Source organism: Rhynchophorus ferrugineus, unplaced genomic scaffold (assembly GCF_030347505.1).
Source record: "Rhynchophorus ferrugineus isolate W39M unplaced genomic scaffold, kcgeb_rfMv2 rfM4, whole genome shotgun sequence".
In the NCBI taxonomy this organism is placed as follows: Eukaryota; Metazoa; Arthropoda; class Insecta; order Coleoptera; family Curculionidae; genus Rhynchophorus; species Rhynchophorus ferrugineus.
This window is the reverse complement of record NW_027472583.1, coordinates 32,189,484-32,688,423: the sequence shown is the minus strand read 5'-3', so window position 1 is coordinate 32,688,423 and position 498,940 is coordinate 32,189,484. Positions and strand designations below refer to the sequence as shown.

The 498,940-nt window shown below is 31.7% G+C and overlaps 6 protein-coding genes and 3 long non-coding RNA genes across 16 annotated transcripts; 6 read left to right on the top strand and 3 right to left on the bottom strand.

Moving 5' to 3' along the window:
* The first annotated feature begins 64,881 nt into the window (after positions 1 to 64,881).
* On the top strand, positions 64,882 to 70,287 carry LOC143196343 (uncharacterized). The gene is made up of 7 exons (XM_076404008.1): positions 64,882 to 65,273; positions 65,334 to 65,452; positions 65,737 to 66,007; positions 66,065 to 66,232; positions 66,335 to 66,734; positions 70,047 to 70,057; positions 70,115 to 70,287. Exons 1-7 carry the CDS (start codon positions 64,952 to 64,954, stop codon positions 70,285 to 70,287), a joined length of 1,464 nt encoding a protein of 487 aa, XP_076260123.1. The 5' UTR covers positions 64,882 to 64,951.
* A 22,312-nt stretch (positions 70,288 to 92,599) lies between these two features.
* On the top strand, positions 92,600 to 153,852 carry Drip (aquaporin homolog protein drip). Of its 2 annotated transcripts, none has more exons than XM_076402321.1 (6): positions 92,600 to 92,642; positions 114,865 to 115,067; positions 141,483 to 141,626; positions 149,552 to 149,761; positions 149,844 to 149,924; positions 153,390 to 153,852. In XM_076402321.1, exons 1-6 carry the CDS (start codon positions 92,639 to 92,641, stop codon positions 153,489 to 153,491), a joined length of 744 nt encoding a protein of 247 aa, XP_076258436.1. In that variant the 5' UTR covers positions 92,600 to 92,638; the 3' UTR covers positions 153,492 to 153,852. The 2 variants fall into 2 exon arrangements, with proteins under 2 accessions (XP_076258436.1, XP_076258435.1); XM_076402320.1 differs by lacking the exon at positions 92,600 to 92,642 and adding an exon at positions 101,818 to 102,108.
* Positions 153,853 to 158,132: 4,280 nt separating this feature from the next.
* Positions 158,133 to 158,530, top strand: LOC143195287 (uncharacterized). The gene is made up of 2 exons (XR_013005511.1): positions 158,133 to 158,271; positions 158,331 to 158,530. It is a non-coding gene; the product is annotated as an uncharacterized LOC143195287 (long non-coding RNA).
* A 2,422-nt stretch (positions 158,531 to 160,952) lies between these two features.
* Positions 160,953 to 343,736, bottom strand: LOC143195284 (voltage-dependent calcium channel type A subunit alpha-1). Of its 7 annotated transcripts, XM_076402295.1 has the most exons (38): positions 343,558 to 343,736; positions 252,228 to 252,452; positions 246,083 to 246,188; positions 245,884 to 246,023; positions 240,474 to 240,574; positions 238,861 to 239,016; positions 238,560 to 238,783; positions 233,935 to 234,038; positions 230,358 to 230,473; positions 228,647 to 228,808; positions 219,092 to 219,307; positions 218,822 to 219,036; positions 218,558 to 218,770; positions 218,282 to 218,500; positions 218,004 to 218,209; positions 216,989 to 217,291; positions 216,669 to 216,935; positions 216,466 to 216,609; positions 216,202 to 216,403; positions 212,044 to 212,208; positions 209,124 to 209,234; positions 205,291 to 205,374; positions 201,416 to 201,445; positions 200,878 to 200,922; positions 199,471 to 199,653; positions 196,752 to 196,840; positions 196,542 to 196,692; positions 196,357 to 196,484; positions 196,099 to 196,301; positions 195,814 to 196,025; positions 185,004 to 185,194; positions 179,550 to 179,559; positions 175,234 to 175,355; positions 175,016 to 175,173; positions 171,148 to 171,345; positions 169,651 to 169,841; positions 169,327 to 169,592; positions 160,953 to 164,167 (listed from the first exon to the last, which is right to left on the bottom strand). In XM_076402295.1, the coding sequence occupies exons 1-38, from the start codon at positions 343,734 to 343,736 to the stop codon at positions 164,128 to 164,130; spliced, it is 6,075 nt and encodes a 2,024-aa protein (XP_076258410.1). In that variant the 3' UTR covers positions 160,953 to 164,127. The 7 variants fall into 7 exon arrangements, with proteins under 7 accessions (XP_076258410.1, XP_076258405.1, XP_076258403.1 ...); XM_076402290.1 differs by lacking the exons at positions 179,550 to 179,559; positions 185,004 to 185,194; positions 200,878 to 200,922; ... (2 more) ...; positions 252,228 to 252,452; positions 343,558 to 343,736 and adding exons at positions 190,574 to 190,606; positions 205,133 to 205,156; positions 207,544 to 207,654 and having other exon boundaries at positions 171,148 to 171,360; positions 246,083 to 246,183; XM_076402288.1 differs by lacking the exons at positions 179,550 to 179,559; positions 185,004 to 185,194; positions 209,124 to 209,234; positions 252,228 to 252,452; positions 343,558 to 343,736 and adding an exon at positions 207,544 to 207,654 and having other exon boundaries at positions 171,148 to 171,360; positions 246,083 to 246,183.
* Positions 165,467 to 167,154, top strand: LOC143195286 (uncharacterized). The gene is made up of 3 exons (XR_013005510.1): positions 165,467 to 166,552; positions 166,608 to 166,733; positions 166,786 to 167,154. It is a non-coding gene; the product is annotated as an uncharacterized LOC143195286 (long non-coding RNA).
* On the top strand, positions 251,023 to 252,008 carry LOC143196698 (uncharacterized). Its single transcript, XM_076404585.1, has 3 exons — positions 251,023 to 251,372; positions 251,427 to 251,619; positions 251,679 to 252,008. Exons 1-3 carry the CDS (start codon positions 251,196 to 251,198, stop codon positions 251,933 to 251,935), a joined length of 627 nt encoding a protein of 208 aa, XP_076260700.1. The 5' UTR covers positions 251,023 to 251,195; the 3' UTR covers positions 251,936 to 252,008.
* Positions 321,805 to 324,815, bottom strand: LOC143195285 (uncharacterized). The gene is made up of 4 exons (XM_076402296.1): positions 324,688 to 324,815; positions 324,424 to 324,582; positions 322,941 to 323,114; positions 321,805 to 322,046 (listed from the first exon to the last, which is right to left on the bottom strand). The coding sequence occupies exons 1-4, from the start codon at positions 324,775 to 324,777 to the stop codon at positions 321,882 to 321,884; spliced, it is 588 nt and encodes a 195-aa protein (XP_076258411.1). The 5' UTR covers positions 324,778 to 324,815; the 3' UTR covers positions 321,805 to 321,881.
* Positions 343,737 to 452,531: 108,795 nt separating the features above from the next.
* Positions 452,532 to 454,442, top strand: LOC143195425 (uncharacterized). The gene is made up of 4 exons (XR_013005533.1): positions 452,532 to 453,205; positions 453,259 to 453,928; positions 454,075 to 454,230; positions 454,290 to 454,442. It is a non-coding gene; the product is annotated as an uncharacterized LOC143195425 (long non-coding RNA).
* A 19,000-nt stretch (positions 454,443 to 473,442) lies between these two features.
* On the bottom strand, positions 473,443 to 475,016 carry LOC143195355 (uncharacterized). Its single transcript, XM_076402413.1, has 2 exons — positions 474,517 to 475,016; positions 473,443 to 474,414 (listed from the first exon to the last, which is right to left on the bottom strand). Exons 1-2 carry the CDS (start codon positions 474,929 to 474,931, stop codon positions 473,549 to 473,551), a joined length of 1,281 nt encoding a protein of 426 aa, XP_076258528.1. The 5' UTR covers positions 474,932 to 475,016; the 3' UTR covers positions 473,443 to 473,548.
* Positions 475,017 to 498,940: the final 23,924 nt, after the last annotated feature.

Genomic DNA, 498,940 nt, shown 5'->3' with positions numbered 1-498,940 from the left:
ACAATAACAAAAAAGAATCGTTTAGATTAAATCATATGGCCACCAATTCAGATGTTCGAGAGTAACGATATAATAACAGTCACGTTATCCTTTTATTCAAATGATATGCCAACATGATCTGTTATGTGCAAAGTAGGTGGATAATTTTCTAATATTTTAATTCAGCTGTTTCTTGAATGACTGTAGCAACGCCTCGTATAAACAATCTTCTAAATATAAACATTGGATCATTGCGTTTTTATATTGAACAGTGACAGTGCATGCGACACTAGGGCGTGAAAAATGGTAATACATAAATTTAAGGATGATCTTCTTTGGCTATATTTTCTGATGATTTGTATCCAGTTTAATTGTTAATAATTAACAATAATTACTTCCAAAGTCCATTGTTTTTTATAACAATACATTATGTAATACTATAGTGTTAGAATTAAGATAAATTTATTTGGTTTTATCGAGAAAACCAACTGTTCGGTATAAATCTTAAAAGGTATGTTCTTTCGAGAACACATTTTATTCGTTCTTGTTAAATTCAGAACGAATTATGTAATTAATGGAAATAGAAACAATGTGCTCGAGGCCATAGTTAAAAAAATTGAAATGTCTCTTTAAGGAAAACATTTTTGTCATCTACCTACAGAGAAAGAAGAATAAGTATGTTATGTTATATATAGGAGTGAGTCAAAAGTGTTGTTTGGTTTTAGAGGATGTTAAATACAATTTTTTTTATAAATGAGTAATATGTAAATGGTTTAAGATTAAACTGTTATTTTTACAGATGATGCCGTCATCTCATATCACATCTATATAAAATTGGATTGAAAAATTATGAAATGTTTTCGAAAATTCTAGCATCTGGATTAAAAGTCACGTCATTCCAGCGATACTCTGCTGAAAGAGATACTTTAACAATATTAGATTAAATATTGATTCAATATTCAAATAAATGTACTAATTTTCTAGTTGTAGAAACTCTATGAATATATAGGGTTTGTCAATTGGGACTGGTCGAGGTTGACAGCCTAATATTGTTTTAGTGACGTCTGTTTTGACGGACTGTCGATAATAACTCGTTCTGTTTAGTATTGAGAATAATTCATATTATTCTAAAAACTCCAAATTAAATTATTTTAGGTGTATCTATTATTATAGAACAAGCCTACGAAGAGAAAAACGATTTCTTGAACGTAGCAGGGACGTAGGAGTTACTGAGAGGGCAATACTCTACGCTCTCAACTCTTTCACAAAGGAAACCAACATCATTCCTGACGAACAATTCGGTTTTCGCGCTCACCATTTATCACCAACGTAAAAAGCTTGGAGCAGTCCTCTTGGACCTAACCAAAGCCTTCGACAAGGTCTGGCACTACGGTCTGATCGCAAAATGCTCGCGATTAAGCCCTACAGAAGACCTAACCGCTCTCATTAAGTCGAAAACAAATCCACGCTGGTGTACCTCAAGGTTCCCCGCTGGCCCCAGCCTTATTAAACCTCTTTATTTCAGATCTGCCGAGAAAAGAGCACACTGACATCGCGTTTTACGCTGACGACACTGCTTTTTTCACGGCCGCCAGGTTCGAAGTTACAATTCAAGAACGTCTATAGAAGAGGCTCGATCATCCTCGGCCCAGCGGTTCAAATTCTGGAGATTAATTCTGTCCGTACTCCTCTACGGATCTAATAACTCCTTCAAGTTTGTTATACCCAATCAGATAAAATGGCTTCAAGTTTTCCAAAATAAACTATTCAGGAGAATCTTAAACGCTCCATGGTTTGTCAGAAATAATCATATTCATAGGTTTACAGGGAAACTGACACTCCAGAAAATATGCTGCCCGATTAGCAGGTGCCATATCCTTAAATTTAATGCAGTAGCAATAGCGATCCACAGGAGTCAACTATGAGGCAGGGCAAGTTTCCGCGACCAGGTATGCGTCATGCATTCCACCGCCTGGTTTTAGGCCAGAATAAAAAGAAATGTTCAGGGTTTTGCTCTTTACCTACTCTATACATATAAACATCCTAAATAGAAAATGTAACTATGGTTACATTTGACTGCGTGAGATTTGCTAGTGGGTACAACACGGAATAAGTAACCAGAAAACTGTAACACGCAAGTAATATTATAAATAAGTGGACCCAGACATGGAGAATAAAAGTCAACGATAGTAAATATATTCGATTCACCTACACCCAAATTGTTCATATATCAAAAATTTTTAATAACACTATTATCATATACTGTAACAATGCTTAACATATTGGGATGAATCTTGATCAAAAAACTGCGTTGGAAGGAGCATATAAAAATAATTCGTATTAAGATACAAAAAGGTGTATTGATTATTTGGAAGAAAATCTAAATTATCTGTACATAATCAGTTGCTGCTGTACAAGACAATACTAAAACAAAATGTTCGAGCGAGAAGCAATATGAACATAATAAAATATACTGCAGATATATACCCAGATATATTGGAACAAATATTTACAGTGAGAACTTCGAATCCCAATTTCCAACAACATAGAAGGAATCAAGGTTTTTGGCAACAAGACAATATGTAGGTACAACTGCTTTAGCTCTTGGATAACTGAACTGGGACGTAAACTCAAGAGAAACAAACTGTGTGTAACTAATTGGTACAAACTCTGAAAAGTGCTACTATCTTCTATTTTATTAGGGACTAAACAAAGACCAATGGGTCTTCCTAGTTAAGTACTTATGTTTATTAAATTTTTTTTAGACCAAAGAGTATTGCAGTAGATTTGATGAAAATTGTATAATATGCATCAACAAATATTGTCGTAGTATAGTAATAGCTTTTATTGTAGGTGGAAAAGTCATTGAATCGTTGTTTCCCTTGTTAAGATATTCCGACAATTCATCAGTATAACTAGAATGTTTAGATTTTCGTATATATAATATCAGCTTTTGCAGTCCTTTGTTCAAATTTAATTTAAAAAGTTTCCAACTTCATATGAACGAAAAATGACGATTATTATTATTAATTAAACTTTGCCTAATAACTTAGAAAATGTTTTAAATGCAGCTGAACAGGAAATGTATAACCTTGCACAGGAGTTTTTTTCCGAAATGATCTGCCTAAATTTACGAAAAAGAAAGAACTCAATATAGCTACTTAATAGTAAAAAATATATAGTGTATGTTACATCTTGTACCCATGTTTATATATGTGAGCGAACGAGATAGAGAGAGAGATTCTCATCTGTCAATTAATTTTTAGATCTTTACATGACCGTGATGCCATATGTAAGTTTTTAATGCAATTATATTCGCCGCAAATGTCATCTAAAAGAATACATGCAGTATTTTATATTCTATTTTAAATTATTTTCTATTAATAACGTAACTCCTGATATGATAATTATCATTGTCAACCGGTGGTTCCAGCAGGACGGCATTACGTGCTACTCAGCGGACATTGCGATGAATATTCTGTATGAATAATTTAAGAGTGTGGTTATCTATCGCAGATGTTATATGTATTGCTAACTAAGATCGTGACATTGTATCCAGTTGAAGTTTTTTTTGTAGAATTTTGAAGTCACTCGTGTTTGTTAATTAACTACACCTATGCTATATAATATATTTGAAAGGCATTGGGATATACCTTTGCCATGTGTCCTGTGATTTATTTAGAGACTATGATATTCAGATTTATCAAGTGATATTCATATAATCGAAGCATCATTTAAGTTATCATTATAATACAGACATAAAAAATATACATCCGTTCACCAAAAAAGAAGAAATCCATAATTTGTATTTAAAGTGATGTTGGCATTGGGGGAATGAAGGAGAATGAATGTAATTTATTTCATTTCCTATAAGATTTTAGTTTTAAATATTGAGCAAGTTAAGTAAGTGGCTTGATCCATCTCATCTGGATGGAATTAAATAATTGTCTTAACATAGGGGATGGACAAAATAACATGAACATCTAACATATACGCAATATTTATTTATTAATAAGGAGCCACGGTTTATTTTTAAAACAGCTACAATTGTTTGTAGCATAAATTCGTAAAATGGGTGCATAATTTCTAACAAAATTTTAGAAACCAAACATTCGCAAATTGTTTCAGTGATGTAGGAGATGGAAATCTAAAACTCATCATAACGGCCCAATTATGTTGAGGTTTGGCGATTATGCTCACCAGGGAGAATGTCTAATGATATTCTGATGCTGTTCAAATCAAGAATGAACATTTTTGGCTGTGTGTGGTTAGTTTCTTAGACTTATCTTAGAATATGGCAGTGTCTGACAGCATTAAACTAGTCATATAGCCCGCTCAATCATACAATTGATATCGCTCGCTCAATCATACAATAATATTGACACGTAATCAAAATGTATTGCACGGTTTACAAGGTCCAATTATTATTACCAATTTTTAGCAGATTTTTGCAAGCCTTTGGCAATATGATCAACAGTACCAACCCAAATTGAATTTAATAGGTTGATTCGGTTATGAGAAAATGAGAAGGAAAAACCCTCTTCGAAATTTATATTCTTACAAATTGAAATTGGCAGCATATCCGACGTTTTTATGATGTTACAATTATTGGAGGCTCTTAGAACCTCATATTTCCGAAATATAGACTTGCCTGTAGTTTGGCTGTTTTATTGGACGGATAGTAAGAACTTCATTATTGAGAATGTCGAAATATTCATTCGTATTAATTGGACCGGTAATATGAATGAGAGGACCAACTGAATACTACGATATTGCCAATCAAATCATCACGGATATCCTCCATGTATGATTGTAGGTAACAGGCAGTTCGGATTGTAGACTTTTTTTGGGGTTCTCCATACATAAGCTCGGACCGTTTGTTGGAAACAATGTCAATGATAATTCTTCCTATTATACTACATTATTCCGAGCATCCATGTCCAAATTTTATGATCGTTGTCTGTTGTTGTTGTTGATTTTATGATATGTTTTACCTTTACCTGTTATACCTTTGCATAAATATTACTTGTTAGTTTTTTCAGTTACTAGATCGTCGTAGAAACGTCGTCTTAGTCGTTGTAAACGTTGTAGAACAAAGCGTATAATACACTGATATATAGCCACAAGGCTGAGCATGTAAACTGAGTAATAGATACGTGTCGCATTATGGATACGGAAGCAGTGTTGGTAACATACAACAGGATATTTCCTAGTTTTGTGCATTTATTTATTTGTTTATTAGACATCCTATAGCTGATTAGGCATAACAACATGGCAAAAATTGTCAGTTTATTCACTTTTATCACGCAATCCTATTTGACGCTCCTCAGTTTAAACAATTGTTGGGCGCTTTTAGAACTTAATATCTCCACAGTATATCTCCATCATGGGGTGTACACATTGCTTTAAATTGATACATTTCAGGTAAATATTCAAATAAAAAGGAATAATCTCTAGCATTTTTCACGATATAGTTCGCATTAAAGAGACATATAGCTTGAGAATTAATTAAGAGAAAACCAAAGCATTGACAACTGATGGATCGCCTACTATTACAAATCTGCACAAGGTGCACTTAGAGCAGGTGCAGTAGTTCAAGTACTTGGAATTAGTAATAATAAAGGAAAAGAAAGCGGCATTTACCGCTAAATTAGTCGGCCAAAATGCAGGAACTTTTGCTAGAAGAATTAATTAAGAGAAAACTAAAGTATTGACAACTGATGGATCCCCTACTATTACAAATCTCCACAAGGTGCACTTAGAGTAGGTGCAGCGGTTTAAGTACTTGGAATTAGTAGTAATAAAGGAAACGAAAGCGGCCTTTACCGCAAAAGTAGTCTGCCAAGATGCAGGAACTTTTGCTTTTCTAAGATGGTGCGTTTTGAAGAGATGAAAGTGGTGGAGGCGAGGCCAGAAAACACTGGCAGCAGTAGTGAGTAGCACTTTCTGCACGTTCTTAGCTATGGCTTATAATGTGTTTCTATATTTCTCTCGCACTGTATTGAAATGTTCCCCAAAATTTAGGAAATAATAGCTGATGATTGACAATATTAAATATTTTGCCAATTAAGTCATATATTCCTTCAAAACGAATTCACATTCACAGTTTTTATTATGCCATACACCCAGTCAAATGATCTGTCAAACCTAGTACTATGGATTTTTAAACAGAGCTTTAGATGCAGAAGTGAGTGATGAAGTTTGAATCAAATAAAATAATTTTACATTGATACATAATGCTACTTTTTATATAAAATTAATTAAATGATATACAATCACCGTATATAGATCATAAATATTTCACACATACCTGTTTATCTGATTAAACAACAATTCATAAATAATAATAATGAAAATGCAAAGAACCAATAAGATAAGGAACGATCTCTCGTTCTTAATAAATCCACAAATATTTACATACTATTTTAGGCAACTAAAAATACACATAAGGCGAACCATTATATCTTTTCTACGTAAGTTGAGTTACGCATTTCTTCGATAAGACGACGTACAAGCGAAAAAACTTAAATAAAACAATAATGAGCTCAATTAAAGCCGGTAATTAAGATAGCATACTGAAAAAACTGATGCTTAACGATTGTTTAGCGCCAGAGAGTTATTTGCAAGGTGTACGGATTTTATTTGTTTAGTTTATTAGCACAATTATGACGGTATATACCAGTCGTCGTAAAACGTTATACTGTTCTTGTTGAGGCGAGATCAAACAATCGTGCTGGAATATCGTAAAATGTTGTAAAGTCGTAATTATATAATGGCTGATTAGGTGGCATGTTGAGTTATTTTTGTCAAGATTTGTTTAGATTGATATGAAACCTGTTTAACACATAATGCGAATTTTATACAAGTTTTATTAGTTACCACCACCTAAAAAGGTTGTGTTGCTGTTAATTCTGGTTGGTTATCTGAAACTGAATCAGAGTAAAAACGGTCGTACAGCTAGTAAAAATGTTTCGGCTATAGTCAAAATTGATTTTGTAACTGCAAAATAATAAAAATTGCCGTTTAAAATTGAAATTTAATGTTCCTGGATGCTATTAATTACACAAATATGATTCCATCATCCTAAAATTGGCACTGCACACTTGATTGTTCTTCGGTGGATTAAAAAGTAGTGTTGCTGATTTTTTATTCTCGATTGTAAGAGGAATATTGGCAAAGTTAAAGCGACTTTATTTACAATAAAACTTATTAATTGCAAATATTAGACAGGCATTAATGGTTAATAACGACAACCTTCACACTGTCAAAGTGGCACCAACTCTGCGCCCTCTTGGCCATATGTTCTTGAAGGCGCTTGAAGACGTGTGTAAAGACATCTGATTTCTATGTTGCCTGAAACTGTAATTGTGTGTGAAGTATCATATGAATTGTTTGAAGACTGTATGTTAACTGTCTTGAAGGCTATTTGGTGACTCGTGATTTGAGGATTGTGTGGAGACTCGTGCGATTTGTTTGAATGCTCTATGAGAGTGGTGACGACTGCATGGAGGGTGTGTGTAATTAGACATACGCATGGCATTTTATCCCCTGTTGCTTCTCTCTTGGGTACCTTGTACTGAGAAAGTAGGCTGGCTTAACTTTTCCTCTCGCAATTTCTATCTAACAGTGATTTTCTTATCTCGATGAAAATATATGCTCAAAAAATCACTAAGATTCCAAAGTCAATACGCTTTTGGCTATATATAGGGTTACTTACACCATCAGAGGTCTCTCAAGGGGTTGAAATGTTCTTGGCCTTTGCATTCTCCTTGTTTTAAGCGTCTTGTTCGGTTCCAGATACGCCTGGTTTTACACTTGCTAACTTATCTAAATCTTTCGAACTAATTCCAGTATTTTTGTTGCCATAAATAAATCTCACTTAAATAAACTTGGCACAAATCAGGGACAAATACATTAGTCGCCTAAATTAATTTCTACAGGCAGAACAAAATTATGATGTTGACTTAGAAGTATTATTTAATGAAGATATGCAGATAACAACAGTTCTAGGTTAAACTCGTAACAAGCGCCATAGAGCCGGAGATATTATAGAAGCAAAAAAAAAGACAGATTTATTGCCTTTGGTTTGAAAATTCATAGGATATTCTTGTTCAAATATAGTTTATTTTCTATTTTTATGTATTACTTTAATATATTTTTAAGGTAAAAATGATTTATTAAATAAAATGAAAAAGTAAAAACGAGAAAAAAAATCCGGGATATGAAGGTTAAAATGACGTGAATTCTTTTCCGCATGCTCTTGCTCTATCTCAGAAATCTTTAACAGTAAACAATGATAAATTTAATGTAATCACTTATGATGTAATTATATCAAGGTTTGTTCTTTGCACCATTTCAGACCAGATTATTATAGATCCAAACGTCAATAGTCAGTCAATATAGATTCAAATGTGAAGTTGCTCTATTTCCTAATAGGAATTTAAATAGTATTTTAATATACTTGATTGTGCATAATTGAATTAAAATATATAAAATGTGTTTATTCACAAATCAAGTGCCTTCAACTTCAGGCACATACGAACTCGCACTACAACACCAAAAAACTAGTGTATATATGGTAATAATATAGTATAATATATAGGTTAATAATTATGTCTTGTTTGTTTTCGTCACTAGCTGAAAAAGTCACTAGAATTTCAAAGGGGCAATTTTATATGCCTGTTAAATGTTGGAGAAATGGAAATCTTTTCATTAGTGTTGATGGAAGGGGATATGATTACATATTATATATTTAATGTCTTATAGAACAAAAATTTCTGTATATTATCATATAAAACTATATTATTGAGCTAATGAAACATTTTTAATATTTGTTTAAACATCCCAACTCTTAGATTATGTACGATTTTTATTTTTATTTTTAAATAAATTTAGTATTTAAATGTTAAACAATATTTATATTGTCATTATTATGTATATATTTTAATAAGCAAGTAAATAAGTAAAATAGAAGTATTAAAACATCAGAAAGTAGTATTAAAAGTATCAAATCATAATATTTATTTGATGGTTATTGAAGTATAGAAAATAGCTGGCTTCACAAATATATTATTAGTAATTATTCTTATTTAATTATTACATTGTTACTAGTCGTTTCCGTCTAATCTACAATTTGTCTTTATGATAACTTATATCTAGGTATATAACTAGGAGGACCCATCGGCCCTGTCTCAGTCTCTGGTGAAATAATGTTTATACATGTCACTGCTGTATTTTTTTATATGCACCTCATTACACAACACTACACAAGATCAGATGGTTTGATTCTTTTGAGTCTGTGTCCTGTTCTGGTGGTATGGTATCCAAAAACTGTAATATTTCAATATTCTCATGAGAATGAAGTCTTTCCTCATGCCCCCTTGAAATTCTCTTGGTTTCTTGACTGACTGTGGATATCTGAAGGTCTCGATGTAGGTAATCAGTCCTATAGTATTTGGGTTCACCCACAATACCTCTCAGGACTTTATACTGAAAAATTTGTATTTTGTTTATGTTACTCTTTGTAGAACATCCCCATAATTGAACTCCATATGTCCATATAGGTTTCAGTATTTGCTTATATAATAGCAATTTATTATGTACTGATAATTGTGATTTTCATCCAATTAGCCAGTACATTTTCCTATTTTCAATTCCAGTTCTTTTCTTTTCTTCTTTATATGTTCCTTCCACCGAAGTTTTGCATCGAGATTCATTCCGAGATATTTAGCGTTGTTGCTATATATAATGATAGTATTATTTAATGTTGTTGGCGCTCGTAGGGTCTGTTTATAGGTGAACTGCACATGTACATATTTACTTTCATTAATTCTTATTGTCCAAGCTTGTATCCAATTATTTATATTGTCACTTGCCTGTTGTAATTTTCATGAGGCTTCTTCACTATTGTATCCGACAGCCATCGTAATATTTTCCATTTGTGGTATATCACAAGTGTAGAGTAGGTAAAGCATTGGTCCCATTACATTTCTTATATCATCAGTAATGAAGCGAAATATTTAAACATTTATTTACAATTGATCCTATTATCATTCTATCTGATTTATTAATATTAAAAATTCGATCAGTTCTTAATTAAGTTTTAAGCTTACAAAAAACATATCTCAAAACATTTGACTAGTCATTGAGAAACATTTCAAAGAGAATATCGATTGTTTTTATAAGATCTCCGTAAATTTGATGACCAATTAAAGTGGACAACCAGTAATACTATAGAGTATATGGCGGATGCGCTTTATATTATTAAAACAAACAATTCCTCGACTTTTAAAATATTTAATGCGTATTTAATAAATACCAACAATATTGTCATAGCACTCCCTGTCAAATTATGTTTAATGCTAAAATTTTAGTAAATGTTTGCTAATTGTCTCGAAAAACATCCGATATCGATATCTTCAGACTTCCATCTTGGAGTTTGCCTAGTTCGTTATCAACTCAATGGTAAACAGAAGCATGGCGAATAAATTCTATATAGATTATAACATTGATAAAATGATAATAGTCAGATTTTTACATGTTAACATTAATTACTACATATTATAGTTGTAAATTAGATTTGAAAAATCCGGGAATATTTATTTGTTTACGATGTTGTGGTAGAAGATGGTGTGATATATGAGAAACATACGAAATATTAAGTAAAATGTATCAGCTTTGTATATAAAACTGAAGTGAAGTATTAAGGTGTATAGATTCTAAGCAACTTAAATACAGATATATGTATTGATAGTTGAAAAGAAATTCCTAGAAGGAAAACTGTCTTTAATAGAAAATACAAACGAAAATACGAAATAATGTTGTTTTGAGTTTCGAGTTGGCGTTCACCAAGAAGATGTGGTCTCTTCACGGTTTTTCAATATAGTGGTTGATGTAATTATGTAAAATTTTAAAATTCAAAAAAAATTTTCAATCTGACCTGATGTTTGCTGATAATAACGCTATATTCGCTGATACAGATGCTGAGATTTCTAGCATTCCTTTCTTGATATAGCTTCCACTAGAGCCAGACGACATGAGAATTAATGAAGAAAAGATCAAAATATTGACAACTGACAGGTCGCCATTATAAATTCCAACGGGATTCAGTTAGAGCAGGTAGAGGAGTTCAAATACAAAAGTTTAATTTTGGAGAATTCCTGTATAAGCACATGTAGAAATTAACCTAATATTTCTATTGACTGAGTTTCAATTAAATTTTTTGGTACATTTTTCATTTTAGAATAATTTTAAAAAGAAACGAGAAAATAAAACAATATGTAATTATATATTTATCAATATATAAATATTACAATAACAAACCATATTACAATAAATATAACAAAGTTATAGTTCTTGTAACATATTCTTAAAGATTATAACATATATTAACGAGTTCACAAATTAACCTAATATCTCACTTCAATACTCAAGCTCAAATTTAAATAAGTTTATTGCCTAGTATTTTAAGTTTATATATTATGTCTGAGTTATTTAACCTTTTATAAACATATTTAATTTTGAAAATAAAAGGAGAAAATAAAACAACATGCAAGGTAACGAACATTATTTATTTATCAATATACAAAAACACAAGCATCCATTTATCTATAAAATTACTCAATAATATATCTTGCACAGCAATAAAAATACCTTTATTGTTTCCTCAACGAATATGTTCGATATGAAAAGTAGCATGGAAACTACTGTCTTAATTCACATAATTATAGCAAGAAATTACTCACATTGATATGTGTTAAGCTTGTGTACAATATAGACATATACATTCATGGCTATATTTAAAATAATAATTTTATACTGTCCTTCCTTTGTTATAACATAAAATCTTCTTCTTTTAAATATATCCAGAAACCAAGATTGTGACTTATACAACACATAGCCTGTGTTTTTGACCTCCTTTACCCATGCTTCAACATTTCTAATTTTGGTTTTCAATTGGTTTGTTGCTGAATATTATATAAACATTTTCGAGTTAATAAATTTAGTCTTATTTTAAATTAGATTTATCTATAAATTAGCCCGGGTTTCATCTAATATAGTATATATTGGAATTTTAGCAGATAGTTTGGCTGCAATTATATTTTTATTTGATTTTAACAACTTTCACTTGTCACCCTTTGATACATTGTTGTGCATTCCTGATCGATCACACTCTAATTTAGAAGTGGTAATATTTTCACTAAAATAGGTACCTCCAACTTTAAAAATCTTCAAGCAAGTCAAACTTCAATGTTTCTTGTTCAATTTTAATGCTGTAGAATGACTATATGATCAACGAGCTGTGATTTTGATGAGATATACTGACATAAATAACATCGAGTCATATTTATCTCTAGTTTCACTTTTACAGCATCAAGTACGTCTGAAATATAATGAGTTAAATGCAATTTACGCAGCTGGATACACACCTGGATGGAATATCCTCATATGTCAGTTCAGATTAAAATTATTATAATAGCTTTTTTGACAATATTCACCAATCGATTCTCAAAAGAGTTCTCGTTAACTATAATTATTTAATCAGTCAACCAGCATTAGCATTTACAAACCAAGTTAAATCAATCACTACCAACAATTTTGCTACAGTGGTACTAAAATGTTGATGCTATTTTCATAATGCATTTACACATTTCACTTTTTAACAGCATAGCCAAATTTGCAGTTCAATCTGTTAATGCACTCTATTTATCGTATAGAGGATCTGGTTATTTGCAGGTCTAGTCAGACTTATTGAATGACATTTAGATGCTTTCCAAATAATAATAATAATAATAATAAACTTAAGGCATCCAAATAATCATAAGGTTCAGCAAGATGGATCCGCAGTTATGTGGATATCAATAAGAACGATGAGTTAAATCTAATGGTTAGAGAGAAATTCTTGTCTACCTACCAAATATTAAAAACCTATTTACTATTGCAAAATTTGAAATAAATAATCTGTGGAGGAAATGGATAGAAGATATTTTAAAAAATACAAGTATATTTCTCTCTTCTTTCGGCAATTTAATCCACAAAGACGTATTAAGTTTTAAACATATTTTAGACAATAATTAAAATGTATAACATTAAATAACTTAAATTAATTATTTTAAAATGATAGTGTTAAATAAAGATTGAGAATGGTATGAAAAATGGTCAAAACTAGGGTTGTGTTGTCAAATACGCATCAGCTTGATACTGTTTTCTAACTGGCGATAATCTAGCATTACGATTAGATTTAGCATTGTTCGAGATATGGTATACTGAGGCTTCTTCGCGGTGCAGACTGAAAGCTTGTAAAGCCTTGTAAGTGCTGATGAGAGTAATCTTCTAACACGATTATTTCAAGTATGTTCTCTACCTTTCTTTTTCCATGTTCGTGCTTTGATTCGACTGTTTTGTTTTATAGTAAGAAAACTCTATGCTCATGACCTTGCTTGTACACTCAATGTTAGAATCGGGACTAGTAAATTTTCCCTATTGCTCGTCTCTTGGATTCCTGATGGTGGCATAGAAGACTGAATATTTTCTGCTATGTGCTTTTTTAACAGTCCTAGAAAGGGGAACACCTGGAGCCCGTCACTTCCTTGTCTGTTTAAAGAAAGTAAATGAAGTAAGTAAGCCTCTGAGTTCCCAGAGATTCAGGATTTCATTCTTTACAAGGCAAACGCATTTCTCAATATTTGTCTGTTTATTTTTACAACCGAGTTAAATATTAATGCATCTGTTTGATAAAAGCGGAAGTCTGCATGATTTATTCGCCTTATATGCGTCTCAAACCTAAGGGTCGTTTTGAATATTATGGAAACGGGCTAATACAAATATACCTATTTAGAAAAAATAAGCACTGCAAAAATATATTGGCAATTGTTGCAACACAAGTAATTTTGAACAGACTTTGGTCATTGTCGTTTTGCAATCATTGTACATTCACAATCATAATCCGATATTTATGCTCATTTTTGGGCTCATTTTCAGATCAGAGACCCTTTAGTCAACTATAATACAGTAATTAGAGGAAATATGCACACTTAATAATAACGATAATTTATTTAGTTACCTAGGGGAAATAAACCTACAACTTATCTATACACCCTTCTTGTTCGTCTCTGTTACTATTTTATTTATAATTCTACATTATTTTTTCTTGAATTGTTTCAGTATTTGCTCTGTTTTACCTATACATTTACGAATATCTACAGAAGCATTGTGTATATTAAGAGTTAAAAAGTGTTTGAGATAAAAAAATTCAATATAAAATAATTTGGGAGAATATTTGTTAGTATATGTATATATTTTCATGTTTTTTTTAAAGAAGAAAACATTAAAAGACGTCTTCTTGTGTCGTCCTATATGCCTGCTACCTATGATCTCTAAGCTTTTTCAAAAACTGTACATTAACAGACTCGAAATAATCACAGAAAAGAGAAATATCATTCCATCATATCATCAATTTGGTTTCCGTAATTAACCCGGAACAACAGAACAAATATGTAAAAAATATTACTCCGCTGCATTTCTCGATATATCTCAAGCTTTTGACAAGGTTTGGCATACTTGACTACAGGTTAAATTGAAAAACTTTTGCCCCACACGCACTTTCAACTACTGAAATCATACCTCACAGACAGCAGGGCAGTGTCCTTGCTCCATTGTTATATCTGTTGTATACAGCTGACTTCAAGAAAAATTACTGTTACAACATATGGTCACGATACAGCGGTTTGATCATTACACACCAATATCAGTCATACGAAACTTCCTAGTTCATCTAAACAAAGTCGAAATGTGGTTGAAAATATGGCGTATTAAGGCAAATGAGACAAAATCTACTCATGTGTGTCTACCCTATAATTCAACCTTTATAGAAGGACTATTCCCCAAGTAAAAATGAATAATTAAGAACTCCCGCAAGCAGACAGTGTTAAATATATGGGAATGCATTTTGATAGACGCTTTATATGGAATAAACATCAAGGATTGGTATGCTAAGTTTAGACGTTGTAAAATAAGCACCGAAGACGGTGAAAAAGAGGTTGTTACCGACGAAAACATAAAAAAAATCCACAAAATGATTTCGAATAGCTGTAAATTGAAATTGAATGAAATAGCAGGCACTCTAGAGATATCAACTGAACGTGTACATCATATCATCCACGAATATTTGGGTATGAGAAAGCTCTGTGCAAAGTGAGTGCCGCGTGAGCTCACTTTTGACCAAAAACTACGACGAGTTGATGATTTGGAGCAGTGTTTGAAGATAATTAAGCGTAATAAACCCGAGTTTTTGCGTTGATATGTGACAATGGATGAAACATGGTTCCATCATTTCACTCCGAAGTCCAATCGACAGTCATCCGAGTGGACTGCACACAATGAATCCGCTCCAAAGCGTCGGAAAACGCAACACTCGGTTGGTAAGATTATGGCGTCTGTATTTTGGGGTGCGCATGGAATAATTTTCATTGACTGCCTTGAAAAAGGAAGGACCATCAACAGCGGCTATTCCATAGTGTTATTGGACTGTTTGAAGACACTGACAACGCACCGTGACACAAATCAGTAAAAACGATGGCAAAAATCCATGAATTGGGCTTCGAATTGCTTCCTCATCCACCGTATTCTCCAGAATTAGCTCCCGCAGACGATTTCCTGTCCTCAGACCTCAAAAGGGTGCTCCTTGGGAAGAAATTTTCGTCGAATGAAGGGGTGATCGTCGAAACTGAGGCTTATTTTGAAGCAAAAGGCAAATCGTACTACAAAAATGGTATCGAAAAGATGGAGGGTCGCTATAATATGCAATTTTAAGCAACCTATTTACTAAAAATTTTTTTAAAAAGCTTTTCATCTGAATTAGAATGTATGCATCTAATCATATAAATCTGCGAAAAAAAGAAACAACTAATAAGTATTGGGTTTAGTGTATAATTAGCGGAAGCACCTAATCTTTTGATTTAAAAAAACAAATAACTATCGGCGATATTACGGTGCATATGTATCTTAATTTAATGGCCAGGTTCTTCTTAAGGAAAACCCACCTTAATGACCTTGAACTTTAATGATTGTAAACGAAAAAAACTTTCAAATATACTAGGACGATGAGAAAGTATCTTTTGATTGACGACTGTTGCGAAAGACCATCTCTTATCTTTTTTAATATTTATATTAATACTATTTAAAGGGTGATACAATCCGGGAAAATTTGGTCAATGATTACTATGATATCGTTTTAACTTTGCTTTTAACCCAGAAATTGTTATTTAGTAATATGACTATACCTCTGAGGAGTTTTAATTGTCCGGCATTTCTCGTGGAGCTGTACTACATCAACGTTTAAGTGCTGGTAAAGCTGTTCGTGGGTCCTTGCAAATATAGTGACGATTAGTATATTCGTATAGTATATAAGTAGTTTGAGTTAAGCGTAAGTTATTGCTGAATTTTATGCCTAACGTATTGTTTCATTGTTTATTTTTTTTTATTTAAACGTATATGGCATATACATATTCAAGTAGTTTCCGCTGTCTAGTTATTTTGTGTTAATATTGTCATTCGAGTCCAAATCCAAGATCTTAAATTCAAACTTAAACTATATTAAATAGATATACCACACATATGTTTGATTTGGAGTTGAGTGACGTACATGAAAACAGAAGAATTATATATACAGCAATCCCTCGTTACACGCGGTCTCATCTACCGCGGTTTCGCTTTTCAGGTTTAAGCTAGCTAATGACAATGGACTCATGGAAGAGGAATTCGTTGAAATGGAAAACGTACATGATGAATGATATTTCTCATGAATTAGTTGGAAAATCGACTACGTATTTAACTTCAGACAAAATAAATAAGGTTTTGTTTCATGAACTGCAGGGTTTCAGTTGAAGCTGGATACTTCGCTGGAACGAAGTTTGAAGTTTAATAATGGTCTGGAGGATTTACTGCAACTGTATAAAGAACCACAGATTGACATTTACAAAATAATGAAATAGCCAACAATCCTTTGATTTTTATAAAATATTTACAAAATAAACCTTGTTTTGTTACATTTGTTTACATTCTAAGTACATATAAGTTTGTGATTAGCATACCATAGGTGTTTTATGTTATTTTATGTTTTTATCAGCAACTAAAATATAAATACAAATAAATTTTATATTTACGTACATATATACATAGATTTTTCTATTAATTACATGTTTTTTTTCTCTAAATCCGTATATGTTTGGATCCTTCGTCTACCGCGGTTTCACCAACTGCTGCCACCTTATCGGAACATAACCCCCGCGAATAACGAGGGATAAGCATGACGAATATTTTACTTAAACGCGCAGTAGCTTAGTGAACTTAGCGAATGCACAGTAGTTTGTGTTCCTTTGGAATAAAGCAGGTTCATAATGTTCAAAACGAAAAACGACGGGAGTCTTACTATGTTAAATCATAAATACGCGCTCTTTTCGACTGACCAAATACGACTGATTGCACGGTTACCAAACATATTGAGTAAGCAGTCAATTGAATTCTGGCTGATGATTTAAATTGCTTCCTCTTATTGGAGTCAGTTAATCTAGGTCAAAATCTTCTCTAAAAGTACATAATTAATAACGCCTCTATTCTAAGATCCACAAGACTTTCTTCAGAATTTTCATACCACTACATGTTTGTTTTTGGAAGCCTAAATCCGGCAGTTCTATTTATTTATGCAACCTTCTAAGCTCCCTTCGAAACTTACAAATTTTCTTCCATTAACGGCTTGACATTAAAATATGTGTCAATGTCAAGTGCGATGGTATTACCGATGTCGAAGTAAACAAATTCAAAAAATAATTGTTTGGCCATTCTGTTGATGTATTAACATGTTCGTATTATCGAAATATTCAGTATATTAATTATATGGGTTGGTCTTTTTACTACCTAATTATTCTACAGGTAATGTTCCCATTCGCAATTTCAAACGTTATTATTTCTAAATTCTGCCTTTATTATTTAAATAAAAAGTAATAAGGAATAAGCAACAAAAATATGTGTTGGCTTCTTCAAGGTCCACGCTTACAGCCTTACAGCCATAATGGTCAAGAACCTAGGTCATTTAGGATATGAGAATGTATGGATTGAGGATTTTAGAATATGCCATAAATTGTTTAAGTAAACACATTAGGAGGTTCGACAAAGGACATTCGGAGGAATTCGGACAAAAATTCGGTTCAGAGTAGAAGAAGAAAGAAATATAATATATAAAAATAAATTAGAGATCGTGTAACAATAAGCAAAACACCAGTAGCTAAATTAATTGTGCTAAATAAACTAAATCGATAATTGAAACAGACAATTCGTATTGCCCAGAGACTGACTGTAAAAAATTAAATCTACTAAAAGAATTATAACTCGTCGATTTAAAATGATGGATGGACAAAAAAGATAATGAGAAGGCGGAGCTATTTGTTGAGAACTTTCCGAATTTTAAAAGCAAAATTCCCTTTTTAAGAAAAAAGAATTATTAATGTATTATTAGTCTAATATTAATAGTCGTTGCCGACTAAACTAACTTACAATTTGTCCCTATGGTGACTTTAATCTAGGTAACAAGCCCCTCTACCATTTTGAGTGAGTGTCATCTTGGTTGTGCAACATTTAGCTCGGTTTCGTTTTAACCATTGCGCTGTGTAGAGACCCAAATTTTATAACGAATAAATATACCACACAAGAACGAGCAGAAGTAGTGACAATATTTATTGAAAGTAATCATTCCATTATTATGATGAGCGGAAATTGCGTCAAAAATATGCTAATCATCCAGTGCCTCACAAAACCACAATTTATCGTTTATATGTGAATTTTCAACAGTACGGTACGATAGCAGACAGGCCTCGTTCTGGAAGACAACGGACGTCTCGTAGAGCTGAAAATGTGGCTCTGGTGTGCGATAATGTTGCAGAATCTCCAGAAACATCAATTCGGAGACATAGTTCCCAGTTACATATTTCTGCACGCAGTTTAAGGCGAATTTTGAAAACTGATTTGATGTTCCCGTACAAAATTCAATTAGTTCAAAAATTGCTACCGAAAGATCTCGATCAACGAGTTGAGTACAGTAATGCAATCCTAAGGCTGTCTCGTGAAGTTGAAGATTTTTCGTCTAAATTGATAATGAGCATTGATTGATATCTGCAATTAGACATCATCACGAAAAGATAATCCATATTTTTAGGTTCACGTTTTAAAAAGCAATATTTGGTATTATAAATAATACCGAGGTGATACAGGAAATTATTACAAAAGAGTTATCTTTCATTTTAATTTCAAAAAATACAAATAAAATTCTGCAACTCCAAATTCAGGGCACAAATAAATACTGACGAAGAATATATTACATCTGAAGATATTTTGATAAAAAACTAGAATGAAATAAATAATTACACCAGGTACTACAATAACTTAACAAATTAAGCAATATTTGGAAATACCACTTATTGGGCGTTTAGAAAATCCATTAGATTTTTGGAAAACTCATAAAATGATATTACTTGAATTATATCAGTTACATTTGAAATATTCTGCTGCAACATCCATTCCCTCGGAACGAATTTTTGTCAAAATCTGGTCATTATGTCTCATTATTAATGATCCAAGAAATCGCATCACCGGAGAAAGGCTGAACATGTTTTTATTTTAGAATAGGGATTAAAAATATTTCCGTTCCAAAAGTTAGTTAGTTAGTTTTAGTTATTGTGCGATCATTTTTAGTTATGCAATGGATTAGTTTTTTATATGATTAGGTATATGTTTAATTTTTATTTAGTATTTATGGTTATTGTACATCTTTAGGTTTTAGGTTTTTTTTAAGTTCTATTGTATTGTATTTATTATAGTATGTTATATAAAAACAGAAATTACATATTATTAAAGTACCATAAAATATTTGGGGTGTCATTATTCCATTACTTTTTACAAATCCACAGAATGTTTAAATTTACAAAAGTAATTCTACTTCCTTTAAAATGAAATTATTCATAGAATGGTAATATTATTCAGCAAATATTTCCTTCCTTTTCTTTTTAAAAATTAGTATGAGAAGGAATATGTACATCTCCGTGTCGTTTATAATACAATTGGTAAAAATAATCACATTTAAAATAAACTGTTCCAAGCAATTATCTCCGTCCTTTCTTCTTTCACAACTTTAACAGGAAGGAATTCGTAAATCTTCGTCACATATCACGAATAAAAAAAACAAAAACATTTTTATTTTTAAATATTTCGACTATTTTCAGTTGATAGTTCCCAACGCTAGATTTAACATTTTGAAAAGGAACTTTTCAGTTACTTTGGATATTACCTGTAGCCGCGAAACTGATCAATAAGAATTTACTTCACTTGCTGGTTTTCAAGGTTTTTAAGCATCTGGGATATGTTTTAATCGTAATTATGCATTAATTAATTTGGTGAGTTTTATAATTGTCTAGTAGCACTGGTCCTATTGTTAAATCATAACCCGATGCTTTTTTTGGATTGATGTCACTTTTTATGATTTTGGAGTCTTTTGATGATATACCAAATTTAGTCAGAAAATGTTCGCACTCGCTGAGCAGATTATTTTCAAACTCAGTTTCATTTTTATGAAGGTTTGATGTAAATGATCGACGAATGCTTCAGTTTTTTGTAGATTGTTTAACCCCTTAATGATCACCTCCCTAGAAATAATTACTAATCAGGTTGTGAGAAGAGGAATTAAGCCAGCCTACATTCTCAGTACAAGGTACTCAAGGGACACACATTCTTCTTACAAATTAATACACGAATCTTCAAATAGTCTTCATTAAACAGAACATTAACACAGAATATTTAAAAGGGTGTGAAGGTTATCACCACTAACCATATATACTAGTCTAGTCTTTGTAATTAATAAGCTTATATGGTAAATGAAGTCGTTTTAACTTTTCCAGTTTTAAAAATCTTAAGAATGGAGTAAAAAGATGCGCAACATAAAATATAATAAAAAACTTAACATGCTAACCATTTTATAACTTAATAAATTTATAATTATAATTTCAGTAACATTGCAAAAAACTAACATAGAAACATTTCTCCTTTTTAATTTTATTTGTTTGGCCATCAATAATCGCACCATTTTAAGCACGTACTGTCGATACATCCATAATAAGGTTCTGTTTATATTATTTATGGTTATCGATGTTACATAAAAGTCGCGGTCTCTCAATATTAAGTCAACAATTATAAACTAAGGAAGCGTCAAGTTCATTGATAATTAGGCGATACCTCTACCGGAAGTTCTTAATGTTATAATTATTTTAGACATGCGGGGCAGAGGGGGAACAGTGAATAAACAGCCAATTATCGATGGTATTGCGATGCACGTTTATAATTGTTGTTTTTGCCGTTTTTGGGGAAAAAAACCTACTCGGAAACCTTGAACTTGAATACCACATCCTTGTTAGCGAACGTTTATAAAACTATTCGGTGGTGAAAATAATATGGATCTCATCAATCAAGAAGAATGTTTTTATTACTACGAAAAACCGCAAATAAAAGGAGGATCTTTAGTTTAGAATATGGACGAAGATAAATAAACTGTGTTTTTTACCAATTTATTAAAAAAATAATTGTTATTTGTTAGATAATTAATTTTAATCAAAGGTTTGAAACAAATCATAATAATGGAAAATTTAGAAAAGAAATATAGATTTAATTTATACTTTGAATATATATAAAATTTCTTTTATGAATTTTCAGGATACATATGTTATAAGATGTTGTTGAGGTTTTACGGTTATTAATTGATAGATTAATTTTAACAACTTGCTTTATGCCTATCTAAATAGTTGAATATTTTATATAAACGAACTAATGAATTAAACTATGTACAATTACAAACAACAACAACGTACAATGTGGTTACTCTTTTGAGTGACACTTGTATATGTCTGACAACTACATCACTATAAAGTCCTTAGAAACTAGTAACATTTCATTAGTGTACTTAACAAAGATTCCTGCATTTAACTAAGGAAGAAATATTTTCCTTGTTAAGTACAATAATCAAATAGAGAAAAATAATTCAATCTTATAGCCACCCTAAACTACATGTCTGCCATCTGCTGCTCCGTCGGGACATCTTGAATTCCGTTGTTAGTTATCCTTGACTGTAGGCCAGATCTGGTCTGGTCCCAAACATTAGATACATTAATGCTCCAACTTCTTCTCTGTTTGGAAACTTCTGCTTTGAATTATCCTTTTCCCTGATTGTAAAGAATATAATCGTTCAAAGACTGAGGCATTTTTAAAGTTGACCGAGCTCTTAGCCTAGCTCTAGTCTTTCTTCTTGAAGCTCTGAAACAACTTCATTAAAGTTTTCCTTTGAACTGTTTCTCTCACAATCTTGTGACTCATCATTAACAGTTTCCTCTTCTGGTTTTACATCTTGAAATGGTAGTTTAATATGCTCATTACAACATCCAGGTTTCTCTTCAAATTGTACATCTCTAGACAAAATAACGCTTTGATCCTTTTCAATCCAAATTCTAAACCGTTCATCACCATCAGATCCTATGAGGCGCCCTTTTATGGCTTTTCTATCAATTTTTCTTCTTTTCTACTAGGGATATGGGCATAACATATTGAACCAATTATCCTTAAATGTTTGGTTCTCGGCTTCTTTCTCTTCCATAATTCTTAAGGACTAACACCATCTACAAATGCTTTCTCGTTCTATTCAGAATATATACTGCAGCGTTAACTAACTCAGCCCATAATCCTGCTGGATAGGTCACTTCTGGATTTGAATATTTCAAGGTCATAGCCTCACAAACTCCATTCTGCTCAGGAGTGTAGGGTGCCGTCAACCTATGTGTAATTCCGTTTTTGCCTAAGATAGATCTAATCTCTCCATTGTCAAACTCCTTGCCATTATCACACAGCATCTCTTTTACTGAATATCCCAATGTCTTGGTGTGCCTTAGAAAGTCCTTCAGTGCTTCAATTACCTCTGACATTTGTGTTATAAAATAACAATACCTAAATTTTGTATAATTATCCTTAAACAAAATAAAGTAACGCTTCTTTCCGAATGATTCATCAAAAGGTCCACACATATCTGTTGGTATTAGTTCACTTGGAGTTTTTAACATCTCTCTTGTACCAAATGATAAACGATGTACTTTTCCATACGTACATGGTTCACAGATTTCTGCTTTATCTATCTTGACATCAATACAACAATCCTTCTTGAGCTTCGCTATTACATGACGTTTATCTTGGTGACCCCATCTCTCATGATATAACTGTATCAGACTAGATTTACCGTCGACAACAGAACATACATCAACTCGATGTTCAGGTACTAATGGTTTAATGGCTGTTTTGTACAGAGTACCATTTACTGCACGAAAACCATATAACTTCAAATGACCACGATTCTTTATAGAACAGGACATAGGCATTGATTCAAACTTACTATTCTTATTTCGGTCATGGGTAGCTAGAACAGAAAACACATTTTTGGAAATATTAGGTACATACCAGACATCCTTCAATGTTATTTCCTCACATTTGTCTTTAACTATTGATGAGAACTGAATTGTTCCTTTTCCATAAACATTTAAAAATAATTTTCCAGCATTTTTAATGCATTGTGGTTGACTGAATAGCTGACAAAATAATCTGGCCTATTTGTCACATGCTTCATAGCCCCATTGTCAATCCACCATTTGTTTTCGTCTACTTCTGTAGAAGAAATATCACCGCATGACGTTAATAGTACTGTGTTTGTCTCTACTGTCTTGTCCTTTTCCTTCTTCAGTGTTGCATTCTTAGATGGTTGTCCATCAGCAATCCACTTTTGATATTTTCTAATCCAATGGCCTGGTTTTTTGCAATAGTTACATGTATTTTTTTCCTTAAACTTATTTCTAATTCTGCTACGTTGATTTACTTTGCATCATTTTACCACTAAAACTTCCTGTTCAATTTTTACATCATTGCCTTTTGTAAAATTCCTTTCAAACATGTAAAGTTGTTATTTAGCTCTTCGAATGTCCTCATGTCATTCTTAGTTAATAACATCCAACTTGATTTGAATGTTTCAATGTTTGCTTGTAAACTATGCAGAACTTTGTCTACTAACATTAAATCAGGTAATTAATTTTCATTTTTAGCCTAAGTCCATTATTTAATTCGTTCCATAAATCCGTCAATTTTACAATGTGTGTTGCAACATCTCCTTGAATCCAACCAAATGCAAAACAGTCGGTACAAATCTTAAATAACTGATCTTTGGACGAATGCTTCGAAATTTTGCTTCAACGCATCTCCAACTTCATAGGCCATGTCTTTATCCATAAGCTTTTGATATACAGCATCTGTTACTGCACTTGCAATCATAGAAATGGTATAACTTTTAGCTTTTCTATGCAAATTCGATACTACATAGCACTAAAGTCCCTAGAAACTAGTAACATTTCATTATTGTACTTAACACGGATTCCATCTTTTAATTAAAGAAGAAATATTTACTTTAACAGATATACGTCGGATTTAGGGCAGCCCAAAATCCGTATATTTTTATTGTTTTGGCCAATTCATAGTTTATTTTTAAACTTTAAGGCTCCGCAATGCAAACTACATCTTAAACAATATTCAATAATCGAATAGTACACAAAACACATAAAAATAGACTAAAAATAGAAAATAAATGTGCTCCTAAAATTTGGGCTGATTGAACTTCATAACTGGATAAGTTTTTTGATTCAGATTAAGTTAGGTATAGAAGACCTTGAAGAAACCAACACGTATTTTTATTGCTTAATGCATGCTACTTTTTATTTAAATAATAAATGCGATAAATGATTTTAGAAAGAAATAATGATATAATTGCCAAATGAGAGAAAATTTATAATTTGAATTTTCTTTCTATAAGGATCTGTAAAGCAAATTATATCTTAAACATTAGTTCATAATCTAAGCCACAACGTTTATATCAGCGAACAGTAGATTGGTTAAGAATTGTGTATCATCATGTTGGAGGTCAATCAACAGGTCATTCAACATTGAGGGTCAAAATCGGAACCGTTCTGCAAGGCTCCTTGGTCGACATCTTATTCCCAACCCAGGCTATTCATGGTTGATTGCTAGTAGCGTAGCAACTTCTAATTCATAACACAGAAGAGACACTTGCATAGATTTTTATACTAGTGGCACGGACTTTTAAAGGTCCAAAAAAAAAGCGTCGGAGCCAGATATAAGGACTTACCGACGATATAGTCATTATGGCAAAAGGTATATCTCTGTTCGGGGTGGTAGAAAATGTATGTGGCAGTCAAAAAATTCCATAAGTGGACTAGAGATTTGAGAATACAGAAGCAATAATCATATATGTCGAAATATGTATGTTTGTGTTACGTCGAAAAACCTAGTTAAATCACTTGAAGCATACCCGATACCTCAAGCAAAATCATTATCGATACAGATGAAGATCGAGATTCATATTATGAATGAATGATGGAAGGTTTAATAGGAAAAGTACGTTAGACAAAAGCCTATCAGATTCAAAATCAAAGAACTGTACTAGTCAAGTCGGAAGTTGACCTAAGATCAAACAGATTTGTTTATCAGTCTTATCAGTATTTTCAGTATCAATATTGGTAATATCAGTATCATCATTGATATCAGTTCCACTAAAACATCAAACCGACTACTAACACTGCCAAAACAAAGTTCTTCGTTTAATTACCAATACTTATGGCTACGTAACTAACAATGACTTCGAAATTAAATGGATTAAATGAAATTGAAGTTGTTAAGTTGAATATTCGGCTTCTAGTTGCAGGTTATTCTTCTCTTGTATTGCTACTTCCAAATACTTAAACTCCTGCACTGCTATATCTAGATGCATTTTAGATTTATAATAGCTTTTAGTTGTCAATACTTTGGCCTTTTCTTAATTAATTTTGAAGTCAAACCGCTCTGCAACGCGATGGAATGCTAGAAGACTAAATATCTGTATTAACGAAGATCCGATCAATCAATTGCAGTATTGTTCATGTTGCAGAACATTATGGTCTTAAAATAAGTGAAGAAAAAATATATCTCTTTATAGACAATATATCTTAGTTTATAGATTTGTGTAATTATGAATTCTAAGATTATATAATAGTTATCCTACCTATTTAACCTCCAAGTTTTCCAAATGATATGTTTAGTGCAAATTTTGTTTGTTATTTTCCGAGATAGTATTAAACATGAAGTTTTATAAATATTAATTACATTTGCGCTTATTTTTGGATATAGTGATTAAGTGAAATATTTATTGGATAAATTATTTAAATGCTTATTAAAGAAATGATTAGATTTTTTAATGTTTATAACATACTCTAATGTAACAACATGTTACAAAATCATCATTAAAATAAGTAAAAAAGCTAATTAGCGATTGCAGATGCCTGACAACAAGATAATAATATCAATTAATTTACAACGTGTACAATATTTATTGTTTGAAATAAGCATTATATTTATTACAAACGTCTTCATTTCTGTTAATTAGTAGTGAATAGAATTATGAATGAAATTCTCCTCTTAGGAATGTATCAAGGATTCTTTGATTAAATTTAATTTTAATATTATATTTTATCGTCTTCACAATAAGTTCATTTGAAGCAACAAACGCATGTATGATTTTACTATGGTTTTTCAGCGGGATTTTTCAGTTTAAGAAAATCTTTCTCTTCTCAGGGTCAACTCTTCAGTAAATTTATTAAGTATATTAAATAGAATACATATTATATGAATATTATAATATATTAGTTTATATTATATGAATTAAGTATATTATGTAACGTGATGTATCGAGTGGCGTGTTTACATTATAACAGGATCGAACTAGCGGTATTTTCTGAGTTGTCGGTTCAATAGGTTCAACTAATTGAAAACAGCCTACTTATAAAAAATAGATTATCAAGAAAAGACGACACGGAGGATTGAAAATGCACAAAGTAGCCATAAACTATTAGGATCAATTCTTTGAAAAACACCTCTAGTTTGTGATTTCTGGCAAAATGAAAAGAGTTAAGAGTGTAAGACGGATAATTACATAAATATTGATTGAAAGTTCCGCGACGTTGAGTCTTCTTCTTTAATACTCGGGTGGTTTCGGGCTTATTGATATAAACCTTTGACTTTAAATATCCACAGAAAATAAATCAAGGGATGTTAGATCACATGACCTAAGGAACAAAGTTTCTTCTTTTAGGATGGTTTTGGTGGAAAAATTTTAATTTCTTTTGAAATATAATGTAATAATGTAAACGCTAAACGTTAGTGTTTCATTGTTACTAATTCTAGACTGTCGTGTGATGATTTATTTTTGGTTACCAACACTTCAAATTTTTGTATGAAGTAATGTTTATTAAGTACAATTAATTTAAATCAAGAGTATTATTTCTATTCTATAATACTTATTGCTGAAGCTTTGAATACGACATTCAAATATTTAAGACTTCTTATCTAATTTAATTCCAACAAATATTCAAGCTATCTCATTTTGTGTGATGAGTTTTGCCACACTACTATTTGATCAGATTGAGCTAATAAGTTATATCCCCGAAATTGGCTTGGTAGCGACAACGCTCAAGGTAATGTTCCTATTGCTATAGTCAATCTCAAAACCCTTCAGGTTTTGGATATATTTACATTTGTGATTCATTGGAATAGTGATTGTCCGTAGGCAAGTAAAATGGGACCAGAAAGCACTATTAATTATTTGAAAAACCATTAATTATTGATTACTAGCGTTATTACTAATGCTAATAGTCAGGATTGGTTAAAGTTAAAGTTTTTTGTAATGATTTCTACGTTGATCGCTAAACAGAGATATAGACAGAGAAAAGTGATCTAGAAACATGAATCTGATATTTGGTACTAACGGCTTAAAAAGGTCCAAGGATGTTGTCTTAGATGTTACATAAAAGCGGGGTACTAACAGCCGCTACAAAATCAATATGAACGAACGTAGGGATAAATTTATAATATCCGGGTGTAAGATAAAAATTATATTTCAGTAAAATATTATTAAACAATTTAACACTTTAAATAAATAAAAAATAGAGATCAAAATAAATGGTATAACAGCTTCTTACACAATAAATGACACAACGAATATATAACAGTAATTCTAAATGTGAGAGATTTTGATATTGAGGTGGTCGGGTGACAGTTTCGAAAACACAATGGCAATGTTCCTGAGAAGCGAATTTTGACATCAAAATACTTATAAAATATAACAAAACCTGGTAATTATCACGACATTTACTTCTAATGTCAGGCTATAATGAATTATAATGTTACCGACAGTTAATATTACTGGCAGCCAATAGTATGGCTAATTAATTGTGCTGACTGAAAAATAATAGTACCGATAAGTAATGGTACTGATAATATTAATATCAGACAATTACAATGATAGTCAATACCAAAGGTAGTCACGAATTACCATGATGGTTAACAACAACCTTAACCAAAATCAATAATGGATAATTATAATAGACAATTGTGATAACGATAATAATAAAAATGTTGGGGTGACGTTTTACATGTGCATACGGTACGAAGGGAAGGTAACACTAGTTTATATCCTAAATCTCAGACGGAAACTGAGAGGGACTACTTTCGGTAGCGTGTATGTATACTTACAATAAACAATAACCTATAAGTATACATCAGTTACTGAACTTTGGCATCAGTTCCTGGGTTATAAATTGGTTATAATCTCTACTTTATAGTTGCACCATAAGGCACTATTATCATTAATTTAAATAAATTTATGAATTATGGGAAAGATAAGAAAAAAATAATAAAATAGAATATAACAAAATGAATCAAGATAAAATAGAATAAAAGGGAATAAAGAGAATTGAGTGAAACGAAATGGAGGTAACTGAAATACTCTGTGAACAAGTTTACTATTTGGTGAAACTCAGGTTGGACAACACAAAACACAATAAAATCAACAGAATAGAAAGCGGTAGTGACTCTGAGCGTCGCATCTTAACAAATGAATTCTTATGAGGCTCCAAAATCTCTTGGACATGTTTGGATATATCAAAAATGTTGCCATTGTCTGTCATGTCATTGTCTCTGTTGCTGGGTACAAAGGTGGCGGATCCCATAGATTGAAAGCAGCGGTAATCCGGCCTAACTTATTGATATCAACTTTGGTATGAGTTTTTGGCCTATCATATACAGTTTGTCAAATGCTTATCAAATATCTCTACTTTATAGCTGCACCATAATGCGCTATTATCTTTAATTTCAAATAATTTAAGAATTATGGGAAAAATAAAAAATAAATAATAAAATATATCAAGATAAAATAGAATATAAGGGAATAAAAAGAATTGAATGAAATGAAATGGAGATAACTGAAATACTCATTGAAATACTGAAAGTTCATAAATATTTGATATTACTTATGATTTCGTTGAGTGTTATATGCTTTCTTCTGCGTTTTAATAAAAAGTATCAAGAAAATATAAATGAGTGAAAAACTCACCTATATGAAGTAACATCAGTATTTTATCTCAATCTAATTACATTCATCGAGCTATTATCTAAAAGAGTGTATTTTATTATTTACCGTACCCAATGTACTATTAGATTTTGAATTCAATCATTGCCGTTGATTAGATGCTGTTTATTATATGTATTGAATGTTGGTATGAAATTTATCACAGTAAACAATTGATTATATTTTGAGGAAGTAATAAGTATTGACTTTTGGTCAGCGGAGACTTATTCAAGACCTCAATAGATTCTTTCATATATCGTTATAATGACATTACCTAATTGAAAATTATCAGGTGTTAGTTATTATGATGCGATTAGTGGTTTACTCGTTATGAATAAGAATATTTTTAGTTCAATGACATCGTGGATTAATAATTAATAAATTAATTGTGAAATTTCAAATTACAACGTCGACGTCGAACTGATGACACAACTTTTGATATTAACATTTTAATGGTAACACCGTGAGAACAGTGACAGACCTCGTCATATATTTTCAGAAACGTTTTTATTAGCTTATCTGAACTCCAGATAAACCAGTTAATCAATTCCACGAACAGATGAATATTATCTATCATCTTTTTTACGATTGCTTGTATGTATCATGCAAAATTGGAGATCATTATCAAAATAGATTTTGGTCTTAAAGTTTTTTAAAAGTTTCTCTTAAAGGTTCTACCTCTTTTGTTTCGTCCCCCAAGTCAATACCCCTTAAAATCGAAGGTCTTCAATTAACCCCGTACATTCATAAGTTTAATCATTCATTAAGTTTTTGTTATGAATTACGTTTCAGGAGTTTATTAGTGTAAAAGCGAGTTTTATTTGTTTATATTTTCTCGACATTTTTTTTCGAAAACACAGACAAAGGCATGTACCATTCCAGGAAATCATAAATCGTTCCAAATATCTATGGAATTCCATCTTGTAGTTCGATATTTTAGACCTCTTTATTTTGGGACGTTTATAAGTGTTAAAAAAAGGTTTGAACGATAATGTGAATGAACTAGGTCGGATTGCTGCTTCTATTTAATTCTATGATTTGTCGCTGTTACAAATACCTATTAATAGAAATAATTATCATTACTGGCAAAATTGTAGATCTTTCTTCGGGGGTTGTATTTGCCAGATGAGATTACTTCCTAAGGACGATAGAATTTCACAAGACGTGATGGTCAGAGTCGTTTTTCTTAGTCAGTTTATTCTACTTATTGTTTATTTATAATTGTTTAAAAAAAGAAGGTTTGAACAATAATGTGAAGGAACTAGGCAGGGATTGCCGCTTCTTTTTAATTGTATGATTTGTCGCTATTACGAATACTTATTAATAGAAATAATTACCATTAATGACAAAACGGTTGATCCTTCTTCGGTGGTTGTATTTGCCACATGTGATCACGTCCTAACGACGATAGAATTTCATAAGACGGGACGGTCAGAGTCGTTTTTCTTAGTCAGTTTATTTTACTGTGTTTTGTGCCGCCTAAGCCGAGTTTCGTCAAATGGTTAGTTTGTTCACAGTGTATTCCAGTTCTCTGTGTTCTTATGTTCAAATTATTTATTGATTTGGCAGAGTTACATATTTACTTATATATATATATATATATATATATATTGAACAATTTAATTTTACCCTTACTACTAACCCTAATGCCAGGATCTCGTGCGTCTGCTTCGAATGATCTTATTCCACGTGAATTATTGTTGGTGTAGGGTATAAGCTGGTACGTCATACGTTACTTTTCCTACGCACCGTATGAACATGCCATACTTCATCCAAGCACAGTTTTTCATTGTCATCAATTATCGCTATTATCCTTTAAATGTTATTTGTTAAACTATCTGAAGCATATATAAAGGCCACCAAATATGGTTCCAGCCGGCTCTTGGTGACAGCAGATCTAGAGTATTTCCTTCTGGCTTTTTCCCTTGTACGCATTGTACGTTTATTATAGTCGAAGTTAGAAGTGAGTGCACAATAATTATGTATTGATTTACTATTTACATATTTAGTTATTTATATATTGAAAATTTAGCTTTACCCTAGCGAGTACCACCAACCTAAATGGCAGGATCTCGTGCGTCTCGTTCCCTTGATCTCATTGCATGTCCATTATTGTACTTGTGTATTATTGTTGGTGTTAGGGTATGAGTTGGTATGTTGTGTATTACTTTACCTTCGTATCGTGCGCAAATGTCATACTTCATCCTAACATAGTTTATCATTGCTATCAGTTACCGTTATTGTCTGTTTTTATAATGATTGTCAGTCAATTATTGACTACTATGGACTAAGATTATTGCTAACCATCGTAGTTACTCTACCATTTTATTGCCTACTATTATCATCATCTTTTATTGAGATTATCAATACCATATATTACCAGTATTTGTCGTTATGTTTATTTATCGAAGCTTTTATTATCGATATAATTATACCTGTCAGCATTTTAACTTTTAATTTTAACTGTCATTATCATTATATTTCAAAATTACCTGATAACAGAAGTATCTATCTAAGTAGTGTTTCAATTATACATTTATTTCACACACACACTTTTCATTGAAAATTGGTTGCTTAGGTACGTCTTTATTATGTTTGACGAATTATTACACGACCACCTCGACATCAAGATGTCGCACGTTTATTTGCATTATTTATTTTGCCATTTATAGAGTAACTAGCTTTTTTATTATTTATATTGATTTCTGTTTTGAATTATTTAATATGTTAAATGGTTTATTACTGTTTCATTAAATATAATCTTTATTTTAAGCCTTGGTTTTAAAAACAGCCTTACGCTGGTTTCGTTAGTTTTCCAATCTATATTTTTTAAATTAATTTCTTTATATCTGATATACGTTTTGACGTATCTTTTGTATTATAGAGTTGTCTGTCCTAATATAATCGCCAAAATAAATTTGTGTTATTTAACGATTTGGAACATCACAGATGTATAAGTAGAATAAAGTGAAATAACGTAGATACAAGTATATATAAAATGATACAAAGTGGTATAAGCATAGATAAAATGGTTATGGAGTCAAATAAGAAGGTATATAGAAAAAGTTATATATTAATACAGAATAGTAAAAAAATGAAGATACAGAAGATTCACAAAGAAAAGATTGAATATAAAATAATCTGGTAAAATAAGGAACTAAATGGAATACTGTAGATTTATTTATAAAGAATATTTTTTCTAATGAGTCGGGTATATTATAATATAGTTAGTAGCAAAAGACGTTGTATAGAGTTTGTAAGTCCACAGAGGTTGCAAACCAGTAGACTTTCTCTTGTTACGAGATGCTAATATATGAGCGACAATGACCAATCATGAGAATGTTGAGAGTTACTCACTTAGACCTACTGGGAGATTATATTATGGAGTTACAGAAGAAAGTCCACAGGTTTACTGTAGTTCACGATCAAACTCAATTTCAATTGGATCTGGTTTAGATTTTAGATTTTATAATAGGGAAGAGATCTTTAAGATAGTCAAGAATATTGTTATTTTATTTAATCTCTTTAGTTGTTTCGTCAACTTTTTCGTTCCTAATGAATACACATATGACTGGGAATGCTCAACGATTGATCCTTCTATTGGCGCTTATAGGATATTACTCCGATTACCTGAATGGTGTTTATTGAGTTTGTTGCAGACCAGATAGTTTTATATTTTCTAGCTTGTATGAAGTGTGTTATGTAGCTTGTATGTTTTACTAATTGAGGATTCAAAGACTGAGGCCTACTCTACGTTCATTTGTAACTTCGCTACCTTTACTACAACCACAGAAGATTTCTAGAAAAGAGTCAGAAAGCTGATTCCAAATTTGCGAAATTATATTACCTATCAATGGTAAACTATAACGATCTTAATAACCCACCTCTACGCATTCGCTACGCACCTCAACAACACCTACAATGTCCTCTATATTTCAGACTCATTCCCTTCTGTATAGAGGAAATGTATAGTAATTTCAATCCACAAACCTTCTAAACACTGCAGTCCAACATCTAACAACAGCCCAATATATGTAACAAACTGTCTCTCTAGAACCCTTAGCAGAACATATGATTATTCGTAACCTCAATTGGAAGTTCTAATATCTATAAGTCTAATAGCCCAACATCAATAAGGTTTATTCCTTGAAAGATCCACTGCATAAGCCTTGCTGGGTCACATTTTTAGTATTCATGCGTATAAGCGTGGTCTTGGACATGGTCTTTGAAAAAATATAGTGAATACCTTACATTTCATAAACAACTTTCTAAAAGATAGAACTTTTAGAGTTACACAAAACCCACAAAACAAAAACTGTTGTCCCCTTAAAACTAGTAGCTTCGACTACAAGATCACCTTAAAAATCTACAAATCCATGCTTAGAACCCAATTTGACTACGACTTCTGCTTGAAAGGCGTTACCATCTCTTCTTAACAAGGGTCACTGGAAACAATTCGAAATAGTGCTCTTAGGCTCAACCCAATCTCACTATTAGTCTGTAATATCTCGCTTCCATTGAGTCTCTAGGCTACAAACGACCCTATTGCTGAAAACTTACCAAATAATGAGATTTAATTAATATACCTATCATTATAACATCAACCTTTCTTGCACCTCCTCAGCATCTCCCAACAAAATGAAATAAACTGTCCAGTGCATTTAGCGAATTTCTGTTGTTTTACATTTTCCATTTTGACAATCTTCGCCCTCTCCCAAAGATAAATAATCCTCTCAAAATGACCTTTGCTAATATTTCTGAAAAATCCATTACAGCCGTTCTCGTCCCACCTCATATAATTACATACACTGATAGTTCTAGGACTTTGGAGGGAGTTGACATGGTAGTCTTTGAACCCTCAATTAGTAAAACATACAAGCTACATACTTGAAATTTAAACTATTTGTTTCCGAATTTGCAACTGTGTTTAAGTATAAAACTGTCTGGTCTGCACAAATTCAATAAATATCATTCAGGTAATAGGGGCAATACCTTAATCGCTAATAGAAGGATCAATCGTCGGCCATTCCCAGTCATATGTGTAATCATTGAGAACGAAAAAGTTGACGAAACCACTAAAGAGATCAGATCCTTGACTATCTTAAAGATCTGTTTCCCATTATAAAGTCTAAATCTAAATCTAAAATCATTCGTCTGCTTCAAAAACAATATTAATTATTTGCACTTTATAACATTTGCGGCATTACTTTTTTAGTTTAGCCTTTGTATTTTTTCGAAATATTTTTTGAAATAAAAATATTTCGAGCTAATATCAACCTTTAATATAAATTCTGAATTCTGAAATAATACAAAACCAATTATTGACACCAATAAAAATATAACTAGCGAAGCATTACATTTAATATATCATTTATATGTTAATCACGTGGAATGTGTGAAAAAAGTGCTGATGGAATTACTTATCTGTTGTAGTTTATGGACAGTTGAAGAGCATTTGTGAGTAGTTTATTGCATAAGATACAGGAAAAAATTGTAACAACATTAAATGTCACCATCGTGAATATTAATAATCGATAATTGAATGAATAAAATAGTCTCGCCTTTGGTGAGTCGCAATATATTATATTGTACCAATAATAGACAGGAAGCTATTAATTAATACTTGGACAACGTGGCGCAAATGTTCCGCTACCACTTTGATTGCCTATAACTCTGCTCAAAGAAAAGATAAGTAAGTTTGGTTTTCATAAAATTTTTACTTGGAATTTTTTTTCGTTATAATTAAAAATAATGTCAGTTATATGGTGACCGCGATAGCGATCATCGATTGATAGCGATCATAGCGATTCGCTATGGAACTTTTGGGTTTTTTTAAGAAATTTTTCATGACATCCTGCAACATCTGAGGCTGAACTTCGTCAATTTCGTGACGAATATTGTCTTTAAGATGGTGAATCGCTTGGGGCTTTCTCGCATAAACAGTTGATTTTAAAAAATAAGAAAAAGTCTGGTACTGTTAAATCCGGAGATCTGACTGACCATGTTAAATCGCCACTTCGCAAAATTAGCCTTCGTGGAGAAACATCATTCGATAATAGAATTGTTGAACGAGCTGTGCGTGCTGTGGTCCCATCTGCCTGAAACCACATGGCCTTTAGTCCTTGCTTTTCCATTTCAGGCATAACATCATTTTAATCATGACTTGGTACCGTTCAACAGTAATAGTAACTGCAACGCCTTGGTCCTTTTCAAAAAAAAAACTCTACATATAAAAAGTCAATTTAGATGGATAAGCATTTTTATAAAATAAAGGCTGCATTAGTTAAGTACGAAAGAACATTTTGAATTCTAAGAGATAAAATTAAAATAAATAATAATGAACCTGTAAGGTTAAAACATCGATAACTTTCCGTTTCAGTTGTCTAGCGTCATTCATAAAGTGTTTTAAGCCACATTACCAAGTTTTTTAATAAACTAATTATCCCTATTATCTTATAATATTTATTGGTGAAATCATCGGGCTGCTTCAAGAACAATAGAATATTATTTTTAGCGAATTCCTATCATGATTGCGTACAGTCGCGATTGTTAACAGGATTTTTTATATGTCATTCCGTCCAATCAATCGTTCTTTTGTTGTTTCGTATTTTTTCTTCGGCTTGTTAAGTAATGAATCGACTTTTTTGCTTTTGGCATTACCTAAGAGTTGTGCTGCACGTCTCGCATTGAGGCGCTGGTCCTTTTAGTTTTTTCTCTGTCATGAGATCAGGGCCGTTTGGGATATTTTAATGCAGTTCAATTGTTTAGCCACCTGTTTTGTTGCCATTGATGTTAGCAACTATTATTAGTTTCGGTATTTGCCCTTAGTTAAAATATTTACCAGAAAAATAATAAAAAATTTACCAGATAATTCATTTAAAATTTGAGGTAGGTAGGTTTGATATTATAAAAAGAGTTATATAAAATGGTTTTCCACTTTATATGTATTATGTGTGGTCCCAATAATTAACTATTGTAAAGAATCTGACTTTCTTAACATATTAACTAGTGTATATATTTTGGTCAGCGATATTTATTGGAAGATAATAGTATCAATATAAGCACATATTGCTTATATTGCACCTATGTGTTATAGATGACTGTAATAAATAATCTATAGAGGGATTAAATATATTTTTTTTGAAAATTAAAAGAGGGATTACTAAGATTTTACCAGAAATAACCAACAACATTTAGAAATTCACCATGTTAAGTCAAACACTTATCAGAAGCGCTACAAAACATTGACGTCACTTTTCGTTTCCTAACCATTATTTCCTCTTTTCAACATTTGAACTTTTAACGCGTTTTGATTTTAATTGGGTCATTTAGCTTATATTTCATAGTTAAAAAAATTGGTTTTGTGCAAAGGAAGGAAAGAAAATAGAAGTAAAAAAATTGCGCTGGGTTTTATCGAGGCAAATAACCTAAATTTACAGACAATCGATTCGTCGATAATTACTGTACGGTGTGAATATAACCAAAAACAATTTTAAAAATAATACTAGAACTTTAGTAACACAAAAAATATTGAATTATATACATTTGATGATGGATGTTTTATTTTCTTACACTTCTAGTAGTTCTGTGAAAGAAAAACTGTATCCAAACTATATTTTAGCAGCTCTGTATTGTATCAAATTACTTTATGATATTTTGGTAAACAAAGTGTACAAATTATTAGGTATTCTCTGAAATGTTTCAAATTTCTGTTTGGTATAACACACATAGCTGCTAGTAAAAACTGGATAAAATCACATTGTTCAATCAAATACGTGCCAGTTACCCTTAACTTGGGGAAGTAAAGTCGATACAATTATTTGATATACAAAAAGTCAAATATTTGATATTCGCAATCTAACCATGATGGTATTTGATATTGACACTTGTTGATGGCTTGACTTTAATTAATATTTTTCTTTGTATTTTGAGAATATATGGTCAGTGGTGAACAGTAGTGAATCTTTAGTGACTTCAGTTAGAAGTCCATTTCCTTCTGTCTAGTTGGCATTAGAAACATTTACTGGCTACAGCGATACTTATTTACCTCGATATTACGTTAATTACACTTTAAATATAATTAAGGGCAGTTAAAGTAGTAAATACTTATATTAGAATGATTTTATTACTGTGAATAAACTAATATTAACTACACTGGCTGGTTCCCGCCTTGCAAGATTTTTCTGGCTCGGAACGGATATACATAACGTGTTTGGGGTCTTTAGCGATGTATAATTACAATATGGACCTTGATACCTTCGATTAACGATATAATATCTAATTATAACATAAAATTATTAATATAATTTATAAAAAAGATCTGTATTCATACAAATCGTTCCGTGCGACCAAAACAACTACATTATGCACAGATTTAGAGTGTTTTAGAGTGTATTAAATATTTTCCATTTAGCATCCTTGAAATTTGCTGCCAAATCTCACCAAAGACTTCTAGAACTATTATAACACGAATTGACTGAATATGTCTTTTCGAACAACATCACAGCTGTATTTCATGCCATGTAAAATTTTTAAAAAATTCTGTGGCGTATAGTGACTAGAGATTAAAAGTCCATCTAGTATATAATGCGAAGCCCAAAAAGTCGTAAGTAGTCTAGAGAAGCCGTTCACATCTACACTGAAGCAGAATATTCATAGCCATAAAGTCTTGCTTTGCATATAGTGGGATCAGCATGGTGTAGCATATATGTAGTATGTCTAGTAGTAGATGTAGTATTACGAGTTTCTGAAACTAAATAGAAGTGTTAACTGCAGATGTTTACTGGCGTCAATTGAACAAAATTTACAATGTGTTGTTGCAATAAAGGCCACTAATAGCGATTGACAGGGAGAAAATCTTTTTTCACGACAAAGCTCGGGCAAATCTTACACGTTACAGTTACATTTCAAATGGGGAGTTGGGGACCGCACCCAGCGTACTCAATGCAGGCATAGCGTCTTCTGACTACCATTTATTCAGATCGATGAGGCATGGCTTTGCTGTCACATGGTCTCTAAATGTTGAAGAGCTGTTATTGAGTGTCAAGGAGAGAAATCTTTGACTAAATTTATGCGCAAAGACAAGTTTTGATTCGTTTACAGTTTCGGGGAGGAAGGACTCCTCCAGCAAGGAACTTCTTACGTGAATAGGACACATGCGTTATGATTTCTTAAAAATGCTTGAATATTCCACGATATCGTGCTTTCTTGAAGTTTATGGTTATAGCCACCATAAGGGGTCTTCTGCCAGGTCTAACTTCTTACACGCTTCGTGTAGCCCCGGTACCTGCACTCCCATTATCCGGAACATTATATAACGACTCGATGAGACATCCAGCTTTGCTAGGCATGTGTTTTCTGTTTGCTCGATGCCTTTCTAACTTGGCCTGGCTTCAACAGATATTCGTTACAATACGATATTTTACATTGTTTCAAGTCATAATTCTTTTCCCATGTCACAAATATTACAAATAACAGTTAAATGGTCTAATAAATTAGATGAGTAAACTATATAAAAATAAATTTTTTCTTAATGTAAGTCTCTTAATGTATTTTTTGTGATTGTTCTTCCGTGAATAGTCCCATTTTGTTAGAGCATGCCATCCTTTTTGTTTCCATTGTGTCAGATCGTACTTCAGATGTTTATATAATAACTACCCTTACATAGGCCTTATATATTCTTATTTTGGTTGCCGTTCACATGTATTTATATGTCCAAATGGTTGTTTGTACTTCCGGTTTTTATCTGCCTGATTCTCTGGAAATTACCATACGGTCGATATTTCTATGTTGACATTTTTAGCCTCTTTTTTAAGAACCTTTTACAGTAATCACTGTAATCCGTCTTCTGTGTCTGCGATAATGCTGTATTATCAGAATAACATATGATTTGGAGGTGGTGCCTCCCATCCTATATCCGTTGTGTTTTGTACACACTTGCTCTATTATCCTGTCCATTGTGTTGTTAAAACTTAATGGCCTGAAACTATTGACCTGCCGTACGCCACTTTTTTACCTCTATTTTGTATATTATCACTGTTCATGCTTTGATTGTGCCATTGTTTAATTGGTGGCCTCTATTATATATTATATATTTATAAGTAAGCCCAAATGTCTTCTCCATAACTTGACTAACCACAAACACTGCGTCGACCGTTGGCCGTTTTTTTCGATATCTCTGTTGTTTCTCACTTATTGTAATGTTGTTGAGTATTCGTTGTTTTAATAGGTGAGTAAATAGTTTCAAGGAGGTATCCAACAAGGATATTCGTCGGTAGTTGGTTGGTTCTGAGATTTTTTCCATTTTTTAAGCAACGCAATGGTGATGCAGATTTTCCATCTCTTAGGTATTATTGTTTTCTTAACTATTATTGTTGCAATTCGTTGGTGATGTTGTCCAGTCTAGGAGATTTTTAATTTGTTTCATTTGAGACATTACCTCCTCCACCATGATTTTTTCTATATCCGCAATTTCGATGTTTACATTTCTGCTCAAATTCGGTTTCGGTTGCTCTGTTAGCATTTTTAAAGTATTCTTTTGCAGTATACACTCCGACAATTATCTATCCACTCGTTTCCTGATATGTTGTTTATTTGTATAGTCTCATTTGCTTCTCGTTTTGCAGCTCTGGGCGTTTATCAAAACTTTCAAAATGTTTTCTTTTTATTTCTCTTATTCTGTTATTTACTCTATTTATTGTTTATATGTAGTTAATGTACATTTTTGAGGTTTTAGAGGCTTTAAACATTATGTAAGCTTTCTTCTTTTCCTAGACTAAAAAAATTACCTCTGGTTTAAATCAAGTACTTTTGTTTCAATAACGATTGATTGTTCTTTTTCCCTGTGCCTCCTCATCTGATTGCTTTATGTCTACAGGGATTGAAGTGTTTCCTAGTTTTATGACGAGTCTTCGCCTATATAGCCCGAGTGTGTTTTTTGTTATTAATGTTTCTATATTGAACCTTGTTGCTGACTTACTTTTAGCTAATAATCTTGTTATTGTTATTCTTCCCAAAATCAGATTATGGTTTATGGAACCTATTCATTGTTTGTTGATTTCAGGGATCTGGCGTCTTCTATTTGTTCTGGTTGGATATCTTTATTCGTTGTCATGTAATCTATTGTGGATGCTACCCCTGTGCTCCCTTGAAAGCTGATTTTGTGTTGGTGCTTGCGTTTAAAGTAGATGTTATTAATATTTAGTTCATTGGGAGCACAGAATTCGTTGAGCAGTTCTCTTCGCACAATGATAGATTGTTCAATGCAAGTATTTTTGATCATTGGCAAAACATCCTTTCAAATTCGCGCGTTAAGGCCTCCCATTTGTGGTATTTTCCATTGGGTAGGTATGATTTTTATTAGCGCTTGCAGTCTCTCGTAGAATTATTCTGCCTTCCATACTGGCTTTCCTGCATCAGTTGCGTACATTGCCTTTTTCTAAAGTTAGAGTGACATTTAGTATTCGATCGTTTACATAATTGAAGTTGTTTATGCTGTTTTTTATTGTTTGTTTTGTTTATCATGTTTATCTATGGTTGATCAGGATTCTGTCACTCTTGTTTCTTTGGGCCGTTCTGAATAAATCAGGATGTAGTTCCTATATTGCATTGTGTCTTTTCCTGTCTTTCTTGTCTCCGATACCGTACAGATGTCTATTTTGTTATGTTGTAATTCGAGTATAATATTTTCATTTTTGCAGTTGAATGATCTTACGTTCTAAAATTCTAGTTATATTCAATCGATTCGAATGATACATAAATTTTATAGAAAATTGTATTTTTATTAATATATATTATATTAGTTTTTCTCAATCACAATTCACAATCACTGAAACTTGGTTGAACTGCTGATTTTTTTAATTTAAGTCCACATATTTAAACTTTATAATGTTTTTTATATAAAAATACTTCTAATTAATACTAACATTTAACATACATTCTGAAAGGAAACAAAACGAATTATTTACAACGTTAAAATATGACTAGCAAAGCAACATTTAATGTTTCATTTATAACTTAATCACGCGGAAAGGTGTGAAAAAAGTGCTGATGGAATTACTTATCTGTTGTAGTTTATAGACAGGTGAAGAGCGTCTGTGACTAAGTTATTGCATAATACACAAATTAAACACAAGAAAAAATTGTAACAACATTAAATCTCACCATCGTGAATATTAATAATCGACAATCGAGTTAATAAAATATTCCTTTGGTGAATCCTGTTTAAAAATAATTGTTGCTAGCATAAGAATAACAATTGAGCATAATTATTCATTAGTTGTGTATAAAGTAAAAATTCAGTATAGTCCATTTACTGCTATTTATTGCATTAGATAACTGGTGTTGCAAATGCACGCCTCATTGGTTGAAATTTGTTTTTGTTAGAGAAGAAGGAAAGTGAGTTAGAGAAAAGAGAATGGAGCTAGAAAACTAGCGATTAAGATACTCTCTCTATTTTATTACATGTATCATCCAATTGCATTGGTGATTCGTCTACAGTCAAGGAAGAACCTTGGGTTACATTGGGTAGGGAAATTACAGAATAGCGAAATACACTAATTGCTCAGCATAAATAAAAGCTGAGATTATTAGTTTGTATTGTCGAGAAAAACTAGTAATATATTTTTCGTAGTTAGTTGAAGTGGCTACATTCCAACTATGCGTTATATCACTATTATCGAGGTTTAAGTAAGCTAACTTTCCATTTTACCCTGCACTGCGGACTTTAGATTCATTTTATTAATTGGAATTAGTACCTATTATCTTATTAGGATGTCCTCTTTTTATACTTATAACAGGTCAATTGAAAAGTCCCTGGCCTGACATATAGATGGCGCTACTAGAATTAAATCCATATATTTTTTAGTTAGCCCTAACCCTCAAAATATGCATGTATAAATTTGGCAGCTGTCTGATCATTAGTTTGTGAATTATAGCATTTTGAGTGAAGCAACTTTTGTTATTGTGAAAAAAATGTATAAAAAGGAATTTCGCGTGTTGATGAACGTAGTAAACCCGAGTTTTTGCATCGATATTTGATAATGGATGAAAGATGGCTCCATCGTTTCACTCCGAAGTCCAATCGACAGTCATTCGTGTGGACTGCACATGGTGAACCCACTCCAAAATGTGGGAGAACGCAACAGTCGGCTGGCAAGGTTATGGCGTCTGTATTTTGGGATGCGCATGGAACAATTTTTATTAACTACCTTGAAAAAGGAAGGATCATCAACAGCGACTATTAGATAGCATTATTGGATTGTTTGAATGGCGAAATTGCTAGAAAACAGCCGCACAAGTCAGTGGAAACGATGGCAAAAATCCATGAATTGGGCTTCGAATTTCTTCCTCATCTATCGTATTCTCCAGATCTGGTCCCCAGCGACTATTTCCTGTTCTCAGATCTCAAAAGAATGCTCGGTGGGAAGAAATTTTCATCGAGTGAAGAGGTGATCGGCGAAACTGAGGCCTATTTTGAAGCAAAGGACAAATCGTACTACAAAAATGGTATCTAAAAGTTGGAGGGACGCTATAATCATATAATCGGATGATAGAATCAGTGTATCATCCTTGAAGGAAATTATGTTGAATAAAAAAAACTAATTTTGCCAGAAAAAATAGTGTTTTACTTTTTTAGGCCGGGGACTTTTCAATTGACCTGTTATAATAGTTTCTGAGAAATAATAGTTTATACCCTTTCGTTTTATTATCAATTCTTTTTATTGTTCTTTATATAGATACCAATGTTTTGCCACTGGTACTAGAACATTATGAACCATTAAATATTAGTACCTAAAAATGTTGTACAACGAAATATAACTATAAAACAAAATATAAAAAATGTATTAAATGTTTCTTATTGCCATTGATTGATGAATTATTAAAATAAATTAATTTTTTCAAATTACCATTTTCTTAGAAAATAATATATAACATTACCGATATTTCTATTAAAATATTTTACAGTTTACACGAAAATAGTCTACAACATTTTATAAAAAGGATAATTAGGATGAATTAAGGTTGTACGTCAGCCTGGAACGAAATGAGCGTATGACGCTTATGAAGAAGTCATTCTACTGATGTAAATCTATATAAGATGTTTATCTAAAGACTACCAAGTAGCCCAAGGCTACCAAATGCAAAATAGTGGCGGAAATTGCAAAAGAAGATACTTATCTTTAAAGTTTGTAATTAACTGGTTTGTGGTACTGCATTCACAGCCTTCACCAAACATGGCACCTTCTATATATAACTGATTTAAGTTAGCTATAATAACTGATCCACCCCCTCTTGGCTTCATCATCAGCACACATGAAGGAAATATAAGCTTTAAAACATTTAAACATACAGAGAGATTTAAAAAATCAGTTTTTTACCATTTTGTCAGAGAGATGGCATATATGAGTGACTTATTATGAACTACGATTAATATTTTAAAAGAAAACCAATGTCTTGTTAAAACTGTTTTGAAATTAAACACCATACGTAGTATAAGATTAAAGCTTAATACAATTGTAATCCAATATATCATGTTTTTATGATTATCGTCAATATTACCCATGGTCTATACTACGCAAATTAGATAAAGTACGCGCGAATATGATGTAAATATTGGCTTGCGACTAATAAACAGTGAGATAAATAAAACCAAGAAATTCAAGAAATTAGATAAGCTCTTGTAAAAGAATCACATACTAGGAGATCTAGGTCATCAGATCATATGACTTCATCGGATGTTATCGAATATGTTAAGAGGACGAGTAATATATATAAAAATGGAATAATATTATTTGTCAAGGACACAAACAATATATATCTTCATTTATATAATTCATCTGTGCGTGTGTATGTAAATGAACACTTCTTAAACTGTTGGATCGATTAGGACGATATTTTTTACGTGTCTTTTGATTTCAATTGGCATTTAAAAAAATATTTGTGTTTTTAATTTCAACTGGCGTATATCTATCAGAGTAACATTTTCCTAGTAAACACGCAATAGTGCAACAAAATAAATGTTATATTCGACAAATCAATTTAAACTGAACTTAATTCACATGATACTGATGTATTCATCCGGCTTCACAGATATTTGCTGACTTTTAGCCATTTTATAGGATATACTGCGTGTCACATTATTGAATAATAAAAAAAGCCAATCGAAATTGTTTTTTCGCAAAATTTGTAAATTCAATTCTTGTTCAAAATGATGATGGTCATAATTTTGAGTCAAGATCAAGATTCAGGGTCAACTGTACTATCAAATTTGTTCTTCAATGTGGTTCTTTATTATTAGACTATATTTAGAAAATATGAACTCATGCTGTCTATAGAACTATATTTAGCACATTGAGGAAGGAGCACTTGTGGCAACTTTGGGGACGTTTTTCCAAAATTCTAACCAATTAGTCCAGTTGTTCAACACCGTTTCCAATATATTACAAAACCGATAACTACATTCTTATTAATGATGGGAACTATTGACTGAAATCGACTATCGACTACTTTTTACTATCGACTGTTTCAGTCGCTATTTTTGGTTCGACTAATTTTACTGCTTTTTACCAGTGACTGTTTCCAGTCGTGTACACTTAGTTACTATTTTTGCTTCTTCTAGTTTCATTCGACTGATTTTTAACGTTCTGGTTCTGTCGTCCTAGCCGCGACCTTGACAAAAATGTATCCGTTTATGCTTACATAAATTTATATGTAATATATATTGTTTAATGATTTTTTTTGGCAGTTTGCTTGTAAACAACAATATATTGTATATTAATATAGCAGCATTTTGGAAAGATATTTGGAACAAGATTGTTAATGTAATAGGGTAAAAATATTAAAATTGTGAATGATAAAAAGTAAAATACTTTCTACTGTTTTTATGACAATATTAGGTAATATTTTGATTACTCTCTCGATTTTTGTTAAAAAATATTTCCGTTCAATAATGAATAAAGCACTTAATTTGTTTAAAAAAGCTCTAGTATCTATTGTGCGATCAATTTTTAATTATGTCATGAATTCGTTTTTTTCCCTATAATTAGGTTTGTGATTAATTTTTATTTAGTATTTATGGTTATTGTACATCTTTAATTTTTAGATTTTGTTTAAGTTTTATTGTATTGTCTATTTTTATTTTTTATTTTTTTTATTTATTTCCGTCTCGCTTATACTACCGTTGGAAAATATAAGCACATATAAAATTAACTGCTCCAAGCAATTATCTCCGTTCTTTACTCCCTCACAATTTATAAAGGAAAGGGTTCGGACATCTTTGTCTGACATCATGAATTGAACAAAACAGTTAAGCGGTGCATTTGACTGAAATTAGTAAATACTATTTTCAGTCGCTATTTTTTTTTACTATCGACTGTTTCGACTATTTTCAGTCGATAGTTTCCAACGCTAATTATTATCATTAAACTACACAAATATGGAGAGGTTGTAGTTGCTATTGTTATGTATGGAAACCCATTTAAATATATATGTATAAAAGGCAGAAATAACAAGATACAGATGATCTAGGACAGTTATCGTTCTTACTATTATTTGCAATATCCACTGATATTTTGGAAAGGAAAATTGAATATGAAAAACTGGTATGAAGTAAGGATTTTGTTGTTGCCAGATCAAACATCACTTGATTTCACGTTACTCGGTATGAAAAATGACGTTGAAACAGGACGTCTGTCGGGTCCGCTAGTTGATTTATATATTTACGGAGATTGATTTTGAATGCAGGTGTATGAGTCTTCAGACAAAATCTTTTTTTAGAATCGATAGTAAGTTGAATAATAAATAAAAATAATTGTGTAAAATTATATTTTGCAGACGACCTTAGCGCCGAATCCTAAATCAAGACACGTACGTAGATGTTTCTGTTATTCATATCAGTTTGACCTTTTCCAAATTTCGTCGTTGAATTTTACATTTAAAATGTGTCGACTATCGAAGAAGTCCTTTAAAGTACAAGACGGGATATCAATGTAAATTATAACGTCAGTTGTGAATAGGATTAAGAATATCTGCGAGAATCGTTTGATGAAAAATAATCAACATGCGTACGCGGTTAGGCCCAGCGGTTTTTTCCTGTCTATTATCTTGCATCTTAAATAGAAATTATTACGAAATCTTATTTATATTTGCAAATCTACTGAGAACGCGATATATTAGGTGCTTGCATGTATTTTGTTCAGCGATATTTGTTGGTTAAAATGCAAAGTATTAATGTAAACAATTGTTGAACAATCTGACTAAATTGTTAAATCCGACATTGTAATTTAATTTTTTAAACATTTTTCTGCATAAAATAACATTAAAAGAACAGTTTTTTTTTGGTATTTGGTATCATTGAGTTATTTAGTGTATGCATATATGGAACGCGCAAAATTGAAATTTAGATATTACTTTTGTTGTTTGATTTGAAGATGCTGCAGCCGAAACCACTAAAATACTTTTAGAATCCTATGATGATGCTGCTTTATTATATTACAATTTTCTGTTTTATTTTCAACGTTTTGGAAGTGATAATTTTTAAGTTACTGATAAGAAATGTCCTAGAGGCCCACTTAACAGGTTTCAATTCAATGAATTACAAAACTTGTTGGACGAAAATCCAAATCGAACTCTCAAAGAACTTTAATGAACTATTTTCAGACCGTTATATGAAATGGGAAAGATTCATATGGAGGGAAAACCTAACATCGAATGAAACTATTATTGCAGATGTCAATTTAATAAAAATTAGTGACGTATTGTTCATAACTACTAGTTCTTTCATAAATAATAGTTGTCGATAAATCGTTTTTTTAATGAATTTGGTGTAGATAGATTTTTGTTCAGCTTCATATCTTATTTACAGTCCAGGTGGCGATGCATATTTTTTATTGTTGAATATTTTGTATGGAACACGGTTTCGAAATTCTGAAGAAGCGCGAACTAAACCGACGTTGTTCTTTCGATGCGGTATCGCCATGTGGCCACATAAATTGGACAAAGTTGTAGAAAATGATGGAAATCATTATATACAATATTTATTGCGCCGTTTTTTTGCAATAAGTATCTTTTTAATGTAAAAAAATATTATATAAGACATACATGCTTCTAATTTAGTGTTTTAAGTACTTCCCACTCTATTCTTAAATCATTTGAAATAATTGAATGAATTGGTCATACTCATTAGAAAATCTCTTTTTTTGTTTTGATCAGATTCATTTTTTGATGTACATGGATTTCGTTTCACATATTATTACCAGTGAAGGTGGCTTCTTTTGTGCTGTCGAATATATTGTTTGTACGTGAAAAACCTTGTCACTGTGACACGGATCTGGGTGATCCAATTTTCAATTGATATTCCTCAAATATCTCTCAGAATATGACCGATAGCTTTTAATATGTTGTCTATAAGGGCATCGTTCGATTGTCGCTAATTGGCGCAGGCTATTGGTGACTATTTCATACCGCCTCCGGAAGGGATAATCGTACTCTCATATTAATACTCTAGTTAATGTACAATGTCCATAGTAGAATTTGATTTATAGCATGAAGTACCGTCTTTTTGGGACCATTTGACATTCACATTCATATCAATAAAATATATAGATTATCATATCATGTGATTTGTTATTTGTGATTGAATAATATACAAGGTTCGCAACAGACGGTATTGCTGGAAATTATTCTTGTCACCTTTTGGTATACGAATATCTCATTAAACATTCCCATTTTCTGAAGTAATCCGCACCTGGGAAAATTTTTTCTTTTCATAATTAATTGAAACTACTATTACTTGAAAGAAATAAGTCATTATACAGACTGTAATTCCACCGTCAGAGGGATTACAGTCTGTATAATAAAATTTTCTACTTAACCGTTTTTATGGAGGTTGTTACATCATACGAGGCGGAATCAAATATAAAGAGTAATTTTGCAAAATAAATGCATTGATCGATGGTATCTACGTGCTCTACACACTGTTGCCACTGATTTGTTAGCTTGAATAATATTTCTTCTTCATAAAAAGTTTGGGGGCGAGTTGTCAGCCAATTGCGCACATACGCCTGTAATTCTCCATTGCTTTCAAATATTTTGTCTCCAAGTGATTCTTTAAAGGGTACAAACAAAACTAATCACGAGGTGACAAGTCAGGGCTATAAGGAGGGTGCTTGAGGGGTTTCCAGCGCATTTATTCCAATTTATTCCTTCTCAAACCTGTGGTGTGTGATCTGGCGTTGTCACGAAAGATGGTGACGTCTCGAATGTGCATACTCCATCGTTTGCTTCGCTACGCGAGTTTTGTCAATCTTTAACTGGCGGGCATCTTCAATAAGCTCTCGAATAACACGGATGTTATCATTTGTGTGACTTGTTCATGTGCGTCGATCACGAATTTCATTTCCGACACGTTCTCGCCCATCCCTGAATTACCCACGTACACACTTGATTCTGAGACAGTGTTACATCCCTAAAATGTGCCCGCAAACGAGTGAAAATTTCCGATGGGTTAATACCTTCTTTGTTTAAAAACTATATAATGATGCGGTGTATGAAGGCACTTCGGGCTCAGTCATGGCTTTACTGCGGATAGACTCGAGCAAGGATACATTACATAACCAAGATCACCGGATTTGGCGCATACGCACTATCCTGCATAGAATAAACCATAGAAAAGAACAAAATATGTTGCCTTGCTTTCCTAAAGACGGTACATTATTTTCGAGTCGATCCACATAGTCGATCAAGTGAAAACAACAAATAAATCTAGAATGTTTAGATCTTGTGTCACATTAATAATTCTGTAGGAATAATTATTAAATTGTTATGTTATTGTTTATGTTATGTTAATTGTTAGTGGTGATTTAAAATACATTGGTTTTAATATATGGAAGAACAAAGGTAACTGTAAACTGTAAGGATAAATTTTTAAAAGTAATAAAATCCTAACGGCATCAATTTTGTTCGTGGTGGGAATTTTATCTGTCAAATTTATAACATATCATTTTCAACGATACCGAATATGTATCAACATATGTCAAAATTTAATGATAATAAGAACAGAGAATAAAATGATTCTCGTTGTATTGGAAGTAGTCAAATGATTAATGATAATAGTTTGTCCATTAAGAATAGTAGCAAAAATTTTAGTAACTGGTAATAATTAGACATTTATTTTAAACATGATATATTTTAGCAATGATTTAATTTATATTTAATAGGTGAGATGGAGTTAGAATTTGTTAAGAGTGATAGTCAAAGAATGTGAAATTCAGAGAATCCGAGAAGAAGAAATTAAACTAAAAAAGTAACCTGTATAAAATAAACAAAATATAAAACTGTCAACGACACACTAATGATCTAATGACAAACAAAGAAAAGAGAAGGCATTTTACATAAGAGTATAGGTACGATCATCCATTCTTTTTAGATTAGTAAATGTACAATATGTTAACTGAAAGCTCAACGTAGTCAATTCATTAATGGGGTTTGTGGATCAAGAATAGTATCAAAAATTATAGATTGATTAAAGTTGTCATACTGAAGAATAATTTTGTTGTGTCTTTGCTCGTATTCCGGTTGCTTTTCGTGCAGTGCTCGACTCATTTGCATTAATTTTTGTCGATAGCGATTTTAACCAATAATTATAATTGTCCTTCAGTTATTCTACATATTCCTCTTACATTTTATATGTTTAAACCTTTGTCTTTTTTTATCTATTTGTTTTAATATGTTCTGAATGTTCTTTGTATTTGATGCCAAAATAAAGACTTTTAAAATGTCGAAAGCGTCTTCAGATATTAAAATCGATTGAGTATATTTGCTATAGGCTTCCCACAGCATTCGATGCCCTTCAGCTACCTTCTTCTTCAAATTGAAGAAAAAAAACTTCCCGCAAAAGCGATTTACTCGGTACAAATTCAGACATTTGCACTGAAAACGGAAACTTATGGTTTCGCACAGGAAACATTTTTTATCACACGTCGACAAAATGACATATATTTTAAAGTGAATGCTGTTCGTGATGCTTCAAAATGAAGTTGGTTAGAAATATACTCGATACGGTTTAACACACAATAACATTATTTGTTGTAAACATTTTAAATTTAATTTACAGATCTGATATTTTTTAAAAAATTCATCGACTTCATCACTTCATTCATTCATCGAAAATCATTCGCTCGGCCTGGGCAACACTGATGTTTTTTTTGGAGGTTGCAAATCAACCCTCTGAAAACCCAGGCCATCATTTTCCACAAGAAGCGTTACGCACTGCGCGTCTCGCAACTTAAGATCGACACCGCAATAATTCCATGGCTGGATAACGTCACGTATCTAGGTCTTCACTTCGACCGGCGGTTCGGTTGGCATTCCCAAATCCAGAAAGCAATCCAAAAAGGTTCGAGGATAGCAAACCTGCTATATTCTCTGATCTGCCCTTCTAGCAGACTTCCCATCTCCATCAAATGCTTATTTTACAAGATGTTAATTCGGTCCGTACTCCTCTACGGATCTAATGTCTACTTCAAGTTTGTTACACCCAACCAGGTCAAACGGCTTTAAGTTTTCCAAAATAAGCTCCTCAGGAGAATATTAAACGCTCCATGGTTTGTCAGAAATAATCAAATTCATAGGGAAACTGACACTCCAGAAATCAAGCACTTCATATCTCAATCATTCCACAAACATCAACTCAGCTCAAGTTCTTCTGAAAACGCGCTTGTTCGCGAGCTGGTCGACATGCTGGGAGCTTAGCACCGCGTCACCGCTAAGCTCTCCCCCTTTTCCAGGCTGAATCGACCTTATTCGTCGCTACAGTCATAACTTTTGCCCCCATACAACAGTACCCAGTTGTGTGTTAACTCAGGTTCGCGAATCGATAGAATCGCCGGGCCCTCGTGCCCAATAACGGCTGCCCGATCAGCGGGTACCATATCCCCAAATTTAATGCAGTAGCAGTAGTGATCCACAGGGGTCAACTGTGAGGCGGTTTCGGTTTAGTGTATTGGTAAGCCCAGAGGCAGTCCCACATAACCCGGTCCAACTCCGCGACCAGGTATGCGTCATGCATTCCACCGCCTGGTTTTTAGGCCAGAACAAAAAAAAAACTGATGTTTTTAACAGGTTTTATCATGGAAATTTCAGGTATGAAAACGAACAATTAAATCCTGACTCTTGTTTTTGCTTAAGTACTTATACATACAATACAATTTTGGACGAAGCAGCACTACGCCGTTTTCGTTTTAGATATAAAAAGACAAAACGTGACGCAAGTTACCTTCTCGCCCTCCATTTTCAATGTGCAATAAGTTTTGAGTAAGTGAACGAATGACCGTCATCATCTTTATATCTCGCATATTAACAGGTCAATTGAAAAGTACCCGGCCTGACACATAGATGGCGCTACTAGAATTAAATCCATATGATTTTTAGTTAGCCCTAACCCTCAGAAGATGCGTGTATAAATTTGACAGCTGTCGGATCATTATTTTGTGAATTATAGCATTTTCAGTGAAGCAACTTTTGTTATTGTGAAAAAATGGATAAAAAGGGATTTCGCGTGTTGATAAAATATTGATTTTTGAAGGGAAAAAATATAGTTGAAGTAAAGACGGTGAAATCAGTGGACACCCAAAAGATGTTGTTACCGACGAAAACACTTAAAAAATCCACTAAATGATTTTGAACAACCGTAAATTGAAATTGAATGAAATAGCATACACTCTAAAGATATCAACTGAACGTGTCCATCACATCATTCACGAATATTTGAGTATGAGAAAGCTCTGTGCAAAGTCGGTGCCGCGCGAGCTCCCTTTTGACTAAAAGCAACGACGAGTTGATGATTCGGGGCAGGGTTTGAAGATGATCAAGCAATGGATGAAACATGGCTCCATTATTTGACTCTGAAGTCGAATCGACAGTCATTCGAGTGGACTGCACACGATGAACCCGCTCCAAAGCGTGGGAAAACGCATCAGTCGGCTGGCAAGGTTATGACGTCTGTATTTTGGGATGCGTATTCAATAATTTTCATTCACTACCTTGAAAAAGGAAGGACCATCAACAGCGACTATTACCTAGCGTTATTGGACCGTTTGAAGGACGAAATTGGCGAAAACGGCCGCATTTTAAGAAAAAGAAAGCTGCTTCACCAAGACAACGCACCGTGTCAAAAATCCATGAATTGGGCTTCGAATTACTTTCTCATCCATCGTATTCTCCAGATATGGCCCTCAGCTACTATTTCTTGTTCTCAGATCTCAAAAGAATTCTCGCTGGTAAGAAATTTTCGTCGAGTAAAGAGATAATCGTGGAAACTGAGGCCTGTTTTGAAGCAAAGAACAAATCTTACTATAGAAATGGTATCGAAAAGTTGGAGGGTCGCTATAATCAGTATATCACTCTTGAAGGGAATTATGTTGAATAAAATAAACTAATTTTTCCAAAAAGATATGTTTTACTATGGTAGCCCGGGGAGTTTTCAATTGAACTGTTGTATGAACTGCGACCTGCTTCATTGAACAAGTATTACTGAATATATTCGAATTTTAAGCTATTTTTAGGAAAAAAATGCTTTTTTTCTTGTAGTACTAAACTTAGATAAGTCGTTTTTATTATACTTTTCATTTTGTAACAAAGATAAATAAGATTTTTTGTTATTATTGTTGATTTGCGAGTGAAAGTGTAAAAAAAATTAAAGCGCCACATTTTTATTTTGTAAAGCGTAGTCCTTAACAATAGTGATAAAACCATCATTTATCTATTAACTATTCAATTAGCGTTCCTGTTTTGTTGTTTTCTAAAGGTGTGAAATCAATTATTCCGTTTTCCATATCGTAGCCAACGAGCCTTTGTCTTGAATCACTCCAATCGTTTCAGCGGAATGATACGGAAAATCTGTTTTTATTTTGCATATTGTTGTTTGTCGGAAATAGCTCCTAAATTGTTTTTTAATTTAGATTAGACTTGGCTACTTATTACGGTTGCATAACTCGTACTGTTATTAACGCTTTCGCGTTATAATACTGACATTATTACGATTCGGTTCTAGGAAAATCTGGAGTGAATAATTGACATAGGCCAGTAAAATTTTATAATTATGCTGAGAAAAAATACACAGTAGAAATCGGTTCGAAATTATAGCAATTTGCGTTTAATGGCGATTTTAATTTCGCTTAAAATAATTGTTATATATTATAAAATGCAGTTGGAAGCATAAACAAATCATTGAATATTAATTGCCTTAAAAAGTCCGTACATTTCTTGGAATCACGTATTAACAACCGAATACCCAGAATTAAACAATAGAGAAAATAAATTCCCTAAACTGCCAATAATGAAGCTGATAAATACATAAAATGTAAAATGACTGGCAGTATTAGTAAGTGTCTTAATTAATTTGTTGTGGTTTATAATAGATCACATAGATAAAACAATACCATGTTTTTCTTTCAGCAATAGGCTAGATGACTAATAAAGAATCACATAAATATTGATTAATAATTATAATAATATTGCTATAGGGAAATTATTAAAAATACATTTATTTTAAAATTAAAAGTGGGATAGCTAAGATTTCATCAGAAGTAAAACGCGAAATTTCAACTTTCACCATGGTAAGTCAAACCCCAGGCACTACAAAACACTGACGTCACTTTACGTTTCCTGTCCATCATTTCCGCATTCCAACATTTGAAGTTCTTAGCGCGTTCGATTTTATTTGGATTCTATTCCATTTTTTTGGATCTTATATTTCAGCGTTAAAAAATTGGTTTTGTGCAACCAATGGAAAGAAAAGATAAATGAAAAAATTGAACTGGGATTTATCAAGGCAAATTGCCCGAAATTGATTCATCGATAATGACTGTACTGTAACTGAAATAATAATTTTAAAAGGAATACTAGTACTGTTACAGAATTGAGGTGAATGAGTATTCTAGACACACCATGAAATATATTAGAGTATTGAAGAATATTAATAATAATACTATTAGTATAGCACTTGACAAGAAAATTAATAAAAACAGGTAATAGCTCTTAAAGAGTACCTAATAATAGCATGATCACCGATAAGGGAATATGGAAATAGTATTATTGAAATCTAGTGCTTTATATATGCTAAGACAAATCAAAAGTGTATCGATGGCACACCTACTGAAAATTTTGATGATATTAATTTGAAGATACAAATACAAATGTATTTGACAGGGCTACCAAAATATTTGTTTTATATAGTTGATTGTAACTACAATACAGAAGTTCTAAATCATATGTATTCTATGATGGATGTTTGATTTTCTTAAATTCTTAGCTGCTGCATTGTATCAAATTACCTTGTAACATTTGTGTAAATAAAATGAAATGACTTTTTTAGTTACTTCTACAATATTTCATCAAGTATTTTACTAAATCTCTATTTAGACGTGTTTTGAGATATTAACTTCTCCTATGATTTCTTAAATTAGATATCTGCTTAGTTTCTTTTGCTTTACTTAATTTCGATGACAACATTTGATTGATACGTTATCTGTATATACATATTAATGATGTTTGAAACTTTTTTTTGCTATAACACAAATATCAGGCTATTAAAACTTGATAAAATATCATTGTTTAATCAAACATCAGTCACCTTAACTTGGTGAAGTATAGACCATAGAACTATTTAATGTACAAGAAACCATATATTTGATACTTTTCGTAATCTAACTATAATGAGATATGATTGACAATTGATGTTTCTGAAGGCTTTAATAAAACAAAATATTTCTTTGTATTTTGAGAATATATGATTATTCAGTAGTTAGAAGAGTTCAGTTAGAAAAATTTTCTTCTTTCTAGTTGGCATTGGAATCTTTGGCAGAAACGACTAAACTCATTACATTATATTAAACATATTTCTCCATATTATTTGATAACTAAATAGAACCAAATAATTCGGGGTTCATATACACAATAAACCAAACAAACGAGGCCTAACCTCAAATGTTATCAACTGTTTTATTTACCTCAATATTATATTAATTATACTATAGTCATAATTAAAGCTGCCTAAAATAGTAAACACTTACGTTAGAATAATCTTGTTGCTGTGAATACATTACCTATATTCAAACTATACTGGCTGGTTCCTGTCTTGCAAGATCTAATCATATTTTTCTACCTTGGAATCAAAATACGCAACTATCAATAAATGATAAAGTGTTTAATTATAACACAAAATTATTAAAATAATGTATAAATAAGGCCTGTACCCTGTGTATACAAGTCGTCCAGTACGACCAAAACATCTACGTCACTGCAGATTTGCAGCATTTTAGTGCGCACTTAAAATTTCACTATTTTAAATGTCAATGTTTCTTTTAAATCTGGTTCTTTGGCGAATACAGAAATAGTTTTTATTCCAGGTAAAGTAAATACGTAGAATTATTATAAAGTAGTTTTCAAAATTAGTCATCTAGCCTATTTGTACTTACTTGTCATTAAGGCGATATTATATTCTAATGGCGTAAATTTTGTTTTTTTTTGTAAGTGAAATAAAAGCTAACAATATTTTTTGCATCCAGTTTTTACTCTACGTTTATTGATATTTAATGAATATTTGAGAGAAAAATCCCTATGATGAAGTTGGGTATCTGGAGAATGGCGCACCCTTGTGGACAGGATTGCAACCCAAAATAAATAAAAGGAATATCTTAATATACACATTATAGAAAAGTCACTCATTCGTTTTCCGATTTTTTTCAGAGATTGATAAGGGCTTGCTTTGCATATGGTGACATCAGCAAGGTCACGAGCTCCTAAAACTGTTATTGCGGATGTTGACAGACGTCAATTTAATATATTGCAAGACGTATTTTTGTAAAAACGCCAGCAATTATAAGTAACAGACACAAAGTCATTATCTTGCATGACAACGCTGTCACATGCTGAAAATATTTTGAACGACCCACTTTAGGAGCTCGAACGAAAGATTCTACCGTTCCCAGCATAGTTGAAGATACAGCGCCTTCTGAGAACTACTTTTTCTTGATAGATCATTGGATATCGCCATTGTATATATATATATATATATTATTTATCTTAATAAATGGCTTTTAAAGTAAATAAACGATGAAATTACATGAAGATATCTAATAAAAATTGACAAGAATGTTAATTCACTTCTTGTGTGGGGCAGGATAAATATATACTAACGGTACACCTAATAGTTAGCAACAGGACTAAGTAAGTCTTTTTTCACTTGTTGTTGGGATTGGTCGATTCAAAGAACACATATGCATAGGTCTTATATAGGAAATAAGAATATAATTAATAGCCGCATAAACAAGAGTCAAGAACCATTCCACTCAAAGCAATTTTCAATAAAATCTTTTTAAAATGTAACCTATAATTTTCCGTTTATACACGATGACGAAGCCTCGTACCAAAGACCATCAATCTAATAATAACATCAATAATAACGACCACACTCTTTACAATTCGAATTCTTTTGTCTTCTCTGATGGTCGAGCTCGGTGCTCATGACGAAACCTTCTCGTTTTCTGATGACTTCATATAATGGGCGTGGATAAAAATTACTCTTGGCCCAGTGCATCTAAATCTAGGTCTCCATCACAAGAAAAATCACACCGAGTGTTGTAATATTGAACGGGCTGTGAGTTTTTTATGGTTTGTTTCGCGTATGAATAAAAATGAATTATCTCGGACGGTGATGCAATAACAGCACTTTGTCGTCTTGCTTTTTTCTGGTGAAAGATATAGGTATGGACAGTATGAAAAGTAGGGTGTGTTAGAAATAAAATTTTAAATTCAAATGAAAGATTGTTTTTTTGATATTCTACGTAGAAGAGATAGAATGCTGTTTGACAAGTACGAACATATAACCGAATGAGCCTTCAAAAGTTTTCCGTTTGTCAAAGGTCTGCAAAATTCTTTAAAATATTATAATTACGGGTTATAAACTGGCAAACGTTGTTTTAACGTTTTGTTTTACTAAATTTCAAATCACCGCGGTCTTTTTGAAAATATTTTTATGCGTGTTGAAGCTCCACTGAATATTAGTGCCGGAACGGTCACTAAATATCTCAAAAAGTCAAAAAAACTGTATAACCTTCAATTTACCAAAAAGAAACCGTCTTTATGCGAAACACATGACAAATCAAGATCAGCTTAATGTTAGCTGTATCAGAAATCAAATGTACGAAATTATAAAAACAGTAAGTAATTTTTTCAATTGAAACATTATTTAGTACAATTATTTCAGAGAAAATTGTTAGTCTGAAAAGTATCAATAAAAAGCCAAAAGATATGCAGTTATTTGAGTTATGCAGAACATCATCATAAACTTCATACACTGTTGGGTAATATATAATTTAAGTGTGTGAAGGGTTTAATGTAACTTCTAGACATTGCTTTTAAAAGAATACAGTTTTTAAAAACATACAACAAAATCAAGGAAGAATTATTATATCAATTTTTATATTTAGATGAGCCATGGATATTTTATGGTACATTGGATCACTCATGGCCAGATGATAATAAATATAGTGTAAAAACAACAAAAGTTGATGGAAGAAGGTAAACATTGGAATAACTATCGATTAGGTTTTGTTAGACATAACATTTATTAATAATTCATTGTAGACATATAGTTATTCATGCTAGATACAGGAATGGTTTAATTCCTAGTGCAGAATTAGTGTTTTCCTCTAAGTCCAAGGATGATTAACATGGAGAAATTAATCATAACTTGCTTTTGCAGTGGTTTGAAAATCAGATTTTAAATAATTCGGAGGCAACATCTTTTCCATTAATGTACACTGGTGGAGAAGATGCCAAAAAACAAAGGCTGAAATTAAGGAATGGCTTAAAGTATATAAAATAGGTTTTGAAGAAACCATCTTAAAGAATAAACTATTTTAAATTGTTACTCGGTAATTATAAATGAAATATTTAATTGTAATTACTCGAGTCAATGATCTTCTAAGTTATGGATACTAGTAGTGTAGTTATTTAAATTATAAACCTGCAGAAGAGTTCTCCTAGGAAGAGTCTAATATTACCTCTGTACTCTAAAATTGTTTTCCATACAATAATGTTTGAGGTCCTAATGAGCCCGAAATCATAATTTGCGAATAAGGTAAATATTGAAATAAGTCGTACTTTAATTAGCCGATTTTAATTTTGGTGTTTGAGCTATGTTAGCACAATCTTTATTTTAACAGAAAGTAATCGTTTTCCCGTAAATTAAGTATTTTTCACGAATGTTTACAAATACATGTTGCAAGAAGGTTCGAACAATAATCTGAGTTTATTATCTTACCATTTTGGGGATAATCTATGTGCAGAATTATTTTTCAGTCATCATATAATGAACTTTAGTGGGGACGATTTTTATTCAACTGTATAATCATGACTTTTTTTCATATTTTCAAACTTTAGGCCTTTCGACCTATTTGTACTACTGTGGAAATTAGTTTAGGCATCTAATGTATTTGAGTGTGGCGTCTGTTTGTGTGAAGTTTATTTATACCGGAATTACTTTAAGATAACAAAAAATACTCAAAACACATATACATTAGTTCGGAACATTCGGTTCAGATAAGCTAGCTTCTAAGATTTCGATTCTTAAATATGTGAAAAATTGGGTGGGTGTCAAGGCATAACATTTAAGTTGAGGATAGTGCAGATGCCAAGAGCTAGACGGAATACGTTAACATTTCCTCCCCTTGAAAGACATCCGATAGTGTTAATAAACAAATATATTTCGAGAAGTGTATTGACCTTGTAGACGCGTGGTAAAGGTGCATTTCAGGGAATATTTTGGGTGTATATTTTTCACCAAAACGAGAGAATCATTATTGGATAGATCTAATAACTCTTAGTTAGATAGCGAGAAGAACCGTTAAGCGAGCCTAATTTGTCGGTACGAGGTACCCAAGGAAGAACCAATAGTGTATAAAATTCGATGTATCCATTTAATTAAATAATATCTTTATCTTCATACATAGTCTGTACATACGGTCTTCACACAATCAACAAGAAAAATTTACGCAACAACTATGTTTATATTTCTGTATATTCTTTCTTTTTGCTAATCTGTTTTTCACATTTTAAGGGATAAAAACATATAAAAAATGACGGCCATTTTTTACTTCCCTTTTCATTAGCCTGTCGAGGCATTAGTCAAAAATCAAAGCCAGATGATAGAATGGAGTGGCCGCCCGAAGTTGCTCTATCGAAAGGTGAATGGACCTTGTACCAAGCACTTTGGAGCGTAGAAGTAAATTTATGATAACATTCGCGATTCGGGTGGACCCCTCATAAAGCCACAAGATGAAGGGAGTTCTTCATGGAGATCTAAAGTCATGACATGAGCGTGTTTCATTCAACACGCTACGAGTAGGTATTTCAAAAACTTAATTTCCTGGTGACGATCAAACAATAGACAAATCTCGGGCAGCGATAAATTTATTAAAAGCCAGTGGGGAAACATTGTTTCAATGGCTTCACGTTTTGCTTACGCATATTTGACGAACGGAGAGAATACCGTTGACATGGAGGACAGTAAGAATTGTTCTTATATATAAAAAAAAAAACAGATAGTAGACATTCTAAAAATTATCTTGGAAAATGTGGAATAAATTATTGGAAAAGTACACATAGAAATCAACATATGTGGCTTTAAAGAGTTCGTTGTGAAATATACTAAAAAGGTTAGGCAATTTTGTAAATAAAATTTTCGCACTCCATCAGTTTAAGAACGTATTAGATGCAGAAAAAATGCGATAACTGATTACAATAAATTTTCGTTCTGTTTTCAACAGTATAAATTATTATTCAATTTGGGCAGCTTTGGAAGCTGAACATACTCTCCTAACATACTCTCCTAAAAATTATTAAACTTCTTCAGGCATCTTACGATGATTGCATTGGTTGTGTGCAATTGCGAAATGATTTGTCAGATTTGATATCCGAGCCGGTGTTTGCCACGAGCATGTCGTCTCCCTACTGCCTTTCAACAAAATAGCGGACACATCATTTATTCCATATACAAATAAATAACAAAATCGGTCTTAAACATTTTGTTATGACCTAAAACATGTGATCTCTGAATAGTCTAGCGAAGAAACCTGCATCCCAAGTTAAAGAGAATCTGCTTTTCTCATTTAGTGATGGATCCTTTCACTTATTTTGTGGTATCATTCTGGTATGACATCATGATAGTATTTCATAATCATTTCGACGCTGTTCTGAATTATTACAATTGTAGGGCTAATTTTAAGTCCAAAGCGTAATATACATTCAAATGAAACAATACGAAATAACTTAACATCTTAAATAAATACACCAGAGATTAAAAAATAATATAACAGTTACTTCAATAAACAATCCATTTTCCAGTCAATTTTTCAACCAATGAATGGAAAAATAAATAAAGTAAATTCTAAGCGTGCAAAATCTTGATGTCGAAGTGGTTTTAAAAACTAAATATAAACGTACCTGAGGATCCAACTTTCAATGACAAGGGTGAAATAAAAATACACATGAAATATAACAAGTATCCTTGACTATTGCATCAGATAATTCCAATGTCAGGTTATAATGAAATATAATGATACTGACGGTTAATATTACTGGAAATTAATATTGCGTGTAATTAATTATGCTGGTGGATCATAGTAAATGTGGAGACAAGTAATGGGTCTCTATTGGATGATATTAATAATATAATAATAGACCATGGCAATACTACCCAATATTAATGACGAAATAAGCAGGAGGAACGTATTACGACATTCACCATGAGGGACGTATAGACAACAATAACGTAAAAGGGGTAATAGCGATAATTGATTGCAATGATAATGATAATAAAGGGAAAGTAACACGCGACGTGCCATCTTTTACCCAAACACTAACAATAATGGGCGTGCAATGAACAACAAGAGAAGCATATGCACTAGATCTTACCACAAATATTAGTAGGCGGTGTAAAGTCAATGGCAGATAAATGAATAAACTCTTGCAGTTGTGTACTCACTTCTCTTAACTCCGGTTATGATGAAGGTGCTATGCCCACAAGGGAAAAGACAAAGTAGCATCTGGGATTATATTTCTGGTTATTTTGTAGACCGTTATTCCATTCTATGTAAAATTCGACATGCCTCAAGGTCGCCACAACACCTCTTCCCAGAATTTTACATACAATTATTTTAAGCAAATAAAAGCACAAAATTTATGAAAAAAAGTCAAATACAAAATACTGATATACCAAACAAAATGTGCTGCATGAAAAGGGCTTTGAAACATATGATTAATCGAAACGGTTGTGGTCGGTACGGTTGCGATCTGGTATGGCTGTTGATATCTTCCGGTCCTACAGATACCGTTGCTTCATCGTCGCACTTGAATGTGGTCCATCGACGACGTTGAAAACAAGCTATTTTTCGGACAGGGCTCCCGTAATCGACGCTGTGGGAGGATTGATTGTTCGACGACGTGGTAGCTTATTTTCTTCGACGACGAGACGTTGGCAATTCTGGTACCTCGGCGAAGACATGACGAGTCTACGGTGACTGCAATCGGTACCTAGCTTCTGGAACTGCTCTGTGACTAAGCCGTAGTCACATACGTTACGGTCATTCAGAGAAAACAAATAACGACGAAACGAGCGAAGGAAGACATTTTGAAAGAAATAAAATTCTCTAAAGGTTCAAAAGATTGTGAAAGAAATAAAATTTGGACAAAAAAAATGAATTGGAAATAATGAAATGAAATTTAAGGTTCATTATTCCAGCATTAAAATAAAATTTAATGAGCAACAAATGTTTGAATGAATGTAATGTTGAGGGAATAATGGTAAAATCGAAAACGAATCGAATTAAAAATATTGAAACAAAAATATAACGGCCACGTAAAATATACCATGTGGCACGTACCCTCCATTCACGAGTCCAAACCCAATTTAGCGAAAGATCACGTCGGGGTCACCACTTTAGGGTAAATTAGATGGCTCGGTGAATGGAGGTAAAACGAAATGAAACGGTGGTTTTTACATTATGTGACCGTTATTTATTGAAGTTATATAAACATGTGGAAAATACAAAATAGATAAAACGGATGGCAGCGGTGTTACCCGGAGACGAGGCTTGGGCAGTCAATGGTGGCACGTCTAAACCAAACCATGGTCGAGTACTGAATGAATGGAAATGCCCGTCAATGATATCCTAGATAAACGTCTCAGGGTTGCCAGCTATTCGTTATCGGGTTCTAGTTGGCGCTGCTGGCACCCCGCCCGTGTCCAACATCTAGTATTATATTTCTAGGTATTTTGTAGACCGTTATTCCACTATGTAAAATTCGACATGCCTCAAGGTCGCTAAAATACTACGTTTCAAATTATCAATACTTCATAATTATAACAGTTACTTTGCCCACTTTGGCATTAGTTTCTGGCTTATAAAATAGTTATAATTTATAATTTGTAGTTCCAACCATAAAATTATAATTCACAACGATTTATGAATTTTACGATAGATACGATATTTAATAAAATAAAGAAAAATAAAATGGATACATATAATTGTATAAATAGATAAATAAAGACATAGAAAATAATAAATGGAATAAAAAAGAATGGAATGAAAAAGCTGCAAAACGTAGTAAAATCAGCAGAATAAAAAAGGTACTATCTATGGGCGTCACATTTTCATAAATGAGACTTTTATGAAGTTCTAACATCCCTTGGATATATTGAGGTATTACATATCGCAAATACAGCCCGAGGAAAAAGAAGCAAACATCTCAATTCATGGAATGTAAGTGCTTCTGTTGCTGGATATCCACCAAGGCGCCAAATCCCACAGTTAAAAAGACACGACAATCTCGCCTATTTCACTTATCACACATTTTCATTCAAACTATTTTAAATGACCCAGAACTTAAAAAACGAAAAATCGCAACGATTTATGATTTCCTCGAATGGTATATGTCTTTGTCTGTGTTGCAAGAAAAAAATATCGAGAAAATATATGTAGGGCTAATTTTAAACCCAGGGCGTGAAATAAATATTATATTTAACAATATATTAAAAAACATTGTAACATCTTAAATAAATAAAGACAGAGATGGAAATAAGTGATGTAACTACTTGCATAATAAATGGCAAAATAAATAAAGAAAAAAAGCGTGCGAGATTTTGATGTCGAGGTGGTTGGGTGACCGTTTTGAAAACGTAAAGAAAACGTACCTGAACAACAAATATTCAATAACAAGGGTGAAATTAAAAATATACATGAAACAACACAGGGATCAGTGATTATTGCTATGATGGAATAACCAGGATGATTAAAAACAGTCTAATCGATAATAGTCAATAATATTGACGAAAAATTATAATGCAACAGACAATAACGGTAACTGATGGAAATTATAAACTATACTAGAATGAAGTATGATATCTCCACACGATAGGAAGGGAATGAACGCACGACATACCAGCTTATGTTCTAACATTAACAATAATGAACGTACAATGATATCCAGGGAATCAAATGATTGAGATCCTGCCACTAAGGTTAGTAGGCCTCGCTAGGATTAAACAAAGAACCCAAATAAATAAATAAGTAATATTCTTGCTATTGTACACTCACTTTCCCAGCTCCAGCTATGATGAAGAAAACTTGCTTTTGTATAAGGTACCAATTTGCCATCTCATACGCTACTTTTCTAAAATATTTTCTAAGAGATCAATGAAAGACACAAAATATAGCGCGAAGAAAACATTTGCGACAATTAAGTCATTTAGTTATTACAAAACTTATTCAATCTTATATATAAAAATGAATCGCAAAATATGTTCCTAAGCGCATAACTCAACAACGCCTGGACCAATTTGGCCAAATCCTTTTTTAAAATGTTCGTTGAAGTTCAGGGATGGTTTTTACGGCGAGAAAAATTAGAATTATTGCTGGAAAAACCCTAAAAATAGCCCTTTTTGTTTGAATTTGTTTCGTGTATCAGTTGACAATTCATCTGTCATCTGTCAAAAGTCATCTGTAACAGACAACTTTTTTTTTTTAAATTTGATATGACTTGAACTCAAATCCTTTTAATCCGTACGAATTGTTTTATTTATTTAAAATTTTTTATTTGTTTAAAATTTAATTCAAATTTTAAATAAATAAAACAATTCGTACGGCTTAAAAGGATTTGAGTTCAAGTCATATCAAATTTAAAAAAAAAAGTTGTCTGTTACAGATGACTTTTGACAGATGACAGATGAATTGTCAACTGATACACGAAACAAATTCGTATATCGTGTTTTGTGCAGAGTGTTTAGTTAGTTAGTGTTTGTTTAGTTCGTGATTAGTGAAAAAATAATTTATATTTGATATGCCTCCTATAAGACGAAGCAATTTAGGTAGAAGAACCAGAAATGCTATAAACCAAGCTAATTACCGATCTAATCGTACTGCACAAGAACGTGACGACGGAAATGAACGTGAAAGAATTCGGATATCACAAACGCGTGAAGCGCGAGCGCGACATTCAACTAATAATCGCGCAAGTTTGAATCCAGCTGCTTTCAGTTACGATGTGTCAATTGACTACAGTAACTACCAATGTGTTGTTATTGGTTCTATGAACTTGGTTTGCTCACACTGTAAGGCATTAAAATACAAAAACGATGCCAATGGATTGTGTTGCGCAAATGGTAAAGTGAAATTGATACAATTGGATCCACCACCAGAACCATTGTACTCATTGGTTTCAGGAATAGGAACAGATTCTATACACTTTTTGACACATATTCAACAATATAACAATTGCTTTCAAATGACTTCATTTGGGGCAACAAATGCAGTTCGGGAAAATTTTATGCCAACTTTCAAGGTATGTATTATAGCAGTTACTCATAATTATTTTAGCGAACAAAATTTTCTGTCACCAAAGTTAAGATGTGTTACTAATCTTCAATTTCTTAATCATTACGAAATATATCACTTAGTCATCATATTATATGGTGATTCAGTTTCAGTGACACTTTTATTATATTTTATATTTGATAGATATTAGTTAAAACTAAATATATACTTTTTAAGATCAAATATTATTTAAGTTTGATCATTGACAATCCATTAATTTATACCACACCATAATATTTTTTTTATTTACAGATACAAGGGCAAATATATCACAGAGCAGGTTCACTGTTACCAGTGTCAGATAGCGACAACAAATTCCTGCAAATTTATTTTATGGGCAATTCACCACAAGAAATTGATCTGCGTTGTGCACATAACAATTTAGTAAAAAGGTCTATTGTAGAACAATTACAAACTTTATTTCATCAACACAATCAATTGATTATATTGTTTAAAACTGCCCTGGATCTGATGCCATCCGATAATCACAAAATTGTAATCAGAGCTGATAAAACACCTGCAGGTCAACATACAAGACGTTTTAATGCACCAACTATTGATGAAGTTGCTATCGTTGTAGTTGGAGAAAACTTGGAATCCCGTGATATTGTTTTACATCGTCGGAATTTTCAATTACAACCTATAAAGGAAACACACCGCTCATATGATGCACTGCAATATCCCATTATATTTTGGCAAGGTGAAGATGGCTACGATTTATCAATAAAAATGATAAATCCCATTACAGGTAACTAAAATATTAGTTTAGCTATGGCGATAATATCTCAGTCACTATATTATGTATTTTAATTTTATATTTGAATGTTATTAAAACAAAATCTGTTTACAGGTTCTGAAACCAACAAAAAAGTCAGTTCAATGAACTATTATTCATACCGCCTAATGATTCGGGAAAATGCAGATAATCACATATTGAAATGTCGGCGATTATATTACAAATATGTTGATGACATGTATGTTAAAATTGAAACGGAGAGATTAACATTCATCAGGTTGAATCAAACCAAACTCCGATCTGAAGAGTATATTCACCTTCGAGATGCGATTAATACTGATGGAAATGCACAGAATGTCGGTCGGATGACTATTCTTCCAGCAACATACATCGGAAGCCCTCGGCATATGCACGAATATGCTCAAGATGCCATGTCGTATGTTCGTCATTATGGTACAGCAGATTTGTTCATCACATTTACATTCAATTCGCAATGGATAGAAATTAAGCAGGAGTTATTACCTGGGAAATCATCCATTGATCGTCATGATATTACAGCCAGAGTCTTTAGACAAAAGTTGAAATCTTTAATGAATTTCATCGTAAAACATAATGTGTTTGGTGAGACACGCTGCTGGATGTATTCTGTGGAGTGGCAGAAACGAGGATTGCCACATGCACACATTTTGATTTGGTTGGTTGAAAAGATAAGGCCAAATGAAGTTGATGCAGTGATATCAGCTGAAATCCCTAATGTACAAGTAGATCCTGGATTGCATGAGGTAGTTATCAAAAACATGATACATGGTCCCTGTGGAACTCTTAATCAAAATTCACCGTGTATGATGGATGGTAAATGTTCAAAACGATATCCACGGACATTAATATCGGAAACAATTACTGGTAATGACGGTTATCCATTGTATCGTCGCAGATCGACAGCAGACAATGGAAAATCAACAATTGTCAAATTAAATTAACAAGATATTGAAATAGATAATCGTTGGATTGTTCCATATTCACCCATTTTATCAAAGACATTCAAAGCACACATCAACGTTGAATCTTGCCATTCAGTGAAATCGATTAAATACATTTGCAAATATGTAACCAAAGGGAGTGATATGGCTGTGATTGGAATTGGTGCAGAGAATTCTAATGATGAAGTTACCCAATACCAAATGGGCCGCTATGTCAGTAGTAATGAAGCAGTTTGGCGAATATTTTCTTTTCCTATTCATGAGAGACACCCTTCTGTTGTTCACTTAGCTGTGCATTTAGAAAATGGACAAAGAGTGTATTTTACAGCACAGAACGCAGTACAAAGAGCTGCTCAGCCACCATCTACTACATTAACCAGTTTTTTTGAGACATGCCAAAACGATGATTTCGCACAAACATTGCTATATTCTGAAATGCCAAAATATTATACCTGGAATCAATCCTCAAGGAGATTTATACGACGGAAACAAGGAAAACCAGTTCCAGGATATACAGATGTATATTCCACCGATGCGATTGGCCGGATTTATTCAGTACATCCAAGCAATGATGAATGTTTTTATTTACGACTGCTATTAGTCAATGTACGTGGCCCAACATCATTCCAACAGTTACGAACTGTTGATGGTGAATTGTGTGGATCCTACAGAGAAGCCTGTCAACGTTTGCAATTGCTTGAAAATGACGCTCATTGGGATCAAACTCTCAATGATGCTGTAATATCATCACACACTCATCAAATACGAACATTGTTTTCTATAATCATATCTACATGCTTCCCATCAAACCCAATTGATTTGTGGATGAAGTACAAAGATTATATGTGTGATGATATTTTGTATCAAATACGGAATAGAATGGGAAATCCAAATATACAAATCAGTGAAGAAATTTACAATGAAGCATTGATTTCAATTGAGGACATGTGCTTGATAATGTCAAACAAACTATTAATTCAATTAGGCCTGACCGCGCCCAATCGTCCAATGCATGACGCTTTTAACCAAGAGTTGCATCGAGAAAGACTGTATGATCTCAACGCTTTGAAAGAATAAATTCAAACAAATCTTCCACTGTTAAATGAACAACAGAAGTATGTATTTGAAACTCTTATGAAAGTAACAAATGATGAAACTGGAGGGATTTATTTCTTAGATGCACCTGGTGGTACAGGAAAAACTTTTTTTAATTCATTAATATTAGCAACAATTCGCTCACAAAATAAAATTGCACTTGCACTCGCTTCGTCGGGAATCGCAGCAACTTTGCTTGAAGGTGGTCGAACAGCCCATTCAGCACTAAAATTGCCATTAAATATGCAAAGCAATGAAACTCCAACCTGCAACGTTTCGAAGAACTCTGCAATGGCAAAGGTTTTGCAGCAATGTAAATTGATTGTTTGGGATGAATGCACGATGGCACATAAAAAATCTTTGGAGGCTTTAGACAGAACCTTAAAAGATCTACGTAGCAATAATAACCGATTTGGTGGTGCAATGATTTTATTAGCAGGAGATTTTCGTCAAACATTGCCAGTGATTCCACGATCAACGCCAGCTGATGAACTCAATGCATGTCTAAAGTCCTCCAATTTGTGGAAACATGTTAAAGTACTTCATTTAAGCAAGAATATGCGTGTCGAGTTGCAAAATGACCAATCTGGAAACATATTCTCTAAACAACTCATTGACATTGGTAATGGCAAATTTCCTATAGACATGTTGACGGCTTGCTTTTGCTATGACTATAAACAAGTCCCAGGGGCAATCATTAAGTGTTTGTGGTATTAATCTAGAAAACCCATGTTTCTCACATGGTCAATTGTATGTTGCCTGTTCCCGTGTTGGAAAACCATCAGATTTGTTTATCTATGCGCCAGGTAATCAAACAAAAAACATCGTATACCACAAAGCAATATAATGATAATAATAATAATAATTATGATTCACATGATTAACAATAAAGCGATTACTTACTTTTCAATCCTTATATATGTTTTATTTAATTATTTTTTATTCACAACGCCCTATCACCAGGGTGATGGTTCTGTTCAGGAGAATTTTTTAAAATACGTAGGCACAAAAACTGCCACATTACAAATCTTTTTGACAGGACGAAGTCTGTCGGGTCAGCTAGTCTGTATATAAAATTGACCCTTAACAAGGTTTTGCAATAAACATTGCAAAAAAATACACCTTTTATCCAATAAACGATGATTGGGCAAAAACTAATCACGATCGTGCGACTGGCGAAAAAATTAATTCGAAACAAAATAGCGAAAATTTTTCTCAACATTTAAGGTACGATGCTCTCGCATCGTATGACCCACATATCGACCGAATACATTTTAAAGTATCTAGTAATTGCAGTAATTATTCAATTGATTAGATACATGTGTAACTAGCGATGTATAGAAAAATGATCGTTCTGGTTTTTTTTTCGACATTTTATTCTAGTCCTAATTGACTCCTTTTAATGCCAGAACTGCTAATCGACAATTCTGCGAAGGTTCTTATTTGTTTTAGATATTTTGCAACGAAATGCTTTTTACTGATTATGACAGATTATTGTATTTATATATTGAGTGTATAAAAAGCATCCGGTCTTCTTTTTGATAAAAAAAAACATGATTGTTATACAGTGAAATAAAAATATGTTCAAAGTGGGCTCCATATGCCGTTACAAATTTTGTCGATACCCCACAAATTGTCTCTATGTAAAAATTTCCGCCTATGATTTAGATTTCCTATAGATTTGGCTACTTTCTCAACTTAACCTCTTTCCAAATAGTATCTGAATAAAATACGTGTAATGAACACCGCAGGCATAACTTCCGTAAGTTTTTTGGAGGAGATACATGTTCTAAGTATTTTTTCACGAATTGCACTGCAGGCAGTACGAACTATACCATGAAGAATGCTAGAAGGCTCAACATTTGTATCAACATATCGGTCATGTATTTTGTAGCATCATTGTGTCCATTAAAATCTTGGAGAGACAACTTCTTGGCAAATACTAGTTCACACTTACCAGTATCTAATCATATCATTGTCAAAGATGCTTAAAGAAGTGGATAATTCTTAAGGGATCATGATCAGCTTCCTAAACTGCTCAAAATGAGAATCAGTATATACAGTCCAAAGCAGAGACAAAATACCTGCTTGGCTTTATCGGTTTTTCTCCTTGCGAGCTTCCCAAATTTCCTTTATATGACCCCACGATAGTTTTTACAGTATTTACTATAATTTTTTTTCAGTGTAAAAATAATTATCTATCAACTTGGTTGAGTCCAGCAGTCTTACCACATTTTAGTGCTTTTAGTGCCATTCACATTAAACAATTGTTGGCTTATTATCAAGATATAAAAGTTCTGGAATGTCAGTTATTGGAGGAGTTGATAAACGCTGTGGTGGGCAATGATTGTAGAGTTGCATGGAGAACTTCGTTCGACACACTTATCCTGAGACCTTATGCACGGTTTAACCTGCTTTTTGAACGTTATCGTTGGAATATTTATTATCATCGTTCAAACGAAACGATTACCACTAACTGTGCTCATCGGCTCGATTATAAATAAAATCCAGTCTGAATATCTGACGAAAAACTGAGGAAAGTAACAGAAGCAAACCATAGCACCAACACGAAAACAAGAAAATCTAATCGATTTTGAGAAATAGCAAAAACTAATTCGACATGTTAATGGAATAATGTGGCTGCAGATTCAAGCCTTCTGTAAGTTCTTCTATCATATCAAAGTAAAACTATGACAATATTCGGGATTTTTTTTTCTAAATATTTTTTTTCTTTTGAATATTTCCTATTTCATGTGTATGTATAGAAACAATTTATTTATCAACTGTTAAGCTGTTGAACATTTTTTGAGAATTTGAGCTGCAATTAAGGAAAGGCTTAAACTATATAAAATAAGTTTTGTTGTTAAACAATGAACTGCTTCAAATTCTTACTCGGTAAATATAAATCAGATATATAATTGAATTTTATGTATTATACATTATATTTATTTCATTATTTGATTTGGATTAGAATTTTGTTATATTTTGAAGCCAAAATGAACTAAAATTCAAAGTTGATGGGGCAACATTTGTTGTTTTAACATCATACATTTATATGATGTGAGTTCGCTGTTTAATTGAATGGATTATATATTTTAATTCAACGTGTGTCTTCCTCTACATTATAACACATGTTTTCCTGGATCTTGCTATATATACCCTTCGCTATATATACTGTTCGTTTGAGAAAAATATATGTTGTTTGCACTTAATTTTGATGGATCTGTAGCGACCTTGAGCATGTCGAATTTTACATCGTGGAATAACGGTCTACAAAATACCCAGAAATATAATCCCAGATGTTGAACACGGGCGGGGTGCCAACTGGAACCCGACAACGAATAGCTGGCGGCAACCCCGAGACGTTTATCTGGGATATTATTGAAGGGTATTTCGGTTATTCAGTGCTCAACCCCCGTTCGGTTAAGACGTGCCACCATCGACTGCCCAAGCCTCGTCTTCAGGTAACTCCGCTGCCATCCGTTTCATTATTTGTATTTTTTATATTGCTTCTATATTGTCAATAAATAACGGTCACATCATGTAAACACCACTGTTTCATTTCGTTTTACCTCCATTCACCGAGCCACATCATTTTACCCTAAAGTGGTGACCCCGACGTGATCTTTCGCAAAATTGGGTTTGGACTCGTGAATGGAGGGTACGTAGAAAATGGTGTATTTTACGTGACCGTTATATTTTTTTTGTTTCAAAATTTTAAATATTTTTAATTCGATTCCTTTTCAATTTTACCTTCAAGATTCATTTTCATTTTATTCCGATTAATTTCATTATTTCCAATTAATTTTTTTAATTTTTTTTTTGTCAAAATTTTTATTTCACAATCTTTTGGAATATTTTTGCATCACTGCTTAATCATCAGCGTCTCGGCTAAACATTTCTTTCGGCGCTATGTTTAAATCATAATGTCTTCCTTCGCTCGCCGTCTCCGTCATAATGGCAGATATTTTGATTTAAAAGGCTTTGGGCAGCTTCGGTCGGATACCGTCGTTATTTGTTTTTTCTGAATTAACCTAACGTATGTGACTACGGATTAGTCACAGAGCAGCTCCAGAAGCTAGGTACCGATTGCAGTCACCGTAGACTCGTTATGTCTTCGCCGAAGTACCAGAATTGCTAACGTCTCGTCATCGAAGAAAATAAGCTACCACGTCGTCGAACAGTCGATCCTCCCACAGCGTCGATTACGGGAGCCCTGTCTGAAAAATAGCTTGTTTTCAACGTCGTCGATGGACCACATTCAAGTGCCAAAGCGACGATGATGCAACGGTATCTGTAGGACCGGAAGATATCAACAGCCGTACCAGATCGCAACCGTACCAACAACAACCGTTTCAAACTATCATATTCTTCAAAGCCCATTTTACACAGCACATTTTGTTTGGTATATATATTTTTGTATTGAATTTTTTTTTTTAACGTTTTTGTATTTTTGTTACTTGAAATAATTTTATGTAAAATTCTGGCAGGGGAGTATTGTAGCGACCTTGAGCATGTCGAATTTTACATCGTGGAATAATGGTCTACAAAATACCCAGAAATATAATCCCAGATGTTGAACACGGGCGGGGTGCCAACTGGAACCCGACAACGAATAGCTGGCGGCAACCCCGAGACGTTTATCTGGGATATTATTGAGGGGTATTTCGGTCATTCAGTGCTCAACCCTCGTTCGGTTAAGACGTGCCACCATCGACTGCCCAAGCCTCGTCTTCAGGTAACTCCGCTGCCATCCGTTTCATTATTTGTATTTTTTATATTGCTTCTATATTGTCAATAAATAACGGTCACATCATGTAAACACCACTGTTTCATTTCGATTTACCTCCATTCACCGAGCCACATCATTTTTACCCTAAAGATCTATAATTGTATTAAATATACGACGTCAAAACATAGCAAAAACAACACATTAAATAACAATCATGAGAAATTCGATACCAGATCCCACAACCGCAAATAATTTTTCCCAGTATCGAATACTAATACGAAAAAATAGACCATAATTATAAACACATTTTTATATAATGACTAACACGCGTTGAATCAAGTAATATTAAAAATGCGTTTTATATCAGTATAATTCAACCGTAAGAGGTAGAATTTGTCTGTAGATGTGCTTAGATTGTTTGGAGAAAAATTGCGTCGGTGTTAGCGATTTACGATAAAACATAAGATTAAATACAAAACGGAAATTTTCAGAATTGATAAATAAATTTGATTTAATATAGAATCAGTAAATAAAGCGGCATAATTCCTGGAACAGATACTATAAAACTGTAATTTAATTAAACTTTTATCGTTGGTATTAAATATTACAAACCTGATTGTTACAAAGCTGCTGTACTATAAAACGCGTGGTATATTTATGTAATCTAAACCCTGAATTTTACACCAGTTTTGGTATAAATTAAATCATCAAATCTTTGAAATGTCTATTTAAAGAACGATGTTAACTTTGACACAATTTAACGAGGACACGCGTGTTATAGTTTAAAAAAAATATACCAAAAAGATGATATTTTATTTAATCTTAATTTACATAACTGTTAGATGTATTTTAAATTTACTAGCATTATTTAGGAGTGCACACATAAGTGATTTTTTATATGTTACTGATAACGATTTTCCTCCACTTTCCACATTGATTTTTTTTTGGTTTGTATTATTTTAGTTTGCATTATGTGCTTCTATTTTGTTTAGTATTCTGGGTGGCCAGCATATACGAAAATTCAATACACGTATCTGTCACTTATTCCTTATGCATGCTCTAATCTCAAGCCTTAAGCCTTTCCAATCAGAAGCGTACCATATAATAGCCATATATATTTTATTCAATGTAATTCCCTTCAAGGGTGATACCCTGATTACAGCGACCCCTCAACTTTTCGATACCATTTTTATAGTACTATTTGTCTTTTGCTTCAAAATAGGCCTCAGTTTCCTCGATCACCTCTTCATTCGACGAAAGTTTCTTCCCTGCGAGCATTCTTTTGAAATCTGAGAACAGGAAATAGTCGCTGTGAGCAGATCTGGAGAATGAGGAATGTGAATGAGGAAGCTAATCGAAGCCCAATTCATGGATTTTTGCAATCGTTTTCACTGACTTGTCATACGGTCCATTTTCTTAGTGAACGGCACTTTATTTTTCTTCAAATGCGGCCGTTTTCAAGCCACTTCGTCCTTTAAACGGTCCAATGTAATAGTAACTGTTAATGGTTCTTCCTTTTTCAAGGTAGTGAATGAAAAGTATTCCATGAGCATTCCAAAATACAGACGTCATAACCTTAAGACTGTTGCGTTTTCCAACGCTTTGGAGCGGGTTCATCGTGTGCAGTCCATTCGGGATGATTGTTGATTGAACTTCAGAGTGAAATGATGGAGCCATGTTTCGTTCATTGTCACATATCGACACGAAAAACTCAGGTCTATTAAGCTTGATCATCTTCAAACACTGCTCCGAATCATCAACTCGTCGTTGTTTTTCATCAAAAATGAGCTCGCGTGGCACCCACTTTACACAGAGTTTTCTCATACCCAAATATTCGTGAATGATATGAAGTAGGCGTTCAGTTGATATCTTTAGAATATCTGCTATTTCATTCAATTTCAATTTACGGTCACTCAAAATCATTTTGTGGATTTTTTTAATGTTTTCGTCGGTAACAACCTCTTTTTGGTGACCACTGCATTCACCGTCTTCGGTGCTCATTTCACCACGTCTAAACTTAGCATATCAATCCTTGATGGTTAATTTTCCTGGGGAAGTTTCCGGAAACTCGGCATCAAGCCAAGTTTTTGCTTCAACTGTTTTTTTCCTTCAAAAAATCCATATTTTAACAACACGCGAAATTCCTTTTTATCAATTTTTTTCACAACAAAAGTTGCTTCACTCAAATTGCTATAATTCACAAATTAATGATTCGACAGCTGTCAAATTTATACCCGCATCTTTTGAGGGTTAGGGCTAACTAAAAAAACATATGGTAGCGCCATCAATGTGTTAGGAAGAGGACTTTTCAATTGCCCTGATAAGTATGGTATTAGTAAATGTTATAATTTTACAACACCAATTAGTAGATTTCCATCAAGTTAAAGTTATATTTATTTTAATTAGTATAAAATTAAAACTTGATTGAAGATGGTGATAATAGAATGTAATCATAATGGAAAGATTAACAAATTGGGGAAGATTTCCGAATGAAAGGTCATACATATTTAAAATAGTATGAATAATAAGATAATGATAAAGGTGACTATAAATATTTTATCAAATTAGTGATGACACAAGATTTGAAACGTATTTTAAATTTATTATTTCTTTGAGTTTATATGGCTCTCTCAAGCAAATATATAATGAGAAAATATTAAAATAATATATCATATATCAAATCTCATTACAATAAGTGGTATATATAAATATGGAAAAAATAATCTATTATAAGTACGAAACAATTGAATTATTACTAAGATATTTAAGATATCTTTATATCTTATATATTAATTTTGAATATTTTTGACAAATACCCCCAATACAAGGTATTTACAAGTCGACTGACAACATAATAAGCTAAAAGTAATTTAGAAATCTTAATGGAAAAAGCTTTAATAGACGAAAGGTTGGTCTCTTCTGCCGGGGCCTATATAATGTGGTTTTCTATCCGCTTATTTATACGTTAATAATGCTTTCAATCTTCCTTTTTTATATTTCTGTTTTTTTATTACTCAATTATTAATAATTAATTGTAGATATTATTAATTATTATTAATTGTAGATATATTATTAATAATTAATTGTAGATATATTGTTATTCATGCAGGTAGTAAAAATGGTTTTACCGTGCAGAAATGAACGATAACATATTTTTGTTATGGTTTGAGAACCAATTGTTACAAATCTGGAGGAACCATCAGTTATTATTATGGACAATGCACCACATCATAGCACAGTAGTGGAAAAAATCCCTACAATAGCAATAACAAAGGCTGTAATGAAGGAATTTCTTTCAAAATATGAATTGAGTTAGAAGAGACTATGCAAAAACTGAACTATTTGAAATTGTTATTAGGCAAATATAAATGAAATGTTTCACTGTAATTAACTTTTTTCAAAAATAAGCCCTAAAAAGATATACAGTACATCAGATAGCTTATCAATATGGTCATATAGCTAATCAATATGGCCACATAGTATTACGACTTCGTCCCTATCACTGCATATTCAATCCAATCGAGTTGATATGGGGAGTAGCAAAGACTTATCAAAATAGACATGCTGGTCGAGAAGAATATTCCTTCAAGAATTGTTTGGATATGTGGAAGGAAGCATTGTCAATCATAATAACTTTGGTATGAATTAACTCGATAAGACAGATACACAGACATACAGACAGACATACAGAGGAAGTAATTGATAAATGGTGGAATTATGAACATGTTTTAGACAGCTTAGAATTTGACAGTTTAGTGATTGAATTAGGCAGTGAGTCGGATGGTGAAAGTGACTAAAGGAAACTTTCAGTATATGTGACAATGCTGTGCAATGCTGGAAATTCCTGAGACAGACTAATGAGAGTGGAAACAACTAAAGTTATGCACATAATTAATAGAATATAACTATAGAAAATGATAATGTAGGGCGTGAAAAAGTTATGTGCACAGATGTGATTGTAATTGTTCAGAATTAAAAAAGAGCAATAGATTAGAATGTATGAGGAGGGAATGAATACTAACTGTTTTGTAGATATGGTAAATGCATTAGACATAAATCAGTGATTAATTTTATGAAGAACAGTATGCACAGATAGTAGCAGAAGAAATAAAATATACAGTTATGCCAAGATTACTTGATAAGTAAACACACCATCAAAGGAAACAAGAACTAAACGTAAAAAGGCAAATATGCCCTCGAATGAAAGTAAAATACATTACTTTGATATACAATTTAAATTTATATTTATATTAAATTTATTAAATTTTATTAAATTTATATAATTATTTTACTTAAATTAGAATTTTCTTGTATTGTCAAAGTCAAAGCCAAGTTGAACTAAACTCAGAGTTGATGCAGTAACATTGCAATGTGTTGACGTCACAAATTTCCATGACGCATATATAAAAAAACTTTAAATAGACTATAGTCATATTATGTACAATATATGCGAAGGTTGCTTTTTATACCTTTATACCCTATAAAATGTGATTAAGCATTCCGGACAAAAAGAAAATCAACAAGTTGTGCGTTTAGGGTCTTCCAATAAAACAATTATTATCATTGTATGTAAAATGTATTAAATACGGGTGTGGATTGAATAGTAATGCATACATGATTGTAAAATGCTAACAAAATGTCCTCTAGAAATTCATAGATTGCCAACGTTTGGTCTATATGGTTGCATAGTTTGAATTCGTTGCTTTTATCCGTTTGAACTACGTGTGCACGAAGATAAATAAAAGTTAGTCACCACCGGTGAACAAACTCATATATGTTTAAACAATTAAATAGCAATTGCGAAGTTACTGGTACACACTGGAAGATAAAGAGTGTTTGTTAATTGTTTACTGAATCAATACTTCACATGTAACTCAGCGAGAGATGACGCTGTAGATAACAGCCAATAGTATGCGTTAAGATTTATATGATTCAGATCATGCTGCACTGATCTAAATAAGTGATTATTAAAAGCACAGTGTTTACAAGTTCCTATTAAAATTGAGAAGAGTCTAATTTTGCACACTTTCACACCTTTCCCTACGTTTGGAAGAATGTTGTCGTACACAGAACGACTTTACGTATATTGGGGACCTTTCCCGTAACAGTTTTTGATTAAATGTTTTAGAGAATATTGCTAGACTTCAGTACTGATGGTTTCACTTTGTTTTAGCTGCAATAGTTTAGTGGTTTTGCGCAGTGTTGGTTTCGTCGATGATTTTCCGGGACTAAATCATTACATTTTTCAATTTATATTATAGATTCACGTTCAACCTATACATCTGAGCTTAAATTTAAGGAGTAGCTTAAAGTAATTTAAAGATTCAAAAATAACGAACATTTATATAAAATCTCTAGCATATTCTCAAGACCATAGAGCATATTCCCAATATCGCAAATATTGTAAAATTGCAAGAAAAAGTAAACATTATTTTTAACGTCTTCTTGAAAATAACAGGATGTATACACTTCTTTGCCAGTAGCGTGAAAAAGAATATTTTATTAGATTTATGTAATAAATACTAAACCCAATTCTGTATAGGGATATAGAATCTAACAGTGGAGGTGTATCAAATATAGTAATGTGCAAATAATTTAATAATTTTAACGTAAAATAATACTCTGGAGTGTTACCTAGGCTCACTCATATTTCATAATTAATAATTACCTCATTATAACGTCATAAGTCCAAATTTTTGTCTAGTCAAGATATGTTAACAGTCTCATGTGCTGTCAACCAACAAATTTACATATTAGGATTTAGAAGTTCAAAGCAAATTTAACCATCATAGGGTTTAATCATATCAAAACCTATATATGTTTTGTAAAGTAGTCGGACTCTCAGGCCATTTGTTTTTTTGACTACCCAAATGGTCAACGAGTGAAACGGGTTGGTTTATTTTTACCTTTTGGTGTCGCTTTGTATCGCCACTTAATCTGTCGCCTTTTCTTTCCGTTAAATAAAATATTTTCAAGCAAGTTAATAGTGTTTTTTTTTCTAAAGCCTTTCACATATTATATGTACCGCAGTTCAGCGCATATATCATAACTGGCGAAGTGTTAGATATCCGGGGATATTATAAGGGTGTTCTCTCTTGAATTCACTCCATTAACCAAAATAAAATCAATTATCAAGAAAAGAAGACAGATTGTTGGATTGGCAATCATTCTACAGTTAAGCGTTGGTATAGTTAAGTAGAGTTCTGGCAAAAGAATCGCAGCTGTTGCTTTTTGAGTAAATTTATAGTTTCTGTTTCCTAATCCTTTCACATATTATACCTTATGTTCTTCAGCACATAAGTTAACCGATAATTGGAATATGACGGAGCAGCATTACCATAAAGATCTGAAAGGGATTGATGGACTTCAGTAGCAGATTAGTTCAAATTAAACAACAATATCCACCGGATTCCTTATCCCTCTTTCAATTTTTTTTGTAATGCACTTCTGTCGGAGGCATAACTGCAGCGTCCATTCCTTCTGTCTTAATAATACTCTAGTCCTGACTGTGTATCTTGGAAGCATCACATCAGCGATCTTAAATATCGCTGCTCATATACACCGATAGCTGCCGATTTTCCTGCGGGGTTTTGGTGGACAACCGAGCATTCTATTTCAAGCTCCTTGAACATATTTCAATATTAACCGCTGAACTCTTTGCAGTATTCAAATATTTTTCCTAGGTTACAACAGAATACTTCAAATAATGGCTAATTCTTAGGGATTTCCGAAATACCCTGGAATGTTTCCTGAAACAGATTCAACCATCCTCTGGTCACCGACTCACTGTCAATCACCCGTACCCTCTATCTGAATGACTATAGGCAAGTTTACTGTAGATCCCTTCACACACAGGCATATCGAGAAAAGAGCGCGTGGGTAGGCGGCTAAATCGGTAACCTCTTCTCCCCTCCCCATCATAAATATTTATATCCATACTGACCTTATCCCATTCGTGTTTCACCAAGAACGAGATACAACGTCGTTGGGTCAAAGAAGCCAACCACAATAAGCTCTGAGGTTAAAGCTGATTTTTTCTCCTCTGTTCACTTTTCTTCCCTTCGTCAAAATGCTTTAGCTGTGAATCGACTGAAATTGGGTCAGTGTCATTTCTGGCAAGGTCACTTGATGATTTCGAGCCCGCCTGCTAACTTATTTCAGTTTACCACACATTGAACGACTGTCCACGACTTACCCATAGAGCTATGAATGTGCTGCAAATCTTTAAAAATTACTTAACAAGAGAAAATAGAGACATCTATTTCTACGAGGTATCATATTCTTCATAGAGACTAGCCCGTGTTAAGATAAGTGCTGCTGACCAAATAACCATTACAACTTCGATATTGGTGCTAGTATGTGCTGTCTGGACAGAGTCTCTACTTCATTATGGTTGTATTTGTAGTCTTGTATATGTGTACATTTTTAAATTGTATATATATTATTTACACTTTTAACCCCCTTTTTGTGTTATTAATTTTGTTTTATTATTAATTTTTTTAAAAGTCTCCTTTTACCAACTAGGGTTTTATCTGGACTGGACCTACCGTTTACTGTGGGCTCCGAACCACGGTCCTCGGATTTAAGTTTACCGACTGGCGAATGACCAACTTAGAAATCATCCCAGAAGACACCCGGTTTTACACATCCTGGTTACTAACGTGACTAGGATCATTTTCTTTGTCGGGTTCACGACCATGCCTTAACAGGATTCGAGCCCGCGACTATCGCAATAGTTGGTAGAGCATCCTGTCGCCTTTACCACTGTGCCTATCAAGTCGACAATTTATTATTTCATATATGCACTTTATATCTGTCCCTTTTATTTCTACTATTTCTGTAGTATTGTAGATTCGCGAAATTACGATATACGTCAAAGAGTAAAAAAACAGAATAGTGAACGTAGAATATACAATTCTGAACGTTCTATTATTAATATTGAATAACTCATTAATATTAGAGATAAAATTTATGTTTATGGAAAAATTATCGAACTTAACAGCTAGGTTATGTTGATTTGACTAGTTTGTTGTATCTTTATATTAACGCATGAATTTTAAAGTAAAATATAGTGTAACATGTCAATATAATCACAGTTAAGTTAAAATTTGATTTACTGAGATATTTGCGAATACCCATGTCCATGTATGACCTTTGATATCGTTATTTCGCATATCTAAATCAATTATGGTGGGATAAAATGAGCTCATGTTGGAAAATTTCACCCGTCTCATTATCTGGTTAACACTTGTACGCGAATCGGATAAAATGTTTGTGTTTCAAATTCTTCCTTCCACATGGCGACATAATATGTGATACGTTCATCCTAATTTAATTAGAGCTCTTTACATATTTTATGTGCTACCGATCTAGTTGTTTGATTTTGGTTTTATATTAGTTGACGGAATGGGGATTATGTAGAAGGTCAGCAAATACACAAGGTTCTTTCGTTTCGGGTAATATGATTTCGTTTAAATCTTGATATTATCTCTAACCATCTTCGCTAAATTTATAGTATAATATATTTTAGAAATATATTGCACGGGGCTACGAAAAAATTTTGGTTCTTTGTCCTAAAGTTTATCTTATGATTTTCCGGTTGGTTAGGAACAAAAACGAAAAGAGAATACCTTCTTTGGTATAAAGTTTGCTTTTGTAATAGTTATAACAATAATACTCATATTTGAATTTTTTATAAATTTTAATTATTTCTAATACACTTAAAAATACCGCGCGACCATAGCGGGGTTTAAACGTTCACACAGCGCTGCTAGATGGCACTAGGGTGATAAACAACAATCAGGTGTTTTGTACAAATCTAGAATACCTTAAAATGTCGCCGCGAAACTGTAAATATAATACTGATGCATTTTGTAATATATGTCGGCAATTTATTAAAGTTCGAGATGTAAAATACGAATTAAATACACTTCAAGTTCTCTGTGAAGCCTACGAATCATATTTTAGCTGTCCTGTTCGGAATCAAGACAAGACATGGGCTCCACATGTTCCTTGTAATAATTGTAAAAGATGTTTGGAAGGTTTTCGGCAAATTTTAATTAAATATAATAGACATGTTAAATTCTATTTATATATTTTAAGTTGGTATCGAGGTGAGAAAAGCTCAATGAAATTTGCAACACTAAGAATATGGCAAGAACCAAAAGACATCGTTAACTACTACTACTTTTGCATTGTGAATCCGAGTAAAAGACGTAGAGGTAAAAATGCAAAATCTACCGGATATCCTGATCTGGAATCCTCTTCTGCTCCAGTCGTATATGATATGACACGACCAGTACCTGAGCTACTGAAAAAATGGATTAGCTTACTAGTCATGAAACATTCATAACATTTTTTACAAAAGAAGATGGATTTTGTTTTTCCAAAAAAAGGTGTTCGAAAAAATTGGCATATCTTGCGTTCCTAGTGAATAGCGTTTATTCATTGACAGCTCCACAAAAAGCTTAAAAGCTGTTTTATTACACACCGAAATGAATTCCCATCTTTTCCAATCGGTTACTCAGTACGTCTTAAAGAAAATTATGATAGTGTTAAAATTTTGCTTGAATTTGTAAAGTATCGCGAGTATAACTGGCAGCTGATTGAAGATTTTAAAATGGTGGAATTTTTTATGGAATTTTATGTGGATATACAAACTGTCCGTGTTACTTGTGTTTATAAGAAGTGTGCTGGGACCAATTCTTTATCTACTCTACACTTGTGATACAAACGGAAAATATTACGATGGCTACATTTGCTGATGATACTGCGATTATAGCTGTCGGAGACAATAGTGAAGAAGCCTCACAAAAATTACAACAGGCAAGTGACAATATAAATAATTGGACACAAGCTTGGAAAATAAGAATTAATGAAAGTAAATCTGTATATGTGCAGTTCACCCACAAACAGACCGTACAAGCACCCATAACATGAAATAATACCATCATTCCATATAGCAACAACGCTAAATATCTCGGAATTAATCTCGATGCAAAACTTCGCTGGAAGGAACATATAAAGAAGAAAAGAAAAGAACTGGAATTGAAGTATAGGAAAATGTACTGGCTAATTGGAAGAAAATCACAATTATCAGTATATAATAAATGGTTATTATATAAGCAAATATTGAAACCAATATGGACATACGGAGTTCAATTATGGGGATGTTCTGCAAAGAGTATCATAAATAAAATACACATTTTTCAGAACATAGTCCTGAGAGGTATTGTGGGTGCACCCAAATACTATAGGACTGATTATCTACATCGATACCTTCAGATACCCACACTCAGTCAAGAAATCAAGAGAATTGCAAGGGGGCATGAGGAAAGACTCCATTCTCACACGAATATTGAAAAATTACAACTATTGGATACCACCATAACAAACATAGAAAGAATCAAACCATCTGATCTTGTGTAGTGAGGTATGTGAGGTGTATTAAAAAATTCAGCAGTGACATGTGTAAACATTATTTCACCAGAGACTGAGATAGGGGCGATGGGTCCTCAGAGTTATATACCTAGATTTAAGTTATCATAAAGACAAATTGTAGGTTAGACGGAAACGACTAGTAACAATATATTAATTAAATAATATTATTATACTCAGAGGTCATGGTCTGTAAAAACAGATCTCTGTGTCGGAAAAGAAAACGTAAAATTAGAGCCAATTGTGAAAGTAGAGAACGTGTTAATGCCGCCTTTGCATATTAAGTTAGGGTTGATGAAACAATTTGTTAAAAAACTGGATCATACCTCAGAAGCGTTTGAATAGTTAAGGAAATTTTTTCCGAAATAATCAGAAGCAAAGGTTAAGGCTCTGGTTTTTGTTGGTCCGCAAATCAGAGAGATTTTCGTCGATGAAAAATTTCCAACGCTGCTGAATCGTACTCAAAAAGCGAGTTGGAACAGTTTCAAACTAGTCGTTTCTTGACTTTTAGAACTACAAAAAGCTACTTGAAAATATGCTTAAAAAATGTAATGTCATGGGCTGCAAGATGTCATTAAAAGTCCATATGTTGCATGTTCATTTAGATAAATTTAAAAACAACTTGTTAACGAATTCAGAAGAGTAAGAAGAACGTTTTCACCAGGACATTATGAGCTTTGAACAACGTTTTCAAGGCCAATACAATGAAAACATGATGGGAGACTATATTTGGGGTTTATTAAGAGATAGTACCTATGAACATATAAGAAAAACTAAACGCGTGCACTTTAAATTATTTTCTACTTTTTTGTAAGTTATTTTGATAGTAAAACTTAATAAAAATAATTAAAATGTTTATTTAAATGGTTTCATTTTCAATTAAAAATTAACATCATATATTTTGAAAAATATCGTTTAAGCGGTTTCCTAAATAAAAAAAGCAAACTTTTCGATGCCATATTTTTTTTTTCAGTGTTAATATGATATTTCAACATTTTTAGTTTAGATAAAATAATAATTTCTACGAGTAGAATGAATCAATCTTGGATTCTGCATTTTTTTGTAAAATGAAAGTTTTATATAAATGACTACAAATTGAAACTGACCGCTTAACGTTAGGTGGAGCCAGTGAAAAACGGGGGTTATAAATGGCGAAAGGTAATTTAAAATACCGAGACATAACATTTGCCCATAATTTATCATCATTATATTTGTGGATTAAATAAAGCGTGATCTATATCTAAGTGAGTAAACATGACTTAATATTTTCTTATTGAAATCGTTGATTTAGGAGCGTTATTATAAAAATATATCAAAATTTGAATTGATTCTTATATTGCCTTCAAAGATGACAAGTTTTATAGGCCTATAATTCGCATGTTACCCGAAATATGGGCTAAGATTATGAATAATCTTAATAAATATGCAATGGTTTTTGTTCAATAAAACTGTAAAAATTGGAAATAGCGGCAGTTTAAAAGTGGATTTACACTATACGTTTGAGAACAGTCAGTCTTCTTTTGATAATTTTGCTTGGTTTTTTCCACTTATTGTGATGTGAGTAACACAATTCTAATATTAATAAGATAATAAATCAAAAATGTTATAAAATATATGTTATTTTGATATTATGAAGCATCTAATCCGTATATTATCGAATGACTTAAACGACAATTAATTTTACATCCACAATAATTTGTAGGTTAGAGTTATTTTATTAGATTTATTTTGAACTCTTTTCTAAACCACCTAAATCCCCTGCAGGCATATCACCTATTTATGTCCAAGTATTTTTTTTAGTACTTGTTTCCTTCGTTGCTATTCCCTTGTCAAATCTTATTACTTTATATCTCCCTAATTTCTTCTATTAATACTCGTGCACATTTAACATGATAAAATTAGTTTTAATCACTGTATTCTTCCTAGTGTATTTTCCATATCTGCAAATGAGTGAGTGTTCAGTCACTTCGTATATTTTAACCAAATGCCCATATAATATTATTATTCTTATTATATTATTATTATATTATATTCAAATCACATGTCATAATCACATTACATAAATCTTTCACCCTCTATAGTATGATTTCCTGCAGTTATCCTATGTTAATTATGTACTTATCTTTAGTTGTTCCAGTTTCATTATCTCGTCTTAGAAATTGTCAGCATAGCCTTATAATGTCACATTAAAAATGCCTTATTCAGTCGCTGCTACTTTCTGAGCTACTATTCAAGTCAGCAACTAAGCTGTTAATTTCAAATTTAACACTAGTTCACAATTCCACCATTTGTTAATTTCTTTTTCTGACTTCCTGAGTGAGTTCGACACATCCAAACACTTCTTGTTTCTACATTTTTCCTGTCCTGCATATTTATTGTAGTAATTATTTTTCAGACCCTATAACAATTCGATTTAATTAAATATGCAGTTGAAGGAAGACATAGTTACGTCTATCTGATCTACTACGTATCATTTTTAGGTCTATTTCTAAAAAGTAAATTAAATCAATGACAATTAAACATTTCATTTATATTTGTTTATATTATAATTCGAAATACTTTAGTTTTTAAAATATTTAAAACATAATTCATATTAGGCAAACTTTTCTTTAATTACAGCATTATGGTGCACTGTCCGTAGCAGTAACTAATCTTCTTCCTAATCTTTTAATAGCTTCTTTTCAAACCAGAACAGAAAGTTAAAGTTCTCCATGTCTTTACATTCTTTTTATTAACATATTGCCAAGGGTGGCCTAATGTTTGTGTTTGGAATATTTATAGGTGTACACAAATTGAAATAGAAAATGTTCCTTAATTTTAATATATGCTTTTTAAAATTGTATACTTTTAAAAGCAACGTCTTGAGGTTCCATTAGACCCCTTCGTGGGCTGTTTGTACACTATTGAGATCCTATGTTTCCTAGCATGTTCTGAAGGGATAGCTTATGTCCCTAAAAGAGTTGCAAGACCAATAATTATCTTTGAAATAATTGTTTTAAATTATGTTTATATTGAAGAAACAATTCACCATATTTTGATACATTTCATAAATTCGATCTTGAATAGAACTAACATCAAGGTCTAACATCATCCTAGTTATATACCTAGATTTAAGTTATTACAAATTGTAGGATAGTCGAAAACGACTCGTAACAATGTAATAATTAAATAATAAAAAATATATATACACGCGATTTAAACGAAGCTATATTGTGAAACTAACTAAATTGTTGTAGATAAATCCTCGACCGAGTACTGAAAAATATGATATATACCTCGTATATTCGACATAGTTTTCTTTAACTAGTGTCGGTCATCTAGCGCAGATAAATCAAGCGCGTTTCAAAAGATGCCGCATCCTGTGTAAACAAATTGTGACCGCCAAGAACACGACTAGGAACGTTTTCATTACAAAAGAACCATTGAGCAAGACCGCGTCTCCTCTGCGCCACAACTCGAACCGTGTTACCCAATTTGCATGTCCTCGCCCTTATTGAGTGAATTTGATCGATCTATATCCGATTACTACGTTTCTTGAAACTACGAGGGCGGTGTGATATCCGTTTAGTCATTATAAATATGTTAACGTTTCCTTTCTATGATAATCCATGACGTTATATTCGGATTATTCGCATTGCTCTACATATATTATTATTTGTGTATAATTCCCGAGTATGTACGTATGTACGATGTATGTACTTTATGTTAATCATAATAAAGCGATTGCAGACACTCGACAATGTAAACACTATAGTAACAAGGATCAAATAGAGCGCTCGGTAATTTAAACAAATCGGAAAGAAAATTTTTTTGGCAACGCGTCGACCGAGAGTTACTTTTCGATTTAATAGGGGAATCCCGGATATATTTTGGGAATTCTGCAAACTGTTATAAAATTGAGATCCACTAGTTCAGTTTTTTCATATTTTAAGTTCATATTTTTGAATTTAAGCTAGTACATTGCATAGATTCGGCATTTTTAAGACTCTTTATGTCATTCACATCCTATGAAAGAAAGAGTTGAAAATTAAGTGCCATAGCGAAAATTAGGCGAATTTGCACTAGGTGCGGGAATGATACAGTTGGCAAAAATATGGAGTATAGTAGTATATAATTAAGCATTAGAAAACAACAAAGAAAACAAAAAAACTGTAAAAAATTGGGGAACTGGGAACAGAAAAACTTAACGCCTAAAATAGAATTATAAGTGTTTTTTAAAACAACAGGAATATCATGTCTCAATTAATGGAGAAATACTGAAAGAAAAGGCTAAACTGCGTAAACTTGTAACGTTAATGATTGTTTTATTACTTTTTGTATTCACTTTTATTCATAATTTTATTTTAGTAAATAAAAACGTTTTAGTAAAAAAGTAAAAGAAATATCTCTTAAAAACTATTTTTTTATATTTTTAAAGTCTTTCTTATTCCAGCTAAGGGTGCGTTGGATACGCTGCTTAATGCGGAATCCGAATTACGGTCCTCGAGGTTTTAAGTCGTATCTAGTGGCGGGTGACTAACTTAAAGTCCATTCCTGAACACATCGGGTCTTACCCAGCCTGGTCACTGGCGTGACTAAGATGGCTTATTTACAGATTATTCACTCTTGTCTAAATTTACCATCATTTTCTGGGGGCATTTAAACCCGCGACTATTACAGCAGTGGAGGTATCGTCCTGTCACCTTACCTAGTGCGACCACCAAGACGCCAATTAAAAATATTTTTTTTAATTAGAGTTATATTAATAATGTTGATTTAATAGTTTTTTCATAGTATTATTATAAATAAAAAGCCATTTAAAAAACACATTTTAGAATGTTCTTTTTACCAATTAGGCTTTATCTGGAATGGACCTACTGTCTAAATTAGTTGTAGGAGTATGAATTGACGAGTGATCAACTACTTAGACCACTTAGGGTATAGAACTTGGTTTTACTTAACCTTATTTGTATCAGTGTGCTGTTTGTTCCTTGTTAAATATTGCACTTTTACATACAAAATACATCACATAAAAATACTTACATATTTGATGGTATTTGAATTCGTATCTCTCGCAGTAATAAAGGATTTGTTCCACCTTCTTGACTATGACTAACCAGTCGGCAATTTCTGGATTTCTACACTCTCAGTTTAATTAAAGTATTAAAGTATAATAAAAAGAGAGTTGCAGTAATAATAGAGTTCTTAATTATATTTTCAAAATATTTTACATAAATTGTACTAGTTTCGGATATATAAAATGTAATTTGTAACGGTTAACCAATAAGATACATAGTTACATATAATTATAAGAATGAAAAAGCTACAAAATGAACTCAATAGTAAAAAAAAAAATTAAAAATCTTAACCCAGAAATTCGACAAAATACAAAATTCAAGCAGCGGAAATGAAATATCTTAGAAGAGTAACAATGATAGGCAAGATGAGAACTGGCGCAGCCGTTAGAATTCTAGGGAGTGATAAGTCCCTTTTGAATTAATTCATTTAAATGGAATCAACTTACTTATCGAAAATAGAAATAATTTATTCATATAGGAAGACAGGTTGATATTGGGTTGTTAATAGTTCTGCAGTTTTTCCAAGGATTTTTGACCTAATACGATAATGATACGGTAACGATGGTTGAAATTTCTTACGCTGAAAATTACTTTTGTAATGTATTATGAGAGGTTTCGATAATTGTGTTTGGTAGTGATTCCCACATATGCATATAGATAATTTTTTAACACTTTCTAGCTTTGACGTTGAAAATTTACCAGGCTTAGTCGATGGTTTGCTCGGTTTGGCATTGTTGTAATAGATTTTTTTTACAATCTATCTAGATCAGAACCTAGTTTTGTCGTTGCAGCAGGAAGCTTTAAATTCTTTATTATACCCACTCCATATTTTATATAAGGCTATGAATTAATTCCACCACCTAAAAATTAGGTTCATTTGATTAGCACGCAGCTGCGGCTTGTCATAGTAGCACTAGCGTTTAGGGACTGATCATAAATACAGAAAATAATTACATTAAATTAGCAGATTTGACCCAACAAAAAACAGAGAAACATATTAAGAAATTTAGCCACCATACGCAGTTAATTAGTATTATTAATAACTCAACATTTGCATGTGTAGCTTCAAGAGTATTACCAACAATAAACCAACGGTTTTTTTGTTAAATGCCAAAGTGTAACTGAGGCACATAATCAAGTAACATCTTTTATCTTATGTTATTAAATTATTCATATCTTTAGTGTTATCACGTAGTGTAAAAGCAAAGTCTTTAAATTACTGAAGTTTATTATAGATTAATAAAGTCCATTATTGTAGACTTTCTAGAATAATTAACAGAATTAAAAATATATAAGATAATTTATGGGAGCTTATCAACAGCTGTTTTTACATAATTTGAATCTGTGTTTGTTTGAAACAAAATACCTTATTACTAAAGTAAGACTCTTACTTTAATTCTCTATATATCAAATAAAATGCTACATAATCCTCTTTAACTTTTACTGTTATAAAACAATAACGAGATACAATGACATCTTACGTAGTAATAAATATGTACAAGTAGTCAACTATTTTTTTTAAATATAAATTAACAATATCCTATTTGCTAGATTTATGACACAGGATTATACTAGCTTATATAGATACGATTTATGTATTTATATACTTGTTGGTATTACGGTTGATAAAAATATAGTAATAGAGTTATAAGTACTATTTATCATAAATCATGTTGAGCATCGATTAAGGCCATTAGCAATTTTACATATATAATTAATATATGAGGGAGTAGCATTATCATATGTTCCATGATTAGAGTTTATATACAGTATATTACTCGACGAAACTAAATGGAAAACTGTTATTTTTTTAATTAGGTTAGGTTAGTTGCATTAATAGCCAATACTAAATGTACAGTACGATATTTGCAATACATTTGTAGTAATCTAGTAGCCCCTTTTATGTTTCATATAGTAGTTTAAACTTTGAAGAAATAGGTTAAAATAATGTTTAGAATAAAAATGTATTGTTAAGATAATATGAACCAACTTTCTTGGCTCATTTATCTTCATCGATCTCTTCCAGCTGCTAGTGCGTTAGCCATTTGATGGAAGCTTTTTTTATATATATTTTAAAGTCTCCTTTTTACCAACGAGGGTTTATCTGGTCTGAACCTACTTTTAACGTGGGCTCCGAACCACGGTCCTCGTCATTAAGCCTACCAACTGGCGAGTGACTGTGACCTGGTTACTGGTGTGACTGGGATTATTTTCCTTGTAGGATTTTGCACTCTTGCCTAAGACAATCATAAATATTAAACAATCGCAAACATAAATTTACGACCATGCTCCAGCACGATTCGGACCCGCGATTATCACAACAGTAGGGGGACCGTCCTGTCGCCTTTACGACTGCGCCAACCAAGCCGGCTTGATGGTAGCTATTAGTAATTAAAAATTGTAACATACTGGGTATAATAAACGCATATATGGTACATATCCATGGTTAGTTATAAAATTTGACGTTTTTAAAGTTCGAAGAAATGCCTGATGCCTAAATTACAAATTCATTTAAATAAAACGATAATGGAACTGTTGTCCGGTAGTAGAGGTGATCGCCATGAAGACCACACAATTTTCGATGAGACTGCTCTGAATTTTTCACTTTTCGGATGTAAAAGAGGAAGAAATGACGAAAAATGAGACAAATTTAGTTTATAACTTGGCTTATATATACATAATCATATATAAATGTGTACCTAAATTTGTGAACATCTATAATTAAGTGTTTAAATAGGACTAAAGGGGGGGATTTAGCTTCCTTAGCTGGAATATAGCTCAGATATTTCTTCTCTTGATTATTAGTTGATTGGGGCTACATGGTCTGACTGAGCACGATTTCAGTTGGTCAGGTGGGATTCATATATTGCAGATATAGAAAAATAGTGGTTAGTGAGGAATAAATATTTTTAGTATTAGGTGCTTGTGTGTAATATGATGATTTTTTATTTTAAAAACGCATTTATTGTATGATAATTCATAAAATATATATTAATCGAAATATATTCCGTTTTTTCACAATTTTCCCCCTTTTTTATGGCAATACCTTATGTCTAAACCATATGCACAGCACTATTTTAAGTTCATTGATATGGTTCGGCGTTGATGCTGTCTTCTGCGTTGATGTGTAAAAAGATGCATAATAATTGTAGATTACCTTTTCATTACCAGTCAATACAGCAAAGAAAACACTTTTTTCTTTGCTTGGTAAACAATAAAGCCTCGACCTTGAAATGGTTCTAAAGGGCGTTTTTAGTCAATTTTGGATGCTCACTAACTGCTAAGCTATCCAACAATTCTTTGAGAGTTTGTGCTGCATTTTTGTCATGTCATAACATGTCATATAATTCATTACCTTCGATGATCTCAAACTCACCAGTTTTAAAACAACGAAGCCAAAATCCACTATTGATATATGAAGGAGTAGCATTATTATACGTTTTTATTGGTTTTGGCAACAGATTTCTGCGAATCAAAAATCAATATGGTAGTAATGAATGTTAAAATGCAGTATTGAACATTTCATGACTAGCATTTATATACAGCGTATTACTCGACAATACTAAATGGAAAACTGTTATTTTTTTAATTAAGTTAGGTTAGTTGCATTAATAGCCAATACTAAATGTACAGTACGATATTTTCAATACATTTTTAGTAATCTAGTAACCCATTTTATGTTTCATATAGTAGTTTAAACTTTAAAGAAATAGGTTAAAATAATGTTTAGAATAAAAGTGTATTGTAAACATATCGAAAGCGTTTACTCCAATCGCCAAGTGTATCAAAATAAAATGTGTAACCTTAAAATAATTAATTAATAAAACAATAAATTTTCCTTGTATTTGTACTACTGTTATTTACCGCTATCTCAAGTGATTTGGGGAATGATTTTAGTACTTGAGTGGTGTTCATATTTGAACACAATTGTGCAATGTCTTATCGTATTGGCTACCGCAATGAAATAATAGATTTTTAAATGTCTTATCTGTGAGTCTGTTGGAGATAAAACTTGAACATGTAATAAGCAAATAAGCAAATAGTAGCGATTAAATTAAAAAACACTTAGGCGCCAGAATACTTTTATCAGAGTTTCGTGCTTGTGTATTTTATTAAAATGGGTATGTTAGATACATTACATATTTTATATATTTTTTACATATGTAAGAATCAACATATTATATTATTTAAATTCAGTAGTAATAAGGTAATCATTAAAGAATCGTCTTTTATAAAAACTATGAATAAATTATGAGCATTATTTTGCAAATTATGCTACAAAAAGTTGTTATTTTTTCGTATTATTTATTATATCTGTTTTTTCATTTTGTCTAATTTTTACCATCTTTATAAAAATATATGTTCAGCAATTCAAAACTCATGCCATTGACCAGAACGAGTAATAAAGAAAGGAGGCAATAATTTATAATATTAAAGAGTAATGATACAAAATCGAAGCTATATTCCTAAAGAACTTAGGTAAAGATGAAGACCAATGCTTTTGAGTGAAAATCTGGGTTTCTGATAACGTATTATTGAAATTGTAATAACAGCTGTAAGTCAGAGAGACCTAAATCTAACGGGTAGAATAGATATTACTACAGTTTTTATTTTAATATTTCGACGCATTTAGATATCTCCAAACATCTCTTTCAGATTCATAATATGAATAGAAGGAAGCCTAAGCAGTAATAACAAACTAAATTATTCTAGAGACACTGTCATTGTATAGAAGTAATTGCAAAATGGTACTGTATAACCAATTGTAATAGGTTTTTTTGTGTAAATTTTGTTGGGGTTGATTTGAACTAGATTTTAGATTTTCTAAGCAAACCAAACATCAATCAAATGTTGTAGGTAATAACCAGATTTATATAGTTTTGTACGCCTGAAGTAAAGGAGAATTTTGTTGAGATTAATTGTAAATTTGTCTTAGATTTCCTAGATATAATATAAAAAGCACCAATTAAATTCTAGAATAACTGTTATATTCTTAGGGATTCATATCGCAGGATTAATAACACGTTATAAATAATAAAGTATATACTTGGAGTGAGTTGAATATTGGAGTATAGTCCTATTGTTGATAAGTGAAAAGATTTTTGACAAGCAGTTCCCAAGATTTAGTCGTCTTCTTGAGTTGTATTCTACGAGAATATGCTTAGCAGTTGGCCCTTCTAGGCATTCTTTGCAAACAGGTGGTAGTTCACTAGTAGAAGATAGTCATGTGTAAACTTTCAGTTTCCCAATCTGAGGCGGCTAATGAAGGCTTTTTTTGAGGATATCTGGTTTATAGTTATTTTTAATATCCTACAACATGTTTCAATCTAGCTGACCCGGTTCAGTTGGTCTATTTTTTTAAAGAGTGTGGTTAGATGGGTGTCTAGATATTAACTCCACATGAAAAGGAAGGAGGAGTCAGTCCAAAGGCGATCAAGACTCTACTGGTTAACAAATGTCTTTAGATTTTCTATGATGGATAAGCCTAAAGGATAATTGGGGTATATGGACTAAATGGTCTGTGGTGACGTCATTGGGTTTGTTGAGATTACAAAAGGGTTCAAAGAATAAAATTAATCGCTCAGTTTATATCGAAAAACTTTGTCGTTAGGGCTTTTGTTGTTATTGGTAAAGAGGTGAATGTTGCAAATAATATTATATTAATGACAAACATGTATATATCATGGCAATACGGCAGCTAGTTTACCTAAATATCATACTTCACCAAACATAGAAAAGTGAAGCAAATAAAAAAAATAATTTAAGAATATATGCACATAAGCTATTTCTTTGTCAAATTATTGTTTCTAATGAATATTTGAAATATAATACAGTAATATAATAAAAATATAAAATAAAGTAATATAATAAAAATATAAAATAAAGTAAAATAATAAAATAATATTTAAAGAATAATAAAAAATTGAGAAAATGGCGAATATTTTAGGTCAAAGCTCGTAAAAATAAATGAAACCACCTACTAAATCTGAACGCTTTTTTTAGCAGAAAAAGTCAACTTAATCTAAAAGTTTTTAGTTATTTAGAAAGATTAGTTAAACAGTTTTTGATTTAGTAATTGATTCTTCATTCGATAAATATCTTCAAATTGTTTTAAATTTTGCCCTAAATATGTTCAACTTCGCTTTGAATATCTTAAAGATGATAATATTTTTTCCTTACTTTAACAGCCGACCATATATTCTTTTATTTAGAGTTTTAGGTAAATTAATTTAGATTAATTCAGTTGAAAATTTAAATTATTTGGCATAATTTTATCATAATTGCAATTAAGTTACTTTATCTAAATTAAACGTGTTATATTATAGTTACTGATTGTATTTTTATAACTATTTTTTAATTTTATAAACAAACACTACAAGTCAATTTTATTTGATTATACTTTTTGTCGAAATATTAAAATACTTAAATCTTCCACTTTTAAGTTAAATAAAGTTAAATAAAGTTAAATAAAGTTAAATAAAGGTAAATAAAGTTAAATAAAGTTAAATAAAGTTAAATAAAGTTAAATAAAGTTAAATAAAGTTAAATAAAGTTAAATAAAGTTAAATAAAGTTAAATAGAGTTAAATACAGTTAAATAAAGTTAAAAAAAAGTTAAATAAAGTTAAATAAAGTTAAATAAAGTTAAATAAAGCTAAGTAAAGTTAAATAAAGTTAAATAAAGTTAAACAAAGTTAAATATAGTTAACTACAATTAAATAAATCTAAATAAAGTTCAAGTTTTGTTAAGTACTTAACTGCTCTTTTAAGTAATATTCTACTACGAGTATATTGTGTTTATCGTATATCGTTCAACATTTCACATATAGTTTTTTTGTAAGTTATGGTCAATTCAGTCAGCTCTAATTGAAGAACCTTTGAAAAACTTGGATAAATAATCGAATTTCATCTAATGAGATAAATTTCTACTGAGCTTTTTTAAAATTTATTTCAAGGTTGAACAAAGGTGCTGGTTTTAGGAAAAAAATATCTCCGCATGCTGATAAAATGTAACAGAAGCGTTGTTACAATTGAAAACGTACATTCCACTGAGATAAAAGCGTATTGGATGGAAAGAAGTCGGGGATATAATCAAGGGATTAATTCATGGCCTTGTAAAACAAAATATTCTTCTTTATGCCTAAACTTCTGGTAATATAATTGATGGTCCTGATAGTCTTTGCTTCGAAGACGTTTTACATTTGTAGTTTAATATTCAAAACCTTTAATATACTCTATATTTTATTTTAATGGCTACTTTTTGGAACGATTGTATAGATAAACAATATCAAAAATTAAATAAATAATAAATATAATAATTCAAAAATTAAATAAAAATTAAATATTAATATAAATGAAACTCACACTGCCTTTCCAATTATATATCAATGTAAACGAAACTCTTAATTCTAAACGTTTCACTTATTATATTTCAGACAGATGTAAACACAATGTTTTTTTCCGAAGAATTGTTTTAGTTGCGCTATATAACATATAAAATAATAAGAATATAAAGAAAGGAATATAAAATCTTATTTAGGCTGATAACAACCAAAGTTGGGCTTGGGATGGTATTTGCAGTTGCTGGAGACATCAACTCAAATTATATAGCGATGTCCAAAAATTCAATTAGTATATCTATCAATTAGTAATATATCTTATCTATATTTTGCCGAGTTATTTTCAGATTCACCCTTAGAGAAAAAGTAAGTAATTGAATAGTAATAATAAGTAAATGATACAATCAAGACATTCCTTTTTATTCACTGTTTTGTCTTACTTAGTCTTCTAGCACACTAAGCAGTTTTCACAGCGTCCGCACTTTCCGAATTTAAAAGACAGAATAAAAGAAAGAATTTTTTAAGACATTAAATTAAAATTTAAATAACAGCTATCTTGGAAATCTGTGTTAAAGTTCATTGAATTAGAACTAGATATCCAGTGTTGGTTATAATCGACAATTACTGACAGTAATTGTTAGCACTTTACTTGGGAAGTAAATGTATATTTATTAGCTTACTATTAACTCACCGCTAACCTTATTTGCTATCAGAACCAAACTCACCTTGACACCCAAAACCGATCCATTTAAAATATTAAAATAGTAGACCAATTAGTCTCAAGAATATATAAATGAATGAAAAACAAGAACATCCCATTTTGATTCGACTCGATTCACTTTTTTCGACATTTAAAACGTCAATTTTTCGCCTTATAACTGAAATATTGTGACTTCCAAAATTCTCTCAGATATCATCAAAGAGTGACTCGAACTTCTTATATATTGTAGTAAGGATAATTGACCTACAGTAAGATTCAGGAATTAAGTATCAACGTGCAGAAGGGATGCCTACAGACGAGATTAAAGGGAAAACCGATTACAAATGTTGATGAATGGTTGTTTTTCTTGTAGGATTCGAAAGGAATATTGGACGCATATTCCAATATTCCGCATATTGGACTCAGTACATTATTATATTTTTAGATTTAAGTCATTCCAAAACGTTTTAGTTAAATAACCTGGTCATTAATAGATACATTTATTAGATTTAATTTAAAAAATTCTACACTTTTTAATACGATAATGATGCTGTTAAATTAATTCATCTTAAAAACAATTATTAGATAAACTAATGATGGTAATATATTAATTTATTACTTTTTATTTTTTTATTCTTTATCTTTATTCTTTATTTTATTTTATTTCTTTATTCTTTATTTTATTTCTTTATTTTATTTATTATTTATATATTATTTCTATTTTTAGTTATTTCCTTTTATCTTATAGTACAGATTGTATAACTTTTAAATTGTACCAGTTCAATGCATCAAGTGAGAATTTCAACAAAAATAAACAGATTTATTTATATATTATTTTTGTCCAAAAAATTATTCTTTTAATGGTAAAGATATGCATTGAGCAACTTAAGATATTCATACTGTATAAACAATTATGGTTTATGTATTTACTGTTTAGTTAACTAATAGATAATATATTACTTTACAATTGTTATTAACCTAAAAAGGTTTTGAAGTAACGTACTGCCTGCTATTAGTTGGTAGTAATATATTTTCTAACAGAATAATATTTTCTCATCGACACGTTACACACATTTTAACATTAAGTTTCAGTTGGTATTCTGAGTGACCTCCAACACTTAATTAATATGGCATTTTTAATTATAATTAAACATTAAGAATGAAAAATTTTTGTCTCACTGTAAATATTGAATTGCAGAAGTATAAATTAAAATACAATGTATTAGGTTTGGCATTTAGTATTAAAGCATCTGGATGGATCGTTTGCTCTTGAACTTTATTCTTGTGTTAGGCATAAGTTAGGCTCGTTAAACAATAGATGGCTCTACAGAAAATGAGCTAAAGAGAAGTAAATCATCGTACTCTTGAGAAATATTAAGGGGAACACGATCTATTTCAAATTAGCTGGCTGGATTGGTTTCAACAATTGAAAAATGGAAATGGAGCAAATATGTTTCATCGTATTTTAATTTTTGGAAAGTAATAATGACATAATATAATAAAAGTAATTGTTTTTCCTTATTTTATTCCAACGTTTGATAATGAATATTTTTTCAACCGTGCCGTACGTGCCGGTAAGTATTCCTTCTCAGACTTTCTTTGGAGAGATAATTATTGGGTTCTATTCTGTTTAAAGGGACAGTTCAATTTTGAATGGTATAAGATTATTTTTAATAGTTGACTGAAACAGTAAATATTAAAAATTAGTTAATCGGAGTCGATAGTTGTTTTCAGTTGATAACTTTCAGCGCTAAAAATAAAGGAACTCGCTTGAATCTGTTGACAAAGAAGAACCTTGTGAACTAAAAACTAAACGAAACTTTTATTAGCAATAGAAATAGAAGGGTTTGAAGAGAGTCAGTGCTAAGCAATAATTACCTTTACATTGTTTCTCAACATGCGGTTGTATATACTGTCTCAACATTATGAGAAAGAAGATGAAGAGAATATTGAGAATATTTGAATTTGAGTAATAATTTAGCTTCAATTCACGAGGTTTGCTTGCAGAAAAAGTTGTTTTACGCTGTATTGTTTGAAGTGTTACAACAATTCATAAAAAATAGCTGTATATCTAGCCTGGCATACCACCCAATAGTAATATTGACAGTCTGTATTTGGTTGAAATGAAATTATAATGTGTTAGGTTCTTCTTGTATTCTAATTATTTTTTCACCTTTAAACGGCACTTATTGAGAATTATTTGTACAATGTATATCAACTAAAATATGCTCCATCATTTTCTATAATTTTTCCCGTCTACCTGATAACATTTGTACCTTAGGTTGACAGTAATCCAATTATAGATCTCTTTTCGAACTTGTTCAGTATTTCAAAATCTTGTGCCAATGATTCCATGCTGCTTTGCCTCCTTGCATGTAAATACCTGGAAAGAGTTAATTCATAAATTGTTAAATAGTCTGAAAGTTTTTTCAAAGTTTATGCTGAGATTTCATCTAATCAGTCTTTCACTCTCCTCCAGGCTGAAAAGGTGTTTTGTCACTAACATGAAAGGCACCACTTTGAAACTGTTTAAATCAAAACTGACAAATAAGATATGACAGAGCAGCATTAGCATAATGCTTTCTGGGTTTTAACGGAGGATTTATTCAACTGAATAATATAATAATACTTACTGGAAAACTGTTATTTTATATAGAGAAATGTCAAAAGCATCGAATTTAACAGTTATTTTAGGTTGTTTAATTGGTGTATATTTCCCATTTTCACTAATAGACATCGCGGATTAAAGTATATGCGAGCATTTACTACTATTTAATGTTCATTAATTTAAAACAAGCATTACTCGGCCATTTGAATTACTTGAAAGGAATTGGTTCTCAGTTTAATTTTTCTTTCTATTGATTGATAAAAAAGGCTTTTCTCCAATATTGCATGGTTGAAACGTAAGATGAATTTAACGCAATTTAATTTAAAGTTTAAATATTGTAAAAAAAATATACAATTTGACGCTCTATGTTTTGTGTGCTTAAGATATATCAGTAAAAAGCACAGTCGAGATAGAGTAATGGAAATACTTGGGTTTAACATTATGACCCACACGAAGACAAGAGGATAAAAAGAGGTGTGAATTAGTGTACAAAATATCGACCAAAAAAGTATGAGGGAGATTTAATAAGCCCGGGACTTTTCGAATGAAAAATCAACGTCATCTTCTTTTAACCCAAGTGAGCGCTATTCCGTTTCTCTTTTATTTCTTTGACATAATAGGATTTTTAAAAGCCGTCATCTCTTACCGCCCAGCGATTTCTTCAGGTGTTGAAATCATAATGGTCGCTGGATGGGTAATAGTGCGTAGCCCAATTTATCAGTTGAGGGCAACTCTGATTTAAAGTGATTGCGCGAAAAATTCGAAAAGACACTAATTTATCAAACTGTTGACGCACTAGCTTTAGCTTATAGAAATCAATATGCAACAAATAATTTTGCATCTGCATTAACTCAGCAGCTTTTCTTTAAGAACACTCATTTTTAGTCCAATTAAATGTATTGAAGTTGAAGAATGTTGTGATAAAAACAGTAAATTTTACAATTAGAAATTTTTATTTAATTTTTATTTCTGAAAATTGAAAGTATTTCATCACAACTGAGAGTGAGTTGAGTTTGGAAAATTGGACTTGACGAAAAGTATGATTAAAGTTTTAAGCATCACGTTTATGGTTGGAGTTGAAAGTTGAAACTAAGAGACGCCGAATGAAATTATTTTATTAGTTTGAGATATCTTGTTTCTTCAGACTAAGGGAGAGTGAACAGAATATGTGATTGGTGGGCTCTGCGCATGCGTAACACGATAATCTACATCTGGTTATTTTTACTATTTGCCAATTATTAAAAATTTGATGGATTTCAGAAAAAAATAACAAAATGTACAAAGAAATGGTTATTTTACTAATGGGATATATGAACAAATTACAGCGAAGCATGAATACATATTAATCCCAGTATGTATCGGTTTTATTTATTATTGCTATAAAATCCATTCGAAAAAGTAACTAAAATTATAAAATTATAAAATATTTTTTTTATATATATTCTAGATGTTACAATCTTAAGTTGGTATATCAAATAGTTATCCAGGATTGTTTGGTACGGTATGTATCATGATTCCAGATGAAAAAGAATTTTACAAGAGAATCCCTAATATTTAAAGAACATTAAGGCCGTGAAAAAGCCAAATGCAAAGGAAATACATCAATACTATACGAATATACATAATTGAATATACCAATTGGGTTTTGTTTCTTCAAAACTTATTTATATTACTTTAAGGTACTTAGTGAAGAATAGAGGTATATTAGTAACTTTGAGCTGATCTTATTGTCGGATTTTATTTATTTTATTTAAGTGCCTATGTGCTCAACTAGCTGCTCATATATTACATCTTATTCACTTTCCTGTAGTATTGCTTCTTCATGTTGATAATTATAGAGTATTTAACTGAATAATTTTACTTATATACTTTTATTTAAAAAATATTTAAGTAAAATGTTTGCCTGTATTTAATGAGTACTGTAGTTTATTATGAGATTAACAGATCGAACGAAATTATGAAATTTGATTGATTGAAATATTTGAGAACATTATTAACAGTTCCTATTAATGCAAATTAAGCTTTACAACAGATTTTATAATACGAGAACGTTTTTATTTATTATAAAATTAAGTTTATTTCAATTAGTATTTTATTTTCACTTCATTCATTAATGTCATGACGTGAATAACTGATGTTTAGTTAACTTTGTAGGATGTGTAAATCTAATGAGTATTGTAAATTATATTGTAGTAGATAAGATAAACATTACTTTAAATTGTCATTAATCTGCTTAATTTCACCTAAGCTTATTTTAATCATGTAAAGAATCAACCGAATTAAGCCAAATTAAGTGCTTAGAATTTTTATCGTTCTTTAATTGCTTAAACAGTTTAAAAATTGCATTTGTTTATATTGGTGCTCGCGTTAGTAGATTAGCCAACCTGTATTTACGTTATCTCTGTTCAAATAAACCTGTAATATATAGTAAACTCGTGATTTTTACAACGCTTTTCGGTTTTGAGTAAAACATTTGAAATTTTATCGTTAAGAATTCACACTCATCATCGATCGCATATCACCTTTGCCTCGTTGATTTGGAAAACTGGAAAAAAAAAACAAACGTACGAAACAATTGCACCTCGATATTCCTCGCGACCGATAGTCAAGTCGGCCGTGCACGGGTAATCTGGGGCCGCCTATAATAACTGTTTTTCGCCATTCGCGATTCATTCATTCACTTGTTTTCTTCTGCACCTCAACGATCGCCGAAAAATCCGGTCGCCCGTGGCTCGAGACAATTTATTTGACAAATTGCCATCAAACGATTCGCCTCCAGAGCACACTCTGTTTTTTGCTAGTTTGCCTTTTTTTGGAACTGCGTTCCATTTCTCGGCGGTTTCAACTGTTAATTTTTTTGTTGTTGTTATTTTCGGCTACGGTCACTCGATTCGCTTGTTGTTGGAACGCGCTTCTATATGAAAATGGTTGAATTGAAGGGTGAGTAAATTCTCATAAAAATTAATTTCCATTTAAAATGTTTTCATATATTTTTTGAGCCTTAATTTTAAAAATATTTGTTAATATTATATGTATGTTTTCCTCTTAAGCTGGCATTTTAAATAAATAATCATAATTTAAATTAATACAATATAATAATACTATGAATCCCGTGTATCAAATATTCTGACGTTTGAAATTTTTAAAATTTTAGATAAGATAATATTTTATTTATCTTGGATAATTTGCTACTATGCCTGTTAATATTATTTAAAAAATATATGTTTCAAAGACGTTCATTGCACTGGACCAACTGGCAATACTGCATTCTAAAAGAAGAAATACTTATTATACTCTTATTATATTCTTCGTTCTGTAATCAGTTACTGATGGCAGTGGAGTGACCTTTAGTCCTTGGAAGGACTGGATTTTCAACTTCTTGATTTGATAGTACAATGGCCTCATTACTAAATTCTTTTACACACACACATATATATGTATATATTAAATATAAAATTACCAAAAAAATTATAAACAAAATAAAATATTCCCTTAAACATACATTTGTTCCAAAATTATTTATAAAATAAGTTATATAATTTTTATGTGAATACTTAGAATAGAATATAGGAAAATAGAGATCTAAACCTTAATGAGGCATTATTTACTAATAATAATTATTGCACCACAAATTATTATTAACTGTGATTTTTCAACGTCATTAAAGTGGTCTTATTATTATTTTAACACTCTTCATGAATATTCATATTTACGTTATTATTTTATTCATATTTACGTTATTAAGTTTGATCTAGCTTTTAAAAGGTTGATTTTATTCTCCATCTATATGTCTATTTCTCTATTTCTATTTTAAGTCGCATATAAAACATTAATTTTGGTTGTTTCTTTGAATAGAATAACGTAGCCCTTCCAACAAAATGTTACCATATTTATTAATACGAAACTTTGGGGTTTCTGTTAAGTAATATATTACAAACTATTATGTTATATAATTTTTGATAATAATGAGGAACAGTTCAATCTAAGAATTAGTTACTTTGTAACATTTGAGCAATATTTAAGCACTCTACCAATATTTACCAGAACAACCGACTTTAAGTGGTTTTTCTTAACTTTTGCTTTAAACGCGCTTCAATTACAACTATTGTTGGTCCATCCAGTAAATTAATGCTGAAATCGATGTAATTTTATATATATATTACTGTTGTTTTATATGCTACTCGAAGCAAGGCACATTGTTATGATTGTTTTGATTTATAATGCTAGGAGGGTAAAACTAGTTTAGCATAATCCCGAAATATAAATGGTAATCTGCTGGGGCATTCCTTTGCTATTTATAACTGAATTATTATACAAAACATTATATTTAACAATTTAAATGGTATTTCGATTGTTTAAATATAAAAGCAGTGAAACATATACGTTATTAAGATAAACATTATGCATACATTGTTTCTATGCAATAATTTTAATTAATCTATTCAATAATTAAGCTTAATTATTTTGTGTGAATAGAAACATCAAAAAATTGTAATCAAACAATGTGCTATTGAATTTGGTTGTTGAATTAATTATTATTTATTGTGTGAATTTATAATATATATACATTATACTAAATTATATAAGTTAAACGTTCTGCTTTGCTGCAGCATAACTTGATCGATAAAAATCAGGAAATAAACATGATATTGTATGCATATTAAGTTTTTTGTCGGTGATAATCGTCTCCATAAGTACTAAATCGTCTGAATTTATCTGTTTGCCTTTTGAATTGTATTTTTGTTTGCACTTGGACTGGAGGACTCGCTGGGTGTTCGTCGTTGTTATATAAACGTTTCAATATAAAATTCAACAATGAAAATCAGGAAAAGGTCACGCTGGTTTAAACAACAGAAATATACGTGTTATGATTCGGTATTCGCGAATAAAGGTCGCACTTCGGTCATGATTGAGATGTTCACGTTTTTTGGTTGGAAAATTTGATTTTTTAATGCTGTTTTTTTAAATGCTGTAAACAGTATTTTAAATATCTATTGTGTTTGAGGATCCTGATGATGTTTTAAATTATTTTTTTGGTGTTGGGTTGGTAGAGAAGGAATTTCGGTTTTATGTAAACTCCTTTTCGATTCGTGTCTAGATTTTTTTCCTGATATTCATTATTTTGATCGTTAAATACTAGCAGGATTTGTTTCTAAAATGTCAATGATATGTGGGTCTTATTTATTTTCTTTATCCATCTTGGGGATTAATAATGCTTGTTTAAATGTGTGAATCGTACGTGTATTGCTTTTTATATTTTTAGCTTTAAAATGAAAACGAATATTAATGAACATCCCAATTAAAGTAATTCAAAAACATGTATTTTCAACGCATCAACTGTTTCTGTGAGAGTGGAAAATTGTTGACTACGTAATTTGGTTTTAATTGGCATTAGCATCGAAACACTCGATAGTTACAAAATAGTCGAACTAGTCGATATTAAAAAAAAATTGCGACTGAAAATAATAATTACTATTTCAGTAATACGCAGGGTTCATCTGTTTTTCTATTTGTGGTAGTTTTGAGAGAGTAAAGGACGGAGATCATTGTTTCATTCTCTGTATCGTACAGATCAGTTCATTTTAAAAAATTTTAAATTGGCAAGTTGGCGGTATGAAAAAATGAATGGTATGATCATCCTAAATATATTTAATGGTATTTTAAAATTCTGAAAGTAACATTGACATAATATATTTAAAGTAATCCAACATCGTCTTACTACTGTATGTGCTTACCTTGGGAAAGACAAAGAAAGAGATATCAACTATTTATCCATCGCATTTTTTTTAAATACAATAATAATTTCATTTATTGTTAACAAGGAATATTTTGAGATTAAAATCAATACAAATAGACCCAGTAGGGACCAAGATAACATAAATGCATGCAAAGTAATTTTTTAAAATCAAAATGTTGTTCTCTTTACCTCAATAAATAATTCTGAAAAATAAAGTTCCAAAATGCTGCAATATTAATGTACAATATTAATGTGTGAATAAGCATTGTTATTTACAATCATACTAGAAACAGAACATAAAACCAAATATATTACATATAAATCTAGGTAAGCATAAACTTAGCAGATTATTTTCAAGGTCGCGGTTGGGATGGTAAAGCCAGAACTTTAAAAATCATTCGAATGGTACTAGTAGGTCTGAAAATAGTAACTGAATGTAGTTGACTGAAATAGTCGATATAATAAAGTAATAAAGTCAGTCGGATCGAAAATAGCGACGGAAACAGTCGATTGTAAAAATCGTCAATTATTAAACAGTCGATAGTTCCCAACGCTAGTTTTAATGAACGGGTATAAAAAGGTCATTGGATGCCTAATCAGAACAGGATGAGGGATAAGTCATTAATTCGCTATTTTTACCGATCAAAATGACATTACTTCGATGCCATTCAGCTAAATTCCTGCATTGTCGTGAAGGAGAATGATTCGGCTTTTCTTTAACTTTTTACGATACGAACAATGTTGAAAATTTGATATGATATTTCTACTTCTCAACCAGTACGCAGTTGTTGATGTTGCAGGACTTTGAATATTTTTCGCAACGTCTGACTATATTTTTGGTGATATACTACTAATCCATGTCTTGTTTGAACCGAATGGCGTTGATATTTGCAGCATCAGGTTACCGTAACGTCATTTGTCAACAATTTGATCTTATTTTTATATATTGATTTATTTAAGCCGTATAATTTTTTAATGTGGTTGTTTGAAGACATATGTATTCAAATATAGTAAGCCCCTTATGTAAAAAAGGTTTTCAATTCGGGAATTGATTAATTTCTTAAGATAATATGGTCCAAATGTAATCTTGTTTCATAAACGCCTTCGTCAATAAAGCAATGGCTTTTATGGTCATTTTGGTGAGTTTGTGATATTTGATTATGATTGAAATCAGCTTTATTCGAAAACAAGATTGATAAACATTGAAAAAGCACTGAAACGCTTGGTTTACGAAATCAAGTATCTATTAATTGGGTGTAGCAACTGGCTACCAACTGTAGATACTTATATAATTGATGATGATCTATACACATTTGAACGGGCGTGTTTCATAACATAAGAAATTCTGCCCTTTCTAATATTTGGATTTGTTTCTCCAAACTTTTTAACACTTTTTAGAATGAGATTTTGGCTATTCATTTCATTGACAAAACACTGGAATATTAAATGTGAAATTGCTGTTATTATAAAACTGTTGTTGCTTTCGAGAAATGCTACATATCCATTGGTTCATTAGAGCAAGGCTACTGGTTGATATCCACCCCTTCTTTGGATTCGTTCACCCGGGAAGGCAAAGAAATATAAATTTTATTTTGAGATACTTCGTTTATCATAAAAAACTATTGAAGCCTGCACTGACAATTCATATAGTAGCTTTTCAATGTTAACGTTGGTCTTTAATTTGGGACATTATTCGCCGATAATTAGGATATTTATTCTGTACCATCAATCATCAACATTCGTCTATACAATGTTTCTTGAACTTCACCTTATGCTTGACCTCTTAAATTATTTATTGCTTTGGCCAATACACCCATAACCTCCACAATTATCATATTTTCTCATTACCAAACTAAAACAGTATACTTTTTTTGAATTTTGATATCACCTGAAAGATAGCTGAGATAAGAGAAATTAAATTAAAATAATTGAGTTATTTTTATATGAAGAGAGGATAAACAAAAGATTTTAATAAACACGATTTTTGCCGTCGAATATTTCTGTTCTGATGGGAAAATATACTATGATAAAGAATTTTCAATTTCATGAATATGTTGAAGATTGGGCTGGAAGAAACAGGGTAGAATATTTTAAGAATTTTATGCTGTCAATATTGCTCGTTAATGTTCGGCATTTGGATTAGAAAAAGCTTTAATCGGGAGTTGTCAGATGAATTTTATGATTATTGTTGCATTTTATTATTCTATAACAATATTGTAACTAATGTTACTAGTGTTACTGTGTAAAAATTATGTATTAGTCCATATGTGTCCAAAGATAATATAACATATTGAACTAGTACTTATATTTATACAATATTGTTTATATGTTTGTTAATTGATCCAGACAATTAAAATTTCCAAATATTCCCAGTAAATTCTTTTTTCTTTGCACTCAAGGTCATGTGGAACCATTAAAGTAGTTGATGCATGTGCACACTTTTCATTCGCCTTTATTATCATATTAAACTTATTCTTTACTAAACAAGACCTCTCCAATTTTGAAGTTTAAAATGAATATGAAGTATATCAGATAATAGAACAATTTCTGGATTGAATTTGCTAATTAGCAGATGACAATAACAAGGAAAATGATATGTATACAAGATTGATCGAAAGTTCACGGAGTACCAACTAAAACTTCAAAGCCATTTTAAAATTCTTCTTCATATAAAACCAATCACACATTTTATTATGTGTGTTTTGTGTCAACAAAACATATTCAAGTACTTTTTCAAAGGATTCAAATGATTTTGTGCATCATTTTGTCAGTATCTATATCTGATATAGACCCATGACCCATATCTCTGTTTGGTGTTCATTAGTTTCCTAAGACGCATAGGAAATTTTGTACTTAAATTACTTTCAGTTGGTAAAACAATAAACTTCGATTATTATTCCGGTAAATTTCAGAAGTGGATGTAAAAATGTTTCATTTAGATATCGCACTCGATCACAGAGTTCAAAAAACCACCATTGAGATCATTGAATTTAACTATACATTTTTTCATCATCCTCGTATTTGTGACTCTATTTACACCTCAATAATATATAGTGGAACATAATCTTCATGCAAAGAAGATGTAATAGTTGGATAAATTGGATCCTTTGAATAACTCCTTCGAAATTGGTTGAGATTACATTGAAAAATAAATTCATTAATTCTACGAACTTATTAATAAAACCTGGTACATTGACGATTGTTGATAAATATTTCTTGCTGTTCATTTTTCTTTTTCTGCAGCCGCCTTTAATGTAACACTATTCTCGTTTGCACATACTATTACTTAATTAGCTATGAGATAATTGATAATATATTTATTATTATTCTTTTTTGTTTTATTTATTTTTATTTAATAGATAAAGGTACTAGGATGTCATTTATTAGCATATTGCTAATTTATTGTCGATCTCTTTGATGGATTTCCCACAGATAATATCTTAAACTAATATACCAATATACTCTAGAGCATATTATTGTTTTATTTTTAATTGGAGAGAATGTAAGCACGCAATGAATTAACAATTCTCTAGAAAACGATTGTTTTCGTTGTAAATTTATTGACGTTAACATGTCGTAAATCGTTTTCACTGCAATCGGCTCAAGTCCAGATGTAGATATCACCATTATTACTGTACCACGGGCCGTGACAATGAAATTGTATGTTATTATGAGGAAATACGTTTAGAAAAAAACCACACGATTTCGAATAATTTTCCATTTTTAAAAGCGCATCGAGGCAAAGGTCAGAGCTGTTTCGCATTCATCTTGTGGTGAATGTTGATATTGGAAAGAAGACGTATTTGTTATTTGACATGGATAGCGAATAGAGAAAAAAAAGCGCTTAAAATTATTATAGTAGTATTTTTTATTTTGCCATTGAAGCTGACATTACATGCAACATATCAATATGTATTGGAAACAATAATTAGAGCCTAGTAATATTTCTCATCATAATGTTACATCATACAAATCGTCTATGAATTTGGAATAGAGGTTATTTCCAACAAGTGCGGATCGACGTTCAATCATAATATTCTTAAAATATTCTCCGCGGTTTCTTACAGTGACATGAAATATCTGTCTGGTTTAAGCTATGTAATGGTTTTCATAAGATTAAGAGTAACAATAACAAGATGTTTAAGTCTTCAGCAAAAATAGTGAATTTGTCATTAATGTCTTTAAATGTTTTGTTATTAAATATATCATACATTATATGGTCTAAGAGGTCTTATTATGACAGAGATATAATCGTTCCAATAAAACGGATAATGCGCGTCTTCAATTTTCATGACGCAAAGGTCAGAGTTGTTTCGCTTTCATTTGGGTGAATGTTTTCTACACCACTACAAGTGTGGGGCAGAGTTGCTAGTTTTTTTATAGTGGCATTCCCTGGACGCCTAATCTACATAATTAATAATTATATATCCAAGAAATGTATTTTTCTTCATTACAGAGCGTTCCTGTGTTTTTATTCACATTTTACAACGAATAAGTAATAACATGTGAAGTCTACGCACGCAAATCCGCTACACTTTACAATACGATTTCCTATACTTACCCTATATTAATATATACGCATCTTTACTTGTATCCGCAATCATCAGAATCACTGTTTAAGTTAATTACCAAATTGTTAATTTATAATATATCGAACATTTGTTTCTTGCTCTTCTGTCCATCTGGCGGAATTTCTCTACCCCGAGGGTTTTATTGTAGACATTTCTTTCTACAGAGTATGTTTTTTAAATTTTTTTTGAAGAAAGAAAATTACATAAAGCATACATGTTTAAATGTTTTTTGCCGAATAACAAAACATTAACTCAGATTCAGGAATAAAGCCATATCTGTTTACATCATGAACAAAAATAACAAGCCAATTGAAAAGTCCCCGACCTACTATAGTAAAACACATTTTTTTGGCAATTTTTTTTATTCAATATAATTTCCTTCAAGGGTGATATAGTGACCCTCCAACTTTTCGATAGCATTCTTGTAATGTGATTTGTCATTTGCTTCAAAATAGGCCTCAGTTTTGGCGATCACCTCTTCATTCGACGAAAATTTCCTCCCAGCGAGCATTCTTTTGAAAGCTGAGAACAGGAAATTGTCGCTGGGGCCAGATCTAGAGATTACGGTGGATGACGAAGTAATTCGAAGCCCATTTCATGGATTTTTGTCATCGTTTTCAGTGACTTGTGACATGGTGCATTGTCTTGGTGAAGCATTTTCCTTTTCTTCAAATGTGGCCGTCTTTCGGCGATTTCGTCCTTCAAATGGACCAATAACGCTATGTAATAGTCGCTGTTGACGGTCGTTCCTTTTTCAAGGTAGTAAATGAAAATTATTCCATGCGCATCCCAAAATACAGACGCCATAACCTTGCCAGTCGACTGTTTCGTTTTCCCACGCTATGGAGCGGATTCATTGTGTGCAGTCCACTCGGATGACTGTCGATTGGACTTCGGAGTGAAATGATGGAGTCATGTCACATATCGACGCAAAAAGTCGGGTTTATTACGCTTGATCATCTTCAAACATTGCTCCGAATCTCGTCGTTGTTTTTGGTCAAAAGTGAGCTCGCGCGGCACCCACTTTGCACAGAGCTTTCTCCTAACCAAATATTTGTGAATGATATGACGTACACGTTCAGTTGATATCTTTAGAGTGTCTGCTATTTCATTCAATTTTAATTTACGGCCAATTAAAATCATTCTGAGAATTATTTTAATGTTTTCGTCGGTAACAACCTATTTTGGGCGTCCACTGCGTTCACCCTCTTAGGTGCTCATTTCATCACATCTAAACCTAGCATACTAATCCTTGATGGTTGATTTTTCTGGGGCAATGTCCAAAAGCTCTGCATCAAGCCAAGTTTTTGCTTCAACTATATTTTTTCCCATCGAAAAGTAATATTTTATCAACACGCGAAATCCGACAGCTGTCAAATTTATATACGTATCTTTTGATGGTTAGGGCTAACTAAAAAACATGTGGGTTTAATTCTAGTAGCGCCATTTATGTGTCAGACAGGGGACTTTTCAATTGACCTGTTATATTGTAGCAATGTTTCCTTACGTATGATTGTAGTTTGATTATGCACTGAATGACGAACGGTTAACTCAACAATATAATTTTGTCAAGTAGTTTGTACTTTGTTGTAACATTTTATAGTAACATACTAAATGATAATTGTTATAAGCTCTAGTAAATTAATAACTCATAGATTTTACATTTCTCCTACACTTTGTTGAAATATAAGCAATTTTATTTAAGTGAATTTGTCAATTAACTTTTAAAATCATTATTAGATATTCTATTGTATAAAAAGTATTATGAAACCTAAGTAAATAATTATTTAAAATTTAAGTTTCTTCACATATCCAGTATAACAAATCTCGCAGCCTAAATCGCGAATAGATACAATAATATACATTCTTTCAACACCATATTAGAAAATCTAATCCTTAGGACGACCCTATCAATAAAAATTCTTTCGGTTCGATAACATTATCTTTCACCACATCAAAAATGACTTGGCACATTATTCGATTGTTGCAAAATTCAATACCTAAGAGATTAAAAGGCCGAGATAAACGGTATATCTCCAAAAATACAGCGCATTACGAACGCGTTTAATTGCCATTAGATCACCCGAATATGTGTCAGATTAGTGACGGGTTAATCGATAGAAGAGAAAAAGTCTATTGATCTGCCTGATTAATTCGCCGGTTGATATCGTAATAGTTACAAATTACCATACAATCGAGGTAATGTTATGTGATTAATGTCATTTGAACGTCTCGATAAGATAAAGCTTTTAAAGTAACAGGACTACTGTGTGGAGATATTTCGTGAAGTCGAGTTGACATACATTTTGTTAAAAAAAAGTACCGGTAATATTAATGTATTGAAGCAAAATATGATCACCACCATTATAACACATCGATTAGTCAATTGCATTAATGTTTTACGATTTTTACAATGGATTACATTACGTAATATGTATTATATCTTGTACTGCAAATAGAATTTTGGATGCCTAAATACAAACATTTTTTTTCTTTAAATATATATTTCTTGGTTCTTCAGGTTGTTCTATTTCATTAAAGTAACCATCAATTCGGATATTTTTTTTATTATTTAATTAATACATTGTTACTAGTCGTTTCTGTCTAACCTACAATTTATCTTTATGATAACTTAAATCTAGATATATAACTAGGAGGACCCATCGGCCCTATCTCAGTCTGGTGAAATAATGTTTACACATGTCACTGCTGTATTTTTTGATATATGAACCTCACTACACAACACAACGCAATATCAGATGTCTTGATTCTTTTTAGTCTGTGTCCTGTTCTGATGGTATCCAAAAGCTGCAATATTTATGCAATAATTTATTTTATGAGAATGGAGTCTTTCTTCATGCCCCCTTGCAATTCTCGTGTTTTCTTGACTGACTGTAATTCGGATCTGATGGAGTAGCATCATCATAAGTTTCGTATTTGATATGCTTTCTCAGCAGATTTCTAAAAATTAAACAAACTGGCAGCTGTTTGTACTAAATAGTTTAAAGATATTGTAAACTTAATATTAATTTAAAAAAAGTTTAATAATATTGACACTAATACGAAAAACTGTTATGTTTATGTGGAGAAGTATCAAAACCATCGATTTTTGTGTTGAGGATAGGTAGTCGAACAATTATTTACATCAATACTTTGCATTTTCACCAATAGATATCTCTGATCCAAATACATGCAACACCTGATAATTTTACTGATAACATGTTTTCATGAGTGACAAAAACGTTCCTAATTTCCTCTCTTTAATCAACAAAATATTTAAAACAATTAAATTGTAAATTATGTAAATGTGGCTTGCCCCCTAATAAAAACAATACATTATTTTCAATAATAGTATTCCATAGTATGACTAACTACTAATGTAGATTTCATTCTTATTCATTTACATTTATATAATGCGTTATAGAAATCTTGAGTTGAATAAAAAAAAAATGTTGAAGCTGTTCTAGCGTTATATATTCTTGCATTTTGGTTCTCCCATTTGGTTTAGATATACATAATTATGAACTAATTTTGAAGGGTGATATGGTCGTGATTTCTCATTTTCACCAATATATATCACTGATCCAAATACATGCAACACCTGATAATTTTACTGATAACATGATTTCATGAGTGAGTGAATGCAACACATGAAATGTTGAGTTGAATGAAAACAAATATGTTGAAGCTTTTCAAAAGTTATTTCTTCTTTCCCATTTGTTTTTAGATTGTTAGCGTCAAGCCGCTTATACTGTAACAAATCATATTGATTACGTCATCTCAGATGACAATATTTAATATATCAGTGACAGCATTTTTATATTAATCCAAAGCCCCATTAGTGCTGAATTAGTGTTTATATTATTGGAGATTTACGATAAGTCCAGGGAACCCAATGTATCCCTTTGATCTAAGGATACGGAATCAATATCGTTCCGTGTCTTGTCGAGAACACTTCTCCAGTTTGTGACGAGGAATCTAACATAGATATACATAATTATTAACTAATTTCGAAGGGACATGATATCTGAGCAAATAATTAGTCTAATTAAATACAATTTAATTAATTGTTATTGAATTGGTAAGATCAGGGGAAACGAAAAAACAACCTTGAATTAGGAATGTCGAGGTGCGGAGAGAAATATCGATACCAAACCACGCAACTCTCAAAAAGAAAACTCTCAAACAAAAGTTCAATTCCATTCAACTGTTTTCGCTGCAGTCCTAGTTTTCTACGAATTCCACGTTCATTACTATCTCCTAAATCCCAAAATAAAAGCTCAATACCCTGCTTCGATAAATCTAGATTTTTAATTTCGATATTTTACTTCACAACTAAAAATTCCAGTATCTCATTCACAACTATCGAAACTTCTTGCAAACAAAATTACCGAAAAATATTGGCTCAAAAAATACCGATATTTTTCGATACCCTTAGCCTAAATTCCTTTTTTTCTTTTGTTTGACATTTTGTTCTAATATTGTACGCCTTTTATTTCTACGGACATGCTAGTCTATCGATAAGTTGATTATTGTAGAAAATGCCACCTTAACTCTCAACGTCTGATTAGGTGATTGACTTTTGTTTGATATGGAGTATTCATTTGTCTCCTATATTTAGTTTTTTCGTCGTGTTACTTTCTTCTGTCATTTACTTTACTGCTTTAAGTCTGAATCCTGTTGCGGTTTTTAAACCATGGGGTAGTTGCGAAACCTTCCTTTTTTATGGTATTTAAAAATGTCTTTCTTCATTTTTAAATCTGATGATGTTATGTAAGTGCAGAATTAAAAGAATCATTAGATTTGTGATTCTTTATACCCAGATGTAGTGGTAGAGAAACTGTTGCATACTAAAAGAGTAACCGCTTGGTGTAGGTGTTATTATTTAAACTGAAAATGGTAATAGCGTCATTGTAGAATGCGTACGCTACAGAGACCAGCAATTGTTTTTTTTTTGGCTGGTTGGTATTAGATAATTTAAACTTTGGTTTTAACTTGATGGCGCAACTTGTCACACAAGTCGCGAAACAATTAATCTTTTACGCATTAAGTTCGGTAACCGCGTTATTAATCGTTTTTGGCGACGTTCACTTGGCGATTTCTTATGCGGATGTGTCAAGGATCTATGTTATTCTAATGATCTATAAAAAATTGATGCATATAAGGGAAAATATGTAGGAGCTATTTGCGAACTAGTACCAGAAACAAACAATATTATTCTGCATAATAGGATTAAAACTAATGGTTATTTAGTAGAAATTATTTTCAATATTAATAAAATTTACAAATGTACAGTTTAGAATTAATAACATTACCAAAACGAAATCAACATATTAACTAGAAACTCCACTTTAATAGATGGAAATTAATATTTAACATTGGTTTCAGGTTCTGGAGCTGAGAGTATCATCGGTGTCTCGGATATAACCGAGAATCGAAGCATCTGGACAGCTTTGATAGCTGAGTTTGTGGGTACCTTCCTGTTGGTTGCTATAGGATGTGGTTCTTGTATAGCTATCAGCGCATCCAGAGTCTCCAGTGAGGTTCAAATCGCTCTTACCTTTGGTTTAATTGTGGCTGCTATGGCTCAGGTAGGTTGATATTGTAATAATTATCGAACTGTTGTGTATTTAGTAAAACTAAAATTATATATTCTCCATTTTCATCGATGATAATTTGCTGTTTCTCTGACAACTTCGTAGAACATGAATATATTTACGTAATATCTTTCGAAAATTGAATTTGCATTCGATTATAGTAAAGAGTGTGAGTTATTTTTGACGAATTTGTATATTGTTGTTTGTAAAAACTTTGTAATTACAGGGTTTTTCCCGCGGAAATAATGAAATTATTGGACCACTGTGGCCATTATATAGTAATTTTATATATTATTATGATTAATAATCAAATAGGCAATAGGAATATTAATGAAACTGGTCATAATAAAACATATCATAACATATATATATATATATATATATATATATATATATATATATATATATATATATATGTATATATTGTATATATATATAATAACAATATTACATACAATATTATTACATATAAAAATATTTATAGCATTTTATTATAAATGATAATAATAATTTGTTATTTCTTTGAGAACCTTAAGGATCATGATTGTCTATACATCTACGTATCTTCATATTTCGACAATTGAATTTGTTATTCGATTATACTAATGAGTATGAGTTATTTTTGACAGATTTGTATTATATCTGTAAAAGCTTTGTAAATATAGGATTTTGCTGTAAAATATGATGAAATTATTGGAGCGTTAAAGGCATTTTTTAATAATTTGATATAATATTATAAATAATCAAATATGGAATGGAAATTTAAAAAATTTTGGTCTACTATAAATGCCTAAAAAGTTCCAAATTATGCACTGTTTAAGACATTTACTATACCCACTAAATCCTAATATTTGTATATATGTATATATATATATATATATATATATATATATATATATATATATATATATATATATATATATATATATATATCGCATTTTTGCAATAACAATATTACATACAATATTATTACATATAAAAATATTTATAGCATTTTATTATAAATGATAATAATAATTTGTTATTTCTTTGAGAACCTTAAGGATCATGATTGTCTATACATCTACGTATCTTCATATTTCGACAATTGAATTTGTTATTCGATTATACTAATGAATATGAGTTATTTTTGACAGATTTGTATTATGTCTGTAAAAGCTTTGTAAATATAGGATTTTGCTGTAAAATATGATGAAATTATTGGAGCGTTAAAGGCATTTTTTAATAATTTGATATAATATTATAAATAATCAAATATGGAATGGAAATTTAAAAAATGTTGTTCTATTGCTATTTTGTTGTTCAATTTATTGTCTGCTAAATGTTAAGGGTTGTAGTAATGGTGATAATTTAGGCTCCAAAGATTTCTTTAATTCCTAGACCCCTTACCTATATAACTTCTAATTTTTTATTTTTAATAATTATGAAAAATTAGAATTTTGCCAATATAATCCGTAAAAAATCGTCGAGTAACAGTCAACGCATTTGGCAAAGCCGAATGTAGGAGGATGAAACCTTCTGATTTTAGCTTAGATTAGATTAGGATTACATGGGTCCAACTCACTTGAGATTGCTATCGATTGCCTTTATTAAACAGATAGTATCAGATTTAAATGACGCCAGTGATTTTGCAATAGGACATTGCTCGGTCATTTATTGTAAAATTTATAACTTAAAAATAAAAATCAAATTCCTCTCAACTGTATGTTCACATGGTTCGTTATATAAAATTACTTGAACTAACTAGATATGGTGATCTGTCTAATAGGACCTGTCTGCCTTTTTAACTATATCGTTATATCAAAGTCTTAAAAAATATCATATATTTGAAGAATATACTTACATAAGCTGATTACTGCAGACTGCCCAAGCCTCGTATCCAGGAACATCGCTGCCATCCGTTGTGATAATGAGATGATGCGATCGATACCTTTTAGTTTCCCCACGCAGAAGATCAGATCTTCGCCATGGAATTAAAATACTACAGAAAGATAAAATTAAAATAAAATTTAACTAAAATAATCATTGTCACTGATTAATTTAACACTGAACTGTCAGATTAAATCTGGTACGGTTTAATCAAGAATAAATCACGAAAAGATATATGCTTGATATGTTAGTTATTGATACCATTAATATGATAGTATTGGTAATATGGATGATATATTCAGTGATAACATTTACATAATTAAAATCCTAATTCAAAACCGTGAGAAAGTGCAGAAGGCCACTGTTGGTGGCATCAATGGTTTTAAATAAACATAATTATTAAATTGCAAAGTTTTCTTTTAATTTTGTCCTGCAATATACCATTTCTTGTTATTTTAATTAATGAAATATGTTTAAATTAGTAATGCTAATTATGTTATTGCTTTAGAATACTTGTTTACACTAATTTTATTTGTTTCTTAATGGTATGAAATGTTAGCTATTTATAATTAAAATTAGTTTAGATCGAGGTTACAAATTATTTTAAAATGGTCAGAAATGTTGAAGAATGAAGGTCGTCGTCTACTTTTGACCAAATGTGATCATTGGATGTTATATGTAAAAATAAAAGGTTTTTGTTTATATTTCTTGAATGCATCTGTTTTTTTTTTCATTTTTTGAGTTAAATTATAAACCATTGGCTGTAATTTATAACATTATAGGTTTAATATCTGTTTTGTTCTTCTGTGTTGGAAGACATTGAACAGATTGATATCCTCCAAACATTAATAGCTACACGAAATCTCAAGATTCATTCATAATTGTTTGAATACAAAATATGATAAAAAATACAGAATGTTGTAGGTCCGGGTTATTTGGCACAGTTGTCAAGGCGACAGGTTCTCCTAGTGTTGCTGTAGTCGCGGGTTCAAATTCTGTTGGGGCACGGATGTACTTTATGTTTGTGATTGTAGTTGTAAATGTCTTTATAGGCAATACTTGAAAATCCAACAAGGAATAATCATCCCAGTCACGCCAGTAACCAGGCTGGGTTCTGGGATGGCCTCTAAGTTGATCAATGGCCAGTCAGTAGGCTTAATGCTGAGGGCCGTAGTTTGGAGCCGACGTTAAACCGTAGGTACAGTCCAAAGAAACCCTCATTGGTAAAAAGGAGACTTTAAAATATATAAAAAAGAATGTTGCAAGAAGGTGGTTTAAAATAAAAAAAATATACTATTTTTCGTTTTATTTTGTTGCAATAAACATTTCTGGTGAATACGATTGTTAGTTTAAGCCCAGTAATGTTTTAAAATTTAATATATAATTAACAATAGCCTCAGTATTTAATAATTAAAAAAGGATATTGTCTACTTTTATATAAAACTAAAATAGAATAACAAGAAAAAGAAAGAACAAAATTTATTTATCTTTAGAAAATCGCCAGAAATAAAAAACAAAAATCACCATTAGCTATCTTTTAGCTAATAACATTATATTAAAATTTGTCACATGTATAAAAAATAGATACACAGTTTAACTTGTTAATACTAGCTTTGTTTGTATTGGCTATTAACTTCTAACTTGTTTAATATTGCCCAAAATTATTGAAATTTTGTAATTAAAAAAGATATATTCATTTAAAACTCCTGTCGTGTCTTCCATTATTATTTTGTTCCTTTTGAAATACTCATGTTAATTAAATGTACAGTAGAAGCTTTCAATTATGACTTTGATAGCACTATTAATATATGGTTTTCACAAGATTCATCATCGTAAGTCATGATGTGTTGGTAAGAAATTTTTAGTTTTCTATCGTTGAAACAATTGACAACCTCAACTATGGTTTAATATGAGTTTGCAACTCCAACATTAACATTTCTAAGTCGCCTTAAGTTTGGTAAATAACAATTATTTGTGCATTTGCTGTAGATTTCTTTGAATAGAAAGTAGTATAATACCAGAAAATCTTATCATGGTAGTAAACTTGATTTGTGTAACTTCAGATACCACATTAGAAAAAATATTAAATTAAACAACGAAAAATTATATCCTTATTATTATTAATTATATAGACCCTTGTCTATAGTGTTAATAATAAATTATTTAATAAGTGCTATTTTGCAGTTTAATGTAATTATATGAATAATATTCTAATTTATGAAATCATTTCCTAATTTATTCTTTGTTGTTATTTTGAGATATAAGTGAGATATGATCAATGATTTTAAGTATAATATTATTAATGTACATATAATTATGTTGATACAAAATCATTTAAATTATTAAAGCTTCTGTGAGTATAAGAAAGATGATCTTTTTACATTCTACATTCTATTTTTGCCTTTCTCAAAGTCAACCAACTACGCAAAAACAAAATGTCTAACAATAAAAAAAATTAACGAGTTAATAAACCCCTATTGAAGCATATAAAAACTTTTTAATACTTAATTTACTAGATAATTGGAATCACAGTTATCTTGCAGGCACAAAAACGATTTAATTTTCTTATAATGCACCTCATTATTCAGGCCATTGCTTGTAGAGTTAATACCGGCTCACCTGAATGGCGATAGCGAAATAATCTGAATCATATTTTCAACCATCAAGTGTCTGAATTCACTTCTAATTATGTTGTCGTTCGCTGATGTCGAAAACAAGACCTCTTGTTCCACTTTAACCGACCCTTGGGCGAATTTAGCCGGTACCAAACTCGTTTTATATTTTAGTTCAGTGTATGAACTTTTTCATTGGGTTTATTCGAGTCCTTCATAGGCACAGCACAATATATAACAATAAGTTCATTTCTATGTAATTGTGTTGGATCGTGTATGGCCAGTTTCGATTTCTCGCATTAGTCGCCATCATTAAAATATACAAAAGTTGTGTGACATCCATTTTTATGTTTAAAATATGTTTTATGCCGATTGGTTTAATCTTCCCGACGATAGTACAAACTTTATTACGAAAAACTGTTTCATAATGAAATAAATACATGCAACATTTTGATATATTGAATTGTTATCATGAACTAAGCAACGTTACAAAACTTAAAATCTGAGAAATCTGAGAAAGAAACTTTACACCATGCAGACTTTATAAAATTCAGTATACAGCATTAGAGTTCAGTTCTCGACATTTTTCATTGTCAACGAAGGATCACATAAATATAAATGGTATAGTCAATTCAAAACGGTAGTGAACCCACGTGATCTGTCAAAACGTCGCAATGTTGCCGCACCAACTCTGAGTTTTATTATATTAGGACTTTGAAATTTAACAAAATTCTAATGTAAATAAAATAATGAAACAAAAATATTATGTATTATAATTTACTTTAACATCTAATGCATATATTATCGAAGATCTTAAAACTACGATTAATTATACAGACACAATAATTTGTAGGTTAGAGTTGTTTCATTACATTTACACTGAGCTTTTTTTTACACTACTATAGGTAGAGTTCTACGCGCGTTTTTTTATGTAGTGGTATCCCCCGAAGGCCTAATCCACCTAATTAACAATTGTATATCTGAGTAATGTATTTTACTTTCATTAGAGAGCATATTTAACTTTTACGCTTAGTTCCTGTTCCTAATAATTTTCTCTGAAATAATTGTATTAAAATATGTTTCGATTGAAAAAACTACTTACTGTTTTTATAAATTTAGTATATTTGATCTCTGATACAGTTAACATCAAGCTAATCTCGATTCGTCATCTGTTTCGCATAAAGATGGTTTATTTTTGGTGAATTTATGGTTATATTGTTTTTTATTTTTTGATATATTTTAGTGACCGTGTCCGTACTAATATTCAGTGCAGCAGCAACGCACAAAACAATATTTTCAATAAAAATGCGGCGATTTTGAAGTTTATTAACGCAAAGCGTTAAAACAACGTTTTCCGGTTTATAACCCGTAATTATAATATTTTGAAGAATTTTGCAGACGTTTAACAAACGGATAACTTTTGACAATCTCATTCGGTTACATATTCAAACTTTTCAGCATTTCAGCTCTTTTTAAATGGAATAAAATGAGAAGGAAAATATTGTCTGACTGTAAAACGAATTTAAAACTTTCGACAGGCACATAGTGATGACGTGCGTCACTATTATTTTGAATAGAGCTACTTTCAATTGCATTCTTCTAATTTGTTTTCATTTTAAACAAGCAGTGTATCATTATTCAATATTCTATTTTTTCTAATTTTGTAATCTGAAAAATTGTTATTTTTAAATTGATTTTGAATGATGAAATTTGATGATTGAATTGATTATGTTTGATGTCAGTAATCCATTAAGTGATCTTGCAGTTTATACAGATTGACTAATAACAGTTTGTAAATTCTATCATTTAATTGAACATTCGCTCTATTTCTAGATTTAAGTGGCGCCATCCATCAAAAACCCTTTATAATTAAGTATCACACCTATAATTTGAATAAATTAACACTGTAATAACTTGATTCACACGACCGGTGATTGTACACGATACAAATACGCATACATAAACCTATTTCATTCATAATCAATTCATGTATACATTCAGGTAACGGTCGGCTTCGATCTAATTTATATTATCGATCTAGCACGATAAATTATGTAAATTTCCAAAAGTGTTACACAACATTCGGACCGGCTGTACCATTTCTTGATTAACCTTGACCCGATTGCGGCCGAGACGCGCAGCACACTGCTCGCGATCAAACTTGATCTAACATTAACGCCTCGGGACATTCCAGAACTTGTTCGCTTGACGGTACGTCGCCCGGTCCGCGAAAAGAAAAACCCGCAACGGCGACGTTCGAATCTCTTCTCGCGTGACCTTTAGAGGCAGCCTTAGAGAGAAAAGTCGCTTTAAATCCATCGCCGCCGTTACCGGCAATTATATAATAATTAAATAAAAGGTGAACAAATAGGATCGCTAACGTGTGACGTGAGGGGGAGGGGGCGGTAGAGGGGAGGTTCGGTGCGGTGTGTGGCATATGTTTGTGGGTAGGGCGACCTCTGGTGAGGTAATAGAATCGGAATTGGGCGAAATGTAATTGCGATTTTTTCGTCGAGTCGATTTATAAGCGAACGGACGATAAAAATGTTTTGTCTCCATATATAGACTGGTTAAAATGGTTTTATTATTTCTGGTCTGTTTCATTATGTCTAGTGTTGAATAAATTAAATGTTTTCTTTTCTGTAATCATTTATCGTTTCTTTTCCAATTATTGGGCGTCAGATAGTTAGTCTATATTACTCGGGTTAGCGAAAATTTTGGCGCACTTTTGAAGGAAAACCTAGAGGCATGAAATGGGACGGTTAAAGCTTATACGGAGCGAGAAATTTTATTCCTAAAATTTTTGGGTAATACGCTCTGAAAATAAGTAAATTCAGATAAAATTAAATACGCCTAAATCAAGCAAATTTATAACAGCCGTCAGATTGGTGACACAAAATATATAAACAAATATTTCAGGCTAGTGTTTTTAATAATGCGTCATGGATATTTGTGACGTCGAAACATTTTAATGTTGCCGCATGAACTCTGAGTTCTAGTTCAGTTTGGCTTTGACATACAAAAAAGTTTTAATATAAATAACATAATTGAACAAAAATGTTATCAAACATAATTTATTTTAACATTATAGTACTTCTAATACATGTATTATCGAAGGACTTAAAACTACAATTAAGAACACAGGTATAGTAGTTTGTAGGTTGGATTTGTTTTGTTCACATTGAACTCTTTTCCACATCATCCATGAGGTAGAGTTTCTATGCGCGTTTTTTTTTATAGTGGTATCCCCTGGAGGCCTGATCCAGCTAATTAACAATTGTATATCGTAGAAAAATATTTTACTTTCATTCGAGAGCATATTTACCTTTTTACTTTTAGTTCTTATTTTCTTCGATGGTGTAACTACTTGTCAAGTCATCTTGGTATCCTAATACTAATCTATAATTTGAACAATTACAATCATATCTGTGCACAGAAATCTTTCACGCCCTACAACACCATTTTCTATAGTCATATTCAATTAATTATGTGCATAACTTTATGTGTTTCCACTCTCATCACTCTGTTTCAGTAATTTCCAGCATTGCACAGCATTATCACATATCCTGAAAATTCCTTCAGTCACTTTCACTTTTCCGACTCACTGTCTAATTCAACCACTAAACTGTTAATTTCTAATCTAAAGCATGTTCAAGGTTCCACCATTTATTAATTACCTCCTCTGTATGCCTTATCTAGTTCATCCAAACCGAAGGTGTTTTGGTTGATAATGCTTCCTTCCACATATCCAAACAGTTTTTGATGGAATATCTTTCTCGACCAGCAATATATATGCAATTAATTATTAATAAATATAATGACCAACAATACTTAGTTGAATGCTATTGTAACTTTTACCTTTTTCCATCAATTTTTATTGCCTTTACACTTTTCTTGTTTCTGTCTTGCCAAGAGTGCCACAATGTACCATCTTTAAATATTCAAGTTTCATCAACATACACTAATTCAAATAGTTTATCTTCCTTAGTCTTATTTTATGCCTTTAAAAATTGAATTATTTGTAAGGTAATGCCTGGAAGTTCCATTAAAACTCTCCGAGGGTTATCTTTACACCATTTAAAACCTCTGCCCTGTAAGAGTGTACGAAAGGATGTCCTACATCGCTCAAAAAGCTGCATGTCCCTAATTGTTTTATGTATACAGATAATTTTCTCTAAAACAATTTTATTAAATTTTGTTTATAATAGATAACATACTTTGTGTGCTTACTGTTCTTATACATTTCGTATATTTGGTCTCGAAGAGAGCCAATATCAAGATGGTCAAGAATCGTCACCCACTTTGTATGTATACGGGTTTTCTTAGGTGAATCTAAGGTATTATTCTTCATTTTGTAAGCGATATAATTCACAGTACCCACACTAATATTTAGCGCGGCAGCAAAGATTAACGTAAGCTCGATGTAAATACATCTACCTGCGGGAAATAGTATAATGTTAATGCTACCGTTAAATAAAAAATAAATAAAATAAATTAAAAATAAAATATCGAAGAATGGAATAAATAAGCAAAGAACGATTCAATTTAATTTAAATATTTAGATAAAAAAAATGCTCTTAATTAGCCTGGTGTATTTATTGTTTTTCAATTTATATATTTGCGGTCAGTGAATATGGAAAAAGATAAAGATTATGTGAATACATGAATAAATTTTCATTATTGGAATCATAGGGTTATTAAAAGTAATTATGAATTATTAACACTCATTTTTTAAATATTCTAAAGCATTGATATATATTAAGATATTTAACGATGAATGCAATAAGATATATAACTCTATGACATTTTATTCTTTGGACTAATTATTAACTTTTAATAATCTGTTAACTAATTTAATGATTGTAAAAATATTCCTTCAATATGCATTTCTAAATTTTAAAGAATTAGTTACCTAATTATGCTCGTTATTGTTTTAATATATATAATAAAATCAAATATTAATTTAATAATTGTTTTAATCAAAACACTTTTAGTACCATAACTTATCATTTTAAAATTATCCTATTTACTCTATTATGTGAGAAATATGTTTAACATAAGAAGTTGTGGCCATATTTCAACCAAAGGGCGATCACTAGTACTAATTAATATCGAATATTATAGTATTATATTTAAAAATGATCGATGAATCAGTATACATACTTTAATATCTGACGATTTATTATCATAAAGGTTAAACCTTTATATGATACAATTAATCCTTCTAAATGTGTATCCCAATCTATTGGAAAATCAATATACTGGCCATTAGGTGTGAACAAAACACAAGATCTAATTAAGATTTTCACATTTAAAACTATATCGTTACAAAAATTACATCAATATCGAGGACAATTACGATCTATCATCATATTATTCCATTATTTTGACGATAGAGTCACGTGGGACTAGTCTACCTAATAAATAGTTGTATGCAGTCATAAATTTCACTTTCATTGGAGACCATACTTGGCTTTTACGTTTAACATAGTTGTTGTATCCTTCGTTGCAGTGCTTTCTTGTCAAGTCATTTTGATATCACTTTAATTCTCCTTGGTTTCTTCTGTTACTACCGGTGTATATATTTCTTGATAAAACTAGATTTAACCACTGCATTCTTCCTAATACATTTGCCATATTTGAAAAACAGTTGTCAATTTTTTCTGCAGTATATCTGAAGGTGTTAATCCAAATCAAAGGTCTTATGTATACAGACAGTTCAGGCGTGTATATCATTCTCAACTTGCGTGTTTATAGTAATAAATCTTTGCAACACCTCATACCAATTCAATTGGATTGATTTTAATAAATATTATGACTAGCAAAACCTAATAAAATGTTATTCAACTTTTTCCACCAACTTTTGTTGTGTTTATATTACTTTTATTATCACCTTGTCTCGAATGACTTGAATATTTCATTTTGAAATATTTTATATCTATACATAAATAGAAACAAAAAATCTTCCTTAATTTTGTTAGATGCTTTTAAAAATTGTGTTCTTATAAAATCAATGTTTTAAATTTATATTAGACCTCTTCATGGGTTACCTTTACACTATTTAAATCCTAGTTCCCTAACAGAGAAAATTACTCACTGTTTTTATATATTTCATAAATTCTAATTCACATTATGATTCATAATCTCTAATAGTACTAACATCAAGTTTTATAGACACTTATTTTTTAAATCCAACATTATATTGATTTCCTTTTTTTGTGATTTTTGATGATTTTTTCGTATCCATACCAATATTCAGTGCAGTTGCAACACAATACAAATATTTCGAATAAAAACTACAGCAGCTTATTATTTAATAGTATTAATACTATACCTCTCTAACACATTTTACTGTTAATAACGAGCCCCGTTACCTCGTTCCTGTTCAAAGTCATTGACAGAGACGTAATCTGATTCTGACTGACTAGTTATTGGCTTCGGCATTTTCAACCAGAGTAATTACAAATGTTAGGCAGCGATTTAAAATTTCTCAAAACAAGCAAAGCGCCAAGACAACATTCACCGGTTTATAACCTCTTATTATCACTGATATTTTAAAGAATTTTGAAACATCTGACAAGTGGACGGTTACATGTTCGAACGTATCGGCCAGCATTGTATCTCTTTTTAATTAGTGTTAGAATCGATTTGGTGAAGGTGTTTGGGCAATTAAAACACTGGATTCAACTGAGTCACTCTCTATTTATTTCGACAAACATATCGGTCAAAGCCCCAACACAGAATGAATCAAGATGGCGGGATCTTCATCCTGTCCGGATGGCATTAGTACGAGCATGCGCCGTAGCGTTTATTATAATTTACAGGAAATCTTTAATATCGACTATGCAATCAGATATACATCGTCAGAGGACGTCAGATGTAGGCGCATCCACCCAATTATTTATATATCCAACACTAGATTGAAATGAGAAGTAAAGTATGACTGGTATTAAAACGAATTTACAATAGGCAATACATTATACATCTTGATAACGTAAGTTTATTTATATATAAGTTATTTTGGATAGACTGTATGCCACATTTGTTGAAGACATTTTACTACTTGCTACAAATAACAATATTGATAAAACTGTAAATTGAATATAAACACCTGTCAATAATATTATTGATCGAACTAAGAAATGGCGAATAAAATTGAATGCCCGGAAGTCTACACGTGTAGATTTCACATACTACCTATCAGTGATAATATAATTTATTCTAAAATAATTCCGTTTACGAGCACCGTATGAAACTACTGAGGCCTAACATTTGATGCCAAGCTCGAAAGGAAGGAGTATATGGAAAACACAGAACTTTATGAAACGACCAGAACTTTATATGAGGCTGAAAGAAATGTAGTGATTGCTTTAACGACAATCCGAGTTAGAATTCCACAATAAATTGTTAATATATGAACGAATTTTGAATGTGAATGTACACTGCTTGTTGGTGTAGTTAAGTTATGTGTGATAACTCTATCGTGCTTTATACTTATGTGTAGTATATCAGTGGGAGTACATCTCTCAATCGCTAATTAAGTTCTAGTTTTAAGTTATAATTTGATATCTCGAAAACAATAATTGGCATACACTATATTTTGCAATTTTCATTTTTATATCACAAAATGTGATTGTGAATTTCACCTATATCCAATTAACCAAAACCAATATCATTATTATTTCTTTTTCTGTATCGTATAAGTGTTGTGTGCTAATATGATTTTTCTTTTGTATTAACGATAAAGCTTAATTAATAACAACCGTATATAGAATTCCGATAAAAAAAGAACTGAAGCCTCAGGGCACCGAATTTTGTATTCTCACTCGCGCTACTGTTTGACGCAATCCGGCCGTCGCTGTGGCCCACATTTCGACCGTCGCCGTGTCGCTGATTCCAATCGAACGACCATAGATCCGGTCGATTCGATGGCTTCGCCAGACAATCGGGCACCACCTAGCCGCGTAAGGTGAACAAAACTGGTTAGGCGCGAGGGGCTCGATGTTGTTTTCTTGTATTGGTTCGTTTACTTCTTGAGCGTGTATTATCATTTATTTATGTTAGAGAATCGCGAGTATTATATAGCGAAGAAAAATCGGAATATTTCAAAGGAGTATAGAGGATATTTTAATGGATTAAGGATTGTTGTTTGTTGACCGTTTTCAATGACTCCTACTATAGCCTGCTTTGAACAATGAATATGTAGCAGCCTTAATATCTGGCTTCAAGTATTCTTTACCGTTATAGAAGATATAAAGTATCATCAACAGAAATGTCAACATTACAGGACTGGCTAGAATAATGACCGAGTTGGCTGACCTGTAGCTTGGCTGCCAGTACTTTAAGAAGGCGTATATTAAAGAAGGTGAATATCATAACAAAAACTAAACTCAGGTTCTTGGTTTATTATGACAATTCGTCTGTATGGTTCCGAGACTTGAAGTAGGTGAATAAACTATTCCAAATGCGATATTTAAAACAAATTCTGCCTACTTTTCCCCAAGAAATTGTGAAGGTTAACAATATTGTCGGTGTTAAGTCGCGCCAAAATTTTATTGCTTCTTTAACTCTAAAGTATCATAAACAAGTTCCTTCAATATGTGCTGGATACAACTGATATTATCTGCTTTAATAAAAACAAATATGTTTCGTACCATTTCTTGATTTATTTAAAATGATATTAAAAACCCCTCGTATGAATGCATAATTAATATGTTTCAGACTATTATGTTAAATACAAAATAATTTAATATTAGTTTAATTAAGTTTTATAGAAAATATTCAGAGACCGGAATTGTGCTTCCAAAAAAATCTCTTAAATATAAAAGAAACATATGTTAAGAATCAACAAGTGTTTCTTTCGTTGGAACAAAGCGATGGCCTCAGGTTATAGGTGAACACCAGTTATGTAATTCTTCAAAAGTAAACTAGAACAAAGGTTTTTTGGCGTTGATTAATTAATTTGTTATACTTGAGATTTATTGATGACTTTTGTAGTAGGTCCTTGAATATATATCATATATTTATATTATCTAATCTTTCATGATATAGCAAACAATTAATTATTATTGTAAATTATTTAGAAGCTATATTTTAGGTCTTAATAATTAAAAGTTAACTATAATTAACTATAATTAAAATAACAAGGAAATTATGAGATATTAGCGAGCAGATGTAAGAAAGAGATTCAAAAATAAGCATATTTATGTGTAGGGGTATATAAATTCATAGGATACGTAAAAAGGTGAAGAAACAGAAATTGGGAGGTAAATATAAATGGAAAATTCATGATACGATTTGGAGTGATAACTCTGTAGGTATCTAAGCACATGATTAACATTTTAATGCAGTTGAACGCTACTAGTTATCAATAACTCTTACTAAAAATTCTAAACATAGAAGTTTTAAGTTAAGAAAATTATTTAATTAATGATATTCTTCAGCCAAAAAAGGTAGTTGTTTCTGTTTGTCATGTCATGATAAATTGACTATTGGGATAACTTCTTGGTTAAGTAGCGATAGAAATTTATAATCAATCGAAGAAGTTTATTTTGACATAGCTTTGATGGAACAGTTAACATGTTATAACAGGTCAATTGAAAAGTCTCCGACCTGACACATAGATGGTGCTACTAGAATGAAATCAATATGTTTTTTAGTTATCCCTAACCCTCAAAAGATGCGTCTATAAATTTGACAGCTGTCGGATCATTAGTTTGTGAATTATAGCATTTTGAGTTATTGTAAAAACTTTTATTGTAAAAATATGCATAAAAAGGTATTTCGAGTGTTGATAAAATATTGCTTTTTGGATGGAAAAAATACAGTTGAAGCAAAAACATGGCTTGATGTCGAGTATCCGGACACTGCCATAGGAAAATCAACCATCAAGGATTGGTAATGAGCACCGAAGACGGTGAAAGCAGTGGGCGCCCCAAAGAGCTTGTTATCGACGAAAACATTAAAAAAATCCATCAAATGATTTTGAATAACCGTAAATTGAAATTGAATGAAATAGCAGACACTCTAAAGATATCAACTACATCATATCATTCACGAATATTTGGGTATAAGAAAGCTCTGTGACGAGTTGATGATTCGGAGCAGTAATTGAATATGATCAATCGTAATAAACCCGAGTTTTTGCATCTATATGTGACAATAGATGAAACATGGCTCCCTCATTTCACTCCCAAATCCAATCGAGAGTCATCCGAGTGGACTGCACACGATGAACACACTCCAAAGCGTGGGAAAACGCAACAGTCGGCTAGTAAGGTTATGGCGTCTGTATTTTGGGATGCGCATGGAATAATTTCCAGTGACTATCTTGAAAAAGGAAGGACCATAAAAAGGACTATCGTTTGAAGGACAAAATCGCCGAAAATGTCTCGTTTTCTTAAACAACTGTAATGTAGCTATAAAAACATTAGGCGGGATTTTTTATTTCACTTAAAACAATTCCTAAAATTTATGCCCCTAACTCCCCTAAGATCGGTTGTCCTATTTAAATGTGGGCTAAAGTTTTGAATAATAGAAACTAACTAATAATTTGAAGTTTGGAAATTTTTGGGGTAGTTATTAGACTTAAGCAATTAAGAAATTCTGAATAACTTGAAATCTGCCAAATCAGTTTCAGGTTTTTGACAGATAATATTAATTTGGTTCGTAGAATTTATTCAAAGTAGTAAAACAATTTCTAACATAGATCATAGCTGTTGAACCAGCTAGATGTACAAACATGAAAAAAATTTCAGTATAGACAAAAAAATCATTATTAAAAATTATTTAACTTGTACTGAATTTGATTTAAAATTTATTAAATAATCTGCTTATTATTACATATAACTCATCCTTTAAATCCTATAAAGGATTGCTTGGATATAAATATTTTTCTAAATAACCAACATTTAACCTTTCTAATTCCTACAAACCTTATATCGTCAGATTATATCGCAGGAATGCATTGCATTAGCGGGCATTGTTATGCGGCTTGCATATTTTTTAGATCCATCTACGCGTGGAGAACAATACAAATTGGAATTACGATGCAGATCAAATAATAAATAATGCTTAAACTTAAAAATAGTGAAATGGTGACGGAGCAGACGACGATGTAGTATCGTGGGCGGTTTTATAATGGCAAGTTGGAGATATTTTATCTAGAAAATAAAAGAAATTCACATAATTAAATGTTTAATGGGTATTTCCTGAGTAGTGAAAATGGTTTCTTTATTTTCTCTTTTGGCTTATATTTTCCCTCTCAAATAATAACTCGTTAGATAAGACGAACGGAATTATATAAATGAATAAGAAATCGGAACTGATCATTAATTAGTAATAACGGTAACAAGAGAAGGCACAAACAACCAACCAAAAAGGGACATTGCTGATATAGTCTTAAATAAATAATATTTCGAAAGATAAACCCAGCTCTATAAAAGGTGGAAAGAGAGAGTGACAATTCTGAAGATCTAGGAATTATAGAAAATTGTCAGTCAGGCAGAGAACAGAGAAGTCAGAATTTGACAAGTTGCTAATATAATAACAGAGTGGATTCCGAAAGTGTTCCACATATATAATATGTGGAGTTTAACACACATAGTATAATTCATAGATCTGGAAAAGACATATAACAGACTAAAAAAATAAATATTTTGGATTATATTTAAAAAAATGGTAATAAATGACAAAAAGTGTTTTTCAGGGTTTAAATTTCAAAAGAAAGCTTTATACTATTCAAATTATGGAACATATGGGAAGTGTTTATCCAATCCTGTAATTACAGACAATAAAAACTCAAACATCTTCAGAATTTAAGCAGAATTAAAAAAGGTGAAAGACTAAGACCAACTTTCTTTGTAACATTTATGGAAGAAATAATAAAGATATGTCACACCGACAAAATAGGACTACATATAGCATATATTTTAAAAATATAAATGTCGGAAGATTTTTCGATGATGTATAGATACTGACTTATGACCACTTCTAGAAAATCCCAAATAGATATAACAGGATACTAACGCATAGATAAACATGAACTTATATTGGACAGAAACAAAAGGAAAGTTATTATGACAGGCAGCTACAAAATGTGAAATGAAATGTGAATGAAAATCAAACTATGAAAGTAACGATGGAAAATGACAAGTAAATAAATATTGGAATATAGCGGTAGACCGAATTGGAAAAATTGCAACGAATTTATAATTTTATACTAGGTATATACTAAATGACAATTAAGGTATATAAGACGTTGTAATAGATATGGAGCAGTCTAAAGTTCGGTTACGACGCTTCGGTATTATTAAAAAAACCAAATCCAAGAACTCAAGTGAGAGGAATGTCAAATATCACCAGGCTGAATAAAAGGTAGCACAGAAATAATAAAAGACCTCAATATTGAACCATTAGAAGAGTATATAGAAATGAGATAATTTAGTTGGTGGGCTCACTTACTGATGACTAAAAAGGTTCAGAGAAAAGAATTGAATAATTTAGAGAGAACCTGTTGAATGAAAATCCATCTCAAACTTTCAAATAATGTTTATAAAGCTTAACAGTTGACGAAATAATGAGTCACAGTGCATGATGGGAAAGATTCAAAAAGAGGAAATCTATCACTATCACATGAAATAGTTGAAAAAGCAATTTGTTAAGTAAACAGAATGTCAATAAAGTCTTGTTATGCGTATGATGAGTTTACCAAGGTGTAATGTGACTACCGACGTTGATTAAATAAACTGAACGACGTATTGTTGCAAAAATAACCGGTAATAACGATTCAAAGAACAGACGCGAAGCCATCCTCTTGCTGGACAATGTTCGGTTATACGTTGTAAGAGTTTTGAAGGATACTGTCGTAGCTCGAATGGGCAGTTCTGCATACCTGTTCGTTGTTATTTTCGGACCTAGCGCCTTCTGTTTCGAAATGCTGGAGAATTGCGAAAATGGATCTTAAAAGAACTGATGTACTGAAAAATAATTTAAAAGATATATATGTGCATGACAATGAGCGATCAAATATCTTCCCAAAATCTCCTCAAAATCTGGTGGCTCTATGGCATAAGCTCTTTGTGGGGTTAATGAATGAAATAAATATTTCAGATACTTCCCTCTATATAACAAGTCAATTGAAAAGTCCAACACATTTTTTGGGAATCGACGAAAATTTCTTCTCAGCGAGCATTCTTTTGATATCTGAGAACAGGAAATAGTCGCTGGGGACCAGATATGGGGAATACGGTGGATGAGGAAGCAATTGGAAACTCAACTCATGGATTTTTGCCATCGTTTTCACTGACTTGTAACACGGTGCATTTTCTTGGTGAAGCAGCACTTTCTTTTTCTTCAAATGCGGATAAATGTGAAATAATGGAGCCATGTTTTATCCATTGTCACATATCGACTCAAAAACTTGAGTTTATTACGTTTGATCATCTTCAAACACTGTTCCGAATCATCAACTCGTCATTGTTTTTGATCAAAAGTGAGCTCGCGCGGCATCAACTTTATACAGAGCTTTCTCATACACAAATGTTCATGAATGATATGATGTACACGTTCAGTTGATATCTTCAAAGTGTCTGCTTTTCATTCAATTTCAATTTACGACCATTCAAAATAATTTTGTAAATTTTTTTTATTGTTTTCGTCGGTAACAACTTCAAAAAGCAATATTTTATCAACACGCGAAATTCCTTTTTATCCATTTTTTTACAATATCAAAAGTTACTTCACTCAAAATGCTATAAATTACAAACTAATAATCCGACAGCTGTCAAATGTATAGACGCATCTTCTGAGGGGTTAGGGCTAACTAAAAATCATATGAATTTAATTTTAGTAGCGCCATCTATGTGTCAGGCCGAAGACTTTTCAATTGACCTGTTATTATACACACACACGCACACACACACACACGCACACACATACACACACATACACACACACACACACACACATAATATATATATATATATATTACAACACACCGTATAATGTTAAAAATCATTGACCGAACTGAAATCTCGTCTATAACCGAGCGCTGAACTCGCACCAGCGTCGGCCATGACACAGAAATTGCGGCGCTTTTGATTTTTTTACTTCTTTCGTTTCTCTATATCGGCGTGTAAAAGTGCATTGGTTGCCTCTCATTGTGTGTGCGTTGGTAATGGTGAACGTACATCGACAGATCATGACTAATCACCGATAATGTTCAGTTTTCCTTTACGCCAAGCTGTATTTACGTTGGCGCCATCTATTTTTAAACACCTCTAATCAATCTTTTTAATTATAATGTACAACGTTCGAATTAAATTAGTTTTTTATATTAGATGTGCTACTATCATGAATATTTTTGAATTCATCCTATTTTATAATTTTGCTAGTTACGATATATATTTTGTGATTACTTATTTTAAATATAAACAGTCACAAATATTTGAAAAATAATAAATAAAATATATTTGGGTCTTAGAAATACCTCGTATTTTAGAGAATCATTTCTTAAAAACTTATCCTCTTTATGTTCAAACTTATGGTCGATAAATTCTAACAATTTCAGCAGCTTAAGAGTAATATAACTAGTAATAGTTCATAGAAGAGAAAAATTATTAGGTTCTTAAACACTTACGTTACTTATTAATCAAATATAATTTAACAATTTTATATCCAAGTAATATATTTTACTTTCATTAGAGAGCATATTTACGTTTTACGCTTAGTTATTGTGTCCGTTATGCTCTTGTTGCCTTAGAAAGACATTTTGATATCACTGTATTTCTAATTCGTTTGTTCTCTTAATACCTGTAAACATTTCTCTTGATAGAACTAGATTTTATCACTGCATTCCCCTTAATGCATTTGCCATATCTGTTACAGTAACGTTACTAAAACAGTTACTATTTTTTCTCTCCTGACACATTTTAACCAAATGCTCATCTATATTCTGAACAATTACACACATATCTATGCACATAAATCTTTTACACTCTACAATAATATTTTCTACTTCATCGCCCTGTTTTAGAAATTGGCAGCATTGAATCATATCATATTCAGAAAGTTTCTTTCAAGTGAATAAGTAAGCGGTTAATTTCCAATTTGTCAAATATTTGTTCATAATTCCATTATTTATGAATTTCTTCTATGTCTTATCGAGTTCAACCATTCCTGTTTCTGCGCCAAGTACAATATATCTGCAATGAATTATTAATAAATGTTATGACTAATAAAATTAAAATATGTAGTATTTACATTTTTCCTCCTCGAATTTGGAAAAACTATAAACTATTTGCTATATTATGGTTATGTTATTTATATGTTATGTTAAATATGGGAGAAATACAGAAAAGCATATTGTTTCATGTACTGTTAAAGTCTGAATAAATTATTCGAGCTTAATATTTTAAATAATAATTCTTCGCATTCTATATTTGCTGGCATGTTTTCCCGCAGTATTGTTCACGAATATGTTTCATTTTAAATGCTACCTATTTCCGCCTATAGTGCATAATTTATTTACATATAGATATATTATAATCATATAGGCGAAAGCTTTTAGTCTAGAGACATCTAGGATTTTATAAAATAAAGAAAAATATAATCGAAAAGAATTCAACAAACACATGTACACATATAACAGTTTATAATACACCTAACATTTTTTGCATAAACATATTTATTTGATTTTTTAAAAAATATTATATAAATCGGGTAAATTGGTAAAATCCATAGGTCCTAATTCGCTACAGTTTTAAAATTATAAAGTACTCTTTTTAGTGTGCACAGAGAACAAAATCAAATGGTTTTATTTTCTTTAATCTTCTGACTAAGCCTTCATTATCTTGGAGCTGGAGAACCTAAAACATTGATGTGCTGATGTAGCTCCTGTTAATGTTGAACATAGCCTTTGATAACTTTATCGACAGTTTCTACCTTCAGCTCCTTATGCAGATTGTCATTAGGAATGTACCATGGAGCATTATCAATGCCTCGCAGTTCCTTGTCTTGGAATCTTTGTATGATATTTCTATTGCTTTGGTTGGTACAGCCCTAAAGAGTGGAACACCATAAGCCCACACTGGCTTCAGTACTTATTGGTAAAGCAACAGTTTATTATTTGATAACCAGAATATTTTTTTGCACTTCAGCTGGAGTTATTCACTCTTTTATTGGTGAAATTATACTTTACGTTCTTTTAAATTTTACGTGCATTGATATTTTTATTTTACGTGTTTTACGTGCTTTGAAATTATACTCTTATACGGTAAAAAAATATAAATTTATTTAACTTTATCTGAAAATGAAATATAAAATATATTATAATAACATAGATATGTTTATAAGTTTTTCTAATCAGGACGCATCAATGTTAAAACGAAGTGACTCAAGTTGTGTGTGAAATATTAACAAAATTGTTTATTTGAATGGAGAATCTACATATTAATAGAATATAATATCTCTCATCATATACACCACTGTCTCTAATGGTAGCACAGTAGTCTAAATATCAATGTTTATGCATCATAGATTGCTGACGGCTGATTTGAGCCATAGCTGGAGATACATAAACTTTAAAGGCATCAGTGGATTGCGATTTCAGAACCTCTAACAAGAAAATGGACTCAAAATCCGCGTTAAAAAGTAAATTTGTGGGAAAGTATTCACACTGACTCAAACTCGTGTGGGATGACATCATTCTATAAAAGGCTATTATATTTATTTACATAGTATTTGCTCTAAAAATAGGCATCATTCCTGGAGATGATTTATTGACTAAAACTGCAACTTAGTCGTGTAACTTCATGGTCATTTTGTCGTTTTCAAATAAACACTCTTTATTTCTACTGTTATGTAATAAGTGGTGCTCTACAAACTTATTGAACAAACTAATATATATCCTACTATTAGTCATTCGTCTAATGTGGTAATAAATCCAATGAGTAATAGGTGGTCTTACATTATCTAGCATCTACATTTCAATAGGCCTTGTTGATTTATAAATAACTAATTCTCCAATATCTTTTACATGTACGCATTTATTTTTTACCATTTGATTCAAACGGAAAAAGAACTGGTCCATTCATAGACTATTACTATTGGCTCGCGTGTTGTTCGGTGTTTAAACAGGTCTAGTTAAGTTCATTGGCTTCGATTAACTTTTTACATGTTTTTTATGTATTCGTAGAATGTGTCTTGTACTCGTATCAGATAAATAAAAACTAATGCTCTGAAATGCTTTAGATTGTTTTGTAACTGAAAGCAAATATTGGGTTGATGTGGGTTAATATATGTTTTTTTTGTTAATTAAAAATATTTGTTCTTGATATGTAAACACGCTATTTAATTACCGTGTAACTTATCTCTTTCTTTATGGTCGGTGTTTCATAAGTTACAAGCAGATTATCTGTAAATTTATTAATTTGAGGTCAATATTGACATGTAACATAAATATATACATATTTGTTATGTTTTTTTTTAACCGAAAAGTGTTCTTCTAAAGAAATATAACCTAATGTTCCATTAGAATTTTCAGAATGAAAACTGAAACGCGCAAAAAAAAAAAAATTAAGAAATTCTCCTCCACTAGAATCAGGTACATCGGACTATATATAAGCTGCTTTTTCTACTAAGAATTTATGCTAAATTCGTGATGGCAAATAAAATAAGGTAGAAAATATAGATAGAAAAGTTCTACAAAAATTAGTTTGGGGGAAGCTTTATCACCAAAGATCGGTAGATTCGCCAAAGATCGATGAAGTTAGCAAGCTCAGTGCAAGCTGTTGAATTAAAGATACATTTTTTAACAAAACTTAATCCTAATATCATATCTATATCCAGCTTATAAAAAATTTGCGTAATATATTTAGAGAATCCCAATAAAGTACCTATAGTAATACATGAAGCACGTGAAGGTAAAAATGAAAAATGATAAAATACAGTACTAGACAGAAAAATTGCACATTAAAATGAATCGAAATATATCAAGTTAAATAAAGAAGTATAAGACCACCTATTACTCATTGGATTTACTACCACATTAGACGAATGACTAATAGTAGGATATATATTGGTTTATTCAATAAGTTTGTAGAGCACCACTTATTACATAACAGTAGAAATAAAGAGTGTTTATTTGAAAACGACAAAATGACCATGAAGTTACACGATTAGGTTGCAATTTTACTCAATAAATTATCTTCAAGAATGATGCCTATTTTTAGAGCAGTGTGCATACTTTCCCACAAAGTTACTTTTTAACGCGGGTTTTGAGTCCATTTTCTTTTTAGAGGTTCTGAAATCGCAATCCACTGATGCCTTTAAAGTTTATGTTTCTCCAGCTATGGCTCAAATCAGTTGTCAGCAATCTATGATGCATAAACAATGATATTTAGACTACTGTGCTACCATTAGAGACAGTGGTGTTTATGATGAGTGATATTATATTCTATTACTACGTAGATTGTCCATTCAAATAAACAATTTTGTTAATACTTCACACACAACTTGATGCACTTCGGTTCAACATTGATGCGTCCTGACTAGAATAACTTATGAACATATCTATGTTATTATAATATATTTTATATCTCATTTTCTTAGATAAAGTTAAATAAAGTTATAATTTTTTAAGTTGGGTATTTTAACGACAGCGGGTTTTTTATACTATGGATAAGTGTTGGATCTACTACAATGATCAAAACAAAAGTGGAACCTAAGGAATGTTGTCAGCTCTATTCAGAAATCGACTAAGAACTAATTAACACCAATTGTTTATAATACAACATCCAGCCTTTTCATGAAATTTAGCTCCATTTAACTATCAGATCTTGTCGAATCCCAAAACATCCATATATATTCAGTAAATAAGCTTTAATTTGCAGTGAAAATGTCTTCCTTATTCTTATATAAACAAATCCTTCTTTTGTTACAAAGCCTGCACTATAGACGTTTCTATTGTGAAATATATCGATATGAATAAGTATTGGACAGAATCGAGCTTTGAACAGTTTTCTGATCATTTACTAATAATAATAAGAGTCTTTTCAAAAACTATCACTAAAGATGAACCATTTTCTGCCTCCTATCTAACAATAAGTTTAACTTACCACTATTTTGCGAACAGTTAGAGCAATCAAGAGAAAACCACATATCAGTCACAATTCAGCAGGAAAATTAAAGAAAAAGGAAGCTATGAACGAATTGACAAGTGAGAAAGGAAGAAAACAAGAGTGCCTTTAATAAAATTTTAATCCACCCATTAAAAATAATGACTAAAATTGGATTAGGAATATTAAAGAAAAGGGTGCAATTTTCTCTAATTATTTAAAACATGTATTTATTTAATCCTTCTCGTCCTGATGTATATAGATGAAGAAAAAAAGTTACTGGCTCATATCAAATGGACCAATAGCTTGAAAAAATTACTGTGAAGGAAGTTAAACAAGTTACTTATTGCATATTCAGCAGATAATCATTAAGGATAGTAAACATATTTAAAAAAAATATCAATAACATGATTATGAAAAAATAGTTTCAACAAATATTGATTTGTCGATATATTTCCATTTATCTCTCTAAAGTAGATCGTGATTTTTACTGTTGTCCACTTTCAACATATAACTTATGAAAAAAAAAATCAACACAAATCGATCATTTGTATGTCAAAACTTTAAATAGATTATACATCGGCTTTATGAGTAGAATACATTCACTGAATTAACTCGTCTAGAAGGAGGCCTCTCACTTTGCAAGACGTTAATCCTTTTACAGATCAGATACTAGATCTATTTGTCTGTTAAATTGGTCCAATGATTGTTATCGGACTAATTGGTCAATTTTCACGTCCATTCAATTGCAGAAAATTAGTTTAGACTTGGAGTACGACTGACTTGTCAGCCTAAGAAATATTTCAACATAATGATTATGCCGTAATTATATTGGATCTTCATAGTTATAAGAACTTTTTCAAATATTTTTATAATCCTATTTATACGGTGAATCCTTAATTTGGACATGGAATGTAGATAAAAGTATTACTTTACACTTCCGAAAAGTTTATGTTTTAATAAATTCTTTTTAACTCACATATAAACTAAACCTATTGCTGATAATATTTTAATTCCACATAACTAATTTGTCCAAATAGTCCCAAAATGAGACAAAATATCGTCCTTCTACTGGCACTGTTACACTTAGTTTAGATGCTTTAATATTTAAAATGTACATGCTTCGTGTCTTCTTTGTAGTTTTAAGTTTTTATGATGGTCTGGTTTACAATGTCTTCTATATTGTACCTATGGGGATTATGAAAAGTATAAACTAGGTAATTCGTGAAAACAACTAAGCAAGATTAACAATAATGCTAAATAAATAAATATACAAATATTAAAACTTTTTAAGCTTTATATGGAGTTTTTCTTTATTTAAACTTTAATCTAACCAGTAAATCGTAGATATGTGAACCGTTGGCTAGTGCGCATTAGAGCTGTGTTTATTGGCTAAAACTAGCCAACGTTTCACAATCGTTACAGATTGTATTTTCTCAGATTTTCTCTCCTAATTACGATATCTTATTTAAGCCAGAGCCTGCTATGACTGCGTGATCAACTTATGATCCTCTCAACTCATGCCTCTTTGAGTAATTAAAAAACTCAGGAGGGTGGTATAGATGATAAAGCTCTCTCGACCAAAAGTTAGACTTTATTGAATTGAATGTTGTAACCGGTCACTCACAGCATTGTTGGTTCTTTATCTCTAAACGGATCACCCTAAAGTCCTCACAGAAGAACTCGTATTGACCTGTCTTTTAGTTATGGGATTAGGAACATCTGCGTCAGCTTCATTTGTGGTTTGAATATAATTTGGATGTTGTGTTCCTTTACTATTCTTCCAACGGGGTCTGTTGATTTTTAAAGAATGGTTAGCTTGAAGCTAGGATAACATTGTTGGTCTTCTTATTCTCATGAGCACTGGGATTATTTTATTTATATTTTCCAAGTTTTTCCATTTTGAGGTTAGACCTTGGATGTGATTAAATTGATAAGGAATGTATTCACTTTCTAACACATTCACATTTTTCACATTCTGAAGAATCACAGTAATCTAGATGAGAGGCCCTATGCTCTATGCCCTATACCCGAGGAAATTTGTCTCTATGTGAGAGTTTCCTGTAAATCTCGGAATAATTTTTGGTTTTATTCTTTTGGTTGGTTATTGAAAATATGGATGATTCAAAAACTGATTGAGACTACCCTCTTCATGATTCCAACAACTTCATGTTGTGAAACAGGAGCTAGAACAGTGGTGTGCTAATTTCCTTTTCCTGATTTTCTTCAATGGGTTCTTGTCGGTAATGTTCTTTCATAACGTGTAACGACTCTGATACATATCGAATTTTACCTCTTACAATAGCGTCCTACAAAATACTTTGAAAATATTATAGCAGATGTTGGACACATGAGGATTGTCAGCAGCAACGGCAAACAAACCATGATAAAGATCTTGAAAACCTTATATATATATATATATATATATATATATATATATATATATATATATATATATATATATATATATATATATATATATATATATATATATATATATATATATATATATATATATATATATATACCACCATCGACTGCCCAAGTTCCTTTCATCAATATATTTCTTCACGTTTGTGTGAAGTCAACAAATAATGGTTACATCATAGAGTCATCACTGTTTTATTTCGTTCTAACTTTATTCAGTGAGTCACGACCCCCAAAAATGGTTTCTTTGGATTATATTCTTTTAATCAATTATTTTTTTTACATATAATACAACATATTCTTTTAATCCCATGAGGTACAATGCTTTAATTAGTTTAATTATTTACCATTGTAATTTAATAATAATTAAATCAATTAATTTTCAGTCTATTGGTCACGTCAGCGGATGCCACATAAATCCTGCCGTAACAGCGAGCCTCTTCGTAACAGGAGACATTAAACTACTGAAATCATTGCTGTACATTCTTGTTCAATGTATTGGAGCCGCAGCTGGGGCGGCATTCTTGAAAGTAAGTAAACATGATCGGAAACAAAACTCGAGAATGCATCATAATTCTATCGATCGTATCGCACGTATCGAAAAGTTATTAAATTACTAAACCGATGTCCGATGACAAACAGGTGGCAATGTCAGGGCGATATCTGATGTGATCCTGACCTCCTGGGTCAGTCGAGTATGACCACTGCCGGCATCGTCGTTCGCGGTCTATCGCCCACCGACTTAAAAGTTACGAAACAGATTTGTTTATATTCGTTTTGTGGGTGATTTAGTTGCTGTGTAATGAATCCGTTTTGATATTTTCTAAAGATTAAGACAAATTTGAATTTACTTCTATTAAATTGGGTCAACAATAAAATTTAGGGTACAGGTGCGGTTAGATAAAGACAATATATTCGGCGATTTATTTCGGTACAAATTGAATCTAATTATATGCAGAAGAAATATTTATTTTTAGACGAACAGATATTAAACAATAAACAAGATATTAAACACTAAACACGATCACACTATAAGAATATAAAAAGAAAGAAATGCACGTGGCAGGGTTACCTTCAGGTGTTACGAACAGTGGACACGTTTATCTAATTATATGCAGAAGAAATATTTATTTTTAGACGAACAGATATTAAACAATAAACAAGATATTAAACACTAAACACGATCACACTATAAGAATATAAAAAGAAAGAAATGCACGTGGCAGGGTTACCTTCAGGTGTTACGAACAGTGGACACGTTTATCTAATTATATGCAGAGGAAATATTTATTTTTAGACGAACAGATATTAAACAATAAACAAAATATTAAACACTAAACACGATCACACTATAAGAATATAAAAAGAAAGAAATGCACGTGGCAGGGTTACCTTCAGGTGTTACGAACAGTGGACACGTCTGATCACTCTCAGAGTCAGGAACGGAAAGAACCTCGAGGCGTCGCGTCATCCCCTAGCTTCATCACCCGATGTTGCCACGTTGTACCCTCTGTCGGTACCACTTGTTGCCACCTCACCATGGTTGCTAACTTTAGGTATGTGCAACGCCTCGAGTAGATCTGTGGGCTGCTGAGAATTGCGGGAAAATTCGAAACATCTGAAGGTCGCTACAAAAGTAATTTGGTTTTTACATTATTTTATATTATAAAATTATAACTATTATTATAACTATTATAACATTATGATATTAATGATTCTACATCCATGAAACTTCTGAATCTCCTAAAGAGAAATTTGTATAATATGCTTAGCTTTAAAACAATATAAAATAATTGATAATATCTCTTTTGTACCTTTTTAACTTTCTTGAAACTAGTACTGCCATTGATTTTACAAGCTATTTTATTCTCAAAACAGATCTCATTACCACTAAAGACATTTCAATGACACTGTCTAATCAAGTCTCAATAAACTTCAAATCAAATCTACATTCCTACCTAATTACTTATGGAGTTAAAACATTTAGTGTTGATGCGTTCATAGTATAGCTTTGAAGAAAATATAAGTCAAATAAGGCACGGAAGATATGAATCAACGTATTAACCTTACTGAGGACAAATCTATGATTATTTGTTGCAGCTATTGTTACGTACCAAGCTTATAACCTTATGAAACTTAGAAAACTTTGGTTTCACCAAAAACTGTCAATGATGATTCTGTTTAGAAAGTTTATGTTTATTACGTTTGATCCATATCTCAACGGGAGCAAGTTAATGCAATTACAGGTATACTTGGGATCAAAAATATAAGAGAAAACTATGGCATCTACACCTGAAATAATAAGCCTAATGGGCCAAGCTGTAGGAGCTTTTGCTTCTCTAGCATATCGGATACATATATTAGGTGCTAACAAAACTATTGTGCAGCTATATCTGTTGGTGAAAATGCGAAGTAACCAAAAAATTTGAAGACAATAGATTTTTTTATTAAGATGTACTGGACCACCATATTGGCGATGAGAACTAGATTTATCACGGAAATTTCAAGTCCAAAAAGTCATGGGTTAGACTAGGAGAGACTTTTCTATGGATCTATCACTATGAATGTCTAACGTTGTCAGTCGACAAAATTTGTCAAACAACTTATTGTTGCAAAAAATACCAGCATTAGTGAGTAACGAACGCGAAGTCGTCCTCTTGCATGACGTTTTACTACACGTTGCAGCATTGCTAAAGGGTAAACTGTTCCAGCTTATATACCAGACATAGCATCTTCTCATTACCACTTGCTTGGACTGCGCAGTATGGCTTTAGAGAGGCGCAGTTAGGCACAGACTTTAGAAATACTCAGAAAGTGTGAAAATGTCGACCTAATAGAAATTGGATCGCTACCAAGCTAACATCGTTCTGTTGCCGTGGCATCAACTTCATGTCAGAACCTCTCCTAAAGAGTCTAATATCTCCGAGAGACCTGCAGCTCTCTATCAAACGTCTTCCTTCACAAAAAAAATCCCAGGCCCATATGGTATTTATCTTGTTTAAATTTCTGATTCAGCCAGTCTGCCTCTATCGAGCACAGCTATGGTACAAGTATGTCGAGACAACTTGCACTACTCCAAGTGTTCTAGTCTAAAGAAAAACTACGCCTTACTCAATGTCTCATGATTTATAAGGAACGAGAACACCCGAATGTGAGGATCTCCCTTGTTTTTTTACAATACATCAATCTTCTAATTGAAGCCTTACCATCTCACCATTCGTGGTAGACAAATAAAATACAGCAATCCCAGTGGAAATTCCTCTTCAATAGAGTCAATATTTACAGTTTGCTTACTCACGCTAGAGCCATCCAATATTGTGTCTGCTGCTGGATAAATGTCAACTAAAATAAAGTACCGTTAGTCAAGTAACACCTTTCTTACTAATTATTTAGATATCTAATTTTCGGTAATTTCGAAACAATATAGAAATTATAGTTATTATAGTTTTTTAAACTAAAATTTGCGCCTTATTCAATTTTTAATTTTCCAAATTAAACCATTTTTAAGTTTTAATATAAATAAACTTGAGTTCTCTAAAAATACCGAGGTTCTTTGTGGCCTCGGGGATGATTATGACTTTTTATCAGTTCAGAGAACGTCATGTTTGGATGTGTGATAATATAATCCTTTTGGAGTTCGTCCAATTCTTCCTCATAGGACTTTATGAACAGATCAGATTGTTCCTTATCATGACATTCAAAATCACTGTCAACACATTTGTTGACCTAGGGCACGACTTTCAGTAAAATACGAATAATTTTTTCAAATATTAACATTACGAAGCGAAACTCTTCTAAATGACCAACAATGTCATATACAATTAGACCCATTTAATAAAGTATACATCAAGTTGTGTTGTCTGCGCAATATTATGGAAAGAGCCATTAAATTCAACACCTAATAGTTTACATATAATATAAAAACAAACTTTTGTTTTTATTTAATGCGTTATCTTAAATGTCGTCTAGTGTAAAATATACTAGTTATATAATAACTGGTGTAATATAATTAAACACGGATAAAAACCATGTATAATATATACAACGAATCACTTTTCGTTTGAGGTCATGTATATATTGAGTATTGTGTCATATAATTAGCAGTTAAAATGGTTTTTCCATCATAACGGCATAAAACACAAAAGGTTACATATTTTATACCTTCAATTATTGATGATTACTTGACGCATTGTGATTTATTTCCCCATATAAAGGTTAAGAATGCCGGTTCTGAACAAAATCCTGCCTACACCTAGGGACACGGAGGTCAGAGTTATAGAGAATAACCTTTATTATATTCAATAATTATTGATATTCGTTCATATGTACGTATTAGTTGGAAAATTGCGATGCAATAACATATTTAGAACAGTGCATTAGCATAATATGTTTGGAAATTGTTCAACATTAAATACAAGTGTAAAAATAGTTTGAGAGGTAAGTGATAAACTTAATCTAACTTAGTGCATTTCTATTATAATAATGAAAATTTATGTAAATCGATTGTAAATTGATGTAAACAACTATTAAGAAAGTTTTATGTCGGAGACAAAGAACGGTCCAGACCACCAAAAAAGTTAGAAGAATCGAAAAACTTCTTAAACGAAAATCCAGTTGCAGCAAACTCTTAGTGGGTTTTCGGGCAGCCTAGAAATTGACGAATGAACTGTTCGCAGGATTTAACATGTATTAAGAAAGATTCAAAATGACAGAAAATGGCTATTACACAAATTGATGAAAATGCCATTTCGAAATATCGTGGTTTCATTGCTTGCGAAGCAAAAAAAGATTTTTCTGTAATATATTGTGACTGGCGATGTAAAATAAATTTACTACGAGAATCCTAAAAGCAAACATACGCGCAAAGTCATCCTCTTAAATGACAACGCTAAAGTTGGCAACAGTTCCGTTTTCAATGATGCTGGAAGCATAAAGAGGTGCATCTCGAGTGGGAAGTTCTGCCAGGCATAGAGCCTTCTTTTGACCGCTTATTTAGATTGATACAGCATGGCTGGTTGGCACGCAGTTTTGAAATACTGGAACGCTAAAATAAATCAACGTATCAAAATAGCTCTATCGACACAGTATTACTATTGTAGCGACCTTGAGGTATGTCGAATTTTACATCGTGGAATAACTGTCTACAAAATACCCAGAAATATAATCCCAGATGTTGAACACGGGCGGGATGTCAGCAGCGCCAACTCGAACCCGATAACGAATAACTGGCGGCAACCCCGAGACTTTTATCTGGGATTTTATTGAAGGGTATTTCGAGTCATTTCAGTGCTCAACCCTCGTTTGGTTTAGACGTGCCACCATCGACTGCCCAAGCCTCGTCACCAGGTAACACCGCTGCCATCTGTTTTATTATTTGTATTTTTCACATTTTTTTATATTGCTAATAAATAACGGTCAGATAATGTAAACACCACTGTTTCATTTAGTTTTACCTCCATTCACCGAGCCACATCATTTATCCTATAGTGGTGACTCCGACATGATCTTTCGCAAAATCGTGTTTGGACTCGTGAATGGAGGGTACGTGCAACATGGTGTTTTTTTGTGGCCGTTATATTTTTTGTTTCAAAATTTTCAATATTTTTAATTCGATTCGTTTTCAATTTTACCTTCAATATTCCTTTTCATTTTATTCCTATTCATTTCATTATTTCCAATTCATTCTTTTAAATTTTCTGTCAAAATTTTCTTTCACAATCTTTTGAACTCATAGATGTTTTTACATCACTGCTTAATCATCAGCGTCTCGGCTAAACATATCTTTCGGCGCTATGTTAAATCATAATATCTTCCTTCGCTCGCCGTCTCCGTTATAATGGCAGACATTTTGATTTGAAAAGCTTTGGGCAGCTTCGGTCGGATACCGTCGTTATTTGTTTTTTCTGAATTACACTAACTTATGTGACTAAGGATTAGTCACAGAGCAGCTCCAGAAGCTAGGTACCGATTGCAGTCACCGTAGACTCGTCATGTCTTCGCCGAAGTACCAGAAATGCCAACGTCTCGTCTTCAGGAAAATAAGCTACTACGTCGTCGAAAAATCGATTCTCCCTCAGCGTCGATTACGGGAGCCCTGTCCGATAAATAGCTTGTTTTCAACGTCGTCGATGGACCACATTCAAGTGCCAAAGCGACGATGAAGCAACGGTATCTATAGGACCGGAAAATATCAACAGCTGTACCAGATCGCAACCGTACCAACCACAACCGTTTCGAATTATCATATTTTTCAAAGCCCTTTTCATGTAACACATTTTGTTGGGTATATATTTTTTTTTGTATTTGATATTTTTTCATACATTTTTGTATTTTTGTTGCTTGGAATAATCTTATGTAGAATTCTGGCAGGGGGGTACTGTAGCGACCTTGAGGCATATCGAATTTTACATCGTGGAATAACGGTTTACAAAATACCCAGAAATATAATCCCAGATGTTGCACACGGGAGGGGTGCCAGCAGCGCCAACTAGAACTCAACAACAAATAGCTGGCGGCAACCCCGAGACGTTTATCTGGGATGTTATTGGAGGGTATTTCGAGTCATTTCAGTGCTCAACCCTCGTTTGGTTTAGACGTGCCACCATCGACTGCCCAAGCCTCGTCACCAGGTAACACCGCTGCCATCCGTTTTATTATTTGTATTTTTCATATTTTTTTATATTGCCAATAAATAACGGTCACATAATGTAAACACCCCTGTTTCGTTCCATTTTACCTCCATTCACCGAGCCACATCATCTACCCTAAACTATATTACTGGAAAGATGGGAACAAGGTTTAGGAAATGATGAACATATTTTCATTTATTTTGATCAAATCGTATCAATACAAGTACGAAAAACATAAATTAAATAAAAGAAGGCCTTCTTAGAAGGTTTACAAAGAGGTGGAAATTAAAATTCAAATAATAAAAATAAAAATAAGACGCTGTAAAAATAAAAATAACAAGATGGGAAAGATGATGTACAAACTAAAATTAAATAATATAAAGGTTGATTTTTTTGAACAATCAAATTTGGAGGTAAAGGCACTTTTTAGGGACTCAGGTATGTCATATCTTCTGATAAAGAATAATAATCATTTCGTTCCTCAGTTCAATTTGTAACGAATTATTTATCAGGTAGGTTAGAATTTTTGGGATAGTTTGGGGGATAATTCAAAATGTTTATATTTATTGGAAAACCGAAGAAAAATGGCCGATAATCCCTCGAGCGAATATTACATCCCTTACCTTAGCTTCATTCAATTGACACGATTTCTTTTGGATTTATCACTAATGGGATAATGTATTAAACATTCTAAGTATATAATTGGATCTTATAAATTTATTGGTTACACTGAGATATTTTATGAAAATATATAGAATGATTGTTAATAAATCAACACTTCGCCTGCTAAGTAAAAGAAAACCGAGAAGAACTAGCAATTTCTCTTGCAATTCAAGTGAAAGCCTAGTATTTCTATTATTTTTTGTTACTATTTATCTAGATAAACGATGTGTTTCGAATGATAGAAAGTTAAAGTAAAGGTTCTTCGTTTTTTAATCGATATATTTGTAATAATAATGTATAATGACATACATTTGTAAAAAAATGTTCATATATTAGGTCTGTGGAACCATTCGTTATAATTGTTGATTTCTTATTTGATATTTTATTGAAATGTAAACTAATTTTCATTGGCAATTATGCTTATAATCAGAAAATATATAATTATAATTTCGAAACATCGTTGTTTATATGAATATCTTTCGAAGATTGCTATTCATTCTAAACTTTTTATTATAACAAAAATAATATATACAACAGTATTATATATCAAAAGAAGTGCTAGTTAGAAAGATATGTGTTTGGTAAATACGACGGGTGAGATAGGATGTTTTAATAAAATCCTTCTAATTCAAACTTCAAACTTCATTTCTTAATGTTTCTTACTTGTTCGCTCCCTCAACTGTGCTGTATTTGAATATAATAATTTTATCGAGGTTTAATAAAATATCAAACACTTTCGTCTATCAAAACTAACACAAAAACTAACGAAAACTTTTTTTCAAATTTAATATAATATAATGAAATGCACTGTTAACGTAATAATGCTCTTTCTCAATATATCACAATTGGTTTGTGATTTATTATTATCTTGATTGATCTAGTTGATTATCTTTAAAATATTGGACTAATAGTATGGAAAACTTTTAAAAAAGCAATAGGCAAGCAATACCAAAAAATTAACTAATCAAATATATAATGGCTCCTTCACCAAATTATAATAAAAAATTAAATATATTTTGGTTTGAATCTTATATATTGATTATATAGATAAATTATATATTTATGTATTATTGAATGAATGTTATGTATTGATATATTGATTATAAAACAAATAAATAAAACTAATATAAAAAATAATATAATACCTTTAATTTGTATTCTAGTTCATGTTGCCTGAAAGTGCTGTAGGGAATTTGGGAATGACCAGTGTTAATGCTGCGCTGACTCCAGCTCAAGGATTTTTATTCGAACTCACACTGACGTTCGTTCTTTTGTTCGTTGTGCAAGCGGTTTGCGATGGAAGGAGGAAGGATATTAAGGGATCTGTGCCTCTGGCCATTGGTCTGGCTGTTGCTGTAGTCCATTTATGTGGCGTGAGTAAACATTTACTTGTTTTAATCAATGATAAGTCAAGGTCACAAGGAATAAATTATTTTGATTTCCATTGTATTACAGATTCAGTTTACTGGTTCCAGCGTAAATCCAGCCAGGACTCTTGGACCTGCGATTGTGATGAACCTTTGGGAAAACCACTGGGTAAGTAATTTTTTAAAAACTTTCTAGGTATTTTCCGTTAGTGTTATAAACAAATTTATTTGTTATCTGATTATCTTGATGAGGAAGTAATTTTGCTCTTAAAAAAATATATTAATGTTGTTGAAATATTAAAATTATTAGAAAGGATGCTTTTCCATCATAAGCCTGCCAAATATTAAATTTATACTGGGAATGGCTGTCACACAAATCTTATCACATCATATTTGGTGCACATTTAACAGGCCAATTGAAAAGTCCCCGGCCTGATACATAGGTGGCGCTACTAGAAATAAATCCATATATTTTTAGCTAACCCCTAAAAAGATGCGTGTATAAATTTGACAGCTGTCGGAACATTAGTTTGTGAATTATAGCATTTTGAGTGACGCAACTTTTGTTATTGTGAAAAAGATTTATAAAAAGGAATTTCGCGAGTTGATAAAATATTGTTTTTGAAGGGCAAAAATACAGCTGAACTAAAAACCTGGCTTGATGCCGAGTTTCCGGACACTGCCCCAGGCAAATCAACCATCAAGGATTGGTATGCTAAGATTAGACGTGGTGAAATGAGCATCGAAGACGGTGAACGCAGTGGACGCCGAAAAGAGGTTGTTACAGACGAAAACATTAAAAAAATCTACAAAATGATTTTGAATGACCGTAAATTGAAATTGAATGAAATTGCAGACACTCGGGAGATGTCAACTGAACGTGTAAATCATATCATTCACGAATATTTGGGCATGAGAAAGCTCTGTGCAAAGTGGGTGCCGCGCGAGCTCATTTTGACCAAGAATAACGACGAGTTGATGATTCGTAGCAGTGTTTGAAGATGATCAAGCGTAATAAACCGAGTATTTTATTTTTCATCATGTCACTCGGAAGATAATTTTTTTAAGAAGACAGTTTTTGCGAATGTGCAGTACACGATGTACCCGCTCCAAATCGTGGGAAAACGCAACAAAACGGCCGCATTTGAACAAAAAACTGATGCTTCACCAAGACAATGCACCGTGTCACAAGTCAGTGAAAACGATGACAAACAGCCAGGCGAATTGCTTCCTCATCCTCCGTATTCTTCAGATCTGGCCCCCAGCAACTATTTCCTGTTCTCAGATCTCAAAAAAAATGCTCGCTGGGAAGACATCTTCGTCGTATGAAGACTTGATCGCCGAAACTGAAGCCTATTTTGAAGCAAAGGACAAATCGTGCCACAAAAATTGTATCGAAAATTTGGGGGGCCGCTATAATAATCACCCGTGAAGGGAACCATGTTGAACAAAAAAAAATAATTTTGCCAAAAAAATGTGTTTTACTATGGTAGGCCAGGGAATTTTCAATTGACCTTTTATGTTTGAACAAGGGGTCAAGATTCTGAAAACTTTTAAATCGCTGAAAGGAAATTATATGTGACAGAAGTAAGGAATAACACAACATTTTATTTTATATCAAAACAATTTATTTTACTGAAATATGTGATAATCTAATGGATGTTTCTTAAGAGAATCTCATGTTAAGATACCGCACTCATCGTGTCTCTCAGTGTGATATATCAATATATAACGCATATATAACACTTCCTTCTTAAAGAGCCAATCAAATGGTTTTGTCGTTCCCCTAGTACTCCCTAAAACTACAAGCATATGTTAAAATTCCAATTGGCTATTTAAGATCACAGCAACCTCAGTTCATCTATGGAGGCCTTACACCCTCAAACTCTATGGTCTCTAATTGTAATAGTTGGTGACTTGGAACATTTTCAATGCACTTTTTGTTGTTTTGCAACTTCTACTGTAATATTTTTGCACGAACTTCACTTACTTATGATTCCAGTAAATAGAAATCGAATAGAATCGTATCAACATGTGTTTCTTCTTGTTAAGTAAGTTCTTTGCAATTAATTTAATGAATTCAAAAGAGTTTATAGACATAATCTTTTATTTTATATTAAAGTTATTCGAAATTTCTAATACTTTTGGAGTTTTTCTTAAGATGCATTCATAAATACATCTTGTAGATGTTCTTACTTTTTCTGGTGTGGCCACTACAGATCTTAATTTGCTAATTGTTGTAATGTTTATTTTGGCAGTTATGATTCCGTTTGAAGTATTGTAATGCATTATTTCTCGGTCTAAATAAGGTAGGGGAAAAGGGTAAAATTTTGTTATAAATAGGAGTCTTTATTCTATTTTGAAACAAAGTTGTTATATCTCATAGTCATTCGAATATTGTAACAATGAAAATTCAGAAAAATATTCAAAAAATTAATAAATAAATAAACAGATTGATAGTGTTAATATTTTCGATCATTGTATATTTTCCATTAAGTTATACAACAATACATTTTCCATCCATTTCTTTTTTCATAGATTTTAATTGGATAATATAAATTCAAGTTAGTTTAAATCAAAATATTTACATCTTTTACAACATTTCTCTATCTTTATGGTGACTATCGTCAGAATAATGCTGGTTATGGCTATTTCCTGCCAATCATTTGATAGGCCTATTTCCAACCAATCGTCAGTCTGAATTGCATCATTTTCATTGCCATCAAAATAACTACTTTTAGCCATCCCAATTAAACTTGAGATCTGGGATATAATTCAGCAACATCACCACAAATATCTACAAATGTTTAATAAGCAGATTTTTCTAAACAAAAAACAGTTAAGTGAATGAGGCTTCCATTTGAGGCTATACAAGTTGTGACTTGTATAGAAATGAAAACATATTTTTATTTTGCTTCAGTAAACAATTTTATTTTAATAATAAAAAGTGGTGAGATGTTGGATCCACCGAGACATATTAACATTTTTTATTATTATTTTAATTATTACATTGTTATTAGTCATTTCCGACAAACCTACAATTTGTATTTATGATAACTTAAATCTAGGTATATAACTGGGAGGACGCATCGGCCCTATCTCAGTCTCTGGTGAAATAATGTTTATATATTTTTATACGTACATGCTCTATTTTTATTATATGCACCTCACTACACAACACTATATAATATCAGATGGTTTGATTCTTTTGATTCTGCGTCGTCCTGTTCTGGTGATATCGAAAAGCTGCAATACTTCAATATTCTCATGAGAATGGAGTCCTCATGCTCCCTTGCAATTCTCTTGATTTCTTCGCTCACTGTGGGTATCTGAAGGACTCGATGTAGGTAATCAGTTCTATAGTATTTGGGTGTGCCCACAATACCTCTCATATTAACACAACGTAACATAACAACACAAATGTTAATATCGGTGAATTTAAAATAGTAGGTTGTTGTTAAGCCTTAGAGCACCAAAATTAAAGTAAAATAATACATGAGTTTAATCTATTGTAATTATATTGGAATTTTAAAGATAATATTAATGGTGCTCCAATAGTGCTTCAAAATTATTTTTAATCATCCAAGAACCATTCATAAAATATATCATTTTAACTTGTTTTTATATGTTTTAGGTATATTGGGCGGGTCCCATTTCTGGTGGAGTTTTAGCTGGACTTCTCTACAAACTCGCCTTCAAAGTACAGAAGGGAGACAACGATTCTTACGACTTTTAATCGAAGTATAACCTCATTCCACTCACCAGTTCTTTTATCACTCACCTTTTGCTGTTTTTATCTTGTTAAGCCCTCAAATAACCCATCCATATTAAGATAAAAATCTCACACGATTTGTTGCTAGTACTTAAGTAGACGAAGTAGAATTATTAATGATGAATGATGCAATTGTTATATTACTTCTTCTATATCAAACGCGTTTTCGTGCTTCATTTTTCTTGAAGTATCATAATATATTATGTAAGAGTTCTTCTCCTGATAGATTTACTTAATCTTATCGAATTGAAGAAATTATTACGTATGTTTGTATAAAATACTTGTAAATATTATCAGTATTAAATTAAACATAGTAAAAATGTTAGTGCGTTTTTCTTTTGTACATTATTACTTTGAAAACATTTACATTCCAATTTTAAAACAATATTTTAAATACTATTTTTGAATTGTAATCACTGGCAGTGAGTCAAAATCATGAGAAAATTTATGCTACTACATCTTTTAGAATGTTCATTCAGATCGCTCTTATTTTAGTATTCGGTCTAATATGAGTTATTTTTGTCTACATTGATTAATTTCTGTACAAATTTTGGCTTTTGGATTTTTAAAAAGTTTTGGCGGTAATTTAGGTAGTGACATCAGTAGTGCAACATATAGATTATGTTGTTACTGTCACTGTCACACTATTACTATTTAGCTAATCATATTAAAAAGTATTTAATAACATATATGACATCCAGTATACAAGCTACTTCTGTACGCCGATAAATATTTCTGATATGATTTAAGAATAAACTAAGAAATATCGAAAATATCGAGAGCAAAAGAGTTAAATGCAATTTACAATTCGACCGTATTCGCTTTAAAAAAATTTCAACCAGTACGCTATACTATTATAATCTATTCAAAATAACAGTGAATTCGTGTCATCAAGATATTTAATGTATTGCCTATCGTAACTTGTAAATTCGTTTTAAAATTAGACAATATTTTCCTTTCGTCATTGTGTATTTTTTCCGTCATTTTATTCTAATTAAAAGAGATAGAATGTTGCCTGATACGTTCGAAAATGAAATCGAAATAGCCTGCAAATGTTGTCCGGTTGTAAAATGTTTGCAAAATTTTTCGTAACATTAATGATTATGATAACAGATTATAATTGATAAACGTTATTTTCGTATTTTGTTTGTTTGGATTAATTTGAAATCGCTGGTTATGGTTTCTCTGATCGGAAATGCCAAAGCCATTATTTCTTAGATGACAGAGTAAGAAGCAGATTGTGTCTCTAATCAGTTACTTCGAACAGGGTCGAGATAATGGAGGTCCCCCTCTTGTCTGTAAAATGCATTAGAGAGTATCGATTCTGTTAATTTCTAAATTGCCGCTGATTTATTGGAAATGTTGCTAGTGTATTACAGTTGCATTGAATATTAGTATGAACACTGTTCATTCACCGAAATGAAACTTCATTGAGTAACGAGAACATCCCTTCAGACATTGGAATTTAAATCTTCCTTTCAGACTCATAGCAGTTTCCTGACATTGCTTTTAAATAATTACAAATTTTTAAAACATTTCATAAAGTTAAAGACTATCTCAGATATTAAGTTCAATTTGTGTACTTAGATAACATGAAAATAGCATAAAGACAACAAAAGTTGTACATGTAACAAGATGCAACATATTTAGTAATAATTCATTGTCACTATTCAATTCAATATCTACTATTCTTCATGCTGCAAATAGGAATAGCTTTATTTTTTCCACAGAGTTAGTGTTTTCCTGAAATTTTAAGGGCGTCTACTACGGAGAAATGAACTTATATATAATATGTTTCAATGACCGATAATATGTTTTTCTGTGGTTTAAAAACTGTTAAAGGACTAGGTGTAACTATCAGTTTTTGTTATGGACATTGCACAATACTGTAGTACGTCGGGGAAAAGGTCCCAATAAGGTGATCTATCAAAATTGTACTGACAATAAACATGTAGGTCAAGAATGATATACACGCAAGAATTGTCTGGGTATGTGGAAAGAAGCATTGTATTCAATAACACTTTTGGTTTGGATGAACTCCATCAGACATACTTAAGAAGAAATGGACAAATGGTGGATTCGAGTTACGTAGATTGGACAACAAGTGTTGGATGTAGTGGATATTAACTTCTTAGTTATTGACCTGAATAGCGATTAAAAAAGTGAGAGTGATTACATGAATCTTTCCGATGTGAGATTATGATCTAATGCTGATATTTACCGAGACAGGATGATGATAATGGATGATAATTAGAGAACAACTAAAGGTGTACATATATGCAATTGTTTAGAAAACACATGAACATTTGTTTAAAATATATGACGAGGGACGCAATACTGTAACATAGTAATAAGCAACTGTTTTGTAGATACGGCAAACGTATTAAGAAGGAAGGTATGGTTAAACCTAGTTTTATCAAGAACTATGTACACAGGTAGTAAGTAAGTTTATAAAAGAAGCTAAAGAGAAATACAGTGTTATCAGAATGACTTGGCAAGGAAACAAGAACTAATAAAGGTAAATATGCTTTCTAAAGAAAGTATAATAAATTACTTCAATTATTAGGATTAGGCCTCCAGAGGATACCACTAAATTTAAAAACGCTCCTCCTACCTCATAACTGGGGCCGAAAACAGTTCAATATAAAAATAATAAAAAACAACCCTTACCTACAAATTATTGTGACTGTACAATTAACTCTAGTTTCAGTCCTTCGATAATATATGCATTAGATATAGTTGTTAAAATAAATTATATTTGATAACATTATTTTTGTTTTATAATTTTATTTTGTTGTTTGTTTAATTTTGTTATATATCAAAGTTAAAATGAACTGGAACTCAAAGTTGATCACTGTTATATTGAACGGGCTATATATGCGTATTGATAGTCTACTCACCGAATTTTACTACAAAATTCAACTATTGGGCATATAAAATTCCACTTGCAATTTCAGAAAATTTCTTTATTATATGTTTTTATTTATTGTTTTGTTTTAATACACTTGAGATGAATTAACATACTCAAACAGTGCAAACATTGCAATGTTGCCGCATCAACTCTGAGTTTTAGTTTAGTTTGGATTTGACATTTCATCAAAATAAATTAATTGAATAAAAATGTTATCAAATATAATTTATTTTAACATTATAGTATATCTAGAAACTACAGTTAATTATACAGCCACAATAATTTATAGGTAAGAGTTAAAACCTCTTATCACTATTGCTTTCAAGAATTTTGCATACGTCTGACATTGTTGGTCGTTGTCCGGTTGTCAGATGTACGCTAAATTATTCAAAATATTAGTTATAATTACTACAGGTTATAAACCGGCAAACATTATTTTAGCTCTTCGATTATTTTAATAAATTTTAAGTCGCTCCGATATTCAGGGTCACAAATTGATTGCGGCTTTAATAAGTTATTTGGAAAAGGAACGAGATAATGGACTCCCCCTTTTGCCGGTAAATTCCTTTAGAAAGGCAAATATTGATGATATTAAATATTATAAGTCCCTAGAATTTTATTGAAAATGTTTTTAGCGGGTTACTGCCGCGCTAAATATGTTATTAGTGTTGCTACTGTGAATAACATCGCTTACAAAATGAAGAATAATACGTCAGGTTCACCCAAGGAAACCCGTCTATATACAAAGTGGGTGACGAATATTGACCAAGTGATGCTCAAGATAAGATGATATCCAGATGATATTAGCTCTATTCAAAACCAAATATACGAAATATACAAGAACAGTAAGTACACAAACTATTTTATTTATATAAACATAATTTAATACAATTATTTCAGAGAAAATTGTCTGTCTAGAAAATATACATAAAACAATTAAGGACTTTTTAAGGGACGTAAGATATCCTTTCATACACTAATACATGACATAAGGTTTAAATGGTGTAAAGATAACCCTCAGAAAGATTTAAAAGGCACAAAATATGACCTAGGAAGATAAACTATTGGAATTTGTGTACCTTGATCAAACTTGGATATTTCAAAATTGTTCATTGTGGCACTCTTGGCAAGACAGTAACAAAAACTATAAAGACAACAAAAATTGATGGAAAAAGGTAAATGTTACAATAGCATTCGATTAGGTTTTGTTGGCCATTATATTTATTAATAATTAATTGCAGATATATTGCTGGTCGAGAAGGATATTCCTTCAAGAACTGTTTGGATATGTGGAAGGAAGCAACACCTTCGGTTTGGATGAACTCGATAAGACATACAGATAAACTAATTGATAAATGGTGGAATTGTGAACATGTTTTAGACAGATTAGAAATTAATAGTTTAGTGATTCAATTGGGCAGTGAGTCGGAAGGTGATAGCGATTGAAGGAAACTTTCAGAATATGTGATAATGCCCTGCAATGCTGTAAATTTCTGAGACAGAGCGATGAGAGTAGAAACAGCTAAATGTATGCACATAATTAATTCAATATAACTGTAGAAAATGGTATTGTAGGGCGTGAAAAATTTGTGTGTACAGATATGACTGTAACTATTCAAAATTAAACATGAGCATTAGGTTAGAATGTATGAGGAGAGAATGAATACTAACTGTTTTGTAAATATGGTAAGTGTATTAGACAGAATTCAGTGATTAATTTTATGAAGAATAATGTATACAGATAGTAGCAGAAGAAATAAAATATATACTGATACCAAGATGACTTGACAAGTAAAAACACCATCGAAGGAAACAAGAACTAAACGTAAAAAGGTAAATATGCTCTCGAATGAAAGTAAAATACGTTTCTCAGATATACAATTGTTAATTAGGTGGATTAGGCCTCCAAGGGAATAGCACTACATAAAAAATGTAGTGGTGTGGAAAAGAGTTCAATGTAAACAAAACAAATCTAATCTACAAACTATTATACCTGTGTTTTTAATTTTAGTGTTCCAAGTTCTTTCTAAGTTCTTCAATAATATATGTATTAGATGTAGTATAATGTTAAAATATATTATATTTGATAACATCTTTGTTCAATTATTTTATTTAGATTAGAATTTTCTTGTATGTCAAAGCAATTTTGCTTTGAACTAAAGAACCAAAACTCGGAGTTGAAGAGGCAACGTTGCAATGTTTCGATGTCACAAATATCCAAGACGCATCACTAAAAAAACTTTGAATAGACTATATGTGTGAGTTACAAGTACATTTTTGATAGAACGTATAGTTACTCATTAAGGGAAATAAATTAACTGAAATTTAATATATATAAACAAAATATTATTTAGGAAACGTAGACTAGTTTTTCATATACTTAACCTTTTTGGCAAACTCCTACTCAGAAGGTGCGTATATCCTATAAGTAGTGTCCGACCTGAAATAGGTAATATCTCCATTTTTCTCCTGATTCAGAGAATGAAAAATAAAGTTAACAATTTTGGAATTATAATTTTATTATTTATTCACAATTTCTTTAAAAAATTGCTTTAAAAGCGATATCATTATCATTAATGCTAATGCAAAAATTTCTAAATAAGTAAATACAATAAATATTAAATAACTTAACTGTTGTTGGTTTCAAATCACTTCGGGTTGGATCTAGGGATGGCGGGGAGTAGGGTCGGATTTTTTTATATAAAAAATTTTCTGGCCTCGAAACTTTGAGGATCCTCCGGCCGAGACTGAGCAATAATTCCGTCCAAGAAAACAAGGGCTGGATAAAAGTGGGGTTTTAGCTACCTTTAGATAAAGGTCCTGTTATCTAGCTAACGTTTCGGTCGGTTGGGGATTTTCCTGTGGAAATATCGCTCAGATTCTTACCGACAAATATTACCTAAGTTTAAAGAAATAACTTCAACTGTCTTATATTATTTAATAATACTCCAATTAGTTTCTTCAATAAGAGAGAGGGTGAAGAGATACGGTAACAAGGCGGACGGCCCTCAAAATCCCACCGGACACAATGTATCATTATTGGACAATATCGTACAATATATATATGTAACTTTTAGTTATAAAAAGTTGGACAAATTTAGAAGAATTCATATTAATTCTGACAATGAAAACAGCTTTCTTCTCCTATTGGCGAAGTGATTATCGAATTTTGGAGACGGGAAAAGGGGGGGGGGTAGTTACAGAGGAGCAGAAAACTGATTTTATCGCTCTGTTTCTGGTTTTCGGTGTATTTTTTAACATAAAAATTGTTTTTAAAATGATAAATACTTCCATGCTTAACATTCATACAATTTTAGCGTACATAAATTTTTACATCTTAAACTAATGGCTTTATTTGTTCTTCGAAAAAAATAGGTAATCGAATTCAATACAGTAAGAACGAAAACGGTTGAAATTATCCCTCAAAATTTTGGTGGTTAATTGTTAGTTGATTTCTGAGAATTACAATAGAAAGAATTTTGAAAAAAAATTTACTCTTTATGTTATATGTAATCATTTTATAAGAAATAATGACTTTAAATTATATTAGTATATATTAACTAAAGCTAATTAATTCAATAAAGTAGAACAATTAACAACCATGAGCAATGGAGATAATTACAAGTTTACTTGCATAACAAAGTTTTATTTGACATGAATAACTTGTAATTCCCTTTAAATAAATAGCAATATAGATGTTTAAGAATAAACTTAAAAATAAATTTATAAAGTGAATTAAAATGTATTGTTTTAAATATTAAAATTAATTGAAACTAAAAAAATCGATAGTTAAACAACATAAATACATAATAAATGTAGAATAAAAATTAACTACTATAAACAATGGACATAATTACAAGTTTATTTGCAGAAAGAAGTTTGATTTGATATAAATAAGTTGTAATTACTTTCAAATAAATGATAATATAGATATTTAAAAATAAACTTAAAAAATAACAAAGTAATAAATGTGTGTGAATTAAAGTGTACTGTTTTAAATATTGAAATTAAAAATAAACAAATCGACAGTTAAACATGAATACATATTAAATATATAAATTGAATTATTATAATAAATTAATTAAATTATTGAACCAAATTAATGAAACAACACATTTATATTTAATGGTTTGTTCTAATATATTTGCTTATATTTTCTACAAATTCTTTCTATTGAATATTCTTTCATAATTATTAAATGACATAAATGTTAATCAAGTTGTAATTAATATATATAATTTTAAAAAAATGCAGGTAATTTTAGGTGTGATTTGGTTGATAGATTAATTTTTTCATTATATCTTGGTAGAGTATGACGAGATTTACATTGTTGTTAATTAAATAAATTATAATCGTTTATATTAAACCAAGAAAGTTATTATTCGAACCCTGTTTAGTTGGGAACCAAAAAATCGTTGGGATCGTTACGTCTAATTATTAATATAGAAGAGAAATATACATTTAGAATATTTAGAAAAAACGTGAATTTGTTTAACAGACACAACTCCTAAATACGGCACCGCTAGAACGTTATTAAGTTTAATTTGTTTTTTTTCTCTATTTCGTCTCGAACGTAGGTCACACGAATGGTGTACGTACTCACATCCATACCTATTATATATAATATATTCTTCAAATATATATAATATTAAGTGTTAAGGCATCGTTTTTAAATAACAAAATAATCTTGTTTTGGTACAGAAACAAAAACCAACTGCAAAAATCAACGATGAACAGAGCAGTAACAACCCATGATATGCCTGTAACATTTTTTTAGAAACAATCCAGCTGGTTGGTTTTTATTCCACGATTTACGAGTGTGACTATCTAGGAAGGGGGTCGGGGGGTATTTGTCGGTAGTCGAACAGAAAAAAAAACGACGTGTACACAATATGGGGGGCAAAAAAACAATGACATTTTTTTACTTCTTTTTACACCTTATCTTCATATCACAGAACAAATTTATGTAGGTAACATTAACAGGTGGATTCGAAGGAGGTTCGAGAAAAATCACGTAGGCTTCGGTGGGTTGACCATTGGCGGGAAACAAAATCGTTGAAGGCCGGTCCAGGGGAGGGGAAAAGGGGAGGTTGTTGATGGTGGGATGATTTTTCTCGAACTGGTTCTTTGTAATTTTTTGCTCTTACTCATTCTTAGATAAAACTTACTTTTTTTCAGTTAACGAGAAAATAACAATTAAATATTACGGTTACAACATTTTTTCATCATTTTTTTTTAATAGTATCATATAAAGCACTTAGGGAAGAATTATATAAGTTTTATGTTCAGAATTATAACGTTTCTTGTTACCGATCGATTACGTGCAGCTCAAGCACCGTTGAGCCGTACGGTCGGTCGGGCCGCTCATTTTATTCACTTAACAATTACTAGAATTCAAAATGTACTACTTAATAAAGGCTATTTACAGTGTTGCCGCTTATCCCGCTTTTTCGGAATACGTCGGGCTGGGATTTTTCACAACTACCTAAGTTAAAGTACTTGGCCCCAAAAATTATTCTCACTTATCCGGCAAATCATTTAACACGTATCGACCACGCCTGTTTGAATCTTATATGAAAGAAAAATCTGCTTGAATATCGTTGGAAAACGATACGAATTGACACGAAAGAAACGAGAGTTGTCAGCTCGAAAATCAACATGACAGAAACAAAATGACAACTTCTATGCAACATAACAATGACTAGATTATTGAAAATATAATTATATTTATATAATAATAAAAATATCGAATTTAAACATTTGATTGAAATGAAAATTTGATCTACAGTTAAAATTTTTATTGATATTTTTCGTACCAAAATTTTAAGAACATCCACTATTATTTACTTCTTTAGATTATTATTGAAAATTTGTAACAAAAGGTGTATTAAGAATTACAATTAACTTTTTTCATAAATTTGAGTTTAAAATGGACAAAAATAGTTAGATTATATATGATATTGAGTATAAAACAAAATTAAGTTAAATTTAATACTTAATATATCTCAAATTATGGTTATGCTTTGTACGAAAACAAAACTAATCAGTGAACAACAAAAAAAACATACAGGTGCTTTACAATTAACATTATTATTTTCATAAAATATTTATATTCACTAATAATTATTAAATATTATTTATCGTATTATTAAAAACACAACTAAATTTATTTTAGTATGCTTAATCGAAAAAAATGTAATATTTTAAAATTGAAAATTAAAATGGATAAAAATATGTAGGATATAACTATGAGTACTGGATTAAATAACAAATTTAATAGTTAATGTATATCAAATTTTGGTTAATATTTGTTAATATAGAAAATTTGTAATATTGAAATTTTGTAAATATTATCCGATAAATGATTATAAGTTAACAGATAATATTGATAATATGGCAAGTAAGACTTACGGATAATGTTATGACATTTGACAGTTATTCATTGTAGTTCCTGTCATTTAGTTTTAAAATAAAGACGAAAATAAACTATTAAATCATCTTTAATGGGTTCAAAATCATATAAGGTATCATACGGTGTTTTGTGAAACATAATAAAGAACGAAACTTGGACGCTTACATCTACCTCTGACTTCGTTCATCGCTGAAACTAATTTATAAATTATTTACCTTTAAGAAAAATATTGGCACTATTGAGAAAAATCCCAACCGTCTCACAATGTTCAGTGGTTGTTCTGATGGAGTTCAGTTAAATCAAGCTGCAAAACGGAGAGGGAGAGAGAGAGAGAGATAGAGAGTCGTATCACGTGACGTCCACCAGAACGAGCACTGTCAATTTACAATTTATTTTATTATGCATTAATTATGATAAAAATAATATTTGTTAACTATCAGATTTAGTTTAAATACAGATTGGCAGTAGTTAAAAAACTTTTAATAATTTTAAACTGTCTTTTTATATATATATTTATATGTATATTATAAAGAACTTCATATTCACAAGTCTTTGGTAGCCGAACATCATTAACACTATTATATTTATAAGGAGTTCGTTTGTGTTAGTTTCATTCTTACTGGTGCACCAAAACTATATCGTAAACGAAAATATAGCGGGGGAATGTTGTTTTTGGATTACTTCGACTAAAAAAACGATTATCCGAAGCTATTATTAGCGTGGATATAGAACGAACCTTGGTATTAAAGTTGGTAAACACTGACAGTGTAAACAAACTTATGGGGGAGTAGAATGCGTCAATCAAAAAAATCGAGATGAATGCCGGTTTTATATTTCGCTTGAGCATCGTTAAGCACTTGTTTCCATATGAACCAGCAGCTGCCACTGGCATCTGTTAACGCTTTAAGGCGTAAATAATCAATTCCTTATTGGCCGAAAAGAAAAATCGATTCGCTATACGTACGAACTTCAATAGATTATCGCGACTTTCTCGAATGTTCCCATTGATTTTCGACAACGCTCGCGTGGAACCGGATAGAGTTCGAGAGCGCCACCTAAACTAAACCGATTTATGCTGAAGTGTTTGAAGAGTTTATCGGGTTGATTACTTCTTTCGGTAGACAGGTAAGTCCCTTATCACGCACGTAAACAGTAAGGAGTGAGGAGGGCGGGGAGGTTTTGCGGTAGAGCGAACGGGTGGACTAAAACGAAAGTGGAATACGAATCGCGCACAATTTTTCCCGGGTTTTACTCTTTTATAGAGTGTTCAGTTTCTGCTAGCACCAATCGTCGTCATCTGAGTCGGAATGGCGAGATCTGTAAACGATTTTTAACTTTTTAGCTTTTCTGTTGAACTCGATATCAAATTGACGTGAAAGTAATTTCGGCTGTATATGAGCTTTTAAGGTTCTAATTAATTTTCATCGCTTATTATAATTTCCGTTTATAACAGGTCGATTGAAAAGTCCCCGGCCTACCATAGTAAAACACTTTTTTTTTGCCAAAATTATTTTTGTTTTATTCAACATAATCCCCTTCAAGGGCGATACACTCATTATAGCGACTCTCCAACTTTTCGATACCATTTTTGTAGTAAGATTTGTCCTTTGCTTAAAAATAGGCCTCAGTTTCTTCGATCACCTCTTCATTCGACGAAAATGTCTTCCCAGCGAGCATTTTTTTCAAATATGAGAACAGGAAATAGTCGCTGGAGGCCAGATCTGGAGAATACGGTAGATGAGGAAGCAATTCGAATACCAATTCATGGATTTTTGATACAGTGCATTGTCTTGGTGAGACAGCAATTTCTTTTTCTTCAAATGCAGCGGTTTTTCGACGATTTCGTCCTTCAAAAGGTCGAATAACACTATGTAATAGTCGCTGTTGATAGTCCTTCCTTTTTAAAGGTAGTCAATGAAAAATATTCCATGCGCATCTTAAAATGCAGACGCCATAAGCTTGCCTGCCGACTGTTGCGTTTTCCCATGCTATGGAGCGGATTCATCGTGTGTCCTCCACTCGGATGACTTTCGATTGGACTTCGAAGTGAAATGATGGAACCATGTTTCATCCATTCTCACATATCCACGCAAAAACTCGGGTTTATTACGCTTGATCATCTTTAAACACTGCTCCGAATCATCAACTCGTCGTTGTTTTTAGTTAAAAGTGAGCTCGCCCAGCACCTACTTTGCACAGAGCTTTCTTATACCCAAATATTCGTGAATGATATGATGTACACGTTCAGTTGGTATCTTTAGAGTATCGGCTAGTTGCTTTAGTTGCTTCACTCAAAATGTTATAATTCACAAACTAATGATTCGACAGCTGTTAAATTTATACACGCATCTTTAGTCGCCTTTAGGCGCCTTGAGATGACTAAAATGATTGAGGCAACTAAAAACATATGGATTTAAATCTAGTAGCGCCATCTATGTGTCAGGCCGGGGACTTTTCAATTGACCTGTTCGCCTACCCATAATAAAAGATCTAATAAATAGCTGGTTGGTGTTGATTGGTGTTAGGTGGAGCTGGTATGATTAATGAGAAAAAATTCAATACATAAAAAATTATTATATAATATGAATTATGAAAATGATAATGAACATCAGGTTTCTGTAATTTTTGAACTAAAATACCCGATGTCGAAAATATTGACTAATTAATTCAGTAGCATCAGGTTAAGACTACTGGGTGGTTTAAGCAATCCACACCTATGCCCATTTCCTATTCCAAATAAACTGTAGTCTCTCCCAAATACCAGCAAACTCATGTTATCAAGATGTATGATATATTTCCTATTGCAGTTTGTAAGTTCGTTTTAGTAAGTATACGGTAAAATTCATGGTGGTCCAGAGATTCGGCTACTTTCGGCACTATTCGCATATCGGTCGGCGCAATATACTCCCAGGAAGCCAAAATGCAAAAAGTTCATGTTGCCAAATTTAGTATTAGGTTATTTGAATTATGCATGTAATTAATTTTAGAAAATTCATTTATTTAACAAGACTCTCTGAAAATAACTTTTATATTTTGTTGTATAATAGAGTAGATACGATTTGTACTATTTAGTACAATATATAGTTATTACTTCTAGATTTGGCAACACTGCATTTCTCAAATGGCGATAAACCGTATTGCTCGGTTTGTTGCTCTGTTTGTTCATGTTTAATATTGGCCACTTATTTGTTTATATATTAAAGCAAGCAATATGGCTAAAGAACGTATTTTAATTTAATATTTTAGCATTTTAACAGGATTTATATATAGGGAGAGCAGGGTAAGTTTAGTTGCAGTTGTTACAAATAGGATAAATCAAATGACATAAATTTTGCACTGATGTAAATTAATTTGTCAATTTTGTAATAAAACACGCTTAGCAGCAAGAAAAAGAAATTGGCATATGCAAAAATATCACTAACAGCTTGCTGCATAACTAAAGCCGATGACAGAAAGGATCATCTGCCCTCTCTGTGTCTTCAACTTGATGATTTCAGTGAATTTCGGCAGTATTTTTGTCGGATCCATAATTCAGATGTTAAACAATCTAATATATATTTTAAGAATTTGTAAGGCTTTGAAATTTGGAAACCACAGTACGATAAAGAAAAAATATTATTGCTTAAAGAATTTTTCAGAGAGCAAAAAGTTTCAAGAAGTCAAGAAGCCTAATATACAACTCTATAAGGAGTAATTCTCAAGGTAGTAATTTCCATAAATGTATCGATGTGATTATTGTCTTAGGAATAAATTCTAGGCAGACCACGATAAGGCAAGAAAAGTGAAGGGCAAAAAAGTCCGTCTATATAAGTATATTTTTGTGTATTAAGAATGCTAATCGACTCAATTCTAAAGCAAGTACAAGTAGCCAATATGTGACAAGGTAATAGAGAATTATATGTTTAAGTAATTTCAAGTAATCGTTCAGTTTATAGGCATTGGAGAAGTGCAGGAAAAGATTGCATACCATTAATTCTAAAAAGGTAGTTATTTGGGAAAGTATTGTACTTGCTATTGTATGATAGGCTGATAACGAAGAGTAATCTACCAAAATACCAAACAAGAGAAAAGCAGACAAAATATTAACACTATTGGGTTTTTAGGTACTTGAGTGTTAATTTCATTATATATGGTGGTGTTTTTTTAGTGATAAACCTTTTTACCATGAAATGCTTTTCTTTATTTGGGAAAAAGTTCTATTGCAACTTTTATTGTATTGTAACTAATTAATTAACGGTTATTATTAATTAAGGAGGTTATTGTAAAATTTTATTTATACATTTGTATTGTCCAGATATGTGATAGTTTAGTAAATGGTATATGACATAGTTAAGGTTCATTATTTTATATCCTTTAAATTTTATGATGTATTTTTCTTTTTTACGTCCTTTAAAATGTTTCGATAAATTAATGCCATCTTCTTATTGTTTTTAAAGGTCAATCTTTACTATATATATATATATATATATATATATATATATATATATATATATATATATATATATACATATATATATATATATATATATATATATATATATTTACCTGTATTGTATATATAGGTTAATATAAAACTTTTACATTATCACTTGATTTTAAAGACTAATTCTATGCCGGTTTCAGAATCTTGGTTATAATTAAAACACAGAGTCACCCACAGCGTCCCAATTTGTTCCCATGTGCGTATATTCAATCTACCGGACCACGATGATTTTTAATGTATCCTGTTTTAGTATCAGACGATATATTCATTGATATTTTACTCTAGTTAAAAAGAGCTTTTTACTATTAGTATGGCTGAAAATGTCGAAGCCAATAAATAGTTTGTCAGAAACAGATAACGCTCTAGTTAATTAATAAATGAAATTACTGGAGCTTTGAGTGGAAATGTTTTTATTGTGTTGCATCTGCTCTGAATAACACTTTAACTGAAAAGTCCCAATGCCTATGCCTAACACATAGATGGCGCTAGTATTTTGCACTCAGCGCTTTTTAAATTAATACTAACCTTCAAAAGAAAGTTGTTAACATTTCAAGATATTTTTCGCATAAGGTCATGAGTTATTGTGATAAGAGTGACACTACTTTTGTCAATTTCAAAGCAATGGACCAAAAATATTCTCGTGATTTAATTGTACATTGTTTCTTGATGAAAAAATGCCGTTTAAGCGAAGCAATGGCTTGAGGAGTGTTACAAGGATTCCGCTCCATCAGAAGCAACAATAAAACGTTGATTTGCTGACTTCAAATGGGGTCGTAGAGAAACCGATGATGTAGAATACATAGGACGTCCAAATGAGGTGGTAACACCCCCAAAACATAAAAAAAATTCCACAAAATCGTTTTGAATGATCTAAAAGTCAAGATGCGTAAGTTAGCGATCATCGCAAATATGTCAAAAGAACGTGTTGGTTGAGCATTTGACTATGAGGAAGCTCTGCTTAAAGTGGGGCCGCGTTTGCTCACTATTGCTCATCAAAAACAAAAACGAAGATGATTCTGGCCATGTTTAAAAGTAATAGGCCTGGATTTTTTGCATCGATATGTGAGAATGGATGAAACATGGATCAACACAAGTGGATAACAACTGGCGAACCTCGCCCAAAGCGCCCAAAAGCACAACAACACACTCGTTATTTTGGGATGTGCGTGGTGTAATATCCATCGATTATCTTGAGAAGGGAAAAACCATTAACAGTGAATATTATATAGTGTTATTGCAGCGTTTGAAGGCCGAAGTTGCAAAGAAACGACCGCATATGGCAAGAATGTGTTTCAACAAGACAATACACCACAAGTCAATCAAAACAATCGCTAAACTACTTGAATTATACTTCAAATTGCTCCCACATCCACTATATTCACCAGATTAGGTTCCCAGCAACTACTGGCTGTACGCAGACCTCAATGCTCACCGGTAAGAATGTTCGCTCTAATGAAGAGGTTATCGCTAAAACTACACAACAACTCAAACTTTTGAAAAGAATATCATGAAATTTTAACAGCTTTCTTTTGAAAGTTATCTGAATAATGTTGAACTAAGTGAATAAATTGAAATATAGTTACGTTAAAATATATAACAACGGGCCGGTGAAATAGCATTTTCATTTTGAGGCTATACTGAGGATAAAAAATTTACGACAACAAAATTATGGCACTTATGGTTGGTTTAGCGTTGTTTTCTTTTGACCAATTTTTTAACCATCTTTAACTGTTTTTTAATCGTCTCCCTGGATATAACTATTTGGTGATACTAGGCAGTTGAATTCTGTGATAATCCTACCAAACACTTTGCCTTTCTTGGCAATGATTCGATATTTGCAATATGCTAGGGAAGCTTCTTCGGATTCCGAACACAATATTTTTCGCATTATTTATGTATAAAACTTACATATCACAGCATCGAAATTACTTTCTTGTGCTTAATCGATTTTTTAAATATTATTATTACAATGGAGAACAATGGAGGCATGTACCTGGATGGTTTGGGTTTATACCCATTAGGCACCGGACTGGGCAACATTCTGCCCCCTCTACCCAACTGCACTGCCTGCTCGAAGCTAAGTGGCGCTTGCGGGTTGTCCCCCGTCGACGCCCGGTTTTGCCCCGCAATCGGATTTGCTGGACCCGTGAGGGGCGTGGTGACTGGAGGCGGGACTGCAAACTCCCTCAGAGGCTCCCTGTCCCTGGGGAAGCTGTGCGGATAGGAATGGGGCGTGGCGTGAGCTGAATGCGTTTGTATCTAAAGAGAGTCGTAATGTTTTAGTTACAGTCTCTGAGTTCAGATCGTAAATACGTACGTGAGTCGGGCTAGCGTTTAGCTTCGGGAAATTGATGGTTCCCGGCTTCAGCTGCAATGTGGACGGCTTGCAGGGCGTGGGTGGTAGTCTCCGCCCTTGGCCCCGCCTACCGCCCAATAGCGGGTGGCTATGCTGCATGGAACCTTTGTGGGCGGCACTTTGCTGCATCGGGATACCTACCACAGCACCAGCTGTAATACAAGGCGGTCTTGTGCCGTTAATAATTTGGTTGGTGCACATTTAGAGGTTTGGAAGGGTGCCAAATAAGGTACGTATCAAACTCTACTGATACAGGGGTCATTGTGCAGACCAAAGAGTATATATCAACACCGAGCTTTTCTACTTTTTGATCTACAATATTGCAAGGTTTTAAGCTTCACTGTTGTAAATTAAAAAAAAACTCATATATACTCTATCCAAAGTAGCCGTGAACTATTGCAGTTTGTAAATTAGTTTTAATATCAGACAGTGTTTGTCTTCTCATTTTATTTTAGTTAAAAAAAGATACAACGCTATTTGATACGTTCGAACATGTAACCAAATTTTTGCAGGCTGGCAAAAGTCGTTCGGTTGTCAAATGCTCGTTAATTTTTCCAAAACATTAGTGATGATACTCGTAAGATGTTATAAATTGGTAAATGTTGTTTTGTCGCTTTGTTTGTTTTGGTAAATTTCTAATCGCTGCATAATATTTTTAATAACCCTGGTTGAAAATACCGATGGCAAATAAATGTTCAGTCAGGAACAGATTATGTCTCTATCAATAACTTCCACCAGGAACTAGGTGATGAGGTTCGTTACTACCAGTAAAGTACTTACTATTATATGTTAAGCTGCTGATGTTTTTATGAGTGAATGAATCTTTCTGGACGTGAGATAAATGGTGACAATACCCAAACAGGATTATGAGAGTGAAAACAGCTGAAGGTGAGTCTTTAACTAATATAGCATAACTGCAGAAGATATTATTATAGAGTGTGAAATATTTATGTGCAGATAGACGTATATATATATATATAACATTAGGCTAAAATTTACGAGGAGAGAATGAATGCTAGCAATTTTGCAGATATCATAAATTAAGAAAAAGAATATAAATATAAAGAAAAAAGATAAATAAGAAAATGAAGTGATTAAATCTAATTTAGGTGCTTTACAAAATAATTCAATGTAGATATAATAAAATATCCTACAAACTAGGTGGCTGCTTAATTAACTGTAGTATAAGTCCTTCGATAATATATGGATTAGGTATACTATAATGTTAAAACACATTATATTCTGTAACATTTTTGTTTAATTATTTTACTTGCTGTTGTTGAATGTCAATACCAAAACAAACTAAAAGTCAAAACATAAATGCGGTAACATTGCATCGCTTTGACGTAATAAATTGAGATGTCGTAAGTTCACTGCACCTTTGGATATACTGTAGTTAAGATTATCACCTTGTAATACATTTATGAAAGCAGTTCTTACCGACATCGAACGACATACCTATGAAAGGAGGCCCCTGATGATGAGACACCGGATGTGTCGGACTGGGACTCCTCGATCTTTGACACAGACTGGTGGTGCCGTAGGCTGCACCTCTTCTAGACGATCTGAGCGGACCGTATCTGGAATTGTAGCGGTTGAAACCACTATTGGTGGGCGACGGTGACCTCGCCGGACTGGTGGACGCAGACCACGAACCTAAGGCAGAAAATTCTTAAGGACACCTTTAAGAAAGTCTTGTGCCCAATTGTTTTGTGTAGTTGTATATAATATAGTGATTGTGATTATATTATTATGTGCATTGTCAGTTGTGAATCTAAGGTTACGTTCATGATGGGGTAACATTTTGTATGATATAATTAAATGTTTACATAATGTAATTTATGAGCCTTTTTGAAGACTTATAATAACATTTTGAACTTTTTTGTGAACTCAATATTTTTTGTTCCACAATTGCTCTCAACATTTTTATTGATTCTAATCTTATTATTTTTATATAAGCTATTTAATGGGATGGACAAAATAATATGAAAACCTTACGCACATAAGAGTAAATCATTTTGACTGTAGCGTAGCTTAGAATATGGTAGTATTTGGCAGCAAAATACCAATGCGCATTCTTCCATGAATGTTAACTATTGCTGGGGTAGTTTAATGTAATTTAGCCATAATCTATATATTAATCGGCTTAGCGAAAAATTTGCCTCCATTTTTGAGGAAATCGGGATGTGAAATTTGGCATGGTTAAAGCATATAACAGGTCAATTAAAAAGTCCCTCGGCCTACCATAATGTAAAACATATTTTTTTGGCAAAATTAGTTTTTTTAATTCAACATAATTCCCTTCAAGGGGTATACACTGATTATAGCGATCCTCCAACTTTTTGATACTATTTTTATAGTACGATTTGTCTTTTGCTTAAAAATAGGTCTCAGTTTCGGTGATCACCTCTTCATTCGACGTACATTTCTTCCCAGCATTCTTTTGAGATCTGAGAACAGGAAATAGGCACTGGGGCCAGATCTGGAGAATACGGTGGCTGAGGAACGGTCCAGTAACGCTATGTCATAGTCGTTGTTGATGGTCCTTTCTTTTTCAAGGTAGTCAATAAAAATTATTCCATGCGCATCCCAAAATATAGGCGCCATAACCTTGCCAGACTACTGTTGCGTTTTCCCATGCTTTGGAGCGGGTTTATCGTGTGCAGTCCACTGGAATGACTGTCGATTGGACTTGGAGTGAAATGATGGAGCCCTGTTTCATCCACTGTCACATATCGAGGTAAAAACTCGGGTATATTACGATTGATCATTTTCAAACACTGCTTCGAATCATCAACTCGTCGTTGTTTTCGGTCAAAAGTGAGCTCGCGTGGCAACTACTATGGACAGAGCTTTCTCATACCCAAATATTCGTGAATGATATGATGTACACGTTCAGTTGATATATTTAGAGGGTCTGCTATTTCCTTCAATTTACGGTTATTCAAAATCATTTTGTGGATTTTTTAAATGTTTTCGTCGGAAACAACCTCTTTTGGGGGTCCACTGCGTTCACCGTCTTCAGTGCTCATTTTATCACGTTTAAGCTTGATGAGCATAGCAATCCCTGATGGTTGATTTTCCTGGGGCAGTGTCCGGAAACTCGGCATCAAGCCAGGTTCTTGCTTCAACTGTATGCTTTTTTCCATTTTTTTTACAATAACAAACGTTGCTTCACTCAAATTGCTATAATTCACAAACTAATGATCTGACAGCTGTCAAATTTATACACGCATCTTTTGGGGGTTAGGGCTCACTAAAAAACATATAGATTTAATTCTAGTAGCGCCATCTATGTATCTGGCCGGGGATTTTCAATTAACCTATTATTCTTGAGCAATTGCAACACTCCTTGATACGCAGATTAAAGTATTTATTACTTGCAATATTCCATTAGTGCTTTATTAGGAATTGCATTTACTACAAAACCTGAGCCAAAATTAAAACAAATGCAAATTTACAGGAAAATTTTAACAACCTATAAAATTACCTGTATTACGATGATACACTATGTCTCCAAAACCATATCAATCAATCCTCAGTTCTTAAGCAACAATGTTTCTTAACTGTTCTGTGTTCACGAAACATCAAATGAAATCAAAAGCTATTTGCCAAAATCTAAATACCTTGTAAACAAAGGGGACAGACGATTCTTATTGTTCTCGAACTTTTTTAGTTATTTTATGTTTGGATGAAATTCTAGCATATGTTGGGTTTTTATTTCACATGTACATTCTGATAAAACAGACACATTAATATGTTCCCTCTAAAAATATATATAAAATAGAACTTTACTTTACGAGTTCGACGCGCTGCCAACTCCAACACTTATACGGCAGATTATTCGACGTTTCTGCTGTACGTAAACTACGGACGCGTAATTTTTAAAACGAAAATTTGGCAACGGTTTGCCGGAAATGCAATTTTGAACGGAAGATAAATCCATATATTTTACATGTGAAACGATATGAAAACGGAAAGTAAGTGTGTTAAATGATTGTTAAATGAAATGATTTAATTTTAAGCAGTGTTATGGAAGATTTTATGTTACTTTTGATTATTCCCGTATTATTGGAACTATTTAAGAGTTAAAGCAAATTTATATAAGAAAGACGACTAAGAATAGTATGATAATTATATTTTATTTTACTCAATTAGAACATTATTTCTACAAATTAAAATGTTCAATACTTTGTTCCTTATTGGCAGTTAATGGATTAGTTAGTTAGATTTAATTAAAGAAGCCATTCAAAGAAGGTTAGTTAGTGTCAGTTCTTGAGGTAGTTATTTTAATATGTTTTAATATACAGATCTTAATTATTTTAATTAATGTTATAACACGTATTAGTAACATATGGTTTTTAAATTATTCCCTTTAAACTTTTATCAAGGAAACATGATTAACTTAAAAAATTGTGATCATGGCAAATTAAATGAGCTTCGCAAACTTCCGAAAAATATATTCATAAGACAATCATATCTACCTTCCTAACTTTCGGAATTGTTGAAAATCCACGAGTCCTATTCAAGGCTTACGACGATTATATTTCATTGAAAAACAATGTATTGGTTAACAATAAATTTGGTCAACTAAATATTTTTATTTGCCTTCTGTATTAACCCGATATAGTATGAGTTAGCTTTGGAATAGTTTCAAAGAACACGTTTATTTAACATACTTGGAGTTGAAATGTCATCAGACAGACGGGAAAAGCAGTAAATATCAAAATTATAAGGTTTAAAAACTAATAACGCATATGTTGTAATGAAATTCTTAAATGTATAATACTGGATGATCAGGTGAATCTTGTATCACCTACATCTATCTCTTTAATTTCTTGGAGATAGGTTTGCTTCACTGTTGGATTATGAGCACAATGCCTATCAATTTCCGTATTTAGATTTCCCATAAAATAAATTTAATTATCTGCATCTGGCATATTTCAACTCTTCTTGTTAAATGTTTACAGGAACACAATTAGAATACGACTCAAAATTACTGTTTGCATATAGTTATTTTATATTTGACATACATGACATTTTCTCTTTTGATTGTCCCGTTGTTGGTTTGATGTAATTATTACAAAAAAAACCTGGACGTTTCCTAAACCATAAATATTTCCAATATAAATCAAATTAGTTTAACCTTTCTCAAGTTTTCGCTTTCAAAATAATAGATAATTCACGGTTCTTATAATAAAATAATCTTATAGAAAATTATTTATTGTCAAGTTATGGTGATTGATATTAAATAGTGAGTGTACTGGTGAAAATGATAAACTTATGAGAATTCGATGAAAAGCAAAAATTAAATTATTCAACTTACCCCTGGGCAGCCTTTTGGTGGACGATCTTTGATGTTCGTGCTTGACGATACCAACAATATCACACACCGTGTCAGAGAAGCCGATATCGTGATGAAGGTGGCCCGGATGCTTCTTTCTTGGAGATGGGCTTCTCTGGAGTGACGGTGAGTTTCCTCTCCTGCGAGAAACGTAACCATTGTACTCTCCAACATCATTAGGTACTTAGCTCATTACTTACCTAATACTAGGGCTTCTTCTATGGGTATTCGATCCGTATCCGGAGGGATGAAGATGCTGCTGGTCTCCTGTGCTTTCACAGGAAGGTCTCCTGGAACCTAGTACCTCCTGCAGTTCCGTCATCTACAGAAACACCAAAATCTAAGCGCGTGCACTCGTCTACGACTCATTTTATCAACACTGTTTATTTTCGAGCATTTGAACTGATTCGGTTAAGAGTAAACGATACCTCCCTCCTCATCTCCCGCATTGACTGGACAGAAACAGTTCAAATACCACAAAAAACAACCAAACCAAAAAGAACGACAAAAAACGAAAACTCGAAAATTAGATTGTTATAAGTAGTAAACTAAGTAAATTCTAAGAACATGTACCTCATTCATAAGACAGATCATCTATGCAACGTTTTTAAATAGATAGTAAAAAATGTAAACATGCAATAAAAACCTTAAGAAATAGACGACATGCAGAATAAACAATGTGCCAAGATATTGTTAAAGGAGTAACAGTACTGGTTAGATTACAGGGAGCAAACGAAAACTAGTCACCAACTGAACTTGTTCAGTGTTTTAAATATGTTTAGGATGCCCCCCGTATTTACAGGGTGTTTCTTAGTTCCGTTCATAATTTTTTAAATTTGTATACATTAATACATTTTAATTTTTAGAACTTTTAGATACATTTGGTTCTAAATATTTTGTAATAATTTGGTTGTAATATTTAAAAAGTAGTATATGTATACTAGATGTGTATTAGTGATTTTATTTGATTGATTTTTGCTATTATCTCGTAAAAATTCTTATATGTTATTAAATACATTCCTATAGGTGGTAAATTTGCCGAATTCTAGATTCCAAACTAGAAGAAATATATTGTCCATAAAAATACAGATACGTCGATTGATATCAAGTAAGAATTAATAAATTTTTATAACTTTAAAGGTGTCCATTAATATTTTAATTGGTTAACTTTCACAGGAAATGTGGTAATCAATACATTTTGATTATTTCAATATCTATTGGTTCAAGTTATTTAGATATAGAGATTTAGAGGCTAGGACTACCTGTGAAGATGTTATTGGATAAGATATAAATAAAATACAAGAGCAGCAATTTTAAATATTAATTGAAATTCATGGGAGTGATTCAAAAATATGTAAATTGGACATAACATGATCTGGAAATATTGTATGGAAATATATTGTTAATTTTATTTTAAGGCAAAAAATAGGTAATTTTTACAATTCGGAATTTCTTACATGTGATTCGCGTGAATTATATGAAGAAAATCACAAACAAATCCAAATAATAATTTGACAAAACATATATTTTAATGAATATGCCAACTATTTTAACTGATCCTTAATATATATATATATATATATATATATATATATATATATATATATATATATATATAAATGGATATATGGAACTATATAAACGAATTTTATAATTTAAGTAAAATATGTGACTAATATGAGCTTTGTATAGATAAAAAGAGTATAAATAGTTAAAGGAGAAGTGGAATCATTTAGTTTATTTGATATTCTATATGTATGATGATGTATAGTATATTCATGTATGCATCTATATGCATTGAGAGAGATATACCTCGGAAACTCTACGAGATAAATTGAAGTGTTGTCAGATTCCTAATGAGCGGTATTATATGCTCTAGACCAAGTACAACCTATCACTTAGTGAGGCAGCTTTGGTAATTGAGATGGGATTGAATAGTCAGGATACAACGACAAAAATATTATTCAGGAATAAGCTAAGATAATAAATTCACATTAAGCTAAATTTCAGCACTACTATCATTAAGCTAAATTCTGTAGTAATAGTTAATCTCTCTAAGAAATCCCATTAATTTGTCACTATTGTCGCATACTATTTTGGTATTTTGAAGTTATTCAGCCCAAATCTTGTTCTCATGGGAAAGAGGTTAGGTTCGTCGTTCTGGAGACGGATGATTGGTTGCTGGTCTGAGGAGGTCAAAGGACTGAAGAAGCCGTTTTTAACTCAATTGAGATCAAAGTTATTGTGGATGTATAAATGAACGATGAGTATTCCAATACCCAGAGGGGTATCCACCTAGCGTCAGTGAAGTATCAGTGCTCCTCTCTTAGGTTTAGTTTTATCTCATGGATATGGATTGAGAAACTAGGAAGAGGGCTGAAGAAGCCGTTTTTAACTCTAATGGGATAAAAGTTATTGTGGATGCATAAATGAACGATGAGTATTCCAATATCCAGAGGGGTATCCACCTAGCGTCAGTAGATAACTATCCAACAGAAAGGAACCTAAGATCAATAGGGATGAACCATTTCATCATCTTCAACGGTTCTACTGTAGGTATAGATTCCTTTTTGGTATTTTAAGTTCGCTTATACCAGATAACGGCATATCCAGGTTCTATAATGGATTTAGAATTGTCCATATATATGTTTTTGTATTTTAGGTAGTAGGAGAGCAGTTCAAATAACTTATTTTTTGTGTAGGAAGGAGATTGTTGAATACAGAACTACGGATAATAGTGGCAGTGATAAATTTCAGCGTGAAAATTTGGGAATAAAATGGAAATGGAGGAAACGAAGTTCTGCTTCTGAAAACAGGTCTGAACTTTTGATGCCCCTGATCTTACAGAAAATCTCAGAGGGAAAAGTTTTTTGTGATAAGTAAAAGAAATGGTAGATGTGAGGATACACAAAGTTATTGCTAGTAACTACAGGAAATCCCACAGTAATAATCTGAACGCCGATGTTAGCAGATATTATTTTCACAACATCATGGAAAACTCGAGGAGGACATCAAAGACATCATGGAAAACGTAATTGAATAATAAAAAGTTGAAATTGAAATGGCTCTTAAATAATTCTTAAAATCTAGGCTTACTTAGACATGGACATATTACTTATTTTACCAAAAAATGCTTAGAAATATATAAGAAGTCATTATCCACACAGATGGAAGCGACTTCAGATTGGGTTCTTTACGATTCCTGCTTGTTATCTTAACTAAAAAGGATCTTTCCACAAAAAGAAAATTTATAAACTGGATAAAAGATGCCCGGATTTTGTAGGTTTAAAGGGAGCATAATTAAAAATATACATAGTCTATGGTATACGCAAATAAACAATTTTTTATATATTCAAAAAAAACGGGAACATATTTGTACACCTAGAATAACAGTTATATATGGCATTTAGTATTAAAAACAAAAAAAAATGTATTTGAATTACTATTACAAGTATTTTTATAGAGCTGAGTTAAATAATATACATCATTTATTATTTTTAATAGATAGTGAAGTTTAACACATTTAACCATCTTGTGTTAAAACTAATTATCTTCATCATGAGAACATAAATGAATTGAAACATCTAATATTTAATTGAAATTATGAATGGAATCTAAATGAGAAACACCCTGTCTTCCATGTAGCGTATGAATCAAAAAATCTTCACATGTGTCGATAGTGAGGCAATGAAGTTGTACGTCATTGTACATAACAAGTAAACCAACGTGGAAAATTCGGTGAGATTAATTGTGTTTGGAAAGAATTGAAACGAATTAAAGACAAATTTCAATGATTAGAAATAAATATCAAAGATAAGCATGCGCAGCCGTAATATAAGTCAAATATGCTACCAAACTCTTCTAGAGGTTACGTCTGACACAATTCATATCCGTTAGCAATCGACTGGCGATTGTTGGCAGACATGAAAAGTGCTTTCGGGCAATGCAACAAGTCTAAATATTGCAGAATCAAATTCGAACAGTGTGTGTTATTTACACAAATCTATATTGTTTCAGTTACTAGAAGGGCCTTCTTAGATATCCCCACACAAAGATCTCTCGTCAGGAAGAAAAGCATCGATAGTAAGTCCATAGCGAGTGAGATATTTGTGTGGGAATCTAGAAACATCTAGTTCATCAGCATCTCATATATAGATTTGCTACTCAAAATATTTTTAAACATACGGCATAGGCTATGCTTTTTGTTATCTAAAATACCTTCTATGACTTGTTCTAACACTATAACATCAGTTTTTTGATGAATCTGTGAACAATAATGATTTGCTAACAATGATTCGTCAAATGGAAGGTCTAATTAATATTTGTTCCGCCTAGGGCTGGACCTACTCTAAAATTTTCTCGCTAATTTTTCGCTTTTAACATATGTTCCTATTTTTTTTTTGGAGTAATGTTTCTAGTTACGACTGAATTCGATGTAAACATAGCTAATATTGATTTATTTATTTATCTATTCTAATCACAAATAGTTTACCATGTAGGGGGTGTGTTTGTTCACCTTTTTCTGTCTGTAACAAAGAAAAAAAAATTAATATGCGAGAATATTAATGATAGTTTTAGATTATTAGTGGTATTTCAACAAGGACGTTTAAATTTTAATATAATTCCATGTAAATTTACAATAATGTTGAACAATGCGGGCATACAGCTAAACTATATTATTATAAGGTATTTGAATGTATTTTGATCAGCGATAACTTTTGGAGAAAATATTATATATCGGTATTGATATCAGCGTGTTAAATTTTATGCTTTTGGCAATTCTCCATATAAAATATCAGTGATTTCTTTAGCATTACTGAGTTATCCAGTATATGCAGACGCTAATCATGGAACGCTCAAAATTGTATTATCGACATTATCAATATTTTTCTGCCGAAGTCCATCCGACCTTTTTAGGAACTTGTAATATTGCTGCTCCATCAAATCTCAATTGTCCGATTCGGCTTCAGTGATTGAAAGGTGGTGATATTGATATCAATGTAAAAATCGGCCAGTAAGACTAAAACTGTACGACAACAATAAAGAGCAAGATCTAATGGAGGAAAACCTATCTTAAAATTTCAAGGAACTTGCAGCATTTGATGAATCAACTGTTTACAAACATTTATATGCGACAGTAAGGACCTAAAATTTTCCAAAAAAAAAAAACATTTCGAACCGTTTCAGCAGTTTGGCTTCATTGCAAGAAAACAAGTTTTATGAGAATTTCAAATGGATTAATCACATTGATACAGAAATAACATATTTATAGATATAATATTTTGTTATGCATTTGGTGAGATTAGTAAGGAGTAATGTATTACGGAGTTGTTACAGCCAAACGAATTTGGTTTTGCATATAATTAAGGATGTCATTTTAATAAATTGAACGCTCATTGTTGTAAAAAAGACGAACAACAACGAGTAATAGATATCAAAAAAGTCATCTAAAGCATGACAACACGTCGTAAAAGTAGTTAAGGATACCCTCCTCTAGTTGTAATGGAATATTTTGTTGCACCTAATACCCTAGCCAGGCAGCACTTTCTGATTATTACTTGTTCAGATCGGCACGAGCGGTAAACCAACAACGTTCTTTCAACGTGAATTGCTGTTGACAAAGGTATAGGAAAAAATTGTAGAAGGTGGTTCCAAATATTTTGATCAACGAATATTGCACCAATATTTCTCAATAAATGAATTTTTGAAGTAAAAACGTTATTAGAATACATGCAGCGCTGCTCCGATAAAATTATTACATATGGGAATGTACAAGTTGCTGATATTCAGTTTTTTAAAACCTTATTTGTTAAAAATGATAACGTTGACAATGATGGTTGCATCGCGAATATTTATTCCTTTAAGCGTCCTTAATGAAAAGCTTTTAAGATTATTAAGAATTGTTAAAAAAATATGATAAATATTAACTTTGATTCAATTTACACTTATATTTCATGCTTTGATTGTTGTAAATTGTATCAAAAAGAAAGTGTAATAATTTTAAAAAATTCAGACATTACATATAAAACATGAACGAATTACATTTTTATATGAAAAGAGTCACCACACTCGGCAACTGAACCATTGTAGTTATTTAGAATGTATGTATGTGCTATTTTACCAGTACTTTCGGGTATACGTGTTATATACCATTATAGATCTGACTATCGCAGCCATGTGCAGAGGCCATCGGTTTAAGACCACCTGTATGATGAGAAGGATTTGGATAATTTTGGAAGAGATAAACATCATCAGTCTTTTTGTATCGTCGTTCAACAAGTCACCTATTCTTTCCTCGAATCAAACAGTTTTTTATAGGAAACAATAGCTTTCTTGTTCTAAAACAATTCATATTTTATAACCGATTTAATTGGTAGGATTCCGGGGGATTATAATTCTGTCCTCCTTTGAATTCCTTCAATTAACCGCAATCAAATTAATTATCAAGAAACGAAGACTGATTGACTTTGAATTTTCAATCTTTCCGCAGTTATTCCAAGCATTTCTTACTGTAGTTAAATGGAGTTCGGGCAAAAGTATCGCAGCTAGGCCACCAAAGGTGCATTGAGGGTACTCAGCCACCCCTAGCGATAAAATATTCCAAGCAAGAAACGTACCCGCATCATATTTCAAGCTCTAAGGCCACCAAAGGCGGACTCTAGTTACTATGAATTAACATAGTATACAGTTCAGGATGCAAACAGCCAGAACAGATGACAAAGCCAGATTGTAGTAGCTCATTTTCTTAGCCGTAGACTATCGGATTTGGAGTCACCAAAACTCGGGAAATCATTCTATAGAGGAGTACCATTGAAATGTGGATAGAAACAAATGCCATGTTGAAGGTCTTCAGAGGCAAACTGGCAGACTCAAAAATAATTCTACAACTACTATGCGCTGTTTAGACAACTATATGCTGTTAATAACGACGTACACCCTTGTGCTCTTTCTTTAAGAGGGAGCTGTTATATACCATTATGGACGTGACTATCGCTATGCAAGGGCCATCTGTTTTAAGACTAAATGAATGGTGAGAAAGTGAGATGGATTTAGTTTGTTTTCGAATAGATAACAATCAATTCTTGAATCCATATCTTTTAAATGCAGTTTATTTTGGGAACTTTTTATGACTTTCTTAATAAGGTTTTCTTAATATTCTAATATCTTCAGTAAAATAAATATAGCGAGAGCTTCTCAAGCTCCTAATAATCAGAGGTTGCGTTGAAAAAGGATAAGACCGCTAGAGTCGACTAAGTCACACATGAAACGATCCTAATTAAAAGGTCAAGGGGAAACATTATTTCAATGGTTTCGGGTTTTATTTACGTAACTATATCGATCGAAGAGAATTATATATAAAGATTATAATTGTTTTAATATTGTAAAAAGGATATATTAAATATTGGAAAAACTATCAAAGTATAAGCTTCATAGTGACAAAATATATAGTCTATCGGATATAACAGTGAACTCACGTCAATAATATGTATAATGTATAGCCTATTGCAGTTTGTAAATTCGTTTTAATACCAGTGTTAGTGTATTCCTCCAAACCCAATAGAGTCTATCATGGAGAAATGAACGATACGTTTTTATACTGGTTTGAAAATGAGTTATTAAAGAACTAACAGAAACCATTGAAGATATTGTTATGGACAATGCACCATATCATAGTACACTGGTGGAAAAGACCCCAACAAGTATATTGTCAAAGGCTGTAATGAAGGAACGATTTCCAAAATATAAATTAAGGCTTGAAGAGACTATGTTAAACTGTGAAATATTTCAAATAGTCGTTAAATATAAATTAAATGTTTAATTGTAGAACTGAACAGCTTCCTCCCTATGCTGAACAGTATGGTCACCAATTATTACATCTTCCTCCCTCTAACTGCATATTTAATCCAATCTATTTGATATGGGAAGCGGAAAATAATTACTATAATGGAGATGCAGGTCGAGAAGGATATACAAGCAAGAACTGTTTGTCTTGTCTAAAATAACATCTTCGATTTGGATGAACTCCGTCATACATACAGAGGAGAAAATTGACAAATGGTGAAATCGTTAATAAGTTTTGGATATATTGGACATGAACAGCTTAGTGACTGGCTTGAACAGTAACTCAGAAAGTGACAGTGACTAAATGAAACTTTCGGGATAGGTGATTATGATGTATTTGGTGATGAGAGTGGAAACAGTTAAAGGTGTGTATATAATGAATTGAGAATAAATGTAGAAAATTGTATTGTAGGGCGTGATTTGTGGGCATAAAAGAACGTAAACGAATAGAAGATAAACGTAAAAAGGTAGTTGTATCCTCTAAAGAAAGTAAAATGCATTACTTGGATATGCAATTGTTAATTAGATGCATTAGGCCTGCAGGTTATACCACTACATAAAAAAACGCGACTAGAATTCCACCTTCTGTGTGGTGTGAATAAGGGTTCGATGTAACAAACTATACAACTATTGTGGCTGTATAATTAACTGTTATTTAAGTACTTTGTTGAAATATACATTAAATGTTAAAATAAAGTATATTTGATAACATTATTTCGGTTTCATTATTTTTTACATCAGAATTTTATTATACGTTATACGCCAAAATAAACTAAAACTCATAATTTATTGAGCATTGCGACGTTATGACGTTAGAAATTTAAATGACTTAAGTTCACTGATATTTTATATAGACATTTGTATATAATAAAGATACCAAGGTCTTATGAAAAAAAAATAACTTGAGAGAAGCAGGCACGGTTTAGATTTTTGTATCCCGAGAAACCTATTGGACATGGAAAGCATGAGATTGTCGTTTTTATTAATTTCCGTCCTATTTTTGACTATCTATATCTGATTAGAACTTTTACATTAAATGTGTGCGAGTGCGAAACAATATCACAATTTTATTTGAGATCGTAGGCGGTGCTCGCAAGATGGAATTATGCGAAAGGTAGTTAAAAGAAGACATGCCATTCAATTTAATGCTGATGTAATGTTCGCTGGCAATAGCGCTATATTTTCTTACGCATATATTGATACTTCAACCCTTCAACGATATAATTCAAATTAAGGAAACGGAATCCCATTAGAGCAAATGCAGAAGTTCATATTAGAATCAGTAATGCAGGAAAAGAAACTCGCGTATACAATTCAAGTAATGAGCTTCAGCTTTAATCGATCATGCACCTCTTCATGATTGGTTTTACCATAATCTTTATGCTTCACTTCTTTAAGATGGTGAGTGTAGAAAAGGCAATTCAATCAAGACTAAAATGTGGCTTGTTTGAATTATTATTTTGCCAGTCGTTCAATGTTGCTCTGATATTTATACATTTTTACATTCTGGCATCTAATTCAGTCTTGAAATACAGTGCAAGCATTAGAAATTAAGTAATTAGATTAAGTAGGGACAATCAATGCAAATTTTATGAACAAATAAACAGGTGACAATTGAAATGGTGTAGATATACCTGTCGAAAAAAATCCGCACATGTTCCTATAGCGACCTTTTGGAAGGATCGGTCTGAAAAATAAGAGGCTAACGTTGTCCAAAGTCAAAATATTTGGACGATATTTTAGTCAATTAATGATTAGACCATATTCATATGCACCAAAAATCAGTCCATATTGGTTCATGGATACTTGAATATGTATAAACTAATATTTTTTCGCAATTTTAATAAACATTTAGTTTTCCGTATCATCTTTTATATCGTACAAATTCACTGGTGACCAAAAAATGCATAAAATTAACGTAGTTAAGCTAATGAAAGAGAATTGTTCTGCAGACGAAATAATTTTTACGAATGAACAAATAAATTATCACGCTCAGTAAATTAGTGAGTCTATTTTAATTAACAATCCAATTTAGTTTGAAATGTATCTTGTATATCAAACAATTCTTAATAATCTAATAAACAGTTTTTCATCAAAACGGATAATACACAAAATGAAAAATACTAACCGTATCGATCGATTCCTCTTCGTGCTTCTCCTAGCTAACGATATCAAGGAGCTCTCCTCGTGGTGATGATGTTGGTCGGTGTTTTCGTGACCCCCCATTAGGGGAGCCCCCTCCAAACTAATAGAACCCGTTCTGGAGCCCCCCAAATGTCCCGCCATGGTGTCCATAAGGCAATCGAAAAACGAAGCCTTCTGTTTTTGAATACATTGTCGTATAGTTTTCTGTGACTGGTAGGTTATTTGGATTTTGTTTAGCTTTAATTTCTATTTTAGTTTAATGTACAGATACGGCATATGGTTAATCGATAATCTAGTGATTTTTTCATGAATCTATTGAACTGTGCCAAGGAAATGTTTTCGATCAATTTTTAAAGACGATACAGACATACTCTAATTATACTTTTTGTGTACATTATATTTTTATATTATGTCTTCAAACGGACTAATAAATTTATGTAACCTGTATAGTGATGTTTAATTGGTTATTTTAATTCATTGATTTATTAGTTCGTTTGTTAATATTTAACACATTATGATACTATATATTCTACTTTTTATCTAATGTTTTACTTTTTATAATTATAAATTGATATTTTCCTTAATTTATAGTAAAACTTTGCTTAATATGTCTTAACTACTGTCTTTATGATTATTTGTAATAATAAATATACTTTAGTTTGTAATTTTATGATTCATACATGTTTGATTCAACATGTTTTATTCGGTATAATTTATGGCAAATTAAGGTTTCATTTAAAATAAAGTTAATTATTTTTACATTACTATTATCTAGTTATGTTTCAATGATTTTCTCTATAAAGAAAATAAAATTTCGCTTTTGTATAACTGTAAAAATCTATTATGAATTGCTAAGTGTGGTCGTACAAATACCGCGGCTGCTTACATCGGCTCAAAACAATACAAATTATGTGGAAATAGATCAATCGCTACACACCTGAATTCGTTGAAAGCTGTCTTTAGCTGACAGTGCTTTGAATTAATTATTGAAACTATATTCTGGACTGAGAGTGATGAAAAATAGACACGAGATATATTAAAATGATCCGTGAATTAATGGTTTAGGAAATTTCCATGGGGGCATTTTGATTATTTAAATTTCCGAAAGTTTTAGAGTTAATGTGGTTCGACAAATGTATCCAGAACTAGTCATTTGAAATGTCTCCGGCCTAACATAGTAAAACACATTTTTTTGGCAATGTTTTTTTATTCAACATAATTCGCTTCAAGGGTGATATACTGATTATAGCGACCCTCCAACTTTTCGATGCCATTTCTATAGTACGATTTGTGCTTTGCTACAAAATAGGCCTCAGTTTCGGCAATCACCTCTTCATTCGACGAACATTTCTTCCCAGCGAGCACTATTTTTATATCTGAAAACGGGAAAAGAGTCGCTGCGGGCCAGATTTGGAGAATACGGAGGATGAGGAAACAATTTGAAGTCCTATTCATGGATTTTTGCCATCATTTTCACTGATTTGTGACACGGTGCATTGTCTTGATGAAGCAGCACTTTTTTTTTCTTCAAATGCGGCCGTTTTTCGGCCATTTTGCCCTTCAAACGGTTCAATAACACTACGTAATAATCGCTGTTGATGGTCCTTCCTTTTCAAGGTAGTCAATGAAAATTATTGCATGCGCATCCCAAAATACAGACGCCATAACCTTGACAGCTGACTGTTGCGTTTTCCCATGCTTTGGGGCGGGTTTATCATATGCAGTCCCACTCGGATGACTGTCCATTGTCACATATTGACGCAAAAACTCGGGTTTATTACACTTAATCGTCTTCAAACACTGCTCTGAATCATCAACTCGTCGTTGTTTTTGGTCAAAAGTGAGCGTGGCAACCACTTTGCACAGAGCTTTCTCATATTAAGATATTCGTGGATGATATGATGTGTCATTCAAAATCATTTTGTGGATTTTTTAATGTTTTCGTCGGTAACAACCTCTTGTAGATGTTCACTGCGTTCACCGTCTTCAGTGCTCATTTCACCATGTCTAAACTTAGCATACCAATCCTTGATGGTTGATTTTCCTGGGTCAATGTCCGGAAATTCGACATCAAGCCAAGTTTTTGCTTCAACTGCATTTATTCCCTTCAAAAAGCAATATTTTATCAACACGCGAAATTCCTTTTTATCCGTGTTTTCACAATAACAAAAGTTGCTTCACTCAAAATGCTATTATTCACAAACTAATGATCCGACTGCTGTCAAATTTATACACGCATCCTTTAAGGGTTAGACCTAACTAAAAAAAGTCTTTAATTTTAGTAGTGCCATCTATGTGTCAGACCAGGGACTTTTCAATTGACCTGATATTTTGTGAAATTTGGCTTTTAAATTATATCTTATTAACTATGAAAACAGCAATGCTATTATAGCTTACTGCTATTAACTATATGTACTTGGATTAATATTCGAACTAAAGCAAAATATCTTCTAATATCTCATAATATGTAAGATAATGTTGTTCAATGTTCCAACACATATTACAAAATAAGTTAAAGATTACATACACAACATCGACTATAATCATCACAGACATTTTTTTTTTCGGCCAATAGAATATTACATCGAAAAGATAGATAGATTAAAGGTCAAAAATTATTTTTGAATATATACACATATATTTTATTGCAGAATCTATTCATTTCTCAGAAGATGGCAGAAGGGAAAACATAGATACATAGTTGTCTATGTATTGACCGTTTAATAGAAACACATTTTTGATTACCATCATAGTCTTTAATAATATTATTTTAAATTAAATAATGTATTTTTACAAATTTGTTCTATAATAACACTCTTGCAGCGTATATATTATCTCAATAAATGTTAACGGTTTATGATTGTATTTCAAACACGTAAATCATTCGAAATTATTGGGATATTTAAAATGATCGAAAACATTTTCTTCTTTATCAGCGTTTGTGGAATTCGTTTTGGTTAAAATCAGTCATAAAGATCAGCAACATCCAAAGTAACTTTTAATTTTTTTCGATTAAATTAATACGACTAGAATATGTCGAAAATATATATATATATATATATATAATTGGGTTAAATAATAAATATATCAGTTATATATGAAGCTAATCCTTTATACTTCGGTATTGAGATGTTTTTCTTCCAATTTTTTAAAAATTTTTGATGCAAATTCTGAGAAAATCTGGACATAGGATAATTTGTGTTATTTACAGTGACTTAAATATAGGGGTTAAATGTAAAATTTGGAACAACTGCGTAAACATATTCAGGCATAAGGAATACTGTTAATGGCTATTTCTTATCGACGGCTTAAGAATGTATTTTGTAAAGGTTACATAAAATCAATTGTTGGAAGCATTTATATTATATGCGAACATATAGTGAAAAAGCGTCATGTGATTTATCGTGGGATTGATTACTTAAACAATACATTTTTTCACATATAAGGTATCTAAAGCTGAAAAAGAAAAACTGATTTCAAAAGAATGCGAAAAAGTACTGATCTTTATAGAAAATATAGTTGTTCGAAAAATAATGAAGGCATTTTGGTAAATAATTTATGTTAAAAAGTAATTGTTTTTGATCTCAAATTTCGAAATATAAAGGACAATGCTGGTATTGTTTTAAATTATTTAATGTTATTTTAATTTTATTCATGTTAACTTTTGGATGTTGTTTTATCGAATATATTGAATTAAACATTTTTAATAATTTTAGCTCATATGAATCCATTTGTAAATAGTGCTGCTGAAACTAAAAATGACTGACAACGAAAAAGATTGTTATCATAAGATTTATGTGAATCTTGTTCATATAGCAATCTTCTTCATTTTTGGAAAGTGAATTAATTGATAATACAAGGATATATACAAAAGTATAGCTGTGGCCGTATATACAGTTTTTGTTTGTTCATCAATTGCAATAATCAAAGGGAAATATAAGATCATGCAAGTAACAATACTAAAAATGCCAAAAGGTCTCTTGAAACGATTCCTTTTGGCACTTAAAAATACTTCAAAAATTACTGATGCTGTTAAAATCCAAAATCTACTTAAATACGCATGCTAAAAGAGAAATACCTAAAATAGTTTAATAAATAGTTCAGACAAATACCAATATCAAATATACATGCACCAAATATTACTGTATTCTATAAGAGGGGACAAATATACGAATAACAGGGGTTATACTCCAACCTCTACTCGCATATGAGAGTAGATTATATTGAATTATTTTTAATAAGATAGAGTATCACCCTTGATTTTAAGTAAAACTTGCACATAACAGAGAGATGCATATAAAACGATGATAGCAAAATCGAAGTTAATTAAAATGAAAGTCTAGCATTTTAGAAGATTGTGTAATAAGAAACGTTCGTCAATATTTCAAAAATGTTTCAAAACATTATCTAAAATTACACTATCTAAGGCTTTAATAGTGTTAATTTTTTTGGATCTATTGTATTACTAATATCCTTAATTAATTTTGAGCAATTACATAAATCCTCAAATATTTTTCCCAATTGTAAGGAGTCAGCAGCAAATTTACTTTCCAATTTAATTTAAAAGTAGTTTTAGACAGTGCTGGTGAATATTTACAGTGTGATTGTTGATTTTAGTACTGTTTTGCAAGCCACGTTCAAATTTATTCAAAATCCTATTGATTACGCCATTAAGTTGTATATTATTATCAGTTTGAAGTTGCCTGACAACGATAAGATTGAATTAAAGCATGCTTGAAGCCTTGAATACTCGAAAAACCTACTAAAAATCGTTAATATTAATTTATTGTCCTATATCGATATGTATTATCTTCAAACTTAATCGACAATAACTTCAGCATATTTCTCGTTAAATTGAGCGGGCTATATCTTGTTAAATTATATCAAAATGTTTATAATTTCTTTTATAGCCCTTGAATCAATCTATAATCCCATATGTAGTATACCTCGTCATCAATATCGTCATACAATAATTAATAAATGATACACGTATAGAAAACATTAATTAATTATTTATTCTTGCAATAATTATGAATTTAACAAATTAAACTTATTTACTGAAATATAATGCACGTTTTATATTACACAATCTAAAAGAGGATATGGAATACGAAACGAAATATAAAAAAATCAGTATTTAAAACAGAAAAGGAACTGCAATATATTAACTTGTGTTTCTCAAATTGTATTGATAATAAAACAAAATGAAACAAATCTTGCTCTGGCTAACGATTACGAGAAACTAGACTGACTACAAACTGGATACTGTACTATGAATGAGAAAAGTCGAACGTAAGTCTAGAATTGAAACATCACAAAAAAAAACTTAAAAATATAAACGAAAAGGACACGAAATTAAAAAAATAAACAATATTTCTGATTTTCAGTAACGAGAAACCAGACATATTCGAATATTTTTTCCGTATGTTCTGGATCTGGGTAGTAAAATGAACGAAAGGTTTTCGTTGTTATAGAGAGAGAAATACAATATATAATAAATGTGGATATAAAGTGAGTAAAAAGTGTTAAATAAAAGAAACAATTGTATACTACCGCTATATTTGTAGATGGGCTATTTCCAAATCCCTGAAATGAAATAGAAATGACATTGTTTGATAGGAAACAAGTTGACGTTTTCATCTGTCTGTATTTGTGCGTAGTTTTTTGAACATTTTTATTTGTTTTGTTAGTTTTTTAGGAAATATTGACATAAAGTTACCAGCATTAGAAGAAGCATTATAATTATGGTATAAAGTTAAATAATTTATCAGAATATATAACTGGGGTAAAACATTAAAAATATTCAAATATAAATCAGAATATTGTCATATAGTAAATTGGTTTATGTATTTTAAATACTGATATACTCTTTTTTATTTGCTTTTTATTGTAATTATGATTGTCTATAGAAAAGAGTATAAAATTCCGCAAGGAACCCCATGTCAGCCACGTTAGTAATTAGGCTGAGTAGCGCTGGATATTTTATGAGATAGTCTCCAAGTTCACTAGTCAGTCAGTAAGCATTTGCTGAGGACCGTAGTTTGGAGGCCACTTTAAATTGTAGGTCCATTTACTAAAAATCCAATGACTAAAATTTATATATCAATGAAGCAATATTAAGCAAACAATATTATCTGTTCTACGTAAATAGTGGTTTTTATCGACATTTTATTTGAAGATGCATCCAGTTAGAAATTAAACTTGGCTAGAGCTCTGCTTCTGTCTATGCACCATTTTAATTAAAGTTAAGTTCTGGCTGTTGCGGATGAATTCGAGTAATACTTTTTTTGATGGTATTGCGTGCATAACGCTTTTAAATTGGAAAAGATCGAAATGGTATCAGGAGTCCGTCCAAATTTAATATGCCAGATATAAAGGTAGTAGCTACCATCAATTGTTTCTCTGCTCTATAGAAATAGTGAACAACTCACCCAAGGAAGTCAACTTGGTACAAAACACCTGTTAAAGCAGTATGTATGTTTGTTGATAATCAGGTTAATCAATATTAGATGTTTCTATCTAAATAAGTTCATGAGCAAACTTTATAAATGTGGCAGAGTGAAGTTATTGCCTTATGATAATCAAATCCACTCATAAAATTGTTTCGCATTTAGATATATATCTATACATAAATTACAAACTGTCTTTCAGTGTAAAATATTCCTAAAACTGAAGCCACGTCAACGAAATATTAACTACTTATTCGCTTAATTTAATAATTAGCATTTAATCAGTATTACAGACGGTAAATTTGTTAAGTTTTAACTGGAGAGTTAAAACTCCTTTATCTGACAACAGTTCTATATTTACTAAGCGTATATACTATAATATATATATATATATATATATATATATATATATATATATATATATATATATATATATATATATATATATATATATATATATATATATATATATATATATATATATATATATATATATGCTGGCCGTTGATTACGCCACTACAACCCATTGATTATAGCCAAAATTCGTAGAGATATAATGCGTGTATTTCTTAGCAATAGCCATTCTTTGAAACCTTGAAACTTTGAGTTAAATTGAATGCTTCGATTTTATTCAGATTATAATTAGTGAACCGTGTTTCTAGACTTTTCAAAGTTTTGTTTTACATCATATTTTGTGAAAATAAGTTGTATAACTGGCCCGTTTTTTAACTTTGTTCACTCATGGCTATCTTCTCTTTATCTTCAGAGCGCTAAGCCTCGCTAAGATCATTATTTGATATGTTAAAGTTCCGATTTATATTTGAACAATCTCATATATGATATAAAATATAAATAAAATGAATATAAATAGAGTATCATTAAAGATATCGGGCTTTTTCTAATGCCAGAACTGTCATCAAGAAAAGATCCCCGTGTTTCTAGTAATGCAACCACAATATCATCTACAATATCAAAAATGCTTGTGATTGACTTTTATGTTTGGCCATGTAGATGATATAGCGTATCCTTCAGTCCCATCACTGCTTGTTAGGTCTCGAAGTCATCTAACACCCCGTACCTTATACTAAACAGAGTATCTATTTATCCTGTTCGAAAAAAATGAAAAAATAAATCTGATAAATCATTAAACAAATGATCTAGGTAATGAAGAACGAAAAAAGAAATAAACAGTCATACAACATATCCTGGGGGAAACACAACTAAAAACATTTATATTATAACAGGGTCGACATAGAGATAGAAGGGATGCTTAAAGACCACATAGAATATGGTTTCAAAGAAACGGAGAGACGACAGTAATTAATCGAACAATCTGTATTATGAGTTTTATGATATGTTTTGATAGATGAATCCACATACGTAGTAGTAAACTTTTTACTGAATATTATAAATATAATAAAAGTAAGTTAATACCATTATAAAAATAATCACTATTTCATAATTTAATTAATTCTTTACAAATATATTACTTTTCATATAATTTATTCTATTTTGTGAGGGTATTGCCATCACTTCATTGGTATTGATTTACGTAATGTAGATAGCACATGTATAGCACAAGATAAGGTTAGTATAAATGATCAGGCACCATCAACTTTATTTAAATATTATCTTGTTGAATCATTCAAAAGCTTACCATTTCTGACTTTATAAAATTAGTTTTTCTATATTTTTAGCTTCAAAATAATATAAATTTCTGAATAGTTTTAAAAAATATAATATCTTATTTCAAAGCTTCCACGCTATAAAGTGGTTTAAAAATTTTAAATGTATACCACAGTAATTAATTAAAGCAGTCAATTATGTTACCAGTAATTTGGATTTATGACAATTGATTGGATTGGTTAATGCGATGAAAAACGGATTGGTAAGATAAGGTTTGCATATTACCGGATATAGGAAAACCTTATTTATATGCTCCAAAGAAATCTGATCACCATGACCGTCATCAAAAGAAAAGTAAGTCTTTTGAATTAAAATCTGCCGGGAATTTCCTAGTCGGTATTTTTGTTAGTTTACTAAATTTCTAAACTAAATTTTATTGCATTCGTTAAACAACAAAAGTGAATTTTTCGATTCTTGTCATGAGACGAAAAAAAAATTATCTTATTTTACTTTTTTGTATTCCAAATTATTCGTAATAATAATTGTTGTTTTATCGATTTTTGCCTTGCTTGCGACTGTAAATACTGACCCATTAGTGTGCGAAATGTTTTATCAAATTCTTTTGATATATGAGCAGGTATTCACCAAGGAGATGCCATCTCTGCAATGATTTTCAACATGGTAGCGAATGTAATTATGTGAATTGTTTTAATAACGACATGGCGTTTAATATGCTACAAACTTCTTAACAAATTTGATGTTCGTTGATGATGCGCTATTTTCGCTAATACAGATGAGGCTTCCAGCTTTCATCACGATATAGTTTGCAATATGAAGAGCTATATGAATTTAGAATGTATGGAGAAAATATTAAATTATTGGCAGGTATTTCAATGGGGCAGTGCAGCAAGTGTAAAAATTCAAGTACATGGTATCAGTAATGCAGGATAAGAAAATGGCATCTACTGCTGAAGTAATAAATCGAATTAGATAAAATACATTATTTTTGTTTCTCTAAGACAGTGTAACAGGTTTATTACAATCAAGACTACAATCAGTTTATTTAGAAAGGCTATACTGGCAATTATTCTGGATGGCACTAAGACTTCAACACTCTTACAGTTTATCATCTGTAAGTTTAACATCTTTCAGTTGCGATGCTTAACACAAACTCTACATGTTTATTTCCGAGATCAGGTTAGAAATGAGGGCATTCGTTTAATATATCACAATCAAGGCACAATTGAGGAATTCATTCAGAAAGACAAACAGGATGCTTTGAACATTCTTCATGATAGATCATAGTTTTTATTTTAGACCAATATTGCATGAGAATCAGTGAAGAGAATGTCAAGGTCTAATCGTAAAACAGCGGCACCCAATTAGAGCAAGTAAATAGTTCAAGTACTTGGAATCAATAATTAAAGCAGAAGAATCAATAAGTCGAATTGGTTAATTTACTGGATGTTGCTCTTATTTAATTTATCAAGACTAAAGTCATATGCACATTTCATCAAGCATAAGCGGCACTACGTTCCAAGTGCGGTTGTTAAGGCAATTTTTTTCTTTTTTTTTAAGTTTATTAGTATTAGTATTAGATTAGATTGATAGTATTAGATAAAATGATTCACAGTGGAAGAACAAATCCAAAATAACCGAATCAAAGCAAAAAACAAGCTACGTTACCGTTGCAATTGGCTTGAACATATTTACCGAAAGGAGAACGAATTCCTTAAATATTTGGGTCGCTAAATCTGTCTTATGAATGCAACGAGCAGTTCCAAACACCATATTCCTCGTCAACTGATAGAAAATCTCCCTTAAAAAGTTACCTCCATAGATGATAACCGATCAAGTGATGTCAAGAAAATCAAGAATTTAGAAGTCAAATCGTGAATGTTATGGTAAAGATGAATTCAGATCTAATAAACTATGCCGAAATAAGTTAAAACTCGGACGTCCTATTTTTCTTCAGAGCTATTTTGTAAACTGATTTGTTCTAAGAAGCTTAAACAAATAAAGGAGAATCCAAGAATGCCTTAAACCTGCTCCAAAAATCTCATTCAAGGGCCATTTCAAAAAGTAAAATAAATAATATTTTTAAAAAACTAAAACCAAATCAATGCATGATATTTTCTTTATCTAAATTTTTAACAGTAAATTATATGAGGTAAGTTTTTAATGGCCAATATTTTTGTAGATTGTCATTATCTTTAGGACGAAAAAAAGTTAATTTTTAAAATTATAATTATTTTCTAGAAAGTTATTAACGTGGAATAGTAGTAAGGTTTTGATGTCTAAAATATTGGGTCATATAAATATTGATTTGAGCTATTTCATTATGAAAATTAAAGAACTTCTCTGAGCTGTAAGTAATTTAAGGAAAAATAATAATTAAAATGGGTTTTAATGATAAATTTCAATAATTGACATTTCGAACATTCATTCTGAATATACTTTGCAATATATAAATGTTATGCTATATAGTTATTGTATTTAATTGGGTACAAATAATAAATAGTATGAATAAAAACCTAAACATTTTGCACTCGCTTAACTCAACTAACGAATTTAAGCGCTATATTTAAATAGATTTAACTTGAAATGTGGATTCATCCATCTTAGGAATGTAGGGGAATATCTCTCGCAGATGTATTGTGTTCGGATTAAAACAGAATATACATCGACATGAATCTTGCTGAGTCCGTGAAATCTTACCGGTATGCCGCTGGGCTCGATCTGGCCGAACTTGGTGCTTCTCCAGCTCTCCAGTATCAACAAGCCGCCGTATATTTTACCAACGGTCATTTTTCCTTCGTTTAGATCGTTATTTGGCGGCACCAAGACGTGCACCATGCTCTTCGCCTGCAATGGCCAGATGTTCTTGATGGTTTCTCTCAACTCTTCATCGGCTTGGTCCATCTCGTCAGCTTGAAATGATAATATGATACATTTTGTTTTACATAGAATATAAGTTAATATTAGGATGTATGTATGTTTTACCAGCTCTCATTTTTATTGCCAGATTTTCACGAATCAAAGCGAATAATGTAGTGGTAAAGTACACTTTTCCTTCATCGTCCACAGGCATGTTCATCCTTATTAGTTTCTTGTAAGCGAGCCGGTTTGGACACTTGTTACCAAAACCGAGGGGAGGGTCCATGTTTTTCAGCATATCGTACATTTCAGTAAAGTGAATCTTTCCTCTATAAAACCAAAAAATATTAATAGATGTTTTATATCATCTATAATTATACTTACGTAGCATTAGGGTCATATTCAGCCCATATTCGTACAAATTCATCTAAATGATGAGCGCCCAATATAGAAGAATCCCTGGTGAGATAATCGAAGTTGTCCATAATAACAGCAACGAACAAGTTCAACATCTACAATCAGCCGATGGTAAAATTATATTTCCATTAAACTCGCCAGCTCATACTCACCAAAAACGAACAAAAGAAAATAAACGAGACGAAATACATATACGCCAAGTTGGAACCACATTCTTTACCCGTTTTACCGGTATTGGGATCGCACTCTTGACCTTTGACACAAGACAGCATAATGCTTGGCCAATTTTCACCAGTGGCACACCTGGTTAAAGAGAGATAATAATCAGCGTAAAATAGTCTCGTGATATTATCGGCACTCACCTGAATAATAACATTAAACCCTGTATAAAGTTTTGAAAATTGTTGTGTCTGTTTATTGAGTCGCTGGGTAAGTTTATATTGCCAAACACCTAAAAAAAGAAAACAGAATTATTAAAAGTTACATATTAATAGAAATATCATATTGAGTATCATATGATTTTTATAATTTTCATATCATTAATTATGACCAGAGTTCATTCAATAGTATTATGATTAATAGACAAAATATTATTATTAAGGATTTTGTTATATAACTTTTTTGTTTTGAATTGTTAGTTATAGTCATTGGTTGCATTGGTTTAATACTCTAACATTTTCACTATTATTTTTTTGCCATGAGATCGTTATAACTTCAATACAAAACGGCTTATTTTTAATTTATATATTAGATGTTAAATATTAGATTTATATATTAGATAAAAAAATGCTCGGTATGAATGAATTTTTATTATTATTTTCGATTAATTACACATGATATTTAATACTTAAAAAACAGAGTTTTCCTGAAATACTGGCTAATTATAAGGTTTCAATTAGATATTTACAGATACACACAGTTATGATACAGTGTGTTAATTAATTTAAATCTTTCTGATAAACTATATTTTTTGTTTTGTTTTGTGGTGTGTAAATAAACAAAGATGACGGTTTTCCGATGCACGAACAAGCGACATTTAATTGTCCATGCTCGAAACAGGGAAACTCCAAGTTAATTCCGCAAACTTCCAACAACTGGCCTTGAGATTTATTTATGATCATCGCAAAGGCCAGAACTACTGGAAATTGTAAACGTTTAAAATAAATCGAATGGTAGATCCGTTGGAATCATCGGTATAGGCGGGATCAAGACATCCTCTCCTTTGTATTTTCTCTCTATGATTGTTGCTTCAATGACGTTATTCATCATCTTTTTCACAGCCAGTCTTGTTCCATTGCACAGTCGAGGTTGATTAATGTTACGCAGCATGATGACAACTGATCCTACCTTTAACTTCAATTTGTGAGGTTGTAATCCAGGCAATTCCAGTGAATTTATAAACTTCGTGGGATAGTTGACTACATCGTCCTGGTTCATAAAGGTATCGACTGATTTGAAGGAAACTAACTGACCCGGAAGAAAATTCTGAATGGTCCCTTTGAGATCTTCGACAATCTCGAATCCTCGACTTTTTTCCTCCTGACTATTTTCTAAATGGACTACTTTAGGGTGTCTTTCATGGATCGCAAATGAAAAGATACGCCAAATTGCCTCGTTGCTACTTACATAGCGACCCATCTGATACTATGGTATTTCGTTATTTGCATTGGTTACAGCGAAGACGGCCATATCGCTACCTTTGTTAACATATTTACATATGTACTTAATCGACTTCACAGAGTTACAATATTCCACATTGATGTTTTGGATAATATTGGCGAATATGGCGCGATCCAACGATTGTCTACATCAACATTTTGTCTTCATACCTTCACAACTACCGATCGCCCATTATCCGCAACTGATCGCCGACGCTACAATGGGTATCCATCATTTCCCGTTACGCTTTCAGCAATCAGGTCTCTTGGGTATCGCTTGGAAAACTTGCCGTCAACCAGATAGGGTGAATTATAGTTGGAAACTCCGTAAGGTCCATGTATCATGTATTTGGTAACTACTGCATACAATTTTGGGCCAACTGTGGGAAAGTGAGCATGAAATTGTTCTGTATAATGCAGCTCGTTCCAGGATCACAGCAGCTCTGTGTCTGCGGAATCGCCCAATTTCATTACGTCGTGGTCGCTGTTGTTGTGTTTCATGTGCAAGAACTCGTTATATTCTAAGCCTATCTACTTCATTGTCACATTTTAAAGAACGTGATTCTGATATAGCAATACGATTTTCTTGATCTGTCTCTCTCTGGTCATCAGTGCCGTTAGCACGTGAGGTAGCTCTTCACACATTTGATTGACTGCGACGACCTAAGTCAGGTCGTCTTCTCCTCGGCATCGTAAATTGTAATTAATCAAAGTGAGAAAAGTTCTCGCGCACTTAGTAGTAAAGTGTCACTATCGCATAAAATGAACAAAAAAAGAGCACATTATTTGAAATGTCACAAAATCACAAAAGATCACCGAAGTTAAGAAAGTTCTCGCGCACGTAGATCGTCGGATTCGATCCTCGACTTCAAAGAAAAAACAAAATTGTTGTTTTTATATAATTTCAACAATTTTTATAATTTTCATATAATTAATTATGACTAGTGTTCATCCAATAGTATTATGATTAAAAAACAAAGCATTATTATTATGGATTTTGTTATATTCAGAACTTTTTTATTTATTATGAGATGAGATCGTTATAAATTCAATACAAAACCGGTTTATTTGTAAGTTATATATTAGATGTTATTAAATTTTTCTCAAGTTCAGTATATTCTTTCTAAACAATTTTTATAATTTTCATATCACCTAAAGACTCCAAGTGACACTTAATGCTGCAATTATTCAATAAATTGTTAGTTTAAGGATCTCTTTATATCTGGCTTATAGAGTTTGTCTGTCTTAAGAAAACTTATAGAAAAATTTATATATTTTTAAAATCTAGCTGCAAATTTTTGTTCTTTTCTAAGGATCCATTACACAATTTTCAAGCTTGCATATCTCTCATGATATAATATAATGTGGTGTAATTTAAGCGTAAAATACAAAAACGAATGATAAGTAGTTCTAGTATTCTTACCTGCATGCCAATGATAGCATATATAAAAAATAACATAGCTATAAGAAGACAAACGTATGGAAGAGCTTTGAAACTTTGAACAAACGTCCACAGCAGGATCCGTATGGTGTAGCCCTGGCGCAGCAGTTTGATTAACCGTGCTGCTCGAAACAAGCGCAGGAACCCGACGTTGATGAAGTTGTCCTAAAAAAATTCGTTAAATATCATTAGGACGACCATTAGACCAATACCTCGATTGATATAAAATTTCCAGAGTCATTAGATAGTATATAATGATAAAAAAATGATGAATTCCTTTAAGTAGGAGTTATACGTTTCGAAACGTTTAAGCTCTAAGGTTCATAAGGATCTTCATGAGAATTATTCGCTACTCTATATGCCTAAGTATCTAAACTCTAATCTACCTAAAGAGAAAACTAAAAACCTAAAAAATCCAACTAAAAATTGATCTCAAATTTGTATTTACAATATTTATTCGTGTACTGAGTGTTTTGGTGTAAGATTGGTGTTATTTTTTCAGTGAGTTTAATCGTACTTACCAAAACACTTGCCAATATTAACTCCAAACTTTAACTACTGTTTTATATTAACGGGGGGGTAGGGCGAGGGGAGATATAGTTACTGTTTTAAGACATGCTACATGCTTCCGTTAGTCATTTACTCTTTAGTTTTGGTTCTGAGATTTTATACAAGCTCAAGCAGCGCATGATTATAGATACTATGTGAAAAATAATAGCAAATTATTATATTAATTGAATTCACTACCTTTCTGAAGATAATAAGGTAACTAGCATTTTTGTTTAATTCTCGTTTAATGCTACTTGATCTTTAAAGTACTGTTATTTATATAATTCAAATCTACATCTAGTCTAACTTGGTATTGGTTTGTAAGGGGATAGGTGGCTAAAACATTGTTTTCTATTTAGTAATGGTATTATATACGTGATTTAAGCTTCAGCTAGTTTTCTCTGAAAGTTCAGCAGTATTGTAAATATCATGAAGATGAAAAAAAAATAATTGAAAAATGTTTAACTTTACAAGATGGTAATGTAAGTTAATTTAAGGAATTATATTTTTAAAATAAATAAAATATTATGCAAAACTTTATACTATTTCATAATTTATTATATTATGAATAGCACTTTATTATTAACATATTAAAACGTTTCATTCTGATAATCTAGTGGATTCAATTTTTATAAATTGACAATTAATCATGAAATATATAAATAAACTATATCAACAATTTTATTAGGTTATATTACTAATAATTGTAAGTTTTAATAATTTTTTTGGAATTTGTTGAATTTGCTACTATTTTTCATTTTTGCGAGTATTGTTTCGAACTATACATTATATATCTGGAGAAATTTTACACAAAGCTTGTTAAAATCAGAGAAAACAAACCTTTAACCATTTTCCTATAAGGGCTGGAACATCTAGTTCTTTAGTCTAAAAATATAGAAAAAAAAACTTTAAATACTAAGGTGTTTTACTAAGGTGTATCTACTAGATCTCTATCATTTCCATATCGAGTGCAATAAGGTGCTCTAAAGACATGCTAACTCGACTAACCTTGTTGCAGAGGACTAACAATATTTATTATTCTAGTTTTGGGCCCAAAATTAGTTTTATAGTAAGAGATGGATAATTTATTATCTCAAAAAACCTAATTTCTAGAAGGAAAATCAAAATATATAGAGAGAGGAAATAGACAACTAACGCTTCTAGTCAATAATAGGTCATCTAAATTAAGCTGTTTTCTTCCGGTTTGTTTATTCAACAAGTTTTATGACTGATTTGGTTCTCGATGAGAAACTGTCGAAGAAAACAGCTTAAAGGAAAAGAAACAAGATATCGATAGACTGTTAAGGAGAGTTAAACGTATCTTAAGAATTTAAGTAATCGATAATAAAAAAATATATATGTCATAATATTCACGTACCCTGTCTTTGCTCATTGTCTCTGCCCGTTCCTTGAAGTAAAAGAAAAATTTAGTAACAGATACACAAAAAAAACAAATAAATATTTTTAACACATATAATAATTGTAATATTGTTAGATATCTGTCGTAAAAACTTGCTTTATTTAACATATATTTTGTACATTTATATACACCGAAATAGTTTTATGTGTTTTTAACTGCCATTTTTTAAAAATATATCCTAGAGCCTCCTTCTAACTCCACTTACTGCTGAACCAGGGTCCTCAGCTTTAACAAATGAGGATCCAATTTGTCCAGAGGAAAACCAAGACTGGTTTTCAATCCCGCTTCGTTGCAGGCACGAATGGAATAATTTTTCTTCTTTGGTTTTACAATCTTGCCTTATGAACAACCACAATCATAAATTTACAACCATGTCCCAGCAAGATTGGAACCCGCCTCTATAACCTTAATGTATAATACTACTTTCTGTTATTTTCAGTATTACTAAGGTATTTATGATAATTTAATTATGTTAAACAAATATTTAAATAGAAGCTTGAACTAACTTTCATTAATTTAACATGGGGTAACTTACATAATACCCTATCAAATATTTTTATAAACATAAAGAATAATGTTATGAAGTTCAAATAAGACATTTTCCACTTACAGGAATACAAGAATACTACAAGAATTTTGTAAAATATTAATTAACCTTTTCATTGTGAGGATTTAGCTTTTAATTACAATATATTATCTTAGTAATTATTTATTTTTAATTTGGTATATTAATTTGGGTACCATATTTGTAAAAATATATTAAGAAGTGTTAATTAGGTAATAACTAGTGTTTATAGAAGGTGAGAAACCACTGTTTTAATTCATTATAATTAATATTAAAAATTAATTAATATTAAATTTGCAAAAGAAATTCCAGTTCCAATATTGTAAAAACACAAATAATGAAAAATACCTTTATTCACTAAAGTAGCTAATGTGTAACTGATATGTTTTTTGCGGCGTTTGTCAAAATATTCACAAACATCAAATTTTCCCTCCCGATTCTCTTGATTGCGTTCACATCATGTTAATGACCACAGATTGAAATTTATTTTTTAGAAAACTCGCGTAGTCAGTTGGTTATACAATTTGTTATACAATTGTTGGTATATAAGTTTGGTTATACCTATTAGGTCTACAATATTGTACAGAGATTTATCTTGGTGTTATACAATTGTTGGTATATAAATTTGGTTATACCTATTAGCTCTACAATATTGTACCGAGAATCATCTTGGTGGCTAGCATAGATTTATTGGAGGCAGGTCAGCCAATAGTTATATTGTTATATGATTCTTATTTGAAACCTGGCTTAGATTCTATTAAATTTTTAGATTTATTTTAAAGTATCCTTTATACCATTGACATTTTTTTAAATAATAATATAATATAATTTCAGTTCAGATTTAGCCAATTACCATCCCAGATGACATTCAGTTTTACTTAGCCCAGTTACCGGCGTGACTGGGATGGTTATTCCTTGTCGTGTTTGGCATTGTTGACTACATTTAGATTTCAAAGTGCTTTCCAGGTCTGCTATAATATTTCTACCACTTTTAATGATTTCAATTGATTTCACTCACCCTTAAAACTCAATTTAACCAATGTACTGTATTTACTATTACAAATACAGTTTTGATCCAAATTGGGAGTAGCAGTATTGAAAATATTAGTGCAAAATACATTCATTGTTGGTGACTGTTGAGTAGATATTAAGTTTATCACCTTCTCTTTATTTTAATAATATTCAATCAATTATATTATTATGACAGCAGTTAAGCACCAATATCTATAGCGAATTAGAATATTTCAATTTAAACTACCCTCCTACAAAAGCTTTTATTTCATTTTCTTTTAAATTATTTATTATTTATTATGACTTATTTTCTTGTTATTATAAATATATATTGCCAACCAGTTATAATACAAATCAAATATGACGTTTTGAATACTATGTTTGTGATTATTTAAAATTTGTGATTGTCCTAGGCAAGAGTATAAAATCCGACAAGGAAAATGATGCCAGTCACGCCAGTAACCAGGCTGGGTAAGATTGGATGTGTGTGTGATTTCTAAAGTTGGTCACTCGCCAGTTGGTAGGCTTAATGCTGAGGACCGTGGTTCGGAGCCCACGCTAAATTGTAGGTCCACTCCACATAATCCCATAGTTGGTATAAGGATACTTTAAAATATATTTAAAAAAAAATGTACAATCGAACATAGAACCTCCACCTTTTTTATCAAGACTAATAATTAAATTTATTTTGTTCGTCATTTAATTTTGTGTATATGACAGAAAGTTATATTATTATTTTTGTTTTGTTTGCGCTCGGCACCGACTTCAAACTGATTAGTAAGCTAAATTGTGTGCATATAGTAGAATATAAAATAGTAGATAGGTTAAATAAGTTCCTTATTTATTTTTGAAGTCGGTTAATTTTTTTTGTTAAAATTATTCTTTTTTAGTGTGAGATATTTATTCAATAAATTACGCAGTTATTTTATTAAGTATTACAATGGGTCGGCCAAGTAAAGGTAATAAAGAAACAATTATATAAAATAAAGAACGCTTCAGGCCCCGGTGTCTCCGCTACCTAGATTAGTTGATTTGACAAATGTTTTAACCAAACTAGAACAACAAAAAGTCGTTGCCCCCACCGGAAATCGAACCCGCGAGCTCCGCGTGTTAGCTGAACGCTCTAACCACTACACCATAGAGGCTGTTGCTTGCAATATGTCTACGGCTTCCCATATGATATGATTAGTGGTTAAAAGTCAAACTGAACGGCTTTTGTACTGAACGACTTTGGTGAGCAAAATCTTACTAACAACTCCTTAAAAACCACTGAAGGACATAGTGGTTCGGTCACAGCTTTCATCATCAGTATACTTAAATAACTTTAAAGTTTACAATTAGTTGGATGTACATCCCCATAATATTTAAAAAATATCCTCTAACGCCTAACCGATGTTCCGTTACATCAGGATTACATACAATTATCTAATTATTTTAGATAAAAAAATATGTGAAAACATTGGAGGTGCCTTTGAAATTTGAAGTTTTCCTTCGATATCCACGGATTCCACCATTAGATCCTGACTTGGTGCCAATTGGACCACCTCGGGAGTGTACTCTTTCGAATGAAAAAATAATTTTAAAAATATGTCCACGATTGACGGAGAAATCGGTGAACCTACATACAAAAATATATGAACATAGAACTTCCTGCTTTTTTGAAGTCAGTTAAAAATAGTGTAGTTCTTAAGTTTTGCTTTTAATTGGCAATTAAAAATTTTAAAATTAAAATTATTTCGGCATATGTTTCTAAACAGAAAAGCGGCATTACGACAAATAACTATTTTAAACATATATATAAAATAAAAATCATGTGCAATAATCATTCCAAGACAATGCATCCGTCACATATTTTATAACGACCAACGCCTCCCGAGCCGGGTGATATGTCATTGTGTAAATACGTCAAAATTACCCAGAAATCACTTGGCTTTTATACGGATGGCGTTGACCGAAACCCTAAATGAAACAAAAACAAAACGAAATAGAATAACGAGTATTGCACTGTTGCCAGATGTTGCAAGGTGGGTGCACGACGCCGTGGGTGCATCAGCGGTAGCGCTGTTGCCAAATACTATTCAGAAAAATCACATTTGTACCTTCCAGATCAGTCGCCCGTAAATCTGTCGTGTGTCAAAAGGGGGTGTCAATTTGTGGCGTTTGTTTAGGATAAATAAAAAAGAGAAAAACAAAGTTGAATTATATACAGTTATCTTTCGGGATGGTTTCTCAGACTTATAGACAGGTGTATACTTACTCCGAATTCGACCACCATGGCGTCCACGATGCTGCCGATAACGGTGACGAAATCAAACGTGTTCCATGGGTCCTTGAAGAAGTTCTACGAAAGACAAAGTGGATTAGTTGTTAGTTCGATAAATGGGGAGTCGATTTTAAGCCTTGCCTGTACCAAAACTGTTTTTATATCTAAAATAATCAACATTAGTGGACATTTTAGTATAGATATTGTTAACACTGGTTTAAAATTAAATTTACTTTATGTTTTAATAATATCAGTGCTACCAACGTCTACCCTACCATTTCATTAATTCAATAAAATAAATGTTTAACCTTAGCCCCTTAAAATAAATCATTTAATTTTTATCAATTCCTTCCATATACCTATGTAATTTTTATTTGTTTTATCTATATATTTTTTTGTTTCATCTATAATATATCTATAATTTTTTATTATGCTTTTCATATAAATCAAATTCAAAGGAACCAGTTCCAATCTATATACTTCTAAAAAGATATTATTGAATATTAAACACAAGTAATTTTTAAACAATTGCCATTAATAGAAGTTCGATGCTTAAGAATATCCAATATGGTATCGTCCTCTGATATATGATGACGAATGACATATATCTCACATGATACGTATAATAGTGTTATTTTATATTTTACACTACTCACACTTTTTACCAGTGTTTATCTAGGCTGGACTTACAGTTTAACGAGGACTACGAACCGTGGTCTTCGGCATTAAGCCTACCGACTAGCATGTGACTAACTTGGAAGACATCCAGTCTTATCCAGCCTGGTTACTGGCGTGATTGGGATCGTTTCCCTTGTCAGATTTTGCACTTTTTTCTAAGGACAAACATAAATTCACGACTATTCCGCAGCAGTAGGGGGACTATGATGTCGCCTTTGCCACTGCGCCCTCCAAGCCGGCGGGTTTAAAAGTAATTAACCTCGACGCAAAGAACATCTAGTTGTATCAATACCAGAAATCGTTGCAAATGTACTGGATATGATTTTGGAAAATCGTCGATTCACACTGAGCAATATTCAAGTGAAATTTTGAAATGTATATTCGGATGTGACTATATCAGCAATATTAGGAGCGTTTTAAGGAAGGATATGTATGATGTTGTTTTCTTACTCTGAATAAAATTTGGATATATTATTACTGTCTTGATTTGAAAACATGAGGTTAATGTGTAATGCGTACCTGCGTCGGTGTCGTTAAGCATCCACAGAAGAAAGTGATTATTTAAATACAATAGAACCATTTTTCCTGAGTTATCTTCAAATGGATAAAACAATTAGCTCCGATTATTGAAGTAACATTAATAACAAGCTTTAAATCAATGGGATGTAAAATTTCGCAAAAATAATCGGTATGGGTAAAAGAAAAAATAATTTAAATCGTTTGTGGTACCTGCTCATACGACTTAAAAGAATATCCCTGTAGCAGAAAGTGAAAGTACGAATTTTTTTAACATCCAACTTATTCGCCAGATTTGGCTTCCTTTAAATTTGGATTTTCTTACTCCTCAAGTTATTCTTTTGTGGAAAAAGATTTTCATCAATCAATCAATCAATCAATATGGGGCCCATTTCATCTTCATTTTGCAGCAATGTCAGCTCATAATTGTCCTTTACCTGTGTAATGTATGTAAAATTTTTAACGCTAAATTTCTCTAATATATTTTGACATTTTGCTAATGCACTATAGTTTATTTTAAGTTTAGATTTAAGCATTCGTTTAAACTCTAATATCGGCTATGAACTTCGATTATCGACTTAAACAGTAACATATATTGTATATATTGATGTAGATTTTAAGGAAAATAGTATATGGAATATAATGCTTTTCTATATAGATTGTAAGGTTGAACATTTATTCTGCGTTATGTTGCAGCAGTTACGCTCTTTCGAAAACAAAAATTTCTTATGCACTAATATTATATCTACGTTGCATGTAAAAACAGTCCAACCATATTTGGAATGCTTTTCCACAGTCGAAACAGCTACTAAGGAAAAGGAACGTAACATTCTAATTCTAGGGATACGAAAATAACAAAAAATATAAAATCTATCGAGATAAACGAAATTATTTGTCATACCTTACCTAGTAACTAAAAAAAGTACAGCGTCGGAAACAAATACTAATACCGAATAACGAAAAAAAAAACGTTTCAAACGTCAAAATAGTCTTAACCGGTTTGAACGTGTCCCACATATGAAAAAAAAAAATCAAAAACAAAAACATATTTACCTTGAATCCGAACGCTATCAACTTCAAGATGGTTTCGCAGAGAAAAAAGAAGGTAAAAAGTATGTTCATAACAGCCAATATGTCGGAGAGCAGTGGCGGGGACTGATGGTACTACAATAGAAAAACTTGAAAATGTAGCCCTAGTACTACTGACGAAGCTGACGCTTTTCCTACCTTATACGATCATGGTTCGTACTCAAGTAAAAGTCGGCAACTCTTTTAACTATGATTTCTATTTTTAAGTTATTGTTTTTTTCGATATTTACTTATTTAGAAAATCGGTTAATAACAAACTAAATGGAAGGAATTTTTTTTTATAGTTTTTAATTAATTATTAGTTATTAAGTACTAGGATATGACAGATCATATATGATAAACAACGTATAAAACCTTGAAGTGTGACATACGACTTGTATGATATTCGGTATACGATATATGATATATGATATATGACATAACCACCATACTTGAAATATGAAATACAATTTTTGATATGAGATATAATACATGTCATATATGATAAGAAACATGAAAGATGATATTTGGTATATGTCAAATCTATGATATATATGATATTATAATTTACTAACGCATGACAATGGACGTATGACATATGATATGAAACATTTTAAATATCACACTTCATATGAAATGAAATGATATATATTACTATATAACTTTCTATACTGTATATTTTAAAAACTATGTTCCTTGTTTTATATTTAAACTTCATATTGTTTAACATAAAAATGTTACTTTTACAATACTTTAATTTTATTATTAAAATACTTCATTATATTAGGTTATATTATTTAAATAAATTATATTGCTATAAATTGTGTAATAAGTGTAACAAAACATATTAATAAAAGTATAATTTAAGTAATACAATATAAAATTTGAGCATAAATGGCATCAAAGACAAAACAATCACCGGGTTAATTCTGGTTTTTCCTTAAGTGTTATATTTTATATTTTTAAATTGTTATGAATAAAACTTAAATCTTAAATTTATTTAAATAATTAAAATTGATGCAATATTGTAAATATTAATAATAAACATAAAATATAGATTTTGTTATTTAAGATTGAAGTATTTATAACTGTAATATTAAATATTTGTTAATTATTTTCCTTCCAATTTTGTTTGTGCTAAATGAACGTTATCTTTTTTTACCAATACCTAGACTGTCTGCTCTTGGTGTGCGTGTAAAAGTGTACCAGAAATTGCTGCATGCACTTAGTTCACTACAAAGCACTAATAGAAAACGTTCTAATCTACATTTACCAGAGCCTACTCGACTAGAAATGCGATGAAAATGCTTGCCCAGTGCATGCTATAAGTTCATACAGATAAAGAAAATAAATAGGGCATTAAGTTTCGATCTTATTGGAAAATCCTTTTTGCGTACAGGTTAGGCTTGGGAAAATTAGCTGCCTGAGCGATGTCGAGGTAGTGACGTTGTTCTTGTTGCCATCAGTCATCATTGGCAGCAGAACAACCGGCAACCTCGCATCGTCAGCATTAAAAACGCCAATAGACAACACTACATGTCGGGCCTGTTTCCTCTAACTCTTACCCTCACTCCGAACGCGAGTATCTTCAAAAAACATTCAATTGTGAACATTCCAGTGAAGCCCCAGTTCAAATATCTGAGGGTATAGGTGTAAGTGTCATCTTGATTGTTAAACTGTTAACATACAATAAATGCAACACGTGTTTCGTCATTAACTAGGATCATTGCTAGTTTCTAAATTACATTACTACTCTATAACAGACAGCTTTCGTAAAATGTGTCCCTAAGTCATTACGACTTCAATGGTTTTCATAGGCTTTTCGTTCAACTTCGTTCGGCTTCATATCTGGTGTTACATATACATGCAATGTGTTTAGTTTTATTTGAGTACTGTTGGTATTTCAGTGTCATTTATGTATTGTTTTATGTTTTTTGCTTATTTTATGCGTTTAGTATTATTATTATATACGTAAGTTTTGAGAGTAAAGGTAGGTTGACAAAGTAGATATGTAAATATTATAATAGTAGTAGTTATAAGTTCAGCTATCAAGCAATGACTAAAAGACATGATAGAAATGTTGCATTTGTACATAGAATTATGATTTTGAGAATCATTAAACCTTGAATGAGAGTAGTTCAGGAAGTATTTAATTTTAACTTAGAAAATACTTGATAGAAATTTCTAGCCATTCTCAGTAGCATCAGCATTTTGTTTCTCATGAAAATTATCGAGTTCCTCAACATAAACCTACGCCTATTAATGATTCTTTTCAGGCGTATTCCAAAGTATCTTACTGACAACCTAGTCAGCACATGGAACTAAATTGTGCTTCTGCTCTTTTCCTATAATAGAATGAATAATCCTTTTGTCTATCATGTCTGATACCTGGCGGGCTTTCAGTTGATACATTGTAATCCTTAATCCTATGATTTAATTAACTATTGAAACCATATTTATATCGTAAATGGCATTTTATTATTGCAGATATGTTTAGAATATAAACTAGCAATGTGAATTTCAGATACTTCTGGAATTATTCTCGTTGGACAACATCACTTAACTTAGCGGGTAAGTTGATTCAAATCCACCACCGTCAAATTACAGCCACTAAACACAATTGGAGAAATATGTTCAACAAGTTAATAATGGAATCAAAATAGAGAATGGATACTTAAATAGGAGTGGGTATATATAAACATATATTTGATGACTTGAAGGTTAATTACCTATAAATGTATAGTTTATTTTAATTAAAGTTTGGTTAATTTGAGTTATGCATCGTTATCTATATGGGTTCCACTTCATGACAGTGTGAGTTTGAAGATGCTCCTCTCTGGTGGGAACTTGGAGGTGTTGATGATTTAAATGTGATGGACACAGAAAAATTGTGAATAATTATTTACATAGCAAACGATTTTAGTCGAGATGATTCATATGATATGATAACATATAATAAATGTTCGATCATTTCCCGAAGCCACACAATATAGGCGTACTTAAGAGTTAAATCTTAAAGATTGATAATAGATAACGATCTGAACAGATTCTATGAAAAATTATGATCTAGAATAGAACAGGAAAGTTATAATCGCTATTAAAATGTCTTTTTAGTCTGATAGATAAACACAAAGAAGGTTCGTTCTTTTGAAAACACATATAATAACTTTTTGATTCATAGTTATGAGATATCTCTACTATGAATTACATGAAATATAACAAGCAAAAAACATAGTTGACCATATAAATTTTGTTTTGTTAATTATATGTCTGATCTACACTTAAGTAATTAACCGAAAGAAATATAATAATATGAGAATAAACAAAAGTATGGAACGTTAGATCATGCGACAAAGTGTGCCTCTAGTCTAAAACCCTTAACAAGTCCGTAATTTAACGAATTTCCTAATAAAGTCCTCGTACTATTGTCTATTCTAAAAGGCGGTGTGTTGATTTGAGTTTTGTTAGTAGTTGTGGATTGTGTTACGTGCCATTCTGATACATTTCGGTGACAAGAAGAAGTTAAGTTCTAACTAATACTTTCGCTTTCTCAAAAAAGAATATATCTAGAAAGTTTCAAATAGCTAAAGGAAAGGTTAACATAATAGATTAATTCTGTAGTTTTGTATTAATTATTATTATCTAACACGTTATATGATCATGGATATTTTTTCATTTTATACAGTAAATCAACGAAGAATATTGAGTTCATCTTTCTTTTATAAACTTTTGTCAAAATAATTATTCATTAGTAAAATTGCTTTAAATGTTTGAAAACTAGTTTGAGCCTAAATAGACTAAGTAAACTTTACATTTATAGTTTTCTTCATCTACATACTGGAAAAATATTACGAATAATATAAGAATAATATTACATCTCATAAGAACTGAGAAAATGATTATTTTATATGGACATATAGTTAGTTTAAACTTTATTTTCTGTTATATTATAAATAATACAATTATTATATTAATACTATTTAAATTTGGTAATATGTAAATAACAGGATTTATTCGCAGATAACACTTTTATTTAATTGTAATTAATTTTAAATGGAATTTCTATTATATCTAAAACAATTTATTATATATATTGTTAAATATAAATCTAAAATAAATATTAAATATATCCATGTTCATATATAGTTGCTCTAAAATTTCCAATTATATTTCTTATAGAAGAAAGGTTAATTAATTGCCTTGAAAGAATATCGTTCAGTTTGAAGCATAACATTTTTAGGAACAGACATATTGGAGACAAGCAAATTATATTCGTTACTTGTCAAAATAAGTGCACAAATGCTAGATACAGATGCAGTGTTTCAGTGTCCTAAATCGAGTCGTTTCATCATCTTCGCAATATCATGTAATGCTGTAAAATTTCGTACAGCTGCCGACTTTTTCGTTTTATTACTTTTTTAGTTTTTCTTAAATCTACGTACAGTTTCTCTGACTAGAAACGTTAGAATATGATTTACAGCTTACCTTCATCATTAAAAGTAAAGTATTAAAAACGATTAACATCATTATGAAGTACTCGAAAGGTGTCGATACGACTATACGCCATATCTTGTATTTCAGGCTGCTGCGCTTGCTGGGCATGTATCGTTCCAATGGCCTGGCTTGTATACAAAAATCTATACAAGATTTCTGAAACAAGAAAATATTGATTATTTTCTCACCATTATTTTATTATAAAAGTGTTTATATATTACATACTCTGCTACAAACAAGACAATATAATAAAACATATGAGAAGGCACAATATTGGACCTGTCAAGTGAATTATTATATTTAGTGCAAAAACTGGTTAAAAAAGAAAAAAACTCGGTTGATTATTAAAATAAACAATTTGGGATTTTTTTCTTAAAACTAATTTCGCTTATATTTTTTTGATATATGAATGATGATATGATGAAAGATGATAACATCTTTATTATGATTAGATATGCTTACTACAATCTTAATTATAAATTAATTTTTACTGCATTTCATTTGTACTTGGATTAATTTACAAGCAAGACGAGTGCGCGATAAAAACATCAATATGTATTTCTCAATTATAAAATTATAATAACTTAAGCTATAGTTTACACTTTATATAAGTTCGCATGGTTTGGTTTGCTTCAATCTTCTGATGTCCTGCGCGTTGTCCAGTAGTTGTATTGCGGCCACGTTCGATCTTCTTTCGTGTTTTAAGGCGAAATCTTGGATAACTTCGCAAATTCATTTGATTTCCAGATCATCGTGCAGTTCTACGTTGATTAGGTAACGATAGGCATTGGCAGCGGTAGGTTGGATGACTAATTGATTTGAATTTTTAGTGCAAATCCATATTTTCAGCCCATAGGTCCAAATTGGCTTTATGATTGACTTATAAATGAATCTCTTTGATTTTAGATCAAGTTGAGAGTATCTTCCGACTAACCAGTATAGTTGTTTTATTTTGGTTCTAATGTGTTGTGCTTTTCTTCTAACATGATGATGATTTCGCATATATGCAAATTTTATTTATAAGACTTCAAGAAGCAAGATTTCGATAATTCTTGATAACCCATAATAACTCTAGATCAACGGATTTCTTATACTTGCATCTAGGATTTTTTGCACTCCAACAGTAGCACTACTGTTTATTTATATGTTCTTTAAAATGAAAACGAGCTCTCCACGTTCTCTACCGTTTTTGATTTGTTTAGTAGCCTGAATTGCAGTGAATCTTTTAAATAACGTAAACTTCGAAACTGGGGGATATTATTGGCTCGCGCCATTGAGATTCGTTATAAAAACAACAAGTTAAACAAATATAAACTGTCTTTTGAGACAATTTGCATTATAATAAGGGTGTTCTAAGTTTCATCAATGATCATAACTACACAAGAGAATAAGTAGATTATTCATTAAGTAAAAATAAAACAAATAGAGCTTGCAGCATCGAAAATAGCTTGTCTTTTGTAAGCTTCATAACATTTAGAATTAAAATGCGTTATATAGAAAACCATCAAGATGGAGCTGTGTGAAGTTTATGGCCTATGTTTCTGTGTTTTCTCTGTTAACTGTTTTAATTTGAGTAAATGAGTCATAGAAACACCGTTCTGGACATTTAGTGAAAGTAAGTGTCTAGAAGTAATAATTTTGGGACTATATTTTGACAACATTTAATTCGAATGGACTATTCTGGCACTGTTTGGCGCGATCTTTTTGAATGTCTATTCAGACATATTCAACGAGGTAAGGACCACAATTTTTGTTCAATTACTATAATTTCAATTACCAACTTGAACATAGAACTTACCGATTGAGCATAGAAATGCGAAACAATCCTTATTTGAAAAAGAAATATATATTCCTTGTTCAAAAAAAAAACGTAGAAATACCATTTGCAGTTTCTTTATAGAAATAATGATACAAAATTCTAATTATTATATCATCAATGATGTTTACCGAAGTTTGTATTTATTATTTGACGAGCTCGTTATATCTCGAACAAGTCCATTTTAGAATATTGAAAAAGTCAACGAAACAAAACTAGTTGTTACTAAAACGTACATTGAACAAAACGAATCTAAAATACTTTGTTTTTCATGACTGTACATTAATTTTGAACAGTTTGTTGTGATTAAAGGTGGTTCGTGATACTGCTAAAGCTTTGTTATTTTGTTGAAATATATGTGACATATATTTTCTGAGAAAAAGTGTTGTGTGTGACATATATTTTCTGTCATTAATATATACTGATGCTGGTTTACATTGTTGTACATAGTTGTAATAAGTATTTATTCAATAAATATGTTAAAGATAGTGAATGCTTTCAGTGAAAAGTATTAAGGAAAATACAATCACAAATTCGATAAAGCAATATAAAACCATGAAGGAATAACTCTATCATATATTGCATAATTATTAAAAATCTAGATATATTTTCTAAATTATCTACATATATATTTACCACCTATCATATTTATTCTTCAAGTTTTCTTAATAATATGTATTTTTCTTATATTCAATTTAAAAAATGATAGAATGGTATAAAATATAGTAGTTATCACGGAAATATCTTGAAATACATATTTTTTCACAATAAATTTAGAATTTACCAGCAACAATGTATATAATATAACAACAAGATGCAACAAAAGTTGCATCTTGATAAGAAATGCGATGCAATATTTTTGTTTAAAAGATACAAGTCTCAGAAATATATGTGTGAATAATGGTTTCAAAAATACTATTATTCGTCGTGAAGTTCAGAAATTCATGCCCCTGCTTCAAAGTGAAATACCAGTTTTTGGAATAAAAAAGGAATATTCACTGTACGTACATGTGTATTTCAAGTACCTACGATTTAATTAATATTTTTACAATTTTAACCTTTTGGGGAAAACTAATCAACAGAGTGTCCTCTTAAACAGCTCAAAAATATTGCAGAAACTAGTAAAATATAAATTATTGTAAAATTCATTCAATATATTAGAATTACCTCTGGCTATTATTGGCCAACACCAACTTCATCAAATCAAAGCCACCGTTCAGGAAAAATTTCTACTTCTCAACAAACAGGCTGCTATTAGCAACACATATTACTTACCAAGTCTTCACACCGTTAACCTGGCTACTCGTTGTACCTGCTAATCAATGTATATTTCGCCGCAGAAGACTGTGGGCATTTCGTTTACTCTTCATTCTACAGATATGTCCAAACCATTGTAATCTGCGTCTCTTAACTTGTTCCTTAACTGTGGCTGATTCTCGCATATTAAAAAATCGCTTATACATATATAATACGATCTCGGACATATTCCTGTAAAATTCTCCTTAAGCATTACATTTGAATTACTTCAAGCTTACAGATGCCAGACTGTAACAGTGTCCAAGTCTTGGAATCATTTAGAAGATAAGCGCTTGAAAGGGATGGATGTTAGTATTGATTCTAATATTTCCTCTTCTTTTCACGCATCATACTAGAGACGCAGAAGCTCCTACAGCTTGTGTAACTGGGATTATTTCTTCATTAGTAAATGCCACTTTCTTCTCCTGTATAACTGATCCTAATCGATTTATCCTGAAGTATACATCAGCAAATTTATCATCAGTTATCAATACTTTAAACATTTATTCATTTATTCTTAACCCATGTGCCTTTGCAGTGCTAGCAAAAGCGTGAATAATGCTTGCAATCGCAGCTGGCATGGTGAATCAGTGAACATCAGATTCGTCAAGAATTTTGTAACATCATATTAAATACCATGTCACTAGACAATAATCGCATTGTTGCATCGACAATTATTTTAAAACACAGCGCAGAGACACTATTTTCTTTTCAAACAAAGAATAAGGTTGTAAATGAATTCAACAAATCATTTCGCATTCGTTCACTACTAATGAAACTATCTTGTTATATGTTTGAGGAGTATTACTAATTTTTAAGGGAATGCGTTCAAATGTTATATTAAATAGATCCAAAGATGATTTTAAAAATTTTTGTTATAAAATATCAACCGTGAAAAAGGTAATTTAACACTCTTCCATAATCATTGATGCAATGCTTGGTGAGACAAGTGTATTAACGTTCAGAAAGTTTTTGTTTGATAATAAAATGTAGTTTTAATCTATATCAAAATAAATTTAAGGCTATTTGAGTTTTACCTGATTTTTATCAATTTCTCCACTTTGCAACTCAGCTTCTCCTTGCTCCTGGAATGTAATAATAATCAAGGCAACGAATATGTTGACGAAGAAGAACGGAAACACGACGAAATACACGATGTAGAAGATGGACATTTCTATTCTAAAGTTTTGGATGGGTCCTTGATCGCTGTATGTTGCAGCCATGGAGTTTTGCAACACCCTGTGAACAGATATTTTTTATTACTTATAGGAAAATCGATTATTTTTGGTTGAGGGATTTACGTGGGCCATCCTTCACCCGTTTGAACAGCGAACAGTGTTAGCATAGCCATAGCGACGTCATCATAATGAAACCTCTGCCTTTGCCATATCCTGTATTCTACTCTAGGTACATCACTATCATCGTCGTAGACGAAATACTGACCCCTATAAATTTATGTTAAAGCAGAAAGGGTGAAGAGTTAAATAGTATAAATTATACTTACTGACACGTGGCTTCAGTGATTTTACTGCCATCGGTACAATGAAAAAATTTCCCGTTGAACAGCTGTACCGCAATGACGGCGAAAATAAATTGAAATAAGATATACACTATGAGAATATTAATCACATTTTTTAAAGAGTTCACTAAACAATCAAAGACGGCTTTCAGTTTAGGCACGCGTTTGATGGTTTTCAGCGGTCGCAGGACTCGCAGGACTCGTAAAGACTTGATGGTCGACAGATTGGCACCAGCTGCTCCGCCACCACCCCTAAAACATTTAAATTTACTAATAATTTCTTGATTTGGCAGCATTACTCGTACATGAAGTCGAATCCCATGGAGACCAGAGCACACACGACGACTACGGCGTCCATGATGTTCCAGAATTCTCGAAGGTAGGAACCTGGATGGAGGATCACTCCTAGATCGATTACTTTGAGGAACATCTCGACTGCGAATACACCGGTGAAGGCGTAATCGAATTTGTCTAATATGTTGTTTCGGAACGATTGTTCATTGACGGGGTCTTCAGCGGCTAATGCTGCGGAGCTCATACAGATCACGACCATGATAAAGAAATCGAAGTATCGTAGATTCACTACCCAGTGAGCACCTCGACGTATACTAAAACAAGGAAATGAATATTTGCATGAGATATATTTTAATATTGCTGTAATTTTTGGCTATTAATTCCTAATGTTTTTCAAAAGTGTACTATTGTTCTCTTGAAAAATATATTTCTCATAAAACAGCTATTTTTAAGTGCCTGTTTTGCTTTATTTGTTTAAATGGTAAAAATGTAAAATATATAATATCGCTTTCTGAAGTTTGTTGAGTTTTTGTTATTTTAATGGTAAACTAACTGTCCTGAGATGCTTTTTCCAAAAGAAATCAGTACATTCTAGAGTTTCATGTACAGGAAAAATCTTCTCTTGACCCAGTATCCGCCTTTTGTCCAAAAATGTATATCTGGTAGAGATGCGAGTACTAGTTAGAGAGAACAGAAAAACAAGAAAAAAGAGGCAAGAAACTGATGATCTTATAGGCAAAAACATAGTTAATAAGAAAATTAAAAGCCTTGGGCGAGAAATACAAAAGTCTATGAACTACTATCTGCAAGATCTATGAGATTTCTTACCCTGGAGAACAACGGATAATAGATAAAAGACAGGGGGAGAAGGAGATATTAAATAAAAATTAAGAGAGATAATAATAAATAGGCTGCTAAAATATACAAAAAAAGAGATTACTCAGTAAATATCTGAATCAAGCTAATTTCAGTTCCCTGATTCTCATAAAATTGATAAAACATTATGAAACGTAGTGTTATACGTACGGATTTGTTGATGATAGTATAAACATGCTAGAGTATGGCAGCATAGGTTTAGGTCCCACTATTTCCTCCTCCTCCTCTGGCGGTTTCTCTTCTTTCTTCTTCCTTCTGCTACTGGGAGGACTCGGTGAACTCACTTCAACCCTAGGGTTGCTTCCTTCCATCTGTAGTGCTTCCATTTCTTTCTCCAATTCTAACGCTTGTTTTTCCTGAAGAAAAGCTCGGTTAATTAGTGAGCGATGATGGCTTATATTCATATTTCTAGACTGGTGAAATTTTACCTTGTTTTCTTCGGCTTGTTCTTCCTCGGCCGCAGTAAGTTCTTGTGCGTTGGCCAAATTGTCAACGGCGATAGCCAAGAACACGTTCAAGAGGGTATAGTTACCGAACAACATGAGTATGATGAAGTAAAGCGAATATACCATGCCTCCACTGTTCGGACCACCCAATGCGTTGATACCGTTATACATAACTTCGTTCCAGTCTTCACCGGTTAGTATCTGAAACAGGTTGTTAGTAACTATGTATTTATATTGATATTTAATATTAACCCTTACTTGAAACACAGTAAGGAGAGCAATGGGAAACGTGTTGAAGTTAGCTGGAGGCGTGCCCCCATCAAAATTGAACTGGCCACCAAACAACTGCATACCAAGTAGCGCAAATATAAGAATAAACAAGAATAGAAGGAACAGCAGAGATATAATGGACCTCATTGAGTTGAGTAACGATATCACCAGATTTCTCAAGGAGGACCAATATTTGGTAACCTATAAATGAGCCATTATATTTTAAGCATTTTTTAAAATTGCTTATAATACCTTAAAAATTCGAAGGAGCCTTAAGGCTCTTAAGACTGATAATCCGAACGATCCTCCTTTCACCGCACTCCATATAACCTCGAATATAGAGCCAGAGATGACCACGCAATCGAATCGATTGAAGGCTGACTCAAAATAAATCCTCGGTCCCAGAGCGTACATTTTTATAAACATCTCAGACATAAAGAGCCCCAAGAATACGTATTCGGCATAATCTGAAACCCAATAATGAATTAGAACGTCTGTTGTCCATATAGGAAGCATACTTACATAAGAAATCATCAAGCCACTGGGGTTGTCCGTGATATTCGACGGCTACGCAGAAGGTGTTGAAGAAAACCAGCATAATAACAGTCCAATAGAACCACTGACTCTTCACTATGTGTCGGATGGTGAAGCGAAACCGTTTCTCCGCCCTCCAGAACCTAGCGCAGCCACCTTGACCTTTCGTTCTGGATTTCATGTATCCGGATCGGCCAAAGCCTGCTAATAAAACTTGGATTTCAACATTACGTGATATTCTATTGTGACGATTGATCGGTACGTTTTTAGTGTTTGGTAAAATTTTGAAAAATAAACCGATAGTGGTTAGATAATGATTTCTCATCAAAAAATTATTGAAAAATATCTACCTACCATTCTAAGAGAAAATAATGGTCAGGAAAAATTCAAGTTGAAAACGTTTAACGATCTTTCTAAACTAGAACTAAACGAAAGTTTTACTGGTCTATTGAAAATTGTTATATAACTAGTTTATTGTAAAATATATTCATCCTTGTAAATTTCAGAGAGCGTAGTTCTTAAATATGAGGTCTGGTATTTAGTCTGAAGTCTTTTTTAATAGATAATATATTGATGATTATTCTAACACCTGCATTTGTACCTGGGATTTAACAACTATGTTTAAATTTTTTTAAAATAACCCAAGATTTAGATGAATATACATAAAATACAAATAACAAACAAATTATGTTAAAGGCATGAAAATAACTTTGAATTGTATTATGTGTCAACCAAGTGACATGACTTGGAAGTATAATAAGTATAAAGTTGCTATTTAATATTGAAGAAAATGTTTAGTGATTTCTCTTGACTTTAATTACAGTTTTTCCCTTAAATACTTTCTTCTAAATATTAAAATTATTTTAAGTAAGAAAATAATTTTTATATAGACTTGTGATTAATAGTTAAAAAACCGGTTTCAATAACCGTGTAGAAACAAAAATACACACTATCATTACGACACTGATGTCAATATAAATCAGAATTAAGCTGACAGCAGTTTTTTGTTCACTTGTGTCAACAGTCACTGATTCTATTCACTATAATCATTAATTTATAGCAGATGTCGGGGAGATGGTTTAATTCTCAACCTATATACTGTTGTTGGTACTGTAAGACTTTGAATAGCATTTATCAGAACGATTGAGAAGTGTAACCGTATTGGCCTCAAAAAATCTCCCGTCTTTCAGATTACTTTCTATGATTTTGATCTATGACTTTTTCGAGTAGCTGACTGTATCTTTCCTAACAGAAGCCTGGAAGGAATACGTTGTTCAACTATGCATTAATTTCCGCATCTTAATTGATCTTAACATCTTGATTTCTAATACGATCTTGGGGGGATATACTTAGATTCCATGACCATTTTCGTTAAACATCGCATTTGAAGACCTCAAGTTTCCATATATCACACTACAACAGTGTTCAACATTCAGCTTATTACTTCAGCCATAGAAGCCCCTTTTTTCCCCTGTATTACTTATATCAAGCACTTAAACCACTGCATTTACTCTAACTGAATACCGTTAAGATATTTAATAGCAGACGATCTGTCAGTAGCCATTATTTTGACCTTTTTTACATATGGCACTGAAGTGAGAGCCAATTGGTGAATGCTTAAAGCCTCAATATCACTATAGTCTCTATAATATTATTATCAGTAAGAGCATAAGATAGGCTAAGAAGATAGTTGCATATTATTGAAAGCCATGTCTCTTTTTAAATACTCATCATACAATTGCATCTACTAACATGTTAACGACATCGACAATGATGTCAAATCCAGACTATGACCCAAATTTCAAATGAATTTGATAAATTTCGCAGTCATTTAAGCGTTTAATAACTAAGAGAACCTGCCCTTCACGATACACTCTCATTCTTCGATAATTTTAACAATTTTTACTATCTCCTACTTTCAATATTGGAACAATTCTGTTGCCTTTTTCCATTCCGATGATACTATCTCTGACAACCAAATTTGCATAAGGAGAATCTGAAGGCCTTGATATAATGTTTATGAAGCGCTCTTGATCATTTTTGCTGTAAGTAGGCCAACAGTTATTTTTTAACAGCCACTGCTTTTCTTTTTGGTACGGCTTCTAGCTTTAATAAAGTTCTCGTTGATAGATAAATAATATAGAACACATATTTATGGAATATTTTTTTGTTATTGGTATATTGGGTCATAGAAAATAGTAGATAATTAATAAATAAAGAGTAACTAAAGTAACTAAATTGTAAGCATATAAACATATTTACATACAAATTTGTTAGCTTTGTTCATTGAGACGATATATCCTGAAATAATATTTCATTTGTGCACTGCTCAGCTATTACAGCTTTAAGATTATTTAGAACAAATGTTAAAGTTTAAGTAGAATTGGTTGGTTTTCTCATAAGTTTGGTATTTTTTGTATTTTCTACACATATTACATATAAATACACTTCGCGTAAAAAATAAAAACATTTAAAAATTAATCTAATTATCACCAGTTTGTTGTCGTTTCAAGGGCATGTATTAAATTTACTTACTAACATAAATAATCTGAGTGACTGTGTTATTGAATATTGTGTTATTGGTAGTAATAGAGACTAATTCAGAGACTCGTACTTCTGAAATATCTACATTTAAAGCAAAGGTTCTTTTAATAATAGTTATACTATCTAGTGTTATTATTAACCAGATCGTCAAATACAACAGTTGATCAGCTCACTACTAAAAAATATGTGGCAATTGTTTTATTAAATCAGCAAAATATTTACTAGAAACACTTACTTTCAATCTTATTGAAATATATAGACTATTTCATATAACGAAGTTATACGTACATTATATCAAGGGCTTCAGATTCTCCTTATGCAAATTTGGTTGTCAGAGAGAGTATCATCGGAATAGAAAAAGGCGACAGAATTGCTCCAATATTGAAAATAGGAGATAGTAAAAATTGTTAAACGAAGTTAGAATTTTAACAAAAATTAGAATTTAATAAAAGGAGCTACACAATAATTAGTTCCATTTCAGAAAATGTTCGAAAATATTTTCTATAAATGTCTTGTTTATAAATGTAATCAAAAAACTTTGGGACTTAAATACCATACCTAATACAGCATTTTCCTAATACAGTATTGATAGAGAATATGAGATTATGATAAAATATGTGATAATGATGAGTGAATGAGAGGTAATCAAATGGAAGCAAGCTCCTTAACTGTTTTAAACTCATCAACAAGGAATACTGAATAAAATATAGACTCGAAGATATTTAATAAGTGATTTTGCTTTTTGCCACAAGGATGTGTATAGTTTACAATCTATTCTATGCTAGAATCGTCTAAGAAATCTATGGAGAGTTCGAATAGCGTCTACATTAAAGAAAGACACTCTATTACTAATATGTTTTTCAAGTATAGAGAGTAAATAAATGAGAACCAAACTATAACTTAAAAAGAGTTAATCAAAAATGAAACAGAATAAGACATTTCACTGAAAATACATTGAAAATTTCTTCGTCCTATGAGTTTTTGTATTTGTATTTAAATTTCCACAAACACTGTTTTTTATTTGTGTTGGTTATAATGCAATCATTTCTAATAAGATAATTACTTCTATTTCCTTCAAGGATGCCAAGTGTACTGATTTTAAAGGATAAATATATGTTATATTAAAATAATTTACGTTTGATTGAAATGTAATGCTTAAGGTCCCATATCGTTATATTAAACGATGAATTAACAAAAATGGGCGCCATTGTAGCTGTTAAAGTCGTTCACCTTGAATATTCTAAGAGTGATATTGACGAATGTGTATAACAATGAAATAAAAAACAAACATGTTGAAATAAATTATAATTGAAATATTTCTGTTTAATGCAAGAATATCTATAAAACATTATTAAATAGTTGAAAGCCCTAGTCTTTCAATTACCCCATGTATTAACAGTATATAATTGTATTAACAGTAAACATAGTGCTAGACAATTGTAGACTCTAGAATATCCAAAGTATGTATGTGTATTAGTATATGTAAATGTATATATATTTAAAAGTAAACTGACTATATTCTGAATATATATTCAAGCAAAATTATCCACCATTACTATTAATTTTTTATTATTATTTAATTAATATATTGTTACTAGTCGTTTCCGTCTAACCCACAATTTGTCTTTATACTAACTTAAATCTAGGTATATAACTAGGAGAACCCATCGGCCCTATCTCAGTCTTTGTTGAAATAATGTTTATACATGTCACTGCTGAATTTTTTAATATATGCACCTCACTACACAACACTACACAAGATCAGATGATTTGATTCTTTTGAGTCTGTGTCCTGATCTGGTGGTATCCAATAGTACTATTTCAGTATTCCATGCCCCCTTGCAATTCTCTTAATTTCTTGACTGACTGTGGATATCTGAAGGTCTCGATGTAGATAATCAGTCCTATATTATTTGAGTGCAACCACAATACCTCTCAGGACTTTGTTCTGAAAAATTTGTATTTTATTTATGTTACTCTTTGCAGAACATCCCCATAATTGAAATCCGTATGTCCATATATGTTTCAATATTTGCTTATATAATAGCAATTTATTATGTACTGATAATTGCGATTTTCTTCCAATTAGCCAGTACATTTTCCTATATTTAAATTCCAGTTCTTTTCTTTTCTTCTTTATATGTTCCTTCCAGCAAAGTTTTGCATCGAGATTCATTCCGAGATATTTAGCGTTGTTGCTATATGGAATGATAGTATTATTTAATGTTATGGGTACTTGTACGGTCTGTTTATAGGTGAACTGCACATGTACAGATTTACTTTCATTAATTCTTATTTTCTAAGCTTGTGTCCAATTATTTGTATTGTCATTTGCCTGTTGTAATTTTCGTGAGGCTTCTTCACTATTGTCTCCGACAGATATAATAGCAGTATAATCAGCAAATGTAGCCATCGTAATATTTTCAGTTTGTGGTATATCACAAGTGTAGAGTAGATAAAGCATTGGTCCCAGTACACTTCCTTGTAGTTCCTTCCTTCCTGCTTTAGATTCTTTTATTGTAGAGTAAGCTTCTTTTTCACTCTAAACATTCTGGTTGTAATGTATAATTTTAATAGTTCTGTGTGTTGTTTTGGTTGCATTTTCTGTAGTTTATGAATAAGGCCTTCATGCCAACCTTATCGAAAGCTTGTGCTACATCTAAAAATATATCGGAGCATACTTTTTACTTTCGTAGGCTTTTTCAATAACATCTGTTATTTTGTGGACCTGGTCAATTGTTAAGTGCTTGTTAATAAACGCAAACTGGTGTGTTGGTGTTAGGTTTTTTCTCTCTACGATCGGTTTTATTCTTTTCAACAGAAGTTTTTCAAAAACCTTAAATATTATTGGTAGCAGCGATATAGGTCTATAGGCTTTTACTTCATTTGCTGACTTCCCAGGTTTTGGGATCATTATAATTTCCGCCATCTTCCAAATATCTGGGACATGTTTTAATGTATATACTGTATTGATCAAATTTGTGAGTTTTATAATTCCCTTTTTTGGTAGTTTTTGTAGTAATTCTCCTGTTATTAAATCGTAACCTGGTGATTTCCTGGGGTTAATGTCAATTTTAATAACTTTGGTTAACAATTAGTGACAGGCAATTGATTGATTGATACAGCAATCGTCGTTATTGTAAAACGTAAGCAAATATCAAGCATAGTCAAAACGTTTCTGCAATAATTTATTGATTAATAAAACAAATGTTCATTTCAATAGAAAAAATCTCCAAAGTTTACCAAATTGTATTCAATAATGCCAATTCGAGCTTAAGAGATACGGCATGGTAGTTAAAAAAATCATCTAATTTTATTTTAGAGGGTATTTTTAGAGATCAGTCGCCAATTTCTGGGCGGACTTAAGATTTAAGATAGAGCCTTAAATAACCCCTTTTTTAATTACCCTTGGCATTTTTTAACATATCGTATTATAACATTATTATTATATAGTAGACTATTATCTATTAAAAATAACTGCATTTGATCCAATACGTTCCTCAATCTTTTTCTGATCAGAAAATAAATGTATAAACCCAAAAAGCAATCTACTAACTCACGAATGCAAACCAAAAGAAAAACAATAGAAAGCACTCAGTTCGATAAAAAAAGAAACATATCATGGATACAATTTCTTCTTTATTCATCATCGTGCGGCAAAACAAATGATAACAACAAATAGTCGAAGAACGTAGAAGAAAATAATAAACGAACCCAAAATATAATGTCAAGAAAAAACTAATTCAATATAATTTTACATATTCTTTTCCAATCGGCTGCGTACCTTTAAGCTTTTTGTTAGATTCTGTAAGAAACACTGGGAATTAAAAATCAATGTCAGTAAATGAGATAAAAGGGGTTGATGTAGAAGGATCATGAGGGAGTTCTATTAGTGTGTTTGAGCTATATGAACTGTAACTAAATTATAAGGTTTTTAACAATAGCTGGTCGATGTTGAAATGAATTGAATTAGTTTTGTGTGAAGTATGTATGGAATATTCGACTGGTACAATTTTCAAAAACCCAAGCTGAATTTGAATAACTGCTTGTTCTTGGCTGATATGCCTTTTCGAATTTCGAGACCAGTCATTTAAAAGTCCCCATATAAAGGGCTTGCCATAAAATAGAAATAATTCGTGCAACTCTTGCATTGATCAAGAGTTATTTTATTATTAAAAAATGCTATTAGGGTGTGTTGATTCATCGCGTAACTTGCCATGACGATTTGGAATATGTGACAGAATAATAACCCACAAATTCCTGCAACCTCGACCTGCTCTGGTTAAAAAACCTTGTATGTTTAAAGAGATATCGCACAATCCTCGTATAAAACAATTAAAAAGTATCAGCACATTCTGATAATATTTAGTAAAATATTGAACACTATGTCATATAGTCAAATACAAAACACTAGTTTGTTAAGTCATGTATAAATATGCGTACTTCTTACAGATCCTTCTACATTATTTTATTCATATGATAAAAACATATAACATTATTAAAATATTCATGCAATACGAACTAATTCGATATATATAATATATATGACAAATCCGTTAAAAATCCCAGTTAAATCAATAGTTATATATGTATATATATAACATAAATTGTTTAATATAAATATCAATTTATTTGTTGAAACAGTTCAATTTTAAACAAAATAACAGGTATTTGTACCTTTACTTGAGACTTAAAAAAAATTAAATATAGACGTACATTTATAATCCTTTTTTTGATAATTACAATGTGTCTATATAAATGCATACCTCTAATTCGGCGCCATTTCTTGGATTCGGATTAATCTACAAAATGAGCAAATTATTCAGCGAAATTACTGTCGACTGCTGAAACCATATCTTTTCGAAAGAAAATTTAGAGTCTCACATGAAGGGGCATTCTCAACACTTAAACCTATTTCGGCTGGAATTCCGCAAGGTAGTGTCTTGGAACCATTTCTGTAACAGCTCTAAACTACTGATATCCCAACAACAAAAGAAACATTACAGTACTTGGGACATTTGCTAAAAAAAATTTCTTCGATGATGTTTTGTTTGAAGTTTTTCAATTATTTCTGATATATCCTCATAAAAATAGACCCAGAGATGAAATTATCTAGGAAATATTTGCCGCCAGAAACCCATGATACCATTAAATGTGTGACAATTATTCCTATGTTGTTAAAACCATGTTAATAAATCATCATATTTGTGGCTTTGGACCTAAGAACTCTTTTAGAATTCGAACAAATTTTTAAAAAATTAAAACTAAAATTAAATAGGTATAAATATTGCTTTTGGAAGAAAATGAGATGGATTTTACGAGAAGTAAAAATATTATTAAACATGCCAAATAAATTATATTTTATTGAATACTTTATTAAATTAATTTTTATTTGCCTATACAGTGGGTGAGAAATAAACTCCTAGTAAAATATTGGAATTGTTACAAGAAATATTTTGAGGAAAAAACTACTAGAATCGTTATTTCAAGGAAATAATGACAATGCTTAACTGTTGTTAATATCGAAAATATAATTGCTGTGGAGAAAATTGAAGAAGAAAACTCATGACAAAGTTGAAACTGAAGATTGCACGTTGATATAATCTGTGTCATCTAACTCAGGCTACCACATGTACATCCACATAGAAATCTACTGTTGATATTGTGCGAGGAATGGTAACATGCGATCTAGGATACAAAAAGCTAGTGTGGCTATGTCTCTCCCTTATTGTCTATTTCTCATCACTTCAACATATTCGAAACAAGCAAGATTGTGGCTCTTAATCTAATTATCCTGCCTATATTGTGATCTAACAAACGTACAATTAGTATCACAAATAAACAATGGAGTTTTGATTGAGCATTTGAGAAACAATTTGAATGAAACAATAAATAGAAATGTAAGAAAGTACATTCCTTCAAATATTATTGTTTCTTGCCTGTGTCCATATGTTATTAGTTCCTATTTCAAGTTTAAACTTGCTTTTTCAAGGGCGAATTCAAACATTGAAAATAAAAAATCCTTTACTAGGATAACATCCTTGTATACAAGGGTGCATTGGTAATGGGAATACTGAAGGATTTGGATTACAATTTGTACAGCTCGGCCTTCTATTGTCCCAATTTTGAAAAATTGATGAGATTTGGTTACCATATCGAAGATCGTAGTTTATTATTTTCGTCTTCCAGACTTTAATTCCCAGAAAGGAATTTTGATGTTGGAGAAACGATAGTCCCAGTATTGAAGTCAAGAAAAATAAAGTTTTACTTAAAAATCTCAGTTTTTCAAAATCACTGTTAGAGTGAGATATTCACCTTGCCCTACTACAACTAATATATAACTTATAAGCTTGTAATATAATTTGTCTTCCCTGGCTTGAACATCCCCTGGATTTAAAATCGAAGAACATATTTAATTCGAATATTTTTTACAGTATTTTGAACATATTTATCTAACGAATGGATTGGTTATTCACTAAAATCCTATATCGTCTTTAAGTATAATCATCTGAAAATTTGTCAAATTGGCGAACTTTCCGAAGCGGTAGCTACTCCAAAATATTGCATTTGGAAGAAAAATGCGAAGGTTAATACGAAAAATATTAAGCTTTACTAACTTTACTGTCTTCTTTAATCCTATTATTATTTTTTAATAATTTAATAATGTTTTCTAAGGGAACCATTTTTTGTCAGTGAAACTGTGATTGAAAAGTTTTAGTAATGGAAATATATAATTTATATCATAGACAGGATTATTTTAAGTCGATGTGTCATATATTTATATAATATGTTTAAAAATATAATATGGTAAAAGAAGGAATGAAAGATACTATGTTAGATCCTAACCTAAAACAGTATTAAAAGATTCTGTATCTATCTATAGATAATTATATCTGATAACTAGATAAAGAAGATAATGAACATCGTTATTTGCTACGTTATTTAGTTTATCTGGAATTTCGAACAAGAAAACAATAAAATGTATCTTTTTCTTCTTACCATCATCAGCAACGTCCTCCTCTTCCTGCTCCTCTTCCGTATCTGTGCTTTTACTCTTTCCTATTTTCTTTAGTTTTTTCTTTTTAGCGGCACGTCTTCTGGCCTCCATTATGTGCATTTTTTCTTCTTCTGTTGTCCGCTCTTCAGCCAATATAACTTCCTCTGCAAATATAAGTTTTAATAAATGATAGTGTAACATAATAGCTAATCTATTATTTTTATATCTATTGTATTTAATAAAATAAAATTAGCCAAAGCTAAATTAGCTACAGAGATTTTTAACTGATTTTCTGTAGATTGCAGACGATTGAAACGAACTTATATTTATGTAAGAATACCCAACATGCCACGAAGGCTCTAATATATGTTAACCGACCTTTCTCAATATAACAGGCCAATAGAAAAGTTCTCGGACTACCATAATAAAACGCATATTTTTGGCAAAATTAGTTTTTTTCATTCAACATAATTCCCTTCAAGGGTGATAAACTGATTATAGAAATCCTCCAAATTTTCGATAGAATTTTTGTAGTACGATTTGTTCTTTGCTTCAGAATAGGCTTCAGTTTCGGCGATTACCTCTTCATTCGACGAACATTTTTTCCCAGCCAGCATTCTTATGAGATCTGAGAACAGCAAATAGTCGCTGGGAGCCAGATCTGAAGAGTACTGCGTATGAGGAAGGAATTCGAAGCCCAATTCATGGATTTTTTCCATCGTTTTTACTGACTTGTGGCACGGTGTCATTGTCTTGGTGAAGCAGCACTTTCTTTTTCTTCAAATGCGGCCGTTTTCGGCGGTTTCGTCCATCAAATGGTCCAATAACGCTATGTAATAATAGCTGTTAATGGTCCTTCCTCTTTCAAGGTAGTCAATGAACATTATTCCATGCGCATTCCACAATACAGACGCCATAACCCTACTAACCGAATGTTGTGTTTCCCAAGATTTGGAGCGGGTTCATCGTGTGCATCCACTCGGATGACTCTCGATTGGAAATCGGAGTGAAATGATGGAGCCATGTTTCATCCATTATCACATATCGACGCGACAACTCGGGTTTATCTTCAAACTCGTCGTTGTTTTTGGTCAAAAGTGAGCTCGCGCGGCTCCTACTTTGCACAAAGCTTTCTCATACCCAAATATTCGTTAATGATATGATGTACATCTTCAGTTGATATCTTTAGAGTGTCTTCTATTTCATTCAATTTCAATTTACGGTCATTCAAATTCATTTTGCGGATTTTTTAAAATGTTTTCGTCGGTAACAACCTCTTTTGGGTGTTCACTGCGTTCACCGGCTGCGGTGCTCATTTCACCACGTCTAAACTTAGCATACCAATCCTTGATGGTTGATTTTCCTAGGGTGGTGTCCCTTCAAAAAGCTATATTTTATCAACACGCGGAATTCCTTTTTATACATTTTTTTCACAATAACAAAAGTTGCTTCACTCAAAATCTAATAGTTCACAAACTAATAATCCGACAGCTGTCAAATTTATACACGCATCCTTTGGCTAGCTAAAAAACATATGGATTTAATTCTAGTAGCGCCATCTATGTGTCAGACCGGGAACTTTTCAATTGACCTGTTAATTAATAAAAATAATTATTGTAGACAATACATATTGTCCTCTCTATAATATGGTCTTTGTTTAAAATCAGGCCCAATTAATTTCTAACTAAAGGTATATAAATTACCAGCACTTACCAGCTTTACAGATCCATTGTACGTAGCCGTTTAACTCGCGCTCTAGCTGAGCTGCTCTTCTTAGCTTTAAAAATTCTTGTCTGTTCTCTACTTTTTCTCTTTCTTTAGCGAACTCTCTAGGGGAAGCAGGAAAGCAATAATGAGCACTAAATTTTGAACATACTGCATCTATTTTACTTATGTAACTAATTCTAAAAGTAACGGCAATTTTACTATTTAGCTTAGTACGTAATTTCGATCTAGAGGTTTTGATACTCGAGTATTCCTTGATTCCTTGATTTATGAGGAGGGGCGAAACAGGTATGGGTAGCATTGTGCAGGATACAGTAAAACTCATAGAGGTCCAAGGATTCGGCTATTTTCGTCACTATTCGTATATTGGTCGACGCAATATACTCGCGGAAAGTCGAAATGCTAAAAGTTGATGTTGTTAAAGTTACGAAAGATTACTTGCTTTATAGATGTATTTTATTTTAGAAAATTTATTTATTTAAAAAGACTTTCTGTAATGAACTATTTTAAATTTTATATAATTAACTATTTTTATATTTTGTTTTGGAAAAAGTAATAATAGAATAGATACGTTTTTTGCTATTTATTACAATAAACAGTTCTTGCCTTTAGATGTGGCAACACTACAGAGTCTTGCAAGCTAAGCATTCCTCCAAAGAAATAGCGATAAACAGTATTGCTCCAATTTAATGTTGGCCATTTATTTGTTACGCTTTAATAGTTAAGCGTTTGATATGCCTCTTTTAAAATTATTTTTTGACGTTCCTTTTTTACTTAAAAGGCCTTCCACCTTTTAATTTAACACTTTTAACACACAAACTAACACAGCGTTTTAACAGGGTTACAAATATGGAGAGTCAAAGGTAAGTTTGATTTCAGTGGTTACAAATAGGATAAATTAATTAAATGATTTAAATTTTGCAGTGAAAGTAAGTTAATATGTCAAGTTTGATATAATACATACTTAGCAGCAAGCGAAAGAAACAGAAATATGCGAAAATTTCACCATGAGCTTGCTGCACAACTAAAGTCGATGACAAAAAGGATCATCTGCCCTTTCTGTGTCCTCAGCTTAATGATTTTAGTATACATACATACTGAATTTCGGCAGCATCATTGTCGGGTCTATAATATAGTCTTTGAAAATTGGAAGTCACATGACGATAAAGAAAAAAAATTATTGCTTAAAGACTTCTTCAGAGGACAAGAAGTTTCAAGAAGTCAAGAAGCTTAGTATACAACTGTATAAGGAGTAACTGTTAAGGTAGTAATTTCCATAAAAGTATCGCTGTGCTTATTACCTTACGAATGAATTTTAGGTAGGGTACGATAAGGCAAAAAGGTAGATATGGGCAAAAATATAATTTGAGTCTGTCTCTATAAGTATATATGTTTTTTTGTTAAGCATGCTATAAGACTCAATATTGAAGCAAGTACAAGTAGCCAATATGAATTCCAGAATAATAAACTACAATTGAATTTTGACAAGGTAATAGGGAATTATATATTTACTATATATTTTTTACTATATATTTATGTATGTATGGTATATATAGGTTGATATAAAACTTATGAACATAAACTTTTATTTTAAAAAATTATATATAGTATATTTTACGCCTTGAACACTAATACTATGCCGATATTACAGTTTTTTTATAAATAAGACACATCGTCCCAAGCAATACTGCACATTTCTATTTCTTCTAACAGTCGGAATGAGCGCGCCGGCGCAGTATAAACAATCTACTGGACCACGATGATTTTTAATATAACCTCAGCTGTGCTTGATTATATTCGCAGTGCAGTCATGAATGAGCACAACGCATAATTATAAAGTTAACCATTGAAGGCGTTCAGACATTTTCACTCATGTGAAAGCACAGTTTGGGAATGCTACACTGTCTCAGAATCGAGTGTATACGTGGGCCAGAGAACTAAGGGATGGAAAATAAAAAATAAAAATAAAAAATATATAAGCTTCCAAATCCGTAAAAAAAGTATGTAGAGCACGAAAGTGAGTATATTAAAACATATTAAATTTTTAGTTTGTGCATAAAAGTAATCAATAAATTTATTCTACAAAATTACTGTTTATATTTCATTCCTCCTCGTATAATGGTGATTTTACAGTGTCATTTTAGTCATATTGGGATATTTTCTTATTATTTGTTAAAATAATTTCAGCGATATCTATTGGTGAAAAAAGTATCAATGTCAACAGTTATTAAACAATCTAACCTTAATGTTCAATTAGATTGTTTCGACATATCGACTATAAAATAACAATTTTTTGAGTTATTCAGCATATATAAACTTTTGATGATACTGCTTCGTTATATCTCATTGGCGGTTTGTGTATCAATGATTTAAAATTGGCAATTTTTTATGTTATTGAGTGATATGACAGGCGATAGAAAATATTCAAAAGGATCAAATATTGTTAGCACACGAATAACAGATGAGAAATGAAAGTTTTTTATGGCTTATTGTGACTAGAAGTGAAAAGGGTATCTGCTATGTCAAAGGTTAATCCAGAAGAATCATCTATATCAACACCGAAGTGGAATATTCATGATGATAAAGTATTGTTGTGTATATGATGAGATCAACAAGGTGTAGTATAAACTCTTAAAATCGAATGAAACTATTACTGCGGATGTCTAGCCATGTTGATGCAAAAATATATTGCAAAAAGGACCAGGAATAGGAAGCAAATGGCGAATTCATTCTCTTGATTCTCTCGACCACACTTTACCAAAGTTGTAAATATGCACCCAGCGTATGCACCAGATATAGCGCCTTCTGATTACGCGTTCTTATAGACGCAGCATTATTTGTCAATTGAATAAATTGAACGACATATTGTAACGTATATATTGCATACACTTCTCTCAATAAATACCTTTTTAAAGTGAAAAAATGACTAGGTATTATTATATGTCAAAATCATCGTTTTATCGTTTTTTGATTCTCTTTGTAGTTTTCGATCATTCATACTTTGCAGTCATACTTTTACTTTACATTATATCTTATTATATCATTCATTGTTATATATTTTACAATATCTCGAAAAAATTAAACAAAAAATCAGAATCAGAATGACAAATGCAGAAATTGTTCTGTAAATCTAATTACGAATTTTTACTTTTATACAGGAGTAACCTTTTCAATGTCATAGATAAAAATACAGAATAAGCCAATATAAAACAATATTATATTCTATACGTTGCTAGCAGATAATTCTCACAAATTGATTGGATACTAAATCTCCTAGCTAATACTATATAACGAACAGCTTGAACCTGCATCAGTAATCCACTTTAGATAGTTCCCAAAGCTTTCAGTAAACTGTTTCTTTGAGCGGGTCTTATAAAATTTGGCCCGTCTCTCAACTCTTAATCGCTCGTTCGAAAACTCACTAAATATCAAAATAAAAATAAAAAATAAACCAAACATAATTCCTAAAAACAAATAATTATATAAAAAATATGTATGTCATGTGTGGCTTGTTTTGAGTGTAGTGGAACATATGACACAAAGTGCGAAAGCTTGATATACTTACCCACTAAGGACACCAAGAACTAAATTTAGCATAAAAAATGAACCAAGAACTATTAGAGGCACGAAGTACATCCAGTTGTAGTAACTTCCAACAGCGTCATTCATCTACAATTTAAAAAAAAATGTTTAGTATTTCTGTATTCAATGGTCTTTGATTTTTTTCATTTTTATATTTAATTATTACATTCGTGATATACGGGGTGAGGTATAACTATTTAGCATTAGTAACCAAAATTATAGTTTATCAGCTCTATCAACTATTAACTCTATCAACATCTTCTAAATCATTAAAGCGCGGTAACATTAAAATATATTATTGACGATCAGTGAGAATACATTCAGCATGGTAGCAGAAGCAGAATATGTCAGCAGAAGCTGAATATGTTCCTCTAATATTTGTTATACTTATCCAGTCGTTTCAAACAGGCCCTAAAATGATTTGTCAATTTCATTAGAGATCTGAGCCAATCTTTGACAAGAAGATAACGTCTCTATACTTTTCAACAGATACAGTAGTGATAAATGATTTTAAAAAGAAAAATTCGTTATAGTGCTTCAAACTTCCTGACCGATCTGATCTTTGCTGATTGAAGTGTTGATGCTTCTAATATTGTTCATAATATAGTTGGCATTGCATAAGCATTTGAATTGAGGATAAATAAGCAACAATTTAATGTATTAATTGTTAGTCTTAACGGGATCCAGTTAAATAAAGTACAACAGCAGATTCAAGTACTTAGGGTTAAAGCAGAAATAAAGAGAACGGCATCAACTGCTGACGTAATAAGTCGAATCGATCAAGCTGCTGATATTTTTCTTTTCTAATATTATGCCTGCGGAAGAGAGGAAATATTACAATCAAGACTAAAATCTGGCTCTTTCGAACGCTTATCTTGCCAATCATTTTATATGGCTCCGAGACAAATTAATCAATAAATTAAATTAAATAAATGATTTTAGCGAAATCGACCTTATGAATTGAGGATGTAAGGACCAGCTTCGAAAAATACATAGATCATGACTGTAAGGAGAAATAGGAAAAATATTATAAGAAGTGTGGCAAGATTTGACCGTGGCGGTGCCTGAGCATCAGGTATGGATAATATGATGTTATTTGATAAAAGCGTATTCATTTGCGATTGTTTAGCATAATTTAATAAATAGAGCCCACCTTAGAGATGTTAGTTTTAAGATATAGATCTTATACTCAATACTTTTCTACGGACTTTTTAATTATGTTCGTTTTATTATGTGGTCGTCACCACAAAATAGATTATTTATTCTATTATCTTAAATCCTCTAAGTAATTTTGTTTTTATTTTAATATTATATTTTATTTGTAGTATAATACAGCTAACAATGTTGTCTGAAATTGTTTTAAATAGATATTAGATCAATTATCTTGCAATATGTTTACATAATAAGTAAACTCCTGAAATTCGGCAGTAATGCTGAATCAATATTTGGTTGATGGGCAGGACATTTTTGCCATTATTGACAATAGATCGCAATTGTTCGATTATTATTTTAAATGGCGAAATCGTCAAATACTTTATTATAGAAGTCATTAAAAAAATATTAATGTCTCGTCCAAAAATGTATATGAAAGCCATTATAATCTGCATTTTCAAACCTTTTTAAGGCAATTCGATCTAAATTTGTTTTAATACTAAATTGGGCTTGAAGAAGAATCCACATAAGATTCGTATCTAATAACATTACCTTCTGAGTGAGTCAGTTTCTGTCATATAAATTGACAAAATGATAAATCTGTAACACATAATATATATTATAATAACACAAAAAATCGAAATTACATTTCCCTCAATCCAATATTCTCTAAAAATAACTCAGTACAATTGTAGAGATTGATAATTAAAAATTAATTTTACTAAGGGTATCATTTATTGCAATCTGGATTCAACAAAGTTGCTACAACATGATATTTAACTCACTAAAATAAACTAGTCAAAATAACACACAGACAGAAACTTCACAAATGAAATTCACAATGTATATATGTAAACGAAACCAAATCCAAGCTAAAATGTAAGTAGCATATGAAAACATAGCAAGATGAATTCAAAATCAAATTGGAAATCGAGTCAACGAAAATGTATTAGTTGTTTCATCGAAATTTCGACCTATACCTCAAAATTATTTAAGGTATGCAAACAGTACGGTAATTTAAAGGTTCCTAATAAAGTTCTAAGTTATTATGAATGCACCTTGATATGTTTGCGTATATGATTTTCTTTACAACCCAAATATTTACTTTTATATTATATTATTCCATTCCCTATTACTCTCCCTATTATTTTGATTTATCCATGTAAATCGTAAATTCACGTGTAAAATGAGGCCATGATAGCACGGTAAGAGTTTTACAGTAAAACTTAATCGACTGCAATTAATTTTGAGCGGAAAAATAGGATGTTGTAAAGCTTCGATAAGGAAATGAGCTGTATGAAATTCACGATTATTAGAATCAATATAATGTTGTGAAGGTAACGCTTAATGTATAGATTCTTCGAGCTACACTCGTAAATTTGATATTAATCTATCGAGTTTTAAAAATAATATTCAACTGTGGGGTACTATAAAGAATATCTAGAAAGAGACACTCTTGCAACCAATTTTCAATTGTTATTCCTCCACTATTATTGACCACATGTAATTATCATTAGAAAAAATTTAATAATAAATTTAAACAATTTTATAGTAAAAATCAGGAATAATTACCATGTATTTTGTGATCTATACAATGACAGAAACGGTTGCCAACAGTACTGTTTAATGACTCTTGAATAATATTTATAAAAGTAAGAAATATTTTTAAACTCTGTACAGTGATGTATACGAACTACACAGTATTAACAAACCTTATTACTTATATCAGACACACATATTATTTCTGTTATTTTATGGCGGTAAGATCGAAATATTTCAGTGTATCCTCAAGAATATTGCCATAACCTTATTTGTAGTTGAGATTATACTGGAAATGGGCTATTTACATGTAGGAATTGAAGACATCTGAATGTTTAACAATTAATATATAGGGTCGTTGTAATAAATAAATAATACGGGTTTTTTCATTAACTTCTCTGCAATAGTATGTGACATGTGCATGGGACGGCTCCACAAGTATTATATAGCATAGCTGAGCACTCAAGCTTTATTTTATCCAATTGAAAAGGCAAATCATTTGGAGAAACACCGGTGGTTCCAAGAAACATTACTATGTAGATAGCACTTTTCTATTTTCAGCACTGAAACTCCATTTCAAGCTTCAATGTTAACCGCTGAGATGCTTGCTTTCTTCATGCCTGTTGAATACACAAAAACCAGCCATGACAAAAATATAGTAAATAGAATCCTCTCATTCTCATCGTTTACCTTCGCACACTAGAAATGACATATTTTGGAATAATTATATAGGAGTATACATTGTATAGCTTTTCAAACAAGCTGATCAATCAAACTCCAATCTGATGGACAAAAATAAACTGTGGGGGGGTTCTATCAGGGACCAAATCTAACAAATATAACAAATCTGTATAGTCAATGTCGATACTTCCCTCATCTGTCAAGAGTGTGTCACAGCACTGGTTATTAAGAACTTGTTAACAGAGCACAGATTGTTCTTAGCTTGGAGGGGTGCATCCAGATGCAACACATTGATATGGTAATGAATTCTTTATGCGCCTCTAGACTGCTGGAAACATCTAGTATCCTACTCTTACACGCCTAATCTATGTTATTCCTTTAGAAAGGTTTGTAAATAATGTTTTTTTTATATTCTTCTTTCATATAATTTACACATTTATGTAATATAGTATTGTACATTCTTATTTTTATTTTTATAAATACTAATTCATAATTTTCACAAGGAATTAAATTCAAATTCATTAAAAAATTCAAAGAAAAATATTTTCATACAATATGGTCCTCCGAAATACGTATTGTCAAAACACACCCTACGTGCCTGATCCGGTCTTTAGTTATTGTCGAAAGCCATTTGACCTGTCTACTCATACGTGATCTTGTGTTTTAAATCTACCCAAATCATCTCTAAGTTCTATTCCATATACCATCGATATGATATCAACTACCTTCTATATGAGATTGCTGAGGCCATTTGAGTGATAATATTAACCGATAAAATTGTGTATAGACAAGTAACATGAATTTTCAATTAATGCTCCAGATATCATTACAATCACTAAAAGTAAGTGTATTAGTCACATTATCAGCGAAAGGGAACGAAATGGAAAAAGATCCATTACTTATTTTTTACTGGTAATATATTATATAGATTTCTTGCGCATCACTCTTAAATGAATTCTTCCATTCAATGGTTCTGTGATAGCAGTTTCTGAATATTTTAGGTAAAAACTAATTTTTAACCAAACCCGTAGCTCAAACTCCATTTAAGTGTTTAGCGTGCAGTTATTTTAAAACTAATGTCTACATTACCAACCCAGGGTCCATTGAAAAATAAACAGTGTTTGATGTATATTATTTACGACAATTTGAAATTATAAAGCACTTTTATATTATGTTGTGTTCTTTTGTAATACATTTGGTGACGCAAATATTGCTACCTTAAAATAAAAAACTCACCCAATATAAAATCGAAGTCCATCCTTCCATGGTTATACATTGGAATACCGTTAACATGGCGAACCCAATGTTATCGAACGATGTTATACCATTGTTCGGACCCTGCCACCTTTCCAAGCATACACTGTTACCATCTCTACACCAGTTGCTTCCCTGTGATTTGGCTTCGGTTTCATTGTCGGTATTACAGGGAACTTCTTCGTCGTTTTCTTTAACTATTTGGTCTACAAAAGAAATGAAATAGTTATCAGGATATAAATTAAACAGGAAATGATGGTTAGGATTACGATTATTATCTTACCTATATCGTACAAACTGTAACATGTTCTATGTAGCGCCCCAGAGTAAAATTCTAGCCCTATTATGGCAAATATAACGATGGCGAACAATACGAGTAAACCTATTTGGAGCAACGGCGCCATTGCTTTTATGATGGACTTCAAAACAACTTGCAAACCTAGAGACACAAAAAACGTATTAATTTAATCGAATTCGGTGGACACCACAATGATGGAAACTACGATTTTGTATTAATAACCGTTAAAATCGAGGTAGCCAGTGTCAACAGTCTTCAATAATAAACTGTTGATATGGCCAGCTAGGATTTTTTTAAATAATTCGTTTTATAAATAAAAGTACATTTCTTAACGCATTTATTTTGCACACACCTACCCTTTTATTCATTATAAAACTAATTTGAACACAAATTTAAACAAAAACGATTTAATCTAGTCTAGGATGATATTTCTCAACCTATTTGATATTGTTACTTTTGACTGGTTGTTAATACAAACGATTAAATTAAATTTATATTTCTAGTCATGCTTATTTACTATTTTATGTTCAGTACAGTGTTCAATGTATTGCTTTTAAATTAGTTTTAAATAGTGATATGGTATGTGTGGCTTCTGCAAAACGTTAAACAAAATTATGTAGTTTAGTGAATATTATTGATCATAAAACGGCAAAACAGTATATTAATTATTTGCATAATAATAATTTCGCAAGGATGTATCTTATTATTGAAATAGATTTAATATTATTGGCTAGAAAAACTATTTCTGATTATAGAATATTTCAATGTTATTGATAATTGATATTTAATAATATTTCTGTAATTTGAATAATATATTTGTTATATATATATTTATTTGTAATTTAAACAATGAAATACATTTAACATTTAGTATTTAGTTTAATTTCATATATAAATTTAGAAAAAAAGAGAATGTTGTATTGAATTGGCAATAAAGAATTCAGGCGTTTATACTCAGAACAGTTGACTTTAGGTTTAGATCGAAGCATTTTGTGTTTTAATTTGCTAGAGAGTCATAAAATGAACTCTATCTGTATTTAAACACTACGTAGTGGAGTATTATATACTGAGTAATATATGTATTCAAGTTTAATGTTTGTTTTCAACCAGCTAAAATATTAACTTAAAAGGTCTAATAAGGTAATGGTCACAATGTGTAAACTGGAATGGATCTTAACATAAATTGTTAATCGAGAGGGAATTGAGTTGGTCCATTAGAGTATAGAATCTTAAATTAATATCATCTTAACATAGGTCATATAGATCTAAATCTAGAACCGAAAACGTTTTAAATTCTTGTTCATTATAAAACAGAAACCGAAATTATATAATTGCCAAATCAATATATCAACCATACCTGTGTTATCATGTGGTATTGAGTTTTTTGGATTATTACAGTGTACTATGTTGTAAAAAAATCTATAAAAAGCTGGCAACTGGCCCAAATTTTATTCAAAAAAAATAAACTTAATAAAGGAAGGAAGGGAGTTTAAGGAAATAAGAGAAAGAGACAACAGAGTTAAACAAATAGAGATATAGAGACACCAAATACTACTAATCTAGATAGACGTATTTATCTCAGCTAGATATCTACTTACTAGGGATGCCAGAGACTAGCTTCAAAGGTCTAAGTACTCTGATAGCCCGCAAGGTACGAAGATCCACTGCTATGAAATCTTGTGGGAACAGGGTGAGAAACCTAGAAACAAAACTAGCCTCTAGCGGTGCTACGAAATTTACACTAAAACATCTAAATTAATTTACTGTTCAGCTATGTCCGAGATAGGTTAAGTTCTCAGTTAGCTAGTGTGGAACTGTGATAGATATACTGTGCTAATAGTACTTAGTCGAAAATGTTTTCTTTTATTCTTAATCTTTTTTTTATAATGCACTAATATAATACTTTATTCACAGATCTTGTTTCATAATTCTCGTAGTTATTATCAACCAAAAAACAAATATAAGGCAGTTTAAAGCAACTTAAAATACTTGATGATTTTAAAATATCCGTATTGTAAATAATAATAAGTTATAATAAAATTTATTTGCAATTGGGGGTAAGCTTTAAATATAGTAAAACTTTTACCAAATACCACTGATTTGGTTCTTAAGTATCCATTTTATTTACAGATTATATATTTTTTAAATTATTGATTTATTTGCTGCTACTGTAATTATATTTTATTAAAGGTTTACCTGTGTGTATATTGTTAATTCTATATTTCCAATTATTTGAAATGTGCCTTTATTAATCACATTATTATCTAATCAATCACTATACTCATTTAAAACATCATTCAAAAGTAATAGACCTAACTAATAAAATGACAACCTAATAAAATATCACAGAATTACACTTTCCTGATACACACGTTTTTTTTTATTCATTTTTTTTACTGAAACCACTGCAGCTTTTAAATTAAATGCTGGACTGCCATGCAGTTTTGACACGTATCGTTTGAAGGTTAGATATCTTGTATCAGAATTATTATATATATAGTTCATTATTTGACGAACATTTTATTTTATTGAAGCGTTTTCTTTTCGAACATTCTAAATTTAGTATTAGCATAATTTGAAGAAAATAGTTACAGAAGAACATTTTGCAAAATTGAACATTTTTATAATTATCTGAACATTTTTATAATTATCAAATATATCTAATTGGTAGGTAAATACCAGTAAATAGTATTAGAAAATATGTCTTAATAGTAATTTACAGTTGGATAAAGGAAGAAAAGTTGGTTACCACAAGAGTTAACAAAGATTGTTATTGTAAATCGATTCACCAAAAAAGAATAATTTTGGGTATCATTTTACATCTAAAAATTTCGAAAATGATATTAGGTAGTGAATGTTACAATTTAATATTATGCGGGGATCAAGAAGAAGCGATGTTAGCTGTTAAAATGCGGCTATTCTGACTTAGAGTACTATTAATCTCGTGTTTTTCAGATCGCGGCTGTTGCACTTAGTCAACTTAGTCTTACCAAGTCAACACTCATTGTGTTTGGCATATTTTTGTTCTTACTAAAGTAAACAGGCAGTAATTTCTAAAATCAATTGTCAGCTTCTTTTATTTTAAAGTAAAATATATATTATAAAAATTTAAATATCTAACTTCCAGGTTATATTTGCTTTTTGGTTATATTGAAGCGAGAGAACAATCTAAATTCAAAGCAAATTTCCAGATTACGTGTACGCGATTTGAATTAATTCATATCCTTGTCGGATTTAAGTACAATAAAAACGAGAAAAACAATATACTAAGGCTACGAAAATGTCTAATTCTATGTCTAATAAATCTCCTCTATCTCTATAAACTAGTATCCTTCTATCTCCAACTGACACTCATCAAACCACTGTTAGTCAAAAGAAAACAACAGTTATCAAACATATCTATTCAAAATCTAAAGAGCGGCTCGAAATTGGCTAATGGTCAAACAAATGTTCATCAAATCCAGAGTTATCTAAGAGTTATATATATATGTCTGCTGATAAAGATGCTGCTAAGTATCTTGCCGTGTGTTTTTAGTCACTTTGAGACTGATTGGAGCCTTACTTGGTATTCTCGACACCAATTTCAGCGGACGCAGCACCCGAAACGATCTGAGCATACGTAAATCGACGTCCACATTGGCTTCAGCGAAGACAGTCATCGACCTAACGTTGAATACACATAATTCAATAAGGCAGAAGATGTTTCTCGGCTATCTGGTACCTAACGTGTTTTCATCAATCCACTATTAACAATATAATTTGCCAGTTGGTCACCACAAACATCAAAATAAAAAACTTACTTTTATTTCTGGCACTCATTATTTACATTAATTTTTTCTTCTTGTTTTCTTTTCTAATATCAAATTTTAGTTTGCTAAATTTTCTTATATGTTGTTTCTTTGTAATGTATATATTCCACAAATATATCAGTGTATTTATCTTATTAGTGCAATAACCTTTATTAAAAATACTTTCTTGGTTACATTTCGTCAAGTAATTTTATTTCCACTCTAAGGGAAAGAAAAACTTCAGGAATTTCTGATTATTAACATTATTTTTAATTATCTTTGTACTTGTTCTCATTTTTGGTATACATTTTTATTACAGCTTTTTCTGTATTAAATATAGGGTTTTTCGATAATGACGGGTTGATGTTGAGAGGGAATGAAAGAAAATGTGTAGAAAATATTAAAGATATATTTTTTAATGAAAAGCTTAGGTATACCATTATGTATGGAATACACTATCTTTAAAATCAGCGGCTTCACATGGTAGCTCGGGTTCTAATTTAAAAATATTCTACGCTATAGACTTGGGTAAATTTGAGCAATAGCTTGGATTATGTTGGCTTTATTTGCATTCATCTGAAGCTACAGAAAACCAAACAAGAAGTCTAGTGGGTTTGAATTCATATCGCCTGTATAAGAAATAATCATGCCTTCAAATGTTTAAGGGTATGTCTATTATGGTATCTGGAGTAGGTTGCATCTAATAATATCCTGTTGGACCAACAACGCTATCCATGTCAATATAACGATAGATAATATATACCAATTATGTCGTTGATATATAATTCACATCAGAAAATATTTTTTGCATTTGCAATGGCATGTAATTAATACCGTATGGGTTGGCTTCATGGCTTCATGGCTTCATTCCATCGACAATAAATATGTTTGTTGATATAGCTATTCATCAAGAAATGCATCTCATAGCATATCATATTCACCTAAAATTGACTTCCTAACGAACAATGATTTTGAATATGCTATTTGGACATGCTGTTCAATCATTAATTGATGCCATGATGATTTAGCATCAGTGGCCGAACGAAAAAAACATGTATAACAGGCATCGAGGAAAAGAACACAGGCCGTCAATTTTGACTTTTCCTACAGGGAAAACCCTATATTTTTATCCATTTATCTTCATTTTCACTTATATGTACTACATATTTGAAATGCTCATGTTAACACTAAATATTAGTATTTCCATTGAAGTACATTAAATATTTTTCGTGATTGGTTTGGCATAACGTTAAGTATGAATTACAAAAATCTAAAGAAAATAATGTCTATAGTATATACGAAGACTGTATGATAAGTACGTACGCACCAGTCAAAAGTATGATTGCTGAACAATTTTAATACTCATGTCTTTAGAGAGAAAATAACTGGACATATGACATTCCTTTTTTATCAATTAATAAAATGATAATGGACTATATGGAAATATTGAGTTATCTAATTATCATGTAAATTGCCCAGAATGTCTGAATTAATCAACTCAATCTAATATATATTATAAATTATTATATTATATATATATATATATATATATATATATATATATATATATAATATATCTTAATATATATTAAGACATATAAATGTTAATTAATTATTGGCAAACTATAGAGTCATTACACATATCTATTGATACACTATTTCAGGAAGTAAAAATATCGATATTTGCGAAAAATAGCGATATTATGGGTTAAAGTACTTGTTATCATGGATAGAAATGCATGTACAAGCTTTTATGCAATTTCAACTACTGCGTTTATTGCAATAATAATATATAACTTATTAGATTTTATTAACCTTATTTTTATTTACAATTTTTTATTATATATTTATTAATGAGTTGAGGCATAAACAATTAAATCTCAACAAAATCTATTCTGTGTGAAAATCACTTAATTATCTCATCTTTTGAGACCCTTCCATGTTGTCCATTTACATAATAAAAAAACATTTTGATATCTGTTTTGCGTTCATGCTGAAATCATTTAAAGAACCAGAAGCAGAGAGTGCGGTTAGTCTAAATTACCACCAAGTACCTGAGGGAGGAGTTTCAATATTGTAAGAGTATGTATTGGTGTAGTCCGAACGACCTTTGTTCATCGAGACAGAATATTCGTAACTAAGTTAATATCCAGTGAATCCATCAGTGTTATGTAACATTAGTCTTCACTCAGATAAAGTCTATAATTTGGTGAAATGAAACCACCAGATACATAACAAACCCAGAACAAAAGATTCTCGTCATCATAATGTACCACTTGTACCCAGTCGCAACACGTAATAGCAGATACATACAAATCTCGTTATACAAGCAAGTGTCATCAGTTTGTGGTACTTATATGAGCCACTCCCTAATTCTTATGTTAGTTTACGCCTTAGTAATGTGAATAGACAGCTTTCATCAGTACCAGTTTTCTTCTCTATCGATAGTGAAAAATCGAACAAACGCACCATTCTTATCCATCAGATTTAGCACCTAGCAATGAATTGCGATTTAATCACTAGGATCATTTCTGAACCAAATATTTTTTAGATTTTATATTATCTTATCTTACTTTCTATATTTTCTTTGTTAATCCTCATTTCTTCTATCGCTTTCTTTCTACTTCCAGAGTTCCTTCAACCTCTATCCATTTTCTCGTCTACTCTTATAGTAAATATGATTTATATCTCTGTTTTTGAGATTTTCGTATTTTTAAATATTTTATTTTCTTTTTTTGAAAAATCAGTGGCGTAAAAATTGAACTCGATTTCTAACTACTCAATTAAACTTGTGGACAACAAATGTTCAAATGGTCTTTAATTGCGCCACGCATTTATTAGATATTTTACAAATTTTGTGAACACCTAATTTTTCTTGCCCATATTGAGTACTTATCATACAACCTTTGTATATAATTTGAAAAATTCTTTTTTTAGTAATATCATTTTGTATTTCATGGTCATGAATTATGAGTGGTTACTATACTTTTGTGTTATAATAATTTTATTGATGTGAGTTAAGCATATTTAAATATATATTTTTTTAATTTTCGAAACATTTTGGTGATCTCGAATGTATTTTTATAGTCGTAAACATCTTCTGCCGATTGAGTGTTCTGGTTGTATAGATCTAGCTGATATTCTTAAGGTGTATTGTGTTGAATTGGCACCAGAGTGCGTTCATTCCAAATTAAAGCGAATCTGTTTAATCCTCACTTACCCTGTTAGCACCACAAAGAAATCCATGATGTTCCAAATGTTCCTGAGGTAGGACCCGCGATGCAAGACAAACCCAAGGGCTAGAATTTTGAGAGAGGCCTCCACGCAGAATATTCCGAGGAAGTACACTTCCGTTTTTTCCTGTAAATATTCATTTTATGGATGTCCATAATAAAAATCTAAATAGATGATATACTTACTAGTTTTTGTGCTAACATGGTTTTGTCTGCGCAAGGCAAGTGTTCCTCCAGTGCTAAGACCACACAATTAGCAATGATTGTCAAAAGTACAGCGTATTCGAAGGGAGTAAATATTTTGTTAAGGTCATATTTATCTAAAATATCTATATATAATTAACACAGTTTAATGACGTAACTGTGAATATAACAATTATGTTTTGAAAAATCTTCAAGTATACAATCAATACAGCCATAAACAAAAATAGACAAATACTCTGTTGAATGGAGATCATTGAGTGATGCAAGTTAAATTCATTTTTGTCCATAATAGATGGTAACCTAAATTCGTTATTATTTATAAGTTAATGTAACTAATAAATAATTAGTAAATTATAATGTATTATTATGAAAATTTCAGTCAAGTCAATGTAGCTTTAAAATATCCCAGTTTTTTGCGTCATCATCATCTACATCTGTACCTATATGTTTCTGTTCGCTAAATCTTCTTCTGTTTGAGGGAAATGATCTCAAAGTCAAATGAATATCACAATGCGCCTAATGAAAATGTTAACAGTGGAATTAAATATTATTAAAAAAATTATAATTCAAGGTACCTACATGTCTGTTTCTTTCTTGTTAAGGTTTATCACTTCAAATATGTAGGTCCAATTATGAGTATTGAAAACAGAGATATGGCTAAATTTAACAATATATAATTTTTAAATGAATCATCAGTTGTACTTCCTGTCTAGAAGGTACCTTTAGAGCATTATACCATTTACAAATTTTTTCTATAACTCAAAGGCATAGCAGTAGCCTTTTGTATACATATATTGTTATTAAATACAAATACTATACAATTTAATATTATCTAATTGGCATTACCAAATCTGTTGAGTAATAAGGACTTCCTACGACTTCATATTTCGACCAAATACTTTAGAAGTTGCTTTTGTTTAATCGAAATGAACCTGATGTCTTAGTTCTATAGAGCTCCCCGTAAACTAAAGGGCTCTCTAAAGCGTTAAGTCAGAAGTTACCACGGTTCTGCGAAATTATTTGTTTTTTGGCTGTTAAATGGCATTCATTTGGAACTACAAGTGTCAAGACAATATACAAAATAACCACAAGTGGCATGAAGAAACATACATATTAGATTCCTTCTTTAAACTCCTTTGTTTCTTTCGTAGCTTATTTTATTTTGACTTTTTTGAAATATTGTTTTTACCTGTTTTTATATACAAAAAAATATTTCCGAATCAAAAGTTTAGAAACATATTTCTGGAACCTTGCGTAACTCTACCTACCGAGCACAATTATTAATCTAAGTTATGGCGGAGCTCACTCCATATGTTGACTGAGTTCCAAAGGATTTCATAAAAATCGGTCCAGATGTTTAGGATAGTTCTCTGACATAAGCACGTACAATAAGGAGAATCCATCGCTCATTCAAATGGATCACACCGAAATCGTTTTTTGGCGTTCGAAAGAACAAATCATATTCAGATTCGTCAAAATCTGAAAGTTTTCCAAATGGAATGAAACAGGTCTGCGGCTGTAACAGTCTTTCATGAATTGCATTATGAACAGTGGATTATAAACTTATCTTATTTCAACTATCACAATCTTGTAGTAAAAATCAGCAACCATATTTATGATTATACATTGTCAGGTTTTAAAAATGAATATAATAATTTCTGATATGTCTGCGCAATAAAGAACAGCATTAAATGCCTTTCTTTTGTGGGAAACACAAAAATTTGATGGAATTACCAATAAAATCTGAAAAATCGTGATTGTACACTTGATATTTATATTAAAACATTCTAATTGTACTAGATTACGAAGCATTGATTGATATTGAGAGTTTATCTATATCAAAACACACATTTGTCTAAATTAAACGCATGTAGATTTTACATACAAGAAATGTCGGTGATAACTGGTTCTCATATACACTCTCCAGTGATAAGTAGTTCTAGAACAATTCTGTATGCAAGTACAGTTAAATTCAACATTTTATGGGTTAAAAAAGAAAACGAGCACAATTTGGTATAAAGAATGGTGATGGTTATTTGGATGGCAATTCTAACTATCATGTGTCGAAGCTGGCACGTGTTTTAAAATTAGATGCACTGCGTCAGTAGGAGTACACCTACCAAAAGCTAATTAGATGTACTATCTTAGATTTAGACCTTAAAGACAATGTGATGGAAGAATTACTAAATACTTGTAGTATGTGTGTCTTCTGTTTTCGCAGGTTTGAAATAATGTATGTGTTTCAAACAATGTTTGGGTCGGTATTAAAATGTATTTATATATTTTATTATGTCCCTGTAATTATCAACCTCTCACTTTCTCCTATGTGTAGCTTTGAAGGAACATCCGCTCACACCTGTTCCCTTTTGACGGATCGTTTTCGCTTTAATGGCTTTGTAATCAGACATCTACCTGTATAGTTTGAATATATGGTCCTCCTATTGTTGCGAGAGTCGCGGGTTCGAATCCTGCTGGGGCATGATGGGGCTGATCATTTCTAAGGTTGGTCGGTAAGTTTAATGCCGAGGACCATAGTTGGAGCCCACGTTAAGCTGTAGGTCCAGTCACTAAAAAATCCAAGAGTTTAGCGTGACTAAAAACAACATATTCCATATGGTGTTTCTTTAATTGCCTAATTCTTTTAAGTTGTAATCTTTTGGGACAAAGACACGTCTGAAGTTAATTATCTAAGAAATCTGGCTCGAATGTAGAAGGCTCTAATATGAACATATCAGTCTGTGTGTGGGGGTCTCCTATAAATCTGATATACCAGCCGAACATTCTGAATTGAATGCTTGAATATTGATAATTCTGGTGAGTGGATAATTGATTGAAGGTAAATTTGATCAGATAGAAGGTTTTAGTTGTTTGCTGGCAGTAGAGCCTTATTTTAAAAATATTCCATAATAATGGCTATGAAACTCGATATGAAGAAACCCATAGCGACGTTGGATATTTGTTCATAAAACATTTCTTTGAACAGGAAACATATTACAGCAAGACGGTGGAGATTATAACCAGAAGGAACAGATTGCTTGCTAGTTTTTCTGACGCTTAGATTATTCTTGAAGTCTTATACATCTAGAGCGACCATGTTAGGTTCAAGTCTGAAACTATTTAGTTGTTAAATAAATTCGTGGAGTTCTATCTATTTATCAACAGTATAATAACTACTTTATAAAGATAGAACAAACCACGTGCGTAACGGTTGATAATATAGCATTTTCTTGAATTTAAACAAGTGGATAAGGCAAAAGTTATTGTGAATCAGACTCTATGGTTCGATACCCGCGTTAAACGATTGTCCAAGGAAATGTTTATAGGTTATCGCCAAACTAGCAAAATAATACACGGAGGGTAATTTTGAGGGCATTCCCAAAAACTATCACGCTAATGGTACCCATAAAAATGTGAATATGCGTTAAATTGAATTTTCCGCCATTTAAACATACATTTCCGAAAAAAGTGTTTTCGTGAACTTATTAACTATTTCTTATTAAACTATAAGTTTCCTAAAACCAACGAAATATAAAAACTTTAAAATCTTTATATCAGATTAAACGTTTGGACAAAATTGAAATAATCGAATAAAAATATAAATACACAAAATATAATTGTATAAACGTATAATCTTTCAAAATTACTAATATAATTAACATATTTTAATTCCATTTATAATAAAATTATTAATATAATATAAATATAAAATGTTACATAATATTTTAATATTAATATTGTATTTCATAGTTATGCAACTCTCCATACTGTAACTAAAAATCGTATTTGGAAACCGTTAATTTCGATTTAACCCCACATTAATTAATTTTAATTGAATAAATTCGACGTTTTATTGGGAGCTCTATAATGTTTTAATGCTCATAATGTATCCATAAAGCAACAATCAATACTTGTTCGGACCTTACATCTTCTGGGGATATGTTTGAATTCATAAAATCGAACCAAACCGAATATTTTTAGACCGTGTTTAATGAATCTTCGCGAGCACATATTCCAAATATATTATTGATCCGACCATTATGCTGAATGACTGATGAGTTTATCATTCATTAATGTAGAGAACGCATTGTTAAAAAATAAATTCATTTCATTTGTTATCGTAAAAAGTACGGGATCGATGGAAAAAGAAAAAAAACGTTATCAATATCGGAAGAAATGACATGATAATCAAAGAATAAAGTTTGCATACCATTAGCATTATTTCAAGAACCGTTTATGGTAAAAAGTAGGTCAACAATTTACTTGGGCCATATTCACATCAGTTTACAACACGGGCGAGAAGCCAGATGAGTACAGAATATGTGAGACAGGGTCTTGGGTGAATTTAATACTTTTCTCGAGTGAAAAAATCCTATAAATCATTTATTCGCTATAATATTTTGAAGAACTGAAATAAGTCTATGTATTTACATCCGTATATGCATATTTTATACATGTTACAGCACTGTGATTTCAATACGAGCTACTTCCGAGAGAATTCAGATACACTAATCGATATTAAACTTTCCTATGGCTGCCTCTCACGCTATTCACTGCATTTTTCTATAAAGCATATCCCTCTGCACGTCTAAATGCATATATGTTCTCTTTTGTATACAGAAAATAATCAAGAATCGCTTTGTATATTGTCTGTCAAATAATGGAAGTCCATAGCAGTCTTGATAACGAATTACATTCCTAAATTTCGGATGTTGCCAAATTATACGATTAGACATCCATTTTTTAATCAATATAATTAATTGGTTTTACTGGAGCAGCAAATTATATTAAAAAATAAACTGTAAAAATTATTAGTTCAGGATTTTTCTATCAAAAAAAAACATAAAGTTTAATAAAAAATTAAAAATATTATATAGCGCTCCGAAAATATATTCCAAAGTATCGATCCGACAACCCTGCGGTTTATTTAATGTACCGATAGTTTATTTGAGATAAATGTTTTTCTCATTAATTTTTTGAGAAGGTCATTAAACGGAAATAGAATACAACAACGATTCGTTATATAGTCTGTGAACGTGTACCTTACGGCTTTATATTATATTTAACGCGTATATTGTTATATAAACCTATATAGGTTATGTCATCCCTATCAATTTACCGCTGCTATGTCGCAAGCGTCGTTGTCATATTGTGCAACATTTCTATGAGTTATACCACAGATACTAGTGAATCGAACAATGTAAATATTAATTCAGTGTATGATTTTAAAGTTAAGGATATATATGGAAATATTGTGTCGTTGGAAAAATATAAAGTAAGTTTCTTTTCTCTTTATGTCTACTGGGATTTACCACTGAATTTGTTATAGGGACACGTTTGTATAATAGTAAATGTTGCGTCCCAATGCGGTTTAACTGAAACAAACTATGACCAGTTGAACTATTTATATAGCAGATATGGGAAGTCTAGGGGCTTGAGAATTTTGGCCTTTCCAAGCAATCAGTTTTTAAGTCAGGAACCTGGGACTGATGAAGATATTTTAAATTTCGTGAGATCTAAAGGTAAATAAAGTGAGTATTTATTGTTAATATGTTTAGTATTCGTTATAATTATCTTACAGGAGTACAATTCGACGTCTTTTCAAAGATAAATGTTAATGGAGATGATGCTCATCCCCTGTGGAAGTATTTGAAATCTGCGCAGAAGGGTACTTTCGGAGATTTTATAAAATGGAACTTTAGCAAGTTCATCATTGACAAAAATGGACGAGTGGTTGAAAGATATGCACCTACAACAAATCCTAATGATATGGTGGAGGATTTGGAAAAATATTTTGATCAGGAATTTGGGAATGTGACCGACAAGAATGAATTGTAGTTGATTGTTGATTATCTATTCGAACAAAAAATATTGTATGATGATATTATTAATTATATAAATTTTATTAGAACTACTTTTGTAATTAATATCATACCGTGTTTCCCCATTCAACAGGTTGTGTGGCTTGCGTTTATATAGCTTTATCTGATGGCATAACTACAAACATTCATGTAAACGATGCAGGCTAAATTACGTGCAGTATCACGTGAATGTTTCTGATTGTTTATGGCCGCGTGTCATACCATTGAAGCGGCATTTTTTATGCGGTGGTTGGTTTTAAAAAGGATATGGCCACTCGATGATGAACCTGGTGTATCTCCTGATGACGTTCTCCTCCGAGAAGAGGAAGAGCGATGAGGAGCCGCCGGGGTGGGGGGCCTGCTGGCCGCCCATCGCGTCAGCTGACGAGCCGCCCACCGCCCCGCCCAAGAAGGTGGCCCCTGCGAATTTCCTGCCCGCTGTGCAACCGCCCTGTTCGGCCTGAAGTGCGGCCGCCTCGTGGGCGGCGGCCAACCTGCAACAAAACACCAGAATCAGTAAGAAGAAAAGGGTTGCATGATGCATAACAAGTTCTAAGGCTACATGTCCAGTAAAATGGTAATACCTATTCATATTTCTACGGATACTTTACTTAAGGTCAATTTATCAGATAATATAAATATATATATAATGATGAGGGTAGTCTCTATGCTTCATGGTTTCTAAAGTCAAACACCATCAGAAATTTACCAAACACTGACGTCACTTAATGTTTCCTGGCTATGATTTCACCTGTCCGAATTTTTGCGGGCTTCGATTTTATTTGGATTATCATCTAAATTGTATTATATTTTCTAGTAATAAAATCGGTTGTGTTTTATTAAGTAGTACAAGAAACCAAAGAAAAAATGGAACAGGTATTTGTCAAGGCAAATTATAACTTAACATATATTGAGTGGGAGTAATGCTACTATTTTTCTTTATTTTAAATTTTTTAGCATTGTGTAGTTAACGTTAGTCTATAATAGTATTAAAATTTATAATAGGGCTCTTATGGCTATGTCAATGGAATACTAGTCATGAAATGAGGCCATTGCATAAGAGTACCCACGTATGATAACACGATCACTAGTCGGAATAGTAAGAAGAGTCTTATTGAGACCACGTATCGCACAATTAAGGCATCAACATTGTATCGATGCCAAACTTTTTATTATTTTTATTATAAATACCAAAATTTATATTATAATAGTTCTAGCTGCAGATGTAAGTGTATTTGACAATGTTACTGAAAGATACATTTTACATAGCTGATACTAATTACAAAAGCAATAAAAGCATTTAAATTATATTCATTTCATGGCAGACATTCAATGTTATTAAACGTTTAGCTGTGGATCTGAATCGGTGGAAAGAAAAATTGTATCCATAACTGTACTAAAATAGGTAGGTGTATATATATTTGCGTAAATTTGTATAGTAAATTTAAAAAATCTCGAAGTTCAATCACAAAGCTTAAGTACCTCTATAACATTTTTGTTTAACGATGCTTTACATATTAAATATTGAAGTTTTATATTGGCTTCCTAAATTTACTTGATTTCAGTGTTAGTATTAGAAGCCCATTTTTTTCTATCTGGTTGGCATTCAAATCTGATAGGTCGTTACTTGATATTAAATATAGTTTTTCAAATTATTTGGTAGCTAAAATAATAATAGTTATTAGGGACTTACATATACAATAAAAAAAACCTAACCTCAAATTTTATCAACAGTGTTATTTACCTCGATATTACGTTTATGAGACATATAAATTACCGATGTTTAAGTTATACCTAGCAAGGATTTAATCACATTCCTCTAACTTTTTTTTATATTTTATATTATATATATAATATTTTTTCTCTAACTTAATATTTTTCTCTAAATTCAAACGACAATTTTTCAATCAAATATTTTAATTCTGGATAAAGTGTGCCAAAGCAAGAATATCTTCTAATTTATAAAGTTCACCTCTGATCTGAGAAGAAATGGAAAATAACAGAGAAAATCTGATTTTTTTGGTGATTAGGTTTTTGCGTTGTGGTCGATCCAAATTCTTATACATAATGGCGAACAGTGTCCAAATATTTTTTCTTTTAAGTACTTGAATGTGTTTTTCTCCCATTGTTAGCCAATGCGGCTCCTAATGTGTACATCGGCATACGGCAGCTATCTAACATTAAAATAGCATCTGAATTTACTATTAACCGATAAATGGTGTTTCAGGAAATCCAAGCATTAATGCGGATAGCAACAGCGCAACATAGAATTTTAAGATTAAGATTTTAAGCTAAGGTACACAAATCATATAATGTCCCAAGACGAGCTGCGAACTGTTATTCTAGAGATGACAGATATCCTCGAACACTCCTTGCTAAGATCGCATCTGGATTTCTCCAAGCAGTTCCCGGGTCATTGATTCTGTGATTACGAGACTCCTTAACAACTTTCACTTCTTTGCAGACACGTTCAGAAGCAGCTCCATTCAAAGGGGAGGATAATGTAAATAAATAATGTAAAAATGTAAAGACTGCGCTAACAGTAAATAGGTCACCAAATATACATCCACACAGGAATCTACGGTTGGCAATATGCGAGGTATCAGGCGGTAAAAGACGGTACAAGACCTAATAAATTATCCCGTCAACATCAATATACTCTTCTACACTTGAACAATCCTGTTTAATATGCATGTGATGATTGAGGGTCAGCAGGTGGTGTTTATAAATAGAACTAAATGAAAGATAATTTATTAATTATTAATAATTTCATAATTTATTTGAGCGATTAATGTTAATTAACTATTGGTATGGATCAAAACATCATGTAACTTTGTGAAACTATTTAGAGTGGGTAGTATTGCTTTTTCGACAAGTTTGGATTCCCTGTCGAATCGCAGCACTCCTTTTTATCGCTAAAACACTGTCGTTGTCTTCCTGCTTTCTAGACTATGTTTTCTAGAGATATATAACCAAGGTTTTATGCCTACTATCCGTTGCTCTAAGGAATGGGTACTCACACGACCAGTCTGAAAATTTAATTCTAGTTGTAATTAACAAGTTTTCTAAAACTACAAGTATTGGTATCGAAGTTAATAACCCCAGTTTTATATCAAGCAGAATGATGAATGGGTTAAACTTAATTTCAATAAATCATATAATCCAGTACTTTTCAATAAATTTTAACAATGCATTATCAGTGGCTGTGTCAAGGCGTTCTGCTATCAACATTTTCTTTTTTTCGCAATAAAAATTAACATCATGGAAAACGTTCCAGGTTTCAACATTTACGATAACAAAATAACACATAAAGCGTTCGGCTTTCAACAACGTAAATATCTTTTTCTTTGTAAAAACCTTTTTTTTAATTAATCAATGCGGTTTCAACGTCTATTGACATATCCTGCGTTCCGGCTTTCAACCACATAAGTGCAATAATTTCCGATTTTCAGTATTTACAATAACACAAAGGCCAAGCATTCGGCGTTCAACCATGAAAATAATTCTTCTATTCTCTCTTCTTTTATTTAACTACATAAATGAGAGATTCCGACTTTTAACATTTACAATAATAAAATAACAAAGTGCAAATAAAATTCTCGGGGGAATAAGCAACCTGGTTTGTCAGGAATAATCAAACTCATAGAGAAACAGAAGTCTCCTAGTACCATAGACTTTTGTGTTACAAAAAATATTGACATCAAAAATTGTAAAGCTGAATAATTTTTTGATCTATCTGAACACTCATCAGTTATTATAACAGTCAACTCAAATATTGCCAATAAAACAAAACCACCTTCCTTGTATAACATTAAAACTAACTAGCCATTATTTAGAGAGAAATGAGACTTTAATATCCCTAAATTTACATCTCAAAACAGAAAGAAATTCACAAAAAGCAGCAATAAATATAGCAATATAGAGCTGTATAATAAAAATATACAAGGGGCCCCATGTTAAGCAACTCCTAATAGCACCACCTATTGGAAGTTTAATTATATACTATCTATAACTAAATAAAAAATTGCTGAAAGGAGAAAACTGCCAATGACCTGGCAACAAATTAAAAGAGAAAAAACAACAGAAAATTCAACAAGGCAACAAAAGAACTAAGCTAGTAAAAAGTTAATAAATAAGAAAAAAGAATAATAATTTAGAAAATCTAACGCCAACTGATGCATCAGAATATTCTCTTTGGAGAGTAACAAAAAAGATCATCAGAGAAAAATCATCAACAACATAATCCACCCTTAAAAAAATTATTTTTATTTTTTTAAAAATATATTTTAAAGTCTCCTTTTACCAACTATGGGTTTATCTTGACTGGGCCTAAAGTTTAACGTGGGCTCCGAACCATGGTCCTCAGCCTTAAGCATACCGACTGATGAGTGACCAACTTTAGAAATCATCCCAGAAGACATCCGGTCTTACCCAGCCTGGCTACTGGAGTGACTGGAATCATTTTCCTTGTCGGATTTTACACTCTTGCCTAGAAAATTCACAAATTTTTAAACAATCACAAACATAAATTTACGTCCATGCCCCAGCAGGATTCGAACCCGCGGCTATCGCAGTAGTAGGAGGACTGACCCATCGCCTTTACCACTGCGCCATCAAGCCGGCTCCCATTAAAATTGATAGTACTACTTGGGCTAGGAATGATAAAGATAAAGCAGAAGTTTTCTCTAAACACTTAAAAAAAGTATTTAATCCGAACCGTCTGAGATATCTGCAACAGAAGAAAATGACATAGTTGACTCTCTTAATACTCCGTTTCAAATGGACCTTCCGCATGGAGAAATTAACTGTTAAGGAAGTAAAACAAAGAATAATTAAAGAAATCAATACTAAAACAATCTTAAAAGAGCTCTCAGAAAAGTGAATCAAATTAATGCCTTTACGTACTAACGTTTATTTTTGTACGTTTATATTTAATGTAAAATTAAGACTTACTCTTCTAGCACTTGGAAAGTGGCTCAAACCTTCAGATAAGCCTTGTACCTGTTTTTGAAAAACTATATATTAAGAGACTCAAAATAATCTCAGAAGAGTGAAATATTATTCTGGACCACCAATTTGGCTTCGGTTATAAATACAGAACAACAGATAAAATACACAGACAGATTTGTTAACCAAATTAGCAAACATTTAAGCTTTTGCTCCATAAGCTCTTTCAACTACTGCAATCATATCTCACAGATGGATATTTTATTGTGATATAGGATGACGAATACAGTGATCTACGTCCTATATATTAAGGCGTGCCAGCTGACTGTTGCGTTTTCCCACGCTTTGGAGCGGGTTCATCGTGTGCAGTCCACTCGAATGACTATCGATTGGACTTCGGAGTGAAATGATAGAGACATGTTTCATCCATTATCACATATCGACAAAAAAACTCGGGTTTATTATTCTTGATCATCATCAAACACTGCTCCGAATCATCAATTCGTCGTTGTTTTTGGTCAAACGTGAGCTAGCGCGGCACCTACTTTGCACAGAGCTTTCTCATACCCAAATTTTCGTGAGTGATATGATATACACCTTCAGTTGATATCTTTAGAGTGTCTGCTATTTCATTTAATTACAATTTACGTCATTCAAAATTATTTTGCGGATTTTTTAATGTTTTCGTCAGTAGAAACCTCTTTTGGGCGTCCACTACGTTCACCGTCTTCGGTGCTCATTTCACCACGTCTAAACTTAGCATACCAATCCTGGATGGTTGATTTTGTTGGAACAGTATCCGAAAACTCGGCATCAAGCCAAGTTTTTCCTTCAACTATATTTTCCCTTCAAAAAGCAATAATTTATCAACACGCGAAATCCCTTTTTATCCATTTTTTTCACAATAACAAAAGTTGGTCCACTCGACATATTATAGTTCACAAACTAATGATCCGACAGATGTCAAATTTATACACACATCTTTTGATCGTTAGGGCCAACTAAAAAATATATGAATTTAATTCTAGTAGCGCCATCTATGTGTCAGTCCGGGGACTTTTTAATTGACTTGTTAAATATAAACGGCATTTGTGCAACCATAAACATTTTAATATTAAGTCCGCTGCAGTTAGTATCAGTATAGGAGAATTATTAATTAGATTTTGTTTACGACATCCTGTTTACTACAAGTCCAAAGTGTTTCCCCGTTAGCCTGGTCTAAATATAACGTATATTTACAATATCATTAGAGGTGCAGCATGTAAATTGTTTTGAAACGGTCGGGGTCGCCATAAAAACCGTCTTTATGAACCACGAACCAAATCGACACGTAGACAAAACTATAGTAAATAAACGCCCATCGATACAGTGCCGCCTACGATCCGTCTCCAGTCGTCCAGTCTCCCCATTCATCCGTCCATAAATCTGGACCAAAAATGGCGTCATCGGGCGCCCGAAGTCTGCGCCGCCGACCTCGACGGCGTCGAGACCGGCTTCGCGCGACGCCTCGACGGCCTGGCCAAGTTCCTCGCCGCGACACCAGAAAGGCCGTCTTTTTTCCCTCCCTATATGCTGCCTCACGGTTTTAAATATAGAATATATCGGGATCGTTTGTTTTCGTGTGGGACTTGGCGCTCGTTGTTTCTTAGACTGACTGTAATCCGTTTGATGATTCATTCAATAATAAAAATGTGAAATTAGATGGTTCTGCTCTGTCTGGCGATCTAGCTAAATGCGGGGCATTAAAATATTTTTTTGTTCGACTGTTTACAAAATGTTTGCATACATTCTTGGCTGGACTTTTCTTGTTTTCATCCCCGATGGTTATTATCTATCTTTTATCTATTTTTGAAGAAAACAGGGGTACCTGGAGGCGTGAAATTTGGCACGGTTAATGCCTATGTCGAGGAAGAACTTCTAGGCCTAATATTAATATGTAATATGCGCTACAACAAAACGAAAAGACGCCCCAATCAAGCAAAATGGAATAGCCGACAAATCATTGACACAAAATATATAAACAAACACAGAGGTTCGCGGTGCGAGCTAAGAATTTAGTTCGGCGAGAATAATATACTACTATCGAATATTACGGGGGCTGAAGGTTTTTTTTTATATCATAAGACAAAATAAAAGATAGAGCTCGTTAAAATTAAGTAAATGTTTGTTATTGCTTTTGAAAGTACATTAAAATGGAAAGTGATTGATTAAATCATCATTAAACTAAGTTATTTAATTTTAAGCAATATTTTGTGTTACTTTTTGTTATTCTCGCGTTGTTAGAATCATTAAAGGGTTATTGTAAGCATGGATAAAAAACGATTAAAAATAGTGTGGTTACGTAAAGTTATATTTTATCTCTTTTGCAGAGAAAACAAATTAATATGGCCGCCTTATCGGAAGGTATATAGAGCTGTAAAAGAAAAACTCGACATATGTGAAAATTTCATGCCAACGTATATTAACAAAATTCGAGAATAACAAGATTCTCCCGTTTCCTTAGATTACAAAATAGTTAGATTTTCGAAATCACAGTTTTAATATGATTTGATGTCTGGTGAAGAAGAAAAATTTCTTGCTTAAGGACTGTTATTAATTGATATGGTTCTGGAGACATAGTGTACCATTGTACCAGAGATAATTCTAAAGGTTGTTAAGATATATCTGCAAATTTTAGTGGCATTGTCTTCTGATTAATTTTGGACTTTTTTAGTAAATGCATTTCTTACAAATTTCTCACAAAACACTATCCGAATATTGCAAATAAAAAATACTTTAAATTCTGCATAAAAAGTTAAAATGAATATAACATAGAATATCAACAGTTCCAAAAAGAGTTTCATAGAATTTTAATTGAGACATATGGGACATAAGACAAAGTAGAAAGTAATAGATAAATTTAAAGCCATAGAAGACAAACTAAAGATGAGATATCTGCAAGGGTGGAATCGAAGAATGAAATAAATAAGTAGGGAACAACATATTTTATTTAAAAATTTAGGCAATTAAATTATTCTTTTAATCGGCCTGGTATATGTATTGTTTTTCTAATATATATTTTAGGTGAGAGATATGGATAAAAGAAAATGACTTAAATGTATAAACATATACATGTAATAATAAAAATATGCAGGATTTAAAATGAAAATATTTCGTCGTTTTCATCCCCAATGGTTATTTAATCCAAATAAATTTGTTTTGTAGATATCAATAAATCTATGAAGTGAAGACGTATTTTCAATACACTCCAAGCTCTAGAAAGACCTACCTTTCTTTAAAAAAATCCAGTATTTTATTACGGTTTTTTAATTGATTGTTAAAAACGCATAACAGATGCGGCTATCCGTCTCTCAGTGGACCTAAAGTGTAGTGAATACGTGTTTACGTGACCAGACAAAAAGACTACATCTCATTTTTATTAGTGTTTTAAAATTATTTTCCCTTATATTACAACAGTCCTTTTGAAATTCATTTATGGTATTTTTGGTCAAAAAGTGTGCAAAAAATATCTCTTGAGTGAAAAATGAAGTGCGTGAAATAAACAATGTATTTATTTTATTCTTTTTATATTGGGAAGTAAATAAAATAAAATATTAACAATCTAAAAATGGCAAACCATAGCGATTCAACCAAATCACCTGCACATTATGATATAAGAGTAGAATAATCAGCAATAACGAAAACCCCACAAACAGAATGGACTACAATCATTAACAAAAAACGATTGAAAAGGAATCGCGAGGAAATAAACAATCGGTTTTTCAGTAAGACTATTGGTTACAGAAACGAATAGTGATAACAAACGGCTTTAGCAACCTATCGGAAGAATTTGAAGAGAATATACAACCAAGCCCTGAAAAAGTTGTTCCCCAACGACCACCAATAACAGTTATCACGGGACGGACTTTAACACCATCAATGTAGCACTAGCTAAAAAAGGCCACGAGGACGTACATGTTCACAATATACGACATCGCACGACAAAAAAACCTCTGCCTATGTTCTATATTGATTTAAAACCTAGTGGAATTAATAAGGCGGTGTATGAAATCACCAAATTGGAAAACAATATTATTAAATACGAACCACCACATACAAAAGGAATTATACCACAATGCACGAGGTGTCAAGCGCACGGGCACACAAAGACTTACTGTCGCAAATCATATAGATGCGTAAAATTTGCAGTGGAACACAAAACAGGAGATTGTACTTGTAAAGTTCGCGATGAAAAAGTGAAAGTTTTCGAGAAATTATACATAAAGAAGCTAAATTATATAATAGAAAAAAGAAAAATTATTTCAGAACATCACTTTGGCTTTCGCAATAAGCATGAGACTATAGAACAAGCCCATAGACTTGTAAACAAAATAAACACTGATCTAAATGCCAAAAGATTGAAAATTGTTCGGCTGCTTTTCTAGATATATCTCAGGTTTTTGACAAAGTATGGCATACGGGCTTGCAGGTTAAACTAAAGAAACATCTCCCTCATCCGGACTATCATCTACTAAAATCGTATCTCACAACCGTGATAGATATTTTATTGTAAATCAAGACGATGAACATATCGAATTAAATCTCATATATTCAGGAGTTCCTCAAGGTAGTGTTCTGGGTCCAGTACTGTATCTTGTGTATACGGCCGATCTGCATACCACAAAAATAACTACTGTGTGCAACATACGCAGACGACACAGCAATCTTAGTATCCCATTAAGATCCAGCCACAGCAGCATTAAACCTACATACCCACCTGAAGCAAATACAATTACGGTTGAAGACATGGCGCATTAAAGCCAATGAAACAAAATCCATGCATGTAACGTTTACACTGCGTAGAAGAGCATGGCCACCAGTGAATATCAATCATCATCAACTGCCTCAAGCAGGGCATGTTAAATATCTTAGTATGCACTTAGATCGAAGCCTACCCTGGAAGAAGCAGATACTCTCTAAATGGAAACAACTTGGACTGCTTTTCAAATTATATCAAATGTATTGGCTCATCGGGCGCAAATCCAAGTTATCATTAGATTTAGTTATCATTAGAACAAGGTATTGTTGTATGAGTCTATACTCAAGCCTATTTGGTCATATGGAATCCAAGTATGGGATACCGTTAGCAAATCTAATATTCTATCATTCAACGGTTCCAAAATAAAGTGTTGCGTGCTCCGTACTATATTTCAAATAATGTGATACAATGCGATATTCCTCTAGAACCTATAACGGGTGTAATTCAACGTGTTTGTGTGAAGTACTTCGAAAGAATGTCAGTGCATTCAAATGTGCTCGCTAATCAGCTAAATATGCGACGTTATAGTGAAGTGCTTAGACTAAAACGTAAAAACACCACCTGATCTGATTACTGGACATATGTAGGCTTTAGAATAAGCTTTGGAATAAGACTAATTAATTAAGATAATATTTTATACAGAAGATTGCTTAATGAAGTGATTTTCTACATGCCATGTATATATAATATAGTTATAAAAATACTTACTGCCAATAAGGCAGATTGTGAAATCACAAGAGTAATTATTAAGTTAAGATATAATATTTCCGTTTCTATATGCTGCTTCACGGTCTTAAATGTACAAAATATCGGGATCCTTTGTTTTCGTGTGGGACTTGGCGTTTGTTGTCTCTTAAATTGTAACCAGTTTGATGATTCATACAACAATAAAAATGTGAAATTAAATGTTTCTACTCTGTCTGGCGGTCTAGCTAAATCCGGGGTATTAAAACATTTTTTGTTTCACTGTTGCATACAACATGTTTGCATAAATTCTTCCCAGAACATCCTCGTTTTCATCCCAGATAGTAACTTTATCCAAAAAAATTTGCTTCGTAAATGTCAATAAATCTCGTATTTTACTGCTACTTTTACTACCATCATTAAATATTAATCGTATATAAGAGTGTATAAATATACCTGCTGTTAACAGGAAATGTTATCTCTGTATATTTTTAAACATAATCACTGTTGCAGCTTTTATATTTAAACATATAATTCTATACAATATTTCTTTCAGGGGCTTCAAGGTAGTTTAAATGCCCGTCACATAATTAGTTGTAACGTTTGATGTACGTAATAAGGGGTAGGTTAAGATATAATATTAAGAAATGAATCAAGCAGCCTGTATAGATATAAAATAACTTATGTAGCCATAATATGTAGAATTAAAATTAGTGATTTTTTTGGCCTGAAACCAGGTAGGGGTATCCTGTTACGGATACCTGTCCTTGGAGAACTGTAGGAATAAGCGAGTTTATGTGGAGTCTGCCATTGGGCTACCCAGTAAACCCTACCCTATCAGCTGATCCCATGGCCCTAATTTATACATCTAGCTGTTGGTAATGAGGATGTCTCTAACCATAACATCGTTAAGAGGCACGAGGTCAGGCAAGGATATGGCGTCGTTATCACACTATGCAGCTCGAGGTATCTGAGTTAATCGCACGACAAAAAATTAGTGAATAAAGCCTATAAACAGATAAGAACCTTGTTTAATATTTGGTGAACCGAAATCTTGGGTTAAAAACCCTAAAAATTACAATTCTTTGTATTTCTTCTCAAATCATCATTATTCTAAATAAGAAGTCAATAATAGCCCCTATATAGTTTGTTCAAAATAACAGTGAATTCAGGTCATCACGATGTCGAATATATCGTCTGTAACACTTTGCAAATTCGTCTTAAAATTAGACAGTATTATTTCTTTCCATTTTATTCTCCTTAAATATGTAACCGAATCAGCCTTTTGATTTCGTCTGGTTGTCAAATGCCTTCAAAATTTTTCAAAACATTATAAGCCTGCAAACGTTGCTTTGTACCTTTGCTTGTTTTAATACATTCCATCCCTGCTTAATATTTGTAATCACTCTGGTCGAAAATGTCAAAGCCAATAAACAGTCAGTCAGAAAGACACTACGTCTCTAATCACTTACTTCGAACAGCAACCAGATAATCAGGACCCCCATTGCCAATAAAGTGTGTTAGAGAGGTTGATACTATTAAATATTAAGTTGTTCCGGTTTTATTGAACATATTTTTCGCGTATTGCACTGAATATTAATATGAATGTTGCGTATTAAGATGAAAAATAAATATATTCTATAGTAGTTTGATATTCATGACAAATAATAATTTATATTTGTATATGCATGTACAAAGAGGTTAGGTCAAGTTAGAAGATAGGCGGGTAAACAGGAGGCATTGTGGACATAATTAGAATATAAGCGCCTAATATATCATGCGTAGTGTGTAAAAATTTAAATTAAGAGAATAAATAGTTCCAACACAATTTTATTACTTGTTGAACCAAAATAGCTAGTTAAGAGGCCCAATAATAGATTTAACTAAAATTTCGCAAAAAAAAATGATAATAATATAATGTTGGATTAACCGAAAATGAAAAGAAAACAAGATCACCTTGATGATCAACAAATTTGTGGAATATAAAAAATAGTGTCAGTACTTTTTTCGATATAACTGTTAACATGTTAATGTACTGTTAACCTGGGAAGTATATGGCAAAAAGCATTTTCTACAGTAACACCTTTAGTTTGGATGAACTGCATCAGATACAGAAAAAGTGACACTGGCTGAATGAAACTTTCAGGATGTGGTATTATTATCCAATTAGCAAGTGACGAGAGTGGAAACAACTAAATATTAGTATATAATTAATATAGGATAACTGTAGAAATATATTTGTGTGCATAGATACGAGTAATTGTTTAGAATATGTATGAGTATTTGGTTAGAATGTATGAGAAGAGAATGGATACTAACTCTTCTATAGATATGGCAAACACATTAAGGAGAATTGATTAAATATCTATTTTTTTTATAATTTATTATAAAATATATTTATCAAGACAGCGTACACTGAAGGAACTAAGTAGGAATACTGTGATATATAAATTATATTTGATAATATTATTGTTTCATTATTTTATTTACATTAGAATTTATCAACATTCTGTCAAAGCCAAAGCGCACTAAAAGTCAAATCTGATACGGCAATTGTTTTGATGTCATACATTTATATCATAATAAGATTATTGTTTTATTGAATAGACTATAGTCAATTTTTATCCACCAAACCATCTTTTCATTTGACATTAATTTACTTAATATACTTTGTATAGTAGAATGTTGAAGTAATTTTTATTCAGGAATTCAATTTCTGCTACATGTACTCATATAGTCCCGATATATTTTTATTTCTGAAAAATGTAATATTATTTTACAAGAGATAATGCTGTTCCTATTTTTTTAGGGTATTAAATAAAAACTGTAGTACATCCTTTTACACTATAGCCAAGATCTTATTTGGCAATACTCCTAAGGCCATCTTCGCCTTTTTTGGCACAATGTTGAAATGTTGGATTGCTCTTTGCTTCTTGAGCCCTTTTCTTAATGCCCATTTCATTAACATCTAATAAATGTCAAATATTGTTACATAATATATCTTCCGACGACACGCCTTATTTTTAACTGTAAGGTACTAGGCATTATCAACTTATAGAAACGTATTTAATATAAATAATAATAAAAAAAAATAATAATAAGAAATAATTTATAATCAAATACCTTTGCCTCATAACGAAGAGACTCAGTCGCCATTATAATATTTAAAAAACGGCTGTTTTATTACTCACAATTTAAATCTATAGACTATTTAAAACAACAGTGAACCCACGCGATCTGATTTGAGTTTTAATACATTTCGATTCTGACATATATAACAAAATTCTAATCTAAATAAAATAATGAAACAATAACAAAACAAGAAACAAAATTTTATCTAATATAATTTATTTTACCATTATAGTGCATCTAATGCATATATTATCGAAGATCTTAAAACTACAATTAATTATATAACCAAAATAATTTAACGGTTAGAGTTGTTTTATTATATTTACGTTGAATTTTTTTCCACACAGTATAGGTCCTAGGCTCATTTTTTATGTAGAGATATCATCCGAAGGCCTATCCACCTAATTAACAATTGTATATCTCACTAATATATTTTACGTAGTTCTTTTTTCCTTCGATGCAATGTTTCCTTGTAAAGTAATTTTGATATTACTGTACTTCCCTACCTGTATACATCTTTTTTGATAAAACTAAATTTAATCACTGCATTCTGCTTAATGATTTAACATATGATTTAATTATTCTGCAAAACAGTTAGTATTATTTCTCAAATCATATATTTTAACCAAACGTTCATGTAAATTCTGAACAATAACACATATGCACATAAACGTTTCACACTGTATAACAGAATTTCGTACTGTTAAAGTATATTAATTATATACTGACCTTTAGTTGTTACCTCTTTCATCACCCTGTCTTGGTAATTGTCAACATTGAATCATAAACCAATATTCATAAAATTTCTGTCACTTTCAGAATCACTACTCAAGTGAATAACTAAGCTGTTTATTTCCAATTTATCAAAAACTTGCTCCCGATTCCACAATTTGTAAATTTTTTCTTCAATGTGTCTGATAGAGCTCATCCAAACCGAAGGTGTTATTGTCTTTGCACTATCCTATATCAACTCAATTGTATTAAATATGCAGTGATAGACTTTGTTGTAGTTTGTATTTTGTCTTGATTTTGTTATATGTTTTTAAAAATTGTATTATTTTAAAAGTAATGTCTGGAAGTTCCAATAAATTCCTTTGTGTATCCTATATTACCCAACAGTGTATGAAGGGATATTCTACATACCTCAACTTGCTGCATGCCTTTTAGATTTTTATGTATACTTTCCAGACTAACAATTTTATTTAAAATGATTGTATTAGATTATGCTTGGATTGAAAAAAGCTACTTAACGTATACATTTCGTATATTTGATCTCTGATATACCTAACATCAAGCTGATTTTGATTCGTCACCCCTTTAGCATAAAGACGGTTTCTTTTTGGTGAATTTAAGGTTATATTGTTTTTTTTTTACTCTTTGAGATATTTAGTGACCGTGCCGGTACTAATATTCAGTGCAGCTGCAACACGCTAAACATATTTTCAATAAAAACTCGGCGATTTGAAATTTATTGAAACAAAGTGTTAAAATAACGTTTGCCGGTTTATAATTCGTAATTATAATATTTTGAAGAATTTTACAGATCATCCAAAAACATGCATTTTAAAGCCCAAGACCACCTAAAATACAAGTCTAAATCATGTTTGATCTTCTCGGTTTGTCTTCTTAGGATCACTTGTTTCATTTGTATGATTTTTATAGACACTTTCCTGATAATTGATAGGAGAGTTACACCTGGTTATTTGTTACATTGTTCTACTGCCGCCTTTTTTCAGTATGGGAACAATAATAGCTCCCTTCTATGCTGATACTTTTTCCGATCGCTAAATTTGTGTAAGCAACACCTGGAGTCAGTAAAACAATGTCTCGTCACCGGCGTTGATCATTTCTGTCCTGACTAGGTGGAGTCAAGCTGTCTCACCATATTTTAATGATGTTTTTTTTGTCATTCACACTTCGTCCATTGTTGGCTCGTTGTCAGGAAATAAAGTTTCCGGAATGTCAATTGCTGACGGAGTTGCGAAACCCTGTGGAGGGTCGATCTGATTGTAGAGCTGTAGGGTAGTAGAACTCCATCCATTGTTTGAGACTTTCATCATATGGTGTTATGAAATTTGTATCGGCTTTTTGAATGTTGTCAATTATCTAAGCGATTTTAATCTATAGATTGATCATGTTATTATGACTTGAATAATTTACACTGAGATATTAATCCGGCCCTCGTCTTGTTATCAAAGTATAAATACAATTAATTTTAATTATTAAGATTATAGCAAGCGCATCTAATAAATTATGTTATATTTAAAAACATGTTCTTATGAAAAATCAATTTTGTAAAATGGTAATACTTTCAGTTCTAATGTTAACAAATGTTGGCACGCGCTCTTATTGAATAACCGGTATATATTGGTTAGGTTTATAGTTATAGTAATAAAGTATTATCTGATCAAAGAAGACGTGTTATTTTAACAGGATCATAGATCACTCAGATCGCATCAATTTACAACCACCTCCTGTCAATTTTTCTGAATTCGCCCATTAATCCCATCAAAACGGCGAATGTTGATAATTGCTGTAAATGCCCGACGTTCAGCCCACGTGGTGCAATAAATGGTCTAGCTGCACGTAGGCGTTGGCGTCCTGTTATTCGACAATGAAAACTCTGAAAAAATGCCGGATTTTCAATACAGTGGCGCGTTAATCAAAGCCGCTTTATGAACTAAGATAAATATTGATTTTTGAATGATGGCGGGTTGGTGGTTCGAATGAAATTGTTCTGGGCGACGAACGTGTGGGTTGGGATTAATCCCGTCCGGGGTATGGTCCATTTAACGGAAATAATCGCGTGCAGGCACCAGTACTAATTTAACGTTTACGAGGGTTATTCAATGATAATTGTTAGTTTAAAACATTTCATAGATAATACCTATAGTTTAGTATTATTTTAGGTTTTTTTGAAGCTTTTAAAACTGACTTTGTGTTTAAGATCGTGCACACGGCATTCGTCATACTATTTAGATTTCAGATCCTATGTACATTTTTATATTTATGTATTATGTACATAATTCGCTAAATTAAAGTTTAATCAAAATTTGATGTTTATTAGTCAAAGAATGACCATTTCCAATGCCCTTAAATATTTTAGATTAATCATAAAGAAATTTTATTAACTACATTTTACATTAGATATGCTTGCGGTGCATTGTTAGTTTACAACAAAATTTATTACTACTGTTCTATTGCATTTGTATTAATAGACAAGCTAAATGAGATACATCAGCATGTATTTCCTAAATTAAAATAAAACTAAACTACTTAAGCTAAAGTTGAGAATACACTTATACACTTAAAAAAGTTGGTGTGGTTTGGCTCGCTTCAATCTTCTGATTCCCTTCACGTTATCCAGGATAAATCTTGGATCACTTCGTATATCCAATTTATTTCATGATCATCGTGCAGATTCCTTCGTTGATTATGTAGCATTGGTAATTAATTGTAGAACTAGTTGGTGTGATGTTTTAGTGCAACCCCCTATTTGCCATAGACCCCAATAGGACCAAACTGGCTTAACGATAATCCAAAAAATTAATATTGATATCCCAATAGCAAAAGAAGCAATACTTGGAACATTTGACGACACAGTTATTGATGTTATGACGACACAGTTATGAACTGAATGGATAAGTGTTGTTGGTTGGTTTAAAGACTGTGCAGCAACATACATATTTGAGGAAGTTACAACAACATCGGAGAAAAATTTCTGAGACAATTAATGTCAACAATGGATTTTAATTACTTGTTGAAGAACATAAATATATATTTGTCTACGACTTATGTAAAGACATAGTATTAATGAATGAATTAATTTAATAGTTTAACAGTCTATACGTTTACGATTGGATCTAAGCATTAAAGAAATTATTATTAGTTATTATCATTAATAATTATTAATAATATAATATTAATAATTATTAATATTAATAATGTCAAACAAAATTTAAAGAAAAACACATTCTAAGTCGGATAAGAATGCTCGATTATGCCAATTCTAATGTTGACCACTACACTAATGAGCCAGCTTATTTTTAATATATGTTGCTAAATATTTAATACATGTTAAATCAATTTGATTTTAAACTTAAAAATATGAAAGTTTAAAACAATGTCACTATAGATGTAAAAAAAAACAAAAAATAAAATGTCATGGGGTTTAATACGAAATAGCCTTAGACAGAAACAAGCCCGCTTACAAATATTTCCTTCAACCCTCTATCGCGTGATATTTCTATCAATGATCGATATCGAATTTAGGATCTGTATTAATTTTCATTCTAAAAATAATAGACGATCGGATCATAGCGCATACATTGTGTTCGTTGCATTCTCTTTTTTACATTGCTGTGTTTGAAGCAGATTGGATTGGATGATGAAAAAGTCTTTATTGATATGACGATTCATTTATCTTTAGAGAGGGGGGTTACCACTTGAGCTTGTTTAGGATTTATGGAGTCCTTGTGTCAACATAAAAATAAATTCGTCCTATATAGTACAAAAAATTGATATTGATTCCGTTTCCATTATATCATATTATATATGAATATATGAAGTGGATACAAATGAATGAAGCTGACTAATGAAAGCAGTGGGAAGGTTAAAGAGGAAACCTAAGAAATCCCAAAAGAGTGTTTGTTTCTCATAGTTGATAGTCAAATAAAAATGGTGAAACATTAGATAACCTGAATGTGAAACCTGAACCATTTTATATTTTAAGAAGTAAGTGAAAAGTAACTGAAAATTAAGTGACAATCAATATGATACTTCGAACAATATTAACTTTATGATCAATCTGATGTTCGTTTGTGATAGTACCATATTTCCTGATACAAATGTTGAGACAAATCCTAATGGACTGGCAAATAGTCGAGATAAGACCAAAGTATGGAGCAAGAGAGAGAAATCTGCAATACAGGGGAAGATAGTGTCATCTACCGCTGAAGTTATAAGTCGGATCGGTCAAGCTCTAGGAGCTGTTGTTTCTTTAAGATAGTGTATATGGGAGAGACACTATCGGAGATAACTACCGATCTTGGACATTGTTACAGTCTGTCATCTGTTTAAGATGTATCAATCAGTGCATAGCTAATGACGAGATTTAAAGACACATATTACAAAGGTTTGGATATGTCTTTCGAATGAAAGGTGAACGAATTCCTTAAAGATTGCGGCGAAATCGACCTTCTGGTGGATAATGCAACGAGCAACTTGGAAGAAACATGAATCTAGATAATATAAAGCTAAGCGAAAAACAGAATCATCCATGACCAGAATAGCAACTGCCAATCACTATGCGGCACCAACAATAGAGTATTGGTAGATAATTAGACATTCTTAGTTAGTGCCAGCTATGGTTTGATGATGATATGATTAAGATAGAACAAGTACGATAACAAGCATATAAGTAGTAATGTAACAATATGCGTACTGCGAGATCAGAATGCAAAATCATCAGATCAATTTGCAAAATCACTTCCTAAAGATATATATCGCTTAAAATACATAGTTACAAAGTTTCTTCTTTAGAAACAAATGTGAAGGAAAGTGTTTTAGACGGACCAGATATTAAATGGCTTATGACTGACCAACTGACCTGAATCCTTAAAATTCCTCATTTCCACCTCGACTACTTTCCGAAAAATTTGTGAGTTGAGAAACAGCAAGGTGAATACATTCAGTAGGTTATTAAAGAGATGAAGAAAAGATAGCAAATCAGACCACTGTTGGAGACCTTCCATATTTTTCTCACAGCGATGAAATGTACAAAGATCGGGGTACGCACTGAAAAAAAAAAAGTTTTAATGTGTGAAAATGAAATAAAAACATATGCATCGTTAATGGTTTGCATATAATTTTTCTCTATTATATTTCTCTATTTCTCTATTTTATAGTTCTTCATATAATCGTAGAAAAAGGAAAAAGAAGATATAATGATAATAGTTAATAATGATAACTTAGGTTCCAGTTTATAACTGAATGTTTAAATGAAAAATTGTTGATAATGTTTTAAAATTCAGTTATTTTTTTAACAATTCAAGCGAGGTATTCAAATAATTCAATATCTTATTCATTAGAAAATTTTATTATATTTGAATATGACAAATTTTTATTTTTTTCAAAATTCTTTTTATATTTTATTTGATAATTATTTCAGAAAATTTAATCAAACAACTCAAACTAGTTACGAACTGATGGTCTGGTAATCAACGACGTCGATAGATAATGTGTATATATATGAGAGCAGCTAAAGCAATAAAACGATTTCAGAATATTATTTTCAATGAATATTACTCTATTTATAAAAGAAACATAATCAACTTATTAATTACGATCAAATTTCGACCACAGAGCAATCACTAGTTCGTATAATTAAACAACTACCCTATTAGCCTGATTTAGTTCTGTAGAACTACATTCCCGTCGAGAACATCACTTTGGCTTCATTGAGATTAAACTAAAATCAAAGAATATTTTAAATACCGATCGAAGAATTGAATTCAATAACTGCTTTGAAGAGTGGAAAAAAACGTAGACATAATTTTTTCTAAGAGGGGGTAAATTGAAGGGGACGAAATAAATTCAAAAGCCTTTTTGGCCACAGAAGTACAATATAATTTAAAGAGTAGTTGCTGGTTCTATATGAATTATTTGTACAATAATTTTTATATACAATATATAATATATAACAATTTTAATTAAAATAAATATTTAAATATTAATACGTAAGTTGTTCATAAGTTGTTTGTGTTTATCTCGTAAATACTACACGTACTATGAAATTTCACTATCACACGAATCGTGGTGAAATTTGAAGTCATGACCGCTCTTTCTAGCATTGCTTGACCCCCACAGGGCCTCCCATTCGCACCTCCCGAAACACCAAATTCGATCTGACATCCAGGCAAGTGTTCGCTGGGCTCTCGCAAGTGACAAAACTAGGCCATTGCCCCCGTGACACGTATACGGTGGGAACGAGGAGACGGCAACGTCGCCGCAGATTATCGATCGGTGCAGCATTTCCCCCGGCCGTCGTCATAGTCGTCGTGTAGCCCTCGTCTTTGATCGGACCTTGCCGAAGACTCAAAACACAACAATCTTTGCCATACAGGGTAGGTCATCATCGGTACACAACATTGGAGTTAAAAGGTTTATATAAATTTGAAGGGAATTTTTCGATGATAATTTTGTGTTGAATTAAATTACGTTACTATAATTATTTGAAGAAAAAAAATGTGTTTAAAGGCAACTTTATGTTAGAAACCATTTTACAAAAAAGTTATTTCTTTTACTAACGTTTGATTCTATTATTATATTAAGTGAATGAACAATTTTCGGAGATTGTGGGATTTCGTCCTAGGAATTTAATGAAATCCCGCTTCAAAGGCATGTAATTCAAATATAAAAGATTTAAAGTCTGGTCAGATCCGGCAATTTATTAGGAAAAGTTATGTTGTAACGTGAGTACTATTTCTACCGTTAGGTACAGGAATTTTGTAATAAGGGTAGGTTGATGTTGAAATGAAAAATAAAACACGCTGTAATTTAATTATTAACAATTTGAAACAACACCACAGAAAATCAAGACAGACACACGTCAAGTCAAGAAAGACAACCAAATGAAAACATTATACATAACAAATCTAGATTAAAGACAGTAAAAAAAAATTAACTAAAATAAGAATTATTGAAATCCAAAGCTATCAAGTAACAGCCGCTATACCTTCTTCCACAACAATAGTTTTCAAAAGATGTGAAAGATTTTCAAATTTATATTTCAATAATTAGGTATTTCCGTTCGAAAAGGAATTTTCAGTAACATCTAACATTCATATTTTTATGAAATGTTCCTGCTTTTAATGCTTTATTTCTTATATTAACGGTTATCGCTTACTTCTTAAAGCTTACGATGAAGCAGATTTCTTAACTTGTGAATATGTAAATATTAGTACAGGAAATTTGTAAACAACTACACTAATATGGAAGGTAAAGTGTATGAAGTAAAAGAACAATATCTCGCAGCAGGTAAAAATTAGTTTAGGATCTGTAAAATTGTTGGTTCACATATATCACAAGTATCGAAACATATATATTAATATTAATATATATTAGGACTATTAATATTTAGAATAAGTAAAATGGAGAACAGAGTGAGATAATTGAACAATTGATAGAGTAAGTAAAATAGTAAAAGAGGGCAACGAGCAGGGTAAATAGATAGTAGGCAACCTAGGGTAGACTTGAGACAAAGTAAATAATGAAATAAGGAGCAAAATGGATAGTTTTCGCCCACATAGCTAGAAAGATTGTGTGTGAAAAACTTGTGTGATCAGATGTGAATATGTATTCTAAGTTGGATATTTTGCAGTTGATTCTGAGGGGTTTAAGGATCTTACATCTCAGAAAAATATGTTGGCTAAAGTTTGTGAGTAAACAGTAGTTGCAGATTGATGGAGATATTCCCGGCATGATATACGAATATGTGAAGCGGTAATTATCAAAAACATTGTCAAAATTATTAGTATCTTGAAATTAGCTAACTTAGACCTACTAGAGGATAATATCATGGGAATAAATACGTTTCACTGGATGACTCTATATTGTCTCTATAAGGAAAAATATATCAAATGGCTATTTATTAACAACGAAAAATGACTTCAAAATTAATAATTACATCAGAGGTATTCCAAAATCTATATATTTCAGAGAATCAGGACGACATATTATTTTATAACTAGTTTAAACATAATGACGCCATTTCAATTGATAATTAACACATAATGGCATGAAATCGATATAGAAATAAAAACATTTCATCGATTACATATGGCAGAAAGTAGATTTAAGGTAGATTTTACAATAGCACTCGTATAGTGTATAGTATTGTATTGTTTCTTGTTTCACAAATTGACTATTATTTTCTGTAAATACTTATCTAACTTACAAACATTATATAAATAATAGTTATAAAACTTGTTTCATTCCAAGGATTTCGGTCAAGTAATTTTTTTTTCACAATATTCAAACCCCATATTTTAATCGCCACTTTAGAATAAGATAAGGTGACAAATATAGTAGGTCAGTGGTATGTATGACTAAATATGATGGAATAACAGCGGCCACACTTGCTAATGATGCTGACACATGAACAGATGTCCATTACATTATATTAAATTAATGCTACGAATTGTTACGAAGTCTACAGTTTGATTTCAAATATTTCAATATGGCACCGGATACCAAGCTCAAGTGGAAATGGCATGTTGGAAATCCCTGACCCTCAAAACAATACGATATATTCTTTGACAGCAATCCTAGTTATCAGTCATATCACATCAAATTGTTTTTGTATAAACAAATTTTGAAGTCCGTGTAGTGTGTGTCCTATGGTACGCAACTGTAGAGTATTTCGCAACATTGTTAAAGCTTTACGGCATATTCGATATGAAGGTTTCCGCAAATGTTTAAGGGTACCAGCGGTTAGCGAAGAAATAGCAAAAACATCTAATGGACTATACAACAGTGGGCTGATCCAGAGATTGAAGAGACAAAAACCCTTTGAAGTATGATGATGTAGTTAAATTGCGTTTGAAAACTGTGCAGTGTTTTAAAGTGAAATAGAGATCTAAGATTTAAATCTAAGATTTGGACTTTAACAACAATATATACGAAAATAACTAGATAAATGTCGTTAATAATTAGTTATAATAAGTGTAATGTGATTTATAAATGAAAAAATAACAGAAAAATAAATCGTTCGAAATATTTTTAAATAGTTTTACTTAAGTCATTCAAAGCACTGTTCTAATATTTTATATAATGTATAATACGTTAGTGATTATTGCTTCTTCAAATCATGTTTATAACTGCTATATTACAATTGATTTTTATTTCCGATGCAATAAAATAACCAACCTTACTAAATAACTTTAATGGAGCTCTTTTTATTTTTTTATCGGAGATAGTAAACCAACTCGACAACATCGGCAAGTTTGTATGGAACGCATCCGATGAGAAAAATATCCTTGATCTCCAGTAGTTTTTCCAGGTCAATACTTAAAAGTTGGCACAAATTTCACTGTACGAGAAGGTCAGTTTAAAGATTTTATTACTTTGTTTGGTACCGAGATGATTGAAAAAATTTTACATTTAGATACATTAAAGTTATATAAGTCGTCATATTGAGTCTTAGGTATTGTAAGGTGGAAAAATTTGTATCTTCTTGGAGAATCCCTTGATTATTGTTAAGTGCAATTTGAGTATAATCCTAATTGATTAATTTCGGAGGAGTTAATTTTGACCGATAATTTATACAATGCTTTTTCAACTTCGAAGATGTCTGACCATGAACCAACAATTATAATTTTCCATTAGGTGCAGTTACTGGAACATGCGGTAGCTATAGTCTATTCAAGTAATTTTGTATATAGGTCATTTAAATTTGTGACATAAAACGTCACAATGTTGATGCATCAACTCAGAGTTTTACTTCAGTTTGATTTTGATATACAACAAAAGTTTAATCTAAATAAAATAATAGAACAAAAATGTTATCAAAAATAACTTATTTTAACATTATAGTTCATTTAAAAATTACAGTTAATTAAACAGTTACAGTAGTTTACAGGTTAGAGTTATAACCTCTTATCACTATTGCTTTCAAGAATTTTGTATACGTGTGAGAACAGGACAACTTTGACAAGGTCATTCGTTTACGTGTTCGAACTAATGGAACATCATTGTGTCTCTTTTTAACTAGAATGAAATGAGAAGGAAATTATTGTCTGATTCTAAAACGAATTTACCAATTGCGGCAGCTAATATATTAAACATCTTGATGACGTATGTACAAAAACACTTTGAATAAACTATAAATAATTGGTGATTATATATTATATAAGATTGGATATGTTTCAACAACAACTATAAAAAATTAGTAATATTATATAAGCAACATTATTCTTTCTGTTTACTCGAGTTTTAACCTGAATATTTTATAATTGTTAATATTTCTTTCATTTCTTAATTTTTAAGAGATCTGTAAATAGAATACATGCATTGTTTTTAGAAGCTGATGATAATCCTGACTTAAATAAAATAAGTGATCGGGAGTCTCTTCTACAATTCTATAACTGTAACTAATATTCTATAACTGTTGTTGTAGAAGAAAAATGCGATGAAGTAATTTGTAAGATTCGCATCTAAGAAGATTCAGTTATATGAAAATGTGTAATAGTAATGGTAACGTAGTGAAGTATACGTATTATATATACTTTTCTTTACCACAGCATCAAATCATTAAGCTTCAAGTTTATTGTGTCAAAATCATTACCCATTTTCAAAAACTTCTTTGACTAACCAAAAATATATTTCATTACATTACAAAAACAACCGAAGAAATTATAATTTATAATATTTTCCATGTTTTATGTGGAAAACAAGCGTCCCTTGAATCTAGAACTAATCTTGAAATCTAGTATCTAGAACTTTGATCGAATAGTTATCTTTAGCGATGTTAACCCACGCAAGGTTTCACCCGGTAGCAAATTATCTACAGATAAATTATTTGGTGCTTACTTAACACATGGGCCGAAAAATTTCGGGCCTAATACGTATATTGCGCTAGTTTTATTGCATTCACCGCTTTTTCATTTAGTACTAACACTCAAATGAAAGCTGTTGAAATTTCATGATATTCTACTCATAAGTTTGTGAGTTATTGTGCTAAAAGTGACACTACCTTTGTTATTTCCAAAACAATGGATCAAAAACATTTTCGTGTTTTAATTTTATAGTGCTTCTTGATGAGAAAAAAATGCAATTCAAGCGAAACAATAGAAATATGTTGTAAGACTCCGGTCCATCAAAAACGACAATAAAATGTTGGTTTGCTGACTTCAAACGTGGTCATAGAGATACCGATGGTGCAGAACGCAGTAGATGTCCAAATGAGGTTTTAACACAAGACTATATAAAAAAAATATAAAAAATCCACAGAATCGTTTTGAATGATAGGGAAGTGAAGTTGCTTGAGTGAGCTAACATCGTAAAAAGATCAAAATAAGTTAATGTTGATCATTCTGAGCAATAATTGGTCATGTTTAAATATAACATACCTAAATTTTTGCGCCCATATGTCACAATGGATGAAACCTGGATCTATCACTTTACTCCGGAATCACAACGATTGTCATTTGACAGGCCTATTTTGAGGCAAAAATTAAATCATTCTACAATATTGAAAGCAATATTGAAAAATTCTACAGTATTGAAATGTTAGAGCGGCGCTGAAATGATTATGTCGCTTTTGATTGAGATTTCGTTGATGAATGAAGCCAATATTGAACAAAAAATGCATTTTCTTTGTTACGTCCGGGACTTTTCAGCGATATGTTAGAACCTATAGTGTCGACGTTATTTGTCTAAATTAAACATTAATAATACCCAAATATGAGTTGATGCGACAGTGATCCTTGTGTGCCACTGTGAATGGGTAATTGAACGATGTGATATGCCATACATTCTACTTTAGCATTCCTCATCATTATTGAAAACATTGCTATGTCTAGCGATGAACAATATTGTAAATAGCTAATTCACAACTTCTATATTTAATAGTAAAAATTTTATTGAACTAAATGAGCTAAACTGAATATTTAGCTCCCAATGATAGATCCTAAAATCTACGGAGATATCACTTTGGAAGCAACTACAGCAAAATGCTTTCAATGGTAGTTTCATTATTTATAGTCAGACCCTATGAATGATGTATGATCTATAATAATATTTCGTTTAGATACGGAACAAGGGAAAGCAATTAAAATGACACAGGTAGAATCTCTACAGACAGATGTAATAGAAAAAAATTTAAGATGAATAAAACAATTGACTTGTTTAAATTGTTCAGCTTTCATATATAATAAGATGATCAAATAAAGATCTGCAATAAAAAATCTGCTTAAATATTTTTTAAATGTATTTTTGTATGCTTAAAATGGAAATAGTATGGAAAAAGTTCCAGGACCCCATGATTTTTTGCAAAATGTAAAATAAATATAAAATAAGGAATTTTTTAAATTTTTATTATAAAAGATGCGTGTATAAATTTGACAGCTGTCGGATCATAGTTTGTGAATTATAACATTTTGAGTAAAACAACTTTTGTTCTTGTGAAAAAAATGGATAAAAGGAATTTAGTGTGTTGATAAAACATTGCTTTTTGAAGGGAAAAAATACATTTGAAGCAAAAACTTGGCTTGATGCCGAGTTCCGTATTCTCCAGATGTGGCCCGCAGCGACTATTTCCTGTTCTCAGATCTCAAAAGAATGTTCGCTGGGAAGAAATTTTCGTCGAATGAAGAGTTGATCGCCGAAACTGAGGCCTATTTTGAAGCAAAGGACAAATCATACTACAAAAATGGCATCAAAAAGTTGGACGGTTGTTATAATCAGTGTATCACCCTTGAACGGAATTATGTTGAATAAAAAAACTCATTTCGCCAAAAACTTTTTAATTATCCTATTAAACTAATTTTCAGTAAGTGTTCATATAATAAAATTTTAATCATAATTAAGAAATTGGTATTGGCTCTTCCCAAATTAAAATCTGTTGTTCATTTTTCTGCATGTTAATCAGACAACGGGCTGGGTTTCCTACATTTCCTTGCTTTTTGTGTCTATGGTATAGCAGACACCAAACAAATCATGACTACAAAGACTTTGCCGCTGAGGGAGTTTTTTGTTAGTGAAAAACGTCCTCCAAGAACCGCGGGTACACCCCCTGAATACTGCTTCAATTAAATAGTTACAAAGTTTCCTTCCCAGAAAGAAAGGTGAAGGGAGGTGAAAGAAGGTATGACTGATCAACTAACCTAAATCCTCAAAATGCTTCATATCCACCTCGACTACTTTCTGTAAAATTTGTGAGATGTGAGTAAAAAACAAGGTGAATGTCTTCAGTAGGATATTAATAAGATGAAGAAAATATAGCAAATCAGACCACTGTTGGAGACCTTTCATATTTTTCTCACAGCGATGAAATTTAGAAAGAGGAGGGTACTAACTGGAAAAAAGGAAATGTTTTAGGGTGTGCTAGTGAAATATATTACATAAAAACTAACAAATAAATACAAGTTCTCTATTTCTCCATTTTTTAGTTCTTAACACAATCGTAGAAAAAGAAAAGAGAAGAAATAATGATAATACTTATTAATGATAACTTAGATTCCAGTTTATAAATGCATGTTTAAATGAAAAAGTGTTGAAAATGTTTTTAAATTTAGTTATCTTTTTAACAGTTCAAGCGTAATATTAAAATAATTCAAAAAACTTATGCATTAGAAAATTTTATTAGATTATGATATGACAAATGTTTGCACTTGAAGTATATACCTATTTTACAAAACATTAACTTATATTTTTAAAAGTTTACATCAAATTAGAGGAATTCAAAGTCATGGAAGTTAGATAATATATGAGAAGTACCTCTTACTGATTATTGGGCAATTGGGGACAAAAACGAAGTTTTTTTGGAAAATTGTGTAAGAAGCATATTTTGCCTGAAAAGTTTAATTAGAAAATAAAAATAAAGTAAGTAGACAAGTAAGTAGTCAGGTCATACTGTTACATATAAAAAGTTGAGACCACATTGTGAGCTTGAGTCAAGAGACTAGTTGAAATTTGAATTTCTGAAGTCTGGAAATAAACACCTGGGTGGCGAATTCAGGGTGTATGACCGCAAAGGCGGAATGGGGAGGCTCTGCTGTTCAGCCACGGGCTTCTGGAATTTGAGAATATTCCACATCATAAAATCACACCATAGCTTGAAGGTCATGCAAATTTGGGTGAAACATAGAAGATCGCACAACTGGTAGAGGAAGGTTTTCTCGGGAATTATATGCTGTCTAGAGCGAACTACTGTCTAGGTAGTGGCATGTGCATATATATTAAGCTTTTGTTTGGATTCAAATTTAACTATTCCTCCAGTATTATTACTAATAAAGTTGTGTTAGTAAGATAAAAGTGAGTTTTTATTCCTACACAAATTAAAACTGATATAAGGTCATATATAATGAAACGCAAACAAAATACATTTGTCATTCTAAAGATTCTTTTTGGATGCATGCGGTGTAATTTTCGAGCAGAGAAACGAACACACCGACATCAGAGGGAATTTTTATGAGAGATAATAAATAGCCCCTTGGAACCGGAGCATCAAACGGACATTTAAAGTAAGGACGTAAGTGCGGAAAGAACTATTTTTAGCCGTGATTGTTTTATTCAGGCCGAACTGAAAATTAGGGATGGATATCGCCCAGTTGCGACGACCAGGTCCGTTAAATTAGAATCCGAAGGCGAACTGAATGTAGTTTATGAGTTCAATTTGCATTGATAAAGGTGTTTGGATGCACTAGTCGTAGTACTTCCCGATGATTTGATTTGATTGATTGGGGATGAATGGAGATGAGTAAATGTTTAATTTTAAATACTTTTTTTCTTTTTGTTTTTGTTTAATTTCAAAACGAAAACTAAAATACAAGAAAACTTTTTTCTATAAATTAAACATCTGAACCAATCGAACTACTACTAGGTTTCAATCACAATGGACAATATACAAAGTACAGATCACTTTCGCTCGAAATAAAGGGCTTCAGAAGAACCATTGTGCAATGGATAAGAAAAATGTCCTATTTAGTAATGTTATTATGTTGCAAAATCGCGAAAAATGGTAGTTTTTTCAATTCTTCACTAAAGATATTAATGACTATCTCCTATTTTGATTTCCTTTAGTTTCGCTATTTTCCTTGTTTTCGAAGTTAAATTAACAGTTCTTTTAACAAAACTTTTGAAATCAACCATAATTTATTTCTTTTAAATTAGTTTAATTATGTGCTTCTATAAGATGTCGATTATGATCATCTATTTAGTGGATTAAAAAAATACATACAGATGTAAAACAGATGTTAAATCTTACGTTTGTTGTTTTCTTTACATTATTTTTTCTTTCGTTAGTTTCCTTAGTTAGTGGAAACTTATTTGTTCACCCAATATTTCTCTATTATATAAAATTGCGTTTATTATATTTTTACGTATGCCATATATGGTTTGATAAAATAATGATGCCCTTTTCATAATTATCCTTAGAGCTGGTGTAGGAAGTGTTTTATAAAGAAACATATTTTATTTATTTAATATACTTAGAGTAGTGACAAGATTTTTGTAAATTTTAACGACTTATGGTTAAATATTTTTCATTCAAATTTTGAAATTGCACACTTCTAGCACTAGTTTATCAAAACAAGAACAGCCAAGTGCTTGATCGCTCTACATCACTATAATAGCACGCTATGTACTTCTCTTGTTAACAATTCTCTTAAAAAAAAACTCCTTCTTAAACCTCTCTCATTAGAATTTAGTACTTGAAAATAATGAAATGTTTCCATTTAACCACTAAAACATCGAAGAGGTTGCAAATATACACACGCACCGATTACTTTTTATTTAATAATATGACATTTAAAAGTATCATTAAGAAATATTATATGTATATAGAAAGATGACTCGGATTAGTAGACGACTAGTACAATGCAGTGATATAAATATGTTTATTAGTGAAAATGCAAACAACTATTAAACTCGACAGTTTTTTAAATTTCAGCTTCAACATCATATCGTTTTCAATATTCATTAATTTTTTTCTTTTTCTTTATATATATTTTAAAGTCTCCTTTTACCAACTATAGGTGTATCTGGACTGGGCCTAAAGTTTAACGTGGGCTCCGAACCACGGTCCTCGGCATTAAGCCTACCGATTGGCGATTAACCAACATTAGAAATCATCCCAGAAGATATCCGGTATTACCCAGCCTGGTTACTGGTGTGACTGGAATCATTTTCCTTGTCGGATTTTACACTCTTGTCTAGAACATTCACAAATTTTAAATAATCACAAACATAAATTTACAACCATGCCCCAGCAGGATTCGAACCCGCGGCTATAGCAACAGTAGGACGACCGTCCCATCGCCTTTACTACTGCGCCACCGAGCCGGCAATTTTGTTATTTGAATTGAAGAAATCTAAAACTTATGTCGATGGTGCTCCATTGAGAAATAATGACCTGAAGAACAAAAAATAAGTTGTTAATGGCAATTAAATGTAGTATTTGTTGTTTATACTGGATGGGAAAGATCCAAAAGCAGCCGGGCAAAAAAGAGTTCCTTGTGGCGTATTGGCAATGAAAAATATATCTATTAAGACAATCACAATTGCAAAAGGTCACGGTTTTGTCCAGAAGAATCATCTATATGGACGCCGAAGTGAAATATTCATGATTATAAGGTCCATTGTGCATATAGTAGATTAAAGAAGTCTAGTGCTACAGAATATGTCTACCAACGTCTATTGAACAAATTTATCGAATATGAACCAATTATTGCAAAGAAGACCAGCAAAAGTTGGCTGCGCGTTGAAAAGCTTATGCAAAAGATAGATTACTGCAGTCCGATGGTGCTCTATTGTACCCGGCGTACTCAACAGACATAGCCTCTTTTAGTCACTACATGTGTCTGATCGATGAGGCATTATTTGAATGCCATGTGGTTTCGAAATGGTGAAGAAGTGCGAAAGCAATATATGTAATTTTGATTAAAAATGAGTAATATATGTTATAAATATATATTTTCCTATTAAAATCGTTTGTAAAATACTTTATAAAACGCCCTATATTCTTATATTCTTTCGCCTTATATTATTTATTTCTTAAATTATTAATTAATTTTTTATAGTAATTATCTAATTCAACATAATTAAATCGTATTTCCTGACCAAACAACCAAATTTGAGAAGGCTTATATGTTGTACATTTTAGACAATGAGGTTCACTTTTAGTTATTGAAATATTACATTTGAGTTGTAAGAAAGTATTTGGAGAGCTTTATGTCTCCAAGAGCTTAATGACTGTAACTAAATGATGTGTTTTCAACAAGATGGGACTACTTGGCACACAAAAAGAGATGGTATTGAGTGATTTTCAGGAAGTCCATACATATCTCCTTCAGATTTCTTTTCATCAGGATATTTCAAGGGTAATTTTTAAAAGTAATTTTAACCAAACTCTATTCGAATTTAAAAAAATATATAATATATAAGTGTTCACTTACATCTTGAAATATATAACATGCTATTTAATCCTTGTTCTAATGTAGATTTTTACGGCTTGCCCAGTACAATATAAATATATAAAAATAAATATCAAAATCACAAAATTTAACTAGTAATATGAACGTTAAACATCATATTTCATCAATTCATGTAATTTTAATAAAGAAGGACCAATTAAGCGAAGTATAGTATTAAAAAGGCCTTATATATGATAAAAGATACACTATGATATATTTGCATGTTAACTCTCATGACCACATGTTGCTATATCGATTAAAATATGTTGAAAGTAGTGATATTTGCCAGCCATTGCTACTTTTAATAACACTTGCTTTGTATTTAATTTCATGTAATTTGTATGAAATAGTAGTTCCTCTAGAACAATTTATTCAACACGATCATTGTTTCATACATTAATCGCGCAAATAATTAATGCTTTATTTATTTTAACAATATAGTATGATCAATAGAGTGAAAGTAATTAGCTTTATATAATAAATATCAAACAGTCATATTTTTCACACAACAATGTTGATTGGAAATAAAGATTACACACTGGCCGGAATACTTCTTTCTTGCTAGCGATCTAGTTATTAAGTGTTATTAAATAACGGTTTTAAATAATATTATTTATGATATATAATCAGATTAACTTTGATATCCTATAAATAACTTACTCATTGAAGATGCCAATAATATTTAACTACCTTATCCACAGAATCCATGAAAAAAAATTGCAAGAACACGCATCACAACGATATTTACACTATTTACACTTGATAAATATCACACAATAGTACTTCACAACTCGATAGACGAACTTGTTATAACGTCTTATCTCGAATAAATTACAGTACACTTATTTGTTGACTACAAAAATGTATTGATGTGCAAAAAATGTTTACAGATATTCGATGTAGCTAGTTTAGTTTTAATAAACATTTCGCCTAATGTGGTGGCCAAATGAGCTGGGTCATCTGTTGGCAAAAAGTATTAGGATCGATCTATAAAGATTTTTCTTTTGTATAGTTTAGGGGTCTAATATATTTGAACTAATAAATTTATTTGTCCATTTCATTGTTTCTTGTAATATTTGTGACATGGGAAAATAATTATAACTTTAGACAATATAAAATATCGTATTGTTTTGAATGTCTGGTGAAGCCAGACCAAGATAAGGAAGGTACCGAGCAAACAGAAACACGTGTCTAATAAAAATGATGTCTCGCCGGCTCGTTTTCGAGTGTTCCGGATAATGGAGGTCCATCTACCGACGCTAGATGAAGCGTGTAAGAAGTTAAGACTTGGTAGAAGACCCTTTATAGTAGCTACAACTATAAACTTCAAGAAGGCCCGAGATCGTTCAATATTCGATCATTTTTAAGTATTTATAACGCAGGTGTTATAAAAATCCGCGTGAGAACTTCTTAATTGGAAGTCTTTCCATCCCCGAAATTCTGAACGAATCGGAATGTAGAAAGAGGTTTCTTGAATCAGCCTTCTGAGCAACCACCAAGAACCCGAGGGAGGAGCTTCAGCTGTAAAACACGATGCATCGAGTATCAATCAGAATTACAGAAAAAATATCAACATCAATGTCCAGAAGTAAGAAGTAAAAGAAATAGAAATGTGAAAATCAGAATTAGTCAAAGAACAGTCAGAACAGACACAAACGTCAGAATTAGGAACAGTTAAGAGTAAAAGTGAAGAGTGAGAATTAGAATTAGAATAATATTAATTAAGAAACGGTCAAGTATCAAGAGTAGGAAGAAAAGAATCAAGAGCAGTCAGACCAGCCAAGTGTGGAGAATGAGAAACAGAACAAGGTAACAGCAAGAATAATAGTAGAAGTTTTATATGTCGTGGGTATAATCATCAGTTGGGTCCGATGACGGAATTGGCATTAGCCAAACCAGACATACGATTTGATATGTCAATTCAATTCAATTCATAATTGTTTTCACCATTAGTTATCGATTTTACATAATTTCTATTATACTTCTTTCATTTTATATATTTGTTGCATTATACATTTACAACAAGTACTCAAAAAATTATTGAATAATGTTATTGAAATATGTTTCGTTCGATTATCACTTCGTTCACGTAATGGCATATGGCGTATCATGGACTCTCCTGGATTAAATCTAAAGAAGACGAGTTCTTCCGATATGGTTTTTGTATGTTTCTCCTTAGAATATTTTCCTACTCAAAGCAGGACTTCGGACATTATATCAGCTATAAGACATGCGATGTGACAATGGTTAAATTATTATCATCATCATTATCTCATTATCATCATCAATGTCTGGTCAACGCCCGGGAATAATGCCTATTTTTCAAAAAATATGCATACGTCACCAAATCCCACCACAGTAAATGATCAGCAATAACCGTTTTTCTCTCTCTTTTACTATTTTCTCTCTTTTACACAAACCATCTTAGGGAATTGAAATATACGACAGCTTGACCGATTCGGCATATTATTTCAGAAATAGATACCACTCTCATTTCCTGTGTTAGTGATACAAGATACTTTCACTGGATCCCATTGAGATTTATAATATTGCACGATCCGTCAGTTGCCAAAACTTTGGTCTTCTCTTCGTTAATTCTTAAGTAATATGGCTCTCCAATGTGAACTATTGGTCTAACTAACAGGTCAATTGAAAAGTCCCCGGCCTGACATATAGATGGTGGTACTAATTAGATACATATGTTTCTTAGTTAGCCCTAACCCTCAAAAGATGCGTGTATAAATTTGACAGCTATCGGATCATTAGTTTGTAAATTTTAGCATTTTGAATGAAGCAACTTGTGTTATTGTGAAAAAAAAAGAAATTTCGCGTGTTGATAAAATTTTGCTTTTTGGAGAGAAAAATACAGTTGAAGCAAAAATTTGGCTTGATGACGAGGTTTGGGACACTGCCCCAGGAAAATCTACAATCAAAGATTGGTATGCTAAGTTTAGACGTGGTGAAATGAGCACCGAAGCCAGTGAACCCAGTGGACGCCTAAAAGAGGTTGTTACCGACGAAAACATTAAAAAATCCACAAAATGATTTTGATTGACCGTAAATTGAAATTGAATGAAACAGTAGACACTCTAAAGATATCAATTGAACGTGTATATCATATAATTCACGAATATTTGACAACAATCCGAGTAGACTGCACTCGATTTATCCGCTCCATAGCGTGGGAAAACGCAACAGTCGGCTGCAAGATTATAGCGCCTGTATTTTGGGATGCGCATGGAATAATTTTCATTGACTACCTAAAAAAAGAAAGGACCAGCAACAGCGATAATACATAACGTTATTGGACCGTGTGAAAGACGAAATCGCCCTTTGCTGTTGATGGTCCTTCCTTTTTCAAGGCAGAAAATTATTCCATGCGCATCCCAAAATACAGACGCCATAACCTTATCAGCCGACTGTTGCGTTTTCTCAGGCTTTGGAGCGGGGGCGTCGTGTGCAGTCCACTCGGATGACTGTCGAAGTGAAATGCTGGAGCCACGTTTCAACCATTGTCACATATCGACACAAAAACTCGGGTTTATTACGCTTGATCATCTTCAAACACTGCTCCGAATCATTAACCCGTCGTAGTTTGTTGTCAAAAGTGAGCTCGCGCGGCTACTTTGCACAGAGCTTCCTCATACCCAAATATATGTGAATGATATGATGTACATGTTCAGTTCATATCTTTAGAGTGTATGCTATTTCAATCAATTTCATTTTACGGTCATTCAGAATCATTTTGGGTATTTTTTAAATGTTTTCGTCGGTAACAACCTCTTTTGGGCGTCTACTGCATTCACCGTCTTCGGTGTTCATTTCATCACGTCTAAACGTTTCCTTGATGGTTGATTTTCCTGTGGCAGTGTCCGGCAGCTCGGCATCAAGCCAGGTTTTTCAACTGTATTTTTCTCATCAAAAAGCAATATTTTATCAATACACGAAATTCCTTTTTATTCATTTTTTTTACGATAACAAAAGTTGCTTGGCACTAAATGCTATAATTTGCAAACTAATGATCTGACAGCTGTCAAATATATACACGCATCTTTTGAGGGTTAGGGCTAACTAGAAAACATATGGATTTAGTTTTAGTAACGCCATATATGTGCCAGGCCGGGGACTTCTCAATTGGCCTGTTGGTATTATACAGCGGAAAATTATTTATGGTACAAAGCGTCGTTAAACAAAATAAAGAATGTTGTTTATTATATTTGTTTGTTTTATATATTACAATCTGCATTATATTTATTTCTAATATATTTTTTTTGAGCTTTTATATTTTATTTATATATATTTTGTTCTCTTGTATTTTAAATATTTATACAACTTAGTTGTATAACAATAACGTATTTGGTTTAATTTAATACTTCAGACACATTATTCACTAAATATCAGAACAATATTGGTTGGAATTTATTTTATTAAAATTATATATTGATTTTTGTTTAATATCTTTTAACAGTTTTATTTGCAAGTATCCATTTTAAGATGATAGATTTAATACAATTTTTTATAAAACAATGTTTTCAATATTGGTTGGAATTAATTTCAATAAATTATATTCAAATTCTTCTTTAATATCTTTTAATATTTTTATTTGCAAATATCCATTTTAAGATGATATGTTTAATACAATTTTTACAAAACAATATTTTATATTGTCAACAAAAATGAAGAAAAATATTAGTGAATTTGATAAACGGTTACGCATTCTGCGTTCGAAATACTACCCTCATAGAAGATTAAAATTAAAAAGGGCTTTATTCAGGTCAAGGATTCCCAAAGGGCAACCACTAGAAAACACGACACATATATTTTACTACTTCCTTGATCAATAGTTGCTTATTTTCAATTTATATAATACTATATTTAATTTGAAATTAAAATAACAGTAAGAGAAGAAAAATTAAAAGATTAATTATAATACATTATGTATGTTTTGTCAAAATTTATTGCATGTTTTTGACTCCAATATGTAAGTGTATACATATATTTTAGTCACCTTGATATGTTTTTTTAGTGCTACAAACAGTGCCGCTGCTTAATGTGGCCTTTGAATTATGGCCATTGGACACCGATTACCCCAAGTAATATCTTGTCTAGTAGAGTATTGGTCTTATGGTAATAAAATAAATAATTAAAAAGAGTTAAATTGGGTTTTCTTATATTTTCAGACTGGTTAATGTAGATATCATCTCATCTATTTATCCAGTCTTATACAGCCTGATTTCTGGCATATCTACTATAAAATTGTTTCACGTGATTTCCTTTTGTCTATAATTTATTATAGACATTAGATACATACACCTAAAGCTGTATTTGAAGTCGCTGGTGTCAAAGAGTAATCTAATAACATATGCGTTCTACCACTAGATTATCCTAGACATAGTTTGTTGCATGATAACACTGCTTGCGAATCAAGTTAAGTAAGATAAATAAAAATATTGTGTACATCGCGTTCGTGGTCTTGGACATTCTAGAGTGATACACGATACGTAAAAAAGATATTGGAAACCTAGAAGACTTATTATATATAAAAACTTAGAAATCTTAGAATATGTGTTGGATGTTACCATTTTGAAATTATGTTACATACAAACTGTCTCATATTAAACAGATACAGTGCTAAAGCTGATTTGTTGTAGAGATCATTACCGTAAAGGTGATGTAAAATCATCTATATAAATTTAACATCTCTGTGAGATAAATATATAAATTTATTCAATAATATACGACCATATGGGAATTAATATGAATAATTATATAAAAACGGTTACTAGAAAGTCAAAATATATTTATTGATTATATTTGATAATATAATTGTCTTTCATCCCATTGAATTAATATTTTGGGAATTTATTTTCGAGAGAAAATGTTATCTACTCTACAGAAGTTTAAATTTATTTGACTTAGCTTGTATGCATTTATTTAAGTTGTCAGTTAAAATTTGATTTAAATATTTGTTGTCTTTGAAGCGCCTAAATAATATGTTTTTATTTTCTTGTGAATGACTAATAGGGAAGTTATTTCTGTTTTTTCAGTTTAGGATTTATTACTTTTTAAACGACTTAAATATGTTTTCAAGTTATAAGATCATCTCATCAAATAATATGTCAGGAGCGTATTAAAATAAAAGAAAATAACTGTAATTGAAATATTAGAAAATATATTGGTTAATTAGATGGAACTATTAACTTTTGAGAGTCTCATGAATTGCTGTTGTATATAAAAGTAAAATGTAAATAAACAAGATTTTAAAGCCGTTATTCTAATAGATGAACCGAGATAATATAGGAATATTTTCTTTCACTGAGACACCCAAGAATTAATACTGAAGTTTTGCAAATATTAGTTAGCATATCATAAGTGGGGTATCAAAACAATTTTGATTGTTATGTGGCGTAGGGAAGTGTTCTTAAGAGAGAAAATAGCAGTGTAATTAATGCATGAAAATGACGACCGCACAAATTAAGAACCAGTAGGTTTTCATATATATCTCATAGATAAATATTTTATAGGAGATTAATACGACACTAGATATTCTAAGAAAACGTTCTAAAGTCAGATGACTTAATGTGATGAGTGGTGAGATTCTGGGCAAATTATAATGCTGTTCAATTTTGAATTCATTTAATTAACTGGTATCTTTAACAGGATCACTTATCTATCGAAACTTTGTTAACGGATATCATTGGATTCAATTTCATTCAATCACTAGATCATTCAACACTGCAATCAGCATTCTAACTGTAGCGTTCAGTTATACGTGCTTCGACTGCCCAAGCATCCCTTCAGGTACCACTACTCTGCTCTCTCTTTCTGTTTGTATTTATATATTTCATATAACGTCAATAAATAACGGTCACATCATGTAATCATCAGGGTTTTTATTTCGTCCTACCTCCTATTCTATTCACCGAGCCTGTAAGCTGTAAGGTCATAAAAGCTAGATTGCAGGTGTTCACAGCTTTGAACAATGCTTTGAAAATCCACTAAGTGTAAGACTACTTAAGCGGCTTAAAAGTATCGTGAACTAATATACTCTACTATAATATGGACAGAAGCTTCTAGTTGAGAGCATATCATAAAAATTTGAGTAAAATTATTGTAATTCAGAAAATTATCGAAGTCAAACTGGCGAACGAAGGTACGAGCTGTACTCACAACTAATTTAACGGCAACAGTAAGTTGTTATATAGTGCCTAGTAACGTAAGTATGTTTATATTAGAATAGTTTCGCTTGCATAAAAAATTGTAGATTAGTTGACAACGAACAAATAATGAATGAATTAAAAAATATGTGTTTCCGTGCATATTAGTGGTTTAAATATACTTTAAGTGATTAAATTATCACGTACATAAGATCTAGTTGCATATGATAACATCTTGAAGGGAAAGAAAAAGAAAAACCTGAAGCTCGATTCTATTTTATTATTTATGTTATATTTTATTTCCCTTTTATATTTTATGACTTCATTTACTAGCAATTCCTAAATGATTAACCGCCTCTCGTTTATATACGAGGTAATATAAAATATTCATCATTCTTTTTTGCTACTAAAAATGGTGTTAATGACCCAATTATTTGAATCATATCTGAATAGTTGGTGGGAAGGTAACGTAGGAGTTTCTATTTTAGTCTACAACATACGATTTTTAATGAATGAACCCACTTTTTCTGTATCCCAGACTAGAAATATCAATATGGCGAGTGCGTGTTAATGGACTTTTACTTTATCGAGGTTCTAAATAAAATAAATGTCCATATGCTTATTGGTTAATATTGTTGAAACAATATTTTGAACGTTATTTTTGAAAAAAATGTATAAATGATATATCAGTTAACCTAAGGAAAAACAATGTATTAGTGGAATTGTTATATGTAATGAGATAATGACTGACTGTAATAACCTAGAAGCTTCAAGCAATACGCAAAGCGTGATCAATTTATTGGACGAAAGAGCTATAGTTAAAAGGAGAATTTTTAAACAAAATTAATGTTATAATTCTAAGAACATTTTTAATCCAAAATTATATCATACACTTATAATTATTATCTTAGCAAAATAATTGTAATATTTTAACCGGTTAGTGAAAACATTTTTATTAAAAAAATTGCAAATTACTGTAATATAGTAGAATCTAGAAAAATCTACAGACAGTATAAAAAATAATCTTAACGGAGTTGCTGAGTGTAGCGTGTGGAGATATTTGCCTTGCCTCTATAAACTTTGTCCCTCTCTTGGTCTAGAGTTAGCCATTTCAGATTATAAATAAAAATATCACTTAATTATTTTTATGTAGTTCATGGGGCATGTATATTTTTGACTCTATGATTTCTAATAGATCCAAAACACAAAGAAGTGCCGTAAGCATATTTTTAAAATGCATCGCAATTTAACACTTCAATTGTTGATTGACTAGTGATTCACTGCTATTCAAATGTTTAGTCACACATCCTATACGCCTAATCTACATAATTTGGTATTATTTGCATGACCTATCTATTTTTTAAATAAAAGTCGGAAACTTCTTAAAAGAAAAATGGTCTCTGTTGTGTCCAGTAAGCAGTGTGCGTAAACTCAGCATCAAGCCAAGTTTTTGCTTCAGCTGTATTTTTTCCCCTCAAAAAGGAATATTTTATCAACACACGAAATTCCTTTTTATCCATTTCTTTCACAATAACAAAACTTGCTTCACTCACAGTGCTATAATTCACAAACTAATAATCCGACAGCTGTCAAATTTATACACGCATCTTTTGAGGCTTAGGGCTAACTAAAAAACATAGGAATTTAATTCTAGTAGCGCCATCTATGTGTTAGGCCAGGCAATTTTCAATTGACCTTTTATAGATATTGCATGTCGCCAAATTTTTCTCCAAAAATTGCTTATAAACTTAAATGTCTAACTTCTACGTGTTCCTCGCCTCAGTATTAAAATTTCTAAATATAATGTTTGATTTTTTTGGATTTTTGGTCAGTACAATACGATTATTACAAATGACACTTTTGCATTAAAATTACAATTATATAAGTAGTTAACCAACAAAAGTGTGAACGATGATTGTATATATCGTATAAAAAACAGGTGAACTAATAAGATTAAAAGAACAGAATAACTAGTTAGTTAAGTAGAATATCATTCAAATAGTAGACGGTCGAATGTGGCTATTTAGATCACCGCAAAAAGAAAGGAAACAACTTCGGGAAGTTGCTGAATTAACAGGCGGTGTGGCTAGAGCTTTCGTGGAACCCTCAATGACGCTTGTGTTGTTGCTTCAACGTTGCGTGTTCGCGAAACAGTCGCTAAACACATTCATCAAAAATGATTAGCGATATATTGTTCCTGGAAACCGCCATTTATATTTAGAGGTAGCACATTCTTTTTTACGTGTCTGTAACGGTCATAACTGGCAAATAAAAAATCCAAAACTATGTCATTCATAACACATTACGCTATTATACAATTCGTAGTTTTTCCTCAGTTTATTTCAAACTTGAAGTAGTGTGAGTAGTTTGTGTTATCATGTTTTGTTTAGATTAGATTTCTGATCTATTCAATTGTGTAGAATAGTCAGTGTAATAAATATAACAATTATTTTGCAGCATTAATATTTGTTACCTTCTCTCTAATTGTTTAATAAAGTTTTTATAAAATGACTAATTTCGGAAAGATCTCTGCATTTAACTATATACATGTGGCATTTTAAATCAACTGACTAGATTTGCAGATGCAGTTAGAAGTCTGCATTTCTACTCAAATTTCACTGCGTGTGTACTTTAATTTCACTCCATATGTATTTAATATGGCGAATATCAACTGAACATATAATTTATCTACTAACACAGCCATTCTACTGTGTATCTTCCTCCTTGTGAATTTCTGAAGCCATGTTTTCATTCCTAATTCTCGATATTTTAAATAGTTTTACTCCATTATTAGTATATAAACAATCTTTATCCTATCGAAATATGTTGTTTTTCTCAATTTTCTAAATTTCATTATTCGTAAAAAATATATTCTTTCATTGCTACTTTCTCATTCATATATTTCTATTATATACATTTTCTTTATTTCTTAATATTATTTTCATTTTATTGGTCTACATCTTATATCATTGTTATATTAATTTCAATTATTTTTTCATAGCTTTATTTTCCTGTAGTTCTATCCAATTTTATCTGCATTGCTACTATATTCCGAAATTGACCACATACCAAACCGAATTTTATCGATTTTTATAATATATTTCATATAATCCTATACAATTTAGTTAGCATTGATTTCGAATTGGTATCCGCTAAAGTAAGCCTCAGTCCCAAATAAAACTTTTTTAAAATTTTTTTATAGTGCTTTTAAATTTAAATTTTTATTAATATTTTTCTATGCCCTATAATCCTTGTTCTAATTATATTTTTCTAATAGAGTCTATGGATAACCTCAATAAATAAATATAAATAAATAAATATTCTTGAAACCCCGATAGAATGTTGTGGCTTCTATTATATCCAACGTTCCTAAGTTATATATATGGTACTCTGCTTCACTGGGCAACATAACTATACTGGAATATATGTGATATATTATATATTTGAATTCACATCATATTTATATAAATATTTGCCTTGGGTTAAAACATCTAGTTGATTCTGAATCCCTGATCTGAGGGGTATCAGTATTTAACAATTCGGTTATTAAATTCTCGGGAATCAGCACAAATTATCAGATTATCATTATTTTGTTTAATGGGCACTATTTGGCCTGCATACTTCAATTTTTTGTCCTGGATAATGTCTAATAACAATTATCGCGAATCTAAAATACGCTGCTGCATTAGTTTTTACTTATATCTTAAACGACATTTTTACCTACTAGATATCTTCTATTTATATGATTCTATTTACTCTAGAAGCAAATTTGATGTGAGTGGCCTTTTTAAATAAAATTATCAAAATTTTTCTCCAGTTCCTAGCATTTCCATCATTTTGTCAGTCGTAAGATTTTTGTATCAATATTATATTATATATAATATTTACATATAATATCGATGGTTAAGCCTGGTTTATTGGTATCATCTTTATGAATATTCCTCTATTGAATTAAGCCTAAGAAGGTTTCTGTTAAGAGCTATATGGTTCCTGCAGTGTAGATAATTTAGTAGCAACATATTTTCTATAACATCAATCCAATACGGCAATAATTTAGAAGAAAATTCTCTATCATTAGAACTATTTTTCTTTTCTAAATAGTTTTCAAATCTTTTGAATGATTTCTACTCAAATGGTAACAAAAAACGCGTTTTTTTGCTCAAAATTGACTTTATTTATCAACTTCACCAGTTGCTGTTCACTCAGATGAGGATGGTTTTGATTACGGAGTGATAGATCCATGTTTCATCTATTCGACTACATATCGACGCAAAAATTCCGGACCATTACTTTTAAACATGGCCAAACACTGCTCACACGTTCTTGTTTTTGGATAACCGTGAGCAAACGCAGCACCCACTTGAACAAAGCTTTCTCATAGTCAAATGCTCATACAATATAAAACCAACACGTTCTTTTTATATATTATTCAAGCCATTACTTCGTTTAAACAATATTTTTTCCCATTAAGAAGTACTGTAAAATTAAAAGACGAAATTGTTTTTGACCCATTGTTCTGGAAATAACAAAAGTAGTGTTACCCTTTTCACAATAACTCACAAACTTATGAGTAGAATATCATGAAATTTTAACAGCTTTCTTTTGAAGGTTCATCTATGTGTTGGGCTCGGGACTTTTAAGCTCGTGTGTTATTATCTCTATTGTTCAAACACACGTTCTGGAAAAATTATATTTATTTTTCATTGCCAAGAAATAATGTAGTTACTCGATCCATACAGAATCATTATCTGTTGACAACATAATTATTGTAACAAAGCAGATAAAAAGGTTGGCTAAAAACTTGACAAAGTTTAAAAAAAATTTTCATTTATTATTTTCCTCATTATTATCAATAATACTACTTCATTAGTTTTAATGTAATTTATGTTAGTTTGTCTAATTCACATTTGGGCCTCATTATTATACATTAAACAACAACCCCAAATTACAGTTCTATTTAGTTTCGCATTCATTTCTTCTAGAGTATTAAAAGGAAACACATAGTTAATGGATTTCCAAGAAGTCTTTGATGTGGAGTTTTAAAATCTTTATTTACTTTTTTTGTTATTAAATGTTGATCTTTAGTAATATAGAGCCATCTATATTAATTCTTGATTTACCTGCACTTGTAATTTTTTTTGAAAGGCTTTTTAGTACGGTCCGGTATATCTCCAACTTTCGAATGTATAAATATAATTTAGGTTTTTTTTTGTTTTCCGACTTCAAGAAGTTGCCCGTTTAACACAATTTATTCGTGATAGTTTGGGCCATTGATGGTAGTGTTTTCATTTTCATTTGAAGTCTTTCTTTATTAACTATTTTTATTCATTTGCATTTCCATTTTCAAGGTCTTTTGGTTATAATACCAATTTTGATAATATTTCTTATAGTAATTATCCAATAATATTTTAATAGAGTAGTTAAATTAAAGTTAATAGTTAACTCTCAAATCTTGGACAATGTAGCTAATAAAATTTATTTACCCGTTTGTTAAGATATATTATAATTACTTGGTGTTAATTAAACATATTTGTTTCATTAATTAGAAAATTATGGGATTTTTTGAGCTCGGGTGATATCACTATAATTAATAAAAATTCTTTGAAAATTAGACATGTTTTGTTCCCTTTAATTACAACAAATAACTGAAAGTATGCTCAATTTATGTATTATGTGATTTATTCAAGTAATTAGTTAATTTGTATAATAAATACTCAGCTTTCAATATCAATCCAAAGTTTTCAATATCTCAGTTTATTTTTATTTAATATCATTGTAACCTATAAAATAACACAATAATTTTGATTATGGTTATAACAATATTTTAATCTAATATATACAATTCTAGTTATGTCTTTTTAATTCATAAAGATAATTTTCTATATAATTCATATAGTAATTACAATATACAACTCTAGGTGTGTGAAAGAGCGGCCCACATTTTGTAAACTGTTTGTAGTTCTCCTTTGTGATTATATATTAGCTTGGTTTTGGTTTTTATCTTCTCTTTATCTTAGTTCCAATAATCTATCTATATTCAGCATATTGTTTAGCATACTATTTGTTCGGTATATGAGACTCGGGGGAAGGGACTAAAGCCACTGGGATAAAAATTTAAAAAAACAATATGAAACTTTAAGAAACCACCTAAGGCCACAAAAGAGCTGAAAGAGTTAATAAATAACGAACAAAATCAAGAAACTCGAAACTATTTAGAAAACTTAACGCTAACTGATGCAACCGAATATTCTCTCTGGAAAGTAACACAAAAAAGAACCTCAACAACATAATCCACATATTAAAATTCACAGCAATACATGGGCTAGGAATGATAAAAATAAAGCAGAGGATTTCCTAAAGGTTGTAAAGCAGTATTTAATCAACAGAAGAAAATAATATAGTTGACTTTCTTAACACTCCGTTTCAACTGGATCTGCCATATGAAAAACTCACTCTTAAGGAAGTAAAACAAACCATACTTAAAGAAATTAATACTAAAAAAGCTCTTGGTTTTAACCTAATTACTGGAAGAATCTTAAAAGAGCTCCCAGATAAGTGCATCAAATTAATAACACTCATATTTAAACCATGCTAAGACTTAATTACTTTCCTAGCACGTAGAAAGTGGTTCAAATCATTATGACTCTTGACCCTGGGAAAAATCAGAAGACGTTTCTTCTTATCGTCCTATAAAGCCTGTTACCTGTGATATCTAAAACTTTCGAAAAACTATACATTAAGAGACTCAAAATAATCGCCGAGTAGAGAAATATTATTCCAGACCATCAATTTATCGTCAGTAATAAACACGGAATAATAGAACAAATACATAGATTAGTCAACCAAATTAACATAAGAAATATTGCTCTGCTGCGTTTCTTGATATTTCTCAGGGCTTGGGCAAGGTGTGGCACACTGGACTATCAAATTGAAAAAAACGTTTGCCACATATGCACTTTCAACTGCTGAAATCGTACCTCACAGAAAGACATTCTATTGTCAAACAGGGTGGCGAATACACTGCTCTACACCAAATATATTCGGGTGTTCCGCAGGGCAGTGTTCTTGGCCCATTGTTATATGTATTGTATACAGCTGACCTACAGACCTGGAGAAACGCTATTGTTGCAACATATGCTGACGATACAGAAGTTTTATCATCACACGAGGATTCAATATGAGCCAGAAGAAACCGCCAACTTAATCTTGTGACATTCACCCTTTGTAGAAGAACATGTCCCTCAGTAAAACTAAATAATCATGAACAGTTTGGGCTTAAAATAAACCAAATGTATTGGCTCATAGGGCGTAAATCTAAATTATCATTAGATAACAAGCTTTTATAATTCAATACTTAGGCCTATTTGTAGTAGTATTGAACTGTGGGGTACAACTGTAATGTAACCATCCTCTAGAAGTTCCAGAATAAAGTGTTGCAAGTTATCGTCGATGCCCCAAATTACGTTGTTAAACTTGTTAGAGACGTAACCAGTTGACTCAGCGCGATATCTCTTTAGAACCCATAACGAGTATGATTCGAATTTTTAGTGCGAAGTATTCTGAAAAAATTGTGCATCCCTATGCACTCGCCAAACAGTTAAACGTGCGCGATGACAGTGTAGTGCATAGGCTCAAACGCAAACTACCATTCGAACTGACTAATAGACACATAGAGTGAGATGTAATAATATCTAGAATAAGTCAGAATAGTCATTAAAATAAGTTAGGATAGACTTTAAAATAAGTTGGAATAGTATCTAGAATGAGAATTAGATTATAAGTTCGACAGCAGATCACTTACTGAAGAGATCTTGTACATAGCAGGATTGTTAAAAAATAAGAGAGAGAGATTAATAAAAAGAGAAGAGATTAATAAAAAACCACTCCATAGCCTGTACGGCATAGAAATTTTGATAGAATCGTTTAATTCCAGAAGGTAATCAGAGACGAACTGGCTGACCAAGGTACAATAAATACTCACGAAGAATTTTAGCACAAATGAAAGCAGTACAGATGGGAACGACCACCTATAATTTTTTAGTTATAATATTTGTTACTTCTCAATACATGCCATAACCACTTTACTTTCTGCTCCTTTCTACAACGTTTAATTCGTTCTAAAATCTATTTTCTTTTGATGTAATATGGTTCTTAAGGATTTATGTTCTTCTTTTCGTTAGTTATTTTATCATTGTTATTGTCTCTGCTGGTATTATTGTAGTTTTATATATTCTCATTTTTCTTTCGTTTTTTTTTTCGACTAATATTTTATTTACATGTTTTCATTATTTTACCTTTTATATGTATCTCTATGTGCTTTTGGTGATACCGTAATTCGTGGATATTTAAACTTGTCTACCGATTTTAAATATTGGTTTCTTATTGTATTTGAAATTCCAACCCATAATTTTTATATTTTCATTGTACATTCATCATTTCATCATACAACACTTGTTTCAGTTAATATGACTAAGAAAATTGTACATATATCTGTATGTCATACTATAATTTTATTTTATGTCCCTTATCATTGTCAGTTTTATACCAAAATATAGCTCGATGTGGTGTTTATTCATTTATTGTCAATTCCGCTGCTCTTTTTAAGTCTACACAATATTTGGCTTGTATTAGTGCTATCTTAAAATATTCATATTTTAGCTTAGCTGACGATTTATCTATGTTGGTGGGAACGAAAGCTTATTCAAAGTATTTAAATAATAAATAAAACACAAAATTAATATTAATTTTTTATATATATTTTTCATACTATTGATGAATAATTTTATTTTAGGGCTATATTTAAGGTCGATTCCAAAATGGTATGTTGTGTCAGTTTCAATTACAATTGAAAAAACAAGAGCAAGATTATAAATTGCATACTCCCTTTCCAGATTTTATTCCAACGTCCGACAAAGAATATTACAGAATCTTTTTGTTCAATTTTATTTTATTTCTCACTGGCAACCTTCCAATCCTTGAATAAAGACACTCCATTCAATGTCTAACCGGAAAATTTCATCTAACCTAAACCTAATCCATACATCGAACTGACAAGAACCAAAATTAAAGATAAAGTTTACATGTTTACGCCGAAACTGAGCCCGAATTCCTTTTAAAAAAATCATAACCGAAATCAATTTGAGTTATTGATTCGTCGGCCTGTTTGTTATGGAATGGTTTCGATATTTTCAATGACATAACCAGAGTTACGTTGTAAAACTTTTACGACCAACAAATCTTTCGATAAGATAGATAATGTTATGTTGTTTCGGTTTATTGGTTATTTGTCTTACTTCAACTACATTCATATGTTCGTGATTATATTATTTCGATTGTTTTAATTTTCAATAGCAATTATAGGTGTTTAATTAAAGTCGATAATCGGTTTAATTATTGTGATTTTGCAAAATAGAAAAATTCGTGCATACTCTTACATAATAGATGATGATAATTATAATTTTTTTTGTATGGTGTTAGTTATATGAAAAAAAATGCTATCTCTAAAAAACCTGTACAAAAAAATTCACAAAATAATGTTAATTTTAAAGTATAAATCCCTTAAATTTTTTGCTTCAAATCAATGTGCACTAGGTTTCGTGTGTTATGTGAAATAAACAGTGTACAAAATCTTCTTTCAACATTAGTGGAATGAGTGAATAATTTTTTAATTGGGTTGCCGTTGAGTAAGCTCTTCAGAAATCTTTAATATTATCAATAATTGATAATAAACTAAATCTTTGGACCTTCCAAGAACAAGGTCTGCTTTTTGAAAGTTTAGTGTAGAAACTTGAACTTATTGATATTAGGTATTCAGGCGATGAAGCACATTTTGCTTTGCTAATAACAAAATTGATGCAAACGATGAAATAACAATGTTTACTTAATCTACATAATTTTGACCGACATTAGTATTGTACTGATAATAAAAATATTTCTACTTGTTATAGATGGTATGCAACATTGGAACGTCAAGACTCCTTTAGAAGATAGGTAATCAATCAATCAATTATCAGTGCATATGGTCAATAAGAAATTAACTTATTTATTATGACTTGTAACAAAAGTAAAATCAAACATATTTTTTATTAAAAATAATTTGCATTTTCACAATAGCTGCTTGGATTTTCATGAACTCTATATTGTAAAACTGAAACAAACCATTAAATCCCGAAATATTAAAGAGAACGCACCTATTAATATCTAAACTTTTAACATATTAAGTATCATTTTATAGATCCGATTAAATATAATATATTTAGACTTAAAGAAATAATGCAAGACTTATAACAATATATACTAATATATATTGAATTTGACTGGGATGTTTGAACTAAGAATATGACGGAAGAACATTCACTTGTTATTATGATATAACATACAATAAAACGCTTTTTATATGGAATTCTGGTCCTCCATAAGAACTGACAGAAACCCATTATCGTCATAAACATGTATACCAAATTGTATTATTAGAAGTTAATACCTGTTTCTTAGTCATAATAACTGACGACTAAGAAATTTGTACATACATCTGTATCTCATACTACATTTTTATTTTATGTCCCTTATCAAGGTCTCTTTTATACCAAAATATAGCTCCATGGGATATTTATTCATTTATTGTCAATTGTGCTGCTCTTTTTGTATATACACTGTCTTTGGCTTGTATTAGTGCTATCTTAAAATATTTTTAGCTTAGCTGATAATTTATTTATGTTGATAGCATTAAAAGCTTATTCAAAATAGTTAGATATTAAGTAATTTACAAAATTAAGATACCTTATTTAATTTTTATTTTTTTGATACTATCGCTGAATAATTTTATTTTAGGGCTATATATATATAAAGTCGATTCTAAGATGAAATATTATATCAGTTTCAATTACAACTGAAAAAACACAAGCAAGACTATAAATTGCATACTGCCTTTTCAGATTTTATTCCGACGTATATATATTATAATGTATATTATAATAGCATATAATAGCATACATTGAATTTGACTGGGATGCTTGAACTAAGAATATGACCGAAGAACATTCACTAATTTTTATGTTACATGTTAAACATTTTTTATGTAGAATTCTGGTCGGCCATGGAAACTGACAGAAAGCCCTGTCATAATCATAAACATCCATACTAAAATTCATAACAAGCAGTGAAAATCATGTAAAATTCAAAGCTGATACGTAATTTATTGTATCGGAAGCGGATATTGTTTAATATGTAATTAATATCTGGCTATATAAAGCTTATATCTAGCTAAAAGGTCATGCTTACAAAGAACAAATCATGTTCGTAAAATATTAAAGAGTGGAAATTAATCATAATTAATTTATAATATTTGTATATATCTGATTAAAAACATAAATACAACTTCTTTATTTATTATATTTCATTATTTTTATAATGCGTAAAATAAATATATAATACGATGTATCGTATAATGGTATTCAGTTTTCCTGTCTTCTATTCCATTTTGATGAAAAAAAAAGAATAATTTTGAAAATTATATGATTTTTCCGCAGAATATACGGGACAATGCCATTAAATAAATAATATGGGTGTGTATGAGTAGTAGCATATATACATTATGAATTAGAAGCACCCAATGACTGCCTGATGTTGTTTGGATGGTTGCTGTTGGCTTGCTGCTGTGGAAACAGATCGGTGCGTACGGTCGAGTGTGGATAGTTACGCGCCAAGCGGTTCCCATAAATACCCCATAATTCTCGGTAAAAACCATCCGCACAAGGAGAAAAACTCGAATCGGAGGGAGTGAGACGGAGAGCGGGAGGGAGAGGGAGAGAGCGCCGTAATCTGTCAGAAAAAGGGGTCAATGTTTCTCCGGCTAGCGGAGTTGGTTCCAACAGCGGCCTGCCGTGGAACCGCCGGGCACCGGGTACTAACCTGTATTATCCCAAAGTTAAGACAACATATGCCCATTTTCGTTAGATTGAAGTCGCAATCCGCCGCGGCTCACCACTGGGGCTCACATTGTCGACGGCACCGGACGACATGATCGAACTGTCGCTGATCGTCCTGCTCGTGCCTGCTGCGGTACTCGAACCACCGTCCTTTAGGAGCGCGTCACGAACACACCGGACATTTTTGGGTCGGACTCGGTCACCGATATTCCTGCTGAACTAGACGCAATGGCTATCAGCACCCGCCCGCAGTGTGGAAACTTTACGGGTCGGGCAGCAGGGAGAGGTTCGGGGGTGATCGGTCAGGATCGGGTGGGGGGCACGAGAATGCGTTGCCTGACGTCGCAGGAACATGGGCAGGCGTTGTGCGAGTGCCGATCAGCTCCCCGCAGGATGGGAATAAGGTCCTTTTTATCTGCTTTCAATTTTATCTCCTCGCAATAAACGGATCGGTTAATTTTTTACGTCCCGAGTGGTTTATTGATCATGAAATGCATCTAAAAAAGATATATTGCCGTGTAAATTAATTTTTAACTAAATTATATATGTATATTGTAAAACAGATTATTTGTGATGTTAATACAATCTTAATAAAAAGCATACAAACACTTGGTTATTTTCTGAATGCTTGTCAATTTATTACCTAATGTATCGAAAAATCATTACCGTTTTTCTCTTCGGAGAAAATCTACATAAATTTCATGGAAAAGCAGCGTAAGAAAAAAACGTATTTATTTAAAGTGTTGGCCATTTGATTCCATATATTTTGTCCATCTTTCAGGGAATTTATGAATGCCATTCTAAAAAAAACATTCAGAGAGCCATCTTCTAACTACTTCGAAAAGTAATGCAAGCGAGCGTGTGTCCAAGGTCTGGAGAGTACGGCAGGTGTGTTAATATACCCTATTCCATGACCGGTTTTGCTTAATGAGATGGTGCGTTATCGTGCTGTAAAAGCACTTTACTGTTCTTCTGGCACATTCTTGACGTATTTCGATCAATGCATGGTTCAAGTTGATCATTTGTCGTGTATTTGTAATACAGGACGCCAATGGATCCAACCAAACACAGAGCATTGTTTTGCGACCAACACGATTTGGAATTGAAGTCGATCAGCTGGCTTCACTAGGTCATAACCATAATTTTTGCGCGTAAGGTTTTTAAAATAAACCTATATTTCATCACACGTCACTATTCAATGCAGTACTTAATTTATTCGATGACTTCCGATTATACTTTTGAAGCAACTTTTCACAGACGATTTTTCTATTTTCCATTTGCCTGTCATTTAATTGATCTGGCACCCATCGTCGCATCTTTTGGATTTTCCCCTTTGCTCGTAATCGGTCGCTAATCGTTTCTTAAAGGTTAGAGCCCGATCACCGTAAGTTTCTACCAGCAAAAGATGACTTTCAGTGCCTTTTTTCTTTTGATAAAATAAGAAAAGTAATGAGTGTCGCAAATGTACTCCTTCAGACACACGATTTGGCATTTTCAAAGAGGTATACATCTCTGACGGTATTATTGTTGCAAAATATAAAATGTTTTTGCTTTGAAGCTTGATGCTAGTATAATAATGTGATATATGTGTCAAATCATAACATTGCATACTTAGGCCTAGTAACATCTCTTAGAAGAACCGGTAATGGGTTTCCGGTGCACCTGGCCTACATGGTTTGCTGGTCCATTATTTTGTCAACATTTTCTATGACTTTTTACAATAAATGCGGTTGAATTTTGTTAAAACTTTCAAACGCTTAAAGGGTTAGGTGGGTTTGACATTTTCAGGATATCAATTTTTTTCTTTTTAAATAGAACAATATATCTACAATATTCTCCCGTAATTTTAAATTGATTAGAGTAATGTTCTAACAAATAAACTCTTAGGAAGCTCCGCCATATTAACCCGGCTCCTATATATTTCGTATATATTTTTAGGTTTTAAGTTCCTTAGCCACTTTTTGCCTGTTTTTCTCCTTGCTTTTACTTTTTAAAGGCAACAAGTTTAAAATATTTTAGTTGATTGCGGCAAAGTCCAACTTACTGGCAAATTAATCGATAAATTAACAGTTTGTTATGGCCCTCCTATAAGAAGAAACTTTGATAAATATGAGAGACGCTATATGGGTCACTTACTTTCACTACTACTAAAGACAAGAATCTATAGCCCCATAAATGCTTTAGCCTTAAAACTTTCGTTATTCAAACATAATTACCATCCATTACAAAGTGACGGTTCATCAGCTATCTAGCCGATTTATGAAGCAATCAAAATAAGAGCATTTGGAATGGTGTGTTGGTGGCTTTACTCAGAATAATAATGAAAATCTGAATCCGTTAGTTATGTGTCGAAAATCATATAGTAATTAAAACTTTTAGTGCACAATGCTTGTCAAACTCAAAAGCCTTTTTTAGCTCACGAACTATAATTATAAAAACCAACTCAGTGTAGGTATCCCTAAATAAAGTTTATACATGTTTAACTTCCTGCATAAAAATTGTTTTATTTTAATATGACTTTAGGTACAGTTATTCAAATAAAGTCTTTTTTTATAAGATTTGGTATTAAAAAACATTGAGTCATTTTATATTAATAACAGTTTTAAAGTTAAACGCAGTTAGTACCGAAGAAAATACTGCTTGAATAATTAGGTCTTTTTCCAGTTGACAATTTAATTTTATAGAGAGTTAAGATAGTTAATATGAAATTGAAAACTAATGAATCTGTATACTTGGTATCGAACACTTATACCAGCTATGTAGTAGTCTGGTCAAGTAACACCGGTATTTACCATACATATACTATTTATATGTTTCATGAAATTATAGATGCTTAGAATAGTTATATTTAAATTACGAAGAGTTAGATTAAAATTGAATTTAGTGAATTTTATGAGAACTGTGAACTGCCACTCTCATCAACCATAAAATTTAAACATATAATATTAACATAATATTAAACTTAATATTATATATAAATGTATAATACTTAAATTGTTATGAACATTTGAAGAACGTGGGCATCTCTATGTTTGTTGTTAACCGCAATTGATTCTCTTTGATACAATCAATGAGATAAGTTAAATGTAATTAAAATTCTCTATCAGTTTTTCGTCGCTTGCAAAGTATTGTTCATGTTCCTCTTATGCACTCTTCTGGAAACACTTGAATTCTAAGTCATAGAAAAATAATATTTTTATAAACTTTCTTATTAGTTTTTGAGTATCTTCATACAAATCGGTTTACACCACTTCGTATAATCGAAAAAATAATATGGTGAAAAAATATTTTTGGAATATGTTATACCAAAAGACCTTTATCACGATTCCCATTTAGTCAGGGTCTTCAATATTCCACTAAAACACATGAATTTTATCTGACTAAATTCCATGTTGACGGCTATTTGGGTGTTTAACTAGGTCTGCATAATGAAAAGTTCAATCTGCACAATTAATTCTTCATAAGAGCCATCAATTAGATTAATAACAAATCATATTTTAATAGGTTTTTTCTAAGTAAAAAACACATCCATAAAGACTTCGAGACACATGAAACTACTAAAGCCGCATTCACCGATAATGCTGTAGATTCGATGAATGGTTCCAAAACAAGTTTGCTGTTGGTCCCGACTATTTACACACAGTTTACACAACAAACGATTTATTGAAGGAAACGTTAGATGATACCATTATTTTACATGTTTACACACAGTTTACACAACAATCGATTTATTGAAGGAAACGTTAGATTATACCATTATTTTACATGTTTACACATAGTTTACACAACAATCGATTTATTGATGGAAACTGTAGGTGATACCATTATTTTACATGTTTACACACAGTTTACACAACAATCGATTTATTGATGGAAACTGTAGGTGATACCATTATTTTACATGTTTACACACAGTTTACACACAGTTTACACAACAATCGATTTATTGATGGAAACTGTAGGTGATACCATTATTTTACATGTTTACACACAGTTTACACACAATCGATTTATTGAAGGAAACGTTAGATGATATCATTATTTTACATGTTTACACACAGTTTACACAACAATCGATGTATTGAAAGAAACCTTAGATGATATCATTATTTTACATGTTTACACACAGTTTCACAACAAACGATTTATTGAAGGAAACGTTAGATGATACCATCATTTTACATGTTTACACACAGTTTACACAACAATCGATTTATTGATGGAAACTGTAGGTGATACCATCATTTTACATGTTTACACACAGTTTACACAACAATCGATGTATTGAAGGAAACGTTAGATGATACCATTATTTTACATGTTTACACACAGTTTACACAACAATCGATTTATTGAAGGAAACGTTAGATGATACCAATATTTTATGTTGCAGTTTTTATCAATTAGCTTCCAAGATTACAACATCAAAAACCACACTCTCTGACTGGGCTTCCATCCGAGTAAAGTTAAGTTCATGCAAAGTTATATAAATTATTTTATTTTAAATTTACCGCTTGAAAAAAACAAAATATTTGTTTTAAGATGGTTTTTTGTTTTCACTGGTCCTCTTCCTGATAACTATAGTCCGTCCAATAAAACAGCCGACTAACGCCATCAAAATTTATGACGTTAGATCCTCGCATTGTTGTCTCATCAACTTTAACTTTTACTTTACAACTTTTTCCGGTTTATCACCTTTAACTATTACCACTAATATTTTGAATAATTTCACAAACGTTTGTCGGCATCAACGCAAGTCGAATATTATAGGTTGATTCGATTGCATATTCCGAGGAATCAGACAGAATTCTATCTCTTCTTAACTAGGATGATATGAAAAGGAAAAATGCGCTCAAATGCGAGTTCAAAATGAATTTTAAGTTTTGCATTTTTGCAATTTATAATATATTCGACGTCATTTATGACGTGAGTCGGCTGTTTTATTGGATGGGATATAACATATAACCACTACTTATAGAACATCAATACCACTTAACAAATTCGAATCGATGGAATATATTCACCCTGAGTTTCCATGGATTACCAACATCTCAGACTGAATTTCCTCAATTTCGTGACGAATGTTGTCTTTAAGACATTGAATCGCTTGGGGCTTATTCATATAAATTTTTCATTTTAAAAAATCCTGTAAGAAAAAATTTGGTGCTGTTAAATCCGGAGATCCGTCTGGCCATGCTAAATCGCCAGTTCGCGCTTTGAACGAGATGTGTGTGCTGTGGCCCAAGCTTGCTGAAACCACATAAGAAAATATCGAATCATGTCTTGGTACCGTTCAGCAGTAACAGTAACTGCAACACCTTGGTCATTTTCAAAAACATAGTGACCAATGTTGTTTTCAGCATGAATACCATATCATACAGTTGTTTTTAGTGGATGCAATTATGTTTCATGAACTAATTGAGGATTCTGTGTTCCCCAAAACCGACTGTTTATTGACGTGGCCAGAAGGAAATGGTCTTCATCGCGCTATCTATTTATACGAAAAATCTTCAATTTCACCAGACTGAGCCTTACTCAACTCGTTGATCAGGATCTCTCGGTAGCAATTTTTGGACTGACTAAATATCGTACGGGGGGTTTCCGATGAATGGCAATAATGGACCACATAACTATTCTTTGGATTAAAGATGGAACGTTTGTCTTTTAGCTAACTGTACTTTGTTTGTCATAATCTGGAGTTAAAACCTATTGCATTATATAATCTAATGTAAGTCGCTCAAAATTAACCTGACTAAAAAAAACCAAAGCCACCTTTATAGGTTTATAAGTCTGTTTGGGCTTAATCCCCTCCTGTTTCCGAATGGCATGGAGACTGGTGTATTTGCCGGGAGAAGGCGTGCGCAGCGGAAACTCCAAACCATCCGTTTCACACGGGAGTTTATTCGGTCATTCATATCTTCCGATGCCGTTCTTTGCCCCTAACCTCACTATTGATGCCATATCATTTTCAAAATTATGCCCCTTTAGTCTTTATTTGAATTGAGTAACTTTCAATATATTAAGTCAATGAATAAAAAGACTATTTTTCTTTCAATTTCCCGTATCTATGTATAGGGGTAATCTTGCTTATAATCATTAATTGTTACATTAAAGCTGATTTCTTAATAAAATTAATTCAAGAAAATTGTAACATAATTTAAATACTTTCATTTACTCTCTCACCTTAGAGTTAAATATTAATAAAATTCATAGATATTGTTTTTTATACATTCAATCATATATATTACGAAAAGGTTCATTTTACCGCCATCTACATTATCGTATTAGTATTAGGATCATGGAGCTTAGTGATTGGCTTGATCTCGACTAGAAGGTTACGGTTTATTATAAAATAGTAAGTTAAAATGAAAATTGTTGTATAGAATATGTGTAGTTTTCATGTAGATATTTGTTGAACTTACTAATTTATTAAAGGTATTTATTCTTAATTTCATAGGTCCTGTAAATTATTTTTATTAAACAAACGAAAATTTTGAACCAGAGAATGATATAACCAGAAAATTATAAGAACGATTTTTACGTAAAAACAAACTGTACACAAATGATTGGAATATATTTAGTTGTTTATTAATATTATAATTTATAGTTTTTTTACCGCCTATACTATTAACGTAAACTCCGTTATACTATTCTCTTCATTGAGCCTATCGACTTGTTAGTGACTAACTTAAGAGACCATCCCAGAAGACAATAGGTCTTGATGAAACTGGCGTGACAGGGATTGCTGTTTCTTGACTTTTGCTTACTGATATTACATAAACATAAAACAAAGATAAAATAAATGCATACCCTAACGGAATTATAATCTATCCAACTGCCTTGATTACACCTTTTCTACCGCTAAGTGTGTTATATTTCATATCAATTGTCTCGTTACCATGATGTGCACAATTTCGATCCCTTTTCTCTTGCTTCTTCTCAATATTCGGTAGGGTCTTTTTGGCCATTCTACAGTATTTTCGTAATCTTACCGTTTTGCATCTTTTATCCTGTGTTTCTCATCCTATCCATATTTTCTACTATGTAGACTGTTGGTATTCTCGCTCTTCTAAGATATTCTCCTTCTAGAATTTAATGTTTTTTGATAATACTTCTTGATAATTAAATCTGCTTGCTCTATGGATTTTCTCAATTTGTGTTATATTTCTTTTAGTTCTCCCATCAACATAACGTTCGTCTTACTTTAAACATATTTATCGTTAAATATTCCCTTAGTGCGTTATCTCACTTTATAAGAATTTTCTGTAGATGATTTAAACTAGTAGTTCTTATCAGTAAATAGCCTACGTTATGTAAATGTACTATAAATAAATAAAGATATCGTGAACATTTTAAATCATATTTATTTATTTATATTACTAATTTTATTTAAAAAATAGTAATATATATTGACAAATAGACAATGAATAAATATAGATAAGAATAGAATTAACGATCATTATATTCTGAAATATTAACTTTCCCTCTTGTGAACAGTAGAATATTCTTTCATTACAGACCAGCAGTAATCTGCTAAAATTTTAGAATTCCATCTTCCTTACCAACGCTCATCTATCTTTTCCAAGATTATGGGAGAATAAATCCAAATGTACTTTATGCAGTTTTCTTATTTTAGGCCAACAAAAGTGCTTTCTCTTAATTTAGCATCTTAGCATATTAGCATTTAGCAAATACAAAAATATTTTTATATTTTTATCCATGGCCTTGACAAAAATTTTCATTAAACCAAGTTTTATATGTAACGGTAAAATAATCACATTTTCGTGTGGAATAAGAGGTTAATATTTAAAGTTTGATTTACCACAACCAAGGTCAGTTTTTTTGTCAACTTTTAAATTCATAGTGGTTTTTGATGACTCTACTGTCCCACAAACAGAGAACTGCAACACTCCGTGAAACACCCCTGTAGTCCTAGCAATATAGCAAAAACTTTCCATTTATATGTTTTCTAAAATTAGTTTCATGTTTTCATATTTGTGTCTCAAAATCACTGGATATGCAATAGGTATGGAGCGATATCGGCTGTCATTGTGGAGTAATACAACTTTAATTCATTTTTATTAGAAAAATTGTGTCAGTGTCATCAGCAGAGTATCCTTGTGACATGCTGTCCTGTTTTATTCCTTCTGAAATATTCTATTCATAAATACATTTTCTTTTATCTATAATTCATAAATGTAATTATAATACAGTACGATCAAGGCTCTTTATCATGATCCTCCGCGATAAGTCTATTGAATGGCTAGTAACCAAAATATTATAACATGAACTATAATAAGAATATTAAGAAGTATATGTAAAATGTCTCCTTTTTATCCTCATTCAAAATTCACTAACCCCAAAACATTAAGATGAATGGCGACATCGTACGATTTCGATTGGGCGATATCTTTATAAACATTATTGTCATATTATCACACGAGGTTGAGGCGGTGATAATGCATCCAGAGACAGTTATTGTTGGGCGAGTTTCTGGAGATGGTCTTTAATCTCGTCCTGCAGAACACTAATATTTGGGTCATGAGCGATATGTACGACTTTATGTGGTTCTGCATAATGGTTCTATGGGCATACAGTAGATGCTACTAGGAATAGTTTGCATGAACGATTATGTGTTTTGTTTAATTGTCGCGGAGGCGGCGTAAATTAGGTATAAAATTGTACAATTTGTCTCCAATAGACCTGGTCGTCGAGTTTTATTAAGTCTAATGCTTCTAAAATCAACAAAACGCAAGGTAAACCACAGCTCAAATTCAAGTGGAATAATATAGCGGCATTCAAACGATGATATATTCCACCGTTGAAATTTTTAAGTGGGCAAATTAAAATAACAACAAATTGACCTATCATTATTGAAAAATACTATACTTACTACAGAAAAAGTTGTAATATAACATAGTACCTAAAATTATTTTCCATTATATTGGAGAGAATATAAAAATAATTAAAATAATCAGAAATTCCTGAAATAATATTGGAACTCCAGTGGAAACAAAACTAATTGACAAAATGTAATAAGGAAAATATTTTTAATAAAGCTTAATGCTAATAATGTAAATACACTGATATATTTAAGGAACATGTGTATAACTAAGAAATAATAAATAAGAAAATATTCCGAAAATGTTATATAATGCAATAAAATTTGTCGATTTAACAAGAAAGGAATATAGTAGATAACATAAATCTTCTTATATAATTAGTGTAACAATGAAGCAAAAATGAGTTTTTAATGAATATTTGTGCTAATTGCTAAATGCAAAAATAATAAAGATTTTCATCATTTGTATATTACAAGTTTTAAATTAAATAAAACGTTGTCGAAATCAATAAAGAATATTCACCTTCATCATCTTAAAATTCAGGACAAATAAAATATAAGCAAATACCACATGAATAAATATTTGGATTGTAAAGTGGATTGGATTAACAAAAGCTTGCGTATGAGTAGTTATTAAATTTAAATTAGCCTTTAAATATTGCTTCGGCGATAGGTCAAATATCTAATTTTCATGGCATGCAAAATTTGATCAATAAATGAGTTAAGTTGATGCGCAAGTATCAAGAAATTATTTTAATATATTGGCGTGTGAAGTGAAGTGAAGTCCACTAAGTTTAAGCTAGAGTGAAACAAGATTTTATTACCGACGACCATGGTCGGTCCCCATTTCTGTCGAGAACTCAATATCCAATAGGACAGTGACTGATTATAATATATTTTTAGTCACCGTATAGAAAACTCTCAGAATATCTAGTATCTTAAGAACAAGGCGACGTGTAATTTTTTCTTACAATAACAACCCTTTTTCCATGCTGGTGATCTAGATAATTCGTGTTCAACTAAAATCTATTTAATACTGCCTTCTATATCTTCATTTCTCATCACCTCCTAAGGGAAAATATTATTAAAATACACAAGCAACTGTTCGGCTTCGCTAACAATACAAAAGCGGCGCAACAAAAGTAAAAATATAATTTATGGTGACATCAGCCGAAAACTCTTCTGCATTCGTGAATATGTCATAATAAATGATCAACATATTGAGACGTTTGAATGCAAACAGAAACTCTCGCGGTGATTTGCGGATCTGGATCTGCTTTCATGGATACCTTAGAAGAAGGTAGCTGCTGGAAGAATTCCTAAGACGAGTCTGTTACCGCAAAGCCATTCTTCAAAAGGTAGCGATGAAAGCCATTAGGAAGTACACATTTGAGCGGAGAATTCTCAGACCTTCATGCCGTCGCCTCAGATAGACAAAAATTAAAAAATTATCCGGCCAATAAGTTTGCGTGATAAACGCGCTAATTCTGAATCAATCGGAAAATATTTTAGCCAAAATCTGAATTTCGGTAAAACATTTAATAAATTAGAGAACGTAGAATTTCAGCTGTTGATCTGAAAATTGTTATATGAGCATAAATATTATTTAATACTTTTTGTTTGGCGGAAAAAATTACAACTTTATACAATCTTTCGAGGGATTATTGAAAACATTGTTACGGGGGCTGATCCCCTGTAAAAGGGTAAATTAGCGAGGCAGTTTAACGCATGCATTATCAGAAGAAGTAAATTTCTTAAGACTTCTCTCTCCTATCTTTTGGATAGCTGGACCCTGCTGCGATTCTTGAAATCTGCTATCTCTACATCTTATTGCATGCCGTTCATACAGTTTTTAGTGGGTAGTCCTCTGGATTTTCATACAATTCTCCAAAAGGGCGTCCTCTTCAATGGATCTCTGGGTATACATTAAACAGAAAATTTCGATCACCGTCACCGGTAACATTCTATAGGACGTTCAATACTGTACTGGAACAAATTGGCGACCCATACACATACAAATACAAATACAGACCCACAGTCATTTCTTTGCATGACTAGGCTTTACTACGTTTTGTAAGAGTTGTTAAGGATACATTGTTTCAACTCGAATTAATTTTCTTTGCTATACTCAGCGTATTCACCGTACATAGCACCTTTTGGTTTCCACTTGATTAAATCGATGTAGAATGGTTTGGCTGGCGCAAGGTTTCGAAACATTTAAGAAGTACGATCATACATGAATGATTGGATCACCGCTAAATCAGCATCTTTCTTTTGAAACAGTATCGTCGTGTTGTCGAAAATATAGAAAAACGTTTTACAAAATGTTGGAAAATACTTTCGTTTATATACAATGTATCAATTTTCTTCAATAAATACAATTTTTGTTGTTGTCCCAATACATATGTATTATTTGGTGACTACGACGGTAGCTGTACATATAGTCCAACCATTGTAGCAGTGAACATACGTCATCAAGATGTTTAATTTATTGCCTGCCCTAATATGTAAATTCGTTTAAAAATCGGACAACATTCTTTCTCATTTTATTCCAGTTTAGGATATATAGATACTATATTGTCTGACAAGTTTGAGCATGTAAACCAATGAGCCTGAAAACGTCCTTCGGTTGTCAAATGTCTACAAAAGTCTTCAAAATATTATTTATAACACCAACAGGTTATAAACCAGGAAACGTTGTTTAACGCTTTGCTTATTTTGATAGATTTCACATAGCTGCTTATTATTACTCTGATTGAAAATGTCGAAACCGGATAGAACATATTTCATCTCCAATCAGTTACGTAGAATAGAAACGAGATAATGAAGGTCCCCATCTTGCCAGTAAAACTCGTCAGAGAGGGAAACATTTTTAGTGTTAAATTTTAAGGTGTAAGGGTTTTTGTTGAAATTATTATTAGCATGTTGCAGCTGCACTGAAAATTAGTATTGGAACGGCCATTAAAATATTTCAAAAAATGAAAAATGTAATCTAGGATTCACGGAAAGGAAATGGTTCTTATACGAAGTGGGTAACGAATCAAGATCAAAAGAGCTCAAATATATGAGATGTATGAGAACAGTGAGTAGTTTTTTCAATATTAGCATAATAGAGTTATTTCAGAAGAAACTGTCTGGAAAGTGTCGAAGGATAGTTAGAGCTATGGTCTTTGAGGCATATAGAACATCCCAGGTAATATAGGAATTAAAGGTTGTAAAGATAACCAACGAATAGGTCAGATGCAACTTCCAGACATTGCTTTTAAATAAATACAATTTCTAAAAGCATATAATAAAATCAAGGAAAACTTTTTATTTCAATTTGTGTATTTCCCAGTGACATGGCTCTTTCAGAATGAGACATTGAGTCACTCAAGCAAGGTGTTAAATCAATAAAAGTTGATGGAAAAAGGTAATCTTTGGAATAGAATATCAATTGATTAGGTATTATTAGTCATAACTATTATTAATAATTCAGTGCAGATATAATGTTCTTGTTCTTCTTAGAATGTTAGAGTTAGAATGTTTAAAATAACACCTTTAGTTTGGATGAACTCAATCAGACACATTGAAGAAGAAATTGACAAAAGATGAAATTATAAACAACCGTTAGATCAATTGGAAATTTACAGCTTAGTGACTCACTTCAATCGCTTAATTTCGAAGTCGGGGTGATGAAAGTGGAAATATATAAGGGTAAATATATAATTATTAATGTAACTAATAGTAGCTAATTCTAGGAAGTTGTATAATGTGAACAATTTATGTGCATAGATATGTATGCAATTCTTAAGAATTATACATTAGCATTAGGTTAGAATGTGTGAGGAGAGGATAAATACTAACTTTTTTATGGATATGGTAAATACAAGAGGGAGAATTCGGTGATTGATTTTTTTAAGAATGGTCTACTTAGATAGTTCTACTACCCTATCTCCCCTCTGTCGTCGGCAAATTTACAAAGACTGTTATTTTTTACAGTTGGGATTGGGCACATATAGGAATGGTCTCAAGACACCACTTTGTGGAACTCCATCTTAAATAGATTTAAATATTGAAAATACCCCTTATGGCGAAACTATTTTTTTTTCCGAAAAAATACGATTCCAGCAATTGACAATAGTTCCAATTGACAAATACCATACCAAATACCAAAAGCTTGTAGGGCATCCAAACATATTATAGGACAGTGTTCCTTTTCTTTAAGCGCCTATTCAATAACGGCTGTTACTCTATGCCCTTGGTCGACTGTTGAACGAGAATTTCGACACCAAACTAGAAATCCTATATTTTTATAAATAGTTTTAACACGTTGTAATAATAGTTAAGAACAGTTAACATGACAGTTAACAGCTTAAACTAGCTTTAGTGTTATTTTGGGCTGATATACAGGTGTTATATTATTCGGTTGAATTACATTAGCTAGATGTTGAAACTTTAAATACAATTTATTGAGTTAACCATTTTATTTTCTTATGTGAAGAACTAGCGACATCTGCCACCGTAAAACAATGTAAGCATCTATCGATCGAACTTCGTCGTCCCTTCAGCGATTCCCATTGCGTGTACAAATTCAGATCAATACTCAGTTCACGTCAATAACCCGACCTTAACGCCTTTGCTCTCCGCTAGATGGCACCGCCACATATAAAATAGAGCCGCAGACTAGTTCTAAACTGAAGAACTAGACAGTTTTTTTAACAAAAATATTATTTTTTTTGTTAATATATGTCGTTAATTGTAGTAATGTAAATGTGTTCCCTTGTAATCTTCCAAAAAGTTTTGACATACTCGTTATGTTGAACATACCTCGATAATATTAATTAGATTTGGTTCAACGGATTAGTGTTGGTACAAGGTAATTCCACAAGAGAATTGGCGAATATCTTGCATTTTAATTAAACAACTTAGTATATTGTATCCCCAAAGGGTTAGCGTGCATAGTAATATGAATATACATAAGTATATTTCAATAGATAGTTTACTTTGCCAGATCCATATTAATACATTCATTATAAAAGATTATCTGAATAAGTTTATTAGTTTCTAAGAATGAGTTTTGTTTATGTAAGATCGGATGTAAATTAAATTTCTGTTGATTCAACGATTTACATCATCAAATCATTTCTTGGTTCAGTTAGTGGTCAAATTGACATAGAACAGTGGCTTTCGTAGAATTAATGCGACAAAAATGAAAATAAAATACAGCTATATGAAACTAGACTAGTACTTTAGAGATAATTGGAAATATTGTTAAATATTCAATGTCAAACATCAATTTATCTAGCTTTCCAACTATTTTTGTAACAGTTTCTCATGAACAGAATATTTAATCAAACGTTAATTTATTTCGTAAATGCGTTATAAAATATTTATTAACAAAACATTTAGTTACTGTACTTATAAAGCTTCTAACTTAATTTTCTTTAGCATAGTATTTACATTGTAAATAACAATTGTAAGTGATTCTATAGATCCGCGATTGGAATTAAACCAGAGTTATCCCACAGTATCAATGTCAATAGAGAAATGTTCGATTGAAATCTCCTAATCAGAGATACGTCATCCTCAGTATACAATGCTATTATACACCTTAGGTTATTAAAAGCCCTTAACACGATCCGTTGTAATAGGCCCCACCTAATGGCTACAGAATTATAACACGAAGTTATATAATGAGGAATTAATCTTCTGAATATTGTAGCATCCATAATTGTATTAGACCATAAAATTTAATTCCATAATAATATTGAGAAATAGTAAAACACGGATTTATAGTTTAATTTCTCTCAATATATTTATTGAAACGACCTTCCAATTTACAGATACGATCATTGGATTTTTTTATGTAGTCGATTTTTGAGAAGTGGAAATGTGAGAAGAGTCAAAGTCAGGGAGACAATTTTTCTACAAAAAAAAGCTAAAATTATAATCAGAATTATTGATTTGGCAGTTTGGAGGTAATTCACAAAAATCTTGTAACCTATGCTATCACTTCCTTGGCTGATTTTTGAACACCAATTTTCTTAGAATCCTGTTCACGCCAATCTTTAACATTTTGTTTCGATTTACGATTATGATAACTGAGCCTGGTCAGACCATTTATTAATAAAACTGTACAAAATCTATTTATTCTAATCAGATTGTTGACGTATAGAGCGTTTATGATTTATTTTGTTAGTTTTATTAGTTTTGTTTTCCTTAAAATAATATAGTATTATATATATATATATATATATATATATATATATATATATATATATTATGTTTATGACTTTATATATTATGACTTACGTAAATTACCTCCAAACTACCAAATCAATAATTCTGATTATAATTTTAGCTTTTCCACATCTCAAAAATTCACTACATGAAAAATCCAATGATCGTATCTGTAAATTGGAAGGTCGTTTCATATATATATATATATATATATATAATAACCAGAATTAAATGATTGATAAAAATAAATCAAATTAATTGAGAAATTGAGGAAAGAAGAACGATTGGTATTGGGCTTGCAGCAGGTGGTGCAGTTAATATAGTTGTGGAACATTGTATTTTGCTCTAATATATAGAAGTAGAATTTTCTGTTAAAGAATACAATATTAATAAATTCACTTAACGCAGCTGATGCTGTGAAATACAATTTTATAACTGATATAGTTATGGAACATTCTGTTTTGCTTTAATATATAGAAGTAGAATTTTCTGTCAAGGTATACAATATTAGTACATTCTTTTAACGCAAATATGATATACAATTCAATCCTTTCCATATAAGTTTTTAATAAATATTAACTAGCACGCTTCTTTTTAAGAATGTTGAACATAGTCGCATTATAACTATATATGCTATAAACAAATTTGCGGTAAACAAATTAATTTCACACATTCAATATATATGCCGTAGCTTAAAATATCTCCTTAAATATGCATTATATAAATAATACATAATATTAAAATTTTAATAAAAGGAAGTTTTTATGATTTGGTATGTTAACGAACTGAAATTTATTAATATTGTTCACGTTCAGGCTTTTATATTTGTCTGCGTTTACACTAGGAGGGGGCCTCTGTCTATGTTTACATTTGCCCCTCAGACACGGCCAATAATCTATTAAATCAAAACGAATAAAGTCGTTTTATGAGAAATTTAATAAAAATAAAAGAGAAAATGTCTATATCGACAAATACGTGGCAGAAATATATTAGAAAAAAGAGAGACATATCAATTTGGGTTTCCAAGAAAGTTATTTCTGTTTCGTTCTTTCTCGTTTTCTATTTAACCACTTTTCTTAGTAAAATACTTTTGCAAACGTGGTAAATGATGTTGTACTTATAATTAATGACTGTCTAGTCATATCGACGTTATTTTAAGAAGAATGCATGGGATATGATTAAATTTCGAATTGTATCCCCATTGCAGATCAGCAATTAATTTATTTAAAAAAATGAAATTAGTTGCCATACAACAATAAGTAAGTTCTTCAGGTGTGGTTTTTTCACTTTGTGAAGGATATGTTATCCAACTAAAATCTGATAAGTGTTCATAGAGCTGTATCCTGGACTGCGTATTTCCCGGCTAACCTTTTGATTATAGAAATGCTGACACTCGATGCGAGGTGCATTCACAGAATCACGGAATAATTCTACTTTATATGCTTATAGCTCTTGTAGATAGAAGTTTATTGAACCTTCTTCAGCTTTTATTATGTAGTAAGGTCTATTTTGTAGGATCCCTTGATGTTCTTTTGCTTTAACTTGCTTTAACTGAGTTTTTCCGATTTTTTTATAGAGATCGTTTGTTCCTTTCATGATGTGTTACTCGTTTTCAAATCAAATTCCAGTTGCCCTATAATTTTGATGCAAATTTTTAGGTTGCTGTCCAATTGAAAGCTTTCTCAATCACTAACTGTGTTAATAATAGTGGTCCAGCTAGTTTTTTATTACATTTTCACTTAAGGTTGGCACAGTGAATGGAATGAATGACGGAATGATTTAAGTTCTATTAAATTTTTACAAAAAAATGGCTAAATCACTTCTATTGTAGTAAAAATCCGAAATATCTGAATTAGGCACGTGGTTCTTTGAAAACAATTTAAAAATACGCCTGATTTTTTGACAAAATTGATGACAACAAAAGGGTGTTATAACCAACACTGTTTTGGGTTGAAATATTGATATGATGCTCTTTTACCATTATTATATACGTTTATTGTGCCTATTACATAGTCTTTTATAGTTGCAGATTCAGAACAGATTGTCATCTTTTTTATACTTGTCGGATTTTCTTGGGTTTGGAAAGATTATCCGAAATTTTCATTTGTTATATTTAGTATATTAGTTTTAAATAGCTATAAACTTCAAGTATCAAGATTTTTAAAGCATCTAAGCATTTTCAATTGTTTTTTTTTTAAACTTATTTATGGCTTTTATTGAATTGTTTTTCTTTTGGCGCTTATGTAAAAAGTGCTTCAGTACAAAATCTCATCCATTGTCATCCATTGTGGCAGAAAATAACGGATACCATTATATTTAACATACGTGCTGTAAATTATTAGTGCCTATAGGGCATACTCCAATTAATATGAACACCATAAAATTTTTTACATCTTATCACGTAGGCAACGTTGTTGCCGTGTGAGTAATCCTGTATTTTAGTTAAGTCCTGTGGGTTAAATTTTAGTGTATTATGCGCTAGGTTCTGTGGCAGTTTAAACAATCGATCTTCGAAATTCTAGTTTTTTTTGTAAAATTTTCTAAAGACTATAGAATGGTAAATGTTCCAGGTTCATTTCAAATGTATCCATGGGGGTTCGAGGGAATAAAGTCCGAAAATTACATGATTGCTAGATATTGACTAGTACAGACTGACCGACAGGGATCGTCAGGTAGTAGACTTAGGCATCTGAGTAATATTTTAAATGGATTTTTGGTTGTCATAAAACTTTATTCACAACATAATGGAAATAGGAAAACAGTGGACTTAAAACATATTCAAATGTAATTTTTTTAACATTATGGATGATTGTTAGGCCTACCCCCTAAGGAGTAGAAGCAGAGTGAATGACATATATTCAGATATCGGTTGCGAAAGTTTTAGCGACTTGATATTTTAAAATATTTCATTTGTGAATTTAATTCAAATAGATAAAGTTATAAAGCTGATAAGTATTTGGTACCAATTGACTGCAAAAATCGACTCGCCAAAATCAATGAATGAAAGTATGAATTATTTCAAAATTGAATTCTTTTAATTTTCACAAACTTATCTATATATATTATTTTAAAGTTCACACAAGGCATATCAAAAACTCTTCATTGTTACTGAAAGTAAATAATCACACTTCACACTGCATATGGAGGCACTTAATTGCTCCCAGGATAACCACAAGCATATTTTTACAATACCGCCTCGCAGAAGCCGCAAAACTCAACCTTTACATTAAATGCAGCTGAAGCTGTTTATGTATCCTATAGTGAAAAATAAATATGTGATTATCCTGTTCGATTTCATTAAGTTGAATATACTAAACAGAATATTAAGATATCAAGAATACAACCATCAAACCTGGACATTGTTGGAGAAAATTATTTTTTAATCTATGTAAAGACAGAGTGTACATCAACTCGCATCTAATAGACCTTGTAAGAGTCGTATTATATAAGAGTAATACTATTATATTAAATTGTTACTTTACGAGTATTAAGAATACATATTAAAATGAAATTTTGTGTATAAACAATATGTGATATATTATAGTTTTGTATATTATCTATACATTGTGAAAAATGCATTGAATTGATTAAAAAAATTATCATTTAGTGTTAAATTTTCAATCATGAACACTTACATTGTTTGAAATCTTTTAAAAATATTTAAATATCTCTTCCGTGTTGATCATCAATCCATAGGTTTAATATAAACAACCTGTAATATTATTAAATTATTTGTTATTCACATAATGCTTGCTTGCAAATGGAGCGAATAGCATTTTAGAGACCGTAAAAATAGAATAAATCTAAATCTACTCTAGTTACATTAAACCTCCATCATGGATTTGATTGATCATATTTCATACAGTATAACCTTTCAAAAACAGTTGCGGATATGCAAATAATATAACCGGCTAGTAAAATTGTTGTTTTATGAAATAAAACAAAATTAATTAAAAATTTACTTTATTTTGTAACTTGTAAGTGTTATTTATTTTATTATTTAATAGTAATAATTAAAACCATTTATCCTCGTTTAGCATCGGTTGTAATAGCCAAGTCTAAGTCGACACAAGATATTAGGACATTTTTATCGAAACCCTTAATCCGGATCTTCCAAAATGAGTCTTTAACGGGTAGATATTTTAAAAACTCTTCATCCATTGGGATCTTAGATAATACATATGTTCCCTGTAAATAAACTATTTATATTTAATGTTCTTAGGTTTTATTCTGACATTTTAATTATATAGGGTAGGTTATTAGTTGGTTTAATACAGTACAGCTATTGATACTGATGTTGTACACAAGAAATGGAATTTTTTTCTACAAGTTATTAAAGAAAATTCGTAGCAAAATTCGAAGTTAATTTTTGTTTTGGAGATTACGTAAACAAACACATGTAGTTCTTAAAATGTGGTTTCTTAAATCCAGGTATATTGGTTAATATATGTCATAGTAACTACTGGGTATTATATTTAATTATTAATAATCCAAAATCAAAAAAATTATGAATAGGAAAGTGGATTAATTTTTTCTGGTCAATATTAGACCGGTTTTGGAAGGGAACAAAATGGTGGCGGCAATAAATATACTGTGAATAAGATACTTTTAACCAGGAAAAGAAACAATAACTAAGATATTAATAACATAAAGAGTATATAAATAAAAGAGAAGTTAAAGAATGGATGGAAAAGAAGGAAATAGAAAAATTAGTAGGTAATTATTTAAAATCTTGAAATAATAAAGCAACGCCCTGCAAGAAAATGCAAGAAGGAGAGAAAATTATAAAATATCATAATATTGCTAAAAATGACATCTAATAAAAGAGAATAATAAAATTAAACTATAACTATGCATAAGAAATTAAACATTAATGACGAGTATTGAGCATCACAAGGAAGAAAGGGGCAAAGATATGATACTAAAAAAAAACAGGTATCAAAAATGCTGTAAAGATATTTACCGGCATAATTGCAATTTCATTTAAATTTGCATATTATCAAGAAATCTCAACAAACGGCCTCTTTTATATATTAAATATAATTTTATATTTAGTTTTGATGTTACTGGTTTTGAACTTACAGGTGTAACTGGACATCCGACAATAGGCGGTGAAAACTGGGTCATGAATCTAGTGTAAAAGGCATTTTTCTTATTCATGTTATCGCACACTCTGTTTCTCCTTAAATGTTTAATAAAATACTCGCAAGTATCTAAATTCCCATTATAATCACATTTCATTACATCAAATTCCATCTAAAATTTTGAGTTCTATTATAAGGCAGGTATTATTATTAGGCAATAAAACTCATCAATTTTAAAAATGTAACCGACTTTTTAGAATTAAACGTTGTTATTTTATGTTTCGTATGTGGTGTGTCCGCTCTTATAGCACTTTAAATTTTTGCTATACATGGTCTATTTGATATGGTGATGTTGTCGTTACGGATTAATTTCAATCCTATCTGATAAGTCTTTGTATCCACTTTCATTTGAAAATTGTTGAAGTTTATTGAAAATAAGCAGCTAAAAGTAAAGGTAAAGATAAGTGGAATATGCCACTGCTGTTCTGAATCAGACTATTATATTTCTAGACGTAGGTTATTACCTATCGAAATAGAATATTGACGCTATAGAACTTAATGGTCTTACTTATTATATATCCTGTAGATATTCTTTTTTGTACAGTGACGGTCTTGCTCCAAGTATTTGTAGTCCGAAAGTTTAGTACAATATACAAGTATTGAGAGTGAGTATGAAGGTAGAAAGATATGCAATATCCTAGCTTTCTCAAAAATGAGCTAATTTTATTAAAACAAGTATTGAAAGTGTTAGCAATTTCCCTTGTAATAATACCAGGAAGTTGCTTCTAGATATGTGTTTAAAGGAATACAAATATATTAATATTCTTTGCGACATTTAACTCATATATTCAAAAAGAGTTTAAAACATGTATTAGTGTAAAATGACAGTTAATTTACGTCAATGCCAATTACAAGTCAACAGTACTTCAAGAAGAATATCACAATAATGAACTTATTCGGCAAAAAATTAATTAAATACAGTGAACATAAATGTCCAATTTTTGTTAATTTAAAAATGGTAAATTTTTTACGTGGCTAGCGTGTGACTCTTTGATATAATCATGAATTGTTTACAAAACCAATGTAATCAATAAGTCACTCTTAAGTGGAGAAAAAATCATCGACTACATATTAAATTTTATATGAAGAAACAGTTCGTCAAAGTTACACGAGGATGGATAGTACTTCAAGTATATTTATAATATAATGGGAAGCTTCATCCGGCTGCCCCATTTTCTGGATTTACCTCTTTTTATTTCTTTATTTTACTAATATTTTTCCAATCATAAAAGCAATATATACCATTTAATCTGGTTGAGCAGCGCCATGTACCCAATTTTCCACAACAAGGCTCTAAACTTATACAAAAGCTTGAAAATTAATTAATGCCAGTTATAACGAACCAAGTACTAAACCTATATTACAGTGATATTTCCGCTAGGAAATAGTATAGTTGGTAACAAGACAACTGCTATACTTACGGCAAATTGCTTACTAATGCTTTTATCCAACCGACATTTTAAACTGATCATAAATAGATTCGAAGATTGATTTCTGGAAACGTCTGTGGTAGTCCAGTGAATTGTATAATTGCTGAATTCTTTACAATCAGTGAATCGTTTAATGAAAGAGTTTCTGTTCTGAAATATATCGAATAATGTATTTATTCGCTAAGTAGTTTCTTCATTACTTAAGCTGAATGTTGGGAGGTTTTATGATGGATAACAAATTAACATTGTTCTTACCGATATTTCTATAGATGTCTGACTAGTCCTAGCGTAGATTAAAACTGGCAAAATTCCTAAAATCAATCCGACAAATTTGTTAACCATCATGTACCGAAATTATGCTGAAAACTAGTTGATATTATGTTATCTAGACCATATTTTAAAATAGGAACGTATACATTAAACGCTCTATTGCGGAGATAATATCTCAACACACAATAAATAAAAAAATAATTAGCAGAGGGTTAGATAATAATTTTATAATTTCGCCTAATGTTCTACTTCAAATACTTAATATAATATGTTCTATAATAACGTGTAATTTATTCAAAATGTGAAAATATTATTGAATATTGCTCAATTATGATTTCCACCGATTCCAAATTTTTGTTTCATTATTTTATTTGGACTAAATTGTTGTTATAGGTCAAAGACAAAATAAATTAAAACTGTCGAGTTGGCGTGGTAACACCTCAATGTTTTGAGGTTAGAAATTTAGATGACGTATGTACAAAAATACTTTGAATAAACTATATATTAATATTAAAATGATTTCTGCACCCTCTGTTTTTATTAATAACTCACTAGTAGATAGAATTAGAAAAAAGCACTTTCTATTGTTTAATGAATTAATTGTTAACAAGATATGCTAATTTTTAATAATAATTGGATAATAGTGTTTATTTTTTAATATTTAGTTTCATCTATTATTTAGTTCTTTAATATTTGTTTGTTTTTATTATTTCAGCACCACTGCCCAAATATTATTAAAGTATTATATAAAATTCAGAATTTGAGATATGAAACTGTTGCAGTTTACCAGCTTTTTTGCCGAAAATATAAGTGATAATATGTTAATATGTTTGTAATAATTATTGTAAAAGGTAAAAATAAGTGGTCCGTCCTTAAGTCACATTATATCATTATATCAATCCATTGGACAATAATTTTATTTTCATGGATAACTAATTTTTTCATTTGAATATTTAATTTTCACTTTCATGGCTGTACCATGATTTTACAGTTTTCATATGAATTTTATCTATAATACAGTGAAAACATTATTTATATTGATACATTTTATTCAAAATATGTAACCAACTAATAAATTTTATTGTTTATATTACTAGTCCAGATTTCTGGCGGCATTTTTGCATTAAACCTCAAAGCATGAATTGTTCTTGATAGGCTTGACGACCTGCTTCAAGAACACATCCAGACCTTAGAGCCTCCCCCATATAGTAAATAGCATCTTCCAAAGCTGCCTCTTCAGCGTATGTATTCAGTAACCTGTTATTGAATAATTAAATAAAGCAACATTTAGTAATTTATTTTTATTCATTTACTATTTATATAGGGGAGCTGTAGTTGTTACAGCATCATCCAAAAATCAAAAAAACGCCTGCTTGTTGATTTTAAATGCCATGAGAAATTTAAGTATAATTTGTCATTCAATTTGCTTATATTAACTTCAATATTTTTATATTTTTTTATAATAACAATCCAAAAATGTATTGCTGAAGGTTCATTTTACCAACATGAGTTCACAGTTTTCCCGGAGATTGAAGTATCGTTATGTGTATATATTGATTTCAAGAAAATGTTTGAAAGACCATTTATATTTAATATTACAATATTTGTAACTGGAGGGTAATATTATAGTATTATATGTATATATATATATATATATATATATATATATATATATATATATATATATATATACGGACATCGGACTATTTTATACTACCTGAACGGTCAATAAGTAAGACGGGTCTATTTACGACGGTAAGTCTGTTTTTACCCTCAGTGTCGTTTTGTATCGCTGTTCAATAAGTTGTTCTTTTCGAATAATAAGATAATATTTTCAAGTTAATTAATATGTTTGTTTCTTAAACCCTTTCATATATTATAACTGGCGCAGTCGGTAGGATTTTGGAGAGATCATAAGTCTTCCATTCACTGGAATTGATTTAATTCTCAAGAAATGAATATAGGTTGACGTTGGATTTGCAGTCATTCCATAATTACTTTTTTTCTTGATTTCTTGATGTAGTTAAGTAGAGTTTGGGCAAAAGTATAGCAGTTGGGTCTGTAAGGCCACAAAAGGTAGATTGAAGGTGCTAAACGCCCCTATCCATAAATTATTCTAATAATTCGAAGCGTTTCTTGGTGTAGTTAAGTGGAGTTCTGGAAAAAGTATCGGAACTGCAGCTGTAAACACAAAAGATCACAAAAGGTGAATTGAAGGTATTGAAAAACTCCTACCCATAAACTATTCCAAAAGCTTGCAATTCAGATTAAACGGTCTCCAATAGCAAATTTCAGTAGCTCAGTTTTTTAGTCGGAGACAGTTGGAATCTGGAGTCATCAAAATTGGGAAGCCGGAATGGGGTTCGATGGAAACTTGGGTAGAAACAGTGATAATTCGAAGATCTTCAAATGCAAACTGGCGGACGAAGGTACAGGCTATACTAATAAGCTATTCAGACGGAATAACGATCGCATATGATGGATATATATGATCACGTGGTCTGCTCCTTTGATAATTTAAGTAAGTGACTTAATAGCTTTTTGTTCAAACACTTTTTCACATATTTTTACTTAAAACATTAACAGGCTAGTTCGGTTACGCGTTCGAACTTTTCAGGCAGCATTGTTTTTTTTTAACTAGAGTAAAATGAGAACGAATATATTGTTTGATTCTAAAACGAATTTATAAATTGCGGCAAGTAGTACATTAATCTTGATGACGTATGTACAAAAAACTTTGGATAGATTATATATTATATTTTTCTATATATAATTCAGCCAAAAATAATGAATATTATCATCTAAATACTATATATTTGCGAAAAGAAATTGTCAAATTAATTGGAAGTATATATAAGTGCATATGTGCTATTTTGAACAAACTATCAAAACTTTATGATACTAGTAACACCTGTCAACACCCGCTCTTACTTTATATTTGTAATAATACTGTTCCTAAACCCTTAATTGGTATTGATATATAATTTCAGCACGAACAGTTGAACTGTTAGAAATAGTTTTTCGACTGGCAAACCTTATACATAGTAATCATTATGAATATTTGAGGAGACGAGTTCTTTTAATTTGTACAAGTAATTACTCGAGATACTTAATTAGTTCAAACAATTATCCAGTTTATTATCTACGAAACATGTAATGGCTTTGTTTCATCATCTGTGCTCTTTCCCAGACGAGATCCGGCGATTACAAGAAGGCATTAGGGTTGGCATCTCGTCTTGAGGCTTTTTGCCAGCTCCAATTAGTTAGCTCGATGGAATCCGCGATAATTATTCCTCAGTCGATGTCGAGAAAGGGTTTAAGACGGTCCGCAGACCGTCGTTAAGCTGAGAATTAAGGATTGGAGTATGACGCGGACGTTACGATGTCGAAAAAATCATCATTTGCATTCTTGATGCTCGTAGTCGAGCTACTCGCCTGTTGTCGATATTTAACGTTGAGGTTGGGGAGAGAAATACGGTCGTTCCCTCGGGTATCGGACGTTGGGGAATCCCAGATTTGTGATTGCCGGAGGAATATTTTCTATTTCAACATTTGCACATTCGGCTGAATTTAAAGTGATATATTTTTATTAAATAATAGCGATGATACTAATGGTTAGTGGCATAAATTCACAGCATTTTTCAGTTGAAAATGGTTTGTTTTAAATGTAATTTAAACCCCTTGTAAAAGCCAGTGTAAACCCGAGTTTTATTTATCTATATTTTATTAAATTTTTTTCCTGAAATACAGACACAGCCATGTAGCATTCAATGAAATCAAATCTTTCCGAATGTCTATGGTACTTAGAATTTAATCTCTTATTTCGATATTTATCTTTTAATTTTTGGGTCGTTCAAGTGTTTTTTTTTAAAGGTTTGAACGATAAAGTAAAGGAGCTAGGCGAGATTGGCGTTTCTTTTTTATATTATTTGATTTGTCGCCGTTGCGAACACTTATTAGCAGAAATAATTACCATGAATGGCATCATTGTTGATCTTTCTTTGGGGGTTGTATTTGCCAGATCTGATCACGTCCTAGGGATGTTAAAACTTTGTAAAAGTCGGTTTCTAAATAGGCGACGGCCGGACTCACTACGTTCTTATCGTCCATTTTATTTTATTGTGTTTTGTGCCGTCCAAGCCGAGTTTCATCAAATGGTGAGTTTACTCACAGAGTATTCAAGTTTCTCTTTTTATTTATCATTTGTAATTTATTAAATCTCAATTTATTATGTTCTAATTAGTATTTTATATTTATTAGCGTTCATTTCTCATATTCTATTTATTATTTTCCATTTACTATTGTTAATTTATAATTCTTTATTTATTATTTTAAAGCTATTAATCTCTATTCATTATGCTCTACTTATTTAATTATTCATCTATCCGTAGTTATAAATTTTATTCTACCCTATTTTCAAAGATAAATGGTTTTATGGTTGCAACTGTAAATATAAATTATATTTTATAATCCAGAAACTAACATCACAGTAGATAAAGTTACTGATGTCTTGATATGATCTATAGATAACTTGAAGCATACATAAAGGCCACCGAAAGTGGTTTCTACTCGCTCTTGGTGGCAGCGCATGTAGCGTGTGGCTTTTAGTTTTCTCCCTTGTACGCATTGCACGTCCATCATAGCTGGAGCTGGAGAAGTGAGTGCACTAGTAACAGTACTGTTCATTTATTTATTTATTTATTTTGAGAATTTAGCTTAATCCTAGCGAGGCCGATTAACCATAGTGGCAGCAGATCTCGCGCGTTTTTACCTTGATCTCTTGCACGTCATTAACGTTAGTGTTAGAACATAAGCTACTTTCCCTTCGTACCGTGTGCACATGTCATACTTCATCCAACCACAGTTTATCATTGCTATCAATTATCGCTATTATCGTTATTATCCATTATATGTTGTTTGTTGGCTATATACATACATTTTATGTGATTTATTAATTATCTGAAGCATACTATATATATAAATGCCACCAAACGTGGTTCCTGTCATCTCTTGGTGACAGCGTATCTAGCGTGTTTGCATCTGGCTTTCTCCCTTTTGCGTATTGGACGTTCATCATAGTCGGAGTTAGGAGAAGTGAGTGCACATTGCAGCGGAGGTACTTATTTATTAATTGGCACATTTACATATGTACTTACTTATATATATATATATATATATATATATATATATATATATATATATTATATTATATATATTATCTTAGCGAGTACTACTAACGGTAATGGCAAGATCTTGTGCGTCTATTTCCCTTGATCTCATTGCACGTCCATTATTGTTGGTGTCAGGGTATAAGCGTTTCTTTCCCTTCGTACCGTATGCAAGTGTTATACTTCATCCTACCATAGTTTATCATAGTTATCCAGTTACCGTTATTGTCTGTTTTATAGCGATTGTCTCTTTTCATAATGATTGTCTCTTATTAACTACTATGGACTAAGATTATTGCTAATCATCCTGGTTAATCTATCATTTTGTTGCCTACCATTGTCTTCGTCTTCGTCTTTATTTCAGACTATCGATACCAGCTATTACCAGTATCTGTCGATATATTAACTTATCCATACCATTGTTATCGATATTATTATAAGTGCCAGTACCGTTAGGTTTTAATTACCTGACAATAGAAATTGAATTTTGACCTTGACATTAGAAATTGGTTGCACAGGTACGTTTTATTATGTTTGCAGAATTATTACCCGACCACCTCGAACATCAGGATATCGCACGCTTATTTTCATTATTTATTTTCCCATTTATTGAGTAAGTAGTTGTTATGTCATTTATTTTGATCTCTGTTTTTATATATTTAAGATATTTGATTATTTCATATTGTATTATTAAATATAATTTTATTTTACCCCCTGGGTTTAAGCAACGTTTTAACGAAGCTACACCAGTTTTAATTGTTTAAATTTTCTCGATATTTCTTTTCTTAAGACATAATGACATATACCATTAAAGGAAATACTTAGACTTCCAGTGCGATATTTTTAACTTAATAATTTTGGGTCCCTTATGTTATTTTGAAAAGGTTTTAACGATATTGTAAAGGAACTAGTGGGGATCGTTGCTTCTTTTAATTGTGAAATTTACCATCCTTGGGAATACTTAGCAACAGAAATAATTGACATGAATGGCTACATTGTTGATGCTGCTTTGAGGGCTGTATTTCCAGATGTGATACCTTAGCAGGTACAAGGGACGTTAGAACTTCATTCAAGAATTCATTTCTGAAGACGCGATGCTCAGAATCACTACCTTTTTTTATTCAGTTCTTTTTATTGCGTTTTGTGCCTCCCAATGAACGAGATTCGTCAAATGGTGAGTTTATTCACAGAATATTTCACTTTTCTTTTTTTAATTCCCATTTGTTATGAATTAAATCTCCATTTATTATGTTTTATTTATTATTGTATATTTATTAGACTTCATTTATTATATTCTATTGATTATTTTGCATTTATTATTTTCTATTTATTATTCTCTGTTCAATATCCTCTACTTATTTATTTATTTATCCAATTACATTTATCTGTTTTATTCTACTCTATTTTATTATTTCTGTTCTGTTCTAATGTTTCCCATAATTCTTAAATTGCAGTAAAGCAAATATAATAGTTTTTTGGTTGTGACTTTATATATAAATTATAACTATTTTATAAACCAGAAACTGACGCCAAAATGGTCAAAGTTACTGATGTATAATTATGATTTATGGATCACGTGAAGCATACATAAACGCTACCGAAGTGAGTGGTTTCTGTTGGTTCTTGGTGGCAGTATATCTACTGTGCCGCCTTCAGCATTTTTCCAAAGAAGGAACTGTTCTTTCGGAATAGCATCAAGAAATATCTTGAGAAATGGGCTAAATGTATAGAATCAAATGGCCAATAGTGTGAATAAACACATTTTAACCGGCAGACCAGATTTATTCAGGCAGGTGGCAGGTATTATTATAAATAGCGCGTTTTCTTTAGCGAAAAAAACCAGAAAGGAATTACGTACTCATCTGATACATGCAAGTACCTTATAATATTAACTAAAGCTTTAGATTGTTTTGTAAACACTCACTCTTGGTATTTTGCACCAGTAACTAATTTGCCGGTTTTTGAAGTAATCAGTCACGCGACGTGATACATACAATGGTTATAAATTAAACCCGAAATTTTTGAAGCAAAAATATTTCACCCCAAAGCCCCTTTCGATTCGACCGACCAATTGACGGGAAAATGTGAATTTCATAGATGGTGTTCAGGTCGCGTCGAACCGAACGTGGGATCAGCGAAGTGCGACGCTCGAGATAAAGCCCCGATTCCCCCCGGGCGCCTGCATAGATATATAACGTGTGCCTCTTTGATTTCGTGTTTAAGATGGCGGTTACGAAATTAGCTTTCACGTCGGGTAGATATCGTGGACGGTTTGAAATATAATTGTACATGCTATACGGAGCGCCTAGGATTTATGGTTTAGAATTTCATACCGATACTCATTTATTATTTTAATAGTGAACAGATCGCTCATTATATATGTTTAAACATTTATATTTATCTATTTGCCTATCTATTTAACTACGGAAATATATTTATATAAAATTGTGAAAAATTGTGTATGTTATTATTTTTAAAAGCATCCTTGAGGGATAAGACGTCCTATTTAAATATTTTTATTTAATTTTTAACATATTTTTTTGCTATCTTTACTAGTTATCGTATCACAGGCTCAAACCTTGTTTCTTTGTTAAAAAGAATTTTTGTAAATCCTTGTTATCTAAAAAATAATATCGTTATATTAATCATATATCTTCTGGTTAGTTGCTATACTGACATAAAGATCATGCATGATGACTTCTCTGAGATGAAAATATCCGTTTTCAAAAAATAGTTCAATAATGTGATCTTTACTAACCCACACCTTACACAGAAATCTTAATATCATAAATAAAGCTATTCAAATATCAAGAGAAAAACAGTTGCCACTTAATATTCGAAATATTTACCATGTGAAAAATTATGCGACGCTAACTCGACATCAAGTCAATAAATTATTTCAAAAAGTCAACCCTGCGATATTCTGGATTAAGTAAATATTGTCCTCGTCATTGTTAAATTAGAAATAACCACTATATAGTACAACTTTTTGCATTTTTAGTTCCACAAATTAACTAAATTAAAATGATTAAAGCTTAAAATATATAGGATAAGATAAAAATTGATCTGGAACTTTGGGCAAATAAATTACACGGTTTTGCTGCATATTCACTCTTTTTCTATAAATGTGGCTCTATATCGTTGATGCAGAATTGAATTCCCTTTTTGAATATTTCAGGTGTTGTTGGTTTTTTAGTATAGATCGTTGGCTTTACCCCAAGAAAAGAATTAAAATGGAGTGAACAGCATGATCTAAAAAGCAATTCTACTTCACTGTGTGGTTTATCTTATCAATATATCGAGCACCAATAACGATCACTGCTTAACCATTGTCATTGTTGAAGAAGTGTTACTTTAACACATGTGTACTTAGTTATTTGGATGTAGCATGTTGATATTTAATAATATATTCGACGCAGTCTTTACGCTATGTGTTCTCATTAGTATTCAGTTTCTGATATTTAATAAGTATATATTGTTTAGAAATTTGCAAATCTTGTTTACGACATTGAGTAGATATTTATAGATATTCATCAACGATCTTAGGCACTACTTCGATGTTAACTCTTGAACAACTTATTATTGGGCCGTATTTAGCATTGCCATTACCACTGTCTTCACTGTTGGCGAAGTTAAATTAATACTCCGACAGTATTTTATAATAATAATGGCCGCCATTGTCATTTTAATTATTTTTGAAACATTGCTGCTCCATTAAATCAAAATATCAGATATTAAACTGTTTGTTGTTTGGTTATCAGAAATTCAAATCTTGCCTGAAGGTTGGAAAACCATTTTTCTTTTGATTCCCCAATGAAACCCTTGGGTTGTTTACGTGAGCAAAAAAATATAATTCAGCATATTATGATTTTAACTCCACAACTCTATCCAATGAGTTTTTATGGTGAGAACTGCTTTGCTCCTGAAAATAGACATCAATAGGGGCCATTCCAACTTCAAGTCTTTATTTTATGTTTGTAGTGTTTTCATATTCCCGATTTTTTTTGTTATCTTTTCGGGGGGAACTTGAAATTAGTCACTATATTATGACATTATTATTTTATGTGCAAAACTTTTCTAGATACCATTTTCCGTATGCTCTTCTTGTAGTGGCTTATGTAGATAATTGTAATTGGTCCTGTAATATTTGTTTCATAAAATCGTATTAGAGGTGAATAGTAAAGTCTAGTATGAATCAACTTCAGCCGCTACACCGAATATTTATGACAAGAAACTAATTGTGTGCACTCGGTAGATCTGTTTTATATTAAGTTTTTTGGCTAGTCGCATTATCTTGAATACTCGCAAAAAACTCACACAAGACTCGTGTTGTTTATATTACGTCGTATATATTACGTCGCTATCATATTTTGATCTTAATGCTCTTCCGTATTGCACCTGATTTTAGTTAAGAAGGTTCCATTCCGAATGCTTTGTAGCAACGCAAAACACATCTAACTTCCAACCGAAAATTCAGACATTCCAAAGCAGCTACTCTGAGGATTTACTGGTTAATGTCAAAATGAGGGGTCTTCCTTTGTTTAAAATTATTTTCTAAAAAATAACATTTTATTTAGTCCTTAACTAGTCTCTAACAACTCAAATTACTTTTTGTAGTGATATTGCTAATTCACCAGAAAATTTTGTTAGTAACTTTCCATCTTATAACTTATAACCTGTGGCATTTCACTTCTTACCGATATCTTCTTCATCAATCATTACTTTAGATTGCCACAGAACACGATCAATTTTTTTCAATGATAAATATGTGTGCTATTTGAAATACCTCTCCAATAGCATGCCAATGACGGATGCCCGATTCCTCAAGTAAAATCAGCTAAATATCTCGGCATATATCTCGATGGTAGGCTTAGGATGGTAGGTAGGAAATTAGAAACATCATGTTAGACAAAAAGCAAATAAAAGTAGATTGAAAGTCAAACAACTATATCGGTTAATAGGAAGATACTCTCAACTTGATTTAAAATCAAAGAGATTGCTTTATCAGTCAATATTAAAGCTTATTTGAACCTACGGGGTGCAAATATGGGATTGCACTAAAACAGCAAACCAACTAACAATCCAATGCACCCAAAAAAAGATCTATGATTAATTACCAATGCTTATCACTACGTATCCAATGAATAATTGCACTATGATCTCGGAATCAAATGGATACACGAAGTGATCCAAGAATTCGCCCTATAACATGAATCAAGGTTGCTAAATTTCAGCAATACAGGTACTGGACAACATGCAAGAATTCAAAAAATTGAAGCGAAACAAACCTGATGAACTAACAGGTCAATTGAAAAGTCCCCGGCTTGACACGTAGATGGCGCTACTAGAATTAATCCATACGTTTTTTAGTTAGTCGGATCATTTTAGTTAGTTTGTGAATTATAGCATCGTCAGTTAAGCAACTTTAGTTATTGTAAAAAAATAGATGAAAAGGAACTTCGTGTGTTGATCAAATATTGCTTTTTGAAGGGAAAAAATACAGTTGAAGCAAAAACTTGGCTTGAAACCGAGTTTCCGGACAATGCCATAGGAGTGAACCATCAAGGATTGGCATGCTAAGTTTAGACGTGGTGAAATGAACACCGAAGACGCTGAACACAGTGGACGGCCAAACAGAGGTTGTTACCGACGAAAACATTTAGAAAATCCACCAAATCATTTTGAATGACCGTAAATTGAAATTAAATCAAATAGCAGATACTCTAAAAATATCTACTGAATATGTACTTCATATCATTCACGAATATTTGGGTATGAGAAAGCTCTGTGTAAAGTGGGTGCCGCGCGAGCTCACTTTTGACCAAAAACAACGACGAGTTGATGATTTGTAGCGGTGTTTGAAGATGACCAAGAGTAATAAACCCGAGTGTTTGCGTTGATATGTGAAAATGAATGAAATATGGCTCCGTCATTTCACTTCGAACTCCAATCGACAGTCATCCAAGTGGACTGCACACGGAAAACCCGCTCCAAAGCGTGAGAAAACGTAACAGTCGGCTGGCAAGTTCGTGACGTCTGTATTTTGGGATGCGCATGAAACACTTTTCATTAACTACCTTGAAGAAGGAAAGACTACCTTGAAAAACAGCCTAGCATAATTACATAGCATTATTGGACCATTTGGAGGACGAAATCGCATTTAAAGAAAAAGAAAGTGCTGCTTTACCAAAACAATGTACCGTATCACAAGTCAGTGAAAACGATGACAAAAATCAATGAATTGGTCTTCAAATTGCTTCCTCATCCACCGTATTCTCCAGATCTGGTCCTCACCGATTATTTCCTATTCTCAGATCCAAAATAATGCTCGCTGGGAAGAAATTTTCGTCGAATGAAGAGGTGATCGCTGAGACTGAGGCCATTTTGAGGCAAAGGACCAATCGTACTACAAAAATAGTATCGAAAAGTTGTAGAATCGCTATAATCGGTGTCTAACTCTTGAAGGGGATTATGTTGTATAAAAAAAGTAATTTAATTAATGTTTTACTATGGTAGGCAGGGGTCTTTTCAATTGACTTGTTAATATAGTGTAAAATTTGTGAAATATATACTAATGTATCCATCCTGTACACGCCTTGCTTCTATATTAATGCAAGTACAATAGAACAGTAGTAATAAATTAATGTGTCAATTAAGATAGTACTAAGCATATCTAATGTGAGATGTAATTAGTAAAATAATCTTGAACTACGGAGGGAATAGATATTTATCTGAATAAAACCCCATAACTACAAATGCCGAAACTTTTTTGTACACTATATAATATTTTTAAAGAACAAATTTCAGCATTATACGATTGGAAGCTTTGAGTAAAGGACTTTGCCAATAGCGGATCAAAATAGGCTGCTGACCGCTCCCGTAAACATACACAAAATTCTAATATCGAAGCAATAAAAATTCATGTCCATTTTTCAAAATTTACATAAAAAATAGAAGTGACATTCGGAACGACACGCTAAAAAAGCCCCAGCAATATCGACGATAAATAATCAATTATTATCTGGCGTATTCCAACTTTCCCAAAGTATGAGTTACTTGAAAATCTGGACTAAAAACTTCAACGGCCCCACCAGCGAGTCAATATTGACGCTCCAGCAGTTATTTAGTCGAAATATTCAACGATTTCGCGTGGCCGTAACGAAGGTACAAACCACACCGAAAAGAAACCTAATGAAGGTGATTTATATTCTTAGATTGATTTGCCGAGTGAATTTGGATGTTTATCATTAAAATTTATGATGAAATTTTAGAATATTTACATTGTCAATAATGTTGATGTTCGCTTGGCAAGAAAATAAGTTTGGTTTTAAAACTCATTTGTTGAATTTTTTTGCAAATCATCTTAAAATATTGATAAGAAATTTTGTTAAATATTATTTCTCAAATATTGTTCCTTACTTGTTATCAATATTTGCCCTTTTTCAGCTAATACTTAAATTCCATCTCGGAAAAATACAAGTTCCGTTAGATTATTATTTCTTCGTTCAAACAATTATGTTATGTTACTTAATTTTTACAGATTTACGAATATTTACGAGCTCATTCCGCTGTTACTCATTTCGCCACCATACAATTGTGCTTTTGCGCTTAAAATTGGACATTCCGTATAAAGTTCGTGGACAAATATTTATCTGTATAAAAAAAATTTTATATAATAAATTAAAGTAAAATATCTTTTTTTATACAAAATTTAGGTATACATAAAATGAACAACAGTTTATGATGACAGAAACAAGGGTAAATAGTTGGAGGACACAATGATAAACCATAATTACTGATATTTAAGGGAACGATTCATATAGTTAAATCCTATGATAATAATCAATCTGTCGCAAAAATCACTATTGTTGGCGACTAGAGTGTTCTAGTAATCCGACCGAATCTTATTTTTATAGAGAAAAGGCGATGACAGTCGCCCAAAAGGTGGAAACAGAGACAGGGGATTACATTATATTTAAATAGAGATCTTGTTACTATCTTTAGTGATTTTTGGAAGAAACCTATACATTATTTTACATACAAAAATATTAAGTATAATAAAAAGTATTGAGAAACTTAATATATAGTATCAAAAGTTATTTACCATTTAATTAGAATAAGCTAAGCCATATGTGAAATGTTACAGGTAGTTCAAATAACAAATTATATCTTAATTGTAAAACATTATTAAAACACATTTCGTATAAATTGAATTAGTCATTGCAGATCCAAAATATTTAGAGAACTTGCCAGCAATTATACTCAAAATAAAAAAAAATTAACAAAAAATTTGAACCGACTTAACTTTTTAACCGAAAACGTTTTAAAATAAAATATGTACCTAATAATAACTAAATAACTAAATTAAAAATTATAAAAAAATAAACAAAAGTCGTATTTAACCTCTCTACTCCACGTATTTTATATTTTATGATATACAGACAGTTTAGCTTAATACCTACCTAAACTTATTCATATATTTGAGAGATTTGTTTCGTTGGTAATTTACTATGTCACAAAATTATATTATTATTTTTGTATTGTTTACACAAATATCTGATTGTTATAGTTAAAATATATTTTAAAACATTGTAGGTGTCTTTGAAATTTGAGGATTACCCTCGATTTCCCCGGATTCCGCCATAAGAGCCTGATTTGGTTTCAATGGGACCACCTCGGAAATGCACTCTTTCGAACAAAAAAATACTTTTGAAAATCGGTACATAATTGAAAACGTATAGAATATGTCAAAAACACAACAAGAAAGCTTCTTTATAGAAAAACTCAGTTTCACTAATTCATTCTATCTCTCATACTTCCATTTAACAGCGAATAGAAAGTGGTTTACATGCTTTAAAAGAGATCATTGTGATTAGCCACCCAGAGAGCTGACAAAATTAAGTTAAGCAATTAAATTAGTTTTGCGATAATAACTTCTATAAAACCCTTATCATAGAAATTATTACACATTGGCTGCTAACAATAGGCCTAAAAGATTCTAATATAATAATTAGCTTCTGATGGAACGCTCAATTAACAATTTATAGAATGAAGAGGAATATAGAATTTATGGATGAAGTATAAGTTTGTTTTTTGATTTTTTATACATCTCACTCGCCCTCTTTACACTATACATCCTGATCGGCAAACTGTCCTAATTCCATGTTAGTTCACAATAAATTCACTTAGCCATAGATGGTCTTATGCCTTTCGTGGGTGTCTAGTTCTTAACAAATATACTGTTGTTAGTGTCTCAAGATCAATATCCATATACCACATTTATATTTTACCAAATCTTTCCATGATTGAAGGTCGACCGCAACCGTTGTAATCCGCAATTTTTCTGATCACTAATGTCACCACAAAACACGCCGTAATTCGTTCACTTTTCATTTGACCTGTCCTAAGCTTTATAATATGCATCTCTGGATTTGTCCCTCAACTGTAACACACACTCATTGACTCATCTTAAAGGGATTATTTAATATCTAATACGGTCTTGGGGAGAAACCCGTAATGATTGTTTAAGCATTTTAATTTGGAGACTTCAAGTTTACGGAGGACAGACTATAGCAGTATACAAATCTCGAAGTGATGGAGAAGTATTTGAACGCTTGCATCTGCAAAATCTGGCTACCATTAAGACCTGCAATAGCTATAGCAATCCGTCAGATGTCAATACTTTAGTGTTTAGTATTTATGTCAACGAATATAACAGTATCATCAATGCGTATGGTCATGAACAAACTTAGAAGCAAACAAAGCATCAAACAGTCTTTCGATAACTACTAAGTAAAATACTTCCAATATATTAGTTCTTCAATTTATTTAATTACAAACTTATTATTCATTCGCATCATTCATTTAAAATCAGTTACATCCCATTAATTCCGGCTACAAAATCCAAGTCGTTGACACTGTGAAGTCCTTCATGCCATATTGTTTACACATAGCTCCATTCAAATTACTGCTTATTTAGATACAATGACACACGAACTGTTGAAACAGAAGTTCCCTTCTTATCATGAATGTTCTCTTCTTATTATGAAAAAGCTCGAGAAGTTCCGATGCGAGATTCATATATGTTACTATAATGATTGGAAAAAGTAATAGTTAACAAAGGGCAATACTTTTTTTAAATTTTATTATTATAAAGTGGTTTTATTTATTTATTTCTAAATAATATAAATGCTGCGTATTGATACAAACTCTTAATATATTTTACATTTTTGAAAGACCCTTTTTAATTATGATATGATAATTCAAATACGAATATGCTTTATATGCTGTAAAGAAACAGAGAATATGCTTGCTCCAAAAATTTAAGAATGCCGTGGACGAAATATTATGCAAAAGACGTATTCGTATCACACATAACTTACAGGAAAATCCACTTTGCCACTGAACAGTACATACATTTTACACCAATGTTTATCTTCATTAGGATGAGTTTTATTTGAAAAATGCAAAAGTATTCCTTTGATGTTCTCTTTTTAAAATAAAGATAACAAAAGAATTTTTTTATAAATCTGCCGTTTTTTAAAATCTTATTTTATTAAATTTTCAGGAAATATAATTTTGGTTTGTATTACTAAATAGTCTTAAATTCGCATATGTCTACTAATACTTGTTCTGTGAAACTATAACACACTATGTTATAATACGTCTGAAAGGCAGCAGTTCATAAATATTTAATTTTTTTGATTACTGAGTATAAATAACTTTCCACTGAGTATTACTCAGTGGAAAGTTATTTTGATTTGAATATTGAGGTTTCATTTATCTTTTGTACATATGAAATTAAACAAGTTGAAACCAGACGCTAAAATAATATCTATGCTTTGATTCTCTATGCATTAACAATGAAACACTTAACAGATCGAGTTTACTGCATAACTGCTAAAGCGAAACCAAATTGAATCATTTTTGAAACGAATAATTACGTGCGATGAAATATGTATCTACAAACATAGTTTTCATCGCCCCAGATCATACACATATTTAATGTATCGGCAAAATTGAGAAAGACAATTCATGAAGTTATTACGCATCCACCATATATCCCGGACTTCGCCTGATATAGCTACCAATTGGTCTTGTCCCTAAAAAATCTGTTAATGATGTAAGGCTTCCAAAACAAAAATAATAGAAGCCCATGTTCTATAATGACGCATAATTCCATTCTGTTTTATTAGAAAAGTGATAAAAGGTCATGCATCAAAACGGCACATGTATCACTGATTACTGAATACAGTGTTTCTAACAGACAATTTTCTATGAAACAGCAGTTCTTAAGCCCCATCCCAGTACATTTCTTCGGAAAACAGTAATGACTGATAATTTATAATTTTTTAGTTATGTTAAATTTTGAAACGAAAAAGTTACACTTCACTATTTTAATATGTAAAAGTGCTGTTTAATGTCGCCGAATTTTAATAAATTGTATCACCTTCTTCTGAGCAATTGTGGCGAATGTTCGCATCATCTCCCAAAATGGTGGTTTTCATAATTCATCATCCAAACGCAACACCGATCAAAAAATAAGTGCAAACACCCAAATGGAAAATCCTATATTACCCGCCATATTCTCCAGGTATTGATTCATTCAAGTGGTACTTATTCTGATCAACGGTTTGTAGGATTAGGAGGTAATCTCATATTAGGAAGGCATAAAACCGATCAACTCATTTATTAACACGTTCGCTGCCAATAACGCGCTAGCGCGTAATGATAAGCTTCCATTGGACGCCAATTACGCTCCACCGCGTTATATGTACAGTGGTCTTTCTAAGCTTTGTGTTTAGTTCGGCATTAGCACATTAGCAGAGTGCCCGTACGCTTTTATCGACATTATCTGAAGACTATAGACGAGTCATTTACGTGCTTGGATTGGAATTTTCCTTTTTGATTCATATGTTGAAAAAATATCGATATGTCCTGGCCCTCTCGTCCTAAAAGTGAAAAAATACATATGAAACGTGCCCTAAATTTACAATAAATATTGAGACACTCGTATTCCAATTTACGACTTTCGTTTGTCTGTCTTCCAGAGAGGTTATCAGCGAACAGGTTTTGAAAATACGAGAGGAGAAGAAAGCAGGAAAGGTAATGAGAAAGCAATGTAAAAATTATTATTTACAGAAAACGGTAAGAGCACTATTGATGTATGCAGTGCATGTCCTGGATATCCTGGTTACTGTTTAGACTGCGCACCAATTAGTTATGAGTGACCTCTTATAATTTACCTGAATAGGATTTTTATTTATTTTGTGAGTTTTAGTGAAAATTTCTATTATCTTATGGTCGTTCATTTATTTCTATTGACTTCTCAATTTACTTCAATAAATATTTTGTTTGTTTGTGGTAATATTTACTTTGTTTTACTTTTAACTTACTTTAGATTTACTTTCTTTCTCGTTTTTCTCAATATTTTTTTATCTTATTTTAGTAATAAATTAAAATTATATATATATATATATATATATATATATTTATATATATAATTTTGTTGTGGTATATTGAATTATATCTTCTAATCAACAACGTATTTGCCTATTCTGTCTATTTTCATTCACCACGAACTCGATTTGCGGATATTGGCAATAAAATTTGGGCTCAGTGCCAACAAAAAAAAATAGTCAAAAAATATTACAATCTAGACCGGACCAAACATTAAAAAACGTTATTAGGAATATTGGTCTAGGCTAGGGGAAGTATTTGGTCCCAGATCGGCAGCGAATGTGTTAAATTTGAAGACGACGCAGGCTTTGTGCCTTTACCGAAAGGTGAAGAAATAGCAGTTAACAATGGGGAATATTTTTAATGACAAAGGTTTTGCAATTTTATTGAAATCAATATTAATATTCATTAATAAAATAATAAACGTTGGAAATTAATTCTAAGACCTAGTATTAAAGTGGTTATCCAATTAAATTTACTAATCAGATTTCAGTTGAATAACATATAATCATAATTTGTATATACAAGAAATGTTACATTTAGTGGATTCTATAGAAAAGCATAATTTATATATTAATAAAGCACACAAGTTGCGTTTCTCATGCTCGCTTTTCGGATTTATTTCATTTCATTATTGCCAGCTCTCTCTATTTGCATGTTTAGATGAAAACTAGATTCATTTGAAAACAAGATGTCGGTGAATGTTCAAATGTTTGATATACGAGGTCACGCCCCCAGTTGTTATCCTGGTGGGCCGATTCTTGCTTCACTGAAATTTTATAAGAGTGTATATTTAGATCTTACTGAAAAATGTCATGTAATGATGCTCTATGTACATTTAAAATACTTGGAGTTTCTTGTACGATTTCCGCCGTTTTTCACCTCAGATTTTAGATTTTTTAATATGTTGACCTTTCCAAACTTTCAAAAACAAACAAGGCACTGCCCGCTGGCGACAAATGCTTCACAGTGACTAAAAACTGATTAACATTCCCTTCAAGCCCATTGGATTCGTTGGATTTAGGCAGTTAGATTATAAATTTGTAAAAAAAATAATATGCAAAGATTATTACAAATTGCTGTTACTGCTGTATCATAGTCCTTAGTATTGTATCATACTATATATAAATTAGTATTGAAACAAATTGAATGATTAAGAAACAGTAAATATAAGTTGTTATAAACTATCTGATATTAATATTTAGTTCCATTAAATATTGATGCTTACATGATATCACCCAATTTAAGCCTGGTCTGTATAAGGGCACAGCTTTTGTGGTCAGATGTGGTGACTGCTCTTCTTCTTCTTGCATATCTGCTGACTGGAGGGGGGCCGTCATCCCACTTGATCGCTGGTGAGGAGCCTCGTCGTCTGGACATGTGGCGACCGGCCACACTTCCGAGCATTCTGTAATAATAGATATAACAATTAAATTTATATTATTATAAAATTTTACTGTTATCTACTGTATTTTTGAGATACACAGTGTATATTTTATTTGTAGTTTATAGTGTTTTCTTCTAGCTTAAAATAAAGAATATAAAATCCCGTATATTAATACATCAATTGGGCGTATACTGTCCAGTGTACTGAAACAAATGAAATCTCTTTAAACTAACACAAATGCCACATTCTGAAGAGCTATAATATCTATTAGGTCCAGGTATAAGTATTCACAATTGAAGTATGATTCCAGCCTTTATAAGTCATGCAATATTTTGGTTTACTGTGTTTTCCTATCATATTATGATTAAAATACAAAGAGTTAGTGTAGTGTAACTAAAACATTTTCGCATTACAATCGCAATTTGCTTTGCGAATTTGGGTCCAAATGCTTCTATGGTAACCTGTGGTATAACACATATGTAAACTAAGTAAAGTATTGGTCCCCATCCTTAGACTTCCTTGTGGTACATCTGCTTTAGCTTCATTTATTTTAGACTCGGCTCCATTTTATTTGTATCTAACAGGTCAATTGAAAAGTCCCGGGCCTACCATAGTAAAACATATTTTTTTGGCAAAACTAATTTTTTTATTCAACATAATCCCCTTCAAGAATGATACACTGATTATTAGTTTCGGCGATCACCTCTTCATTCGACGAAATTTTTTTCCCAGCGAGCATACTTTTGAGATCTGGGAACAGGAAATAGTTGCTGGGTGCGAGATCTGGAGAATACAGTGGATGAGGAAGCAATTCAAAGCTCAATTCATGGATTTTGGATATCGTTTCTACTGACTTGTGACATGGTGCATAGTTTTGGTGAAGCAGCACTTTCTTTTTCTTCAAATTCGGCCGATTTTCGGCGATTTTGTCTTTCAAACGATCCAATAAAGTTATGTAATAGGGGCTGTTGATGGTCCTTTGTTTTGAAAGGTAGTTAATGAAAATTATTCCATGCGCTTCCTAAAATACAGACGTCATAACCTTGCCTGCCGACTGTTACGTTATCCCACGCTTTCAAGAGAGTTCATGGTGTGCAGTCCACTCGGATGAATTATCCATTTTATTCACAATAACAAAAGTTGCTTCATTCAAAATGCTATAATTTACAAACTAATTATCCCACAGTTGTCAAATTTATACACGCATCTTTTGAGAGTTAGGTCTAACTAAAATATATGGTCTTAATTGTAGTAACGCCATCTATGTGTCAGGCCGGGGACTTTTCAATTGACCTATTAAATTTTCTGGCTGTATTGTAAATTTTCAATAGTTGTAGTGTTGTTTCAGGTCATGTTCAAGGTCATGCCATTGCACCTTACCGAAAGCTTGTGCTATTAATAATTAGCTTGTAGTAGTAGTGATAATAATGAATGCATCTAAGAATATAGCTGAATATCTTTTTACCTTCATTAACTTTTTCAGTTATATCTGTTATACTATGCACCTAGTCAATCATCGAATGTCCATTAATAAACCCAAACTGTAGTGCTAATTCTAATATACTACCCACTGTATAGGTCTGCTAGTTTTTTTCTATCTCTCTAATCAGTTTCAGTCTGTTCAGCAGGAGTTTTTCAAATGTCTTAGATATTGCTTATAGTAGTGAGATAGGTCTATAAGCTTTTTTTATTTTTTTTCAGATTTTTCGATGTTTCAGGTTTTGTGATCATGATAATTTCAGTTATCTCCTAAGCGCTTGGGACATGTTTTAGTCGAAATTATGCACTGATCAAGTTGGTGAGTTTTCTAATTCTCTCGTTTGGTAGTTTTTGCAGCAATTGTCCTGTTATTAAGTCATAACCTGATCATTTATTTGGATTAATTACAACTTTAATAATTTTGGTTACTTATTTCGGCGTGACTAATATATATTTAATCTGAATAGTTAGTGTTGAAGCCGAAGAACGGTTAGAGATAGATTGTTACATTTATTTTTATTTAGTCGTTTAATTCTTGAAATATATATGTCTTCCAAATGTATTAGGAGCTAGTTGTTTCACTTTAAAAAGGATTTTATTGATAAATATTGGTACAATATACGTCAATCAGTATGTATGAAACAAAATCCACTCATATCACGTTTACCCTGCGCAGAGGAACATGTCCATCAGTCAATATCAATCATAGTCAACTCTCCCAAGCAGAGCGTGTTAAATATCTTGGTATGCACATAGATTGACGCCTAACCTGGAAGAAGCACATACTCTCTAAATGGAAACAATTAAAATGAACTAAAATTATATCAAATGTATTGGCTCATCGGGCGCAAATCCAAGTTATCATTAGATAACAAGGTATTGCTGTATGAGTCTATACTCAAGCCCATTTGGGCATATGGAATCCAATTATGGGGCACCGCTAGCAAATCTAATATAATCTAATATATCATTCAACGGTTCCAAAATAAGGTGTTGCGTGCCATTGTTGGTGCTGCGTACTATATTTCAAATAAAATGCGTAGACTAAAACGTTTAACACCACCTGATCTAATTACTGGACATATGTAAACTTTAGAATAAGCTTTAGAATAAGACTAATTAATTAAAATAATATTTATACAGAAGATTGCTTAATGAAGTGATTTTCTACATGCCATGTATATATAATTTAGACATAAGAAATACTTATTGCCAATAGGATAGATTGTGGACTCAGGACGAGTAATAAAACATTTTGAAGATTTAGAACGAAGAGTAATAAAAAAAATTTTAGGAGCTCATTCTATTACGAAAGTGGAGAAGGTGTAATGTTTAAACTTGCTGAACCCATGTGCAATAAGGCATTGGTGTTTATTCGTGTGATATCAGTTTTCCTCTTTTTGGAGGTTTCCTATCGCATGTAAACGCCTTCAAATAGTTGAATCATCAATGACCTTCGAGACATTGAATTAGGTTTTAGGCCAATAAGTTTTGAGAATCATTGTCTTAGAATTCTTTTGATCCCTTTAAACCGTTCTTTTTATTAACATCAAAATCACAGATTTTAAATCGTATAAACCAAAATGGACAACTGAGATATAACGGAAGCAGCTCCACCCTAACTTTCTTGTGTCTAATGGGCTTCAATCAAATAACAAAAGTAATAAATGTTGAAAGTTCAATTTTAACATTTTCGCGAGATTCGCCCGGGCATTGATTAGCTTTTGTGATCCTTATAACCTTATAACTCAGTAGTAAATACGAAACTGTTTTTCATGCGCATAATGCCATTTTAGAGTGCATAATTTTTTTGCTAAATTTTTGGTCGGCTACAACGTGACTTTCGCTAAGATATAATGACTTTCACAGGCATTTTTTTCATATTAAAATAGTAAAATAAAAAGTTTTCCAAACACTTTGTTTGGCACAGAAGTCTTTACATAAACATTAGTGTATTAAAGTATTAATTATTTGCAAACATAATAGTAACGTAATGAAGTTTTACCTAGTTAATAGTTTTAACTTTTCCAATTAATTGGAAAATTCAGTAATTTTTTAATATATAATGAAAACATTTTCAGACCTACATATACTATTTACAAGTGGCAGATATAATATTAAAAAGAAATATTAAGTAAAATTTTAAAAGAATCCCTTGCCTTCCAATAATAACACATTATTTCTCTTAGTTCTTAAAACACTCTCTAAATATTATTAATATTTAATACATCGGCGTCATTAAACACTATAACTAACTTTACTGTTAACATTAGTAGAATAAAACCACAAGAGTCATCAAATGATCATCTAAGAATAAATACTTTTAAAAGGCTATCTATTTTTAATTAAATTTATTGGACCGTACGTTATCCAATATCCAATTTATATAACGATCTACGGTAAAAAATGGCCCTAAAACGCTGCAATAAAACGGTTTGTCGATGTTTGTTTTACTCGTCCTTTTATCAGCGTATCCTATCTAATTAAAGGTGTAAGAAGATTAGATAAAATATTATTATCGCTGAGTCGTTAAAACGTTTTGCTAAGATAAGGTAACATTTCCATGGGCATACATAAAATAAGATTAATTTAAGGAAGTAATTATATACCTTAATTGCGTTTAGCTCATTTTTAAATTATTCTCGAAATAAGTACTCAATTATGTAACTTCGGTTTAGTATAAATAATAAAACTAATAAAGCTAAACTATTATTAATATATAACGAGAAAGTAATTTAATTTGCAGTCTAATATATAAATGTTAATGATTAATTCGATTGTGATGAAACTGTGATGGATGGTTCTGCGAAAGATAAAATTATTTTTTTAGTTTGCAGACGTAGAATAAGAATATAATCCTGACGATATCGTTCGTATGCGTATTAGTCACAACTACCATCAGGTTTGCTTTCTTTACTTGTTGTGATTTGAAACAATATAAGATATCTTAGGTTATATTTTTATCTATTATCTTATAATCTTAATGTAATTTGTTATGACGCCATTTCTATAGTGTTTAAGAAGAAAAAGATTTGTTTAAAAGTAAGAGCGAAACCAGAGTATTGTATTCAAGTATGTGAGGGTTAAAACAAAGTGCCTTGTTTTAAAAATAATCCTGCTCTAGCCCGTAAGTTTTTAAAAGTAAATAATGATAAACTGATTAGAATCTCATACAGACATCTACATCTAAGTTTGAAGATCACAGAGTTTGTTGTTTGCATTTCAGACTGGATAGCTATAGACGTAAATAACGAAGAGCGTTGTAATATCAAGATGCAATTCCTAATTCTGATTTATATAATAAGTCATTCATTATCGTCGATGCATACAATTCGTTTCAATGCATTTCAAAGAACCTTTACCTTAACCTATCGAAAACGAAAATATACACACAAATTTAACATCGGTAAAAATTATTCAGCCCACATTGGAATCTCAAAAAATAATAAGAATAAGTTAAATATAAAATTTTTTCGAGTAAATTAAGTTCACGGATTTTAAAGCTAATAATTGGAACATGTTTTTTTCCTACTACTACTTTTTCGTCCCGTCAACGGCAAGCTACAGAACTATGATAATCGAGTTATTTTAATCCAAATCGAATAATGCAGATGTGGACAATATGTTCTTCCTACCGGACGGTGCCACGTCACATACAACAGATGTCACGATGGGCATTCTGTATCAATGATTTGAAGGTATAAATACACAGTGATGACAACTACAGAAAGTACCCCAACAAAAAGCTTAGTAGAGTCAAACCGTCAACAACTACATGAAAATTTTATGATGGCGTACCAATAAAAATCGGCGTTTAACTACTTGATACTTATATATAGCTGCAAGTTATTGAAAAACCCAAAGTAAATGATGTAAGATATATCATCAATGAAGGCACAAAATAATTGGAGCACTTACAGCAGGTATACCCAATATTTTTATTAATAAGTTGTTCATGTTAGAGATGAGTATCAACACAACACGTTCTGCTCTAAACCTCCATATAACGGTTCAATTATTTGATATTTGACGATTATCGTGACTAAGGAAAATGTTTGATGATATTCTGGTGCTCCTCAAACCAAGACTGAACTTTTTTGTCCGTTCATATGGTATTATTATCCTGGAATAAGACATTGTTTGGCAGAAATATGCTAGTTGTACTAAGAACTCCATCTTAGCCATATTATGATTGACTATAAGAAGCAAGTATTCTGGATCATAAGCTTATTTTGGAGATTTCCATACATAAAATTATTTCCCAACTTAACACGGGTTTCCGTTATAAATGATGTTCCATTTTCATCGATGTATATGTGGACATAAAATAAATATTGTAGAAAAATTAATTTATTACGTCACTGCTTTTATATTAAATTTTTCCTGGAATACAGCAGTTGCATAAATATCGATCTCATTCTACTTTCATTTGGTTATTCAACTTTTCAATTGATTTTTGGAACAAATTACCGAGTCTTTTATTACCTGGTGTCTTTTAAAAAATGCTTTATATTGTAATAACTAATGTTTATTTGAGGTAATTGAAATACTTTTTAATACCTGGATTAATGTTAAAAATACCTGCCTACATAGAATACTTTAAAATAACATTAAAGTAATACTAAGAAACATTGCTTATTATTCGCTTCGAAAAGTATTTAATTCAGTACAGTACTTCTACAGAATATAGACAAAATGATATGAATGGCATGTAATATATAGTCTATTCAAAGTTTTTTTTAGTAATGCGTCGTGGATATTTGAGACGTTGAAACATTACAATGTTGCTGCATCAACTCTTAGTCTTAGTTCAGTTTGGCTTTGACATGCAAGAAAATTCTAATCTAAATAAAATAATTGAACAAAAATGTTATCATATATAATTTATTTTAAAATTATAGTACATCTAATAAATATGTTATGGAATGACTTAAAACTACAATTAAGAACACAGGTATAGCAGTTTGTAGGTTAGGTTTGTTTTGTTTGCATTGAACTCTTTTCCACACCATCCATGAAGTAGAGATTCTGGCCGCGCTTTTTTATATAGTGTTATCCCCCTGGAGGCCTAATTAACAATTGTATATCTGAGAAACTTATTTCACCTTCATTCGAGAGCATATTTACTTTTTATGTTTAGTTCTTATTTCCGTCGATGGTGTGTTTACTTGGCAAGTCATCTTGGTGTCACTGTATTTTTATTTCTTCTGCTACAACCTATGCACATCTTTTTTGATAAAATTAATCACTGAATTCTGTCTAATGCATTTACCATATCTACAAAACATTTAGCATTCATTCTCTCCTCATATGTTCTAACCTAGTGCTTATGTTTAATTACACAGTATCTAGTATCATGGCATAATCTACAAAATATGGTAAACCATCTTCGATGAGTAGGAATTGTAGACGAACTAACAAAGATACCAATGGACATTCAAGGGGATTTTGGCTAGACAACATAAAGATACTACGACAAAAGTAACAGCAGAAGTCAATGCTCATTTGTGTAATACTGTGAACACGTAAGGAGTGCGGTGATTAACATTCCTGGAAGGGCGATGATCGCGATAATTCTTTTAACGGAATTGCAGCTGTATTAAAATAAAATGGTGGTTCAACAACTTATTAATAAATACATATTTTGTATAATTCAGGTATTCATATTATTCTCTTATATATTCATGTCAGAGAGATTGCAGAATATTAGACAATAGTTCTACAGAAGTAAGATTGGTTTTATTTAATATCAATAATAACCATCTATTTAAAAAGTCTTTTAAAAATTAAATGTTGAATATGAACATTTGTATAGCGCTTGTACAAATTATATCTTCAGCGAATTTATAAATGTTTATACAAGAATTATATAAAAACTTAAAAAAACATTTGAATATATATGATTTACGTGAGATATGACTCAATAATGAACATATGGCACACAATATATAAAGAAAATTATTTGAAATGAAATTCTGTCAAAGGAATTATTTCTCCAGCGAAAGACAACACGAGTTTCAGGCATCGTGACGCGTTAAAACATCGTCCGTACGGGCGATAATTGCGTGAGAACTTCTGAAACACGTCTGGAAACTCGACAGTGGAACTACTACGTCGACACGTGTAAAGTTAGCCTACGGGAGAAGCGACCCCAGGAGCTTCAAAAATATTTCGAAAGCTACCGTTCTCGGTCTACGCCTCGACGTTTTCCGAAACCCTTTGCGGCTGAAGTCGAAACACATTCTCACAGGGGTATCTTGTTGCCTATAAAACGATAAAATAGAAACAAGAATTATGGAAGGGCTGTCATTAAAATAATAGTTACAACGGGTGTTGGAAATGTTTTTTTTCGAATCGCAATAATATATACTTTCATGGGTATAGCACTTTAAAATGGAATTGTAGCGATTTTGAAGTAGGTCGAATTTAATATCTTACAATAGGGGTCTAGAAAATACCCAGAAAATATTATCCCAGATATTGAACATGGGGGGTGCCAGCAGCGACGGCTAGTAAACGCTATCAAGGATATGGCAACCCCAAGATGTTGATGTCGAGTATCATTGAAGAGTGCTTTTTATATTTCAGTTACTGACCATCATTGGGTTCAAACGTGCCACTATCGAATGTCCAAGCCTCCCTTCAGGTAAAATTGAACCGCTCCGTTTTTCTCTAATATATTTTTCATATTTTTATAACGTCATTAAATAACGGTCACATCATGTAAGAACCATTGTTTCATTTCATCTTACCTCTATTCCCTAGCCATATAATTCCTTTGGTCCATATAATTTATTTGGATTTTTGAATGAGGTTACGTGGAATATGGTGTGTTTTAAGTCACTGTTGTATTGTCACATATGTATTTTCTTCGATCCAAAGTATATACATATTTTAATAAAGACTGGTTTTCATTTTACGTTTTCCTTCAACGTTCTTATAAAATTATGTTCTTCATTAAATTCAGTTCTAACGCTGGAACAAAGAAGTTTCCTAAATTTCACTTCATTTTTCCATTTTTTTATAAATTTTGTTTTAATAAATCTTGGAGCTTTTAACATCTAATTTTCACCATCTAATATCAGAATTTCGACAGACATTTATTTTGGCGCTATGTTTAAAGCAGAATGAAGACTTTGTGAAGTAGAAGTAGAATACTTCGTTCACTCATAGTCCTATCGGCAGACATTTTTATTTGAAAGCCTTTGGGCTTCTTTGGTCGGATACCTTCGTTACATATTTTCCTCAAATAGTGATCGATAGTGATCGATACAGCGAATCCTACAGCCTCTCGCTTCTTCTTTGGAAAGTAGTTTATTTTCAACATCGTCTATTGACTACATTCAAGTGTCAAAACAACGATGAAGCAGCAGTATCTGTACTGACGTCTAGTAAACGATAACGAAAATCTGACGACCTCCAGGTGTTGATGTTGATCGTTGAAGGGTACTACGAAGTTTTATCCATTATATTTTTTATATTTTTATAACGCCAATAAATAACGGTCACATCATGTAACCACCACTGTTTTGATTAATCTTGCCTCCACTCACCGAGTGTATAAACACTTACAGAACAAATAAATTATAAATATCACAAATGTTATGGCTGGTGCCGTTTCTTGAAAATGGATCGATGACTGATCTGTCTTTTCTGTCAATTTTTCTGACGGTAATAATGTCTGAAAATCCAAATTCTATATGCAATAGAATTTAATCAAACTGACCTTAATTGCATCTCGTTTTGGATATATTTACTGAATCTTATCAACATCGTTTGAAGAGAGTATCTAGTTCTTAACCACTAGTCAGCACATATTATTAGCAAGACATATATTGTTCACCAAATTTCGCCACTGTTGGCGATCGGTCGCAACACTTTCTACCTTGGACAGCGTTAGTCTCTATTTCACAAATTGATTTCTGTTGTCTTTATACATGACTTTTTCGAAGCTGCGGGTTGTCTCTTCGATTCAAACCATTATTGAAGCGAACTGAAGAACAATGTAGACGTAAATGGCACCTTCACAGAAATGACAGTTCTGTCAGACTCTGTGCTAGTAAATCAACTTTTATCTATAATGCTTCTCCTTCGGGTTCTTGTGGAGATACAGGTTATTAACATACATAAGATACAGGTTAAATAACTTTTTCACTTCTAATGAGGGAAAAATGGTGAATGGTGGTGAGTTTCTTGTCTCAATAAGTATTAGATACCCATAAATTCCCAAAGATTCATCGTTTCAAATTTTGTAAGGTCGAATTAGTTCTTCGTAAGTGCAAGCATGCATGTTCTTTTCACTATACATGTCGTTTTAAATATTATCTAAACGAGCTAAAAAATTACCCCCTAAATCTATCTCAAAAAGACTGTACACTGTAACTTATAGAGAATAACGCCTTTGTAATTTTAAGGAACTACATAATTTATGAATTTTGATTCCGTTTACTTGATCTTTGACAATATTTAATTTTACTTGACCTTTAGTGAAGTGATAATTCGTTTTATTAGATGCATATTATAACCTTCCAGATTCGAATTAGATTTCGATTCGAAAGAATATTATGTTGCTTACCATCTTTGAACGACTTAAAAAAATAACTATAATACTACAAATGTCTAACTTGGATGTGCGGGAGGATATTTAGTTTGTTCTTCAACTATGTATTGTTTGTACTATTTTAAACGAATTACTTTCTATTATGTTCTTGGAGCCTTGATCGTAATATTTCTTCTCTTCTGCACGTACAATATAAGAGAAGTAAAAGTTTAAAAGTTTAAGAGCTTGGTTGATTGTCAATGTATTGCTACCCAAGTATTTGAAGACCTGAACTTTTACCAATTGGATGCAATTGAGATTTACTTTTGCAGGCGATGTATCACTTGTCAATACTCTGCTGTTTTGTTCAATAACGTAAATCTCAAATTATATGGCTCCGCAATGTGAACTATATCAGGAAGAATGCTGGAAACCCTAACATATGTATCAGCGAATATATCTTCATCATCAGCGAACATGTGTAATTCACCTACAAACAGACCGTACAAGCACCAATAACATCAAATGATACCATCATTCCATATAGCAACAACGCTAAATATCCCGGAATGAATCTTGATGCAAAACTTCACTGGAAGGATCATATAAAGAACAAAAGAAAATAACTGTTGTTGAAGTGTAATCGAAATACAGGAAAATTAAGAAAATTAATTGGAAGAAAATCACAATTATCAGTACATAATAAATTGCTATTGTATAAGCAAATACTGAAACCTATATGGACAATTACAGAGTTCAATTACGGGGATGTTCTGCAAAGGGTAACAAAAATAAAATACAACTTCTTCAGAACAAAGTCCTGAGAGGTATTGTGGGCGCACCCAAATACTGTAGCACTGATTACCTACATCGAGACCTTCATATACCCACATTCAGTTAAGAAATTAAAAGAATTGCAAGGGGGCATGAGGATAGACTCCATTCTCATGAGAATATCGAAGTATTGCAGCATTTGGATACCACCGGAACAGGACACAGACTCAAAAGAATCAAACCATCTGATCTTGTGTAGTGTTGTTTAGTGAGGTGCATATAATTAAAAATACTGCAGTGATATGTATAAACATTATATCACCAGAGACTAAGATAGGGCCGATGGGTCTTCCTAGTTATATATCTAGATTTAAGTTATCATAAAAACACATTGTGAAATGACCAGTAACAATGTAATAATTAAATAATAAAAAAAATCAGATACATGACATTTTCTTGGCTAACACCGGCTGAGATCTCAAGTGAAAGTTGACAAATCATTTGCACTCATATGCAACAAATGAAACTATTATAAGGTGGAAAATATTATTCATTTTTAGGGAACATCTTCCAAATTTACCCGAAGTGTATACAGTCGAAAGCAGAACGAAAATCACTTAAAACCACACTAGCACACTTTATATCTTAATCTGGTTCTCTGTCTTATTAGATCGCTCTCCCCGACTTGTTTTTTTTGTGAGCTATTTCAAGTCTAATTGGCATGATTTTTATAAATAATTGTACAGGAAATTGAAAGGAGACTTATTCCTCGATAGGATTTGCAATGTTTACTATCGCCTTTTTTCAATATTGCAACAATGAATACTTTTTTCCATACGTATAGTCCTATATCCGATCGATAACTTACGTAAACAGAATTTGAAACTCTTAAAATAATATATGCTGTCCTTTTATCAGCTCCAGCGATCTAACCACACCTCAATTATTTTGTTGCTATGCGCAAATCGTTCATTGTTGATTCATAATTAGGAAATTAAGTTTTTGGTATATCAATTACTAATGGAGCTGCTAATCTTTGTGCATTAAGAACTCCATCGATCGTTCAACACATCCATCATTGAACCGTACGAAGGCTTTACCCTATTTTTAAATATTGATGGTAGATTTAGCACTAACGCTCAATATCCTAAACGTTTGGTACAACGTCCGATATTTATGTCTCGATGCAGTAACTTCCAACAGAAACAACACGTCATTAGGCTACTCTTTTTTGTCAAACTAAACTGGGACTTAATCAAGACATAATTCAACACTGCTGAATGAGTGCCTAGGAATTTCGTCATATTAGCGGATGCTTCAGAGGGTTTAAAAATTAATTATTGTATTTGTTGTTGTACATAGTTATTTAATGAAATAAATTATGTGTAAATGAATCATCACATTAATTTCTCCATAGCCAAACTTCCCTAAAACTTATTCCCACTCAGATCGACTGAGCCTGTATGTGCATTGAAATATCCAGCAAGAATAGATAAGTCAGTTGTTGGTACAGAGTTAATATAATAGATATGGTATAGATTTATGGCGCTGGTTCTTGAAGCTGGACTAATAGGACTCCAGAAAGTGAACTGAATCTACGCTCGGTAATGGTACTATTTAAATTCTTGCATGATTTGTTTTTTATATAAAGTAGATGGACATAGGCAAAATTATTATGCACAACGATAGATATGGGTCTTTCTCTATAGTACCAATGACTTCTTCTGTAAGCTCAGTATGACCTCTTGAAACTGAATGTTATTATTTAAAATAAACATGCTGGGAAATCGTATGTATGACGATCTAATTAAAAAATGAGGTTCCAAAATAAAGAACCATAAAATTGAGATGTATAATAAATATTTAATATAAATACCATTTTCCGTATCTAAAATTAAATATATATAAATAGATAGTAGATAAAATTTGAATATCACATTTGAACAGACTTTTGAAGATTTAATAATACTTTTATATAGGTTCTGTTACATCTCTGCAGTAAAGTGTTGAGAACCTAATAAAAATAGTTTAACAACTGACAGTTAAAAGTTCCTAAGAAAAGAGCACGTATTGTTATTGTTGAACAATATTTCAATAATAACGAAATTTTAGTAGCCCAGTTTCAGAAGTTTCGTACAAGATATGGGCGGAATATAAATTATTGAATTGAAATTTTCCGGAATATATGATCAAATAATATTAAAAAAAATTAATTTAATAGCCGTCTAATAAAAAGTCGTTTAAATACGCAAAGATCAATGCAAAATAGTCATTTCAGCTTATTTCATATTTTCAAAGCAAATTTATTCATATACTATATATTCCAATCAATAATATATGTGCCATTTTGATTGATAACCGTTTATCATATTGATGTAAAATCATGAATCTATCACTGTAAGACTTCTGAAATATTTGGCGAAATATGAATCGAATTTTTCATAAACCACTTCAAATAATAGTCTAAAGGAGCAAGGTCTAGGCTATGCGGTGGATGCATAAACATTTCCAAGTTGATTTGTCTCTATTTTTCCAATTAAATAAATATGGAGTCGTGCTTTTTAACTGCCTACTTCAATCGCATTAGTTGACAGCAGAACTGCGGACTTCGACCACGATCTTCTTGGGCAATTGTTGTAATATATGATCCGCATTTCATCGCCCGTAATATTCAGTATCAAACATTTAATTTTGAATCGGCATCGATTTATTAATATCTTAGTATGCAGTCCTCTTGATCTGTAGGTTTATCTAGTTTTGACTTTTTTAAGTGCGTTTTTTGGTCTTCGCATATAGTTCGATGTAATTATGTCTTATATTAAAAGTTTAATTTAATATCGATTTCTAGTAAGTTTTGATAGACGAACACGTGGTATATTTGGTAATATAAAAGCGTTAACGGAGTCATTTTTTATTTTAATTTGAATTTGGTCCTTCAAAAAGCAACCCATTAGACAGAAATTGATTGAAAAAAAAGCAATGTTGCAAGTCAAAGAGATATTCGGGCAAAATAGAAGAAAATAAAATCGAAATTAATAACATCAAAATATTGCCTTTAATACCCATGAAGTTACATTCAGTTATAACACGCAAACGATTACAGTTCACTGTAAATCGTTACTATTGAACGAGTAAACGTTTTGTAAACACATTGCAAGGTATTGAAGTTTAAAATCGAAGCCCGTACAGCCCAGAGCCACTATATTCATCCGTTTCCGAATATTGACTTTTTTATTATTATGTTAAAAGTTGTCTCTCAGCATAGCCATTCATTTATTCTAGATATCTATTATAAAGCAGCAGCATGACGTCCACGTCTGCATTTCCTTGTGCCTCCAAAGGCTTTTTGTGTGCCATTGTGTATTCATGAATTTACGATCAATTTGTTTTTCTACAACACTGTGACTGTAGCAGAAGTTGCAGAAGTGGCAGCTGTAGCAGAAGATTTGTATGTTCAAGGGCAACTTCAGTGCTGATGTTTGAACGCCTTCCAATGACGTAACTGCAATACCTGTGGAAGCAAATGCAAGTGCAATTATCAATGATATTAAATACGTTGTTCCAGATACACTAGGAGCATATAAGAAGAAAATGATGCCAATTCCATCATTCACTACCTTAATTAACGCCTTCTTCATGAACAGTTGATCGCAATGCTTCAAAATTATATTGGCTTTCACGTTTCAACTCTTGATTACCTACATTGAGCGTTGTCATTATATGTTTGTTGTAATCATTTATTGTGAATTTCTTCGCTTAAATGATATGAATGAAAATAATGTTGTGCATTGAAAAGAATTACAATAAACACAATGATTTTGAAATATTTTTTAAAATATATTTATTTATTTCATATTCGGATTAAATATCCGTAGCTCAGATAGAACAACGTCTGTCGGATCAGGTAGTTTTTAATCATTTTCAATAAGTATGCATTTTTGCGTTTCGGAAGTAAAAAAGCTAAATATTTCGAAAATAATCTTCGGGAATCTTCATATTCCAAGCACAATGCTCTTTGATTGAATAAATTAATGAATTTGTCTTTAAATCTAAATGTTCTATTACTACACTTCAAACACGCTATTTTATGGATTCATTGAATTGTTGTGAATTGAAGAATGACTGTTCAAAATATCGATATCTATATGTAGATCTAGGGTATAGAAGAAAAACTCAAACTACTTTTTCAAACATGAATATATTAATTAGTTCAGTGTCTAAAAGACTACCAAGAGAAACTACTATTAAAGAAAACAAATTAGAGTTAAATGTACAATGCCGACTTAACACCAAGGTCATTAAAAACCAGCTAAATGCATTAATAAACGACGCAGGAATACCCCAACTACAACAAAATTAACGTAAGGTTTTCCCATGTCCTGACGGTTTTCATTAAATCGTATCTAGAAAATTCATTCTTTGATGTGAAAATTAGCATCATCCCCTCTTATCCTCGATCTTTTTCATTTTTGCATGGCAAACCTTTTGGAATTTTAGAAAGATGCCAATGACCTTTTTTACAATCTCTCTTTCTGCAAACACAATTAATAGCAGTTCTGTAATCTAAATGAAAGCCGTGAAATAGTTCAAAATCTCTCTGATAAAATTGTTTTTCCGTGCATTCTATTCATTTTTCACATTTAAAAGGCATTTATTGAAAATAATCAATGCAATATATATTAATAAAAATAATTTTTATTATCGATACATTTTCACACCTTTTCAACATTTCCAAATCGTCTATTAGCCATGCTGAATCGAACTGAATAAATAGTAAACAGAATATGTTATGTCAGGTGAGTTCCCATTCGAGCTGTAATGGATTTATTCGAATCAAAGCTAATTAAGGCCGAAAGTGCAATTTTGAACGTTTCACAATTAGTATCTATATACACTAAATTACTCATAATATACTGAATACTAAAATTATTGTATGTAGAGAAATGCCAAGTCCATCAAATTTAATTACATTACTTTTACTATTAGTTTACATTGATACTTCACATATCGGATCAAAATACATGCAAGCACCTAACAGATTTATCTAAAATAGAATCTGATTCCACCCAGCGTCCTCCTCTCCCTCAATTGGTGCCCAGCAGCGACAGTATTTCTAATTAATGGAATAAAATGTTATCAAAAAATCTTTTCAATTCAAAAAATACTTTTCTTTAAATCAGAACAGGAAAAGAAAAAGTTTCCGTGAATGGTGTTTTATTGATTTGTAATTAGATATTATTCATTTGACGCCTTTAGAATTGATAAAAAGAAAAAATTGTTTACTTGTATCAAATACACTGGGTTTTTCTTTGGTTGAAAGCCGATTTCTTTTAATCTGATAGGAAAGGTAATGATGCACGCCAAAACTTTTTATTATACTTTTATATGACTTAAAAATGTGGAGGTAGTTTGTATTATAATCCGAGCTGTATACAACGATATTATTATAACAGCTTGTCTGAACTTACGGCCTTATACTACTGAGAGGTACAACGAGCACTCATATAAATTTAAACAAGATACAAAATATTTCAACAAGACTATTGTTAACGCTTCATTATACATCAGAAATGAGATGAACCACGAAGTAGGGATGCAGAAAGAATATCGATATATTGATATAAAAGCGAAATTGTTTGAAAAAAATATCGATGTTTTTAGCCGATATATTTTATAAATTATATTTTTAAGAAAAAATAAAAACAGGGAAATATTATCCTAAATAAATATATATTTTTTATAAATATTTTAAAGAGTAGTGATATTTTTGATCAACTTTTAAAATTGAGTATCAAAATAACCAAACCTTCAAAATAAAGTACTATTATACCAATGAAAGAATATTGAATAATATCGGCTAAAAATATCGATATTTTCTTCATAAAATTTCGCTTTTATATCAATATATCGATATTTTTTCTTCATCCCTACTTCGCGGTTCATCTGATTTCTGATGTATAATGAAGCCTTAACAATAAATAGTCTTTTTGAAATATCTCGTAACTTGATTAAGTTTATATGAGTGGTTATTGTACCTCTCAGTAGTATAATGCCGTAAGTCCAGACAAGTTATAATAATATCGTTGTATACAGCCCTTTATATTTACAAAGTACCTATTACAAACTATCCCCACACTTTTAAGTCGTATAAAAATATAATAAAATGTTTTCGCCTGCATCATTACCTTTCCTATTAGATTAAAAGAAGTCGGCTTTCAATCAAAGAAAAACCGAGCGTTTTTGATACAAGAAAACAATTTTTTCTTTTTATTAATTTTAAAGACGTAAAACGAATAATATCTAATTACAAACCAATAAAAGACCAAGCAAAGTATATTTGAGTCAAAATGTTCAAAGGACTTTTTGTAACATTTTATGCCATTAATTAGAAATACGGCCGCTGCTGGTCATCAAATGAGGGAGATGAGGACGCTGGGTGGAATCAGATTCTATTCTAGATAAATCTGTTAGGTGCTTGCATGTATATTGATCCAATATGCGAATTATCAATGTGAACAAGTGTTAAACGATTTAATCTAACTATTAAATTGATGGATTTGGCATTTCTCTACATACAATAAGTTTTCAATTTAGTATTTAGTATGTTATGAGTAATAAGGTGTATATAGATGTTAATTATGTATTATTATTATGTATAATTAGCTTTATTGTTTGATTCGAATAAATTTGTTACGGTTCGAGTAGGAAGTTCTATCGCACTCACCTAACATAACATCTTCTGTTTACTATTTCTTCAGTTCGATTCAGCATGGCTTACACACGATTTCGAGATGTTGAAAAGGTGTGAAAATGTATCCATGATTCTATCTATATAGAATAATCAAAATATTTTTACAGATATATACTTTAAGATATCAATATGTCGAAATATCGATATTTTTTCGGTGATACCCCTACCACGAAGATCTAAGGCGGTTAGCGAAGATATAAAATTGTTTGCAAAAAATTAAATCAAACTAGGTATGATTAAATCATTTTAAGTGTGGAGTTATAAAGATATTACAGTATTATGGTATGCATCAGTGGATATATATCCGCCAACCACTAATTTTGTCTGGCGTAACTTTATGTAGACCTAACAACGATGGATAACATATCACTTAGGAAAATCTGTAAGCCAGCTCATAAAATTAAAATTAAGGCTAGTAAATGGCATAAATCTGGTCCTGATCTTGGTCCGAATTTTGTACGTTCACCTTAAAATTACCCTTAAAATAAAAATATTTTTATAGTTTTTTTTATTTTGTGAAAAAATACAGTTTTATATGACTTTTCTTAGTTGTACGATTATTTGTATGATAACAGTACTTCTCTAGATTAATAAATTTCTATTTTTGGTTTGAGATTAAAGATTACACTCATGTAAAATAAGGCGAACCATTTTTTGAAACGCCGCTTCCATTTTCGTCAGACCGTAATATGTTGGATTTTAAATTTTTCACATTTTCTTTTCTTCTATGTATTCTTTATGAAATATGAAAAATTTGGTTTGATATTTTTTATTTCATAAAAAAAATATCTAAAATGTGTTGAGCCTACCGACTGACAAGTGACCTAGTTGTAGATCATCCCGCAAATTATTCGGTCTTATCCAGCCTGGTTACTGGCGTGACTGGGATAATTTTCTTTCAGATTTTAAACAAAAACAAACATAAATTTATGACCATGTCTTAGCGGAATTCGAATCCGCGACAGTAGGAGAACCATGCTGTCGCTATGATCACTGCACCAACCAAGCTGGCAGATTTTAAATTTCTTCATTTCCACATTTCCACACTATTTTAAAGAAGCAAAACTATTTTGAGCTTTTCTTTATTAACTCTTCGGCCATACGATGAATATAAAATATATTGTAAAAAATGCCTGAAACCATAATACTTTTGTATCAATGAATATAAAGCTATTAACAGCGGATATCCAATCGCTGACATACTTCTATGGTGACAGGTTGTGTAAAGTAGGGAAATTTACTTCATTATGGGCCCTCCTGTATAAAATATAAAGTCTATATATGTGAAATAATATAATCGGACGGTGTTAGACCTTTTAGTCTATGTAGTTAACTGTCACTTCTCATATTTAGCTGATTAGCAAGAACATTGGGATGCACTGACACTCTTTCGAAATATTTCAAATAAACGCCCGTAGAATTACACCCGTTATTGGCTCTAGAGAAATGTCGCGTTTTATCACTTCATTTGAAACATAGTATGGAGCATCGACAATGGCACGCAAAACTTTATTTTGAAACCGTTGTATGATGGAGTTGGATTCCATATGAGCAAATAGGCTTGAGTATAGATTTATACAATAATATCTAGTTATCTAATGATAACTTGAATTTCCGCCCGATAAGCCAATACGTTTGGCAAGTTGTTCTAAGTTAGGCGTCGATCTAGGTGCATACCAAGATATTTAGCATCCCCTGCTTGGGGGAGTTGACATTTATTGATATAGACTGGTGGATATGTTCTTCTACGGAGTATAAATTTATTTGATTGGATTCTTTCTTTCTTTGGCTTTAATATTCCACCTTTTCAGCCACATTTTTATTTGTACTTTAGGTGTGTTTGTAGGTTAATTGATGCTATGGGTGGATATTCATGAGAGGCTAAGACTGCCATGTCGTCTGCGTATGTTGCCACAGTGGTTATTTTTGTTGTAGGTAGATCGGCTGTATACAGAAGATATAGTACTGGACCCAATTCACAACCTTGCGGAACTCCTGAATATATTGCATGTAATTCAGTTAGTTCATCGCCTTGTTTTCCAATAAAATGACCATCTGTGAAGTAAGATTTTAGTAGCTCATAATCCGGATGCTTAACAATATCTTAACAATATAATGCAGCTTAACAATATCTTTTAGCGTCTAAGTTCATATTTATTTTGTTAACAAGTCTATGCACTTCTTCAATTGGTGGCAAAAATTAGTGTTCTAGAATGATCTTTCTTTTTTCTATTATACAATTGGGCCTCTTTAGGTACAGTTTCTCAAAAACTTTTGAAATTATTGGTAATAAACTTATAGGCCTGTAGGAGGTAACATCTTTTGGTATTTCCCTCGTTTGAGAATCATTATTATTTGAGCTACTTTCCAGATGCTAGGAAAATAATTTATTCGTAATATGGCATTGACTATGAATGTTAATAATATTACCCCCTTCACTGATATAACGCATTGGTTTTCCGGTTATTAGATCATATCCAGGTGCTTTGTTACAATTAATCTCTCTGATTATTATTTGTTGAGCTTCATTGACGGTGAATTTTTTATGTGGTATATTCATTTGAAACGGCGAATTCAGGAAACTAGTAATTTTACTTTCGCCATCTTGAGATAACTCAGACGGGAAGGATTTAAATAAATTTTTTTTAAATACTTTGAGAAGATGTTGGCCTTTTCGTTATTGCTTCTAGCCCAATTATTTTCATGTTTTTCAGATTTTCTAAGAATTCCTGAAGGCCTTGGTTTTGTTGATTTTGTATGAACTCTTTCAGCTCCATTATTACTTTGTAAAATTTTCTTTATTTTATTCAGTTCTTTGTTGTTACTGTTTCTTGGCAATCTTTTTTCTTCTGCAATTTTGTTCCGAATTGCACATGATGTATGTATGTTTTTTTTGTAAATGCTATACTGAGGAGTTGCGAAATATGCTGCTTCCTGTATATTGTTTGTAATATTAATTCCTGCTGTTTCTATATCAGTTTCGGTTTGTAGTGGTAAGTTTGAAAATATGGTTCTGTTTAATTATTCTCTTAATAGCGGTCAGAGAGTTTTATCATTACACAGAGAAGGAGGTTTATCTTTGAAGATAATTTTTGAAGAAACTGTTACTATTATTGTTGAATGATCAGATAGAAACAAATATGTCTGAAGAGGTTATTTTAGCGTTATGATCGTAATATGATAATAACATCAACGTAAGAGAAAAAACCAACAATATTTTCAAGATTAGGTTCCTTGCCAATATAGTTACATGAATTAAATTTGTCAAAAAAAGCTATTAATATTTAGACGTACACTTAATATGTCAAATTTGAAGTATTCTACCAACATTTCTCAAAAATATTATTAAAAATATATAAGCTTAATTACAGCAGATTATAAAGCAAATTGACCTCCCAAAACAAACCCTCTATATTACGGCACAACCATTTCCAATTAACAACAATCGACCAAGAAACGGGTAACGAAGGAATGATTAATTTGAAGGGTTCATCTTTAAATCCACCTAGTAATTCTCCGAACAGAACCATCGTTAATATCGTAATAACTCGATAATGACCCCCTCGAAATCGCTTTAACCTGCTGAATTTTCATTTCGTTTATTACCTTATTAGATTTAAAATTCCGGGGTGGGTGTGTGCGGCGTGAGAGGGAAGACGGTTTCCTCGGCCAAGTTACGGACGATAATCGGCTCGCTGTCTACTAATTTCTAGCGGATATTTTTTATATTATTAAGTTTTCGGGGGGAAATTGAGTTGCCCGGCCATCGTAAATGTGGTTTATGGCGGTCGAATGGGCCTTTAGCTTTTATTTTACGAGCGTTGTATGTATGATCGGGGATTATTGGGCGGAAATGGGCCTCGGTTAGTTAGATTGAGTTGGCTAGATCGAATGCCTTTAATAGGAGGGGCGAAATAATTGTTGGCAACTATTGTTATCTTGTTCATATTTTACTCTTGTTAAAATGCTTTAAATTGTTAACAAAAGAAAAAGGAATGGCGTCCATAATTGCAAAAATCTAAAAGTCCAACGTGACTATATTGTATGTGTGATGAAACTGAGGGGAAATTAGAATTATGTAAAGCACTTGACTTTGTCTTTCAGCCAAGAACTCCTAAATTTCGTTACCGATTATATTATTCTTCCTGCATGGCCTATACCTAAAAGAGCGAAAATATTGTTAATATTAATAGAGAGTATTTAGTTTAAATACATTCGTGTTCAAGATATAAGAAAACGAGCTGAAATTTTGCTAATAAAACGGTTAGTTTTACTAAAGGACTTTTTCCCATTCTCAGTAATAACTGCACTGTTACTTAAGTTACTATTTAATTAATTAAATCAGGAAATTATTTCAGGATATTTACTGTATATAGCTTAACTCATACTATATAATATCGAGGAATTCTGTTACTACTACTGCCTTGTAGAATAACGGTTTACAAAATACCCAGATAATGAATACGGGCGGCGTGCCAGCAGCGCCAACTAGTAAACGATTACGCTGAACTGGCAACCCCGAGACGTTTATCTGGGATATTATTAACTACTTGGTACTTTCGAGTATTCAGTCACTGACCATCGTTCAGTTCAGACTTGCCACTATCGACTGCCCGAACCTCGTCTACAGGTAATACCGCTGCCACCCCCTTTATCTACTATTATTTCTATATTTTTACATCATCAATAAATAACGGTCATATTATGTACCCATAACTGTTTCATTTTATCCTACCTCCATTCACCGAGCTATGTAAAACACCCCTTATATCAAGTTCCACGTGTCATTTTATTGAAACATAAACAATAAAATAATTTTAGCATCGATGATAGACTATAAACTAACCAGGCACTATTTGTAGACCCTCAAGCAAAACATAGTTATAGTTCACATATGAGTACTGAGTTTAAAATTTTAGAGATGCTTGCAATACAATAGCTGTATATGCGATTTTTTTATTTTCTACATTTGATTAATTGTTGAAATTGTTGTTGGCACCTATTGTTATTTTGCTTATATTTTACTTGCGTTTTAATGCTGTAAATCGTTAAAACAATAAACGGAAATTGCATCGATGATTCAACTAATCTGCAAGTCCAATGTGCGTATCTAGAAAATCCACTAATATCATAATGTGCTGATAGCTATAAAGATAAGGTTATGTTTATACAGTGGCTACAAGAGAAAAAGTTTCCTTTTTGTTTTGGTTGTTAATAAAAGTAGTTCTCTCGTCGTCGTTGGAGAACTTCTTCGATAGCTCTCGTAGTAAACTGTCTTTGGATCCCTTTTATTTGTTTTCTGTTGTCGATTAACCCTGCGCTTTGGTTGCTCACAGCTGCCGATTTCAGCTAGATGATCTTGCGAATTATTTAAACAATTAATTTTACCTACTTGTAGTAATGACAATAAAGTGAACCAAGGCTTTTCATCAAATTGGTTCTTTTTATGTAAACTTTTCGAACCTGAATTATGAACTATCGCGAATCAATTAGAACCCCTCGGCTTGTCTTACTTATTTCATGCGTACTGTGAAAGCATACTATATCCGCCGATCACCTTCTCTTTAAACTAATGGCAAACTATAAAGGCTTTTCCATATTCCAAATAAAGTAGAGGTCAAGTAGCGAAAAGAAAATGTGATCAATCACTGGCCGACAATCTCCCAACAATATTGCTATAAAAATGCCGATATTTTGGGAAATCCCTATTAGAATTTTATGAAAATAATTAAATATTTTGCTCATTTATCTCTGTGGCATCCTAAACACGGTATTTTGGAAGATTTACCCCTGGTCGCTAGCTCAGCTCAATACAAAAAATCAAAAAAGGGCATGGCAACTGAATATCTATAGGATTCATTGGATAATTTGATAAAACTCACCAAGAGAGAGTCTCCAAATCAAGACAGGCGACCCAAAAGTCGACCCAATTTTCGGGTCGTTTCTAAGTGAAGATATTAATCAGGATGCTTAAATTCTTCACTCATTAATTTTAATTCATAATGACTTATTTCGACTTTTCAATTCCACGTCTCTTTTCATCCTCAGCTTTCCGCTAGCTTTTTAATATTCACCGTCTAATTAAATATTCTTAAAGCTTTCAAAACACTTCTCACCATTTCTTTCGCTCATGACCGCATTGCAATGTTTTACAAAAACAATACATCATTAACAATACATACATACCTCTTATTTGCACATTTTTTTTAGTGCTTACAGAATCTCGCTAATACCTAGAAGCTATGTTGTTAACAGATGTCTAGTGCTAATTATACGCCTAATCTAATATTCGTTATCCTGTAGTTTTGAGAATAGAATTTCTGGAATCTTTGAAGTTTAAAACACGCGTACAATGATTTTTTTATCTTAGGCGCCGAATTTACCATTGTTAACATTTAAGAACAGTAGTTACTACTATATTTGTTTAAGTCGTTATTACTATTAAAAGCGAAAGAAACGTTACATGCTTGATCGGATCAAAGTTCAAATAGAAAATATATGATACCAGCAAAAAATAGCTTATACCTGGAGGTTATATTGTTGGTAGGTGTCCATCTGTTTTGAGGTAAATAATGAAAAGTTACCGTTGCGATACTATATGTTATAATGATGTATTATAATTCGCTTTCTTTATATTTATGTTTTTTTTTAAACAATTATCAACATACCATTTAGCGGTAATTATAATCTGCAGTCCCAATTTAATAGCACCCATTTAATAGAGCTGTTTTTCTGTAAAATATCGTGGTTCTAGCATTCATTAATTAAATGAAAATTCGCATATATTAAGCAATCTCATTGCAACCTTATAAAAAATAATGTGATATGTGATATGAGTTGTAAGTTGACTCAGTTAAAGTATTCTTGGTTGGTTATAAATCTAAAAAATCGAATTTAAAATACTTAATTTAATTTACAATGACTAATTCAAAGAAAACAGATAAAATAGCACTACAAATTTATCGAGTAGATTTTAGCTTTTATAAAAGCTATAGTGTATCGTCAGCACTAGCTACGAAGAGTAACATGTTGGTTGATAGCTAGACAATATTCCTAAAATATCATTAAGCACTACTAGCGGCGAAGGTACTATCAATCAAAATATACGGCAACAGTTTACTCGTCTTTCAAATTGCATGGGAATAATCACGCTCTATCAATTTGATAATTCAAAAACAATCAAACACAACAACAAAAAAACAGTATCCAAATAGCCATAGATTTAAACATTGGACAATTGGCATCTGCGATGTATTGGTGATGAAATAAAACTGGACTATTTCTGAATGACATGACAACTGATGATGAAAAATGGATCATGGAAAACGCCAAAAATAGTGGGCAAAGGATAATATGCTATCACGTTTAACTCCGTAAAAGATTTCTCTGCATATGTGATGGAACTGAAATATAAAATAAACTTCTTTCAAGCAAAACCTGTTAGAAGCAGTTGATTTCTCTTTCTCATAAAAAATCCCCAATCTTTTTTGCTGATTGCATTATTTTTCCATTTATACCTCAAATAGTGGAAACATTGTTTATAATAATAGAGTATATTTTATTTAAATATATTAATTTTTAAGATACAAGAATACCAAAGTAAGTTTTATTTCAGAAGAAACGCTATTTTTCTAAATAACTTTTTCCAATCCCCAATAATATATAAACTAATATAAACATGTAACCAAGATAAAAATGGTGTTAATTTCTGTTAATAGTGTTAATTTAATCCAATTAATTAAATCATGAGTTGGTTTTGAGATATTTATTGTAGAAAGGTTAAATTTATGTTATGTAATATGAAACGCTTCTGTTCCTATGTTTATATCAAAGTACATTTGTCATTTTACTGAAGCAATATTTTTTTGCATGGGGTTGAATTATAAACTAACAAGGAACTATTTGTGCACGCTTTTATTACAATTAGTTTATTCTAGACGCTACTGAAAGGTATCAAGCAAGACATAATAGGGCATAAATGAGTGTTGATTTTAAACTGTTAGAGATGATTGCAATTAAATGGACAAATAACGAAAGTTGATTAAAAAATCTGACGACGAGGTATTCGGAATTTAAACCAAATGAAGATATCTATTAAAATTAATGAATATTAGGTAAAAATGAAAATATAATGTGTTATTGTATAAAAAAACATGGGATAATTTAATTGTGAAATATAATAAAAGTGCTAAAAATTACCAACTTATCACGGTAAACAAAAAAGTTGGAATAGAAAATATATGATGCTGACAGAATGTCGCTAATACCTACAAGCTATGTTGTTAACAGATGTCTAGTACTAATTATACGCCTAATCTAATATTCGTTATCTTGTAGTTTCGAGAATAGAATTTATGAAATCTGAGAAGAAAAGAAATATTTTTTTTACAAACCTGTATATCCGATTTTTTTTATTTTCTACATTTGATTCTTTGAAGTATATGACCATAATATATATTACGTTACTTTTGTTTTAATATTATAGATTATCGATAAATATAATACAACAATAAAACCACTTTTGCGTTTTTACGAGATCGAAGAGTACGTTTATATTTTATTTTATGTATGTATCGAAATACAAAAGGGCAGACATGCGAAATTTACTGATCGTTTTTGTGGGTCTGACTCCCTTGAGTTAGATATCGATGCTATTTGTTTTCATGCCGTCTTTATTAATTTATTTACGCTGAGGGGTTTTTTTTCTTAGCTGATATATTAAATACATAAATTTGCCTTATATTCCATATAATAAGGACAGTTGTATGTTATTTTGTATCTGCCAATAACTTCGCACAATTTGCACATATGTTAGATTCAACTAAGAAAAGCACTCTACATACGAAGTGGATGACAAATCTTGACTAGTATTATTGCGGTTTTGGCAATAAACTTTGTTTTAGAAATTAGCCCCAAAAAGAGATACAGTACATCAAATGGCTGAACAATAACAATTCTGGTAGAAAAAGGATATTCCATCAAGAACTGGTTGGAAATGTGGAAGGAAGCATTGTCGGTCATATAAGATATACAGAGGAAGAAATTGACATCACCCCAGTACAGTTTCTCAAGGCGCAGCAAGAGTCCTTGATTTCTTTATTCTTCAAGACGTAAATCGCCCTTCCAAAGTTCGAGTCCTTGACGAACTAGACTCTGATCATCGTCCGGTCCTTCTCAAACTCGGAAACTGCGCCACCACTCAAGTACCACTTACAAGATTCAGGAAAAAAACCGACTGGAAAAATTACCAATCTCTTCTCCTGAAATCCGATCCAATTCCGAAAATTAACACACAACAGCTCGAGGAAGCCGTACTCAAGCTAACTCATGACATTCAGTCTGCTCACGATCTGCCACAGTCAAAATTTCATCACAGCCGTGGAAAAACAACCCTCCCGCTTCTCTTAAACGTGAATTTCGCATCAAAAACGGTGTATTAGCTATTATTCGATTCGATTAGCTCGATTAAATTTTGATTCTGCAGACAAAAGGAAGGCGAAAAAAGCATGCAAGGGGATAAGGGTGGCCGTCTCGACTTGGCGAGCAATGAAATGGAACTCATTTCTCGCGGACCAAATGGGCGGATGGCCCCCCTTCTTTCTGGCCTGTCTCCAAATACCTCGTAGGGAAGACGCACAATGTCATCCCCCCCTGAAGTCAGCGGTTACAGGATTTCGCAGTCACTGACCAAGGAAAAGTCGAGCTCCTTGCAGAGACCTACGAAGCTCAAATGAAATGCCTCCCACTCGCAAAAAGCTAAAGACAATGACACTGTCATCAACGAATCCAACTCCATCAAAAGACCAGTAATCTCAGCCTTTCTTCTCAACCATTTCGTGTCTCCAAAGTCTCTACAGACTATGATCGGCAAACTTCAAACCAAAAACTCTCCAGGTCTCGACGGAATATCGATTACCCAGTTAAAAAAGCTCCCACATAAGCAGCTCGCAGAACTGGCAAACATTATTAATTCCATCATGAGGCTGCAACATTTCCCGGCGTCTTGGAAACACGCCCATATGGCGGTTATACCCAAGAAAGGAGCAAAATCATCTCCATCAGATTACAGGCCTATCAGAATTCTCAGCGCCATTTTGAAGCTTGACGAGAGGGCAATACTCTACGCTCCCAACTCTTTCACAAAGGAAAACAAAATCATTCCTGATGAACAATTCGGCTTTCGCGCTCACCACTCATCCGTCCATCAGGCTACCCGTCTGGCCGCACACATCTATCGCGATCTTGACAAAGCTTGGAGCAGTTCTTTTGGACCTAACCAAAGCCTTCGACAAGCACTGGCACGACGGATTGATCGCAAAGTGCATGCGGTTGGGCCTCCCAGAAGACCTAACCGCTCTCATCAAGTCCTATCTCTCGGACAGATTTTTCCATGTCAGGATCAGGGAATCACTTTCCAGTCGTAAACAAGTCGATGCTGGCGTACCTCAAGGCTCCTCGCTGGCCCCAGCCTTATTTAACCTCTTTATTTCAGATATGCCGAGAAAAGAGCACATTGACGTCGCGTTTTATGCTGACGACACTGTTTTTTTCACGGCCGTCAGGTTCGAAGTTACAATTCATGAACGTTTACAGAAGCAGCTCGATCATGCGGTCAAATGGTTCAAATTCTGGAGTTTGCAAATCAAGCCCCTGAAAACCCAGGCCATCATTTTCCATGAGAAGCGTTATGCACTGCGCGTCTCGCAAATTAAGATCGACACCGCAATAATTCCATGGCTGAATAACGTCACGTACCTAGGTCTCCACTTCGACCGGCGGTTCGATTGGCATTCCCAAATCCAGAAAGAAATCCAAAAAGGTTCGGGGATAGCAAACCTGGTATCTTCTCTGATCTGCGCTTCTAGCAGACTTCCCATCTCCATCAAATGCTTATTTTACAAGATGTTAATTCGGTCCGTACTCCTCTACGGATCTAATGTCTACTTCAAGTTTGTTACACCCAACCAGGTCAAACGGCTTCAAGTTTTCCAAAATAAGCTCCTCAGGAGAATATTAAATGCTCTATCATTTGTCAGAAATAATCAAATTCGTAGGGAAACTGATACTCCAGAAATCAAGCACTTCTTATCTCAATCATTCCACAAACAACTCAGCTCAAGTTCTTCTGAAAACGCGCTAATTCGCGAGCTGGTCGACATGCTGGGAGCATCACCGTTATGCTCCCCCCCCCTTTTTTTCCAGGCTGAAATGGCTTCATCCGTCGCTACAGTCATAACTTTTGTCCCCATACAACAGTATCCAGTTGTGTGTTAACTCAGGTTCGCGGATCAATAGAATCGTCGGTCCCTCGTGCCCAATAACGGCAGCCCGATCAGCGATCCAAATCCCCAAATTTAATGCAGTAGCAGTAGCGATCCACAGGGGTTAACTCTGCGGTGGTTTCGGTTTAGTGTATTGGTAAGCCCAGAGGCAGTCCCACATAACCCGGTCCAACTTGTCACTCCAGGTCTCCGCAACCAGGTATGCGTCATGCATTCCACCGCCTGGTTTTAGGCCAGAACAAAAAAGGAAGAAATTGATAAATGGTGAATCATGAAAATGTTTTAGACAGATTGGAAATTAACAGTTTCGTGGTAGACTTGGACAGTGACTCGTAAAGTGACAGTGAATAAATGACACTTTCAGGATATGTGATAATGCTTTGCAATTCTGGAAATTCCTATGGCAGAGTAATGAGAGTGGAAACAACTAATTTTGTGAATATAATTAATAGGGTATAACCGTACAAAATGGTATGTAAGGTGTGAAAGATTTGTGTGCATAAATATGATTGTAATTGTTCAGAATTAAACATGAGCATTGGGTTAGAATGTATGAGGAGAGGATGAATACCAACTATTTTGTGGATATGGTATACGCATTAAGCAGAATTCAGTGTATTTAAAGTAAAACACATTAATTTGATATATAATTCTTAATTAGGTGGATTGGGCTTTCTGGGGGATATCACTACATAAGAAATGCGACTAGCACTCTACTTCATGGCTGGTGTGGAAAAGAGTTCAATGTAAATATAATAAACGCACTCTAACCTACAAAATAATGTATTTGTGTTATTAATTGTAGTTTTAAGTCCTTTTTGATAATACATGCATTAGATGTACTATAATATTAAAATAAACTATATGTGTTTGATATCATTTTTGTTTCATTACTTTATTTAAACTAGAATTTTATTGTATGTCAAAACCAAACTGAACTAAAATACATAGTTGATGCAGCAACATTGCCGCGTTTTGACGCCGCAAATTTATATGACGTATGTACAAAAAACTTTGAATGTTATGTATCATTACTGTCTACCGTTTTTATTAACTACTACTCTCTAAGGATTTTATTAACAATCATTACTTGTCGTTGTTATTGGCTGCATTGATGCTATTAAATGAACTGTTATTTATCAGTCCTATTAGATGTCTGTTATGTTAACTATTAGTACCATTATATTTCATTATTACCTGATTTTAGAAGTAATTAGTCATAATTACCATTTGTTATTATATTTCATATATACATTTATTTTACATTTGTTAATAAATATTGGTTATTTACGTTCGTTTCTATTTTGTTTTAAGATTTTTAACCGGACAACCTCAACATCAAGATCTGGAACGCTTAGAATTAGCTTTATTTATTGTGTAATTTATTATATAAGTAGCTATTATATAACTTATTTTCATATTTGTTTCTATTTGTTTAAAATATTTTATTTTTTCATATTTATTTAATCAAACGTGAAGAATATTATAATCAATATCTGGAAATATAATATAAAAACATTTTCAAAAGTAAAGTGGTTTCTACGGTTCATTGAAATAGCTCATACTGAGTAAGCAATATATTTTTATTAAATCTGTGTCACTGTCATAACGTGTATGTCTATGTCGTACTCATCATTGATAAAATTTCACTTATCTTTTGATATTACGCATTTGTTTGTTTTTCAGGTGCTTTATCGATGAGTCCCATGTAAACGATGAAACTGCAATTTGGCTGTTATGAGCTGATTTATCTTGTTACCATATCGATTTGCATACTCGTCGATAACGGTCGCAAACACGTCGCTAAATTGCCAAAGTTAATATTTCTAGTGAAACATGCAAACTGGCTTTGTGTCAATATTATGCTTACTGATATTACAGGTAAAATAAATTAATATTACAGGTCTTCGCTTGATAGGCCGTCAGTCACGTAATGAATTAATAAGCTCTAGGTAGATTTAATATTTACTATATTTGAAATATAAAATAAAGAATTCGTTAAAAAAGTCTGATTAAAAATGTAAGCATTATAAGAGCGAGTTCCGTCTGTTAATATTATCTTTAAAATTGTTTTCTTGAAATGCAAAGAAAACGTGTGGTTAAAAAAGAAAATAACTATAGTGTTAGAAAACCAAAGAAGATCATTCGATAAAAATTATTTTAAAGGGAAATTGACGTTTGAAATAGTTTAATTATAAATTAGCGATAAAATGCTACAAATCCGCCCGTGACGTAGTTCGTTTGGCCGCACAGTACAGGGGGTACATGTTTTTTATAATTTATTTTAATAATATTGTGTTATAATTTCACATTCCAATGTATACGGATGGTGTGACGATACTTAAGTCATTATAAATCGGCAAAAACTTCAAACAGGTTGCGTATTTTCGTTCCAAGAGAGAGAATGTCAGAGAAATGTTTGAACATGGGTAAATTATTCATACAAATAAAGCCATTCTAATGTAAGTATTTACTATTTTAAGTACCTCTCATTATGTCTAAAGTGTATTTTACATTTTATCTAGATAAATAACACTGTTGATAATATTTGAGGTTAAAACTCATTTGTTTTATTTTTTTCATTTTATTTCATTTCTTTTTTGTGTGTATGAGTCCCTAATAATTTTGTTTTACAGTTACCAAATAGTATAGAAAATTATATTTAACATAGTCTGATATGTTTAGTCATACAAATGTATAATTCATTTCAAGCCTTCAAGAAGTATCAATCAAATATATCAAATATCTGGTGTCTTGAAGATCAAATAGTTCCATTGACTATACTTCTCCAGGTCAAAGATAACTGATCTATATTTGATTTAACAATGTGATTGTATCATGGCAAGCAGAAATTGCAAACATTTGAAATAATACTTACACGCACACAATGTATGAACTCAAATGTTACAAGGAAATTTAATACAGTACCAGATACACTGGATTTTCGTTCCATAAAGCTCTTAAAAGTTTAAGAAAATTAAATATCCATCATCAAATATATATGACATAAATATTTTTTGGTGTTTTAGTTACTACCAACTATGTAAAATTAATATTTTGGTAGCCCTGTCAAATACATTTGCACCTGTATTTTCAAATTATCATCATACAATTTTTAGTACGTTTCTCATCGATACAATTTAGATTTCTCTCAATAAATATTTTTCAGTTAATTTCAACAATAGTATTCACAATTCCAACTGGTGATATTTCTATTAATGGGTATTCTTTAGCGTTTTTACACCTCCATTTATTAATTTTCTTGTCGAATATCAATATTCAATCACTTTATATTTAATATTCTACCAAATTTTATGGTTTTTGGGGTTAATGTATCTGGAATACTAACTCCTTTTAATTCTATAAAATATATAGTATTATTTTTGTATTACAATTACAGTCACACAGTACAGTGTGTGACTATCGAAGAATCAATTCTACTCAAATTTAAGTTATTTGCCTTGATTAATCCCAATTCACTTTTTTCGTTTATTTTTTCTTTTTTTCTTTTTCTTTCCGATATAAAGCCAGTTTTTTAACTGAGAAATATAAGATGATTAAAAGAAAATCGGAGCGCGCTAATATATTCAAACGTTGGAATGTGGAATTCATGGCTACGAAAAGGTTAAGTGACGTTAATATTTCGTAGCGCTTCTGATTCGTGATAACAAAGCGAATATTGAAAATTTCTGTTTTTATTTCTGGTAAAATCTTAGTAATCCTACTTATAATTTTAAAATAAATGTTTTTTTTTACAATCTCTCTATAGTGTATTATTACTATAAAATCATATTTTCGTGATCCTTTATTACAGTCTAGTACAGGTCCTTTACTACCCAGCATTAGAGACAATTGACAGGTCAATTGAGAAGTCCCCGGCCTACCATCATGAAACACATTTTTTTTATTCAGGATAATGCCCTTCAAGGGGGAAATACTGATTGTATCGACCCTGCAACTTTTCGATACCATTTTTGTAGTCCGATTTGTCCTTTGCTTCAAAATAGGCGATCACCTCTTCATTTGAGGAAAATTTCTTCCCAGCGAGCATTCTCTTGATATCTGAGAACAGGAGATAGTCGTTGGGTACCAGATCTGAAGAATACGGTGGATGACGAAGAAATTCGAACCCCAATTCATGGATTTTTGCCATCGATTTCACTGACTTGTTACACGCTGAATTATCTTGGTGAAGCAGCACTTTCTTTTTCTACAAATGCGACCGTTATTCGGCGATTTCATCCTTCAAATGGTCCAATAACGCTATGTTACAGTAGCTGTTGATGGTGATTGAAAATTATTCCATGCGCATCACCAAATACAGACGCCATAACCTTGCCAGCCGACTGTTTCCGCTTTCCCACGCTTTGGAACGGGTTCATCGTGTGCAGTCCACTGGGATGACTGTCGATTGGACTTGTGAGTGAAAGGATGGAGCCATGTTTTCTCCATTGTCACATATCGACGCAAAAACTCGGGTTTAATATCTTATCCTGATTATTTTATCTGATCTGATATCTATTTGTTGATCAGATATTTCCTCGAAACGTTAGAGTTCCCAAGAGTCATTGCTACGCGTTGGCACCTCTTTTATCTGATCTGATATCTATTTGTTTACTCTTCTTAATTTCATGGTACCTTTTATCTTCTATTTGATCCTTTTATATTTCCATAGTTTTTAAATAACTTTAACTTAAGAATAAAAGCGTGTTATGAGTGCATTTATGAAATTTATGAAGTATAGATTATAACTATTATAAACCATAAACTTAAGCAACTGATAATAAATCGACAATAGGCATATATAATGACAGTTGATATCATTCGGCAGTTCTAGTTGGCTATGGTGATAGCGTATCTAGCGTGTTTGCATTTGGCTTTCTTCCTTGTGGAAATTGCACGTTCATTATAGTTGGTGTTGGAGAAGGGAGTATAGTAATTTATTTATTGTTGTTTCAGTTTTGCCCTAGCATACTAACTCTACTGGCAGGAATCTCTTGTCTTTATATAATAATGTTATTTATTTTGTAGCTTTCACTCCCTTCGTACAGAGACATACTTCATTCTATGATTGCTATCAATTATCGCTATCGTTATGTCTGTTATTATTGCCAGTTATTATTATGTTATTATCATGGTTAATATTTCATTGTTATTGACTATTATTATTATCGATAATATGAATAAAATTATATATATATATATATATATATATACAGCTATATATTTCGTTCAAAATAAATTAGGAGCTATAGGAAAAAAAATATACTGATTAAAGCCACCAGTCAATTGAGAAAATAATGAATCTACTCCACAGGGAGTTTTCAAATATTGCCACAAAAGAAAGGTTATTTTAAAATTTTTCTTATAATTTTATATATATATGTAACATTTTATTATATGTAATTATTAATATTATATAATTATATATATATATATATATATATGAACAAACATAGAAAGAGTTAGGTATGTATATATATATATATATATATATATATATATATATATATATATATATATATATATATCCAAATTCGGCATTTTTTGGCAAGGTCGCCGCTAATATACTAATACTAATAATATACTAATATACATTAGTCCTAACAACAGCCAGAATGTTAAAAATCAGTCGTATGAAAATAGTAGAACCGAAAATGATAACTAAAAGTACACGACTGAAACAGTTGATAGTATATAGTAATAAAATCAGTCGAACCAGAAATAGCGACTGGAACAGTCGATAGTAAAAAGTAGTCAATTACTAGACAGTCGACAGTCAATTTCAGTCGAAACTTCCCAACGCTACTCATAACTAATATTTTCAAACTAACCTCAATATTAATAAACCTCCTAAAAGTATTATACATAAAAATACATAAAACGTTGACTACGTTGACTTTGCAGTCTTAATCTATATTCACAAGATTAAACACATCGTTCTATATTAACAAAAATATAACAAGTAATAAACTAAATAAATTTATTGGTATATCGTGCTATAATAGAACTTGGCACTACACGACCACAATAACACTTTACACAATGGCTTTACACACATTCATAATGGTCGATAAAAACGACAACGGAACTGTATAGCGAGGGGAAAACGAAGAGATCGAAAGAAAGGGCTACAAAATTGTTTCTTATACATTACCAGCTCAATGTATAGCTTAAAAAAATTGATATTTGAAAAATCGTCTTTTGTTATTATATATTATAAAATAAACATATAATTAAGCATGCAGAAATCTGAGCTGTTGAGACATCTAGGAGAGTCTCAAGAAGGATGAGAATACTCCAAAAATACAACATATTTCTTCTTTAAAGGCCGTTTCAAGTCCATATGTGAGTTCGATATTATTAAATTATTTTATTTAATTTTATTCAATGTTGTTTATGATTTTGTATTAATTGTGATTATTGCCGTATTGTTGAAACTATTAAAGAGTTATGGTAGTAATGATTTAACGATAAAGAAAATGATGGTCATATATAGTCACATTTTGCATTACTTGTAAGGAAAATAAATTAATGTGTCGATTTTATCGGAAAGTATATTAAGTTGTGAAAGAGAAACACGTCATATGCGAAGAGTTCATGCTAATATAGGTTAAAACATTTACAAGAATCTCCTGTGCTATATTTACAAGGTATTTAGATTTTCACAAACAGCTTTTAGAGACCCGTAATATAAACATGAATTCAATTAACACAATTAACAATTTAAATTATTTTCATATCTGGTGAACTCTGAACACCTAAAAAAATTGTTTTTGCTTAAGAACTGATAGTAATTGATAAGGTTCAGGAGAAGATTTTCTTGTAAATTTTATTGGCATATAGTAACAAAGCCGTAACAAGATAACGCAGATAATACGTTAGTTAAAAGTTATAATTAATATTTTAATTTCTCATTTGTTGATGAGATTTAATATATATTATAATATATAATATTATAATCCTCATATGGAACACATGGTAAACTAGAAAGCTATATTAACGAAAGCTATCCACCGGCCATAAGACAAATTAAAGATGAACTATTTGTAATGCTGAGATTTCAGAATATTACCCAAAATGAAATAAATAAATGACCAGCTAATGTTTTAAAGATTGAATAGTGGAATAAATAAGTAAATAATGATGCAATATTATTTAAAAATGTAAGTAAAGAAATTATTCTTTTATTAAATAAACCTGATTTTTGTGCAAACTTGGTTGGCGCATTGGTAAAGGCGACAAGACGGTACTCCTACTGTTGCGATAGTCGCGGGTTCGAATCCTGCTGGGGCATGGATATATTTTATGTTTGTGTTGTAATTATAAATGTGTTTATAGGCAACAGTGGAAAATCCAACAAAGAATAACTATCCCAGTCACGCCATTAACCAGGTCGCGTAAAACCTGATGTCTTCTGGGACGGTCTCTAATTTGACCAATGGCTGGTCGGTAGGCTTAATGCTGAGGACCATACTCGAAACCCACGTTAAACTGTAGGTTCAGTTCAGATAAACCGTCGTTTGTGAAAAGGAAACAAAAAACACTTTAGTTATTTACTTATATTATACATATATATAGACCTAAATTTTAGGGAACCAATAGTTCACTTAATGATTATAAATACATTAGTTTAAAAATAATTTCTATATTTTAAAAAATAAATTACTTGTTGTTACTTAATATAATATTCCATGTTTACAATTATAATATAAAAGTAACCAAAAATTATATATACTTATATTTTATATTCTAAAGTTGTAGCAGTTCTGAAAATAATCTTACCCATGTAATTTACTTTTTTTGGAAGTAAACCTGAGAAAAGATACATGGTAGATCAGATTACGGAGTGTTATGGTCACAGAGTATTAGGTCTTCCTCCCTGTCACTGAATTTTAATCCAATTGAGTTGATATGGGGTATTGCAAAGAATTATTACAATAGATATGCAGGTCGAGGAGGGTATTCCAACCAGAACAGAGTGGATTTATGTAAAGAGGCATTGTCGAAAATAACACTTTCGGTTTGAATGAGCTCGATAAGACACATTGAAGAAGAAATCAACAAATGGTAGTCAAGTGACCAAGTTGTTTAATAGATGTTTAATAGATGGAAATAAACAGCTTAGTTATTCACTGGATTAGTATTTCTGAAAGTGACTGTGATTGAATAAAACTTTATGAATATTGGTTTATGATTCATTGCTGACAATTACCAAGACGGAGTGATGAAAGAGGAAATCTAAAGGTCCGTATACAATTAATATACTTTAATTACTATAATGAATATAATGAATATATATATATATATATACATATATATTCATCATAACCAACAATATTAAAAACACAGTATACAGCGCTAGAATATAATTCTTACGACACCAAAACATTGTTTCAGTAGAGCAGAGACACTGGAGTGCCGATTACAGTTTGATCATAATGATGATGCTGATGATAAACCTATAGAATTGAGAATAACTCTGCAGTACAGTGATCGAATTCGACATAAATAAAATATGCAGTATAAGCTCATAGGTGAATCAATGTTAAAAAGAACGATGTCTATTAAATATAACACGTAAAGCGAACTATTTCGACATTGCATGATCAATTATCCATATACAACTGGTTTGGTAACACGTAACCTAGCTTTCTCGCAAAGAGCTATAAAATACCTTTATTAATTAATGTCGCAATTGTTTTCTTTTTAAAGGCGAAACAAGAAAATCGTATAATCGAACATTAGCGGCTACATTTTTTTTTGGGTAATTTGCTAATCGGGAAATGGAAACGGAGTATTTTCCATCTCCCATATATATTCATTATCGAAAAGAGTGGCGAGGTCCTAATTGATATTCATGGAAAGTGTCGACGTTGGAAATGGAAAAAAAAACTTTTTAAATATTCTCCTGTATTATTCGAAGCGAGTAGGGTATTAAGAATGTATTACTATAAATAAAGCAATGTTTAAGATATTTTGAAAATTAGGAATCGTAATAGGGAGAGGTTTTTTGCTTTTGAACTTCGAACGTGGTTACAGCAATGTCTGATGGGGTATACCGCAAATTGTAGCCTTTGGGCTTTTTTTTTGAATTTTGTTTTTCAGAATTACCGGTAGGAATTGGGATTATGTAGAACCCAAATGTGATAAATAGGGCAAGGTCATTTTTTAATTTCTAAACAAGATAGTTGAGCAAAGGTATGAACAACTATCATAACTACTAGGTAAACTGTTGCAAATTCTGCATTACGGTAATGACTATAATACCTATGGCATTCCTGTTTCTCGATATAGTTTGCTGTTTTAGCAGGCCATGGGGTTTTCAGAGTAATCCTCAACAATGTATTTATTAAAAATTACTATTATTACTAAAAACTGAATACACTATTGCCTGCTGCATAATGATTTTTATTGAGAAGCAACAAATATCTCCACATTTGGCGCATGCGCTTACTGGGATCCATTTATTTTTGAAGCAGATAATAAAATTAAAGTTTGACGCATGCGTATATACTGCTTCATCTACGTACTCTTATATATAAATAATTTTTTATAATTTACACAAAATTTCTATAATATACACGAAATTGATAAATAGTTGTTTTAATGTTGAAACTGCCGGCTTGGTGGCGCAGTGGTAAAGGCGATGTTATGGTCTTCCTACTGTTGCGATAATCGCGGGTTCGAATGCTGCTGGGGCATGGTCGTAAATTTATGTTTCTGATTGTTTAAAATTTGTGATTGTCGCTAGGCAAGAGTGTAAAATCCAACAAGGAAAATGATCCCATTCACGCCAATAACCAGGTCGGTAAGACCGGATGTCTTCTAGGATGATTTCAAAAGTTGGTCATTCGCCACTCGGTAGGCTTCGTGCTGAATACCGGGGTTCGGGTTAAAATATATTTTAAAAAAATGTTGAAACTATATATAAACGAGGAAATAAACATTGAAACTTTTCTGAAATCACACAATTTATTAAAAAAATTATTGAGTAAAATAAAATAATAATAATAATTTCTAATATATATATATATATATATTTAAATTAATTTACATATTTCAACAATTGAACATGAACAAACATGAACTCCAAGAACCATATAAATAAACAACACCATAAAAAAGACCAAAATTGTTTAGACCAAATTGAACCAATCTAGTAAAAACCTAATGAAAATGCCACCACTATATATGAACGCAGTGATCGCCTAATATATATCTCCACATATGATCAACAATGATGCCTACTGCACTTTTTGTTACTCTTCTTGATCCACATCTTCTTGAGCTTTCGAATAATATATTTGTACAATTACCAGTCTAAAACGAACCGATAATCGTTCTTTTATGCTGAAAGAAGTATCAGTGAATACATCAATATTTTTACAAAACAATAATTTATTTACCTATACTCTTATATAATAATGCATTGTAATTTCCTTGTTATTAGATCATTAGGGTGTCGTTGATAGATTTATATTTTGTATATTTGATCCAGTATCATTTCATACTATCACTGTACACTGTTCTTACTTCTTAGCAAAATGCTGTCCAATTTCTTCTCTGATTCTGTATTTTCTACTTTCACTCCCAACACATTCTAGCTACATCTTACGTATAAAGTAAATATAAATCGTAACTAAAATATGTTATGTTTAAATTAAATGTCTAATTATTACCAGATACTACAATTTTTCTACTATTCTTGACAGACAAACCTCATTAATGACTTGACTACTTCCATCACAACAAGAATCGATTCCTTCTCTTTTCTTGTTATCATTAAATTTTGGCATATGTTGTTGCCTATTCGATGTCGTTAAAAATGATGTGTTATTAATTGGGCAGCTACCATTCCCACTGTAAATAAAATAGAAGCTGTTTGGATTTTATAACTTTTAAAAATATAATCTTACATTCTGCACTTACCCTCGTTCTTCTATATTTTAAATCCAATGTATGTTAAACCACCAGGAATAAAATTATTCGTTTATCACAAAATCTAAATAAACTAATTTATTTGTTGTTTTGATTTGATCGACTTTACCGATCAACTCGACAATAATAAACCATATTGTTTTCTTTTTCTATGATTTATTCTATTCAGGAGAGTGCGCATGCGCTAAAGCCTGAGATAACTGAGGAGTAATGTATCCTACTTTTTCCGACGATTCAAATTGCTATTTTGCCTTTTCAGATATATGGGGATAAATGAGTATTCATTAATATAAAACAACAATGTGTACAAATGACTATCTTACGGTCAACATGAGAAGGTCACCAATAAAGTAATCCAAAATTCAAGTATGCAGTAATTTATATCAGAATCAGATATGTTCTCTTCTATTACAGTTTTTATCTGAATAAGCATAATTTTCAGGGAAGCACTAGGTGGATCCGAGGCAAAAGGAGAAACAGTAATGAAAGGTTGACAGTGTATGAAGATGTGGATTTAAAGGCTATAATCGAAGTAAATCATTATTTAATATCAACAAATCATCAATCATTAGCATTGATGATGGGAAATAATAGGTAACGATGGATAATATTTTAAATGAAGTACATTGTAGCAATTGTCTTAAATTCAAAGTTACCAAAATATAAAACGTATATGTAAGCCCTTATTATTGCTTCGTTATATTAATAATGATAGGCTTAACAACTAATTATAATTGATTATTATTAGTTTAATTAACAAATTCGGAACCGCCTAGTTTCTGTTAAATTGAAATCACGAGAAACACTCGAGTATTGGGCGAATATTTTACGCTCGGCAACCTCCAACAACAGGTGTGAAAGTTTCACAACTTCAACTTTAATGTATGTAACGTCGTTTCGGAGTTTTGTTACAGGCCTTAAAGTTTACCTCTATTACGCTTCGGACAATGTTGGCGGACATATCACTAATTTTATCGCTGTTTCACTAAGTAAAGGTGTGGTTTATAAATTATTATATGGAAAAGAACTTGTAAATACGACCTAGAATAAAGATAACTTAAGATTGAGCTTAGACCTAACATAAATATTACTAATTGTATATAACTATATACGATCCTAATCTAATTATATTGTCAGATAAAAATAAATAAAATAAAAATATTTAATAAAAATAAAAATAATTCCTAACTAAGTAGAAGTAGTATTAAAACATATTTTTAAAAATCTTCACTCTTGTCGAGGTTAGCATATTTAAAAGAAATCAGACGAACTTAAAATAAATTATATTGGCTTGTACTAAAACAAAACATTAACAGTATAGCTATATTGTATACGACTTATATTATATAAGATAAATTGAAGAATTTGTGTTCCTATCGCAGTGAAAGTACCATGGTAAGTACCTAATGAAGACTTGTATTGAGACCTAGGAACTACTACCCTACAATCCAAGAAGAAATCAAGAGCGAACCTTTTGAACCTCAGGAACAGGAAACCAGACTACATATCCATGAAAATATAGAGTTTGGCTATTAGGTGGATGGATCACGTCGTTTGCAGACTGAATATCCACACTAACTCTGAAAAAGTACAATGAATCCCGAACTCCTCCGACTCACAATTTGAAAAACGGTGGCAACTAAAGACGTAAAATTTGACGCTGTTAAAGGTTATGTCGAGGAAACATTTCTAAGCCTAATATTTTCGTGTAATTTTCGCTAAAAATAAATATATTCCAAGAAAACAAAAACGCTCAAAATAGGTTATCATTGCTCATTTCTTCATGACAGACAACTTTGAAGAGGAAAACACTAATACTGCACCAGGAATAAAAGCATTCCTGTTTCCAGCATGAAAAAGTATATGTCTGCAATGAATTAATAATAAATGTTATGACTAGTAAAACCTAATCGATCGTTTTTCCAACGTTTACCCGTTTCCATCAACTTTTGTGGTTTTTACACTTATTTATTATCATCTTACCATGAGTGACCCAATGTACCATTCTGAAATATTTAAGTCTCATTTAAATATATAAATTGATATAATAATTCTTCCTTGATTTTGTTATATGTTTTTAAAAATGATATTCTTTTGAAAGCAATCTCTGGAAGTTCCATTAGACCCCATCGTGGATTATTTTTACACCGTTTAAATCTTATATTACCGAACAGTGTATGTAAGTACATCGCTCAAATAGCTGTATATGTTTTGGCTCTTTATGGATGCTTTCCAGAGAACACTTTTTTCTGAAATAATTATATTAAATTATATTTCGATTGAAAAAACTATTTACTGTTTTTATATTTCGTATATTTGATTTCTGATACTGCTTTTTCTGTTAAATGAACGAACTTCTCTAACATCATTTTATCTCTTTTTAAGTAGAATAAAATGAGAAGGGTAATATTTTAATATAACTAAGGCCAACACATCATTTATAAAGAAAACAATTTATCAAGAAAATAAAACAGGTTGACGTTTGATTGGCAATCGTTCTCTAGTTACTCGAAGCATTTCTAAAATAAATTTACAACTTTAGACAGACGCATATTGAGACACGAGTCACTACTGTTTTGGATTGACTATATCTCTGTGTGTTGATTTTCTGTATACCTAAAATCTTAACTTTCCATCGTCACACCGCCACCCAATCGTATTTTAATATAACTAACGCCAACACATCATTTATAAAGAAAACAATTTATCAAGAAAATAAAACAGGTTGATGTTTGATTGGCAATCGTTCTCCAGTTACTCGAAGCATTTCTAAGTGGAGTTTAGTTAAAATTAACGTAATTCAAGCTGTAGAGACTCCAAAGGTGGACTAAGCTATCCTCTAGCCACAAAATGGAAGAATTAGGCAAGATCCATGTTTTAAATAAACACTCCTATTTAAGTGTATTCAGCCGTATACTATTTGAAGACACCAAAACTTAGGCTTATAGGTTATATGTGTAAATGGGTAAAAACAAGGTAACTTGAAAGATCATAAGAGGCAAACTGACCTCTGCTTTAAGGAAATCGATATCGCATTTCTTTGGTTCATATATATCCGGGTTCACAACACCTCTTAGATCGACGGGGCAACATAAAAATAAAGAAATGCTAAGCGTACTCTTCTCTATGTCATGCACATAGAAAATAGGGTCCTAATTAAACAAAAAAAGCAACAAACAAACGTGCCACAGAAATGAACAAATTAGTTGCATTTGTGAATTTTGACAGTTATCTTTACCGATTTCGACAAACCTACAAAAGGGATCTTGTCGACCGAGTCCTATCGAGGTCCTATCGTCTTAAGGACCGAGTCCGTAACGTATGTGTTCCATCCGCGTAAGAAGCCCTAGTTAGAAGAGTATTTCCCTCCGCGAAATTTTGAACGAATCGGGATGCAGAATAGAGTTTCTTGAACCAGCCTTCTCAGCTACCACCAAGAACCCAAGAGGGGAGCTTTAGCAATAAAACACAATGCCTCCAAATTAAGAGAATCATAATTAGTCAAAGAACAATCTACAAAAATAATAAAGAAAGAACATAAACAGAATAGTCAATTGTCAAGAAACAGATCAGTTACAATAAAGAAACAGTCAGAATACAATCGCGATTTTCGCCAGAAAACATATGTTATTTCATAGACTTCTTATTAGTCGATTGTAAAATCAGCAATTGGGTTCGGGGACAATATCGGCATTAGCTAAACCAACATAAGATTTAGTAAGTCATTTCGGTTGATTTCATAATTCTCTTCATCATATGTATCGATTTCATGCTATTTCTATATCACTTCTTTTTATATATATGTTACATTATTTGTTTAAATAAATAAACTCATCTTTTTGCATTAATTTACGCAAAGCAAAGAGAAAGTAAATTGTATTTTTCTTTGAACACTTATTCTCTTATCTATTTAAAAAAATATATTATTTTCTTTTCTTAACAGTCAACAGATACGTTTCTATATACATTTGACAATTGATTTTTATTTATATAGATAACAATAGTTTTATTAGTCAATATTAAACAACATATTTTAAGACAGAAGTAATAATTCACAGGAACATAGCTCTAATATAAATCATTTAACGATTAATTCAAATGAACAAAGTTTCTTGAAAATATTTGTACTCCAGCCAAAATTACTGCCAGTGTTTAACCTATTTGGCAATTGCACCATAAAAACTTTCTTGGGCCTATAATACCGCGCTAGCAAAATATCAAATGGCCAACGGTGGAAGTTCGCATGCGGCATGCACTTTGGTCTCTCATCACGAAATAGCCAGCGACCGGATAGTGGGGGCTGCTCGCGTGCTAGACCACCAAAATCGACTGGAAAAAGACCACAGCGGCAGGAGGGAGCGAGACAGAGGGATCAGCGATCGGTTGTGCGGGATTTCAGGCAATATATGAAAGAAAATTGTTACATTTTCTAGATGGAAGAGGTCTTTTCTCTTAATTGAACACTTAGGCGAGGCTTTACGTCGTTGATTGGAAATGCCCAATAAAACAGGTTCAAGTTAGGAAAACACGTGGAAAGATCATTTTCTGAATATTTTTCCGTTATATTAACATTACACATATTTACTTTTTTAAAACCCACGAAGATTATTAATTTTCTACCATGTTTTTGACAATATGGCGATACTATGTCAAAGGAACGTGTTGATTTGGCGGTAATCCAATTATCGATTTGTTTTCGCATTTTTCAGAGTTTTGAATCCATATATCAGAGATTGATTTGAAAATATACGTATTTTGGTTACGGAAAAACCTCCCATTAATGATTTAAATTTGCTTACATCCTGAATTCATTCAAAAATAATTTAATTCAATATCTATGGAATTCGGTTAGCATGGTTAAAGACTATAATATTAAAGTATTCAGAACGTAGCCTGAAGGTATCTATAGTCTATTCAAAACAGTAGTGAGACGGGAGACTTGTCAGAACGTCGCAATGTTGCCGCAGCATCTTTGTTTTTAGTTTTTAGTTTTAGTACATTTTGGTTCTGATGTATAACAAAAATTTAATATAAATAAAATAATGAAACAAAAGTGTTATGTAATATAATTTATTGTAACATTATAGTATATCTAATGCATATATAATCGAAGAACTTAAAACTATAATTAATTATACAGCCACAATTATTTACAGGTTATAGTTGTTTTTGAATATATACATTGAACATTTTTCCACACTAGTATAGATAGGTTTCTAGGCGCGTTTTTTATGTAGTGGTATCCCCCGAAGGCCTAATATATCTAACTGACAATTGTATATCTGTGTAATGTATTTTACTTTCATTAGACAGCATATTTATGTTTTACGCTTAGTTCTTGTTTCTTTCGATGCAATGTATCCTTGTAAAGTCATTATGATATTACTATATTTCTTTTTAGTTTTTCCTGTTACTACCTGTATAACTCTTTCTTAATAAAACTACATTTAATCACTGCATTCTCCTTAATACATTTACCGTATCTGCAAAAAAGTTAGTGTTCTTTCTCTCCTCATATATGTTAACCAAATGTTCATGTATATTCTGAGCAATAACACACAGGCTCATACATGCTTTCACACTCTATAATACAATTTCCTACAATTAAAGTATATTAATTGTATACTGTAAAAACAAAGTATATTAACTGAAAAAACAAGTTATCATTGCTTATTTCTTCATGGCAGACAACCTTGGAGAGGAAAAAACTAATACTGCACCAGGAATAAAAGCATTCCTGTTTCCAGGATGAAAAAGTATATGTCTGCAATGAATTAATAATAAATGTTATGACTAATAAAACCTAATCGATGGTTTCTCCAACGTTTACCCGATTCCATCAACTTTTATGGTTTTTACACTTATTTATTATCATCTTGCAATGAGTGACCGAATGTACAATTCTGAAATATTTAAGTCTCATTTAAATATATAAATTGATATAATAATTCTTCCTTGATTTTGTTAAATGTTTTTAAAAATGATATTTTTTTCAAAAACAATCTCTGGAAGTTCCATTAGACCCCTTCGTGGATTATTTTTACGCCGTTTAAATCTTATATTACCGAACAGTGTATTAAGGGATGTTCTACATCCCTCAAATAGCTGTATATGTTTTGGCTCTTTATGGATGCTTTCAGACTAACACTTTTTTCTGATATAATTATATTAAATTATATTTCGATTGAAAAAAACAACTTACTGTTTTTACATTTCGCATATTTGATTTCTGATACTGCTAACAACAAGCTGATCTGGATTCATCACCTGTTTCGCATAAAGACGGTTTCTTTTTGGTGAATTTAAGGTTATATTGTTTTTTATTTTTTGAGATATTTTATATGAGATATATTATATAAACAGGCTTTTTCTGTTAAATGAAGGAACTTCATTCTATCTCTTTTTAAGTAGAATAAAATGAGAAGGATAATATTGTCTGACTGTAAAATAAATTTACAACCTTAGACAGACACATATTGAGACACGAGTCACTACTGTTTTGAATTGACTATATCTCTGTGTGTTGATTTTCTGTAAAATCTTAACTTTCCATAGGCTCTTTCACTAAAAAAGTCCAATAAAGGAATTCCGAAATAATATTTTCAACAAGACATAGCATCTTTTAATCCAAACAGCATATGTGTCTGAATGGTTGCAACGGATTTGTAACTAGAGTCTGAATGTTCGAAGTACTGTAACACAAATATTTCATGAGTCGATACTCTCTCCGATAGGCGGCTCAGAATTAATTAACATGATCAGTAAATATTGTTCAATATTATATGGTAATACACTTCAGACTAAAAATTTTTTTCCATTTTCAACGCAAATAAATATTATGGTTAATCAACCGAGGTTAAATCAGGACGAAACTACTACCTGTCCTCTGTCTCCTACATTTTAAACCCAACTAAGCACCCTATTTTCTCATCACATGGATATTAACATATTTCTCGTTTCCCCCCGGTTTCGATCCTCTCCAACAGATTCCCGTGCCATTCCTCCGACCGCCGTAATGTACCCGCACTCCCTGGTGGAGTTTCATCGCCACGAATAACCTGTCGTCGGGAGAGAGGGCGAAGATGACGCCGACGGCTTTTTTGTTTACCTTATTCGATATTTTTAATTTAAGGGATCGGGCGCGGTTACGTGTTTTTTACTTTTTTCTTCGTCGAGATTTTGCCTGTCACTTCTCGTCGTCTTTGGGGATTTTTTCCCACGAAAAGGTCTGGAAGCTCTTTTCGATAAAGACTTTTCACAAAAAGTTATTGTTGATGTATAGTAAAATTATAGGAGAATGGTTCATATAATGTCTAAGCTTATTTGTCTCTTGGCTTACAATGGCGTTGTGATAACATAATTCGATAGCACAAGTTCCCTAATTCAGGTTTTGGACCTGAACAGATAAGAATGGTTTTTGACCTTATTTGATGCTCTGAACTCAGATCTGCAACTGGTATATCGATATTGACGTGTGATTTGGAACTTGTTTTTGTGCTGTGGTTGTATTTCAAAACATATAAAAGTACAGACATAATGATACAAAATGGATCTAATATATTTTTGTTAACATACTTTTGGGGATGTTATATTCTCGAAAAATGTAGAAAAGTCATGATAACTGCAGTCAAAACGCATTTGCAGTATCTCTGTTACTTTTGCTTACTAGGTTTTGCTATAACATAACAGGTCAATTGAAAAGTCCCCGGCCTACCATAGTAAAACACATTTTTTGTCAAAATTGTTTTTTTTTATTCAACATAATTCCCTTCAAGGGTAATATACTGATTTTAGCGACCCTCCAGCTTTTCGATACTATTTTTGTAGTACGATTTAACCTTTTTTACAAAATAGGCCTCAGTTTAGGCGATTACCTCTTCATTCGACGAAAATTTCTTCCTACCGAGCATCCTCTTGAGATCTGAGAACAGGAAATAGTCGCTGGGGACCAGATCTGGAGAACACGGAGTAAGCAATTCAGAGCACAACTCATGGTTTTTGGCCATCGTTTTTACTGACTTGTGACACGGTCCATTGTCTTGGAAAAGCAGCACTTTCTTTTTCTTCAAATGTGGCCGTTTTTTGGCGATATCGTCCTACAAACGGTCCAATAACGCTATGTAATAGTCGCTGTTGATGGACCTTCCTTTTTCAAGGTAGTCAAAGAAAATTATTCCATGCGCATCCCAAAATACAGACGCCATAACTTTGTCAGCCGACTGTTGCGTTTTCCCATGCTTTGGAGTGGATTCATTGTATTCAGTCTACTCGGATGACTGTCGATTGGACCTCGGAGTGAAACGATGGAGCCATGTTTCATCTATTGTTACATATCGATGCAAAAACTCGGGTTTATTACGCTTGATCATTTTCAAACACTGCTCCGAATCATCAACTCGTCGTTGTTTTTGGTCAAAAGTGAGCTCGCGCGGCACCCACTTTACATAGAGCTTTCTCATAACAAAATATTCGTGAATGATATGACCTACACCTTCAGTTGACATCTTTAGAGTGTCTGCTATTTCATTCAATTTCAATTTACGGTCATTCAAAATCATTTTGTGGATTTTTTTAATGTTTTCGTCGACAACAACCTCTGTTGGGCGTCCACTGCGTTTACCGTCTTCGGTGCTCATTTCACCACGTCTAAACTTAGCATACCAATCCCTGATGATTGGTTTTCCTAGTGCAGTATCCGGAAACTTGGCATCAAGCCAAGTTTTTGCTTCAACTGTATTTTTTCCCTTCAAAAAGCAATATTTTATCAACACGCGAAATTCCTTATTATCAATTTTTTTCATAATAACAAAAGTTGCTTCACTCAAAATGTTATAATTCACAAACTAATGATCCGACAGCTGTCAAATTTATACACGCATCTTTTGAGGGTTAGGGCTCAAACTGTCAGTTCAAACACTGTTCATTTATGATTTATATTTTCTAATTCAATAAGTAGCCGGTAATGGTAATGGAACTCAATGTATATTTTGAAAATTAGAAACAATATTTAAAAAGAAACTGCTGATTTGATTTCAGCCCCCCAATTTACTTTATAAACAGATTTTGGTTGCTCCGTCCAATACCAAAACCGTGCATATTTATATATAATTAATATTATATCTTATATTAATTTTTTATCTTTTTGTACATATCACTTTAGAGCTATTAAGTTTTAGAAAGTGTTTAGACATTTGTTTCGAATAACTTTGCTACATTATAAGTTGCTGTAGATAAAAGCTACTTTGTACTACTTTAATAAAGGACTACTGATATTTTCCTTTCTTCAAACGGTAATGAGACATTACTCATCAATTTCAGTGTCTTTTTGGTAATTTTGTTGATCCAAGCAAGTATTGTGCATTCGGAAACCAATACCATACTTATATCTGGTAAGACGCTTCACGCTAATGAAACTATCCCTAGAGAACTTTATCAAAGAAATGCCAAAGTAACATTTCAGTGTTAAAAAGCTTTGCAAGCTATCTTAAGCTAAATTAACCTATCCGTTGTATTCACCGGGCAATCTTCAACCGACTACTGACAAAAAAATTGAATCCAATATTGGACTGAATCAAAAGGTAGAAAAACTAAATGAACTCAAAATAAAGTGGTCTTAATTATAAACGTAACATTTTTATGTTCACCATGACGTATAAAATGCATACGTGATATTCAGTCGCGTACTGCTAATTTACAATACTACAATAGTAACATTTGCAATGAATGGCTAAAGTTCTATCTCTCTACAATTGTCGTAGTAAAAAATTAACGTATTGAGACACAATACTTCTCTATTCAAATCTTGTCAAATATCCATCAAATCAATTCAGACTGGTTCCGAACATCGCAAATATTTTTTACTGCGGATTCCTGGCCACAACTGGACCTCATCAGCAACCACACAACGTCTCGTTCACCAGGCCCAATTCATCAATTTACAATTCAATAAAGCTACGAAAGTTCGCCCGACCTTGAGGCTTGCTCCTGGCTCTCTTTTTTCCGCTCGTACCTCCACCTCCTGTCCCTCGCTCGACCCATTCGCCCCACAGCTTTCACGGAAGGGGAAGCAGTATAATAGTTTTATCTCTTGCTTTGGTCTGCGTCCTGTTGCTTTATTCTCGGGTTTATCTTTTTATCCCGTAAAGGATGTGTGTTAACAAATTTTACACAAATTGTTCATATGAAAACAGTGGCGTAACATTTTATAAAGTAAATAGAAGTAAATTTTTATCTTCGTTTTTTTTTTCAAGATGTATTAAACAATTTTGAATTAATTGTTTAAATGCTGTTATAGACCGTCAAATGTTTTATTTAGAAAATTCCTCATGAACAAACCTGTAAAAGTAAAATATTTCTAAAAGATTTCTTTAATATTTCAATATCCAGAATATTTAGCTGAATTTACGATATCTAGAAGTTATAGTGGTAGGAAAACAATTCATTCAACGAGTAAACTTGTCAGAAATTTTCACTGAAAATGAAAACCCATCGATTTTAAATTTCAAATTCAGTATTATGAGATAAATTAAAAGATGCTTACTCAACAGAAATTATATATAAAATAACAGGGCAAGAAAATCGTCATTAGAGAAGAGAATAGACGAGCTCATTGAAATATTCAACCCAGCTAGTGAATACCAGCAGTAATTTTTGCAGATAAAATAGAATTCTACTGGCAATTCAATACAAAACGTACATATTAAATTGTTAGCGATAATACTATGATTTGATACTTTTTTTTAAATTTAATATCCTAAGGACTATATATTATAACCCTTAAGTTAAACAACTTCGGTTTGGTCTCAGAATCTCAGTATGGGAATATATAAAAGTTATTTAAAAATACAAAACTTACATTATAGACCTGATCACTGATAAGCTGAACAAATAAGCTAATTGTATGTCGGCTTAGCAGCGCAGTAATTACTGTAGCAGTAGCTAAGGGTTCGAATACTGTAAAGTATGACATATATCTTATGTATATCACTAGTCTTTACACAATAGAGTAAAATCCAACAAAGAAATAATCATCCTTGTAACACAAGCAATTAAGCTACGTTCTTCTCAGGTTTAAGTCAAACAGTTACTTATGTTTATTTTCTGTTTATTTATTAACATAAAACGCCACATTGTCGAGAACGGACAGGACATATTGGTCGACGAACATATAATATAGAAATAATCCGCAACTATAACACCTTGAAGACAAAACAAAGAGAAACGAGAGGTACGTTGATATGACACCGAATAGTGACTACTCGTCACATTCAACACTTTTATCATTGTCATTGTTTTCAGTTACAACGGTGAATCAGCCAGTCTTTGATCCGCATCAGGAAAAGTTTCACTTCCATTGTTATCCATTGTTACATCTTATTCAAAATTGGTTTTTGCGCAATCTTCTTAAATTCAATTCCTGTTTACAAATAAAATAATTTTGAACAACAACAATCGTATACAATGAGGATAGTCGTAATTTTGAACCAACGTCAAGATTAATCGCTAAATGTTTATCAAATTGCCGATGCCAGTCGACATTTATGGCTGACGATGAGCAAAAATTAACACACACTGTCTATACATTTCCATCGGGCATATGAAGGCGAATAAAATTGTGCCAACTTTGGGAACGTTCTTGTAAAATCATCGTCAATTGATCCAGTTGTTTTATATTATTATCAATAGATTAAAAATTGATAATTACATTATTATCCTTAAACCAGACAAAGTACCATATGAAGAGCACTTAGGAAAATACAATGTACCAACTGCTAATGAAGCATGCAAAAGCAAAAGGCAGCTACAAAAGTTCGAACACGTAAACTAATGAGCCTGTCAAGGTCGTCCGGTTGTCAGGTCCTATGTCATATTGATAAGAGGTTATCACTCAAACCTGTAAACTATTGCGGATGTATATTTAACTCTAGCTTATAGATGTATTATATTGTTAAAATAAATTAAAACTTTGAACGCACTATATATTTATTGGTCTTTATATAAATTTCACTTAATTTTTTTTTAATTTTTAATTTAATTTGGGGCATTTAAATAGTGTATCTTTCGCATCAAATTATTTCTTACTATATATGAAAGTACTGGTATTGTTGTTATTCCTTTTGTGAAGATAATTATTGAAAAAGCTGTCTCCTGGCAGGGCCAAATGGTACTCAGGGCCAAATGGTCTATTTATACATTTCTCCGTATCACTGAAAAATTCGTGTATTCATAGACCATGCGAAACATGCGATTATCGGTGTTATTTCAAAAAAAAAGCCAAGCAAATTCATCTGACCATAGGCCCATCTGCCTGATTAGTTCACTCTTCAAACTTGCCGAAAAAGCGGTATTACACGCTTTAAAAGTTTCACTGACAAAGGTGAGGTACAAAATAACTTTGAACGGACTATATATGTATTGGTCTTTATATAAATTTTACTTTAAGAGATTAAACATTATTTAATAGCAGTAGAATTAAAAATATCAAATGTGAGAATAAATCTTGAAGTTTGGAATTTGACGAAAACCTGTAGCATTGATACATTGAAAATATATTTTTTTAAATAACATAATATTAATGATATTTATCATTTACTTACTATATATGGAAGTACTGGTATTGTTTTTATTCCTTTTGTGACGATAATTATTGAAAAAGCCATCTCCTGGCAAGGCCAAATGGAACTCAGGATCAAATGGTCTATTTATACATTTCTCCGTATCACTGAAAAATTCGTGTATTCATAGACCATGCGAAACATGCGATTATCGGTGTTATTTCAAAAAAAAAGCCAAGCAAATTCATCTGACCATAGGCCCATCTGCCTGATTAGTTCACTCTTCAAACTTGCCGAAAAAGCATTATTATATGTTTTAAAAGTTTCACTGACAAAGGTGAGGTACAAAATAACTTTGAACGGACTATATATGTATTGGTCTTTATATAAATTTTACTTTAAGAGATTAAACATTATTTAAAAGCCGTAGAATTAAAAATACTAAATCTGAGAATAAATCTTGAAGTTTGGAATTTGACGAAAACCTGTAACATTGATACATTGAAAATATATTTTATTAAATAACATAATATTAATGATATTTATCATTAATATCTTTCTTACTATATATAGAAGTATTAGTATTGTTGTTATTCCTTTTGTGAAAATAATTATTGAAAAAGCTATTTCCTGGCAGGGCCAAATGGAACTCAGGATCAAATGGTCTATTTATACATTTCTCCGTATCACTGATAAACTTGTGTATTCATAGACCTTGTGAAACATGCGATTATCGGTGTTATTTCAAAAAACAAATTCAAGTCAAATTCATCTGACCATAGGTCCACCTGCCTGATTAGTTCACTCTTCAAACTTGCCGAAAAAGCGATATTACACGCTTTAAAAGCTTCACTGACAAAGCTGAGGTACAAAATAACTTTGAACGGACTATATATGTATTGGTCTTAATATAAATTTTACTGTAAGAGCTTAAACATTATTTAAAAGCAGTAGAATTAAAAATACTAAATCTGAGAATAAATCTTGAAGTTTGGAATTTGACGAAAACCTGTAGCATTGATAAATTGAAAATATATTTTATTAAATAACTTAATATTAATGATATTTATCATTAATATATTTTTATCTAATTATTATTTTTACACCAATTTGATATTTATATACGTCCCTCAACACTAAAACACTTTTTGTCTATTAGCTCACGATCGAAATTCAAATTTCACCCGAGAGCTTCATTGAAGTATCCAATGGGCGGTCCTCAATAAAAATTATATCCCGACCGACATTACCCCGAGCTTGAAAATTTAATTTCGACGGGTTTCGGGGCGAAATAAAATGGCCAACTTGCGTCCCTTCTCTGGACACGTAGATGGTTGTAATCGCTTTCCTTAAAACAATTTCGTTTCAGTCCATTTCCATATACGAGGTAACGATCAATAATATTATTATTATACTCAAATATAATGGATATATGAATACATGTTTTCTTTCTTCAAATGGAAAATAAAAACACCGTCATTGACGTTATTTTCAGGATTTTTAGCTGCTAGAAAGGCTGTAAACAAACTACCTGCAACTTTCTGGAAAATTTATGTGGCACTGGTACAACGAGGGCATTTAAATAGTGTGTTTCGCATCATATTCTTTCTTACTATATATGGAAGTACTGGTATTGATGTTATTCCTTGTGTGAAGATAATTATTGAAAAAGTTGTCTCCTGGCAGGGCCTGGGTCAAATGGTAGTCAGGGTCAAATGGTCTATTTATACATTTCTCCGTATCACTGATAAACTTGTGTATTCATAGACCATGCGAAACATGCGCTTGTCGATGTTGATTCAAAAAAAGAAAGCCAAGTAAAATTCATCTGACTATAGGCCCATCTGCCTGATTATTTCACTCTTCAAACTTACCGAAAAAGCGATATTACACGCTTTAAAAGCTTCACTGACGCACACCATATAATCCCGACTCAACAATTCGGTTTCTGTGCCAGACACTCAAGACCTCATCAAGCTGCCCTCCTCGCAGCAACCATCCACCAGACATTTATAAAAGGACGCAAAGCTGGAGCCATATTTCTAGATGTTTCTAAAGCTTTCGGTCAAGTATGGCACAAGAGTCTAGTCTTCAAAACGAACCAGCTAGGTCTCCTGAATGACCTCTCTGATTAATTCATACTTGGACGGTAGATCATTTCAAGTAAAGATCGGCGACGCAGTCTCCTCTCGAAATCAGATCTCCACAGGGGTCCCTCAAGGAGCTCCACTAGACCCAGCCCTGTTCAAACTTTATATGGCAAATTTACCACGTCATACACAGCAATTTATGCAGATGATACAGCATTCTTCACCACCGGTTACTGTCCAGACTCCATCCGCGAGAAACTCCAAATGCAAATGAAACAGGCGATTGGGTGGTACTAATTCTGGCAGTTGCAGATTAACCCAAGCAAAATTATTATTCAGGCTATTCTGTTCAACCGTAAGGAGTTCCGCGCTTTTCGCCTCCAAATCGAATCCAAGTCCCTATCCCCTAGCTCCGGAGTTATCATACCTCGGTCTCCAGTTCGACTGCAGATTGCAATGGTCAGCTCAAATAGGGCACGCTATTTGCATAGACAATGGCGTGTACAGCCTACTATTTCCACTCCTCTGCAGAAAAAGTTAATCCCAATCCCCCAGAAAGCGACTCTGTATTAGATTCTAGTCCGTCCAGTCTGCCTCTACGAACCCAAAGCGACATCAGTAAATAACCATTTAGTTCTATCTCTATGTTATCTATCTCTTGTTATATGGGCTTTTGGAAAGAGCGTTTTTACATATAGTACGTTGAACACGTCCGAGCTTTGCTCCGGATCTTACCTTTTGTCACCTCGTGCCATCCTAGGCGGAGTAGAGGTGTTGAGAGAATACTAAATACGAAATCATTCTCCTTTTCATGTCCTTTCGCCTACTATATTTAGCATTAAGCCATAACAATGCAGTAACTATCCTTTCCTCTTTTTAGTAGTTTTCGCAATGTGGTCAGCGAATACAAATACACCCTCAAATATTTTACAGACCGCTTTGGTTCCCCTATTGCATTTATAATTTTAAAGACCAATCGAACTACCTTAATTTTCCTGGTCAGCAAGAATGCTATTTTTTAGGGATCAGAGAAAATTTCCTCTGCTTCATCCACGTGTTAATCAGAAATGAGGCCATGGTGGCTGTGTTTGCTAATGAGACTCCAGTTTGGATCATGAATAACAACCAAAGCTATATCATCAGAAAAAAAATCAATTTTGCTTTTTAGGCAAAGAAGACAATGTCATATATAAGTTTCCATAGGGTGGGGTTAAATATCGGCCCCTGGGGTAGACTACCATTAATTTATAGATCTTTTGTTCTTACAACGTTACTCAAGACAATTAATTAATTACAGAGGTAAAATCATATTACCATTATTAACTTTCGTCTAGTGCTAGTGCATGACTAGTTTTGCTTGTTTCGAAATTCTAATCACCTGAACGATTTGTTTCCCTTTTCAGAATCCATACTAGTTTGGTGATAAATTTCCTGTGCCTCTCATTGTTGTTTCCCAAGAGAGGTTGTTCATATAGCTTACCTTCAACGTCTAGCAAGCATATTGGTCGAAAAAGTGATGCATTCTCTAAGGACTTTTGACATATTTAAAGATGTAATAAGCTCTGGATCAGCTATTTATTGGACAAGCACAAACCTGCGATAAAGTTTGTCGTAAGGAACTCATATAGAAACTCCAAAAGATGTTGTCCAATCAATACGTTAAAGTCGGGAATTCCTATATCTCAATCAGGATATTTGAAGTTAAACCAGAAGAAGCTTACTGAACAATGAAAGAAACAAAAGCTGTTTTGGGTCCGTTTCCTAACTGCATTGATGTCTATTTGTGCTTGTGACATATCACAAATAGACACTGCGATACTTGCTATTGGAAACAATGGCGAAGAAGCAACTAGAAAACTGCAACACGCAAGGAATAATTTAAAAAAATGGACCCTAACAGGGAATAAAAGTCAACGAGAGTAAATAGTTCAATTTACTTACAACCAAAACATTCTTAACCAATAAATATAAATAATACGATTTGCTCATGCAGTACGATTTAATAATGTTAAGTACTGGGATGAATCTTAACAAAACTTCGTTGGAGGGAGAATATCAAAGAGAAAGGAGAACTAAAAAGTATATAAAAAAATATTGATTACTTGAAAAGAAATCTAAATTATTAAGCAGATACTAAAGCCTATCAGTTATGGGGCAGCAAGAAGTAATAGTAGCATAATATAAGAAATTTCAAAATAGAATCTTAAAATGTATTATGGATGCACACAGACACTAGGAATAATTAATTTCTTCAAAAACTTTGAATTATAGCTTTTATAGAGGAAATTAAAATACTCCACTCCCATGTAGTGTAGTGCTGTAACTCCTGGACAATGCTGAACTAAGACGAAGACTTAAGAGAACCAAACTTTAGGATTTTTGTTGTTGTGTAGTGAAGTGCATTAAAGGGTAAAAATACTGAACAATGCTACCAACTTTTATTTTGTTAGAGAAGGTCAGTGGATCTTCCTAAAGAGTATCTAGTTTTAGGGCAATTTAAAGGCAAATCAGCAACGACTGGTAATAATATATTAATAAATATTTAAAAAATGATTACCATTCTGCGGTCGTAAAACTGTCTCCAGTGGAGCAGCCTTAAATGAAAACAATCACTTTTGGGTCAAACAATAAGAATATTCTTTCTACCAAAAAAAAATCATATTCACAGCAAACAATAATTCTTATCAGCAACACTTAGAAGGAAGTGTATGGTCTATCCCCTTTTACATCATTCAAGAGTAGATTTTGACCGTGGAAACCATGTATATTATTGTAAAATTAAGATTAAAGTCTAAGTTAAGATTAAGTAATTTTAACTATTATAGGAAATATTAATTTTATGCCGAATTCTGGCGCTACAACTTCATTACTATGAAAGAGAATAATTACCATTTGACGGACATATTTAATTCAGGAATTTATAACAATTTCTCTGTTACATTTAAGAGTTTTAAAACTAAATTAAAAAAAGACCAAAGCGGGAGCCAAATCATTATCTTAATTAATAAAAAAGAGATTAACCCCTATAGTGAAGTCCCAACTAACCCACAGGGTTTTCAGTTCATTTCGTCCCCTCATCCTAACCGTAATACTACGAGCACCAGCGGGGAATTCAGGATATCGGGTGGAGTATCACGCCTCGTTCCCCGCCCTCGCCACGTTCAACTGGTGTTTCCCAGCGGGGCTCACTCTGATGGCATCCCTTATCGTTCGCGTCGCCCGCCCTTTCACCCTCATCCTCCCGGATCAAATCTCTGTCAAATATCGAGGCAAATATTTGCGGGTAATAATCGAACTCAACTGAGAAATGTTCTGCTTTTTTACCCTGTTCGTTGTCTGCTGTGCGCGTATGTTTTCATCCATGATGATTAGAGGAGACGCCTGATGGCCGACCTGAGATTATCGAGGAATTGGGTTTTAGGGGGGTAATTTCCGAGAAAAAAAAACGAGAAAAAAGAGATTAAGGACATGAAGCGTTACAAAAGAGAACGTATATATGAGATTATATAATTTGTATATATATATATATATATATATATATATATATATATATATATATATATATATATATATATATATATATATATATAATTATTTATTATTAATATAATTATTTTTAATTTTATTAATTTTATTAACATAAGTTTTATATATATAATATATTTTTTTAAATCACCGAGAAGGACATGTACCATTGAAGGAAATCCTAAATCGTTCCGAATATCTGTGATACTTAGAATTTTATCTGGTAATTCGATATACTAGATCACTTAATTTTGGGTCATTTATGTTATTTATTATTCTCTATACATTATTCGCTACTTATTTATTTATCCATTTTTTGTTGTTTTTTTAATCTGCTCTAATTTATAAATTATTTGTGTCCTTCCCATAATTCTTAAATCATAGCAAATTAAAGATACTCTTTTGTGGTTGATTTATGGTTGAAACTGTAAATATAAATTATAACTATTTTATAAACCAGAAACTAACAAATTTGCATATTTATTTGATGTTATTATTTTTATTGCTTATTTTTTTTAATAACATATTAGATATTTTATCTTTACCCTAGCGAGTAGTACTAACCCTAGTGGCAGGATCTCTTGCGTATGTATCTCTTGATTTCATTGGATGTCCATTATTGTTAGTGCTAGAGTATAAGCTGGTATATCCTGCGTTACCCTCCCTTCGTATCATATGCACAAATCATATTTTATCCTAATATAGTTTGTCATTGCTCTCAGTTACTGTGTCTCAGTCTCAGTCATTTGTCAATTGTATTGTGATTGTCTGTCAATGTTATTGTTTACTATAGACTAAGATTGTTGTTAACCATCCATTGTTATAGATTACCTTTGTTATTGAGATTATTAATACTATCCATTATCAGTACTTGTCGGTACAATTAGTTTTTTATCTATACTATTATTCATCACTACTATGATCAGCCATCATAATAATGACCTTATGATAAAGAAATATTTTTAGCTCGACATTAGAAATAATATATACTTAAATACGTAAGTTACGTAGTTACGTAATACTAATCGATCCCTGTTATATTTATTATATTATATTATATTTTGCCTTTTACTGTGTAAGTAGCCGTTATGACATTTATTTTGACCTCTTTTTTTATTTAAGATGTTAGATTGTTTTATATTGTTTTATTAAATATAATTTTTATTTTACGTCCTGTTTTTAAAATTAGCAGTTTCTATGATAAAACAATGGGAGCAAGTACTGATGGTGATATTCCAATTGCCGGTTCAAACTGGCAATAGAAATTACATATTTGAGTTTTAAGTGTTATACGTGATTTGTGTGAAACTATTCATGTAAAGAGTTTGGAATTATGGACCGAATAGTATCGTTCTTTTCTTCATAAAATAGCACCTTTTCAATTAATTAGTATTGATTGTTCTAGAGTCTTTTGAGAACATTTATTCGCTGCGTCACTTCAATAACTAGTTCGATAACCTTGTTTTAAGTCTATTAAATTATTTAAGACATGGTGTTCAATATGATGCTACAAACTGTTTAACCGATCTAATATTTACTGACGATAGCGCTACATTGGTTAATACGTATCTGATGCTTCATTTTTCGTGATATTCGTGATATTGGCACCACAGAACCATGTAACTTGATAATTAATGAAGGACAGACCAAAGTTATGAAAACTGACGGATTGCCTGCTATCGGAAATAATAATTCTTAATGGGATCCAATTAAAACCAATTGAAAAAATTAAATGTTGTTCAATCATGGGTTAATGTTATCAGAAATTAATGAACAAAAATAACTCAAATTACAATATAAAATGATACATGGAAACAAGTTCTTATAACTGATCAAAGTTTAGCGAAAATATAATTGTAACAAAAAATTAGATATGACCTCATGACTGTGCCTATCAATTACATATCTACAAATTAATTGACAGACAAGAATATACTTCTTTTGTAAACACACACATGGATGTACGACGAATTTATTGAAAGGTTTATATTTACATTTATGTTATATTTAAGATTATGTATATGCTAAATGAGTATACCGTTACGAAATTTAGACGCAACACTTCAGAATATATATCTTATAATTAAATTTTGTATCAGATTTTGATAATTATGATTCGTGATATATTAATATAACAATTAATAAAATAAAATAAGTAACAATTACGGATTGCTGAAATATAAAATAATCGAATAATATATCGACTATTGAAAGTGGTTTATTTCGGTTATATCAATTATCAAAATATATCGATTATGCCCCGACTTTCAGTTTTCGATGAACAGTCAGTTTTGTTATTATCATTGTATCATAGCAGTATTATTAAATTTATGAATGATTTATTGAAAAAAAATGTTAAACATCCATGTTATTGAAAGTATTATATATCGATAGCTACTTGATAGATGTAGAATAGATGCTTGATAACGAAGACTCAATAATAGTTTTGGGAACTATCGACTGAAATTGACTAACGACTATTTAGTAATTGACTACTTTTTACTATCACCTCTTTCAGTCGCTATTTTTGGTTCGACTGATTTTACTACTTTTTACTAGTGAATGTTTCAGTCGACTATTTTCATTAGTTATTTTCGGTCCGACTGATTTTTCAGTCGTTTAGTTTTAGTTACTATTTTTGGTTCTACTAGTTTCATTCGACTGATTTTTAACGTTCTGGCTCTGTCATCCTAGCCGCAACCTTGACAAAAATGTAAACAATTTACGCTTACATATATTTATATGTATTATATATAGTTTTATGATTTTTTGGTGGTTTGTTTTTAAATAACTATATATTGTATATTAATATAGCAGCATATTGGAATGATACTTTACAGGATTGTTAATGTAATAGGGTAAAAAGACTAAAATTGTGAATGATAAATAGTAAAATACTTTTGACTATTATTATGGCAATAATATTAATATTTCGATTATTCTCTCGATTTTTGTTAAAAAATAATTCCGTTCAATAATAAATAAAGCATATACTTTATTTAAAAAAGCTCTAGTAGTTATTGTGGGATTATTTTTATTTATGCCATGGATTAGTTTTTTTTTCTATGATTGGGTGTATGTTAAATTTTTATTTAGTATTGGTTATTTTACATCTTTAGTTTTTAAGGTTTGTTTACGTTCTATTGTATTTTCTATATTTAATATAGTATATTATTTAAAAATTATTAATAAGTAAGTAATTTATAAGTAATTAATTGTTAATTGCACGTTAACAGTATTCAGTAAGTATTTTTTTCCTTTTCTTTTTTAAAGTTAGTACGTGAAGGAATAAGTACGCCTCAGTCTCGCTTATACTACCGTTGGGAAATATAAGCATATACCAAATTAACTGTTCCAAGCATTTCTCCGTCCTTTCCTCTCACACAATTTATACAGGAAAGGGTTCGTACATCTTCGTCTGACATCACGAATTTTACAAATCACTCAGCCATTCAGTCGCTAGTTTTTTGACTATCGACTGTTTCGACTGTTTCGCGACTATCGACCGTTTCGACTGTTTTCAGTCTATAGTTCCCAACGCTACTCAATAATTAAAATATTGTGTTAATATCAACACTATATTCGTACATTCACCAACCTAGGCCTTAAAATTATAGATTCTATTTCTTTAAACTAAAAAATCATTATCATTGTGGAAATATATGATTAGTTTTTTATTAACGTTGTATACGTAACATCATTTATATTAATAAAATGTTTATTATTAAAACCTTAAATTAGGTTCGTTAATGAAAATAGTTTGAAAGTAAGAACTGTGTTTGGTGTGAATTAGTTCAGATTAACAAGTACCTGCTGTATTTTATTTACCAGTTTCCTGGTATAAATATATTGCATGTTAGAAAAATAACGGATATCCAAAATTATTCAAAAGTCAACAAGTGAAAATAAAAAATTGCTGATATACCGTACGGTATGTGGAGGAGCCAATGTTTGTCACATAGTTCATTTGATAACCCATTTTTTAATTTTGCGATCAAACGCGTTTGATTTAGACATCAGCTTTCACAGAATGTTACTAATTTATTTCTTCAGTGAAATTAATATCTGCTATAAATCGTAAGTACCCAGAAGTCAGTATTCAGAAGGATTTCATTGAATGTGAAATATAACATGGGCACATCATACATTGAGTGATTGCGAAAACATATCGGGAAGAAAAAGCGCAGAAGTAAATGTGGGAAGGAGTTTTCAAAGATTTAATCTGGTTTCTGTCCGATATATACTATCTATACTCTGATCTATACTACAGAAACTATTTATGGCCTTGGCACGATAATCTCTGTGCTACATCATATTTAAATAATATATGATGGATAAAATGAAAATGAATATTATATAGTTATAAGTTATGCTCGAGTACATACTAAAACATATATTTCGAAAATACACCTGGTAGTGCCTGAGTAGCAATGGTATATTGTCCCATTTTAGCACCAAAACATTCGCTAATTGATTCACTGATGTTGGAGATGGAAATATACGCCTCACTCTTTGCTCTAAAACTTCCCATAATGGTTCAATTTTGTTGTTATCGTCTGTATTTTCAAATATTAGAACTATACGGAGAGAAACGACATGAGACAACTTCATACACTCTAAACCTCTTGTAAGTTTTATAGTGGGTAATAAGTAATGATTTTATTACTTTGTTGTTTTATTTATCAAACAAATAATATTCAACTCGAGAAAACTAAGACACGAAAAATAGCTTATACTGAACGTTGATTTTGATGATAAATTTAAATGTCTTTTAAACATCCTCAGAGCTATAACTATAGCTATAACTGGTGCTTATTGGTTTTCTAAGCGTTTTCACCGAATTAGCCGGTAATACCTTTTAATACTTTTGCGGGCTCTATTTTTTAGTTTAGTTCTATTTTAGGTATTTTCAATAGCGCTTTTAAACGGAAACTCGTGTTCAAAAAAACTCCTCTGTATATGTATATGCGCCCTTTAGACACATAGGGTTTTACTTCCCATATTTTAACTTAAATAATTCATAGAATACTCATGCGGAAATCTTTTGGGAAAATCCGATTATATGGCAAGACTTCAAGAAAAGGATCGAAACCGTAATATCGCAATTTACCAAAACGGAAGAACCTTATTGTGACAAAAAACAGTAAAACTTCAATATGCGCTTCCTCTGAATATTTAAACTTTCTTAAACATATAAACACGCGTTTCCTATTGAGGTAGAAAAATAGTTATGAAATAACCTTCTGAACCCTCAGCAAAAATCTAGGTAAAAGCATCAATAATAAAATGTGATGTAAATAGCCTACTCGAAACAGACATCTGCTCATAATCATAGAAACTAGCCACAAAAGTGCATAGGATTTGGCACAATCATTAACCTAATCGATGTTATTATATCTGGTAAAACACAGAGTTTTATTGGTTTTTATATTTTTAATATAAATAATATGACATATATATTTATTTTCTAGTTAGATGCTTTATTTTAACGAAAATTATTGTTGTGACGTCATGTTTATAGTATTTAAATTAAAAATGTGTTTAAATTCAGAAATTGGACAGAAGTACTGTTTTATAGGAAAGTAAGTTTAAAGTATAGTGAATTATTTTCCAACGCATTTTTCTCTAGGCCATAAATGATTTTTGAATGTAAATAATGATAAACAAAGGAAAATATCGTATGAGCTCCTTATTTTATATTTAGTAATATTATTTAATTAGTAAGTATTTTATTAAAATCTACATTGAATCTATTGCAATCAGCCGCTGTTCAGCACACATTAAAATCTCCAAAAACAATTAGAATTATTAAAAATTGTAGCATGCGTTTCTCCATATAGTATTTTAAGACAAACGAATCTGATCTTTCAACTTCATGCGGACAAGAACAGTACAGTACCAGAAGACTAAGAACTATAGTCTATTCAAAACAGCAGTGATCTCACGTCATTAATATCAGTCTGCCGCGGAATGTAAATTCGTTTTAGAGACAGACAATATTTTCCTTTTGATTTTATTCTAATTATAAAAAGACACAATGGTGTTTGACAAGTTCGAACGTGTAACCGAACTAGTTTGCCAACTACACGTTATAAATCACAAAACTACAGAAAGTTTCCTTTTTAAGTTATAAAGACATTGTTAGTTATTCTGTGGTTATAAACCGGTGAACGTTATCTCAACGCTTTGCTTGTTTTGATAAATTGATGAAGCCAGACACTTTATTGCGTTTCTAATCAGTTACTTCGACGAGGAACAAGATAATGGAGTAAAACATTGCCAGTAAAATTATTTAAAGAGGTAAGAATCATACTGTTAACTATTAAGTTGCTGCAGTTTTTATTGATAATATTTTTTACGTATTGCAGCTGCATTATTATTGCAATATAAGTATGGACAGTCACTGAAATATCACCAAAAATTCAAAATATAACCTCATTATACTAAGGAGGTGGCAAATCAAGATCCGCTTGATGTTTGATGTTTTATCAGAGATCAAATATATGACATGTATAAAAACTGTGAACAGTTTTTTGAACATAAACTTAATTTAATAAAATTATTTCAGAGAAAACTATTAATCTGGGAAGTATCCATAGAAATCGTAGAGAAATACAGCACTTTGAGGGATGTAGAGCATCCTATCATAGACGGTAAAAATATAAGATTTAAATAGTGTAACAGAACCTACGAAGTGGTCGAAAAGAACTTCCAGACATTGCTTTTAAAAAATACAAAGCATATAAAAAAATCAAGGAAGACTTATTATTTCAATACGTGTATTAAGATGCGATATGAATATTTCAGAAGGAGACCTATATACTCAATGGTCAGTCATGGCAAGATGATAATAAAAATAGTGTTAAGACATCAAAAGTTGATGGATTAAGATTTATTATTCGTAACATTTATTAATAATTCATTGTAGATTTATTGCTCTTCATGCAGCAAACAGGAATGGCTAATAACACTTTAGATTTGGATGAACTCGATCAGGTCCATTGAAGAAGATATTGACAAATGGTGGAATTATGAACAAATGGTAGAGAAATTGGAAATTAAAAGTTCAATTATTCGTAGAGCGTGAAAGTTATGAAAAAAATAAGGGAGATGTGACCATTTGATTAAAATCTGTGAGGTGAGAAAGAATACTAACTATTTTACAGATATGGCAAATATATTAGCGAGAATGCAGTCATTAAATCTAGTTTTATCAAGAAAGACAAACTGTTTTAACTGTATAATTATTTGTAGATTTCCTTTGTTTAATTATTATAGTCCAGTTTAATTATTTTATTTTTATTACAATTTTGTTGTATGTTTAAGCCAAATGAACTAAAACTCAGAGTTGATGCGGCAACATTTGTACGTTTTGACATCATCAAGATCATCAGATGACATGAGTTCACTGCTCTTTTGAATCGACTATAAATGTATACGTTGTAATATTACAATCAAAAATTGTTATATATATAGTTTTTATTCTGCTATTTATCTTATATTATGTTGATAAAATATTATTTAAGTTTCTAGGAATCTTTTAATTAATTTGTGAATGATGTTATACCAAATTTATATATTAAACCTAATGAAAGTAAAATTCCCATTCGCATTTTCTATAGCATCTTCAATAGAAAATTACAATAAGAAAAATAAAATTAAGTCATTTGACAGACGACTTTATATATTTTTTCATACTAAATATTGTAACAATGGATATTTTTTCATTAATGATAAATGAAGGCAAATCAAAACCGCATTTACATATTTAATATTTTAAAGAATTAAAATTTCAGTATGTTCCCATTTGATAGTATGTTATTGAATCAATGAAAAACGGTTCATATTTATTAAGCATAATAATTATGTTTTGTATTTTGAAAATGTTTTACTCAAAATATTTAAACAGAATATTTTATTGAAATCCTTTTTTATTCCTTGTGGTGATTCAGACGCACAATATTTAATTGAAAAATATATAAAGCATATATGGGAGGTCGCATATTATGTCTCTTTATTTTATTTTATTCAGGTGTTGGATGAACTGCCAACCAAACCATTCCGCGACGTTGGTTACCATCTGCATAATATTATTAAGAGTTGAGATTACGATTGAAAGGAATGTTAATAGTTCTTGGCGCGTAGATGCTTCCAAGGCCTCGAGATTTCTCATTCATCCTACAATTTGCATGTAACTAATAACGCACGTAAACATCTTCTAATAAAATATTTAAATGAGAAAATATATAATAAATGTTTAACTAAATTGTTTGAATCAAATAGCATCAGTCTTGCATAAGATTTAAATTCAAGTATTGATGTGACAATATATACATATATTTAATAAGACAATTATAATTATTTTAAATATATAACAAACCATATAACCATCATTATACCAATTCCCATCATTAACATCGTTATCACTCCACAAATATGAGTCTTCAACTCTATGAATTTATTACATCAATTTATCTATAGATATGAAGATGTTTTTCTCAGACCAATCAAAAATACCCAAATTACAGTTTCTTTAGGTTTTCATAGAGGCATTTTTCTACGGTTTTCTTATTTAATTATGATGAAAATTAGTTCGTTTTAATACATATTCGTTCTAGGAAGTGTAACCGGGCAAGAGAGAGAAACAAAGAGCAAAATTATGAAGCACTGTTTTCCTTTCAACAAGTGTCCAACTCTTATTAAAAAAATGATAAGTCATGTAAAAAATCTCAAATTATTTGCACAAAATCAAAATATATCAAAATATTCTCAGCACTATTTTATCTGGTATGTATACAATTATATACAAAGGAATTTTGAAATGAAAGAAAAATACATATTGTTTTTTTCAAAAAGTTAACATATTTTAACTTCGTTACTCATAACTCATAGAAAATGGTTACATAATCACAAATTACCTATCCATAAACAAATCGTCAATATAATGCTAAAAAGTCAAACTTTAGGTTTCCAATGTGTCTAAAAGTATAATTTCTTCATTCTCACATCAACTACTATCCAGAAAATTTGGGGGTGTGAGTATAGAGGAACTAATTTCACCAATATATGAAAGAGATGGAGAAAAGATATCAAGGAAAATTTTGCATCTCATTGCTCTCACACGACCATCGGATGCTTCAGAGGGAACCTTCCAGATTCTTCCCGTAACCTAAAACAAAAAAGGATAAAAAGGAGCTTCACTGGGAAAAAGCACAAATATGCATCGTCCGAACCCGCTCTAAAGCGTGGGAAAACGCAACAGTCGACTTTCAAATTTATGGCGTTTGTATTTTGGGATGCGCATGGAATAATTTTCGCGGGCTACCTTGAAAAAGGAAGGACCATCAACAGCTACTATTACATAGCTTTATTGGACCGTTTGAAGGGCGAAATCGCCGAAAAACTGCCGCATTTGAAGAAAAAGAAAGTGTTTCTTCACCAAGACAATGCACTGTGTCAAAAATCTATGAATTGCACTTCGAATTGCTTCGTTATCCACGGTATTCTCCAGATCTGGCCCCCAGCGACTATTTCCTGTTGTCAGATCTCAAAAAAATGCTCGCTGGCTTTCCTGGAATGAAGAGGTGATCGCCGAAACTGAGGCCTATTTTGAAGCAAAGGACAGATCGTACTACAAAAATGGTATAGAAAAGTTGGAAGGTCGCTACAATCAGTGTATCACCCTTGAAGGGAGATATGTTGAATAAAAAAAACTAATTTTTCCAAAAAAATGTGTTTTTCTATGGTAGGCCAGTGACTTTTCAATTGACCTGTTATATGCATTATTGTTTTAGATCAATTTGTCATTGCCAATCGTAATGAATGATGAAATAGATACTCAATAGTAGCTGGAATCGGAAGGAATAATGGATTGCAGTGTTACCTATACGATTTCATTTAAATACTACGAATTAATCTCAACTCTTTATAGTAAACGTTTTAAATATATTTTTTTGTTATCACATACAATGGAACATGTTTAACAATCAGTTTTCAACATAAATATGCCGAAAAAATACCTTCAATATCACAATTAATTTTTAAAAATCCCATTTTAATTAAAAGCTTTTTACGGTTTGGCGTCAACGAAAAATTCTCATGTGAAACGTATGCGGAAATGAACGCAATCAGACGGCAGCAGGATGGAATTTTTTGAAAAAAAAGCAGTCAATTAAATAAATTTATCAACGCTTTTTTTAACGGCAATCAAGGCTTCGATGCAAACTAGGTTAACACGTCATTTAGTTGAAAAGCGAATCCAGTTTTATGCAAAAACGAAATACTTTTGACGAATTGTTCAGAGTTATGAATTTGTGACTGAAACAGATATATGAGTGTAATTGCATATGTACTTAAACTTAACAGAAAGGATTGTAGAACAAAATTTCATATATCTTTCACACATTTGTGCATATCTCGTAAATATTGAGAAATATAGAATTTATCACAATAATTATAAACAAAAACATCAACATACTAATATGTGTCTATTAGTAGTCGATAGCAAATAAAAATTCCTGCCTTATTTCAAGGTTATTATCCAATTTCCCTCCAATATTTATATATAGGGCTATACATTCGTCTCCGATGTGTAATGGTCATCCAATGCCTTATTTGTGGTTTTCGTCCAACTCAAAACCTTATAGCCCTAATTTTATTCAATATTTAAATTATTATTATAAATTATTATTGTAATTTAATAATTATTGTAATGCAATAATAATGTATTACATTTAGAATCCAGTACGGTGCTACACAAATTTCGCGAATAAGGAATTAGGACCATGTTTGGCAAGTGTGCAGCAATTTTAAAGTGTTGTATATGTTTTCTTTTTTCATGTTTCGTAATTCTCTTACTTTTGTGTCTATGGGATAGCATAGACCGATCAAATAAATGGATATAAAAAATTAACCACCGGAGAGCTTAAAGTTGTTGAAAAACATTCTTCAAGATATATTGGTACCTTCACACAAGGTTCTTTTATCACCACAGCACATAAAGGTAGGATTGATGAAGAAATTTGTAAAATCACTTCCTAAAGATGGAGATTCCATCAAAAACATAGTTTCAAAATTTCCAGGCCTTCCAGAAATAACGGTAAAGAAAGGTGTCATCGGTGGACTAGTACACCAGATGGATTATGACGGACCCAAAATTCATTACGACCATATCGGATCCTAAACGGGAACGGTGAATAGCTTTTAAGGTACTCATAGAAAATGGTTACATAATCACAAAGAACCTATCCATAAGCAAATCGTCAATATAATGCTAAAAAGTCAAACTTTAGGTTTCTCAATGTGTCTAAAAGTATAATTCCTTCATTCTCACATCAACTACTATTCGGAAAATTTGGGGGTGTGAGTATAGAGGAACCAATTTCACCAATATATGAAAGAGATGGAGAAAAGATACCAAGGAAAATTTTTAATCTCATTGCTCTCACACGACCATCGGATGCTTCAGAGGGAACCTTCCAGATTCTTCCCGTAACCTAAGATAAAAAAGGATAAAAAGGAGCTGGGAAACAGAACAAATATGCATCGTCAATGACTAAAATAATATTTTTCAGATCTATTCCCTTTTATTTTATGTAATAAGAATACAATTTAACAGGTTAGTTGAAAACCCCCTGAAAAAATAGATGGATGTTTGAAGGACGAAATTGCCGAAAAACGGTCGCATTTGAAGAAAAGGAAAGTGCTGCATCATCAAGACCATGTCACAACTCAGTAAAAATGTCAGTGTTGGCAAGAATCTACCGAATTATCCATATCTGGTCCCCAGAAATTATTTCTTGTTCTCAGACCGCAAAAGAATTCTCGCTGGAAAGAAATTTTCGTCTAATGAAAAGGTGATCGCCGAAACTGAGGCCTATTTTCAGATCGTACTACAAAAATGGTAACGAAAAGTTGGAGGGCCCCTATAATCAGTGTATCGCCCTTGAAGGGAATTACGTTGAATAAAAAAAACTAATTTGCCTAAAAGATGTGCTTTACTATGGTAGGACGAGGACTTTTCAATTGACCTGTTATTCCAAACATCTCAAAAATTCGCTAAAAAATCAACTAATTTAAGTACGAATTGTTGAAATATCTTTCCAATTTGCCAAATTTAGCACCCATTGAGTTTAGTTGTCAAATAACAAAACAATAATACGCGAAAATAATGTTAATTCAATGAGATGATAATAATAACGAGGGAAGCACATTTCGACAGTATTCAGGATTGTCATTTCAATGATGGATTTCGTAAATTATAAAATCGGCAGAATATGTATATTAAAGTTTCATTAGATATTGTTATAAGTTTGTTTGCGTAGCGTATTTCGCAATATATTAATTACCAATTTCTATTTTTCTAATTGAGAGACAAAACTAGTTGAACACCTTATTGAACAAGAGAGATAGTAGAAAAATAAAAAAAACAGTTATTTTGTTAGAAATTTAACAAAATCTAACTATATGCATAAATTTCAACACAATTTCTCAAGAGAATACAGAATTAGTTTTTATTATGTTTTAGAATCTTCTTTTTACCAACTAGACCTACTGCTTAACGTAACGTACCGACAGACGATTGACCAATTTGGAGGTCATTCTAGAAGACTTTTACGCAGCCTGGCTTTGATAGGATCAATTGCCGTGATAGATTTTAGAGTTTTTCCTCAGGGACAATCACAATTATAAACACAAAATATTGTTAAAACATGGGTTTTTGGAAGGAGCCTTTCCATTGAAGAATTATCCGAATTTTATTGTGGAATCGATCTACTCCCAGAAATGTGACAAAAGGCCTTACATATCAATTCTGTGATAATTATAAAAATATTTATTGGATCGCATAAGATTTTAGTATTGTATAACATAAATAACAATAACACAAAGAATGAGTATGTTTTTAATTTTCAATAATGAATTATTTTGTGATTTTTATAGTTAATATTTATTTCTAAAGTGTTTAACTCAGTTACATGAGTACAAAAACAAATATAAATAAAGAAGAAATAGAGGAAACAAGACAAGAAAGCAATGGGTCCTAACTAATTATTACGAACAATATATTAGTGAAGTGGAGGGCAGCTAAATTTCTTTTATTTTTAATATTTCAGATTTTTTTTACTAACGAGGGTTTATCTGGATTATCTTAAACCTACTATCTCGCAAGTAACCACCTTACAGATTATCCCAGAAGACTTTTTCTCAGCCTGGTTACTGGCGTGACTGGGATGGTTATTCCTTGTCCGATTTGGCTCTCTAGCCTAAGGATAATTACAAATATTAAACAATCACATACATAAATTTACGAGCCAGCAGGAGCCCACGACTATCGCAACAGCAGGAGGAACAGTCTGTCGTCTTTATCACTGCGTTTACCAACCAAGGGAGAGAGGCAAATTCCCAAAAAAAAATGCTTTGCTTAAAGAATCTTTAAGAAAGTTTTTAATCTTTGTCCGCTCCAATCCTACTTTTAAACGAAAAATGTTTTGACGTCCGGAAAAAGAAATCTCAAAATAAAGTTATTTTAATAAATATATTATATTGAAAAAAAATTACATTACACACAATTATTATTATAAAAAAGCTTTTAATTGTTCCTAATAAGGCTTTAAAGTTGGTACTTAATTTTAAATATTTAGTAACAATATCACAACTTTTTAAATTATTTAGAGAATATAGATATTTCCTAGATCGATATATCAATATTTTTGTTTTTTCTTAAAAATGTCGACATACGTCTTGTAAAATATAGATATATTTCGTAATTTTACAAAAAGGTGTCGATATATTTATATGTAACTCCGATATATGAACATATCAATTTAGTTTTATTATAAGGAAAAGGATATATAGATATTTTTCTCGGCGGCCGACACTCCCCAGATGCATCTACAGCATTCTACGGAATATGTCGAATAGTATAAGAGAAAGTAAACAATTGGCAAAATAATTTAAATCCATAATCCCGCTCTACTAACAAGCATATTGTGAAATGATACAGTTTATTTCTTCATGAAATCTTTACTGGATCTATACTCAACCATTCAGAGTTATTTACTTATTAAATTATACCGTAACACCAAACACATTAATTCTCAACTGGAATGATTCATCAGATTAGCGAATTCATAGCGCATAAATGTTAAATAAAAAATAATTAAAAAATAAAAATAAAATATTCACAAGCGATTGTTATTATTATTAAAAATCAATGTTAAACAACCAGAAAACTGTAGTCATTAATATTTTAATAAGCCCATGAGACATCTGTTGTTTTAGCCTAAAAACCACCACACAAAACAATTCCACACGACATTAATATGACAGCGTTCCTAAAACCCCAGCCGACCTGATCTCGTCGACGGTGGTACTTAAGGGACAGAAACAGAAGTTAATTTACATCGTTGTAATTAAATAGGAATTAAAACCGGCTCTCGTGTGTAACTCGCCGAGGTGTTACCCTAACTGTTGGGGGTGATTTCTGGCCTAATTTATATGTTTACTTCGTGTAAACTTTGCGAGTAAGATTTAATTTACAACAAATTTGAGGATCCGGAGAGATTATAAGCCCTGAATGGTTGAAGGCAAACGGGAACGTTTGATGTTTTACCTAAGATGATTATGGCAGATATTTCGAACATCGTTTTATTCAAATATCTCAATAATGTAATGATACGACTTATTTGATATGTGTAGGAATATTGTTTAATATCGGAGAAACATACATATTAACACGAAATTAGAATATATTATTATTGTTGTTGATTTAAACCAATGTCTTTCACACCCTAAGGGATGGAAAAGATATTTGAATATACTAAAAGGAATCGTAGTTCCTGACTATTTATTTATTAGAATGCTAGTTTTTATGTTATTGATAAGTACCGATCTCTCTAAAGCCTATATTCTTTTATGTTATTTCTTGATATGATGATACATTTTCATATATGCTTGTTCCTCTTGCATCAATTAACTTTACCATATTTTAAATACTTAATAGTTTTTAATACTTAGACACACATTTTCTCCATCTATATGTTTATTTGGAGGTTAACTGAGATACCAATGGTAGTGACTAAAAGACCTACCCTTAAAGGAACGATGACCTTAATGATATGTAAGGATCAGGGAAAAATCATTTCGGCTTTTACTAACTGATGGATTTAAATGGCATATATCTAATAATAACATTGTGCGTTTTAATATTCTGACTCAATATACCCAATTTAAATTTATTGCGATTCGAAAATAGTGATTACAGAAGATAATTTTCGTTACATTTTGCTTTTTTATGCTGCACGGTCTCTTCGAATATTACGCCAATATCTGAATTGGTTTGCTCATTTTGGTAATGGAAATTTGGATGTTAAATATAGATCACAGAACTGAAGCTAATGGGCCATAAAACATTTTTAAACCACCACATATTTTTAACTAAAATATTATCGGGTTTAATAAATTTATATATACTTGACTTGAAATCAACATTTGTCAAATTGAACTATAGACTTTTCCTCAAAACACAACTTGATACAAAGCAAGCCAGGTGAAAGGCGATCTTCGTAGGGGTAATCTGGGTGTCTTGGGTTGAACAAATTAAATGTTTCTTTGGACTGGTTTTGCTTAATGGCCACCATGTTGTTTTTGACTCTCTCTGATATTCAAAACTACGAAGAAGATACGAGAAACAATAAATAAAGTGATCTAATCGGAGAGTACAAGGTAAGATAATATACATTATAACTCTACCTGTATTCAATAATATGTTATAATATAAAAAATATACTAATTAAACTAACGCCTAAAACTAATATACTAATAAAAAAGTATTCAAAATCTTATTCGAATGAATCTCCATTACTATTCCCTAAGAGTCAAAACTCAGACCGAACTATATAGACTGTAAACCGTAATATCTCAAAAATATGTTTATCCCGAAAATATACTCTTCCCGAAAATACGTTCATCTGGAAACAATATCTTAACTTGAAGTTGGATTCATCCGAAAATATATCCTAACTCTAAATAATGGCCGATCATGAAACAATATTCCAACTTGAAACCCTTAACTGAGGGTTTAACAACTTCAAAGAACCTTCCTCCGTGGGACCACTCTGGGTGAGTCTCACCAATCGGCCTATTCCAAGTCACGTCTCCGCAGAAAGTCAAGTCAAATGCTCCCCGAGGCACAAATTCGGATCTAATGGTTCGCATTCCGATAAAAATTTTTATATTTTATAAAATTCGCTATTTTCCGGGAGAAAATAACGAAACCGAGAACGCTACAAAAATTATTGCATACGGTTCAAAACGATAAAAAAATCAGGTGATGACATGCGCTTTTCTTGAATCACTTGTTACTCACCTCCAAGTTGAAGAAATATTTGGAAAAGCTTAAGCTAAAGCTTGTAAAATTGACATGGACGTTCAACACATGTTCCTCCTTCTACAAATGCAAACAACACAATATCTTTGGTAAATGACCTCTTATCAGCTTCGAGCCACAGGGCAAAATCAACTGCATCCATTCCGTTATCGCGATCATAAAACTTCTCAAACTGAACTAGACGGGGTAAAGTCATGATGGTCACGGCCTCACCGCATAAAAAGGTAATAATAGATGCAAAGACGAAGCGGAGTGAAAAGTATAAAAGGGTAGCAAGGAGAAAAAGGGACAGAAATGTAAAAACCTCTTCTTTTAAAACTACCTCCCAGCGAAGTTTTGTGTTTTGTGTTACAGTCGTTATATGGAATAATAATATTAATTATTGCTGTTATTGTTTCCTTTTATTTGACTTTATAAATTCCGGTCGTTATGTAAGATTTCAATACTTCAGTTCAGTAGCTTCAGTAATATTTTCTGAAATGTTGTCTTGTATACATTTGTGATTTCAGCTGCAAGTTTATAAGAATATACCGTTCCTATATGGCTTTCTAATATGGAACTGTATGCAATTTGACGAAAAAAGTTAAATAATATATATGAGGTTCTTAATTGGTGTGATGATACCGAATGTGATAATTGACGTACATACCAATAACCTCAGTATATATCGATGATAGGGTTTGTAATCTCGAGTAATTTACTGCTACTTTACTCATAGATGCAGAAAACCCATCCCAGCATTTTGTTCGGTCAAATCAAGACCACTTATGCAAGATGGCTCTAATTAATTTCTAACTCACAATAAACTTAGTCAGATCTTAAGCATTGGCCAAATATTTGGTCAACTGAACAATATATTATAACAAAATTAATAATTTCAACGAACAATACTTGTTAAAACTAGCTACTGAGGCAACCAATTTGATTCTGAAGTTACATAAAATTGTTTCGGTTGGGGGGACATTCTAGTCTATAAATTTGAGAATGTGGATTTTTTCATATTTTCAAAGCTTAACCTTTAACTTATTTTCGAATATGTACCTGTCTTAGAGACGTAACATCTAAAATCGGAACTCTAAACGCATTTTGCTCGAAACTATTAGACCAATAAATTAGTTGTTTTTTTATTTGTAGCTTTATTGCCAAAAGTTGATACAATGTATTTTATTCATCTATAGCATCTACTTTTTGCTACTTCCATTTTATTTATACTGTCCAATACTTAGTTTTGCGGCTTGTGGTCAAGCGTTATCATGAGAATAATATTGTTGTACCTTTGCCCGTATTGCGACCATTTCTTGGTCATTTCATTCCTTCCTTCCAGTCTTCGGCTTAAATGCGTCGATTATAATCAATAGCAGATACCATTGAGGATTTCATCGTGTAATAATTTCAAATCTTGGTCTTATTTTCTCTTTTTCTCTATGTTTTTCTGTTGATCTGTCTCTCTCTTTGACTTCTGTGTCAAAACCACAACTTTAAAAACGCTGAAACCTGTTAAAAACACCGAGCATAGTTGCCATAAACTTTACACAACATGCAGAAACCTTCAGCTGCGATTTTTAAATTAATGTAAAAAAGTCAACGCACTGAAAGAAATGTTTTGTTCACACTTCGACGAATTGATGAAATGGCGAAATGACACATATTGAAAAGTGAAGCATATCAGTGAGGCTTTAACATGAAGTTGTTGTTGAAATCCTTTAACATTACTTTATAGGTTTAATACTTTCTTCGAGATATTATATCACAAGTTCGTTCTACTGTGAAGATTTACTTAAAATTTAAAGGGAGTAATTTTTTCAGATTATTTTAACTATATTTCTGAAATACTCTATATACTTTTTTATATTTATGATTTGTTTCAAATAGTAAAAATCGACTATTTTCAAATTTTTGGAATACAATATCATCTTAATACAACGTTAGTTCAATACTATAAGATTAAAAGATCCAGTACTGCACACTATATATTCTTCTGTTCTTCTACAGGACCCTAGCCGATTTCTAAGATTACAGCCGTATATATCATCCAAAACGTCTTTATAATAATAATTGTGATAAAATGATTGACATGTTAACTTTTTATTTTGAAATAATTTGGTGTAAATAACTATTACCGAAGTTCTCTATAGTTCTTTTGGTAAATAAAATGCATTCGACGAAAAAATATAATATACTGAGAAATTTAATTTTAGAGAAAAATTTTATTTCAACAAGGAAAGCATGAACAACAAACAAGGACGGGAAAGTAAATAAAGCAATAGTTAAGGCCGATTTACATACCAATTAATAACAATTTACGTTATTATGTTGAACAAGTTCATCCAATATTTAGAGTTTTTATAGCAAATTAATATAGGACAATAATTATTTTTCAATAATGTCTTGGCACATTCAGTATCACAAAATCATCCTGTTAATTTAAATGATATTAATTCTTCTAGACAACAGTAATTATTAAGACAGTCTATTTTTGTCTATATATCTCATCATGTTGATTGAACGATAAAGAATGAAAGATACATCGAAAAGTGAGATTATAGACCGTTTGAGACAATGTATAAACATAATTTGTGCTCGCCCGAGACGTATGATTTGTATTCCAGATATTTCATCCAGAATACGGCAAATTGTAATCCGTAAAAGTAATAAAATCTACCGGGAAAATTAGAGCCATTTTGTATTTCCGCCAACTTTGGGAACGGTTCGGATATTTTAAAAGATAATTTCTAGGTCGGACATTGTTTTATGCCCTATTATTATCGTCAATTTTTATTACAGGTCGTTAAATTATGATCCCACATAAAATGCAACGAAAGCAGCAAATTATATTACCGAAATAACAAAACTTGATTTAACGAAACCGGAAGACCGATTTTTAAATTTTTATATACATAATTCGGATGCGTAGGATTTCACGATTTTAATAAAATTATTGAAATTTGCCCCAGTGATTTTTACTACATATGAATAGATAAAAATGTCATAGAAAATAATCTGATAAATTTAAGTTGTGTTCAAGGTTTGAGCCACCAAGCGCCTGAGGCATATACCTCTATAGATTTTTTATGTGGTGTCTCTTTAGTTTGGTGGGTTGTCCCTTGATAACGGAAAAACTGATGAAGTCGAACTTAGCAGAATTAGATACCAGGTTTACCAGAAACACAAAATTCTAACATACTCTCTGAAGCTAAAAGCGGGATTATTATATTATATTATATTAATTTACAATAATTTTGTTTGTTTGCTGCTTAAGAGTCAAATTTGTGTTTGTGTGGTAGTTAGAGCAAAATAAGTTATTATTATTATTATATCTATAAAATCACAATTGGGCGTTTCAAACCGAGTTTGTTAAACGTTTAAATCAGCTGCTATCAGATATAATAATCAGCTACCAATTTCTTGTAGCTCGTTAAATGTTTCCAATTTATAAAAACTTCTCTGTTACTATATGTGAATTTACCAAACTCCAAGATGGATGGCTTGTTTCCTTGCAAACTTGAAGCTAAAATCAGGTTTTATCCTTTTCTGCAAGCAATGTTTATCATAATTTAAATAATAATTTTTTATTTTTTACGAACTATAATGGAAAGTCATTAACGCTTTTCCTAATAGATGTCGCTAGGCTTAACTATGAAATGTTATGATTTGGCACATATGTTAATTTGGTCCACCGGCATAAAGCTTCAAAACTATATATGTCATATTTTGCGAAAATAACACCATAATGATAGATTTATAATTCTTTAAAATGTCAATTTCGACAGAAAAAAGCCACTGAAAGTTATTTCTTGCTGGTAGAAACTTACGGTCAGCACGTTTTAAAACTTATAAACATGTGAGGCGTGGTTTCAAAAATCAAAAAGTGCTGATTTCGATGGATAAGATCAAAAAGTTTCAGGCAGAATGAGAAAGCCTGAAGATGCAAAACTGCAAGAGATGTAGGATGAAGACCTAACACAAGCTCAAAACGATTAGCAGAAGAAACGATTCGCAGCAGTTTACGAGCAATTGAAAAAATTCAAAAAATATGAAGATGGATGGGAATAATCGCCTGTAAAATTTTGTTTCAAAAGTTTGAATATAAGTCATTTATGTATCATATAGTGATGGGTCATATAAAGTGGATATATTTTGAAGACACTAAGCGCAAAAATTCACCTGGCGCAGTCAGCCGATCGACTCCAAGACTAAATCGGTTTGGTCGTAGACAATGCTGTATGTTTGACGGTATCATGGTGACGTGATATATTACGAACTGTTGAAACCTGGTGAATTTGAACCATATATTCTGAAAACGTCCACAATGGGTCCGAAGACACGGTAAAGTAATTTTACAGCACGATAACGCGCCGGTCCCTTGGATGTGACATACTATCGCATCCGCCGTACTTTTCAGACCTCGCTCCGTCCGACTCTCAGTTTTTCGCATAAATGAGATACGCGTTTGGAGATCAGTACTTCGCCAATTTCGATTAGTTTAGAAAAGGACTCGATGAATGGTCTTTGCTCAAAGAAGAAACAGTTTTTTTGGGATGGCATATATACATTGACTGAAAGATGGGTAAGGTTTATAAAATGAATTGGATAATACTTTGAATAAATGAACTTTCCATTTTCTTTAAAGTTATGTAGTTATTTTTTCGAAAAACCCGATAACGACTTTCTGGTACACAATAGAAACACATCTGGTTTCAATAGAAACAGCAGGATATCAAATAAATATATCGCTTCAGTGATGCTCAAACCATTAATTTTTTATAAATGCCGTTAATTAGTTCAAAAATATATGTGAATATTATTATTAAAAATACGATAATCATCGATACATGATAAAAGTATGAAAGTAGAGTAGAGAAATCTTCGAGTACCTTCATAATAACAGCAAACCTCAACACCAAATTTAACAATGAATCCGTCACCTATGAGTTGAATTTGTTTTTTTTTTCGAAGAGATTAACGAAAAACAAAAGCTCCACTCCAATGTTAACACCGAACTGCAGCAGCTCTCGCATAACAATGAACTAATATGCAGACTCAACAGAACCAAACAGTGTTATCTTATGTAGTGAAGTGAAAATGGTAAAAACAATTCAAAGTGCTACAAGAAAACGACTTCAGATATATTTATAGATATATACATATACAGATATCTTTATGTGTCGTTTCTATTGATGATTTTTTACTAATTTTATTGTAGAACATCTAAGACCTCCAAGCGAAATATTTAAGTAACTTCTACGAGTACAGATCTCATTTGAAACAGTCTTGGGTGATATGAGGCATAATAAAACTTTCCAGGTATTATTTCTCGTTTTTTTGTCGCGTCACTGAAGATTGTGTACTCTAGTGGTGACCTGATGGCATCGTACTTCCTAAGTCAATAGATAACGTCATACTATTTCTTAATTTCTACTGAACTTGCTAACATTATATAGTCAAATTAATAGTTTGACCAGATCCGAGCAGTCCAATCGGCACCATCCATTTCAGATCCCCTCAAATGCCCAGCATCATCTTCCTCGGCATCAATAGAGACATTGCAACCGTCTCTGAAACTCCCCCTGGCTTCATCGTCGATCTATTTTCCATATTTCTCTTAACTATATATTTCATCTCCCATCATTATTAATTTAAAAATGACTCGATTTCGTTTCATTTCAACAGCGATTCACAAAAGGAAACAAGATCCATTAATATTAAGTCATAAACATATTTCAAATATAAATAAGGTAAATCAGTTCTAGAATATTTAAAAACACTTTTATAAAGAACGTGTAAGTAATTTATTTATAAGGGAACGGTTTTAAACACGAATCTCGAAAGAAAAACTAGTTTTACTTGAATTATAAGAGTTGTGAACGTCGAAAACTTTTCAATACGTCCTGCAGAGATCTAATTTTAAAATTAATGACCAACTTATTTTACATCGTAATAAGATCGCGTCGGAAATAATTCTCGAACTTTTCAATAGTTTGGGGGACTGTTCCTTACAAGGACAGATAAATCCTGATAGAAGAGCAACGAGTACGGCGAACAGGGTACAGAGGGATTTAGCCTTGTAAGTTATGACGATATTCGCAGATTTCCACTCAAAGTTTACGTTAAGTTTCAAAGTTTCGCAAAATAATTCATTTGAAATGTAAATTTTAAAAATCGGTCACTTTATGACTAGTTTTTTATCGCCACATTTAAAAATAGTTCGAGTTTTCTTATTATAACTTTTCCTAAAGTTCCATCATCTCAATTACCACATGAATCAATCAAGTTTGCTATGCACCGCAGAGAGCCACCTTTGACGCTATTATCAACCTTTATTGGAGAATTAATATCGGCTCCGATCAAAGAGAGTAATGGAGAATGTATCGCTTAGTAATGGACAAGACCAGAGATCGTTCCTTTGATGTTGGAAAGTTTCCTATGTGGAACAAATGTTTGCCGAACACACATTCGGGGAAAGTTTCGTTTCATGGCACGCTTGATTTTTGATCATATTATGTCTAAGACAAATTTTCTACCAAAGAATCAGGTAACCTTAATATATCACGATATAATCGATACAATATACTAAATATTCTAATAAGTATAGTATACTCGAAAAAATTCAAAAAAACAACACAAAGACAAAAAGTTTAAAATTTTGAATAAGGGACTAATATATAAACTAGGTAAAATATAACCGAAGTAGTACGTTGAACTATGAAAATCTGAAATCTCAATCAGGATATCTAGAGTTAAACAAGAAGAAGCTTGCTAAACAACTAATTAAATACTCTATATATGTAACATACCACAACTAGAACGTATTACTATTTCTACATTTTATGGTAATACTGCAATAGTCGCTGTTAGAAACAATAGCGTAAAAGCAACCTGGTCCAAGTAGATAATAAAACCTCTATTACTAACTATTTCAAAAGTTGGAAGGAGCATATAGAAAAGAAGAAAACTTGAGTGAAAATACAAAAAATGTAAATTGCTGCTGTATATACCAAGTAGATAATATAGAGGTTTTATTGTTAAGTATTTCAGAGTAGTCCTGAGGAGTATTATTAATACAGTGGAGATTAGCTGCTGCAATTCTTGAACAACACTAAACAAGTGCATAAACTTAACAAATCCAAACTAGATCATGTAATGTAGTGTAGTTGAAAAATGAACTGAGCTAAATGGCAAACACACTGAAAAGTGCTACTAACTTCTATTTTATTTGAGGCTAAGTAAAGATCAGTAGGTGTTCTTAAATAAGTATCTAGATTAAAGTCATTGTAGAGACCATTTATAAGTAAATCGACAACAATACTAGTTTCCTAATAGTCAACTAGTAATAGTATGTAGTATATGGACTAGTAGTATTGTATTAATAAATAAATTATATTGACTAGTAATAATAAATTAATAAATAAAAAATAGGATAGAAATAAAAAATAGGATTTACAGTCACGTAGCTATAGCAATGCTTATTATACGAATCCACGTATTTGACAGGTAATACTAGAGGGAACATGATAGATATATATGGTGGGGTAAAAGTCCCGGTACCATTTTGAATGCGCGCACTATTGGTTGTGTGACGTATAGCTCAGTTTCGCTTTAACCATTGTGTTGTGTAGAGGTCCACATTTTATTATGGATAAAATAAAAATAAAATAAAATACGACACAATAACGAGCAGAAATAGTGACAACATTTATTGAAAATAATCATTCCATTATTACCACTCAGCGGAAAAATTACGTCAATGATAGTGGGACTTTTGCTCCATCGTATATATTTGGTTTCATTTTTATTTCAGCTAAAAGTCACTGCACTTTTGAAATGGATCATCCCAAATTTCATTATCGCCTCATTTTGATTTTTGCTCGGGAAAAAGGGTTTATCTATTTGTCCTTCTATAATAATTTTAAAACATTTTATCTGATTATATGCAATATGAGGTTGGGATGAAGTCGGGAAATGATCTGGAAGAAAAATGAATGTCTCCTAATCCACCTCATACTTGGGAAAACTCTGACTTCAATTTAATAATCTCTTACTTAATTAACCATTAACATACGGACTAACTAGAGGACTATAACAAATATATACCCAAGGTATATCCAGACACATAAATTATTTGAAGTTTCCTTAAATAAGTCCCATATTTTATATTTTAACATTGTTTTGTATTTAATATTATTTGTATATTTGTAGCACATTTTCAATTGTACTTTACTATTAAATTTGTCAGTTTTTATGCCTGTAAAGTTGTCTGTGCATTTTTGACATATATACTTAATTTTTACCTTTGTTTTCCTTTGGGACCCATGACATAAAAAGAGGTTTTACTTTTTGTTTGTGTTTAATGCTAAAAAATACTAACGCATTGAAATAAATTTGTTAATCTTTTAGGAACAATAAACTAATGAATCCTAGATTGTAATGTATAGTCTATATACAATATAGACTATATGCTATAATTCGATTTATTTTAATATTTCATTTCAATATTAAACACAAAATACTTTTATATTCATTTTAGTACTAGACCATAGGTTGTCCATGTTAATTTTGCATTGCGGCGAAATGACAAAAACCTAATTATATCACTTGACAAATGCGCGATTCCTCAAGCAGAATCAACCAAATACCTCTGAATATATCGATGGTAGGTTAAACCGCAAACATCACGTTAGACAAAAAACAAAACACATTAGACTCAAAGTCAAGCAATTGTACTGGTTAGTCGGAATATACTCTCAACTAGACCTTTAGTCAGAGATTGGTTTATCAGTCAATCATAAAGTCAATTTCGTCCTATGGGGTACAAGTATATGGTTGCACTAAGACATTAAACCAACTAGTAATCCGACGTACCCAAAATAATGTTCTAAGATTAATTATCAATGATTATCGCTACGAAATCAACGAAGGGCTGCACGATGACCTCGAAATCAAATTAATATACGAATTAATACAATATCTCGCCTTGAAACTTGAAATGAGGTTGGTAAATCATAGCAATGTGAAAACAATACAGCTACTGGACAACACGTAGGAAGTAGATTAGTTTAATTTTTAATTTGGGAAATACGGGAAATATAATATGTATTAATCCCTTACTCGCCATACTTGCGTATTAATGCAAGTACAACAGAACAGTAGTAATAAAATAATTTATAAATTAACATTTTACTAAGCATATCTAATGTAACATGTAATTAATTAAAAAAATGAAATACTAAATTAATATTTACAGTAGAAATATTTCAGAGTTGAAAAATATCATTTGTTGCTTTTAAACAATACCAAGAATTAGAAATCATGTCTCAAAGATACTCAACATGTTCAACACATTTAGGATTTAACAAGGGAAGAAAAATATACGACAACCAGAGCGACATTCCAATCAGTATTAGAGAGTTTTCCAAAGAGATAAATATATTTTTCAATGTGTTGATAATGTTAAGGCGCATCAAGAATTATTTTGAAATCAACGACTGATTGAATGACAATTGAATCGTGAACGTTTCCGTGCGATGATTTTTTACTACTTTCAACGTAGATTATCACAACAAGAGTGAATCAATCAACTTAATTTGACCTTTGGTGATGAAGCTCCATCAAAAACCGCCATGTGTCGCTGGTTTAGTGAATTTAATCGTGGTCGTCGTTCGCTGTCCGACGAGTGAAGGTCGTCCAAAATCGATCATTTCGTATGTGAAATGATTAAGCACAATCGCCATGTCACCTATTACAAATCATGCCTCAAAGATATTCAACATGTTCAACACATTTAGGATTTAACAAGGGAAGAAAAATATACGACAACCAGAGCGACATTCCAATCAGTGTTAGAGAGTTTTCCAAAGAGATAAATATATTTTTCAGTGTGTTGATAATGTTAAGGCGCCTCAAGAATTATTTTGACAATACTCAGTATTTGTATGAAAAGTTTTGACAGTTTTTTGAAATGCTGTCTGTCTGATATGGCCCACGTGACGATATCCTGTTATTAAAACTAAAATTACCATATCTAGGAAAGAGGTTTGAGTTAATCAAGATCACTGGACAAGTAGAAGGTCAAATCTCAAACCAACCGACGAGAAATTAACTGAGAATTTAGCTAATATTAAGATAATTGATACTCTGGGAGGGAATTTATAGATTTTGAAAATGATCATTTTTGCGTTCTAGATATTTCTTACGCAAATAGATTTAACCTTCTTATTATCTGATCAGTCTCAAGACATATTGATAATTAGAAGTATAACTTACACAGACCTACACATATTAATATAATACACGGAGTTTAACCTTCTAAACTTTAAAAGAAATACCGTTCCTTTAAATTAAGTATTAATATTTCCCAAGACGAGTACCCATCTATCAAAACTGTGACACATTCAATACGTCATGTTTCCTTTTTAAACTAACTGCCGGTTTCACCCGCTGTCATATTATTCAACTTATTTTATCATATTTCATTCATCTGCGGGGCGTTTCAATTTAGCTCAACTATTTCGAATCTATTCTAGTAATTAAATATTCTTTTGTTTGTTCGAAATAAAGTTGCTATTCAAAATAAATTAAGTAGGAATAAAACTTTTTAATTAACTATAAGAGTAAGTCTTACCTAAATCTAAACTGCACAAAATAAATCAGAATAAAATCAATTATAAAAAGTTTAGTTAATAAAAAGTTAAATTTGATTTTTTAATTAAAATATTTTAATTTGAAATAAATTACGATCATCTGGTACGATATATTCAAGTTGATTGTGTTAAATATACATTGGCAATGCTTTTTTTAATACTTTAAAATCTCCTTTTTACCAACGAGGGTTTATCTCAACTGGACCTGCAGTTTGACCACTGTCCTCGACATTAAGCCTACAGACTGTCTACTGGCCAACATAGAAATCATCCCAGAAGACATCCCGTCTTACCCGGCCTGGTTATGGAATGATTAAATTATCCAGCAGGATTAAATAGAACACTTTTCTGATTTTGCAAAATAATTAAATCAATCGAATTAGCAACTAATATTTAATCAATAAAATTATATTTTTTATATATTGGATATAAAATGACGTGAAAACAAGAGCAATGTTCTAATCAGTTTTAGAGTATTTGCCGAGAATATAAATATATGTTTTCAGTTTGTTAGTAATTTTACGATGATTCAAGAATTATTTCGAAAATATTCAAATATGTGTGACAATATGGTTAACAGAATACTTGACAATGCTATGTGTCTGATATAGCCCGCGTGAGATTCTGTTATTATCAAAACTTGAATTACCATATCGAAGAAAGCGGTTTGGGTCTATTGATTTCATTGACCAAGTAGAAGGACATACCTTATTTAATCTACGGGAAATGTATTCAGGATTTAACTAAGCTTAAGATAATTGATACTTTAATAATTCATAGATTTTTAAAACGACAATTTTTGTGTGCTGTATAATGAATTTGAATAATGAATTTTTGAATCTGCTAATTATCTAAGATATTGATATTTTATAACTTACATACATAAATTAACTGTTAATATTTCTCTCTTAAATGCTGATTTCACTTACTCTCAAATTATTCAACTAATTTTATGATATTTCATTCATCGACCAAGCATTTCAATTTAGCCAAACTATTTATAATCTAGTTTAGTAATTAAATGTTCTTTTGTTTGTTCGAAACAAAATTTCTATTCAAAATTTAATAAAATCAATACTTATTAATTTAAACTGTAATAATATGTCTTACCAAAATCTGAACAGCACAAAATAAATTCGAATAAATTCAATTAAAATAAGTTTAGTTAATAAAAAGTTACATATTAATTTTTAATTAAAATAATTTAATTTCAACTATATTACAATTATCTGGTACGATGCATTCAAGTTTAGCGTACTAAAATATACATTGACACTCTTTTGAAATGTTCAGGACATTTTATTTCAATGACTGATTAACCAATTAAATAGAGCACTGTTCTGATTTTGCAACATAATTGAATCAATCTATATTGGTTTGTATCAGTTAGCAGTCGCAGGGCCCTTTTTATATATTAAAACTATATATATTTAGGAAGGAATATTCACTCAAAAAAATAATAATTTTATATATTTGATATAAAATTTTATTGTTTTAGCTTTCGAAATAGTATTTGATATTTCAATAAAAGAATTTGATTTTTAATATAATTATTATATATATACAAGAGATGAACCAAATACTATGGACGTCTGGCATATAAAAAATATTTGCTTATTAATAAGGTATCATCTTTGGAAATTGTTCTTCGCGAAATAGATTCGTAGTAAAATATTGTACGATTTTTGTGCCAAAATATCCGCGTGTTGCTTCAGTGATGTTGCAGATGGTAATCCACTCCCAATTCTAGAGGGTAAAATTCCCCACAACGGTTCATTTATACGAGGGTCACTATGTTTATTTAGGGAATTGGCAACACTGTTGTCATGCGAGTCCACCTGACGGTTCCATCGTAAAGTTTGACATTTTTGACGATATACGTACTCAGAACATTTTGTCGCACGGACACTATTTGTTTATTTTATATTTAGTTGAAAGTTTCGTCTTGGCAAAAAATGGAACTGAATCGTGAACATTTTCGTGCGATGATTTTTTACTACTTTCAACTTTACTACTTCGTAGATTATCACAAGAGTGCATCAATCAACTTAATTTGACCTTTGACTATGAAGGTCCATTAAAAACTACCGTCTGTCGCTGGTTTAGTGAATTTAATCGTGGTCGTAGTTCGCTGTCCGACAAGTGAAGTTCGTCTAAAATCGATCATTTCGTATGTGAAATGATTAAGCACAATCGTCATGTCACCTCTTGCAAGATTGAGGCATCCCCAAGCATTAGCTCTACCAGTATATATGCGATTTTACAACAACACTTAGCTGTGCGAAAGTTATGTTCTCGTTGGATCCCACGTAATTTGACAATCACTCAAAAAAAACTCGTGTCGATTGGTGAAAATAAATGCTTAAGAAATTCAATCGCGGTGCTTTGGAAGACGTTTATAAAATCGTGACAGATAACGAATTATGGATATATTCGTATGAGATCAAAAGTAAGCAGCCGTCGACTGTATGGGTGTACTCCAGATCCAAGGTAAACCAAATCCAACAAAAGTTGTTCGAGCACTTCAAATAAAATGGTGGCCTGTTTCTTCGGGAAAACTGGTCATATTGCAACAGTACCTCTAGAGGATAGAACAGTAAATTCTAATTGGTGCACAAATATTTATTTGCCAGAAATCTTCGGCGAAATAAGGAAAACAAACAAGAGACGCCGGATTGTTCTTCATCATGACAATGCGAGCTCTCACACATCGGCTCAAACAAGAGACTATTTGAACACTCAAAATATCGAATTGATAGGTCATCCGCCGTACAGCCCTGATTTGGCACCCAATGACATCTTTTTGTTCCATCCGTGACGAATAAACGGCGTGGTCAACGATTTTCACCTCTTGAAGAAGCTATTGAAGCGTTCAAAAATCATGTTTTGAAGAAACCTCATTCGGAATGGAATAAATGCTTTCAAAATTGGTTTAAGCGTATGCAAAAGTATATCGATCATCGTGGCGAGTACTTTAAAAAGCAATAAAAATACATTAAGAGCTTAACTATCTGTTTTTTTGTATTTCCGAAATATAAATAGTGACCCTCGTCTAACGATTTTGCTGATGCTCCTCCTATCAAGACTAAACTTTTTTCGCTATATGAGCGCCTTATTATCTTGACTAATATATGGTAATAATATGATAGTCAAGTTAAGAGTTTTATGAAGGAAGATATCGAGATATTCAGTCGCAATAATCCGGCCGACGGGAGGACGAGTATACCAGATGAATACCACTAAATTAACTATTGGCAACAGACAGTCAAGATCGTAAGTTTCTTTTACGGTTCTTATGGAGGTTTAATTATGATTAAACCCAGCTCTTTGCAATAAAAAATGTAAATAATAATTGATCGGACCATACTATCTTCTTCCAAACATCAACAAATTTTGTGGTCGTTATGTCATTTCTTTGGAAGCTTAACGTTGGTTTCTAGTAGAATGGTAGAATTAAATCTATATATTTTTAGTTAGCGCTGACCGTCAAAAGATGTGCGTATAAATTTGAGAGCAGTTGGATTATTAGTTTGTGAATTATAGCATTTTGAGTGAAACAACTTTTGTTATTGTGAAAAAAATGGATAGAAAGGAATTTCGCGTGTTGATAAAATATTGATTTTTGAAGGGAAGAAGACAGTTGAAGCAAAAACTTGGCTTGATGCCCAGTTTCCGGACACAGCCCCAGGAAAAACAACCATCAAGGATTGATATGCTAAGTTTAGACGAAGTTTAGACGTTGTGAAATGAGCACCGAAGACGGTGAAAACAGTGGACGCCCAAAAGAGGTTGTTACCGAAGAAAACATTTAAAAAATCCACAAAATCATCTTGAATGACCGTAAATTGAAATTGAAGGAAATAGCAGACACTCTAAAGATATCAATTGAACGTGTACATCACATCATTCACGAATATTTGGATATGAGAAACCTCTGTGCAAAAATGAGTGCCGCACGAGCTCACTTTTTACCAAAAACAACGAAGAGTTGATTATTCGGAGCAATGTTTGAAGTTGATCAAGCGTAATAAACCCGAGTTTTTGCATCGATATGTGACAGTGGATGAAACATGGCTCCATGTCTGTATTTTGGGATGCACATGGACTAATTTTCATTGACTACCTTGAAAAAGAAAGGACCATCAACAGTGACTATTACAAAGCATTATGTAACCATTCGAAGGACGAAGTGGCCGAAAAACGGCTGCATTTGAAGAAAAAGAAATTGCTGTTTCAACAAGACAATGCACCGCACAAGTCAGCGGAAACGATGTCAAAAATGCGTGAATTGGGTTTCCAATTGCTTTCTTATCCACCCTATTCTCCATATCTGCCCCCAACGACTATTTCCTGTTCTCAGATCTCAAAAGAATGGTCACTGGGATGAAATTTTCGTGGAATGCACCTGTTCATTCATCGACGAAACTGAGGCCTATTTTGAAACAAAGGACAAATCGTACTATAAAAATAGTATCGAAAAGTTGGAGGGTCGCTATAATCAATGTATCACCTCTGAAGGAAATTATGTTTACTAATTTTATTTAATTTTAATTTTTTAGTTTATCTAATTTTGCCAAAAAAATGTGTTTAACTATGGTAGGCCGGGGACTTTTCAATTGACCTGTTATGTTCTTTCATTCCCCAACAAGTCAGTTTATATTTCATAGGAAGAATCTGCATTAAAATTTATTGAATGTTATATTTAACAAATTTCATGTTATCCTAGCTAATATAGTTCTGATATAGTAAAATTTCTATTGCTCAAATATGTCTAGAAAACAAAGATTTTTGCAGAGTGTATATTCAACGAACGCAGAGCTTAGAAAACCAAAGATTTCATGATGTTATTATACTAGAAAGATACATAATTTTCATGTATCCTTCGACACCTGATGTATTCCCTGTGGTGTTTCATATTTTCTAGAGAAATCTATTAGTAGTGATACAAGTCGTAATTAGTTCGTAATTAGTATTGTATATATGGACGAATCACCTCATAATAAGGAACATAAATATTTTGCTCTAAAATATTTTAATTCGTTATGATGATCTCACATGATGATAACAGAACTAATAATATTATTGCCTGAAAATAGTAGACCCTTGATAAAGAATTTGAACAGGCACGGTAATGTTAATAAGTTATGAAACCATTCTTTACAAATTTAAATTTTAACAACTTTTTATGGAATTACTTTAGAGCGCCGTTCAATTGTGTTTATTATTATTTAAATATTTAATAAAATTAAATAAAAGTATTCTTATCACAATAGAATTCCCGTTACAAAACAAATATAAAATGGAAATAGAGATTGAGTTAAAGCCCATTAAAAAGTCAAGCATAGAAATAAAGAAAACAAAATTTATTGATGCCAAAAAGTGAACTTAATTTTTAATATATGTAAAAAGCCAAAAAGTGAATTTAATTATAGTCTGAGCAAATTTCCGAAGGTGCCATGATTTAAAAGTTAATTCATAAAGGCATTATCTAAAGAATTTTCTCAGGATAACCAACAACAACAATACGAAACGAAAACAAAACAACCATCAAATTTCTTTGTTCACGTTTACCTTAAAAATTGGCGCACCTGCTCTAACCTCATTAACGTTAAAAGAAAGATAATATGGTGATAAATAGCGCTCCTGCGTGACCAGCTAGAGATGCCAACGCTTGATAAAAAGCACTTGGTACACTCCAACACCCTCAAAACGAAAACCTTTATCTATCTCATCGCGGTTTTTTCCTCAGATAGCTCGATAGAAATCGTAATTAATTTAATCGATAAACATCTTTGTTCTAACACAAAGAACAGCCCTCCGACGAAGCCCGACGTCGTAAATTCACCCCGGCCCCGCTCTATTTGTGACCTTTATGAAGCAGACTGCCTATTTTCTTACGTGGAGGTCTTTATTTCAGCGGTCTCGAGGAAAAAACACACCTGTTCGATTTTTGATGCCTATAAAGTTCGATGTTGTCGACGGGTGCTGGCCGTCGAAAGGAGAACGTATTTTTTTACGGGACCCTTAATATATTTACTAGTTTTGCTCAATTTATTGAAGAGTTTTTTTCCTTGCTTTACGATGCCTTTATGATGGTATAGTACGCATTTTGGTTTAATATTTAATATCCGTAAAATTCGGCGTGATCAGGGTAATATTTAATTATTTATATAAAAACTGTCATCATTAACTTAACAAAGTAGCTTAGATCGTGTTCTAAAATAGTTCTGGCTGTTATGTTATATTTCAGAGATACTTTATAAGATTGCAACAATTACATAGAAGTTAAATATATGTCAAAAATATTTAGTTTATATCACCTGGAGCTTCATATGAAAGTGCTTTGGAGTTTCCTGCTTTAATTAGAACTTAGTAACTGAAGCGCATCGCATTTATGCTGACCATATTCTAATGTCCAATTTCAAAAACGTAATTTTCATATTGAGATCAGAAGAAAAATTCTAGAAAGCATTATCCGCTGAATATTTTCATCAGACTCAAGATTACACCAAACCAAACCAAACCAAAGTTACTATACAATCAAATTCAGAAAAACGGTCCAAAGTAAGGAAATTAACACATTATTTTTATGGAGTTTTTAAATATTAACTATTCTAGGACACGTCTAAGGGAAAGAGCCAAGTAGGCCTATTCATAGCCGATCAATTAGGGTAGGTCATTCAAAGTCGCTTCAACAATATTCCACATAAAGTTCTAAACAAAATATTTTGCAAATAAAGTTATTTAAGAAGAAATAACCAATGTATCAGTGCAGTTGGTGAATATGCAAATTGAGCCAGATTATTTATGGCTATATACTGAAATATCTGAAATATGCTTACTTAGAACACTTTATCGCACACATCGAATTCTTCGGATCTTACTCCTTGCAAGCATCTCTGAATAGAAGCAAAACTATATTGTGATGGAAAACAAATTAAAGAATAACGTACACAAAAGATTTTATTACTGTTGATCCTCCCCTAAATAAAGAAAATTCAATATTTTTAATTTCTTAATTCTTCAAGAATAGTTAGTGCAAATCATTATAGTGATCATTTATATTGCTATTTATTAATTTACTAAGAGTATTTTAATAATAGCCAAAGTACATATTTGTTAATTATAATCCCTTTAACTTAATGATAAAAACATAACTAGTCGAATACAATGATATATTAAATACATGAACAAAAATAATTATTAATAAATGGCGTTACTACTTCCTGGTATTGTTTTGTTGCAATGCAGTTGTAAATCGCAATATGATATCAAGGATATATTCTAGTGCAGACATTTATCAAAATCGCTTTTTTTTTGAGGCCCACTCTTCATCGGCCAGTTATTTTTAAGATTTTTAATTATAGCACTTTTTATGTAGCCTAATAACTACAGTAAAAATGGATAGTAGAAATATAAATCTAAATCCAATAGAGCTACATGTGTTAGCTTTTGCGTCACACGATATTTTTCCTTTATTTTATTTTAACTATTTTTCTTAATTCCTTTCTTATTTACATATTTCAAATATTTCGAGACACTTATGAAAATTCAACTTTTATTTCGGTTAATTCTATTTTATTCAAAAATATGTCAATATACTTTTGTTGTAGGTTGTTATATTCCTAGTTTAAAGTGTGTAAACTGTTATTACCAGCGTTTATTATATAAAAAATGTATTTTTAATTTAATGTAATTATATTAACAATGTTCTAGGCCAACGTTTGATAGCAAATTAATTTATAATTGGATGAAAATGAAGACCACATAATAGTTTGGTTAATAACGCAACTCTTATTTCTTAAAAAATGTTAACCTATTTTTCTGTAAACAATAGAGATATCTGAAATATCCATGTGTAGTTGCCCCCTACAAATCCGCAACCACCACTTCAATCAAAATCAAAACGGTTATGTGGCTTTACCCACTAAATTACTATAACGACTGGCATTTAATATTCAACATTCTATCTGCTAAATATATTATACACATTTCCACGTATTATTATTAAGTAATATCATAATATTAATCGCTTTTGTATTTCAAATATGTCAAGCTTCACTCAATAAACAGAACAGCTCTCAGGAAAATAGTTATTTCTCCTACACGCAATGTTACCAATAAGCTCTTGGCAATGAGAGACTATTAACTTACATTTTTTTAGGTTTTTTTCTTTATAACTTCGATCTTTAAATTCTTTTATGTTTCATACTGGGTTTATTTATATGAATTTCAAACACATAATCAATGATATGCCATTTTGATCAATGATCTTTTGCAACCTTTATAGTAAAACAATAATTTCGAAATTGTAGAACGAAAGCTAAATCAAATTATTTTCACTAATATCTTTTGAAGTCAGCTTGATACCATAAAAGACTGTTGCTGAGACAGGTAAAAATATCAGTCGTTGTAAGATTTGGTGAGTACATCAAAACTTCAATTAATCAATCAATCTCTCACAATTTCCTACGCACTAGTCCTGAATGGGGCTATTAATCTGGCCTTTTATATGCTCAGCTGCTTCAATCGCTTTATTTGTTGATTATAGTGTGGAACTAATGGTTTAGTCCTGGTTCCAGTAGTTTATGGGGAACAATAAATATTTAATCTGAAAAAACTCTTAGCAATGCCATCGCTGAACACAGTGAAAAAATTACAACTGTTTCTGAAGCTCTTTCAAGTTTCATTCGCGATTTTATCTACGCACTTTATAATTATAGGTAATCCATGTTCATCATAACTAATCATTTGTTTCAAAAATTACTCCTCGACTTTTGAGAGTTTTATCAAATTTTTAAAATATTGACTGACCAAGGTGACCAATATTTAATAATGCTGCATTTTCCCAGTCAGGAGGTTAAAAAAGAATAATTGAAATAAAAATATCCTCCCCGAATATTAATTTTAAAAGAGCAATAATATTTCAAGGAGTATATGTATAAGATTGTCTTTATACCCGCAATATTCTACGGTTTTTTACCTCTCGAACTTAATGATGTTAAAACACGAATGTTGACAAATGCAACTTTAAAACCATATATTAAGGACTGCCAAAACCAATCCTAAATAGGAAATCAAATAAGCTATCCGAAGAAACATAAAGTCGTTTATAAGTCATAGTTTCTTATTATTCCCATTCCTATATATCTAAACACAATAATTTCTTCTTTAAACTCAATTTCTGTCCTAAATTACATTATCATAAACACATTTTCGCGCAAACTATTTTATCTAGAAGGCGCTCGTATCTGTTTGAGTTTCCGCGTCAAATATTTCATGCGTCTTAGCCTAAAGGAATTCTCTTCGGTTAACTTGAAGATATCCTTGCAGAAAATTGAGTCTGTCCATTGTGAAACTCCGTTCGAACAGAAACAATTAACAGGCCGACGAATGACAATCTGATGGAGACAGACTACATTTTCTCGGCATAAACATCCCAGTCATATTCTCCTCGTATCGCGCTTTAAACATATTCTAAAGACCTTTTCATCTAGAGTAAATAAATAAATTTATAGTTTGTGGAAGTATAATTTGCCTTTAATCGTAAACCGATTCTATATAAACAAACGTATTATCGTCAAACGACTTATTTAGATCATAATTGTTGCATAATATGGCCTGAAAACATCGACGATAATAAAATATTTTCGAAACAAAACCTCTAGTCCAATTCTGGGAGCTCGTTGGATTCGATCATCGATCTTATTCCCAGGGCTCTCCCGTCGCTCCTGCTGTATTTATAGCAACATGCTGCCACCTGTTCAGCCCTGGACGGAATTGCGATGTTGCCAAACCTTGCTGGCTGACGGGATATATCGAGATTTAAACACTCGACCTAATTTTGAACGATAAAAGATTAAATGTGTGTTATCAGGGGACTAAAAGTTCGAGAACATCCATATACAAACCGTGGTGTGTTTATAATATTATGGTAAGTCTCTTGTATGAGAAATATTGATTTTAATATAGCAAGAGATATGACGTTAGAAAAGAAAAACAAATAAAGAAATGGCAACAACGGTCAGACGTGCTCCGAGATCATTTACTAATAATCTCAGCATTCATTGTTATTTGTTGACATGGGTTGACGACACGACACTGAAATCAAAACGAGAATGTCTTAATTTCGGTTGAAATTTCGTCGAAGTTCCTTACGAACTTCCGAACCACGGTCGCTGCTGTTCACGTAAGCAAAAATAACTTTGTTCCAGTATTATTTGGTATGCAAAATCTTTGGAATTGTTTCCTTTATTAATTCCGCTCGCAAAATTGCTGCTAAAGAATTTTTGTAAATAATTCTGTTAGATGAAAATCTCCACACCGTTCATGCTTGATTATGCATCTTGTTTTTAATTGATCCTGTTGGCATTTTCAGATTTCTAGGATTCGTTTTGCAAGTGGCTTTCTCAATACTGGTTAGTATGTCTGATTTCTATTAGCTCTAATTAATTTTCTGCAAATTCACTCGATAAGTTTATCATTATTATTTTATGAAAAATTTTAAACGATAATAAACTGGCTATCACATTCTGAAAAATTATGCTGATTCAAGAGTATTAATTATTGTTTATAGTCATATATCTCACATTTAAATATAAATTATTATTTCTACAGGTTATATCATTCCAGAGGAAATAGTATACAGTAAAGTAGGGCTTCCTATTTAATCATTTCTATGTTGCTATATTTTGGCTATATGCAACATATAGCCGAGGAATGCTATGTTTCATAAAACTAGTTTATTTATCTATACGATTGCTATATTGATACCCCATGAAAACTATAATAATTATATATTTATACTTCTTCATCTGAATGATATTTTTATTAACCAATTTTTGAACTGTGTAAAATAATGACATACAAATTGTTGTAACCACTACTAAGTTTATTTTCCATCAGCACTCTATGACTTTCAGCTTCATTTTTCTCTTAATTAATGAAGAATAATTAAGCGGTTATATAGTATCCCTTGAAAAAAAAAAGAAGAATGAAAAGAATGAAACGAAATGAGCAATAAGTTATCAACAAAACAACTATATATATTTTTATCTAACGTGCGTCCACGAGTACACACTAACACATATTCTTTTTCCCACACTCCTTGTATTAGACAATTCATTCACCTTGCTATTCACTCACTTTTTAATTTGTCGGAAAGTAGACGAAGTGAGAATGAAGAAAATAGACTTTTAGAGTCATTTCAATGACCCTAGAAGTCTATTTTCTAAAATTACGTCAGACAATCTAAAGCTTCAAAAGTTTTTAGCATTACTTTGACGAATTGTTTATAGTTAAGGCGCTTATGATTGCATAAAAATTTCTATATTACTTCTATATCTCGACGACCAACTTTTTTTAAAATCCAGTTTGCTACCTACATTTGTCAACCATTGTCTTTATATTTTAGTTTGCGAAGTACCAATTTAAAATCCCTGTAAGTTTCTTCGAGGTATACGAAAAAACCTACATGTGTCGAAGTTTTTATGTCGCCGTTGTGAAGCAGAAATATTTTCAGGATTCGCTTTAATGAATGTATAAAAATGCACTATTTTTCTCTGTTGTATTGGATCTTAGCAAAAAATCCTGACGTCCTGGAATTTTTTCCAGAATATTTCTGTTTTCAGTATATCAAAATGAATAGAGATCCGTTAAAAAAAGTTAACAATATTTTTTGCTGCAGATCTGTATTTTTAAATATTCATTAGTATTAGAACAATCTAAGCTTTATCTTTCAAAGCAAGTTAATCTTGAGAAACCAAAAAAGGGATTTAGGTGGTTCGGAAATATAACATCCAGCTTGTTCGTCAGCTTGTGCTCCCTCTGCATCTTCTGATATACTAAACACAATTTCGTAGAAAACGAATTTCATTAAGCGAAAAGGTAATACCTCACCTAGACCAGTATATTGAAGGCTTTCTAGAAGACCACTACATTTTACAACTATATATCTGTTTTTCATCTCCATTTACAAAAATATAAATGTCAATTCCTCGAACAAATAGAATAACATATATTTTTCTTTATTCAACACTACTGAAGCAACATTTCTTTTTGCCCTTTGCATCAAAATAAGTTCGGCCTCGTTTTGACTTTCACCTCGACCAAAATTTCTTTTCAGCGAGCAATCTTTTGAGATCTGAAAACATGAAATAATTGCTGGGGACCAGATCTGGAGAATACGATGGATGAGGAAATAAATCGAAGCCCAATTCATGGATTTTGTTATCGTTTTCATTGACTTGTGACACGGTGCATTGCTTTGGTGAAGCAACACTTTATTTTTCTTCAAATGCGATCGTTTTTCGGCGAATTCGTCCTTCGTCCTTCTAAAGGTCCAATAACGCTATGTAATAATCGCTGTTGATGGTCCTTCATTTTTCAAGGTAGTTAATGAAAATTATTCCATGCGCATCGCAAAATACAGACGCCATAAACTTACCAGTCGAGTGTTGCGTTTTACCACGCTATGGAGCGGGTTCATCATGTGCAATCCACTCGGATTACTGTTAGTTGTACTTCGAAGTGAAATGATGGAGCCATGTCTCATTCATTGTCACATATCGACGCAAAAACTCGGGTTTATTATGCTTGATGATCTTCAAACACTTCTCCGAATCATCAACATTTAGTCGTTGTTTTTGGTCAAAAGTGAGCTCGCGTGGCACCCACTTTGCACAGGGCTTTCTCATACCCAAATATTCGTGAATGATATTGTGTACACGTTCAGTTGATATCTTTAGAGTGTCTACTATCTTATTCAATTTCAATTTACGGTCACTCAAAATCATTTTGTAGATTTTTTAAATGTTTTCGTCGGTTAAAACCTGTTTTGGGCGTCCACTGGGGGTTCACCGTATTTGGTGCTCATTTCGTCACATCTAAACTGGTTGATTTTCCTGGGGCAGTATCCGGAACCTCCGCATCAAGCCAAGTTTTTGCTTCAACTGTATTTTTTTCCTTCAAAATGCAATATTTTAACAACACTCGAAATTCCTTTTAACCTTTTTTTCACAATAACAAAAGTTACTTCACTCAAAATGCTATAATTCACAAACATGGGATCATTACCACAGCTGCCAAATTTATACAGGCATCTTTTGAGGGTTAGGGTTAACTAAAGAACATATGGATTTAATTCTAGAAGCGTCATCTATGTGTCAGGACTTTTCAATTGACTTGTTAATAGACATCGTGACGTAACATATATTGCAGAAACCAATCAATCTCTTGGTAAATATTATATATTTAAATTATCAATATGCAAGAATACATCCTTGTCATGTTACTTTTATGTTACCATGTGAAAAATATAAAAATATATTGTATACATAAAAAATGCTTTTTGATATTTGATATATAAAACATACCAGTATCGTTATTATAAAAGTAAAGATAAACATCACTCATTGATATTAAACGCTACTCTATGAACAACTAGAAACCTATTATATATTTTGCGAACACACCAGAACATTGTATACACGAAACACTCAACTGTAATCAATAACAATTATTGAGACAAATGATTAATGGTTTTGAGAAACATTTCGTTCCTAGAAAAAGCGAACAAATAACACTGTATTTGCTGAACTCGAACTTCCCTAATCCATTCGGCATTAAATAATACGATTTAATCAATCTGAGAAGTTTGGACAGGCTCGAAAGTAATGGCGACGTTTTATTAGAAAATTTGCAAATCTGAAGTCAGATTATTTGCAGAGACTTCTCGGTATCTCGCCCTCGCTCAAAACACAATTAGTCCCCTTGAAACGGATTCGTGACAAAAGGCGATTTCAAGCAGTTTTTAATAATTCTTTCGATAGGTAATTTGGTATCTTAGGTAATATTGTTCAAGATTATGTCGAGCAAGTTCATTGTTCTTTTTCTACGAAAGTTAGCTAAAAAGGATAAAAGTGGCTTATTTTATATAAATTTGGAATCTCCAGAATCGCTTATTAGGGAGCATAAGCTTTATTAACATAACAAAGTCTTAAGGGTAATTTGAGAGTTTTTTAATGTAGCTCTTTTAGTTGAAGCATTTATGTATTCTGGGAATATCGAAAGAACGATGAGATACTAAAATTCGAGGTTGTCGCCTCTACTGTTTGTGGGATCTTCCACCCAAGTCGACTTAGTGGCAGGATCTCGCGCATCTGCTTTCCCTGATCTTATTTGTCCATTATTGTTAGTGTTAGGGTAAAAGCCGATACGTCGTGCATTACGTTCCCTCCGTACCATGTATGCATGTTATACTTCACGCTAGCATCATTGCTATCATTTACTATTATTATCTACTGCATGTTATCTGTTGAATGTTATGATCGCCAGTCAATGTACTATGGCCTAAGATTGTGCTTAACCATCATGGTTTTTCCACCATTGCTGTCTTCTACTATTGTCATTTATTGTATTTTAATAGCAGTATTGATACTATCCATTATCCGTACCATTATGAAAGTTAGCTAAAAAGGATAAAAGTGGCTTATTTTATATAAATTTGGAATCTCCAGAATCGCTTATTAGGGAGCATAAGCTTTATTAACATAACAAAGTCTTAAGGGTAATTTGAGAGTTTTTTAATGTAGCTCTTTTAGTTGAAGCATTTATGTATTCTGGGAATATTGAAAAAAACGATGAGATACTAAAATTCGAGGTTGTCGCCTCTACTGTTTGCGGGATCTTCCACCCAAGTCGACTTAGTGGCAGGATCTCGCGCGTCTGCTTTCCCTGATCTTATTTGTCCATTATTGTTAGTGTGAGGGTAAAAGCCGATACGTCGTGCGTTACGTTCCCTCCGTACCATGTATGCATGTTATACTTCACACATCATTGCTATTATTTACTATTATTATCTACTGCATGTTATCTGTTGAATGTTATGATTACCAGTCAATGTACTATGGCCTAAGATTGTGCTTAACCATCATGGTTATTCCATCATTACTGTCTTCTACTATTGTCATTTATTGTATTTTAATGACAGTATAGATACTATCCATTATCCGTACCATTACATGTCGCCACAATTATTTGTCGGTACTATTATTTATCAATAATATGATCCGTTACCATACCTAATTACCCATACTATTAGTTGCCACTAATATTAAATGTCAGTATCATTATATATCCTTATTATTTAATATTTGAATTATCTGTCGTACTAATCACCGATTCTTGGTATATTTCATGTGTATTGTTAGTTTTACCCTGTCATTTAGAATTTCAGGCACGTTTTCATTTCGTTTTCAAAATAGAATGTACTTATAGAACAATATAAAATAAGCAAACTTATAGCAAAATATAATTATGCTCTGCTTTTATTTATTTAATTAATATGTTAATTTTTTTATATTGTTTTATAAAATATAATGTTTATTTTACACCCTGTGTTTAAAATTAGCCCTATATTTTATTATAATTTGTTCATATTTAAATAGCCATTTAATGATTCTATGGAACGATTCGTGAACGATATATAAGCAAAGACTGTCTGGATATGTAAAAAAAGCATTGCATACAATAACACCTTTGATTTGGATACTCTATCAACCATAAGTGAAAATATTATTAGATAGATAGATCGGAAACAGCGAGTTATTGTGTGTTTAGCCAGTAACTCGCTAAACTTTCCTATAAAACTTAAATTATGATTTAATACTGACAATTAACGAGACAGGGTAATGAGAGTGGAGACCACTAAAGGTAACTATATAATTACCATAGGATAACTGTATGATAATTGTGAGCTTAGATAGGTGTTTAATTGTTCAGTGAATAAATCACCATTTGGTTGAAATAGATGAAGAGATAAATAATGCTTAATGCATGATCTGTTTTGTATATATGACAATTATATTAGGGCTGTATTATCACTAATGCAATTGTCAAATTAATGTATTAAATAAAGTTTTGTTGAGAAATATGTACACAGATAGTAACAGACGAAAGTAATCAGATCTAAAGTGATACCAAAATGAGTTGACAAGGAAACACTGAAGCAAGGGAAACAATAACTAAACGTAAAAGCTCTCTAATAAAATTAGTATACATTATTTGGATATACAATTGTTAGTTATGTGGATTAGGCTTCCTGTGTATACTACTAGATTAAAAAACGCTCTATATCATATATGGATAGAGTTCTATATCATAGTGTTGAGATGCGGGACAGATAACCAGGTTGTAAATTAAATACCATTTATTTTCTCTCTTCCTTGAGTAAATTAATACCCAAAGACGGGTTATTTAATCACCATTTAAATCGCATGTACTTACTATTAACGAAAAGTGTAGATTGCCTAATGTAGACAGGAATTCTATGCTTTCAATAATACTTCGATTAATACTATAATTTCTTCAATATTTCTTCAATTAATGCTCATTCAATTCTTTCTTCTTCGTTCAATTCAATACTTTCTTCTCCAAACAATTCAATACTTTCTCTCAGCAATACTTTATAATTCTTATTATCAATAACACTATTTGCCTCGGTGTTCATGTAAATTACTGTCAGGCTGTCTTCTCGTTGTGGATGCACAGTGTTTTATCGCTGAAGCTCCTCCTTCGGGTTCTTGGTGGTGGTGTACAAGGCTGGTCCAAGAAACCCTTTTCTGTACCGCATTTCGCTGAGAATATCTGCGGGGAAAACACTCTTCCAGCTTCTCACGCTGATAAAATATGTGCGCTTCGGACTCTTAAGGAATTCCCAAAAATTCCACGATTTGGGGTCTTCTTGATATTTATAGTTAGGCGCCATAAAGAGTAGTCTACCAGATCCAACATCTGACACGTTTCGTCTAGCCTCGGCACTTAAACCCTCGTTATCCTAAACACTCGACAAGTTATTCAAAAGTTGTGATACACAGTTGTGATATTAACATGAGAATGGAGTTTCCCATCATGATCTCTTGATTTCCTGAATGACAGTCCGTCCAGGTGTAAGTACCATTCCATAGTATCTTAATGTACTTATTATGCTTCTTAGGACTTTGCTCTGGAAAACTTGTTGTATATCTACACGACTTTTGGAGGAATATCTCCATCATAATATGTCGTAAGTGCATGTTCCCTCCAGATAAGTTCTTGCATCAAGAAATATTCAAAAATACTAAGCGATATTGTTATTTGGAATAATGGTAGTATTTAATGAACAGATATACTTTGGATAATTGTTATTTTCCAGGTTTTCAGCGCTCGGCTACAATGGGAATGAATTCACCGCCCTATTGTTTTCTAATTTTTTTATTCTTTCAGATACAGATTAAATCATATTTTCCGGCTTGATTTGATTGTGGTAGTTTTTTTTACATTTTTGTTTCGCTTTGGATAATTTGGTTTATGTTTTGGCCATAAATTATTTCATTTAACATCAAATAGATTATATACTTTCGTCTACTTTTGTCGAACCATTTTCTCTTGTCGATTTGGTTGAATGACTTAGTTTTATCTTGCTTGAAATGATTTAGCAACTACACATCCGTTGTAGCTTGCTGGATGTTGTTCATTGCAATTTTCACATTTCGCTTTAAATTTATTGGGTTTTCTACACTCTATAGTGATGTATTTTCCCGAATATATTATACATTGGGGTCCTGTTTTGCAAAGTATTTATACGTGACCTCTAATAATTTTAATATCAAAAATGCTATTTGCATCCGTGTCACGACAAAATTTTATCATAAGTAGGGGTAGTGACTTCTTGTGAATTAAAATTTCTCCCTTGTTAATTTTTTTTTCATAATGTTTTTGCACTTAGATATTTAAATCCATTTTTCCGCTTTTCGTTTAATTCCGCTAATATTTTCTCAACTTTAGCTATGCGTGGAAGCCCTATTGTAACAACTTTGATGTTCCTGCCTTATTTATCTTCATCTGATAACTTCGTGCCAACTTTTTTTTTAACCGTCATTAACAATTTAATTTTCGGATATTCTCGTATCCAGAACAGATATCAAAGATGTTAAGACACTTGATTATCCTTTAGGACTCTATTGAGTAGAAGAGGACTGCAAGGAGTATGGATGTAATTTTTATATCATTAACACGTGAATTCTTTTTAGGATATGTGTTTATTGAGAAAAGCTTAACCTTGGTGCCCGTTTCAGATAATCAGCCACATAAACTCGGTGAATATCTGACAATATAGTGTTTTCTAAACGTTTTCACCTAAAAGGGCATCGTGCATATCAATATTCAACGCTCCGCGTTTCTATGCTATGTGACATCCCTCGTCACGATAATGCTGCAAAAATTGCTCGCTGCATTCCAATCGACATTGTTCGTTCTCGGCGCGTGCAGATTTTATCATATCCCAATTTTTCAGTAATATACCCGTACTTTAAAAATATGGTTTTTCATGCACTTTTGGGTAATTCGGTAAAAATAAGCGTTTTTAATAGTTGTTTCAAAATATTAACATTTCCACTGATAAAATAGCCAGCAAAAGTAACCAGCAAATGTGGTTTTATAAAATCTAAAGTTGTTTTAATAAATATAAAAACTTTATGAAGTACGTTATACGTAAACCCTAAATATTGTATTTCGTATTAAAAAATGGCTTTGGAATAGGTAAAATTTCGGATTTTTCTCGTTTTTCAATGCGAATTTATTTATACAAGTTTCAACGATTGGCCGGCCAAAGAGCAGTTCATCGTTAATATCAATATTTCCGAAATGAAAAAGAGCAAGTTAATTTTGATATTATCATACACTTAAGCTTACGCTTTAAAAAATACACACTTTTAGATAAAGCTGAGCTGAATTTTTGCATTATTGTATTTGTAATAATTTTGTAGGGGTGAATACGTCATGAAAATTAGTTTATCGAATTACTTAATCAAGAATCGTTCTAGGATTGTTTACAATTTTTTTCATCTATAGGCATATTGTAACTCAGACTCCCTTTCGAAACGCAGTGGCTTAGACCACACAACCAACCCGACTGAAAAAAATACATAAAACTGCTTCAATCACTAATAGAGACACGAAAAATTAGTTGAGAATATATTGTTAGTTAAAAAATGCCCAATTTATGAGATCTTAATATGCATTAAAATAGGCTAATTGGTAGATACTAGATATTCACATAAAATGTTTCAATCTAGAAAACAACTCGAACTACTAACATACTGATGCTAAAGGGTACTGAATCTATTACAACAAGACTTACTAATACATAGTGCTAGCTTTATTTTCTAAACGTAAGGCAATGTCTAAGCCGAAGACGAAAATCAACAATTTCAGTTGAAAGGAAAATAGCGTATGATAAAATATGTTACTGTTCACAGTAATTAGCAATTTTTAACCAAAGATTTGATTGTATTGCAATATGAATATCTTTGCGCCATTGACAATTTAGTCGGGCGAAAGATATTCGTGTATATTCGACTTTTTAATTTCAAAGAAATTGAGAGAAAAAGTGAAATTTCGAACAAGGAAAAAAATTAGATTTCTTACAAGTTAATACACTGTAACAATAAGAAGTCTCGAAATATCATGAGCAATGGAGGGAATCGAGCGATGAAAAGGGATCTAGAAAAAGGGATTTCAGCAACAACAAGCACATAGAATCACGAATTAAAACGGACAAAATAATCAATATTAGTTGAAACTCCAATTTGCCAGATGTACCGGAAAGTCATTGCCGTTTTTTTTTTCAGAAAAAACTACATAATTTTCAAGAAAGTAGCAAAAATTTATTTATTCGAAATATTGTCCATTTTACTCTATCTTTCCCATCTTTCAGGAAGTTTATAGTTGCCAACCCAATAAAACTGCTTGTCCTTTGAGCAAAACCATCCATCGAACCATTTTCTAAGTTCTTTGAAATTGGAGAACTGCTAGTCTGCAAGCGCGTATCCTATTGGTGGTGATAAGTTGATGTGGGATAGGCAAGGTCTGGAGAGTACGGTGGGTGTGATAATATGTCCCATCCAAATGCTTTCAACGGTTCTCTGACTGGTTTTGGTTTATGAGACACGCTCTCGTGGTGTAAAATTATTTTACGTTGCCTTCTGGCCCATTCTGGAGGTTTTTCGGTCAATGCCTGGTTCAAATCGATTATGTGTTATCGGTAGCGATCAACAGTTTGTAATACACCACGCGACTATAATCCCATCAAATGCACCGATTTGTCTTGCGACCAAAACGAGCTGAACTTGCAGAGGATAAGCCAGCTTCGCCATGTTCCTTCACTTCTTCGACACTATTCAACACCCGTCAGTTATTATTCGATGCATATATGACTTCCGATCATACCTTTGAAGCAGCATATTACAGACGACTTTTCGAGTTTCCATTTGCTTGTCATTCAGTTAATGTGGCACCCAGCTTCTCATTTTTTGTATTTTCTCCATTGCCCGTAATCAGTGGCTAATCGTTTCTTAAGCCACATTTAACGCTTCTGCCAATTGTTTTTGAATTTGGATTGGGTCTTCATACTATAACTCCTACAATTTAACATCTTCAAACGCTTTTGCTCTACTAGAGTATCCTTTCCCTTGCACAATTCTAGAATTTTCAAAACCATGCCTGATATATTTTTAATATTCGAGCATCCTCACCGTAAGTTTATACTAACAAACGATAACTTTCAGCAGTTGCTCTGTTTTGATCAAATAGGAAACGTAATGCCTGTCGCAAAAGCACGTTTTCCGGCACAAAACATGAAATTTTCAAAGAAGGATAAATATATGACGGTATTACTTTTTCAAAATATATCATATGGCTCAAATCATAATATTGCATACTTCGTATAGTTTAGCGACTTCTGTTTGAAAAACCAGGAATGGCTTTCCGGTACACATGGTAATATATGTAACAGGTGGGACAAAAGTCCCGCTACCATTTTGATTTAGCGCCATCTTGAGTATGTGACGATTAGCTCAGTTTCGCTTCAACTATTGTATTGTATGGGCGTCCAAATTTGATTATATTTAAATATACGCCACAAGAAAGAGAAGAAATAAGGACAACATTTATTGAAAATAATCGTTCCATTATTGCCACTCAGTGAAAATTGCGTCAGAAATATCCTAATGGTCCAGTGCTTTACAAAACCACAATTTATTGTTTACATGCGAATTTTCGACAGTATGGTACGACAGCAGACAAGCCTCATTCTGGAAGACAATGGACGTCTGGTAATGCTGAAAATGTAGCTCTGGTGCGCGATAGTATTACAGAAACATTCGGAGTGGTTCCCAGTTACACATTTATGTAAGCATTTTAAGGCAAATTTTGAAAACTGACTTGAAAATGTTCCCATGCAAGATACAATTAATCCAAAAACTGCTGCCGAGAGTTCTTGATCAACGAGTTGAGGGCAATAATGCAATCCTAAGACTGACTGGTGAAATTGAAGATTTTTCGTGTAAATTGGTAATGAGCGATGTAGCTCATTTTCTTCTCACTGGCTACGTCAATAAATAGAAAAATCGGTTTTAGGGAACACAGAATCCTCAATTAATTCATAAAACATTATTACATCCCCTAAGAACAACTATATCGTGTGATATTCATGCTGGAAACATCGTTGCATCCTATTTTTTTGAAAATAACCAAGATGTTGCAGTTTCTGTTACTGCTGAACGGTACCAAGGCATGATTCGAAATATTTTTGTGCCTAAAATGGAAGAGCAAAGACTAGAAGACATATGATTTCAGCAATATGGGGCCACAGCACACACAGCTCTTTCAGTAATTCAATTATTGAATGACGTTGTTCCAAAAAGACTAATTTCGCGAAGTAACGATTTAGCATGGCCAGCCAGATCTCCGGATTTAACAGCACCAGATTTTTTTATGGGGTTCTTTAAAATCAAAATTTATGTGAATAAATCCAAAACGATTTTTCATCTTAAAGGCAATATTCGTAATAAAGGCAATAAGAGCAAAAAAACTTTTTATGAAAACCAAACCTTCTTATCTTTTCTTTGAGCAAAGTTAAGCAAGGCAATCACCGCTAGAACTAAACGAAATAAGTGGGAATCGCTGTTACCTACGCTGAGCAGACTCCGAGAAATACGACAAAACAATTTATGATATAAACTGTATTTAAATAATGAAATACTTTCAACATACCTATGCTTGTACATACGTTTTAAAACAAACAAAAAATCTCTATAGAAACAATCATATTCAAATACACAAAATAGAATAACTGCTCTACATGCTCCATCTATACTTAATCTCATTACTGACACATATTTTTTAGGTAGCTAGGATTAACTTTTTATGAAAATTACATAAATAACAATAGAAATTTCTTCTAAAAAACTACAAAATACATCCAATAAATCTTTAAAACATCATTAATGCAACCGTAATGAATTACTACACTCAACACAATCCTAACAAATACCTACGATAAATACATTATCACGAATTATCTCTAATTAATACAAATTCTATTGAACTGTTAATTGAGATGAATCTGATAGGGGCATCAAAGGTGTCTTTGTACACTAACCTTGCTAATCAAATCCAATCAAAAAATATTTTTTAGGGGGCAAGGATTCATTTTTTATGAAAATTACATAAATAAAAATAGAAATATTTTTCATAGAAAAATGTTTCTAAAAAAATAGTAATTAATTCAAACATTCAATAAATATCTAAAAGGTCATTAATAAAATCGTAATCAATTACTACGATCAACACAATCCTAACAAATACCTACGATAAATATATTATCATGTATTGTCCCTAATATATACAAATTCTATTGAGCTGCTAGTTGACTTGGCTCTGTTAGTGGCATCAAAGGTGTCTTTGAACATAGACCTTGCTAATCAAATCAAATCAAAAAACATTTTTTAGGCGGTAAAGATTCATTTTTTATGAAAATTACATAAATAAAAATAGAAATATTTTTCATAGTAAAATGTTTGTAAAAAACTACGAATTAATTCCAACACTCAATAAATCTTTAAAACGTCATTAATAAAGTCGTAATCAATTACTACGATCAACACAATCCTAACAAATACCTACGATAAATACATTATCATGTATTGTCTATAATTAATACAAATTCTATTGAGCTGTGAGTTGAGTTGGCACTGATAGAGGCATCAAAGGTATCTTTGTACACAGACCTTGCTAATAAAATCAAATCACTACAGCATCGTTACACGTACATAACTTTACCTCGACATTATGAAAATATTTACCGATCCGGAGTTACGGAAATTCGGAAATTCCACGTTAACAAAAGAAATATCATTTTAATAAAGTCTCGTTTATTCTCGCAATAAAGATGTGAAACGATGGCGTAACGTTTAATTTATTTGCGCGGCTGCAATTTCAGCCGAGGGTACATTAAAATGTCGTCTTTTTTTCGAAATCCGAAGATATTTGACAATAAAAGGACGTTTACGTTATGACGGTAAATGTTTTAATAAAACGTTTCATAATTGGACGACATATGGTTCCCAACTTATATTTTTTATTATCCATTCGCTTCTGGTCGTTTCTGTTGCAATTGTGACAATGTGGCGTGATTATTTTTAACTTCAACTCGCGTATGTTCTTGGGACGCATTTCGCTCTTCAAAATCATTCGAACATATTTAAATAAACTAAGCAAAATGCCATTGTTTAGCGTATCTTATTCGAGATAACAGTGAACTCACGTCATCAATATGTGTCTGTCGCAAATTGTTAATTTGTTTTAGAGTCAGACAATATATTCCTTCTCATTTTATTTTATTTAAAAGGAGATAGATTGCTGTTTGATACGTTCGAACATGTAACCGAATGAGCCAACGAAAGTCGTCCGGTTGTCGTCAAACGTAAATTCTTAAAAATATTATAATTACATGATATAAACCGGCAAGTGTTCCTTAACTCTTTGTTTTAATGAATTTAGAATCGCTGCTTATTATTACTCTGGTTGAAAATGCCGAAGATGTTAGACAGTCAGAGCCCAAAATTGACTGCATCTGTAATCAGTTATTTTGAACAGGAACGATATAATGGAGGCCTCCTCCTGTCAGTACAATATGTTAGAGCGGTAAGCCTTTTTACTAAACTGCGGGTGTTTCTATTGAAAATATTTTTAACGTAAGTATTTAAGTAGTATCAGAGATAAAAAATATGAAATGAATAAAAACAGAAAGTAATTGTTTCAATCGAAGCCTAATTTAATACAATTATTTCAGAGAAGACGATTAGTCTGGAAGGTTTCCATAAAAAGCTGAAATATTTGAGGGATATCGAACATCCCTCCATACACTGTTGAGTGATATATGATTTAAATGCTGTAAAAATAACCCACGAAGAGTTCTAATGGAAATTCCAAACATTTATTTTGAAACAATACAATTTTTAAAAGCATATAACAATATCAAGGAAGAATTATTATATCAACTTGTATATTTTAAGTATTTCCAGTAGATGAGACATGGATATTTCGGAATGGCACATTGGGTCACTCATGGCAAGATGATAATAAATATAGTGTTAAGACAACAAAACTTAATGCATAAATGCAAACGTTGGAATAATTATTGATTAGGTTTTGTTAGTTAACATTTACTACTACTTAGATAATATTTATTAATAATTATTTGCAGATATATAGTTCTTCATGCTGTAAACAGAAATGATTTTATTCCTAGCGCAGAATTAGTGTTTTCCTCTAAGTCCAAAGATAACCACCATGGAGAAATGAACTATAACTTGTTTTTGCAGTGGTTTGAAAATCAACTCTTAAAGAACTTGGAGCAACCATGAGTTATTGTTATGGACAATACACCATATCACAGCACACTGGTGGACAAAATCCCAACAAATGCATCAACAAAGGCTGCAATTAAGGAATGGCTTACAGTACATAAAATAGGTTTTGAAGAAATCATTTTAAAGAATTAACTATTTCAAATTGTTACTCGGTAAACATAAATCAAATATTTATATTTTAAATATTACATATTGCAAAGAATTATTACAATAGATATTCAAGTCGATAAGGATATTCAATTTGTACAAGAACTGCACTTTTCAACAATAATTTTCTACAATAACATCTTCGGTTTGGATAAGCATGATCAGACACATTGAAGAAGAAATTGACGAATGGTGGAATCATGAGCAAGCTTTTTATAGTTTGGAAATAAACAACTTAATTATTCTCTTGAGTAGTAATTCTGAAAGTGACAGTGATTGAGTAAAATTTTATAATTGTGGGATTATAATTCAATGCTGACAATAACCAAGGCAGGGTGGTGAAAGGAGAACCTAATGGTGAGTATATAATTAATATACTTTAAATGTAGGAAATCGTATTATAGAGTGCGAAAGCTTTATGTATTTGCATGGTGTTCTTCAGAATAAAAATGAACATTTGGTTAAATTGTATGAGGAGAGAAGTAATACTAACTCTTTTATAGATATGGCAAATATATTATGAAGATTTTAGTGACTAAATCCAGTTTTATAAAGACAGATATTTACAGCTAGTGAAATAACAAGCTAAGGAGAAATATAGTAATATCAAAATGACAAGGACAAATTGCAACGAAGGAAACAAGAACTAAGCGTAAAATGTAAATATGTCCTCTAATGAAACTAACATACATTATTCAGATATACAATTGTTAATTAGGTAGCTTAGGCCTTCGGCGAAAACCACTACATAAAAGACGCGCCTAGAACCTCATTGGTGGTGTGGAAAAGAGTTCGGTGTAAATATAATTAAACACAATCCTAACCTATAAACTATTATGACTGTATAATTAATTGTAGTTTAAATCGTTCGATAATGTGTACATAGATTTACTATAATGTTAAAATAAATTACATTTTTTGTTTCATTATTTTATTTAGATTTTAATTTTGTTATGTCAAAATAGTAGGAGAAAGTATGCAGAAAAACTAAAGGAACTAACCATGTAATTTACACTTATTGATAGAACCTAATAGAAGGAATTTTGCATTTTCACTATATATTAATAATGTTACAATTGGAGCTGTGACGTCCTTATAGTTTAAAAAATGATCATAAAAAATAAATAATAAAGCATTTTGAATGTATTGATCTTTTGTTAGTTATGGGGATTTGATATAAAATTAAATTATAATTTGAAACATACTCGATATCCTAAACATTTTTATTGAGCATTCTTTATGGATTAATAATGATTTAATTTCAATTGAAAACATGTCAAACTTATTCTTTTATGTTACTCAATTCTTATATAAAAAAATAATAATATAACAATAATAGAACATAACTAAATAGTGTAGCTTAATAGTATAGTATAAGTGTAATATAAGTATGGTTGAATTTTTACCACTGGAGGATCAGTACCAATATTAATTCGAGTTAATTGTTTTATCGATTTGGTCCTTTTGCATTAAAGGTTATTTTGTTTCATTGCTAGAAAATGCCGGACACATTATACGTAGAGCTTACACTAAATTTACATTTATAATGACGTTTTAATTCTGTTCTTTATTAATAAAGATTATTTTAGCGCTTATGTTCCTATTTTTGTCTCAGTATCTAAAGCATTTTGTTAATTTATCTGATTCTGCGTCTTCATATTTTAAAATAAACTGTTTTCAGTTATTTTTCCAGAAATAAACTTTGTGTTCTAAGATGAAATTCATGAACCAATACTTGTCTGATTTTCTACTCATTCGTTCAGTAATTAATAAAATTAACTCATATGTTTAAATTAATTGAGCTGATACAACTATTAAGGCTTCTCTTTCACGATTCAATTCGCATCGCTGAGCTATATAACAAACTATACTACCTCACAGTCCTCCCTATATATAGCTCGCGCTTAAAATATTACAAATAAATACATTTACCTAATTATTTAATTTTTTTATTTATTTAATATTATTTTAGTCCCTTCAACACTATTCTGTTATTTAGTATACAATGTGTGATAACAATGTGTTTAAAATATAACAATGAGAAACAAGACTCGGGACCACTCATCCATAGAACGAACACTAATTCAAAATTGGTTTCAATTGGGATTAAGCGACGAAATTAACTGATGGGAAGGCATACAGATGTTTCTGAATATAAACCAATATCGCAGTATGATTTATATGGAGACTATGTTCATTAGATGACTGCGAATGAACCGATAATGACCAAGAGTAAGTCGATTGATAAGTTGGCTATATTGATAAATAAATCTGGCTTAATCTGAAGCAGTTTGTTGCCAGTGGCATTAAAAGGAGTAGTTGATGTATATTTTTAATGGTGATAATGAGATCTGCCTGTTAAAGTGATCTATGTAACGTAGGTATCACGTATATATGAGAAGCATATTATTTTAGTCCCATCAACACAATTGTGTTATTTAGTATACAATGTGTGATAACAATGTGTTTAAAATATAACAATGAGAAACAAGACTATGAACCACTCATCTACACAACGAACACCAATTCAAAATTGGTTTCAATTGTGATTAAGAGACGAAATTCACTGATGGGAAGGCATATAGATGTTTCTGAATATATACCAATATCGCAGTATGATTTATGTGGAGACTATGTTCATTAGATATTTGCGAATGAACCGATAATGACCAAGACTGAGTCGATTCATAAGTTGGGTATATTGATAAATAAATCTGGCTTAATCTGAAAGAGCTGGTTGCCAGTGGCATTGAAAGGAGTAGTTGATGTATATTTTTAATGGTGGTAATGAGATCTGCGTGTTAGAGTGATCTATGTAACGTAGGTATCACGTATATAAGAGAAGCAAACAGGAGGTTTAGCAAATGTATCGGCTTGCTCTTTATCAGATATTCCCACACGAGAAGGAATCCATGCTAAGGTGAAATTGAAGCTTACAGATTAGAAGATCAGGAGACGAAAAAGTGAGAGTATTCAAATTTGAGGAAACACTGTGTTAAACCGAGTCTGTTACGATTAAGTTTTTGAGACATATAACAATTATTTGTTGAGGTACCATAAAATTGCGTATAACTAAACAAACAGGATTTTAAAAACTTTCAAATTTCAAATAACTTAGTAGAAATGATATTGCTGTTACTATAAAAAGAACCATATGTTTTTAGAAAATTTAGACCCATCGGTAAATATAAAGTTGTTATCAGGATAGCTGCAGAGGTATTCGAGGAATTTTATTTTATGGAAAGAAGGATAGTAGTTCTTCTTGGAGTGTTATGTGTAATGATGCATCGACTAACAATTCGGGATTTACCGATTGTGAGAAGTTTGCAGGAGGAAAAGGTAGAATTTGAAGACCCTGGAGGCAGCTGCTAGTTAGAAGCTTGTCAATAACGGTTGATGTTCTAGTTCTAGGTGTATTTATTAGTTCAGACTCATTATGGGAACTCCAAGAAAAAGAGAAATAGTTTGAGATAATTTGACCTTAAAGAGAGTGGCACTGTGTATAGACCTAAGGAAATCCAGATTATTGTATTTTGGACGTCTTCATGGAATCTAGATAAGTGAAGCAGACTTATTTATTGCGAGATATCTCACCGACTAAATCGAGATTTTAGGCAAAAGTTGAACTAAATTTCAAAATATTTGGCAGGAACGATAGAGCGATCAATTTAGAGTAGGTAGAGTAGTTATATGCGAAATGTGAATATCAGACCTTATACTAAATATTTAAAAGCTTCAAAGCCAAGAATAACCAACGACATTATTAAAAAAATGAATGTAATATATCTAAAGTTGCAGGATGGCCTTTTCGAGAGATGGAGGGTGTTTCTCTTCTTTGAGCTATACAATAGTGACATAAAACAGAGATTAGCAAGTCCTCCAAATTAATATTTAAATAATTTCATATTCTGAAGACAAGCCAAGCATTATAAAAGTATGATAAAACTGAAATAACATGCCTATTTAATATTTTTCGAGAAACAAAAACACCGAATTAACTTAATAATTTTTAAAACCCGATTGTTTCGAAAAGATTAAAATAAGTCCGTTCGAACGAAGCCTAAAAAACAGCCTCGTCTCAAAATTTCACACTGTTACATCGTTTAAACTAAAAGAGGAGAACCAAACGAACAAAAAAAGATTTGAAAATAAATTTAACTTTCGAAAAATTAGCTTTGCCATAAAACCGACTTTAATATTTCTTTTGCCAAAGAAAAATCACATTCGTCGCCCCGTCTCTCTCTCTCTGTTCTCCCCCGGCTTTCGCGCCCTCTCGCTCTTCCCGACAAACTGTTTCGCTCTTTCTCAGTCAAAAGTGGACCGAGACTCGAGACCTCTTCAAAAAATTTATGTAATAATCTTGACTTTATTAAAAAATATACGATACAAAAGACTTCTGGGAAAGCCCTAAAATACAGACCAGTATTTTCCAGGAAAATTAAACGGGTACGGCTTTTCCACATGGAAACTCCGTCAATTATTATGAAATTTTTCATTTCAATCTCCAGTTAAAATATTTGATTCTAATATTATAAAAGGTTGAATAGAACTTCTGGTAAAATTAATTAATGCAAGTTATTATAACGAGAGCTTTTATATGGCTAAAATTCCACTCTAATTTTTTAAATTAAATAACCATTTTAAGAACTCAAGAACTAATATAATGTGGCACCAAATTGTACAGGAATTCATGAACATACTTATTTTCGCGCCGGATGCCCTGTTTACTTATTCTCATATTTATTTTCATTAATAATATTAACGCTACTCGAATCAATATTTTTTTATTATTTAATTATTACATTGTTACTAGTCGTTTCCATCTAACCTACAATTTTTTTAAAATCATGATAACTTAAATCTACGTATATATCTAGGAAGACCCATCGGCCCTATCGCAGTCTCTTGTGAAATAATGTTTATACATGTTACTGCTGTATATTCTATTATATGCACCTCACTCCAAAATACTACACAAGATGAAACGGTTTGATTCTTTTGAGTCTGTGCCCTGTTCTGGTCCAAAAGCTACAATACTTTAATATTCTCATGAAGATGGAGTCTTTCCTTATGCCTCCTTGCAATTATCTTGATTTTTTGACTTACTGTGGATATCTGAAGGTCTCGATGCAGGTAATCAGTTCTATAGTATTTGGGTGCGCCCACAATAGCTTTCAGGACTTTGTTCTGAAAAATTTGTATTTTATTTACGTTACTCTTTGCAGAACATTCCTACAATTGAACTCCGTATGTCCATATAGGTTTCAGTATTTGCTTATATAATAGCAATTTATTATGTACTGATAATTGTGATTTTCTTCCTATTAGCCAGTACATTTTCCTATATTTCAATTCCAGTTCTTTTCTTTTCTTCTTTATATGTTCCTTACAGTGAAGTTTTGCATCAAGATTCATTCCGAGATATTTAGCGTTGTTTCTATATAGGATGATAGTATTATTTGAGGTTATTGGTACTTGTACTTTCTGTTTATAGGTGAACTGTACCTGTACAGATTTACATTCATTAATTCTTATTTTCCAAGCTTGTGTCCAATTATTTATATTGTGACTATCCTGTTGTAATTTTCGTGAGGCTTTTTCACTATTGTCTCCGACAGCTATAATCGCAGTATCATCAGTAAATGTAGCCATCGTAATATTCTCCATTTGTGGTATATCACAAGTGTTGAGTAAGTAAAGCATTGGTCCCAGTACACTTCCTTGTGGTACACCTGATTTAGCTTATTTTATTGTAGAGTAAGTTTCTTCTTGTTTGACTCTAAATGTTCTTGTTTTAATGTACGATTTTAATAGTTCGGTGTGTTGTTTTGGTAACATTTTCTGTAGTTTATGAAAAAGGCCTTCATGCCAAACTGTATCGAAGACTTGTACTATATCTAAAATTATAGTTGAGCGTACTTTTTTACTTTCGTAGGTTTTTTCAATAATATCTGTTATGCTTGTTAATAAATCCAAACTGGTGTGTTGGTATTAGATTTTTTCTCTCTACATGTTTTAATCTACGTGCTGTATTGATCATGTTGGTGAGTTTTATAATTCCCTTTCTTGGTAGTTTTTGCAGTAACTCTCCTGTTATTAAATCGTAGCCTGGTGATTTCCTAGGGTTAATGCCAGTTTTAATAACTTTGGTTAGCACTTTCGGCAAGATTAATTCAGTCATCGAATTTTCAGCTTCTATGTATGGCAAATTATACTCAATATTAGTTTCGTTTGGTTTGAAAGTTTTTCTAGATATTCAGCAAATGCTTCTGCTTTTTGGCTTATGTCACGTGTCCAATTCCCACATAGTCTCTTTTATAGGTGGACTGTGTAAACATGAACGCTTCAGATATTTCGTAGCTTTCCTGAGTAAATAATCAGTTTCTTTATCATCTGTTAAATTTCTCAGATAGTCAGTTATGATTTTGTTTTTAATTTCCAGTATTTCCCTTTTTCAGTATTTGGGTTATATTGTTTAAATTATTTTTATTTTTAGGTATTCTGCTTTGTTGCCATTTTTTTCGTAATTTTCGTTTTTCAACTACCATTTCCTTCACTTCTTTTGGATAATTAGTTCCTTTAATTGTACTCTTAATTTCTGGAGAATTATTCTAAACAGATTGCTGAATATATACTACGAATTCTTCTGCTTCAACATTCAATTGGTCAGTTGTCTTGAGAAGTACATTTGTTCAGTTCTTCAGCAAATCCTTCCCAGTCTGTTATCTTGTTTGACTCGAATCTATATGCGTGAATATTATATAGAATTATAAAATTAATCGGATATATAAATTTAGAACAAAGGCCCGCAAGGACCTAAAAAAGGTGATGTTTCACCAATACAATGCGCTCTGTTACAGGTTGATGAAAAATAGCATTTACTTGAATGAATCACAGCTGTAGTTGCGGAATTACTAACCGTACACTCCTAGAATATCCCTCAATCAAAACTAGCCCATGCAAAGCTCAAAGAAATAATTGTGGTAAACCTTTTCTGTCCTTTTTAGACATGAATTTGTGCTAAAACATTTGTCAGTATTATAAAACATCAGTAAACTGTTAATAAACAATGAGCTTCACAAAATCATCGAAATCCCGGTTTATAGCTGAAAAGATGTAGGCGTAGATATTATCAAAATTCACATGAAAAAAAATTACGTTTGCATCCTGAATTGGTTGAAGATATATCGATATATCTATAAAATTGTTAAACTCATATGCTTCTAAATATAGAAAAGGTATTGAAAACGATATAATTTCTATAAACGAAATATTAGATATTTAAAAATGATATTTAGCCCTATAACGTCCGTCACTGATATACTTCGTTTTGATTCGTGCTCAACATATTATGGCGGAATGCTGTATTTTCTGGTAATATTTCATTAAAATGTTAAACTTTTAAATATGTTGTATGTACCTTAGGAATTCGACAATTACAGGCTCATATTAAAAGTATCGTTCCTACTCATAAACAAAATTTATGGCCCATTTGTGGCAGACAATTGGATGTTCCAAAATACCAATTTCGCTACAGAAATCAATGAGGGTGTCATTTACACCTCGTTTAACATAAAATCAATCTAAAGTACTGTAATTTGCCTCTTTGTGCCCGTTCCTTGATCATGTATATCATGTTGAAGCATTATATTTGTACTATATGAGAGGTACATTATCTAAGTCTGCTCCAGCCCCTTCCATATAGTATAATTAGAAAAATAAATATTCAAAGCCTTATTTTAGTCCTGATTATAATATATCCTTTCCGACAGACGCATAATCTTCACCGTTATATCAACACGCATTCATCGCGAGTTCATGTATATATCTATAGATTCATCACAGATTCATCTATATATCGCGAGTATTTGTTCACCTGTACTTCTTTTAACAGGATTCCAATAAGATTTACAATTTTAGGTAATCAATTAATCATCAACGCACTGGCTCCCTCTTCATCAATCCTCAAGTGATACAGCACCGCATTGTAAACTACTTACATTATAATGAAGAAACGTCAACAAATCTATCAACAATTATAGCGCATATCAGCTAATATTATATTGGCTTTACATAATGGTCTGACGTAAAAGTCTTATTTTCATCCTGGAATTTACATAAATGAAAAAAACTTGGTTTGGCATTCTGCAAGTTCATGTGAAACTATGTGGTAATGATTATGTATTCACTAGTCAAGTATCAATGAAAATACTAAATAAAATATTATAGACAATTCGGCCAGCAGCTACCAATTGACACACTTAATTTTATGCTGCTATAGAAAGTGTAGCGACCTTGAAGCATGTCGAATTTTATATCGTGGAATAACGGTTTACCAAATACCCATAAATATAATCCCAGATTTTGAACACGGGCAGGGTGCCAGCAGCGCCAACTAGAACCCGATAACGAATAGCTGGCAGCAACCCCGAGACGTTTATCTGTTATGTTATTGTTATGTTATTGAAGGGTATTGCGATTCATTCAGTGCTTAATCCTCGTTTGGTTTAAACGTGCCACCATCGACTGCCCAAGCATCGTCAACAGGTAACTCCGCTGCCATCCGCTTTATCTAATTGTATTTTTCACATTTTTTATATAGCCAATAGATAACGGTCACATAATGTAAACAACCCTGTTTCATTTCGTTTTACCTCCATTCACCGAGCCACGTTATTTACCCTAAAGAAAGTATCTTGAATTAATCAAAACACCTGTTTGGTATATTTTTATAAATTTTCTGGAAGCATATCTGTATTTAAAGAAATAACTGTCAGGTGTGGGGTTCGAACCCACACTCCCTTTCGAGAACCAGACCTTAATTCAGGCGCCTTAGACCGCTCGGCCAACCTGACCGTGGTTAACTTACATAATATTATGTTACATCACTAAGAAAGGAACGAAAAATTAGTTGGGAATCATGTCATTATTTAAACTAACTGTCATTTTTAATTTATAAGATCTTAACGTCCACTCAAAACTAGCTGACTGGTAGGCACTATGGATTCATAAGAAATGTATCAACAAATTTGCGCTAACGTTAGAGGGATCTGAAAGCGTTACAACATGACATATACCAACGAATAGTCCAAGCCTTATTTTTAGGAAAACAATGTCAAAACTAAGACAAGTATCAACAATCTTCGTTGAAAGTGTAAACTAGATTCAGCTATGCTGTAAGATAAAACCTAATGTTTACTAATCTGTTCAAAGTGAATACAAATTCTGAATCAAACATTACCAAGTACACAATATATTTTTACGGCTATTTTCTGATAACAGTAACCCTTATTTTAAATCGCCATTTTCTCTATAGGTATATAGATTCGACGTTTTGATTTCCAGGAAACTGTGAAAACAACTGAAACATAGTATGTATCGTGTCGATGTCCAGTTTTATAAGGTCGCTAAATTTATGAGTTGCAATGATTGCAGGAAAAGAGTTTACGACATCTGTAGTTACTGAGCATGAAGGTTCGAAAACATGGATTGCCATTTTATAGCCAGTCTTAAAATTTTACTCCAAGTACTCCTTGAGCCATTAAAAATTGTAAATATCGCTCGCAGCTCTACATCATCCAGCTAATACATCAGCGTTTTATGGTTATTAGGGTTTCAGGCGATGATTAATGTTTATTTAGGAAAAAGGAGTTATTTATCCTTTATAGAACGCTTTTATTATATCCAAATTTAGCACTAGAACAACTGAAAGGAAGAGAGAAATCTCGTTAATGCTCGTTATATTTATTTCTCGTTTTGATTTATTTATTTCTGTTTTTGTCTTTATTCTTAGGAATATAATATTTATGTTTACAGCTATTTCAGTATATTTTTTGTGGAATATTTAGCAGCTTATTTCTAGTCCAGTATTTAGTAAATATTAGTTGTATTTATTTTATGTTAATTAAAATTTATCGGACTTATCTATATTTCATATATATAATATTTTCTAAAATTGCGCCTCGCCCTTTGTTGTAAAGTTGTCTTTTATATTTCGGTATGGCGTTGACCTAGTGTTGTCAATTAACAACTGTTTACAGTAGGTTGAGTTGGTGTACCTAGTTATTTTATATGAAATGAGGTCATAATAATAAACTATGACGTAATATTTCTTCCCGAAATCTAATTTTCTTTGAAGTATAATTTTAACCTCTATTAGGATTTTATTCTTAAGACATTGTGGTTTCATATGACCAACAAAAACATTTCGAATAAAGATAATGCTGAATTTCGATTAATTCCGTATATTAGACCAGCGAATTCGGTATGATGTAGAATGTGTGATAAATACTTTGAAATAGATTTTCGTTGATTATGCGAAATCGGGCCGAACACTCTCATATTACAATATAATCAACTTAATATAATCAAAATTATAATACTTTATTAATATAATATGCTTTTGAAACCACTCCTAAAATTTTAAGTCAGGTGAAACTTATTTCACTTAAGTTACTTATATATGTGTTTCTAAAAACAACTAATGTGTCTCAAAGTTCTTCCAATCCATATTTGCGTAAATTAAAGAAATAAAATAAAAATTAGCTGCAAGTTATACTTATTGGAATCGAAAAAAAAATTATGCTAATTCAAATTCACTAATTATTTAGTTTTTAATTATATTATTAACAGCTAGTTTTATATACTCAAGTGATGGCGTCCGCTCCTGCTGAATGGGAAGAGGTGTATTAACACTTAACATATTGTTCTTCGGCAAAGGGTGAATGTCACCTGGGTAGATTTTGTCTCATTTGCTTTGATACGCCACATTTTCAACCACAATTCGACTTTGTTAAGATGAAGTTGGAGGTTTCTTGTGGCTGATATTTAATTTTCGTGTGATTATAAAACCGCTGTAGCGTCAGCATATGCTGCAACAGTAGTGTTTCTCGAGGGCGGTAAATCAGCTGTATACAATAGATATAACAATGGGCCAAGAACACGGCCCTGCGGAACACCCGAATATATTGGGTGTAGGTCAGTGTATTCGTCATCCTGTTGTCACCCAACAATAAAATGTCTGTCTGTGAGGTATGATTTCAGCAATTAAAAGTGCCTTTTTCAATTTAACATGCAGTCCAGTGTGCCACACCTTGTCGAAAGCCTGAGAAATATCGGGAAATTTTTTTTTTAATTTTGATTGACTAATCTATGTATTTGTTCTATTATTCCGTGTTTATTATGGAAGCCAAATTGATGGTCTGGAATAATATTTCTCTCTTCTGAGATTACTTTGAGTCTCTTAATGTATAGTATTTCGAAAAGTTTAGAGATGACGGTTAACAGGCGTTAATAGGGATAATAATGTCTTCTAATTTTTCCCAGGTTTAAGAATCATAACGATTTGAGCCACTTTCCAAGTGCTATGAAAATAATTAAGTCTTAGCATGGCATTAAATATGAATGTTATTAATTTGATGCACTCTCCTGAGAGCTATTTTAAGATTCTTCCAGTAATTAGGTCAAAACCAGGAGCTTTTTTATCATTTATTTCTTTAAGTATTGTTTGTTTTACTTCCTTAACAGTAAATTTCTCATATGACAGACCCATTTGGAACGGAGTGTTAAAAAAGTCAACTATGTTATTTTCTTCTGTTGCGGATTATTCAGACGGGTACGGGTTAAATACGGTTTTTAAGTGTTTATAGAAAACTTCCGCTTTATCTTTATCATTCCTAGCCCAGGTATTGTTGTCAATTTTAATGGGTGGATTATATTGTTGAGGTTTTTTAATATTTTTTGTTACTTTCCACAGAGAATATTCCGTTGCATCAGTTGGCGTTAAGTTTTCTAAATAGTTTTGAATTCCTTTATTACGTTCCTTATTTATTAGCTCTTTCAGCTATTTTGCGGCCTTGTTGAATTTTCTCTTATTTTCTTCAATTCTAATTAGGGCGTAAATCTAAACTATTATTAGATAACTAGGTTTTGTTGAATAAGTTAATATCTAGATCCATTTGGACCTATGGTATTGAACTGTGGGGTACTATTAGCAAATCTAACATAGATGTCATCCAGAAGTTCCAGAATAAAGTGTTGCAAATCATCATCGATGCCCTATATTACGTCTCCAAGAAATTGATTCAGCGCGATATCCCCTTAGAACCCATAACGAGTATGATTCGAAGTATTAGTGCGAGGTATACTGAAAGACTATTAGTGCATCCCAATGCACCCGCCAAAAAGTTAAAAGTTTGCGATGAATGTGAACTGCGTAGTCTCAAACGAAACCTACCATACGAACTAATTAAAAGACACGTAGAATAAAGTCTAGAATAAGTAAGAATATTTTTTAGAATAAGTTAGGTTATACTTTAAAATAACTTAGAATAGTATCTAGATTAAAACTTAGATTATATGTTGATATGTTGTACACGAGATCTGAAGTCATCTTGTACATGTCAGGGTGGTTATATTATATAAGCAAAACGTATAATAATACTTATTGCCGACGGGCAGATTGTAGGTGGATTTAAAAGGCAGAATAGGATCTGTAGGCCATTAAATCTACCGATGGTATCTGTACCAGGACAAATGTTTGTACTACCCCGCCCTTGACCTTTTAGGGGATGGTACAATCTACGAAGTTAGACGGAGTGCCTACCTAACATGAGAGAGGCTACATTTAACAATATTATATGAGCTTTTCATACAATGCTATTCGAACTCCTAATACATGGCGGTACTAGAAAATCATGTACCACCTAATCAAAAGACCACGTGGCTCATATTATGTATGAAACTTTGGGCATGATAGGCGCGATGGGTCTATGTTCACACACAACAAGCAACTGTGACAAGCACACAACAACAAGCGCAACTGTGACACCGCTTCAGAGAAACATTTGACGCTGTTTAAGCGCAATCCGAAGGAATTTCGCAGCGTTTCGTAATCATCGACAATGGACAAACAAAAATTGACAACAAAAACTATTTATTTGAGTGAAGGCATTTTGCTTAATACAGCTGATTATCGATACGAATTCACCATTCCGATTTAGATACGAAATTGATTACGTTAATTTTCAGTATGAGTATATTTAGTTCAGCATAAGCGGAGATTGTGTCTTAATTAGACAGATACATCAATTTTTATGCCTTTACAATTATTTTTTTAATTGAGTTCTATTTTTATGTAGTTAAAACAAACATTCCTTTCTGAAGTCTAATTCGTTGATATTTCTTGGGAATAAAATACTTACTTAAATATGATACTTAAATTCGTAGCCAAAGATTCACGGTTCCCAAGATTTTCAAGATCAGCGTTAGTTCACGATAGTACTGTCACAATCAGTGATATTCCATCAAGTCAAAATCGCGATATACTTTGGTTCTTGGCATCTGCCTTTATCTCAAGTACGTACTTTTGAGAGCCAAAGCCTGTTAAAAAGGTCTCAAATCATTCCCACAGTTATAGCAAGAAAGGCATTTGCAGTATTTAGGTGCCATCTAGTTAACCTGTTCACAATGAATGAAGACAACAAAATACCATGAATATCAGAATGTCTGAAATGAATTGTGAGTTTTAATTTTAGTTTTGTTTCAAAATTGTATTTCAGAATATATTGTATTTACTCCAGTATAGTTTTTATTATACATTTAATCGATATCGTAGCAGATCATATCATATTCATACACCAAAGGAACATAATAGTTGTAATCCACAAGTCCCAATTGTCAATTTTCGTTTCAAAAAGGGTGATTTTGATGTCCCTGACAAATAATGCTCTGGGGAAGCAAGAAATTCGAAGACAATGATTTGCAAAACTTATTGGTCGAAATCCTAGGTCAAATACTCATAGAAATTTCATACCGCCTAGCAGTTTATGAATCAACTGTTTCCAAATATTTACATGCAATGGAAATTATCAAAAAGGCGGTAAAAGACTACTCGAAGTGGCTGAAAATGACCTTTCGATCCGTTTTAATACCGAGATTTCATTACTTACCAGGTAAAAAAGAAGAATTTTCTGTGCCGTATTGTGACTCTGACGATGTGTGATTTTGAGGTTACTTCAAATATCTACAAACGTCATTTGAACAAATTTAAGGGCGTATACTTGAAAAAGAAAACTAGCAATAACAAGCAACAGACTCTACAAGAAAGACCTTACAGAGATCGTAAAAGGCACCCTTTTGCCGCTTGAATGATATAACGTCTTCTGATTTACTTAAGCCTTCTTTTTGTTCAGATCGATACAACATGGCTCGGCTGGTAGACTCTTTCAAAATACTGAAGATATGCCAATTTTTTTTTAAATATGTCATTACAAATGGCCTCCTAGACAAACCACTAATTTAATGCCAATAATTATTATTATAGTTTACACACCATAGTCTATCAAGCTAGAATCTATAGTTCTTTTCTCACACCTTACCACCATTCACTCACGGACTATCACAGAAGTTCCCAGGGTTTACTTCTCTTGACTAGTCAAACAGAACATGCGGAAATGAATGTGTTATTTAGTCGCTATCAACTTTCACCTGTATGTTAGAAAGATGAAAAGTGCTTCAGAAAATAATCAAAAATATTTTAATTGGTATGTATTATACCAATTTTTCTTGATAAGTACCATTTTAAATTTCAAAAATGATCAGAATGCAAACATAAAGATTAATTTTATTAGGACCCAATCTCCATATTTTCAGGTAATATCGTACTAAACTGGATATGAATTATTTTAAATTAATGTGTGTGAACTATAAATCTCGAAACTCTACAAACTCGACTGTACACACAATACACACTTTGTTTCACTTATTCGATATTTCTTCGACAGTTTAATAAGCATATTATAAGCTAAACTCCGTCGTTCTTAGAACATTTCTAATTAAATATATTAATTAATCTTATTGGAAAGTTTAGACAGACCCGGGGGCAATAGCGACGGTTTATTAGAAAATTTGCAAATCTGAAATCAGATTATTTGCAGAGACTTTTCGGCATCTCGCGTCGCTTCAAAACACAATTACCTCCTGCGGATTCGGATCTTCGCGGAGGGCGACTTTAAAATGTCCTTAATAAATGTCTTATCTGTCAATAGAGATGAGGTCTCCCCTCCTGATTCGTTCACGCTGGAAGAAGCAAACCCATTTTCTACTTCAGCCGCTCTATAACTTCGGTTTGGCCTGGTCGGAATCAATTTTGTTACGAAAGAACATCGAAAAAAGTTCTGTATTGAGCGTTACATTTACCTGTTATTTATTCTCCGAAGGACTCAGTCAGATTGTCAACATAAGTTGGATATGTTTTAGTTTGAGTTTAAAAAATCGTTAATTTTTATGTTGATATACAAGGTATGAAACGTGTGGGGTTTATAAACAAAAATATTATTTTAATGTAAAATTATTTTTACGCAAAGACTTGGAGACTTCAAGATTCATAGACAATCATATTCTGATATATATGAAGCCCTATAACGAAAGCAAATCACGTCACGAGATAGCAGAGTGATTTCTTTAAATAACATATATTCAGGGGATATATAAAATACTATGAACATCTGAGATATAAACATTATTTATTTGTCAATAAGTTCTTAAGAAAAATTTTACTTTTAATGCAGAATTTGCAGCTGCAATTCTGCGTGGAATAGATTTGTAGAGTTTCCCAATTTCTTCAGCGATGTTGAATATGAAATTTATTTATTACAGAACAAAGGGCATTAAAACCCCTATAATGGTTCAAATATATTGAGATATAGCGATTGTGCTGACATGGGAATATGATATGAAGATCTTCAGGCCAAAACTGAATCTTTTAGCTGCATTATCATCTTGATATATAATAGAGTTTAGCAGCAATATGCTAGTCATAGCATAGCATAGTCATAGAACTTCATCATTGAGGATGTCGAGGTATTCATTCGCAGTAATCCGACTAGTGATATAAATGAGAGGACCAGCTGAATACTACGATATTCCTGCCCAAATTAACAAGGGAATCTCCTCTACGCTGGGCTTTAGGAACCCGGCAATCTGGATCTTGATTCTTTAGAGCATCTCCATGCATTAACCCGACCCTTCGCCAATAGGAAACAATATAAACGTTAATTCTGCGGAACATTCCACATTCTGCCAACAGTTGTCCATTTTTATAACTTTTTTACCACTTTTTTCGTAGCTTATCATCGGCTTTCTTTATAAATAGTTTCACAATTGCAGAGCATCCATGATTATTAGCTTTGCGAAGCCGATGTCCTACTGTTTTGTCGAAGCAATACTACTCAAGTAAGAATTGATTTTGCTGTCACTTTTGCCACGGTAGTTTTATGTCCATAATCCTTTTCAATCTTCGTAGATTTGTGTCGCTTAACTTTGAGCTTCACCCACTGTTCCTCCACGCCGATAATGTTTTACTATGTTTGTGTCTTCATTACCGATAAACCGTCACGTAACAGAACACGAACAATTTCCCTTTTTCAGAGCCTATAATACACTGAAATATAACCTAGAAGACTTAAACTGAACTAAACTGATCTATATATATGCGTAGCATTATTTACATGAAACCAATATGCAACAAGATGTACGACATTACATGGTATTGATTTGAAGATCTCCCGTAGATTGGTTAGATTAGTATATGGATATGGATTTTAATGGATACTTGATATCCATTAAAATTATATGTGAGTGCGAAATGATTTGTTAAATCCATTTGTGTCCCGAACCGTTGTTAGCCGAGGAGATGTCCACTGCTATTTAACACAACAGTGGATGCAATTATACGAAAAAACACATTAAAAGCGCACAAGGTGTTTAGTGTATTCCTACAATCTCCTTGACAAATTTTATGTTCTCTGGTGATAGCAGTATATTCGCTGATAGAGATGTTGGGGCTTCTAGGATGTTTGATGATATAGTTTTCACTGCAAAGCCATATGGTTTAAGAATTAAAGTATAAAATACCTAAGTGATAACTAACGAATTGTCTGCTATCGAAAATCTCAACAGAAGCAAATTAAAGATCAATAAAAATAAGATAATCGTTATTGATAATAAACTGGCGATCTTTTATGAGAGTTACATATTCATATTATTTTATCATTGCAGTTCACTTAAAAAATCCTAAGATTCTTCTGTTATTTATTGTAGTTACGGCAATACCTACCCAGCCCAGCTGTGTTTTCTACATTTACTGAATTGGAACTGCAACCACTTATGATTATTATATTGTCTCCATCCTTGTCTCCATGAAACTTGCAATTTCAACATCACGAAAATATTACACTGCCAATTATTTATTAGTTTATTAGTTATATTGATTAGTTTTTATCAGTTTTTTAAAGTTATGGTGTGTAAAAAACTATCTATCAAATCTCGAAAATTATTCTGTTGTTAATACAAATAGAATGCATAACTTTTCTGTATATAAATTGGTGGTTACATTCAGGAATCAAGACGAATTTTATTGTATGTTTATGTATCCGAAAAATAAAACATAAACTGATAAAAAAACATCTGGAATTCCAACGTAGCGCCACCTACCGAGTCTATGTGTAAATCTAAACCGCCCTGGGACCCACTGAAATACACACACGCACAATATTTCATCAAAATCGGTCCAGTGCTTTCGGAGGAATTCAGTGACATACATACGCACAGAATAATTATACATAAAGATGTTATGATGGTCTCGCAAAAGGCTGTAACGATTTCGACAAAAATCCAGGACTGCAGACTTTTTCCGTTTAGAAAATCTTCTATATTCATTTCAAGTATTAAGTATTATTTAACATATTTTAATTGCATTGAATTCTATATATAAAATTAATATGATTATATTTCATTATTCTAATTATATTAGCTAACTAGCTGACCCGACAGACTTCGTCCTGTCAAAAAGATTTGTAATGTGGCAGTTTTTGTGCCTACGTATTTTAAAAAATTCTCCTGAACAGAACCATTACCCTGGTGATAGGGCGTTGTGAATAAAAAATAATTAAATAAAACATATATAAGGATTGAAAAGTAAGTAATCGCTTTATTGTTAATCATGTGAATCATAATTATTATTATTATTATTATCATTATATTGCTTTGTGGTATACGATGTTTTTTGTTTGATTACCTGGCGCATAGATAAACAAATCTGATGGTTTTCCAACACGGGAACAGGCAACATACAATTGACCATGTGAGAAACATGGGTTTTCTAGATTAATACCACAAACACTTAATGTTTGCCCCTGGGACTTGTTTATAGTCATAGCAAAAGCAAGCCGTCAACATGTCTATAGGAAATTTGCCATTACCAATGTCAATGAGTTGTTTAGAGAATATGTTTCCAGATTGGTCATTTTGCAACTCGACACGCATATTCTTGCTTAAATGAAGTACTTTAACATGTTTCCACAAATTGGAGGACTTTAGACATGCATTGAGTTCATCAGCTGGCGTTGATCGTGGAATCACTGGCAATGTTTGACGAAAATCTCCTGCTAATAAAATCATTGCACCACCAAATCGATTATTATTGCTACGTAGATCTTTTAAGGTTCTGTCTAAAGCCTCCAAAGATTTTTTATGTGCCATCGTGCATTCATCCCAAACAATCAATTTACATTGCTGCAAAACCTTTGCCATTGCAGAGTTCTTCGAAACGTTGCAGGTTGGAGTTTCATTGCTTTGCATATTTAATGGCAATTTTAGTGCTGAATGGGCTGTTCGACCACCTTCAAGCAAAGTTGCTGCGATTCCCGACGAAGCGAGTGCAAGTGCAATTTTATTTTGTGAGCGAATTGTTGCTAATATTAATGAAATAAAAAAAGTTTTTCCTGTACCACCAGGTGCATCTAAGAAATAAATCCCTCCAGTTTCATCATTTGTTACTTTCATAAGAGTTTCAAATACATACTTCTGTTGTTCATTTAACAGTGGAAGATTTGTTTGAATTTATTCTTTCAAAGCGTTGAGATCATACAGTCTTTCTCGATGCAACTCTTGGTTAAAAGCGTCATGCATTGGACGATTGGGCGCGGTCAGGCCTAATTGAATTAATAGTTTGTTTGACATTATCAAGCACATGTCCTCAATTGAAATCAATGCTTCATTGTAAATTTCTTCACTGATTTGTATATTTGGATTTCCCATTCTATTCCGTATTTGATACAAAATATCATCACACATATAATCTTTGTACTTCATCCACAAATCAATTGGGTTTGATGGGAAGCATGTAGATATGATTATAGAAAACAATGTTCGTATTTGATGAGTGTGTGATGATATTACAGCATCATTGAGAGTTTGATCCCAATGAGCGTCATTTTCAAGCAATTGCAAACGTTGACAGGCTTCTCTGTAGGATCCACACAATTCACCATCAACAGTTCGTAACTGTTGGAATGATGTTGGGCCACGTACATTGACTAATAGCAGTCGTAAATAAAAACATTCATCATTGCTTGGATGTACTGAATAAATCCGGCCAATCGCATCGGTGGAATATACATCTGTATATCCTGGAACTGGTTTTCCTTGTTTCCGTCGTATAAATCTCCTTGAGGATTGATTCCAGGTATAATATTTTGGCATTTCAGAATATAGCAATGTTTGTGCGAAATCATCGTTTTGGCATGTCTCAAAAAAACTGGTTAATGTAGTAGATGGTGGCTGAGCAGCTCTTTGTACTGCGTTCTGTGCTGTAAAATACACTCTTTGTCCATTTTCTAAATGCACAGCTAAGTGAACAACAGAAGGGTGTCTCTCATGAATAGGAAAAGAAAATATTCGCCAAACTGCTTCATTACTACTGACATAGCGGCCCATTTGGTATTGGGTAACTTCATCATTAGAATTCTCTGCACCAATTCCAATCACCGCCATATCACTCCCTTTGGTTACATATTTGCAAATGTATTTAATCGATTTCACTGAATGGCAAGATTCAACGTTGATGTGTGCTTTGAATGTCTTTGATAAAATGGGTGAATATGGAACAATCCAACGATTATCTATTTCAATATCTTGTTAATTTAATTTGACAATTGTTGATTTTCCATTGTCTGCTGTCGATCTGCGACGATACAATGGATAACCGTCATTACCAGTAATTGTTTCCGATATTAATGTCCGTGGATATCGTTTTGAACATTTACCATCCATCATACACGGTGAATTTTGATTAAGAGTTCCACAGGGACCATGTATCATGTTTTTGATAACTACCTCATGCAATCCAGGATCTACTTGTACATTAGGGATTTCAGCTGATATCACTGCATCAACTTCATTTGGCCTTATCTTTTCAACCAACCAAATCAAAATGTGTGCATGTGGCAATCCTCGTTTCTGCCACTCCACAGAATACATCCAGCAGCGTGTCTCACCAAACACATTATGTTTTACGATGAAATTCATTAAAGATTTCAACTTTTGTCTAAAGACTCTGGCTGTAATATCATGACGATCAATGGATGATTTCCCAGGTAATAACTCCTGCTTAATTTGTATCCATTGCGGATTGCATGTAAATGTGATGAACAAATCTGCTGTACCATAATGACGAACATACGACATGGCATCTTGAGCATATTCGTGCATATGCCGAGGGCTTCCGATGTATGTTGCTGGAAGAATAGTCATCCGACCGACATTCTGTGCATTTCCATCAGTATTAATCGCATCTCGAAGGTGAATATACTCTTCAGATCGGAGTTTGGTTTGATTCAACCTGATGAATGTTAATCTCTCCGTTTCAATTTTAACATACATGTCATCAACATATTTGTGATATAATCGCCGACATTTCAATATGCGATTATCTGCATTTTCCCGAATCATTAGGCGGTATGAATAATAGTTCATTGAACTGACTTTTTTGTTGGTTTCAGAACCTGTAAACAGATTTTGTTTTAATAACATTCAAATATAAAATTAAAATACATAATATAGTGACTGAGATATTATCGCCATAGCTAAACTAATATTTTAGTTACCTGTAATGGGATTTATCATTTTTATTGATAAATCGTAGCCATCTTCACCTTGCCAAAATATAATGGGATATTGCAGTGCATCATATGAGCGGTGTGTTTCCTTTATAGGTTGTAATTGAAAATTCCGACGATGTAAAACAATATCACGGGATTCCAAGTTTTCTCCAACTACAACGATAGCAACTTCATCAATAGTTGGTGCATTAAAACGTCTTGTATGTTGACCTGCAGGTGTTTTATCAGCTCTGATTACAATTTTGTGATTATCGGATGGCATCAGATCCAGGGCAGTTTTAAACAATATAATCAATTGATTGTGTTGATGAAATAAAGTTTGTAATTGTTCTACAATAGACCTTTTTACTAAATTGTTATGTGCACAACGCAGATCAATTTCTTGTGGTGAATTGCCCATAAAATAAATTTGCAGGAATTTGTTGTCGCTATCTGACACTGGTAACAGTGAACCTGCTCTGTGATATATTTGCCCTTGTATCTGTAAATAAAAAAAATATTATGGTGTGGTATAAATTAATGGATTGTCAATGATCAAACTTAAATAATATTTGATCTTAAAAAGTATATATTTAGTTTTAACTAATATCTATCAAATATAAAATATAATAAAAGTGTCACTGAAACTGAATCACCATATAATATGATGACTAAGTGATATATTTCGTAATGATTAAGAAATTGAAGATTAGTAACACATCTTAACTTTGGTGACAGAAAATTTTGTTCGCTAAAATAATTATGAGTAACTGCTATAATACATACCTTGAAAGTTGGCATAAAATTTTCCCGAACTGCATTTGTTGCCCCAAATGAAGTCATTTGAAAGCAATTGTTATATTGTTGAATATGTGTCAAAAAGTGTATAGAATCTGTTCCTATTCCTGAAACCAATGAGTACAATGGTTCTGGTGGTGGATCCAATTGTATCAATTTCACTTTACCATTTGCGCAACACAATCCATTGGCTTCGTTTTTGTATTTTAATGCCTTACAGTGTGAGCAAACCAAGTTCATAGAACCAATAACAACACATTGGTAGTTACTGTAGTCAATTGACACATCGTAACTGAAAGCAGCTGGATTCAAACTTGCGCGATTATTAGTTGAATGTCGCGCTCGCGCTTCGCGCGTTTGTGATATCCGAATTCTTTCACGTTCATTTCCGTCGTCACGTTCTTGTGCAGTACGATTAGATCGGTAATTAGCTTGGTTTATAGCATTTCTGGTTCTTCTACCTAAATTGCTTCGTCTTATAGGAGGCATATCAAATATAAATTATTTTTTCACTAATCACGAACTAAACAAACACTAACTAACTAAACACTCTGCACAAAACACGATATACGAATTTGTTTCGTGTATCACTTGACAATTCATCTGTCATCTGTCAAAAGTCATCTGTAACAGACAACTTTTTTTTTAAATTTGATATGACTTGAACTCAAATCCTTTTAAGCCGTACGAATTGTTTTATTTATTTAAAATTTGAATTAAATTTTAAACAAATAAAAAATTTTAAATAAATAAAACAATTCGTACGGATTAAAAGGATTTGAGTTCAAGTCATATCAAATTAAAAAAAAAAAAGTTGTCTGTTACAGATGACTTTTGACAGATGACAGATGAATTGTCAACTGATACACGAAACAAATTCAAACAAAAAGGGCTATTTTTAGGGTTTTTCCAGCAATAATTCTAATTTTTCTCGCCGTAAAAACCATCCCTGAACTTCAACGAACATTTTAAAAAAAGATTTGGCCAAATTGGTCCAGGCGTTGTTGAGTTATGCGCTTAGGAACATATTTTGCGATTCATTTTTATATATAAGATAAAATAAATTTTATTTAATATAACCGTAATTTAGAATTTGACCGTAAAAGATTGCATTGCAGCTTCACACTAACATCATTACATAATCTAAAATTAAATTAAATATATAATGCATCAAACAATGGCAGCATTGTGAACGACAAATCTTATATGTGTTTGTAAATTTACTATTACGTATATTTTTTTTTGAGTTTTGGGTTTGGTATTATTTATTATGTTTGTGAATTATGCATATAAATATCTATTTTTAAATAGGGTGTGTTGAGATTCCTATAGTATTACTCCATATTGAGTTGCTATGAAAGTAAAACATAAAATTTAATTTAATGGGCAATAAAAATTATAAATATCATAAAGTGGTTCACCCTCCAGCTAATGCGCCGGAATTTTATGGTTATTAGGATCTTATACGTTGATTAATATTGATTAGAATAGGGGACCATTAGTCCCTTTATAGGATATCGAATATATTAATATGAAATTTAATATTTTTTATTTAGAATATTTAAAGATTCTTGTTTCCTTAAAAGCATATGAAACAAATTAATGCAAATATACTTTTATCATAATATGTCAGAATCATCACCTTTAAACAAATGAAACTAAACTCCGAACTCACTGAATTTGACTTGAACTCTAACTAGCTGGGATAAAACTGAGCTGAATTATCAAAACATATATTGATAATTGATGTGATTATCATAGACATATATATTTAAACGATTAAAACTGAACTCGATGGCTGGGATAAAATTGAGTTAAAAAATAATAATTATCAGCAAATATATCTACAAGAATTAACTGAAATCTATCAAGAAAAATAATGAAGGAATATTCATTTGAAACTATTTATGAAACATATCATATATCAAGCATCAACTCAAGTATTCATAAAATAAATATACATTTTGTAAAGCAATACTAACATAAGCTTTGTGTTTATTAACAAAATTATGGATTTTGGAGCCATATTAACTTAAGAATAATTTATGTTAAGTTGATAATTTATTACTTTAAGGAGTGTAGGAGTGAACTGTAATAATCTGATAAGTGGTTTGTAAGCGAGTGTTTATCAATATTCATTCCCAAAATTAATGAATCCCAGGCAAAAGTAGACTAAAAGATTTTCTTCTGACAAGTAATGTATCTTGAGCTGAACTCTATGTTTTATGATTTTTATTTTAGCTTTTATAACAAAATCAACAGTGTAAAATAACCGTTTGATAGTCCATAGTTTTAAAGTTTGTAAAAGTAGATGAAACCTAATGACGATACACAGATAAAAATCTTCGTAAAATGTATTGTTGTAAAATTGTACCTCATCTAAAATAAAGCTGGAAAACTGAATGATAATAGAGTTCTTTTAGATTCAAGTGGAAAACGTTAATGTCGACGACTTATAGATTCAATAAGATGTCGCATCATTTCCATACACCTTGTAAAATAACTCAATTACTGCGAAAGATACCGGTCTTATTTGTACTTTCTGGTTGCAGTAATCAAAATTGACATTGTAAATTTTATTTATTTTTAATTTGTACTTAATTCGTTCTGTATATGTAACTTCTTTTCTGATTGTAGATAGTTTAGGTGTTTAACTTATTTTTCACCCTCAGATAATTTCTAAAACAACTTATTAGATGTGAAGTAAAAACTCATATGGGACCAGATAAAACTCCTATAAAGCGAACATAATATAAAGACGTTCGAACTCATCAAACAAGTACTCGAGAGAATGTGAATATAGACGCAAAGAAGCGGATCATGTACATTAAGATTTTCAGCCGATGGTGGCAATAAACAGACAAATATCGAGAACTGATGGATCGTGAAAAGTCTGAAAGAAAATCACATTTGGATGGGTCTCTCCTTCTCTAGAAATGTTAACAAATCGGGATAGAGAAAGATATGTTTAATCCAACATTTTATACCACCAGGATAAACCCAAGGAAGGAGCATCAACAACAAAATGTGATGTGTTCATCACGTCGATAGTTTCTGCCCTAATGGTGAATGTAGGGGCAAGAATAACTGCAAAGTAGTGGACGAAATTGCGGACGATATTTCATTTTCAATCGCCAGGAAACGTGAGTCTCTGGGACGTTACTTGCCGAGATAAGAAAATCGCCATTGAACAGGTATTTCCCATTCTAGAAATGTTAGGTTAATTTCCTCGTCTAGAATAATTTGTATTGTGGCGACCACTACGATCCTTTAGGCCACCACCTACAGAAAGTTCAAAGGTTGGCAACACCATTGGTACCATGCGGTTCCCAGCTATAAAAGACCACCACGACGAGGTCTCGCTCTCTTTTATTTTCTCTACCCCCTTGTAACAGTACCACTTCCACAGCGCTACCGTACTTCCTTTACTTAACCTAACATCCTGTCATTCTCCTGTCTAACACATGTATCAATGATAATCGAAATAAGCAAGTATTTCTTCAACCAGTGTTTTTAGTCCTCGTGCAAATTCTTTCCACAAATAGTAGTGAGTGTTCAGACAAACAATCGCATCGACAGCCACATATTTGATCGACCTACCAGACGAACATTCCTATAATTGGTGACCCCGACGTGATCAAAGTGCCTAACAGGTAAACCAGCTCAACATAAGCTACTCTACAGGTGCTTGACACGTGCATGGAAGGATAGCATGAGTAATGGAACCCATTAATATCACATGATGGATAATATCACATGATGGACGTTATCCCACGAGAATAGCCTGTTGGATGAAAACCACAGAAGCCCATTATGCATAACATCAACACATGAACACATCGCATCACGAAACGGGACACGTAAGGCACCACACTTATAGGTACCCTCAAACAAATCGGAACGCCCCAAGACGAATAACGTCCTGCTACAACTTCGATGGAAGCTGATCCCGTAAAACTCCTCGCTCAGGTTGGGATCCCCATCTCATTAGCAGTCCCTGGGCGATTCATTGTGTGATTACAGGTGAACTCCAGAACCTGCACCACATAGAGGTACGTTCCGCGGCAGCTCCACTAGGAGGGCAGTGATGTAGCGACCACTACGACCCTTTAGGCTACCACATATTTACCTACAGCAAGTTCAAAGTTTCTTCTCATCTAATTTAAAGCAGACTTTCCTTAGTAAGCAGCATTAAGCTCAAAGAGATAGATTCTAATCTGATATCACGTCATCTTGTTATCTGGGCTCGTAAACTTATCTATTCACAATACCAATTCTCATAATTTCTCGTATCATTTCGATATTTATTTCACGTTATCACAACTTGAAACTAAATAAATGTTTAAAACGAAATGCGCTAAATGGATTAATTTGGGTAAAAAGAAGAGAGAAACACAATAGTATTTTTAATATATTGTGTATTTCTCTCCTACACTTCAACAGAAAAACCTAAAATCAGTAACTGTAAAAGCAATTTTTCCAATGAATTAATCCATATCATGCCTTACAGCTAATAAAGAAATGAATCAACTATACTTCCGTTATATAAATATCGACAAAATCACCTTTAGACTTTGTCCCATAATGCTTAAAATTACAAGTGGACAGAACCGATAAGAATAAATTCCTGATTCTAACATCCAAAAATGTTTTAGTTAAACCGGAGTTTTACCGAATACCCGTAATATTTGAATAAATTTAAATTTAATCTCTATCATTCAACATATTCATGTTGTTAAGCTCTCGTATACAAATGAGTTCTTTTGCAGTTCTTTGAAAATAAATTGATTCCGACCAAGCTCAGCTCAAGTTGGTGAAGAAAATCGGTTTGCTCCCTCTACCGTGAAAAGTGAACCCGAAACCCCCATCTCCATGGATCGGCTGGATGTTTATTAAAAACATTTTAAATTCGCTTTTGTGGCGGTCCAATTCTGCAGCAGTTGATTGTGCGGGGCTGGGAAGACGAGGAGCTACCAAAATGTTGGAAATAATTTAATTATGAACTTGGAAATTTCGGGCGGGAGATTGAATATAATCGTTCGGAGATTGTTTGTCGTTAACAATCTCGCGTTGGGAAATATGTGTGTATATAAGGGAAAGATGTTTTGGTATATCCTATTTAACATACAATTGCTGTTGCGCACAAAAGTTTTGAAAATTTTATTTTATAGAAAATAAAGTTAAACACTGTTAAAAATCAAAACAATTTTAAAAAATCGCAATTTTTAACCGACTTCGAAAACGGAGGAGGGTCTATGTTCGGCTGTATGTTTGCCGTTTTCTCGTCAAATGTGGACTAATTTTTAAATTTTTTTTTTAGTCGAAAGAGTGCTCTTTCGAGGTGGTCCCGTTGGAACCATAATAGGATCTGTTGGGGGGAAGGGGAAAATATCGAGGAAAACGCTCAAATTTCAAAAGCACGTATAAATTTCACATATTTTTTATTTTAACTAATCAAGTATTTGTGTATAAGGCTATTGCTGAGCTCATGTGATGGAAAATCGGAAGTCGTTAAGTGTAAAAGCAGTTCAGTTTGCTTTTTAAGCACCAATCATAGCATATATAGGACCTCGTAAAAATACAGTAGACAACTGCTTCTAAGATGTAATGGTTAAAACGTTTAGCTTCCAAATAGTGTTGCTGGTGAAACATTACTTAATTTCAATCATTGTTGCTTTATTTCTATTTTTCCTCATATGGGCTGCATCTTTATTTGGCGTACCCATTGTAATATTAAATAAAATAATTGCGTAATTTATTGAATAAATACCTAACACGAAAAAGAGAAAATAAAATATTTTTATCGAAAAAATTGAACCGACTTCAAAAAATAAATAAGGAAGTCACAAAAAATTAAAATATACTCAAACTTAGATGTTTAACACAGAAAAAAACACTTTAAAATAAAATATGAACATAATAGCCGTTGTAATAACTAAATAAAAATAAACAAAAACCTTGTTTCACCTATCTACTACACGTATTTTATATTCTATTATATACATACAATTTAGCGTAATACTTACCTAAACCTATTTATATATTTACTATATTATTTTAACTACTACTAACTGATCACCTCGAAGTCGGTGTAGTGCCCAAACACCACAAAAATAGTAATATAAATTTGTGACATATACCCAACATTAAATTACGAACAAAACAAATCTAATTTTTTGCACGGCACCGACTTCAAACTAATCAGTTGGTAGTAATTAAAATAATATAGTAAATAGATAAAGAGGTTTACGTAGGTATTAAGCTATATTGTGTGTATATAGTATAATATAAAATACGTGTAGTAGATATGTGAAACAAGGTTTTTGTTTATTAAAATTTAATTATTACAACGATTATTATGTACATATTTTATTCAAAAATTCTAAGTTTGATTATTTTATAATTTTTAGTGAGTTACTTATATATATTCTGAAATCGGTTCAATTTTTTTGTTAAAAATATTTTAAAAGCATTTAAATTGATATTTATAATTAGTTTCACTGCATATTATTGTAATATTAGGTTATTAACTAATTTCAGTCAACTAATCCTACTCGGTCGGTTTCTATTCATCCCGTGCACCAGCTTAAGCTTTTATTTATACTGAGTTTAGTCAAATGTCCAATTTATTTTTTAATATAAACTTAAGGTCCTCCAAACATTTTCTGTTGAGTTCAAATACGCACTGCATGCTGCCTACTACAAGTTCTCAATACACTCACAGAGTATAGAGATATAGAATAAGATACATGCTTTAACTGTGCGTATTAATCTGCGAAATTGGAAACGGATACATTGGAAATACATACATGGAGGTCATATATGTATTAGTATTGTCACGTAAAGTTATATTTTACATTTTTCTTAGAGACAACAGGTTACTCCACTTTATCGGAAGGTATATACTGATTTGAAAGGCAAACCCGACATATGTGCAAATTTCATCCCAACATAGATAAACAAAATTCGAGAAAAACAAGAATACTGTGTTCTCTTTGCCATACAAGATATTTATTTTTTTAAATTAGTTTTGATCTAATTTGATGTCTGGTGAACAGAAAATAGCTAATAAATGTTGTTCTTACCTAAGGACTGGTAGTAATTGACATAGTTCTGGAGACATATTAAATGGAAAATGCGGCCAGAATATTTGAAAAATAAGTTAAACATAAGCATGTATAAGTACAAATATTATTTTTAAATGATTTAAAATGAGTGTTTTAAAAATTGAAAATTACATTACAGATTGTCTTCAGTTTCATGCAGATGGGAACCAAGCAGTACAACTCTAATAATACTAACTAAGGGTAAATGTGGTAATATTGCTACTATTAAGTTAAAATTAGTCTTTAGCGAACCAAATATCTTTTCTTTTAATATAATTAATTATCTGGAGCATTCTCAGCTGTAGAGCCCAGTAAGAAAAATAATAATTAATAGTTAATTGTTTGTTTTGGTGGATGAATATGGTGATTAAATATATTCATATTTAATTTTGTAAAAATTTTCAAATTTTAATAAAAATTCCAAATTTTGCGCTGTTTCAAACTATGTTACACTAAGTTAACTTTATTTTCTACACATCGTAATTTACAGAAACAAACCTGGCCTAATCTAATGTATAAAAATTGATATTTTTTTAGTCTGTCATCCTCTAATCGTTCCAGAACCGTTGATTCGATTATGATGAAATTAATATGTGAAAATCACGTATTTTGATCTAACAAGAATTTTATCCATTTTTTCACCAGTTTACCTGCATGGTCGAGGTTGGTCCTTAATATCGAAATTTTAGAAATGAACATGAACAAGCCAAATTTGATATAGCAGTATTTCTGACTTTTCGGAAGCAAAGAAAAGAAGAATATGACGGAAATAGCCTTCTGCAAAAGCACAATAACGTTTAACTGAATTATAATATGGCCCTTGCTTCATATCTGGAATATTCTATGGCTACATTCAATAAGTATTATTAGACATATGCCACTTTACATTTTCCCCTACCTAAAAGAAATAATTAGAAATTATATCGACGCATATTTTATTTGAACATCTATCAATAAAATAAAATAAAATATCTAGTTATACATCGGATATATTACCTAAAGTAACCTAAAGCTGCCTAATGTAAAAAATGTTTTGTTGTGCAACTTGGTTTTTTAAATCAGTTACGTACTCATTAGTTTGTTTGTGTTTCCATCGTGCATTCGTTAATAAATCAGACGATTTTCCGGCGTATGAGGATCCGTACACAAATGTTATCATTACTTGTTCGAATACTGAAAGGCGCTACAAAAAATATTTTTATGAACATTACAATAATAAAATACTGTTACGATGTAACTCAGTATCTAATATCGAGTGTCCAATGCGATTATTATTGATAATTATTATATAAATCGTAGAGTCAATATCAAAAAACTTACAAAAAGAAGTTAAATGTAATCCTATCGTAGTTTTACCAGGATTTGTTAGGCGTTAGTTTCATATAGACGAGAAATTATTATGAAAACTAATATACGTGTGCCAAATCAACACTGAACATCATTGCGAAACATCAAAATATTTGTTGAAAGAACGGAAATGAGAAAACTACAATAGATAAATTCATACAGTAATCATAATACGCAATACTATCACAATACCTGCAAATTTGTATTTTTCCTACTAACTAATGGCTTCCAAAATTGCATAGAACTGCAAAAATTGCCTGTCTCCCTATATACCCAAAAATACTTTAATAAGCTAACTCCACCACTAAATAGCTTTTTTGGTGTACGTAGTACATAGAATATTCCTATTATACAAGTCCTCGGCGTACTCTTCTTAAGTAAAGTGATTAGATTAAATGTTTTCATGAAGTATCGACGATTTTAAAATAAAACACTTAATTTTGAAGTAAACTAGAAAACTTTAATTGCTTCAAATATAATTTAATTTACAGCAACAGACTATTTTGTCAATTTCGAAAACTATTTCGTCCATTTCTAACAATCCTGCTTACAATATAAATTACAAAAAAAAAGAATTTTGTACAATCTCAACGTTGCTTAAAATTAAATCAAACGATTTCCTGTAGAGGAAATTTGACAATTCCAAACGCGAGAGGAATCTTAAATAAATAGAGCCTTTTAAATTACTGGTTCCCAATATTATATATATATATATATATATATATATATATATATATATGCCTTTTAAATTACCGGTTCCCAATATTTTATTATATATAAACATAATCAGCTTTAATTGACTATGCCTGAGTAAGAAACAGGCCAAAGTGTAATAACCTCATATTTCCGTGGATCATTTTCCGACTTATTCGCCTTTTATAACCGTTTCCCTGAAAATAATTTCATCAAAAACGTATTCGGACTTGTCCCTAATAAATACTTTACCCGCCTGTATAGACGAGGTTTCCATGCTTTTCGAGTCGCCGAGGACAAACGTGTTTTCTTCACCGGCCGTTCCCCGACTTGATTGTGACCCTGCAGGATTTAATTTGGGATAGGACGAAAAACTTGTTCAAAATTGAGAGTGGCGGTGCGTCGTTTCCATTTAGGATATAAATTGTTAAAATTAAAATTATTAAAACATCAATATTTGTGACAAAAAGCTATTTCAGTATTACTTTACATTTTTCTATTTATAATTTTAATTGTATAGAATGAAATTCTATTAAAAAAAACATAATTTTCATATAGAGAACTGTACGAAAGGTGAGATAGAATAGATGACAGTGTATCTACAAAAAGTTACTATTTGATCAAAATTTTGAACATGAGGCGCAACAGGTATTACGCAACAGTTCTCGACAGGTACAACCGCAAAAATTAAAATGATAATGACATTTCAACAAAGCCAAGTTTGCCTAAGATGATGATGATTCACTGAAATGGGGAGATATGGAAATATTGGACAACATGTAACAGTTCAACATAATTCCCTTCAAGGGTGATACACTGATTATAGCGACCCTCCAACTTTTCGATTTTTCAAAGCAATTCGAAGCCCAATTCATGGATTTTTGCCATCGTTTTCACTGACTTGTTACAGGGTGCATTATATTGGTGAAGCAACACTTTCTATTTCTTCAAATGCAGCCGTTTCTCAGCGATTTTATCATTCAAACGGCCCAATAACGCTATGTAATAGTCACTGCTGATGATCCTTCCTTTTTCAAGGTAGTCAATAGCGTCTGTATTTTGCGATGCGCATGGAATAGTACTATGCCTTAACCTTGCAAGCCGACTTGCGTTTTTCCACGCTTTGGAGCTGGTTAATCGTGTACAGTCCACTCCGATGACTGTCGATTGGACTTCGGACTGAAATGATGGAGCCATGTTTCATCCATTGTCACGTATCGACACAAAAACTCGGAATTATTACTATTAATCATCTTCAAACACTGCTCCGAATTATCAACTCGTCGTTGTTTTTGGTCAAAGGTGAGATCGCCCTGCACCCACTTTGCACAGAGCTTTCTCATACCCAAATATTCGTGAATGACATGATATAAACGTTCAATTGATATTTTTAGAATGTCTGTTATTTTATTCAGTTTCAATTTACGGTTATTCGAAATCATTTTTGTGGATTTTTTAAATGTTTTCTTCGGTAACATCCTCTTTTGAGCGTCCATTGAGTTAACTGTCTTCGGTGCTCATTTCTTCAATCCTTGATGGTTAATTTTCCTGGGCCATCAAGCCAAGTGTTTGCTTCAACTGTTTTTTTTCCCTTCAAAAAGCAATATTTTATCAACACGCGAAATTCCTTTTTATCCATTTTTTTCACAATAACAAAAGTTGCTTCACTCAAAATGCTATAATTTACAAACTAATGATCCGATAGCTGTCAAATTTATACACTCATCTTTTGAGGGTTAGGGCTAACTAAAAAACGTATGGATTTAATTCTACTAGCGCCTGTTGATAACATAACGATGCTACATACCATACATCATATACCACGATGGGCATATTTCGCCGAAATGGCATGAATTGGCCACCATTAAACTTTTTCTTGTGAGGATATCTAAAGCGGCAGGTCTGTGCCACTAAAGCAACAAACATTTGAACATTGAAATAATCATAACATAATTTATATCTTCTTTTCTGTTTCTATTTTTTTTTTACTCGGGGCTTTTCAATCGAAAATGTAATTCTATTCGACTTATCCTTACTGAAAATCATTATATATTATTTTATACTCATATAAAAATAAACAATTATATAATCAAACTGTGATAAAATTGAAGGGAATCAAGTAATAAAAGGAAAAAAACTATTAATCATCTTAGAAATATGTCATTATAATTGGATCCTGAGCAATATAGGCCAACATCTTGAGCCTCTTCCCAAGAAGCGATGTTATAAATATCGAATAACATACTCTCTACCGAGCAAACTTTGAAACATAATATCGCGGATAACTAGATTTGAACAGATTGTAGTAGACGTAATAAAGATCGATAATTTCTAGTATGCAGAGTTGCATTATATTAATGTATTATATTAGGCAACACATCGGACTCTAATCATATTTTTATCGTATATTAATATTAATAATTAATTCATTATATAAAATAATTTTAGGTTGAACAGTTTATTAAACATTCTAGTTATACAGGTAGCATCATTTGGTTATTCTATTAAAAATTATACCGCTCTGAAAATAAAGATCCCGGAAGATAATTTAAATCGTATTTTGTTCTTTCTATTTCCAAAAAAAAATACAATGCAGGCCTTGTGTACTCGGTGGAGATGAGACGATATATATGTTAATCAGTATTTATCAAGAGATGTGGTTTATGTCATGCGATCAGTCGAATCCGTGATAAGAATCCATCTGTTGAATATTATGACATTATTTCAAAAGTTGTGCCTATGATGAGTTATGCGATTCACCGAATTAAACGAATGAAAGATTAATTACAGTACTTTCAACAATTTCGCCATTGCTATATTCTCACTTCAAAAATCTTTATTAAAATTTGTTTTATAATATAAATCTGCAACTGCATCCATTTCGTCTACCACATTTCAAACACCACATATATCTTGCTATAAAAACTAAAATTGCTAATAAAAACGATAGCGACAATGTACTTACTTTATCTCGCTGTACTTATAAGTACTCTAAAGCTAAACGTCTCCGAAGCGTGGAAGAAATGCAATGTGTATATCCCAATATATTTAAAGTGGCAACCAGTCTTACGTCTTACTTACCAATCATGGCTACAAGCCTGTCCAGTTCATCAAGGTTTTTGTTTTTAAGTTCGATGACTAGTACAAAATACAAAGCTTTCTTTTTTAAAAAATTATGTTAAAACAATGAAACTTTTATATCTTGTAATACTCTTTATTGAACTAAAAGTAGGAATTTATATAATCACGTATCATTGAATGGAATTAAAATAACTTTTTGAATCTATTTACTCTTTAGATATATCGATAAATGCATAAACCTTGCATCTCTGGTCACCAGTGCTTATAATCATGAATCTTTAGGTAAAAGCTAGATCTGAAATTTGTTTGCTTGTTTTCATAACTCGTTAAAAATTAACCTCCCTTAGTCGACTAAACTAGTTACTAGTTATTCATATCAAAATATACGTTTGCCCAAACTGATATAAAATGCTATAAAATATTTTACAATCGTCTCTATTTTGAACTGCTTATTACATCTTTATACAGTTCATTAATGACACATTTATTTTAAATTATTACCAAATTTCAAATAATTTTAAATGATATTTTGTGTCAGGATAGCTTTTTAATTGAGAAAAGTTTAAATGTTTCAAAAATGTCTTTAAGCCTTTCAAAAATTAAAAATCGGTTATTTGAATTTGAAATTCTCAAGTTCAATCACCTCAATTAAAATTTGAACTAACCTAGTTGACAATATACCACACAGGGCCACCTTTGACGCTGTTATCAGCCTTTATTGGAGAATTAATGTCAGCTTTAATCGGAAAGGGCAATCCAAAGTTTACTGGTTGCTAATGGACAAGACCAGATATCGTTTCTTTGACGCCCCGAACTTTCCCATTTCCCATCTAGTATACATAAAAAATATGTAAAAAGATGTCTAAGTTGAATAATGTGTAAGGGTTTTACAAACAAGAAACTAATATTTTACTTAAAAACTGTTACTGGAAGTGAAAACAGATCAACCCAACTCACTCCTTCGCCATTCAGGTAATTTTTCAAAACAAATATCAAGTCTCATAGTGAAGATATTCAAGGCTCCATTGCATAAAATCTCAACAAGTACATACAAAATAAATATGTGATTCTGGTGCTGATATAAGTATTTGTTAAATTTCTAATAGTTAAGTTAATATATAAGGTCTGTGTTTTGAGATGCGACAGCGACATCAACAGCGACTATTACATAGTGTTATTGGACCGTTTGAAAGACGAAATCTGAAAAACAGCCGCATTTGAAGAAAAAGAATGTGCTGCATCAACAAGAAAATGAATTGTGTCACAAGTCAGTGAAAACGATGGCAAAATCCATGAATTGGGCTTCGAATTGCTTCCTCATCCTCTTCCTCACCGTATTCTCCAGATCTGGGCCCCCGCGGCTATTTCCTGTTCTCATATCTCAAAAGAATGCTCGCTGGGAAGAAATGTTTGTCGAATGAAGAGGTGATTGACGAAACTGAGGCCGATTTTGAAGCAAAGGACAAATCGTACTACAAAAATGGTATCGAAAAGTTGGAGCGTCGCTATAATCAGTGTATTACCCTTGAAGGGAATTATGATCAATAAAAAAGAAACTAATTTTGTCAAAAAAATGTGTTTTAATATGGTAGGCTTTTCAATTGACCTGTTATGGACAGATTTTCAAATTTCTTTTATTATTCGAAAGAGTGCATTTCCGATGTGATCCCATTGGAACCAAATCAGGATCTGATGGGGGAAGAGTGAGAATGGAAAAAATCGACATCCTCAAATTTCGAGGGCACGTACATAGTTTCCACATATTTTTTATCTAAAATAATCAGATATTTGGGTATAATGTTATTGCTGAGCTGATGTAACGCAAGACCGGAAGTCGTTCAGTGCAAAATTCGTTCAATTTGATTTTACACACTAACCATATGATATGAGAAGCCGTAGAAATGTTGGTGGCAACTGCTTCTATGGTGTAGTGGTTAGAGCGTTCAGCTCACAAGCAGAGATCACGGGTTCAATTTCCGGCGGAAGCAACGGCTTTTTGTTGTTGTTCTAGTTTGGTTAGAACATTTGTTAAATCTAGGTTAGGTAGCGGAGCCCGGGCCATGAAGCGTTCCTTATTTTCAATCATTGTTTATTCATTCCTATTTTTACTCATACGGAATACACCTTTATTTGGCCTACCCTTTGTAGTACTTAATAAAATAACTGCGTAATTTATTTAGTATATATTTAACACTAAAAAGAGAAAAACAAAATTTTAATAACAAATTTGAACAGACTTCAAAAAAGCATTTTAAAATAAAATATGTACATAATAATCGTTTTAATATAAATAATGTACATAACAATCTTTGTAATAACTAGATAAAAATAAACAAAAACCTTATTTATCCTATCTACATGCATTTTATAATCTACTACTCATTCTAGACACAATTTAGCTTAATACCCACCTAAACCTATACATTATAACACTACAACGTACAATATTATTTTAACTACTACTATCTGATCACTTTGAAGTTGTTGATTAGCCCGATAATTTTGTGACGGATACATAAAATTAAATTATAAACAAAACAAATCTAATTTGTTGCTCGTATCGACATTAAATTGATGAGGTAGGTATTAAGCTATATTGTGTGTTTATAGTAGAATATAAATAATGTGTAGTAAATAGGCTAAATAAAGTTTTCGTTTATTTTTATATAGTTATTACAATGATTATTATGTACATTATTTATATTAAAACTTTTTTTTGTGTTAAAAATCTAAATTTGATTATTTTTTAGTTTTTAGGGAGACTTTATTTATTTTTTAAATTCGTTTAAATTTTTTTGTTAAAAATATTTTATTTCTTTCCTTTCAGCTTTTTTCTTTATTTAGTGAAGAGCCACCACCGGACATAATTTACTTGACTTAAGTCATAGTGACTAATTTTGAAGTCACACTTTCAAGGATAATTGACGTTTGAAATATTTTATTTGAAATGGGTGACGTATCTGTTTGCTAACCCTTAAGATTATGGGTGTTTATAAATATATTCTTGTTTCCCTTTCCATCTAATATGAAAAACAATATTTAATATAATTTGATTGATTTAGATTTATAAGTCTATGTAAAGTCAAGATATATCTCCAGAATATTTAAGCACCAATCAGTAACAAGAAAAGGACTTCCAACACTAACAATAGATCAGATATTCTCAAGAAAAAGAAAGAAAGGTATTAATCGAAATACAATTCTTCGAAAAGAATCAATCAAGCTCCATTAGAGTCAGATTACAGAAAGTTAATATTGTCAGATACACGTAAAACGACTTATACATCAGTGTCAGTAAATAACAGCTTGTTTCAAAATTTGCAATTGAGAGTATAGTCAGATATATATAAGAAAAAAAACATGCCTAAAAATAAAGTTTGCAAAAACTATTTGTTGAAATATTGTAACAACACAAAAATTACAAAACAAAAATCAATAGTTAATTTAATAATTGTAAATACATTGCTTTAATATACATTGATACACTGTAAAAATAAATTACCTAATTGTGTTCGTTCTTGTTTTGCTATATGCTAAAATGAAATAACAATTTCAAAATAATTTTATTCATATATTCTCTATTTTATGTATTACTTACTTCATTTCATATTACATATTTATGGTTATAACATAAATGCAAAGAAATATCACATATGCTGATTTTTTTTGCTCTGAAGTTGTTATAATTCTGAAAACAATCTTACTTTTGAAACATTGTTATAATTTTCAGTGATGTAGTAATTTAAACTTATGAATTCTTTGTTGATTATTGAAACTTAACGGAAATTACCTCTAGATAAATGCTCTTTTAAGAAATAGTGAGTGTTATGTCTTGATATAGTTATTTGAATATATTTTACTACACAGGCATTAATACATAGACATTTTTGATTAGAAGATACTGTGAAAACAATTTTTTTATTATATTTTTAAATTAGGCCCTTTACTCTAATATTTTCATAGCCATTCATTCTTAATGCTGTCATGCTTATTATTCACCAATAAAATGCCTTTTAGATCAAGTATTTCGATATTTTCACGCATTTGAGATACATTTTTATAATAGTAAATTAACATTAACATGTCAGCCTAAGGAAAACTAGTGTTGCCAATAATAACATAAATATGAAGTCTGCTCGCTAAAAACAATTTGATATTATTTCCTTGAGCGACTATATATAATTACATTAAGAGAACAACTGGGCCAACCAAGAAAAACAGAACAATAGTCATTTAGCCAACATGCGCTAACTTGTTGAACGTATTCCAGCCTCACACGTAACCGAGGGGTCCTTTCACCTATAACGGAACCCTCTCCCTCGCTTGGTAATTCGGCGTTCAATTTAAAACGCAACTTCAAACGGGTATTGTCGAAGCGACTACTCTTGCAAAGTTTTATCTTACGCTCTCGGTTTCCTTCGAACAATAGATCCAGGTTAGGTATCGTGTCTATTGTTTAACGCTCAATATAAACTGATGGCATAATAGTTCGATGACAGTCTTGTAGCTTAGAAATTCAGGTTTTTGTTTTAGTTATTTGGGACTCTACTTGACAAAGCTTTTAATGTATTAACGGTTTAGAGTCTAATATCTATTGTTTCTTTTTTTGGATCAATATTATTTTCCAATTGCCTTATTTAAACTCGATAATGTATTTGCAAAATTACGACTTTTTTATACTACTACGAACAGAGTGTCGTCCGTACAATATATGAAGGACATCTGGCTTTTCATGGAGATATAGTATGGCTTCGTATCTTCTAACGAACCTTTTAATGTATTCCTTGACTGTAAGAATTTCCAGGTCAGGATACAAATCTTCATTGCATACATACCAAGGTGTGTCCACTATGATACGCCACTATGATATAGTCTTTTCAAAACAGTAGTGACGCACGTCGTCAATATGTGCCTGTCGAAAGTTTTAACTACTTTTTAGAGTCAGACAATATATTCCTTCTCACCTTATATTACTTAAAAGGAGATAGAATGCTGTTTGACAAGTTCAAACATGCAACCTAATGAGCCCGCAGAAATCGTCTGTTTGTCAAACGTCTACAAAATTCTTCAAAACATTATAATTGCGGGTTATAAACCGGAAAACGTTATTTTAACGCTTTCTTTTAATAAATTTTAAAACTCCGCTTATTTATATAACTCTTTATATAACTCTATAATTTATTGGTTTAAAATACCAAAGCCGTTCACAGTCAGAGTCAAAAACTGATTGCGTCTGTAATCAGTTATTTCAAACTGGAACGAGATAATGGAGGCCCCTTCTTGCCAGTACACTGTGTTAGAGACATAAGCATTTTTACTGTTTTACTGTGTTACAGCTGTACCGAATATTAGTGCAGTCACTAAAATAGCTCAAAAAATAAAAACCAATATTACCGTATATGCACCAAAAAGTAATTGATATTAACTGTATCAGAGATCAAATATACGAAATGTATAAAAACAGTAAGTAGTTTTTTCAGTCGAAACATAATTTAATACAATTATTTCAGAGAAAATTGTTAACTTGGTAGGTATCCGGAAAACGTTATTTATAAAAATCTGAAAGATGTGCAGCTATTTCAATGATGTAGAACATCCAGTTATACACATCTTCGGTAATATATGATTTACGTGATGTAAAAATAACTCATGAATGAACTGGAACTTCTAAACATTGTTTTTAAAATGATCCAAATTTTAATAACATATATCAAAATTAATGAAGAATTAGTATATCAATTTGTATATTTAAATGAGACATGGATATTTTAGAATGGTACATTGGGTCACTCACCGCAAGATGAAAATAAAGGTAAACGTTGGAATAACTATTTCTTAGGTATTATTAGTCATAACATTTGTTAATAATTCATTGCAGACATATAGTTCTTCATGCTGGAAGCAGGAATGGTTTTATACGTGGTGCAGAATTAGTGTTCCAAGGATGACTACCATGGAGAAATTAAGCATAACTTGTTTTTGCAATAGTTCGAAAATCAGCTTTTAAAGGACTGAAGGAGAAACGGTCAGTTATTTTTATGGACAATGCACCATATCATATGCACTGGTGGAGAAGATTCCAACAAGTCCATCAACAAAGGTAGCAATTAAGCAATGACTTAAAGTACAGAAAATACATTTTGAACCATGTTAAAGAATGAACGAATGAAAGAACTATTTCAAACTGTTACTTGGTAATTATAAATGAAATATTTAAATACATTTTATGTAATTTACTTTTATAGAAATAATCCTGAGAAAAGATCACATTGTGGCGACCGCCACGACCCTTTAGGCAACCACTAATTCACCATCAACAATTACAAAGGTTGGCAACGCCGGTGGATTGGTACCATGCAGATCCAGGGTATAAAAGACCATCACGACGACGTCTCGCTCTCTTTTCTTTTCACCGTCCCCTTGTAACAGTACCACTTCCACAGCGCTACCGTACTTCCTCTACTTAACCTAATATCCTATCAATTCTCCCATCGACCACATGTATCAATCGTAAGTTAAAATAAACAACTTTGATTCAACCAGTGTTTTTAGTTCCCGTGCAAATTCCTTCCAAAAATAGTAGTGAGTGTTCTGATAAATAATCGCAGCGGCAGCCACACATTTCGACCGACCGACCGACCCGACGAACATTCCTACAACCTTATCACAGCATATTAGATCCATTTTAGTTGATATGGGGTATTGCAAAGAATTATTACAACAAACATTCCGGTCGTTAAGGATATTCAACCATGTAAGGTGTTGTTAAAAGTGTTTCCTCTTTAATCATTAAAATTAAAAGAAAAATTAAAGATTAGTATATAATTAATATGCTTTAACTGTAGGAAATTGTATTATAGAGTGTAAAAGCTTTATGTGCATGTGTGTTATTGTTCAGAATATACATGGATGTTTGGTTAAAATGTATGAGGAGAGAAATAATACTAACTGTTTTGCTGATAGGGCAAATAAATTAAGGAGAATGCAGTGATTAACTAAGGAGAAATACAGTAATATCAAAATGACTTTACAAGGAAACGTTACGTCGAAGGAAACAAGAATTATGCGTAAAAGGTATACTCTTTATGATGATTCTTGATTTTTGCCCTCTCGAAATGGTAATGTAGCATCCATCAATGTATCGTCCTAGGAAACTGCCTTGAGGCATTCTTGCTTGTGCCACTTTTTTCTTCGTATGACTTTATGAATGATTCTTGTTTTTTGCCCCATACTATTAGTAATTTATCATCCATCAATGTATCATCCTAGGACACTGCCTTAAGGCATTCCTGCTTGTGCTCCTTTTAGTTCAGAATATTCTATTTATTGGTTAATTTTGAACAGTTCATTGAATATATATGATGTTAATATCTCTACATATTGCTTTGGCAGCACTGTGCTTAATTTACATATCAAGCCCTGATGCCAAATTTTATCGAAGGCTTGTGCTATGCCTAGTGAAACTGCAGAGTATTTGTTTTCATTACAAAGAAAACTAATGTTCGTTATTCCAATCCATCAGAATTAGAATCCAAACTGATAGTCTGGTATTAGGTTTTTCTGGAAAGGTTTCAATACAATTGTAAAAGCTGCGTTAAAGATATAAGTTTATTAGTTTACTATGGGTTCTCTAGACAGTTGTTTTAGGATTTCTCTAGTTATTAAATATAATCCCGGTGCTTTTTAGGTTCAAGTTAATTCTTTTCTCATTTGTTAGTTATCTTGGAGTTACTGGTGATAATAATTTGTGATTTCCAAGACTAATTCTTCAACAAATTGCTCAGCAAAGAGTTTCCCTTTTTATTTATTATCTCTAGCACATGGTATAGATATAGATGTTATATTCCACTTACTCTTATTGATTGTTCTCCAAAATAATTAATCGGCCTCTTTATATGCTGACAGTTCTTGAATATAGGTGTTTATTAGATCTTCTTTAGTTTTTGCATTTCTCACCTAACCCTTTGAGTTTTATTATTAAATATGGTCTTTTCTGTAGGATACCTAGCTTATTGCCACCTTCTTGCCATTTTTCTTTCTTTTTTTTCTCCTTTTTAGCTGCTAAGCTGTCTGAAAGTGTCTTTCATCATGCAATCCATTATCTTGAACCTTTTTTATCCTCTAAGTCGTTATTTGTCATTCACACCAAATTTGCCACTTTCAAATCATTGAAACCAAAACAGACAAATTGGGTTTAAATTATAAAGGCGTTTAATAACCTTTTTCAGCATATTTCTTCAAATTAAACAAGAAAAGTAGCGAAAGTCAAAAATGTAATTATGAGCACTTATAATTATTGCGTCTGTATACACTGAATAACTCAACAATGTTAAATGGTCAAATGCTTCAAATTTAACAGTAATATTAAGTTTTTTAACAATTGTTTATATTAATACTTTACATTTTCACCAAGAGATCTAGATCAAATATGATATTTTCTATATATTAATAACTCGATTTAACTAATTTTTAAAAATATAAATTTGATCTATTAAGTTTTCCATTATTAATTCTTGTAGAACCCAAGTATTGAGCTACTTGTGGCATCCAGTCCAAGGAAAATGGTTAAAACCATGACTCTACGAACTGTGAACATGACACTCTGACACTGGCGTTCACCTTATTACTAATCATAAATACCATAAACACCACCCAATTTTTTAAAAGCCTATGATGCATTTTTCCATATTCAAAAGTACAAAATGTAGTGAAGAGGGCCTTTTGGAATCTCAATTTTTCTCCAAAACACAATAACTGTTGACTAAGTAAATGAACATCTGGAATGACTCTTGCCTTCCCAATGCACTGCAATATTGCATCATTGAATAAGTATTGCTAGAGATATACGATATACGAACTAAAAAATTAAATAAATAAATATTTTATATTGTATTTTAATGTCCATGTATTAAGCTGGTTGTTAAAATCCAAATTTTTACATTTCTATGACTTTTTCAGATCAAATTAGTTTCTCTATTTTAACTACACCACTCCTGGATATGTTTCCGTCCAAAATATCTTATTGCACTTTTATAAATAGATAGTATAAAATGTATCGGATCCCCCAATTTGATCAATATTTCCAATTAATTTTGAGAGATTTGTTTTTCGGGCTTAAAATTATGTCAAAATTCTCGCCATAAATTATATAACCTGTCATAATATACTCTAGTCGAAATCCTGAAATACAAAAAGAAATAGTTCGTGACTAGGGGAACTAATTTATAGTTTTTTTAATAAAGATGTATAATTTTATGAAACGTATAATCATTAATACAACACAAAGGCTCTAAAAGTGGTGATTTTGTATGCTTGGCCCTAATTCTATTGAAGGAAATCGTATTATTTTATGGAATTGTAATGTTAACTGGATCAACACTCAAGGAAAAAAACAAATTTTAGATAATCATTTTGAATAAGTGTTAGATTAGACGGAATATTTGAGATTATTAAACCAATTAAAGAAGGTTTAAATGTTTATCTGTTGAGGCTTTGAATGTAGCCAGATAGTAATTGCGGAATTACACCGGACCCGAGATATTGAGCAAACTTGGCCTCGTCTGGTCACCATTTATTTTCGGTTTTAGTCACTCAGTATTAGGTGCTTGCATATATTCTGAAAATTTAGTCGCTTTATATTCATTTATATAATTTATCATTTAATCATTTTCTACCACTACCATTTATACATTTTTGCATTTTTAGCATTTTAAAACCGTTTTGCAATTCATGTTATTCAGAGAACAAGGGGCTGCAACAGTGTGTCTTTGACAACTTTTACAATATGTGGCCGAGCGTTGTCAGACAAGAAGATCACTTTGCGTCTATTATTCTCTATTTCTGGTCTTTAATTTAAGAATACGTCATTAAATTTATTCAACAAAATTAAGTGGCTTAAATTCCAACCACTGAAGGTCTATTTCTTGCTAGATAAGGTTCATATCATTCAAATACGCAGGCTTATGCATGAGTATTAAAAAAATTATATTGCTAAATTTAACTTTACATAATTTTTAAATTAAATATCAATTGTACTTCTTGCCTACAAGGTACCTACACACCATTAATATATAATAGCTAGAATTCTAGAACTATGATTCATCTTCTGACCAAGTCGACGTTTGATTTTCACAGAGTAAAGACGTGTTTGGAGAGACGGTCAGTGAGACGAAAGGAAAGTGCAACACCTATGTCACAAATGGGTCGTTAAAAAAAAGTCTAATAATAACATTTTAAAGACTGGTAAAACAGTGAAATTGCGATTGGAAAAAAAGTCAGTACAGTAGAATGCAAAATGCCATAAAACGTTAAGGGTCGAAAACTCAACATCTGGACCACAAATGCAACATAGGATAATTTGAAACAAAAAAATAATAGTATTATATCAACAATACGTAAAAAATATGGAGAAGAACACTGCACAAAAAAAACAGATTAAATGAAAATATAGATATCAGGAGTATCACATATTGCAATTTTGAATGTAGAGAACACAACTAGAACCCAGAACGAACAGGTACTCTACAATGTGTGGATGAACGAAAAATAGGCGCAGCAGAGTCTTGAAATTACATTAACCAATATGCAAAAACAAATAAATGCCCTCCAGCTACAACTAAATAAACAAATCTCAGAGGGCAAGTATTAAGGAACGATAAACCACTAAGATAACAAAAGCAGCTCAATTGTTACATACGAAAGAGATGAAGAAAGACTGCAGAAAGAAGAAGGCTGGATAACAGTTAAAAATACTAATTCACCACAGCAAATAAAAATAAAACAAAATAATGAACAAAATAAAGAAATTAGAATGTCCAGGCCACCCCCAATTATCGTAAGTAATGTTACCGACTTTGACTTGCTTTACGAAACACTGAGGTCCAATTATATAATTTACAAAGCAACGATACTAAACAATGGATAAATAAAACTGAACGCCGAATGTCGTAAATTATTCAGCAATAATAGATTGTTTAGAGTTGCTGAAACTCACTGCCACTCTCATGATGAAAGTTCCAAAGAAGTGAAAGAAATGGTAGCTGAAAAACGTAAATTACGAAAAAAATGGAAACAAAACGGAACACCTGAAAATAAAAATAGTTCAAACAATATAACCCAAAGACTGAAAAGAGAAATACTGGAAATTAAAAACAAAACCATAAATGACTATCTGCGAAATTTAACAGATGATAAGGAAGGAAACTTATTACTCACTCTTGAAAGTCCCAAAATATCTAAAGCGCTCCTGTCTACACAGTCCACCTATAAGAGAATTGTGTGGGAATTGGGCACGTGACAATCACCAAAAAGCAGAAGCAATTTCTGGATATCTAGAAAAAACTTTCAAACCAAACGAAACGAACATAATATGCCGGACACAGAAGCTGAAAATTCGATGATTGAAT

Coding starts and splice junctions, on each gene's coding strand:
- Drip (XM_076402320.1), top strand. CDS start 102,087: ATGAAAATGGTTGAATTGAAGG. Junction 141,627..149,551: donor CTGGGGCGGCATTCTTGAAA/GTAAGTAAACAT, acceptor TTTGTATTCTAG/TTCATGTTGCCTGAAAGTGC. Junction 149,762..149,843: donor CTGTAGTCCATTTATGTGGC/GTGAGTAAACAT, acceptor ATTGTATTACAG/ATTCAGTTTACTGGTTCCAG.
- LOC143196343 (XM_076404008.1), top strand. CDS start 64,952: ATGCCTCCTATAAGACGAAGCAATTTAGGTAGAAGAACCAGAAATGCT. Junction 65,453..65,736: donor ATTTTATGCCAACTTTCAAG/GTATGTATTATA, acceptor TTTTATTTACAG/ATACAAGGGCAAATATATCA. Junction 66,233..66,334: donor AATGATAAATCCCATTACAG/GTAACTAAAATA, acceptor ATCTGTTTACAG/GTTCTGAAACCAACAAAAAA.
- LOC143195284 (XM_076402295.1), bottom strand. CDS start 343,736: ATGCTCGGAAGTGTGGCCGGTCGCCACATGTCCAGACGACGAGGCTCC. Junction 219,308..228,646: donor GGAGGACGTTGCTGATGATG/GTAAGAAGAAAA, acceptor AAGTTTTATTAG/CAGGCTTTGGCCGATCCGGA. Junction 217,292..218,003: donor ATACTATCATCAACAAATCC/GTACGTATAACA, acceptor TCCTTGTTTTAG/TATACGTCGAGGTGCTCACT.
- LOC143196698 (XM_076404585.1), top strand. CDS start 251,196: ATGTCATCCCTATCAATTTACCGCTGCTATGTCGCAAGCGTCGTTGTC. Junction 251,373..251,426: donor TGTCGTTGGAAAAATATAAA/GTAAGTTTCTTT, acceptor AATTTGTTATAG/GGACACGTTTGTATAATAGT. Junction 251,620..251,678: donor AAATTTCGTGAGATCTAAAG/GTAAATAAAGTG, acceptor ATTATCTTACAG/GAGTACAATTCGACGTCTTT.
- LOC143195355 (XM_076402413.1), bottom strand. CDS start 474,931: ATGGGCAATTCACCACAAGAAATTGATCTGCGTTGTGCACATAACAAT. Junction 474,415..474,516: donor AATGATAAATCCCATTACAG/GTAACTAAAATA, acceptor ATCTGTTTACAG/GTTCTGAAACCAACAAAAAA.
- LOC143195285 (XM_076402296.1), bottom strand. CDS start 324,777: ATGATGGTTAACAAATTTGTCGGATTGATTTTAGGAATTTTGCCAGTT. Junction 324,583..324,687: donor AGACATCTATAGAAATATCG/GTAAGAACAATG, acceptor GATATATTTCAG/AACAGAAACTCTTTCATTAA. Junction 322,047..322,940: donor TCGGATGTCCAGTTACACCT/GTAAGTTCAAAA, acceptor GTTTATTTACAG/GGAACATATGTATTATCTAA.